Source organism: Marmota flaviventris, chromosome 2 (genome assembly GCF_047511675.1).
Source record: "Marmota flaviventris isolate mMarFla1 chromosome 2, mMarFla1.hap1, whole genome shotgun sequence".
Lineage (NCBI taxonomy): Eukaryota > Metazoa > Chordata > Mammalia > Rodentia > Sciuridae > Marmota > Marmota flaviventris.
The window spans coordinates 168,858,579-169,435,294 of NC_092499.1; the positions used below are offsets into that span (position 1 = coordinate 168,858,579).

At 38.3% G+C, this 576,716-nt stretch overlaps 2 protein-coding genes and 1 long non-coding RNA gene across 25 annotated transcripts; 1 reads left to right on the top strand and 2 right to left on the bottom strand.

Moving 5' to 3' along the window:
- Positions 1-626: 626 nt before the first annotated feature.
- Positions 627-23,535, bottom strand: Lamp5 (lysosomal associated membrane protein family member 5). 10 transcript variants are annotated; one of them, XM_071608737.1, is made up of 9 exons: positions 23,439-23,535; positions 22,215-22,427; positions 21,616-21,775; positions 15,398-15,968; positions 14,683-14,855; positions 14,169-14,300; positions 13,965-14,070; positions 12,272-12,460; positions 627-1,492 (listed from the first exon to the last, which is right to left on the bottom strand). In XM_071608737.1, the coding sequence occupies exons 4-9, from the start codon at positions 15,459-15,461 to the stop codon at positions 1,314-1,316; spliced, it is 843 nt and encodes a 280-aa protein (XP_071464838.1). In that variant the 5' UTR covers positions 15,462-15,968; positions 21,616-21,775; positions 22,215-22,427; positions 23,439-23,535; the 3' UTR covers positions 627-1,313. The 10 variants fall into 10 exon arrangements, 9 of the variants coding, with proteins under 9 accessions (XP_071464838.1, XP_071464839.1, XP_071464837.1 ...); XM_071608738.1 differs by lacking the exon at positions 23,439-23,535 and adding an exon at positions 23,185-23,232; XM_071608736.1 differs by lacking the exon at positions 23,439-23,535 and adding an exon at positions 22,715-22,856.
- On the top strand, positions 22,934-30,145 carry LOC139704756 (uncharacterized). The gene is made up of 4 exons (XR_011706741.1): positions 22,934-23,043; positions 26,864-26,904; positions 27,025-27,200; positions 29,447-30,145. It is a non-coding gene; the product is annotated as an uncharacterized lncRNA (long non-coding RNA).
- Positions 30,146-50,495: 20,350 nt separating this feature from the next.
- Positions 50,496-445,161, bottom strand: Plcb4 (phospholipase C beta 4). Of its 14 annotated transcripts, none has more exons than XM_034636405.2 (40): positions 444,809-445,159; positions 418,025-418,079; positions 302,214-302,273; positions 223,509-223,607; positions 186,553-186,633; positions 185,550-185,609; positions 184,130-184,273; positions 158,518-158,597; positions 155,986-156,039; positions 150,006-150,087; positions 148,878-148,978; positions 148,191-148,248; positions 140,631-140,739; positions 136,208-136,418; positions 134,213-134,306; positions 131,898-131,977; positions 131,313-131,397; positions 128,316-128,406; positions 127,216-127,311; positions 123,801-123,901; positions 120,344-120,379; positions 117,857-117,998; positions 116,965-117,049; positions 116,490-116,614; positions 114,141-114,192; positions 112,450-112,552; positions 110,904-111,068; positions 108,310-108,514; positions 94,292-94,380; positions 93,414-93,564; positions 88,544-88,593; positions 88,329-88,394; positions 77,773-77,888; positions 73,165-73,240; positions 71,722-71,897; positions 61,813-61,914; positions 57,786-57,843; positions 57,263-57,349; positions 54,225-54,261; positions 50,496-52,055 (listed from the first exon to the last, which is right to left on the bottom strand). In XM_034636405.2, exons 4-40 carry the CDS (start codon positions 223,590-223,592, stop codon positions 51,967-51,969), a joined length of 3,621 nt encoding a protein of 1,206 aa, XP_034492296.1. In that variant the 5' UTR covers positions 223,593-223,607; positions 302,214-302,273; positions 418,025-418,079; positions 444,809-445,159; the 3' UTR covers positions 50,496-51,966. The 14 variants fall into 14 exon arrangements, with proteins under 14 accessions (XP_034492296.1, XP_027810971.1, XP_071464847.1 ...); XM_071608746.1 differs by adding an exon at positions 260,978-261,003 and having other exon boundaries at positions 51,963-54,261; positions 444,809-445,160; XM_027955170.3 differs by lacking the exon at positions 120,344-120,379.
- Positions 445,162-576,716: the final 131,555 nt, after the last annotated feature.

Below are 576,716 nucleotides of genomic sequence, written 5' to 3' on the forward strand. Positions count from 1 at the left end.
CATAAAAGAGATTTCATTATTGAAACTACTTATATTTGCTAAAATAAACCCATATTCTTTTACTTAGCAAAGCTAATTTCTTCCCTGTTGTATTGGACCTTAAATATCCCCCCAAGGCTTGGTCCCCAGCTCATGACACTATTGGGAGGTAATGGAACCTGCAGAGGAGGTAGGGTCCAGAGAAAGGAAGTTAGGTCATTGGGATGTATCTTTAAAGGGGATATTGGACCCTGGCCTTTATCCTGTCTCCCTCTCTTTGCTTCCTAACTGCCATGAGATAAAGAGACCTCCTCCACACTCCCACCCACCAGGAGGTACTGTGCCACTATATGCACAGAGCAACAGGGTGAGGCAACCACTGACTAAAATCTCTGAAACCATGAGCCCAAATAAACTTTTCCACCTTATAATGTTTTTATCTCAGATATTTATCACAGTAATGGAAAGCTAAGACACCCTTCTTTTTATTCTTGCTCTTCTTTGCTTTTCCTCTTGCAAAAAAAAAAAGGAAAAATGATATCCATCTTCATCCTTCCCCCTTTCCCCTCTTGATACCAAAGAAACCATTTGTGTGTGTGTGTGTGTGTGTGTTTTCTTTTTCTTGTTTCAAGAAAGCAGCCAAAGGCCAGAGAGTAGTGTGTTTTAATTCATTTTCAAAAACAAACTCACATGGATTGATTCTTCAGGTCACCTTACTTGGACCTGACACATTATATATTCCAAATAACTGCATAGTTACATTAACAGTTTCTTGTGCTGCAGAGTCACTGGGTGCAGGTAGCAGTGAAACATTCCCAAGACAATCACTAGACATGCAGAATGCCAGCCAGAAGCATGGATCACTTTCAGGGGTCTTGCTGCAGGGAGCATGAGGTTGTATGTATTTTGTGTGCATTTAAACTGTGTAGTAAGCCAAGGGAGCAAAGCACCCCCTCTTCCCTGAACCTAAAGAGGTTTCCTCCCAAAGGAAGCTTGTTTTCAATCCCTAAACTTCAGGGCCAGATAGCTCTCCAAGTGGTGTTTCTTGCTTCTTGGAGAGTCAAAAGCAAGTCATCATAAGTATAAAAGCTGGCTGACCCCCTTCTGTTTGGCTCCCCAGCATGGAGAGAAAAATTGCAATTTAGCCCATGAATCCAAAGAACTCCCCAATCTCTGGATTTAAGCATGGACACAGGCCAAGCAAGCCTCGAATACCCAGGCCTGTTGGATTGTAGCTATGTTGGTGTATCCCATGAGCAAGGTGGAAAGTGTTTTTGTTTTTCTACCTGATCCAGTTGGGGGATAGGACTTGGGGGCTGCCTGCCTAATGACCCCTAACCCATGTGCTTGTACTCAGATCGATCCCTGGGGATCTGCACCTGGTTGGCAGTCATTTTGTGGTGGATGTGGTAAATCACGAGTGTTACCACTATGACAAGGCCCAAGATAAGCCCCAAAATCAGGGGCAAGGTTTCTTCCAACTGCTCTCGTTCATCCACTGGACATTTATGTTCTGAAATGGGAAAGAAAAAAAGGAGTGAGCTCTGGTCAGTGTATTATGAAAAACTAAGTCAAAAATAAAGATGAAAAGATCTTTTAAAGAACCATTGGGAAAATTCCTTACAGAAATAATACTTCCTCAGTGAATCCCAAGGCTCAGCCACTTAATATTTCTCCCCAATGTAAAATAAAAATGCATCACTTAAATAGGGCAACATTCAGTTATCAGATTGCTGGCATTCACCTACAAAACACCCAGAGTTCAGTTAAATTTTCAACTTTTTTCAATTATATTAAATAGCTGTTATTTTTATTAATGTTCTTTTAACATTTTAACTCAAGTATGCCCGTACACATATACCATAAAAAATTGCATACAAATATACAACTTACAAAAATCTTAAAAATAACAAGTGTTTAAAATAATATGGAACAAATGGAACTCAACAGCCTTGGTGTAAAATGGTATAACTGCTCTGCAAAATGGTTCAATAATTTCTAATAAGGACAAATATATACCTACCTTATATCATAGCATTCTCTTGCTAAGTATTTACCCAAGAAAAAAAATGAAAATATTTGGACACAAAAAACTTCAACATAAATGTTCATAGATGCTTTATTGACAAGGTAAAACACTGGAAACAACAAAAATATCCTTAAAAGTTGAATAAATTACAGTAGATTCATACAATGGGGTATTAGTCAACAATAAAAAGGAGTGAGCCAGGTACAGTGGCCCATATTACTATACTCAGCTACTCAGGCTGAGGCAGAAAGATCACAAGGTCAAGGCCAGCCCGGGTAACTTAGTATGATTCTGTCTCAAAATAAAAAAATGACTGGGAATGTAGCTCACTAGTGGATTGCTCCTGGGTTCAATCTTCAGTAGCAAAAAAAAAAAAAAAAGCAAACAAACAAAAAGAAATATTGCTGTTTATAACAACACAGATAAATCTCAGAAACATTATGTCAAGTAAAAATTGTCAGACACAATAAAGTCCATATGGTAAGATCCAATTTATATGAAGTTTAAGAACAGGTAAAACAAAGTCTAAGGTCACAGAAATCAGAAAGTTGCTCATGTTCAGGAAAAGGAACACAAGAGAACTTTCAATTGAGATGAAAATGTTCTCTATCTTGATATAGGTAATGTTTACATGATTGCAAGTATAGTTCAAATGTGTTGAGCTATATACACCTTTTAAAAATTTACATTTTAAGTATTACATTTATAAAAATGTATAGGCACTTTAAAATGGGTGCATCATAACATGTGAATTAGACTACAATTTTTTTAGTGTAATGTAGAGCTTGATGAATATTCAACAAAGGAATATCCTTATAACTAGCACCTAGATCAAGAAAGTAAATGTCAGCCATGCTCTGGGGTGGATTCATTTGTATCCTCTTCAGCTTCAGGATAGAGGATGTAAGGGTGATCTTGCAACAACATTTGTCACCCCACTGATCACCAGGACTCATCTGGCTGACCCAGATGGCTAAGCTGGTGTCCCCTTCCTCCCTCACTTTAGTACATCCCTCACAAAGCTGCACTCTCACTCCAAGAGTACAAGCTTCCTGGGTACAGGAGAGCATATGAGTAGCTAACATTCAGGATAGCTTAATAGCCTCCTGTCTCCCATTTTATTTTATTTTATATATTGTTTATTTATTTATCTAGTACCAGGGATTGAACCCAGGAGCACTTAACCAATGACCAATATCCTCAGCACCCTTAATATTTTGAGACAAGGTCACACTACATTGCTGAGGCTATCTTCAAACTTATGATCCTTCTGCCTCAGCCTCCCAAGCCCCTATGATTACAACCTTGTGCCACCACACCCAGCTTCCCATTTTAGAGATAAATTATTATTTATTTTTGTCCTTGGAAGAATTTCTGATGGCTAAATAGTTTGCAGGGCTGACCAGAACTGCATCCTAGAAAACAGAACATATTTCCTCTGGCTTATTTGATCCTTGATGATAACAGGCAGCCTTTCCCCAAATTTCTATGATCCACAGCTATAGAAAACAGGCTTTAGAAATCTTTTCAGAGAGTTTTCAAGTCAAGATGACCCAGTAAACATCTATTGAGTTCCTACTGAATGCCAGGATCCTCCTGCTCTTTGGGAACTCACTCCCTCATCTCCCATATATGAAATCAGCAGAGAGAAGGGAGATGAGACCTGAGCCTGAGGAATAAGAAGAATTCATGGAAAATATCATCCAAATACACAGCTTTTAAAAAGCTATATACTTCATATTCCTAGTTCCTAAATTAACATTCAGTTGTAGGAACAAATGTCAGCTCGCATAATCCCCTTGACAATTATCTGAGGTGAATAAAGTTATTATGCCCATTTTATACATAAGATAACTGAGGATGAATAATGTGCTCAGGCATAAACAAAGCCCCATCTGAACTCAAACAGTTTAGCAACATAATTAGGGCAGTGCTTAGCAAACCCCAACTACTAGTATTAAAAGACTGCTGAATTCCAAATCCTAAGGAGGAGCAGGAAGTAGCCTGATCTGTATGCTGGTCACAGAGGTACATTCAGGTTCTGAAAATCCATTGAGCTGGATATTTATTGCAAAGCTGTATGAGGAAACTTTCAGAATTGCTGATAGATTGATTTCCTTGATTGTGGTAATAGTTTCATAGGTGTATTCACAGGTCAAATATTTACCAAACCATGCAGGTAAGTGTGTCTAGTTTATAGTGTGTCAACTACACCTAAATAAAAAAAATTTCATACTAAGTATGTATCCTAACTAATTTTTTTTTCTTAAAATAGTGTTAAAAGAAAAAAATAGTTTGGCAAATGTTAGAGAAGTGTGAAGAACCTGTTAGCACTAAGTGGATCCTTTCCTCTTATTAAAAGGAGAATGCTGGAAATAAATTTTAGAAGATTGTGTTGTTGTTGTTGTTTTACAACTTTATTCAACTCTAAAGAATTCCAATTCTTTGAGGATCAGCTTGTAGTCCCAGATACCAGTCCTCCTAGGGAAGAGACTTGCTGATAGTTCCCAGAGCACCAGGGGCAGTGGTGGACCTAGAACTCCATGATGGCAGAGACCTTTCCCTATGATACCACATTGCCTCTGATCTCTGTTTCACACCAGTCTGCTTTTCAAGGAGGCCCCAGGCATCTTTGCAACACTGCCTTCTGGCCCCATCCTCTGCCTCTTCCCTTCTTATTTTCCCTCACACAGATCAGTTTCCTGGGTGGACCCACCTGTTGGACCCTGATTTTTAACTCATTTCTTTTTACTTGGTTGATAATTACCCAGGAAACCAACTAACCAAGGTTCTCAGATATAACACACAACCTCCCAGGAACGTGACACAAGAAGGAGAGTTGAATCAGGAAACAAGAGTTTATGTCACTAAACCATTGGACATCAAGGCCATACTACATTCTCCAAGACAGTATGGCCACAACTATAAGTGCTCAAAATAGAGGTGGACAGACAGTCAAGGAGAGCTTGGTCAAAAAGAGAAGTTTGAATGAACTGGGAAGAATATGAGGATGGGCCTCCAAGTTCCATTGACCAAATTATAAAGTCATATTTTCTCTCTTTTTATACCACATATAAACCAGTAAATAAACAAATATGTAGACAGAAATAACTATAGGAATATAGATGTAGGAGCTTTGGGTACAGTTCACGGCAGAGTGAATGCTTAATATGCTTAAGGCCCTGGGTTTAATATCCAAATGAGAGAGAGAGAGAGAGAGAGAAAGTTATAAATATAGATATAGATGAACTTTTAGTGGTCCCCTGGGTCCAGACTCTCATAGTGAGAGGGAGCATATGCAGTGGAACACTGTTAGGGAGATTGAGGAAAGTGAGCTCAAATCTCAGATATTCCACTTGCCTGCTAAGTAAGCTTGGGCAAGTCACTTAACCTACCTAAACCTCAGGTTCCAATATAATAGGGATAAGATTATTTTAGAGGGTTCAGCATTAGATGTAATAACACAGAAGGCCAGGCAGAGTAGACTTTCTATCACTGTTATCTATAAAGATAGAATTTTTTACACATGTAAGTCTTATATGTACTCATTTTAAGTCTGAAATTCTGGAGATTTAGTAACAAAAGCAATATCTCTAAATGGATAATAACTTGGTTAAAAAATAACATCTCATGCCATATCCTTTAAGAAAGATGGAAGAGAAAAGATGGTTTATTTTGTCAAGTGACCGAGAGAGAGAGAGACTAAAAGACTATTATGATTCATTTCTTTAAAAATAGTTTTTGGTTACTTTAGGAAAAAAAATACCTAAATCAACACCACAGGAAAGAGGTGTATATGAGAGGGTATTAAACTATGGAGATGTCAAAAATAATCAGAAAATAACAGAGTGTCAATAATTATCAAGAAGAATATCGAATTCCTATTCTTATCAACCCTCATCAATTAAGTGGTCAAATAAAAGGAAATTCCTAATCCACAATTACGTTCTACCATTCCAAAACCCACAAAGCTTTCCACCAGAAGTACTTTGTAACACTCATTTGGCAGCAAACTCTGACTTTAACTCATGTGAAGCTGTTTGTAATTCTCATTCCTCCTACTTAGCATATTTTTTCCTGCAGAAAACAGATACATTAATATGTTTGCTTACAGGGGCTGCCTTGACTCCTCTGTGGTCTTACGCCACATGTGGATTGTACACTGTATTGCCTTCCCTAAAGTCTAAAATAGCCTCAACTCACCCACAAGAATTTGGACAAATTTCATATATGAACCTACAAGAGCAAGACAAGCATTCCTACAGGCTTATGCCAGTGTTTTCAAACTCTGCTTATGACCCATAGGAAAAACAATATTTTAATTGAACCAAAAAAGTACACATACCTAACTAGAACAAAAGTCTTATAGACAGTTATCCTTCCTTTGTACATCGGATTTTGACTGTCCCCCAAGGCCAAGTGTTGAAGTCATGGTTCCCAGCCCATGGCACTATGGAAATGCGGCAGAACCCTTAGCGAGCCTACTGAAAGGAAGTTCGGTCATTGAGGGCCCTTCCTATCTCTCCCTCTTTGCTTCCTAGCCACCACAGAGTGAACAGACATCCTATGCTATGTGCTCCAGTCATTAAGTACTGTGCTGCCATAGGTCCAAAGCAACAGGGTCAAGCAGCCATGGACTGAAATCTCTGAAACTGGGAGCCAAAATAAACCTTTCCTTTCTTAAATTCAATATCTCAGGTATTTTGCCACAGTAACAGAAAGCTGATGAACACATAGAAATTCATACTGTATTATTATCCACAGTACAGGTGTGAAGACACGGATTGGTGTGAATATACTTTGTATACAACTAGAGATATGAAAAATTGTGCTCTAGATATGTAATAAGAATTGTAATGCATTTCATTGTCATATATAAATAAAAATATGATGCTAATGATCCACTAAAGCCCAGGTATGATGAAACTCTGGATGCCTACTTAGAATGTTTGAGAGTGCAAAAAGTGAAAATACAGAAGTTTACAAAGAAAACTGAAGGTAAGCTATCAATTTTATAAATAATTTGAGATGCAGCAAGTACATATTTATTGATACACATGAAGACAAGGCAGTGAAAATAATAAATGTTACTTTGCAAGATCTACACAAACTAATATGAGTTAAAATAACTCATATGAGATAAAAATAACTGATTCCTATTGGTGAGTGAATCACAGGCACTGTTAATAGTACTTTTACTTATTACCTTCATTTATAACCAAAGGAAATGTTAAATACTAGTTATACTAGTATGCTAAATACTAAGTTAGTAAAAATAAAGACTTAAAATTTTTCCTCTGAAATTTATAGACTACCTGAAGTCTATCCACAAACACGATAGATTCCTGTGTTAGAATCCTGTGCAATAAACTGATTATACAACCTACTGATTATAACAAGAAAAGACCCACATCTTTGCCAGGGAGAAGAGCATCTCTTGGCTCTGCTCAGATCACATCCACATTGGATGCTCTGAGATCTCTGACTTCTTGTCCACTCTGTTATAAACTTGAGGTCTTTTATGCCTCACTCAGCTCTGTAGTACACAAAACAGGAGTCTGTGTAAATAAATGGGCTATGACTGGGAAAGGTGACAGCCCTGTCATTGAGAGAACAGATGAAGACAGATAAGACAGCAAAGGGCACATCTGCTGCCAGCTGCCAACTGCCAACTTAGGTTCCTTCAACCATAAACCCAGTGCACCCACCAAAATCATGATGTATGTAAGGCTTTGTTTGCTGGATGTTTTGTTTTATTGTGTTTTGTTTAATAATCAGTGTTTTGAAATTGTAATGATTCCCTGAGACAAACTGTAAGAGCTCTTCATTGTACCCCAAATGAATGTTGTTGGAATGATCAAAGGGCCAAGCTCTCTGCTTGCCAGAGCTCTCCTAACACTGTGGGAACAAGAGGGCAGACTTATGCTGATTGTACATCCTCTGTTGTTTGACAAGACAGCTGGAGGTGGGGGGCTTGACCCTCTTTCCAATATTATTTCTGGGCTAGCTCAGCACTCTCAGAAAAAAAGGTATTTTACATGCTGAGAAGCTACTAAAATGAGTGTCAGTTACTCTCATCATGATGTAAACATTGGACATGGTAATAATAAAAACAATTATTGTTTGATGCCACATATGACAGGAACATGGCATGCACTGTATATACCCTTTCTTAGTGGACTGAGAGCGCCACCAGGGCAGGGAAAGGTCAGATATCCCCATACTTAAGTGTAGCAGACTGTGTCCTTGGCATTCACCTATCCACACATTCCACTGGGATTTAACTGCAAGGTGGGTCAGAAGAACCAGAGAATTAACATTTCCAAAGCAGCCTTCCCTGATGAATGGCAGTTGGTGAGTAAATCCCACCCCCTTAGGGCAGCAATCCTAAGAAATATCCTATACTGTCTCCAGAGGACAGTTCCTGGAACACGGACTTCTGTGACTGCCTAGGCACATGGCCTTTTGCCAAGGCTCCAAGTTGAATCCCTCCACACAGTTCTCAGCAGTGTTAATGACCAGATTGTCCCCCATTGGCTGCTTACTCTGGAACCCTGAAGAGCAACTGTGCAGGGTAGCACATTTCTTGCTTTGAAAGTTTCAGGTAAATCACAGGTTTACATAATGCTCTGGATAGTCAAGCTTTCTATGTGTTTGTGATAGGCAAGGAAGCTTGCCAAAGGTTATTCTCCCAGGGTCTATGTCGGGGTATACATACAGAAAAGTAAGGCATATTCATTTTCACTAAAATGCAATCACCCACAGATGCCATTTCCCACTCATGCTGTTAGGAACAATAATAAAGAGCTCATAAGGGCTGGGGATGTAGATTAGTAGTAGAGTGGTTGCCTAGCACACACGAGGTCTTGGGTTTGATCCCTAGTACTGCCATAAAAAAAAATACTGCATGAATTCAGGGCCCCAATCAGCTCATTAAAGGTGCCTCTTGCACTGACATGATTATTATAGTTTCTTAGCAGGAGCAGCTGAAGCCTTGAGAGGCTAGAGGTCCAGGAATGCAGCTTTTATCCAGCAACCAAATCTCTGGGCTTCAGTGGCTCCCTTGTAAGTGGAAAACTCAGGATCTTTCAACCAGGTTTGTTTGTTTGTTTTCCTCTGAGGATTAAAAAGGATCCACCTTATTTGTGATATGTTTTAAATTCCTTTTACACCTGAATCTTTTTAAGAACAGAGGCAACCTTCACGTTCTGCTATGTTTATTCTGACATTATATATAAAAGTTTCCTTTAATTCAAGCTATTAAAATACTCAGGCTGTTTCTTTTCCCCCCAGGAAGGAATCCCCCATCCCATCCCAACCATAAATTTCCCAGGTCCCTCAAAGGGACACACGATAAATTAATTGCAGAGGGCAAGTTAATTAACCCCAACTGAGAAACAAGGTGCCTGGAACTGCCGGGTGACAGTTGCTCTACAAACTGTGTTTGGTATACAAATGAGTCAAAGGTGGCTTCTGTATATTGGTTGTTTATTTCTTCACTGCAAGAGGAGACCCATCAGCTCAAAAGCCTGCTGGTGCCAAACTTAAAATTTTTCCCATGCAGTTATTTTTCAAACAGCTCAAACAAGCAAATGTTTAGAACCTGCCTGCTTTGTCTAACCCTTGAAATCTCACTCAGCAGCTGTTACCTATTCATAAGATAGGGCCTATAGGTATAAGTCCCCAAGCTACTGCTGCCTCCCAGAAGCTCTCTGGCCCAATCCCCACTCTTCCCAATCTTGTGATATTAAGCAACATTACCTAAACACATAAACCCTCTGCTCTTGGGAGTTCACCTACCTCTCTTCCTTCAGGATGGCGTCCCTTCTGCCATGAGACTCCCAATAGACAGTCTCATACTATGAGGATTTCCAGTCTCACAACCCTGTTCAATAATCCACCTAAGAAATCTTGTTGCACATTTCCTTCACTAGTCCTTCAAACACTCTCTAAACATTCTGTGGACCAGGAGAATGACATGGAACCTGGCTAGCAATGGAGCATGTTGCCCTGCCCCAGATCCACTGAACCAGACATTGCATCTTAACAACATTACAAAGTTGTACACACTGCAATTCAATGTTAGTGTGCACACTGAAATTAGCTGTGTGCTGGGCTAAGAGACTTTCATTTGGGGATTAATGCAGTAGCCAAGCACAATACACTAAAGAGTCTAATGTGATAAAGACATCAACCCACCTTTTGACTCCTTTCAGCCTCTGCTTGTCAATCAATTTTGCTGAGCCTGTTTTTGCTTTGTCTCATAGAGACTATTTAGTAATCAGCTCTAAAGACTGCCGGGTATTACCTACTCAGGCAGGGAATAGGCTCTTCACAAGAAACCCTGATGCTGTACTGGACCATAGCCACATCTAAACAAGCATGTACACACACACACACACACACACACACACGTACCTACACAACCTTTACTGAATGTGCATATATATGATCAGATACTGGCCCCTCAAGCAAGCATGTTCCATTCGTACCCACCCGCCGGCATCTGCAACACACTAAAAGCCCCCTGGACTTCTGCAACCTGAAAATGCACACCAAGAGCAATCACATCCATTCCCAATGACTGGAATATTATGATCTTTTACAAGACACAGTGGGGAGCAGGTGTTAAGAGACACAGACAAGAGGAGCCTGAACAAAGAATCCCTTCCACGCAAAGGCATATGATCCAGTGAGTGATTGTGAATGAGGTCCGCCTCTGCCCAGGAGTGTGGAGGCTAAGCCTTAGGGCACCACACAGGACAGTGTATACCAATTAATAGCTAGAAAATCCTGGGTGAGACAAAGTGTATTTTGCTTATGCTTACTAGATTTACAGTTGGAAATTACACATGCTTACTAACTCTGTGTATGTTTACCATGCTGTCTTCCCAATGGACGACCTTGATATGGATTAAAAAAAATTTTTTTTTCACTCCATGTAATGGATTTTACTAATGTTTAGCAAAGTAGCTCTGGTCATTATTCTGTACTTATTTTTTCTTTCTTTTGTGTAATTTTAAACATCCATGAGATTTGATTTTTCATTCTATAACAACTATAGGCAACCACTTAGAAATAATCCAGAAAGGGTAAGTTGTGGTAAGGGACTAATACAAGTAATATTTATAATACAAGTAGTGTCAAGAAATAAAGAACTATCTAAAACAGATGGCCAGCAAAAGCCAAAAAGTCACTAAAAACTATTGAAAGTACAACATAAACTCAAAGGCATTTGTAGTGGGAACCCTGAAGACTGATTCTACATAGCCTAGTATTTTTATAATTAATTTCTAGACCTCAAAAATAAAAACTCAAATTACATTCAATTACATTTAATTACATTTAACATTTTCAGTTTAAGAAAGACACTGACTTTTACATTTTATAAATATTTCCATAATAAAGCAAACTTTTTAAAGCTGTTAAGGTCTTGCAGCTTTGGTGTATTTCTCTAGGAAATACATTAAAATGCTACAACTTATCCTTCCTTGAGAACAGGTATGTGTGACTCTGCTTTACTAAATATATGACATTCTGATTTGCCCTGCATACAGGCATTTGGAAGCCTCTATTAGTTGAATCCACAGCTTCAAAATATCAATTTAGAACCAAAGTTCACTGAACATCTGCAATGGGTCAGGAACTGTGTTATGCGCCAATAACACAAAGATAAATAAAAACCAGGCCTTTCTCTCAATGACCATTTAACTGGAGAATTTTCCAATGCCTTTTGAGTAATCACAAGATGGTGGTAGGCGCATTGTATTCAGTATAGACTGAGTAGGCACTGTATTTTATGAAAGCTGGATTCCTTAGGAAATGGTGGTGGGTGACACAAGGAGGGGGGCAATTCCTTAATATCCTAAACATTTTCATGGTTGTATTCATGTGGAATCCCCAACCAAAGGAAGGCATACATACAAAGCAAACAGAAACTCTCCACGAGAAATGCACAGAATAGCACATTATCTTTAACCACTTTTTTTATACGAGGGTGCAAGGGAATGGGGTGGGAGAGAGAGAAGGAAGAAATGAGGTAAAGAAGAAAGGAGACGAGAAAGAAAGAGCCACTGAGGAAAATTGATGTATTCATCTTACTGCCTTTTTAGATTTCAATTGTTATGAAGGGAAGCAGTATCACTTGAGCCTGGATAAAAATCCAAATGGTACCATCCTGGGACCCTGGCAGCAATCTCCCCATCAATCCCTCCCCATCAGCCATCCCGTCCTCCTTCCTTATGCCTCCACTTCCCAATTTACCTTCACTGAAGACAAAATCCGAGATGATGTCAAAGGGCTGGATATGGACAGCTGATAGGATCATGGTAACAGTTTTCTGTGGATCACTGGAGGCAAGAGAAATGGTCTGCTGAGCTTGACACTCGTAGGACTTCCCAGCTGGGGTGACCAAGGCAGAAAGGTGATGCGAATTGGCTGTGTGCTTCCCAGCTGCAGCAAATGTCCAAAGCAATGGTTAGGGTCTTCTCGGTGGCAGTGCCGTCATTGCTCCTAACTCAGCGCATCTAACTGGGTTGGCTCTTTCCTCTCAGCTCAGACCCACAGCCCGTCCCTCCTATCCTCTTCTGGGGCTTCTCAAAGGCAGTAAGTTATAATGGACAAAAACACTCATTTTCTGTGAGCTAGGGTTCCTTAAACACTGACTTGCAATTTCTTTTTGGAAAAGGAGAGTGACATTTAAACCTTAACCCTTTTCATTACATAGAGCCTATCAATAGGGATCCCAAAGGCATAGAAAAAAACAGTCACTTGGTTTTTCCAATGGCTCAGCAAAGAATAAAACATTTTCTTCAATAAAGCATGTTGGATTGCTGGTGCCCTGGTGAATGTCCTCTACTCAAACACATATATACCTATGAACATCCACCACACTTTTTCTCCTTTTCTGGCCTAGGTTTGATTTTTTTTTCATTTCTTTTTTCTTTCAAACATTGTGGGGAATGCATGAAGATAAATTTTGATGAAAAGAAAAAATGTTCCTTAAACTACAGTTATTAAAAGGGGAGGGAAAGGACAGATGACACATGTATTCATTTGATTTCAATAAAAATTATTTTGCAGCTCAGGTGACTGGGTGATTGAAGGCCTCATTATGAAGAAAATAATTTTTAAAAACGTAAATATGTTGGGCTGGGATTATGGCTCAACGGTAGAGCGCTCACCTAGCATGGGCGGACCTGGGTTCAATTTTCAGCATCACATAAAAAAAAAATAAAGGCATTGTGTTGTGTCCATCTACAAAAAAGATTCATTCTCTCTCTCTCTTAAAAAAAAACTTATATATGCTTTTTGATAGTGATTGCAGATAGATACATTGTTATTTAGTAAATAGATGTTTCTCTTGATGCAGTATTACTGGTATATATTTCCGCGATTGGGTGGGCAGGATGCACTCTTTGTAGAGAATAGAAACGGCCTAGTAAAGCCAGTAGTTTAATCGCCAAAATGAAAGAATGGTCAGGAAAAAGCTTATAAATTAAGGCCTGGGGTATAGAACAAGCTCCAAAGTGGCTGCAGTTGATGACAGAAGACACTGTGCGAGCCTTGCTGCCATGCGCAGAATGATACTGAAAGCCATCCAATCCTGACCAAAAAGGATAGTCGCATTTTTAGGGTGAAAAAATGGTGCAGAAGAAAATAAAAATAAAGCTTTGGCGTCCTTCTCCATGTTTCTTCTGAAACTAAATGATGAGGCGGGTATGAAGCAGTCAGAGGACAAAATCAGGCCCTGAGTGACACAGGAATTCCTAGAGGACTCAGGCCTTCATGTCTCCTCCACCCTGCAGAGCAAGCAGGCCAAGGCTGGACTTGGCCTAGCAGTGCATAGCCCAGACTGGTTTCCCAAACCCTGAGGAACTTCTCATCAGCGCCTTGGCTCCCAGGGCTGTCTGCACTTTCCCAGCCTTCCTCCCCAGCCCCGCCAGACTCCACTCACCGCTGACTGCGTCTTTAAAGTGAGTCTTCTCCGCGGAGTCATAGACAAATTGCACCTTGCTCAGCCTCCACGTCGCTTCTGGACCCTTGGACGTGTTGTGGCTTTCCTGTCAAAAGTGGGAGGCACGTGTCAACCGCTCCAAGGGCTTCTGGGTCTGCTATGGCCCACACCCACAGCCTCTAGGCGCGCCCCTGTGGGAGTTACCTTTAAAAACAGCATTTTGAGAGCATATGCACGGTCCACCCAGAACACCTGCAGCTCCGACTCACTGCTGCCACAGCGGCCATTCACCTCAGCTCCCCGGGTCAACGAGATGTCAGCCTGTTCTGTGATCAGCTGGGAACATAGACGCCCCGCGCCCACTCAGTGGTGCAGGCCCCAGTGGGGCTGTTAAGGGCGGCGCATCCAAACTCTGGGTTGCACATTTGGGCACTCCTTTGCGCGCGCGCGCGCTCCCATGTCCAGGAACATGCGGTTAGATTTTCTACGTGCAGCCCCCGCCAGTGGGGAAGCAGAGAAAAGGGGATTTATTTTCAAAGCAGGCAGGGCGAGCAGAAGGTGTACAAGCCGGAACCCCCATGCAGCATTCTGGAGCAGCCTGCAGGGTTATGGGGTTGGGGGAAAGGCGGGCGACCCAGGTCTTCGCAGGGCCATAAGGGGAGGGTGCCCTTCGGCCCTGGAGCCCTAGGATCAAGCTGGGGGGAAAAGGGTTCCTTACATCGACATAATTGCTGGCCCACACATCATAAGGTACAATAAATTTGGCTGCAAATTCTGCCATGAGACACGTCGTCCCATTTTCCCGCACAACAAATATGTCTTTTTCAGGGTTAGTAGAAAGGCCTGAGAGATTTTCCACTTCTTGCTCTGCCATGATTTGAGCCATTGTATCTGCGGAACAAACAAAAGGATCTCATCAGTTTAGTGCTCCTGAATTCCGTGCGTATGGGTCACTAGAGTGCAGAGACCGCGATCTGCGGGCTTTGGAGTGACAAAGTTCCCTGCTAGCAGCTGTGTGCTCTTCAAGCCATTTCTCTAGCCCAGCGCTAACAAACTCAGTTCCGTTGCTTTTGATTTAAAATGGGGATAAAATTTAAACATTTAAATATTCTTACTTATTTGCAATGAAACTGGCTTTTCTCTACATCCTGGGGGTTTGAAGCCAAACCTTTCTTGCCAATCCTGTGACCCCACTAAGCCAGCCTGTCTAGCGCTCGGTCTGGCATATGCTACACAGGTGTGTGGTTCCCAAGGGAGCTCCCTCCCACCAGCGGGGAAATCCTTCCCCTTTCTCCCAAAAGAAAAAAAAAATTAAAAAACCCTCAAAACATAAGGACCATATTTTTAATCTTAAATACTGGCTTTAGTATACCATTTCTATTCTCTGCAGAGAGTGCATCCTGCCCACCCAATCGCCAAAAAACGGTACTCACGGAACAGCATCAGAAGAATTCGAAGTCTATGGACGCTGAGAAAGGCTCTTCCTCTGAGATCCATGCTTGCAGTTGCTGCGGAAGAGGCCAGATGTGCTGCTGCAGTGGGCGCCTGAGAGGGAATCCCTCAAAGTCGCTGCTGGAGTGGGCCGGAGTGAGCGAAGGGCGGGGGACTGAGAGGGAGGCGGGAGGGAGCGCGTGTTCCCTACGCGCTGGCTAAGACCGGGGTCGGGTGCCGCACCGGCCGCTGCTCGCTGGGGAAGTCAGATCACTGCAGAGAGCAGCAACGCATGGCGAGGGAGCTGTCCATGGCTGCGAGTGCTGAAAGGAATCCGGTTGTGTTGCAGGAGTGGTTGTGACTTGGCTTGTGCAGAGGTCCAATGAGATTTAGGGGGGCTAAAATTCTCCCTGAGTTTTTTTCTTTATTCTGCAATTGTGTCCGCAACGATGAGTTTCTCCTGGGAAACTTAATGGCACCCTTGGACTTATTAACCTCCCGACCAGGTACAAGTAATATGTAGTATAAATATCATATCACTGGAGTCCTAAATTCTGAAAATGCTCCTGGCTCCTGAAAGAAAACGGTAGAGCACAAATTGCGCCTGCTTTAGAGGAGGAAGGGTAGAAAAGAATGAGAAGGAAAATGCTATGGCAACAGTTTCATACATTTAGAAACATCTCCTTCTCTTCCCTGCTCTCAATGGAGCTCATAGGTTTAAAGTTAAATTGATGTCTCCTTAAATGGGGCCATCAGACAATGCAGTCTGATGTCTCCTTTTGGACTTATTGTCCTGTTATACTTTCTGAGTGCATGTGGACTCTGAACTTTGGGGTCACATACCCTCACTGATTATATTGTGATTATTCTGCCAAGAGAGATGTAAATTTTATGAGGTTATCTAGGGTCTTTTAGGACAGGAATTTTAGAATTATGCTGTAAGTAATGTCACATAGTTATGTAAGAAAAAATACACACTGATATTATTCTAAAGCCTCTAGTGGAAGAAAAACAAATATTACTGGGATAATTCCTATATTTACATTTTTTGGTAGTTTGCTCATTTTTTCCTGTTCCTGCTCTATAAATAAGAATACACCCTTTTTAGGTGTCCTCGTGTTGTCCTCATTAATTGTGGTGATGTCAAATATTTCTTTTCTTAGTGAATATTTCAGTATATGAATAGTCTTGCTCACTCAGTAATATGCTATAAAATAAACAATGTCATGTTAAAGGGCAAAATGCAAAGCATTTTACATGTATTATTTAATTAGATCTTCCTCACAATTTTAGAGAGTAGAGAAAGGAAGATATAGAATTATTGTTGTTATACCTACCCCTAAACCGAGGCTCAGAGAAATTAAATGACCTTCCAAACATCACATGGTCAGTTAGAATTAAAATAGAAGAATCACATGTTGTAACTTTGTAAGGATCATCTTCCTCTCTCCTTATATAATACTTAGATTTTGACTTTCATTAAAAAAATCTTTATTCAATGACCAAATAACAAACTAAAACCTAAAATCTCTATCAACAATTTATATTCCTGAAATTTATAGGGTTCTCATTAAAGTATAATAATATTTTGACATGGAATTTACTTCAAAGCATCCATATAATTTTTTTTTTTGCTTTCAAACACAGCCTTGCATCAAAAATTAGATCACTAGTGATTCAACTTATGACATATTATTTAAATCAATACTATATTTTACATCTTTACTTATACTACATTGTGGTATTTCAGCCACATATTTCTCAAGAACTTTACATAAATAATTATATATAAAAGAATTGAGGCAAAATTGTGATTTATATAAAGACAATTGTCAGTGGAAAGTTGTAATTTTACAACACCTTACATTTTGTCATGTTAGAAATTATTATAAAGCATTTATGTAAAATTATAAAGCAATAACATATAATATAGCATTTTTCTCATTCTCTTCTCTATCTCCCCCCTTCTCTCCCTGTCTCTCCCTTTCTCTCCCTCCCTCCTTCCCTCTCTTTCTACAACTTTAATGAGAAAAAAAATAGGTGGATTTCAGTTTAGAATTCACTATTTATTATTTGCATGATCATGTACAGATTGTAGTTTTTCAGTCTAAAATATTGGGATCATAGCTAAGGGATGGCTGGTTAAGTAAAATGAACCAATGAATATAAAAGCATTCAAAACAAAATACAGGTTAATATAATCTACTAGCATTAAACTGAATATCTACTACTTGCATTATGCTTAGTGCTTTAGACACCAAAAGATAAATAAATACCATTGTACAATGGAGAGAGAGAGAGAGAATTGTAAAAAGATTGTGATAGTTTCTTTTGTGATACATTGTTGCAGACATCTCACTTCATAACCTGTTAAAAGACTAACAGGATTAATTCATGGCTCTCTGCTTTAATAATAAAAGATGGGGCTGTGGTTCAGTAGTAGAGTGCTTGCCCAGCGTGAGGCACAAGGTTCGATCCTCAGCACCATATAAAAATAAAAGTATTGTGACCACCTAAAAGTTTATTTAAAAAAAAAGATTAGATGGGAAGCACCATTGTTCATCAATCTTAACATATTGTAGCAAATTGTAATTGATTTATAAACCAGATGATGTTTCCTTTTAAATATTTTTCCTCTATTTCTTTTCATACCCGATACAAATGGAATACTCAGAAGATATTTTTAAATAAAAGAAAAGAAAAAAAATGACTTTAAACTTTTCTTCTGGGGAAGATCATCTTCAAAACATAATTAATTCAATACCATTTTTTTGGTGTTCAATCTTAAACACTGCTTATACTTCCAGATGCTCAATAATTTACTCATTTTATCAGTAGTCATTCTTACTTGCAATAGGAACTAGATCATTAAACTTACAACTTTAACCTACATTAATAAGACTTTTTAATAATTTTGAAAAATGTATATACTCCGTTCCTTATCATAAAACCAGAGGTGGTGAAAAAGAAAACTTTACCGATAAACTGTACTTTAGATATTAACAAAGCTCCCCAGGATTTGATCCATTTCTCATTTCTCAACTATGAGAAACCAGTACAAATTGATATATACATGTACTCTTGTGTGGGTGGGGCCTGTCAATTTTCATTAGTGCTGTTGGTAGTTAAAACAAAAGATAAACATAAGTGTGACCAGATCCAACACACTGGGTTTAGGAACCTCTCTAAATCTTCTAGGTCCTGAAAGAATCCTCTTCAACCATGCATTTACATATTAAATTAGCCTCCATGAAACTCATGATATTGGATGCTTGCTATTTTATATAAGTAAAAGAAAAGTCCCCGCATCAAGGAACTCCCAATTTAGATGGGAAAAAATAAGAACACACATGAAGATGCAGTGCAGCTTGCCACAGTGGGTACATAAGCTGTTCAAAGGAAAAGGCAAAACAGCCATCCTAAGAGAGGTTGAAATTGACAAAGAAGTCCTCTGAAAGAAGGTGGGTCTTGAAGGAAGTGGATAATTTGACCTGTGAGTAAGACAAGGAATGGCAATGCAGATGAAATATCTGTGGAATAATGGAGTTGATGCAAAGATGTAACTCTTCATCTTTCAATGATTATCAATTTGATATGAAGAAGAAATTAGGCTCCAAAATTCACAATGCTTTATATACTGATTATCTCTATGTGGTTTTTTTCTCTCTGGTCATTCATTCAACCATAGAAGGCATATGCAAAAGACAGGCCTATGCAAAACTTTCTCTAAACAAAATTAAAATTTTCAAGTTAAGTGCATTTCTTTATACAATTGATTTGCATTTGTAGAATCAAAAAGCAAAATTATGAAAATAAGGAAACAAAACTAATTAGAAAAGTATACATATGAGCTTCAATAGGAAAAGGCAAGGCTTTGTTAAGCTGAAATTTGATTGTTTAGGTTTCTGTCCCTCTTATAGTCAAGTGTAAAAATAGCCTCTGCTTCTGCTGTCCCCACTCCCACCAATGCCACCCCCACATACATGGAGGGGGGGAGAGAAAGAGAGGGAGGGTGAGAGAGAGAGAGAGAACCTGAACCACATATACAGCATTGTTAAGCCAGAATTACTACTCACTAAAACATTTTCTTGCTTTCAGCTTACTTGTCAATGGAGAGCTATTTCATCATTGTCTTTGAATAACATTTAAATCCTTTCTAGGATAGAAACCATTTGGGGATAGGAACTGAAAAGTAAGTACACACAAGAGTATTTTGTGCATACATTGCCAAATCCTAGAATAGAATAGAAATCTTTTTTTTTTTTTTTTTTTTTTGTCTTTTGAATCAGTCTTTAATTAAGTAACTGTTTGGTCAGTTTAGAGTTTCTCACATAGGCATTCGGTTGCTATTTGATACTACATGTAAGATTTTAGGCCATGAAGCACAATTTACTCTTCTTCTTAGCAGAGAAGAAATATCAATTGGGTCAGGGGACTGTTCAGTAGAGTTTAAACAAGAGTCCTATGAAGTGTTTTGTTGTTGTTGGGTGGTTTTATCCTCTAAGAAGTTGTCTTACCAAGAAATAATTTTACATTAGGGGCCTGCATCATAAAAAAGTGAGGCTCATTTAAAGTAGTTTCCTTACTTGAATTCTGACATAATTCAGGTCCCTACCATTTATTTTATAATGAGTCACAGGGGTAACTTTAGTTACTCTTTGGTATATCTGAAGTTATTTGCATACTACCTCAAGATGTTTTGAATACTATGGAAAATTAAAAAAGGCTTTGGGGAGGGAGGCTAAGTGTGTTGCTGAGGGCCTGTTATGCTCCCTTGGAAGTTTTGCAAAGGCAGCATGTGAAGTCCTGGAGTGCCCCAGATGCCCAGTGTTATAAATTTGGGACCTCTCCATGATGACTTTTCTGAAAAAAAAAAATGCAAGTTGCTCTAGTAACAAAGAAAGTCAAAAGAAAACAGTGTCTTGGAAAGTTAACAGGAATGAGAGTCTAAAAGTGATGTGTTAGATGTGACTTTATAACTCCAGTAGCAACATCTGGGAAGGATAACTCCTCTCTTCTTCCACATTCCATTCCTAAGGGCACACCCTCCATCGTGCCTGGACAGAATATCCCACATCTTTGAGTGACTTTAGCAGGGAAGTGAACCCAGCAATTCCTGAGGGGAATTCCATTATTATTATTATTTTTTAATTTTTTATTGTTGGTTGTTCAAAACATTACAAATTTCTTGATATATCATATTTCACACTTTGATTCAAGTGGGTTATGAACTCCCATTTTTACCCCATATACAGATTGCAGAATTACATCAGTTACACATCCATTGATTTACATATTGCCATACTAGTGTCTGTTGTGTTCTGCTGCCTTTCCTATCCTCTACTATCCCCCCTCCCCTCCCCTCCCCTCCCCTCTTCTCTCTCTACCCCCTCTACTGTCATTCATTTCTCCCCCCTTGTATTATTTTTCCCTTTCCCCTCACTTCCTCTTGTTTCCATTATTAAAATGTAATATCTGAACATTTAAGAAGTGTGCGTCCGTCTGGACACATGGACTGTGCCCCTGAGGTGTTACCTTGGAATTGCGGAGCTAGATGGGCCTGGTTGCTCAGAGTTTGGGATTCTTGGGCTGGGAGTTTAAGCCCCCGCACACTCACTGTGAACTCCAGTCCCAACAGCTTCAGCCCACCCGAGGAGAGATGCAAGCTATTGCTCCTCATCCAACTGCCTGCAACCTGAGCTCTCGCGTCCGGGCAAGCAAGTCCCTGCTCAGGTTGCAAAGGTGAGGTCCACAATTGCTCCATAGACAACGTAGGGATATCAATCCGGAGGGTACCTGAGTTGAGCAAGTCCCTGCCAAGGCGACAGGAACCTTTTCTCGCCAAGGCTACAGGAGCTTTTTGTGTGGTGAAATAAGGGAGTTTTGTCTAGAAAAGGAAGAAAGGACAAAAGAGGAAGAAAGTTTCTGCCCGAGAGTGTATTGGCTCCTCTACGACCTTCTCTAGAGCTCTTATACCCCCAAAGACTTGAAAAACTCCGCGGTGTTGCTAGGAAAATGGGCAGTGAGACCTTGCAGCTCTTCGGTTTCCATCTCTGGGGTCCCTCCTCTGCCCTAGGCAAAAAGCAGGGAAACAGGAGACCGGGCGGAGTAGTATTAAGAGGGGTATTGAAGAGGGGAGGGGGGAAATTGGGTTACAGAGGTTCCCTTCTCTCCTTTAAATTTTTTTCTCCCCCATAAAGGGCCAGCTCAGTATCCTCACCTCAGGGAAATTCAACATTCCAGCTTCGGATAAGAAGAGGAGGATGCTGAACTCCCGGTCCAGGGCGGGGGGAGGTGGGGCTCTCTCGGTGATCCTGGAGGCTGCTTGTTCCTTGGATAACTGTGGGACCTTGTGAGGTTTTCCAAATGGGAAATGGCTCCTGCTTAGAGAAAGTGAAGCAGAGACGGGTGGATCAGGCTACAAGGGTGAGCTGACAGTCTAGGGCACAGACCTGGGAGCAAGATCCTCTTCTAAGCCCAGCAGTTTCAGGGCATGGAACTAAAAGGTGAGAAGGTGGATTAATTATTCATTAGTGCCCCTTCCCTAGGCTCCCTCCCTAATGGCTGCACTTAGTAATCACCAGGTGGAGCAAAGAGATATTGAAAGTACTGCCTCCTATCTCCACCCTCTCGGGAGCCCTGGACTGCAGGAGGCTCTGAACTTTGAGGTTAGGGTTTTGTTCTACTTCATCCCTTCTCCCTTCGGAACCTGGGAGTGGGAATGAGCGCATAGGGTATTTTCCGTTGTAGGTCACAATTGCAAGAAAAATCCGGGTTTCCTCCTTAATGGGCATCTTCCAAAACAAACCAGGAGCCTACCTTACATTTCAGCAGTCTCCATTCTAAAGACTTCTGGGGAGCCCAGGTGCACAGGGCTGCTGGAGAGCCCCCTGATGCTCAGCCCCATCTTGCTGCCAGAGCGACCTGAGGGTGGCACGTCCGGGCTTCTCCCTTCTCCTCCAGTGAATGGGTCAGATAAAAACTCTATAGGACCCACACCTGCAAAACACCCTGGAGTACTCCCGATGTTTCCTTCAAAATAAAAACAACTATAGTTTAAAATAAAGGTACGCAAACACCACATTTATATCTTCATTTGCCCTCCGTGGCGACCATTTGGGCCTTTTCTTTCTTTTTCAAAAGCAAATTTGGCAGGGTGTCCAGCCTAGGAGACTCCTAGACTTATGACCTCCTCCATCCCCAGCTCTGCCAAATGCTTCCCCTGTCCAGCAACCCCGGGTGGGCACCTGCCTGCGCAGTCTCCTAGTCTATTTCCTCCCTAGGATTTTCTAATCCTCCAAGGTCTCCCCACCCAAGACCTCCAAGGAAGCAGCCCGGTCTGTAGAGACCGGTAGCAACCCATCGCCACAGGAGTCTCAATCCAAGGCAAATGGCCCTTGGAGCCCAGACGAGCAAAGCCAGCGAAAGCCGCGAGCGCCAGCCAAGTGCGTGACCTGGCGGACCCGACTCTCAGCAGCTACTGCTGCGCTGTTATTCTCCAGTGACTTTGAGGAGGCACACAGATGGGGCACGCCTCCGGGAACGCACTCCGGACCAGCTGGGGCTCCCAGGAACTCGGCGCTGATGGATGGTCTCATTTCCTGACTTGATGGGCCAGAACCTGGGTTGGCCTGGCGGGCGGGTTTGGGTGAGTGCAGGAAACCAGCACTCGGCGCTGGGTTTTGGTTGGGGGGAGTGGCATATGATAAAGAAAAATCTGAGATCCGTTCCTAATTAGAAGTTATCCCTTCCTCAATTCTCTGTTTGGGGAACAGGAAGATCCTCATACGCTGTCGCGAAGGACCGCAGAGTTGAGCAGGGTGGTGGCCCAGTGCCTTTCCTCCTTTGCACTTTGGGCTTAGGCGTACCCCGGCACCACGCTATCAGACATTCTTTCCCGTGGGAGATTGAGAAAGAACGGAATTCACCCTTGGAATGCCAAGAAAGATCTGCAAGGAGACTTGAAAGCCATTAAAGAGAGAGAGAGAGAGAGAGAGAGAGAGAGAGAGAGAGAGAGAGAGAGAGAGAGAAACTACCCCCTACCCTCCGCATTCTGGGCGGATCTTAAACCCTCATCTCTCCAAAGATGGGAACCGGGCTTCCTGCACTTTAGGCGGAATCCCGGCGGGAGGCGGAACCTCCTCCCAGTCACTACAATAGCAAGGTTGGATGATGAGAGCAGGCCTTGTGTTACAGTCCCGGCAGCAGTGGAGAAAGGCTGGGAAAGGCTACATGGAAAAATCTACACTGGAACTCTTCAATCCCCTCTGTCTAATCCTCCAGCAAGACCAAGAAATCCCTGTGCTCTTGGGGAGGACAAAACTGTTCCATCCTTTCTCAATTCCTTGCCCCTGGCTCAGGCTGGAGTCCAAAGGGGCAACAGGAAAGGGGAGCCAGGGGCTGAATTTAAGTGAGAGGACACCAGAAGAGGGGTCAGGTCACTAGGTGTTCCTGTTTCTGGGTTCTAGATCATAACTTCTTTTCAGCTTCCTGGAATTCTCTTCCAGGTCTCAGAAACTAACTCCTACTCTGGTACAATGCTTTTACTCTAAACTGGATCTTGAAGGGCACTAGGGGCATCAGGCCTGCATTCTCAAGGAATCCCCAATCTGGGCCCATACCTTGGCACAATATGTCTTCCCAGGCTGGTATAGCTAGGAAAGCTGCAGCTCTCTAGAGGACCAGGAAAGCCCTTATGGTTCAGGGCCTGGAACATTGTACTGCTCAATGAACAGAAGTATTGTTTCTTGGACCAACGGCATCACCATCACTTGGAGATGGTAAGGTCTCAGGTTCAATGTAGCCTGACTACCTCAGAACCTGTATGATAAAAAGATATCCAGAGAACCAGTGCAGAATTTAGGTTAGTCTAATTTTTAAAGTCTGGGTTTGGCTATTGCCAGCTGTTCAGCCCTGTTTCTCAGCCTCCTCTTCATCATGTATCAAATGGGATTTGCTTTGCAGTTCCTGAGCTGTTATGCACTCCTAGACACACATCAAGCCAATGAAAATTTTAACCTATGATTGGCAAAGCCCAGGCAGTTTTGTTTTTAAATGACCTCCTCCCCCACCTCCATAATTTTGATGTCACCATCTCTACTAGTATAGAAACACTCACTTGGCAAATGAGTTGGGATTAGCTGGGCTGAAGCACAGGCCCTATGCAAAACCACATGTAAAGGCCCCTGGACTCTATGACCCGATTCATTCTGACTCCAGCAAGTATGACTTTGGGCCAGCTTATTAGCCTTATTGCATCTCAGTTTCCAACCTATAAAATGAAGTTGATAATAGTGCCTACCATAAAGAGTACTGTGAAGATTTAGAATCGAATTTAATAAATATGAGTTTAAAAGGCCAAATTCCTCAGAATATCTACTATGGTTTGAATATGGTTTTCCCCACCTCATTTCATGTTGAGGCTTGGTGCCCATTGTTAAGAGGTGGAAGGACCTTTAAGAGGCATTTGACATTACAGAGGTGCTCATGAAGGATTGATGACGTTTATGTGAGAGTGGGTTATTAAAAAGAGAGCCTGCCATCTTTGCTTGATCTCTCTTGCACGTGTGCTCTTGCCTGGACACATGCTTGACCTTTCTGTTTTTTCAATTAGAGCTCCTCTCCAGAGGTCAAACAGAGATGCTGGTGCTACGCTCTTGGACTACCAGAATTGTGACATAAATAAACCTCTCTTCTTTATAAGTCACACAGCTTCAGGTATTTGGTCATAACAACACAACATGGACTAAGGTACTCTCATTGTTAACGAAAATGGCAGAGGGCTCGGACTACTATTTATCTCATTTCATACCCCCAAAACAGCACTCTTTCAGAACACCACAGCTTGGTTTTGCTTCAATATTAACATCCAATTTAGAGCATTTTAGCATAAAATCAATCTTTAAATCACTTAGCAACTTGGTAAACCTTATCCTTTGCAAAGATTGTTTTTTTGTCACCTTCAGGAATTTCATTCCTAGCTTATCAGTTTTAGAAGAATTAGGGTGAAGTGTACCCTTAGCTGTGAGTTTTACCAGGAGGGCCACATGTGAGGGTACCACCCAAAGATATGGTTTGGGGCTGAATATTTGCACACCTAACAAGTTCCCAGATTATGCTGACACTTATGCCAGAGGGGATCACATTTTGAGAAACACAGTCCCAAGTGAATGCTCAACTCAAAGAATCTCAGAAATGGGAACAGCAGTACTGTCTGACAGAGATACTGCAACAAATGACATGCAATTTTAAATATTCTGGTAGCCACACTTTCAAAAAAATATCTATCTATATCTATCTATATGTCTATATCTATATGAAAAGCTAGGCAAGGTGCACACCCTATAATCCCTGCAACTCGGAAGGCTGAGGCAGGAGGATCATGAGTTCAAGGGCAGCCTCAGCAAATTAGTGAGGCCCTAAGCAACTTAGTGAGACCCTGTCTCAAAATTTGAAAAAATGAAAAGGACTGGGGATGTGGCCCTCAATGGTAAAGCAACCCTGGGTTCAATCTCCAGTCCCCCCGCCCAAATAAACAAGATTAATTAAATATATGTAATACACAAAACCCAAGATTGAATACACACACACACACACACACACATACTAGGAATTGAACCCAGGGGCACTTTACCACTGAGCTACAACTTTAGCTTTTTTCATTTTTAAGACAGGATCTTGCTAAGTTGCTGAGGGCCTCAGTAAATGCTGTGACTGGCCTCCAACTTGCAACCCTCCTGTCTCAGCCTCCCAGGTCACCAGGATTATAAATGTGTGCCATTGTGCTCAACTGTAATATTTAATTAAGCTAATTTATACAAATATTAATATTTCAACATCTAATAAATAATAAACAGTGCTGAGATATTTTGCATTTCATTTTTGTATTAAGTCTTATAAACCTGATATTTCTAATATGGAACAGGCACTTTTAAGTACTTAAGAGCCACAAGTGTCTGGTGGCTTTGGTATTAGTACAGGTCTGAAAATTCATTCAACTAGAAAGAAAAGTAGAACTAAATTTCATTGTTACCATGGAAACTGTCCAGAAATACACACAAACCAGAATGTGCAAATAGTTTTGCCTTGCTCTAATGTATTAGTCTGTCTGAGCTGCCCCAACAAAATATCTTACATTGGGTGGTGTAAACAATAGAAATTTGTTTCTCAAAGTTCTGGAGGATGGAAATATGAGATGAGGGTGCCAACATGTTTGGGTTCCTGATTTTCTGGGTTAGCCACACCTTTTTTGTAGATATGTCCTCACATATCAAAAAGCAAGCTCTGGGGTCTCTTCTTACAAGGGTGCTAATCCCACCATGAGGGCCCCACCCTCATGACATCTTCTAAGTCTAATTATCTCTCTAACACCCCATCTCCAAACACCATCTTCTTTTGGTTTACAGTTTCAATGTATGAATGGTGGGGGGCAAGATTTAGTTCACAGCATGTGTTGTGTTTCTCCATAGGAAGCAAGAGGTATGCTGAAAATGAAGAAGAGACAAAAATGGTGGGTTCATGTGAGTCATTGGAATTAGGAGGCAGGAGGCCATTACAGACTGATATGATGATCAATTAGATTCACATTTTGAATGTTCAGTAAGCATCTCTTGTTTTGTTTCTCCTTCAGTACAGACATCTGCTACAACTTCCTTGGATGAAACCACCTCTGCCTTAGAGGAAACTTTGTCAACTTTTATTTCATGGAACTCTGGCAGTGTTAAATCTGCCAATGATTCCTGATTCAGGGGTTCATACCTGACCTGAGGATGGAAGATGAAGTATTTCCCAGGGCTTGTGGGAAAGGTATTCTTGTTCTTCTCAGAAGTTGCCTAAGAGGATATAAGGTCTGGAGTTGCCAGAAATGTTTTTACTAGGAGGAAACAGACTTTCTAGTAACAGGGGGGAGAGGGAGAAAGGGGAGGAAACCAATGCTATGGGACTGTTACTCCTTGACTCAGCTCACTCGAAGCCAGCTATAAATCTGTACTCCTTCCCTACTTTTAAAAGATGACAGGAATTCCATCTTATGGGTTTGTAAGTACCATCAGCTGGGCTGTAGTGGCAACCCCCCCACCACCCATCAAAGAATCTTAATTAAGCTTCTCCAGAGACCTAATCATGGTTATTAACAGAATATCAGCAAAAATTTCTGAAGAAAAACTCAATGTGGGATAGGACTTCCTATTTTTTTGTGAAGACCAATTTGCTCTTTCTTGCAAAAGCTACGTTTGGCTAATCATGATGACTTGATGGTGTTACTTCTGCTTTTGTGCTAAAACTGACAAAACCTCTGTCTAATCTAAAACATGGGACAAAAAAACACTTGTCATGTAAACATCTAACACCCTCCACTCTGGGGTATAAATTTCCAAGAATTTCCAGACTTGGAGTTCAGAGAAATTTTAAGCAATAGTCCCTCTGGACTCTGTAGCCAATAAATCTACTTCTTGAAAATATCTGGGGTGTCTGTAATACTAGAGATGCAAAATAATGTTTTCTGGATTTACACTTGTCTATCACAATCCTTTGTTATTTCCAGGAGTCACTTTTTGCCTCTTTTATTCTACATCAGGATCAGAGTGGTAATTTACATTTGGTGGGCATCTTATCCTAGCATTCCATCCCTTTGATTTTTTTTTCTTTTTTCAGTGCTGGGGATCAAACCCAGGGCTTCACCCATGTTAGGCAAGTACTCTACCATGGAGCTACATTCCTTGATCACACCATTAATTAAAGAATAACACTAGTAGCAAAATATGTAACCTTGAGGGCAGCAGCCCATTTTGGGCAGCCCATTTCTTATGAGTGTCCTGTGTATGACCCCTAGTCTGAAGAACTTTGGCAATTGGAGATTTTACCAAAGGTCAAGATCTGAAAACAACATGGTACATGTACTTCTCACAGCCAAATACTTCAACCCAATTGCTTAAAAGCTGTCTATTACTTTCCTCCAAGAGAATGAGATTTAGGCCTTTGCAGGAGTCTAAATGAACATAGATATTGTTCCTTTTTATGTGGCTACCACAATACATTTCATGCATCTGTGAATATACCTTTATGTTATTATGTTGTGGTTATTTTTACTGTTTTTCCTGCTAGTTAAGAACTCCTTGAGTCCAAAGACTGCATTTAATACATCTCTGTATCTCCAGCACCTATCATAAGGTCTATAATGCCAGAGATGCAAAATAATGTTTTCTGAATTTACACTTGTCTATCACAATTCTTTGTTATTTCCAGGAGTCACTAATGCAGGTATGTGCATGAGGTTAAAATAGTTTTCAACCAACATGTTCTGGAAGTCTCACCCTATTATCAGTGGATGAGATAAAGTCTATTAAACAAACACTTATGTATATTTATCAGATACCATGGTAAATACTCTTCTAAATAGACCAAGAAAATAGATCATTTTCCTTGCCCTTAGACCTTTGATCTCATTGCTTCTTCAACTTGGAAACTCCACTCCAGAGCTCCATGGTTTCATCATTCCCCTCCCTCAAGTCTGTTTTCAAATGTCACCTTCCCAGGGAGACCTTCTTTGAATGTCCTGTTTCAGATTATTCATCTCTCCCCACAGCTACAATTCCCATTCCTCTTTCAAGTGTTTTTTTTTTCCTAATAAGATATTGCTTTTCAGGAAGATTGTATTTCATCAAATCTCATGTGTCATATTATTATAAGACACAGTTACTTTTTGTGCTTTTAAAGAAAGCAAAACATACTATTAGCTAAGCTATGACATGCCATCTATTAAGACTCATTCAGAGTGTTTTGAAAAAAATCAATTGTGGCATAGAAACAAAGAAATACATTTATTTACATTGCTTATTGTCTGACCCTTTTTGGTTAAAAAAAATGAATCATTTTTTAAAGTTGAATTTTCCAGTGCTTTGAAACATAATAATAGAGTTTAAAAATTTTGCTAAATAAGAGAAAATCCATGTCTTTGGGAAGGAGAACAGAGGTCAAGTAAACAGTTATGAGGCAATAAAATAAATGATGAAATACCTGATGGCGGAATTTTTTTTTTTTTTTTTTGGAAACAGAGGAGGGCATGTGTCCCTCAATCTGGCTGAGGAGGATTATCCCCAGGAGATGGTGACCACGCTGGTCTAGAAGCATGTGGGTGGCAGACACTATCAGCAGGATTTTCAAGCAGCAGAAGGAACTGCATGAGAACCCAGGGATATAAAAGAGTATGAAAAATTAAGAGAACTGGATTTTTTTCCATGAGATCAGAATGTGTGTTGTATCTACAATGTGTCTAAAACAGTGATTCTCAACCTTGATCACCAGAATCACCTGGAAGACTTGTGAAAACAGACCAAGAGACCAATCAGATTCTGATTCAGTAGGGCTAGACTACAACAAGAGAATATACGTTTCTAATAGGCTCCTCTGTGAAACTTCAAGATACCATGTATTTCTAGTAAGTCCTAGGTGATGCTATAAGAGAATGTATATTCCTCTTGGGCTCCCAGGTGATCTGATGCTACAGGTCCAGGGACGACAGTTTAAGAATGGCTGGTTTATGGAGAGGAGGCTGTATAACTAGAGAGGGGCTCAGTTATTTTAAGTCATACTCTATTACATGGACAGCCTTTGTGCATAGCTCTGATGAAGCACAGAGACGATTGAGGGAAGATGGTAGCCAGGGACTTTTAATTTCCTTAATGTACAGTGGGATAGATGTAGAGGTTATTTTTTTAAAAATTATTGATACATTATAACTAGATATTGTAATAATTAGATATTGTAATGAAATTCATAGTTAGATTTTCATACATGCAAACAATATAATAATATGATTTTTTTCTATTTTATCCCTCAACTAATATAGAAGTTTTCTATAGCTTTCTATTTTCAGAGAAATGTAAGCACCTTTTCATGTGTTGAAGGTTGCCCCCTTACTCTTTAGAGGAATAGGGAATAAACAATTTGCAGTGTACTTATTACTTTTAGTCTTTTTGATGGGAAGAGGCCAAGAAAGATTAATAAGTGCTTTGACTAAGGCCATGAAGATGCAAAAAGTGAATGTTCTTAGAATCAAAAAAGTTGCAGGACTATTTAAAACCTAATTTAAAATTACAGGGTGGTATAGGTGGAAGGAGCTGTAGAGAAGAATTTCTCCATTTCAATTATTGTTATAAGAAAAACTGAGGCCTAGAGGGACAAGTGCTGGGATGCAGCTCTCCTAATTTTGGATTTAGGTCCCCATCGATAAAAGTGAAGATACAGTCCAGAAGCCACTGTGCCACTAGCAAGACTCTCCCTGTCCTTACCTACCACTCCTCAACACTCAGCCTCCCCACCAGACCTGGAAACTATGCTGCTTATTCTCAGATTCCTTTATCCCTATCTATGTTAGGACCACAAGGAACCCAGGCTCTTAGCTCCTCTTTATAAAACTCTGGGAATTTGTGATATCATCTCCCACATGTTTCCCTTCTGAACCTCATGATCAGAAATAAGCAGAATTTCCTAAGTGTTTAATATCTTCTCTGAAAATTTCACTAACCTAGTGGTTCCAATTCAGAGTTGGATTCCCTGTGAGGTCATTGCTTGCTGCACAGCTCTCTCAATATCCCCATGTTTTTTTTTATATTTACTTTTAATTATTACTTGTATTATGTTCTAAATATACAAAATTATTTTTGTATTATGTTTTAGATAGGCAGCGTCTCCTGTTTTAGTCAGCTTTTTGTTTTTCCCCCTATTGTGAACAAAAGATTGACAAGAGCAATTTTAGAGGAGGAAACGTTTATTTGGCACTCATGGTTTCAGAGGTCTCAGTCCATAGATAGCTGACTTCATTGCTCTGAGTCTGAGGTGAGGCAGAACAACTGGGTGGGAGGATGTGGAGGAGGAAAGCAGCACATGACATGACAATCAGGAAGCAGAGAAAGAACAGAAATTCATTCACCAAAAGCATCTCCTCAGTGACAATCTCCTCTAGCCACACCCTACATGGTTTTAGTTACCATTCATTTATTCTGTATCAGTGAATTAATCTACTGATTAGGTTACAACTCTCTCATTTTAATCACTGCACCTCTGAACAATCCTACATTGTCTCACATGTGAGTTTTTTGGGGACACCTCATAATCAATCTACAACATCCCTCCAAAGCTCATGCATGATACAATGTAAGATTGTTCAGAGGTGACATGATTTTATTATGATATGGCTTAGCTGGGCAATAACTGTTTACAGATAGGGTGTGGCTGGAGGAAGTAGGTCAATGGGGTGTGACTTTGAGGTTTATATTTTGTCCCTGATGAACAGACCTCTCTCTGTTTCCTGGTTGTCATATCCTCAGCAGTTTTCCTTTGCCATACCCCCTGTCATAATGTTCTGCTTTACCTCAGATCCAAGGTTATGGAATCAGTATGGACTGAAACTATGAGCCAAAATAAACTTTTTCTCTTCTAGGTTGTTCTTTTGAGATCTTTTTGTCCCAGTGACATAAAGCTGACTAATATACCATGACTCCATCACTTACTCTAAAAATCCTCCTGCTCAGGCTGAAGGTGGGTGTGCATTCTCTTTGTTACTTTTTCTAATACTATTCTCCTCTTCCTTCTTTCTAAAGCCTCAGCTTTCAATTTGATGTTATTAGGCTGCAACTCCACTACTCTTTCTTGTATAACCATGTTGTGTTACTCATCTTTCAACAGTGGGACATGCCTCATTCTCCTGAATATGTTAGCTACTGACTCATCTCCTTTTCCTGTTGATGGTTTCAGTATCCATAGAGATGATCTTCTAACACCATGGTCACCAGTTCCTCAAGGACAGATCTTACATCCTACCTCAGCCACTTAATCCTATGGACCAAGTCCTTCCAATCATTGCTCCATTTCTCTGCTATGCAAAGAGATAGGCTCTTTGCAATAATCACCTATACTTACTATCTCTATATTCTTTCCTGATCTTACGTTGCTCAACATGATGTTCAGGGGAAGATATTTTAAATTATCTCTTGTGTCTCATCTAATCACTTGAAGATCTTAAGAGCAGAGCTGAGGATAGTCTGAGGAAGAAAAAAAAAATTGCCTGTGGACAAAAGTTGCAGCCTGTGCCCATGAGCTCTAGTCCATTTGTGATGTCCTGTCATATGGAATTTGGACTTACCTACCTATCCCTCATAACTGCATAAACTAATTTCTTGCAGTAAATTTCTTAATAAGCATCTCTTACTGGTTCTGTTTCTCTAGTCGAACCTGAATTGATTCATGGTTTCCAAGTTGCCAAATTCAATGATAAATTCTCAGGTCTTTCTTGACCTATGGGTAGAATTTTTGGCTGAGTTGATAATTTCTTCATCATGGAACATCGAACTCTGGTGTTTCTCATGGATCTCTGGCTTCTTCCCAGTTGTGCTGGGTGGTTCTTCCTCACCTGCATAACTCTTACAGTTATGTGTGTCCAATCCTCATATCACTCACTTCTCTTTCTATTGTTCCATCCAGGCAGAATGTGCAGCTAGAGTTGCTCTGAAATCAATACAAGAGAGTTCCCACAAGGGATTGTCACAAAATGTTCTGAGATGAGGCAGGTAGAGATTCCAAAGAAAGATGCACTAAATTCCAGAGATATTATTTTTAATAAATTATTAGGGGAACTTATATACAGAGAAGGCTGCACCTTGTTTGTAATAGAAAGCAAGGTAAGCGATGCTATACCCAGGTGTGTCCATAATGAGGGGTTAGGTTATAGAATTTATATGGGGGTTTAAGGAATTTGGTTCAGAGTTGGGGTTCAATTTCTTTCTCGTTCTCTCTCTCTTTTGCTGGGAACTGAATCCAGGGCCTTTAGCCTGCTAAGCACACACTCTATCACTGATCTATATCCCAAGCCTGGGTTTAGTTTTCACATGTTTAGGATCATATTTTATATTTCAGTGTTTCAGTAAGAACCAAAACAAATTTATCAATGTCTAGAATGCTCCAGACCTGGATTAAGGCTCAAGTCTAATAAGCTCAATAAGAGAAAATATGTAATAGGTCAGGTCACACAACAGTTGAGACCCAGAAAATTGGGGGGACGAGAGTGACTCTGCCTCCTCCATTCACTCATTTGGTTATCTCATTCAGTCTTGTTCTTTAAATGAGCTCTATATGTTCATGACCCCAAATGTTTGCTTCAAGTATATCCAACTGCCTACCCAATTTCTCCACTAGAACATTTAGAACTTAACATATCCATGATGGTTAATTTTTTCATCAACTTGGGTAGACTTTGGTTCTCAGAAATTTGGTCAAATATCAGATTAGATGTTGCCTTGAAGGTATTTCTTGGTATGACTAACAGCAGACTTTGTATAAAGCAATTGCCCTTTCTTATATGAGTGGGCCTATCTAATAATTGGAAACCCTCAACAGGAAAGACTGCTCTCCTGAGGAAGAAGGGATTCTATCTCTACCCTGTTTTCCAGCTCAAGATGCAAAACCAGCTTTTTCTTTAGTCTCTAGCCTCCTGGCTTGCAAAATTGGGGTTTTCCAGCCTCCATAATTGCATGAGCCAAATCTTTAAGATAAATTTCTCTCTCTCTCTCTCTCTCTCACACACACACACACACACACACTCACACACACACATACACATTCTATTGGTTCTATTTCTGTGAAGAATTTATACTGTATCCCCAATATGACTCTCATAATTCCCTTTCCTATTTATACCCACCCAATGATACTTCTGCTCCTTCTCAATCTTTTTTGCTCCAATCAGTGGAAACTCCAGTTGCTCAGACCCAAAGCTTCTAGATCATCACTGACTTCTCCAATTCCTTCATCCCACATCCAGTCCATCTCTCCTTTCAAACTAGATCCATGGCCTAACCACCTCTTACCATCTCTATTGCTCTCTCTGTTCTATGTTTCCATTATCTAGATTAAAAACAAACAAACAAACAACAACAAAAACACCTTCCTACTCCTGCCTTTGCCCTTCCCCTCAAGCCTATCCTCCCAGAACCAAGACTAATTCCACAGTGCATGTAAGACCTTGTCACTCTCTCCTCAACACTTTGCAATGGTTTCCCATTTCATTCAGATGGGAAAGCCAAGCTTATAAGACTCTAACCAATGTGTTCACAGCTGCCTGCTCTAAAATCCCTCGAATCCCTTTCTGTCCACATTCTGTGTGTCCTCCTGTCTCAAGTCTTTTGCTTTTCCTTTTCCCAGGGCTGAAAATGTTAATCAGTAAAGATTTAATTTGTCTGTGAAAGATGAAAATATCAAAATAACTGGCTTAAACAAACTGGCAGAATACTTCTCTCAAATAAACACTCAGGGATCATTGTTCCAGGGAAAATAGGTAGCCCCATGTTTTCAGAGACTCAGGCTTCCTCATCGTGGCAAAGCGTTCACCCTCCATTACCCCTGTGGTTCAAGTAGCACACAGGAACACACGGCATATAAGAAACGGGTCAGTGGAGAGACAACTTGGGACTTTTAAGGAAGGTTTACTGATGTTTCCACTGAACCCTTCTCTTGAGATGCCATTGCTCAGAATTTCATTACAAGGCCAAACCTGGTTTCAAGGAAGCCTGGGAAATTTATTCTGGGAATTCATGAGCCTACCTGAAATTCAGAAGGTCTGTTCTGGAAGAAGATGAGCAGGATATTGGGGGGAAATGCTAGCAGTCTCTATCTCAGCATTTTCTAGAATGGCAAAGATGTCCAGTGTGGCACAGGAAGGGTGATTTAAGGGCAGAGTGATATCAGAGTAGATTGGAGGAATAGGTAGGTTATAGAAAGTTATTATAAAGATGGTTGGTCCAAATTCCTCCCTTTCCTGTACTTTAATATTCCTCTTCTATCAAGAGACAGATCTGTTTTCTCTCCTCTTGAGACTGGGTTTATCTTGTGACTTGCTTTGCCCAGCAGAATAGACCCACACAATATAGTGGATATGATGCTTTGTGTTTGGCCTTGGCTTTAAGGCTCTTAGCAGCTTCCTTTACTGTCTTCTTGAGATTCAGCTTCTAATCAAAGAAGCTTGAACTTGACCATTAAATATTAAGAGGCTATGTGGAGAAGGAGTGACACAGGCAGTCATCTTGTCTGAGGCACCAAACATGTAGTAAAGCCATGTTAGACATTCTAGCCCCAGCTGGGTACCCAAGCAGATGCAATTCTACCACCAAATGCAGTCATACAAGTGACTCCAACCCACATCAAATGGAGCAGAAGAGCTGGCCAGCTGAGTCCAGTCAACCCAGAGCATAGAAACCATAAATGTCACTGTTTCCAACCCTAGGTTTTGAGATAGTTGGTAACAATAGATAACTGAAATATTAAGAGCCAGATCATGTAAAAAGCTCAGGAAAAAAGTCTAGCTTTTATTTTTATTTATTCTAATTTGTTATACATGATGGCAGAATGCAATTCATTTCATATTACTCATATAGATCACAATTTTTCAAGACACTGATTGTACGCAGAGTATTTTCACACAATTCATGTCTTATACATGTACTTAGGGTAGTGATGTCTAACTCATTCCACCATCATTCCTACCCCCTTGCCCTCTCCCTTCCCCTCCCTCCCTTTTGCCCTATCTAAAGTTCCTCCATGCCTCCCATGCTCTCCATCTCCCCAATCGCAGTTATGAGTCAGCATCCTTTATCAAAGAAAACATTCAGCTTTGTTTTTTTGGGATTGGCTTGCTTCACTTAGCATTATATTCTCCAACTCCATCCATTTACCTGAAAATGCCATGATTTTATTCTCTTTTAATGCTGGGTAATGTTCCATTGTGTATACATACCAAAGTGTTCCTATCCATTCATCTACTAAAGGGCATCTAGGATGGTTCCATAATTTAGCTATTGTGAATTGAGCTGCTATAAACATTGATGTGGCTGTGTCCCTATAGTATGCTATTTTAAGTTCTTTGAGTAAAAACTGAGGAGTAGGATAATTGGGTCAAGTGGTGGTTCCATTCCAAGTTTTCCAAGGAATCTTCATACTGCTTTCTAGATTGGCTGCACCAATTTGCAGTCCCACCAGCAATGTATGAGTGTGCCTCCCCCCCGCCACATCCTCACCAACATTTATTGTTGTTTGTATTCTTGATAGCTGCCATTCTGACTGGAGTGAGATGAAATCTTAGAGTAGTTTTGATTTGCATTTCTTGAATTGCTAGAGAAGTTGAACATTTTTTTCATGTTTGCTGATTGAATGTATATCCTCTTCTAATAAGTGTCTGTTCAGTTCCTTGGCCCATTTATAGATTGGGTTATTTGTTTTTTTGGTGTTAAAGTTTTTGAGTGCTTTATATATCCTAGAGATTAATGCTCTATCTGATGTGCTTTTGGTAAAGATTTGCTGTAGGCTCTCTAGCTTTTATTTTTAATGCAGAGCATTACAGGGTTTTAAGTAGACAAGTAACATCATTTGGTGTGTAAGAAAGTGTTATAGGGGCTCAAGAGTGGATAAAAAAGCAACCAAGAGACTATTATAATAGTCAAAGTGGGAGAAAACAGTGGCTACAGTCAGCAGTTATCACAGGAATGTTACAAAGAGGTTCTAATCCAGAAACTATTTTAGAGGAAAAGCCAATAGTGGTTACTTACTTATTACACTAAGGAGGTAAAAGAAAGCAAGTAATCAGAGATTATTCTTAGAATTTTAACCTGAGGTTGGGAAGATGGTAATACCATTCATATCTAAAATATAAAATCATGGGCAAAACCCCAGGAATTCTATTTTCAGCAAGTTAAGTTTGAAATACTTTTTAGATAGTTAATGGTAGCTGTGAGTATTTGAAGATCAATAAGTAGGATACTGATGAGTGTATAAATTGGTGAGTCTATTTACTCGAGATGCTTCTTAATACCTCAAGGTAGGGTTGTGCTGTTTTGCTTTGCTCTTTTGAACAGAGCCCCCTTTCTCATTAAAAAATACAAAATATTAGTGAACCTAAATATTAGATTTTCACATTGAGAAGTAAATTTAGAAAAGCACATTGCTTTTGAGACAGAGTCTCATAGATTTCTTGGCACCTAGCATGAGTATCTAGTGGACTTGGATGACTAATGGACAAGATTGTTCATGACCCACTTATGTGTTGTTTCTTCCATTATAAACCCTTTGAAATCTGGAAGGCTGGCCGGATTCCATTTCAACAGGAAATACTGTCATCAGTTTTTTTTTTTTAAATCATAAAACAAAATTAACCAGAACCCATAACTCAGTCACTAGAGGTTTTGTTCTTAGTAAAATATGGCATATATGATAGCATCTGTGCATCTTTCATATTTTCTGTCCTATTTGGTAAAATCTTTACAATGGGAAATAAGGCTCCAGGGCTAATTAGCTCTGGCTGATTTTGGCCATCAATTTTGATCACTCAAGAGTAACTTTTTGTTGCTTATTCAGGACTTTTGTTGCTGTTGTGGTGTACATTTCTTGCCAATAATCTCCCTATCAGAGGATGGGCAGTGAAAGAGAATGTTATTAATGAATAGTGCTATTTTTTCCCCTGCTTGAATTATTCATTATGAAAACTTTAAGATTTATCTTTTTGCCTGAGATGGAGGAGCCTGCCATCTAGGACATGTACCTAGACATTTGACACATTCTGGAAACGAGAAGTATCATTTATTTATTTTTTAAAGCAAAATAAGTCTAATCTGAATGTCTTCTCCCAATGCCACTAACTTTCCAAAGTTAAAGGGAAGCCCATGCAGCAGACCTTCTCGCTGCCTCAGACACATGTAGCTTTAGTGTACTATCCTGGTCATGCCTGTGGTTTCCCCGTCCCAAGCACTTGCACTCTCTTCCTGAGGGCTTTTTCTGGCCCCAGGAGCTTGCTTGGCCCACCAGGAGTAGGTTAGAAGTGGTAGGATTTACTACCCTCAAGAATAAGCCTCATCAAATATGGGGTAAAAATGGGAGCTCATAACCCACTTGAATCAAAGTGTGAAATATGATATATCAAGAACTATGTAATGTTTTGAACAGCCAACAATAAAAAATTTAAAAAAAAAAAGAATAAGCCTCATCAAATGTTCAGAGGGAGTTGGGGGATAACTACCTTGTGCTTTCAACACTGGTAGGACAATTCTGAGGTGTGTGATACACTATCCCTCACAGAGACCCTATTGGGATGTAGCCCTCAGCAATAACAAACATGCTCCATAATTATACCTTCATTTTTTCATTCCAACCTCCAGCTCCTCACCATGTTACCTGGGATCATTTCCCAGCATTGTCCAATTGTCTTCTTCTTCAGAACTATACAATAGCACTAGGGCTTGTGAAACACTGGGGAGTGAGGGAGACATACACATCTCAGTTCTGCCCATTAGTCCAAGTCAAGATGTACATGAACTTCAAGTCCAAGGCAGCCTTCTCTCTTGGGAGCTTCCTTCCTTCTTTAAAGGCTTGTAAAAGAAGGAAACAACCCTTACAAGGAGTCAGAATGCCTTCCTATTTGAGATTCGGCCACTGTGTGGGCCCTGGATTTCAGAAAGCCTATGGCCTTTAGGGCTTCAAGGACCCTTTTTTTTGCTTCGTTTCTCCAAAAGCTAGAGACCTGGGATCTCGCCACTGTACTACTTAACCTCCATCCATTTATTTTTTTATTCCTCCTCTTTATGTGGGCTAGACCAAGAGTTGGCAGGCTTTCTTCATATAGGACAAGATAGTAAATATTTTAGACTTTACAGATCTTAGAGTTTCTGTCGTAACTATTTAACCCTGCTGTTACGACAGCAACCAGAGGTCACACATAAGTGGATGAGTGTGGCTGCATTTCAACAAAAGTTTATTTATGGACTCTGAAATATGAATTCCATCTAATTTTTCATGAGCCACAAAATATATTTAATTTTTCCCAACCAAGTAGAAATACAAAAAACAGTCTTAGTTCATAGACCATACATAAGTAGGTGACAGACTGGATTTGGCCAATGGGCCATAGCTTATTTCAAAAGCAAAGTCCTGTTTAGATTTTATTATCCTGCTATGCTCCTTTTTGATTGGTATTATTTAAACCAAACCTAATTAATGTTGGGAACACATGGGATTTATCAAGTTCTGATGTACTATCAACAAATAAATCCTCCAAGGGCATGGATAATATCCCTTTGCATTTCCTGATGTGGTAGTATACATAAAATTAATTCATGATAGCACCAAAAGCAGTGAGCTTATTATTTGTTCTTCACTGTGCTAAGTGCTGTGCTGTGGGACTCACTCAATCATTCCCTTATTTGAAGAAGAAATGATAAAACCCACACTAATAGGTTGCCATGACAATTAAATGACATTGTGTCTTTAGCAATGCTCTGTATTAATTGTAATTGCAAAATGTCAGGCATTGTGATCATGGCTTTTAGGTATAAGATATGATGATCTCTGTCACAGTGTGGTGGTTTTGTACAGAAAATAGATTTGGAGACTACAGAATTAATGGGATATTTATCTTTTATCTCTTGCCATGTTGTTGTTTGACCTTGGATTCAACATCTGTATAATGGTGATAATGTTCTTGACTTGTCTGTTATATGGAGATTAAATGAAAAAGTTTGATAAAAACTGTAAACAAGTTGGACTTAACTTTAACATTTGGAAGCCATGGCAGCATCATGTGTGCATATGTGTGAGCAAAAATTTAAAATGGCTCCAGTATTCCTGTCCCTTTTACATGTGCTCTTGTATAATTCCCTTCCATTGGGTGTAAGCAAGGCTGTGAAAATGATGGATTTTATTTCCATGATTAGGTAATATTATGTAATGGAGCTAAGGGAATTTTTGAGTTAAACAAAAAGAAGGTTATCTTGGACAGGCCAAACCTAATCAGGTAAATACTTAAAATAAACTGGACATTTCGTGAAAGAAGTAGTAAAACAATTCTGCTGCTGACCTTGAAAAATCAAACAGCTCTGATGTGAAGAAGAGCTGTTTGAATGAGTTATGATAGAAGACCATGTGGCCAGCTTCTAGGAACAAAGCTGTACTCCTGCCCTATAGACAGCATCATTTCAGTCTTATAGATCCCAAGCAGAGAATCCAGCCATGCTGTGCCTAAAATTCTGACCTACAGAACTGTGAGATAATGAATGAGTTTGTGATAAATCTGTGGTCATTTGTCATGCAGCACTAGAAGACAAATACAGTAAGAATTTACCATCTAAATGGGGTGATGAAACTTGCAAAGGTTAAGATTAAAAGATACTTGGAGAACTGATTGCTAATAGATGTGATCTGGGTCATAAGTTCTGCCTCCGGTTCTGAGAAGGGTGGAATTAGGAAAAGTGTGTGGAATGAGAACTTCCTGGAGGGGAGAGGTCTGAGATCTACCTTCTCCCATGAAAGGAAAAAGAGGAGTGTCCTTGGAGAGGTGGGGCTGGAATATGCCTTCAATAGTGTGCCTTCAGAAAGACAAAGAAAGGAGAGTATTTAAAAAATGAGGCAATGGTTGACTGTGTCAAACGCTACTGAGAATGGATGAGCATGTAGAAGGGACAATGGGGGAACCCCTATGGGGTCCCCTTTCACTCTGCAGAAGTTGTTTCTCTTTTATTCTTCCTTGAATGAGTCCTACTTATTTATACACACACACACACACACAGAAAGAGAGAGATACAGAGACAGACAGAGACACACACACACACACACACACAGAAAGAGAGAGGGAGGGAGAGAGATTTAGCTAGGTGAAAATTACCTATAATATTGAGCAATGTCCAGTGAGCACTTTGGGAGTTTGAAAGTGAGTTTACCTCCACATTTACAATCTATTGATATTTGATAAAAGTCCCAAGACAATTCAATGGGGGAAATAGTCTTTTCAACATTGGTGGTGGGACAACTATTCGTATACAAAAGAATGGAATTGAATCTTAATATTACATGCAAAAAACTCAAAATTAATCAAAGATCTAAATGTAGGAGTTCAAATTTTAACTTAGAAAAAAACAAGTACAAATTTTAGTGACCTTGGGTTAAGCAATGGCTTCTTAGATATAATACCAAAAGCACAAGGACAAAAGGAAAACAGTCATACTTATTGGACCGCAACAAAATTAAAACTTGATCTTCAATGTACATCATCAAGAAAGTGAAAAGACAACCCATAGAATGGGAAAAACGCTTGCAAAGCATGTGTCTGAGAAAGGACTACTATCTAATATGTATAAGATCTCCTATGACTCAATAATAAAAAGACATGCCTGTAATCCAGGAACTCAGGAGGATGAGGCAGGAGGAGCACAAGTTTGAGTCCAGCCTCAGCAACCTTCTTAGACCCTGTCTCAAAAAAATAAAAATAAAATAAAAAAATAAATAAAAAGGGCTGGGAATGTAGCTCAGTGGTAAAGAGGCAAAACTTTCCCCCAAAGGTATACTAATTGCCAATAAGCACAAGAAAAGATGATTTAATATCAGTAATCATCAGGGGGATGCAAGTCAAAACCCACAATGAGACACCCACACACAACTCTCTCTCTCTCTCTCTCTCTCTCTCTGCCTGCTATAATAACAAAAGACAGATACAGAGAAATTAGAATTCTCATTCACTGTTGGTGGGAATGCAAAATGATGAAGCTACTTTGGGGAACAGTCTTTCAATTCCTCAAAGAATTTCACAGAGTTACCATATGACCCAGCGTAACTGTTCCTATATACCCAAGAGAAACAAAAATACATGTCCACCCAAAAACTTGTACATGAATGTCATGGCAGCATTATTCACTGGGATACAAGTCAAATGTTTGATCAATGGGTAAATAAAATATGATGTCTTCTTTTAAAGCTCGATGTTTTGAGAAAAGTGCAGTTCATTTCTCCAATGATATCGAATGAACATTAAACATCTTATTGAAATGAACATTTTTGACTAATCATTAATAACCTATCAACCTAATGCATCTTTCAAAAATTTTAAATCATCTTCATAGACCATGCCAGAATAATGAAGTGATATATTAAAATTCCTAAAAGGGTTTCTATAGAAAATGTATTACTGTGGAGAGCAATTCTTAGTCACAAAGCTATTAAGTGCAGTCATGAGTGATCTTTAAAATACCACTCATCAAACACTTAGGATATGCCTGGAACGGTATGGTCTTTGTATTCAAAAGCCCATTTCAAATCTCACAGCAGCCCTATGAGGCATCATGCCCATTATAGTGATAGAAGGTTCAAATTCAGTGAACTTAACGTCCGAAGCTAACAAACAGCTTAGGATTTTTACCCTGGTAAGTGTGATAACAAGTCAGAGGGCTCCTCGTCACCCGGGTCTCCCCAAATGCAAAGTTCCATCTACCTGAGCCGATTGTAGTTTTACCCATTTCCACTTTTCACTGTTACTTCATGTTACTGCAGAATCCTCCTGGGACTGTTTACATCCAATTAATTTACCTTCCAGTTTCTCTTTTAGTCTGACAGCTGCCATCTTTTCTAAATGGATCTTTCTGCTCTTTTCCCTGGGTGTGATATTTCCTATCCCTTGTCAGAGTCTCTTAGTTTCTCTTTATTGGTTCTAATCACTTTCTGTTGCTAGCTTGAAGAGTCGGCATGGAAAAGGTTGGAAAGGAGGAAAAAATAGAATATATTCTGCATCAAACCCTCTGACTACCCCCCTTACCACAGGCTTTCTCGTTCTTTCCTTCTAAGAGAGGGGTGGAGTAGCTCTCTACAGAGGAGCAAAGCCTGATGATTTAATTTTGTTCCCCAAATTCTTCTATATAATTATGGTTCCTAGCTGTTTCCCACTTAGCAACAGGCTTCAGAGGAAAGCTCTGCTATTTTTGCATAATGCCTACCGACTTCTGAATGTGTACATGTATTTTTGTATACTAAATTATAATTTTTGCCAATTTACCTTGTATTATGAGCATATATCTATTTTCTTATGTATTTTAAGACATGGTTTTAATCATGATATATACATGCAATCAATAATATGAATCTCAAGTTTATTCCTTGATCAGAGTCTGCCTGTGGAAACACCTGTGTAACCTCCACCCAATTCAGTTCTCAAAATCTTTGGTTTCAGGATACCTTCACACTCTTTCACTTTTAAGGAAGTTGGTACTTTAGCTGATATGGATTATATCTATAAATATTAGTAAGTTTAAAAAAGAAATTGAAAAAGTTTCCAAATATTTATATCAGTGCACTAAAAATAACAATAGTAAGCCCATCACATGTTAACATGTAACTAGTGTATAACTAAACTAGTATATTTTATTTAAAAATACTATATTACAGCTCGGGAGGCTGAGATAGGAGGATTGCAAGTTCAAAGCTAGCCTCAACAAAAGTGAGGCACTAAGCAACTCTGTGATACCCTGTGTCTAAAATAATATACCAAATAGAAAATAGGGCTGGGGATGTGGCTCAGTGGTCAAGTGCCCCTGAATTCAATCCCCAGTACACACACACACTCACTCACACACACACACACACACACATATATATATATATATATTTATTTATATTTTTTTTTCTAAAAATTGTCAAGATGAGGGCTTGGTTTTACATCTTTGCAAGTCTCTCTAATGTCCCATAGAAGTCATCTGAGTTCTGATATCTTTATCTTTTTTAGTCTGCTATTATACTATTTTCATTGAAGTAAATGAAGAAAACCTGGTCTCCCATGGAGATAGATTTGGAAACAGGAGGATCTCAGACATCCTCTCTTAGGCTCTTGGGAACATAATTTCTACCAAGGGGTCCTTGGTACACACAGCGAGAGCTATTTCTATAGACCATTTCCATTGTCTCAGAAGTTTCTGTGGGAGGTTACCTCTATTTTGACCTCCTCCAGGATTAGCCTTGCCCTGCTTTGCCTCTCCTTCCCTTTCCTTTTATGCAGTGCTAGGGATTGAACCCAGGGCCTGGCACATGATAGAAAATAGGTCTACTACTGAGCTCTAATCCTCAGTCCATCATTTCCTGTTCTTGGTCTTTACAATGCTTGGAATCAAAAGGTAACCACTTTTGCATGTCTCATTGTTGTAGGTAATATTTTATTGTATTGATCCACTCCTCTTTTGGTGCACTTTTGAGTTTATGGTTACGAATGAAATGAACACATGCACTTCTTTCTTTTTTGAAGTGGAATTTCTGGGACTTAACAAGTAGACATTTAGCTTAATAGATTTGCCAGCCTCAAAAATATACTTGCTAAATTTTATTTCAGCATATATTATTTGGTATCATTATTGAATGTTTGTCCTACTACTACCTAATATATGCCGCTATATTTTTTAAATTTTTAAAATTTGTTTTAATTAGTTACACATGACAGTATAATGATCTTGACCTTGATACATTTGAATCAGATTATATGCTCTATATTTTAAAATGTTTAAAAATCAGTATAACTTCTCAACACCACCTATTTTCATCACCAGGCAATTAAAACAAAGCCTATGTTCTGTGCTTTATGCAATTGGACAAAGTCAGTAATTTCCCATTTATCTGAATGCCTTCATTTTGGGGGCAATATTAGTTTGGGACCCATGACTCAAATAAATACAGGCTGTGCATGTAGCTACAAGGGAGAGTGCATGCTGAGCATGCATGAAGTTCTGGATTCAGTCCTCAACAGAAAAGAAAAATTTCCCAAACCAATTAATTAATATTATCAGCCACAACTGTTTACATGTAATTTGATTGACCCAGGAGCCCAAAGGAAGGAGAAAGAAGGTTTAAAAACAAAATATGGGAAAAAAAACCCAAATGGTGAGGGAGGTTGAGAAATTGAAGTTGGAGGTGTTTATCAAATGACAAAGTTAGTTGGAAGTATCAGCAGTTCATATTAGAGGAAAAAGACAACAGACTCTCAGAAGGTTATGAAAGGAAACAGACCTGGGCATGATTAGATGCAAGAGGCACTGAATATGAGGCTTTGTAATCTAGCCACACTCAATGGGAGACAAAAATCATGTCCAACTTATATCAGTAATTTCAGTGGCTGTTTTTTAAGTGTAGTCTTTGGGACTCTGAGAGAAGGGTATTTTATCATCTTCATATTCTCAGGGCTTAGTTTTATTAGTTAGTTATTGCTGAATAACAAACAAAAATCCTGCAACTCAGAGGTACAAATCAACATACTTCTATTATGTCATGATTTTATAGACTGGCTGAATGGTTTCTAGTCTAGGAAAGAATTGGCTGGTCTCAGCTCTGTGCTCATGCATCAGCTGACTGCTGGTAAGATGGATGAGATGACTCAACTCTCCACAGATCTCCTGTATCTGCCAGCAGGCCAGTCTTCACTTTTCTTATGGCTGTGGCAGCAAAGATCCAAAGGGAAGAAACAAAAATGTTTCTCTGTGTCCAGTTTGCTGTTTTCCCATTGGCCAAAGTAAATTATATGGTCAAGTTCAGAGTCAGTGCAGCAAGGCGACATCAGAAATTTTGGAACAGGAAGGCAAGAAAACATGGGACATTGATATAATCCATCTATATGATGGGCATGATGTAATGCTACAATTGCAGATATTTTTTTAAAACAGTGAATTACCAGTCAAAAGCAAGTTGAAGTAGAGAGGCCAATAGTGAGCTCCTAATAAGTATTTAATGAATGACTAAATGAAGCAAATTCAATGCAGAAGACACGTCTGATATATCCATTCATATACTGCTAGTTAAGGTAGTAAAGAGCTCCAGCTTCCAGAGATAAATATGCTCTTAAGAACACCAGAACTTAATAAAAATACCAAGTTTTTTTCTTAAGGAAAAGCAAAATATAAGTGTAAAAAGTTATGTGTGAATCTTGAGATCACTAAAACACATTGTTGAAAAGGGTTATCAGTGAGCATTCTGATATAATATTTGGTATAATATTTCTTCATTCACATTATGTGATATCAAAGTTCAGATAAGACTGATAGTCAAATTGTCCCTTTTGTTTTTGGTATATTCTAATTTACTCAAAGCTTTGGGTCATAATGTAAATAATTATGTATCTAGTTTTAAATTTGCCTGCTTTGAAAATTTTTTTCCAAATTTTTATCATGTTATGCTAGAGATTCAAAATATTCCAGGATGAATCAAATCAGGGACTGTCCCTCACTCTGCATTTCCAAGAAAGTCACTTCCAGAGAGGAGAAGAGTGGAAGAGCTTGTATCATTTATTGAGATAAGTACCTATTTATTATTTTAATGTAAAAGCAATGATGGTATTTTAAACCATTTCCTTGCTCCCTCTTCTGTTATTTTTTCATTATTCTAACCTATGGAGCAGAAAGCTTTACATGAAATATTATTAAAGAAGATGGTTCATAAATATTCATCCTAGAGGTATCATCTCAGCTTTATTATGACATTAAAGATGCAATTATTAAGCTGTGTGCTTGGGATTTTGTTAAACATCAAGCATCAAGGAAAGGTTAAAAAAGTGTAGACCTACGAGAGACTACCAGAGTGATGAAGAATGAGGAGTTATTTAGTGTTTGAAATGAGGCATCCCTAAGACATCCTAAACACGGTGGGTGTTCCCTCTCTGTTGTTAAGGATCACGCTTAATGTTGATGATTTTCAGCTGTTTGTGCCCAGTGTCCTTAGTGATAGTTAAGACTATTTTAAAAGGATAATAATGGAGTGAAGAAAAATTGTTTTCTTGGAATTGAGAAGACACATTACAAGAAGCTTATTTTAGACTTTCATTCAGGTTTTCCAAACTACTTCCTGCCTAAGAGGCTACACCATCACAAATTCTAAATTTTACCTCACAGAAAATAATTTAAGCAGTCCTTTGATGGTTATCAACTGGTTGTTCTTTGAAAAACAAATGGAAAAAGCCCGAAGAGAGAATTTATCTAGAATGCTGAAAAAGATCTCATACTCAAATACTATACTTTGAAAAGTATAAATAGATGCATCATAGGTTATTTATAATAATAATATAATAATAGGTTATTTCTTGCTTGGGAGAATAAGAGACATTTATGGCTTTGTGGAGGTGGCTTGCTTATTTATTTATTATTTTCAGAGCTAGGGATAGAACCCAGGGCCTTGCACATGCTAGGCAAGTGCTCTAACCCCTGAGCTATATCCTGCCCTGGAAGTTACTTTTAAAGGATTGATGGAATATTATTATAGAATGTAGCTAGAAAAAAATGTGTGCTATGTGTTTATGAACAGAGAATAAGATAAATTCAGATTAGCTTTGTGAATGGCAGGTTGGGGCTAGAAACTGAATACTGTTTTCAGTAATTCTAACATTATTCTTCAGGGAGTGGATAGGAATTCCATATTTACCATCAGAACAGTAATAAGATTAGAGTTGTCATTTGGGGAGATTAATCTGTGTGTAGAAGGGATTTGAAGGAAAAAGAAATTGAATAGGAAGCTTAAAATTCTAAATGTTAAGGAATGAGAAAAGTTGTAAGGGAGAAGAAAGGGAAGTTTCCAAGACAGGAAGGGTAGAATTCATAGACTTTACCAACAGATTGGGTATGGGAGCAAATGAGATGGAGCAGAACAAGAGTGCCCCAAGGTTTAGCACTGGCTATGGAATATTAAAATAATTGAAGAGGACAGATGGGGAGAGGATCTGTATTTTTTTCTATTAATTTGTACAATGTGCACATGGGCTGTTTATTTAACTCTTGACAATCTGAGAGGAAGAAACAAAGCTTAGAGAAGATGATCAAGGCTAATCTTATAGATTTAAAAATTATGTGCAGATACTATAAATGGAGAGCTTGTTGGAAACAGCTAAGAGAAAATGTATAGAAAGATTTCTATCCATGATGAAAGACAGATTACCTTTTTGAATTGATTTGTGGGAAGCTCATTGCTAAATCTCAAGTCCAGTTGCAGAACTGTTCCTTAAAGTCTTATGGTAAAAAGACTCTGTTGCACATTTTCTTTAAAAATTTTTCCCTCTTAAAGGAAGAAGGGGAAAAAAGGGAAATATTGGGGAACAATATGGCAAAATTATATTATTATGTTGTATTTATGTAGGAATATGTATCGAGTCCCACCATTATGTACAATTATAAAGAAACAATAATAGATGGGAAAATAGTAGCCTCCTCCCCATAAAGTTAGGGGTTTGAAGTGGTTATATATTTTTGAAATACTACATATTTCATAGATTCTCAGATGCAGATGTTTTATCATTTATGAAATGAAATATGTCTTAAAATGATTGGTGTGTCAATAGTTTAAATGACAATATGTTTTCGTTGCAAAGGCATATAAAATAATGGCACATGTTATAATCAGTGGTGCCTTAGATATTATAATGTATACTTCCTTCTGTGTTTCCCTAACTTGGCAAGCTGGCTTCTTTTCCATGAAGCCTTTTGTTCATCCAAAAGGAGAACAATCTACCTAGAGAAGATTGAGAAGGAGAGTAGAATACTGTATAGGCATTTAAATTAATAAGGAATGAATATCTTTTGTGCTGAAATGAAGAACAAAGGGAGGAATTGGGAATCAAGCACCTTGGCTTCCAAATGGGAACAAAAGTCCTGGGTATGGGAGAAGCAAGACAAAATATATTCCCAGAAAGCTTTGGGTCTAATATAAGCAGACTTTCTTCTTCAGGTAAATTTCTAGAAAGCCTTGATACTCCTGGATTTTTAAGTCAGCATGGTATTGTAACAACGTGGCACTAGTAACTGACAAATGATCAAAGGAGGTGTCTTGATGGATAATGGATCTGATCTAGCGCCTCTAGTTCCCCACAGCCTAATAAGATCCAGGAGTTTTGCATTTCCAGAAGAATGCTAGAATAAATTGAGCCCATAATGAGGACTCAGCTTAGAAAGAACCTTGATCTTTAACTGCTTTAAAAGGCCCATTTTACAGGGCTATATTTGAGGGCAACTAGGACTGGTCCAATAATGGGGAGACCAAATACCCCTCCCAAACGCCAGGAGGACACTTGAACTTCCCTTTATAGCCAGATGCCATATGACAAGAGTTAGACCTCTTAAATGTGGAGGAATATCTAAAAAGGAGATTTGATACAAAGCAATTAAACATATCCCTGAAATAAAGGTGTGTGTGTGTGTGTGTGTGTGTGTATGTGTGTGTTTTAAGATGAAAAGACTGTGTTACTTTAATTGGCAAGATTTTTTTTTTTTCACAATGAGTAAGAATGGAGGATTTGGGTGCCATGTGAATTTATAATGGCAAGTAAACCACATCTTTTATTATAGATTTGAGCTGTGTATATTTTAATCCTACTACAATGAGTCCTTTGAAGGAGTAAGATGTCTCAAATAATGAAAGTAGTCTTAGATTTTATGATATATAAGTATATCACATTTATATAAGTATATTTTGTATATTATGATAGATAAAAGAAAACTGGTTTAAGATATAACAGAAAAATAAAAATTTATGGTGGCATAGGATAGAAAAAAAACAGAAGAAATTATTAAAACAGTGGGCAAACTAGCAGTACCTCTCAAAAGCTGAAACCTGTTGGACATGGTGGGGCACACCTGTAATCCCTGTGACTTGGGAGGCTGAGGCAAGAGGACTGCAAGTTTGAGCCAGCCTCATCAATTTAGCGAGGCCTTGTCTCAAAATTAAAAAAAATATATAGAAAAGGGGTAGAGATACCTCTATGGTAAGGTACCCCTGGGTTCAATTTCCAGTACCTAAATAAATAAATTAATAAAATTAGAGACAAGAGAGGGGATTGATGAATTTGGTGCTGGGTTACAGAAGGATGAACTTAGTTGTGCTCTTGGAAGAGACCATTAGAATTAAAGAGAAGCCATGCAGAATCCTTGAAAACTGACAATCCAAATGTGGTAACATTCTATTAACCACAACTTTTCATGGGGTATTAGTGCTGAAAGATATGTAATTTGAGTCCCTTGATTTATAGATAAGGAAACTAGAAACCGAAAAATATAAAATTTCTCTTCTGTAAAAGAAGGCAGTTAAAATCATAAATATGAGAAAAAGAAAAAAAAAGTCCATTACATTTGGAAATCAAGTAGAGTGTGTATTTGTAGAATTTTGTGTCATTTTGATTGCACAACATGTTAGGAGCATGAAAGAAGCCCCTTTTGAAAAAAATGAAGTGATCATTTATGGAAGACAAAAAGCTTACGAGCAAGCATCATGGGAGCAAATACTCTGACGAGCGTTAAATGTGTTTTCATTTTTTATTAGAGAAGTTGGAAGTTGAATTTCAGTATTGATGATATCATCATTTTCTCTGGTTTGTTCAGAGGAACACACAGGATCAATCTGTACAAGCATATACAATTCCGTTGGCGTTTTGTGTCCTAGAATCAGCGATCTCATTAGTTCAAGGATGCCAGGTCTCCGTGCACCCTTCTGAGGCTTGGTGCCTTCGCAGGTTTCCCAGCCCTGTACTTCTTCATGCACTCTCTGCATTGCAACTACAGCAGGCTTGGACCATGCAAATTAACACTGTAGCAAATTGTTTGAATATTTAACAGACATAAAAAGGTATTTCCTGATATGAAATTCTGAAAATCTGCATAAATATTTTTGTGTAAAATTAAATTAGTTATGTTTTTTTTCAAACTAGAACTTGAAGTATCAAGAATGCCCACATAATTCATATACACATATATATAGACTTTTTCATTATGCTAAAAGTCTTGATAGTCAAATTATATTCTGTGCCATACATGTATTTAACCAGTATTTATTTGGCATTAGGTTAACTGTGTCTGAACAAGTTAGTCTTAACTGGTGCTTGTGTATCATGCAAAACATATTCTAGTATTCCTGTACTAATCTTGTCATGTGGCAATATTTAGATGATTTTGCTCTATAACAGTGTGAATTAAGGAGTATAAATACTTTATACATGATCACATATACAAACGTTTGCCAATAACCACTTCACAATCTTTATGGTATAATAGTGAATTCTAATATCTGGAATCTGAAGAAGCAATTCCTATAAAGCAGGGTCAGATGTAAACTTTCTTAAATGATCCTAACAGAGTTTCCCTCTGAGCACTGATGAGTTTTGGCACAGGTCTACTCTTCGGTTATATTTCTCTATTGTTCTAATAACTTTCACAACTTTTACAGGAAATTAGCTTCTGACGGCATGGTAAAGACATGGCACTTACTGATGAGGTAACTTAGATATAGAAAAATTCTGCAAAATTATTTGTTTAGCAGACCACCACTTCTGCTCATGAATTTGTAGACAGAGTTTTTGCTTTTCTTATAGTGCATGCACTTGCTATGAAATTGCTAATGCACTGTTTTTTTTTTTTTTTTAAATTGCAGCTCAAACATGTTCTAATGCATCACGAAGCAGAGTTGTTAACACCAAGCTCATTTACTTGTGATGATATCTTATAGCAAACATGTTTAAGTTGTTTTATCAATGGTTAAACTCTGCCTTACTGGAATAGATTTCTGTGGATTTGCAGCTACTTTTGGTTCAGCCAAGAAAATTCAATACTCAAACTGATAAATAGAAGTATGTGTCATTCCAAGGTTTTTTTTTTTTGTGTGTGTGTGTGTGGTTTCAGGTAACATCTTGTCTATACATAAAGAAAATAGCTTTTGTCCATGGAGTTTGTGTTCTGAAGTTGGGTGCAATCTTCTGATGATTTGTGGTTTTGCTGCTTCAGTTTGCATTTTGGAGTTTCACACTACTGTTGCTGGTCTGCGGTCCATCTCGGCTTCCAATTTCACCATCTGCTGCATCTCCTTCGCCTATAACACCAGAAACATGGCCTTACAATGTGAAATCCTCTCCCAAAGGCATTTTTAACAACTCTGGCTTCCCTTCTCCCCTAAATGTGATGCTGTCGCTATATCCTTGCTACTCAATGTGTGGTCCGTGGACCAGCAGCATCTACGTTCGTTCCCTGGGACCTTCTCAGAAATGCAGAATCTCAGAAGTGTTGGTAGATCAGAAGACCTACTGAATCCAAATCTGCATTTTAACAAGATCCCCAGGAAAAACACTGGAAAGAAGTCTGAGTCAGTCACTTGATATCTAGACTATTTCACATCAAAATGTTCCCTTTAGTTTCTATAGTTTGACAAAGTCTTTTGACTGTGTGTAGACCATTTTTAGAATGAGTGTTGCGTATGTGCAATTTATTCCCCAAATAGCCTAAAATTTTATTAAAAAATATTCTCTGAGAATCTGATTGATGGTGAAAATCAGAGAAGAGCATATTTTATTGGTTTGGCTAGAGTGTCATGTAAATAGAACATTATAGGAATATGTAGGGGTCCAGGAGTCCTATTGTCCATACTGTATCCCTGGGAGCTTTTACTTCTCTGGGGTAATTCATTCTTTATGGATGGCCAGGAAGTAAGAGAACAGTGATGAATTCCATCTCATGAATTAAGACTGTCAGTAAGACAATCAGCTGATTTGAGAGGTGAAAAGGGATCTAATGGAGGAAGGATCTGGTGACTAATCATTGTTGGGCAACATAGGGAAAATAAAAAAAGTTCATTTCAACTTTTACTTTCCAACTGATGGTCTCGATGCTTTTTGGAGGGATGAGAAAGCACCCCTTTCTTTGTCAGTGACACTTTGAAATTAAGGGCATGTAAGAATGGAAACATGGAAATATAAAGGTATAAATCAGAGGAAGATTCTGAATGCTCTGGTGCTACTATTCATGTCTGTTTGGTATTTCCAACTAAATTGAAAAATCACAGGGCAGGTTCAGTCAACTCTAGATCATACTAGAACTCTCATAATCTCTCAAATAAAATTCTGTGAAAAAAATTAGTTCAACCCACAGACCACATAGTGATTTTCTTATTATTTCTTTCATGTTACAGATTTCAATTTCATTTTGTTGAGAATGAATATAATAACACCAAAGAATTACATTTATCTGTTTACATTTGGGATGAATGATTCTCTCCACCCAGATATTTTTTTTTATCACTGATAATAGTAATACTCTAATAGAAAAATGAAGAAATGGAGAAAAATATACAAACATGAAACCATGACACAAACAGTATTCATAAGAGATGACAGTGAAACATTATCAGCACTGGAAATTAAATAATTTGATGTTTGGTTAATAGTAGTAAAAAGATTCCCTATGCTTCTCCCCCTTTAGCATTTAAAGGCAATATTGAACATAGCTTAAGAAGAAATGTATGACATTAAAAGATAATTTTGAAAGCTACGTTCTTGTGTGAGCAGGGTGACCATTCATTTCCATTTGCCTGGGACAATTCTAGCACATGCCTGGCTATTATGAACAGCTCTCCCTTTCTTGAACATGTCTTATTTCTGGCTCAAACAATAAGTGATAAGGTCACTTTACCAGGTGTGACTAGGGTCCTTGGCAGACTGGACTTAGCAGAGTATAACAAAATACATTATGGAACTTTTCTGCACATAGACCATAACTTTCTGTCATTAAAAACAACAGCCAATTTTCAGTGGGGCACATTAAATATTAATTGTAGTCACATTAACAATGGTAATCAATATGACTCTGTGACCCAGTCTTAGCCATGGTGGGTCCATATAACAAGTGTAAATATATATATTTATATATATAATATTATATATATATATATATATATATATATATATATATATATATATATAAAATTGTTCTTAATATCTGGGTTGTCTTTATTATCATGACCTGTTTCCCAGATCTGCAATTGGAAATGCTGGCTAAAATGCCATCAGAAATAATTCTCTAAAGATTTTTTTAGTATTTCAGATGAAATATTATATCATAAATCCAAGCATGAAATAGTCAAGTGCTTTAAGTCCAAACCCTTATGATATTAGTTACGACCAGATATGAATCATAAATGGAGGTTGCATCAAGAATACTGTAATTGAGAAGGAAAGCAATGGTTTGCTCATCAGAGTTTCAGTCCTACCTTGCGTTTGGGACACTGCATGACAGGATTTCAAAAGCTGTTTGTACAAAAATAGTAATGTCAAAATTGAGTCATACATACAAAACAAAGAAAATAAATGAATATTGAAGTGAATTTGAGAAATGAAAGCAAAAACCATATACAGAAAAGGAAAAACCTAAGAATAAAACATGTATACACCCATCAGTGACAAACTTGCCCCAAGTTGATCTCAACAGAAAAGAAAAAAAAAAAAAAAAAAAAAGAACAAATCAAAATCAAACATCCAATGCCTATTTGCCCAGACTGCATGTCTCTTCTGTGGCTGTGAACAGAGAACCCAATCTTAAGCGAAACCCTTTATCTTGCTTTATTAAACAATAGGATTGATGACAAAAATCAATTTTTAAGACTCAACTGTGACAATAATGGAGTCGTTAATGTTCAAAATGGCACATGTCAAGACAGATGATATATCGTGTAGCTAGGAGGACTATGGAAAAACCTGAGCAGGAAAAACCTTCCTGGCCTGTGGAGTTTTAAGTGAACAACTGGCTGATGAATCAGGCAAAGCCATATAGTGGCTTACAATGAACATATGAAAGTAGGATCCAAAATCAGAACCTAAACATAGGACTGATTGTATTGCTTCTCCCAATGCCCTCGACATGGGTCTTAATTCTCAAGTTGCTTTATTGTGAGATTGGTCTGGGGGATGGCTGGGAGGATATTTTGGAACCAGGTCACTGAAAAGCAGTAAGTAACCACAAGAAGGAAATATTTAAATGTTTAAATTAATTTCTTTGGTCTAGAAACAAAATTGGTTATGAACAAGTTCTACTATATGGTTGCAGAACCTGACTTTTATGAGGGGAGAAAGGGACTCATGGCCTCTTTCCCACATATGGCTATGGGCTATGACAGTGTCGCGCCATGAAAAATAACTGTGAACTGACAGCTTAGCGGACCCCTAAATTAAACAAATAAAAAAAGTGCTAGAAAGATCTGGGATTCGACTACTTATAGGACAGTCCATATTTGTAAAGCCAAACAACAAAGAAATCCAAGTTCAAATTCTATATTTGCCTGAAGGATCAGTATGGTATCTTGAATTTTTTTTCACCCTTAAATCTCATGAAATCTTCATCAGGTCTCAAAGTTTTTTATGTTCTGTGCTTTCCTAAGCTTTTGTGACTCAAAATGTCCATTGTGGGTGGTAGACATAATTTATGACACACTGAAAGGCATTTTATGAATTTTAGGAACAAAAAGCCAGCATCCTCTTAACATACAACAATTACTAATTCAGTATTTTAATGCAAGAACTCTAATGTGATTTGAATCGATCATGTATCAGTATAGACGTTCAAAGTGATTTTTTAAAAATTATTTACTCTGACTCTGAAACTAACATTAGAAAACTATATATTCTAGCTCTGAGCTACACCACTATTGTAGTGATGAGCAATTTTTAGCACATTTACATTCTTTAGTCAAATACGTTGCTAAGCAACACAATAATTTCTAAGTAGTTTCTTAATTTAGATAGTTAAAGCATAACTATGCCTTACCTTTCATTGTGCCCTTGTCCTAAGAAGGATTTTTTTTTTAAACTTTCTCCAGGGCATCCTATCCCCACCTACTCCTGAATTACTCAAGAGGGTTCTAAAGCATTAGAGATAATGATTTTCCCTTATTCACATTTCTACTTCCCCAGGAATACTTTCTGGGAAAAATGTAAGAGCAAAAACACAGGTTACCTAAATCATACCAGAATGTGACACAGCCATGTGCTGGTCAACTGAATTGAACTTACGGGACAATAAAAACTGATGGTCTCCTTTGGGGACTGGTGAACTATTCATGAATAGAAGCACTTAGCAGAAAGGGAAATGTGAAACAATTCAGAACTATGTCGATGAATAAAACTTTTGTCAACCAAAAAATAGAGTCTGAAACCAGAAATCAGATTGGTTGCCCAGATGCAATTAAAAAAAAAAAAAAAAAGATTTCATGGGTTTTACTTTCTTAAAGGTACTTTGTAATTTAATTCCTACTTAAGTGTTTTTCAATGAAAGCCATTTACTTTGAGAATGTGAATATATATATATATATATATATATATATATATATATATATATATTTAATTTATATATATATATTTAATTATGCTTTATAGATAAGAGGAAATAGAGAAGGACAATGTGGTTCAAGTACACATTTCATCGAAACTTCTGTACATGTAGCTTCTAAATGGGAGTAAATTTCTAGAAAGAATAACTTCCAAGCCAACTTCACCTGAATAGTGAAATTTGAACTCAGAGTCTGAAATTTAAACCCTTCCTGAGGGTCATGTTGCCTTTTAAGCTAGAGGAATTTCCATCAAGTTGAAATGGTGCTGTAGAAGGCTGATGGACTACAGACCATTTGGGATGAATCCCACCTGTACTTTGGAATGTGAAAATACATCTATCCTCATCCTGTTAACTAAATGGCTGGAGTTTGGATAACTCTTTATTTATTTGATATTTAGTGTTTTGCTTTGCTGGGAAGAAGAAGCAAGAGTATGGTGTCCACTCACAATGGGTGGTTTGTAGATTTGTTGGAGGCATGGATTTAAATCCTAGGAAGGATTTATAACTTCACTTTTGGACTGACATTGAAAATAGAAAAAATTTTAAATTGGCTTTTAAATATAATTTCACTTGTCTGGAGGCTGCAAATTGTAAATCTCTAAATGAAACCTGAGAAGTAATTTTTGTCCTGCTTTCTCATTCACACTCTTTTAGTAATGTCATTCTCAGAATCCCTATAACATGTTCAAATTATGACTTTTCATTCTTCTTCTTTTTCCCACAGATACTCGAAAAAATGTACTTTCTGTATTTTTTGGATGAAACTGATAAAATAGGTTAAATATCCAGCAGAATCCTCTAGGCACCTTCCCATTACCCTCTGCAGGCCAGTGGCTTTAGCAGAAGGGTCCCTGTGGGCCATGACATTTGCATACTGAAATTGGTTGACTGCCAACATAGTTTTATGTATTTTAGGTAAAATACCTGCTCATTCTGCTTCTCTAGAAATTCTAGGTGTTCAAGTTGGACTTTTTTCAATTGATCCATTTCTTTGGATTGCTTCATTGCAAGCTGCAAAAGAAAAGAAAAATTTTGATAAACTTCGGGTCACAATCTCTAAACTTATGGATGAGGGATGACTTTTAAGTTCATAATTTAAGTGAGGAAGATCATAATTCAAAAAAAGAAAGAAACATAGTCTGAATACTGTGAGAGTTTAAGCCCATAACTCTTACTGAGAAGATCTTTCCTGCTAGAACTTTAAAAAATAATAGAGTACTTATATATGACTGAAACTTGCCTTCGTAGTCTATATAAAATGCTGTCAAATAATTACCCTAAAGATTTTAAAAAGAGATTAGCTTTCATGGAACAGAGAAGCTGTAATGTTCAATGTATGGAAAAAATCAAATTAAGCACATTAGTTAGAAGGCTGATATCTAAGCCCAAGTTATTGTCTACAGTTTTTATTCAAGGAAAAGTGCCAAGAAAATTATAAAGTACTTACTCTCTTTCTTTCTTCTAGAAATTTTTTAGTGTTGCTGCTGTTTAATTCTCTGACTCGCCTAAAAATAATATACAAATAACAGTTGGCATGACTATTGGGAACAAAGCTTATACAAGGAAGAACCAGTTACACTCTACTTAATTATCTGAGTAGGATTGCTGCTTTTTCCTAATTTTTATTGCAGCATTTTCAAACATACAACATACAGAGGAAAACATAAAAACTATCTGTGTACATACCTCTCAGGTTAACCAATATTCGTGTTCTACCATGATCTCATATTTTAAAGGAAGTATTACAGATTTAATAAAAGCTTCTTTTGTACTCATCCTGATTTTATTTCCCTCCTTCCTCTCTTCCCAGAGGTGTGAATCACTGTTCTGAATTTGTTCACAACTGACTTAAAATATTGTATTTTAATATTTTTAACTACAAATGGATGTGTCTATGTGCAAAATATATAAGTCCTTCTCAAACTTTCCCATGTATACAGCTTACCTGGAGGTAGAATCAAAAACATTTTTCTGAGACTGCCCCCAAAAATGTCTGATTCAGTGGATTTCAGGTGAGCTTCCAATTCCACATTTCTAGCCATCTCCCAGGTATGCTAGTGTTGTTGATATTACTTTGTATGTTTTCAAAATTTACCCAAACAGTAACATATTTTGAGTTTCTTTCCATAATTTATCACTTAGTCTCAAATTTTGGAGATAACATCTGTTTCAAACTACTCCATGGTTTCATCTACTGTATGGATTTTTCCATTAATGAACAAACTACAATATTTCCATTTTCCATTTTTGTTTATTAACAAAAATAAGTTATTTTCAAACAATGCCACAATGACCTGATACATAGGGCCCTGCAATACTTGGCACAAGAAATGTTAGTTGAATAAATAAATAAAGTTAGCGGTTTCATTCATATATATATATATGTGTGTGTGTGTGTATATATATATATACACACACACACACACACACACACACACACACACACACCTAGAGTTGCCAGGTGCTAGGATATAGCAAATCAATTTTTTGGGGAGGGGTACCCGGGAATGAACTCAGGGACACTCTATCACCCCGAGCCTTATTTTGTATTTTATTTAGAGACAGGTTCTCACTGAGTTGCTTAGTGCTCACTGTTGCTGAGGCTGGCTTTGAATTTGAGATCCTCCTGCTTTAGCCTCTGGAGCCACTGGAATTACAGGTGTGCATCACTGTGCCTGGCTATGCTATTGTTTTAATTGTCATCTCCCTGATTACTGGTGAGTGGAGTGTTTTTCATGACACAATTGACCTACAACTTGTGGAACTTTGGTAACAGTTATAAGTCTGTTCAAGTTTTCCCCATTTTCAGTCAGTTGTGAATATTTGCATTTTTTCTAGGTTCTTCTCCACTCCACCTGTTTTTAAGTTCATTGTCTATAGTAGCCTTGATTTTTAAAAATATTTATTGTCTCTGCAGTTATTTTCTCCTTTCCTTCCCAGTATCACCAAATTGTGTTTTCTCTTTTTCATCTTGATTTGTCTTGCTGAAAATTTATGCAAGCTTTTGTTTTTGTGGATGCTCTCCATTGCTTTTTGTTCTATTTCAGTACTTTCTGCTTTTTTATTTGTTATTTTGTCCCATTTGAGATCTTTGGATTTACTCTGTTTCTTGACCTTTACACCTTCTTTAACAGTTTAGCTCATTGATTTTCACACCTTTAAAAATACATGCATCCAGCTCTACTTTTTACCTAAATATCACCTTAGCCACCTTGAACCTATCAATACATAGTGCTTGCTTTACCAATTCAGTTATAAATGCTGTGCAATTTTTGTCGAAATGTTTTTGAATCAGGAATAGAATAGTTTTTCTGTCCCTATGTCTTTCTTAGCGCTATGATAAAGTTTTAATTTTATTTCTCAGCAACATGGTAAAATGGAAACATACTCAAACAAACATATGGTATGTGTGTTTGGAAGGTGATTAACCATTTGTCATACAGAAATTATTATTATTTTTTAAATCTAGCAATTTTTTGATTTGGGGAACCAATTATCACTGCATACAAAATTATAAGAATAAATATAAGTCAAAATACAGGAAATATTTTTTAAAACTTGCTAATTAAGTTAGCTGTGACTCAGAATTGAAGATCATTTGACCTGTTGAACTAACATCCACTTTAGAACATATTTGAAAAAAAATAAAAGATAAAGAACTATATAGAAATTAGTAAATTTTATCATGTTGAACTATTTATTTCACTTTGGACAGTCTAAAACAATTCAAATTTATGATGTGTGATTTTTTTAAATCATGGCTAAGATATTTTATGTTTTTGAGCTGAGGATGATTGTGCCATTTTCATTCATCTAAGATACTTACAACAAGTTTCTTATTTGAGAATAACATCCAGAGACTGGCACCTTTTAATAATCAAGAACCAGAAAGATACCATGACATCATGCTGCATATAAGCAGTGGTACAAATGATTGATAACCTCCCTAGAGCCTTCTTATTTACTATTCCACATCGAGAGAGAAGTGTGGGAAATAAAATTCATTTTCAGGTCAAAATTACTGTGGAATTTTCTATCCCATTTTGGGTCCATTATTTCTTTCTTTCTTTTTTTAAATATTTATTTCTTAGTTGTAGTTGTACATAATACCTTTATTTTATTTTTATGTGGTGCTGAGGATCCAACCCAGGGCCTAGCACCTGCTAGGCAAGCGCTCTACCACTGAGTCACAACCCCAGCCCCTGGGTCCATTATTTCTAATTAGTATTTATTGTAACAAAATTTCAGCACAAGAAATGTGCTAGATGGCACTAAGCTTTATATTTTATCATAGTTTGATAATTGAATGATTTAGCATCATTCAATAATTGAAATGTGTTTTAAAAATCAGTGGTACCAAGTAGTAGGACAGCAGTCCTGATGTGTTCAAAACAAGAAGGAAACATCAGGTGTCCAGTGAGCATCCACAAAAGGCCAGGCATCAGGGGAGGGACATGAGGAGGATCTACTTTGTAGTTTCCAATCCTCTAACTGCTCAGCCTATGGCTCACAGGGTGATGAATGACCTGAAATCCTCGCTCATGTTTCTGTTTTATCCCCAAGAGCAAATCGTCACTGTGTTCTGTACTTTGCAGGGCATAAAATAATCTTTTGATGGCACATGGACTACTGCCAGAAGATCACCTCTGGTTTTGTATCTTCCTCTAGGACAAGGAAGCCTGCTGTCCTTAAGCACTAAGCCAGCCTCTTGATTAGCATACTCAGAGGTGGGTGGTGAGCAGAAGAGGTGAAGGTGTTATCTGTGATCACTGCTTACCAGGTGCTGTTAACTCCCTCTCTTGGGTAACATGATGATTGATGCCCCTCAGATGCCTCTTTACCAGCTTTAGTTAAAGGGCTTCCACCTGGCACCTTCATTAAAAGACACACAACCTTGCCCAGGCAGCCTGTGACTGATCAATATGGAATATGAAAAACATATAGCCTTTCCTCAAAGGGAGACACATCTGGGTGCAAGGTATAATATGGAGCTTTGGGTCAGGCTACCAGGGGACTCTGGCTGGGACTACAGCCTTACTGAGGCCTGCCCTGGCTCCATAGTGCTTTCCCAATTTCCCACTGCTGAAGACCCCTGGATTCCTGCCTTTATCTCTCTTTCCAGAAAACCCACCTAACATACGAGCAAACCAGAAAGCTGACCCAATGAAACACGGGAAGGATGTTTTGGAGTATATTATTATATCAAATTTTATAAAATTTTGTGTATAAATGAGCACACATATTTTGAAAGTACACTTATTTTACTGGTCGTAGTAAACAATCAGAAAATTGCAGAATACTGTTCTACAGCAATAATAATAAATCTCAATAGTAGCTATAATAGTTGAACTCCTAGCCAGAACACACTAGCATTTTCTATTTCAGATGAATCTGTGTGTCCACACACACAAATGTTGCTGCGACTGTGTCTTCAAGTCAGGATCTATTTCTCCAGTGAGCGTGCTCAGACTTACCTTTCCCGTTCTGCTTTATTCTTGATAGATTTGTCTTGGCTGATGGCTTTGCTGTTTTCCATAGAAATCTTGGCCTGGTGGGCTCTCATTTCCTTGCTTTCCCTGTTGTACGAAAAACAGAGGGGGAAATGGATGGAAAGTTCATGTTAAATGTGTACAGTTTCCTTTGAAGAAGATGAAAAAGTTCTGGAAATGGGTGGCCATGACAGGTACACGACAATGTCAATGTACTTGATGCCTCCTGCTTAAAAATGGCTACAATGTTACATTTTGTGTTATATATGTTTAACCATAATTTAAAAAATATAAAAGTTAACAAAGAACAAATTGTATATGTGATAACAGAACAAGGCCCACTTATTCTTCTCATTATTGATCTTATCAAGTCGTTTTTGTATTTTGGAAAAGGAGGGAAGACAGAGCCGCCCCCCACCCCCCGCGCCTGCCAGGTAGGGGAACTGTGACCACCGACAGAAAAGGCCCAGTGGCCTGCGGCGGGACAGAGCTTCAAATCACTCCTGCAAGGTAGGCGGGCCTGCGACCCACCGGCAGAAGAGGAGCAGTGGCCTGCTGAGAGGCAGAGCCGCCCCCTCCCCCTGCACTGACAAGGTAGAGGGAACTGTGACCACACACAGAGCAGGCCCAGCGGCCTGCTGAGGGGCAGAGCCGCCCCCCACCCCCCGCGCCTGCCAGGTAGGTGGAACTGTGACCACCGACAGAAAAGGCCCAGTGGCCCGCGGCGGGACAGAACTTCCAATCACTCCTGCAAGGTAGGCGGGCCTGCGACCCACCGGCAGAAGAGGAGCAGTGGCCTGCTGAGAGTCAGAGCCGCCCCCTCCCCCTGCGTCGGCAAGGTAGAGGGAACTGTGACCACCCACAGAACAGGCCCAGCGGCCTGCTGAGGGGCAGAGCCGCCCCCCAACCCCCGCGCCTGCCAGGTAGGCGGAACTGTGACCACCGACAGAAAAGGCCCAGTGGCCCGCGGAGGGGCAGAGCTTCCAATCACTCCTGCAAGGTAGGCGGGCCTGCGACCCATCGGCAGAAGAGGAGCAGCGGCCTGCTGAGAGACAGAGCCGACCCCTCCCCCCCGCGCCTGCAAGGTAGACGGAACTGTGACGACCATCAGAACAGGCCAGACCTGCAACCGAGAGACAGAACAGGCCCAGTGGCCTGAGGAAGGGTAGAGCCGCCCCCCCCCCGCGCCTGCAAGGTAGGCGGACCTGCGACCCACTGGCAGTACAGCCCCAGAGGCCTGCAGAGGGGCAGTGCCGCTGCCTGCGCCTGCAAAGTAGGCAGAACTGCGACCACCGACAGAACAAGCCTAGCGGCCCGCAGAGGAACAGAGCCGCCGCCCGCGCCTGCAAGGTCGGCGGACCTGCTACCGACCGGCAGAGCAGGCCCAGCGGCCTGCCGGCGTGGTAGGCACATTGCCCCAATTGGAGGAGGGGCAGAGCGGCCGCCCGCGCCTGCGAGGGAGACATTGCAACTATACAAGACCAATATAAATATATAGGGGGAAAATTCAATAGCACAACAGTTTCACCAAGTAGAAAGGAACGCGAACAGTATGAAGAGACAAGGAAAGAAAAGACCACAAGCAATGCAGGTCAACTAAACGTTAGAAGAGGTAATAGCTGCAGCAGATGGAATGTCAGATAAAGAATTCAGGATATACATGCTTCAGATGATCTGGAGTCTCAAGGAAGACATCAGACAGCAAAATCAGACAATGAAAGATCACTTCAACAATGAATTACATAAACAAATCCAAGAAGCAAAAGATCAACTATACAGGGAGATAGAGGTTATAAAAAACAAACAAACAGAAATCCTAGAAATGCAGGAAGCAATAAACCAACTTAAAAACTCAATTGAGAATACTACCAGCAGAGTAGAACACTTAGAAGATAGAACATCAGACAATGAAGATAAAGTATTTCAACTTGAAAAGAACATAGAGAGCTCAGCAAGACTGTTAAGAAACCATGAGCAGAACATCCAAGAAATATGGGATAACATCAAGAGACCAAATTTAAGAGTCATTGGGATACAGGAAGGGACAGAGTTTCAAACCAAAGGAATGAGCAATCTATTCAATGAAATAATACGAGAAAACTTCCCAGACTTGAAGAATGAGACAGAAACCCAAATCCTAGAAGCCTACAGGACGCCGAATGTGCAAAATCATAAGAGACCCACACCTAGATACATTATAATGAAGATGCCCAACATACAGAATAAGGAGAGAATTTTAAAAGCTACAAGAGAAAGGAAGCAGATCACATTTAGGGGTAAGCCAATCAGGATAACAGCTGATCTTTCAACACAGACTCTGAAAGCTAGAAGATCCTGGAATAACATATTTCAAACACTGAAAGAAAATGGGTTCCAACCAAGAATTGTGTTTCCAGCGAAATTAAGCTTCAGGATGGAAGATGAAATTAAAACCTTCCACGATAAACAAAAGTTAAAAGAATTTGCAGCTAGAAAACCATCTCTTCAAAACATCCTTGGCAAAACATTACAGGAAGAGGAAATGGAAAATAACAATGAAAACCAACAGTGGGAGGTAGGACAGTAAAGGGGGGAAAATAATCAAAGAGGAAAACAAACCATGTTTAGTAACATAAATAAACAAATATGGCTGGAAGAACAATCCATATCTCAATAATAACCCTAAATGTTAATGGCTTAAACTCACCAATCAAGAGACACAGGCTAGTAGAATGGATCACAAAACAAGACCCAACAATATGCCGCCTACAGGAGACACATTTGATAGGAAAAGACATACATAGGCTGAAGGTGAAAGGTTGGGAAAAATCATATCACTCATATGGACTTCAGAAACAAGCAGGAGTATCCATACTCATATCAAATAAAATAGATTTCAAGCCAAAGTTAATCAAAAGGGATAAAGAGGGACACTACATACTGCTCAAGGGAACCATACACCAACAAGACATAACAATCATAAATATATATGCCCCAAACAATGGTGCAGCTATGTTCATCAAACAAACTCTTCTCAAGTTCAAGAGTCTAATAGACCACCATACAATAATAATGGGAGACTTCAACACACCTCTATCACCACTGGACAGATCTTCCAAGCAAAAGTTGAACAAGGAAACTATAGAACTCAATAACACAATTAATAACCTAGCCTTAATTGACATATATAGAATATACCACCCAACATCAAGCAGTTACACTTTTTTCTCAGCAGGACATGGATCCTTCTCAAAAATAGATCATATATTATGTCACAGGGCAACTCTTAGACAATATAAAGGAGTAGAGATAATACCATGCATCCTATCTGATCATAATGGAATGGAACTGAAAATCAACGATAAAAGAAGGAAGGAAAAAGAATACATCACTTGGAGAATGAACAATAGGTTACTGAATGATCAATGGGTTATAGAAGACATCAAGGAGGAAATTAAAAAATTCTTAGAGATTAATGAAAACACAGACACAACATATCGGAATCTATGGGACACATTGAAAGCAGTTCTAAGAGGAAAATTCATTGCTTGGAGTTCATTCCTTAAAAAAAGAAAAAACCAACAAATAAATGATCTCATACTTCATCTCAAAATCCTAGAAAAAGAAGAGCAAAACAACAGCAAAAGAAGTAGAAGGCAAGAAATAATTAAAATCAGAGCTGAAATTCATGAAATCGAAACAAAAGAAACAATTGAAAAAATTGACAAAACTAAAAGTTGGTTCTTTGAAAAAATAAACAAAATCGACAGACCCTTAGCCATGCTAGCGAAGAGAAGAAGAGAGAGAACTCAAATTACTAGCATACGGGATGAAAAAGGCAATATCACAACAGACACTTCAGAAATACAGAAGATAATCAAAAATTATTTTGAATCCTTATACTCCAAGAAATTAGAAGATAGTGAAGGCATAGATAAATTTCTTAAGTCATATGATCTGCCCAGATTGAGTCTGGAGGATATAGACAACCTAAACAGACCAATATCAATTGAGGAAATAGAAGAAACCATCAAAAGACTACCAACTAAGAAAAACCCAGGACCGGATGGGTATACAGCAGAGTTTTACAAAACCTTTAAAGAGGAACTAATACCAATTCTTTTCAAGCTACTTCGGGAAATAGAAAAAGAGGGAGAACTTCCAAATTCATTCTACGAGGCCAACATCACCCTGATACCTAAACCAGACAAAGACACTTCAAAGAAAGAAAACTACAGACCAATATCTCTAATGAACCTAGATGCAAAAATCCTCAATAAAATTCTGGCGACTCGGATACAAAAACATATCAAAAAAATTGTGCACCATGATCAAGTAGGATTCATCCCTGGGATGCAAGGCTGGTTCAATATACGGAAATCAATAAATGTTATTCACCACATCAATAGACTTAAAAATAAGAACCATATGATCATCTCGATAGATGCGGAAAAAGCATTCGACAAAGTACAGCATCCCTTTATGTTCAAAACTCTAGAAAAACTAGGGATAACAGGAACATACCTCAATATTGTAAAAGCAATCTATGCTAAGCCTCAGGCTAGCATCATTCTGAATGGAGAAAAATTGAAGGCATTCCCTCTAAAATCTGGAACAAGACAGGGATGCCCTCTCTCACCACTTCTGTTCAACATAGTTCTCGAAACACTGGCCAGAGCAATTAGACAGACGAAAGAAATTAAAGGCATCAAAATAGGAAAAGAAGAACTTAAATTATCACTATTTGCAGATGACATGATTCTATACCTAGCAGACCCAAAAGGGTCTACAAAGAAACTATTAGAGCTAATAAATGAATTCAGCAAAGTGGCAGGATATAAAATCAACACGCATAAATCAAAGGCATTCCTGTATATCAGCGACAAATCCTCTGAAATGGAAATGAGGACAACCACTCCATTCACAATATCTTCAAAAAAAATAAAATACTTGGGAATCAATGTAACAAAAGAGGTGAAAGACTTATACAATGAAAACTACAGAACCCTAAAGAGAGAAATAGAAGAAGATCTTAGAAGATGGAAAAATATACCCTGTTCATGGATAGGCAGAACTAACATCATCAAAATGGCGATATTACCAAAAGTTCTCTATAGGTTTAATGCAATGCCAATCAAAATCCCAACAGCATTTCTTGTAGAAATAGAGAAAGCAATCATGAAATTCATATGGAAAAATAAAAGACCCAGAATAGCAAAAACAATGCTAAGCAGGAAGTGTGAATCAGGCGGTATAGCGATACCAGACTTCAAACTATACTACAGAGCAATAGTAACAAAAACAGCATGGTACTGGTACCAAAACAGGCGGGTGGACCAATGGTACAGAATAGAGGACACAGAAACCAATCCACAAAACTACAACTACCTTATATTTGATAAAGGGGCTAAAAGCATGCAATGGAGGAAGGATAGCATCTTCAACAAATGGTGCTGGGAAAACTGGAAATCCATATGCAACAAAATGAAACTGAATCCCTTTCTCTCGCCATGCACAAAAGTTAATTCAAAATGGATCAAGGAGCTTGATATCAAATCAGAGACACGCCGTCTGATAGAAGAAAAAGTTGGCTACGATCTACATACTGTGGGGTCGGGCTCCAAATTCCTCAATAGGACACCCATAGCACAAAAGTTAATAACTAGAATCAACAAATGGGACTTACTCAAACTAAAAAGTTTTTTCTCAGCAAAAGATACAATAAGAGAGGTAAATAGAGAGCCTACATCCTGGGAACAAATCTTTACTCCTCACACTTCAGATAGAGCCCTAATATCCAGAGTATACAAAGAACTCAAAAAATTAGACAATAAGAGAACAAACAACCCAATCAACAAATGGGCCAAGGACCTGAACAGACACTTCTCAGAGGAGGACATACAATCAATCAACAAGTACATGAAAAAATGCTCACCATCTCTAGCAGTCAGAGAAATGCAAATCAAAACCACCCTAAGATACCATCTCACTCCAGTTAGATTGGCAGCCATTATGAAGTCAAACAACAACAAGTGCTGGCGAGGATGTGGGGAAAAGGGTACACTTGTACATTGCTGGTGGGACTGCAAATTGGTGCAGCCAATTTGGAAAGCAGTATGGAGATTTCTTGGAAAGCTGGGAATGGAGCCACCATTTGACCCAGCTATTCCCCTTCTCGGTCTATTCCCTAAAGACCTAAAAAGAGCATGCTACAGGGACACTGCTACATCGATGTTCATAGCAGCACAATTCACAATAGCTAGACTGTGGAACCAACCTAGATGCCCTTCAATGGATGAATGGATAAAAAAAATGTGGCATTTATACACAATGGAGTATTACTCTGCATTAAAAAATGACAAAATCATAGAATTTACAGGGAAATGGATGGCATTAGAGCAGATTATGCTAAGTGAAGCTAGCCAATCCCTAAAAAACAAATGCCAAATGTCTTCTTTGATATAAGGAGAGTAACTAAGAACAGAGTAGGGTCGAAGAGCATGAGAAGAAGATTAACATTAAACAGGGATGAGAGGTGGGAGGGAAAGGGAGAGAGAAGGGAAAATGCATGGAAATGGAAGGAGACCCTCAGAGTTATACAAAAGTACATACAAGAGGAAGTGAGGGGAAGGGTAAAAATAATACAAGGGGGACAAACGAATGTCAGTAGAGGGGGCAGAGAGAGAAGAGGGGAGGGGAGGGGAGGGGAGGGGGGATAGTAGAGGATAGGAAAGGCAGCAGAATACAACAGACACTAGTATGGCAATATGTAAATCAATGGATGTGTAACTGATGTGATTCTGCAATCTGTATATGGGGTAAAAATGGGAGCTCATAACCCACTTGAATCAAATTGTGAAATATGATGTATCAAGAACTATGTAATGTTTTGAACAGCCAACAATAAAAAATTAAAAAAAAATAATTTCTATTTTAAAAAGAAAATAACTGAAGCTCAGAACAATTTTCAAAACCAAGAATGTTTAACATTGCACGTTAAAATAGATGGTGTTTGTTGCTATGCAAGCAAAATATATGGGTAATCAAGATGTTTAGTTTGTGCATGGGCACGTGCGTGTGTGTGTGTGTGTGTGTGTGTGTGTGTGTGCTATGTGTCCTGAAGTTACAGCCATGTGCAGTATTTAATAATAACACACGATAATAATTATGTATCAGGATAGATGAGCAGGGGGGTGAAATTGAAATAAAAATGTTCTCATTGCTGCTAAAAAAAAAAAAGGAGGGAAGAAATCCCAACTCTTGTGGATCCCTGAGGGGCAGTGGGCCACCTAGTGGTGAAGTGACAGTGGTGGCCTGTAAAGATGAGACATCTTTGTCCATAAATGCAAGCATTTGTAGCTTAGCCCAACATTATTTGAGACCAGATGGGCTGGAAGAGAGAAAGAGTGCTCTAATCCTCACAAAGAAGTGCCTTTGCTGACAGTCTGTGGGAATGAAATGGAATCAATGTTTTTACGTTGGCACAGAAAAAGCACCTTTTTTTACAGTGACTGATCACTGGGTGCATGAGTGTGTGCAGGTGGGCCTAATGAGCATTCCTGTATTTAGGTTATCTGTATGTACAGTAAGGATATAGAATTTAGAATAAGAAAATGAATTTGGGTACACAGACTTTTTTTCTGGAATCTATGGAAAATTTAAAACCATGCTTGGCATCGGACATCCAAGGAATCTGCTAACCTAAGTACAGTGATTTGCTCCACATCAAAAACAATGGACAACTCTGAGAGTTCTTCAGTCAGCTACCTTAGAGCCACAGCAGCAGGAATAAGCAGAGAGACTCTGGGTCCAAGGAAAATGCTCTCAAAGTTTTCCATAACTTGTTAGTAAATTGACCATTTCTTTATCTCTTTAGTCATTCATTCATTCATTTAACAAAAACTCATTGATGACCAAATGTTGCTGACAAGTGTTTACGTAAACAAGAACAATAGTTTTAACAGTAAAAATGAAACTCGACCACCAGGCACTTTAGAAAAAAACTTCAAACACTGATGTTGCTTTGAAAGATGTTGTGGATTTATTTTTTAAGGTAAATTAGTACTTTGTTCATGGTTTCAAATGACTTCCTAAGTAATATGAGAACCAGTTTACTTATTATTTTTTTTCAGATGATGCCTACTGTTTGGAGCATTTTTTTTTTTTTTTGGTACTGGGGATTGAACCTAGGGGTGCTCAGTCACTGAGCCATATCCCCAGCCCTTTTTACTTTTTATTTTGAGTCAAGGTCTGCTAAGTTGCTGAGCACACAATTCTCCTGTGTCAGCCTCCTGAGCCACTAGAATTATAGGAGTGCACCACCGTATCCAGCCTTTTTTTTTTTTTTTTTTAAAATTCAAGTACAAATGATTAGAAAAATGCCTTATGGCCACCAGGCATGGTGGTATAATATCAGCTACTTAGGAGACAGAGGCATGAGGATCACAGTTCTAAAATAGCCTTGGAAACTTAGTGAGACATTATCTCAAAACAAACAAAACAATACAACAAAAACAAAATTAAATGAAGAAATCATTTCAAAAAAGAAAAAGAAACAAGAAAGGTGATTTATGCTGTGCAGTATCTTTAAATAAAGGTAAACCTCTAAAATCTGGCATTGTAGCAACAGTCAATGGCAGAATGAGAAACAGATATTTTTTGCATATTGAATCAAGAACATAATTACTAAGGAAAAGAGAAAGATGACTTCTAATCCTGTGCACCAAATAGAATATTTTCAACTGCAAGAGGTATATGACATTATCTCAGAGGAGATACAGCATGTTGTACTTTACCTAGTTGTCTCAAATGAGAATCAGAAACTATGGCAAAAAGACTTTATATTCTATGGAAGTTTCTGGGGCTGGGGATATATAGCTCAGCTGGTAGAGTGCTTGCCTAGCATGCACAAGGCCCTGGGTTCAAACCCCTGCACCACCACTGGGAAGGAAAAAAAAAAAGAGAGAGAGAGAGAGAGAGAATTCTCTGTGGAAGTTTCTATCATTGTAAAATAGGGCTAGGAACTTGGGTATGAAACTCAAGAATTTATGCAGTTGACATTTTTAAAAGCATGTTGTTTATTGTATAATGCTTGTATTTTTTATTCTTTGTGGACATCAACATGTCCCAACTGTGGCATACAGCAAGCTCCAAAAGGAAGCGAGCGAGCTGTAGGCAAGCTGGGGTGAACAGATGTTACTGACACAAACACTTCTTTCCAGGGGAAAGTCCAGCTCAACCTGGGCGATAGTTCAGATACAATATTTACTTTGTTGAAGTAGGGAGAGGCAAAGGAAGATATATATATATATATATATATATATATATATATATATATATATATATATATATAGGCTGTATATAGGCTGTATTTTGACCAGGCCTGTCTTCCTAACATTCACAGAAGTCCTAATAATGTGAAGAAGAGGAGAGGAGGTTTGCTCCCAAGTTAGTAACCGAGTGATGAGAATAACTCTGGGAGCTCCACTGGTTGGTCTTTTCTCCCTCAGTGTTTTTTCTTCTTCTGTATCATTTTTCAAAGGCCAATTCCAGCCCTACTTCTGTAAAGCCTTCGGGATCACTCAGAGCATGTAGAGCACCTTTGGGCTGGATGCCCTTAGTGTGTGTGACATTTTGTAGTATGTATCATACACTACTTGCAATTTCATTTAACTTTTCATGTGAATGTAACATCTTGCCAATAATTGTAAGCTCTCTGATGGCAGAAGCCATTTCTTATAGTTCACCTTGTTCACACCAACTGTATGATAAGAATGTACATAAAAGGTTAACATTGTATGTCAAGTGTACATGCACACGCACATGTGCACACACGTGTGCACACACGAGCACCTACAACCAACCAACCTCTTTTAAAAACTAGCAGTTTACTCTGGAAATGGCTAACTCTCCTACCTGTCATGGGACAGTTTCAGCTGCTGGGTTTGCTGCTCGTGAGCATTGATTAGTAGCTTTCTCAGTAGTTCACACTGCTGGTTAAGGTGCAGGTCCCGTATTTCTTGCTCCTCAGCACTGTGGGTGTTGATCATTTCTGACCACTCCTTTGTGTGCTGTGCTACAATCTCTTTGACCTATTTGGTGGAAAGGAGATGCGGTAATCTAGAATGCTCATAGATCAGGTACAAATTGAAAGCAAAATATTACTCATGCACGGCAGATCCCTCTCACCCCTATAACTACAAAAGAATGAGTAAACAAATAAATAAAAATAAAAGTACTAATCAAGGGGAATTGGGAAGTCATTGCCTATTAACATAAATCAAGCACTTTGGTTGTAAATATTTAACTGGGACCTATTATTTCACTGCCTAACTTGCCCATGCTCTGGTGTGTCTGGTCCTGGGGCTCCTTTATCAGTTTCACCAGCATTCTCTCCATGCTTTACCTGCTTTGTTTTCATCATGTAACAGGTCTGAACAGAGAGCTGTGGCATAATTATTTCTGGATCATGACTTACTGCATCCTCCCTAATACATGTGTGGGTAGATGTCCTCTCCTCTTTGCAATGTGGTACTAATGTTCCTCTTGTCAACAGCTAGAATCTATTTCTCCACATCCTTGAATTTGGCTGACTTTCTGACTTCCTCCAGCCAATGAGATAAGAGCCAACATGAACAAGCAGAGGCTTGGGCAGTGCTTATATTTCTTGGGCACCCTGTGGCAATCTGTGCTAGTCTGATGGAAGCTGAGAGGTCAAGAAGCAAAAGACAGCCAGCAGCCAGCCAATCACCAGAGGTGAGGCCTGCACATGAGTACTATCAGACTCATAAATTTTTTTTTTTTTTGTAAATTTAATATTGCTGGAAGAACTGTTTCTGCTCTACATTGAGTCTTAGGATTTAGGTCTCCAAATACCCATAACCTTAAGTAAGGTCTTTCAATTTATTTTTTCCTATCTTGGGGGAAATATAAGGAATTATGTTCATCTCTTAGTACACTGACTCTCTGTTTTTCTCAATCCAAATTTCTACAGCAGGATGGAATAAGTATCGAACAGGTACTCAACATCCAATTTGGATGGTTTTCTTTCATACATTTTCTGTTACTTCTACCTTCTGTATTTTATAGAGTATTTCCTTCTGGTCTCTCTATGTATGATTTCACATGAGGACTAAGAATGAGGGAAAATAAATCTTGTTAGCGTATTTCCATAGATAAGACAAAAACATGTTCCATGAAGTGGTTCTTCTCAAAACCAATAAATCTGCAGCAAATGCCATCTCTGGATCTCATTTCTTCTCAGACCAGATGCAGGCTACTATTATTTCTGATTGGTATCAGGTACCCTACTTAAAAAACTACCAAGTATCTTCTGTATAAAAATGGGCATTTCCTTACCTTTGATTTGTGATCTGATGTCAGGGTCTGAATTTTAATTTCTGTTTCTTTTTTCATTTCAAGACAATTACTTCCCCTGAAAATGGAAAATTGCAAATACATGCCACAAATTAGATCTCTCCAAATTCCCTTGGGCCTTTGGAACAAAGCTTTCTGATGAAGACAATATATTCATCAAAATTGGAATGCTATGGCTCATTGGGCGGCATCAGTTTTTCTAGTAATAGATTCACACCTTACAAAATATTATCTGTACCATGATTACTCAATTCAACTGCTACACAAAGAGATGCTCCAGACCTAGCAATTATTTCATTGTTAAGGGTCTGTTGTCAGAGTTTCCATTTTGGTTCCTATTTTTCTTAAAGCTCTTTTTCATTTGTTCAATAAAATATTATTTGGGATAAAAACTGGAAAATAGGTCTTTATCCTGGAAGTGAAATTTTAATTCTTACATTTTGGTTGTAAAGCCAGATTTTTGTCTTTTATATATGCCAATGAGGAAGAAAATAGCCTTTCTTGGCATCACAGGGTAATTTCTGCTTCTTATTCGATTGTAAGAAATAGATACTAGGCAATTGCCCAGCAACCATTACTGCATATTTCAATGATGATGTTTTCCTTTCCATATTGATGCTAAAACAAGAACAAGTCCTGAGCTTCTGTTTTCAGCAATTATGTTCTCGTTTATTACAACCCAAGTCAGAATGTTTCATTATATTATTAATTGAGCATTCCTCTGAAAGATGCATTACTCTAAAAATGCAACATCTTTCATCAAATCCGTTCCTTCTTTGGGGTTGGCACCCAGTATGTTTCTTTTCTAGTCTGTTATTCAGTGAGCTTGGGTATTACTGAAACGCTGTCCTGCCTTTTTCTAGACAACATCTTTCACATTAAGTGCAATGATACATGGTATTCAATGGTCTTAGGTTGGGACATATTCTAAGCACTCCTATAATATTAAAAACCAGGATTGCACTTTTTTTCACATATTGCATCATCTCATTTATTTTCTGGCTACATAAAATAATTTCTGTAGTTTTGAATTTCCTCAACTTCATCTCATCCTTCCTGTTCTTTCCCATTCATCTTTTCCCTGCTACCTTAAAGATGTTGAGTAGAAAACACAGGAGAGACATAGTTATCATATCATTAGGCAACGGCTGCTGAGCACTTTTAGATCCTCCCCGCCCCATTTCAATCATTCCCTTCACTGAGGAGGCAAAGTAAGGAAACCTTTTACAAGTGAGTCTTGACTTATTATGGGGTCACATCTGCTAGATTCATCGTAAGTCGAAAATGCATCTCATTCATCTAATCTCTCAAGCATCCTGGCTTAGCACAGTTCACTGTGGAGTCAAATATTTCCCCTTGTGATGGTGTGTCTGTCTGGTGGCTGCTGCCCAGCATGGCAAGCTGCTAGCCCAGGCAATGATTGAAATTTAAAATTCAAAGTAGGATTTCTAAGCTGGGAGTGGAACCACCATTTGACCCAGCTATTCTCCTTCTTGGACTATACCCAAAAGACCTAAAACGAGCATACTACAAGGGACACAGCCACATTAATGTTTATAGCAGCACAATTCACAATAGCTAGACTGTGGAACCAACCTAGATGCCCTTCAATGGATGAGTGGATAAAAAAAATGTGGCATTTATACACAATGGAATATTACTCATCACTAAAAAATAACAAGATCATGGCATTTGCAGGGAAATGGATGGCATTAGAGCAGATTATACTAAGTGAAGTTAGCCAATCCCTAAAAAAACCAATGCTGAAATGTCTTCTCTGATATAAGGGGGGGTGACTCAAAATGGGATAGGGAGGAAGAGCATGAGAAGAAGATTACCACTAAATAGGGAAGAGAGGTGGGAGGGAAAGAAGGGAGAAGGGGAAATGCATGGAAAAAGGAAGGAGACCCTCATTGTTATACAGATTACATGTATAATGATGTGAGGGGGGAAAAAAGAATTGTGTCACATTAGATTGGGTAGAGAGAAGTGATGGGAGGGGAGGGGAGAGAAGGGGGGATAGGAAGGACAGCAGAATAAAACAGACACTAGTATTGCTGTATGTATATACGTGACTGTATGACCTACGTGATTCTGCAACCTGTACACTCAGAATAATGAGAAATTATACCCCATTTGATTCAAATGTATGATATGTCAAGATCATTGTACTTTCATGTGTAGCAAATTAAAACAACAAAAAATAGGGTTTCTAGTCAGCCATCTTGTTTTCATACCATCATAAAGTTGAAAAATCCTATGTCGAACAGATGGTTTAAGTTGCTTCAGAAATGAATTCTGCTTAAGAAATTTCCAACGACTTCATAACCAGTTTCCCCATTCCTGGATGTCTTCCCAACTTGTTTATAGTCAATAATCTTGACAACCTTGATACCATGGTCAGTAACACTCGGGAACTCTGCTTAGAATATGGCTCTCCAGAAGAGAGTATCTGATGTCTAATTTTTGAAGTTAATTTTTTGTTTCTTTTGACCTAGGTATTGAACCTAGGGATGCTTAACCATTGAAACACATTCCAAGCCCTTTTTAATCTTGTCTACAAGATCCATTTGTTGAGAGATCTCCAAGACTACTCACTAGGCTGACTAGGGCACTAAGAGTCCTAGGAGGAAAAACTATGAAATGTCACTTTGACTCCATTTAACCTTTGGGAGTAAGAACAATAACAAGGTAAAGATACATCTTTGTTTTCCTAGAGGCAGTGTTGTTGATTTAGAAAGCTGTCAAATACTTTTTAACAAAGACAAGATATGATGCTCCAGTCTAATATCTCCTAAATAAAGATTCTGGTTTAAAAAAATTCCAAGATAGTCATTAAAAATATACATAAGGCATTACTGGGAAAAGTTGACTTGTGAATTAAAATGCTTATTCTTGGAGAGGACCTTAAAGTTCTCCAAAATTTCCTTCTTAAAACATATCATTTGGATCTGTCTATCTCCCTTGCACATTTTGGTTAAAAATTTCATGTGAAAAAAAGAAAACAGATTACCAATAGATAAATAAATAAATATGTCAAATAAAGGCTGCTAATGTAGCCAAAAGTCTAAACAGTCACAGCTTCTCAAAATGTATCATATTCACCACCAATATGGTCACATAAGGCATGAGCTGTGCCTGACTCACTTAAATACGTGTCAAAATGTTTTCAAAGCCCTGGTTCTTCTGCGGTGATACACAGTGAAAACAACAGCAAAAACAAAAGGCACACTGTGCATAATGCTAATGCTCTGTAGTTATGTCTAATTTGTATTTTTCTGGAAAATAAAGCTGTAATCAATATAAAGTTACCTCTCAAATAATTCATCAGAGAAATAGAATGTGTGTTAGTCTCACAGTATCTTCCTGAAGATGCAGATTAATGGTAAAGGGAAAAGCAGTGCATGTTGCAGTGTAGAAATCTATCAGAGACCACTTTCAACCAAGTGATCCAGATCAACATCACTGTCAATGAGATAGATCATCACATACCCCTGACATCAAGAGCTGGCAAGGAAGCAGCATCGCTTCTGGGTGTGCTGGCCAAAGATGCATGCCCTCCCTCCAATCATGAGAAAACATCAAATCCAAAAGGAGAGACATTCTACAAAATAACTGAGCAGAACTCTTGCAAATTGAAAGGGAGAGACTCTCATAGACTGGAGGAGACTGAGAAGAAAGTAAATGCAATGTGCAATTCTAGAGTGGATCCCAGAAAAGAAAAACAGAATTATTGGGAAATCTGGAGAAACCTGAAAGAGCAATAGAGTTTCACGAGTGGTATTATTCCAATGTGAATTTCATGCTCTGATCATTGTACTGTGGTTATATGAGATGTGAACTTTTGGGGAAGCTGCCTTATGGGCATATAGGATTTCTCTGTACTACAGTGGTCCTCCCTTATCCACAGGGAACAAGTTCCAAGACCCCTAGTGAATGCCTGGAACTACAGATAGTACCAAACTCAACTGTATTATGTTTTCTATACCTACATGCCTATGATAAAATTTAAGTTATAAATTAGGTACAGTAAAGTGTCAGCAACAGTAACTAAAATTAAAATAGAACAATTAGAACTATATACTGTAATGAAAGTTAATTAGATTTAAGGCTTATTTCTAGAATATTTCATTTAATATTTTTGGACTGCGGTTGACCATAGGAACTGAAATAACAGGAAGTGGAATGCACAGAAGGGGATAATTCTGTATTTTTGCAACTTTTCTGTAAGTTTAACATTATTCCTAAAATAAAAAGTGAAACCAATTCTCAGAATAGAAAAGTATTTTCTTTTCCATTACTTTTGGCTAAGATTTCTTTTTTGTATTAGATCTAATTACAATGAATGAGTAGGTTTCAGGGCCTCTGTTGAGAAAGGTTCCTAAACCAAGGTTAAATGGACCGATGCCTTGCCCTGTTTGGATGCTAGGGTGTAAAAAATGAGTGAGTCTCATTTTTCAGGAGCTCTTTTTAATGACAAAAACTGAGCCAACACTAAGTTCTTCCTTGGCATAAACAAGCAGCTGTACTCTGGGAAAAGGTAAAATATAAAAAGTGAAAAAGTCTCCAGAAGAAAATAAGCAGCATTACCCCTTCTTCTTCATTGCCTTCTCCAGGATTTTCTCATGAGTGGACTTCTCTTTGTCGTACTGAGCCACAATTTTGTCAACTTGCGTGCAATGTAACTTCTGCATGGTACTGTGCTCCTGGAACAAGAAGAATTTGCTGTTATGAGTTGGAATTTTATCATGGCTGGTACTTAATACCATTGGGCTGGCATCATTTCACTAGCTTTTGCAGGGTCTTTGGAAAGTCAAAGAAAAAGTAACTGAGTCTGAGAACTACATAGACTTTCAGTCTCATCCAATGCAAATTTTCTGTTCCAGGGCATCCCCAGCTAGGAAGCCCCAACCTGTCTAATGAACACACTGACCTCAAAAAGCAACCCTGCTTTAGGGCGGGCAGTGCCAAACATTTCAAAGTATTTGCTTCATGTTTTCATATGATTCCTACCTATTCATCTCCTGGTATCCTGGAGACTGCTCTAATTGTACCTTCTACACGCCAGTCTTCAAACCCTAAAGTGCAACCACTATATATATATATATATATATATACACATACATGTATATATATATATATATATATATATATATATATATATATATACATATACACACATACACACACACACACACACATATATATATATATATATATATATATATATATATACACATATACACACATACACACACATATATATATATTTTGCAAAAGAGAAGAAATTATGTGAAATGGATTCTAAACACCTGGAATAGCATTGTTCCACCCCAGGTTGTCCCCATCGGCTGAATCTGAATTGACATCACTAGGTCTTTTCACTGACTTTCTTTTCAAATATACTCATGAGGATGATGAGAGCATTCAGTAGTTCTAGCCTTCAGTTTTATATATGTTTAAAATGTTTTCCGATCCGCTTCATTTAATCATGGAATTAAAGCAGCAATGCTTTGAAAATAGAAACTACTTCTCTACAAACCTTATTTTCTCCTGGACAATGAGAAAGGCAGTAACTACAGCCAGTGACTTATATGAAATCAGATTTCTTTTGCAGCTCAGAAAAAACCAGCACCACCAGTGACCCCCACCTCTAAATGATATTTGATGAAATAGATTAGTCTGGCTCTTAAGAAGTGGGGTGATACTTTTGACTGGAATGGACAGGTGTTGTTAAGTTTGTAGAACTACTACTAGAGTCATATTTCCTTTTGCCTTTTTAAAAATTCAATGACAATTTAAAAACAAATTAATTTTCTTCCTAAGTTAGGCATGAATTTAAGCAACCTGAATGCATGGATGTCTATTTTAAAGATTCATGACATAAAAAGGGGAAAGGGATTTTTAACTTTAATGAAACTTTAATCCCCCAGCTTTCTTAGTGAATTAACACAGGACTGGATCTATAATTCATTTATACGTAAATGCATTGTTGCACAAGGCTAGTCTCTGGGAGGGGAAGGGGAGGAGGTTGGTGCTGGCTGGAAGGTTCCAAGAAAAGGAACTTAATGGGCACAAAAGTGATGTTATCTTTCTGTGGATTTAGGGTCAGATTGTTATATGCAATACTATCTTGTTTAATTTGTACTTGGGACAACCCTTAATATTGCTATATTGGCAATGTGTACACCTTTGTGTTATAAACACACTTCAGTGAGAGCTTCTACAAACTGGCATTAAGTGGGTTAAGAATATAGATTTCTCAGTCTCAAGTTGTGGAACAAGTCTGTTCACCTTCATAATTGGGATAGTGATACACACTTTATAGGGTTGTTAGGGTTCTAAGTAAATCTAATATAAATCATATTTCAAATGCCTATTATACCCTACTCAAAATACAATGACATATAAATCTATTTATACTACTCAATACCCATGATGATATACTGAGAGTGACTTGGGAATCAGATTAATTTAATAAAAACAATTTTCCCTGCAAGCTTAGCCCACTGATATGTTCTTGAAAATATTTAACTACTCTCACAGGGTCTTGGGCTGGGTGGAGGGCAAAACTCTTATTAAAATGTTCCATTACTAGTCCTCTAAGATTTGGAAGTCATTATGGTTGATTAGTATGATTAATTTTGTAAGTCTAAAAAATTAAGTTTAGCTAATGTATGTATAAATAATTTTAAAAATTAGAATAATATTGAATTAAAGTAATTATGGTTAACAGAAGTTAAAAAGAAAACTGGTCCTAAAAAATTACCTCTGTGTTTCTCTCTGGACTCAAAACTCTACTCTTATGTGGTAGGCAGGGATTACTGAAGTGTTTCAGGATGATTTGGTCCCTAGACAACACTTTTTTTATCAAGAAAGAGGGATCCTAATTATTAATTGCCATTTGACTCTGAGTCAAGCCTCAACTTCCCACTCTATATGTTCAAGGAGCAAGAAAATGTTCTCTAAGCCCATTTTAGCTCAAAAATATTCTATCATTTATTTTAGTCTTTTGTACCTTAATGAAATGTAAGACATTATCAAAGAATCATAATTGTTTTTCATTCATTCAGGTCGAGAATACCAAAATTAATTTTAATTGAGATATACGTGGAGGAGAAATATGTATAACTTTTGGCAAAATTTGTATATGTTTCTCATTCAAGTTAAGAAAAGAAAATTCATCTTTTAAGAAATTTACTGCTGCCATTCATCCCTGTGACCCATGTCACTATGGAGGTGAATTATCACACCATGGATGGCACTAAAAATCTGAGTTAACTCATGGTAATTCAGCATGCAACTTGGAGATAACCAACAGGCTGACTGTGGGTGGCTTCTGTGCCTTTGTCCCTTTCAGTTTCCTAACAGTTCTTGAGGTCTTAGCATGAATTGCAGTTAAGGAGTTCAAGAGCAGTCTTACATAGCAAAAATCAAATTTTTCCACCAGAAGCTTTATAGGAATGGCAGATTTTAGTAGGTTTCTTGGGTATTTTATTTGACTCATTTAAAGTTGATACTGGTAGCCCAAGGGTTGCATCCAGCCTGCAGGTATCATTTTTAGGTTTTTTGTTTTGTTGTTTTTTTTTTTTTGTGTGTGTGTGTGTTTGTGACCTACATAGTGTTTCAAGAAGACACTGAATTAGAGGCCAATATTAAAAGAGCAGGAAATTGATGTATAAGATTTTACGATTCTTTGTTAGAAAACCCAATTGGCCCATATACTCTGAGACACCAATTGTAGGAGATGAGTCTCACATGTTCTTGAACATGGATGAGCATATCTTACCTTTCTTGAGTTTAGACCTGGTCAACTTCCTTTAGTTAATTCCTGCCTGGCTCCTGTAGCCTTTGAATTGCAGTTTTTTTCCCCTAACATGTTATCGCAGATATTCACCTAGCTTTGGGTTTTAATTCTTTTGCTCTAAGGATCAGATCATCTTAAAAAGTTGAAAAGCATGCCCTTCTCTTAATGAAAATGACCCTTGCCCAGGACCCCAAGGAGTCATGGGTTCAGGTGGAATCACTGTTGCTTAGTTCTGCTTTATGCATGTCTCATCTATTGGACACATGAAAACCATTATCCTAGTTTCTGGTTCAAATTGAATAGATTGTTCTAGAAAGTGAGAGACAAGTAGGAGTTAGATTACCAGCTGTATTCAGAGGATCAAAAGCAATTGACCATTACCTTTTTTCAAAACATAGAGTTTTTAATGAACATCTTTATGTCATTTGGGACTCTAATGGTCATTATTCCTGCCTTCTCAGTATTCTATCAAGAGATCACAGGCCGCTTTCATTTGCAAATGGTAGTCTCATGTTTGCTCCACTATTCTATCTTCATCCTGTAGTTAACCTTCAAGTTTGGAAATAAACACCCTATTGGATTCTTAAATCACTTGAGATTTAGTTCATGGATGGTCTATTTCCCTTTAGGCCTGAAAAGAAGTGGAATTATTGTTATTTAAATTTTTTTTTGGTAGATGGCCAGAATATTTATTTATTCATTAATTTTTATTTATTTGTTTAATTTTATGTGGTGCTGCTGAGGATCCAACCCAGGCCTCACACGTGCTAGGCAAAGTGCTCTGCCACTGAGCTACCAGCCCCAGGAGTGGAATTTACCTATATTGACATGTGAAAGAGAAGAGATCTCCCTATAGTCACTGAAGATGGTGTCAATACTGGTCCATGCTCTTAGCTCCAAAGTGCCAAGGCTGAACCATGGGCACAGCTCTTAGGAGAGTGCTGCCTGGGCTTTCATCTTTGCTCAGTAGGTAATTTCATAACCAGGGTTTTGGGGTGGTGATCCTTAGCTCCACTTAGGTAGCCTCAAAACTATTATGAATGAGTTGTAGACTTTTACAGAAAGACTGGGAGAATTTATTCTCACCATTGCTTGACAACAGGGTAAAGAAGGCTATATTTCCTTAAGAAGATATGGTCTGCATCCTGCAGGCCATCAGTGGAGTTTGCAATTAGAGGCTGAAGGATAGTAAAGAGTGCTAAACAGGGTTCCCACAGGCAGTTTTCAAAATAACAGTGTACACAGGAGAGAAGAGTATTCAAAAATGCATCCTCAGATCTCACCTTGAAGATGATAATTAGGTCTCTGTTGGACATAAGGTTTTGCATTTTTGTGAGGACTTTGGCTCTTGGCCCAACAATCAGATGTTGCAAAACTAGTTCCAAAAGAAGCTGAGATATTTGTGCCCAAAGTCTCTTGACTGCTCTTAAAAATCTGTAGCTAAGGCCATCAAGAAGATGATGTGTGGAAAGAGAAATTAATGTGGAAGAATTCAAAAGCATTAAGCATAGTGGCTAAGAGCTTGGGTTCTCCAGTCAGACTGAATTTGGTTTAAATCCTTTCTTCACCATTTTAAAAATTAGGTGATTTAGTCAAGGTGTGCTTCCATTAAGCATAAACGATCTCCTCTGTCCATCCTTTTGCTCTAAGGATCGGATCACCTTAAAAAGTTGAAAAGCATGCCCTTCTCTTAATGAAAATGACCCTTGCTCGTCCTCCCAAGGAGTCATGGTTGACTATCTGCAAAAACAGTCATAACTATTTTCTTCTCTTAATATACCCTGCTTTACATTATGACTTTGCCACCTGTCAAGAGGTAGAGTTCTCATCCTTTATATGTAGGCCAGATGTATGACTTGCTTTAGCCAAGGAGGATGGTGTGCCAGTCTGAGCTGAGGCATCAAGAAAACTTGCCTGTTCTTCTTGGTCTCTTGGGACCTTTGCCATGTGAACAAGCTTGGACCACAGAGAGGAAATGGTTTAGCAGAAGCCTTCCTAAATTAGCCAGCTGACTGTCTGCCCATTACCTGTCATGTTGACAGTGACAGCAGACACATAATGAATCCAGCTAAGACCAGAGGGGTCATCCAGCTGAAGCCAGCCCAAACCACTGGCCCATAATATTGCAAGCAATATTGTAATGGTTGTTGTCACTGTGTTTCAGCATGGTTTGTTACCCAGCAAAAGCTAACTGATACAAGTTAATATAGTTATAGTTCCCCTTTATATAATTGTTACAAGGATACCTGAGAGTAAGTGCTTATATAGACATCAATATGTATTAGCTAGTATTACCATTTAAAAAATGCTGACAGAAAAATGCATGTTAGGTTAAACAGGTCAAAAGGAGATTCGGTACCAGCATGTCCCAATGGTAACAGATTTGCTGCATCTTCACATTGTCCTTCACTAGTTTTTCATTTTTTGTGTGTGCAAGACAAGCATATTAGCAAGTAGGCCTCAGTATATATAGACAAGTAAATATATATATTCTTCATCTTAGAAGTTGGCTTAGATGAAACAGTGGAAAATCTTAAGAAAATAATATGGACTGAAAAAAATACAGAATATCTATAGACAAGAAGGTTCAATTATCAGACAATAATGATTTACAAAGCCCTTAGACAACCAAAAGAGACCAAATCCTTTTTTTAAAAAATAAAAATAGACAATGTGATAAGTGGTAAAGATATGATGTTAAGAATTATGCAAACAGGTTTTAATCAGCATTTAACTAGTTATATTGTTCTGGGTAAGAGACTTCCCTTCTCTGAATTTCATTTCATTCATGTCTAAAATTTGGAGAGTATTATTTTAGGTTTCAGAAATATTGTGAGGTTTTAAGAATGTATATAAAATATGTGACACAAAAGTGGCATTAAATAAATATTAGCTTTATTAGTCATAATAGTTTATATAAAAGACTCTAGAGTTCAGATTTCATAAATTATACTGCCAACACAAGCTGGATAAAAAACTGGATCCCTGGTATATTTAAAGTGGGAGACAAAATTCATTCATAAGTTTATAATCACACTTATGCCTTTGACTTCTGAAGTGTAAAAGGATATGAAAGACAGGTGAAATGCATTTACTTGTTCAGAAATGCTTCTGAAAAGCATTCTAAAAAGGAGCAAATAAGTTCTACCATCGTGGCACTTTGGCTCTGTAAGTAACAGAGCTAAAGCTTCCTCCCCAAAAGTGCACAGTAAAAGTGTTATGAAAGTCCACATAAATTCAGACAGCAGTATTTGGGGACATTTAAAATCTTGTATTTCCTGTTATAATAAGGGGACTTGAATAAGCTGCAGATTATTTCCTGCAAATGAGGGCAGCTTAGAACCATCTAGTCATTTGGGACCTACTGGCTGATGAATGAGATTAATATTTTCCTCCTAATCTGGGAGAAGGAAATGAATGGAATGAAGCCCAAGGCATTTGAGGTGGAAGGAAAGACCCACTGTTACTTATAAATGGTCTCTCAGGAAAAAAGTTTCCCATCTTTGCAGTTATGTGATTAAACAGATAAGCCTGTGAAATGACCTGAGTCAGTTGGGACTCAGTTTGACTCAAAGTTAAGACAAGAGAATCAATAGGTGACTGTATGTATGATGTAGGTCAACTCAAAAAGAACTGAGGCACATTCTTCCTCAGTAACCATCAAGATAACTAGTACATCAACACTGTCCAAGTAAATAGGGAATTTCCTTAATATCCCATGTGTTGTCACTGCATTTGACCCAGTGAGAGTGGACTTGTTCATTCTGTGAAGCATCCAATATCCTACACAGAATAATGCAATAAAGTCAGGCATAGAGGTGCATATATACCTAGTGACTCAGGAGGTGAGGTAGGAGGATTCCAAGTTCACAGAAATTTGGTGAGGTCTTAAGCAACTTAGCAAGACACTATCTCAAAATAAAAAAATAAATAAATAAAAAGAACTAAGAATGTACTTCAGTGATTAAGTGTCCCTGGGTTCAATCTCCAGTACCAAAAAAAAATAAAAAGGAAATAAAGAGTATGAGTTCTAGACTTAGACGATTTGGGTTCAATTACCAGCTCTCTTGCTCCTTAACTCTAAAACATTAGTTAAATTGCTCAAACTCACTAGTCCTTAATTTCCTAAAGTGCAAACGAAGGCTCATTGATTGAGACAATGCACATAATGTACTAGTTTGGCATCTGGAAAACATGGAAAAATTGTAGCTGTTGTAACTGTTGTTATTATTATCAGTCACAGTATATTTCCTGGCCATGCTTCAAGGAAATATTAAATGAAGCCAAAAAAATTTACCTACCTAAATATGCCAAAGGTCACTGAGATGCATTCTCAATGACAGAAATCCACCTTAAATGCAAGGGAAATCTGTTACATAATGCTGTGGCACTTGGGCATCAACTTCATTCCTAATTATTAAAATCTTTTCACTTGCATTCTCTCTTATTTCCTTTCTTCTCTCTCTATTGCTTTTCCATACTCTATTTATTGCAAATATGCCACAAAATTGAAATCCTTACTTTAAACATCTCTGTCTCTAAGAGCCCCACACTTAAAAAAACATATTCAGTATTTCCCAAATGGGCAAGGAGAGGAAATCCACTGAATGGAATTGCTCATGAATTTAGGAACTCAGGTATTTGAAGTGACCTCTGTGTCAGCAAATTTGCTGAACCATTGATTCACTAATAGGGAACATTAATAGGCCATGATTAGGCCTAACTTCAAATGAGAAAAAATTCTCAAAGAAGTGATGGGCTTTCAGGCCATATATTTTGCATCTTAATATCTAGAGTGATTCAGCAGTATACTGTTCAAGCCCAGGACTACAAGGCATGCCTTGGGGTGAAGCTTGGGATAAGTATAAAGAATGGAATTCTTTGTAAGTATAAAGAATGGAATTGCAAGGTTATTTTAAAGTGACTCAGAAGTCATTTCAAAGTAAAAAATGAACCCCTATATCTCACTCTGCACAAAAATCCATCCAAAGTGGATAAAGGACTTATGCATTAGACCAGAAACCTTGTGTCTACTAGAAGAAAAAGTAGGTCCAACTCTCCATCATATCGGCTCAGGAATAGACTTCCTCAATAAAACTCCTAAAGAACAAGAATTAAAATCAAGAATCAATAAATGGGATGGATTCAAACTAAAAAGTTTCTTCACAGCAAAGGAAACAATCAAGAATGTGAAGAGAGAGCCTAGAGAAATGGCAGAAAATCTTTAATGCTTTAATCTTCAGGATATACAAAGAACTCAAAACCTTAACATCCAAAACCCCAAATAACTCAATCAATAATCATCAAAGGAACTGACTGAACAGGCATGTCACAGAAGAAATATGAATGGTCAAAAAGGCCAAATGTTCTTTCTGACAAGTGGATGCTGATCCATAATGTGAGGGGGCATGGAAAAAAAAATGGAGGAAATTTGATTGGGCAAAGGGGGGAGGGAGGGGAGGTAAGGAGAAGGGGTATGGGGGCAGGAAAGATAGTGGAATGAGATGGATGGACATCATTACCCTAGGTACATGTATGACTGAACAATGCTACATCATGTATAACCAGAGAAATGAACAGTTGTGCTGCAATTGTGTACAACGAATCAAAATGCATTCTGCTGTCTTATATAGTTTATTAAAATAAATAAACAAATAAATTTAAAAAAATATGAAAAAATATTCAAAATCTCTAGCAATTAGAGAAAGGCAAATTAAAACCACTCTGAGATTCTATCTCACTCCAGTCAGAATGGCAATTATCAAGAATAAAAGTAACAATAACTGTTGATGAGGATGTAGGGAAAAAGGTTCACTCATATATTGCTGGTGGGACTGCAAATTGGTGCAACCACTCTGGAAGGCAGTATGGAAATTCCTTAGAAAACTTGGAATGGAACCACCATTTGACCCAGCTATCCCACTCCTCGGTATATACCCAAATGACTTAAAATCAGCATACTACAGTGACACAGCCACACCAATGTTAATAGCAGCTCAATTCACAAAAGGTAAGCTACAGAACCAACTTAGGTGCCCTTCATCAGATAAATGGATAAAGAAAAAGTGGTATATATACACAATAGAATATTACTCAGCTATAAAGAAAAATGAAATTATGGCATTTACCAGTAAATGGATGGAACTGGCGAATATCATGTTAATTGAAATAAGCCAGTCCTCCCAAACCAAAGATGGACATGTTCTCTCTGATAGGTGAATATTAACCCATAACAATGGAGGGTAGAGAGGGGATGTATAGAAATTCTTTTGATTAGACAAAGGGGAATGAGGGGAGAGGGGATGGGAATGAATCTGATATAACTTTTCCATGCTCACATATGAATACATGATCAGTGTAACTCCACATCATGTTCAACCACAAGAATGGGATCGAAATTGTAATGGGTTGCACCACATGTATGTATAATATGTCAAAATACACCCTACTGTCATGTATATCCAAACAAAAAAAAAGATTAAAAAAATGATGTTTCTTTTGCTCTTATTGCCCTTCACAGAAAAGGGCATACACTGTCCTCCCAGCAGAAGCCGCAGCAGCACGTGTTACACAGTTTAGAAAGGAAAATGATACTGCATTTTTTCTCCCTTCTTTGTGAGGGAAGAATGGAAAAAAGGATCTTGTTTGTGAGCTGGGATATTTTTCAACACCTGGAGAATTCTTGGGCCCACCTACAGATGTTCTCTTAAACTTGCAACCAACCCTTACAATTTCTCCCAATCATTGCCAAAAAGATTTCTTATGGGTTAAAAGGAAAAATAAATATGTTTCAGAAGTAGGCTCCTGAGCAGGGCTTACATAACCCTGAGTTGGGGAAATGAGAAGTGTTCCCTCTCCAGGTGTTGAGGTAGGAAGTACAGAGCTTACTAGCTTCTTCCTCCACACAGTGTGTGCTGAACTATCAGACCCAGGGAATTAAGATAACCTACAGCCATCGTGTGAGCTAGTCATCGACAGGCTGTCACCAAATGTTTTATATAACTGTTCTCCCAAGATTTTAAAAGTTATATTATTAGTGGAAGAATTTTGAAATGGGTGAAGCTTCATTACATTTTTTAAATAATTGTTAAAAATGCAGGCTACAAAGCAGTGACAATGGAATCCTAATGGATTCTATATTGCAATTCCATTGCAGATCAGTTAAAATGAAGATACTGCTGTTCTGGTTAGCTAGGATGAGCTCCTAAGTAGTGCTTTTGTCTATGAATAACTGTTCCATACATAACACAAAATAGAAGCTATAGGTTTTCATCAAAGTGAAACACAAAAAGAAAGCCAATGAAATTAAACACGCACATGCACACAAAAGACATTGTACCTTTGCATGTTTCTTCTTTAAAGAATTTAGCTCTTTCTGTTGTTTCTTTAAATGCTTCAAGTAAGCCTGTGGGGGGGGGGAAAGAGAATCCAAAATAAGTTGTGTGTGCGTGTGTATGTTTTGTAGTCAGAATGATTGCAACTGGAGAGAAACAAAAATATTTTGGTTTTACCAACATGCATAATACAAGAGTGTCTGCAAAATGGTCCAATTACCTTCATCTGCTTTAAATCTTCTATCCTCACTTGAGGGATAAGTTCAATGCCTAAAAAAAGTCATTAAAAGTTACTGTGCATATTAAAAATCAGAAAGGATAACAGTTCATCTGAAATTTACAGATTTGAAAACTTATCTAATGACTTTGAAGCAGAATTACATGTAACGTTATGGATATGAACACCTTAAATTCCTATGATACAGCATTTAAATAGACCATTGAAATGATTAGTGTCTTAGGCTCCCTACAAGAAGAGCCTGAGAAGTCTCCTTCTCACAAACAAGATTTCTGTGCACATGACATACTGATGGTAGACTCTCAGGAGAAATCCAAAAGGGAGAGAGAAAGAGGGAGGATAGGGCACAGGAAGAAACAGGGTGTACTTCTAGCAGAAATGCACTCTCAGCCTGATCCTATGTATAAATGGCACTCTTGAGAGTCACTCTACCAGGATGAAAGGAAGGTGGGCTTTTGTGACTTCAGATGAGTCAGCTGAGAGCTTCAGAGGTTTTATAAAACCTTTCAGGTAAGAGAACTCCCATGGTTTGGGCAAATTTCTGGAAAAGAAGCAACTAAAGTCAACATTCTTAGCAGCTGGTGGATGCGCTAAGCAACTCCAAAGAGGGATCTGATCAGGTACAATGTCATCTATTACAGTTACTTTAATCTTCTGCATTTCAAGACATATAACATCAGTCAACTAACTCCCAACGCTATTCCCAAACTTAATCATCATCAAAGAACAAAATGTTTTTTTTTTTTTCAGTATCATTCTTTTAACAAATTTCATCTTTGTACGTTAGTAACTATAGAGTGAAGCAACATACAGGACATAATGAAAATTATTGTATAACAGGATGCTGCCATTAGAACCCCCAGTAATGCAATAAGTCAGCCAACTATCTGAGTAAAGCTAGCCCAGGTGTTGTTATGGCAACCACCATTGCAGAAGAATATGAATCCTTAGTGGTTTCTGTTCACAGATTTTCATTTGGGGCCAACAAAATGAATGTGTCCTCTGCACTGTAATTGATTTTCATTAGAATCCCAAAGGCCAGGGTAGGATACATTCAAGAAACATCCAGCATCAAGTCCCAGGCCAGTATTTCTCCAGCTTGGCTCATTTTAAGATTTGCACATCCAGTATGAGGGTGGGAAGGCTGCAGAGACAGAGTCTTGATAGAGAGAAATCAGGGTTGGCATCTATAACATTTTAGGAGAGGAGTGTGAAGGGTTTGCGGGGTCCCTCTCTGATGTCTTGTGTCTGATATCACAAGCCACCTTCCTGCTTTTTGGCAGAGAGTAAGTGAAAAGGTGGTGTAGGGCAGGGAACTGAATCCTGGCACAGCTAATAGCTCTTTACCCTTGAGTCTCAGTTCTGTAGCCTATAAAAGGAATATGCAGGATTTGGGAGGCATATAAGATCCTTCAGAGATCTACCAACTACTATATGATCTTGACCCAGATGACTAGATTTTCTTTTTTCTAAATATTGAGAAGTAGGAACCTGCAAAAACTTACACCTCCCTCAATAACATTTGTACACTGTTTCAGAAAGACACAAATATCTTGTAAAAGTTTTGGTTCCTATATATGATCTAATTAGAACAAAGAAACACACATTTTACAGATAAGGAAACTGTATATACTCAGTTCTATCTATTTGCCTAGAGCAGTGTGATCAGTAAAACTTTTATAATTTTTTCTTTTTTTTTTTTTTAGTTGTAGATGGACACAATACCTTTACTTTACTTATTTTTATGTGGTACTGAGGATCAGTGTCTCACATGTGCGAGTCAAGTGTTCCACCACTGAACTACAACCCCAGCCATGGGTAGAAATTTTTGATGACAATGGACACCTATGTGCGAGGTGTCCAATAGAGAGCCACCACCTACATGTGTGGCTCCTGAGCACCTAAAATATTGCAAGTGTGAATAAGAAACTCAAGGTTTAATTCTCAAGCTTAAATGAAATTAAATACATTAAAAAGCCACAAGTGGCTTCAAGTCTCTGTCTTGGATGGTGGGCAATTACAGGATTCTCTGGTAGGAAAGTAGGTCAAGTAGCACATTTCAGGCTCCAAAGATTCTGGCTAATTGAATTTCCACTATATAAAGTTTCATTCTTATCAACATAGTTCCTCTAAAATCACCTGTTTTCTCTCAATCCCTAATTTGAAAATTAACTAGGAACTGAGTAATTTCTTTCTAATTCTTTGTCTTTAAAATGGAAAAGGTTTTGAAGCAGCATGGGTGCAGTCACTGCAAATCCAGGAGAAGCACTCTGAGAACCTCCCAGCCAGCGCCTCGCACCTTTGGAGAGGAGAGGAATCCACTCGGCTGTACACCATGCCCTTGGCACATGGGATTTTTCTCAGGGCCTTGTTTCACCAGCACCTCTCTTTTGTTTTTTTCTTCTGTTTCTCTTCCTCAGTTCCTACTGACAACACCAGTGGTCCACCAGAGCTGGCATTCCATGTCTTATGCCATATCAAGGTTTTTTTTTTAAAGCCAGGTTCCCACCCTCATCATCCAAGTGTCTCTGGCTCCATAGTAATTTATTTTATTATAAGTTCCTGAGTCCTGTCCATAATTTCTTCTCAAAACGAATTCTTCTGTTTTTGTATTATTTTTTTATTACTGCCTTTAGTTATACATAACATTGGGGTTCATTTAGACGTAATCATACAAGCATGCAGTGTAATTTGCTCCACCTCAGTCCCCAGTATTTCCTCTTTCCCCCCACTCCTCTTTTCTCCACTTCCCTTTCCTCTATTCTCTATATCTTCCTTCTATTCATTGTTTTTTTAAAATTTCAGCTTTATGTATATTTACATAAAGCACTGAGAACTATTTCTTCTTTTAAATTTATCTTTTTTCTTTCTATTTTCTATTTATTCTGCCTAACTATTCTTATCACCCCTCCACTTGATCTGTCCCTCCTTCCTCCTCTTAATCTACCACAGATTTACTATCACGTTTCTTCCCAGATGTATCAGCAACAGCTTGAACTTACAGATGTTCAGAATCAGAATTATTTTCCTCTTCTCAATGACTCTCAAAAACAGTTCCTCCTCTTAACAACTCTACTTTGCTTACTATCCGGCTCTGGGACCTCGCCTTGAAGTCTCTGAGTTTTCACTGACCCTTTCCCTCCCTAAGGCTCATATTCAAGCTATTCTTCCTTCCTATTCTTCCTTCTCTTTCTTTTTACCCATTTTTCCTTCCTATTCTTCCTTCCCTTTCTTTTTCTCCTTCTGACTACTCCTAGCTCTATCCAGGCCCTCCTTTTCCACTGTCATTCTTTCATTAGCCACCTCCTTTCTAAGAAGAAAGGCTGCTTAACCCTTCTTAGACATGGTCCCAGAAACACACTGATGATGAGGTGGGTCTCACCTGTAAACCTTTTTCTCTGGTTGTTAACACTCTATAAATATAACATGGTATATGCTGTGACAGAGCATGATTCTTAATGAATCTTAGCATCTTGCCCTTTCAATTAATTCTTCTGCCAAGACAGTACTAATCTTCTTAAAATTCTTCATTCATTGCTGTGCCCCATCTCCTTATTGGGGTGATCCAAGAAACCTTTCCAGACCAGGAAGAAAGCTTGCCATGACCTATTAGCATTGCCTGTGCCCTCTTTCCCTGCACTGTATTGCTTTCCATCTCGTTCCTGCCCAGGCTGCCTTCTCTGGGCTTCTCCATCCTTCTAAAACTTTCCATTTGAATCAGATCTATGTTTTAAGGTCCAGCTCAACTGGGACCTTACCCTCCTCCCCACTTGCAGGTGTCTTGAGTAAGCTGCCCAGATGAACAATAGGGAGACCCTTCTTGTCAGAGCATCCATGGGGAAGACTAGAGCAGAGTGACAGCTGCTTGGCTCCTTCAAATGCAGCCTTCTTGGGAACCAAGGTAAAGCAGCTCTAAACACAAGCATGTTCCCTCTGGAACAAGAATCACGGCTGTCTTAAGTTGGTCACACTCTTTCTCAGGCCACCTAACACCCTATAATTTCTAATGTCTTTATGTATTGGTAGGTGTGAGACAAGAACTTTAACACAGCTCCCTCATTTTCCACTGTCCATCTCTGACTGAGTGGCTAATGTTCATAATGACCAGGGCCAGTATGCAATGCCCAAAGCCTGTGTCATTACATTGCTCCATGTTCTTTTCAAGAAAGAACAGACAAACAGCTGGAGGACCAGGGCAAAACTGAGATACTTTGTGCCTTCTCATTTTCTAATTTGTTTCCCAAAGCTCAATGCACAGTTTCCCACTAAATTGCTACATTGCTTTGGATTGGAAAAGTCTGTCACTTCTTACCTTTAACTGCAGCACTGTGTGTACATAAGTGTAAGAAAAACTTGATTTCCTTATATTGAGGACACTGAATTCATGCATAAATGAATAAACAAAACTGACAGTAAGAATCCATAAGGTAAAATAAAAATTCTTATTGCTGTAAGGAGAGTGACTGTCCTAAATGATTCAAGGTCAAGGAGGATATTTAAAACGTTTAATTATCAGTGTAGGATGAGCACCATTGAATCAGAATAGAAGTCTAGCCAATTAGAATGAAAGTGCCTTGCTTTTGCTAAGGCTGGTTTTGAACTCTTGATCCTTCTGTCTCAGCCTCCAGAGGCACTGGGATTACAGGTGTGCACCACTGTGCCCAATTTTCACCCCCTATTAAACAGGGAAATTAAGTGCTTTGTCCAATCCATAAGAAAATGTGCTCCTTTGCAGTTTTAAGATCAAGTGAAAACTGGCAAAATTAGTGATTCTAAATCCCCTTATGAAAGACAATTTTAATAGCAGCTCCAATTGCCAGAAGAGGTAAGGAGCCCCACAACTCTACTGCACCTTTCTTGGCTTCCACGCCGGGGCCCAGGGCGGCTGTGGTGGTGGGTCTGAGCTCGGAGCTACTCTGAGGGGTCACATTGGCTTTGGCTGGGTTGGCCTTTCCTTTCTTGTCGTTCTTGGAAGTGTCGCTGGGCACATCAGCTATGTCACTCTGGAACAAAAACATTCAGACTGACCCAAATGAATGTCACCCAAGATTTAATATCTTACACATTGTTTTAGTGGATTCCATCTAGCCTCAGCATCTCCTGTTTCCCTGCCCTGGGGTTTTACTCTCTGAAAGGGTCTTTGCCTGGGAGGAGTAGAGAAGATGTGGATTCCTTAGGCATTAGCCAAAGGATGGAGACAAGGAAAGATAATGGAACACCTTTCCAGCTCCTGGAGAGAGGGTTGCTTCTACTCCAAATGGAGGAGTTTGGTAAATAAAACATTTACAAATAAAAGAATCAACAAAGCATGAATTGGAATGGGAGGCATTGATACAAGGGTTAAAGTTAAAAGTTAAAAGGTTAAAAGTGAAGACAAATGCTGTCTTCATTCATTCACTGAATTGGGTTAGTTAGTTCTTCAAAAGCATTTTATATTGTAAATTGCTCTAATATCATCACAGATGTTTTCCAATTCATTTCTAATGGGGCAGGGGTCCTCACATGTGCTAAGCTACTATCATAGAAGTGGCTTTTTCTGATGGTGGCCACATTTTACTCAATAGCCTGTATTGTTGTAGACCCTTGAAACTATTAGGAAATCAATAAGCTCAGTTTTAAAACCCCCTTTAAATCTTCTTCAATAATTTATTACTTTGTCTTGCTTTTGTAATCACAGTTTGGTGACCAAACTCCCCACCTTACTATATCTAATCAACCATGTCTACTTACAGTTTCAATGCCCATAGCTCTCATTTGATCTGCTCTCTTTTCTGTAATTGAGAGAAATTTCTTTGGATCTGATAAAGCATCCACAATATCTGAAAAAGAAGACGCAAGAGCTGTCAATTCTCTGTCTTACTGAAAACACCAAGAAAATACAGCTAATAAATTCTCCATAATCCTGGACACTTGTGAAGCTTTCCATTAAGAGTCTTCTCCTAGGATGAAATAATGGGTAAAAAAGCACAGCTAGTTGCAAAAAAACAAACAAACAAACAAAAAAAAAAACAAGAAATAAAGAAAGGCAAGAGTCACAGACCAAATGACTTCCTCTACCCTCTTTGTTGTTCCCCAAATAATGAAGATGGAGGAGGGCAGGGCGAACCAAATGAGCTGCCATGGGTTCTTGACTTTTCATTTACTTTGTGTGACTTTGAGCAAGTTAATTTATACCCCTAGCGTCAGTTTCCCCATGTGAAGATTGGGGTAGATACCACCTGTCCTGCAAAGTTAATGTGAGATCAATGAGATGATGAATGTAGAAATATGGTAGGTGCCACTAACACTATCCTATTTTAAGATTCAGAAGGCTAATGTTTAGTTTCCATGGTAGATAAACTGAAATATTTCTCCAGTGTTTTCTCAGCTAGGACTTGCACTTGAAAAACAGTAAAATTTTGGGGCTAGGGTTGTGGCTCAGTTGCAGAGCGCTTGCCTCACACATGTGGGGCACTGGTTTCAATCCTCAGCACCACATAAAAATAAATAAACAAAATAAAGACATTGTGTCCATGTGTAATTAAACAATATTTTAAAAAACAGTAAAATTTCATCTTTTATATAACATTGTTTGATGAGTTCCAAGTACTTTCAGAGTTTCATATAATTTTGCATAATTTACCAACACTATAGAAGGAATAATTGCTCTTTCTAAAATACTTTGTAATTTACAAATTTTAAAAATGGCTTTGGTTTATACATTTTTCCCTAACAGAATCACCTTCCTAATTACATTTTTAAGATGAATTTTCTCAGCACATGGGACATATAATTCTGTTTAAATGTTTTCCTTTCCTTTTTTAAATACAAATTTAAATAAGCCCATGGTAAATGTTTAAGTGTATAAAGTAAAAAATTCAACCTTCTTTCCTGCCAATCCTTTACCTCAAAGGTAAATATTGTTATTCATTGCCTGTATGCTTCTAGATTTTTTTTAAGACTCCAAATGGTTTCATAGTTTTCTGTACCAGTTTTTAAAATTTCACATATCTTAAAAATACTTCCACGTTGGCAATTTGGATCTTTTATGTTAGTTGTAAGAGCTGATTAATATTCCTTTTCCTGGATAGTGGTAATCTCTTTAACCAGTTTCCTATTGGTAAACAATTGGGGTCCTTTCAGTTATTTGCTATTAAAATACTGTTGTGGTGAATGTCGATGAACACTTCATAGCAATAGCTTTGTATGTGTTCAAAGGATAATTCCTAGAAGCTAGAATGGTAGCTAAGGAAGTGTATTGGTACTGGGGTTGTTTTTGCCAAATTGCCCTCCCCAGATGCTGAATCAAATTATTTTCTACTAGTAGTATATGATGAGGTCTGATTTTGGTTATCACATGTGGCCCCTGAGAACATTTTGCCCCTTTTTAATGGATGTGGACAAATTAATTCTTAAACCTTACTCAGGGAAAGAATCACAGTTAATTATTTTTGAGAATTAATATTTAGTAATTTATCTATTTTAAGTCTATAGGCAGGTAGTGTGTAGTTGGAGGTGCAGGTCACTGGAGGGGGAGTCTTTCGGGGTTATATTTTGTTCCTGTTGAGTAGATTTCTTTCTTTCCCTTCCCGGTTGCTATGTCCTGAGCTATTTTCCTCCTCCACACCCTTCCGCCATGATGTTCTGCCTCATCTGGGATCCAGAACAATGGAGTCAACTGACTATGAACTGAAACCTCTGAAACCATGACCCAAATAAAATTTTCCTGCTTTGAAATTGTTCTTGTCAGGTCTTTTGGTCATGGTGATGAAAAGGCTGACCATAACGAATAATAATATCATATCTAACAAATTTGGCAGTAATTTCTTACTATGATATAATACATAGTCCACCTTAATATCTTCCCCAATTAGAGTAGATTTGTTTGAATCAAGATACAAAGTCCACTCTATGTCACTGACATACTGTATCTCTGAAGTTAATCTCTTCTATTTGATTTTTATATTGCTTGTATCCAAGACATATCAGGTGCCCTATAAAAATGTCCCTTATTCTGCACTTATCTCCATTTTTCTCCAGCTCTAAGGCTTGACATTCTCCTTTTGCAAGAATACTTGATAGAAGGTGCTGTGAATTCATATGCATCACATGGAGGGACATAAAGCCTGGTTGTTCCTCTTGGGATGGTAAATTTATCCAGTAGGCTCATCTTGATCTCTGCATCTCTATAAAATATGGCTCTTTCCCTTCACAGCCAACTGCTGTCCCTCATGGTAATACTTTGCACCCAACAATACTGTTCACGGTACTGTCATCTCTCTTCAGTTGCATTTCATAATGAGGACATATGAAGCTATGAGAGCTCCTCTGATGCTGACTCAGCTCCTTCCTACACTGAATCCCTATGCTCTGTGGTCACTAGTCATCTACCATGAAATGATGTGTTAGGAGCAGCACATGAGTTTCCTCAAGTCATCCGCATGCCATGGGATGGGCCTTATGAATCACATACAGCACATGGGGATGCATTTTGACCAAGCCAGACTTTTCAACTGTGTCTGACTCACATATGCCTCTTTGTCTTTTCAACCACACTGTCAAAGGGCAAAGTGAGATTTAACTTTGTCCACTTAACTATCTTATCTTTCTCTGGATGAGAAGGTTTCCTCCAGTCTAGGCCTTTGCCTACTCTGACACATCAGGGACATTTTGCCTTGTGTTCAATTCCAATAGCACATTTCAGTAGGTGATCCACAGGGATGGCTTGTTAGGAAATATATACTTGCTTGTCTTTAATGATTGCATATACAATTTGAAGGCCTGAAGAGAGTTAATGACATTTTTGAGGGATAACTGGAAGTCCTACCATTAGGAATAACAGATAATGCTTTAGTCATTTAAAACCAGTTAAAGCAAGGCACTGAATAATCAAACAATCCATAATCCTTCCATCTTCACAAACTACTGTAGTTTTTGCATATTTTGCTATGACTTTTGCACCTGAGTTCATGTTTTACATAGTTTCCTTAAAGTCATATAATCGGCTCTTTATTTATTTATTTATTTTTTAATAAAAACTTGTTTAAATTAACTTTCATGGAACAAAAAAAAAGGTGATTACAAAAGGACTAAAGGTCAAAGATAAGGCTAAAGTTACTAGGTTATTGGAAACAGTTGTTTTATTCCTGGGAAATTTCAAATAACAAATTAAGATACTTTTAGAATATCTAATTTTGTCATGCAGTGGCAGGTACTTATTCTGCAGTTAGAATTATAGATCTATGCAGAAGGGAAACAACTGAATAATCAGGAAAGTTCCAATCAAATTTTTCATAAAAGTGTTCAGCACTAGGGAAACCAGGCATTAGCCTCTTTTCTATAATTTCTGCATTTTAACTCACTTTGTCCTCTGGGCAGAGGCCAGATATTGAGACAGATAGATAGAAAGATAAATAGCTATATAGATAACTGATAGATGACAGAGTGCCACACACCAAAAAAGGAAATTAATTTTTAATAGTCAAATTTGAAATAATGTGTCACTAGGAAATCAGAAGTATTACCTCAAATGTCAAATACCTATATACTTGGATAATTCTATTTGCAAATACTATTTATTTATTTTTCCTTGCCTTAGCACAGAAAAATGATTTGAAGAAATGCCTAAATAAATCTGGCATATTCTTAGTCAACATTTTGCATATGCAAGCAAACATAGTCTTTTTCTTTGGTGCCAATATGACATTTTACTGGGCTCTGTTCAGTTGGTTGGGGGTGAGGCCAGTGTGGGTGCGTATATCCCATTTAGGAAAGGGCCCCTCAGGGCAGTGGCAGGAACTGATTTTAAATGCTGATCAGCATTTTAAATGCTGATCAGTATTTGTTAGCAGGTGAATATGTCTAGCCTAGCCACACTGTACACCTAACAGGTACAGAGCTGCACACATAAACTCCTGACTCTGCAGAGAACCCACAAGGTAAGCTAAAATATTCTCGACCCTTCGAGGCCACAGCAGGGGCTCTGGAACCTGCCTATAGGAAAGACAGCAGAATACAACAGACACTAGTATGGCAATATGTAAATCAATGGATGTGTAACTGATGTGATTCTGCAATCTGTATATGGGGTAAAAATGGGAGCTCATAACCCACTTGAATCAAATTGTGAAATATGATATATCAAGAACTATGTAATGTTTTGAACAGCCAACAATAAAAAAAAAATAAATAAAAAAAATAAAAATTTTAGCTATTCAATAATATAATAGAGGCACCAGGATAATGCAAGTCATGTCTTTCTTCAAATGTCTGTTTAGAACAATAGAGGGTATTTCTCAGGTATGAGCTCTCTCAAGTTACTCTCTTAAAATAGACTTGCTTTTAAAAAGAAATCATGGCATTTGCAGGTAAATGGAGGGAGTTAGAGTAGATAATGCTAAGTGAAGTTAGCCAATCCCAAAAAACTAAATGCTGAATGTTTTCTTTGGTATAAGGAGGCTGATTCATAGTGGGAAAGGGAACAGGAACATAAGAGGAATAGACAAACTCTAGACAGGGCAGAGGGGTTACAGATGAAGGGAGGGGGCATGGGGTTAGAAATGATGGTGAAATGTGATGATCATTATAAAGCAATAAATTGGTGTGAATATATTTTGTATACAACCAGAGATATGAAAAATTGTGGTCTATGTGTGTAATAAGAATTGTAATGCACTCTGCTGTCATATATAAATAAATTTAAAAAAAAAAAAAAATTAAAAAAAAAAAAATAAAAAAATAAAAAGAAACCAATTTGCTTTATCTCATGTGCTTTTTTCTTCTAGGTTTAACTGAAGCTTTGCTTTTCTGTATTTTTAAAAAAGTACCATCTATTTCTGTCATTTCCAAAAGCTTCTCTCTGTTGGTGAAGACTCCATATATACTGTGCTTCCTTTTCCCTCCCTCTCTCCCATTCTTCATTCTTCAACTCCACATAGAATTGAAAGCATCAATTTAGGTGTCCCTAAGCATTAAAGAGAAGATAGCAATCCACTAATATAGACTTCCAGATACTCTCTTTTTGGAAGAAGTAAGGTTTTTTAATGTGTTTGCTTAACCATTGTTTTTCAAGGAATTTGGGTGCTTGGTACTGAGCACCAAGACTCCCCCTTGTCATTCCTATGAGTCTGTTTCTCGCCAAGGGTCCCTCAGAATCTCCACTCTATTATTTCTGTAATCAAGAGATAGTGGCAGAAAAGAAACATTTTCCTAATGGCTGTGAGGTGATGTTAATAAAGATCAACAAATCTCACAACAAATCTCATAACCCTCTTACCTTTCACCAAATGATTAGCCGTTTGTCACAATAATAGATCTTTCATTTTACATTTCCTACAATAATAGATTTTTTTAATAGGTGCTCAGGGCAATAGTATCCATTGGTCAAATATGACTGGGAAATACTTATGCTTTCTCTTCTTGTAACATTCATAAGACATCTCAGGATACTGTATTAAGGAGCCTTTATCAATTGCTTAATATACAAATTTCCAGTGAACCTTTTTGTTTGTTTGTTTGCAGTGTTGGGGATTGAAGCCAGGGTCTTGACCTTCTAGGCAAGTGCACTACTACTGAGCTACATTTCCAGCCTCTCCAATGTATATCAGCAGAATCTATCCTGCTTCCTTCCCCTCCAGATCTATTCTTGGAATTCTTTTTCTTTTTCTTTTTTCTTTCTTTTTTTTGTGATAATGTGGATTGAGCTCAGGGGCACTCTACCACTGAGCTACAGTCCCATCCCTCTTTATTTTATCTTTTGAGAAAGGAGCTCACTAAGTTGCCCAGGCTGGCCTTGAACTTGCTATCCTCCTGTCTCAGCCTTCCAAGTTGTTGGGATTATAGGTGTGTGTTCCCATGCCCAGATCTTTTTGGAGTTCTATTTTTAGTAGCTGAGAAAAGGCCATAAAAAATATATTACATGTGTGAGGTCCTGGGTTTAAGCTCTTGCTCCAAAGAAATAAAAGATAATACTATGAGCCTGCAAATTGAGTTTTCAGTACATATTGAATAGAAAGAATATGACATTATGACATTTTGGCATTCACTAAGGAGAAGACAAAGTCCAGCAACTTTAACTTGCATCAAGAAGTCCTGAGATCCCTGCATCAGGAATGGCACTTTAATTGAGGATGCTCCTTCTCTGGAAATATCTGGTGTAAGAAACAGCCATCTATCTTTGGAAAGGGTTGGAAAACAACCGCGTGAGGTTGTGGGCAGAGTGAAGGAGAAACATGCCGCCTACCTCCGGGATGTATCTTTAATCATAGGGGAGGCGGAAAGGGGGAAGCAGGCAAATAAACAAATGGTCACTTCATCCTGCTTTATGTAAAATAGCCAATCTGCAGAAGAGGAGACAAAATCTACAGCTATAAGAAGTAATGATGAGCACTGCTTCAGGAACATAATCTGGAGAGGGCCAGGAAACAGCTCAGCATGTCATTTAAATATAAAGCGGAGGCTCCATATATTCTGGAACTGTTTAGTAATAACAAAAGGACAGAAAATGATAAAACCCATTCAAATCAACAGTGAGTGGGAAAACAGAAATTCTGACACTCATTTAATTGTCACTGGCCCTGCAACTGTTTCCTGTCCCCAACAGCAATGGCTAATGGTGACAAAGCTGCATGATGAGTAAATTCCCTTGTCAGCTGCGTGTGCACCCACAGACAAAGCAACAGAGACAACCCCCATGCTCTTAGTCCCACTGACTTTGACAAAGGCAGAATGGCCCTTAGCACCCAACCTAGAATTTCTATTTTGTATGCGAATGTGGGAGTAAAAGATAGGACTCATTTTTTTTTTTCATGTTCAGTAGCAAAATAATATTGAAAGAATTAAGACAAAGCTTTTTCACTCATTCCGAGTCATCTGTTTCCTAAATATTACCATTTTCTTTATTATGCCAAAATTTAGTTGCTGACTAAGAGAATCATTACAGTTCGCATCCGGACTGCTGAGAAACAGAATTCTCAACGAAAGTTCTGACGTTCAAGTTAGCCATGTGCTATATGCTCTGAATGTGGTCTGTCCCTATCAAAACTCACATTGAAATTTAATTGTCAATGTGATGATACTGAGAAGTGGTAGGGGCCTGTAAGAGGTGTTTAGATCATGGAGGCTCCATGCTCACGAAGGGATTAATGTAGTTTCTGTAAGAGCGGGTTATCTTGAAAGCATGTGATTGTAAAAGTGTCCAGTCCCAATTGTCCCCTCATTTCTTTGTAAGCTCTTTTGGCCCTTCTGCTTTTTCCATCATGCATGGAAAAACACAAAGACCTCATCAGAAGCCAAGCAAATGTTGCTGCCCTTTCTTGGACTTCTAGCCTCCAGAACTTTGAATTAAGCCTCTTTTCTTTATAAAGTACCCAGTCTCAGTTGTTCTGTTATAGCAATAGAAAATGAACTAAGATTCGTATTGGTTCTGTTATATTTTTGTGTGTTTTGGGAGTTATTTTACAGTAGTAATGAGGAGAGATTTGATTGCCTCTGTTTTCTAGGGGGCAAGGAAGGAAAACAGATAACTCATGAGAGTGAAAGAGGAGCAGATGAAGAAAAGGGGCTCTGGAGCTATCTCATGTTGAGAGGTAGCTGGGTCAGCCAGAGTTCAAAGTCTCTACAGAGTTTCAGATGCAGGAGGTCAGAATTAATTAGGAACAATTACAAAAGCAGCAAAGTTCCTCATCTGTAGGAATCCATCACCGTACAGTGACCTCATGGAATAGAACTCCAAAAAAATAAGTGACCAGGAACTCCTGTACACGCTTGTCTAAACTTGGAAAGTCCTTAGGAACGTTTTTCTTGTTTCTGTAAAATGATGCCACCATCTGACATTGCTTCCAATGCATTAGAATTCTGAAACTTCTTAGTCGGCACAGGATTAAGAGATTTTTCTTAGGATGACCATGACACATTTATTGACTGTGGCATTTCATACAAACTAAAGGGTAAGTTATGGTGAGTGAAGAAAATAGAACCAATGGATTTTTCTTTACCTTGTTAAAAATACACAAAAAGGAAAAGAAAATTAATGGAGGGACTGCTATGGTCAGTATTGTTCCAAGAGCTCATTTGATCCTCGTTTTGTGAAGTGGGGACCAATGTTATCCAATAAGAGCACTAAGATATAAAGCATTATGCTTAATTCTGTGAGGTCAGATGGCCAATAGTCAGCAGTTCTTAGGAAACAGCTATGTGACCTTCGTGAAATAGCCTCCTATCAGCCAAGAAGAATAGTCTTTGAATCATCAACTATTATATTCATAAAACTTTATCTAGACATTAAAATTGTATCTGAGACTACCTTGGAGAATTATGAGAGTGGGGGACAGAAAGGGGTGAAGGAGAGAGATGTTATGAGTTGATTAAATTTTGATTTAAATAATTAAGGGAAACTAAGAACAACCTAATTAAATACAACAACTAAAAAGAAAACGGGTACTAAAGGTGAACTTGTAGGAAAGGGATACAAGTGACCAAGAAATATATAAAAATATGTTCATTCTGACTCATAATTAAGCGAGTTGAAATGATAAGATACCATTTTTACTACTACTACTAGCAAAAATTAAGAATTTTTTTAGAAACCAGAATTGATGACAGTGAGAACAAGCAGTGTGCAGACAATTTGTAGGATTAAATACTGATCCAATCTAAACAGCTGGACAGAGATAAAGTGGTAGAGCCATCACTGTGAGCATTACTAGGCCAAACTCAAATCACTGAAATCCAAAACTTTTTCATCATCAAAATGATGTGAAAAAAAAAGAAAAGCTTTTTGATGCCATCCCATTTATTGATTATTTATTTTACTTCTTGCACTTTAGGAGTCTGGTTAAGAAATTCGGTTCCTAAGAGGATATGTTAGTGTGGGGCCTACAATTTTTCTAGTATGTGCAGGGTTTCTGGTCTAATACTTAGGTCCTTGATCCACATTGAGTTGAGTTTTGTGCAGGGTGAGAAATAGGGGTTTAATTTCATTTTGTTACACGTGGACTTCAAGTTTTCCCAGCACCATTTGTTGAAGAGGCTATCTTTTCTTCAATGTATGTTTCTGGTGCCTTTGTCTAGTATGAGATAACTGTATTAGTGTGAGTTTTTTTCTGTGTCTTCTATTCTATTCCATTGGTCTTCATGCCTGTTCTGGCGCCAATACCATGCTGTTTTTGTTACTAGCTCTGTGGAATAATTAAGGTCTGGTATTGTGATGCCTCCTGTTTCACTTTTCTTTCTAAGGATTGTTTTTGGCTATTTCTGGGTTTCTTATTTTTTGCAAATAAATTTTTATGACTGCCTTTTCCATTTATTTATATGAAGACCACCACTGGAACTTTGATGGGAATTGCATTGAATCTGTATAGCACGTTTGGTAGTATGGCCATTTTGACAATATTAATTCTGCCTCTCCAAAAATGTGGGAGGTATGAAAAAAGAACCTACAGAATAGAAGAAAATCTTTGCCACCTGTACCTTAGATAGAGCATTAATTTCTGGTATACATAAAGAACTCAAAAAACTTAACACCCTCCCCCCAAAAAAAAAATAAGTGTCTGGAACTGAAGAGATACTTCACAGAAGAAGAAATATGAATAGTCAACAAACATGAAAAAATGTTCAACATCTCTAGCAATTAGAAAAATGCAAATTGAAACTACACAGACTTCCATTTCACTCCTGTCAGAATGACAACTATTAAGAATACAAGCAACAATAAATGCTGGCAAGGGTGTGGGTAAAAGGGAAAAGTCCTACCATACACTGCTGGTAGGAATGCAACCACTCTGGAAATTAGTATGGGGATTCCTCAAAAAAAGGAATAGAACCACCATTTGACCCAGTTATCCCACTCCTTGGTATACATCCAAAGGACTTAACATCAGCATACTACAGTGATGCAGTCACATCAATGTTTATAGCAGCTCAATTCACAATAGCTAAACTATGTAACCAACCAAGTATCCTTCAACAGAAGAGTGGATATTGAAAATGTGAGATATATATATATATATATATATATATATATATATATATATATATACACACACACACACACACACACACATACATATACACAATGGTGTATGACTCAACCATAAAGAATGACTGTGACATTTGCCAGTAAATGGATGGATCTGGAGACCATCATGCTAAGTGAAATAGCCAGTCCCCCCCCCCAAACTGAAGATTGAATATTTTCTGTGATATATGGAAGCTAATCCAAATAAGGAGGCAGGGAGAACAGAAGTTCAGTAGATTATACAATAGGGAATGGAAGGGGGGATAGGAGAAGGAAAGACAGTGGAATAAATCTGACATAATTGTCCTATGTAGATATATGGAAACATCACAGTGAATTCCACCATCATGCACATCCACAAGAATGGGGTACTAAGCAGAATAAGATATATTCCATGCTTGCATAATGATATCAAAATGGATTCTACAGTCATGTATAACTGAAAAGAACCAAAAAACTTAAAAGAAAATTGCCAAGACAAAACGTTTTGGATTTCAAAACATTTTGGATGTCAGATTTTCAGATTAAGGATGGGTCATCTCTCAATGTCCCACTACTGAAGTCTCCCTCAGCCCACTCCAGCTAATCACTCTGTAGTTCAATGTTCTCAATGCCCTTTGGCTCTACTACTCTTTCAACATTTACCATACAGTGTGTCACATTTATGCATATGAATAAACCATATATATATATGTGTGTGCACACAGGTGGAAAATTCTTCAGGGTAAGTGTATACCACTTTTTCAGCTTTACATTTCTTCTTTGTTATTTGTATAGTAGATACTAAACAATAACTACTATACAAATATCTTAAAGAAGAAAAAATAGTTATAAAACAGTTACAAACTATTTCAGTGAATACATCAATGAAATACCAATGTATTCTTTAAATAGGTAAATGTTGGAAAAATTTTTATCATACACTTGCTATTCAGCAACCTGTACCTGAAGCTTTAAATACTCATGTACTCCTTGGTGTGATAAATCCATTTCAAAGAATTCATCTTCAGGAAATGATGACAAATATTTCTAAAACCTTATATTTAGGGTTCTAAGGTTCAATAATCTTTCTTTTTCTTTCTTTCTTTTTTTTTTTTTTAGTACCAAGGATTGAACTCAGGGGCACTCAACTACTGAGCCACATCCCCAGCCCTATTTTGTATTTTATTTACAGACAGGATCTCACTGAGTTGCTTATCAATATTGTTTCTAAGAGACAAAAGTGGAAATGACTTCATTGTTTTTTAGAGACTAAACTAGAATAATAAAATGGAATCCTATGCAGCTGATAAAAATGTAAAAAAAATATTTCAAGACATGGGACATTCTCCTTTAAGTGAAAAAAAGCGGGAGTTGGGGGCAAATGAGGATGCACAGTTAAGATGCAAGTTTTTTATTATAAAATGTAAAAATAAATGTGATAAAAGTAAATAGGAGTTCACCCTGGGCAGAGGATTGATGGGGAACTGTTATTCTCTTTTTGGGTCATCGGAATTAATTTCTGATAAATATTTTAGCTGCCTTACTTTTATGGAATAAACTTATTGTATGTATTTGGAGAATGAAGTAATGAATACACATTATCTTTCTTTAGTTAAATAAAAATGTGATCCTGCATATCAACACCTATTTCTTTCCTCTAGAAAATGCTGGTGTGTGATGATACAGTCTCACTTTGAATTTGTTCCTACAGAATCAACAGAGAACATCAAATATTCTAGGAACATGGACTCCATAGATATCCTAGCCCACTGGTTTATTATGTAGGTCTGGATGTGGGAGGTGGCTAAGCAGAAGAAAATGAACACATCTGTACGTTCAGAGGGCATGAAGATGATCAAGAATTTGGAGAAAGGTGGTTCCCACATTCTTTTCTGGTTATCTTCAAATAAGGCCTTTAAACCTTGTAATATTTGCCCTCAGTTTCTTCACAAATAAAAGAAAGGTCCAGTGAATTCTGAATCAACTGTCTTTGAAAGTCAAATCAGAGGTTAAGACATCAACTGCAGAATCCCATCAACTGTAACATGGCATGAAAATTTCAAATACTTCTAAAATAGAATAGAATCAGTCACACGGACATGGTAGGGAAGAATACTTGTTGGACTATTATTCAAGAGATTAATTTGGGTCAATACTTAAATGCCAACACTGGCCATAAGTTGCATTATAAATACAGATATTTCTTCAGCGTAGATCTACATATGCCCACATCCATTCAGGACAATTTCACATTTTTGGACTCTCTTTGAATTGCCTGGCACAATATAGGAGCTCAACAAATTTTATTTCCCTCTTTCCTAATCAAATGGCTCCTTTCCCAGAAAGGAATTATAGTTTCATCTGAAATTTAACCCACACAGGGGCGAAATTTTAAAATTTTCCACCATATGGATGTATAAAACTACTTCTAAAGTACATTAGGTATTTATCACACATTCTCTGTTTCCTACGCTCAAATATGTGGAAGATCATTTAAAGCATCAGTTGATGCCTCCAGGCCACTGTTGTGTTGCAACACAGGCAGGATTTGGGGGTTTACCACAGGTGGGGACACAACTCCCAAACACAGTCCAGGCTTCTGGTCTCCTGTTCTGTTCCACTTATCCAACCCCACAGCACCCTTGCCCCTCCACTTTTATGGGTTCTTTTGTCGGCTGCTATATCATGTTGCTTATAGTTTACTTAATTTTGGTAAAAAAAAAAAACAAAGTGGAAGAAAGAAGGAATATGTACTATGGATTTTGAAACTGACAAAACCTTCATAGCTTAATTTACTTTTTGAACTTGATGTAGTTGTATTATCTTTGCAGGTGACAAAACGAGATGTTTGAGTGGTTCCATCTTGTTCTCAAGACCACTAGCCATCAGTGGACAGTTAGGATTTGAGACCTTGGCTAAGGTGATGTGGTCACTCTGCTGGGCTATTTCCTTCTGTATGATGACTCTGAGAATATCATGCCCTTTTTAATTTTATGTCCCTAGTTTATTAGAGGCTAGGGAGAGTTAACATATTTGGGTGTAGTCAAAATCCTATCATATGATACAGTTTGGGTTCTTCTCACAGATTACCTTAGAAATGCCAATGTGGGTTGGATGACTGGGAATTTTAAGAAATTATTGCCTTGTGAATTTGGAAGAAAATTGAGGTACGTTGTTAACCAAGTTCAATGTAAGATTGTTGAGTGATACCAATTGATAAGACAGTGTTTCATATCTTTTTTCCTCTCACTTTGGTAGTACAAATAAAACCTTCATAAAAATTATAGAAATTAATAAATATTATAAAAGCATAACATTTTATTGTTATTATTATTACTTTGGTACCTGGGATTGAACTCAGGGGTACTTGACCACTGAGCCACATCCCCAATCCTAATTTGTATATATTTAGAGACAGGGTCTCACCAAGTTGCTTAGTGCTTTGCTTTTGCTGAGGCTGGCTTTCAAATGGCAATCCTCCTGCCTCAGCCTCCCAAGCTGCAGGGATTACACACATGAGCCACTTTGCTGGGCAGCATAACATTTTAAAATAAGAAAAGACATTATAGATAGTCTATCCTTGCCCTTTCATTTTCCTATTGTGAAATATGAGGTTGCCATTTATCCTTACTTTCTTCAATATGACCAGGGTTTGCAGCATAGGCAGGAAGGACATCATTGTTATTCCTTTTTTCAGGATAGGCTGAATATTTTACAATTCTATAATTTAGTACCACATCTGTATCATACTATAACCACCTGCTTATCTTACCTCCAAACCCATCAGGCACATATGTTTTAAGAACAATATTGCAGAAAATTGTTGGCAGTGATAATGGTTTGTTTCCCTCATTCCGAAGGGAAATGTGTCGATAGCCTGCTTGGAGGCCATCCAGCGGAAGGATCCTCTGGCCAATCAGCTTGTTGTTGTCATCATATACTGCTATTCTTAAGACAGCCAGGTCTGGCAGGATCACCTGCAAACAAAGAACAAGACTTCTCATTGGTTTTTGTAACACAGCTCCCAAGAACCACAACTCTAAGAATCTGGACCAAATCCACACTGCTTGTAAATATACCTTTATGGTGAAAGTGAATTGATGATTCATTAGCATTTCTAAGGTGTTCTCTGTAAGCCACAAGACCAACGTACTAAGAAAGGTAATTGGAACAGGTTTTCTGGAAGTCATCAAAAGTGTTGGTTGGAATGAATATTAAAGATTATGACTCAAATGCATGTCATCTTTCCCCATTCCTCCTCGTGTCATGGGTGATACAAAGAAGACTTTGAGAATCAGTGACTTTTATTAACCTCAGAGATTGTCAGTGACAGAGTGGGGACTAATCATGGCAGCTCCTGCCTTCTAATCCTATAAACTGTCTCATGACCTGGGCTGCTCTGACATTTAGCACACCTGTTTTTAAGAATGTGTAAAGTGCCTTTGAAATGTTTCATTTGTAAAAGACAATCCATGTATTCATTTGAATTATCCTTGTTTCTTTCACATTTTTTGTATATTTAAATAGAGGAAGAAGCAGCTAAAAACATTAATAGTCCAAGAAATATAAAGATATGCTGATCTTAAGACATCTGTCATCCCTAAACTGAATAAATGGACATAAAATCTGAATTCAGATGGCAGAATCTCTATTAAGATACAAAATAACAACAGGACAAAAGAAAATCCGATGTATTTAATTAGGAATGCCTTTTGATTAGCTTCTTGAGAGCAACCAGGACATCTTGGCTGATCTGAATGCTGTGTCTAGGCTAGGCAATGGGTAGCTAGCCTATTTACATCTGGACAATATAATTTAATTCCAACTCCACGAAGATGAAGAGGTGAGTCTAGTTAAAAGTTCAACCAACTGTCCTCACTCTTTTTCCTTATGTGATTGGGAGGTTTAGGCTTAAGACACTTCTGCCTTGTGATAATGATGCAAACAACAAAAGGAACAAGAATGAGAAAGGAGACAAAGCACTTGATATCTGTGAGAGGCAATTTAGCTTCTCAAGAACAGAAAGGGATCCAGAATTGGCATTTTGTTTCTGGGTCAAAAATATGACATATTAAAACTAAGTTGATATTTCCCTATTCATAAAAAAGAGTACTCGAGAAAACTTTCTGAATTTCTACAAATGTGTAAGGGGATAATTACTTATGCCAAAGAACACAATTTCATACCCGCAACATATCCAGCTGTAACTAATTGCAAAGACCAGGGAAGAAAAAGGGGGAAACCACAGCTCATTCACCCCACATCACAAGAATGCTGATGGGAGTGCAAGGATAATGGTGTTTGGGGAACCCAAATTTCAAAATGGCCTGATTTATCAAATCCACAGAGATCTCCCTTAATTTGGCTTATATAAGCCAGTTACTGTACTCTAAAATGGATAATCCCTAACCTTTCAAGACAAGCAGCTGCTTGTCTGTGTTCCGTGACATATACATGGAGCAGAACCACCTGGAATGCCTATGCTGAAAGAATTGAGAAATCATTTTGGTCAGAATATCAGAACAAGTAAGAGAGAGAAAAACAGACCTTTTTGGCAGTACTTCCAATGCATGTGTTTTTTTTTTTCAAAGCATCTTCAGTTGACAAGGAAATCAAAAGGGGAGAATGATTAAGAGATTAAAATCTGAACATCAGGGCTGGGTTTATGGCTTAGCAGTAGAGAGCTCACCTATTATATGCAGGGTCCTGGTTTTGATCCTCAGCACCACATAAAGATAAATACAATAAAAGTATTGTGTCCAACTACAACTAAAAAATAAATATTAAAAAAATTCTGAATATCGGAAGGAAGGCTGTGATTGTTCTTATGATCCAGCATACAGGACCGAGAGAAAAAAGCAAAACACTGAAAACTCACATATGAAGCATAAAATCTGTGAGTAGTGACAGGTTCCACACTTTCTGAAGGGACATGATTATATAAAGTGACCCATGTAATGGCATTTATTGGTCTCAGTTTTGAGTGTAGCATCTTAACCTGACCTCTCAGCTAAATGAACAGTGTGAGTCACCACCTACTTCAGGGGAGGGAAGAACTTCTCAAAGTACCATGGTGTCCACAAGTTAATTCACATTCTCAGCAGACTGTAAACCTCGAGCTTGAGCATTGCCACATAGGAGGTGGCCACCTCTAAGGAGGAAAGGCAATTTGGAACAGACCAAACAAAAACAACAATAATCACTGGACATAGATACAGAAGTTACCATAGAAGTTACGCATTGGAAGAAAGGATGAAAACAAGATGGCGGGTTAAAACAAGATGTCCCTCTATCAAGTAGGTTCTGTGCACTGAAATGTGGCTCCTATGTTATCAGTGTGGCTTTGACACATTGACAATGTCCTACCTTCCGAAACACAAATGATTCTTCATTGTAAACTGGATTGAGCCCGTTGTTCATAACCATACGAGTTCGGAATTCCTTTCGTATGGTGTCGGTGGGCAGCCCATACATGTCCACTTCAACGTATGTGCCAATCTTCTTATCTGATAAGAACTGCCCTGATATGACCTTCAGCAACACAGACATGAAAGAGAAAGAAGTGAACTCAGTGCAAATATCAGTAGCAAAGAATCTCCAGGAAATAAAAAATTGTGTTTTTAAGGGGGAATTTCAATGAACAATGGACACGTATACATTCTTCAGTAAATCAAAACATTATTGACCAAATACCAAATATAAAAATTAAAAAAAAAACAGTTATTGGCAAAGGTCATGACTTCTAAAACTGCCTAGAAAAAGAATGAAGAAAGTATACATGGATCATATAATACAAATAATTAGTTTCCAGAGCACCTTTGTCTCACTTAGTATCCATGCCTAAGAATCAAGAAGTGATGGATTCAGGCATGCCCTAAGATCTCTTCACAGCTCTGAAATTCTATCATGCCATTACTGAATTCTTTCAAAAGTCTTGAAGAGAGACATAAGCTGGGCATGGTGGTATGCATCTGTAATCCTAGTGACTTGGGAAGCTGAGGCAGAAGGATCACAAATTGGAAGCCAACCTCAGTAATTAAGCAAGGCCCTCAGCAATTTAGACCTTTTCTCAAAATAAAATTAAAAAGAGGACTAGGTATATGGCTCAGTGATTATGCACCCCTGGGTTCAATCCCTGGTATGCTCCAGAAAAGAGAGAAAGGGAGAGGAAGAGGAAGAGAGAAAGGGAGAGGGAAAGAGAGAGGGAGAGAGAAAGAGGGAGAGAAGGAGAGGGAGAGGGAGAGAGAGACACACACATAGAAATGAAAGGAAAACAATACCAGGATTGGCCTATTTTTCTCAACCTCTTGACTGATGTTGACATTGGTTGTCTATGACCAGTGCAAAATTATAACTTTTTTTTTCATTTACTTAGCAAATGACTATAGCCCTTTATTAGTTTCCCCTCCATATTATTTAGTAGCTAATACTTTTGAAAGGGTTTTTTTGAGGTACAACTGGACTATCATAAATTGCACATATTGAAATTGTATGATCATATCAGTTTTGACAAGTAAGCATATCTGTGAAACTAACATTGAGATTAAGGTATCAAGCACTTCCATCACCTCCAAGTATTTTAGAGCTCTGTTATAATCCTTCTCTCCTTCCACTGTGTCCAGAGGCAATCAATGATTTACTTTCTATCACCATAGCTCACATTTTCTAGAATTTTATAGAAAATTTCATCATGTTGTAGTTATTTTTTGATAGTTTATTTTACCCAAAGTAGTTCATAATTTTACTAGTTAAAAAAAAATGTGTCTTCTATGGAAAAGACACAAGGAGGGGAGCGGATTTTGACATAAGTGACATAAGGATCTGGCAACTTGACATTAAATATTTTACCAGTGCTTTCTGTCCAGGACCATTTGCATATACATTTACACAATCTGATGAGTAGGGGTGTTACCTGCACTGAGCATGTGGCTGCAATAACCCCATCCACAGGGGTTTCAGAGAAGGGATCAAATGTTCTGTCAGGCCGCCTCATGAAATCTGGTTTGAGCAGGTACCTGGTAGAAAACACAGAGGAAGCTTATTGTACTCATAGACTTTAGAAACCAAAAAAAATTTAAAAATGGCTTTTGAAACACTGAATCCTTCTATTTCCTCATCTATAATTTAAGATGTAGGTTTTTAGGTAGAGGGTCCTGAGGATGGAGGAGGATGCTTTTGCCCTTTTAGATAATGATGAAGAACATCAGAAAATAACACCTGCCACAGAGGACATGCTGTGTTCAAAGAAAATGAGTCCTTTCTGACTTGGCCAATCTGAGTCTCCTTCTCCATCCTTATAGAATCCAGTTTAAGCCAGAGTCTTACGATGTCCATGTGTTAATATGCATTTGGCTCTTTTCTTCCTAACTATAGTTTTTATGTTTTTTAAAGCACACAGCAGAGGAAAATGTAATGCACCCTTGGGAATGTATGTGGTGACTGTTTCAGATGACAGGGCTATCATTTGAGCACATGGGCATACTGGCAAAGAACCATCTGTCAGGTAGGCAGAGGTATGGCATGTGTACTCTGAAGAGCCATTTCCTACCCAACCACTGCTGAAAATTTGCATCTTGACTGGTTATTTTCAATAATGAAAATTAAGATATTTCACAGGGTGAGCCACTGTCAAAAACTAATTGTCTGACAGTCTCATTATGGAGTGGGACAGGACTCCACAGAATTAACCCTGAGGCCTTTGGGCTGTGATCTGATATTATTTATTTATAGTAATGTTCAAGGACAGATGCAAGGAAAAAATGGCCACAAAGCTTTTAAATCTTTGTAGAATTCTAACTTCAGCTGCACACAATGGCGCATGCCTCAATTCTAGCAACTCAGAAGTCTGAAGTAGGAGGACTGCAACTTGAGACCAGTCTAAGTGAGACCTTGTTTCAAAACAAAAAAAAATAAAATGGTCTGGGACTATAGATCAATGGTACAGCACCCCTGGGTCCCATCCCCAGTACTTCTCTAAAAATTCTAATTTCATATTTTTGTTTAACATTTCAGCATTTCAGTGGAATTACTATTTTCTATTTTACTTCCTGGCTCACAAATTTTTAAAAGACTGCTTTTTAAGTAAACTGGAACAAAATTCATAGCACTAATATTTAATAACCACTACTTACAAGACATGCAAAAGAATCAAGAGAGGACAAAGGTTTATCCTCAATTGAAATAAATTCAACCTGACACCTATGATTTCATTATACATGGAATTAACTTCATTTCTGTATTTGTCATCAGTAAAAGTACACATATTTAATGCTCATGTCTCTGGTTATTGTTCAAATGAGCATGGGTCATTACTTGCCTCAGATATAAAAAACCTCTGTTATTGAATTTATAGTGAGGTAATTAAGCTCTGGAGTATATATGATTCTGAAAACTTGTAGATAAAAAAATCCTGCATAGTAAAATGGGGTAGATGAAGAATGTATATTTGCAAATATAATCCATCTAGGGGTTTCATTTACTTCTATCCCATACCTCAAATCAGCTTACATTCACCAGCCCCTAATTAAAAATGACATGGATTCATTAAAGTGGTAGTAGGGAGTCCTGAAACTAGGTGACAACATCTTAAATCACATTACTCACCCGCACGATCCATTATACTCAAATTTCCCCTGATTCAATTGCATGGCTAAATCTGTCGAGAGACAAAAATAATTTAGCATCTCATCTCCCTGGATAAACAAGACCCTAACAGGATGATTTTAAACAATGGAAATCAGACTGTTCCAGAGGTAACACAGGTTATGATTAAGGCACATAATTCTTTTCCATGTTTTTCAAATGACCTTGTGTTTAATGTGAATTAAGCATAAAGTATGTTTTTCATAAAGATAATCCCAGAATTCCTTTTAGAAATGGAATCAATACATAATATTGAGACTAGAGATATTTAACCTGCTGTCATTAGAAGTACCTATGAGTCTTATCACCCAGAGGAAGGCAAGGCTGGAGATACCCAGTACGGTCAGCATGAATACAAAACTATGCATGTGACATGTGCCTGTAATCCTAGGCTGGGGAGGTTGAGGCAGAAGGATCACAAGTTCAAAGCCAGCTTCAACAACTTAGCGAGACCTTGCCTCTTAAAATACAAAATAAAAAGGGATGGGGATGTGGCTCAGTGGTTAAGCACCCCACAGATTCAATCCAAACAACAACAAAACAAAACAAAAATATCTAAAACTTGAGTTAAGATACAACACAAGCCAAGTAAGAATAACATGAAATTGATGGCTTTCTCACAGCATTAGACTTAAGGAATATTCTTCTAGTGGGGCCTACTCTGTCAGGGCAAGGCTCAGGATTTTTCTTTTGCAGGTAGATAACGTTTGCTTTCTTTTTTTCTCATGAGGAAAAAAAAAAAATGGTTAGTGGTTGGATTTTTCTTCTTCCAAATATTGTCATACAACCTAATATTAAAGAATAAAATACAAGCTGGCCTAGTGAGTAAATGCTTTAGGACCATGTAATCCTTATTATGGACTCACTGACAATGCAGAACATAACCTGACCCTTCCTTAAGTAGGTAAATCAGCAGTGTCATTTTGCTTTGTCCTGACAAAAACACTCAGGATTACACTGGTACCTGGTAACAATCTCATCTAGCAAGGACTGTGGGGTTACATGCACAATGAGGAATCCCTTAGGGGGAATTTTTGATCATGAAGGAGGCTCCCCCAAGAGGAGGGAAATATAGTCAGTCAGCTCAGGCTCAAGCCAGAGGGATGAAAGTCAAAGGACCTTCTAGTTAGTCCAGATAATAAGGAATGAGGAAGACAGGGATTCTCAAATAGGGTCAGTACACTAGATAAGAAAAAGCTCCCCAAAATGGGAAACTTGGAAGGTATCCTCCTATAGCAAAGGACTGAAGAAGAAGAAAAAAACGTATTTTTAAATCTTTGTAGAATTCTAACTTCAGTTGCACACAGTGGTGCATACCTTAATCCTAGCAACTGAAGAGTCTGAGGTGGGAGGATTGCAACTTGGAGACCATTCTGAGCAAGACCTTGTCTCAAAATAAAAAATAAAATGCTCTGGGATTATAGCTCAGTGGTACAGCGCCCCCTCGGTTCTATCTCCAGTACTCCCTTCCAATTCCAACTTCATATTTTTGTTTAACATTTCAGCATTTCAGTGGAATTACTATTCCCTATTTTACATATGTGTTTTGTTTTAACAATTGTAAAGCCATGCTAAGAATTACCCACATAAAGTTAAGTGGGTTTTGTGACATATTTCTATGTATTCTCTTTTGTTATCTCTCATCTTAATGTTGTGATCATAGGCTCTTTACACAAACTTTGAAAACTTTTTTTAAAAAGTATTCCTCTAATCCCAGGATAAAAGGATCAGCATATTATACACATGTAGCCCATATTTGATTATACTTTGGAAGACCAATTTATAGATTAGATCTTCTAAAAATATATAACTCCTTACATATCATTTAAGGGGAGTTTTACTATGTAATATTCTGTACTTATATGGTGAGGTGACACTGTGTCCTTGAAATTTGTTGAATATTTGCGGTAGCCAAGGGAACTTTCCAAAGGAGAAATGAGATTTAGTTACTGTACCAAAATACTTAAATTCTTCTCACTCAATTCTTCTGCCTCTGGAAACAAAGATAACAAGTCTGATCCAAAAGTAAGAAATATTAGAAATATTTAGGAATAGAGGATACTATATAGCAGAGTAATCATGGCAATTATGAAAAGAATTTCAGTATAAATCAAAACATTGTCTTTCACTGTCTTCTTGTTCTATTTGGGGATTTGAATTTCTCACCATTATATAAATCCAGGAAAACACTGTTTTGCCATATGTTCGCTTCCCTGAAAACATGCCCACAGCTAACCGATGGCAACTCCCAACACCACCCTGTCAAAGTGTTCTCGTGGAATTTGGGGGTCACTGGGTATCAGCTCCTACCTGGGGTTTGATAGTTCAGTGAAACCATCTGGCATCCAGCGTTCCAGAATATCTGAGGCATGTAATTACTGGAATCGACTCTGCCTCCCTTGGGGTAAATGCGACTCATTTGCCGTTTGTTGTAACTGTGTAACTTATTAAGGAAAACAGAAAAAAAAGAGTACCACAGCTGAGGTAAATAAACAACATAGAGCTGGAACAACAGAGGTGCAGGCCAATAATGACCAACCTACAGGCAACCCAGAACAAAGTTCCCATTTACCAGTGATGCTTGGGAGAGAAAGAGACCACAGTTCACTCTGCAGACTTGGAGGGCAATTTTCATTTGGGCAGATTGTCACAGCTGCCATGCTCTTTCACACATATTATTTTATTACCTCTACAATCAAAATTATATATTAGCCATTGATTTATTTCAGAGACTGTTGCCCAACCAAATGTGCAACTGCCCATTCCACTCAACACCCAAGGATACTTCACGAATTCAATCGCGTGTGTCTTCAAGTAGCCAAGGCCAACTGATTCATTAAAAGAAGACATGTTATAATGAATGTTGCGTTCTGTAAGAGAAAAGCAAAGATGCACTCAGCAACCCTGCCATCAAACCCTCCCAGAAAGACAGGCAATAAATATAGCTACATCCAGAGTCCCCAGGCTTTAGTGGCCATGATCATGTCAATTGCTTTTAGATTCATTAATATCCTATGAATGGAGATAGCTTACTTAAGAAAAATAAGTGTCCTGAAATCTATTTGGAGTCACTAAACAAAGTATGTGTACCCCAATTGCTGAAATATGTATTTTTGAAGGTCATGATGCCTTCTGCTGCCCACAAAAGATAATAAAAATTTTAAATTCGTTCTTATGCTTTTGGAAACCAACTTTTGACTAAACACGTCTTGTGCCAGAGAACACTAGAACTTATAATATTTTAGCCCATTGATAAACCTCCCTCGGCTCCCCCACATCTATTCTCTCTAAACACTGGTAACCACTACCCTAAGTGCATATAAATAAAAAATTTACATGGTATCTCATAAATATGTACAAATATTTTCTGTCAATCAAAGATAAACTCATGTTTTATTTATTTATTTATTTTAAAGAAAAAAAAAATAAAGCTGTCTTGTGAAAGCATACGGAATACTAGAGGCTAACAAGTCCATAGTCTCTCAGAGCCACCATGTGGCTGATGTAGAGAATGGCAATGCAACCCCAAGGCATGCCTAGGATTGTGGCTATCCAGCCTGTGAAACAAAAGTAAGAGAGATGCCCACCCCAAAAGAGGAAAACAGCACAAGTTAGGTTGGAACTCATTGATATTAAAAAAAATAAAGATAAACAGATAAAAAAGGCTTTGATGTTACCTTCAGCCACATGGAAACCTTGAAACTTCACTGGCTGTGCATAATTGATCATGGTGGACAAATAGGGATGGATATTAGTGGTAGCACCTACATATTTATAAGATGCCATCCATGCCTGCTCATCCTCTACAGTAACCAGGCCCTGCAAACACAATGAAGAAAACAGATTAGCTGATGGCTTCAGAGGGACTCCCAGATACAGGCTGCAAATTTCCTTACTAAAGATAACTTGCAAGGAAAAGGGAAGGTCCTGGGGAATGAAATTGATCAAATTAAATTATATTGTGTGAATGTAGGAATATGTAGCAACGAATCCCAGTATAATCTGTAATTATAATGCATTGATAAACAGTTTTTAAAAAGACATTAAAAAGCTAATTTACACACAAATTCAGAAGCAAAAGAATGTTTGTACCTCAATTATGTTAAAAGATGATTTTAAAACTTAATCTCTATGATAGTCCAGATGATGCAAAAGGAGATAATCAGAAAATATTAAGTTATTTTATGTGTTTGGGTTGTTATTAGATTTTCAAGGGACTTTAAAACATCCAAGAAAAGATACTGGAGTCTTACAGAAATGCTGTGAGGTATGTACAGCAATATTATCATTCATATTTTCCTAAGCTGAGGTACAAAGTCAAAAACAGTGAATCTTAAATTTTAGTGTGTTTCAGAATCACCTGGAGCACTTGTTGAAACAGATTCCTGACCTCCATCCTTGGAATTTCTGCTGTAGTGAGTCTGGGTGAGGCACAGGGGTTTACGATTTTATAATTTCAAATTATTAAAAATTTTAAAATAAGGTGCTGGCAAGGGGAAGGTCTGAGGACCACACTGTATAGTAGCACTGTTCTACAATTTCAGCCACATACATGGTGGTTTATTTATTTTTAAAGGATGTATTTTTAAAATACTCTAATAAAGTGACACAGGACACATTGAAATTATATGACTTTGGAGGGGAAGAAAGCAAATTATTTTATTTATTCCTTGAGAAATCTGAACATAACTATCAAAACCAACAGAAATAATGCCTGTTGCCCCACTACTCAGGAGGCTGAGGTAGGAGGATCACTTGAGTCTAGGAGTCCAAGGCCAGCCTGGGAAACATAGTGAGGCCAGGTCTCTTAAATAAAAAAATTAAAAACAACAACAACAGAAAGTACGTTTAAGTGGTCAACATTTTGTTAACAACTTTGAAAAGCTCAACTTTCTGCACAGATTGAATCTAGGAGGATGCTTAATCACACGATGTAACCCATGAGTGAAAAACCAGTCAGACTATTTGCTTATCTTATTGATGACAACAATCTGAACATTCTAAATCATCAAACTGATTTCACCGATAATAGACTAAGATAAATAATCAAATAATGCAACTTAATTTTGTTTTTATAGATTTTTTTATTTGCAGTCCCTAAACCTCCATAAAAGGGCAGAGGCCCACATCTATTTCTTCTTGTGTGTTTAATGATTACAAACAATTCCTGTGCTATGTGCTAGGCACCAGCATGCACATCCTCATTAATATTGTTATTTGTCAGGAGGATTATAGTCCTACGAATGACCACATGAGAAGACCAAGGCCTTGTGGATTAAGTTAATTTAGCAAATTAATGTTAATTACCAAACAGCCACTCTGAACCGTTGACTCCACTGCCTTATAAAATTTTACTCTGTCCCATAATCATTTTGGGAGATTTGTGATTTGATTTACCCATACTTCTTTCAAATTAATTGTTTAAACAATGAGAAGGTAGGGTCTCACTGTAAATAAGATAGGACCCTGTAGATAGCAAAGCAGTCTGCAGCTCCCAAAGGTCAGAGTCAACATAGAAGGCAAATTTCTGCCTGAGATGGTCTTCAGTCTTACTACTGTATAATAGACCAAACACACTTAACAAGACACTTAAAACATCATGATGAACTTTGAAGAGGATAAAAGAAAATGACAATGTTACTTTACCTTCCTTACAATAAGCTAATGTCTACTAACATCAAAAAAAACCTCCAGAAGGTGTGCAGTGGAAACTACCTAAGGATCTTCCATGACATGGATGCTGTGAGAGCTCAGATCACTTTTCTGCTGTTCTACAATATGAATCTGATGACCTATTAGATCATTTCTATTTTCATATTCAACATGCTGATGATTATGCACCCCCTTCAAGGACTGAAATTTCTAATTCCAACTAAGGAAATATCTTACTGCATTAAACGCCTATTTTTTAGGATAATTATCTTACCTAGTTTAGTGATTTTTATCAGAATTTTAATCATTTTATTATTGTAATTAATTATTTCTTTGAAAATTCTTATATTAGATGCATTATACCTATAGATGCTCAGCTTGGTATTCCACGGATGGGGGGACAGTGGACAGAGTAACAACAACAGTCCTTAGTAGAAAATGTTCAATATTAGAGGGCCACATGTGCGTGTCTCCTAATGAAGGCAAAATGCTCAAGAGAATTATTTTGTTACCTTTTTGTTGTTTTCATGTTCAAGGTCATCTGAAGTCTAAATTAGAGAAAGAAAATGATTTGTTTACTTCCCTAAAGGGCAAAATTACAAATTTATTAGTTATATTTGTGTAAATATTTAAATAAATATATATGAACTTATGATTCTATGTATTTGTTAAGATGGGAAATTAGTGGAAAGCCATGGACCAAAAGAAAGAAAAAAAGGTATTGCGCAGATGTGATGACCTCATGGTTTTATATTTCAAAAGAGCTGTATTCTTAACGCTATCTCCTTCCTTTGTTGATGGTTTTCACTCATTTAGATGCTTTATTGTAATAAGTTCATTAGTGATTTAGTCATGGGGCTTGGGAAATGAAAATAATCAATGTGGCTACGTCCTCTGACATATAAATGGCAGCATGAGTGGTCACTCTTCAGTAGCTCAGCATTCATGTCTCTGTATTTGCTATAGATTCAATGTTTGTGTCTCTAACATCTCTAACATTATGTGGTGGAACCATAATTCCCAATGTGATAGTATAGATGGTCCCCAACTTACTGATGGTTCAACTCAGGATTTTTTGAGTGTACGACGGCGCAAAAGTGATTTTTTGACTGTATGATGGTGCAAAAATGTGCTTCAGTTTTGATTGAATTCTTGGTATGATGCTCTTCTGGGAAGCTGGGTGGCAGCAGTAAACCAGAGCTCCTACTCAGTCACATGATCCCAGGGGTAAACAACCAGCAATATACAGTGTACCATGCTGCTAAGCTATGATGTTCCATAGGTGAGGTGTATTAAATGCATTTTCAGCCTATGAGATTTTAACCTCACAATGAGTTTATCAAAATCACTTTGTAAGTCAAGGAGCGCCTGTATTTGGAGATGGAGACTCTGGGAGGTATTCTGATCATAAGCAGGGAGCCTCATGATTAGATTAGTGCCCTTAGAAGAAGAGATGAGAGAGAGCGTGCTTTCTCATTCTGTCTCACTATGTGTAGACATAAACTGGGCTCTCACCAAGAACTGACTGGCCAACACACTTGAATCTTGAACTTTGTAGTCTCCAAAACTTTGAGAAATAAATAAATTTCTGTTGTTTAAGTCATCCAGTCTTTGATGCTTTGGTTATGACAGCACAAACTGACTAAGAGAGCATTGATGACTTCATGTGGTACAATAATACTCTTTGAGCCTTAGTAGATATACAGCATTCTCAATGTACTTCATAGATCAGAAAAGGGAGAGTCCAATGGCAATGCTTCTTTGACTTTGTTCATCATTACAGTCTCCTCTTCCTGCCACCAAATCCGTCCACCTACATCTTTGTCCATTGTAGCCACAGAGAAAATATCTTTGCTCCCATCAAGATCACACTTTCATATCACCATCATCCTGTCAGTGCTTGTCTTCTCAAGGAATTCCCAGGCATTCTCCCTTATTCTCCTGGAAGATTAATCTCTCCCTCTCTGATGTACCATCCTTGGCTGCGTGCAAGAAAGCTCCAGATTTCTTCACCCTACAAATAACACTCCCTTGACTCCTTAGGTTACCTTTAGCTACCAGCCCATTTCCTGCTCCCATTCACAGCAAAACTTCTCAAAAGCACAGTTGCTATCCCTTCTATGTTCCAGTACCCTTCCCCGCCAGCACTCCATTGACACTTCACCAGTGACCTCCATGCTACCAATCCAATGGACACTCTTCAGACTTGTTACTCAGAAACTCTACAGAATTCCACAGTTAACCACTGGGTTAACAGTGCTCTCCTAGTTTTCATGGGCCCTATCTTGTTCTTTCCTAGCTCCTCTCTTGTGAACCCTTTTTAAACTAGTGTTCTACTTGGGCCTTCTTTTCCACTCACCCCATGGATCATCTCAGTTATTTCCATGGATCAAATATGACCTGTTGAACTCCCAGCTCAACCTCTCTTCTGGATTTAGCTTATGATGATGCTAGTGATGATGATAATGAGAACAAAGATGAAAATAAGAGGGTAGCAGCAACTACACTTTCATAGGTGCTACCATATGCCAGGCCCTTCTTCATAATAATCCAACAACAACAACAAAAGGATTATGATCTTCACTTTGCAGATGAGGAAATGAAGACACAGAGAGGTTAAGTAACTTACCCAAGGAGAGACAGTTGGGAAATGAACCTGAGAGATAAATGTCAATGCCTGACACCTTTCCTTGAGTATCTATCTCACAGGCATCTGAGATCACCCATCCCGTTGGGAACTCCTGAATTCGTTCTTTTCCAGTCTTCCCTCCTCCAGTCTACCTTGTTCCTCAGAAAAGTACTCCAGAAGGTCACCTTCTTCTTTCTCCCTCACTCACAACACTCAATCCATCAGTGATTTGTATCGTTTTGGTTCCTTAATACATCTTGAAACCATTCTGTCCTCTTTCTACTGTCCAGTTTCACCATTAGGGGCTCTTTCTGTCCTGACTATTTTTCTTGCTTCCACTCTTGTTTCCTTCTAAACTAGTCTCAATATGGTGAGAAGCACGATCTTCTAAAACTCATATCTGGCTACAATGCCTCCTGCTTTTTCAATGGCTTCATATTTCACTTTGAATTTGAATTTCTCATGGTAGCCTCTGAAGTCCTGCATCATCTAGTTGCTGGCTATCCACCTCATCTCATCTTGCTCCACTCTGCTGCTCCTTCAATCCATCTTTGTGCTTGCTATTGTAGTGTTCCCTCTATGTGGAAAGTTATTCTTCTTTCTGTGTATGATAAATTCCTCCTTCTCCTTTGGGTTCCGGGTTTCTTATTCCTGCCACCTTGTTATTCTCATTAGTCTCCAAGTTAGCACTTGTTTTTATTTTCACAGTAGCACTTATGAAAAATCGAACTGCATAATTATTTATCTGTTCACAGTCTATTTGCATCTATGTCTCTAAACTGTAGGAGACCACAAGCTACCAAAGGGTAGAAAGTAAATGTGTTTTGACCCTTTTAGATCGTGATAGCCTAGACTGTGTCTAAAATATAATTGGTACTTAATAAATTTTTTTTATTGAATAAGTGGTTGGAAATATTTTTATGCTTACTCTACATTAGGAGGGGAATATTAATTAGTGGTTCTCTGATGGAAGAATATTCAAGGGTTATTTTCTGATGATTCTAACAGGTGACCATTGTCCCTGGGACACTGTGGGTGTCTCTCTACCCACCTACAATATTACAAAAAACAAAAATATTTAAATGACATAATAAATGATAGTGTTTAAAGGAAACTGGCTAAATAAATTGTGGTTAATACTGGGCATGGCTGATAAGTAATTTAAATGTCCTTTTTAACTTAATATTGTGTATGTGTGAAATCTGGGTCACCCAGCAGAAAATTCTATCTTGTGCAATTAAAAGGAATGATAGGCTACTTTATCCTCTTGTAGTTGAAACATTTCCAAAATTTCATAACAGCTCCACATTGTGAAAGAAAAGGGCCATGAAGACTCTGACCTTCTTGACACTATTTGCAACAGCTTCCTTATGACCCAAGTCATCAGCAGAAAGTTCACTTCCAAATTTGAACTCAGGGTGAGCTTCCTCCTCTTGGTCAGCTGTGTGAAAAACAAAAGAAAAATTCATGAACCCAAATTACTGGAAAGCAGTCAGACCTTGCCTGAAATCTTGGGAAGAACATGACAAAAGATTTTCATGACCTATATACTCTGCAAATTGTGAACTGAAAATCTGAAATCTGACACGCTGAAAAATCCAAAACTTTTTGAGCATCATGATGATGACATTTTTTTTCAGATTTCAAAGCAATTTGAATCTTCATTTTATTTTAATTAGGGGTATTCAGCTGGTAAAAAAGTCTATGTGAATATTTCAAAATCTGAAAAAACTCCCCAAACTGAAACACTTCAATTCTCAAGTGCTTTGTATAAAGAATACTCAATCTGTGTGTTTCATCTAACCAGCTCAGCCAGATATAAGTACCTGAAGACAAGGAGTGAGTCCCATACAAGTGGTAGACATTTAATAATTACTACTTTTAAGGAGTACACAAATGCACAGTATCATTTCTGAAGGTGCATGAGCACACAAACACACCACAACATATGTGATTTTGGTATTACCCACTGCTTGTCTCCTAGGGCCAGGAGTCAGAGGCTCTTCTGAGTCTAAACTTAGTCTAATGGTTAGGCAGTTCTTTCACTAAGAGTCTTTTCTATTTTCCACAACCTCTAGGCAGGACTGCCCTCTTGAACCATGCTGATTTCCTTCTGCCCTCTATGCCAACGTATCTAAATTAGAGGCTCTAGTAACCTATATATAGTTGGATCTTTGTTGACACCAAGGCAATTGCAGCCAACTGGTTGACCAGAACTGAGGCCAAGTAGTTGAGGAAATCTAAGAATTGTATACATCACTAGGTCAGAAGGGGCCTCTGTGCCCATAAAAGGAAATTCAGTGGATTATTATATCTTTTCAGGTATTTATTTTACTGCTGTACTATGCCATGGGGTTATTTATATACAAAATAAAATTAGAATCTCAATTTTGGAATAAGATGGTAGTTACTAGAAGCTGTGTGCCTTGAAGAATCATTAGCATATGTGCCAAGAAGGAAGAAAGTGTCTTTCAGAATGGTAAGTGGCCAGGCATGGTGGAGCATGCCTATAATCCTAGCAGCTCAGGAGGTTGAGGCAGGAGGATCGTGAGTTCAAAGCCAGCCTCAGCAACTTAGTGAGGGCCTGTCTCTAAATAAAATGCAAAAAAGGGCTGGAGATGTGGCTCAGTGGGTAATTGCCCCTGGTTTCAATCCGTGGTACCAAAAAAAAAAAAAAAAAAAAAAAAAAAGGAGCATCATACTTATTTCATTGGGCTGGATGACGAAGGTTATATAAAGCAGTAATGAAGGCTGCCTGGTGCCCAGTTGGTATTACAATGCTAGTAGCTATTATTATTAATCTATATTTCTTCTTCATTTATTCCATTATTTCTGCAGTTTGTTTTACTAGATTACAGTATTGGCAATGTCTTACATGTCTTCAGTTCCCATCTTTAAAATTTTAACCTAAATCATGGAACTGATTTTGCTTAATATTTACCTTTTTTTTTTTTTGCATTTTAGCAGTATTTTGCTGATCTGTTAAAATACATACATATATTTATGATACTTTGTCCTTAAATGTAGTTTAGGTTTATTTATTTATTATATTTTATTTATAAAATTTATATTATACTATATATTATATATTTATATATATTACATATTTTTATATGCAAAATAATATAATAGATATATGATATAACAGAATATAATACAATTGACTACTGTATTTTCCCAAAACAGCTACATCAAGAGCGAGCTACCCTTAATGTGTTCTTCCACAATGAGAACTTGTTACTCACCTGCCTTCTTGAATTTGGGCAGTGCTAAGACTTCTTTGATGAATAATAGCACGGAGAGGAAGTGAGGCTGCACCGATTCTAAGCATAACTGTTAAAGAATTCAGCAGCTCCTACTTCTTACCGCTTGGGATACAGGCTCTTGTATACTCTAAATAGGCACTTAGCCACTGTGCTGTGAGAAGCCCAAATCCCAGAGGTCCCGAGTGTGCGCTCTTCTCACTGAATCCAGTTATGTTCCCAGCCAAGAGCCAGCATTTGCTGCCAGCCATGTGAGAGAGTCACCTTGGATAACCAGTGCAACCAAACTTTCAGATGATGCCAGCCCCATATGTCATCTGCCAGTAACTGCATGAGAAGCCCAAGGGAGAACCAGCAACACAAGCCCAGGTGACCCACAAAACCATAAGAGATAATTATAAAGTGTTGTTTTAAGCCTCCAAGTCTGGGGTGGATTATTACACAGTAATAGATAAATAGCTACTGAAGGCATAAATTGGATAATCAGATATCTTTGGCCTCCCAAATCCTCCCTGCCACAACATAAACATAACGGAAGTATGACATTGGTTCTACAGTCAGGAGTCTTTATTAAGGGGTCATGAATAAGATAAGTTAATTCTCACAGCTTACTGTTTTTAACATTTTTTTTTTACCAACTTTCCTAAAATCATATTTTAAGTGTTAAGATAATAAGTGAAGACTTTCCCTTTAGGAATTTTAGTTTCTATTTAGTAAACTTTTCAATGGGAATTTCTGAATTATTGTATTTCTAAATTATTTAGTTTCACAAATTTGCTGAGTCTGGCCTTGAACTTGCAAACCTCCTCCCTTAGCCTCCTGAGTAACTGAAATTATAAGTGTAAGCCACCTTGTACTGCCAATCCCAATTTTAAACGAAACATTATGGTTGTGGATATATGGCAAAAACAAAATAAACAATTAAGAATAATCAAATATTTGTGGCTAAGACGCCTTTGGTAAAATTATCTACTTATATAGATAATTCTGAGCAGTGGATTATTTGAAGGCATTTAAACTTGGATTTTGTTTGTTTATGTTATTTTGGTACTGGGTATAGAACCCAGGGCCTCTCACAAGCTAAGCAGGTGCTCTACTGCTGAGCGACACCCCAGCCTGAACTTGAAATTTTAAATGTTGTCTCTTAGTTTCTCGTTCACTTTCTAAACACAAGCCAATGATTTACCTGAAGTTCTTTCATTCTACATTCCCAGGCTATTACCACCATTATCTCTGGCTGTGAATTTCTGCTGAACAGCTGGACACACACAGGGAGGGAGATGACTAAGCCAGTTTCCAATGCCCAGGTAAGTTAGAAGTAATAATATTTGGAAAAAAAAAAGGATCAAAAATAATGAAAGATGAAGGCTGATCTGTAAATACACACCTGAGTATTAAAACTATAATGTAACCACTATAAAGGACCCAATGAAACACATGTTTTACCTACGTTACAAAGTATTGTAATATATCACTTGAAATAGCAACTCACCACTTTCTATTTCCTCTTCATTGTCATCCTCTAAGATGCTAGCTGGAGCTGCAGATTCCCCAGCTTCCATCATGCTTTTCAAAGCTTCAAGCTGTTCTGTTATTATGAAGAAACAAGGAGATGGTGACAGATGTTAGATCACTTACAAAACTTGGGCTTTATGTCAGATATGGAGATGAAGGAAAAGAAATATGTTGTTTAGGCACCTCTTGACCATGCCCTAAGGTTTAGCAGTGGTCACTGTCTTCCCCATTCCTGCTGGTCTTATTTTTTTGTAAGAATTGTGCATCAACCACACTGTATACACATGAAGAAGGGCTGCCACTAGAATATGGTGAACTGTCCAAAATTCTGGTTTCTACATTTGAAAGGAGGATTCAGGATTTAAACCCAGAAAACAAACACCCATTAATTTTGAGAATCTGGCACAGACCAAGTTTTACAAACAATGATGGTGAAGTGATAGAAAAGAGATATGCACAGTAGAGAGAACAAAACTTTAGGATAAAAGATATTTGCAACTAATATAACTGGGGTTATTATCCTAAGTAAAAAAAATTCTTGTAAGTAAGTAAGCTAGACAAATGAAATTACTTTTTTAAAAAATGGGAAAATATGCATGGACAAATCACAAATTATAATGTACAAAGGAACTAGTTATCAAAAGATACAAATGAACTATTCAGGTATTTTTCTTCAAATAATTGGGAGCATATAAAAAATGGCCAATAGTCAGCATTAAGGATACTACTGGGAAATAGTCTTGTCTTGTACATCAGTGGGGAAAGTACAACTTTTCTTAAAGAAAGCATAACAAGATGCATTGTAATACAAAATTTTTCTTCTGCTTCTCACTTTTTTTCCTCAGGACACTTGCAAATTCTGGCATATCCTTGTATGAATGTACTTTTTCTACTGTATGAATGAGTCTATGTACAAACTGAAATCAAATGGAACTGTGGTAATTTTGCTACAGAAAGTATACTTAACATCATCATTACACCTCTTCCCCCAAAATTTGATGGTTTTACAATGAATTTCATGTTAGACAGCTGTACTATCCAAACACATGCTTCTATTTGTGCGTGTATTTGACTTACTCTTTTCAACTTCAGGTTTTAGTCGCTTATTTTTGATGAGTATTTTTCTTTTGAGGTCATTGGGGGATGGCAACGGTCTTCCTGGTTCAAGCTAGAGAGACACAGAAAGAGCTGAAATTAGCAATGGTTGTGTTTTTCTACTTCAGCTTTGGAGCATGGGGGGCCTGGAGTCATACAACCCAACATCCACTAGATGGCAGTCAGCACCTTTTCACATGTTGACAACCAAATTGGCCCACCCCATCCAACTTGGCCTTAGAATAATGCTGCAAACTTGGAATCCTCAGTCTGCAGAGATGTGCAGAGCTCCTCCAACTTCCTCAGTAGAGCTGGAGTCCGGCCTGGGTGGTGTTGCAGATGAGGGTTCTCCTCCACTTCAGGCCTTGCACCCTTTGGGTCTCTGATAAAGTACAAGGGGTCACACTGGGGCTGGAATTGGCTCTCCCAGATGAGAGGTTCCCTAGATAGAGCTCCCAAGAGCTGGACTGTTCAGCATGTCTGTCTGTTTAGTAGCTGTTCCGACTCAATACATGGGATTATGTTTTGTGGGTTCAACAAGGGAATCAAGAAGGGAATGGTCCTAATTATTGGAATCTGAACTCTACTGTGACTTTATTTACTTTCATTTAAGTCTGGAAATAGTGTGTCCCCTTAGGTTATTATTTTCATGGAACTGTCCCACATATAGACATCTGTTCTGTACCCACTAATCAATACCCTTATCTGTCCATCTTTACTTCCAAGTGTCTAGTCATTTCCCAAACTCATTTATATCCCACAGATGACAAGCAAGACACCGTATTTTCTGTCTGTCTTGCCTTAAGTGAGACCCTTGGCTGAAATGCTGCTTCCTACAGGCAGCCAAGTGGAACTGGTCCATTCCCCAGGGGTCTCTCTTGCACCAGGACTTCTCCAACAAATATTTCAATGCATAACTGTCTGTCTTCTTTCTCAGCTGTGTGTTTACTTTTGTGTCCTGTTTCCACCCAAACCCCAGCCCTCTAGACTAAAAACCCTTCAGTTCAGACAGTTGGTCTTATTCCCATGTATACTACCTATGATTTCCATAACCACATTCATGCATGTGAACATCATTAAGAGTATAGTGGTCTTTTCACAAAAATAAGCACTTTACCCTAATCAGAAAAATAAGTGGAGGGTTAAGGTTAAAAAATAATAAAATATTCATGTTTGGTGGTGTACACCTGTAATCCCATCTACACAGGAGGCTGAGGAAGAAAGATCACAAGTTTGAAGCTAGCCTAAGCCACTTAGCAAGACCCTATCTCAAAAAAAAAAAAGTTAGAAAAATAAGAAGTTCTGGGGATGTAGCTCAGCAATGCACTTCTACTATCAATCCCCAGTGCAAAATAATAATCAATTAAATCAAGGATGTTGCTTCAGTTGGATTTCCTTAGAATCAGCCTCTGAAACAAAGACTGATGCACCAATAGTTTATTTGGGAGATGGCCCCAAAAGACTCCAACAGAGTGGGAAAGAGAGAAAAGAAGACAGGCAGCCAATGAAAGGTGCGTTATCAAGCAAGTTATCAGTGTGGGAAACTGGAGCTGGATCCTGCCAGAGAGCCCTGGGAGACAGAGGACAGGTGCTCAGAATCAGCCCACCTCGGGAGTGATAGAGCATGAAGTGGGAGTGTTAATTCTCTGACACTTCTGGCCGGTCTTTTATGTATGGACAGAGCAGGCTCTAGGGAGCAGAGGACACAGGCATGGAGTTGTGGGTGCTGGCAGATTGAGTCACGCCCGTGGGCAGAGAAACAGGAAGTGCTTTGAGGCCATGGGCAGGCACCTGCTTCAATAGGCTGAACAGAATCAGATGGAGGAAGCAAAGGACACAAATACCCTTGTCTCCATATCTTTTCAGTTCTCTCAGACACACTTCCAGAAAACAAAACAAACAAACAAAACCCCCCAAATCTCATAAAACCACCCAAATTATTTACATATAACACAAAGCACCCTTCTCTTCTGTTACTGTCATGTTCCTCTTCTGCCACCTCATGGTACCATGTGTGGGCCCCCTGGAGCTGGCTTCCCAGTAGGCATGTCAAATATCCCACCATCATAGAGAGTTTTGTACTTTAATTTCATTAACTGTCTTGCTACCCACAACCTCTTGGGGCAGTGAGTCTTAACCTCTTAGAGGTTATAGTTCCTTTTAAAAATATAAAGAACCCTCTGGAATGATCACATATTTAAAACTCACATGCAGTTAGAATGGAATCAAAGGCCTCAGGAAGCTCATTTATGGACCACAGATTAATATTCTTTATGTTTTAAAGAAACTAGCAGGTGTAGACTGAAGTTCCAAAATGTCCATATTATTACCCTATGTACATACATGACTACATTACCAGTGGGAGTCTCCATCATGTACAACCAAAAGAATGAGAAATTATATCCCACTGATGTATGATGTGTCAAAGTACATTCTACTGTCATGTATTACTAATTAGGATAAATATTTTTCAAACGTACATATCAGTTTAACCAAGACTTTGTTTTGGAGTTGGGAACTTGCACTTCAGGATACTGTGACATCAATCTAGAGCATTTTCCATAACAAGAGGCTCCCATGGCTTCTGAATAGCAGGCAAACATTTATTCACCTGGAGGACTTTTAAAAAGCACTATGCTGGTGGCAGACTCTGGGTCCATTAAATCAATCTGTGGGTGCAGCCCTGTCATGGGTGTTTTTCACAGTTCCCCGAGATAATTCTAACATCTAACTAATGTTGAGAATAAGTACAGAATCTAGACTCTTGGCCTGGGTGCTGAAATTTAAACCATGAGACCCCAAGCTCTTCCAAATTAAATTCATCCTTTCGAAGCATGATAAAAACGCTTTTTGTACTGAAGAATTTAAATAAATATGAAGATCTTTAGCATCAGTCCTTCAGTGCTACTTGACCCTTCAAAAATGAATTTCAAAACAAATTCATTCATGCTAGAAATATGGTTTTCTAAAAATACATACTGGATGTGATTCAAGTGCTTGTTTCAACAGGAGATCCCCAAATAGATCTTCACAATATTTGGACATCTTGTACTGTTGATATTTGCTGGAGAGAAAGAAGTGGCATTTGTAAATTCAAACATCCATTAACCTTCCAAGTTTAAGAAAACACCATTCTAGGCAATTAAAGAATCTCATCTGCAAAATGCATGATTATCCTTACAATGTGAATGAGATACTTTCAAATACCAAACTTTAACTGATTCGATTAAAAATAAAGTCACCCCCACACTAAAACTGGTAAGAATGCAACAATGTTTGTTAAGTTATATTCAAATCTTCCAACTCAATGAAACTTGAAGCAAGGTGTCCAATCTTTGACCTTTTGTTTAGAGCAAGGGTTTTCTAAACCAGGTGAAGATGACTTTTTTGGAGAGATGGGGTTTGCATAAGATTCTCCATACTTACTGGAAGATCAGTTGGCACTTAGCAATTCAAAAACAAACTACGCAGTTTTTAAAAAAGATATACTGCTAAGGTGAGGATGAGGAGTAGGAGTTAGGAAACAACATCTTTTGTGTCTTGGAGTAAAATGAATCAATATACCTGCAGTGATTTTCAAAGGAGAGAATTACAGGATATTCGGATGTGACAAATGCAGTTTCCTTGATGGCTTGAATTACATCCTTTAAAAATAAAAAGTGGTTAATGAGATAAAAGAGCAGAAAAATTCAAGGCACCTCAAACTATTCAGTTCATTAATTGAGACTTTCTTGCTGAAAGTCAATTGCAGCCACTCAGACCTGGAGAACCCATCCACCTTGATACCTCTAATAGTACGATTGACCAAGTATGCAGTTAATGGTTAATGACATTTGTTTACCCAAAGCTATCTTTTATACCTCCAGAATGATGGTACTGTCAACTTACAAGACATTTTATTTAAGTGATCTCCTTGTTACTTACCTGATGATCTTCCAAGCCCCCCAGGGGCTCAGTATTCAACATTCTCTCTGAGGAGAAGCTAAGCTTCGGCACAGGGATTTTTCCAAGAGATCCCTCTTTAACTCCTTCCACCTCTGGAGAAATGTGTTGGTATTACCTTTCGGATTGCTAGAAAATTCTATTGACTCCTCTGTGTTTGGGGATCAGTCTTGGGCTACATTTCATTAATTCAATATAGATGTAACATTTGCAATATTCGTTGTTTCATATTGGCCTGGTTGATATGGGGAGGAGTTTCAGGGGAGGGATTCTCTGTGGTCAAGCACCATGCCAGGTAAAACAGGGTGTGCTCAGGATCTCCCTTGCACTTGAATGAGTCGAATGTATCCCCCTCCCACTATCTCTGTGAAAATGGAGAGGCCTTATAAGATAGTGAGCCCAAGTCTCTACTTTGCTTTAGAAAAACAGGTGTAAAAGCATTTATTTAATAATTGGTGGCTAACCACAGGGCAAGCACTTCACTCAATGAAATCAGGAAAATATTTTACCATAGTTATCCAGGGAAGTCCATTTGAAAGGATAATCCTCAAGGTCAGGTAAGCTTACAATATTTTATGTAAGCATCCTTATGGTTGAGTTGGTCATTTAATTATTCTTTTTTTTTTTTTTTTGAGCCCAAGGGTGCTTAACCATTGAGCAACACCCCCAGCCCTTTTTAAATTTTTTTATTTTGAGACCAAGTCTCACTAAATTGCTTAGGGCCTCAATAAATTGCTAAGGATGGCTTTGAACTTGTCATCCTCATGCATCAGATTTTAAAGCCACTAAGATTATAGATGTGCAGCATTGCACCTGGCCATTTAGTTATTCTTGCTTAAAATTTCTTCCCAGGTTAAAGTTCATGTCCTTAATTATCCACTTGACCAAGAATTATGTTTTAAGGAAAACTCTGGTGCTACTCTGGGGTCCTCCTTTGCTCAGTCCAAGCTGAGAGGGAATGGCCTGTTTTTCACCTATGCTTCCTTATTAGGGTCCTTAATTCTCTAAGGAGAGTTCATAGCCTTCCCTATCAATTTGGCTGGCTGTGCAAATTCACAGCTTCCCACTTGCATATTTCTTGGCTCTTCCCAGGAAGCATAATCTTGAGCAACTACTCATCAAAACCTATCAATATTGTGGCTAAGAGAAATGATATTTGTGGTGTGTTACAGGTATAGGACCTAGGTGTCTGGGTTTCTTAAAACATCTCTGGTGATTTTTCACATGTGGAATTGAGAAATCAATTGTTCCAGGTATTGCAATACCCATCCTGTGCTACGTCAAAAGAAAACAGGTGGATCTGACTTATTGGCCAATCACAGAATTTCTTTGACTTATCTTTTGTCAGGCTACCAGTGGCATATTGAGCAGCTCTAAGAAACCACTCTTCAAATCACACACGGACATCACCATTACTGAGATGCCCATTCATAATGATAGAAAATTTTTCATTGATGTCAGTTCTGATAATAATTGTGCTTTTCATTTATGGATCCTGTAAATCATGTGTTTGTGCAAGATTATAAGATTTCTTGACAAGCATCTATAAACTCTAACCTCGTTCTTTTATTCTTACAGGTCCTGTCTGTCTATAATCTACTTTTTTCCTATATTTATTTTTTATGCTGCCTTTAAGTCCTTCAAGAAAATGCAAATTAAGCAAACAAATAAGTAGATAAGACTCTGAAGCTTTTAGGTAAGTAAACTAGGAGACTGCTGGAGAAACCTCATTATGCAATCGTTGCCATTTGAAAGCAGGAAAAATCATACAAGAAGACATTAAGTGGAGATAACATTTGTCGTGCATCTCCCCTCAAACCTGGAAGAAAGAAATATGAAGGCACAATGCTTGAGAAAATGAAAATATTATTTTCCACCTCCCTATTGCCTACATAACAGTTTGAAAGAATTTATGGCTGTGTAATTTTAAAACATACCTTAAAAAGTATATCTGTACACATTGCTTTTCCATGAGTTATTATTGGTTCTTGATCTTCACCTTTTCCATCCCAACAGTCAAGTTCAACACACCTAGGAACACAGCAAAAATGACAACACGGAATTCTTACAATAGAAGAGTGTGTATACAAACTCAAAGAGAGGCATCAAAATAAGTTGTTTCCTTAGAGAGCAGGAAATCAGATGAATTTTGCAACAGGGCTATTTCATGACATATACAGCCTAAAACACATTATTCTTCTCATCAGTTTGGTATCATCAAAAAGGGCTGAGTCAGATTAAGAGACTTAAGAGGAGACAAGTAGTACAGTTCTGTATGAATTCAATAAGGAACAATGAGAGGATAACTGGGGGAATTTGAATGTAGGCTGGATTTAGATAACAATAAATTATTTTATTATTATTATTATTATTATTATTATTATTATTATTATTATTATTATTATTATTTTGGTACTGGGGTTTGGACCCAGGGGTGCTTTACCACTGAGCTACACTCACAACTGTTTTTATATTTTATTTTGATACAGGTTCTCCATGATTTGCTTAATTAGGATCCACTAAGTTGCTGAGGTTGGCTTTGAATTTGCAATCCTCCTGCCTCAGCCTCCTGAGCCACTGGAATCACAGGCATGTGCCACCATGCCCAGTTGACATTAAATTATTTTTAATTGTATTAAGTGGGATCATGTTATGTTCACTATGTAAGAATTTCTTTTCTTTCTTTTTCTTTTTTTTTTTAGTGATTAATACTCAAGTATTCAGGCTGGGGATGTAGCTCAGTTGGTAGAGTACTTGCCTCACATGCACAAGGTGTTCTGGGTTTGATCCCTAGCACCACAAACAAAACAAAACAAAAAACTCAAGTATTCAGAGGAAGTATGTGAATAGAAGTAGGGATGTGGTTGATTTCTTTTAAAAGTATTTCCACATACAAAAATTGTGTGTTAAAAAAAATAAAGTTTTGCTTAATTGGTAACCAAGAAAAAAGTCATAGTGCACCTTCTTTTTTTATTTTTCACTTTCAACATTCTGGCCATTTTAAAATCTCAAATATTTGACTACAATTGTAAAAAATATTTTTAGTAATCTCTTCTTAGAGAATGAAATTTCTGAGCCTTTAACATTAAATTTGCAAGTACCTATAACTAGTAAAAACCATGACTTCTAAAAAGTGTGAGGGGTTTTTTTTTGTCATTTTTTGGGGGCCTATTTAGTGTAAAATAGTATCTTTTGTGTTATAAACAAGGCTAGACCTTTCTGAAAGTAATGTTGTTCTTTCTTTCTCAAGGTTAAATGGCCATCATAATCCATTAAACAGAACGACAAATGTTGTTTTCACTCTGATTACAACTTCTTATTTCAGAAAAAAATAAACTATGGTAGTCCTCCCTTACTCCCAGTTTATTTATCCATGATCAGCAGTGGTCAGGAAATATTAATTGGAAAATACCAGAAATAAACATTTCATAAGATTTTAATTGTACAGCATTCTGAGTAGCACAACTAAATTTCTTGCTACCCCAATGTCCAACCTCCAATGTGAATCATTCCATGGCCCAGTGTATCCACAAGGTATACACTACCCCCCCAGTAACCACTTAATAGCCTTCTTAGTTATCTGTCAGATTATCCCACTGTGCTCAAGTAAGGCTTATTGTACTCAGTAAAGCCTCAAAAGCACAAGGAATGTGGCCAATTTTATTACAGTACATTTTTAATAATTGTTCTATTTTATTATTGTTATTGTCATTAATCTCTTATTTTACTTCATTTATAAGTAAAACTTTATCATATGTATGTATATATAGCGAGAAATAGTATATAGAGTTAGATACTATACATGATTTCAAGCATCTATTGGAGGTATTGGAATATACCCCTGTGAATAAGGGGGGACAACTATACATTGAGGAGCACTGTATAACCCCCCTACCCCATATGTCCCAAATGGCCATCTCTGAGTTTCTGACCTGCAACCAGCCAGGAGAACTTGTCTGTACATTTCTACCGAAGACTTCCCACCAAACTGTCGGCCAGTGAGATAGGTGTTATGGGAAGAACTGATGAAGTAGTGAGCCAGAGGATGGTCCATTTCCTGGTAAAGCTCTAAACGATCTAGGAAGACTGGGGCATTTTCATCTGACATCAGATATCTGCAAAACCCATCACTTGATATGAGTCCTAGGGGAAAAAGAATATCTTAATAGCACCTGTAGCTCTGAAGATGTGCATCTCATTTATCCAGGGAAGGCAAGTTGGCTTGTACAGCAAGAGTAAAAACTTCTTCATATTACCTTCCTAAGAAACTTCATCTTACAGAACTTGAACAAAGTCATAGAATGGCAAATTATAAATAACACAGGCATTCAACAAAGAGGTGGAATTTTTTTATATCCAAGATAATGGAAGTACATGTTCCTCCGATTAAAAAACACAGTGCTATAAGCGATGGTTACAAGAGGTCAGGGGACTTTCTCTAGCTCTATTTCTGTCACTCCCTGGCTCTCAGCTTCCTCTTCTGCCAAGTGGAGAAAAAATACTGGTCCCATTTCTTTCCAGAACCAATTGAGAATATATATAAGAGGCGTTCTTTAAAAAATGGAAATAATATTAATTATAAGTCAGTACTTTTCCCACTGAATTGGAAAAGGGATTTTTTCCTGGATATGGTGTCCTCCAAATTTAAACAATTTTATTTTTCTATTTTATTTAAAAAGGTAGGGGGTGAGGCTGGTGAGAAAAATATGCAGGGGTCATTGAAATGTGGCCCCAAGAGCCCTTGTTCATTTCAATTGCACTTTTTTATTTTGACACAGGGCTGGGAGCTAATGGTAGTTGCAGGAAAAGGGCATTATATTTAAGCATCTTCTACCTATCAACTACTGACAGCCTAGGCTCTTTGCTTTTTTTAATTTAAGCATTTGCAAGTTATGAACTGATTTCCAGTTCAAGGAAACTACAGATAGCATAATAAACTGACATAGACCTACACCACAGATTTGTCACATATTAACATTTTGTTTCATTGCTTTACATTTAAAAAATGAATACATAATTACAAATGGCACTGAAGTGCCCTAGTGCCCCACATCAGTTCCAGCTAATTTTATCTTTCTGCTTGTATATAGATAACCACTTCCCTCTAGCTTTTGTGTTTAACATTCCTCACAGTTTTTCAGTTTCACTTATGCATTTATTCACATATGCCTTTTTTGGAACAATAGATCATTTCAAATGCCTTTGAATTTATAAAAGAGCTATCCTAGTCTTTTTGAAGCATTTGAAAGTTGCTATTTTTCCTATATGTTTTCTTAGGACTTATCCAGCTGACATATGTTCATTTATTTTTCATGTACAGTAGTCCATATTGAATGTATAACTTATACCTTTTTTTCCCATTATTCTGTTGATGCATATTTAGGTCAGTTTTAATCATACCTGAAAGTATGCAATAAAAGTTTGTATACCTCTCTCCTTGAGTACATTTATTCATTCTAAGAGCAGGTAGTTTTTGAAGCATTGGGATATGCAGTGATAGAAAAACGCAGACAAGTCCTGTTTTATGAAACCCACACATTATGAGTGAGATAAATAAACAAGTGAACAAATAAATATGTCATAAAAGTTCTAGAAGGACAAAGAAAGCAGGAATAAAGATGATGAAGAAATGGCAGCATGCTGTGCTCGATATGTGGCCAGTGAAGCCCCTCTGTGGAGGTACCTCACATGCATGGTGAACAAGCCCCATGCACATATGGGGTGGGAAGCCCCTTTCCAGGTAGAAGGATCATCAAGTGCAAAGACCTTGATATAGGAGTGTGTATGCCAAGTTCACTCAATGACAGCAAGATAGAGTGAGTGACCCAGGAGAAAAGTGGCTGGAAATGAGTTGGGAGAAGTAGTGAAAGTCTATGTGAGCTGGACTTCAGTCCTAAGTACTTTGGATTTTATCCTAGGTATGTTGGAAAGCTTTCAGATATTTTGAAAAGTGGAATATCATTGGATTTGATTTCAAGAGGTTTACTCTGGCTGCTGTGTAGAGCATGGTGCTGAGTAAAAAGGACGACCAGTTAGAAGTCAACTGGTTGCCTGGAGAGGAAGGATGTGGGCTTGAATAGCCTGGTAGGGTGGAGACCATGACAGGTGATTTATGTTGAGGTTGGGATCTTGTAGTTTTGCTGCTGGATCAGATGTGATGTGAAAGAATTAAACAAGTTCAGGATGATGCCCAGGGCTTTGACTTGAAAAGCTGAGTGAACAATGGGATTATTTTATGGGCAGGGAAAGGAACAGATCTGGAGATGGGGAGAATCAAAGCATGTTGTAGAACACATTGGAAATGCCTACTCAGCATCCAAATGGACAGTTCTGTGGCAGGTCTGTAGTTTGTTAGCAGTTGGGACTGGAGGGTTTAATTTGGAAATCAGATGCAGATGAAAGAAATTTCAAGCCACTGGCCTGCATGAGCTCACTCAAGGAGTGAGTACCCAGGGAGCAGAAGTCAGAGCACTGAGCTCTGTCACTCTGACATCCAGACTTTGGAAAACTTACAAAAGATTCGGTACACTTTTTTGATGTGTGAATGGTAATAACTTGGAAGGACTTTAGAAGTAACCAAAGATACCCATCTATCATAACATTTGCCGAGGAATCGTTGAATCACTTGGCTTACCCTTTGAACAGATCAAAACTGCCTACAAAGCAGGAGTCATTTCTCATGTAGTTTTGAATTCCCAGCATTTAGCACAGTGCTTGGTATGCAGTTAGCCCTCTATAAATTTTAAAAAAATAACAGTAGGGGCTGCAGGAATAGCTCAGTGGTACAGCCCATGTTTAGTATGTGTGAAGTCCTGGGTTCAAACCCAAGAACCCCCCCCCCAAAAAAAAAAAACTACAATAAAAGCAAAAAATAACAGTAATGAAGAGAAAAAGTAGTTAATGACTATGTGAACCCCACCCACCATCTTACAAGCAGGGAAACTAGGGCCCAGGATGCAATTCCCTTACTCGAGGTTACACAGTAACAGGGAAGTGACATGAACCTCATCACTTCTACTACTGATCCTCCCTCTGCTTTAATTACATATAATGTGGAAAAATTATGATAATCAGAATATTGGTAGAGGTAAATAATGAAGTACTCTTGATAAAAATAGGCATTTGTGACCCTAGAAAAAAGCGTAAGTGTATGACTACATTCAAGGAAAAACTCCGGTATGGTGGGCTAGACATATCTATAAACAGGTCCTATATATGTTCTGAGAACAAATAAACTGTTCAGTCACATTCACATGCAATAGATACAAAAAAGAAGGAACACATTTTAACTGAGCATGGTGGTGCAGGCCTGTAATCTCTGCAGTTTGAGAGAATAAGGGAGGAGGATTGTAAATTCAAAGCTAAACTCAGCAATTTAGTGAGATCTTCAGCAATTTAGCTGACCCTGTCTTAAAATTAAAAAAAATAATAATAATAAAATAAAAAGAATAGGGGATGTAGGTCAGTGGTAAGGCACCTCTGGGCTCAATCTTCAGTACCAAGTCCATGAACACATACATACATACATACATACATACATAAGTAAATAAAAATAAAAGAGAAACCATTCTAAAGAGGAGGAAGCTGAAGCCCTGAAATTTATAACCACGTGGGACAGATAGAACCTAAACCTGGATCTCCTTTCAGTGTCCACTGAGACATGAGGCCAGCAGCGTCCAGTTATGACTACACCATCCCTCCAGCCCTCAGCAGGTGCTTCCCACTGCTATGGCACTGACCTTCAAATTCTTCTCCATGCCTTTCCTTTGACAAATATTTAGACAACACATTGTTTCCAAAGTTTCATTGAAAGGGGCAAAGGTCCAGAAATGCAAACAATTTGCTAAAGTAATTCCTGACTATTTAATTTCATGTCATTTGTTTTTATCTTCCATTCCAGAAGTCAAATGAGGGGTGAGAGGGCACATCAAATCATGTGTCAAATTTAATTGGCTTGGCAAAACAAAAAAGAGGAAAAGGAGGTGAAAACTTTACATGACAGAGATTATTTTCACAGACTGCAAATAGGGACCGTATTTGGCATTCTTACATTTTAAGCAATATTCAAAAAAATCTAGTAGTATACAAAAGTATGTTGGGAAAAAAAATACTATGTTTAATAGCACAATAAATTTAATGGTATATCTTAGGCTGCAAGGACTAATTTGGAAGAAAGGTAATTTACACTAACTTAAGAGCAGAAAAAAGAAATCAGTTACTAATATGTGGCATGTGGCTTTATGGAGCTCCAAAGCATTAATAGATACCTTAAATTAAAAATCCAAGAGCTTTAAAAGTTGCATGTTTTCTTGTTTCAAAAGGAAAAAAAAAGGCCTTTTTAACATTTTTTATTACCTTTTTTCTTCAAATCTTCATCAGGCTCATACATCTCAATGATCTGCATTGCCCTTTTAACATCATAAAATGGGAATAAAATTTCATTCAGTCGAGGATCTCGTTGATGCTATGATGAGAAAATAACTCCATTTAGGTTGACATTTCTCACCCTGGAGGCATTTCACATATCTAAGTATATAATTTCTAAAACAAGATATAGCTAGACTATCATGTTTATAATGACAAAGATCAGACTTCACTGCCTTTCTGTCTTTCCTCCTAAAATATATTTCAAAAAGTCCAAATTTGGGAGTACTTTGTTGGTTCCTCTCACTGAACAGGAAGGAGAGGAAATATGGGGTTTTTTCCCCCTTCAAAAGTTGAAGGCTTATAATATAGTGTGTGTGTCCACTGTATTGTCTTTTATTTCCCATATCATATTTTTCGGGCACAGCTGTCTATAAAAAGTGAGATCAAAATATTTGATAATATTAAAAAATTAATGTTAAAACTAGTTTTAAAAAGAAGCAAAAATAAATAAAAAAATAAAAAATAGTTCCAATAAATCAAGAGATCATATATTAGCTTAAGTGACAAAGCAAAACCAAAACCAAAACAATTCCAAAAAGCCCCCTAATGTTAGACAGGCAAATATCATTTCATTTTCATTACATCTTTCTATGTCATTAAGAGACTTTTTGGGCACCCTGAAAACTTCATTTTCTCGAGTTCATATTTTTTCAAAATAAATCAATTGTCATGATAAAAGTTAGAATAAGGAATATTGATAAGCTATAAACCATATGAAATTGCATTTAAATAAGTAGTTCAGAAGCAACTTGTTTGCTACGAACATTTATTTATTTATTTATTTATTTATTTATTTATTTATTTATTGGTAGTTAAGATTGAACCCAGGAACATTCACCTATTGAGCTATGCTTCCAGCCTTTACATTTTTTTTAAAATTATGATTTTGAGACAGGATCTCCCTGAATTTCACAGGTTAACCACAAACTTGTGATCCTCCTGTCTCAGCCTCTCAAGTTGCTAGGATCACAGGTGCATATTACCATGCCCAGTCTCACTATAAAATTTAACTCCATTTCCCTGAGAAAATTGGGCAGAAAATGTATGACATCATCTTTTTAAAATGGGCACTTAAGATGCTTCTGGAGCTGCTTCCTGAAGTGAAGTCATCCTAATTTCACAGGTATAGTGACACGTCCTTACTACTTGACCTAGCTACAATGTGTGTGTGTGTGTGTGTGTGTGTGTGTGTGTGTAGGCAGTGGATCCATTAAACTTCCTTACTGTGGATGAAAGGTTTGCATTGTGTTCTTGGCCATTTCTCAAATGAATGAATGAATGAATGAATAAATGAATAAATAAATAAAGCAAACTTTCATGGAATAATAACTGATAAGCAGATGTGAGCAAGATCTTGTCAACAAAAAGAACCTTAGCAACAATTCTTTACCCAAATATATGCACAGACTTTGAAAGACATTATTGGAAAGGTATTTAGAAAGCAATTGTTAAAAAAAGTTCATATGGATTTCCCGTCCCCATTTGCTTGGGGATGATCATTTGAGTGGAAGTCTATATTGAGAATGAATGTCTTTGGCCAATGGAACACTTGATATCATTTCCTAAAGCATAGGTGGTCTTAGCCTTTCTCATTTTCCCACCTCCCACCATTGAGTGAAGAGTGTTAAATTATAAGGAATTGATATATTTTGGCAATTTATCCCAATGAAGCATGCTTCTGTTGTAATCTGAGAAATTACAGGTCTTAACAGCTCATAATCATGCAAATGCCAAAGCAGACACTGTTATATTCATAATGGTTCTTGAAAACACAAAGAACAAAAGTGATGGTATGAGCACAGAAAAAGATATTGTGAGGTGGGCCGTGGAGTGCCAGGCAAGTGAAGGCATGCTGCACCTTGTTTAGAAAATGAGACCATCATGCAGTAGAGCTCCCTGTTCAAGGAAATGACCACCTGCACCCATGTGAGAATGCACTATTTTAAAAGCAAACAAAATAACCTTCTTTGTAGGCACATCCCTCCTCCCATAAACAGTATCATGGAAGATCCTTTATTAGATCACAGAGCAGTTAACATATAGTTGGCCACTGTATTTCTCTTCCATAGTAAAATGAAATATTTTGACTTCGAGATATGCTCATTGATAAGTATTCTGGACTGATGGAAATGATGGGGCAAATCCATATGAATTAAAAAAGTGACAGAAAGAAGTGATACTCAGCTATGGAGAGGGAAGAGAGAAAATCGAGGAAAGGAGGAGACGGAATTCAGACATTTTAATGTATTTTTATAGAGAGAGATGTGTGTATTCTAAAACTGCTACTCAAAGTATGGTGGCAGCAATGTCTCCAACACCTGGGAAACTTGTTAGAAATGCAGATTCTCAGTCCTCTATGGCTGGATCTACTGAATCTGATTCTCTTGGGCAGAACACAGGAATTCACGTTTTAATAAGCTTTTCAGTGATTCTGATGCACCCAAGTTTAAGAAGCTCTAACCTGTAATGGTATGCATCTTAGCACATTTGTATATGCATGCAAAAAAAAAGGCACCTAAAATCTACAAAAATGACTTCCAGGTAAACCCCATTAAAATGTGTCAGAGGAGGGGGCTTGGGATGTGGCTCAAGCGTAGCGTGCTCGCCTGGCATGCGCGCAGCGCTGGGTTCGATCCTCAGCACCACATACAATAAAGATGTTGTGTCCGCTGAAAACTAAAAAATAAATATTAAAAAAATTTAAAAATTCTCTGTCTCTCTCTTTAAAAAAGATATTTAAAAAAATGTGTCAAAGTACATGATAGTCATTCAACCTCTATCAGAAGCAATAGACAGGAAAACTGAGTCTTACAATGTATGTCTCATAACCCACTATTCTAAAAATTATATTCCCAGTGCAAATCAGCAAGCAGTGAAGACAAGATGGAACTGCATTTGTCTTTGCATCTATTCTGCCAGATAACATACTCTTTGGTTTCCCTAAAATTTTCACATTGAAAAAAAAAATTCTGGATAATCCAGAGGCAGGGAACAAATGATAAGGTTTACAGTTAAGAGTCACAAAACTACAACTTTTATGCAAAAATGCAATGAGGAGAAAATGATGTCCAGGTACACTAAGAGTAATGAGGTTGCAGAAGAGTTCCACTTAGACACAGCACCATGAGGCAGATTCTTCCCAGCTCTGAGGGACCATCAGTTTTCAGTCAGGTAAACAATGTACCCAGAATATTCACCTCATAGTATCCAGTGTTTTGTAGAATGGGAGTCTAAATAGCTTCCAAAAATAGGTCATAAAATTGTGCCCAAGAAAATGAGGAGATAATGGACAGGTCCCCATTACTCTGTCCTTCTTAAGAAAAGGCATCAGCTACTTCAATACAGGTAGCATTGGAGAAGATGGACGTTAATAAAAGTAATATTCAAACAAGATATAACAAAGAGAAAGGAATAAGTGGCAAGTCAAGTTTACTCATAAAGCCAAAATACCTCTCTCTTTTCTCTCTTTGCCTGTGCATTAAAGAATAAAGATATTGTGAAAGGAAATAGATGGTGAGCTCTTGCTCATATATTTCCAACTGCAAAAAAAAAAAAAAAAAAAAAATCATGTTTAGCCCGAAGAACTCTTTGAATTTATAAGCGTGATCATATGACAGTGTATGGCAGGGGAAAGTAACCAGTAAAAGAAAATAAAGCCAACTCCTGGTCAAGGTGGCCATGTACCACCTTTTTACTCTCTTCTTTTTTTATCTTTCTTTCCTACCCTTTATGCATCCCTCAATTATGCAGGCTCTTAGTTGTTGCCATCTGTGTAAGAATTCAAATAGGAAAATGATGGCAATACTGAAATCAATTTAGTTTCTCATAAGGAACAGGGAAAAGGAGTTGAAACTAACTGAAGCCCAGAGAGAGACTTTAATTCTGCCACCCACAAGCAACTGTGTTGACAGTAGATCAGACCATGTGCCAACTTCCATGAAGTGCCTCCACTAGCATTCCTAGACTCCAGTTTGTTATTTTCATAAGTTTGGCAAAGAAAGTTTCCCCTGTCCATTGGGTGGGACCTATTGACATACTGTGGCAAAATTTTAGATGTGATTGACGAATTGCCATGACTAAATTCTTTATCAGAATATGTGTACCATTCCCATTTTCTTCCCACTTACACTAAGCATTCCAAGGAAGACTCCAGTAATCTACTAAATAGTGCTGCACAAACTTTAATGTGAAGAGGACTAACTCTGACTTAGCAGGTCTGAGTGGGGTTGAAGATGCTGCATTTGTAACAAGCTCCCTGAGCCATACCAGTGCTGCTGGTCCACAGATCACACTTTTTGGAGCAAAGACCAAGGAGATACTGAGAAGCAGGTGAGGAGGCAGATGTGAAGCCACCCCTGACAGGCTAGTGACTGTTAATGGCATGGATAGAGAGGGGGTGGCATAGACCCTACAGAGACCAAGGTAATAAATGACCAATCATTTATTCTCTCCTTCCCACCTCCTTTAGGTACACATGAGTATATTGAACAGAAAATTCCACAGAAAGAATAAGAAGGTGTGGGAGCCAGCATATCATAAAGGGGATTTCTTTTCCTATAATCTGTTCCAGTTGGTTACCATTGATGGCCATGTGTATCTATGGGTTTTTGCTTTCCAGATTGGTTGTAATGGTTACCTTGATGAACTCTCTTATAAATTCAAAGAGTTCTTCAGTTAACTGTTTTGGATATCCATGTAGACCATTGACAACTGCATTCACAGAGGCGAAGGCCTTGGACTTCCCAGTGTTTCTGAGTTTTCCCTGCCTTGTTGCAAGATCCAAGGCTTCCAGCTGCAATGGTGAACACTGCCTGTTGAGATTATATGGCTAAGGCATTTTCCAAATGTTAAGATGTAACCTTTGGATCAGAGTCCCTTATATTCCAAGGCCAGATCCTTTCTTGAGGGAGCTCATTGTGTCCCCTTTTGGCATGGGTTTTGAAAGGAGACACAGCACAGTTATGTTCATAGTTAGCAACTATAGTTCTCTTCCACATTATAGTTAAGTCTTGATTTAAAGATAAGTTTTTATTTTATTTTTCTTTTTGGAGAGATTGAAGGGACAAGGGTAGACTCAAGAAAGTGAGCGTGAGGTGTTGGCAGAATGTTCTCTAGGTTTGACAACTTCTTCAAGGAGACTCATATTTTTGTCTAGTCCTTCCTGCTGTGTTCACTAGGACTGAAACTGAAGAGATACAGTAGACTGGCTTATAGTTTCTATCACCTGAAGAAATCTAGAATCACACTGATTCCATCCAGTCCCACTCAAAAACTCAAGCCACCACCTTAATGTCAAGGTGAAGCCAAATAGAAAGAAACATAAAAACTGAAAGAATATCATTGTCTACTGTCATGGTGAGAGAGAAAAGCTTGACTATTAGTATAGAAAATGGATGCCAAGGCAAAGAAAATACGGGGGATCTGATATAGATGTATATTGAATAAAGACTTAAAAACATTTAATACAAATTTAAACATTTTTAAAATAAAATTTTCAATAAAAATTTAACCATAAAATTTAAATGAAATGTTCAAATAAAATTTTAAAAACTGTATAGGGATTTAAAGAGTGACTATTGGGTAGACTGATAAAAAACAACCCATAAAAGGAAATGTTTCAGGCATGAGCCAAGGAAGGCTGCACCTATTCTCAGGGCTATTTCTGAATTTGAACACAAAATGTGGTATGAAGTTTCCCCGTTTAATTGATGGCTGGTTGCTGGCTCCATCCCATGTCACAGCACATAAGAAGCCTTATTGTAGGAAGCCACAAGTTGACGACACAGTAGATTTTCTCCTCTCTACCGTCTTCCCTTGTTAGTAGGAAGCTCATTCCTGCCCATGGTACCAAATTCAAGGTGATCAATTAACCAGAGTGCATGAGGAAGCTGAGGAAAATAAAACAATGAAACAAAAAACACAAAAGGAGGAAGAGGGAGAGGGGAGGGGCCCAGGAAATAAAGCAAAGGCAGGCAATTTAATTTCTAAAGCGACTGTGGCATAAGAATGTGGATAGTATCTGGGTAAAGATTTCAAACATAATTTTCACATGACTAGAGACTAGTGGAGTGGAAAAACCTGAAACATTTTCAAGTAAAATAAATATTGTATTGTACGGACAGTATGACTTCAAAGTGGAGGCCTCTGTGCAGGCAGGTGGAGTCCCTCCCTTCTCTTTTTTGTCTCAGTACATCTAGACTCTGATTGATACATAGTTTCTAAAGTGTGACCCTATGAATAGGAAGCCAGTGAACCTTCACAAAGAATGAAAAGAGAGGACCTCTGGCAAAAATGTGATTTGTTTCTACAAAGTAGCAAATCACTGACTGTTGTCTTTTCTTAAGGCAATACCTTCTGTCTAGCATGATAACCATTTTTTCCTCTTCTTTTTTTGCGGTACTGGGGATTGAATGCTAGGTCTCAAACATGAGAGGCAAACTCTGCTTCTGAGCTACATTCCTAGCCCTTCTTCTCCTCCTTCTTTTGTTTTCTTTTTATGCGGAGGATTGAACATAGGGCCTTCTGAAGCACAAGCCCTACCACTAACCTCTACCTCCCAGGCCCATTCCTACCCTTTCTAATGATGTTTCTTTATAGAACATGATGGTTAACTTAAGTTATTTTGGAACAAAAATACGCTGTTTATCCTTCACTCAAATTCTTCTTATTTTTCATGAATTGGGGAAAAAAGGGATTTTTTTTTTTCCTAAGAGCTTTGATGGATTTTGCTAAAAATGTTTTTTGTACATGTAAAGAAAAAAAAAGTTCATTTCAGTTGTAATAAAAGTTGTGACCTTTACTTGTCCTAAAATGTTTTTCTCTTGTGCTTACGTAAATTTCATCAACCAGTTTTGGTGGTTAAGTGAATCATGTTCTAAAATTAACTCTGAGCTTGTTATAAAAATAAAAAGCAAAAATTGAACCTGCAATTCAATTGGCCTAATACTCAATAGATTATTTTCACCCAGGAACTCAAGTGTTTTGCTTGTTGTCAAAATATTCTATCAGAAACTACATACTTTTCTTACATGCAATCCATTAAAAGACAAAAATAAAGCTCTCCAATCCATGCAAAGGGTATGACAAAAAGTTAGCAATGGAGAATCCATCTACAGTAACTCAATCCATTATCTTTCTATTTAATGGAATCAACAGGAGAAAAAAAAATTATCTTAAATATCATCTTGCAATACACATAGACACATTTAATTAAATAAATATATTAAAAAACACACACATACACACAAAAGCAGAGCTTCATGTCACAGCGGGAAACCAATGAGAAGCAGGGTGCAAAGCCAATGTAGAAGAAGCACATGTACACACAGGTAGGAGCTGATTTTTGCACCTGGTAGAGCCATCATGGAAAGATCAGCAGGTCAGAAGCAAAGCAAAGAAGGGCAGAGGACTCGGGCATGCAATGAGGACACTGGGGATGCAAGCCAACTGCACACAGACTTTATGGAGTTAATGTATGAAAAAGCTTACTTCATTTAGAAAGCTCACTAATTGGTCTACCGTTAAATAATCAGTTTTGTCTCCATTGCTGAAAAGAAATTTATTAGAAAAAGTAAGTTTTTGTATACGATTGCTACAGTAGGCACGATTTACATGTTGACATTTGTTGGTGATCATTCTAAACTTATTGTCTAACCCTGTCATAGTGGCAAATTCTTAAAATGGCCAGACTGTTTGTAAGGGGGAAAAACCCAACAATGACAAAGGAAAGAAAACACTCCCACTACGTCACAGAAGATGTCTGCAATTCTTTAGCATTACCAGAAGGTGTTATTTCAAAACAACATGTAAGTCATCCATTTGAAATAATTGGAATGAATGAACTTTTCAAAAACATATTAACATTCCAAATTGAATCTAGTTAGTTCACATAATGGGTTAATACCTAAAGGAGCAGGTTAAAATTGTAGGTAGTTAGTAAAGCCAATGCGGGGGGGAGGGGGGGAAGTTCCAGGTGCTGAAATTAATTTATGTAAAGTTTCTTAAAATCTCAGGCTAAATTTATATACTGATAAACTAAGGGGTGAAAATATAACCCCAACTAGAATATTCCTAGCACTACCAACATCCTATATTAACGTATTATGGCAAATAATGTTTTAAAAATCTAAAAGAACAAAGATATTTACACATCACTTTCTCATAATTGGAACTTACATTTTTTTAAAAAGATCTTCTATATCTGTCCGAGGACAAATCTTTTGTGTCAGTTCATAGAACTTTTCATAAGTAAAGGCAGCAGGTTCAATTTCATCATTCTGTAAAGAGTAAAAAAAAAAAAAAGTCACAAATCAAGGAACTTTTTTCTTTTTTGAGGGTAGGCATCTACAACGTCATGAAGTCAAGTGTACCACTTAGCATCCCAGAAGCCAAGAGGCCAACTTTCTAATCACCCTGCTAGATCAGAGCATGTGAAAGTGAGCACTTCTAGTGACTAGGAAACCACAGTTTGTGGGAACATCTGGCTATAGCAGGGTTTCTCTCAGAAACACCCATAGAACAAATAGAAAATTTTTCTCTCTCTCCTTGAGGAAGAAAGTAGATGCCTGCTTAAAAGATACTGAATGAATCAAGCCTAGTATTTAATTATGCTAGTTTTGTGAATCTTCAGAAGTTCCACAGAAAGGGGCTTAGGTGGACCATTCAAGGTATTACTTGTCACACTGAAATGTACATTTCAAATAGAACTCGTTAAAGTGGTCACCGGCTTAGAGCTTTCTTTCAGTCCATAAATTAATTTCAATTATCTTCAATCAGAAGAGCCACAACCACAAATGGTTGGTTTGAGGAGGAATGCTTCCTAAAGTATTGCAAGGTCACCTTGAAGAACTGAATTGATTAGTTAATTATTCAAGCTGATGCTGTACCTAGTTGACACCAGTATGGCTGGAATTCTCTAAAATAAGCTCCATAAACTGTGTAAGAAACAGCCTGGCTTTCATTTCCTTATCTTAATAAGGCTGACAAAATTCAGCTGACAAAATTTACTCTGAAACAAACTAGTTGAATTCTCAAAGCTTTCATTAAAATGCTTGGCAAAATGAGCTGGGGCTATAACTCAGTTGGTAGAGTGCTTGCCTTGCAAGCACAAGGCCCTGGGTTCAATCCCTGGCACCAAAAAAAAAAAAAAATTGCTTCGAGAGAGGAAAAGAGGTGAAGGGAAAATTAATGGTACTCTATGTTTCTGAATCTTACTGAGGCCAGTTTAATGTAAATAATCTAGCCTACCCCATGTGAGAGCACAAATAACAAAATGATTTTAAAACATGTGAAGTTAACGAGTACCTTTCCACTGGGAAGACCTAACTCCTTGAGTGCTTGAAAGATCACCTTCTCTGTTTTCCCGGATGCAAAGGTTCTAGTGATACTAAAGCAGGAGAGAACGAAAGAAAAATTCAAGTTATTATTCATTCATTCATGCTTTCTCTGATGCAAAAAATACAAGTAATTCTAGGGATGGTGGGACCGTGGGAAAAAGAAAAGCATATTAAAACTACTTTTCATTTGTGGGTGCTTTTCATTCCCTACACCAGGTCTTCCTCTAGTCACCAAAGCTGATTCTGCTAAGGATGGCACTTGATTCTAAGACAAGTGGTCCCCTTAGGTGCTTGTGAACATGAGGAGGACCAGGAGGCTACACACTGTTGGAGAAAACATGACTCATTTTGATCCTAAGAAATTATTTTCTGAGGCAAAAGGAATGTGGCAGATGGGAAAGTAGCTCTAGAATCAAACCTCATGTTGACAACATTTGCACGTTAGGGAAAGGACAGCCGCTCAGAACTCAGTCCAGCCTAGGATTGCTGTTGTTCTGTTCTTTTCACACTTTCTATGGTAGAAACACCTCATCAGGCATATTTTGATTTTTTATTTCATGCTCAGCATTCTTGAGCCACTTGGCAATATTAACTGCTTCAAGGATTAGAGACTTTATTATGAAAGTGATAGGTTGCTGGGGTGGGGGTGGGTGGGTATTTATCTAGTGTTTCAACAGAATCCTGCCATTACTGAATAGCTTTGTAACTAGTATAATGACCATACAAGCTAAACAAATGCATAACACTATAATAGAGTGCATTTCCTGGTGTTAGTAAGAAAAGGAAAGAGTTCTCATTATAAATACACAGGCGATGCTGAGAATGAAAGCCATCAAGGGAAGGATTTGGTAGTCTGAAGCCCCACACTTGGTTCTAAGTTGAGCCTCAGCCACCAAAGGAACCTTCATTCACTCCCTGGTTGGAAGTCCCTAGTGATCCTGTTTAAATATTTCCAAGATTACTTAAACTCTAACTGCAGATGGCCATCTTTGACTTGAAGATGGAGCCTACTTTCACCTGTGAAGCTTAGCTTTGTAAAATGTCTTCAGAGCAGCAGAGGGTTTTGAACAGCATCTCATACACAACCTTTTCATACATTCCACCATTCATGTTAAGTGGAAGGTAGGTTCTACATGTAAGCACTAAGAGCCAGTTACTCTCCATGAGTGGGAGAAAGCACCACTTCAACTGCAGAGTACAACTCCCCAAAACTGGAAGGAAATAGCTTTAGGTGAATGAATTATTATTACATGTTCATTCAAAGCCTTATTGTTTCATATGAAGTCCAAGAATACTTCAAGAAAAACATTTTTAAGAGTGCTTGAGTCAATTGTATTTCAGTGGAAGGAGGCCTATGAATCTGCAGACATGGTGGAACACAGGTGTGTGATATTAACAAACTTTCAACAGATTTCTAGCACAGTGGGTGCTATGCTCCAATTTTCTCACGTCTGGAAAGTTTATGCAATTCATATACATCGAACTGGGGTGAGATGTGATTTATCTAGTCTTTTAAATTCAGGGTAAAAGTGGTATTTAGAGTGTCTATCTTTTCTTTCTTTCTTTTTCTTTTTAAAAATATGTTAAGTTAATATAAGACCTACAGACCCACAGCAGGTTCGGGTGCCTGTAATTAGGTGGAAAATCTTTGCATAGCGATCTCAGGAAGACCTAGCTAACTCAAGTCTCTGTTAGGTTTAGACAAGCCTGATATAACATAATGAAAACTGATCAACATGGTCATGGATGCATTTAATTTGGAGTCTGAGCCTTGATTGTGAAAGAGAACCTGTGCTATGGGAAGGGAAGAGTCTATGTATGGGAGTAGAATTTTTTCACAAGTGCTTGGCTGGGTGCAAAGAAAGAGGACACAGAAATAGTGTTGGAGAGAAAGGAAGCAGGAGAAGAAGGGGGAGGGACAGTTTTCAGGTCCACCTTCTCATGAGAGGACTTGGGGTGGGCAATCCTACCACTGATTTGCTCACCTTTATTCTACAAGAAAACAAACCCAGGATAGAAAATGGGAGCAGGGATTTAAACAGATCATTTTCCAGCAGTGGTGTCTATTTCTTTTATTATATAAACTTTTATGAATCATTCTTTTTTATTTTGTTGACAGTGTTAGGGATCAGACCCAGGGCCTCACATGCTAGGCAAGCACTCCACCACTGAGCAGCATCCCTAACCTTCTGAATAGTTCTTGAGTCCCCATTCACACCGGGGACCAGGGGTTATGGACTGAAAGTGAATTCTTTGGGTTTTTCAAAAGATGCCCTTTAACAGGGTTCCTAAGAGAAACACAACTTAACCCAGGCTGGGGACATTTTAGACATTGTAGGTGTATTTCATGGGAATGCAGTATATGTATAAACTACAGTGTTTACAAGGGGACTTTGACTTATTCAGCTCTCTATATATTATACTTATAGCCTCATGCCCAAAGAGTTCAGTTTAGTGCTTCATAGCTAACAGGCACTCAATGAGATATTGTTAAATCAAAATAAACCATTCCCTTCCTCAAAAGCAATGTAAAAAAATCAAACACTCTTGAGTTGTGTCCAGTCTTAGTAGAGTTCTGGTTAAATTCCATAGTCCAGGGAACCTTGCAAGTAGCTACAAGAGCAACAATCCTAGAAACTTAAGGGCTCCTACACAAGTTCTGCAATGAATCCAGGAGTTTAACACCATCTTCTGACACAGTTACAGAAGATTCTTGCAGTGAAAGAATGGGACACTGCCCTGCAGAATCAACCCAAGGCATCGATGGGTAATGCAGGACTGGGCCGCTATGACCACACACCTGAGATTCTTGGCTACTTTTCCACAGTTGCCTCCCTAAGGACCTCTGCTAGCCATCACCCACAATCATCATTTGGCTTCCCATCACTCAACTCTCTAGGCACAGAACCACACTGCAGTTTTCAAGGGATGGGAGATAGGAACAGAGCTATTTTCGAAGTGCTAGTCCAAGTGGGAGAATGAAATCAGAAGGGCAGACTGTGTAAGAATACGTACATAAAAAGAAGAGCGAAGGGGAAGGCAAGGAGTAGACTTCCTTCATTTGTCATTCCTACAATTTCCCAGATATTAAATTTTTGGTTTAATGATGAAGAACAGGGGCTATTCTCAAGCTATGTAATAGCAATGAAGCCAGATCCCTTTTAACAGATGAACATGATGTACACTACACTAATAGTTTCCATTTTTAAAACTGCAAAATGATAGTGATGAAATGACATTTTTAAAGTGTTTATGCTTCATATCCATTAAGACATTAAGAACAATTTCCACCAAACCCTTGGCAGCTCATCTACCAGGAGAGTTATCCGCTCTTGGTTGGCTTGGTATCAATTCTCCCTCAGCTCTAACAAACTGCCCCCAGGTCACAGATGTCTTGTGTCAAACACTTGTTAGTACTAGCAAACACTACAGAGTCCATGTTGAAGAAAGTAAAAGAAGATGCAAAATATCTAGGCTATTCCTACCATAAAGGTGGTAACAGTTTTGTATGTGAACATACTGGATAAACTCAATGAAATCAGAAGAGGCTTCTAAGCTTAGCTATAACTATGGCTTGATTGGAAGCATTCATACAAATGAAATCACAAGTGCTAGTTACAAGAGCTTTGATCACAATCTATGTGCTTCTACTTTGTCCATTTCCTGAATCTTGTCTTGAAAGAAAAGACAGGATAGAAAGGTATGGCAAACAGATTCAACTGACATTTCTGTTCATCACACTGCTATCTGGGCTCCCTAAAGTTTGGGCTTATTACTTCAATATTGACTTTAAATAAACCTGCAATCTCTATATAGCAATAGCTTTAGGATATAGGGATACATTAAAATAATTGTCCTGCTATAGCTCAATGGAACAAAACATTTTTAAATAAAATAAGGGTTGGTGTAGAGCATCTTTGTCAACAACTATCAGTCAAAGGTGCTAGCAAGCCTGTTTTAAAAAAAATTCTAAAATTGACTTGTCACTAAGTTATTAAAAAAACCCAGAGATCCATAGATCATGTGTGTGTGTGTGTGTGTGTGTGTGTGTGTATAATACAGATATATATATATATATATATATATATATATATATATATATATATATATATATATATATTTGTAAAGACTACAACAATTGCATGAGGTCTGTGAGCCACACTGCCCAGGCTTCTTCGTGATTTCTGTTTCCTATTTGCTCATAAATATTTCAGTAGTGTCACATTGATACTTAAGTTCACGATTCCTATAATCTATGGAATTCAGAAAAATGATGACTTATAGGACCATTCTGTTCACTGTGACAAGAATAATGTCAGGGGGTATGTAGACACTTGTGCAGGGATGCAGAATGGACACTTCTGAGCAGAACAAAGCACCTGGGCAGGAAGGGAGAAAAAGAAAAGATAGAAATGTCACTGCTGACCAGTATCCACTCAAATGCTATGTACTTGTTGACCTGTTTGCCTTGTCCATGAAAGATGAATCAGTTCTAAGACCCAGAACTGCTGGTGGAATTTGTTGCTATTTGTTACTTTGCTTCTTTGTCAAATGGATGTACAGAGAAGACCTCAACATGAACTTGAGCCTGGGGAATCTTGGAAGCATGGGTTGGTTCTGGGGAGCCTGTGTTTGATTCAGGTGGTGGGGTTAGGATCATGAATCCAAATACCCTTCTGGCGTTGTGTGGACAGCTGATACTCTGGCGCCCAGCCTAGCTTCTGAAATTTTTATGAATGCTTATACAAACACCAAGCAAAATGATCCACTGCCAGGTGTGGTGGCACAGGCTTGTAATCCCTGCAGCTGGGGAAGTTGAGGCAGGAGGATTGCAAGCTGAAAGCTAGCCTCAGTAACTTAGCAAGACCCTGTATCAAAATAAAAAATAAATTGGGCTGGGGCATATAGCTCAGCAGTTAAACACTCCTGGGTTCAATCTCCAGTACAAAAAAAAAAAAAAAATTTCCCATCATTATCATCATAGAAACTTTCAAGTATATACACTATTAACAAACTCGAAATCCTGGAAAAAAGGAATGCATGGGGAATTCTCAGAGGGAGAAATAACTCAGCACAAAACTATGAAAGAGGATGTGTCTGGCTCATGTCCTCTTCCTTTATGATTCTACCTAAACGTGTCTTTCTTTATCATTGTTAACCTGGGTGGGGTTGGAGAGGATATGGCAGCTCTTTGGTGTATGTGGTTTCAAATCTTAACCTGATCTTAATACCAGTATGATGGTATCCAGAGTAGAGGCTTTTGGGAGGTGATTAGACCCTGAGGGTGGAGCCCTCATGAATGGGATTAGTGCCCTGACACCAGGGACTTCAGAGAGCTCTCTACCCCTCTTTCCACAATGTGAAGGCACAGCCAGGGGACATAGTCTTCAGCCTCGAAAAAGGCCCTTACCAGGATTGGGTCAGGCTGGCACCCTGGTCTTAGACTTCCAACCTCCAAAACTATGAGGAATAAACTTCTGTTGTTCGTTAGCCATCCTGTCTGTGACACCCTGTTATAGCAGCCTGAACTAAGACAGCAGCCCTGAGCAGCAAAGCCCAAAATGAGAATGTCCAGAGGCAGCATGCTTCCAAGACCGTCCATACACTCTCTCCGTAGTAGATACACGGAATAAATTTCTTCACTTAACTGATGGTTTGCTCAGGTAAGTAGGTAAAAGAAATTTTAATCCTAAAACCCACTATCTGAAGATTTAAAAAAAAAAACACTACATTTTCAGATGTTCTTTATCAGTATCCATGCTCCCTGTTCTGAGGAAAAATGCAACTTTACTTTCACACATGATTTCTACAGTCTGAACATGGCATGTGACAAAAGGATTCAAACTAAGCTTCCAGAAATATCTTAAAGGCAATTAACACACAATACTTTCAGAGAGCTCTGTCTTTGGTTTGGTATCATGGAGCATGGCCAAGAATAACTGACTTACCTCCTAACTGGAATTTTACCAGTTGTGTTGGTCATAAATGCCAATTTCATCCAGCTGGAAAACAACAACAGCAATACTGTTTATTAGAAGGAACAGCTTCAATCCAATGAAGAACTTTAAAACAAAATGTATTCCAACAAAAACATCTGTCCTAAAAATCTCAGATAATTATGTAGTATGAGATGAATTCGGGACTATCAGATTTGGTAGATAAAAACATAGAACCTTCAGTTAAATTTGAATTTCAGACAGGTAGCATAACATTTTTTGTGTAAGTATGTCCTGTATAATACTTGGAAAACATAGTAAAACATTATCTGTTACTTATCTAAAATTCAATTAACTGAGGAACCAATGTTTTATCCGGTAAACCTAGATGAACCATAAAATTGGATGCTTAAACTGAGCAAAACATACTGCCAGTACTTATTTGTGATTGACCTCATCCTTAATTCTTGTACTTTACTAATATACCAATGTGACAGAAAATGCAAATGAACAGTGATACCAGCCAGCATTGTCCTGAGGACCCATGAGGATCCATCACTCCAGGATCCCAGTATCATAACATAGATCAAAGCTCCGCCTTCCTTAACCTTCAATGGTCAGAGAAGGTCATCATAATGTTGGGTAACTCTGTGTTCTCCCTATGCTCATGGGCTACATGAGGACCTAAAACATCTGTTTATATTGTAGAACTAGGATGGTTCTTAGCTAATGACTTCCATTCTCACTGTTTCCAGTTAATAATATCCTAAGCATCCACAGAACATCAGGACTTAGTAAAGTTTCTGGTTTTGGTCAAGTTTCTTGGAAAAACAAGTGACCAATTCTTTAGAAGATATTTTCAGGAAAAGAGAGTGAGGAAGGAAGATTGGGCAGGGAAGATGGTTAAGCAAAGCTGTAGTCTTAGATGGAGCTTTAGCCTCATCTTCTGTGACATGCACCAGCCTTGGTGGCACAGGGATGGCCTTTCGTTCCCTGTTTCAGCCTGCTATTGGCTTTAGGCTTCCCCTTAGAGGGAGACAGGAGCATCATCTCCTGGGCATGGAGGCTTCCACTTAGCAGAGGGTAATCTCTGGAGAAGTGGACAGGTCTGAGCTGCTGGTGGATGGGTCAACACCAGCTCCACAAAGGTGTCTGGACAGGATGCTGGAAGATTTGGTGTCCGGATATGAATATTTGTGTCACTAAGTATCAATGAGCCTTCCGAAGTCTTTGATCCTTTGAGACTATCAGTAACCAAAGTCACAACACTGAAATTTCCATTAAGCTTCTCTTTAAGAAAAAAAAAAAAAAGAAAGAAAAGAAAAGAAAGGGAAAAGAAAAAATATGCCAGAGTCACTGTAAGGAAAAAAAAAAGGCTGCTAAACAGCAAATAGGAATTTACAAAACTATATAAGTTCCCTCCACTATGATGATGGAGAGAAAGTTGGAGGGATACTATAACATTCAAGTAACTAGTATTGCATGAGGAGTGACTGGAAGCCAGGTACTGGGCTAGGTGCTTTCCAATTTTACCTTCATAGTAATTTTAATTCCCAGATGGGAAAAATGAAGCTGAGAAATTGCCTGAAGTGGCAAAGCTGGGGTCCATAGCCCAGATCCATATCTGTGGTATAACCATGAAGTGAAGACTGAGAATGCCTTAGGACTGGCCTGTTTGCCCACTACCAAACAGGAACGATGAGTCACTGAATCACACTGTTGATGCCACAGCCTAGTTTTGAGAGATGGGGAACGCATCCCCACAATTTCTCCATGTGATTCCTTTTGGCACCTCACAGACTCTACCGATAGTTCTATACATGCAGGCAACCTCATACCCTTATGGATCCACTGCTTTTCAAAAAGGCTAACATTGGACTTTGGCTAGGATTTCTTCTTGGAGAATTTTCATGTCACCTTGAAAGACTAGTTTGAGTAGGGTTAAAATCTACCACTGCAATACTCCTCTGGATTTTAGATGAAATGAGCTGGGGTAAGACCTCAGGATCCTTGACTGAATCCTTGACTGAATCCTTGACTGAATTTTAGAAAGAAATTCACAAGGATGTGTGGATCCTTGATTGTGGCTCAACGGCAGGCATTAGACCAGGGGCCAGGGCCTTCTTTTTTCACCATAGCCAAGGCTGTTTCTGCACATGTTTCTCTCTGCCATGCTCCTCATTTGTTTCTGAAGTGGAGGTTGAGCTACTCTGGTACCCAGTTATGGGCCCCAGGCATGCAGAACTACCTATCAGGAAACTGAAGATATAAAAATCATAGGCTACAGAGTGGCTGAAGTTCTTGTAGCTTTTGGCAATCAACCACATGTTTCCCCTAGGCTTGGGGCTAAAGGTTCATGATGAGTGCTGTGCTAGATTGTATGAAGAGTGTAGATTTGTGTTGGTCAGCTCATGGTCCAAGGTCAGGAAAGTGGAGGGGGAAGGCAGGCAGGAATTGGCCTGACAAGATACTTAGGCTTCATCTCCTAAGGTGACCACTGCTTGATAATTTCCAAGAACAAAGGATGATGCAAACAAAACTCACTGTTTCTTGAGGCAGGTCATTGGACTGACGTTGTTGGCCCTGAAGTTGTGTATGATTGATCTCAGGCCTTCTACCCATTGCTGAAAGAAAGAAAAAAAAATGTCTCTTGGTGAGCAAATATGTTGCAGCAAAATAAGGTGTTTTATTTATTTATTCATTTTAAAAAATCAGACAGCCTATGTTCATTTTGTGTAATAAAAACAAAAACGTTTCATTTATCCCCTTCCTGCCACATAGCTATCTACATTTTGTACACTCAGTTTTATCCTTTAATAAAAGGATACTTTTTATTTGCATGAAGATAAATGTGGCATCTATAGTCCCATAAAATACAGGGTTGCCACAAAGGAATGCTGCCCACTGGTTGAGTTTTTAAACTTTCTATTTGCAGTCTCTTTAAATATAGGCCCTCTTTTTGTTGCTGGCAATCTCAGATCTTCCTAAGCAATATTATATAATACATGATGACCTATCTCCCTATTCCTGTTTTAGAGCATGAATTCATAGGGGTCCTTCCATTGTATGATTCTTTTAATCTCTGTTTGTTATGTATTTTACCTGTCCATGTTTTCCAAAAAAGCTTTGATTGCCTGGGTACCCGAACCAAGCAGTGAGTGATGTGCTCAGACAATTTCTGTATAAGGACTTGGACCTCAGTTGTGGTTCATACCATCACTCCATGGATTTACAAGGGAAGGTGAAGGAAGATTGAGCCTGGCAGAGAAGGAATCTAGCTCTCTAAAAGGGCATTTTACTAGAAAAAGCTATTCCATGAACTAAGGCAAACTGTTTTTGGATCCAGTAACTGATGCCAACGAATGCTGTCAGAGCATCACACCCTCAATAAAATGCACTGCAACAAATTGGTATTGTGGGTCAAATAGAACCATGGCTCACACCTAAGCAGCTTCCTTACCTTCACCTTCTTAGACTTATAGTCTGAGTGCTTAGGTTTACTGGTCAGTGCTAATAAAGGAAATGTATTTTGGAAGAGACAGCCATATAGATGGAAATACTACCTGCAACGTTCACATATGTCTCTTTGAATTTAAATGAAATAGATATAAAATTCAGCATCTCAGTTGCACTAGTCATATTTCAGATGCTCAAAAGCTAACGTGGGACTGATGACTATCATACTGGAGAGTACAAATAGGAACATTTCCATCATCACAGATGTTTCTGTTGGACAGTCCAGCACAGTACAACCAGGTTTATCATGGTCAAGCGATTTAATCCTTGCAAGGGCCACAGGTGATGACTGAACTATGAGTGTATATTTGGTTTTGCTATTTAGCTTCTGTTAATTTTAATTGTGTTAAAATATATACAATATAAAGCCTAATCGTTTCAAGTGAATAGTTCGGTGGCATTAATTCCATTCAGCATATTGTGCTGCCACCAACACGATATATGGCCACAATGGTTTTCATCATGAAAAAATGCAACATTACCCTTTTAACAGTAATTTCCCATCCCCGTGTTCCCCAAGTCCTTGTTGACCACCATTCTATGTGTGTATGTGTTTATGTGTGTGTGTGTGTGTATGTGTGTGTTACTGGGTACTGAACCCAGAGGTGCTCTATCACTGAGTTACATCCCATTCCTCCTTCCCTTCCTTCCTTCTTTTCTTTCTTTTCTTCCTTCCTTCCTTCCCTCTTTCTCTCTCTCTTTCTTTTTTTAAATTTTAAGATAGGGTCTCACTAAATTGCCTAGACTGACCTTGAACTCAGTCTCCTGGGTGATGGGATTACAGATGAGCACCACCCCACCCCCAGCCCCTGCCACCATTCTACTTTCTGTCTCTATAATTTCAACTACTCTGGATATCTCAAATAAGTGAAATTATAAAGGATGTGTTCTTTTGGCTTGTTTCACTCTGAATATTGTCCTCAACCTCGCTCTATGCTTTAGTATATTTAGAATTTTCTGCATTTTTGTGGATGAAAAATATTCCATTGCGGTATATTTCATATTTTGCTTATTTATTTGTCTATCAATGGACACGTAGGTTACTTCTACTCTGGCTCTTATGGTTAACGCTGCTATGAATACTGGTACATGAGTATCTCTAGCCCTGCTTTCAATTCTTTGGGGTAACGGTTGAGAAGTGGAATTGTTGGATCATATGGTGATTTTGTGTTTATTTTTTGAGGAACCACCAAACTGTTTTTCCATGGAAGTTGTACCATCTCACATTCCTACCAACAATGCACAAGGGTTCTGGTTTTTTTCCGTATATGCTCACTTGCTATTTTCTTTGGTTTTTGAATGCAGCCATCCTGATGGGTATGAAGCTCACAGGGTTTTTCCTGCTTCTTTTGTGCTCCAGTCATTCCTAACAGCTTTCTGGGGGAAGAGTTGGGAGCTTGAAGACGTAAATCTCCTTTTACAACTAGCAAAGTCCAGTTTCCTGAGAACCATGAATAGCATCAGAAGCCTCAGCAAACCTGAAGGTGAGGTCAGAATTCTGAGGGAGGAGGAAGAAATAAAATAGTAGCGTGAAAGAAACGCCTCCCTTATTTTTCATCATCAGACCTCTCTTCCTCTGTCAGGCTAAATGTGGACTGTAACTCCCTGGAGATTATCAAATATCCTGTTATTGGTCTAACAAACCACAGGCCCACACAGTTTCCCAAGACCAGACAGAAAAAGCACAAATAATTTGGTTGGCATTAACTGGGAAGTGTTTTCTCAACCTGAAGGCTTATGACATGTTCCAAAACAGAATGAGGTTCATAGTTTCCTAGGGCCAAAATGTGGACAATTCAGAGAGAAGAGTGCCTGTTTTCCCCCTCCTCCCTGATCTTTTAAATGTTGTTGTTTTTAGGGATAAATTCCAGAGATGGTGGGCTTTGTGGAGGCTTAAATAGCTTTCATCTTTTGAAAACACAATACTGGTAAAGAATCTTGTTTATCTGAATGAAAATGTAACTAAGAATGGCCTTTAAAGTCATTACTTCCATCCAATGTCAGGGCCCAGGCTTTAGTTAGTAGCAAATGCCACCAGAATCCTCAGAGGCCCTAAAGGATAATGAGAGAAGTATTGCTTAGTTCTCCCTATGATGAAAGAAAGGCTGAGGGCCTTGCTTCAGGTCACAGAGAAGCTGGCTTACAGCAGAGGGCAGTAAGAACTCTGCAGCTTGCAGGCCCTTCCTATAGGGCATATATTCACTCAATGACCTGTCCACACCTCTTCCTCTATGACATGGAAAAGGTCCCTTCAGACTTTTCTTTCTATGATTATTCAGGTCAAACCCACTTAGCTATGGTCAAAGGACTGTAGGGAAAAAAAAAAAAAAAAGTGAAAGCTTCTTTGTCTTATTTTGTTCTTTTTAAACATAAAGTAGATGATATGCCAGCAGATGTCAGTAGAGTCCTAGTTTTGGTGGAAAGTTTTGCCAGGTGTGAACTATATACCTATCAACTTTGACCTTTTCCAGATTCACAAAAGCAAAATATGGCAACTTAGATATGTTTTTGGAATTGCTGAAAATAAGCTGGCATGACAATCAATTAGGATGCTTCTTTTACTCCCCCCTCGCCCCCCACCCCCCACCCCACACACACACACCAGCATTGGTTCCGTGAAGTCAGGCCTACGAGATGATTTCTGCCACACTGGGTGCCTTCCTTCTGGTCCAGCCATCCTCAATAGACACTTGTAGTTCAGGCATTGGGGAACCAGATCATGGCAGGGAATCAGATCTGATGTCCACATGGCTGTGGCTTCCCCACTTTCCCAGCAGTCTTCTCTTATTTTCTATTTTATTTTTTAGCATTCTTTGGTGCTTGGGGATGGGACAGAGGTCTAGAGAATGCTAACCATGCACTGTACCACTGAACTATGCCTCTTGTTCTCTCATTTTTAACCTTTTTAACTTTTTCTACATTCACTTAAAGCTTATTTCAACCCTTTGAAGCAGGGGCAGGGAAGATCCTTCAAGATACCTTGTATGGGGTCATTTGTGGGGAGGGGGAGAAATGGGGGATGCTTCTAATTCCTGGGAACTTCAGACCTCTGCTCTAAGATTCCTCAACCTTATCAACCTTACTTTCCTCATGCGGCCAGCATCCAGATTGCAGGCAAATGTCTGGGCCTTGCCTTCAGCTATCTCTAGGGCCATCAGAACACTAGAACTGTCACAGGCAGAAAGAAGGCCTTTCCCATGAGAAGAATGTAAAGAAATACCAACCTAACAGAACTAGACCAAAATAATATGAAATTACACTAAGAAAAAAAAATATGTTTTTTCCTTCCTGGTAATGAAAACATTTAAGTCCTCTTTGTAGGAAAATGTAAAAGAGAGACAGATATAGCAAAAAATACAATTCACCCCAAATCTCATGATGCATATGAAGAGAGAGCCACCAACAATTTGCTTTATTTCCTTTCTAACCTTTTTCTATGCACAAATAGGTTTTCTGTCCTTAGAGGACTAGTTCCTTTGATAACCAGTCCCATGATTATGCAGTCAGCTCCACTTCAGGCAGAATTCTTGCCCCTTCATCTCAACTTTATCTGTAGCTTTTGTTCCAGCAGCATTTCTTTTAGTTTAGTCCAAAAGCATATTATCAATGCAAACAAGAACAGAGACCCCATGGCACCTACTAAGTTGACCATGTGATTTTTCTCCCAAGGGATGACTTAGCATCCTCCTCCTTAATTTTTTTTTTTTTTTTTGGGGGGGGGGTTCTGTTCTTAAAGATAAGGCTACTGGTGAGAACAGTGAACACATCTCAACTGCCTCTGCTCAGAAGTTAACTAGAAACTTAATATTTAAAGTATCCAGCAACCAAGTCCCCTGGAAGTTGTTAAAATGCAAATGATCAAGACAGACTTACTGAATAAGACTCTAGGGATAGGGCCCAGGAATCTATTTTGTGTGTGTGTTTGTGTGTGTGTGTGTGTGTGTGTGTGTGTGTGTGTGTTTGTGTTGCTGGGGAATGAACCCTGGGCCTCTCACATATACTAGGCAAGTGCTTTACAATTGATCTATAATTCCAATTCTACAAATCTGTTTTTTTTTTTTTTAAATGAGACTTCCGGGTGATTGTTTTGCAAACTCACAGTTAAAAAGCACTGTTCTATTTTTCCTGCCTCCATGCCTTCTTCCCACTCCTCCCTCCTTTTTGCCTCATCACCGTTCCTCTATTTTTCCCGTCTCCCTGCCATCCCCCCATTATGGATCAGCATCCACTTATCAGAGAGAACATGCAGCCTTTGGTTTTTTGAGATTGGCTTACTTAGCTTAGCATGATATTCTCCAACTCTAATCATTTACCTGAAAAAGCCATAATTTTATTCTCTTTTAATGCTGAGTAATATTTTATTGTGCATATATACCAAAGTTTCTCTATTCATTCATCTACTGAAAGGCATCTAGGTTGGCTCCACAGTTTAGCTATTGTGAATTGAGCTGCTATAAACATTGATGTGGCTGTGTCACAGTAGTATGCTGATTTTAAGTCCTTTGGGTATAGACCAAGAAGTTGGATTGCTGGGTTCAATGGTGGTTCCAGTCCAAGTTTTCTAAGGAATCTCCATACTGCTTTCCAGATTGGTACTAGGAAACATGGTACCTGTATGACTGAACACATGGTGTGACGCTACATCGTGTACAGCCAGAGAAATGAAAAGTTGTTCTGCAATTGTATACAATGAATCAAATTGCATTCTGCTGTCATATCTACCTAATTAAAATAAATAAATTTATGTATATATAAAGAAACCCCAACTACAAGATAATTATGATTAATGAAAGAACCAAGATATGAAATGAAACAGATCTATACATAAAGAAAAGGTCTCGAACAGATGTCAAAGAATTGGTGAGTAAACATGCATTTATATGTGTTCAGTGTTTAAGGAGTGAAACGAAACAAAACAAAACACTGTTCTAAACCCATATCACTCAAAGAGATAGTTCCTAAGCCAAGAGAATCCACATTTCCTGGGAGCTTGTTAGGAACGCAGTGTCTCAGTTCTCATCCCAGACCCACAGGATCACAATCTGCATTTTTAACCAGATTCCCAGGCCATCTGTGGGTGCATTAGTTTGAGATGCACAGGTGGAGAAGAATAGCTCTTTTCAACTTGTAGTTCTCCTTCCATTGTCCAGCTGGTCAGGTCAGGATTTGATTTCCGTCCTTAGTCTATTCGTGTGGCTGTAGCAAATTATCATATACTGGGTGTCTTAAAAGCAACAGAAATTTATTTCTCAGAGTTCAATAGGCTGGAAAGTACCAAGATCAAGAAACCATCAAATTAAGTATGTAGTGAACACCCACTTTTTGGTTCATAGTTGATGACTTCTAATTGTGTCCCCACATGGTAGAAAGAGGACACGGTTCTCTCTTGAATCTTTTTTAAAAATTAAGGGCTCCACTTTCGTGACCTCATCTCTTCTCAAAGGCTTTACCCCTTAATTCCATACCTTAGAGATCAGGGTATGTACATTCAATACATGAATTTGGGAGGACATGCACATCACCCTGTGACAGTTTCTTAAGGGACGTGATGTTTCCTAGACTGACTTCAGGTAGGCTATCTGATCTTCTAGTAATGTCCCTGGAAAGAGCCCACAGCTTCTAATTATCTCTTATTCTTTTATCCCACTCCATTTAGCCTGAACAAGTCTGTGTTCACGAGGATGGAAATTCTGACCTAAATGTTTAGGTGAATGAAATTCCTATTTCTTGTTTTTGGAAAGGTCATGGTTTTTACCTTCCTTGTAAGCTGTCAGAATACGAATGGATGGGGCCATCTGAAATTTTTAAAAATATGGTTGCTTCTTTGTACCTGCAACACACAAATGTTGATCTATTCAGGGGTTTTCTTTGGGTTTATTTATTTATTATAAAATAATTGGAAATAAGAAAAAGTCAGGATATATTTTGACTGGCTGTTCTCCAGATGACTAATGGTGCCATCATTTAATTTTTATCTCAAATAATATGTCAGAAATTTATATTACTGGAAATACAGCTTTAGACTCCTCTGCACTGAAGAAGGGAAACAAGACCAATTTGCTTGCACTTGGTACAAACTATGAAGCTTTTCAGATAACGATTGCCATAGAGCCTTAATCTTTTCTAAGATTCTTTATGAAGTGCTTAAGATGTAAAATCAGAACACTTTGCAAATTCCAAGTGAATACTATTCAGGGAAGTAACTGCACCTCCATATTAAAATAGGAACTTAGTTTTAAGAAGGCACTTGAGCTATAGACAGCCATAAAATTTAGCCAGTGGCTCAGATTCTAACATAGAGACCGAAGATGGAATGCCAATGTGTTTTCTCTTATGGATCTATAAAAGCATGGTGAGTGAAACCATTTCATTTCAACTACAAGAAGGCATTCATTGGCATGAAATTGTCAGTGTTTTATTTAAGGGCAGGCTAAGGGAAGAGATTTCCGGTTGGTACATCGTTAAAGGGGAACTGTGGCTAGCACTTAGGGACTAGATTAGCAGTTCCAAGAACACCTTACATTAGAAACAATGAAGAAATTAGAAAACATTTTAGAAGCTTGGGTTCACCCACACAGATTCCGATTATCAACCACAGCATGCTTGGACCATCAATCTATTTTTTAAACACTGTAGAGAATTCTAATATGAACTTGCATTTGAGGACCATTGATCAAGAAGAGAGGACCCCATCAGGCAGCACATAGATGGATGCCTGTTAAATAGCTCTTTCAACTTAAAAGAAGTATGCACAAAATCAAGATAGAGACCTGGTCTCTGTGTGGGTTTCTTGGGAGAACATTTGTTACACCACTGGATACAGAAACCAATGATTCATTTCCCAGGTTGGGGGGACATAAGCATAAGATGACTCGGGGCATTAAATGTCCAATCATTAACTGAGAACTAAGGCTGAAGCCAGCACAGGAAGAGGAGAAAACAGAGGCTGAAGGGCAATGTTCTAAAAGTCGTGTGTCCCCATAGCATTTGGTCCAGGACTGAGGCCCAGAAATGATAAAACCTAGAAATAGAGGCAGAGGGTGGTAAGACTGGTGATACAGACACAAGATGAAAAATAACTTTGACATCTTATCCTTTCAACATATTCATCTAGGATGCTAAATCCACCTAGAAATTAAATGGGAGCTGACTATCAAAGTCTGTATATCCCAGACTAACTTCTAAACCACACTAAGAAGAAAGAATACAATAATTTGTCTTTCACATCAATTACTTTCTCCTGACTCTACCACACAGACAAGAGCAGGTACTAAATGTGGGTTTCACAAGACACGTGTTGGAAACTTCTCATGTCCAGGGGACAAGGAGCACATAGGCAGAATATGACAGTGAATACAGTAAGAACACATCAGGCAAAGAAACCTGAAATTCACCCTAAACAACTGCAAATAGAAGGACGAGGGCAAAGTAGCAGAATTTTCAAAGAATTTACTGTGAGATGATGGAGCTAAGTTGCCATCCTAGACACGTCCAGTTGATAAACCCAGGATGGAGGTGACATTTGGGAGCCTAAGATAACAACCAACAGCAAACTACTTCCAAAATTGGGAGCCAGAGAGCAAAAGGAGTTTTGCCAAAATCCATGGAGAGACAACCTAACAGTAATCACCAAAGCTCCTGGAAAGTCAATAATAATTCTCATAAAAATTTCAAATTCCAAAACGTGGAGAAGTGATGAGGAAAAGAGAGAGCAACTGGGGTCACCTTCTTGACAGTCTGAATGTCTTCCAGGTAATAAAAACTTTTCATCTGCTGTTCTCCACCCACAGGGTGAAGTTGAAAGTTAACAGAGGACTATATTAAGTGCCATCTGATTCGTAAGTCACTTTCCTAGCATAGTAAATGAATATTTGGACAGGAAATGAGCTGCCAGCTGTGAGTAAGGGTGGCTGTGTTTGAAAGATAGAATCGGATAGGCCTGGAAAATATTTATACATTCCTAGTCACAATTATTTCAGTCACTCATAGATAGTCAAAACACACTGTGGGCCTGACTGGGTATCTTGACAACACTGGATAGTTAGGTCAAAAAGGACCTCTAAATAGTCACTGGAAAGGAGAGGGCAATGTGCTGTTCTTGGTAATGACTCAGAAACAAAAGTGTCAAATTCCCATGCCAAATGGATTTCTGTTCCTTAGCATTCCTAAGTGACAATTTTTGCACTGCCTAACCTGATTCTATAAAACCCTGTCAAAATATCTTATTGACTTTATAGAATCTTATCCCCTACAATTTTGGAAGTATCAACTTCCAAAATCAGATTGCTATGCATACAACAACACAGGAGGAGGAAAATGTATATTCATCCATGCCTTGTTTGTGCTTGTAGTCTTTAGACAAACAACTTAAGAATTTTTTTTTTTTTTTCTGGTACCAGGGATTGAACCAAGAGATGCTTAACCATGGCACCACATCTCCAAACTGTTTTTTTATAGTTTAGTTTGAAACAGCATCTTACTAAGTCTCTCAGGGCCTTGCTAAGTTGCTGAGGCTGGATTTGAACTTGAGGATCCTCCTGCCTCAGTTTCCTGGGCCACTGGGATTATAGGCGTGTGCCACCACGACCAGCCTGAAATTCTTTAGCGCCTCAAAGTTCACAAAGCACTATGTTCCTACAAACCCCAGAAATCATTGAAAAAGAAAATGCATCATTTAGTTTATTTTATGTAATATTTATTTGCATCCATATGGAGAGCTCTAAAATAATTGCAGAATTTAAAACTTTTGAGAAAACCAAAAGCATCCCATGCCAGTCAGAAACCATCAGTTCTTTGAGAGCATTAAAAAAAAATTGTCTTAATGCCATCAAATTCGTAAAACCCTGGTGGGAAGGAATGAGTAAAGAGTTGGTGAATTGAAAGGTGTTCATAAAATTATTTCTTTGGTTAATGGCTTGTATCTACAACCCCCAAGGTCATGTTCTTACCGACATGTAACAACTGTCCATGTTGGAAAATTAAGTCATGCCACAGTAAACAGAATTACAGTATTTCAACTTGCAGCCAATGGCACCAGCTGAATCTCTGGGATGAATAGTATCAACGAAGGAGACTCTCTCTCTCTCTCTCTCTCTCTTTTTTTTTTTAGTATTTTGGATTGAACCAATTGGCATTCTACCAATGAGCTACATCCCCAGTTCTTTTTATTTTTCATTTTGAGACAAGGTCTCTCTAAATTGTCCAGGGCTGGCCTTAAATTTGTGACCCACCTGCCTTAGCCACCTGATTCACTAGGATTAACGGCATGCACTACCAAGCCCAAATATGTTTAACTTTAGGTAGCATCAACCTGTTTAATTCAAGCAAACCAAATCATCAGGACTTTCAACATAAGAGGTATAACAAAGAATCCAAATCAGTAGGCTTGAATTTCATTATCTAACTTTCTCTTTTAAGAAAGATCCATATCATACACATCAAATAAGGTGGTCAGGGCCAGGGGCTGATTTCAGACAAATAGGGTCAATAGATTGAATATTTATGGTCAAGATGAATAAATGAATGGCAAAATGACATCATTATTTTGATACTTCTGGAAAAATGTGGGGCTGAATAATGCTTCTATGACATCATTTGCTAACTTTTTCTATATAGCACTGATTCTGAAGGATTTTAATTGATGTCCCTTTAATAAGAAAAAAAAAAAAAAAAAAAAACGTTCTGGGAAATAACTGAAGGGCTCCTCTCCTTGCTGAGATTCACATGAAAATAATAATAGCTCTATTGTGCTACAGTAAAGAAATCTGTCTAGACAAGACTTTCTATAGACCAGGCAACTTCCCTTTTAATGTGGAATTTTTAGAGAAATCTTTTGTGACCTACCAATTTGAAAGGTGCTTTTCCATGACATCTCCCAAAGATAGCCACATTAAAACACTGACATAGCAGTATATAATAATCATACTGTGCTATAGGCAGAAGGGGTTTTTCCCACCCCAGTCTTTATACAGGTAGGAAAAATGAGCCAACTTAGGAACTGCAGCACAGGGCAATAGCAGAACTCAGATCTGGAGTAGAGCCACCTGCAGGGTTCAAAACACTACTTATGTGACCTTGGACAACTTACTCAGCCTCTCTGGGCCTATTTTTTCCTCTTTAAAATGAGGATAATCATAACACTCATCCCATAGAGTTTGGTTGCAAGAATTAAATAATACATGAAGGCACTTTGAACATTGTCTGACACAAAATGCAAACTAAAAGATCATAACACTGTTGCTCTTATCATTACGGTTTGAGTATCCTTTATCCTAAATACTTGGGACTGGAACAGTTTGAGATTTCTTCAACATTTGCATATAAATAATGAGATATCTTGGGGATAGGGCCCAAGTTAAATGAAAAATTCATTTGTGTTTTACATAGACTTTATTCACATAGTCCAAAGGTAATTTTATACAATATTTTCATTGTACCTGCTTTGACTCTGTTTTGTCTGTGACCTGCAACATGTGGGTGGGTGTGTACTTTTCCACTATCTGGCCTCATGTCTGTGTTAAAAAAGTTATAATTCTGGAATATTTTGGGTATTAGACTTTTGAGTTAAGGATGCTCAACTTATATTACTATTAGGAGTCAGTAAACATTTTCTGTAAAACACCAAATAATATTTTTCAAACTTAGGGCAAACACAATGGTTCTCTGTTATATGTTTTTCATATTTGTTAGTTTGATATTTATTTGTTTTAACAACACTTGAAAAATGTAAGTGCTATTCTTTACTCACTGGCTGCACTTGCAAACCCCTGATGAGTAGTGAATTATTTGTTCCAGGCCATAGAGCTTGAAGGCAACCGAGTCTCATCTAAAGTGAGGTACCTTATCACCCTTCCTGCTTTCCACTTTTTAATTGTGTCCCAAAGATTAGAAATCATGCAAACACATGTAGGCCCATGTTATACATATGTTATGTTGCTAGTGGCAGTTTTTGTTAGCAGTAAAAACTTGAAGCTGTGTGGAAAATGAAGGAGCATTAAAGCTAGTAACATTTGTCTCTCCCAGGGGCCAAAAGGTGAAAACCAAATTTCACATTATGTTTCTGGTGAAATTAGAGTCACTCATTCTGCATCTCCTTGGTGGAGTCAATTGAGAATACTAGCAATTAGGGAAGAATAAGCTGCTCTTGGCTGGGTCTAGTCTCTCTTCTTATGGAACTGTGAACTTCAAGAAAGACAATGGTGAGACAGGGTTCAGCAATGAAAAGCACCCCTCCCCAATGAAGATCGGAGCAAACAGAGGTGCCAGGAGGCCAATAGGTTTCCAGAGAAATAAGAGAACACCAAGAAGATAAACCTCAAAGTTGTGGGGATTTACAATGACATTAAAGCCCAAGACAAAGTATTAAAGAACAAGAAAATGCGCTTGATGACATTTTTCAATGACAAAATGCAGTATATTGAACTCTATAAACTGCATGAGACCAACTGGGAGTAAAAAAAAAGTGTGTGTAAAAGACACATTATTGTGGTTGCCAGAGTTGTGGGGCAGGAAAATGGGGAAGAACTGCTTAATGGACATAGGGTTTCCTTTTGAGATGATGAAAATATTTAGGAACTAGAGAGAGGTGGTGACTGCACAACACTGATATTCCAAATGGCAATGAACTGTTCATTTTAAAATGTTTAATTTTACATGATGAGAATGTCACTGTGATTACAAAATAAAGGACATAGGAGCTGGGGGAATGGATTTTAAGGGATTTTTCTTGGCTTCTTCTTACTCTTCTGTACTTTCTGTATAGAATGTAAAGCATGCACATGGTCTAACAGGAGAAATACTATTTTTGAATTCACACAACACCAGTTAAACTGCACTGTTGTGCAAATGGCTAAAATGACTTTACCATTATGCTGGTTGTACTTGTAGTTAAGACATTCAGGGAGCTAAATCCAAGCTCAAGGCTTCCATCTTGCTATGCTATTCTCACTACACTAAGGAAAGTTCACTAATACAAATGACCAACTCCTTGAAAACAACTGCAAAACCTCCACTATCTCCAGTGTCCATGCTCCTAAATGTGGATCTAAAAAGAAGCTTTACATTTAAGTAATTTCAGCATGCCAGGCATGGGTGCAAGGCTGTAATCCTACTGACTCAGGAGGCTGAGACAGGAGGATCACAAGTTTAGAGGCCACCTTGATATCATGCCTCAAAATAAAAAGTAAAAAGGACTGGGCATGTAGCTCAGTGTAAAGCATCCCTGGGTTCAATTTCCAGTAACCCCAACCCCACTACCCCAAAAAAGTAATTTCAGTGCAATAAATAAATAAATAACAATCAAGGAATTCTAAAAGAAAACAAAGAGCCATTTTCAGAATGTCATAGGCTGCAGGTACAGAACACAGGGATAATGACAGTCCTGCACACACGTTCAGGGACACAGTGTGATCTCATCATGCTGTGTGATCCATAGCAGTTTACATGACAGATTCCTCAGAGAACATATTTTGAACAAATTCACTGTCCCTTTCTTTCTCTGCCCCAAAGTAACCAGGCTTGCAATTTCTGATTAACTATATCATATCCATAGTTAATCAGACTGAGAAATCTGTTCTATACTTTAGCTTATTATTGTGATGTGTATTTGCCATTTTATGATTCCTGCACATCTAAGTAAATGGATATTTAACTATGATTAATGTGACTATGAAGCATTAAATCCAATCTGAGTTTTCTCTTATAACACAAGCTGGAACTGAGCCTCATGGCTGGCCGATAGTCCCCTTGACAACTGGTTGATTGATAGCCATAGTGACAACTGTGAGCAGACATGCAAATGAGATCACTGGTGTCTGGGACTTTTCCTTTCAAAATTGATACCTGGAAGCTAAGATAAAACAATTTCTATGACTATAAATACCACTGCCATTGGAGACACATCTCATGGCATCCACTCTTCAAGGATTTACTCTGAATTGGCATCACACACCAGAGGCCCTGCCTGAGTGAGCAATCCCTCACTTCAATGCTGATGGCTTGATGGCAATTTGGACCTGCTTCACTGTCACTGTGAAAGGACTCATCTCCTGGGCCATTTGGACAACTTCTTCTGTGGAAGTTGATGTTGAGTTCATTAGTGGTACTCTGTTCACCAATGACTTTCTTGTACTTGTTGTTGCCTATATTTCACATATTACTTTTGCTTATTTTAATTTTTCTGTTTTTTTATGCATCCTATAAAACTGATTAATTCAGCAACTGTCTTTGTTTCACTTCATTTATCATTTGATTAGAGAATTAAGAGATGGCCCCTCTTGGAGAAATTATAATCCTTGAGGATCAATTATAACCAGGTGTTGGGAAGCTGGACCACCACTGTGGGTCCATTATGACATCTGTCCTCTAACTTTACCTAAGAATAAACTCTCCAGATTCCACATTCCAATGTCTTTCAGCTCCTTCCTCATGGTACAACTGGTAAAATCCAAGAACAACTGACTTTCTTGTATTCTATTTCAATACCTCTCAAATCTTGGCATGTATAGGAAGTACCTAGTTATCTTGTTCCAAATACAGATTCTGATTCAGCAGGTCTGGGTTGGGCTCCTGGGTGATATGACGCTATGATTCCCAACCACATGTCAAGTAGCAGGGCCCACAGCCATGTTATAGAGTTATAGACTACTATAGAGTAGTCCTCTTAGAATGTAAACCTTGTGTGATAGCCTCCTCCAACTCAGGTCATGACTTTCTAATACTTCCACAGAATCTTCTGGATAGATTCCACAAGCAACTTCGCATGGGCATTCAAAGTAGGCCAGTCTTAGCCAAAGTTTTCAATTTCTCAATTTAAAAAAGAAAGTTTACTCTAGTCTTCTCACTGGACACACTACTGTGGGTCCAACATTTCTCTGCTTCTGAAACTTAGCTCATGTCCTAACTGTGCAGATGGGAGACAGGACATGAGCAATCTAAATTCAACTCAGTCATAAAACAACAATAAATCATATTGTCTTTATTTGGCAAGAAGAAAGCACTTAAATAGGATGGGACATTTAAGGCTTAAGAATATGTATCCACACATTTGCTCTGATTCACTGCTTTGTCCTCAAGAAACTTCTTTATGCTGTTCATTGATTTGTTTTCAATGGGAAACAAAATAAACAAGAAAATGACAACATTCAATCTTCAAAACATGAAAAGAAATAACTAACACACACACACAAACACACAAGAACACATTCCATACTTGAGCCTCAAAAAGCTGTGAGGCAATATAATTAAGAGACTTTAATCAATGAATGTACTGGGGTTTGGATGATGGACAGGAAGTTAAGATTTATAATATGGTTCATTAAGCAAGCAGCAGGCACAACTCAGGTGAACTTGGGCAGCAAACCAGCAAGTTCCTCCAGGCTTCCACAAGAAAAACTGGACAGAAACACTCTGTAGTTTTCCCCCATGGCAGTGGTTTTCCTATCAGACTGTGCATCAGAATCACCTGGAAGGGATTACTATCCAGAATACATAAAAAATTCAAAAGACTTAGCACCCCAAATACAAATCAACCAATAGATAAATGGGTAAATGAACTAAACAGACATTTCTCAAAAGAAAAAAAATACAAAGGACCAACAAATATATTTTTTAAAAAGTTCAATATCCTTAGCAATAAGGGAAATGAAAATCAAAACTACACTTAGATTTCATTTTACTCCCCTTAGAATGGCAATTATCAAGAACACAAACAATACATAAATAAATAAATACACTTAAATTATACAAATAGCAATAATTGCTGACAAGAATATGGGGAAAATGAACAATTATACACTGTTGGTGAGACTCTAAAGTAATGCAACCACTTTGTAAAGCAGTATGGAGATTTCTCAAGACTAGGGATGGAACTACCATAGGACCCAGCTATTCCACTTCTCAGTACTTATCCAGAAGAAGTAAGACTGGGATACTACAGGGATACATTCATATCAATGTTTATAGGAGCATAAGTCACAATAGCCAAGATATGGATCCAGCCTAGGTGATCATCAACAGATGAACAGATGAAGAAAATGTGGTAAACACACACAATGGAGTTTTACTCAGCCATAAAGAGGAATGAAATTATGTCATTTGCTCATAAATAGGTGGAATGGAGAAAAATATGCTGGGTGAAATAAGCCAGACCCAGAAAGTTAAACGTCATATGTTTTCTCTCATATGCAGAAATTAAGAGAGAAAAAAAGGAATAAAAAGGGGATCTCACAAAAATAGAAGGGAGACCAACAGAGTAGAGAAAGGAGATCCAGTGGGAGGGAGAAGGTGAAGGTCAAGGAGAGGTACTGGAAAACAAAACCACCCAAATCATGTTACGCCCACATATGAATACACTACAAAAAATTCTACCGTTATGTATAATTATAATGCACTAATTAAAAATAAAATAAGGGAAATCAGTAGAGAAAGGGATCAGGGAGAGGGAGGAGGGGAAGAAAAGGAGAAATCCTGAAGAATGAAATTGATCAAATTGTTATGTGCCTGTATAAATATGTCACAGTAAATTCCACTATTATGCATAATTATAATATATCAAAAAAAGATTAAAAAAGAGAATCACTTGAAAGGCCAGTTAGAGAGTTTTTGATTTAGTAGGTCTGGGGTTGGGCCTGAGATCTGAGATCTGGGCCTGAGATCAGGTACTTCTGGAGCTATATGGTCTGAGAACCATATATATCATACAATAAAAAGTGCATTTCAAGAAAGAGCACTTTAAACCAGGTTTGGTGGAGCATGCTTGTGATCCCATAAGAAGAGTGTGATTTCAAAGCCAGCCTCAGCACTTAAGCAAGGTGCTAAGCAATTTACAGAGACCCTGTCTCAAAATTAAAAATAAAATGGGTTGAGATGTGGCTCAATGGAAGCACCCCTGGGTTCTATCCCCGATACAAAAAAGGAAAAAGAAATACAGAAAGAAAAAAAAGTAGTAGTATTTTAGGGCCTGGGAGCGTGGTTCAATGGTAAAAAGCTATAATGGCATTTTGATCTACTTCTCTGCCAAGGACAGGGTGGAGGGCATTTTAACATGGGATGCTTTGATTACAAAAAAAAAAAGAAAGAAAGAAAGAAATGCTTCTAGAATCACAGAAACTGGCTCACTTCAATGTGATTTTTGTTGTTCTTCCTTAGTGAACTCTCATCATTGGCTAGACTGGTGGAACAGATAGCTTTTTAGGTCTTCCTGTATGCTATGTTTAGTTTGATAAGAACATGTTTGGGTTCAAAACTGGTGATTCTAGTCTTTCATTAAGTTACAGCTGGCACTGAATGCAATCAGTGATTTTTGTATTTATTTGGTTCACAAAGCATACTTTGTGGAGTTTGCTAAATATTCACAATCTGCATAAAGTGTAATGAACTGTCTGGAAATTGTCCAAACTCAGTCCCAATGTCTGCATTTTGAACCTACTGGTATCATGAACCAATGGATCTCAAACTTCATCTACCATGCATCACAACCATCCCCAGAGTTTCAGAATGATTAGGCTGGAGTGGGGCTTGATAACCTGCATTTCTAAGAAGTCCCCTGGTGAGGTTGAAGTCTGAGGTCTGACTCTTTGGGGTAGATCTATGTTTGAACATCAGCAGAACAACTAGAAGGGTTGCAGGATGTTAGCAGAGCCAGTAGGAGGAATAAGGCAGAGAGCTTAATGTTTTTTTCCCACCAACAAAACAAAGAATAAATCCCTTTTTCAGGAACTCTTGCAGTAAGCCTTTCTTCCATTCAACATAATTCAAGTTCAGCAAAGTGATTCTGACTTTCACTCAATTTGTTAAAATAGTATTTTATCACCTGCCATAAATTACCTGATGTCATCAATTTTGTATACAAAAATAACACACAATATTTTTATAATTTAATTCCTATGGTAGTTATTCATGCACTTATTTGGTGACAGTCACAAAGCATAATTTATGGAGTTCGCCAAATATTTACAACCTGCATAAAGTATAATGAGCAGTCTGGAAATTGTCTAAACTCAGTCCCAATCTTTGCATTTTGAACCTCATAATAGCAGCTTATTTTTGCAATCAAAGGAAAATGCGACTTGGTAAAAAATAACAGACTTATTTGTGGAAATCTTAAATGAGGGTTGCATTTCCATCTTGTGCACAGTACAGTGTCTGTGATTTCAGATTGCATTCAGTGCCAGCTGTAACTGAGTGAAAGATATCTGAGCTCCCTTCAACTCCCTGGAGACTGAGATCCTTGGTGAACTGCATTCTGGGAGAGAACAATACCTAAGAGAAATCAGAGTTGCTTTTCTAATTAAATAAAGGTATTATAATGCTTGGTATTAAATTATTTGCATAGTTGATGGTAAAATGATGGGCAAGGAGAATTAAAGTGGGGAAAAAGAGTTTAAAATACTTTAGAAAATATGGGGAAGTGCCTTCTTCATGTGACTTCTTCATTCTTAAGTGTTTTAAGCTACATGACAGAGGACACACCAATTATCCAAAGGCACACTGGGTTTGAGGTAAATATGGCAGCAATTTGTTAGCAATTCTTTTTAACAGAGGGTTTTTCAGGGGAGGAAATGAAAGTTAAATTTTATAACTGGAATGACAGGAAGGATTTAGGTAAGCAGGATATAATGATCCAAATTGGAAAGAGGCCAAGACATCAGGGTCAAATCCTCCAGTCTTGCCATAGATTCTTAGCAGCAACAATCTGGTTACATCCTGAAGAATGACTAAAAATAACATCCTGGAATCCCAGATCTTTTTTGTTTCCTTTAGAACATCATTGAGTGGGATTTTCTCTGTTTTCTTGTAAAAAAATTATTTTCCTAGCTTTTCCTACGCTGATCTGCATAAAATCCAGGTGTGTGATGATACAGTAAGTCCCCTTTTGTCAAAAATTTCATTTTTTACAGTTTAAGTAACCCATAGTCTGAAAATATCAGATGGAAAATTCCAGAAATAACAATTCATAAGTTTTTAAATTGCACTCTATAGTGCAATGAAATCTCATTTCACTTTGAGAAATCTTAATCTGTCCCACTCCATCCCAGGCAGCATGTGAATCATCCCTTTGTGCAGTGTATCCATATCATATATGCCACCCTCCAGTTAGTTGCACAGCAACCATCTCAGTTATGAGATCAGCTGCACAGTACTATGGTGCTTATGTTCAAGTAACCCTTATTTTACTTAATAATGGCCTCCAAGCACAAGTGTACTGATGCTGGCTGTTTTATTACAGTATACTCTTATAATTGTTACATTTTATTATAGTTGTTGTTAATCTCTTACTGTGCTAATTTACAAATTAAACTATGTATGGGAAAAAATAATATATATTAGGTTCGGTACTATCTGTGGTTTCAGGTATCCACTGCCGATTTTAGGAGATATTCTCTCAAATAAGGGAGAACTACCATACATACTTATCACCTGGGTTAGAATTTATTGAGTTAGTGGACATAAATATCTCAAAAAGCAAGTCTTTATTGATCACTTATTAAATGTCGGGCACTGACTGTTGTAGATGGTGGAGAGACAGCCTTAAACAGAATAACTGCCGTCCTGTGGACACAGGAGGAGAGTAAATGAATTCATGAATACAGGGTAGGTAAACAGTGGTACATGAAGAAGAAGGAGTTATGGAGAGGGGGAAGATGGGGAAGCTCCTGCTGAGGTCTCTATCCAAGAGACCTGAGGCCTGTCAGTGAGAAAGCTCTGCCTATAATTGGGGGAAGGGTGTGTGCCAGGCAGAGAGAACAGCAAGCACCTTGAGGCTGGAAGGAAACTGCCCTCCAGTGGGCGAGTTTCCCACAAAGAAGAAAAGAAGGTGGTGGAGGCAGAAAAAGGGAGGGAGGTGAGGCAGAAAAGTCGGAGGCCTTGGTGGGTTCTAGTAGTAAAGGGATGTGAATTACAGTTTAAGGACCCTCATTTGCTATTTTGAGAATCAATTACAAGGGGCAAGTCCAATGCACCATTTAGAAACCTCTTGGGGCAGAACAGGGAGAGGTGACTTTGGGCTGACCACCCATGATGCTGTGGTGGTGCTGGGGAGAAGGAGCTGGATATACCGCAAAAGCCAGGTGAGCATGGTTGCTAAGGGACTGATGTAGGACTGGAGAGAAAGGTGCTGATGGCCTCAGCAATTGAGAAGATAGAGCTGTTGAGATGCAGATGACCAGGAGAGGCATAGGCGAGAAGGGTGAAAGGTTTGGCTTGGTAGAAGTTTGGCTTTCTCCACTTAGAGGAGAAAGCAATACAGAAATCTCTGAATAAGTGTAGTGGAAAGGCAAGCCTATTTACTGTAAGCCGAGAGAGCAGCTGAAGAAAATAAAAGCTGGGCTACAAAGATGTCTTTTATAATGCCTTTACCTTTGGCTCAACAAAGCAGTCAGATCCTCAGTCATCTGTCTAGGAACTATTTTATCTTGACTTGAAACCTCAACCTTGAGAAACTCAGATTTCATCTAGAATTATACTGGCTCTTAAAATTCCCACTTGAAATAAGAAGGAAAAAAAAATATCTGAGACCCTTTTTAAGAAACGGAAGAAAAAGGAGGAATGCCTTGTTCAAAGTCAGAAGTTTTTCTGTCTCTCTTGCTGTCTCTCTCTCTTTTTTTTTTTGGGGGGGGGAGGGGGGTATTGGGCATTGAACCCAGGGGTGCTCTGCATCCCCAGCCTTTTTTATTTTTTATTTTGAGAAAAGGTCTCCCTTGATAAGTTGTTGAGGCTAGCCTTGGACTTGTGATCCTCCTGCCTCAGCCTTCTGAGTCACTGGGATTACACCATACCCGGCAGGGAGTTTCTAGATCTCCACAGAGTGTACATCGAGATCAAAGTTGGCCCCATTGCCTGGATCAAATGTTTGGTGAGGTGAAATCTTTAGAATGATTATAAATATAAGAAACCCAATAATTAAGAATAGACTCAAGAATCTGATACGATAAATACTCATAAGCAAATGCTACACTAGAAATTCTCTTAACCTGGTCAGACCAAGACTCATCAGATGTTCTAAAGACAAGCAAAATACACCAAAACCCTGGGAGTGCCCAACAACTCTCATAGCTAGGAAGCTGCTGGCCCATATGCTGTGCCCTTTGCCTTCATCTTGCCTGCTTGCCACAAGTGATTTATGTTTGTCGTCAAACCTGTTTATGTCAGTTGTTATAAAAAAAGGACATAAACCAGTGAAATATTCTATCGGAAAGGAAGAGGATTGTTGTTTCTCTAGTTGCATATTTTGGAAAGTTTTCTTTAAAGGAAAGTTGCTTAAAAAAGTGTTCTCAAACCCTGTGGGGACAAGACAATGGATACCCCAACTGAAAGGTTAGGGAAAGAAGTCACGTACGGTGGGATTTTGCCCTCGGTTGCACTTTGCTCCACAAGTGTTCTTAAAGTCTCAGTTCCACTTAAAACAAAACAAAGCAAACAAACTTGGTATCTGAGACAAGGCATTCAGGATGAGCATAGACAAAAAAAAAAAAAGAACCATGAACTACAATTAGCACACCTAAACTTAATACAAAGTCTTCAGCCCTAACATTAAACGGTTGCCTAATAATTAAATCACATTTATGTGTTTAAAAGTATTAAGGTATGGGGCTGGGGTTGTGGCAAAGCTGTAGAGCACTCACCTAGCACGTGCAAGGTACTGGGTTTGATCCTCAGCACCACATAAAAATAAATAAGTAAAATAAAGGTATTGTGTCCAACTACAACTAACAAAGAATTTTTAAAGAGTGTTAAAGTATAGATATATTAATTTAAAAAGTGATTACTTGCACAAACTGACTTTTGTGATAAATTAACCAGAAAAACAGCTTCCTAACATATGGACCAAGAGCACCTTTTCCATGACCCTATGATTCTAGGCTCTTATAAATGTACTTAATTGAACTGTACCACTAACCGAGTCTAACACCCTGTGAGGTATGTTGGAAGATATCAACACTGCTCATTGACTTGATGGAATTTATGAATTCTGCTCTCATTTAGCCGGGAGGTATTTATAGCTGTGTGTATTTCATGTAACTCATCTCATTTCAACACCTGTGTGTTCTTTTAGGGACAGTAACACATACAGAGGATTATGGATAAAGTGTGATGAGGAAAATGTCAATACTGGAGGTAAGAAACATTGTGGTCTGGATTAACATAGTTATTTTAGGCTTCAAAATCAGAAATTGGACAACATTATCCATATACATGTATTTTTTCTCTCTTTGGAGATGATGATTTTATTTGCATGGATTTACATTTTATTTACATGAATATATAGTTGACCCTCTGTATCCCTGGGTTCTGTATCTGTGTATTCATGGCTCAAACAATCACAGATCCAAAATATTCATGAGAAAGCATTGTGTCTGTCCTGAACATGTATTGACATTTTCCTCATCAGTATTCCCTAAACAATACCTATAACAACTATTTATATAACATTTGCATTGTATTATTATTTATTTTTCCTATGTATTATTATAAGTAATCTAGAGATGAGTTTAAGTATATAAGAGGCATATGCATGTAATATACTTAGTGAAAATATTTAGTGAAATTTAGAAAAGTATTACATTCTATGTATTTAGGGAAAAATTAGTGCTTAATATCTTTTCAAGTATTAATCAAACAAAAAGACCTGATTTAATAATTATGGATTGTTCAGTTTGGAAAATGGGATTTATATTTATATATTATGCCATTAATGAAATATAAATTTCCAAATGATAGTTCTGGAAGGCTTAAATACTTATTTTCTTTAATAAAAGCAGGCTTAAACATTGCTGAGTTTGAATTGAAAATTACATACAGAATTTTTTTTTATCCTTACTTATGTGTCTAGCTGCTCTTACATTTCAATTGAAATGCTACTAGGAAAAAAGAAAAAAAATGAAATAAATCTCATCTTGATGTATATACCTCCCACCCTGCCCCTCAAACATACAGACATGTATAAAACTTACTAATGAGAATATGTTTCAGAACATATTCTGAACCAATGGGCCAAGATTGACAGCTATCAAATTACAGAAAGCAAAAACTTCATGGCATTTACTGATTTGGGCCATCTTCCTAGAACTGTGATTGCTCAGGTAGAAGGTGGATAGGAGCATCAGGTAGGGAATCAGAAGGCCTGCATCAGGCTTGACTCTGGTCTGAATGCTGTGTGGTTGTAGAGTTCCTTTACTTATCTGACTTCATTTTCCTCATCTGAAAAACGAGGTGGTAAGTTCCATTTCCTCCTTCAACATCCTGTGATCAGAACAGTTAACATATTGGGGGCTTTCAATGAGAAAGGCTGTACATTGAGCACTTTCTATGTAAATTCACATATGCCTCACAAGAATCCTAAAAGCAGATATTTTTGTATAATTTTCATTTTGCAGAAGAAAACATGGCACAGAGGTAAGTGTGTGTCTATGCCACACAGCTGAGAAGTGGAAAAACAAGGATCTGCACCCCTGCAATCTGGTCCCAAATTCCAGATTCTAGGGTCCAGACTGTCATACCGATTCTTTTAACATAAATTGACAATAAAAGTTGATGAAAGCCAGGAAACACAAGTAATTTACAGTACTGTTTTTTTGTTTTTTGTTTTTTTTTCCAGAAATTCAGATGGCCAAATACCTGTACCTATTTGGCAAGTCTCTCTTGGTGGGTAGCCTGCTTGGTTTTCTGGGATTCAATGTTACTACAGCAAAGAGCAACTAAAAAGATCTTTGTTTGCAAATAGGTAGGCTTGAACTATGAGAAGCAGGAATGCTGTTTAGGACAAGGCTAAAGAACCCATTCCAAATGGGGGTTGATCTGAGCAGATTCATAAAAACCTGTAGGCACTGCAAAATCTGTTCTCTCACAGCAAGGTGACATGGAACAATGGCACAAAACCAACAAAGCAACCACTAGAAGGACAGAAACAAAAGCTCTTATGTGACTCTAAGCACCCATTGCTGTCTCCAAAGTCACAAGGCCAGAAGCTTCTCCAACCCTACCCCACATGAATCATCTGGAAGGTCTTATTAAAAGAAAAGGTTCTGGATCAATGCATCTGGGTAGGCCTGAAACTCTGGTGTGTAATGAGGGACCAGGTGAGGTCAATGATGCTGGAAAGAGAACCATATTTTGCAACTGAATAAAATAGACCTTATGATCTAGGACTCAGAAAAGCTTAATTCTGCTACAAGTCCATGGTTATATTATTAACCTGTTTCCTCAGCTGATCTTTCCTGACCATTTCCTTCTGTCTCTAAAATTCAGTATTTCTGATGATGCTCTTTTCATTAAACCCTACACTTAGTTTCTGTTTGTAAGATCAATGGGAAAAGAAAATGTTTCCCTTTCTCCCAAATGCAGGTCTCTGCAAGGGAAAAGTTAAGGCTCAGTCTTCTCCTCATTCAGAGAGACAATGGGCACTCTGTTCAGATATAAAATCTTCCTAAAAAGAAGTGATCTGCAGAAACAAGATTTAAATTTGAAGCATTCTATTTCTTGGGCCAAAGTCTCTTTGAGAGTAGCTCACCATAGCAATGGTATGTCATGTACATATTAAAATATGCATCTTAACTCCATCCTTTAACAATACTGAGGAGGGAGGCTTGGGTTTATTTTCTTATATTGTTTTCTGAGGTCCCCATCTCAAATGGGGGTCCCAAATGCCTGGGCTCAAGAGATCCAACCACATCAGTCTCTTGCCCCCCAACACCTGGTTTCAGGAGTTTGCATTTCTTAACCATCTAGCTTTGCACTATCCAATATGGCAGCCACTAGCCATATATAGCTATTGAGCACTTGAAATGTACAGGTCTGAATTGAAAATACACAACAGATTTCAAAGACTTAGCATAAAGAAAAGAATGTAAAATGTGTCACTAATAAATTTTATATTGATAGCATGTTAAAATGACACTATTTTGGGTATGCTAGGTTAAATAAAATACTCTATTGAAATTAATTTCACCTGTGTCTGTCTCAATCTGCTTTCCCCTCCTGCAGTGCTGAAAATTGAACCAAGGGCTTCCCACATGCTAGGCAAGCACTCTATTATGGAGCCACACCCCAAGCCCTTACTTGTTATCTTTTAAATTTTTAATTTTTTAGTGCTGGGAATTGAACTGAGGAACTTGTATATGCAAAGCACATGCTCCACCACTGAGCTACACCCCTAGCCCTCTTTTTATTTTTTAAATGTGGCTACAGAAAAACTTCACATTATACATGTAGCTCACATTGTATTTCTACTGGACAGTACAGATTAGACCCATTGTATTCAAACTGGCCTCATACCAGTAGCATCCATATCACATGGAGCTTGTCAGAAAAGGAGATTCTTGTCCCTTCCTCAGACCTATTGAATCAAAATTTGCATTTTAATCAGTTCCCAGATCTCAAATTGTGCAACATTCAAGTTTGAAAAGTCCTGGGCTAGTTTTTCCTGCAACACATTATGGTAGGTATTTGGGTTATTGGCCTATATAAGTGGCATGTTAAGAGGGTATTGTGTTTGCTGGTTTTCTACGTGAACATGCCAGCAAATCAATGAAAATTTTTAGAAATTTAAGTGATAACACAATTTGAAATACATATTACAATTATACTATACATAAAAGGTCATACACATAACATACACACATATTGGGAAGCTATTTGAGTCTACCTTCGTTACTTCTGGGTTTTCAGCCACCATGTACGTGAAACTAATGTTCACAAGATCTGTGCCACTGCACACGCAAACTATCCGCCCTTCCAGATCATTTTCTGATTTTCCAACAGCTTCCAGAGCAGCCAGGATTTTGGGATCCTGCAAAGAGGTATACAAATAGGAAAAAAAAATCTGTTGGAAATATTGTAGAAAACTTGCCCCAAATAAAATATATTAGAGGTAAAAATATCCAGAAGGGCAAATGTTGTGGTTGCTTTTTCCCATTTAACTAACATACCTGGTTACCTAGGATTATTCTTAACCTGTAGAGGTAAAATTTCTAACACTACATATTATTTGAAATCCTTTAATAAGAGAGATGTTATAAATTTTTTGGTTTAGAAAAGTAGATGTGAGGGGTTTTGTTTAGCTTTTTTTTTTCCTCTGAGATAGAGAAGGCTGTGACTGGGGTTCACTTTTGTTCACAAGTTGACAAGGGGGCTCTCACTAGAGAACAGTCACGTACATGACCCATGAACCGATATGCCATTGCCACAGCCAGCTAACACAGGTTATTCCCCCAAATGAGACTAAATCTTTCAAGTAGCCTGGATCCAGAGTGAATATTTTCATTTCTACAAGCCATGGCATCCTCAATTGGCATGAAAGCTGTGAACGTTTACCCTCATTCTTAAATAAAACAGGGCCTTTGTTCTCTGAAAGAACTCAGGAGGAAATGCCAACATATGGTCACACAGAAAATTTAACTAACATAAAAGAAGACAGATTTAAAAAAAAATAAAAACAAAGTAAAGAATGTAACTTTGTTTTGAATGACTCACAACCTGCAGAGCTATTATGGAATGGGGAATAAATACTGTGCTAGAATGTTCTAAGAAGAAACATCTTTTAAATCGCAAGCACCACTATACAAATCGCTTCTTATTCAAAAAAATCAATCACTGTGAAGAAGAGTGATTTATGTGCTATTTGTTTATTTATTTATTTATTTCCCTCTCAGAGTCTCAGAGACAGACTTCTAGATGAGCCAATGTCTGTGTGCACAGGTGCACAAACACAGAACTACCAGAGCCATTTAAACTTGCACATCAACTTCAGATGAAAAGGGAATCACTGCTTTCTAAAAAAGGGGGAGGAGTTTATAACAGTTAATTTCTGAGTTAAGAGAACTGTTTCTTTGCTGCTGTATCATGCAAAAGTCTTAATTTTCAAGGGTTAACCACATCAATCTATATAATTAAAGACAATGAAATCCAAATCACCCAACAGTTATAGATAGGAAGATTTCTAAACTGTGTCCATTCTTCACTCCCAGCTGGTGACTTTGGGGCAGTAACAAGTTAAACAGGACCTGGAGAACATTGATAAGCTATGCAAATCTATTAGTAGAATGACAAACACCAATCACAGGTACCTTTGGTATGGCTCCCAGCCGAATACTGTTGATGAGGGAACATTCCAGCACTTGTCCTTCCTGAAGAGAGAGAATACAAGCCGGCAGTGTGCTTCAATTTTGCCTGACCAATGGTACAAGCTACTCAGCCAACATTTTTGACAACAAAGTCACTGCTGATCAGAATAAGGTGAAAACAATGATGATTGTTGCTAATGATCAGAAGTAATCGTTAGCCAGCCTTCCTTCCTTCCTTCGTTCGTTCGTTCGTTCGTTCGTTCCTTCCTTCCTTCTTTCTTTCTTTCTTCTTTCTTTTTTGCAAGGGATTGAACTAAGAGCCTCATGCAAAATAGGCAAGTGCTCTACCACTGAGCTACATCCCAAGCCCCCAAACTTTATATTGCAACTATTTATACAAATACAACATAAGAAAATTATTCATAATATGTTTATAAAATGCCATTCCCTTTATACACATAATGTGGCTAGTAAATTCTATAATATCATTAAATATATTGGCACACAAAATATTAAGTGGGAATAAAACGTTTATGTAACTCCAATTCTCCTTTTCTTACATTTGGCTTAAATGTTCATTATGTGTGTACACTGGAGATGAGCACCCTTTTAGTGTTTGCAAGAAGCCACTTTAGATTTCAGCTTGAACTTTTTTTTTTTTTTTTTGGTCTGGGAAATTTTCTGAACTCCCAAGATTAAATCAGATCACTAGTTGTAAGATTCTATAACTAGCTAAGCTTCTCTTTCACAGCACTCACTCACTTGTAACTCTTATTTTTTAAATTCCGGACTATTCTTACACTAGAATATGTGAGGATTAGGATAATGTCCTTGATCCCCACTGTATCTCCAATACCTGGCACATGTAAGCATGTTTTTAAAAAGCTGAAATGAATGATCAGGTGCCGGGGTCTATGCCCTCAAGAGGCACTTGTTCTACCTGTTGAGAAATGAAGTGGCTTGAGTCAGAAAGCAGAAAGAAACACTTGCTGTTTTGGTGCCATACCTTGCCTTCACTTTTCCAAGTCAGAAAGAAGCCAAATTCATCCACTTTGAAGAGGCAGTTGGGTTCAAAGACGAATGATTCCTGTTAGAGAGAAATGTGTTGATTTTCATGACTCACACCATTTTGAATCTAATAAAAATGCAAATATCTTTGAGCCTCTAAACAAAGGAAAATGAGAAATCACCCTCTTGCATCCTGATTCTAATAATCATATTTCTTATCTTATTATGTTTCATTTTGTAAATTCCTTGCATTCTTTTTTGTTTGTTTTATATTGTAAGGCTGATCAATTTAATAGAGCATCTTCCTTTCTAGAGCAGGCTTGAAAATAAATGACACTCATGTCCTGAAGGTCCCTACAGAAGGAAGTTTTCCTAAGGTCTTGGAAGAGGAGCTTTTGGTCAGAAGGAGGACAATCACATTCAGCCCCTGGTCTCCCTCTGTGCAAGAGAAATTGTTGCCTGTATCTCACATGATGTCAAACCTCAGTCATAGTGATGGATCTGTGTTATAACAAGTCCTCCAGGTGATTCTAATGTGCACTCAAGTTTGAGAACCTCTGACGTGGACTCTGACATCAGAAACTCAGTGAAATACGACAGAATAAAAATTTAATCAAGAAAGAATATCAGCCAAACCTAGGACATCAGAGCAACTGCACTGCACTGTACTTGCCAACAGATTCCCAGGCTTGAGCAAGAGAGCACCACTGTAATGCCAGGAAAATTCTATGTCCATGAAAGAAAAAGAGTGTTTAGCAAATGAACCAAGATGGCCTTTGCCCCCTGTTTGCACTACACCACAACTTGGCCCACTTGCTTCCACAAGCCTATGTTCCTTTCAGGATCTAAAGAACTTGTTTTCCCCTCTCAATGCCACATCAGCAATTAGAAACCTGTCTGGCAAATATGGATCAAGGCAATGACTTAAAACAGGTATGTAACAATTATAGGATTAAGATTTTAGGGGCATCGAAGAATCTTAGTTTCACCCATTAAAATTTGTTTTTCTCAATTCCAGGGAAATGGGAATATTCACCAAGGCAAATGCAACGTGGAGATACTCGGCCACCATGGGGTGGTAGAATTTAGAGACCTGGGGGCTCTGAACAGAGCTAATCTTGGAATTGATAGGATAGTTGACTGGCAGATGAAGAATTACCAGCTGTAGTTCATCTCCCTTTCACGTATGTATTGGATATTGCAGATACAGCAGTAAATTTGATAAAGACAAGGGCATTCATTGCATGACTTCTGCTTTTGGAGTCAGTACTCAGTTCCACCAGTTTTTTTTTTTTTTTTTTTTTTTTAATTGGCTTCTACTAGAAAAGCCTTTCTAAGTCTCAGAAGCCTTGTCTAATAAATGGAAGCATTTACATGTAACTTTTTGGTTTGTTGTGGGAATTAAGACACAGGGAATGTCAAGAACACAGCACAGAGTTACCTCTCATCAAGTGGCAGCTGTTAGCAATAATGTATGGTTTGAAACTGCAACTGTTGTAGCAAATTACTAACAATATGGAATTGCCAATGTGAGACAAATTTTTTACCCCTCCAAATGGCATTTTGTTTTTCTTTTTGGGTACAGGGGATTGAACTCAGGGGCACTCAACCACTAAGCCACATCCCCAGCCCTCCTTTGTATTTTTTTTTTTTTAATTTTTTATTGTTGGCTGTTCAAAACATTACATAGTTCTTGATATATCATATTTCACAATTTGATTCAAGTGGGTTATGAGCTCCCATTTTTACCCCATATACAGATTGCAGAATCACATCAGTTACACATCCATTGATTTACATATTGCCATACTAGTGTCTGTTGTATTCTGCTGTCTTTCCTATCCTATACTATCCCCCCTCCCCTCCCCACCCCTCCCCTCTTCTCTCTCTGCCCCCTCTACTGACATTCGTTTGTCCCCCTTGTATTATTTTTCCCCTTCCCCTCACTTCCTCTTGTATGTACTTTTGTATAACTCTGAGGGTCTCCTTCCATTTCCATGCATTTTCCCTTCTCTCTCCCTTTCCCTCCCACCTCTCATCCCTGTTTAATGTTAATCTTCTTCTCATGCTCTTTGACCCTACTCTGTTCTTAGTTACTCTCCTTATATCAAAGAAGACATTTGACATTTGATTTTTAGGGATTGGCTAGCTTCACTTAGCATAATCTGCTCTAATGCCATCCATTTCCCTGTAAATTCTATGATTTTGTCATTTTTTAATGCAGAGTAATACTCCATTGTGTATAAATGCCACATTTTTTTTATCCATTCATCCATTGAAGGGCATCTAGGTTGGTTCCACAGTCTAGCTATTGTGAATTGTGCTGCTATGAACATCGATGTAGCAGTGTCCCTGTAGCATGCTCTTTTTAGGTCTTTAGGGAATAGACCGAGAAGGGGAATAGCTGGGTCAAATGGTGGCTCCATTCCCAGCTTTCCAAGAAATCTCCATACTGCTTTCCAAATTGGCTGCACCAATTTGCAGTCCCACCAGCAATGTACAAGTGTACCCTTTTCCCCACATCCTCGCCAGCACTTGTTGTTGTTTGACTTCATAATGGCTGCCAATCTAACTGGAGTGAGATGGTATCTTAGGGTGGTTTTGATTTGCATTTCTCTGACTGCTAGAGATGGTGAGCATTTTTTCATGTACTTGTTGATTGACTGTATGTCCTCCTCTGAGAAGTGTCTGTTCAGGTCCTTGGCCCATTTGTTGATTGGGTTGTTTGTTCTCTTATTGTCTAATTTTTTGAGCTCTTTGTATACTCTGGATATTAGGGCTTTATCTGAAGTGTGAGGAGTAAAGATTTGTTCCCAGGATGTAGGCTCTCTATTTACCTCTCTTATTGTATCTTTTGCTGAGAAAAAACTTTTTAGTTTGAGTAAGTCCCATTTGTTGATTCTAGTTATTAACTTTTGTGCTATGGGTGTCCTATTGAGGAATTTGGAGCCCGACCCCACCGACTGTAGATCGTAGCCAACTTTTTCTTCTATCAGACGGCGCGTCTCTGATTTGATATCAAGCTCCTTGATCCATTTTGAATTAACTTTTGTGCATGGCGAGAGAAAGGGATTCAGTTTCATTTTGTTGCATATGGATTTCCAGTTTTCCCAGCACCATTTGTTGAAGATGCTATCCTTCCTCCATTGCATGCTTTTAGACCCTTTATCAAATATAAGATAGCTGAAGTTTTGTGGATTGGTTTCTGTGTCCTCTATTCTGTACCATTGGTCCACCCGCCTGTTTTGGTACCAGTACCATGCTGTTTTTGTTACTATTGCTCTGTAATATAGTTTGAAGTCTGGTATCGCTATACCGCCTGATTCACACTTCCTGCTTAGCATTGTTTTTGCTATTCTGGGTCTTTTATTTTTCCATATGAATTTCATGATTGCTTTCTCTATTTCTACAAGAAATGCCGTTGGGATTTTGATTGGCATTGCATTAAACCTATAGAGAACTTTTGGTAATATCGCCATTTTGATGATGTTAGTTCTGCCTATCCATGAACAGGGTATATTTTTCCATCTTCTCAGATCTTCTTCTATTTCTCTCTTTAGGGTTCTGTAGTTTTCATTGTATAAGTCTTTCACCTCTTTTGTTAGGTTGATTCCCAAGTATTTTATTTTTTTTGAAGATATTGTGAATGGAGTGGTTGTCCTCATTTCCATTTCAGAGGATTTGTCGCTGATATACAGGAATGCCTTTGATTTATGCGTGTTGATTTTATATCCTGCCACTTTGCTGAATTCATTTATTAGCTCTAATAGTTTCTTTGTAGACCCTTTTGGGTCTGCTAGGTATAGAATCATGACATCTGCAAATAGTGATAATTTAAGTTCTTCTTTTCCTATTTTGATGCCTTTAATTTCTTTCATCTGTCTAATTGCTCTGGCCAGTGTTTCGAGAACTATGTTGAACAGAAGTGGTGAGAGAGGGCATCCCTGTCTTGTTCCAGATTTTAGAGGGAATGCCTTCAATTTTTCTCCATTCAGAATGATGCTAGCCTGAGGCTTAGCATAGATTGCTTTTACAATATTGAGGTATGTTCCTGTTATCCCTAGTTTTTCTAGAGTTTTGAACATAAAGGGATGCTGTACTTTGTCGAATGCTTTTTCCGCATCTATCGAGATGATCATATGGTTCTTATTTTTAAGTCTATTGATGTGGTGAATAACATTTATTGATTTCCTTATATTGAACCAGCCTTGCATCCCAGGGATGAATCCTACTTGATCATGGTGCACAATTTTTTTGATATGTTTTTGTATCCGAGTGGCCAGAATTTTATTGAGGATTTTTGCATCTAGGTTCATTAGAGATATTGGTCTGTAGTTTTCTTTCTTTGAAGTGTCTTTGTCTGGTTTAGGTATCAGGGTGATGTTGGCCTCGTAGAATGAATTTGGAAGTTCTCCCTCTTTTTCTATTTCCCGAAGTAGCTTGAAAAGTATTGGTATTAGTTCCTCTTTAAAGGTTTTGTAAAACTCTGCTGTATACCCATACGGTCCTGGGCTTTTCTTAGTTGGTAGTCTTTTGATGGTTTCTTCTATTTCCTCAATTGATATTGGTCTGTTTAGGTTGTCTATATCCTCCTGACTCAATCTGGGCAGATCATATGACTTAAGAAATTTATCTATGCCTTCACTATCTTCTAATTTATTGGAGTATAAGGATTCAAAATAATTTTTGATTATCTTCTGTATTTCTGAAGTGTCTGTTGTGATATTGCCTCTTTCATCCCGTATGTTAGTGATTTGAGTTCTCTCTCTTCTTCTCTTCGCTAGCATCGCTAAGGGTCTGTCGATTTTGTTTATTTTTTCAAAGAACCAACTTTTAGTTTTGTCAATTTTTTCAATTGTTTCTTTTGTTTCGATTTCATTGATTTCAGCTCTGATTTTAATTATTTCTTGCCTTCTACTTCTTTTGCTGTTGTTTTGCTCTTCTTTTTCTAGGATTTTGAGATGAAGTATGAGATCATTTATTTGTTGGTTTTTTCTTTTTTTAAGGAATGAACTCCAAGCAATGAATTTTCCTCTTAGAACTGCTTTCAATGTGTCCCATAGATTCCGATATGTTGTGTCTGTGTTTTCATTAATCTCTAAGAATTTTTTAATTTCCTCCTTGATGTCTTCTATAACCCATTGATCATTCAGTAACCTATTGTTCATTCTCCAAGTGATATATTCTTTTTCCTTCCTTCTTTTATCGTTGATTTTCAGTTCCATTCCATTATGATCAGATAGGATGCATGGTATTATCTCTACTCCTTTGTATTGTCTAAGAGTTTCCCTGTGACATAATATATGATCTATTTTTGAGAAGGATCCATGTGCTGCTGAGAAAAAAGTGTAACTGCTTGATGTTGGGTGGTATATTCTATATATGTCAATTAAGTCTAGGTTATTAATTGTGTTATTGAGTTCTATAGTTTCCTTATTCAACTTTTGTTTGGAAGATCTGTCCAGTGGTGATAGAGGTGTGTTGAAGTCTCCCATGATTATTGTATGGTGGTCTATTAGACTCTTGAACTTGAGAAGAGTTTGTTTGATGAACATAGCTGCACCATTGTTTGGGGCATATATATTTATGATTGTTATGTCTTGTTGGTGTATGGTTCCCTTGAGCAGTATGTAGTGTCCCTCTTTATCCCTTTTGATTAACTTGGGCTTAAAATCTATTTTATTTGATATGAGTATGGATACTCCTGCTTGTTTCCGAAGTCCATATGAGTGATATGATTTTTCCCAACCTTTCACCTTCAGCCTATGTATGTCTTTTCCTATCAAATGCGTCTCCTGTAGGCAGCATATTGTTGGGTCTTGTTTTGTGATCCATTCTACTAGCCTGTGTCTCTTGATTGGTGAGTTTAAGCCATTAACATTTAGGGTTATTATTGAGATATGGGTTGTTCTTCCAGCCATATTTGTTTATTTATGTTACTAAACATGGTTTGTTTTCCACTTTGATTATTTTCCCCCCTTTAGTGTCCTACCTCCCACTGTTGGTTTTCATTGTTATTTTCCATTTCCTCTTCCTGTAATGTTTTGCCAAGGATGTTTTGAAGAGATGGTTTTCTAGATGCAAATTCTTTTAACTTTTGTTTATCGTGGAAGGTTTTAATTTCATCTTCCATCCTGAAGCTTAATTTCGCTGGAAACACAATTCTTGGTTGGAACCCATTTTCTTTCAGTGTTTGAAATATGTTATTCCAGGATCTTCTAGCTTTCAGAGTCTGTGTTGAAAGATCAGCTGTTATCCTGATTGGCTTACCCCTAAATGTGATCTGCTTCCTTTCTCTTGTAGCTTTTAAAATTCTCTCCTTATTCTGTATGTTGGGCATCTTCATTATAATGTGTCTAGGTGTGGGTCTCTTATGATTTTGCACATTCGGCGTCCTGTAGGCTTCTAGGATTTGGGGTTCTGTCTCATTCTTCAAGTCTGGGAAGTTTTCTCGAATTATTTCATTGAATAGATTGCTCATTCCTTTGGTTTGAAACTCTGTTCCTTCCTGTATCCCAATGACTCTTAAATTTGGTCTCTTGATGTTATCCCATATTTCTTGGATGTTCTGCTCATGGTTTCTTAACAGTCTTGCTGAGCTCTCTATGTTCTTTTCAAGTTGAAATACTTTATCTTCATTGTCTGATGTTCTGTCTTCTAAGTGTTCTACTCTGCTGGTAGTATTCTCAATTGAGTTTTTAAGTTGGCTTATTGCTTCCTGCATTTCTAGGATTTCTGTTTGTTTGTTTTTTATAACCTCTATTTCCCTGTATAGTTGATCTTTTGCTTCTTGGATTTGTTTATGTAATTCATTGTTGAAGTGATCTTTCATTGTCTGATTTTGCTGTCTGATGTCTTCCTTGAGACTCCAGATCATCTGAAGCATGTATATCCTGAATTCTTTATCTGACATTCCATCAGCTGCAGCTATTACCTCTTCTAAAGTTGAGTTGACCTGCAATGCTTGTGGTCCTTTCTTTCCTTGTCTCTTCATACTGTTCGCTTTCCTTTCTTCTTGGTGAAACTGCTGTGCTATTGAATTTTCCCCCTATATATTTATATTGGTCTTGTATAGTTGCAAAGTCTCCCTCGCAGGCGCGGGCGGCGGCTCTGCCCCTCCGCCAATTGGGGCAATGTGCCTACCACGCCGGCAGGCCGCTGGGCCTGCTCTGCCAGTCGGTAGCAGGTCCGCCGTCCTTGCAGGCGCGGGCGGCGGCTCTGTCCCTCTGCGGGCCGCTAGGCTTGTTCTGTCGGTGGTCGCAGTTCTGCCTACTTTGCAGGCGCAGGCAGCGGCACTGCCCCTCTGCAGGCCTCTGGGGCTGTACTGCCAGTGGGTCGCAGGTCCGCCTACTTTGCAGGCGTTGGGGGGGGGGGGGCGGCTCTACCCTTCCTCAGGCCACTGGGCCTGTTCTGTCTCTCGGTTGCAGGTCTGACCTGTTCTGATGGTGGTCTCAGTTCCGACTACCTTGCAGGCGCGGGGGGGAGGGGGCGGCTCTACCTCTCAGCAGGCCGCTGCTCCTCTTTTGCCGGTGGGTCGCAGGCCCGCCTACCTTGCAGGAGTGATTGGAAGCTCTGTCCCGCCGCGGGCCACTGGGCCTTTTCTGTCGGTGGTCACCCTTCCCCTACCTGGCAGGCGAGGGGGTTGGGGGGTGGCTCTGCCCCTCAGCAGGCCGCTGGGCCTGCTCTGTGTTTGGTCCCAGTTCCCTCTACTATGCCGGCGCAGGGGGAGGGGGCGGCTCAGCCTCTCAGCAGGCGGCTGCTCCTCTTCTGCCGGTGGGTCGCAGGCCCGCCTACCTTGCAGGAGTGATTAGAAGCTCTGTCCCGCCGCGGGCCACTGGGCCTTTTCTGTCGGTGGTCACCCTTCCCCTACCTGGCAGGCGAGGGGGGTGGGGGGCGGCTCTGCCCCTCAGCAGGCCGCTGGGCCTGCTCTGTGTTTGGTCCCAGTTCCCTCTACTATGCCGGCGCAGGGGGAGGGGGCGGCTCAGCCTCTCAGCAGGCAACTGCTCCTCTTCTGCCGGTGGGTCGCAGGCCCGCCTACCTTGCAGGAGTGATTGGAAGCTCTGTCCCGCCGCGGGCCACTGGGCCTTTTCTGTCGGTGGTCACCCTTCCCCTACCTGGCAGGCGAGGGGGGTGGGGGGCGGCTCTGCCCCTCAGCAGGCCGCTGGGCCTGCTCTGTGTTTGGTCCCAGTTCCCTCTACTATGCCGGCGCAGGGGGAGGGGGCGGCTCAGCCTCTCAGCAGGCGGCTGCTCCTCTTCTGCCGGTGGGTCGCAGGCCCGCCTACCTTGCAGGAGTGATTGGAAGCTCTGTCCCGCCGCGGGCCACTGGGCCTTTTCTGTCGGTGGTCACCCTTCCCCTACCTGGCAGGCGAGGGGGGTGGGGGGCGGCTCTGCCCCTCAGCAGGCCGCTGGGCCTGCTCTGTGTTTGGTCCCAGTTCCCTCTACTATGCCGGCGCAGGGGGAGGGGGCGGCTCAGCCTCTCAGCAGGCGGCTGCTCCTCTTCTGCCGGTGGGTCGCAGGCCCGCCTACCTTGCAGGAGTGATTGGAAGCTCTGTCCCGCCGCGGGCCACTGGGCCTTTTCTGTCGGTGGTCACCCTTCCCCAACCTGGCAGGCGAGGGGGGTGGGGGGCGGCTCTGCCCCTCAGCAGGCCGCTGGGCCTGCTCTGTGTTTGGTCCCAGTTCCCTCTACTATGCCGGCGCAGGGGGAGGGGGCGGCTCAGCCTCTCAGCAGGAGGCTGCTCCTCTTCTGCCGGTGGGTCGCAGGCCCGCCTACCTTGCAGGAGTGATTGGAAGCTCTGTCCCGCCGCGGGCCACTCGGCCTTTTCTGTCGGTGGTCACCCTTCCCCTACCTGGCAGGCGAGGGGGGTGGGGGGCGGCTCTGCCCCTCAGCAGGCCGCTAGGCCTGCTCTGTGTTTGGTCCCAGTTCCCTCTACTATGCCGGCGCAGGGGGAGGGGGCGGCTCCCTCCTTTGTATTTTATTTAGAAACAGGGTCTCACTGAGTTGCTTAGTGCCTCACTTTTGCTGAGTCTGGTTTTGAAATCGCAATCCTCCTGCCTCAGTCTCCTGAGCCTCTGGGATTACAGGTGTGCCACACTGCACCTGGTACAAAGTGGCATTTTTCAAGGGATTTAACCTAGATGTTCATACTTTTAGATGGGACTTCATGCCAGACAGAGAACAGCATTTGTAAAGGTACACAGTCTTGAACTGATGCTCGAGAGGAACTTCTGGGGAGTATGGAGTAGTGAGGCAAGTGGCAGGAGATAAGATGGGACATATAACTAAGAGCTAGGTCATGGGAAGGATCTTGCATACTGTAGAAAAATGTCTCCACCTAGAAGGTCATGGGAGTCCTATCTGTTACTAATCAAGACATGAACATTAGTACATTTTAAAATACTTCCCAAGCAATATCCTCAGAGTAACAAGGAATTTGGGTGGGCAGGGTTCATTTTCTAATATGGCCCTTAGAGAGTAGACCCACAACGAATCCACTGGTGATATTATTCATGTGGCCCCTATCACTTAATTCCAGGTAAGGATTTGAGATGATCCATAGCATAGATGCCATAAAGAAAGGTTTCCTCACTTATTTTGGAGCTGGACTTCCATTTCCTCCACAAGCACAATGAATTTTTTTCTTTCTCTTCCTCTAAGTTATCCAGACGAGATCGGGTGCATTCAGGGTGGTATGGCCATAGACATCCTCTAAGTTATTCAGAGCTCATCACCATTATCACCTGGAAATGTCAATTCGAAGCATCCCACTCTTGGACCACTGCTCATATGTCTCATCCCCTAGTTCTAGTGCTCTCCGTCTCCTGTGTTTACTTCTCTTACAACCTCTTGTTCATTCTCCCTGTCAATCTCTCACGATCCACCTGATTCCTTCTCCTTTACTTCCATCTTTGTCCAGCTAATTTCCATGGCCCAGTATTAAATCACTCCTTCATAGATGCTTTCAACTCTGAAACCAAGTCCACCCTAGCCATGTTGTACCATTAAACTTGATGAAGAAAATCACAAAACGAATTTGTCTGGTTTTAGTTAAATTCAAGACTATAAATCTCAGATAATCAACAGTCACTTTCAATCTTATAGATTTTTTTTAAAAATAGATTTCACCATTCTTGGGGCTGGGGATGCAACTCAGTGGTAGAGCGCTTACCCAGCATGCAGGAGACCCTGGTCTGATCCCCAGTATGACAAAATTAAAACACAGAAATAGTTTCCTCATTCTGAGAGGACTAGTCCACTGCTTATTTTTGAAACTTGATCACTCTTCACCAATTACAGTGCTTCACTGAGTAAGGAGAAGCCATCATTTGGAAACCTCCCCTTCTTCCCTCCTAATGAAGTATGTTTCTTGTATCAGAAGTCAACTCCCCCATTTCTGCTCCGAGTTCAGTCTTCTTCTTACATAAGGACTTTGGGTTTTTTTTTTTTTTATCACCCAACACACATCAGTTGTTGTTATTTTTTTCTTTCCTACTAAATCATTCAACAAAAGACTGAAGGATATTCACTAGTTGTCTATCTAGTTTATAAGATAAAAACTTATCAGTGATTAGGGACAACAATGGCCAGAACAAAAATTCTCCAGGGAAACCTCACCAAGAAGCCCCAACTGACATTAAAGACAGGGATGCAGGAAATCCCACAATAAGCTCATCCACTGTAGCTGAAAGGTTTCCAGCCCAAACATGTTCAAATTGACCATGAAAAATCAGAGAGCAAATCTGAAGGAGGTATGTCAACCACTTGAATGGGACCAGAAACCAACCTATATATGTTTCTTTCCACAAATGAATGGAACCTGACCCTAAGGTTAGTAAAAGCACAGATATCTATTCTTTTTCCCTAACAACAGTTTTAAACTTGATATAGACACATCCTGACCAGAGAACATGGGAGGTGGTTTCCTGAACTGACTAAAGCAGTAATATCCTAAATCTCATCCTCAGGAACATCTCTTCCAGATTGGGAGATCTCTTCAAAGGAAGCTAGGCTCCTTCTCCTCTGCAACTCTGTTTTTCAGTTAACAAATGGTAACAGAACTTTCTGGTAAGGAAATAAACGATAATAGGACTTCTACCAGAGACCCTAAAGTTTCAGTTCTCATAAGGTTCAGTTAAAATTCCTCACAGTCACCCTCAGAGCTCAAGGGCTTATTACTTTACCCAGTTCAACTCTTTCTTCGAGCCATAGGACGAGGACTAGAAAGGGCCAGGAACTCCTTTCGAAAATACTGAGCAAGTGGTGGTATTTTGTTTGAGAAAGACCAGAAGCATCACTTTGGCTGGAATTACTATTGTCAGACGCTGGCTGGTCCAGGGATCTGAGGAGGTGTGCCCCTACAGGCCAACAGGCACCTCCCCATCTCATCAAGGAAGAAGTGCGTATTTAAGTTTTTTATGGGTTTATTTTAAGTATATTTTCCTGGTCCACACTGTTTGTACATCACTCAACATTACAGCCTTCCTCTCAAAGATTCAAGTTACTTTCAAATTGATTTATTTTTTAAAATTTTTTATTTGTTCTTTTTAGGTATCCATGACAGCAGAATGCATTTTGACATATTACACATGGAGTAGAACTTCCCATTCTTGTGGTTGTACATGATGTGGAGTTACACTGGTTGTTTATTCATAGGAAAGTTATGTCCGATTCATTCTCCTGTCTTTCCCATTCCCTTCCCTTCAAATTGATTTAGATTGAAACTATTTTGTCTTTGCATTTTAAAACTTATTCTGTTAAATAAAGTGAAGTCCCCTTTCTTCTTATAAGGAAATGGCAGAGAACTAAACAGGCTGAATGCTCTGATGGAAGAGGAGGAAAGGTATTCATGTGGGAGATACTGATAATAGGTCCTTGATTTTATTTTAATTGTGACCTCTGATTATGTCTCACCTTTTATCTCTTGACCTCTCTCTCACCATCATTATCCAAGTTAATTGCAAATGTCTATATATTTAGAAATGATGTTTGCATCAGTGAATAGGATACAGTCAAGTCTTATTGCCAGCCAGGGAGAGCTATTTTGGACTGCCAATCAAAGCTTTACCTACACTCTGGTTAAACCTTGATTGTTTAGGGGCTAGTCTTCTGCGTGTGGGGATGACACAGGTAGTTTAGGACACAGGAAGGAAATGGAGGGAGGCTTTTTACACTCCATCATAAATCTTGTGCTTTCCGAGAAAGAGCACCTTCTCAGGAGGTGAGGCTCCTAAATGAGTCGGGGGCCCAGCCCTGTAGCTAATGGTTCCTGAATGCTTGACTCCTCACCAGCACCTGTGGGAGAAGCTCAGCAATCATGCTGATTAACCTTGATGAATTTCACTCTTCCAATCTGAATATTGGGATAACTGATACTAACCTTAAGGAATGCTCAAAGAATTAAAGTTGAGAAGGTCTAAATACGTGAGACAAGGAAAATATCCAATCCATGAATGATCGCAATTCGAAGAAAACAGTTACCATTGAATTTAGGGCTGTCCTACTAGGCATTCCACAAATACCATCTCACCCAGAACTCAAGAGCATTCTGTAAGGATTTAGACTAGATCTCACTGTCCCAACAGATTTTCTGTGATAAAGGGTACGTATCAGATGGGCACTGCCGAGCATGTTTACCTTGAGTCACATGGGCCTCTGAGGCACTTGTTACATGGATTGCACAATACAGGGGCAGCATTTTTAACTTTAATTAATTTTTATTTCAATAGCTACATATGGTTAGTAGTTGCCTTATTAGACAATGCAGCTTTAGAGGGAAGTGGATAAAACATTTGAAGGAGAGTCAGTCTTCAAAGTCATAGTTGGTGCACGCCTAACTGGGTTTTTTTTTGTTTTGTTTTGTTTTTAAAGAGAGAGAGAGAGAGAATTTATATATATATATATATATATATATATATATATATATATATATATATTTTTTTTTTTTTTTTTAGTTTTTCAGTGGACACAACATCTTTGTTTGTATATGGTGCTGAGGATCGAACCTGGGCCGCACGCATGCCAGGCGAGTGCGCTACCGCTTGAGCCACATCCCCAGCCCGCCTAACTGGGTTTTGATCTGATTTCTCCAACTCTGAAGCCCATGACATTTTCTTCTGCCCCCTTCACCTGTCACCAACAGACGTGAGATGGTCATGAAATGAACACTGCCTAGGTAGACTGAACCTCTGTGTGCACATGGGGCTGGGCTCACCTTCCATGTTTCCTGGTTTGGTAAGACCTGGGAGGAGAGCTGGACACAGTGGCCCACGCTTGTAATCCCAATGACTCGGAGGCTGAGGAAGGAGGATCTCAAGTTGGAGGCCAGCCTCAGCAATTTAGTGACATCCTATGCAACTTGGCGAGACCCAGGTTCAAAATAAAAGGGGCTGGGGATATGGCTCAGCCCCTGGGTTCAATCCCTGGTACAAACAACGACAACAAAAAGAACTGACTGGGAAAAGACAAAAGAGACTGTTAAGGTTGGAGGGAAACAAGAGAAGTCTGAGTTAGGAAGAGGCCACAGGGATTGTCCTCCAATTTAAATCACACTATCCTCCAAAGACATCTCATAAACAGGGAAGGATTCTGGGTATGGCCTTTAGTCTGGGAATAGAGATGGAGTGTGATTTAGAATTAACCAAGAGATGGTCTTTTCTATCAGATCTCAAATGTCCAGGGTCCTAGAGATGCCACATGGCCTATTTCTTCCCACTCTTTATTCCAGAGGAATCCCCTAAGCTCTGTATGCACCAGATCCTTTATGATTCTGCACAAATACTTCCTTCTTTGGATAGAATCAGAAATTTTTGTTTCTCCAAGTTAAAGGAAAGACTCCAGCGAGACATTCTGCCTTCAGAACAGACTCCTGAAATAAACAGGCAGGGGTCCTTATTGTCTTTACCCTCATGAGGATGGTCTTGCCTTGGAAGGATCTGGAATATTCTTTCCTTTTGTGAAGCTAGTTCATGGATCTCATGAGATGACTGACCTTGGGCTTCTCAGCTCACATTCCAAACGAGGGGTAGGAGGACAGTGGCCCTGGCTGCCCCCATCACAGACCCTGGTTATGTGACATTATTTTGTAAAGAAATTTGTCAGGCATCATAAGAGAATGTTTTGGGGCTGGGATGTGGCTCAAGCGGTAGTGCGCTCGCCTGGCATGCGTGCGGCCCGGGTTAGATCCTCAGCACCACATACAAACAAAGATATGTCCACCGAAAACTAAAAAATAAATAAATAAATATTAAAAAATTTTCTCTCTTTAAAAAAAATAAGAGAATGTTTAGTTTTTGCATTTTTCTCTTTGGCCTTTGATTCTTTGGACAGATGCTCCCACAGGTCAAGTTGCTAATACAGACGTTCCTCCTTCTACCAGCAACTGATGCTCCACCAGAACCAACAGGGAGACATAGTTCTAGTCTCCTGATAGGTGACTCAAAGACCTGTGGTACCTAGCACTGTTACTGCTATTACTAGGCAACACACACAGTGCTTACTAAGTTCCAGGTGATGCTCCAAGCACTCTCAGGATGTTAAATCCTTATCTTCCAACATTCTTCTGAAGGAGGTACTGTTGTTATTCTCATTTTACAGATGAGGACATCGAGGTATATCAGATAGCTGGAACCACAGATCTGTACTGAAGTACACATTTAAATCACACCCACTTGGAGGCTGATAATGGAGAGGAGATTGTTAGGGAGTGGTTCCAATGGGGTACAGTGACCAGGGGAGAGAATTCCTGGTGAGCAGCCCCAGCCTAGTACCACCCTGAGGAGGCAATTCACGCTCAGGTGGGGAGAGGGCAGTGAGGTCAGCTATTCAGCAAGTTTTAAAGGTGAGAGACCACTATCTAACTCTTGTTCTAAGCCTCATAGAAATTTAGAAATGCAAGTCTCTCCCTCCATGAACACCCACAGGCATTTTTAAGTGCTCACTTCAACAAGGACTGTGAGATACACAGGACACTTATTGTAGTGTCAAGTGGAGAGATTTAATCCTCTCCTTTCATTTTATCCTCACCTCAGAAATGAAGAACATCCTCAACTTTATAAGTGACCTGGCTTGCAGGAGTCGATGGAGGTAATTAAAAAGCAACAAGAGGAAGGCAGGCCAGCTTTCCTGAGTTTCATTTTCTATTTTAAAAAAGAACCTGAAAGTTGGCCTGCTGATGCTTAAGAAGATGCTATGGCCTGAATGTCTGTGTCCCCTCAAATTAAAATACCGAAATCCTAACCTCTAAGATGGTATTATTAGGAGATGAGAGCCTTTGGGAGGTGGATGGGAACAGTACCCTTTTAAAAGAGTCCCCAGCGAGACCCCCTGGGTGCTTTTCACCACCTGAGGAAAAACAGGAAGGTGCCATCTAGTACTTAGAAGGGATCCTCCCCAGTACCCTCAAATGTGGATTTTCCAGCTTCCAGAACTGTGAGAAGAACCTTTGTTGTTCAGAGCTATCTAGTGCATGGCATTTTGTTATAGCAGCCTGAACAGACAGAGACATAAAGTTTCAACATCATCTTTGGCTTGAGAATTCCATCAGTTCATCTATAATTTGGGGAAAAAAGGAAGGCTTTGGGTCAGCCCCTCAAATGGGCCAAACTGCATTTTACTACTTATGTTGTGGTCAGCCATAGTTATGAATTTCCATTTTTTTCTCCTTTGCTACAGGAAAAAGATATCTACTCTTTGGTATTAATTTATAATATCAGCCAGTTTGAAATGCCAAACTCTTTGTCCACTCTTTTTTTTTTTTTTTCTTTTTTGGTACTGGGGATTGAACCCAGGGGCACTTTATTACTAAGCCACATCCCCAGCCCTTTTTACTTTTTATTTTGAGACAAGATCTCCCTGAGTTGTTTAGGGCCTCGCTGAGGCTGGCCTTTCCAACTTGTAATCCTTTTGCCTCAGCCTCCCAAACAGCTGGGATTACAGATGGGAACCACCATGCCCAGCAAGATGCCAAACTCTCTGTGTCTGTCTGTCTTTGTCCTTCTCTCTCCCTACGGCATCTCTGATGTGGGATTCTCAGGTAGAGTCTGGATGCTCACATGCTGTCCCAGGACACTGAAGTGCAGTCCCTGATTCTGGCCAGAGAACACGGAAGAAAGGATTCCTAAAAATATTCAACAACTACTCCTGGTTGCAGAAGGAAGAAGAAAGTCAACAAAATATGTCTCCCAGGAGGGTGGGTAGTCACTCTAACTTTCTTGGTCAGGAAAACTGTCACCTTAGTCAAAATGGTTTCCTTAGCAACTAAAAGAAGACAAATTAAAGAGGACCAGTTTCCTCAGAGCTAAGGGGACAAACAAACAGGATTTACAATAAATATTTTCAATAGATATTAAAAACACATATGTCTCCCACCACCCACAAAGAAACTCTAAGAGATGAGCTCAAAACATGAGAGGCTGATTTTTTATTTCCTGTAAAGCATTTCTAATGAAAACTCAAGTTATTTCAGAGTAGTGAATTATACTCATTAAAAAAAAAAACAACAGTAAAATAGAAGACTTACCTCTTACATCTAAAGTGGAAGATCTAAGAAGAACAGGGTATAGAAGGTGTGAGGATGCTGAATAGAGTCCCTGAAAGGAATCTCACGTGATTTTCAGGGAACTTCCCTTTGCATGTGTGCACTTCCCATTTAAACAGGGAAGCTTTGGAAAACGTTTTCCTTCAGGAAAACTGCATGCTAAGGTCACCCCTTTGTATGTGTCATCTGGGATATGTAAGCCTCAAAGCTATGGCACTGGTGATGAAGGATCCCAGAATCTCAGACTATATACAGTAGAGCACCAACATCAGCTGCCCCAGATGGAGGCAGGCACTTGCTGGGCACAGAAGGCCACCCCAGGAGCTTCATCTGGGGGAAAAGGGCCCAGCTCTAGGATCTGTGGTGCGCTCAGTTGTCCGGAGCCGGCAAGAACCCTGAAGGGCAAAGGGATCCTGGAGATGCTGCCGCCAGAAGCTGAGTCTGCGAAGGTCCGCAGGTTCCCCTGGAAGGGGAGATGAAGCGAACTTGGCTCCCAAGTCACCATGGATTCTCTTTTGCTTATCTTTTTTCCAGATCTCTCAACAACATCCTCAGTACCCATTTTGGGATCCTTAAAAGTCTTTAAAAAACCAAGAAACAGGCCTAGGGCAGGGCGCTTAACTGTATTCCCAGCAAATCCGGAAGGTTAGGCAGAAGTTTTGGGGCCAGCCTCAGCAATGTATCTCCACCCTAAGTAACTTAGAGAGACCGTATCTCAAAATAAAACATGAAAATAAAAATAAAAGTCTGGGGCATAGCTCAATGGTAAAGCATCCCTGTGTTCAATCCCCAGTACCAAAGAATACATTAAGAAAAAAATTAAAAGTAACAGAAAACTAGGAAACATTTAAGTAGCAACAAAGTTGACTCTCAGATATGCAGCTAAAGAATTAGCAGATCATAGTAGGTGCTTATTTAATATGTACTGAGTGATAAAAAGAATGAATTCCATTTGGAGATACAGCAATAAATAAAAACAAAGTCTTTGCTCTCAGGACTCTCTGCCCTCAGGACTAATAATTCTAGGGATATTTTTGCAATGAACAACAAATAAATAAATATCGGGAAGTAACAAATGTGAATAAGATAAAAAAAAAATATCCCAAAGAGTGAGGAGCCTGTGTGTGCAGATGAGAAGAGTGATCAAGATCTCTTGGAGGAAGTAATATTTGAGCAGAATCTGAATGAAGTGAGTAAGTGAACCATAATGACTGAAGATATGTGAGGGAGAGAGCACACACATGAGACTTCACAGTCCAGAGAGAGAACAGCAAGTGCAAAGGTCTTGTGGTCACACTGTATCTGCTAGGTTTAGGGAACTTGGATGGAACAACAAAGTGGTAGATCTTGAGGTCACCAAAAGGTTATAATAATTTACTTGCAATTAAGTGGAAATCTATTAAAAGTTTAAACCAGAAGACAGAAAACTGACTTAAATTCTAAAAACCATCCATCTTATTTATTCCTTATAATGGCAATGCAAGGTAAGTATTATAAACTCCCACTTTCCAAACAAGAAAGGTCCTGTCTCTAAGTAGCAAAGCCGTAACTGAACCTACTTTTGTTTAATTCAAAACCCATGCCCTTCACCAAATCTGGTGTATTTTAAGCTTTTGGAAAGAAGGCTGGCAAAGATTTTACCCTAAATACCACATAGTACAAAAGCCTTTCTCTATTTGCAAACAACATCCTGGCAACTTGGCTTGGCTGAACATTCAAAAACTAGGAGGCTGTTTTTTTGCATCCTCCTAAAGTTAGAAGGATCATTTGCCCTTTTAGGCACTTGGAAGGAGAATACCCAAGAAGAAGGGCAAGGAAGCGCCTACATAGCTGTCAGGCTAGATACCTGAGGATCCATACCAGCTCTGCCCACTCATTTCAATGAATATTTGACAAAGCACTATTTCAGAACATGTACTAATTATTTATGGCTTTCAGAGAAAGTAGTTTTAAAAAGCGTGATTTTTTTTTCCAATATTGGGATTGAACCCTGACTTGAGGACACTGTACCATTGATTTACATCCCCAGTCCTTTCATTTTTATTTTGACACAGGGTTTTCCTAAGTTTCTGAGGAAACTTAGGAAAATCCTCCCACCTCAGCAATCCTCCCACCTCAGCCTCCTGAGTAGCTGGCATTACAAGTGTGAGCCACCATGCCTGGACAGGTCCTTCTTAATACTTTATTAAAACTAATGTTAAGCATTAAAAAACATGGGCTTTCCAGCTGAGGACATCTTAACTCTATTTCTAGCAACTGAAAGGAAATACCATGTTCTTTTCATAAAGTACATTTTTACCTACCTTTTTATCCCTCAAAACAATTAGAGACTAAAAACGTCCTGGTTAATTCTTTTCTAACTGTATAGGCTGATTTTTATTGATCATCAGGGAGAGGTACTAGTGCTCTTTAAGGGCACTTAGGGACAATTCTATAAAAAAGTAAATTCTTTCCATTCTCATTTCCCTAAAAGGATTGTGTTAAAAACTTAGTAGTGTCAACATTATGGTCTAGAACAGTTAAAGCAAATGGTGAGTTAAACAGATTCTTGGTTCTAGCTTCCAAGATTGAACTTTAGAAACATTGTTTTTATTTTATTTTATTTTGGGGGTACCAGGAATTTAGTTCAGGGGCACTTGTCCACTGAGCCACATCCCCAGCCCTTTTCTGTATTTTATTTAGAGATAGGGTCTCACTTTTGCTGAGGCTGGCTTTGAACTCACAATCCTCCTGCCTCAGCCTCCTGAGCCACTGGGATTATAGGCTTACTCCACCACACCCGGCAAGAAACACTGTTTTCAGTTATGAATTTTTCACATTCATACATAGCTTCAGAAACATTCTCTGCTGCAGGCCTTCTGTGATGCATGGATGTTCTCTGTTCTGGAAACCAACTCCACTATTTGCTCTGTGTTGATTAGCTGACAATTCCTTAAGTGACCTGAACTTCAATTTACTCTTCTGAAACTCTGGAAAATAATCTCATGTAATTCTCACGACACCTGAGGGTGCAATGAGCCTGGTATACAAAGGGCCCAACAGAATCGAATACATCCACTCTAGAAAAAGAAGTCTCTTCTATCCAAGAGTTTCTCCTCTCTTTATCAGCATTGCCTGTTTGAGGGAGACTAGTTGTAGAGAACTTTCAAAGGAATTCATTTTTTTTCCTTCTAAGTTAAGAAGTCAAATAATCCTTACCTTGACCTCTGCCTAATGGTTCTTAAATTTGAGATGCATGGTCAGAATCCCTGGGAATACTCTTATACACAAATTGCTGGACTGTAGCCCCAGAGTTACTGATCATATAGGTTCTGATAATTTGCATTTCTGAGAAGTTCTCAGGTACTGCTGATGTGACTGGTCTGGGGCTGTACTTAGAGAACTAGTGTCCCCCTGGCTGGTATGGAACTGTTCTGCCCAGCCTGTGACAGGCTTATGGAACCTCCAGCAAGTTGTTGAGCCATTTTTAGTCCCAGTATTGTAGACTGTAAAATGATGGTTTAAAAAAGTCTACCGAACAATGCGGTTACTATAAGGCTTTGGTAACTTAATGCTAGCCGAGGGACACAATGTTGCACAACTACAATCCCAGTGATTTGCGAGGCTAAGGCAAGAGGATTGCAAATAAGAGGCCAGACTCAGTAATTTAGCAAATCCTGTTTCAAAATAAATAATAAAACAAAAGGGATGGGGGTGGAGCTTGGTGGAAAAGTCCTCCTGGTTTCAATCCCCAGTACCAAAAAAAAAAAAAATTGTATACCATTTGTCAAACATAAGTCTGACACCTACTGAGTGATCATAGTAATAGATATTTATAGTGTAAGGACTTTTTAAAAAGCACTTGTAATACTTAATTTATGTATCAACTCTACTGCAGTAAGGGATGCCCTGAGAATTGGTAAAACATAACTTTTGGCAATGGCCATCTTTTCTAGCTCTTAGACACTTGGGCTCTGGTTCTCCAGGCCCTCAGGCTCAGACTGGCACACACAGCTGTGGACTGGAACTATAGCCCTGACTTTTTGGGCCCTGAGCAGACAGACAGAAGATCTTGGGACTTCTCTGCATCCATAGTAATATGAGGAATCATTCACAATAAATCTCTTCTTGTAGGAATCCTGTTGGTTCTGTCTAGAGGATCCTGACTAATACAGCAACCTTTCTAAAAAATAACTCCGAAAAAACTAACATGAATAAAAATAATTCCTCATAATTTTTAGAAACAACAGCAACTCACATGCAGTGGCATAGATTTAAAGAAATGCAATTTTATGCCTCGAGATTGGTTTCCAGAATTCCTCACTTTGAAATATGCTGCATATTTCATCTGACTCTTCACGTGTTCATGCTTGAATGTACTTTCCATAAACAGTGGCTAGACCACATACATCAAAAGCAGAATTAAAAAAAAAAAAACACCAAAAAACCAAAAACCATGGAAAGAGAATGAAGCCAGAGTAATCCCTGGGCCTCTCCACTGTTGGCCTAGAGATCCACAAGGCAGCCCCCACTCATCAATCCTAATTAGAAGGACATGCTGGTCGACACAACCCTGTTCACCCACAACCCAGAGGTATGGTTTGAAGCAACAAATATCAAGCATTTTCTTATCTACATTGTAGGCTGAAAAGAAGCCGTGGGGAATCTATCACTCTAATTTTACCACTGAGTATTAACCCAATTCTTTATACAGCAGTTATAGTTGACAGGTATAAGTAGCTGCTCAGTTAGTTCTTCTATTTTAATTATGTTGACTTATTGTTTACACACTTTCTTCCTGCTTTGTTTTGTTTGCACAAGCTCCTTGTACATCTAATGCCACCCTGGATTTCCTTCATTAGTTTCTTAATGGATGCGTCTCGTGTCTTCCCACAAACAAGCTGTCCTTCTCGTGCCCTTGAAGTGAGGATCTCAGTATTAAGAGTTTTCCATGAGACTGACTCAGACACTATTTCATGGGTCAGATGCTTCTGCTCTTCCGAGATATAGAATTACCTTCCACCTTGGTGAAGAAAGGAAGAAAAGCAAACCCAAGGTAACACCACAGAGAGGAAAGAAAGAGAAAAGCAAGAGCAAAGAAACCAAACACAAAAACACTCTGTTAATGCAGCAAAAGCCCGTGTAACAATCCTTTGAGTAAAGGAAAAGAAATGGAGGGTGACGAAATCAAAAATATAAGAACAAATAATACAAGCACTAGAAATAATTAATTGAAACTGAAATTATTCAGTCATCATCATAACTAATTTGTTATCCCTTTCTGTGTAGCATCATTTGTCCTCTGAGCCAGATGAAAGGAACTACTGCCTGCCGGTCCAATCCAGTCCGCCACCTGTTTCTGAATCTCCAATTTTACTGGAACAGAGTCCATTCATTTACTTACATATTGCTTATGTTCCAAGGCGCCTTTGTGCTCTAATGACAAAGGGTGGTAGTTGTGACTGCCAGGTAGGCAAAACCCAAAATATGCAATATGTGGTGCTTTCTAGAATAACTGTGTTGAACCTGCTCTGTGCTTTTTCACTTGACCTATTGCATAGGAGCACATAACAGAACTGAGGCTACTCGCAAACACGGCCGTGATCCTGCCACCTCCCTGCATCCACACATCTTGCAATGGGACTTCCCATTTCCCATCAAGCAGCAGAATGTGCTTCCCCACTGCTTGAGTCTGGATTGCTTTGTGACTTGCTGTGACCTACAGAATGTGCTGGAAATAGGCTGCACCCAAGAAAGAACGAGCCCCATGAGAAATTGGGTAGGTGCTGTGGAGGTGAGACAGTTGACAGGTGACCCAGAAAACCCTCAAGTGTGTCCAAGTGAGCCCAGCCCAGAAGCTGACACTCAGGATCATGGACCACATAAATGTTGCTGTCTGAAGTCATAAGCTTTGGAGTGGCTTATTAAGTAGCAGAAGTTGATGCAATTATTGACAATCATGGAGCCTTTTTTTTCTTTTATTAAATTTGTGCATTTCAGTTACACATTAAAAGTGGGGTGCATTTTGACATATATTCATAAATGCATATAACAGTTTGCTTCATTTTAATCTGAAGTACTTCCTCTTTCTCTCTCCTCCTCCCTCCCCTGATTCCCTTTCTGTAATCTATTGGTCTTTTATTTATTTACTTACTTGTTTGGTACTAGGGATTGAACTCATCAAGGGCATCAACCACTGAGTCACATTTACAGCCCTATTTTGTACTTTAATATTTAGAGACAGGGTCTCAGTGAGTTGCTTGGCACCTCGCAGTTCTTGAGGCTGGCTTTGAACTCACAATAAGCCTCCCGAGCCATAGGAATTACAGGCATGCCACCTAGCTGTGTATTTTTTTTTAATTGGTGCATTATAGTTACATAAAAATTGAAGTGCATTGTGATATGTATTCATATCTGCACGCAGCACAATCTAGTCAACTTCATTCTCCAGTTCTTCCCCTTTCCCTCCCTTCCTCTCTCCCCTTTGGTCCCTCAGTTCTATTCTACTGATGTCCCTTCTAACAACTGAGTCTGTGTAAACCCTTGTCTCTTTTCATTCTTAGCATATGCTCATTCCTTCCATTAACTTCCATCTTTATGGCTCCGTTCTGATTTGAGATTATGGCTCCCGGTGGGCCATCCCCAGGCTCACTGTTGCCCTTTGCCTCCCTGTAACTCCACCATACAGCCAGTCAAGACCGAGGTCTGCTAATCCCTCCATAGGGAACCATCTCTGCTCATTCCAATACGTTAAGATTTCTCCCTTTGAATTACAGGACATCCATCTGTGTGACTTATCACTTGTTGCCACACCTGTCACTCAACTTGCACGTTCTCATTGCTCCAGTCAAGGCAGCCCTTCCTTGTCACCAAAAGTGGCTCTTCATTCTTTAGCTCATGCACTATGAGGAATAGGGATTGGGGGGCGGGGGTCTGTAAACTTTGTGATTTTAAACTGCTCTTCTAACCTCACCCACACAGGAGCACAAGGGTATCGGGAACCTGTGTGGCAAAAACCCAGGATGGTGCACTTCTGTTAAATGACTAACACCTCATCTGAATGAAGGCAGAGAATCAAAGTGGGGAGAGGCCAAAAGCCACTTAGTACCAGAAATACTAGCATGATTATTAGAAGGCTTAGTGCTCAGAGCTGACTACCAAAAGCTCTTTACAGTTTCTAACAGTGTTCCCAACTTACAGGTGGAATATTTTATTTACTCAGGGAGAGCACCTGGAACACAAAACAGATATGGTGTCAGCCATGATGGATTCTTCGCTTCGAAGAGGCCTCCACATGTAGGGTGACTCACTCTTCTCAAAGGACCCTTTGGCATTGTTCCCATATGAGGTGAGACTGATGCTCAGACAGGTGAACGGACTGGTTCAAGGTCATACTGGTAAATGTCAGGGTCATGACTAAACCAAAGGCTATTGTCTTCAAGTCTGCTTACTTTCCGGAACTTTCTAAACCACAAAACCTTTCCTTAAAGGTCTCATGCTTGGATGACAATGAGCTCTCAGCTTCGGGGTATGAGAACCCAGATAACATTATCAGCACTGTTATTTCAAGGACTGATGTGGAGGAAGGAATGGGCCTCCGTGTTTTTATAAAAGCCTGGCTGACGTCAGCTCTTGCTCCTTCAGGCCAACTGATATAATGCCTGGTGCCTGGCCATAGCTTTCTTATCACATGAGGAAGAAGCCACACGGCTGTGATGATGAGAAATGTGGATGAAGGGTAACAGAAGGCAGGTGGGTACAAAACCAAAATTGATAGGTTAAAAAACAAAAAGACGCTCTCCTGACCCACCTGCCTTCACAGCACCTGTTTTCTAGTTCAGAAATGTTAAGAAAATGGCTTGTGAGGGGTAGGGATGTCGAGGGCTTGTCTCGCATGGGCAAGGCCCTGGGTTCAATACCCAGCTCTGTTAAAAAAAAAAAAAAAAAAAGATATATTTTGGGGGCTGGGTGTGGCAGTGTACACCTGCAGCTCCAACTGCTCGGGAGACTGAAGATGGAGGGTCAATCAAACCCATGAGTTTGAGTCTGGCCTAGGCAACACAGCAAGATCCCAGCTCACAAATAAACTGCCTGCAGAGACCCAGCCAGCAAGTGGAAGGACAAAGACTCCAGTTCGCCTTCCTTCCAGTCCTGGTGTTCGCTCCCTGTTAAGGTTTGGACCTTGAATGACCCTGAAAGGCCCATGGATTAAAGGTTTGGTCCCTAGGGTGGCACTAGTGGGAGATGGTGGCGACTCCTGGAGGAGAGCCTTAGTAGTAGACCCTTCCATCATTAGGAGTATGTCCTCAAAGGGGCCTGTAGGACTCTGGAACTGTCCTGCTCTCTCTTTTTTGGCTTCCCAACCTCTAGGAGAAGGGCTTTGCTCTGCTATATGCTCCACATCATTGCCATCTGACAGCCCCATCAGAGGCCCAAAAGTGATGGGTCCACCTGATTTTGGACTGCAATATCCAAAACAGTGAACCAAAGTAAAACTTTTCTCCTTATAAGTTAATTACTTCAGATACTTTGTTACAGTGACTGAAAGCTAATACCTTCCACCCTTACAAATCATTCTCCATACAGTTACCAGTATAACTGTCTCCAAAATGTATATCAGACGATTCAATCCCTGTTGAAATTGGCCTTCTGTAGATAGCATTCAGAATAAAATTCAAGCTCTTAGGCCTGGTTCTACCCCATTTGTTCTCATACTTGAGTGCACATTGAACTTCTTTGAAGGGCTTGTTAAAACCTATGTGGCTGGCCCATCCCTGGAGCTTCTGATTCTGTAGGGCTGTGGTATGGGTCTAAGACTTTGCATTTCTATTACAATTCTAGGTGGTGCTGATGATGCCAGTTTGAGGACCTCATGTTGAGAACTCTGCTTTGAAGCTGGGCATGATGGAGCACACCTAAAATCCCAGCAATTTTGGAGGCTGAGGCAGGAGGTTGCAAGTTGCAAGGCAGCCTGGGCCATTTAAGGGGACTCTGTCTTAAAATAAAAAAATAAAATAAAAGGAACTGGGGAATGTAGCTCAGTGGTAAAGTGTGCCAGGGTTCAATCCCCATTACAAAGTATGGAAGGAGGTGGGGTTTGGGGAGAAAGGGAACTGTGCTCTAGAGCATAGAAACTTCTGCCCACGTCTCTTTTGATGATGGCCCTGCTCGTGATGCCCACTCCAGACCTCAGTCCTGCTCTTTGAACATATCAATTTCTTCTTGCCTCAGTGTGTTGTACCTATTGGTTCCATGTCTTAGGATGCTTTTCCCTTAGTTCTTGGCCAGTTTGGTTCCTCCTTCCCATTCACAGTCACATTAAGTGTTGCCTCTAGAATAAAGGCTTCCCTGACCACCTAACCCACACCACTGCCCCTCCCCTACTCTTCAGTGTCTGCCTCTCTGCTCACTCCTGTGTCATTATATTGAACATCATTAGGAATTTGTTGGCTCATCGCTATGTTCATGGATTTACTGCCCATCTCCTGCCATGGGACTGTAAAATCCTCAAGGACTGAGACTTGGTCTTGGTCACTGATATCTTGTTTATCTTGGCCATGTTGAACAGCAGCTGGCACTACCGGTTAAGTGAATATGTCTCATCTTAGCTGTAATGGACAATGCATTCAACAACAACAACAAAACCCTTCTATATTTTCTAACCTACTCTAAATTTTACCTAGAAAACTGCATTTTGTTCTTTCAGTACCTTATAATTATAAACGGATGTAAATAATGCTGCCTTTGATAAAACAAAGTGCATATCTGAGTCACTTAAGGGTCCATTGAACTCAATATTATTTAACATTGCTAAGCTGTAATTATAGTTTGTGGTAGCATAATAACTTTAACAAAATAATTCATGTGCAATATCATGTGTGATATACAGACATAAATATTTAAAAATGCATTGGTACCCCTAATTATAATATTCTGTGAATATTTTTATTTATTTATTTGTTCAAACCTTTCTGCATAAACAGACTTTTTTTGGTAGTGCTGGGGATCCAACCAGGGCCTCCCACATGTAGCAAATGTCCTAACACTGAACTACGTCCCTGTTCCTTGTATTTGTTATTTTGAGGCATGTGAGTTTTACTAAGTTGCCCAGGCTGGGCTCCAACTTGAGATCCTCCTGCCTCAGCCTCTTGAGTCCTTAGGTTTACAGGGGTGCACCACTGTAGGGGGCCATGAACAGACTTTCAATTCAACCAGATAAATCCTCAGTATCATTTCCCACCTAGGAGTGATCAATAACTTACTCTTAGATTAGCATAAACCATTTTCTAACAGATAATCCTTTAATCCAACAGTTCTCAACCTTAACTCATATTAAGATTGCCTATACAGATTTTTTAAAAAAATAATGCCTCAGCTCCAAACCAGAGCAATTAGATAATATCTCAGGAGAAAGCAGATATCAGTATTTGTAAAAGCTCCCCAGGTGATACTAATATGCAGACACGGGGCAGGGGTGCTGAGATTTAGGAAACTGACTGGGGCCCAAACCTCAGTCTTGAGTTGATCTCATATTCCTACGATAAGAATTAGGGTAACTCACCATAAAATCTTGCTATAAAAATCTAAAATAACTGTTTGGCATAAACCCCTCTTCATTCATATATATATTTCCTTCCTCCCTCCCTCCCTCCCAACCTTCCTTCTTTCCTTCCTTTCTTTCTTTTTAATGTGGTGCTGAGGATCAAACCCAGGGCCTCAGGCTTGTGAGGTTGAGTGAAGAAGACCATGAGGACCCCATTCTTCAATCCCATGGGGATACCAAGAGTCACCTTGGGACTTGAGGATGGAGGGGAAAGAGGCACCCATTTGCCCATCCTCTTAGATGGTTTACTGGGTCAACCAATTCGCTTTCTGCTGAACTTATTTTTAACTCATACTGCTGTGAAATCTATTATAGGCAAACATTTCTCAGGTGTTACAGAAGACACAATGGTCCTATCATTTTCGGTTTTAGCTTTTTCCCATTTTAAGGTTTAAAAACAACATAAGTGCTTCCATGAAGGTACCCCTTATCCTGCATTATCTTTGTCTTGTAGCACTCAGCTTCCTGGGCCAGAGATTCCAACCTTGGGCTGAGAATACACTTCAGTGGTAGAGCACTTGGCCCAGGATTCAATTCCCAGGACGAGAGAGAAAGAGAGAGAGAGAGAGAGAGAGAGAGAGAGAGAGAGAGAGAGAGAGAGAGAGAGAGAGATCCTTTAATTCATTCCCATATTTAAAAACTCCTTTACTTCTCTATGTATTTGACCTATTACTGTCCCTTGTCCACAGGTGAATAATTAGTTCCATTATTGGCTGTCTTGCCATCTTTTCAAACCTTAGTTCAGACTAGAACTGGACATTTAAAACAAAATGAAAAATTTTGGTGTCACTTTAATCCCACCTTCGACCCTACTTCTACACTCCCAGACTAATGACACAAGGAATCCATCATGCCCTGTTTGTATTCGTTATCGCGGCCTTACCCCTTCCCTGCAGAAAACCTAGCAAAAGGTTCCCTTATAGCTTTCAGGATTCAGTGCCAAAGCACTGGGCTGGAAAGTAAAGCCATCTACAGTACAAGCTTACTTACTTACTCTCTGCCCCAGCTGGACAGGTCACTTCCCCTAGTGTAATGTCTGGTCACCATGGAGACCCCTGCACAACCTTTGGCCTGGCCTTCATCTTAGCTGTGTTTTGAATGGTTATTCAACTTGTCAGTCAAGACTCAGTCCAAAAGAGACCTCCTCTCTGAAGTTCCCTGGGTTAGTCTCCTCAGCCTGCTGCCCCTTCCTCTCTTATAAGACACACATTCCACCACCTTCCTCATCACAACATGGTTGTGGAGAAGAGAGAAGGGGTGGAAGTGGAGGGTGTCAGGGCCACATGCTACATGCCTGGAGTTTCAGACTGAGAAACCTGCACTTAACCTTATCTCCCACAGAACATATAGACCCTCTGGTTTTTCCTGCATTTTTCCAGCCTCTTCTACATTCCAACATTTGTCTGGACCCTCACTTTAAATGTAAAGTTAGGGTTTTTTTGTTTTGTTTTGTTTTAACAATAATTAAATGTTTTGTCTACTTTTAGGTTGATTCTACAAGTTGAAATAGTAACTAACATTATCATGATGATAGCTCTGTATGCATGTTTTTTAAAAATTATTTATTTATTCCAATTTGTTATATGTGACAGCATAGACTTTAAGTCATATTACACATATAAAGCACAATTTTTTATCTCTCTGGTTGTACAGAAAGTAGAGTCACACCATTCAAGTCTTCATACATGTGCTTAGGGTAATGATGTCCATCTCATTCCACCATTTTTCCTACCCCTGTGCCCCCTCCCTTCCCCTCCATCCCCTTTGCCCTATCTAAAGTTCCTTCATTTCTCCCATGCCCCACCCATCCCCATATGGATCAGCATCCTCATATCAGAGAAAACATTTGGCCTTTGGTTTGGGGGATTGGCTTTCTTCACTTAGCATAATATTCTCCAACTCCATCCTTTTCCCTGCAAATACCATGCTTATTTTTCTCTGTATCTTTATATTCTTTTTCTTTCCTTATTTTATTTTCCAGTGCCGGGATTAGAATCCAGGGCCTGGTGCATGCCAGGCTAGTGCTGTACCAGGGAGCAACATCCCCAGCCCCATAAGTATCCTTTTGTGTAAATAAAAGTAAAGTGGTACAATTCTATTCTTACTCTTTAAGCTCAATATTCTAACCTTGGTTACAAATTAAATTACCCAAACTTGGAAATACAATAACAAGATTACTATGTATTTTTTTTCAGTTATACTTGGGAGCACTGTTTTAAGAAACTCACCCAAGAACAAATTACATCTATAGAAAAATGCACCTTTGACTTGCTAATCATAGTTAGTGCCCACATCCTTTGAACTTAACAGTTAATTTGAAAATGTTTCTTTGTCGTTGATGTTATTTGGTTTTGGTTCCATGGAGAGGCAGATGATTTGCGTCTAGTAGAAAAAGACAACCACATAATAGGTCATAGTTTTATGGCCCTCTTGGGCATTAACGAGTTTTGTATGTAATTGACAAAGCTTATTTCAGCTTTCCTTTCCTGACTATATAAAACTTGTCTTCCTCAAGTCCTCCTACAACTGACTCTACCTCCTGCTGGTGTCCTCACTAAGGAGTTAAATAAACCTTTAAATCAAAACACTTTCTTCAAGGGTTGTGTTTTTAGTCTTTTGAGAATTATATTTGGCAAAGGCTTTGCTTCACTGATGCACAACCTATGGGGTGTAAGCTGCTAGAGGTTTTTACCAAGTTCCTCAAGGTGTCCCACAATTTTCTATCAGTTGCTGAGGCTGGCCTTGAATTTGCAATCCTCCTGCCTCAGCTTCCCCAACTGCTGAGATCACAGGCATGCACCACCACTTCTAGCACCAATTTGATATCAGGACTGCCTTGTACTGAGGCCAAAGTTAGCCTGCTCCACTCTGGGCCAGGATTTCTTTAGGCTCTTGTACTTTGATCCTCTGTCTGGCAATTATAAAAATTGTTTCAGGTTACACAGCAGCAGCTGTAAGCACCAATTTCCTCCACATCTGTGGGTGTGAAAGGCAGGAGCTTGTGGGGCAGAGGTGGGAGGCTAATGTATAAGGAAGGCTTCACCCGTGTTCCAGAAACATCAAGGACTGAACGTCTGCACTTTCCAGACTAGAAACAAAATGAAATCACTCACACTAATGGTTCACATCACTAAATGAAAACTAGGTTATTACCTGACCCTCCATGAAGTCAAGAGAGAGAGATAATAGGCAAGTCTCTCAGAGAGGTCATTTTCAATTGGAAAGGTAATGAAATTCCCTTTGTTTTGATCCTTATATAAAACAGGGATGCTGACCAGAGGGAGAGAGAAGGAGAAGGAAAGGAAAAATACTGGGGAATGATACTGACCAAATTATATTGCCATATAGTGTACATGTAGGAATATGTAACAAAAATCCCACTATATATATCTATAATGCACCAATAAAAATATGGGAAAATCATGCTTCATATTTAAACTTGGTAAAATTTACTCTATGTGTGTTATTCAGTGATTCTTAAAAATTAAAAATGAGAATAAAAGAGGAAAGTCAATAAAAGGGATCTGAAATTACCCAATCAGTTATTTTTCCATTACTTTTCTCTCTTCCTCTAGTGGCTTTACAAGGAAAGTAACTTTTAAATGACTGATTCATCTTCCATTCTTTGTTTCTGGTTTTCTTCATCCAATTTCTGTGTATAAAAACAACTTCATCTGCTGGGCTCCTTGGAACCCTTATTCTATTTTGTGGAATGGCGTGTTACCCGCTTCTAGAGTCAAAAGTAAAACTGGTCTCAGCAACTCGGGAGGCTAAGGCAGGAGGATCTCAAGTTCGAGGCCAGCCTCAGCAACCTAGTGAGACCCTGTCTCAAAATAAAAAATACATATATAAAGGTCTGGGGAAAAAGCTCAGTGGATAAAGTGCCCTTGGTTCAATCCCCAATACTGCAAATAAATAAATAAATAAAGCTAATTAAGATTTATTGTAATTTTTGTACTTGACATTGGAAAAGGACTTGTCAGCTCACTTTAGATACAAATTAAGTCCCATGAGTGAGAAGAAAAGGTAGCCTGAGCTGGGACTTGTGATATGAGAAGGGGACTGGTGATAGAGGTAAATCTTCAATAAAACACTTAATCTCTGTTCTGGCTCCCACTAAGAAGAAATGGCTGGGGAAAACTATAGATTGCAAGGAAGTGATCTGATAATGACCTCTTTGCTTTGGGAAAGGAGGATGGTAGTTTTAAACCTGGTTATAGTTTGTGGTGATTATCTACCTCATCCAGGCCTATAGCTATGTAAATTGAAATTTAATTAAAATGAAATCATATGAAGCTCAGTTCCTTGGTTCCACTAGCCAGGTTTCAAGGGGTAAATAGCCAAGCCTGGGTAGTGGCTGCTGTCATGGGCAGCACAGGTTCAGATCAGGTCAGACACTGAAGAATGTTCTGCCAGGAAAATGCTGGCCTAGGACAGGAGCCTTTTTCTTAAGGATAAAGCTCTTTTTAAATTTTGTCTGAGTATACATATTACCCTGTAAACTGATACAAGAGGGAAGAGCTCAGGAGAATATGGAACAAGAGTCTCAGGTTCAAGGAGCCCAAAGGGCTCAGAATTGCGAAGGGACTAGAATATTTTTCCTTGGCTTAAGAGGGAAACTATTACGGTTTAGATATGAGAAGTCTGCCAAAACTCCTGTGTGAGACAAGGCAAGAATATTTGGAGGGGAAATGATCAGATTCTGAGGGCTGTAACCTAATCAGGGGATTAATCCTCTGATATGGATTAACTTACGTGGTAACTGTGGGCTGTTGAGGTATGGCTGGAGGAAGCAGGTCACTGGGGGTGTGCCTTTCAGGTTTGTACTTTGTCCCTGGTAAGCACAGCTCTTTTTCTCTGCATCTTGGCCCTTTGACCTTCTTTCCCCATCCACGCCATTCCCCATGATGTTCTGCCTCACCTTGGGCCCAGAGCTATGGGGGTGAACCAACCATGGACTGAACCTCTGAAACTGTGAGTCAAAATAAAATTTCCCCCTTTAAATTGTTCTTATCAGGTCTTTTGGTCACACTGATGAAAAAGCTGCCTAAAACAGAGTCTAATAATGAAAGTAACTTAGAAAGCAGAGTGGTTGCCTAGCATGTGTAGGGCCCTGGATTCAATCACTAGATCACACACACACACAAAAAAATAGTTTTGCCTTTACACAACCTGTAATTCCAGCAGGATTAGGGGAAAACAGGTTTGGTAGTGGCATGCAACACAAACTGTTGTATATGTAATGTCTGAAATGTTGTATATGTACAGTCTGCCTCAAAAGAATTCCTCAGTAATACAGAAAGAACAAAATAATGCTTGAATGCAATACATGTAAAAAAAAAAAAGAAGAAGAAGAAGAAGAAAGAAAGAAAAGTATCCAGCACAGTGAGGCATCCCTGTAATCCCAGTGACTACAGACAGGAGGAATTCAAGGTTTGAGGCCAGCCTAGGCAACTTAGCAAGAATCTGTCTCATAAGATAAAAAGGACCAGGGATATAGCTCAGTGGTTGAGTGCCCTGCGGTTCAATCTCCAGTACTACCACTCAAATAAATAAATAAATAATGTTAATTAACAAATAAATATGTAAACAGTAACCATTAAACACTTGTTTTTCCTGATCTGGTGAGTGCTCACTCACAGCATAAAATAATTCCTTGCATTCTTAAAACAAATATGAGGGGTATAATTAAATGTTCATCTGATAGGTCCAGTGAAATGATAACATTAGTTATTACCATATAGTACCCACATGATAGGTGCTTTGCACTTATGCCCCTTCAGAAGACAGTCCCTTTGCTCTGACACTCAGGATGCTTGGGTTTTGTTTTCTCTAATTCCTGTTCTTTCCCCAGGCTATCACCTGTCATCTCTTAGTACTATTTATGCACAAACTATAGAAACACCTTTTGTGGTTACGTTTTTACAACTGAATATTTGAATGGCTCTGGCTTCAATGAATTTCATGTCTTAAGATTGGGAAATAACAAAAGCTGGCCATCAACCAGCTTGAAATATTATTTGACCTTTTGGTTTGAAATGCTATAGAAAGAAATACGTTTATAAAATTAATACTTATTTACTTGAAATCCTGGTGAACCTCACTCCATAAAGTTGATAGCTTAGCTACATGACATTTAATACTTGTTCCAGGTTTCCTTCCTCCTAACTTTACCTGTTTTCCGAGGAACCTGCAAGAAGAGCAAATGCCTTTGGAAGCACAGCTAACCAGCATATTCTAAATATCAACTGTGCCTAGGTTGGGTATCACTATCACCAAGATGACAGCGTACGGAAAAAAATAAGTTTAACTTTATGAATGTATCTCTTTCTATAACATTTCAAACCAAAAGGCCAAATAATACCCCCCCCCAAAAAAAAGAATCACAAGAAATAAAAAAGGATTCAAATGTTGAACCAAAGTTCATCAAATCATATTTCACTTGATTTACAAAGAAAAGTAATTTTTCTCTGTTTGGACACATTAAACTAGGAGAGACACCCAGCCAGTGTTTTTATTTAATGTTTTCCAAATGATCTCTGAATTATTAGATGCTATGCAGTATTTTCAAAACTATCTTGTAGATTTCAAAAGCCTGGAAAATTGTCTTAGGAAACTGCAAATCTTTTAGGTCACTGAACAGATTGTGGAACAGATCGTCGCACACCAGCTCATACTAAAGAAATATGGCCATTGATGGGGTTCAGGAGATGTTATCCCAAAATATGGCACTTTGGCATTTGAGACAACAACAGTAGAAGCAGGAAGGTCACTCTGGCCTTTCCCTCACCACCCTCTACCCTGAAGCAAACCACAAAAACCAAGCTGACCCAGAGGGATCCTCCTCACATGCAGGGGGATGTTCTTTGAGAGCCTGGGGACACAGAGAAGAATCTGAACAAACATCCTGCAGCTGTTAAGTTCCTCCCAGTTTATTATTTGATCACATCCCCTTTGTCCAGTCATTCTTCTGTATGTCTATCCAACCAGACTAAGCAAAAGTATACCCAGGTTTCCCTGATCCCCTGAATCTTCATTTCTGAAGGCGCCCATGTCATACAAAACATTAAATAAGTGTGTATGCTTTTTTCCCTCATTAATCTGTATTTTGTTTTAAGGTCTCAGCTATTGCCTAGCAATGGGTGGGAAAATATATATATATATATATTTTTTTTCCATACGCTGTCATCTTGGTGACAGTGATACCTAACCTAGATACAGTTTACCTGGGATAAAGACTTGAACATGCTTCTCAATTAGTTTTTGACCTTCCTTGCCAAGTTGTATATAGTGAATATAAGTAGCCAATGGAAATAATTTATTTTGAATTATGTGTGAACTATATATAATGATTGATCATGATCATTTTTATTTAAAAATATTTCATGCAGTATACTCTGATATTTTGAATATGTTGATGATCAGATCCACACATGGGATTGTCAAGGATTATTAAGAAGTCTCTCCCATTTCAGTTATCTGAAAATGAATAGTCAGGGGTACAGTTCAGTGGTAGAATGTTTGCTTAGCATGTGCAAAGCCCTGGGTTCCATTCCCAGAAAAAAACAAGAAAAGAGAGAGTGAGTCATGAAGACAGGGAGGATGGAAAGAAGGAAGAAAGGAAGGGAAAGAACTAACAAAAAACAAAAACCAGACAAGCTTAGAATGAATTGTGTGCAAAACCCTTTTTGACACTAGACATTGTCAATGTTTTACAGTTACAGACATTCAGCAACTTACAGATAAATTACTGAAAGATAAGTAAAATACTGTCCTTGACTTCAAGCAAGATAGAGTATAGTAGGAGAGACAGAAATATTAAATAAAATGCAAAGGAGGTGAAATATGTGTTGAGGTAGGTTAGTGGTAGGACAAATGTGATATCTCTTGCTGGATGACTCAAGGAATATATCCAGAAGTGAAGATTTCTCATCTGGGTTCTAAAGGATGAGAAGGAGTTTTCCAGTAACAAGTTACAAATAGAACAAATAGAAAAAGAAAAGAACATCTCAGGACTAGAGAGAGTAGCATACATAAGTATGTAATAGAAAAGTTTATGAGGGAATTATAAGTGGTTTGCTAAGGTTAATGGAGAGGACGTGTATGAAACTGGAGGTAAACAATTCTGTACTAATTACATAGAAGGCAAATTATGCAAGGCCTTGAGTTTATTGCGGAGTTTTCTTTATCCTAGAGTGGAAAGTCATGAAAGCTTTTTAAACAGATGAGGAACAAGATGACTAGGTAGAAGCATATTATTTTCTTCCTTCTTATAGCAAAATGAAGTTAGCTTTTATTTCCTGTTGGTGGCAACGTTTCAGATACATGAATAGGTGTCTCTTTAATATTTTATTTCAATACAAGGATAGTGAAGACATCTTGCTCACCTTTTGCATGCTCAAATTTGTTTACTTAAAAAGCAGCTATCAAGCCAGGTGTGGTGGCTCACATTTGTAAACCCAGATGCTTCAAGGCTGAGGCGGGAGGATTGTAAATTTGGGGCCAGCTTGGGCAACTTAGCAAGATTCTGTCTCAAAATAAAAAAATTAAAGGGGCTGGGGAGGAGCCTCAGTGGTAGAGTGCTTGTTTAGCATATGTGAGTCCCTGGGTTCAATGTCCACTATTAAAAAAATATAAAAATAAAAGCAACTAGATATACATCTTCTATGATACATGCTGGGAAAAGCAAGTCAACAGTCCTCAGTCATGTTAGAACCCCTCACAGAAAATTACTTTCTGCATCTGACAATCAACCTCAGGGACAGCTGGCTAATCAGGCCACATAAACATCTCACTGATATTTTTCTTTTTCTTCTTTCCCTCCCTCCCTCCCTCCCTCCCTTCCTTCCTTCCTTCCTTCCTTCCTCCCTCCCTCCCTTCCTTCCTTTTTTCCACACTATATTTATAGACTGAACCCAGAAGGCTCTATCGACCACTGAACTACATCCCCAGTTGTTTTTATTTTATTTTTCATTTTGGGACAGGGTTTTGCTTATTTGCCCAGGCTGGCTTCAAACTTGTGATCCTCCTGCTTTAACCCCTCTAACTGCTGAGATTTCAGGCGTGCACCACCAAGCACAGCCATTGTATTGATTTTAAAAGGAAAGAACTCTGACTCTAAATGGTTTTAGGAAGTCTTATCTTTTACTTTACCTTAAAGGCAACATAAATTCCATGACATACCCCTCCTCTGGTCCTCTCAGACTCAAGGACAACAGATTTACAAGGCAAAGAGGCTTCACCTCACCTCTCTTGCCCTGCTAAACAGATTGTTGGTCAAAGCCCAAGCTCTGGAGGAAGCCTGGAGCCACTGCCACCTTGCAAGGGCACAAATAAAAAATGACAGAAGCAGGGGCACGCAAAGCCTTGGTCACAAAGGTCTGTGCAATGAAATGAACAAAGTAAATGGCTAGCACAAAGTCCCAGCACTGCTACATTTTAACAAATGGAAAGGTTTATATGGAAAGGCCGCCAAAAGCTTAAGCAAAACCCTTACTCCATGAAACCCATCCATAAAACCAGAATAACAGTATCAACCTTGGAAGGTTGTTGTTGAGAAATTAAGCAAATAACACACACAAAGTGCTTAGAAGGTAGTCTTGCACTTGGTGAGCACTTGATGATAAATTACAGGACTGTCGTGATTATATGTGGCACAGGATGAGCATCATAAATTAGAGTATCATTAATATTATACCTCATAACTTCCCTCTAACTATTCCAACTTATGAATCTCCAAGAGGTTCTTACTTCTGTCAAAGAATATTTGCTCAATACCGTAATTAAGCTTAAATAATTATTAGAATGTTTTCAGTGAAAAGATTAATAGCTCTTCTTTACCTCTTCATATCTGTCAAAAACTGCTCCTTCTTGCAAAAAGGAAGGGACTTCCTTCTGCCAGTTAAATTCATAAGGTTTGGCCATGATGATATTCAAGACCTAAAAATGAAAAAAGAATATCTCATTAGTGTATGATGTTAAAACACAAGTGGCCATCCAATGTTCACCACCTTGCATTTACGTATCTGAAATGGCTTTTCTCTAAATATGCAGAATAAGTCCATAAATTATCATTCTTTTGTTTTCTCTTCTCTTTATCTGACTCCAACTTTTCTTCCAGGCTTTTACCCTGGAGAGAAATTATCATTTTATACATTACATGCTGTAAAACAGATCTTCAGAGAAAAAAATGGACCCTCAATAAACAATTACAGGACAGCTAAAAGTTAGCATAAAAGACAGATTAGAAAACAAGATGATGCCAGGCTCCTCAGTGGTGCATGCCTGTAATCCTAGGAGGATCACCAGTTCAAGGCCAGCCTCAGCCATTTAGGGAGGCCCTAAGCATGATAAGAAAGAAAAAAATAAAATAAAATTTAAAAATGCAAGGGACAAGGATATCTCAGTGGTAAAGTGTCCTTGGGTTCAACTTCTAGTACCAAAATATATATGTATTTTTTAGTACATATATATATATTTTATATACACATATATTTATTTTTAATATATATTATTAAAAAAAAATACAAGATGGTGAGGGCCGAGTTTTAGCTCAGTGGTTGAACATATGTTCCACATGTGAGGCACTGGGTTTAATTCGAAGCACCAAAATAAAATAAATCAACAAGGATGGCCTCGTTATTTGGCAGACTACAGAACACGATGGCAAAACATCCCTCCTCTGCTGACCTTTATGTGTTCTGTGATGTTCTCGTTCTTGACAACCATCCCTTTAAATTTTTCTCTTTGGTTTCATTTTCAAAGGAATAGCAAAAAGAGGCATCTGATATAAAAAGCTCATATCAGAGATAAAAAGAAAGCTTTTATCCACGTGCATCATTGTTCACTGGTCTAGCTCTGGTTCTCCCAGGACCAACCTAAGTGCCCAGTACATGATGCTTTTCAGACATCACTGCTATTCTTGCTACTAAAATATTCATCTCCCTTTTGGGTACCAATTTCATCAAAAGGGTCTTATTATGTGAAGGACTCTAGCAGGTGCAGAGGCTGATGGAAGGATTTAGGACTTGGAGGGTGACGGATTTAGACGCTGATCTCTAAAGGAGATCTGCAGTGAAGTTGGGAATACTTGAATACTCCTCCCGCCCCCTGCCCCAGAGTTTTGGGTTCAAAACAAGGTAAGAGGTATTTTGGAAAAATGATATTAAAGTAACCCCTCTTTTTCCCCCCAATTTGAAACTGGGGAAGGGAAAGCTTTTTTCTGTGATATCTCTGAAATGCTTCCCTGAGTTTGGCATTAGAGGCAGTCTCTGGCTTGTTTTAAATAGGTGGTACAACTATGACCAACAGATTAGAAAATGCCTGACCCAGCCAATTACAGTTTACAACAGTTTAATCCAGGTCACTGATTTAAAAATGGGCACAAATGAAGTTCAACAGACTTCACATAAAGTTAAAGAGACAGATACTTCCTTTTAAAGGTATGCAGGGAGACAGACAGCGGGCTGACCACTCTACATAACTATATCCTTTTTTCAATTATCAAAAATCCCCACCCACAGCTAATTACAAAATGCTTTCACTAGGCCCTGCCAAAAGTTCCTCTTCTTTAATCCTCTAGCTTGCCCTGTACAGATTCACTCACAGGGTATTTCATTACCTCCTCACCCACTTCAAGGGTACCACCTCACCATACAGAGGAAGGGAGCAGCCTTCTGGAGGAACCCAGGAAGTCAAGGTGGATTTACAAAGTCAAAGAATTGATAGATAGCCGGGCATCTTTTCCAGTGTAAACACCATGAGCAGTTACTGGAAGGGAGCCAAAGGGCTTTTAAATAGTCTCATTGTTTCTAGATTTTTATGCAACTGAAGGGGTTAGTTATTGCACTGACTACACAGGAAAAACTCTGGGCAGCAGAGAGCTTGGTAGAATGGGAACCAAAGAGCATGGGAGTCCTATGTGGCCTTATTTCATAATAAATGACATAGAGCTCCTTCTATAAAAGATGATGAGGCACTCAAAGAGTTAGTAGAAGGAGCACAAAGGAGCCAAGGTGGGCTGTTGAGCGATCAGATATATAAGCAGCATAAACACAAAGCATAACACCCACGAAGATGGTCTCCCACCAGTTCAACAGAAGTCAACCAAGGAGGGGCAGCTGTTAGGTAGTAGCCAGCAATGAACAGTGAAATGCATAGTAAGGTCATAAAGCATTCTTTAAATTACTTTAGGATCCTTCTTCAAACTATCTTAAGAAATCAAATGACAGCAGTTAATCTGTAGAAAACAAACAAAAACAAGGGAGCTATTTATAAAACACAAACACGTCAAGAAAAAAGGATTAATGGGACTACTCTTGACAGGGTCTACTGAGGTTGATGTGAAGTTAGGAATTCTGGCTGTAAGTGTCTCCATTTGTCTGGGAAGGAAGAGTCCTTTAGTAGAGCAGGTGCACTAAGGTACCTTCTGACCAGCTATGGACCCCAATGCCCACATTAACATGGGATTGACTTGTAGATGAAGCTCCCCTAAACAGGTTGGCCACCATGACAGTTCCAGAGAACCAACTAAGGTCAAAAACTCCACCGTCCAACGTGAAGTTGAAGCTGAATACACCTGATTGGCAAAGAGTGCAGAAGTGGTCCCCAGGTCTCTTGATAAATATCAAACAGTAATAAATTTGGAGACAGCTTTGTCTCCTTTGTTCTCTGCTTAGAGATGGACCATTCTCTCTCTCTCTCTCTCTCGTCCTCTCTGTTTAAGCTTTGCTTTGCTTTTACTTTTTTACTTTTCTTTTATTTCACTTTATCTTTACTTTCACTTATAATGAAGTTCTCTGGCATGGCTTCTGGTGTCTGACTTTAACTTTTCTATCACTGGAACAAAAGAGCCGAGGTTTGGAGTTTCAGCTCCCTGTATTCCTGTGACACAGCCATTCAGGTTTTTGTGCTACTTGACCCTGCATCTTTATACCTGCTGTGTCACTAGACCTCTAAGATGATTTAAAAATATATATAATGACTGAATAAAAATCCAGTGTGTATGTATATATACCACATTTACTCAGCCATTAAGAAGAATGAAATTATGGCATTTGCTGGTAAATGGATGGGACTGGAGAACATCATGCTAAGTGAAATAAGCCAGACACAAGAAGTCAAAGGTCGAGTGTTCCCTCTCATATGTAGAAGCTAGAACCAACTAAGGGAAAAAAGAGGGGGGGCAGATCCCACAAAAAAGAGGAAGGATCAAAGGAGTACAGGAAGGGGAGAGAGGGTGAGGGAGAAGCCCTGGAAAGGGGAGGAACTGAGGAATGAAACTGACAAAATTATGCTATGCACATATATGAACATAACACAGAAAATTCCACCTTTATGTATATCTGCAAAACACCAATAAAAATAAATAAATAGAAGGAAGAGTAGTAGGATAGCAAAAGGGAGTAGAGAGAAGGAGGGCAGGAGGGAAAGGAAGCACTGATATTTCCTGCATGTATGATTATAACATAATAAACCCCGCTATTATGAATAACTGATGTACTAATAAAAACCTTTTTAAAGTGTTGCTAGATCTATAAAAAGGTCCTTAAGATTTACTAAACCACCTATCCCAGATGTGCTGGGTCAACTAATAGAGTCAACATGCCCTGTCCCCCCAATACACAACCTCCTAGGCCAATCTGCATCAAATTTCAGTCAACAATTGCCCCCCCTCCCCAGCTGCCCTCCCTGGACAATGCTTAATTTTGTGGTTCAGAATGAACAGAAGTCAGTACATGAAAGCAGGCGTATTTGAGGTACATGGATATGATAGGCTGTATAAATGACTCCCTCAAAGATGCTCACACCCTGAACTGCAGTAAATTGCAGTGAATGTTACCTTATAGGACTAAAAAAAAAAAAAAAACCCTTGCAGATGTGATAATGATCTTGTATGGAGACATTATCCTGCATCTTCCAAGTGGGTCCTAACTGCCATCACAAGAGCCTAACTGCCATCACAAGAAGATTAGACAGTAACAGAAAAGGACGAAATAGAAAGTGACTTAAATGTCACATGTCAGGAATGTTGAGACCACCAGAAAGTAGAGGAGGCCAGAGTCTGAAGAGAACATGGTTCTGAGGCATGTAGATTTCAACCTGCTGGCCTCCAAAATAAAATGGTGCTGTTTTCAACTACTAGTTTGTGGTGATTTTTTTTTTAGCAGCCCCAGGAAGCATATCATGTACATGCAGCCAACTGAAGCTGGACATCTTTCCTATAAGGTCTAGAAAATTGCCAAAACAATCTGGAATGTAATAGAAGTGGCTCCAATTTGAAAGGAATGGTCATTTCACATATATCCATTCAGTGGAATCAAAAGAAGATGGAAACAAAAGTCCAGAATTAAATGGAATCTAGAAATGACTTCTCAACACTCTGCCCTTCTAGTCTGAAACCCCATTGAACTGTAAAGATATTATTTCTGAAGTATATACTTCCCCGAGTTCCAAATCTTTTTTAACAACTCTGCCTCTTAGCAATAAATATAAATATTAAATAAACCCTGAAGCTTCCCCCAAGTCAACCAAGACAGTCTCCATTTTTTTTTTATTTCTATTTGTGAACTAATGAATTCATTTGAAAAAGCATTTGCTTCCACTAACATATAGCTTTCAATTGAATAAAAATTAACCATGCCAAGTTATGAATTTTATTAAGTGTAACTTTTAACCTACCCACAAAGAAGTTCCATAATGAAATAATCCCTTCCCCATCTAACCATGCACATCCCATTAAACCAAATAACCCATGACCTCAAATGACCCCATGATGAGAATAACCAAGATTGTTTTCAAGAACACAGAAAGTTGGGATAAAATTTCCACTGACTGAAAGTAAATTAGTTGGCTCTATCAAACACATTTCAATATCTTGCTCTTCCATCTTTGAAGAGGATATCCTTGTCTTTCTAAAAACAGATCAACAGTCCATTATCAGGTCATCCAGAGCTTTTAAACAAATGGCTTTACCTCAAGTAAAAATCTTATTTGACACTGATATATTGCACCATTAATGATCATTTTCCCTATTTCCTAAAAATGCCTCCATTTTCTTCAAGTCATTCAATAAGCTTTTCAAAAAGCAAATAGGGAGCACAGAAAATGATTGTAGGTAATGCTGCTGGGAGTTGGGGAAGGAGAGCACTCTAGTCTACTCTGGTGAAAAAGAATTCTGCAATTCATTTATATAGCCTTGAAAAGCCCATATCCTGACTTAGTAATTGTACCAGCAGGATTTAGCTTAAGTAAATGCCCACAAAATCTATGAACAATGATACTGTTGTGCTTTTTATGGTAGTAAAATATGGGCCTTACATAAGCATAAATAAGCAATCAGTTAAATACACTTTGCCATCTAAGTATTCTTATGCTTACTGAAAATAATGATATAAAGGAATAGTTATTTGCTTAACAACAGCAAATTTAGAGGAGTTTCTAAAAATATTCACAGCTTTTCTCAAGCAAATAAAACTACTCTCAATATGTGTTAAGCAAATACAAAAGCAAGTATGATCCAAATGGTTACTTGTTTTATATGTGTGTGTGTGTGTGTGTGTGTGTGTATAGTTTATATAAGCAACCATTTAGCAACACTTTTTTTTTTTCTTACAGAAGAGAAAGGCTAACAAAATACAAACAGTATCACTTTTGACAATGGAATTTTAGATGATTTTTATTTTAATACTTTTTTATATTCTAAAATATAGAAAATTACAGTGTTTCTTTTTCAGGGGGAAAAATGTTTTCTAAAGTAAAAGCAGCATGATATTGAAAAAAAAAAACAACCCAAAAACACAACAACAAAAAACTCCTGTTCATAAATATCAGTTTTTAAACAATATCTATGTTGTCCACCAGAGTTCCAAGCAAGAGAAAAGGGTAGGAAGAGACTAATAAAGCTATAAAATGTTCTTATCCTTTCAGAATTTAAAACCTGAGTGTACATACATACCAGTTGTGACTGATTCTTATTCACTACTTAGTATAGAGTTTCCTGGTAACTCTGATTAAAATTATTTGTTAACTCCAAGACCTCTGCTATTATTATATTTGGAAGTAAGACTGATTATGGTGGTGCTAGAATTAGTTTCTCAATAAGTCTGAAGTTGTGTGTGTGTGTGTGTGTTTTATACTGGGAATTGAACCCAGGGGCCCTTTACCACTGAGGTGCATTCTCAGCACTTTTTTTTTTTTCTTTTTGAGACATAGTCTCACTAAGCTGTTCAGGCTGGCCTAGAACTGTGATCCTAAATTGCTGAGATTACAGGAGTGCACCGCTGTGCCCACCTCTATTTAATTTTAGACAGAGTCTTGTTACATTGTGGAGACTGGCCTCAAACTTGCCAGCCTCCTCCCTCAGCTTCTTGAGTGGCTAGGAACCACCTTCCCTTGCATTTTTTCATCAATTCTAGATTATAAGAAATCAATAGCTTTAGCCATAATTAATCTATTAGAAATCCCCACCTGATTCAAAATAATTTCCTGGAGTTTATTATGAAAATATAAATCACATGAAGGCAGAAAGTAAACACATCCACTGCTGGTCTCCCCATTTCAGTGCTAATCATGATGCAAGGTAAGTGTAACTTTCTCTAAATGTAATAATTAATTTTGTGTGTGTAATACTAGGGATTGAACCCAGGTGTGCTCTATCACAGAGCTCCATCCCGACCCTTTTTATTTTATATTTTGAGACATGCTAAATTGCTCAAGCTGGCCTCCAACTTGAAATCTTCCTGCTTCAACCTCCCAAGTCCCTGGGATTATAGACATCAACCACTGCGCTTGGCTAAATATAACAATTTTAAAAAACATAGGAATAGGGGCTGGGGATGTGGCTCAAGCGGTAGCATGCTGGCCTGGCACGTGTGCGGCCCGGGTTCGATCCTCAGACCACATACAAACAAAGATGTTGTGTCCGCCGAAAACTAAAGAATAAATATTAAAAAGTTCTCTCTCTCTCTTTAAAAAAAAATTAAAAAAAAAATAAAAATATAGGAATAAAAATATTTATAAAAATCACTTATGTAAATTTATTAGGTGATATTTATGGTGATACCACAGGCTTCATTTTACCAGGATTTTGCAAACCGTGTCTAAAACATGCTTCAATATCTGGGGTACTTAGAGAACCAGCTTAAATTGAATATAGTGAATACCTAGAAACATATTGCAAGGAATAAACAGTAATATCTTTCCTTACTCATCAAAGGTTTGTGGTTGGTAGGGGTGTTCTGACCAGCTCTGGGAGAAACAGAAAACTAAAAGCAACATGCAAAGATTAGCTACAGTTTTAGAGAGAGAACACAAATGGAAGTCTCTTTGGGCTCTTGTTTCAAGGTGTTCTTAACCCAGGGCTCCTGGCCAGAGAAGCCTTTGTTCTTGGAAAGCCGGAGTACATGATAATGGGAACCACAAGAATGGAGGTGTGGGTTAACCTCTCCCTCAGCTTTAGTTTCTTGTTCACTAGAACATGGTTCAAGCTATAGGTGGAAGGTTCTGTATGATCAAGGTGAAAATGCACAACAGGAGCCTAGGAGAAAAACAGAGAATTAGGCCTCACAGGCTTGCCTTAAATTAGTGATTCTCAAAGTAAGATGCACATACTGCAAACATCAGGGAAAACACCAAGTGAAGATTCAACCTGCAAAACTCCCTCAAGTTTAAGGAGCTGCAATTAGCAAAGAAGAAAAGAAAGAATATGTTGAAATCAAAGAGTTCTAGGAGAATCATGTCCTGGCCACTTGGAAAAGCAGTGTCATCCATCGCCACTTCTCCCCGTGCTTCTCTCTGGACTTTCCAGACAAATTCATTGACCCAAATACTGAGCCATTTATACATTCCTCGTCCCTCATTCCACAATCTCTTTCCTTACTTGGTTATTTACTAGTTATCCATTTAGAGACACTGAGTTAGGTACCACTTCTGTATTTTTACGTAGAAACCCTGAACTTCCCTCTGTAGATCTCTCCCTGCATTGTAAACAGATATTTGTTGATCCCTATCTCCACTGAACAGTGAACTCTGTAGAGAACAGAATCTCATTCGCTATTAGTGTCCTAGTAGTGGGTGGTCCTTAAGCACTAAATGAATGAAAGGATAAATGAGAGAATATTTCATTTGGGAGGAGTTCCCAACCAACCCCCAAAACAAAGTGAGGCACAGCAGAACAAATGCTCCTCGTGTTATCCAAATGCACATTTCAGCACCGTTTTTGCGGGCACTTGCTCTCCCCTCCAGAATCTCAAACGCTATTCCCAGTCCTGTTTCCAAAAGAGAAAACCCAGCGGTTTGGCTGGAACCCAGTCTGCAGAGTGAGTTTCCATTCTTTACTTGGCTCTGCAGTCTGATTGGGCCTATGAACCACTTCTAAGCTGCACCTCCCATTCCCACCCCTCTATGCCTCATAACTCAGTCCGTGACTCTGACTGCCAGTGGGAACTGCTCAGATTGGCATCTGAGTTCTTCAGGGTGGGGCTGTACCCTGCACAAGTCCTTATGGGGTACGTAGTTGACATCTCTAGAGACTGACTTTTAAAAGGTGACCCCTAGCCTGCTGTTAAGTTTCTCTTCTTTCTCTTGGGCCCAGACCTCCATATTTTACTTTGCCCTTCATTTGCCCTTGGACTGGCTCTGCCAAAATTATTAGGCAAAACATCACCACCACACATCCTACATGTCAAGAGAGAAATCTCTCTTTAGAGGCCCAATTTTGCCTTAATTAACAGACTATTTCAAAGGAAAGATTTTTATTTTTTCTTTGCTTGGATAATCTTTCTGAAGGTTGCCTCAGGCGTGATGTGGAGTCAGTCTGAGGACTGCAAGACATGACTTCACAAAAATAAGGAAAGCGCTTAGACAGGAGCAGGCACAAATTCAAGGACTCAAAGGATCCTTTATTTTAATAACAATTTTCTTACTGAAATAAACATACACACACAATGAGCTATTAAATTTAATCAAGATTCCTGTAGTTAAACATTCTCCAAGCTATTTTATAAATAGGTCATTGCTATTATTATACAGGAGTCATAAGATGAGGATTAAAGTACAAGACATGCATAATGGAACGGAGTCCAGACCATATATGGAGAAAATAAAATATCTCTCCTTGGGTTTTTGAATTAGAAGGTATCAGAAACCAACAGCCTTTGTATGTTCATATATATCAGAGTACTACTACTCCATAGCCTGAAGATAACTTTTGGTCGAAGAAATCTAACCTCACACAAAGATAGTTCTCTCTTTTCAACATGTTTCTACTGAAGTCCTCAAAAGTTTAAACACGGGATGAAGATGGAACTCAGATAATAGAGGAGGTGAGAAAAAAGTATACAGAATTTAAGGTTGGGGGAGAATGATTTCTTTATTTAATCTATGCAAATTCTTTTTTAAAAAAAAAATCCCAAAACTTTTTTCCTGTTTTATTTTTATTTTTGTTACCAGGGATTGAACCCCGGGGTGCTTAACCACTGAGCTACATCCCCAGCCCTGTTTATTTTTTATTTTGTGACAGGGTCTTGCTAAGTTATTAAGGCTAGCCTCAAACTTGTAATTCTCCTGCCTCAGACTCCTGAGTCACTGGGATTACAGGCATGTACCACCCCTTTTGACATATTCCTCTCTCTTTTTTTTTAATGCATAAAAATTCAATCAGTGTGAAAGGAAAGAATGCAAAATCCTTTAATTCACCAGTTACTTCATGGAAAAAGTGTTATCTTTTTAATTTTCCTCACTCCAGATCTGACCTTCCTTCCCCTCCCCTCTCTCCTTCCTTTCCCTTCCCTTTTCTTCCCCCCTCTTCCCTTCTTTTCTCTCCCTCTCCCTCTCCCTCTCCCTCTCCCTCTCCCTCTTCCTCTCCCTCTCCCTCTTTGGTACTGGGGATTGAATACAGGGACACTTTAATAGTCACCACTGAGCCACATCCCCAGCCACTTTTATTTTTTATTTTGAGATAGTGTCTTGCTAAGTTGCTTAGGACCTCACTAAGTTGCTGAAGCTGGACTTGAACTCAGCCTAAAGTCACTGGGGTTACAGGCATGCATTACCACACCTGGCTCAGGTTTGGTGGGAAATTGTGCAACTTGGTTTATGTAAGTAAGAGTTAAGGATGTGCCATCTCAAAATAGAATGAATTATTTTAAGCCAAAATCACTAAAGGATCTAGAACTTTGGAAAGAGCTATTTGGCCTGTCTTTTCTGACATGCAAAAAACCATGAAGATTCTTTTAGGAAGGGGTTCCTCTTCATAACAAGACTGGAAAATAGCCCGGATCACCAGAGATAGGCAACTGGGGGCTGTAGTGAGCCTGAATAAATAAACACATTGGAGTAACCCTTATCTCACACTCTCTTTTATACCCTTCCTGGTGTCTATTAGTGACATCCATACAATTTACTATTCTAGTTCAGAGATCTATTTGTCTCATCATTTCTTCAAAAGTTTATTGCCCTTTGTTTAAAAAGTAGGTCATTTCTTTCCAATTTCACTCTCTTATGGAAATTTCTGTGAAGATGGAAAAATTATTAAAACTTGCCAGACACAATGGTGTACACCTGCAATCCCTGCAACAAAGGAGGTTGAGACAGGAGGATCACAGTTAAAGTCCAGCCTGGGTAATTTAGTGAGATTATCTCAAAATTAAAAAAAAAATAAAATAAAAAGAGCTGGAGATGTAGCTTGGTGTAGAGCACCCCTGGCTTCAATCCTCAGCACCAGGGTGAGAGTGAGAAAGAAAGCAAAGAAGAAAACACTATGATTTTTCTCTTGTTAACCAGCCTTATATTAATTTTGTTTCTAGGTTCAGACAAACAGTTCACAAAAAATCCTCAAGAAGGCTAAAGGGAATGGCTCCATCACTGTAGTAGAGTGTACTTAAAAGTTAGGGGTAGTATCAGGCCTGTCTTTGGCTTTGCTTGATAGATCAGCAGAGATGGAAACTGAGTCCATTCCCTTCACTTTAGACACCAGGACCCATGTTCACACAACTCCAGATAAATCTTCTAATCTGCGTTAGAAAAGTGAATTAGACAGATATAAATTTTACAGTTCTATACATAATTTAGCTATACCTTAAAAAAATGGGCCTGACCTTAATTATACATTACATTGTGTCCACCATTAATATTAAATTAATCTGACCTGTTCAGTCTTCTGGAATGGAGACAGAGGGCCAATCTGAGATAGATGACTTGGATTCTAGTCCCAGCCCTGTCCCAGCTAATTGTGTAACTTTGAGGAAGCCCCTTAACCTTCCTGAGCCTCTGCTTCCGAGTCAGTGAAATACAAAGGATGACCCATTCATTTTTCTCTGATTCCTCCAAGCTCTATTCATTTGATTAAACATGATTTGGGCCATAATGGTAATGTTAATAGGTTATCATCTATAAATGTAGATGTTATTTAAAACCATGCATGTACTTCCTGAAACATATTTTATTTACTAAAATGAAAGCCACATTCAGATGGGTTCAAATAAAACAGAAAATAATGCACTTCTATTGCCTATTGACAAGCAACTAACAGAGTAATGACATGGTGGCACTTCTAGAACAACTCCTCAGTATCAAAGCACACTTCCAGGCTGTCAAACACTTGCAAAATCCTTGTAAGGTCAACAGCCTTTACATAATCGTCCCTTTCATAAAATGTGTGCTTTCCCTGGATTATTTTAAAGTGTGTTTGCTTCCATGGCTTATACAGAAACTGAATAACATTCCTCACTCTAACAAAGTCTAGAGACAATGGGAAGGATACCAGAGGTCAAAGAGCTGGAAGTGAAGATATTCCCAAGAGTTCACATTGTATATTATTTTAGCAAATGTCTCTAACTTCTAATTCAAGCCAGGTTGGGAAATGGAGAGCAAAAACTCAGCTTCTTTAACTAAATTCCCTGACCCTTGTTAGACAAGTTCTTGCCCTCTCCCACCAAGTGTCAGTATTAATAAGCAATGTTACTGAAAATTGCTTAGGTCCTTGAGTGTGCAATCAATTATTTTGTTTCTTCAGGGAAAAAGATTGACCTGGCAGATTCCAAAATGCTACAAGACTGCAGGCAAGTTTCAAAGACTCTAGAAAGATGTCAACAGGCTGACCTGAAGACCAGGAGGATGACATTATTATTGGGCAAGAGAACCAGGCTGTCTTGCAGTTAGGAGGAATGAGCACCAGTTCTAAATGCTCATGCAGGCGGCATTGACCCACTGCCTTCCCAAAGCTCTTTCTATAAGGGCATCCAACATCAATGCAATGGAAAATTTCACCAAGTCATTTTTACATATTCTCTTAAAGTTAGAAATTCTCACCCAACTAGCAAAATGTGGTAAAGCTTAGAGTCCCTCAAATCTTCGAGAACAAGAACTTAAACCTGAGGACGTGAATCCATACCTTCACTGACACGACCAAAGTTCCCTAAATTCATAAAACATCCTAAACATAAAGCTTGCAGCCAAAATGAGAAAAAAAATCTTCTTTTTCTGGATCTGTATTTAAATTACTTTAATCAGAGGAAATTAAGCCAAAACTAAGATTTGCCTCAGTAAAGGAAAAGTCCATATGATTCTCGACTTCCAGTTTCGTTCCTCAAAATTACCTGAAGACAGACATTATCCTCAGCTCCACAAACAGAAAATACTTTATATTATCCAAAAGAAAAGTGAATTCATTTTCCTTTAATGCCCTTTTAAAATATTGGTTCACATTAAAAAAAAAATCACTGTTTAAAAGTCTTTGCTTTATTTTCAGAGTGTTCTAAATCTAATAAAGGAAAATTGTTTTTGTTAAAAATAATTATGTGTTTGTGTGTGTGTATGTATCTCCAGGGCTGGGGGACATAGCTCAGTGGTAGAGAGCTTGCTTATTATATGTGAGGACCTGGGTTTGATCCCTGAAACTACATAAAAAAGAGGAAGGAGGGAGGGAGAGGAAGAGAGAGAGAGAAAATAAAGAAAAGAGAAAAAAGAAGAAAAAAATTAAGATCCAGCCACTTGCTCCATTAAATTAATTGTCTTAATATGCTATTTGGGAACTATCTGTAGTGATCAAATTAATGTAACTACCTATGTTTAATACTGATAAAATTGCAAGTATAATTAAACCATTAAACCTATTTTTATTTTTATTTTGCCCTATTTTAAAACAACCCCTGAGGTAAAATGGGAAACAAAGTAGTATTTAACTCTGGCCATTACATGAAAAACCCAAATCAGAATTTGTGGACAAAACTTCCAATGGCATCAAATTAATTACTATGTCCTAAAGTTTTAAAGAGGAGACTTAGGATGAAATGCTGCTATTTTTGCCACCTATATTATACCTTCCTGTGGCCAAATTTCTTTTAAAAAGAAAAAAAATGCTTGTTATCACCATTTCTTAGCTACTAAATTTCTATAAATGGCCTAAAATATGGAATCTACATCAAATATGCTAGTAAAATTCTTTTGTGAGTATCTGGTCTCCAAACTCTATCCATATCATGAGTTTCACCTTTCTTACCCTCTCTAGAACTTAACTCTCACCTTCAGCTATGAATCCTCTTCCACTCTGGGCTACTCTTCTACCTACTGACTTTAGACTTTATTTGTATTTTTTTGCTCTTATGTTCTCCCTTCCATGGCAATCCTGTGGTATTATACTAGCCTCATCTCCTTTCCAGAACTTCCCTTATTTTCAGCAGCCTCTATTGATGCTCTTTCTAGGACTTCAGATGTCCACATATGCCCTAAGCTGAGCTCACTGCTACAAAAGCAATACTTGCAAGAATGGATCAAATTTTAAAAATCCATCAACTGAGTGACACTAAGATCTTCATGATGGTTGCAATAGTCTGGATCTCTCTTGAACATCCCCCAAAACCTAGTGTGTTGAAGGCTTGGTTTCCTGCCCATGTGCTATTGGGGTTATGGAACCTTTAAGAGGTGGGGCCTCATGGGAGGTCTTCAGGTCCTTGGGGATGTGTCCTTGAAGGGGATATGAGGACCTCAGTCCCCTTCTTTTTCTCTTTTTCACTTCTGGCCATGAGGTGAGCAGTTTTGTTCCATCACACATTTCCACCATGATGTCTGTGTCACTACAGGCTCAAAGCAATGGGCCAGTGGATAATGGATTGAAACCTCCAAAACTGTGAGCACCAAAATACACTTTTCTCTTTATAAATTTACTAGCTTGGGTAATTGTTATAGTAACAGAGGATTAACACAGAGAGGTTTTTTTTGTTTGTTTGTTTTGTTTTGTTGTTGCTGTTAAAGCAATTAAAAGAAAAAGGAAATGCTCCTTTTTAATGTGACAAACATCTAAATTTTGGTGAATTCCAACCTTAATGAGCTCATGGTGAAGAGGTAGTTGTTTAAACCTTAATGCAGTCATGTGGGTGCATGGATCAGGGACATAATAACCTTAGCAAATTTATATCCTACTATTGTTTAGAGTATTTCTGTGCCACACTCTTTCATAAACATACCAACACAAAAGAAGCCTGTTAAAAAATATAAAAATTACATCATTTAAACAACCATTGATAAAAGAAGATTCCATGGATTTCTAAGCCAATGTATGCTCTCCCTGCCAGGGGGTGAGAACAGTGGCCAAGAAACCTTAGGCCTGTTAGGCAGAGTCCCATAGATCCACTGGTGAAGTTGAGAAAGAACCATTTCCTTGAACTGCTTGTCCAAAACCTATCCCATCCCCATCTGGATCATAGGTTAGGGCAAGAGATGACTTCATGTATTTGAAAATAATCCACATGGAAGAGGAAGTAATCTTGGAGGTATCAAGGGATTTTTGTGCTGAGTGAGAGATGGAATTAAATGCCCCTCTAATGTCGTTTCAAAATATAAAGCTGGATTAGCACATGTCAGCCTCTTTCCAAATTCCATGGAATCAAAGTCAAAACATTCCCTCAATGCAAGATCGCAAGTTCCAGGCCAATTTGGAGAGACCCTGTCTCAGAATTTAAAAGGACTGGGATGTTGCTCAGTGGTAAACTGCCCCTGGGCTCAATCCCCATTATTACAAAAAAACTAAAAATAAAAAATAAAAATAAAATGAAATGAAATAAAAATCCCCTCACTGTAAAGATGCAGAATAATGTACTTTGATGTTTATTCTGTGTAAGAATATTGATTTCAGTTCAAGTGGTAAATTGTTAGATTCACAATGATTGACTGTTGGGGGAATGCCTTTCCAATTCTACTCCTAAAACAGCCATTCTCTTTTTGACCTGTGAATTTGAAGCAGGCTCTGGAAAGTCAAGCCATCAAGGAGATCAAAAGGCAGTTGAGAAAACCATGATTCACACTGACTACACTTCCTACGACTATTTTTTTTCACCCTTTTTTCCACAGCTTTAACTAGAATGGACAAAAAAATATTATGAAGTCAAAGCTGGGAGATTCAGATTTGGGTCATTTTTGGATGCCAGTGTCTGGGAAACAAAGAGTTTGGACTTCAGGATATGAGCCAACATTTTAATTTTGGGAAGTTGCACTTTGTCTGCCAAACGGCCATCATCCTATTTTCTACCCTGGGTACTACATCCTGAGTCTACTCGTCTTAAACCATTATCCACAGCTTTGCTGTTGCACGGCTGCTCTGTGTCCCTTTCACTCCAATGCAAAATGGTGTTTTCAAATTAAATACCTGAAACTCACTGTGAAATTTTCTATCTTGTTAACTTCTTTTCAATGATACGGAGGCTGTTAGAATTACCAAGACAGCAGCCATACCAGCAGCAGTTAAATGAACTGGTGTAAAGGGAAAATACGTCTTCGAAAATTCTGCCTGTTCTCTCCCTTAAAAATATGGAAATTACTGTTGTTTGGCTTAAGGGAAAGAAAAACACAAGAGATCTGAAGAAATGAGATATAAGATAAACCATGAAATGCAGATAAATCACCCATACTCTCGTTCAAGAAGCTCCCATCTCTTCAGCAGTTTATATCACAAAGTAATTTTATTAAGGTTTTATGGAAAGGTCACTATTGCATTTCTATAATATTAAAATTTATCTTAGCATACAGAAATTCCCCCCACGAGGCTGAGATATTAGTTCAGGACTAAGTTTATTAAGGTTTTGGCATGACTCAATATTAACTTTCTCCAAATATTACAACCATTTTCAAATCAGATAAGCAGTGGGAGATAATACTGTGGCTCATAAAAATAAAACCAGGAAAACAGCATCATTGCATATGAGTTCTTAGAGATGAATTTTAAATATACCCTAAAATTGTGAGGCAGCTTATCAAAACAGTCCATTCTGTATTGGCACTTTCATTTCACAAAGGAATCAGACAGAACCATGGTTAAGGACTTTGCGTGTATTAAAGTAAACTAATATTCTTGAGATAAATTCTTTTCTTTTTTCTTATGTGGCAGTACCAGGGATTGAACCCAGAACCTCATGCATGCCAAGTAAGTGCTCTACCACTGAGGTGCATCCCCAGTTCTCTTAAGATAAATTCTAATTCAAGTGCTAATAGAAAAATGACTGGTGTGTAGGTCCTTGAGCTTACTGAGTCTACTATCCTCAAGTTATGTAAGTCCTATATTTCAGGAAAGATGTAAAGTTGATCTGCTATAATCAGATAGCAGAAGCGTTTTTGGCAAAGTGTAAAATGACCACCATGGATTTTTTCAAAATAAAATATTCATTGTCAACAAATATACTGGAAAATTATGAAGGTTTCTAGTGAAAAAAAGGCACTACCTGAAGTTTCAGAGCTTCACAGTGTTGAGCATCCACAACCTCATCATCCCAGCCGTGCCCCACTCAACACAGAGGTCATTCTTTGACTAGGAACCGAAGAAATTGCTTGGCCCATAGCCAGGCGTCGAGGAAGATGTCTGGGAGCCTTCCTGGTTAGATGACGCACAGTTCTAGAGGATGGAAAGTCTATACAGAGATGTTCTTGAAAATTCATTCCGGCTCCACCTCAGGCCCTCTTTCCCTATTTAATTCTTTACAGATTTTAACTGTTCACTGGAATCCTGTCCCTGAAAGCATCACTCATGACAAAGTCTTTGTGTTTTGTTATGCTTTAAAATAGTTGTATGTCGTACCTTGAAATGCATACTTAATTCTCTGCAAAGTAGTAAGTCATGTCTCAAAGCTTAAGTGACTGGCCACAGAACTGGTGTTTCCTCTTTGGGGCTCACTGAATAAAAATCTGATCCTCAATTATTCTTAGACAACAAAACACAAAGGCTTAAGGTCTGAAGAAATGGATATTAAGGATGCAAACCCAAAAGCCAAAGGCATTTCCTAATTGGCGCCTTCCAGACTTAAATCCTTAACCATACCCCTAACAATTTCCTGATATGCTAAATAAGGACTCACTTTTTTCCACAAAATTTTTATGAAGAAGGTGTAAAGACTTCTGAGTGAAGCCAGACCCCAAATGTGCCAATTATATTTTAAGCCTATTGATTATTGGTAAAATACACAACTATAAGCATGTATAACCAAAACAATCACATATAAGTTGAAAAACAAACCCTAAACCCCAGGCTAATTTCAAAAATGCATCAACGCACACAATTACACAAGAAATCTTAAAATTCCATGAAGCATATGGATGTGGCTTAGTGGCCAATGTGCACTCAAAGTGGGAAGAACTACTCTCAAGATCTGATTCAACCAATTATAGTGAAACCCAAAGAGAATCCCACAAATAATATTCAAGGAGTTTCCCTATCTGAAAACAGACACATTTATATGTCGCTCTGAAGAAGCTTCTCAAAGTAGAAGACATGATGGACCTAGTAATGTTCACAGAATAATATAGGTCTCTACACACTTATGAAATTTTTTTTTGTTTCACAATAGAGGTGGTGCTATTTTAGCAGCTGCAGAGCATTCTAATCTTTGCAAGTAAGGTCTGGGCTTGGGTTTGGCCTTGGTGAGGCCATCAGAGAACTCATCTGCTCACTCATTAGCTCCAGGGAGTCTACAGCTTCCTGGTCTTTGAAATGGATGGAATAAAGCTCTTCCAGGATCCAAAACTAAATCCATTTGTTGATTATAGTATTTGTAAGCTTTTGATCAGAACTGCTTAGTGGGTTGCATGAGGAGATAAATGTCTTCTGTATTTATTTTAATAGCTACTTTACTGTATTTAACTATTTTACTGACAAAGAGGAACCTCAGAAATCAGGACTATAAGCATGTCAATGAATTTCCCCTAGTATGTATAATTACAATGCACCAATGATTTTTTTCTAAGGTAAAAAATAAACAAGCATGTACCCAAATGTATCAATTTATTACAAAAAAAGACACCCTTAATGAGTTTCCAGATTGCCTATAAACTATAGTAAGGAGAAATATACTACGCCAAGTAAGATGAGAATCAGTTCCACCCCCCTTTATTTATTGATGGCTGGAGCTCTCAAAATTAACAACTGAATTTTTCCTTTGATTCAACAATGCACACCATCCCCCAATATTAGTCACATGAAATGAGTAAGGCAGCTATCACCAAATTATCTTCAAAATAAACAAATGCCTTCATAAATAGTCTGCTTTGGTCTAGTTCAAATAATACCATAATGAACTCATTATAACATAATTTTTAAAAACACTAAAAATTTCTAAGTTGCTTATATTTATTTTGACAAATTATTTTTGTAATCATTTTTAAAAATCATTCCTACCAATATGATAAAAAGTAAAAATAGTTAAATAGCTTTGTAGGAAAATAATAAATAATTCCTACCAAGTTACCCAGAAAGCTTCTTGTTCTTGATGTCTTTTTTCATGGGAAATGAATTGGAGAACAAGAAAACATCTTTCTGTAGGTTTCTCTCCTACTGAGAGTCAATACTTTCCTCTGTTCATTGCCCCATATATTTAGGTATTTAGGCCATTGTAATTTAAATAACTGCTTATTCCTTTTTATTTATAACATATAATTGGATCGGTTTTTACCAAAACAATTTAAACAAAGCTACCTAGCCCTGATCTAAAAACTAATCTTTTTCTAAGAACTTAAGTTATGATAAATGCAATACATAAATTGGGGACAGATTTTTTAAAAAGATGATATCTGATGAAATGGCAAGACAACAAGAGCTATTTGTGTTGATCCAGTTTTCTATTTCCTGTGCAAAAAGGCATTTCTATACATATCAGAATACCATTGTATATATTTTCATAGCTATTGATGATTTTCTAACACAGAGTCAGTCCTGGGAGTAAGCAGGGAAGAAGGTGGGAAACCCATCCAGTGTTGGAGGAAAGAGAGAAAGATGATCAAAGGATAATACATATTTCTCCTCTCCTCCCTCTCTCCCCAAATCCATATAATTTTTTGTACTGTTTTGTCCTTTAACTTATGTGACTCTCTGTTTCCCTTGGGATACAAGCAAGTCCATGCACTGGACTACAAGGTCTCACATCATCTAGCTCTATGTCCCTTCATCTCCTATCCCTTTCCTATTCCTGCCCCACTCTACCCATGTGGACTTTCTCCTGTACCCCAAACAGGCCATTCATAATTCTGCCTCAGGGCCTCTTTACTTAGCATTCTCAAAGTTTAGATTGTTTCCCTGCTACATATCTACATGGCTCACTCACTGATTTCAGATCATGGTTTAAATGTCTCTATGTGAGGCCCTTCTTGAAACCACATTACAAAACAACAACCCACCACCATCATTCTCTCTCTTATCCTCCCTTGCTCTATTTTTGTATTTAACACAAAGCATCATCTGACATCAAGTTTTTTTAAATATATTTTATGTTTGTTTTCTAGACCCTCCACCAGAATAGCAGATGGGTATATTTTGTTTTCCACTATGTCTTTGTTACATAAACTTGCGTGATACATGGTTGGTGCTTAATATACACTTGTTGGATTGAATGAATGCCTCCTGCTTCTGGACCTTTCTACAATGAAAGAATTAACAGAACAATCCATACTCCATGGTAGCCCAAAGTATGGGTATCCCAGGGAAAGAACACAATCAAATAGTATGCTAAAGGACACAATACAAAGGACAAACCTAGGACATTAGGGCTAAATATAGCCACTTTCTTCTTTGTCAAGGGATTGTTTATAAATGACTTTACTGTGCCTCCCCCGTTATGGTCTGGATATGAGATGTCCCCCCAAAGCTCCTATTAATGCAGGAATATTCCAAAGTGACTTTATTGGATTAGGAGAGCTGAGGACTAATCTGTCCATCCTAGTTTGAATGGACTGACTGGATGGTAACTTCAGGCAGGTGGGCTGTGGCTAGAGGAGGTAGGTCATTGAGGGCGTACCCTGGAAGGGTGCATTTCCCTGTGGCCTCTTTCCCCCTCTCTCTGCTTCCTTGTTGCCATGAGAGAAGCAACATCCCACCACACTTCCCTTCCATCATATGCTACCTCACCTCCGGCCTAGAGCAATGGAGTTGGTCATCTAGGCACTGAGACCTCTGAAACTGTGAGGTCCAAATAAACTTTTACTTCTCTATGTTATTCTTGTTGGGTATTTTGGGGTCATACCACCTAAAAGCTAACTAAAACATTCCCCTAGGAACTAAAATCCAGTAAAGCAGAAGAGGTCGCATGTAATCCAACACCAGCAATCTAATAGTTTTACAGGAATGTGGAGATGACCTTTACACAAGGGAAATAAGGGCAAGGAAGCCTCCTGGAGAAAATCATCGAACTTGTCCTTAAAGTATAAATATACTTTTTAAGTGGAATGCAACATCTTTGAGAGTAGGAGGGCTGTATGTAATCAGGGGTAGGAGGCAAAACATCATGCTGCTTCTGACAATTTAAACCTCTTCATACAATCCTCTATCTTCCCCAAATCCACACCTATGGAAAGACCAATGTCCAATCATATATGGATTCAAGATGGAAATTCATGGTGTCTGAATATAGCTAACTCCCAAAGACTTGAATGAGTTTTGTTAAGGGGAAATAAGTGTATTGCTTTGTCATTTGAGACAAATTCAACACCTAATTGCAGACAAGGCTTCACTTGCCATCCTATGCTACCACGGGTACTATGTGACTTGTACTAGTCAATGGATGATGTGTTTTCCTTCTAGGATGAAACACTTATTGCCCTTTCTCCAGGCACAGCAGACCATCGCCAAAACAGCCACAAAGGTCTTCCCATGGTTGAGTCATGCTCCTTTGCAATGTGACTCTTCAGCTTCTCTCATCACCAACAGATATGGAAACTACTTCCCCATAGATTTAGGGTTTAGACACATGGCTTTCATGATGATCTGAGGCATGAAAAGCAACTCAAACATTGGAGCTTTTCTTGTTTGCTTCTACTTGGAACACGGAGATTACTACCATATTGAAAAGCTCTGGGAGAACCTATTAGAAGATATCAGACCACATGATAAGCCTCAATCAACCCAGCCATCCTGCATGAGGCCCCAGCTATGTGAGTGAGGCCAACCTAGATCATCCAGCCCTTGCTGAGCCATCTCAACCCAGGAAAATCACTCATTCAATACACAGAATGTGAGGAGTAAAATGTGATTTTAAAAAATATATACAAAATCATGGTGGTGGTTTGCTATACTGCAAAAGCTAACTGATGTGACCCGTGAAGAAAGAATAGGATGAGAGTTCTCTGCATGGTGGGTAAGCAGGTATTTTGACCACATTCTAAGAATGATATTATTAAACAATATTAATGAAATTCAAGGAAGAAGAAAGGAAATTCAGGGGAAGAAAAGAAAATGGGGAGCTAACCAATCCCGGGTGGGAGTATGGAAATATAATAAAATTAAAGTCAGCTATCTATGATTTTTTTTCAAGCAAGTACATAAAACTGTTAACATCATGTCTTTGGATGATACTAATTATTATGAACACAAAAATGTTCAACTTTACTGTGAGCAACTTGACAAAGATTTATATTGTGTTTGTCTTTGAATCTCTCCTACTTGCTTCTCCAAACCCTGTGCCTAGCACAGTGACAGGTACTTTAATAAATGACTAGATAATCTTAGAGAAAGGAGTAATTGACTGAAGATGGGAACAATGTCAACGTGACATGTGATAACAAAGAGGGGTGTCCACATTTTACTCTAGATCCCATTTGATGTCAGGTCTTGCTTTCTCCCAAACTGATGTTATTTATGACTTCTAATCCCTTCAGAAGAATGAGTAAGGCAGAGATTATGTGATGCACAAGAATGACTAAGGCTCTGAGTGAGGGCATCTGGATTTTATAATAGCATTTTATAGCAGGAATGTATAATAGCCTTTCACAGTATTTATCTGGATTTTTCACTTCTGGATGTTTTACTCTTTGTTTTTACTTGGGTGTCTGGTATTATTAGTAAATTGATATCTAGATAAATATTGCAGTTATGTAACATGTCTTGACATTTTGTTGTGCTTAATACTTCGATGCTGTTTTTTCTCCAATCAAACAAAAAAAAAAAAAAAAAAGGGAAAACATCGGTCATTTAACCATAGACATTTTTTCAAGAAACCTAAAATTCAACTCGTCCCAATTTAACTTTGCACAACAATCCACCTCCACATTTCAGACTAAATACAGACTATTGTTCTAAGTATAGGTACCTACACTTTTGGAAGAAATTAATAAAATATTATGTGCTAAACCTAAAACATTTTAGAATTCAGTTGTATTTCTATATCCATTTAGTTTCACAGTTTAGGTGAATAACTTTAAACTCTCCTATTCTGAAATGCTTTTATTCTTTCATTTTTACCCAATAAATAATGAATTATTTTGAGTATGCTAATGTGCCTTGCCTTAGAGACTTGGATCATAGCAAGAAAAATACTGTTCTGAAATTTTATTTTTTACATGCATAATATGACTTGCTAATTCACAGATTATTAATAGGAACATTTTTAAGCCTTGACTTCCAATACTGTATTCTAAAATGTTCTCTCCCATCTAATCGGTATAAAGATGCATTGTGATAGGTGCTAAGTAGAGAGTTGTTTTTGCAGATTGGGAAACTAAGTCCCCAAGCAATTAAGTCACTTGTCCAAAGTCACAAAGCTACTAAATGGTGAAACCAACATTTAAACAAGGGCAGCTTCATTCCAGAGTGAGGCCACTTAACGGTTAGGAAATTTTGCTTTCTCTTGAAAATGAAATGCAGCATTTCTTTTAAAGAGTGAAGTTCTTAAAGTCGGAAACAAGATTTAATATGGGAAATTAATACTGCAGAAACTTTCAAAACAGCATCTATTATGCAAAATGTGGTACAACTTTTTTTGGGTCCCACAGAACAGATGTTTCTTTGCCCTAAGCTACAAGTCTCCTTCCTGTCTCCTTCCTTTGCTGAACCATAATACAAGCATGCCTTCAGGCGCTGTTATTGCGAACACATGTTCAGCCTAGGCAACCACACTGCTGAAGCACCACCTTCTGCTAGGGCTTATGACAGATTTACAGCTGAATTCACAGCAGCATGCTCAGGGAGGACCTGTGTTTTCCTGAAATTGAATTTTCTTTTCTAAGAGTGAAATTTCACAAAGGAAAGGAGTAGACCAGAGACTAGACAGAGGAACCCATGAAAAGCAGGTCAGGAACACAATACAATGAACAAATAACAAGAAGGGATGGATGCTTGGCAACACTAAAAATCCAAGCAAAGCACACGTGACTTTTTCTTTCTTTCTTTTTTAATAATATATATACTTTTAATTTTTATTGGTATATTATAATTATACAAATAGTAGATTTCATTGTTACAAATTCATGTACAGGTTTAACTTTTCCTATCATCTTTCCTCCTAGAGGGAATCCCTTCCTGGTTGCAGGCACCAACTAAGAGGGGATGAGAAACCCACTGATATCTGGACAGAGACTCCCCCCTCCCTCCATTCCTTCTCCCTTCCTTTCCTTCCTCCCCTCCCCACCTCCCCTGCCTATTCCATCTCTCGGGTCAAGCAGAGAGCAGCCAATCTTTGCCCTTTGATAGGTCTTCCTGCCTCCTCTCTTCCACTTGGAAATCCAACATGAAGACCCAGACTTCCCCAGGAAATGGGATGAGTACCAGAAGGCTTTGAAATGCAATGAGTCTCCTTCCTAGGGGCCAGAAGGTCATCTGCCCACTAGGATGGAATTCTCAGGGGACATGACCTAAGTCACTACTTAATCTTCACCCCCAGAAACCCCATGGTCCCCTCTTTTAGGCAGGCAGCCTCTTCTTGTGCACACAAGTTTCTTGGCTCCTTCTGGCTCCCAGAAACTGAACAAATCAGTCCTCATCTCAGCTTTGTTATAAATGCCTTGACTTCACCATCTGCCAAGTACAAAAGGGGTTAGTTGACCAACAGGCAGTGTGTTTGCAGCAACAGCAAACTAAACCCTTCCACCACAGGGCGAGGTAAAGTCAACTAGACAAGGCCTCAAGATGAAACAGTTCAGGGCCATTAAATGGATGGTTTCAAAGAGGTTTCCAAAACCCAGATGGATGCTGGTAGTATTATTTTAAATGAAAAGTTCAAATGTAATACATATTTCCAGCTATTCAAAAGGATGCACAAAAAAAATGCAGAGATATGAAGGGAAAATATGTAAATGTTAGCCACGGGTTTCTTTTGTGTGAAGGTTTCCTGCCAATTTTTTTTTTTATACTTTTATGTACTTGTTGAATTCAAATTTAACATTTTTTTTGATTGACTCATAATATTTGTCCATATTTATGAGGTACAGTGTGCTGTTTTGACTCATGTGTGATCTTTTAAAATGATATCTGATTTAGAATTCAAAAACTCCAATTTTCGTAAGAGGTGATCAAAATGATGAACTGCTTGCAAGTTTCTTAAACAATCAATTGATGATACCTCTGAAACACTTTTATATCTCATATTTTAGTTGATTTTCTTGATAGTCACTCTTCTCTATTTTCCCTATTGTTCTATCTGCCTAAAGTGAATTCCCCTCTCCACCCAATCTCCCCATCCTACAACCTATCTATTCTTTGAAGTTTGGCTCCAATGTCACTTCCCCCTTGGAAATTTCTAACTCTCTCTTTCCTTACATCCCACGGCACTTTATATGAACCTTTGCAAGGCAAGAAACATTTCCATCTAGTACTATAATTAGTTCAAGTTCATGTCCACGCCTGTAATAATACTCAGATGCAAGGAGAAATGAATGAATTCATTTTTTACCCTGCACAATACCTTGTACATAGGAAGCACTCCATATACACTTACCAAGAATACTGATCAAAGAATAAGTTAGCAAGGGAATTATTTAAGACTTAATTTTCCTCTTCTGGAACCAAATAAGTGACCCCAAATTTTACCCAGTTTCATAAAGTTATCAGCCATCTTGCTTTTCCGGGCACTGTGTGAGTGAGATATCCTGTGGTAACCAGCACCGGGCACATAAGGACTACACTCATTTTGCATGTCAACTGCCATCTGGTTCACACAGTGATTACTCAATTACTGCATTAGACAACAGTGGAACCCCAGATCTCTTATCTGCTAGCTATGAGATTCTATGCCGTTCCCTTGAGCTGCAAAGCAGAGGTAATGCCATCTACCTGGTGAGTCTTTGTTAGGTTGAAATTAGATAAATGCATGCAGAGGGTTGAATACAGTGGCCAGCAATGAGTAAAGAGGGTCATGAAAAGCTGCAATGTGTGAACAAACAAGATAAAATCTTTGTTTGAAGCTTCACTTAACATGTAATTTAGGAACTTGAGAAATAAAGCCATGCTTTGTACATCTTGTGAGTACAAGTACTTGAAAAACTAGCTTCAGGAAGTCCTGTCTGAGCAATGTACACTCTTATAAGCATTGCTGTCCTTATAAATCAAATCCTGCCTGGAAATCCTGCCAACAGAATATCAATACCAGCTCTTGTTCGTTTTGACTATAATGAAATACACCAGCATAAACAAATCCCTTCCGTGATTTACAGAGCATTTAAGTTTACAGTAGGTCACTAATAAGTGTCTTGGCCATTCACAAGCCATCTCCCCCGCCCCCACCCTCTATGGCTTGATGAACACAGCTGTAATTCGGTGATTCCTTGCAATGAAACACTGCTTGCCCGAGAAGGCAAGATGGAAACATCCACCCAGAGTGGCTTGTGAGATGTAATTGAATAAAACTAGCCTAGAGTTGCCTAAGGCAATAGGCATGCTGTGGCTGCACAGGGTCATCTCCTGGAGCCGAGGTAAAATCCACAATCTGTTCATTTTAAGGAAATCACAAACACAAAGAAAAATGATTGAGAGAGCAAAACTTTCATAAAACAGTGCTACTGTTTTAAGACAACAGTGACCCTGTGTCCCCTGAGCTTCCAGCTCCATTCCTCTGGGACTGTCCACATCATCTGTTGTAGTGTTTGGGGTGCTTTGATAATTACACCCCCCCTCCTCCTTTCTAGTGAATGCTATGCCAGAGCCAATTATCACCATGAGACTCACAAGGATTCTGGCCACACCAGAAGAGAGACCCTCCCCGACACATAACTATCAGGACTCCAATCAGCAGATGCCCTTCTATGACTAGGGTGCAAGGTTAAGAGCTGAGAAGCTAGTAACTGGTCCACAGCTGGGAATTTGGAATCGGAGGTCAGATGGCTTGATAGCATGTCTTTATTCTGCTTTTGCTGTACCGCAGATGGGAAACTGCAGGGGCTGAGGCTTAGGTTCTCAGGGAAAGAAAAGAAGCTATTCTTTTTAGAACATCAAGTCATTGTCCACAATTCCAAATGGCAAAGTTCTCTTGTTTCACTCAGGACTATTTGTCTTATCTATGGAAACTGCTCATGCTTTTCAAAAAAAAAAAAGGGCTGAGCAGTTGTTCAGTGTTTTGTTGCTATGTAGAACTTTTTAGGTCGAATATGTTTACTCTTCACAAAGGCTGAAGTTTTACACACATGGTCATAACCTCGTGTGGTTAACATACTGTGAATCTCTTCCTTCTCGTGCACAGAAGGAAGGTGATCTATATGCAGCCCAATCAGTTTGAGAAATTGGTTTCCAGGAAGCTGATCCAGGGATTCTCAGACTTTACTATATAACTGAAGAGAAGAAAGAGCAAGGTCAAGAAAAGAACCAGAACCAGGCTGGAGTCAACCACTTTTATTTGTAATATGAGACAAGAATCCTTCTCTTACAGGAGAATAAAAAATCTAAACATGTACACAGAGACTTGAACCTCCTGTACAGGGACATGTGACCTATTGTTCTTGACAGTTCTGCAAAATACACTTTGTCCTCTTCTGAAGCCCACACCAGAGTTCCGGCCTGCTACATGTGCATGGCTGTGACCTGTGTCAATTCATGTTTGGCCCCTAAGTCCTCCCACACATGCTCTTTCCTCTAGGATTTACTCCCTGTCTCTAGAGCTCAGCCCTGGAAACTACATGTTACAGACGACAGAGTTCTCATCAATCTGGATTCAGTAACATCTGAGAACACGAGGAGGCCCCCATAGCCTCTGTGTTAGACAAGAAAGAAAAAACTTGGACCATATTTGAGCCATTATATATTTGTAGCTGTGCTTGTTCAACAGTTTTCCCACACATGCCAAACTTTTCTGATCCCTTTCCCTTCCTTTACCACCTTCCCTACCTCCCTACTGTGTTCTCTCCTGAAAATACCTTCACATGCATCCTAAACTACAGTGTACTGATTAAAAGCACAAACTCTGAAATCAAAATAGCCACATCCAAATTCACCTCCATCCTTCCCTGGCATAGCACTGAACAAGTGCACTTAGATAAAGTTCCCCATCTCACTTTCTTCATCTGTAGAAAAAAAAAAAAATCATGCTGCTTCTCTGGAAGGTCATGAGATAATAGATGCTAAGTGGTTACCATCTTACCTGGACAAAGAAAGCACTTCTTCTATTCTATTGCTTTGAGGTGAACAGGGTCTGATTTAATAATACACCACCTGTAATCCCATGTACTTGGGAGGCTGAGGCAGAAGAATTGAAAGTTTGAGGACAGTCGTCACAACTCAGACAGAGCCTGTTTCAAAATTTAAAATTAAAAGTGCTAGGGTGTATAGTTAGTTCAGTAGTAGAACAACCCTGGCTTTGATCTCTAATACAGCAGCAACAACAAGAGAGAGAGAGAGAGAGAGAAACTATAAATCACTGTTATCACTGTTGGTGTGGTTGTAGAAATCAGTATTTCCTTATATTCATTGCATTCAAATAGTTCCAAATCAGAGAAATTTTTTCAAGCTTCTCAAATATGATTATATCTTCCTTACACTTAAATCAACGAATATTACAAATTTTAAAAGGGAAGAAAGGAAATGGATCAAAACAATTATTACAGACTTTTAAGTAAGTCAAGCATTTTTGTCATTTGAAAACCTGAGTTGTATAGAAAAGGCAAGGCCATCAGATAATGGGGTTATTTACATGACATTTATTTGCTCTTTTGAGCCACTGATAAAATCTACCAGCAAGGAGAGGAACCCTTAAAAAAAGCTCAGCTTCTGTGGCCCAGGTTTCACACATTAGAAATAAAAGGCAGCTTTCATAAGACTGAAAGTTTTTCTTCATATTTCACTAGATCTAAGGTTGGAATTTTCTCATTATGAGAAGGTATTGCCCCAAACCAGTGAGAATAGCTTTGCTGTTACCAACCATATATAAGGGTTCACACATCCATGCAATTCCAAGTATGCATTTAAAGGTATACATAGAATAGGATCAGCCTGGGATTATTTAGGAGGTAGAAGTCACATTCTGGCTTAATAATTCAGGAGCATGGTCTTTATAGTAGAGAGGAGTAGAATAATTATTTTTATCCTGCTTTTTCATTTAATTCTTTTTTCTCATAGCAAAATAGAGAGACCAACAGTATTATTCTTAAAAGCCTTCATGTATAAAAAGTTTACTGAAGAATATGCCACCACAAGTCACGATCTCAAGAAACCACATCAGTATAAAAGAAAGTCAAATGGACCAAGAATCCATAGAAAATAGGTATACCAATTCTTCTAACATTTGTCTTGTCCTTTCTTTTCTACAGAAAAAAAAATGAACTGTAAGAATAATAACATGTTGATGTGGAACAAAAACCATGAAATTCAAATTTTATTTTTTAAATATTCTAAATGTGAATCCTCCTTCTTTCTCTTTTTCCTGTCCATCCAGTTGATGATGAAGTCCTGCTGATTCTACTCCCACTCATCTCTCTGGAATTTGCTCTTTTCTCATCCTACCTTAGGTTGAGGCTGCATTCCCCCTTTTCTGGGCTGCTGCAAAAGCAGTTAAGTTAAGCTTTCAACCTAGAGTCTTCCCTTGACCTCTTCCTCTAACCTCTACCAAACTTACCTAAAAATGTAGGTTTTAACATAGCAAGTGATTAAAGCCCTTTCTGGCTCACCATTATCCACAGGATAAAAATCCACATTCAGGGACACAGCTCCACAAAGACACGCATAATCTGTCTGGAGCTTCATGCCCTCATCCCACCCCAAGCACACACAGTCCAACCACAAGGACTATTCCAATGTATGAGTTACATCCAAATAGAACATTCCTACACACTCTTCTTTCACTTTCTTCATTTGGGTAATTCTTATCTGTCACTCATGACTTGACACAGATGTTACTGACTCTCAGAAGCCTTCTCTAACTCACAGCTTGGGGTTGCAGTGGGGCTCATCTGGAATCCCATGCTTCTCCCACCATCTAATCAGTAGACTCCAGTACAAGTGAATATGGGCTTTCCTGCCTGGAGCCATATGCCAGGCCCAACTTTTATAGTTGGGGATCTTCAGCAATTTATGTAACCTCTCTGTGCCTCAGTTTCTTTATTTGTAAAAATAAATAGGAATGATCCTAGTGCCTAATTAATGCGGCTTGTTTTATGGATTAAAGGAGTTGATACTGAAATAGCTGAGATGAGGGTCTATTGTCTAAGTATTGTTCGGTAAATGTAAGGCACAAGCAATAATAAAAGTGGTAGTGCTGCCATTCTATATTTAGTCTGTAGGCTTTTTGCCCTAGATTGCATGCTTTGCAAAAGCAGGTATATCACTCTTCCTCCTTCATGAAACTTGATCTACGTCAAAATTCAATACTTTTTTTTTAATAAGCACATGTTGAGGATTAAAACAAAACCATTTTTATCTTCTTGAATTTTCAGCTTTTTATCAATTCCTTGGGTATATGTTCTTCCATGTGACTTTGAAGTCTTTTCTATAAACAAAATATAGAAGAAACCTGCTGTATATCTAACACTGTGCTAGGTACTAAAAAAGGAAAACTGAAAAGAGAAAACTAATTCCCATAACCAGAAAGTCAGAGGTAAGTCAAGTTCACTACCAAAGTGAACAAACTATGAGGGTCTTTTCATCAGGCCACAGAATGAGCTGAACTTGCCTGACGTTGGCTAAGACCATCTTTGTGTTTTAATAGTATGCTCCTTATGAAATCTCTCATACCTACTGACCCTCAGAAGCAGAAAGCCCTCAAAGAAGATTTGAGAGCTGGGCCTGAGGGCACAGCTCTCACAGCTTCTGGGATGGTTTAGATCTGGAACATCCCCTAAAAGTCCACACGTTGAAAGCATGACCCCCAAGACCACAAGGTTCAGAAGTGGGGCTTTCAACAATGGTTGGATCATGAGGACTGTGAATGCATGACTGGGAAGAAGACCCTAGTTGTAGGAAGTAGGTCAGTGGGAGCATGCCCTGGAAGGGTTTATTTCCTCTCTGGCTCCTTCCTCTCTTTCTGCTTCCTGGCTAACAAGGGCTGAGTAGCTTTCCTCCAGCAAGCCCTTGCACCATGATGCTCTGCTTCATCTTAGGCTCAGAGCAATGAAGTTGGCTGACTATGGACTGAGATCTCAGAAACCTTCAGCCAAAGTATATTTTTCCATCTCTAAGTTGTTCTTTCAGGTATTTTGGTCACAGTAAAACAAAGCTGATTAACACAGCCTCTTTGCTTTGCCCAAAAATACCAAACAAGTTTAAGATCTGACATGATGAAACATGCATAGAAAGTACTAGATTCAGTATTTAATATGTGTGTGGGGGGGTGGGTGGAGTAAGGGAAGAGATTGGCAGAGAGCGACAGACCCTTAATAGTCCAAGTTAGAGACCTGCAGCTACCATAAAAATTATGACAGCTTGTCAATCATTAGTAATGCGGCAGCTTAGATTTCTGACTGCCAGTTAGCATCCTCATTAGCACAGCATATTTTATCTCTACTAAAACATGTGTAGTGTTTTAGGTACAAGGCTTTAATCTGACTTAATTTCATCAAGTTACTTCTGAATGACAGAACCCTATTGCAAAAAAGTTCTGTGTTAAGGTTTGTATACATCAGGTCAAATGATGTGCCTCCAACATCTAATAAATCCATACTCTACAAAGTCTCAACTAATTTAGTTAGCCTGAACATAAGATGTGACTTCTGACTCCAGGCACATATGTTGTAAAGAATTCCACTGTGAGCTAGGTGAATTGGCACAAGCCTGTAATCCCAGTTATTCAGGAAGCTAAAGAAGGAGGATTGCAATTTTGAGGCCATCCTGGGCAACTTAGTGAGACCATGTTTTAAAATAAAATGTAATTTAAGAAAAATTTCAAAACAAGGCTGGTGATGTTGCTCAGTGGTAAAGTGCTTGCCTACTATGTCCAAAGCCCTGGATTTAATCCCCACTACCATAAAATACTACTACTACTACTACTACTACTACTACTACTACTATTACTACTACTACTTATAATCATCATCATCATCATCATCATCATCATCATCATCACCATCCCACTGTGTTTGCCATTTTGGCATTCCTTCTTGCAAGATGCTCAATATTTTGATTGACAACACCATTGGTCCACAAAACATTTTACACAAGAGGTATTATTTATCCATGCTTCCCATTGTTCAGGAACAATGTATGTAAGTAAGTAATCTAGATAAGCAGGTATTGTCTTAATTATGGAATCCCTTAATTATGGATGGACCTAATAATATATGCACACAACATTGCACTGACAGAGTCAGTGTCTCCTGAATGCCATCAAGCTTAAATGTAGAGAAAATGCTAAAACTTAGCGGCTTATATAAGCACAGATTTGTTACCAGGTATCCTAGGTGCAAAAGTTCTTCTTCAATGAAATGTGTGAATCTTGGGATAGGGACTAAATTTCTCTCACCACCAGCTGGCTTCACAGTTAACTCTTTGTTAATAATACTAACTACCTGATCAGGCTGTGAGATAATAATGTAATACTCAGGATGCAGGGGTTGAGTAAATACAAGCCAACTTCTTGGATTCTTTACTCCTGATGGTTCAGCTGAGCTTGAGAAAATATTGCTTTGTCAGAAAATATAGCTTTCACATAAGATCTATAGAGAACAACAAAGAAACTTGAAATAATGCACCACCACAGAGCCCTACAGAAAAGGGATGGAGGACAAGTCCTCAAGGGCTGGATGAATTCAAAGCTGGATAATCACATTCTTCTCAATAAGGCCTTTAGAAGCCTGAGACTGGATGATGTGACTTTTTCTCTCTTTCATAGCTGTTGGCTAATGGTGCTTCTTTCTCTTATTGTAATTGATAAACCAATATATGATGAATCATCAAAATGTTCTGAAATTCATCTAGAGAAAAGGATCTCTGTGAATAGGGCAAAAAAAAAAATGATTCCATTTCTTAAACTAAAAACTTGAGTAGCCTTCTCTGGCCTTTCAGTTCTAGGCTGGAGCCAATCAGCAAATAATTCATTTAAAAAGTACTTCTATCTTTTGGAAAACTCATTGATAAAGTATAAATGGGAACTTGTTATTTTCTAGGCAGCATGCTCAGTCTAAATATTAGATTGGAAAGAGTTCCCTTTCTTGAGATTTGTATAATGAGCCTTCTCCTATTCATAAGTCACAATTAGACTACAAAATCTTATTAGTCATCGGTAAAGAATATTAGTTTGAAGTCATACAGTAAGGGGAAGACTCTTAGTTTCTTTATTTTTGCTCTTTTAAATTATCAGTAGAAGAAAAATTAGAGGGTTTTTTTGGTTTGGGTTTTGTTTTGTTTTGTTTTGTTTGGTACAAGGGATTGAATCCAGGGGCACTTAATCACTGAGCCACATCCCCAGTCCTTTTTGTATTCTACTTAAAAACAGGGTCTTGCTAAGTTGCTTAGGGCTTCACTAAATTGCTGAGGCTGGCTTTGAACTGGTGATCCTCCCACCTCAGTCTCTCAAGCTGCTGGGATTACATGGGTGAGCCCCTATGCCTGGCCATAATATCCTCGTTATTTTAAAAATATACAGAGGTTTTGAATGGCAGAAAATGCATGACACTCTGAAAATGCAAGTCATTAATGGTACATACAGCAGAAAACTGCTCAGCAATAAAAAGAAAAACTGGATTATCTATACACATCACAACGTAGATGAAACTCAAATACATCCACTAGTGTCAGATTCTATACATACCATGTAATTCCCTTTATAAGACAGCCTGGAAAAGCCCAAGATGGTAGAGAAAAAAAAAAAAAAAAACTTGAATACAAACAGGAAGCAGACAGAAATTTTTTGAATGTGAGAACTATTCTGTATGTTAAATATGCCAGTGGCTGCGCAACACAATGTATTTGCCAAAACTCACATAAGTTATATAAGAATTTTATAGTTTGTAAACTTAAAATATGTTTTAAAAAGGAAAATATGCAACTCATTGTTTAGAAAGTTTTAATGTTAACATCCTTTTAAGCTGTTATAGAGGTGGTTTATTTATTGATTAATTTATTTGTTTATTTATTTATTCTAATTAGATATTTACGACAGCAGAATGCACTTTGACTCATTGTACACAAATGGAGTACAACTTTTCATTTCTCTGGTTGTACATGATGTAGAGTCACATGGTATGTGCAGTCATACATGTACCCAGGGTAATGATGTCCATCTCATTTCACCATTTTTCCTAGACAGGTGGTTTTTCTTGAATAAAAAAAAAAAAAAAAGAGCCTTCAATAATAAAATCTCAGCAAAACTCATTTTTAAAAAACTGTAGCAAATCTTATTATGGATTGCCTTTATACATCCCTTTACAACCTTTCCTGGTTAGGGAAGCCAGAAAGCCAAACATCAAATTTCTAAGACTTTGCCATCTGGGTTCCACCAATTAGAAGCACTTAAATACGTAAAGGGCAGTAGCCATCTTCCTGATGCTACTGTTCTGGGCAACCAAGGTTCAAAACATACAGCCTTTAGAGGAAGGTGCAGCAGTAGTGGCAACAGTGGTGTGCCCTTGACCTGAATAGTCCAGAGATGGCTACACCATTTCTCATTCTTTAGCTTTTCAGGCCATTCTGAAAGCACTCCAACCCCTGTATTAAATTCTTTCTGCTTGAAACACCTAGATTGGCTTCATTTCCATGCCATCGTCTATGTTGATATAAAAGCCAGCTTAATTATAAAATACCCCAGATCATAATCCCCAAAGAAGTTCCAGAAAAGTTCAATTATTTTTATCATTTTTTAAAATTTCAGTACAGTGTTCTTTTTTTTGTTTTTTTTTTTTAATTTTTTAATTTGTTCTACTTAATTTACGTAACAGCAGAAATTCATTAATCCGTGGCTAAAGTGAAACTACCTTCAGTTTTTTTGCATTTTTCAGTGCCCTTCACTCCTTGCTCACCGTTTTGAAATAATAATAATGTATATCAGTTTAACCAATTATCTCTTATGGTTGAGAGCTCCAGGCTCATATATCAAAAGAACCACATGAAGGACTATTTCCTAGGCATCTCAATAAAAATCTCAGAATTTAGTGTGTTAATCCCAATTGGTCAAAATCTTGACATTCTGTCCATTCCTGAAACAAGATCATTCTATCCTTATCTGTGGGAGGTCAAAATCTAGGTCACTCCCACCACTGACAAATGACAGAATATAAAACCCGTTGCCCACTGAGACCTGTCAGCATGTTCTTCACAGATTGTCTGTTGTTCAATATTTGTGGATCTTAAATGTATCTTTCCCTTCCTGTTAACAATTAACTAGATTAGTTAAACCTAAAATAAGTGCTGCAGACTTGTTTAAAGAGAAACTTCCCATGAGGCTTGGCAAACGTAGCCTGAAGTATTAGGAATAAGCCTCATTTTTGGATGCCTAGGGACTGAACTGACTGTATCGTAGCACCTCTAGGGAAGATATGTGAGCAAATTCAGTATGTTTCCCCACCTTGCTCAAATGCTTAGAAAAGCAGAGCATCCTGGACAAGGTCTATGATGATAGGGTAAAAGGAGACATTCTTCAGTGAGGACAGGGTCACACATGCATAGTTGAAAATGCTTTGCAAAATATGTGCCTGGTGTACTTAAAGGAATGAATAAGACTTGCATGTAATTTGGGAAAAGGAAAAAATGAATAAGACTTGCATGTAATTTGTAAAAGGGAAAAATAAAAATTGGCCTGGGCTACGTTCATTTACTTCTAAAGCTCAAAGCAACAAAGGTTGGTAGTCTTTGGTCCTTAACACCATTCCATGTCCTTTGGATAAGAGTGCCCAATTCTTTGGATAAGAATTTCTTCCTTCTCCTGCTCTCTGCTCCTGAGGTTCCTGTGATACTCCAGAAGGGAAGCTTGTGCCCTGGACCACAACCTCTCACAGAGAGGGATGGAATGCTCTCAGTTCAGGAATGGACACAACACCTAGGTCTGACTCACCAGGATTACCAACCTCAATTCTGAAAATTTATTGGCGATACCTGGCAAGTAGAGGCTTTCTTCTGTCAGGTTTAGTATTGTAAGACATCAGCCAGGACATGTCAGTGACTGACACACACGTGAAGCCAAGCATAGCAGAAAGCATGGCAGAGAGAGAGAAAGACCATCCGACTGATGAACCTGGCCCCAGCTCTGCATGAGCTCTATCTCAGCAATGTGAACCAAAAGTACCCTGTGTTCTTGTTCAAAACTCCTGAAGTCAAGACACTGGTTAACTACGTTTCTTGGTTTTGTTTTTGTTATGAAAAGAGACTGATTTGCTGATGATCTCAGCAAATTTTGGAAAGATTAGCTGCCTTCATTGCTAAATGTTTGTGTATATCTTCATATGTCTAACCAGGGTCTTTTTTACTTTCATGAGAATTTTCAGGTGAGTTATAACTTCCCCAAAGGTCAAGAACTAGTTTCATTTATTTATTTATTTATTTAAGTACAGAGAATTGAACCCAGGAGAGCTTTACCACTGAACCCACATCCCCAGCCCTTTTTTTATTTTTTATTTTGAGAAAAGGTCTTGCTAAGTTGCTTAGGGCCTTACTAAGTTGCACAGGCTGGCTTTAAACTTAGAATCCTCCTGCCTCAGCCTACTGAGTCACTAGTATTACAGATGTGTGCCATTGCACCCAACTAAGATCTAGTTTTCTAAAGAGAGTAACACCTTGAAAACTGACTAAAGATTGCCCTTTTATGGCACATTCTTATTATTCTTTATTTATTATTTTAAAAACCCTACTGATTTATGTATAAATAGAATAAGTAGGCATGGAGTAATCAGAAGAAAATAAAGAACTTAGCAATGCTGGTCAGTGTTTTTACATCTTCATGACTTTAGGAATTCTTTCGGGGGGCATCACTCCAAATCATATTCAACACACTGAATGGCACCCAGAGCAAATGTGGATCATATATAAGGCACCAGATGATTTAAGATACAAGATGATACAAAGTCATAATTAACAAAATGTGGATGAAATATCATATTTAGCATATGTTTAATAAAATAATGAGTCATTTTATTGTTATAGTTCTTTTGCTCACATTTTGGAGCCAATAAATTTGAAGAAGCCTGAAATTTTTTTTATTTTTTATTTTTTTTGGAGAAGCCTGAAAATTCCTGGTACCTAGGAGAAGTGACAAGGCAACTACAGGATAAGGTGATTAAAAGGGATATTTTTAAAGCTGCCACATGAGAATATTCACACAGCATGCTGCAATCCATTCCCATCTACTTTATAAGAAATTTGTCTTGTCTGTGTGTTAGATCTCAGGCTGCCTACGCTTTCCCTGAGGTGATGATTGCTCAGGGTTAGCGCTTCCTTACTGCTGATTTAGAAGGTGAGATGATAGCTATGATAATAAGTAAATAAATAAATAAACATATTAAGCAATTTTCTTTAAGGAAGAATGGGAAAAAGATTTAAAAGCCTCTTATGAAATATATTTTTTTAAAGACAACAGGAACTGATAATTAATTTGATATAAGTACATAGCAAACTTGCAAGGAAAAAAAATTCTGGATTTGGCCACATATGTGTCGCGTTTATAAAACACAGTGCCTAGAGTTACACATTATGAAAGAGAAGGCTGACATTATGGTTTTGACATATTTACCTGGAACAGGCTTCTCAGACTTTAACCTGCAAAAGAATTACCAAGAGTTCTTGTTAAACAAAAGAATATAGAGTGAGTCAGCAGGCTTGGGCAAGGACAGAGATTCTGCAATTCTCACAAATTCACAAGTGAGGATGATGGTGGTGATGGCCAACAGATGATATTTTATTTAGCAAGGCCTTTTTTTTTTTGGTACTGGGGATTGAATTCAGGGGCACTCAACCACTAAGCAACATCCCCAGCCCTATTTTGTATTTTACTTAGAGACATGGTCTCACCAAGTTGCTTAGTATCTTGCTTTTGCTGAAGCTGGCTTTGAACTCAAAATCCTCCTACCTCATCAGCCTCCCAAGCCACTGGGATTACAGGCATGCACCACTGTGCCCGGCTGAAAATCAGCCTTTTGACAAGAATACCTAGCCATATCCAGTTAGGCCAACAAGATGATTGTTCTCAACCTTTAATACACATTAGAATCCTGGGGAAAGGCAAAGGGTTTTAAAATTCCAGTGTCCCCACAATTACATTTTCAATTACATTGAAAGCTTTGGAGCTGAGCCTTAGGCATCTATAGTTTTTAAAGTTCCCCAGATAATTCCAATATACAGTCATTACTGAGAAACAGTACTTCCAAAATTTCAAAATACTTCCAAATTTCTATTTAATAAAAAGATATTACATATCCAGACAAAATGGTGTTTTGTCTTAATGAATACAGAAATTTGGTTACACAGAATACCAAGTGCATTACAGTAGTTGGATTCAACATTTGCAACTTGATCCAGTTATTTCTATTTCAACAAAATAAGCACTGATTAACATTTTTACTTCATGTCAGAAAGGTCTCAATGAGGTAGGATACTTACTTGCCTACAGAATTTAAAATATTTGTTATTCCTATCTGGTCACTTCTGATTGTTACGAAGTAAAAGATTTTTAGAAGAAAATATTTTGTATGAATTTTACAGTTACTTTCCTGAAAAATGAGCAGATTGATTTAATAGTAATGGCAGGTTATAGTGACACATTTAGTTCCCAAGGCTCTTTAGGGAGTAAACAAGAGAAATTGCAAGAAGACAGAATTTCTGCAAAGTAGGGTCAGAAATTTATCTTTTCAGACTCCAAAGTCCAAAATATTAATGGTGTCAATTTCTGAAATGCTGTCAAGGATGTTTAATCCGGTGCAATTCCTGATGGAGTGTGTATTCTAAACAGATTAGCTAGTATAGTATTTCTCAATAATCAAAAGTTGTTGATTTAGCTCGAAGCTTAAGCTTTATAAAAAGAGGACTTCCTGAAGACTAAATCTTGCACAGCTGGATGTGAAAATGGAGATCCCACCGGGATTCAATTCAAAAGTAAGACAAAGTAATGCAGGGACTGTCCAATTAAAGGTGAGCTTCCAAGTATTTTGGCATTTTGGCAACATTAACAGCATTATTGCTTTTTCTCTTTTATCATCCTCTGTGCCAACACAACATAGGATGCATTAAGGATCCCACACCAGACTCAGAAAGGGGTTTGCTCTCAAGCACAGGCAGCTCTATCCAGTCTCATTCTGCACTCTGAATTTGCAGTAGAAATGGCTTCAAAAGGGAGGTTGGTGAGGGCAGGGGAAAGCACTCAGCCAAAGCCTAAATAAGACAATTGCCTGCCAGAGGAAAAGAGCCAGGCACCGGTGGAAGAAGTCATCTCAAAAGCCCTCCTCTGGTTAGTTCCTAACTTTCTTCCATCTAATCGGTCGTGACCATCCAACAGTGCTCCACAGCTTCCCGGGACTTCCTGTGAAAAACTGTGGCTTTCTGCACATCAATTTAAAAGAAGCCTTCATTTCCTCAAGGAATGCTGGAGGGTGTCAACTCTCCAAACTCCTCTGATAAGGAGGCTCTATTTATTTAACCTGCTTTCTTCATTCTTATTCTCCCCTATATGCCAAGTAGAAAGAAACCCCTCCTTGTCTCCTGTCACTCCTCTCTATGCTAGCAGCTCCATCCTGCCTTATGGGAGAGAAGTGGTTAACCCATGGCTGTGCAGAGCAGGAGCTATGATTTTTATACATTTTGTGCTCTGTTAGCTCACTTACCCATTTGATCACTTCTTTCATTTACCCATCTTGCTTTATCACACTCTTTCTTATTATGATCCTTCAAATGTATCAGATCCTCCCTGTTTTAACACAATTTAGCAGCTGTCCTCCAATGGTACCAGCTCCTGGATTCCCCCCATGTGGATCCTTCCCTCCCCCCATTCATCCTCTTGTCCATCAAAGACACACATCTCAATCCTCTCTTTCCAAAACAACTACCGCAACCCACCTTTTATGACAAGTGTGGGAATTGACACAGGTGAAATTCACCTAGATAATGCTAATTTATGCCAAATGAGTCATTACATACAGGTAAACAACACAGCAAAAAAAGAAACTGCAACCTTCTGCCTCCTTGAGATAAGGCCAGAATACAGGTTCATTTTTGTCCTAAGATACAGGGTTACAGTTCCATGTCATTCTGCATTAGCAAAATCACTGTATTTTCACATATTGGTAGGCACCAAAGTACAGAACCAGATTGTTCTCATTAGTGATGAGGCCTTCATTATGTTTCCATGTCCACAGGGAAGACTTCCATTCACCTAATATTAATAGCTAGGGAAACAGCTATTGATTATAACAAGGTAAACATTTCATTATCATTTTACTTACAGAATCAGTTATAGAGGAATAAATATGTTCAATCTCAACCACAATAAAAACGCAATATATTCACTCCCAATTTAAACAGAATATTTTAATTGATTTCTTCAAAACAATGTTTCAGAGTCACTGTAACTATCTTACAGAAAATATTCAAAGTCATGAAAAAGAATTCACAACAAAATGCTTTTTTGGAAAAACAGTTCATAAAAATAGATACACATATACACTCACATATATACACACATACATATGTCTAAAATAATAGAAATATATAAAATATTAGTAGTAATTATATTTAGATGACAGAATTACAGGAAGTATTTAATTTCTTATTTGTAACATTGAGTTTTCTAGAATCTTCTCAATCCATTTGCATATAGTGAAGTGAACATTACCCAAATAGATACGTGGTCCACATTGCAAAAATAAACACTGATTCCTGAATCCTCTCTGCTCTGATTGTCCTGTTGGAATAAGTTCATTGTATTAATGTGATCTGTTCACATGGTTTGTTAACCATGTATAGGAAATGAAGTGCTCAGGAGTATGACAACTGGATTCTTTAGAAGTGCCTTAGACTAAAAGGACAGGGTAAGCAATGGATTTTAGGGTTGGTTTCAAAGTGCTGATACTTTTCTCTTAGACAAATATATTTGGGGTGGAGAAGGAGAAAAAGGATGACATGCATACTTTTTCTGCAGCTTATCCTCTTTTTTACTTCTAAAAATAAAGAAAGCATTGCCTCCTACCTTCTAAGGCAATGTGCTCTGTTCTAAGAAAGTACGGACAGTTAGAACATATCTCAACATCAATTATACTTCCTTCTTATTTGGAAAGTACAGAAAAGGCTCAAAACTAAGTAATCAAAATTATAATTACATGATCATCTTTCCACAAAAATTTATAAAGGAATATGCATTTCCCCCACCCCCGTGCCCTTCTAAGACTTCTGAGAGATCAGCACTATGACCTGTTATTGTATATCTTTAGCTACACACATTCCTGTGTCACACAAATGTATGTGGGAATATCAGTAAGACTGGGAGAAAAAGCACAGTTCCTGTAGGTAGTGAATGAATGACTGGGTCAGAAAGATGAGGGCTGATTCAAAATGAAATAAAATCCTAATACCTCCAGAGCACTTCCCCCTCTTCCAACCTATTTGTTTTCAAGGTTACCTGCTTCCAGCAAGGAGTTGTTATTGAGTACCCCCTGGGTACCCCTGGAGGGCTCCTTTCCCACACATGGTTATTCCACCTTTTGGTCACAAAGGCAAGATAAGAGGCAGAGGGGGCATGAGAAGAAAGGAAATCAGAAATCTAGAAAAGGAGCAGGACACCACCTCCCCCGACCCAGCTCCATGCACCAGCTTTGGACCCCTCCTTTACAGAGAAATCTCTCTTTATCTCCCTGTGCTATCATTTAAATAAAACATTTTTAGGCTTGCCTCAGCTTTTTTCCAGTGTTTAATCAACACCAGAGAAATAGGGCCTGATCCTGATTCTCAATACTGGTATCATCAGCATATACAGGTATATGTATAAAGATACATAAACATATATGCCTTTTAAAAAATTAAGATAACATTAAGCTGTACATCCTTCTTTGGAATTTCTGGTTTCCAGAAAACCAGTTCACATTTTTTCAAAGAGAAAGGTTAAATTAAATGGCACTCACATTCTAAAATTTAATACTACCTCATTATCCAAACAAACAGCATCAATACAACTGTATAAAATGTCAACTTCTTAGAAATTTCCTTTTAAAAAGTGTTGTTTTTGCCAGGTACAGTAGTGCACACTTGTAATCCCAGTGACTCAGAAGGTTGAGATAAGAGGATTGCAAGTTCCAGACTAGCTTCAGGAAACTCTTCCTCAAAATAAAAAATAAAAAGAGCTGGAATGCAACTCATTGGTAGAGAACCCCTGGATTCAGCCCCCAGCACCACATACAGACACACACACACACACACACACACACAGGTTTTTAAAAAAATTTTAATTATTATTAAAATTATAAAAACCTAGTAGTCTGTTACAGAAAGGGGAAATGGATTCAAAGTCAATAGCATTTTCTTTTTTCCTTAAACTGAGTGGTGATTAAGGTCGTCTATTATTATTTCCCATGCTTCTCATATATTTTGCAAATATTCTTTTGGACCTTTAGAATATCAATACAAATAATTTTCTAAAAAATGTAAAAGTTAAAAACAAAAAGCCTCTTTCCATTATATCCCAGTATACCTCCACAATGGTATAAATGAACAAATATTTTTCTGATTTTCAACTTCCAATGTACCCCAATTTCTCTAGATAAAGAATTTTTCAACAGAAGCACAAGATGACTTTCTGGTAGTCAATTTAAAAACCATATGGGCTTGAGGTATAACTCAGTAGCACAGGACATGTTTAGTGTACATGAGAACCCGGGTCCAACCAATCTCCAGCAAGAAAAAGGAAAAAAGACAAGGACAAAAGAAAAAGGTTACAACGAATAGTTTATAATATATTTTAATCAAATAAATCAAAAATATCAGTATAATATGTAATCAGTATAAAAATTCTTGAGATATTTTTCATTCTTTTTTCACACCATCTTTGAAATCTGGTTTATATATTTCACACTTAGAGCACATCTCAATTTGGATATTTGCATATTCACACTTCAGTGGTTCAAAGCCCACAGGTGGCTAGTAACTACTGTGTTAGAAAATGGGGCTCCTGAAAATACGCTCAACCTCCTACCTGAGGTTTCAATTTACAAATCATCTTTTGACTATATGCTCACTCCACTGCCTCCCATTCTGTAGACTTTTAGAGCTTCAAAAGCTTTTTGTTTTTTAAACCTCTCTTTTCTTCACCCACCAAATTGAGACCATCTTTTGTGTCCTCCATGTCTGTGCAGTGAGGAATCAGGGGCCCTGCACTTTACTTCTCTTTCCCATTTTACCTCTCAACCTTTCTCTAGAAAACCATTGCTTTGACATGGTCTAAGTTGTATTATTTATACCATGTTCTGCACCATAACTGTTTTTTTTACACCTAGATTTTCCCCCCTTTGGAAAATAACATTTACAATATGAAAATTATATAAGAATGCTCTGCAGAAGCAAGTATTAAAGTTGGGATGCTGGGAGAAGGCCAAAGGCTGTCCCTAAATTTGTGCTGCTCAAAGAACACTGAGGAAAACCGAGACCAGAAAGGCCTCATTTCAGTATTAGAACTATAGCAGATCATTGAGAACATTCCCTCATATCACCCTTTCTCATACAGAACTTCATTTGCTTTTAGTATTTTAAAGTTCTCTAAAAATCCTATTTTTAATTTTTATAGCTTCAGAAAAAATTGCTGAATAACTTTGTCTTGGAATTATTTTCTTTTCTAAATGGTATGCCTTGGCTTAGCTTTCTTGTAATCCTTATTTCCCTTTACTGTTTTGCTGAGTTTTCCACTGCACTGATTCTTGTAGGAATGGTCAAAAGGTGATCAAATGTTTTAATTCTCATTTGCCTGAAGGTGCTTTTATCATCATTTACCACTAAATGAATAGTTTTGCTGGGAACAGAATTGCAGGTTAAAAATTATTTTCCCTCCAGAGAATGAAAGGTGTTCTCTTATTTTCTAGAAATTAGGAGTAAGGCCTCACCTTACTCCTGTTTTCTGGAAACTTATCAGAATCCTCTCCTTTTCTTTTCCTTGGTATTCTTTGGTACTCTACAATACCATCCATTTAGTTACTTGTCCACTCACATGTACTTATACTGATATCCTGCCCCTATACCAGGGGCTGAACCAGGGCCTCTCACCTGCCTGGCAAGGGCTGCACCCTTAGACCTAAACCATTACTATTCTTCTTCTTACTCATCCTATTCTGCATTTTCAGGGTCTGGTGATTAAAAGAATTGTAAAAGTTGGTGTGCAGTGCATACCTTTATTTCTTCTACTTCTTTTTCAGTTTCTCCTTCCAGACCCTCATTTGGAAGATGCAGGACCACCCTGATGTCTCTACTATTCATTCATATTTTCCAATTCTTGGGGTTCTTTTTGTTGTTTTCTGGAAATTTCCTAACCTTTTATTTCAAGCATTATACTTTTGGGCCTTCTTTTTTTGTTCTTTTAAGTTAGCAGTCATACTTTATTCTCCAGGAACTCTTTTTTTTCCTTAATTTATTTATTTATTCTCATCAGTCAGGAAGTCTTTCTTGATCTTGAATTATTTCTGTCTTTACGAATCAACCTGACCTTCCTGATGATAAAATTTTAAAAGCTGATCTCTTGATTTACTTCTATTTCTTCCATCTCAGTTGGCAAGTTTGCTCAAGTTGGGTCTTCTCTTTTACCTGCCTACTTTTTTCCAATACCTGTTGACTCCAGATGGTTCTATCATATAACTGCATGATCTAGAAGCCAAAGAGATACACAGATCCAAATAAGAACATACATGGCTTCTTCATTTCTACTCATCCAAACAAGGGTCATTCAATTGCTGGTCACCTCAGAAATAGTTTAATCATGATATCTCTAATCCATGTGCCTTTTGGAATAACAATCAAATTTTCTTACTAAAATTCTTAAGAATATGACAGATAAGGGTTTAGTATGCATTATTTCAGGGTCAGGATTTATCTGACTTATAAAGAGTCATAGTTATACTCATTCATAATGACTATATTGAAATATTAGAATTAACTCAGTATTGCAGAATTTAGTTGAATAAAATTTCACATACATTTCAAGTCTCAACAATAAATGGATACGTTTGATTTTCATACTCTTCCCATTTATACACTTTTAGCACATCTTACTAAAGCAGAAACACAATTATAATTATGGAAGTATCGTCATCTTTCCTTATTATGGTAGTCTATGCCAAAGAACAAGTTAAGTGTCCTGTTTCCAGAAAAAGAATACTGTAGGGGGCTGGGGGAAGAGAAGAATCCCAAGATACACAGTAAGAACTAAAATGGTCTCTATGTGCCTATTAAATTGCTTTTCTGCCAAACTTGTATCAGGATTCATATTTTAAGAAAGTTACTGAGTAACCATTTTTTTTAAAGTACTCTACAATCACAAAATCTGGCTGGAAGGTACAGTCATCCTCCATCAGAAGAGACTTGCTCTCAAGTTTAATGTGCTGGTTGCCTTCCATTTATCTTAACCGTGCTTTTGCTTCAAGCTTTGCCAACGGACATCCTAAGGTCCACATCTCAACAGAGTCCTCCAAAACTAAAATTTCCTCAGGAAAGCATATTTCTGAAGAAGAGGATTCTCAAGTGATTATACATGCATATTATACAACATTTACATAAAAATGTGAATAATGTTATTTAATTTTCTGACTCAGATGGAAAACAAGCTGCTAATGCTGAGGATACTTAAAAGGATATATTGCCCAGGGGAGAAGATGATACAATATTAATATCTGTAATGATATATAAAAGTCACCAAAACAAAAACAGATGCCTGGACAGCCGATGTGTGACTTGCCCACCCAATATCCTTTCTCTTGATTTTAGAGGGTGATGAAAATGATATCAACCAAAAAAAAAAAAAAAGCAAAAAACAAACCTTCTTAAGTCTTCCTTACAACGAAGGGAAACCTTGTGACCCTAATTAATCCAACATAAAACATGCAAAGATGTGGGAGTTAAGTTTCAAATCTCTAAGATATACTTCTCTATGCTTCCTTCTTTTTCTTTAGGCTGGGAGTGTGTATGTGACCCTGGAAACACTGCACCCATCTTGCAACCAGGAGGCAATAAGTATCAGAATGAAGGCTTATCAACCAAGGATACTGGAGAATAAATATGGTCAGACGCTGAATCTCTGAGAGAATTGCCTTGCTCTTGAAGTAGCGCTGGATTACCTACCTTTCAGTTGTGGATAAATAAAGAGAATCTGTGCATTTAAATATTTTGTGGTTCACAGAACTCACTCCTGATGATAACATTAGCAATATCTGAACCTTAGTTGCCCCTCCAGTCATTTTTATATAAAGACTTTGGTGCTTGACCATAATAGGGATGAATTTCTCCTTTACAAAACTGTTTTGTGTTTTTAATCTTAGAACCAAGTCCATGATCCCTTACCCAAATCCCTTGACAGCTGTCATATTTTGGAATTTAGGAAGTTAATGTGGCATTTATCTATCTACCTACCTACCTACCTACCTATCTATCATACATCATTATTCAATGACCCAACAGATTTTGACATTACCCCTTGGTCGAGGGGTTGACAACAAACTGGGCCATGGGCCAAGTCCAGTCTATTATCTATTTTTGCAAATAAAATTGTACTGGAACACAGCCACATCATTATTTATGTTGTCTATGATTGTTTTCATGCTACAATGGCAGAGATGAGCAACTGTGACAGAGAAAGTATGGTCCACAGAGCCCCAAATATTTATCAACCAGTCATTAACAGAAAAACATTACTGATTTTCAAGTATGTAAGTATTTATGGGGAGAAACCCCTGTCTATTTACACTAAGTGGGATACACAGACACTATATATAGTCTGTTAGTTCAGGCATGATTTTGCCCCCACATTTATGACAAAGTTGTGAAAAATATAAGTTATCACAAAGTTGCTTTAAAAAAAAGTTTTTTCATTGTAGATGGACATAATACTTGCATTTTATTGGTTTTTATGTGATACTGAAGATCAAACCCAGTGCCTCACATATGCTCTACCACTGAGCCATAATCACATCCCCAGTTGTCAAAGTTTTACTGCCTTTAGAATCGTGGACAAAGAAACAGAGAATCTGTAATAGGAGAGAAGAGGAGTTTTTAGACTAGTCTGTCTACCACAGAAGATTCAATCTGCTTACAGTTCCTTGAGGTCTGAAAGCCCAGCATGCTTTGGACCCTGTTGACTGACAGCCCTCAGAAATAAGGAAGCATATTGCAGTGAAAAGCACACCTGCTCAGGAGTAAGAAGACCAATTTCCAATTCTTCCATTCTGCTGACTTTGTATATACAGCTCTTCCCTTAGTCTCTGTTTTCACATCTGTCAAACATGACTGAAGTATCTGCCTGGGGCCACAGAGATGGTGAGAGCATCTGCCAAAGTTCTGTGACCAGAGCATGGTATAGTACACTCACAAGTCATGTATATTATTATGTAAATTAGACAGACTTCATTACACATGCAGGAATACATATTTTAGTAGACTTATGTATATTAAGATGATTTTCTTTTTATTAGATAAAGTATTTGATTGCAGAAGAGTCAAAATTTTACTGGTCTTACAAAATGTAAGGTGTTTGTTTCCTCATGGTATGTCTTAACTCTCATACTAGAGTATACTTCCATTCTTTTGGAGTCCTTCATATAACTTGAGGCATATGGACCATATTTCTTGGAGCATCTTTTTAATAGACTATGGACAATTTGTGCCAAACTTTCAAAAATTTCATGGAGAATTTACTGTATTGGCTTTTTATTACAACATAAGTAGTATGCAAATTTGATAGATATTTTAGTAAAACAATATTTTAAGCCCTACATCACAACTTTGAATTTTGAAACTTCTATTTTCTAAGGAATCCTTTTTCATTTAAATCACAGGATCCATACAGTTAAAAGACTGACAGAATTTTCAAATGAAAGCCAAAGAACCTATTTTGTCGGCTGACTCCTAAATTTCTTCAAATGGTTGTTCCTTCTTTTAGAATATAATTTAAAAAAAAAAACATTTATACTTTAATAAAGATTTCCAGAAGTTAATAGGGTTTGTCTTAAAATGTAGTTCTCTTCAAATAAATACCAACAAGTATGTGACTATTTCACTTATTATACAGCCTACATTTTAGAGAAGTTCTTTTAGTAGATTCAAGGGCAGTTATTCATGATAGCAATGCATTTTGTACAGAAGCTTCTCTACCAAGAAAACAGGTTAGATTTCTACAAGGCCATTGGTCAGTCCCTTTGTTCTTGAGTTCAAAGGACATGAACACACCTCTGTTCTAACATGGATTTGTTTGCACTGAACAGAGTATCTTGGTTGAAGATTCCTAGTAGAGTAGTAATTATTTTTTTCAAACATGTCCTTCTAAAGTTCCCTCCCAGGAGTGAAACTCAGCCAGTCTACTTTGCAACAGAGGTGTCTAAATGTGCAAGTCTATGTTTTGAAGTGTGAATACATTCTCAGTGTTCAGGGGTCCAGAGAAGTGTACATCAACAGCCGACATTACACCCAGAGGTGGTCATAACACCACATTTAACTTTTGTTTCATGGAGTTGAGCTGCTTTAAATGGACAAACTTCCTGTCTACCCCATTTGAACATATTATCAAGGAGGAAGAACAGCATAATGAGGAAAACAACAGCAGAATCATGAGCGCCTAAAGGAAATCAATTCTGGAAATGTGAAAAATGCCCTCTGAAAGGAGAGCACTAAAAAAAAAAAAGGCCACTGTCTACAGAACATGGTGCAGATTCCATAAATAACAAGGCAACAGAAAAGACAGAGGCATTTTCACTGGGGCTAGAGTGGACGAGTCCTGGAAGAAACTGGCAGTCCTTGATGGCCTTCCAGATTGGGTCTTCTCTGCAAGAGCCAGAGCCCTAACCTCTCAGCTACCTTGGGAGACTGAGGAAAGGTGAGCAATGGGAAGACTGTCAGGGAAGTAAAGTTAGCCAGAGAGTGAGTGGGAAAAGTACACAAATGCGTGACTCCAGCAAGTATAGCAGATGTCAGCCAGATCCCCTGCTCTACAGGGAATGTCCACAGGTCGGAGGGAAATAAGTATGGAAACCACTGTTGATTGATCACCCAGGAGCCTGTATTACAGCATTGCTCAGGTTACCATGTGTCTGATTTGAGCAGATGCATCAGGATTGGTCTAGACCAGTGGTTCTCAAACAATTGCTATATTATCCAAGGTTTTACAAAGGGGAAAAAAACTGATGGGATAAATATACAGTGAGATACAGAGAAATATTGGCTTACACTATTATGGAAGTCTAGAAGTCCCACAATCTGCTATCTACAAACTGGGGCTCAGGAAAACTGGGGTGTTCCCTATGCAAACAAGAAGGCCTGAGAACTAGGAGAGTATAAGTCCCAGTTCAGGTTCAAAGGCCTGAGAATGAGCAGCACTGATGTCAAAGACAGGAGAAGATGGTATCCTGGGACAAAGAGAAAGAAGGAATTTGCCCTTCCAACACTATTTTATTCTATTTAGACTCTCAAAGGACTAAATGTTAGTAAGAGTGAACTGCTTCATTCAGTCTAATTTTTTCTGGAAGCAGTCTCATAAACACACCCAGAAATAATGTTTACCAGCTAATTGGGCAACACTTAGCGCAATCAAGAGGTCACATAAAATTAACCATTACAGAGACCTTCCTCCCTTAAAGCTAATACTGATGAATATATCAGTGTTATGAATATATCAGTAAACTTTTAATTTAATTATATATGAGACAATTTACATATGGGGATACCTTCTCAACTGTCACTTTTATGGGACCTAAATAAAAATCAAATATATCTGATAAACAGCATCTGATGTGAGATGTGCCATCAGCATCAAATGCAGACTTAATATATGGAATAAAGACTATAAAATATCTTACTGATGATTTTTTGTATGTTGGTTATGCATCAAAATAATAATTGTGTGGCTATTCAGTTGAATTATATATATATATTATATATATGCACATATACACATACACACACGCGCGCGCGCACGCATGCGTGCATGCGTGCGTGCGTGTGTGTGTGTGTGTGTGTCTGTCTGTCTGCAAACCGGGGCTTAGGAAAACTGGGGTGGTCCCTACCCATACAAGAAGCAGTGTATAAGACAGCAGTGTATAAGTCCCAGTTCAGGTTCAAAGACCTGAGAATGAAGATCACTGATGTCAAAGACAGGAGAAGATGGATATCCTGGGTCAAACAGAGAGAGGGAATTTGCCCTTCCAACACTACTCAGGGGTACTTAACCACTGAGCCCTTTTTATTTTGAGACAAGGAAAGGCTAAGTGGCCAGGCTGGCCTCAAAACTGTGATCCTACTGACTGAGCCTCCCAAGTCTTTGGTAGTGTCTTTTGCATAGTGAATTTGTTTAGGTGCTGGGAATTGAACCCAGGGTTTTGTGCATGCCAGGCAAGCACTCGACCACTAAGCTTCATCTTCCATAGTTTAAAATCTAAAAGGGAAAGAAAACATACCTTTGAATAATAGTAAGTTGAGACAGTGTTTCACTAAAATCTTCTGAAAGGCACATGGAACTTTTGTGGTTTAGGGCATGCAGAAGACATTAAAGATGCACACTTCCTAGTGCCCAGAACTAGTGAATATGTCATGTTACATAGCCAAGGGGAGCAGAGGTTAGAGGTGGCATTATGGCTGAGAATCAGCTGACCTATAAAGAGATTACCCAGGATTATCCAGCCCAACTTGGTATAACCACAAAGGTCTGTAAATGAGGAAGAAGGAGACAGAAGAGTAAGAAACAGAGAGCTGACACTGTAAGAAAGATTTGATGGTTTTGAAGACAGAATGGGGCCACAGGACTTAGAATGCAGGCAGCCTCTGAGGAAGGAAAAAGAAGGAAAGGACAGACCCTCCTCTGAAGACTTTAGAAAGGAGCACAGCCCATGGACCCTTTGATTTCGACCCAGTGAGACCCGTCTTGGACTTTGAATATCTGTATTTGTATGATAATAAAGTTTGGTGTTTTAAGCCACTCACTTTGTGATAGGTGTCTATTGAAGCAATAGGAAAACAATACAGGACGTCAGAGAAAGCTTGTTGAAGGAACCAGCCTTGAAGATGGGCTGTAAGGCATTGGAGACATGCCTGTGACACTCACTGAATTCAAAATAAAGGGATAAGTCTCAGTGTCGAAGGATTACCAGGTAAAGGTTTCCATTCAATAAAACAAAGCACAAAAAATAATAAAAACACTTTATGTAATTTTTCCTAAGTTAATTCCACTTAAAAAGCAGCCAGATCCTTGTACACTCTGATAAAAGATGCCAAAATTAATAATCAAAAAAATCATATACTGCTCTGTAAACTTCAAGTGATTACCACATTTAATCCTAATCTTACAAATTATTTCCTTATCCTATATCAAGAGACTATTTAAATTAACCTGGTATATTAGAACATTTACAAATTCCATATTAGTTTCAATCAAACCAACGTGGTTCACAGCCAAGAGGACTTAGGTGGCTTAGAAGATATAAGATAGAAAAGTAAAAAGGTCAACTACATAAAAAAAAACTGCCAGAGTTCCAAATGAACACAATTTTACATGAGTTTTAATTACAGTACAAACATACACATGCACAAACTTTGAGTGTATGTGTATGTGTACATATGTATACATATATATGTATGTATACATATATGCACACAGATAGAGTAATGATTTCAACCAAAAAACACCATAGGCCTGATGGAGAAAGGTGGCAAGAGAGAAACTGACCAACGATCCAGGATACAAAGCTATGGTGTCTCACGCACATGGCTTCATTAGAAAAATTGAAAGAACTGTCCCTGACACGGAAATGTTTAGCTACATTAATTAAATATGTGTTGGGTATTATGCAGTTATTTAAAATGCTATTTTCAACAGCTTTGTAATAATATGTAAAAATGTTTTTTATATTAAGTGAAAAATCATTATATAGAACTACTAGATTCAAATGTGGATTACTGAGAAATGTCTTCAATTCTTTACCCCTCCCTGTAACCACACCTGTATTAGTTGCCCCAGAATGCCAAAACAAATCATCACAAACCACATGGCTTAAACTCAATAGAAATTTATTCTCAGTTATGGGCCCACAAGTCCTTAATCAAGGTACTGACATGGCTACATTGCCTTCACAGGCTCTGGGGAAGATTCCATCTCCTGCAGCTACCTTCATTCAGAGGAGGCATGAGACCTCTTCTTGTGGTCTCATCAGTCTATGTTTTCATCTTCACATCACCTTCTTGTCTTCTGTGGGTCTCCCTCAGACTCCTTCTGCTTCTCTCTCATATGGACACATGTGATTGCACTTAGGTTCCATATGAATAATTCAGAAAAAGCTATTAACTCTAAAATCCTTAACTCAAGTTCATGCTTTGCCACATAAGTAACATTCATGAATAAGCTCCAGGGGTTTGAGGTAGATTTCAGTAACATTATTTATTTATATATATTTTTTGACCTACCACACCACTTCTTATCACAGGATTCTGTGATCCCCCAATCCAGAAGGGACATCTATTTCTTCCTGTCCCCTAACCTGGACTGATCTTGAGACAAGCATTGGCCAACAGAATGCAATAGAAGTGATCTCATACGCATTCCTACCCTCTGTCCAAAGAGAATGTGCCTATTTCCAGAATCTGTGTCTCTTCAAATCCTGCCTCCACCATGTGAACAGGCCTGTGTAGATGAGCCTTTGGATGATGAGATGTTGTGGGTCAGTCTTCCCATCCTCACCCCACAACTGGCCAACTCCCAGAAGTACGAAGGAAGAGGCTGTCTTTGATCAGGCAGCCACCAGCAATGCATCCGGTGACACAGACATAGGAGGGAGCCAGATGGATCAATCAAGTCTGGCCCACTTCCTCTGAACTCTCAGTGCACCTAGAAACTCATGAAGAATAATAAATGCTTCGTGTTCAATGCCACTGATGTAGGCAACACAGTGCATTTTCTTTATAGAAGGGAAAATAGCACCCATTACCACTTACTGTCAAAATGCAAGTACTACAAAATTGAGTGCATATCATTTTGCAAATTCAAAAGGAAACTTCACTTAAAGAACATATTTAAAGCTTTTAACAAAATAACAAAAAGTCCACCGAACACTCCTTATTTTCTAAATCATCAAATAAACTCAGTAGAATTCTGAATAGACCTATGAAACTGTTGTTCTAGCAAGAGCTTGGGATTTATCATCTGATGATTCAATCAAGTGTTGACAAATATTGTGCATTGAATCTAGTCAGAATCACCTTGTTTAACCTACCAATTTTAAGAAAAATTACCTGATTTTTCATCTTCAAACTATAAATTTCTGAAAGTAACTGATCTCAATCGGATCCATGGTTTTGGTTAAAAATTCACAGTCAGATTAAAAATTTTCCATGACTAAATCTTTGCCCTTACTAGCAGAACTAAATTGATTTAGAGTTCAAGTTTCTCAAAAATATTTTGGAAATGTCATTATATTCTCTGTGACATTATACGGCATTCTCTTATAGCATTTTAATTGAATTCAATGTGCAATGGGAAATGAAGCCCAATTCTCTTGGGGGTGGTGTTTCTTGAAGATGTGGGAAAGTTCATCTGAGTAGAGAAAGAGAAATGGTTCATGATTAAGATGCAGTAATACCACAGAATAAGATTCCTGTGATATGAAGACAACACCTCAAGATTAGGGGTCACAGAAAAGGACAGGACGTTATTGCTCACAAAGGACAAATGCTTCTCCCATGCATGATGATGAACTGCTATTGAATACTGGCTTTTGGTTATAACAACCTCTGAAAGCTCAGAGTACATAGATTCAGGTCTTTTTTGATTTTATTTTTTTAGTTAAACTGGAAGGTTGGCTTTTAGAAGGTTTCTTAAGAGAATGCTTTAGCACTGGAACACATTGATTCACATTCCAGCCATGCCACTTCCTAGCTATGTGACCTTAAGCTAATTGGTGCCTCAACTTTCTTATCTGTAAAATGGGAACTATTATGAGTTATTGCATAGGTTGCTGTGAAGCTTAAGTGAATTTTTCCATGGGAAATATAAGAACATGCCAGGAACACAGTCTTCATTAATTGTTATCTTGTATTATTAGAGATCATATAAATCCTAAGCTCTTGGTAGAACAACAGTTTAGTCAGTCTATTCAGAATTCTGCTGAGTTTATTTGATGATTAATAAAATCTGGAGTGTTCAGGTAGACTTTTTGTTGTTTTGCAAAAAAGTTTAAATATGTTCTTTAAGTGCAGATTTTTTTTTTTTTTTTTTGAATCACAAAGTCACTTTTTAAATTTATCTGGAAGGTTGGCTTTGGGAAGGAAAATAAAATCAAAAGACTATGAACTTATAAAAAGAAAAAAACCCACAAGAACACAAAAGTTGCAAATTCATATAATCTTAGAGAAGTCACAAAGGGCCTTGAGAAATCATCTTCTCTAACCTCCTGTGGGCAAATGCCTCTCTAAACTGCTCCTTCAAAAAAGCCAGTTGGAGGACTGGCTACATAACAATCACATAAAATTTCCAAATGCATGGACTACCATAGAGAATCACAAAATCACTCAGAACCCCCACTGAAGTCATTTATTGGCAGGAAGTCTTGCCTTGTCCTAAGCAAAATTTCTTCTAGGTTTATTTGAGTAGCCATGAAGGATAACTCAGCAGCTTCCCTTTAAATAAAACCCTCCAACCTATTAATCCCACCAGTGCTCTCTTCTCAGAGCAAGTCAGTTTTTAACCTTTCTTTCTAGAATTTCTATCCTGATAACGATTTTGACCATACTTGGAATCTGCAATTTTTCTAGAACTCTTTCTAAAGTCATTAGATAAAATACACCATATCCAGTTGAATTTGATTTTCAGATTAACAAGAAACAATGTTTTAGTGTTAAGTATATCTCAAATATTACATTGGACATATATTGAAAATTTTGTACACCAGTGCAAAATTTGATCTTATAGTCAAATATAACTGGATGCCTTGAATTTTTTTATTTGCTAAACCTCTCTTGCCAGTCTTTCCTTATAAACCTGTCAAAATTACACGTAATTTCAATTCAACTATCTCAAAAACCACTCAAGCAGCAGAATGACCCAGAAAGCTGTTAAAACACAGATTCTTGGGTTTTACTCCTAGAGTTTCTCATTCTGTGTGTCTGGGGTGTGCTTGGGAATTTGTATTTCTAAAAGGTTGCTAGTTGATGTAGAGGCTGCTCCTGTGGAGACCACACTTTGAGAACCACTACTCCAATTCCCTGAGACTGGTAGAGCATGTGGAAAAATCTCCTACAAGTTGTAAAACCACAGTTAAACTGCCAGGAGGGGCTACAACACGAGGTCACGACATGGACACGGGCAAACATGGGGACAAGGGTCTCATTTCTGCCCATTGAGCATTCAAGTCCCCTTATCTCAACCTACCTGTAAATTGGAAAATTCCTAAACTTACAAGGTCGGTCATTGTTCGTATTGGATCAGATTCCTGCAGATGGAATGGTCCTCTTTAAAATTCACATAAATTATTACCTTGCAGAAGATTGTGTTTCATTTGCCCCTGAGAGAACTTGCAGCTTATTCTTAAAGAATAGTCTGAAAGGGCTTCCACCCCTTCTTTAAAACTTATCTCATGATTATTGCTATTTTATTCTCTGAATTTTCTCTAGCCTATGAGCCCTGGTGAGTCTCCCAGACCCACAAGTCTGACTATATAACTGCCCAATTCCCCCAGGCACAATATTGGGTACAAGAAACTGTGGCAGATTGCTTTTACGCTTTCTATTAATTATCTCCTTATATCCTGCCCTTGGTCCTGTAACCTTGAAGTCTTTTCTCATTCTGGTTCTGGGATTGGCTTCTGGACTTGTTTTGATCGCTGAAATGAGGAAGAGGTCTTTCCTGCCTCTTCTCTTGGAGCCTTGCTCAGATGCCATGAACTAGACCAGACTAACCTGATAAAGCCTGAGAGATCACCTGGAGAACAGCTGAGCGTCATCCCAATCCATGATGGCCATGTCAAATTGACCCCACTCTCTGATCTCAAAGGTCATAGGAATTTTGCCCAATCCAGTAAAAATACACAGATGACTCATAAATTTGTGCCCCAAAATAAATATTTAGTGTTATAAACCAAGGTTTTGGAGGCATGCCTATGTAGCATTACTATGGACAGTGATAACTGATTCAGTTCTGACATTCTGCTCATACCTCAGCTACCTCCATCATCTTATTAACTTTGTGAAGGCTTCCACAAGCCTCACTCCTACCAAAACCTGCTCTCTAGGAAAACAGCTATCTTCATTTTGGCACCCCCGGCTATGCCCTTGGCTTAAAACCTCCCATTTCATTGGCTACTCCAGGCATAGGCTTTAAATGTATTGGCTGATTCATCCAACAGCTATCCTGACTTGAGCCATCATATTCTGTGTTAGTCAACACTAATTACAGTTCTTTCATTTCCGTTTCTTTCATGCTTGGCCAATTTCTCAGTTCCTATTTTACTTTTGGCTCAGTGGTTTTGCTCATAAAATTTTGAGTATATGTTTGTGTGTGGGCGGGGGTGTTACTGTTTTGCCATCCTGGATATAAAAAAGTGATTGACAGGCTGGTTCACCAATTTCCAGTTTCTTTCACAGTGGAAAGGAGGTATGTAAATGGCCAAGATCAACAGTCAGGAGGGGAGAGAAGTGACAAGTGTTTACTGCAGGCATAAAAATCATTGCTGGGATTAAAGAAATCAGGGAAGCCTGAATTCAAGGCTTCCATTGTAATTAAACAGTACACCCAAACCTTCCACAAAGTTTTTCCTACTTAATTTTTCATTTACTTCCAGATTTGCTTATATTTCAAAGAACACAAAGCCGAATTTTTTTTTTCCACAGTATTACCTTTTATTCCACAATCTTAAGGGAAATGGAGGAAGAATTGTCACTAATTCAAAGGATAATATTTCTGTGAATCCAACAATTTGGTCAACCAGGAAGAAAGATGTAAGAGTCCAACATGTAGCAGAGTAGACAGCAAAGGGAGACCTAACTGGCCAGGGTTGTTGAACTGAACTCATTTTTATCTCCCCTCTCTCCTCCTCTGCTTTCTTTTATAGTCCCCAGGACCCCAATGAAATGAAAGTGGAGAATAAAGAAGAGAACCGACAGATCATCTTAAGACCAGAGAAAGGGGCAATGGCAAACAAGAATAGAAGACAGAGACAAATAAGCCAGGATGAGTGTGTCACACAGAGATCAAGGCAGAGAAAACTGCAGACCAGAATATGACAGGAGAAGGTCACCATGGGTAGGCATGGCTGGTAGCTGGCTGGCCCAGGGGACAGAAGGAGAAATCCAGCAGAGACACATCACAAAAGACTTAATAATGGTTAAGAAAAATCAAATGCTAGAAGGCTTGAGGTGGTGATGTTATTTACAACATACTGGGGTTGCAGGATGAAAAGGCCAACCAGGAAGAAGAGGAACAAAGGGAGACAGACTGGTTAAGGAAATCAGGAGATGTACTTAACACTAATATTACTGTCAGGCTTGAGAACATGCTATCCCAAAACACAGCACCTTGGACGTCACTCTCTGGCCTTCTCATACTCTTCTCCCCAGAAGCGTGGTCTTAAAAAGTCTCTGACCTATGTGTTCCAAATTTCACAAGACCTTCAACACTGAGGAGTCCTGCCCTGCACCCAGACCCCAAGAAGAATCAGAGCAAAGAGGCGCTACTCAGTTACTCCCAGTTTATGATCATTCAATCAGACTCCTCATTCTCCAGTCCTATGTCTGTGTGCAACTGTCCATAACAATAGCTTTTCCTGGGTCTTTGGGTCTTCAATTTTGAAGCCCCCCTCTCCCATGTAATTTGGTTAGATTTGCTCCACTATTCTCTTAATCTGTGAAGAAGCATCAACCAGGAATTTTGAACCTTTTTCTCCTCCACATTATGTAATGCATTAAATTCTAGTCTTTAGTGAATCCATCATAATAGCAAAGAAAGATACCATAACATTAAGACATGAAAGAGGGAAATAAAGGCAATGTGAGAACACTTGACAATGTGAAGATAAGATGGCTGTTACAGGAAGTGGGAGTGAAAAGAAGAAAGTTCCAGGGAAGGACAGTGGACCCAACACACCATCTGACTTGGTGGAAAGTCAAGATGAAATTTCAAAGGTTGAAGAACAAGAAGCAGAAGTTTAAGAATGCTATTTAAACTAAAATCGGCCCCTCACAGAAAAACTATAGTCATGTATCAAAAATCAAGTTTAAAGTTTATATTAATTAAATATTTATTCGTTAATAGGTAAATAGCCAATGTAAAAATTGATCAATTGATTAATTACAATTTAAGTTACTGAAATGACCACAGATATAAAAACAGAAATAGTCTTTACATAGTAATTGTCTCCACGAATTTGGGGGGGTGCAGAATTGACCCATTTTAATCCTCTCCACATGTTTTTAAAAACATGTGCATATGTCACACTTATTAAAAAGTGAAAATGTTACATTTTCCTTACTGAATAATATTTCAACAGAGATGACCAAGTTGGCTATCCAGAGGCACAGGAGGACACTTTTTTAAGACCTATAAAAGAAAGCCCTTCAAATATACTCTGACTACCTGTGAGTACCATCATTTAAAACATGAAAGACTACACAAAAAAAAGCCTCAGTAATGAGGAACTTCTAACAATTTCCACTTTCCTTTTGTGCCCTGGAAAATCACAATGACAGGTATTGTGATATCAGTCAAGGCAGCAGCTGCCTAAAGATGACACATTGCTTGGTGACATTGCCATCTGCACAAAGGACTCCGAGGGTAAGATCAGATTTAGAAATCAAAGGACATGCTATTCCCCAGTGCTCCTGCTCTGGTCCAAGGACAAGGACACAGGCGCACACCTCACAGGGATGAGGTGTCCCCTCTAGATGTCAACTCCACCCCTTTCTCCACAGCATACACCCAGCAACAGCCTGCAGCCACCAACCAGGCAGTAACCTCAGATGATTTCTTTAAGTAAAAATCAACAAAGGACCACTTTTACTTTCAGAAACCATCTCCAGGGCCATGAGCTGTTTGCCGAAGCAACAGCAGAACTCCTAGGAATAGAATGCCAAAATAGCAATGTATCCACAGCCGCCAAGTTCTTCCTGCAATATCCTACCTTCCTATTTCTCCAAGCCACAATTCTAATCCAGTTGCTCCAAGATCTCACCTGGAATACTTCAGAAAGACATTCTACTAGTGTCTATTGCTAAACTCATTATTTCCTTCTTTCCAAATCCGGAAAGAAGCTTCTACTTTGAGACTCACAAAAAAACTAATTTTCAAAGTTATTCACAGAGCATTGTTCGCAGCAGGCTACTCCATTTCTCTGATGAAAAGCATTCCTTAGCTTACCACTGCCCACCTTAACATGTCCCCAAGAGTGTCCCAAGAAAGACTAATTCCTCCATTAGTCCTTATTAAAAACACTAAAAGAGACCCCAGGTATGGTGGTGCAAGCCTGTAATCCCAGGGGTCCCGGGGAGCTGAGGCAGAAGGATCCAGAGTTCAAAGCCGGCCTCAGCAAAAGCAAGGCACTAAGCAATTCAGTGAGACCCTGGATCTAAATAAAATACAAAATAGAGCTGGGGATGTGGCTCAGTGGTTGAGTGCTGCTGAGTTCAATCCCAGGTACCCCCCACCAAGAAAAAAAATACTAAGAGACAAATGAAAAGAATGGACTCTATGGAAAAACAATTTGGAAAATCATGAATACTGTGGCTCTCTTTATAGTGTGTGTGTGTGGGGGGGGGGGGGGCGGGGATTTCATAATCTACATCAGAATATCTGGGGTGTTGGGAATCTTATGGTAAGGACACAGGTCTGTGTTTAGTTCAGCATTCATTTCTGTGCAAAATTTCTGTTAACACTTAGAATTCCTCTTGTGTTGGGCAAACTTTGGCAATATTGATGGTTTGTCTTCTCAAGAGCTGTGGTCTGAGATGGTGCTTCTCATACTTGAGCATGCATTAAGAACCACTTGGAGGGCATGTGAAATCAGACTGCTGAGCCTCATCCCAGAGATGCTGAGGCAGCAGGTCAGCTAGGCCATCTCTATGAAGCTCCCAGGTGATGCCCTGAGCAGCATTCCTACTAGAATAAGTCTAAACTCTTTCATCACATTCTGGGTCATTCTTACTTTTGATCTTGGTCACCCACTCTTTCTCCCCTAACTTCTCTTTGTGTTGAAACCCAAAGAACTTCCTTATTTTTTCCTGCATCCTAATGGTCCTTTTCTGTCTCCCATCATCTCCTCGGCCCAAACCCTTCTTCTTCAACATCCAGCACAGATCAAGATGCATCAAGATGCACAAGATCAACAAGCATCCAACAGATGCTTGGCCCTCTCATTGTCTTCACCTCCCTTACAGACTTCAGAACACTCTATGCTGATTTTGAATTGAGTATTTGCATTGTCTAGAAACTCTAGGCTGGCATGTTCCAACTCTGATCCATGATTGCAAATGATAATATCTGGTACAACACTTCATAAATAATAAGAGTTGAATAAGTACTTGGTGAGTAAATGGATGCATGGATAGCTGAAGCAGCTGATCTGATTCAGGGATTCCACACCACATTGCCAAGACACACACACACAAGCCCTCTTCATTTAATTGAACTCTGCTTAGGAACCTAACTGCTCCAAATGTTTTTGTAAGTTGTTTATATATATATATATGAAATACACACACATATACATATGTATGCAGGTATGTATTTCCTTAACCACAAGAGGTCAATAGAAGCTTGAATATACAAGAGTACGTTTGACATGCACATGATCATTTTAACGTACACTCATACGCCTCTTGATCTGAGAATCGGTCATATGAATATGTACACAGATGCAAAATTTTGAACAAGCATCGGCACATCTTTCTTATGTGTAAATTATATCCCAATATATAATACAGAGTGGAGAAAACTGAGAAATAAAGTCTATAATTCAGAAAGGCTTATCTTTTACAATTCTTTCATCTAGTCTATTTTCATTCATTCTCTCTTAAGACTCAGGGGAGAGTGTCCCATTATCCTACAACCTATATTTTGGGGACATAGTAAATGTGTCATTAAGGCATTCTTTATAGAAGTTACTAAAATAAAAACCATCACAGAGGTGTCATGGTGACATACTGGACCAATATATAACAGCAGCAATCTGTGTGCTGTTGGGTAAATAAAACATATTTCAGTGGTCCATTCCCGGGAAAGAAATTCTTTTGTTTCTTGCAGGCCAACTTTTTATCCCAAATCATATAACCTAAGCCGCCTTTGGAGGAAACAGAATTCAGCCGTTGATCTCATCTGACATTGTTAGTTTCCATAGAAACTCCCCTAGAATGCTCCTGCCTGTCTGGAATAAGTGCCTCTCCCATCAATTCAAAATGAGTCCAGGAAAACCCAGACTCAGCGCCTGACATCTCCCAGCCCTGCTCTGCAACAGAGGACAGAAGAGCACTTAAGTCAGATGTGTTACCTTTATCAGAAGGGCCATCTCTATTATGGATACACAAATGAAAGATTAAACATCACCTTCTGCAATTAACCCTCCTCTAAGTAGGCTGCTCCCTGCAGGACTCTTATTATAAATGTTCCTGAGATTCATATTTGAAAAAAAAATCAAACAAACAAAAACAAAACACCAAAGGAAAAGCCTGGATAGGAGACCCTGTGTCCTGTCAATTTATATCATTATATAATTACTGGCAGCCTTTGAGCATAATGTAGTTGTTTATGCTGGAGGGTTATTCTTCCTTGCTCTGGGAGGGAAAGGAGAACAGCAGCAAGAATTTCAGGCTCAGAGGAAGTAGAGACCTATAGGCCATTTGCCAAAACTCCTGCTCACCATACCGAATTCTCCTGTGCAAACATCAAGGTTGAGACAAAATTAATTTAAGATATAAAAAGTCCAGATAGAGGTTATGCTAAGGGAAGGGACAGTGACTGAAGAGGTCAAGAGAATGATCCTGTTTTATTATCCGGTTACCTGGTGCATTCACTTCCTGAAAATTCAAGGAGCTATTCACTTCTGATTTGTGCGCTTTGTAAATGTATGTTAATTACACTTCAATAAAAAGATTTTATACACAAACAAATAACAGATAAGCCCAGGCACCTAGGCAACAGAGATATTTGGCCTGGAATAGATCAACACAATTGCAGCCTGCTAAGTTCCCTGGTGACCTCAGTGGGAAAGGTAAGTTAATAACAAGATCCAGGCCACTCACAAAAGATGCCAAAAACAATGATTAGGAGTCTAAATTGTATTCATTCTTCTCCAACTAGAGTCTGTTCATGAAGTGGGTCTCATCTGAGCCTTTCTTACTCATGTCATGAAGTGAACCAGCCAGAATGTGTAATAGGCATTTATGGATTTAGCTGCCCCCAAACACCTCTATATCTAGGGACTTTGCCAGCCAAGCTGTCTGGTCCCTGATTCTGCTGTAGGCCTTGAAATCAATGATCAGCCACTCACTGTCTTCCCAGGGATTTTTGAAAGCAAGATTGGGAAAGAGAACAGTCTTTCTGGATTCCTAGACTACAAGATGGATAGATTATTGGTTAATGGAAACCAGGTTCTCTGCTACAGAGAGAAGTTTGGTTACAGAAATTGTCAGTTTATATTACCTACCATCAAAGGGATCCTAGATACGATAATATATTTTTCTGGAATATTGTGGATCAAAACATTTTAAGATATATAGCCTAGCAGAAAATAAAGGTGAGGTTCTGACCCTTGACTTTTCAACCTCTGATGGTTTCTCTCTCCATGCAGCTTTGTCCCCCAGGCCTACATGTGTGTGTTAGCCTGGTGTTCACAGCAGCAGCAGCTACACTCCCTTTCAAACACATGCAGGTTTCAAATACCCTGCCCATCCATCATTATTTGACCTATTACAGATTAATTATCCCTTGTCCAAAACGCTTGGACCAGAAGTATTTCAGAATATGGACTTTTTTTTCTTGCAATTTGGAATATTTGCATATACATAATAAAATATCTTGGGGATGGAACCCAAGACTAAACATGAAATTCATGTATGTTTTATGTACACCTCATACACATAGCCTGAAGGTGATTTTATACAATAGTTCTACTAAGCCTATGTTTTAAAGTCAACCTATCATCACATGAGGTCAGGTATGGAATTTCCAAGTTGTGGTATTCAAAAAGTTTCAGATTTTAGAGTATTTCAGATCTGGGGTTCTCATATTGAGGATGCTTCACCTGTATTAGATCTCCAAGTCCAACCATTATCAATCTCACTGAGACCTACACTCTGGACTCTACCAGTCTCTTTACCCATTACAGCCCTGAAGTCTCCTTCCTTTCTTACCCACCCTCAGCTCCACTGCCCAACATACTTTACAAGTGCTCTGTCCTCCTTTGTCTCATTCTCTTTCCCTTATTTTGCTAATTCCCCAAACATGGTCACACCTAATTCTCTGTCAACTGAGCAACTGTGGTCACGGTGCTGAACTAGGCTGGAGAAAAACTCACAGCCAAACTGATCAGTCTTCATTCTAAACTCAACCACAAACCTCAAACCTTGTCCAATAACTTTTCTTTGGTAGGTTGACACCACTCTAAAACGACTCTTTCTCATGGTTGCTTCATACCTCTAGAGTCTCCTTATGCTCTGTTCAATGATAATATTGCCCCTAAGGCTTCCCCTTGAAAACATCAACATATACAGGTGAGTTCCTCACCTTTCCTTTCCCTTCAATCACTCCAACCAGAATTCTTCCCTCTTGCTAAGGGCCTCAGTGACCGCCATATTGTGAAATTCTGTGGTCATCTTTTGGTCCCCATCAACCAACTTCACAGTGTATGATGCAATGAACCACTCTCTCCTTGAACATTCTCTTACATGGTGACAGTGATTCCAGACTCTGCTAGAGTCTTCTGACCTCACCAGCCACTGAAAAACTGATGTGACTCCATTTTTGAAAATAAATAAATAACAGCAGCTTCTACCTCAAGGCCTGTCCTAAGGAAGGGGGCGTGACTCTTGTCCTTGAAAAAACCCACAGAGCCTTTCTAGGCACATACCCACCCTGCTGAGTTGTTTATCTGCAAATAACAGGAGAGATCATCAGTGCCAGGTGTCCCTGACTCAGTTAGGCTCGGTGAAGACCCATATCAACCCCCAATCATCATGAGACAGGGAAAATACTGGGGATGCCAGATGACCCCCCCCTCCCCAGTAGTTTATGGTGGTTGATGACATATTGGGAAACCATGTAGTTTAGCACGTACACCCCTCATGGCTTAAACTAATCAGTTCAAAGGAATCCCCCTCTTGTACTAACCAATCACCCCTACCCAACTTGTTCCGGCCAGTGAATGTGCTAATCAATGTTAAGAGTTGTTGTTTGATTTTCCAGCGGTATGGAATGATTTGCTGTGTGATGTTATGATGCATAGAGTATCCCCCAAAAACCTAAAAAATCTCACTGAACAAAGGACCGGGACTCACTCCCTGGACCACTGCGTCAGAAACGGTTGTGAGTCCAGGCTTGAGCTTGCAATAAAGACTCTTGTGTGATTGCATCAGATTCGGCTCCTGGAGGTCTATTGGGGTCCCATGAATCTGGCATTACACCACTTATCCTCCATCCTAACTTCTTTCTGGTTTGCTTAACCTCTGTGTGTTCAAATGACCCATCTCTACGTACTTTTTTATTCCTGGGTGATCACATATGGCCCCAACGCTTTAAATACCATTTCTATTTCCATTACTTAAGTCTCCATTCCTAGCTCTTATGTATCCAACTGTTCCAGACTCATATATCCAACTGCTGATTTGACATTTCCACTTGAATACTTAATAAACATATTAAACTTTAGAGTTTAGGGCAAATCACTTGATTTTTTTTAAATGCATATTTTTCCTCTAGGTTTTCCCATTTCCTTAAATTCCTCCCCCCAAATTCAATCTGGCACCCTACGAGTTACCTTCAATGCCTCTTTTTCCCTCACTTGCTGGGTCCAATTCATCTGCTGCTAGTGCAGCTTTCAAAATAGTTCTGAAATCTGCCTGTTTTCTCTCCAACACCACCTCCAGTGTTCAAATCTAAATGTTTTTTTTTTTTCCTTTTCTCCCCAAAACAGCTAACAAAAGCCTCCTAACTGGCTTTTCTGCTTCCACTCTTATCTGCAGGTGCACACTCCTAATTCATTTTCCACTGAGAGAATAATTCACTAAAATGTAAATCAGATCATGTCGATCAAAAATTCTCATTCCTCTTTACAAAAACAACAAATAGCAACAATAAACACTGCTCCTTACCTAGGTCTAAAGGGAACTCGCTGCTACCTACTTCTTTGACTTCATCTGCCTTGTACTCCCCATAAGGTTCTCACTGGGCGTTGTTTTTTGAACACACTAAGTTCATTTCTATCCCAGGACCTTTGCTCTTGCTATTCTCTCTGTATAGAAAGTTCTGGCCCTAGTTCTTAATATTCCTTTGTTTTGCATCATCTGGGTGTCAGCTTCAATGTCACATTTGTAACACAATCATGCTTGACTCCAACTCCAAATGGATCACCTACACTGCAATTGTCAGCCACAATCATATTGACCCAAGTTATTTTCTTAATGCATATTGCTACATCAAAGTATCTTGCTTTTACATTTGTTTACTTTTTTATTATCTATCTCCTCCTATTAGAAAAATATTCCTCTATAAGAACCAAAATGTGTCTTGCTTACTGTTCTCTTCCAAATGCTAAGAACCTTGCTTGGTACATTGTAGATACTTAATAATAACTATCTTTTTAATTCAATGAATAACCAATAGATATAAAATACAAAAAGTGACCATTTAGAAAACAATAATGAAAAGAGAAAAATTTGCTTAGATCAGCATCATATTTAATAATAAAACATTATAAAGTTGAAATCTGAAACTCATTTCTGGCTTATCAAAATAACACTAAAATGAGATACAGTTTCATCATTCCAAATAGACTACAATTTGGCTAAGAGTAAAACAAAATCTGCTTTCCATTTTAGCGTCACCAGTCTTTGACAGTCTAATCACTGTCTCTAGCACTCTGCAGGCATAGCTGACATCTGGGAATTAATAAGCTCTTTGATGCTTAAAGAAAAGAAGTTGTTCTTATTAAGTTACATCCAGCATTGAACCCAAATAAACATATGACAAAATATTTTTTTCTCTCAGCTTTATCTTTTAAACAATCAAAGAATGAACAGGCTAAAACAGGATTTTAGCAGTAAGTTCTACCTGACTAAAGTGGATAGTTCCAAATCATTTGAAGGAAATATTTTTCTCTTGTTCTTATTCACTTTTGTCCCCTTCAGAATTCACAAGGAATACATAAAACATTTGCCAACTTTTAACACTCTGGTTTTCATCAAAGAATAATATTTGGTGACCATTATGATCTAGAAACAATAAGCCCAGTCTTAACTCATTTTAATATGCTGATACTAACTTTACCCAGCTGTATCTGAATTCAGCTACGTAGGTTAAAAGTTTCCACATTTCTGTTAATGAATTGCCCAAATTTACCTTTAATGAAAAAGATGCTGCCTTAGTTCCATGAGCCAGGTCTACAATATGATGAGACTAAATGGTTTTCTTAACTTTTTTTTTTTTTTGGAGTGTTACTAGGGATTCAACTGAGGGGCACCCTCAATGAGCTACATTCCTAGGCCTTTTATTTAATTTAACTTTGAGACAGGGTTTTGCTCAATTGTTGAGACTGGTCTCAAACTTAAGATCCTCCTGCCTTAGCCTCTGGAGTAGCTGGGATTACAGGCATGCACCACTGTTCCTGCGTTGGTTTTCCTGCTGATTCTTCCCCATGGTTTCTAACATTGGACAGTTGAGAGACAAATTGGTGATCTCCAGCTCTAACATAGCTTCTAGAAAGCTTTAACCTTTACTCAAGTTTTTAAGTTTAATTCTACCTTTGATGATCACAAAAATTTTACCTTGCCCTAATATATTTTGAGAAACATGAGTCATTCCTCCCAAATTGCCATTCACTGAGGTTTATATTTTGTACAATAAAATGCACCCAAGTAACTAGCAGGAAAATCAAGATATTATAGACATCATAGTCTTGTCCATCAGTCCAAAAGCTATTTCAGGCCCCTCACCTTCCTCCCAAACCATACACATACACACACACACACACACACACACACACAAAATGTAAGTAGCCACTGTTGTGCTCTGTAGCTGAAAATTAAATTAGACTATTCTAGAATATTCTGTAAGTAGAAAGTGCATTTATGCTTTTATGGGGGGGTCTCTTTCATTCAGCAGAATTTTTTAATTTGTTCTAATTAGTTACACATGACAGTAGATTGCATTTTGACACATCATACATAAATGGAGTATAACTTCTCATTTTTCTGGCTATACATGATATAGAGTTACACAGGTCATGTTTTTGAGGTTTTTCCACATTGTGTCAGTAACCTGCTGCTTTTTTATTGCAAAGCTGCATCCCATTGCAGACATGTATCTTAATGTGTCCATCATCTTTCAGTGGATATATTTTCTTAGTTTTTGCCATGATAACTAAAGCTTCTAAGAATATTCATGTACAAGTATTTGAGTAGGAGTATATTTTTATTCTCTTGGAGGAAAAAAACTAGGAGAGAAATTACAGGAATCCTTCAGTAAATATATATATATATATATATATATATATATATATATATATATATATATATATATGTAAGAATCTGCCAAATGGTTTTTATAGGTTTATGTATGTACTAAAAAATAGATTTAATTTTGCTTTCCCAGGAAAATAATTTTCATATTGGAATTTTTGGTTTTTATACACCAGTGTACTTTCTCTGCCCTACAAGATGCAGATAGGTTGTTCTCTGTTCCATGGAAATTGAGTCTACAACAGGACAAAAGAAGAGCTGTTATAAACAACAATTTCATATGAAGCATTTAATTAATAAGAGGGAGGGCTCCCTAAACAGAGCCCCAGTGGGTAGTATAGATTAGCAAATCTGGTGAGCAGGAGGTAAAGCTCTCTAAGAAGGTTTATATGCACCATGTTCTCTCATATAAAGTGTTACAGTTGAATTTTCTAAATCTACTCTCTGGACACAAGCCCCAAGAGACCCCATTCTTCTGTCAGAGTTTCAGGAGGCTCAACTCCAAGAGTTAAGGGCTGGAGGTTTCCACCAGGCCACGTAAACCACAGGAGCTACAGTCTAAGGATAAAAGAAAAAAACAGCTCTCACTCAGATCTCCTCCGACTAGGCTGTCTCCCAGTGAGCTGGAGACACCAAGTCTTGCAGAAAAATAAGACATCCAGGGGTGTAAGAAATGTTTGGCTTAAACTACATATCCCAATTTTGGAATAAAGAGTGACCATCCATATATAAATGCACTCGTAATTCCTTTCTAGATCATTACTTTCTGATTTATGAGTATAGACAAAATCTGTTATGATCATAAAATATAATAGGCCCCCAAACTTTGCTTTTTTATTTACCTGAAAAGGTCTATTTCCCCACTTCTTAAACCTGGGCTGGCCTATGACTCACTTCAGGAGAATGTGGCAGAAATACTGGTATGTGCTTTGGCACTGTTGCTCTCAGTACTTTGTCACTGTTATGGGAAGGAGTCTTCCGACCCTGCCAGAAGGCAAGAGCCACATGCAGGAGAAATGAACCAGCCCAACAAAGGCAATCCTAGACCAGCCAGGCCTCAACAAACTCAAAGCTAACCAGAATCACATAAGTGAGCCCAATGGAAGTCAAAACAACTTCACAGCAAAGGCCAGTCCAAATGGCCAACCCATCAAACTATGAGCTCTTTTTTTTGTTGTTGTTGGGGGTAGTTTATTATGCAGCAAACCCTAACTCATACACTGATCAATTAGGAAAGTAATTTCTTCCCATTATCAGTCCACAGATTACCCTCTACAAATTTTCCTTATCCTCATGACTCACTTTTCTGGCTCTTCTATCTTTTTCTGTCTTTCTTTACCCTATGCTACCAGTTGGGCACTGAATTTTATTGTCTCTACTTGCAATTCAACTGTTGATGCCTTAACCCCTAGTCTCTTAAAAGCACATATATTTAAAGACAGAATCTTGAAAGAGGTGATTCAGTTAGAATAGGCTGCGAGGGTAGAAATAATCCCATCTGTTTGATGTCCTTTTAAGCAGATGACATCTAGACACATAAGAAGCATCAGGGATGTATCTACACAGGGGGAAGACCATGTGAAGACCCAGTAAGAAAGCAGCCATCTAAAAGCCAAGGAGAAAGGCCTCCAGAGAAACCACCCCTGCCAATACTCTGACTGTGGGTGTACCGCCTTCCAAACTGAGGATATGAGCCACCCAGTCTGTGCTATTTTACTATGGGAGCCCCAACCAATTTTCACTGCTTGTGGGGGAAAAAAATGTGTACTAAATTCCCAACCTTCTGCCCTGATGGTCACTCTTTATTCCCAAATTGAGATATGTATTTTAAGCCAAATATTCATCAAAAATTTTTAATCACATAAACTTCCCCCTTTGCTGTTGAAATATCTTAAAGTGTATTAAATGTATCAAAGTAAAAAAAAAAAAAAGAAAAGAAAAGAAAATCTCATCACTTTCAGGGAAGCACATGTTCAAGAAAGGGAGTTTATTTTTGTATGTGTTTAAATGAGATTTTACTGTTGCTAGTCCTTCGAAGGACTTGTTTCCTGTAAGGAATTCACTGGAAGCAGGAGACAGGAGGTTGTAGTCTATACTTTCCCTGGAAATACTAGAAAAAGACTGCCATATGGAGCAACTTTAGGAATCACCCCTTTAGTATATTTAACAATAACAATAAAAGGTTTCTATCGATTGAGCATTTACTATGTTTTCAGCACTCGGTTTTATGTAGTTATTTGCGGCAGATGGAAATTTTATCTTCACAATGATATCACATGCTCCAGCAAAGACTTGAAAACCAAGCTATTCTGACTTTAGAGGTCTGCTCCAGCTGGTACCTAAGTCAGGCCAGTGACATCTGTTGTCCCTCAGAGATCTGCTCCCTTCATTTCTCTCAGCAGTTCTTGGAGGGGGATCCAGGGTGGGCTGCACTTCCAGATAGCCCTGCCAAGTCTTTTCAGTGTAGGAAGGACTCAGGAGCTCTACCCCGTCTTCTCCAGAACTCTCCTCCCAACCTAGGCCCCTGCAGAGGAAAGCACCTCTCTTACCTGCACACAAAGAAACATCTGAGCTTCAGGAAGACCTGTACCAGCCAGCAGGGAACATTCCACATCATTGTAGATGGCCCTGGGTCTTTTGCCTTAGCCCATTTCTTGATATTCAGTTTAGTTCATCTAATCAGCTTTCCCTGCACAGCTGAGTTTTCCACTCAGTGTTCTAGGCTCACGAGTGGCTGACACATATGCACACACATACACATGCATATGCCTGTCTCTAACCATATTTTCAGGAAGGTCAGCCAAAGAACCTATGTGTTTATCACATCTTCTCATTGTCAAGACATGCAGGGGTTAAAACAGTTTTCTTCTAGTCAGTAGGAGCAATCCACTAGATGAGGACTTTGAGGACCATCTGGAAATGCTTAAAGAGTAGCTGCTGAGGATTCACAGCTAAGAGTTCTTTCCAAAAGGAAAATCCCACACGGTTCCCGCAACTCTCAAAGGAATGGACTAGAGGTCAAATACACTGGAAACAAATGTGACTCATCTCAGCAAATAATGCCAGCAAAATCACCTTACTCTGTCTCCCCACTCTTCTGATATGTTACTGATTTTGATGTCTACATCACAACTTTCTTTTACATAAGAGGGTTTTAAAAAATGATTTATGCAACTGAAGATGACAACTAATAAAGTTGAACATGTGCACCAATCAGTATGATGTCTAGTTATCTTTGCAAATATGAAGGTTGCACATTTGATCTTTTTTAAAAGGCCCCTGGAACAGGGCCGCCTGGGATTCTAATAAGCAGCTTAACCCCACTGTCTGTGCATTGTCTTTGCTTTGAATACCACTGATGTAGTTTGCATTAAGGTGTCTATGGATTGACAGGAAGAAAGAGGGGCTTCTGGATTCTAGTATGTGTAAAATAATCCCACAGGGCATATGTCTATAAACTGGGGTTGCTGCCTTCTCCCAAAGTGTAATGTCACAATAAAAAATCACTAAAGTACAAAACAATAAAAAAAAGAGAAGGTTCAGGACCCGTGAATAAGTAAAATAATAGTAAAAAAAGGAAGCTGGGGGACTCACATTTTCTGAATTCAAAACTTACCACAAAAACACAGTAATCAACAAATAGACATGTAGAACAATGGAAGAGAATTGATAGTCAAAAAATAAACCCACACATCTCTCTCTCTGGCCAATGGGTTATTGAAAAGGGTACTAAGGTCATTCAATAAGGAAAAAAGAGTCCTTCCAACAAATGGTCTTGGGGCAACTGGATATCCACAGGCAAATAAATGAATTTGGACCTCTACCTCATAGCATAGGCAAAACAGACTGATGACCTAAATTTGAGAACTACAAACATACAAGTCTTAGGAGAAAACATGGGATAAATCTTAGGGTAAATCTTTATATCCCTGGATTCTTAAATACACCAATGAAATATAAATAGATCTTAAATTGGACAATTATTGAAGAGACAAGTAAAAAAAAATACTTCATCAAAATTAAAAATTTTATGCATTGAAAGACATTTTCCAGAAAGTAAAAATTCAACCAACAAAGCAAGATAAAATATCTACAAGTCATAACTGATAAGGACCAAGTATCTAGTATATATAAAAACACCTATAACTAATTCAACAACAAAAAGGCAAACAATTGACTTGTAAAAATGCAAAGGGCAGGGCACAGTGACACATACCTATAACCTCAGCTACTTGTGAGGCTAAGGCAGAAAGATCTCAAGTTTGAGGTCAGCCTCAGAAATTTAGTGAGAACTTGTCTTGAAATAAAAAATAAAAAGTAGTGGGGAGGTAGCTCAGTGGTAGACAACCCTGGGTTCAATCTCTAGTACCGCTTCCCCCTACCAACAGGCAAAGGATGTGAATAGAACATTTCTCCAAGGAAGATGTACACATAGCCAGCAAGGAAGTGAAAACACACAAATATCATTAGTCATTAAGAATATAAATCAAAACCACAATGATGTATAATTTTACACTCACTAGGAAGGCTATAATAAAAACAACCACAGCAAAGGAAAAATGAGTGTTGGAAAGGATACAGAGAAATTGGAACTTTCATGGTTGCTCGTAGGCATCAAAAATGGTGAAGCCACTATGGAAAAGAGTTCTGTAACCCTTCAAAGAGCTAAATATAGAATTACCATATAAGCCAGGAAGTCCATTCCTAGGAAGATACAAAGAGTTGAAGACTAGGACTCAAACAAATACATGTATACACACATTCATTCCAGTACTACTCACAGTAGCCAAACAATGGAAATAGCTGAATGTCTGCCAACAGATAAACAAATACACATATACATACGTATGTCATATATATACATGAATGACGTTGTTATTCAGCTATCCAAAGGAACAATATAGTGGCACATGCTATCACATGAGAGAGCTTCTAAAACATTATTCCTCATCAAAGAAGTTACGGACTGAAGGTCACATTTTAAATGACTCTATAAAATACTTAAAATAGGTAGATCCATATAGATACAAAGCAAATTGGTAGTTGTCAGGGGCTAGGGAAAGGAAAAATGGAGATCAGTTGCTTACTGGGTATGGTTTTTGCAGGGGAAGATGGGTGATAAAAATATTTTGGAACTAGATAGGTAGTTGAATAAGATTATAGTGTACTAAATGGCACTAAATTGTTCAGTTTCAAATGGTTAATTTAAACTGAATTCACTTCCATTAAGAGAGACAGCAGGGGGAAGAAGAAGAGACAAGGCAAAGTAACCCAGGTTTTCTAGTAAGACTGAAGACCCCGAGGGTGGGGTGGGTGGCAGAAATGAGCACTAGGCAAGGCACTAATGCTGGTGGGAAGAAGGAGTGGGAATGCATGAGAAGCAAGTCGTTTGGAGATAGAGATGGTCTTCCCTACAGAAAAGGAGCAGGTCTAGGCAACCTAGAATCTCCAAAAATGTTACTCTGTAAAGTCTCAGAGGGCATCATTAGGTCAGAGAAGGGCCCCAAAGTGAGAACAGTGTGGATCCTTGAGCTTCTCAAGTCCCTGCTAGTCCCTTGCAGGCCCTTTATTCTTTTTACATTTGTAAAGGTGTGTGGGGGGGGGAGCAGAAGGCTGCAAAGAAAGAGAAAGACAAGTTAAGGAGAAATTCTGAGCATCATGAGACAGCTCTGCTGTATATCAACATGCACATGAAAGAAAACAGAAGAAACACTGGAATGAGGTTACTGAGTATTTGCAATGAGATAGTTCCTCTATGCGCCATCTCCTTGCCCAAACTTACAAATCCCAATGAATTAGGTGATATTGTGCTCATTTTAAAGATGGAGAAACCAAGGTCCCAGTCTTCAGAGTTAACATCTTCCACACTATAATGGATAGCCAGGTGACAAATTTAAATCATCAGTTTTTCAACAAACTTGTAATTTCTTAAGGAAAGCTGGGTAGAATTCTATTTTTTGTTTTTGTAGGTTCAATAAGAACCCAATATCCCCAATGCAGAATTACTGCATTTGGAATTCTCCAAATTCTAGACCACTGTATCATTATTCATGGGGTATAAAGACACTACAATCATATCAATTTCTTACAGCTTATTTTTTTTCATGATAAGCTACCTGAATCCTGGTTATAAAATCCTAAGTCTTCCAGTCATATGGGAAAGGTCAAGAGATCATGTCAGCACTGTCACCAAAAGAGCTGCTGGAGTCTTCCTCCAACTGCTCTCTTCCTGCTTTGGTGACACTTGATTCCCCCCACAGGCCAAGAAATATGGAAAGGAATGAAGCAGCTGATTTGCCAGGTGGTTGCAGCCCAAGGTCACTGGCTGGTTCCCCTCCTGGGAAAGTGTATTTTAGTCCTCAGTCCTCAGCAAACTGCATTTTCCTGCCGGAGGACAATACGAGATGCCTGTTTCTCTCTTTAAGAAAATCAGTTAAAAGCTTTTCAAATGCAACAATTTCCAATGGTTTTATCAATATTTTATAGATGTATCTCCCAGAACCTCAAAAAGTATTACAAAGCTGAATTGAATTTGCTCATTTTCCCCCCTCTCTTTTATAGAAATACAACGAACAAAAGAATCAATTCCAATTTGGGGGAGTGTTTTGGTGGGGGAGCCCCTATTTCAGGTCTGGAAAAGATTCAGGATATTCAATTTAAGATGGGAGTATACAGAGTGGGTGAGAGGACAAGAACTCCTGTCTTCAGAATAAGTCCTTACTGTCACCACCAGCCCCTGGGAAATAAAATTATAAGGACTTCACTATGATCACATCCCCAAGCAATACATGAAGACCTTAATCCAGGAAACTATAAAATACAAAAGCAACAGCTAAAATCTGAGACAATATTCTATACGAGACTGTCAGACCTTTTCCAGTTTCTCCAAACCTTGGGGGGAAACTGAAGCTGGAACAAATAATAATGCTAATACAACCTTTGAAAAGTTGAACTGAAAAACAGGACAAGCCTTAAGCATTTTCCAGAATAGAAAGCTGACATTTTGTTTTCAAACCTCACATAATCCTGCTATCATTGTTAGTTAATGCTTCTTTTCTCTAACATTTTATTTTAAAATAAATAAGTTCTGTTGTTGTTGTTTCTGGGTTTTTTGGTTTTGTTTTGTTTTGTGTTGTGTTGTTGTTGATGTTTCTGTGTTTCTGTATATACAAGCATTCAGTGGATGGGTATGACCATATCCCTTCTACCTAGATTCTAACAATCAATATTTTATTCATTTGGGGGGAGGGGGTAGCATACCGGGGACTGAACTCAGGGTCACTCAACCACTGAGTCACATCCACAGCCCTATTCTGTATTGTATTTAGAGACAGGGTCTCACTGAGTTGCTTAGTGCCTCACTTTTGCTGAGGCTGGCTCTGAACTCATGGTCCTCCTGCCTCAGTCTCCTGAGCCCCTAGAATTACAAGTGTGTGCCACCATGTCCAGCTACAATTAATATTTTATTCTACTACCTTTCTTCAATAGCTAGTCCTTTATCCATCAGTTCTTCTTCTTCTTTTTTTTAATGCATTCCACAGTAAATAAGTTTGCCGAATGGAGCCCACTTCACCAAACTCTTACATAGCTGGCATTTCAACCATTTCTCATTGAAGGTTGTGAGGTCACTAGAAAGAAAGTGAGCTGAATGCTCATTGTGTACCTAGAGTCAGGGTCTGTTATGATTTGGATAGGAATTGTCCCCTAAGAAGTAGAAGATGGTTAAAAGACATGAGAGCCAAAAAATAATAAATTTAACATGTATGCTTGGAAATACTTCTAGCAAGAATAACTATCCACTACAGAATATCCTTATTTCTTCTTACAGGACACTGAGAATATTATTCATGATGGCATTCATTTAAGGAAGGTTTTGAAATTCTAGATTTTATTTTTCTAACTTAATATATGCACAAATTCTACTTGCTGAAAATTACCTAGCTTTCTCTCCACACTGCAATTATTTTAGGACTTAGATTTTTTATAGCAGTAGCTTACTACGTCCTCAAGGGAAGAAAATGAATTTTACACAGTTTCTTAATTCACACCAAGAAATGGCCAAAGGGATGCAGAATGTGGCTCAGGAGGGAGGAAGCAAGTGAGATGGTGTGTTGTTCTGTGCACCAGACCCTCTCAGTGTCCTGCCCCACACACCCACTGGATCCCTTTTAACTGATCAACCTGGTACCCATCTCCCAGCTTTTGTAGGCTTGGCTTCCAAAAGATGGCTCTCAAAACTTCTTAAGAAGAACTCCTTTCAACCCTGGAGCTGCTTTCTGTTTGGAGAGCAGAAATGTTGGGAAGTTTATGGGCCCTCTCCTCCCTGCCCACAGCAATGACTGAGGGGGAAATAGGAAAGCCGGGTCTCAATGCCATGAACACACTCTCTGGAGCAACCATGCTGCAGACTGCCCCAGGGATCAGGGTAAGGAAGGAATTTTGCTGAAATCATTCCCCTACTTGGCTTCTTCCCTTCCCCCATTTACTAGTTCCCCTGGGAGCCCTGACTTAATAAAGTACTTGTGCCTCATCTCAGGTCTGCTTCTGGAGAGCTCAGCTCCAGACTACCAGCATGTAAGAATGTGCTCTAAGAAAATGAGAAGCCATAGATATCTGTGGTTGCTCTTGTTGTGCCAGGGGTAAAGAAGAAACATCAGTGACACTATAGAGTTTGAAAGTAACTGCAATATCCATGGCTTAATAAACCATGGTTCCTAAAGACTACTGCAGCAACTTTAAGACCTCTAGGTCTCAAATCTAGAAAAACGATAGTAACTGATAGTACAACGTATCTGTCTCTCCAGGCATGAGAGTAGACAGGCCAGGAAAGTGTGTAAAGCTCTGAAGTACAGATAAAAAGAAAGTGAAGTCAACAAGTTTTGGTGAGCTGTATACCTAATGCTTATGTTAAAACTCTGTATATAATCAATACTTAATAAGAACAATTATAAAAGCATTCACAGAGGATCGCTACACCCCAAACACGTATTAAGTAAGTTTTTCAAAAGAATAGCATGACTTTCAAACTCAAATCCTACATGAAAGAAGTTATCAGGTTGCTTTCTTTCTTTTCATCAAACTTGAAAGCAGTCTTTGGTTTGATTAGACTAATAAATTCCTCATCATCAGCAAAAGTTAGTCTGAAGCCAGCAATGCAAGGATACAGATAATTCATCCAAGAATAGTTACTTTGTTCTTTATCTAATTTTTTAAAAATTTTAGTAGTTTATTAATTAATGCTGATAATAAGCTAAGTTTAATGTGACACAAATAAGCAAGAAAAAAATACACCACTACAGGAGTTAAAAATATATTCTGAATCCCTACAGTGGATTTAAAAGGCAAGAAAAGAAAGAAAGAAAAGAAAAAATTAGAATTAGGACTACCATATTAGTCAGCGTTGCTTACTGTTGGAATCATAGGGAAATAAGGCAGACCCAGAGAAATTCAGGTTCTAGGGTCTAGATGTTTCCAGATTTAAGTATGGGAAGACATTTTTAAAATTAACAGATTTCAGTTCAATATTTTTTAAACTAATAAAATATCCAACATTTGAATGGTGCTTGAGTAGAGACTAAATTTTCTGATATTTAGGAGAGGATGGAAGGAAATACAAGGATGTATTTATTCTCTTTGGGGGAGGAGGGCAAGACTGACACAAACACCCAACATCTGTTGACCTAGAACCTGATACCATCCAAAGTTTTTGTAAAATCAAATGTACTTAATGTAAAGTAATTTTTACTTTCAACTTAAAATATTTAATAATAATAATAATAAAAACACTTCTAAGTTGTGGAGTTGTTGTTGTTCTTCCTCCTCCTCCTCCCTTTCCTTCTGCTTGAATCAAGTATTTATATTCATTAAACACATAATTCTTCATAGGAACCATTCATAATGCAGCTGATGAAAAACGGACTTATTTCAGGATACAACAACTACAAGGAAAGGGAACAGCCCAAAAAAGGAGTAAAAAGTAGATGATACGTCTATACTGATTTAAGGTCACTAAAATTCTCAGCACCCCTCAACTCTGCTTTGCCTACAAAGACAAGGCTTATGAGTCATCCTTAGAGAATAGTAAAATATAGTGCACTCTACTAAAAATAGGGAGGAACATTTGATAATAAATCTACTTTCTTGGTATTCTCATGTCATCGTTAAGCACTGATCCCTTGGAAGAAGTGTCAGGTTATGTGACTCCCTCCCTCCCCTCACAGAAAGGCCGGAAGGAAGTCAGCCACAGGCACTGGCAGAAGGTAATGGGGTGTCTGATGTGACACACAGCACACTGAAGACAAACTCACTGATGTAGAAAGCCTGGGACACTGACCTCTCCTATAGGGAGAACAGCAAAGTTGCTGATTTGCATGATCACTATAAAATGACTTCTTATCCCTCCAAGAAAGAAGGGATAAGGGATACTTTTAAAAAAAAAAAAAAAAAAACATATTGCTGCAATTAAAAAACAGCAAGATGATTATGAGGTCAGAAAAAAAAATACTCTTGTGTTGATTAGGAATCTGGTTCTAGCATAAAGCATTGGCAAGTTCCAGTAAATAAAACAAATTGACAATATAAAGATATTTCCAGTTCCCATTTGGGCATTTTATGAAAGGTTTGTGAAATAGAACATTTGGGGACCATTGGAAGAATTTACGGACATTATCCCTGCAGGTAGTTGTCCCCAGGTGAAGGATTTTAGCTGACAATGAGCTTGACTGTGAGTTTTCATGGTGGTGGAAACCTTCACAGTAAAACCCGCATAGGACCAAAGAGTCATATATGTTTTCCCTCAGAAAGAACTGTGGAGAATGAAAACCTCAAATGCACCTCTTGCTTACTAGGAACAGGCAACACTACCACAGACACCAAGTAGAATATCTAACAAAAGCTGTAGTCCTCAAGTCAGCATGGAATGAATGAACTGAAACCTAGAAAATCCTAAGAGATTCTGCTGAACACCCCACCACATCAAGGAAAACATCGTGAACAAGTTTCAAGAGGCTCCAGATGGGGCAACAGTGTGGAAGAAGAGATTCCTTTTCCAGACAGAAAGTTCTAGAACTCCACCACCAATAAATCTTCACCACTAGGTGCAGAGTACTCACCAGAGAGGTCTGGGAAGAGAGCAAATGATGTCCACTTGATCAGACTCACCACACAGTGCCCTGTAAAGCAAACAGGCACAGACGTTGAGAAAAATCAATGTCAAGGGTTTTCTGAAATCGCATGAAGAGAAATAGTCTTTGCACTTCAGATTCAAAGTCTACAATATATTTCTTAAAACTCATCAGAGAGACACATTAAAAAATTACTGACGGGCTGGGGTTGTAGCTCAGTGGTAGAGCGCTTGCCCAGCATGTGTGAGGCACTGGGTTCGATCCTGAGCACCACATGAAAAAAAAAAATTAAATTAAAAAAAAAATTTACTGACATTAGTTTTAGTCAACAAAGACATGGTCATTAAATCAGAATCATTTACTGCTTTACCCTGATCACAGTGTTCATACATCCTAGGGTGCTGATTTCCTACCCAACCTCTTATTTTAGTGAAATAATTAAGTAACAATTGAACAACAAAGCTATCTAGAATCTTCTTGAAGAAAATATAATTGTCTTTCCTGATTAATAGTAAAGTGCACTGTAATTGGAAGAATCTTTCAAATGTCCTCAGATGAACTGTAACTGGAAAAAAAAAAAGCGTTCCAAGAAGCATAGTGCTGAACAGCAAAGATTGGCAACGGAATTGCATCTTTCCAGAGAATGAGACATTGTTTTCTATGTGTGTTTCTGTACTTCTTTGCTAATCAGTGGTTTACTTCCATTCTGGAGTTGACACTAGATTTCTAGTTTGGCTCCAATTTTGATTTCAAGATCTTTCCAAGATTCAGTGGAAAAAAAAAAAAAGGTCCAGGTATCATAAGTACATCAAAGGGATAGAGAGCCCCACTGCATGTGGGAAGAAAGTACCGGCTTTAAAAACTGGCAATCAAGACCCGGGAAAATGCTGTCTGTAAAGGTTTGAATTTGGAACTTGTAAAGTGTCCGCATCTATGTATGGAAATGTCCACATCAGGGCCCCAGTCCCAGGAAGGATGGTACATCCACACAAAATAAGACTATGAGACTATTTCCAGTAAAAGAAAGAAGCAAATCTGAATCTAAATGAATGGTCATGAAACTAATTCTCCGGTCATACCATCAGTTTGTAAATAACCAAAGTAGTGTAGCAATACATGTACTAGGACTGAATTGTATTAATACAAACCTCACCACCTCTATGTGAACACACAGACATAAACATTGACATACGCACAAAGCGTATCTGGAGGAGTGACAAGAAACAAGAATATGGTGGCTGCTTCTGGGGAGCAGGTATTGAAGTGGAAAGGGAGCCTTTGGTTTTTGTTTGTTTGTTTACTTTTTTGTTGTTGTTGTTACTGAGATTGATCCCAGGGACATTTTATCACTGAGTTATATCCCCTCCCCTTTTATTTGTTATTTGGAAACAGGGTCCCATTAGATTGCTTATGGCCTCACTAAGTACCTGGTCTTGAACTTGTGATCTTCCTGCCTCAGCCTCCCAAGCCTCTAGGATTATAGGAGCAGACCATGGTGCCCGGCTGAGCCTTTTAATATTTAAGTGTTATGTAATATTTGAACATGAAGCTTTCATAATTGAAACCACAGAAAAATCCAATACACTCCAAGCCTTCTATGGAAAGAAACATTCCATTTTAAAAAGAGAAAAATGAATTAACAAATAAATATACAGCATTATGTAAACAGACTTTATTAATTTTATAAATGTTTATTATGTTCCAGACTCTAAGCACAAATTACATCTTCATAATAGCCTACAAAAAAAAAAACCATAAAATACATGTGCTCTGATTATTACTATTTTATAGAAGAGAAACCTGAGAAGAACAGGGGATATTCAAAAATCACAGCTGGCACTGAAACCCAGGCACCCTGATCCATGTTGAGTCTTTGCCCCTGTGATATGCCTCCCCCCCTGGGATTAATCATATTTCTCTATGTTACGTTTTATTTGAGACATGGTCTTGTTAAATCACCCAGGAAAGCCTTGAACTTGCAATCTTCTGCCTCTGCCTCCGAAGTAGCTGGGATTACAGGTGTATGCCACTGTGCCTGCCTTTATATTTATATTTGTATTTGTAATTATATATGAGCAAGATTGTACATGCCATGAGAACAGGGATTCTGTGTGTATTGAAAACCATCATGTACATACCCAGCACCTCGCATACTGCCTATACTTAGTAGGCGCTCAGTAAATCCATGTTGAGTGGATGAATAACTAAGTGACTCACCTAGAGCTGGGAAGTTAAATTACATAACTCTCTCAGGCATCTTGGGACTATGAAACAGGCTGAGTTCCAAGAAAGCTTACTAATTAATGACCCTGCCAAACTTTGCTCCTCATTTTGAGAAACCTCTAACTGCCCAAGTCTTTTTGTAACCAGACTTAAAAAGTGAACACATATTTTTCCTTTCTTTCTCTAATTCCCTAGGGACCATCCAGCATTAAACTGTCACACTGTTCTATAAATCTTTCTAACTCTGTGCATACTTAGGATACTGCAGCATTTGAGAAAACCAGTGTTCTAATACCTCACAGAGAAGTCAAGCAGAATGAGTAACTTGTCATGGACTCATTTGCTACTGGCATATCATGGGCAAACTCCTGTAAATGACCTTGTGTTGTAGTCACATGTGAATGAAGAGCCCGACCTACCAACTTTTCCATTCAAATATTACTATTCTGAGTGTGTGGGGTCTTTAGTAAAGGGGGGACTAGGTAGACGAGGTTAGATGAGGGGGCAAGTATGTCTGGGTGTGTTTGTGTGTGACTCTCTGTGTTTCACTCTTTCAAAAGAAGATATTTTTGCATAAAATAGAAGGAAATCTAATAGTTAAACAAAATACCCAAATCCCAGTATTGTACAGATGTTAGAGAAATAAAAGCTGTTATATATCCAAAAAGGGTACCAAGACCGTTCAATGAGGAAAGATAATCTACTCCACAAATGGTGCTGGAATACCTGGACAACCACAAACAAAAGGTTGAAAGTAGATTCCTACCTCACACCATAGAGAAAATTTAGCTCAAAATGGATCACAGATGTCAAATGGCAGAACCCCTCTCCCATCCTGTTTTACCTTCTGTGGTTTCAGTTACCCACACTCAATGACAAGAAGGGCAACTAAAATACAATATAAAATACAATATCTGGTGAGAGACCATAGTCATGTACATTTTATTACACTGTATTGTTATAATTGTTCTATTTTAATGTCATTGTTATTAATCTCTTCCTATGCCTAACCTAAATTTTATCACAGATGTGTATGTCGAAGAAAAAATATTTTTATATAGGGTTTGGTATTATCTGCAATTTCAGGCATCCACAAAAAAAGTCTTGCAATATATTTATTCCCTACTGATAAGGGCAGAATACTGTGTAAAACTCTGAAAGTAAACATAATATTGGAGTAAGTGTTTTTAACCTTGGATTACGCAATGGTTTCTTATCTATGATACCAAAAGCACAGCAACACAATGAAAAAAAAAAGTACATGAATTAGCCCTCTTTAAAAGCTTTTGTATAAAGAATAGCATCAACGGAAAGAAAAACTATAAGTAAACAGCACAATGACCAGTGGATAGAGGGACAGGAACAGGGAGAGGGAGGAAGGGAAAGAAAGGGGAAGTACTGGGGACTAAATTAGAGTAAATTACATCCCATGCTTTTATAATTATGTCAAAATGTTATGTATAACTAAAATGAACCAACAAAAAGAAAAGGAGAAAAAATATCATAACAAAATGAAAAGACAATCCACAGAACAGAAACAATTTTTGCAAATCATTTATGTGATAAAAAGTCTTTCATCCAGAATCTGAAAGTCCTACAACTTGACAACAAAAAGATAACCCAAATTATATATAAAATGGGCAAATGACCTTAATAGACAATTCTCAAAACACACACACACACACGCACGCACACACACGGAATGACATTCAATCCTCAGGGAGATATACTAAAACCACAACTAGATACTACTTCATAATTACTAGAAAAACTATAATAAAAAGATAATAACAAGTCTTGATAAGAATTTGGAGATATCAGATCCCTCATACATTACTGGTGGGAATGAAAAATGATGCAGCCATTTCACCAGTCTCAAATAGCAGTTACTCAAATAGTTAAATATTCAGTTGCCATATAACCCAGCAAATCCACTCCTTGGAATTTACCCAAGAGAAGTGAAAACACATATCCATGCAAAAATTGTATGAATTTTTTTTTCAAAAGAGCATTATCCATAATAGCCAAAGTGGAAGCAACCCCAATGTCCATCAAGTGATACATGGATCAATAAAAGGTAGTATATACAATGGAATATTATTTGGCCATATAAAATTCAATACAGATACAAAGTGGATAAATGTCAAAAAATAATATGCTACGTGAAAGAAGCCAGTCACAAGGATCATATATTGTATGACTCGTGTGTTTGAAATGTTCTGAACAGGCAAATCCACAAACATAGAAACAGATTAGGGCTCTCTAGGATAGATGTGGTACATGAACAATGGAAATTCTCTTCCGGAGTGATAGAAACATTCTAAGATTAGATTACAGTGATGGTTGCACAATGCTGGGAATATACTAAAAACTACTGAACTAAACATTTTTAATGGGTGAGTTTTACATTGTGTATATTCTATTTCATTAAAGCAGTTAAAACAGAAAAGTTGCATTTCAGTGAATCAGCCAGTGAATATTAATCTGCTTTTTTTTTTTTCCAAAATGACAAAACATTTAATTCTCATGCTTCAAGAAAACACAGTACATGGTAAATATTTACTTTTTTGGTGAAGCTTACTATTGTGATTCTCCACAGGATGCCAACTGGGTTTTACCCTTATCAAAGAGCCCATGCAGGAAACGGCTTCCCAGCCATAGGAAAGCACTGTACCTCATCGCAAAGCGCTGCTGCTGATGCCAGAGGGTGCAAGACATAGACTTATTTCAAAGCAACAGGGAATTCTGGACAAAGGTAAAGGTTTTATTTCAGTGGAGGCAAAAAAAAAAAAAACCCTACAAATATTTGAGAGTGCAGGGCACCTAGATCACCCACCCAGCAGGGATCCTGCTTCCTTCTCCTTCATAGTTAAAGACTGCCAACAAAGCCCTCAAATGAAACTGAAGGTTAAAAGAAAAGGAAATGGTTGGACAAAAGGACAGCACATTGGCACAAACAGTATGCTATCTCAATACTAAAATTATTCAAATCCACCCTGAGCCTGGTAGCACATGCCTGTCATTCCAGTGACTCGGAAGGCTGAGGCAGGAGGATTGCAAGTTGGAGGCCAGCCTGGGCAATTTAGTGAGTGCCTGTCTCCAAAAAAAAAAAAAAAGGCACTGTGGATGTAGCTCAGGGGTAGGGCACACTTGGATTCAATCCTCAGTGCTGAAGAAAAAGAAAAAAAGGAATCAAATCTTAGAAACCAGTTTCACCAAGGCAATCACTTTTGATATTTTCACACATGGTGAGATCATAGGTTTATGCCTCTTCCGATTCATTCTACAAATATTTATTGAGCACCCACTGTATGCCAGACTCTGTTCTTGGCTTCAGGAATATGGCAGTGAAGAAAACAGACACAACTCCGGGAACTCATAAAGCTCACACCCGTCATTTCTCTCTGCCTTCCAAACGGCTCACTAACCCTGAGGCTGGCCCTGACCTGAGCTGGTCACATATATGTTCACGTGACCCTATGGTGAATTTTAAAAGTTGGCTTGTTGTTAACATTTTAAAATGGGAGAATTCACGCAAATACCTGGAATCTTGGCTTCTCTTGGAAATCCGGATGGTTTTGCAGCACTGTGAACCAGAATGTCACAGCCAAGAAGCAGTCACAGAAAGCCAGCCCACACTCTCTTGGGTAATTCTACTCAGCCAGTTCCTTCAACTATGGCCACCTCTTGGTCACCCTTGGGTTAGTGATCCCTAAGTGAAAGGACCCCGTCAGCAACGTCTATCAACAAGGCAGAAAGGGAGGGGGGATAGTAGAGGATAGGAAAGGCAGCAGAATACAACAGACACTAGTATGGCAATATGTAAATCAATGGATGTGTAACTGATGTGATTCTGCAATCTGTATACGGGGTAAAAATGGGAGTTCATAACCCACTTGAATCAAAGTGTGAAATATGATATATCAAGAACTATGTAATGTTTTGAACAACCAACAATAAAAAATTTAAAAAAAAAAGAAGTGGGACCAGAAAAAAAAACAAGGCAGAAAGGGGTTTCCATATTCCTACTTGACATGCTTTTCTTTTGCCATTACCCAGTGAATGTCACCAAGAGAGCAATTGAGCCATTTATTTGCCCATTCCTAAGTCTAAAACTGCCAGTGTGAGAGAACGTTCTAAACTCTGCACTGAAAAGTTACAGCTCCTGTGTCTGTCATTCATGGTGGCTAACAGCTCTAAAATGTAAAACTGGGAGCTCTTCAGAGGAACTCATTATGAGCTATTCCGTGGACATTATTTTCTTGAAATAATGGTAATGGCTTTGCAATTATCAAACTGCATTCTTGTGCCAGGTTTCTTTCATGTATTTGTTTTCTATGGCTGCATAACAACGGTCACAAACACAGTGACTGAAAATAACACACATCGAATTGCTTCTCGTTCTGCAGGTCTGAAGTCCCAACACTTTCATTGGGTTCTCTGTTTCCGCATCTCACAAAGCTGAAACCTTATCTAGTTGTCAGCTAAGCTTCATCCCTTTCGGACAGCTCTGAGGAATAATTCACTTCTCAACCCAGCAGGTTGTTGGCCAATTGCACTTCCTTGTGGTTATACAACTAAGTATTTCCTTGATGGCTGTCATCTGGCAGCCACTCTTTGTCATGCAGCCTCCACCACTCTCAATGCCATCATGGAGAATCTCTCCCTTGCAAGGAATCTCTCTTTTGATGTCTTCTCTCAGTTCCTTTTGGGGTCCATGCAAGACAAGCTGGCTTTTTAATGGTGGTGGTGGGGGAGTACTATGGATTGAACTCAGGGGCACTCAACCACTGAGCCACATCCCCAGCCCTATTTTGTATTTTATTTAGAGACAAGATCTCCCTGAGTTGCTTAGCGACTTGCTTTTGCTGAGGCTGGCTTTGAACTCGTAATCCTCTCGCCTCAGCCTCCTGAGCCACTGGAATTGTAGGTGTGCACATCACTGTGTCCGGCTAAGCTCTTTTTCTAAAATCAACTGTTGGGTTAGGGACGTAGCTCAGTGGAAGAGCGCTTACCTAGCATGCATAAGGCCCTGGGTTTGATCTCCAGCACTCCAAAAAATAAATAAATGAACTCCAGTATGCCATGTAAGATAATCTGATCCCAGGAGTGACAGGGTCACAGTCCTCTGGATTATACAGGGTGAGTACACCAGGGCCAGAAGCCTTGGAGGCCATCTTAGAATTCTGCCTACTCTACCTAACTGCTCACGTGCCTGTGTTATCCATGTACCACAGTGGGATCAGAAAGGATATAAGTGGCCAGCAGAGAGCCTACATGAGAGTTAAAACCAAAGAAGATATGGTTAACCATTCATCTCTAGAATAGTTCATGCCCTTGAGATTCCGTATCCTGCTGGAATGCATATACTCTACCAAATTCAAAATCTACACAAAATACTTTTCCTTTACCTTCAGCTATATGAAACTAGATGCCTAGAAATGACTTTTTAAAAAAAGAAACAAAAATAGGCACAGAATTGAAAAAAAAAATGTGTGTGTGTGTTTAATGTTTGTTAAGACAGTGTAAAAAAAAATCCAATTAGATTATACTTTCCACATGGTACCAACTAATTTAACTGTTTTTTCACTCAACTAACTTGGTTATTTGGAAGTTACTTGGAGTAGCCAACATATACACAGTCACACTAATATTGAAAGTAAAAGTATGAAGATAATTAAAAGTATGCTTAATACATCCCCCAGCACATGGTGTTATGGTTTGGATATGAAGTTTCTCCGTAAAGCTCCTGTGTTAATGCTGGAATGTTCGGAGATAAAATGATCGAATTTTGAGAGCTGCAACCTAATCATTCCATCCCAGTTTGAATGGGTTCACTGAGTGGTAACTGTAGGCAGGTGGGTGTGGTAGGAGGAGGTGGGTCTTTGGGGGTGTTGCCCTACAAGGGTGCATCTGCCATGCAGACCCTTCCTTTCTCCTTCCCTCCCTTCCGCTCCCTGCTTCCTGACTCCTCCATGAGCTGAGTAGTTTTCCTTGGCTGGGCCCTTTGCACCATGATGGGCTGCCTAATCTTGGGCCCAGAGCAATGAGTCAGCTGTTTATGGAGTGAGGTCTCTAAAACTATGAGCCACCAATAAGCTTTTCCTCCTTTAAGTTGTTCTTGTCAGGCATTTTGGTCACAGTGTTGCAAAAGTCAACTAAAACATAAGACACTGATTTTTTTTTCTTGTTTTTTTTTTTCTTTTTTGTTGGAGAAGCTTTAAGAAATCTCTTCAAAAACACTTGCTAAGAGAGCAGAACTGTTTCATGGGCTCAGAAGCAGCAAAATAAGTAACAACAGTAACTACCAATTAGTGACAAATCACTACATCCAGGTACTCCTCTCACTGTTGTTGTATGTATATTAACTCATTATGTCTCAACAAACATTTTACAGATGAGACTGAGGCACAAAGTGGCTATATCACATGTCCAGAATCACGAGCCAAGTAACAGAGGAGGATGAAGTCAAACCCTCACAAACTGGCTCCAGAAAATGTTCTCTATAATAGTAGATGAACCCACTTGTGTTTCCATATTATAAAATAAGGGCCATTTCTGCATCTATCACATGGCACAAGTGGTGGCCAGGGACCTAGTGTTGGACTCAAACAGATCATGTTGCATGGCCAAGGGGAAAGTGGGGTCTGCAATCCTTCAAAGGGGTACATTTCTGTAATCCATGCAAAAATACCCTAGATATCACCAGCAGCTTTGTTCAAGCAAGCCTAGATTACTCTAAAAAGAAAAAAATAAACTGACTCTCCTTTGCCCCCTGTATCTTCTTTTGGAAGAGGAGAAAGGAAATTTTTAATTGATATCTTTCTCATTTTTGCTTCATCCAAACCTTTTTCCATTATGCTCCTCTTTTTTTTTTATTTACTTATTTTCTGAGATTGACCCAAAGGGTGCTCTACTACTTAGCGGCATCCCCAGCCATTTAAATTTTATTTTGAGATAGAGTCTCACCAAGTTGCCCAGGCTGGCCTCAAACTTACCATTCTCCTGCCTCAGGCTCTCGAGCAGCTGGATTACAGGTGTGTACAACTGTGCCCAGTTTTTATGCTCCATTTCAAAACTGACAAGAATATGAGGAAAACACAGCAAAAGCTAACACTCAAAGCCAAGAGGAATGCCACTGGATCCCTCTTCTGTTGTAGAGAAAAACAGGGCCCTCCTCTAGGTAACAAGAAAGGAAAGACCCTTTGTTCAATAACCCCACATTATTTCTATCAACTGCACCCAGTCACAGCAAAGACAACATGGCACCAGGTGTCACTAGCCCCAGCAGCACAGTTCTCTGAGACACCCATGCATGGCTATTGTACTAGTGAGTCACTGGAGGTGGAGTAAGGGCAGGGAGTACAATATGAAATCTTGACATTTGCATTTAAGGCAGATTTGCTCTCAATGACTCATTTCCACAACTAGGTTGGACAAGTTCACATGTCAGATGACATTTACTCAGAGATCTTTCCTGGTACTTGTAAGAAGCTAACCGAGGACTGTTAGTATGCCAGGGTCCTTTGTGTAAGGAGGTGAGAGAACCAGAACTAGACTTTAATCAGGCCTGCTAGTTTTCACCTATGACTCAATCTCAGCTCCACTGTCCTGTTGGTCCCGTAGCAGAGATCACAGAAATGTAAATTCATTTTGTCAGAGAAATCTCTCCCTAATCTGATGCTCTGTGGTATTGCTTGTTTTGGATCTTAGTTTTTACAAGGTTTTATCTGTTCGAACATCTCATGCTACATAATTTGACTTAAAATAGTCATACACTGAAGCCAGAATATTCCAATGTGCTTGTGATGACACATAAGCCTCAAAGTCCTGGGCTACTTGTGGTTGCCAATAGTGATTTCTCAGAACATTCAAGTAGGGTCTTCGTTTCAGAAACCTGGATGCATGCCAGCCCACGTAATTATTCTCTGCCTACCTAATTTCCCCAGGCAATTTTAATTGAAAATGGTATTTTCCTTTAACTCAGTTCTAATCTATTCTGAAGTGTCCCTGTGTCCTGCTTCTTGTCTCCATAAGCTAACTGAGCTGGTTTCTTTTTGAAGCTTAAGTTGGGAAAGAAAAAAAAAAAGTTTCTGAAGCTCCAAAGGGGAAAATATCAGATAAATATGAACCATCTAATTAGTGTCAAACCAGCACACTGAATACCACTGGCAAGGCAGTGTTTGCAAGACATCCCTTCTTGCTATCTAATCTTATGAAAAGTTTCTTTTATGGACAGAAATACACAGGTTTTCTTAATAAAATATTCACACATACCCAAGAGCAAGCAAAACTGATAAAAATCTGAATAAAGCAAGTGAATTATATACAAAGAAAATTCATGGTGGTGTTGTTGTATACTTTTTACGATATTACCAGTTGGGGAAACTCCTAGAGGATATATGAGATCTCTGTGTATTATATTTTGCAACTGCACATGAATCTACCATAACCTCAAGTCAAAAGTTGAAGAGGGCAGAAAAGGTCGGGGCTGGAATATAGTTCTGGGACGGTGTGCCTGTCCACTATTTGTAAAATCAGCTCCCTCCAAAAAAAAAAGTTAAAAGTGGTGAATTCAGTTTAATGAATATACTTTGTTTAAAGAATGAAGAATTTTTAAAACTTCTTATTTATTTAAAAAATAAAAATTGGAGAAAATCTTTCTTAGCTACTCTGACAGAGGATTGATATACAGATTATACAAAAACTATAAAAATTTGACACCCAAAATAATAACCCAACCAATAAATGGGTCAATAAACTAAAAAAGATATTTATCAAAAGAAGAAGTTAAAATGGCTAACAAATATATTTTAAAAATTCTCAACATCTTCAGCGATCAGGGAAATACAAGTCAAAACTACACTGAGATTTTATTTCACTCCAGTAAGAATGGAAATCATCAAGAATATAAATAATTTTTTAAAAAAGTTTGGAAGGATTCAGGGGGAAAGGACCGTTTACACACTGCTGTTGGGATTATAACTTAGTATAACAATATGGCAATCAATTGGAGGTTCTAAAAATATTAGAAATGGAACTACCCCATGACTCAGCTATACTACTCCTCAGTATTTATCCAAAAGAAGTGAAGTCAGAATACTGTAATGATGCATGGTTACCCATGTCTACATAGTTCAATGCAAAATAGCCAAATTATGAAACTAGCCTAGGTGTTTGTCAACAGATGAACAAATAAATAAAATGCAGTATATATACAAAATGTTTTACTCAGCCATAAAGAAGAATGAAATTATGTCATTTGTAGGAAGATGGGTGGAACTGGGGAACGTGTTAAATGAAATAAGCCGGACTCAGAAGGTTAAGAGTCATGTGGTTTTTTTCTCATATGTGAAAGCTAGAGAGAGGAAAAAAAAATTTAAGGGACTTCATGAAAATAGAAGGGAGACCAGTACAGCAGAGGAAGGAGGGAGGGGAAAGAGGAGGTACTAGGAAATAAGATCAATCAAGTTATGTGCATGTGAAGATTATATCACAATGAATTCCATTATTATATTTAATCATAATGCAAAGAAAAAAGAAAAAGAATATACTCCTAAAGTGTTTTCATACATCTGTATATATGTAATTTATATAAAAATTGAGATTTTATTTTTTTCATTCGAAGTTTCCTGAGTCCAGTGTGTATTTATACAGCATATCTCATTTCAAATTAGTCATATTTCAAGTGTTCAGTGGCCACATGTGACTTAGCTCCCGATATTAGGCAAAAATCTTTAAGTTAACATCATTCCTCAAGCCCTACAGTGGCACATTATCTCTAACATGACAAATTCTTCAAAGACTTAAGAAATTGGGTGGTACCAGAAAATGAAATCTGACTTAAAGAACTTCACCAGAAGTAACACCCTGAATCTGCTTGATGCTACAGTAACAATAATACACACACCAAAAAAAATAGTGACAAATCTTTATGAAAGTGTCTCCTAGTATCTTTGAAGAAATAAGAATTAATAGAGTTTCAAGAATTATACTATAAAAACTAAGCTCAATGACTAAGATTTTAATTTTTGAACTTTGTGATTTTATTCTCTCTTTGTTTTCCTATTTCCCTATGATGATCAGAGGTAGAATTATTAAAATAAGAAAGCTTTGTGGGTTTGCTGTACAGGATCGTGGAACTATGAGACTGAACTTCCCTCTACAGGTAGTCACAGGGGATAAAAAAACAAGTGATCGAGTATGTGATGACAGCCTTGAAAATATATCAAATTAGGCCAAATCTCTTGGGACTCTGAAAAGTAAAACAGGGAGCAACCAGGTCTTAGAAGAAGCTCATGGCTCAATCTCAAAAGACCAGTGCAATCTGCATTCTCTATTGCAAGTGAGAACGAGATGAGAAAATGCTATTCCCAAATGGAGCCCTGAGGAGTATAAAGAGAGGGTTTAGAAAGAGAGAGACCTATCTTTGAGAATACAAGTTAATTAACCTCTCCTGGACCTAGTTTCCTTGTTTGCAAGGCAGCAAAATTACCTACCTCACTCATTGTTGTGAAGTTAAATGGAATCATGCACAAGAAGTGCACATCGCATTCCTGCGTCCCAGAGTGGGTGTTCAATTACAGTCCTCTCCCACTCTTTTATTTCTGCACTCAAATGACTATGCATATAGGGAAATTATCTGTGCAAATTAAGCTAAGAATAGTAACATGGGAAACTCAAGAGCTTTTGCTCTAAAATAACCTTAGAGAGGAAAAATATTTTATTTGAATCAGTTTTGATTCACTTCTACTCTGCTGGTAGGAGGCTGCTTTCATGATCAATCTAGGTTTATAGCACTCATAAAACAAGTATAGAGGAGAAGTTCACTTAAACATCTAAGGCAGAGGATCCCAAATTATCTAGAAAAATAGAAACAAGCCTAGTTGCAGTAGAGAATCATGACCTTGAGAACCTTTATATATTCTTATTCTTTACAAATATAAAATGTATGTTTCAGTCAGCAAGGAAGAATAGAAAATGAGTATGGTTCAGTTTGCAACATCTTCCAATGCCTAAAGGTCTTACAATGAATTATTTAAGTTGGAATTGATATTTATGTCTTTTTTTTTTTTTTCCTTCCACAGACAACTGGTCAACCATCTAATCTATTAGACATACATTATGAGCCAGCCAAAAGGATCCCCACACACAGGAAAATAAGAAGGTATGGTGATAACTAGGATTCTACTGATGGAACTAAACTCTACAAACTCTTCATGGCCCAGAACACAGATGTTGATAGAGCCCTAAGACAGGTAACATATTGAAAGACAGGTACCATATAGAAAATGCATAGTCTGTGGTGATTTAAAGCCTGGGGTGATTTGTACAGATGACAGCCTGCTCCTATTCATTTATACTTGGTATTATGAAGAAACTTAAGCACCTAACTTGTCTACGATTCAAATATACAAGATGAGCCCCCAGTCTTTGTCAGTGTCACTGTCACCGAGCTAGGTTAGTCAGCTGGGAAGTTCTCTCCAACATAGAAACATTCGAGGGGGAAATGGGAAGACTTTCTGTCACTGCTATTTCTGATTTCAAAGTTCACAGTGCAAGTAGTAAAAAGCAGAAAAATTCTTTGTAGGAAACCATACCAGTTGCAAAACAAAATGGCAAACTAAGACATAGGTGGGTTCACTCACTTAGGGTATTTCCAGCCTCATCAGTGCCTGGATTCAGAAGCATAACTAGTTTCAATGATCAACAAAATTAAGTCTTTATTTTTATTATTCTTAATTTATATACAATATTCACTCTTTTTGGTGTTATTCTGAGTATTGACAAATGCACACAGTTCTAAAACCACCAATGAAGACAGAAAACAGCTCCACTGCCCCCAAACTCTCTCATATTGTCATTTGTGATCACCCTCATTCCAACAGGTCACAAACACTGATCTATTTTCTGTTCCTATAATATTGCCCTTCCTATATGGAATTGTTAGTCTTTGTCAGCATTATTGACAAAGTTTTTCAAGTCTAACTCCAGCCTCTTTCCCTTAGTAATATGCAGTCTGTGATTCATCTGCACTGACAAATGCATCAATAGTTCATTCCTTTTCATTGCAGAGTAGTATTTCATTGGATAAATGTACCACAATTTGTTTTGCTTTCTCACTTCCTAGTTGAAAGATATCAGAGTTGTTCCCACTTTCTGGTGATTATTAAAAAAAAAAAAACTACTATAATACTAATGCACAGATTTTGGAATAAACATCAAGTTCCCATGTTCCTATTTCCTTTAAGTAAATGCCCCAAAATGACACTTCTGATTTATATGTTAGGTGTGTGTTTAACACTATGAGAAAACACCAAACTGTCTTTTAATACAACTGGGCCATTGTTTATCACCAACAGCAGTGTATGAGAATACCCATTGTGCTGCAACCTTACCCTCTTGGTACTGTATGTTTTGTTCCTTCTTATTAGTCATACTAACAGATATGTGATGTCTCATTATGAATTATGAATCTGAGATATGTCAGATTCAGAATCCTATATATTCCTACCTTCAAATCAGTAATATATTATTATGTCACTTCTGGAGACAAGGCAACAAGCACAGTTTAGTAAAGCCACTGTTACAGCACAAAGAAGATCTGGTTCTAGAAGAAACATTCCTTCTACAAGTATGTGTGTGTGTGTGTGTGTGTGTGTGTGTTTGTGTGTGTGTGTACCCAGTGCCTATAAACAACAATAATAAATCAATCAACAGTTCTTTTTAATACTATAAAATACCTCCAATACCATATAACTTTTATTGGATTTAAAAAGCAAATTATTGATAACGCATGGATTTTATACACACACACATACACAAGCACTGCACAGAAAAGTACATTTATGATAAAAGGCAGTTTGCAAGCACATTGATCATTTAAATTTTGTCACAAAGGGAGAATCATCTAATATTTTATAAAAGCAAGTCCCAAAATAGTATCAGCCCTATTCTACTAATATAAATATGATGACCAATATTAGCTGTTCCAAGTAAGACCTCTAATTTCCAACAACGTATTGATTCTATTTCTATTATGAGGAAACCAAATACATAGTTTAGAATTTTTACCATGTCTGGTTCTTACCACTTTGTTGTAACATTCACCTGTTTTCTACTGCTGGGGATCATTTTATGCATTACTTATCTATTCCCATAGATGAAACAGGAAATTAAATGTCTTTCCATGAAAAATAGCTATTTCACTTATCCAACAAATATTTATTGCATTTTTAGCAAGTTTTGGGGAAGGGCAGGGGCTACTACTTTAGATAGCAGTCTCAGGAAGGGTATCACTAGTGAAGTGACATATGAGCATATGAACAAAGACCTGAGAGAAGTGAGGGAGTAAGCCTTAAGAAAATCCAAAGGAAGAAGATTCCAGGAAGAGAGATCAGCAGGTAAAAAGGCCCTGAGGGAAATACGTGTTTTGCAAAACTGAAGGGACCAGTATAGATGCAACACAGCAGAGAAAGCAAAGAGGGAACCAGAAGACAAGATCAGAAAGGTGAAAGGAAGCCAGATCAGGCAAAGATATCTATTGGATCTTTCAGTTAAATAAATGGAAAGCAATTAGAGTGTTTTCAACAGTACCGTGGATGGTCTGACCTAAATTTTAAAGGAATTCTTTGCTGTTTGGGAACTGATTGTAACGTGGCAAGAACAAAGCAGAGAAACCAATTAAAAAGGTACTACAGGAGTCCAGATGAGTGATGACAGCGGCTTGGTCTAAGCTGGTCACAGTTCACACAGTGAAAAGCTGTTGGAGGATTCTGTAAATGTTTTGAACACAGAGGCAACAGGACTGGCTCCTGGATGGCACTGAGAGTAGAAGAAAAAAGAAAGGACTTCAAAATTGAAAATCAGCCTAAGAAAAGGTTAAAGAAATAACAGTCACTGAGTCTGAAAAGCAATGGATTACTTCGACAAAGACCTTTAAGAAGTTGAAACACAATGGCTACACTGACTACCTGGCATCCAATTTTTTGAGAGTCAAGATTGAAGATAGAAAACAGAGACTGCTATTTCAATAACTAACTCTTGGGACATTTGCTCCCATCACCAAGGGAGAGCAGTTGAGAACTTCTGAAGACAGATCAGAATCAGTATCATTTTCTCTCTCCTGCCCTTAATGATTTTTATGTAATATATTCCCCATCAACTATTGTAGGCTGAGTTTGATAGAAATCATCCAGAGGAACAGATTAACAACAGATTAAACAGGCTGATTTAAATGTAAATAAGTGAAGATTAATGCAGTAAAAGAGTATGAAACATCATACAGGAAGAGATAAGAATCAAAATGAGTAAATTACAAGTTCAAAAGTTTCATATACTGTATCAATTGTCTGAAGTAATAAAAATCTGGAAGACCTGGAGTTCAGAATACGAATTTCTGTTCCATTTCTCTCAGAAAGTGAAGGACACTGTCAAGGTCAAACCCATTTCTTATGAAGATAACCTCATGTTTTAAGCATTGAATGATGACTTTAAAGAAACCCAAGATAACTTTGAAGGACCAAAGAGATTGGAATTGTTAAAGGCATTGGGACTACTTCCCTCTAGATCTCTGTGTCCACACCATCTGAGATCCAAGATCTGGTAATACAGTCCTCAGGATTCCACCATACATGGGAATCAACTGAAAAAGCTGTTTTTGAGCCAAGTACTTAACATACTGTCCTATAAGTCTATTCTCAAAGTTACTGTACACAATGGTCCTATACCTTACAGTGATTAAAACGAATGAATAAATAAAACCTTCCACTACTGTTGGGGTGGGCTAGAGTAGGAAGATGATAAACACCCTCCATTTTTACATCCTTCTTTTCCAAGGCAGGCCCAAGATATTTCCCTAGTTATGATGGGGCGGGGAGGAGGGCGCTTGTCAAGGTGACTTAACTGTAGAAACATAAAGTATTTTAATATTAAGCAACACTGTTTATTAATTGAGTCCCACTGGTCCTGTCTTCCTGCCCCCAATAGCAGATAAGAGTACAGACCACCCATTCCTAAGCAACTATGAAATCCTAAAGCTCTCCCATAAAACCACAGCTCCCATGATGCCCCTCTCAACTAAGAAGATTCATCAAAGGTTAAATATGGTTCAAAAAAACCCACTACTGTTTTCATAGATAGCCTTCAAGGAAAATAAATGATTGTTAAATCTAAATTTGAGAACACAGGGAAATGCTGATGGAAGTATTCATAGCCTGTTATTCTACTTCAATTTATTGACACACTGGTGCAAAGTTAATCATTCTCTTCTCTAAAACTGAGATAATCTAAAGACAAATGACTGATGAAAATATCCCATTAATATGACGGCTCAGTCACACAGTATTCATTCCAACTTGAAAACCATAACTGTATTTAATAGAAGCCCTTCATTTATTTGCATCTTACAAGTGATCATTCAGGAGACCAAAGAAGCTGGCTAAATTATCTTGACCTTATTTAATTTACCACTTGCCTTTCACATTAGTTCTGCTGCAGAAATAGAACTGAAGTTTCCTTTCAATAACTCCCTGACAACTTGTAAAGAATAAATTTATTTTGTTGATTCCCTGTATTGCACAAAGGAAAGGAGCCAGTAATTGTGATACTATTTTATTGATGCACACCTTCCTTCTTTTATTTTTACAGCAAGATAAATGTTGACCAAAAGTGCTCTGCGCAATACTTTTTTTGTTTCAATGTTCTTTTATTATGTTTGTTTCAAGAGAGGGTAATGTGTTTTAGAGATGGACACTCCTTAGATAAAACATTGCTTTTTAGATAATAGTTGACAGGTACTGATTTAGAACAAAGTTAAGAGAAAGCTGAGTATAAATGATGTTAAAACTGCATCATAGATTATGACTCTGAGACTAAACCTGGACAGACCTAATGTGTTGCCCAGAAATTCAGTTGTTAGCTTGCTCATGCAGGGTCCTTCTGCTGAGAAAGGACAACAGATATCATATTAGGAAGCTCCCCTAAGCCAGTACAAAGTTATGGACTATTTCAGTTTGGTAAAAGGGGAGTTTGATGATTTAAACCTCTTCAGGAAACTCCCTTAGGTGTCCCAGAGTGGTCTAGACTAGTGTTGTCTAATAGAGATTAAAGGTGAGCCATGTATATAACTTTAAATTCCCTGTTTTCACATTAGAAAAAGTAAAAACAGGTAAAATCAATCCTTAATATATTTTCACCAACCTAATTATATCTAGACAGGATTTCAACAAGCATTCCATATAAAAAATTAGTAATGAGATACAATTTTATTTTCAGGCTAAGTCTTTGAATCTGGTATGTATTTTACACTCACACAGACACATCTCAACTTGGACTGGTCATGGGTCGAGTGCCACATGAACTTGTGGCAGCAAGTGACTTCAACACTTGACATCACAATTCCAACCACAGGTTCTATAGAGACTCTGTACTTGATGAACAGGTAGTCACTGATTGTGAATTGGCAAGAGTAACATCTGTTATGAGATGATTAGAATAAGAGAATTGTAGCCATCTGCGAAGACCCAAAACTTAACTGTCCTCTGATTATTATCCTAGGTAAATCACCCCTCACCTCAATGTGCCAAGGGCTCTGCAAATATTTATTTTGTCACATTTCTGGAATCTATTAATGTACCATATTTCTTACTACCTGTGCATTTTGCTTTTTTAATATCTTGTATTTCCTACAATGCCTGTGCTTTGTTGTTATACACAGCTGATGAAATTCAAGTTTAAATTCAATGCAGAACTCTAGCTCTCATGTTGAAATTTAATCATGAACTATACTGCAAGATATATTTCAAAAATAATTCCTCCACTTACTGAGAACTTACATACTGAATATTCTGCTAGGTATTACTTTGAACATACATCAAACCTACCAACTGTATGTATTTCTGCCTTCATTACATTGGGCAGGACTGGGGCTGGCAAAGGTCAATAATCTGCCCAAGGTCACTTGAGCAGTTCTGGCTAGTCCTAAGTGGCAAGACCTTCACAATGCTTCTTTGCCTTCATTGAATACAATAGCCAATGTCCTTTTATTCCAATTGTTCACTTAAATGCCAACATTTTTGCCAGCTGAATTCTGAATGTCAATCCCTCCTTTCCTCCTGTGGAAACAGAAACCAACAAGAAAGCAACAACCATCTGTCACTATGGAGCTTGCAAGGAGCACAGGAAAAACTTTTCTCCATTCCAAAGTCCAAGATAAAGAAATTCACTGAGAACCACCCACATGACACAATCCTCCCACCCAGGTGTGTCATTTACCCAGCCAACAGTCACTTTAACTGCAAATTAGAGGTCACCCCTGATAATACTGGTTCTCCCATTCCATTCACAGGGCACTCTGGTCCCCAAAGTCATTAGTGCAAACTTAGTTTCGATTGCTTTTTGACTCTGCCTACACACAGATTTCTCTGTAGGGACCTTTGCTATTCCAGGCTTCTGTTCCCCTCACATAGTCTGTTGCTAAGGAGAAGAGGGCTCTGTCTGCCTCTGTAATTACTACCTGAAATTCTTCCATAACCTCTACCAGTCCCTCCTTGAAAATCAAGAGACCCTTACTGCTTAAACTATAACCTCTGCTTTTTGCACTCCTGAGCAAGGCTCAGCAGTTTGTATTTGAAATCATGAACAATGCCCTCTACTACAACTGGATTGGAAATTCAGTCTTCAGGAGCCTCCAAGCTTTGATGAAATCTTCCTTGAATAACTATTGATTAGAGAAGGGACAGTTTAGAAGTCCCCAAACCAGAACAGAAATGCCAAGAACTTCTTCCTTCCTGGTAATTCTCCATTTCACCTAGTTTTGAGAAAATAGCAATCTCCTAACAGTCAGGTCAGTATGAAATGGTTATTCACAACAGAAATATTTCCAGGCTAATTTTACCTACAAAATTTCTTTTTTCCTCCAAAGCAGTCAATCCCTCCCCCCAAGATAGTTTTGTACCTACCATCAAGAACACGGACTCTGAAGTAAGTTGTTGGCAACTGCATTAGTATTCACCCAAGAAACAGAACCAATAGGATACACAGAGATGTAGACAAGAGGAGATTTATTATAAGAACTGGCTCACACTTTTATGGAAGTCAGGAGGTCCCACAATCTGCTGGCTGCAAACCAGAACCAGGAAAATCAGTGATACGATTCTATCGGAGTCAAAGGACTGAGAACCAGGGGCAGGGATGGCCTAAATCCCAGCTTGAATCAGAAAGCCCAAGAGCCACAAATATCAAAATCAATGCGCAGAAAATGAAGTCTCAGCTCAAGTAGAGAGTAAATCCATCCTTTCTCTATCCTTTTGTTCTTTTTAGGTCCTCCACCATTGGTGAAGGCAATGGAACCCAGTTGTGACAAACAGCTTTTCACTGCTGTGACCAAAATACCTGAGAAAATAACTTAGAAGAAGAAAAGTTTATGTGGGTCTCATGGTTTCAGAGGTTCAGTTCATTGTCTGCTGATTCCATTGCTCTGGGTCTGAAGTGAGGCAGAATATCATGATGGAAGTGCATGGAAAAGGAAAGCTTGTTAACTCATGGCAGCCAGACAGCAAAGAGAGTGAGAGAAGCCAGGGACAAGATATAGTCAAAGGCCATGTTTCCTCTAACCATGCCCAACCTACCTATAGTTACCCTCCAATGCCATTTAAATGATTAATCCATCAAACGGATTAATCCAATAATGACATCAGAACTCTCATAATCTAACCTGTTCACCTCTGAACATTCCTGAATTGCCTAAAACATGAACCTTCTGGGGGAATGCTCATATTGAAAATATCAATTCAAACTTTAATATCTTACAGAAATGCCCTCACAGACATACCCAAAACAATGTTTTACCAGCAATATGGGCATCACTTAGCTCAGGTAAATTGATTCATAAAATTAACCATCCTAGATACTTTGTTCCTCAAAAGGTGCCCAGGGACCAGCAAGTAGCATCAGTATCATCTCAAAGCTTGATAATTAGAAATGCTGAATATGAATTTAACATACTCTCCAGGTGATTCGCATCCAGTGTTTAATGAGCCTCAATGCAAGAAAAAAATCTGATGGGTGAATCTGTAAATAACTGGGCAGTTGATACAAACTTCAGCTTTTCACTTCAGTTCTGCTATGCTAGGAACGAATGGGTTTTTAATTCCATTTTTCTAGTGTAAACTGGACTAAAGTAGTTTTCAGGGAAAAACCAACTCTCTGAATGGGGTCTTACAATCCTGCCATCTCTCATTTAGTGAAATAAAGTTTACACTCTGTAAGCCCCTTGCTCATAGCACACAGATACTACTACTAAAAGACTTTGCAAATAAGCACATAAACAATGGACAAAAACTAAGAGACCAACAAGCAAGCAAACAAACCAACATTCTTCTCATAATTAATAAGTCTGACATATATTTTTTTCTGATGACTGCACACTCTATTAGAATGACCTATGAAAGATAGTTTTATTAAATAACTGTGTCAATTTGAATTGATATGAGGAACTTAGAAAACAGGTAGATTTTATAGCTTTCTAAAATTATGTTTTATAGTAAAAAAGTACCTCAAATTTCCTGAGTTAATCCTTTAACAGTTTTTTGACAGAAAGAACATTTATAACATAAAAATATTTTAATAATAGTGTCTATATATTCATTAGACCAAGTGGGTTATTTTTATTCTTTTTATCATAAGCAACACTTGAATGCATTAATTCGGAGGTTCAATCCCCAGCAATGAAGGAAAAAGAAAAAAAAAAAGTGTAACAGATAGATAGCTTCCACTTAAAAACAAAAATTCAGGCTTAAGTACACCTTTTCCAATCTTTGAAGAAGATAATGACTTTGCTTCGAAATTTTAATACTCTGATTGCTAAAGGTCCATGACTGAGAAAACCTAGAATATAAATGTAAATACGTCATAGTCTTCAAAAGACTATATGAAAAACATCAGCAACCAAACATCAAATACTATTTCAAAGTTACAATGTTTTCAAGAGTATGAACATCACTTTCAAAGATCACAATGTATTTCCATCTTTTGTCAATTGTGCATATGATTTTCCCTTCATAGTTTTCATGTTGAGATAAGGTCTCACTAAATTGTCCAGGCTGGCCATGAACTTGTAATCTTCCTGTCTCAGTCTCCTAAACAGCTGGGAATATAGGTGTGTGCCACTAGGCCTGGCTCTGCCTCCCATTCTTGAGAGAAGAAAAGAAAAAAGAAATGACACAGGTCTAAGCTCAAGTGTCACTTCTAAAGAAAGGCCTCTCCTACCAAACTATCCAAAATAGCATCCTCAACTTTTGTCACTTTTCAATCCAAATGCATACTCACCCACATCTTTCTAGTGTAGTTGCTTATGATTCTTTGCCAAAGACCATTCTTTAGTCCAAGACTTGTGTTTTCTTGCACAGAAGGTAGGCTGAAAATGCCCCTGGAGCAGCCCTCAACCAAAAAAGACTGGAGTCATGGATAAAGAATCAACCTCCTATCCTTCTATAGGAAAATTCTGGTGTATATTCTATTCTGTCTCCCAGAGGTCCCTGGTGGGACTGGGTACAGTTGCACACAGTGGTTATCTCTATGAAATGCACTATCATTTGCTTCCTTCATTTCTTCGTCTTATTTCTCTATTCTCCTCTAAGTATTTCCTGGCATTCCTTTTTCACGAAACCTCTTGCACTCAAATCTTTGTCTTGGGGTCTGCTTCACATAGGACACAAATTAAATACTGCCCATTCCAGCTCCTGACACAGTGCCCAGCACACAGTAGGTGACCAAGAAATATTTGCTGAAAGAATAAAGGAATACTCAGAGTTAACTTTCATCTTGGCAATACTGCTGATCAAAAGCACTTTTGTCTCACCCAAAAAACTTATTTCCCTTCTGTTAGAACAGAGAATCTGAGGAGGGCCTGAGATCTATATAGCCTCATTTTGAGCAAGAGTGCTAATTACAAGAGTTATCCCTCTGCTGACACCCAAGAGTGGATGTTTCATCTAGAAGTATGTTCCTCTTTTAAAGTCAAGGGACAGACTCTTTCTAACCCTAAACTGTAGCATATCATTAAAAGTTGCTTCTAAATTCCCTCCAGATACAAAACCTTCTTCACACCTCTGAGGCTTCTCCTAGACACTCTGAAGTCTAGAACTGGGGTCAGCTCTTACTATCAGGACCAGCTAATCTGCAAGGGAACAAGACCAAAGGAAAACAGGGTCACTTGTTAAGAATTTCAAGACGGTGAGAGCACAGCATTTAATCAAACACGGAGACCTTCTGTGTCCAGGTCACACAGGACTCAAGCCCATGAGGCTGACCTCAGCAAAAACCCTTCAAGAATTAACTGTCAGAAACCTCTAAGACACCTCCATTGGCACTGATTCTTCTCAACACTGTTGAGTGTTATGTGTTGTGCAGTGTTGTGTTTTATTTTAGGTTAAGCCCTCATGAGATTATTCAATGCATAAGAGCAAAGAGGTCTGTGGGCAGCTCTTCAAAGACATTTAGCTCACATCACTTTCAGAACTCCCCAATGCGCACAGAAACAATCACGGCGCCTCGCTCCCCACTGCCTTCCTCCTCCATGGTTCACTCTGTTAACACCTCCACGGCCACAATTACCTTATCGAGACCCACAGTTCAAACATACTTTTATGTAACTGAAAGATACAGATAAAGTGCTTTCGGATGCCACAGGGATACAACAAGTCTCGGTATCTATTTCAAGAAAACCCATTCAGGCTAATCACTCAGGCCTGGGTCTGGTGAAGGAACAGCTAAAAGTCAGAAGCCTTGGCTGAAAAATGGGAGAGGAACTAATGGCCTCCTAGTGCCATACCTAAGCTCCACGAGTGTGTATATTTGAGGAAGCATAAATTGAAATGATGCCTGCACAAGGCATTGAACACAGCAGAGATGGATGTGGGAGAGGGGAAAACAGTTTAGCACTACCTGTACCAAGGAGATGCAAAATCCATTTGTGGAAGAGAAGGAGAAGCAGTTGGCTGTTGGGTATTGTAGATGACCCTACAGAGTGACTCAGGATGTATTTCCAAACACAGCTGGCTACAGAACCACTGATTTGCCAGGTAACTGGTAAAGTGAAAACAGCCATATAGAACTCACCTAAAACCCAACTGAACATAAGTGTGTGTAGTCTTAGTCCAGTTGTCTTAGTGTCTCAGTCTGTTTGTGCTGCTGTAACAAAATATCCAGACCAGACAATTTATCAATAATAATTTTTTTTATAGTTATGGAAGCTAACAAATTCAAGATCAGGGTGCCAGAAGATCTGCTGTTTGGTGAGGGCTCAGTCTCTGTACCTAATGATGCCTGAACACTGCATTCTCATAGGCAGAGGGGTAAAAATGGGGCTTGCTCATTCTCTCCAGCCCTATTATAAAGACACTATTCTTGGGGCCCTTATGTCTTAATCACTTCCTAATGGCCTCACCTCTTTATATTATCTCATTGGGCTTTAAATTCTAATATATGTGCTTTGGACAGATAAATACATTCAAACCACAGCACTGATATTCTAGGTGATATTTAACTCTACAGGATCCTTCCTTAAGGTTTATGCTTATTTTCAATCCTGCTCTAAAATTCAAAAGAAACTACTATCTCCATTTGAAATGTCAGTATTTGGCAGAATTGATTGCATTTCATGAAAAATCACCCTACGGAATTAACTCCTAAAGGGAGTACTACACTATTCTCTCCTGTTGAGGGCTTCCAGAACCATACAAAATCACTTTGAACTAGACCAAGGAGGAGGGATTGAGTAGTTGGACATTTCTGAATTAAAATCCTAGTTCTGTTCTTTATAGGTTGTGTGCCTTTTGGAAATTACCTAACCTCCATGAGCTTCAATGACTTTTGCTGTAAAAGAAGAAAATACCATGTCTCAGGGTTATTGGGAGGTAGAATTCAGAAGAGTAAAATTTCTCAAACACAGCATATCAAATCAAACTCAATGTCTCCTGGCACTCCCTGCGCAGGCCCATGTCCTCACAACCTTTTTGGCTCCTTTTATACCAGGTATATCAGCATAGAGCCTACCATCAAATCCTGATAGTTACCATCCAAACTATCCCATACCTGATCACTCCTCACCAATGCCAGCACACCCCAAGTCTGTTTGTAGGCACTCTCACCTCTGATCTGGAATTTTCCAAATATTCTTCCTTGATCCTGCCTTTGTTCCCCTTCAGTGTCAGTTTATTCTCATCACTGCAGCCAGAGGGCTCTTGGTAAAATGGAAAAACCACTCCAAGTAACAAAGTCATTACTTTGATCTAAGTTGGCAGTTCTTAACCTGGTGTTCTTTTGCACCTCAGAAGACATTTGGTGATTTTCAGTTGTCACAGCTGGGGTCAGGAGGTAAGGGTGTGCCATGGTTTAAATGTTTATGTTTCCTCCAAAGTTCATGTGGAAACTTAATGCCCAACAAAGAAGTATTGAGAAATAAGGCCTCTGGTAGGTGATTAGGCCATGGGGGATCAGCCCCCTTGGACAGGATTATTGCTTTATAAAAGGACGAGGGAGAACTAGTCTCCTTTGCCCTTCATATCTGTGCTATGGTTTGGATATGGGTGGTGTGTGTCCCCCAAGGCTCCATGTGTTGAAATTTAATCCCCATTGTGTGATAGTAAAAGTGAGGAAAATTTATTTGACCATGGTATTTGGAGTCAGCCCTTTGGTAATTGATTATTAGGCTTATTAGCTATCAGGATGGAGCCCCAAGATTGAATGCTGGTGGCTTTACAAAAAGAGGGAGACAAACCCTCCTCCTACACAAACAGACGTGTCCCTCTTTTTCTCAACATGTGATGACCTGCACCAACTTGGGACTCTGCCAGCTAGAAGGTCATCACCAGGCATGAACCTTCAACCTTGAACCTCTACACCATAAGCCAAAGCAAACCCTTTTCTTTATAACTCATCCAGTCTGAGATATTATGTTACAAGCAACAGAAAACGGATGAATGCAATCCCTTTTGCCCTTCTACCTTCTGACACAAGAAAACATAGCAACAAAGTGCTGTCTTTGAAGCAGAGAGCCTTCACCAGACACTGAAGCTGCTGGTTCCTTGATCTCGGACTCCCTGATCTCCTCAACTACAAGAAATTAATTTATGTTCTTCATAAATTGACCAGTGTGTGGTATGCTGTCACGACAACAGAAAGGGATAAAGACATTAGCCTACTGACACAGGATGAGGAGAGTCCAGGGATGCTGCTAACCATCCTACTACACATGGGACAGCCACACACGGTGAAGAATTACCCAGCCCAGAATGTTAATAGTGCTGGGGCCAATAGACTGAAGTGTCTGAGCCTCCTTCTGCCTCTCTGAGCTCATCAACTCCTACTCCCTAATCCTCTCCAGGTTGTAGAATGGTGTCCTTGCTGCTCCTCACAATGACAAGCCACTCCCACACAGTGCCATTGTTCCCTCTGACTAGAAAGTTCTTCCTGCAGATATCCACCAGGATCATTTTTCTCCACCTTCAGGCCTCTGCCAATCACCTTATTTTAAGTTACAACTCCCCTTGCTCCTGCCTCCACAGTCTCTGTCCCCCTTCCCCTGATTAAAGTTCCTCCATCACAATCATCACCATCTGGCACACTCTTCATGCCATTTGCTTTTCATCGGCCTCCACCTCTCAGAATGTAAGATCCATGAAGGTGAGGACTTTTTTCTGATTTACTTATATTACACACCTGGCATGTAGGACACACTCGATCCATATTTACTGAAATAAATAAAGAAATGTATAAAGATTATCTTCTACCTGCACCTGAAGAGTGTGACAAAGAACTTTCCTTAAGTTGAAAGAGTCTATATTTAAGTTTACTACCAGCCCCATATTTATATCCTGTTTTGTATCAAAACAGAGAGAGAGATAAGAATGATGCCAAATGGAATCCTAGTGCCCCTGTGAAAAACGCAGGAAGGTAGTGAGAAGAACCTGGACCACCCTCTCTTGAACATCTCTCCATCAAAATGCAGCAGTGTGAAGGGTTAAAGTGGTGCGTGACATTTGCCCATGGCGACCTTACTTTTACAAACTAAAACTCACTGTGTATGACTGGAAAAATACAACTATAATTTTCAAATGAGAAAGGGACAGAATAGCTTAAAAATCAGGACCACTCTAAAACTCTGGGCTATGTGATCGCTTTATTTGCAGATTCTCTCCATGAGTCTGTGAAATACTTACTGAACCCATACTGTTATGATTTAAATAGGAGACATCCCTCAAAAGCTGCTCTGGTAATGCAGGATTAGTCTGAGGTAAAATGATTAAATTATGAGAACTGTAACTTAATCAGTCTATCCTAGTAACTGAGTGCTAACTGTAGGCGGGTGGGCTATGGCTAGAGCGGGTGAGTCACTGGGGGCATGCCCTGGAAGGGTTCACCTTCCCTGTGGCCCCTTCCCCTGCTCTCTTGGCTTCCAGTGCTCCTCTACTACACCCTTTCATCACAATGCTCTGCCTCATCTCCGAGAGCCATGAAACTGGCCGACCATGGACAGAACCTCCGAGACCATGGTCCAAAACAAACTTTTCCTCCTCTAAGTTATTCTTGTTGAGTATTTTGGTCACAGCCACAAACAGCTGACTAACACATATACAGCAACATCTTACAATAAATAACATTAAAAAAAAATCTAATTCTTGCCCTTGGTGCGTATACAATCTGGCATGGAAAATTAGGATAGTTGTGCTGTTGACCTGATCCAAAGCACATGCTGAAAACAGAAGACAGATGGGTTTTGGTGCTTAAAAGAGGAACACAGAAAGAAGAACTGGAGTACTCAGCAGAAGGGTGATAAAATTTTGGAGCAGGAGATAGCGCTGATGCTTCCTAAAGAGGAAACATAGGAGATGTACACAGCTGAGCTTTGGAAGGGGCAAGTCTTCTGATTTGGCTGAAACAAAGGTCAGTGGAGGGAAATGGCAAAACATCCTGAGTAAAAACATCCTGAGTGACCAGTAAACAGTGCCCAAGGCAACTGGCTCAGATCAGATTTGAAAGGACAGGTAGAGGCTAAACACAAAGCTCAGAAGCAGCAGTAATGGGTTTATTTCTCCAGATTTCCCTACACCTTCCCAGGAAGCAGCATAACTGAAAGGAAAAGAAGTGATTTAGAAAATCAGGCTGGGAAGAGAAGTGCAAGATGACTACAAAATTCTAACTAGTGGTTCAGGGAACCTAGACAAGAGAGAGAGGGCCCTGTGGGCAGAGAGGGTCTGCAGCGCCCCATGGGAACTAGGAGACAGGCAGTGGCTCACCTGGCACAGGGCAAACTCCTGGGTTTTCCCACACCCTTATGGCACAAAAAACGATCAGACAGGGAGGCCAGAAAAGTGAGTCCAGTGGGTGTAATGACCTCAGGGACTATTCAAGCCACTCTATAAAATTACAATGGTCAACGTTTTTATTTGGTTTATCAGCTGGCTTCAGAGAAATGGAACTAACAGCATACCATTATTTTCCCACAGATGTTGGGTGGCCCTTTCCTGAAAAGAGCCTCACCCCAATCATAAACCTTTAAAAATCAGATGGAAATTTCTGGAATAGGTTGGCAGCGGCTAATCTGTCATTAACAGAAAACAACCAGAATGGGTTATGACAAATACTATTAAAAAAAAGGGGGGGGGGGAAGAAACACTCTTTTGATTCTATGAGCAGATATGTAAAATGTGAAGCTTGGAATCAATATCTTAAAAATGGCTTTCAGATTTGTTCAATCTTATTTTTAAGGGTTTGTTCAATCCGATTATGGTCAAGAGTAAATAAAGGTCTTTCCATTACCCTGCATAAACATTTAATTTATTCAATAAATATTTATCGAAATCCTACTATGTAGCAGTTACATGCTGGGAGCTTGGGACAACCCCGTCAACAAAACAAAACTGTCTGCACCATCATGCCTACCTTCTAGAGACTGAGGAAAAAGAATGAAAGTTAAACACCATAAATAATTAAATTATATAGTAATTTGAAAGGTGATGACTGCTATGGGAAAAATAAATTAAATAGAGGACAGGGCCAAGGGGGTTATAAGAAGGTGGGGTTTAAAATTAAGCAAAGACGTAAGAAGGTGAGGGATTAGCCATGCTGACAGGTGCAGGAAGAACAGACATTCCTGGGAGAGGAAATCAGCAAGGCAGAGACCCAGAGAGGACAGTGTGCCTGTGGGTTCCAAAGACAGGAAGGAGACCAGTGTGACAGGAAGGAAGCAGAGTGAGCCCCAGTTGAGGTCAGACCTTCAAAGAGAATAGGGTAGGACAACAGAGAAAAGGGTTTTGGCTTTCACTGGAAGTAAAAGAAGGGTTCTGGGCAGGGAGGTAGGTACAGGGTCTGACTTACGTTAAGCCGGTTAGTTGAGGTGCTGAGTACAGATAGATGACAGGAAGAAAAGAGACCTTATTTCAGGTGAAGGAGAAAATGGCACAATCCAGTGTGGCAGCAACAGAGATGATGGGTACGTTCTGAAGGCACAGCAGACAGGATTTGCCAACATACCATGTATGAGTGTAGGAGAGAGACAGGAGTCAAAGGTGATTCTAAGAACAAGACTGAATAATATACCTTTGTTATATTTCAGTATAAATACCAAAATAAATTGTTTTGAGAAATGTTGACACTCAAACACTAGGTTTCTATTCAGCACTTGTTATTTCATAGGGGATTCCATCCCAAGGAGTTTGTTGGCAAAGAAGTCAAGTATTCGTGGTTGGCAAGTTTCACCCAGGTGTGATCTGTTTGTAGGAAAAAGAATGTTTTGAAGTAGGGCAAACATTACATAAATTAACAGGTGCAACTGTCAAGGTACTGTTTTTACTAACAAAGACAGGGCTTAGAATTGTGTGTGTGTGTGTGTGTGTGTGTGTGTGTGTGACAAAAGATAGATAAAAATCACCTGACACAGCTTATAAATTGGTGGATAGTGCTAATGTTCTATTTCTTTAAAGGTCAATGAGTTGCATAAAAATACTGCCTTCTAATCATAAAAAAATTCAGGGTGTTTTGCTTTGTTTCTGAGGCAGGATGCTGAATCAGGACCCTCAAATTTTTGCGATACAAATTTAAACTTCAAAACACAACATGAAACCCATGATCACAACAATGTTATTGATCTGATTCATTTTTAGGAATAAAGAAACCTTAGATGGCTTCCCAAATATAGCACTTTCAATGACATCAGGACATGGAGTCTACCATGGTGAGAACTTTCCCCCTACATACGAAGGAAATGCTTTCTAAGATGAAGAAAACATGTATACCTTCAGCTCAATCTGAGCCAAATAAAGCAATCTACTCAAATGCAAGAGGACACAAAAGAACATAGAGGGTATTGATCCCTTATCCATTTCTTTCCATCACCACAATAACAGTAAGACCATCTTTGACCAAAGATTGTACAGAGGATGCTGGGTCTTAAGAGTCAATGTCCTCTAGAATAGAATGCCTTCTGCCTTCAACTCCATTGCTTCTTTGAAACTTCCCATATTCTGATACATTCAGAACTTTAGATTATTTTTTAATTAATTTTAATTTTCTTAAAAGGAACTCAATAATGGAAAATCTGAATTTTCAAAAATGTTAAGAAGGAAGACAGTGCGTGTAGAAGCAGATTCTTCAGTTTACAAATGTATTTAATACAGACTTGTTTTTTAAATAGCTTCATGGATAAATCCATTAGTCTCTAATTAGCATGATCAAGGGTATAGCCATATAAATGACAAAAAGCTACAAAATTGTTAGTATTCAATTGTTTTGACTAAGAAAAATAGTAATTTCATGTAGTTCAACCTAAGATTTACCCTTATGTATCAGAACATCCAATTTGAAATGAAAATGCTCTTGAATAACACACATAAATAAGAAAATGTTTTCCATTTTCTCTAATTCAATTTGCCTACTTTTAACATCTATAGAAGTTATTTCCAAAAACCATTAAAGAACCACTTACAACACTGCACAGCACTTTCTAATTGCAATTACAAACAAGAGAAGTTAAAAATAATAATAAATTAAACCAGACCATCATTCTGAATAGACCTCTTTAGCTTGATAGTCCTTTTAATACTGCTCTAATACTTAATTTTAAGCATCTAGGAGATCATACTTCTCTTTTACCCATGGTTACAAGGAAGAATTTCCATCTCTACTTCCATTAGGAGCTCTAGTCACTTTAGAAACCAGCAACCTGCCCAGCTCTGCACCCAATAAATATCACACATGTATCTTCTTCAACAACCCATGGATGCCCAGGTTTTTGAGACTTGGGTCAACCTAGGGATGACTGGGCAAATTCTTACAAACCTTCACTTACAGTCCAAAGGAAATAATATGTCTTCCTCAGGCACTTTGTTCTAGTATAATGGGTGGCTTCCAGCCCAACCAACTTTAAAAGTTTGTTTTAATATCAGAGTCCCAGATGCAGGAGATTGATTTCCTAAGGATGAAAAAGAACTCTGAACCCATTATACACTTCAAGTGGGTAAAGCAAGAGCTGGCAGCTAGCTAGGAGCACAAAGCCCAGAGATGAAGGACTTTTTAAAGACAAACAATAACCAACCCTTCAACAAGGAGATTTTTATTGCTATAATAATGATGAATGAATCAAACATAACTTTCCTATATTCATAAATGAATACGTGACCTGTGAAATGCCATATCATGTATAACCACAAGAATGGGATCCTAATTAGAATAGGTTATACTCCATATATGTATAATATGTCAAAATATAGTCTGGTGTCATGTGTATCTACAAAGAACAAATAAAAAAGTGGAAAAAAAAACCCTACTCTCATGATCAAGTCATTTATATAAAATTTAGTTTTTGAACATTTTCTATGGGGTATAAATAAGATGCTATAAATAAAGAAGAAAAAAGACAAAAACACCCCCACTACTGTTTTGTCACCCTTCTTAAAATCTTGTTCTTATTCTACTCTTCCTTTCCTTAAAATCATTTTAAGAGTTAGAACCAGATCTGAAATTAATTCTCAAATCCCCCTAATACTGATCTAATTCCTTTAGAAAGGGAAGGGAAGAGAGGGGATGGGAGAAGAGGAAAAGGAAGGAAGGGGGGAGGGAAGCAATCAGGGAAGATGAATGTGCAAACTTTGGGGAATACTACGTTGTTAGTATTATTCTAAGAAACTCTTATAGAATTGTTATTATTTTTCACATTTTGTTATCCTAGTAATACTGCTACAATTGAATATTTGGGTCCCCTCAACATACATGTCAACTTCCCAATCCCCAGTGTGACAGTATTTGCAGGCTGGACTTTTGGGAGATAATGAGGGCTAGATTAGCTCAAGAGGGTGGAGCATTATGATGGAAATAAGGAGAGGGAGATGAACACACACTTCTTACTTCATCATTCTCACCTATCACCCCAGTGCCAGGTGAGGACAAAACAGGAAGATGGCTCTCAACACACCAGGAAGAGAACCCTCACCAGGCTCAGCAAGGCACCATGAGCCTCTGGAACTGTGAGAAACACGTGTGTGGTTTAGGCTATCAAGCATTCAGGTATGCAGTATTTGGTTACAGCAGCTCAAAATGATAAGACAGAGAGACTCAGGCGGTTTAGGGGAAAATCACTCAACCAAATAGTCCTCCAGGAACCACTTCTTTGATTGTCCGGCATTCTCAAGACTTACTATAAGATACGCCTTGACTGGTGCTTAACAGGGCAAAGGGAAAATGATGGTTGGCACCCCAAGTCTCTAATGGCAGACATCCCATGACATCTGCAGTCTGTTTGCAGAAATTAATTGGATTAGCACCAGCATCTCTTGAAAAGACTAATGTATGGTGCAGAATGTTAGTGCAAGAGAGCTGCACATGATAGGTGCGGCCAAAGACATTTGATGGCCATTCACAAACAGCAACTCTCTGCAACACTCTGGTCAGCTATTTAAAGCATGATCAAGGTCATAATTTTCAAAGAACTTTTCCAGCAAGACAATCAGACAACATATGGGCCCTGCAGTGCAAGTGCCTAACTCACACTTATTATCTCCACAAGTCTCACCATAGCATTTGGCAAGACCATATCTGCATAACAAATTCAAGGGCATTTGATCAATTAGTGTCCAAGTGCTTAATTTTGTTAGAAAAAAAATTTTCCAGGGTATTACAGCAACAGCTGATCCACAGGAAATCACATTCCAAACTCTCTTTTAATGAGATAATTCTTAGGAGACATGTAAACTTTTATCTCCAGAATTTGTACCAGGAGTGCTCAAATAGGTGAGAAATGGCATGAACCCGTCCTCCCCACCAGGAAATGAGATGACAACTCTGAAATGACCTGCATGGTCCATGTGTCAGCTCTGATTGCACTCTACCCCTCAGATTAGCAAGAGTGCCCACCTTTGTGTTAAAGATAACAGCACTTTATAAATTATACTTTTCCCCCTGTGCAGAAGGAGATTTTCAGTTGGAACCTTATTTATGCTAAATTGGGCAAGAAGTAGTCCTACAGAACTGACTTCAGTGTGCATTCTTCTGTGCAGCAATCACACACAATCATTACCTAACAAATGCCCAATGTGCGGGACTCAAACAGTAGCATCAGCTTCATAATGGAAAAATTCTCCATCAAAGGGCTGAGTCTACCTGTGAGACTTACATCTCTGAACAAAGAGTTGCTAGTGCTTATGAAGAAAGGCTTTGACAACTGTACAGATCATTCTATTTAATACCCATAGTGATACCAAGACAGAGGAAGTTTTTTTTTTTTATGATGATGATGATGAATATTTAAGGACACAAGATTGTTGGAAAATACCGGCTTCTCTTCAGAACCTTCTATTCCACTTAATTCAATGCAGAGTGAAATGTTTCAAGATGGAAATTCCTGGGCACATGTTGATTTATGGCTAATATTAAGGATGCTACATTTCTAAAGGAGGTACTTGAAACATACCACATGCTTGTGTTTTACAGTGAATGTTTACCAATAATCCTTCCACATATTTCTCCTTATTTTACTCATTAGAGAAGTGACTGAATTAGGTAGTAGAATGTTTTATTTTATCTACGGCAAATGTTTTCAGAAGTTTCAAGCTGAAGGGAACCTAAGATCATCTATTCCAATCTCAGGTTTTGAGGATGAGAATAAAGTATAAAGAATTGAAAACAAGTAAGCCTAAAATAGAATGCTCCTTCATAACAGCATTCTGTCTTCCAATAAAGCAAGCATGTACTCAGAGACTAACATCCCCAAGAAGGCTAGAACGCTAACCTTTAGCACATCTAACAATATCAAGTATCCCACCAAATTTGTCTCTCTTCTGTTTGAAAAAGCTAGGCAAATCTGGCAGTGGGGATGTAGCCCAGTGGTAGAGAATGTGTTGCTAAAATGCATGCACAAGGCTCTGGGTTTAATTTAAAGCACTTTAAGAGAAAAAAAATCTGGACAAACCCACCTTCTATGTTAGTTTTCTAGTGCTACTGTACAAAATCCACAAACTAATGGCTAAAAACAACATGAATTCGTTCTCCTACAATACTACAGGTCAGAAGTCCAACTCGGGTCTCACTAGGCTAAACTCAAGGTGTCAGGAGGATTTCCTTCCTTTCTGGAGGCTCTAGGGAGTCATCTGTCTCCTTGATAGTGTCGGCTTCTAGAGGCCACTCATGTTCCTTGGTTCATGGCCCCCTTCCATCATCTTCAAAGCCAGCAGTGGTGAGTCAATTTCCCAAGGCTCTTTCATGCTTTGGATCCCTCCTGCTGTTCCTTTTGACATCCCAGCTCACCCTCGCTCTCTTGTGCGTGCTTTCTCTTTCTCAACTTGACAACAATCAGTTATGCTTCTTTAGCCACTTCTTTATTAAAGAAATATGATAAGGGATACTCCAATCCAGAAAAATTCCACCCAAATGATTCAGGATAAACTCTCCATCTCAAGGTCATCTGTCAAAAATCACATTTCCAAGGTCCTTTTTTCCATGTTGGATAACTCTTGCAAATTCTAGGGATTAAGATTTGGAATCTTTAAGGAGCTCATTATTCTGCCTACCACAATCATACTTTTGACCCTCACCTTGGTAAAAGGCTCCATCTCCATCTAGTGACCAAGTCAGAAACACTGGAGGCATTCCTGAATTTATTCTACTTATTCCCCTACATCTAGTTGGTAGCTAAATATCACTGACTCCTAACCTCTGTGCCTCTTTTAAGTTTCATGTCCATAGACCGTGATACAACATCAAAATTATTTTTAATTATTATCAACTGATGATCCAAATATATATGCAATTTTGTTATAAGCTTTTTATGCCATAGGGCAATTAACTATATTAAGATTTTGGAGAGACGCAAGAAACACCTTCCTTCTGTAAAAGAAAGGGCAGATACATTCTCAATTACACATAAAAGCTGAAATCTAGAAAGTTAATTTGTTAAGAGCCTCTGAGCCCGTCCACATACCCCACTAGAATACCTTTGATAATGACCAAGGGTACGCCCAAAGCCCTGTAGTACAAAATCACAGTCTCTCTGCTTATAATATAATGTCCTTCATGATGTGATGCAAGCTCACTTCCCACTTCCCACCCTTATCCCTCTGTACCACAGTCCCCACTCCGGCTTGAGAAAATGAATTATGTATACTGGTGCTAAGTTTGCTTTCAAGGAGAACATGTGTCAAAAAGACTTCCTCCCATGACTACTACTTTGACCCCAGCCTTCTGCTATTTTTAAACTCAAGAGATGAGTCACTGAAATTTATACCAGCACCTTGCCCCTGGCTCAGTCCGGTCCCAGGGACTTTGCTTGCTATATGACATAAATTAGCAGCAGCAGGTAAACCAGTCATTATACCTTTAGGATAAAAATCTGTAAAACAAACCATCTAGCCATATATTCTGTTCCCAATCCCCAGAAGCACTGTTCAACAATACCAGCATTTCATACAGATAGATGTTTTTATTACTCTGCTCTCCTGTCCCCCGCCAGCTGCTTTTTCTAGAAGCTTTCTTCCAATTTTCCACTCCCCACCCCAGGGATAAAATTAGTCACTCTCTTCTCCTACAGCATGCTGCTTTTACTTCTATTGGAGGTTTCACATTCTGCTTGGTGTCACATTGTCATACATAGAAAGCCCAGCCTTGCTGTCTCCATGAGGCTACATCTACTGGTTCCAGGAACTTCATTGGATTCAATATTTGATTTCTGGGTGCTGACCATGCCTTGAAAACCCCTCTTCCATCTCTGCGCACCAATCCATTTCTGTGCTCCCCATATGATCCTTCTACCTCAGTTTAATCTGTTTATACCTGTTGCCCTCTTAAACTTTTCATGGTGTGATAACAGAGGTCACAGACCCAAAAGATAGAGTGTTATCTTTTCTCTGCCGGGGGAAAATTTAATAACAATTTCCTCATAACACAGTTTCTATTCTTTTTCTTTGAAGTTTGCTACTTGACTATTAGTAATAGCCAGAAAAAGATTAAAGTAAACAAAGACGAAGAAAAAACGCGTTGTTTAGATTAATTTAGGGGTTTATTGTGTTTTACTAGAAAAATCAGTGCTTCCTCATATGCTATATTGAAATATATCCACATTTGTCTTCTTCTCTAAGTGTAGATATATATAGGTATATATATCCATATATGTATATGTATACATGTGGCTATATACTTACAAGTATGCATGCTATAAATATATTTGCATTATATATGCATAAAATTAAGATTCTTGCTATTTGTCTGACATCACAACATATACCAGTGGCCCAGAGGATGCACTCAGTGATTGCTGGAGGGAATGCAAAATGGTTCAACCATTCTGTAATCCCATTTGGCAGTTTCTTATGTATCTGAACATGCACATACCATATGATCCAGTTATTTCAATCTCATATGTTTACCCAACAGAAATAAAAATACATCCACATAAAGGCAAATACACAAATGTTCATAGGAACCTTACTCTTTATAGTCTGAAATTGGAAATATACACTTTATAGTATATGCATACAAGTGAATATTACTCATCAGGTTTATTTTAAAAAAATACTGAAACACATGATAGCACAGAGGAAACTCAAAAACATATGCTGAAGGAAGAAAGCCAGGCAAAAAGATTTGTGTGAAATCCCAGAAAAAGAAAAAAAAATCTATAGTAACAGAAAGCAGACTAGTGATTGCCCAGAGCCAACAGATTGGGAGGGGTGGATGGCAAAGGGTCTGGAACGAGCTTTCTGGGGTGTCGGAAAGGTTCATCACTGTGATTGTAGCAGTAATGACAACAGCATGCACATGTGTTCCTGAAAGGCACAGTGAACACTGATATGGATACATACTGCATATAAATTATAGTTCAATAACATTTACGTTTTTAAGTGGCCTAGTGGATTTTTCACCATATTAGGAGTTAGTGTTAAGGATAATCCGATTTGCTATAAATATAGGCTAATGTAGTAGACATGACATTTACTTTGATTCAGTTGGGAAAAGGAAGCAGAGTTCTTTCTTTCATGTGGAATAAGCTGTTGATTCATTTTAAGGTTTCAGTGAGTTGATACATTAACACTTGTTTAAGTTATCATCATTTTAGGGACATGGGTCTGTCTGAGATGGGAATAAACTGGTATTTAGTTTGGCACAGCTTGGGTTTGGGGCCCTATAAGTGAAACTATTTAACCAAGAAAGACTATTTCTTCCTGATGCCAAGCCACAGATTACTCATTTCAAGGTGAAATGAGGTGATTTTGGATAGTTTGTTGAAATTAAGACTCTTCGAGAGAAGTGTTTATTGGAATTGAAAAGATCTGGATAACATGGTTTATGTGATGTGACATCCCAGGAGCCTTGGGGCGAGTGAATGCTTAACTGATCTGAGCATGAGACCTAGAAGAGGGAGTTCTTCTCTTCAGTCTCTTCACATGAGAATACAATACATCAAGGGTTCCTAATTGGAATTTCCTGGGGAGCTTGTTAGAACTTGGCTTTCTGGTCCCTTATCCTCAGGGCTTCTGATACAGTAGGTCTGGGGTGGGATGCGATAATTTGCATTTCTTGCAAGTTCATAGGCTATGCTGATGCTACTGGTCTGGAGAAAGCATTAGCATTGTATACCTTGGTCTTCTGGACCAATACCCTGGATATAGAATGGCCACCCCAAGAATTAAATACAAAGAATTCTAGTTAATTCATTTCACTATCAAAGCACTCAGGACTAATAACAGCAAAAATGTCAAGAGAGAATTTAATGGTTCTCAGAAATGGACAAGTTGTTCCATAATATCTTTGTGTATAGATAAGTTTATCTTAATTTGGAGGTTATTTAGTGGTTTCTGTATTTCTGACATTAACTTTGCCACTCTCCTATCAGCAAAAGTGAGTATTATACTATTTTCTGTTGACAAATGACTGAGTCAGAAGTTCAAAATGTACCTTGTTTTCTATTGTCAGATGACAAAGACAAAGATAAGGGACTCTTTAGGGAAAGAAATCATTGAGAGAACAAAAAAAAAAAAAAAAAAGAAATCACATTCACATTAAAATCTGGGAAAAAAACAAGGAAGAAAATCATAAATCACAAATGAAGCAAAAATTCCTCAGGGCAAAAGAGTTAGGATTTGAAGAGATTAAAAGAACAGTCAGGGACACAGAGGGAAGAGACAGCTTAATGATTAGGAAGTTTACAGATGAAGAGACTATTGTGCTCCCTCTAATTGGATATCACTATTATAAATTTTGCCAGACCTTCCAGTTTGTTAGGAGATGAGGCAGATCTGTTTGCATAAAGTTGGCAATTAATAACATTGCATAGGAGGAAAAAAGTAGGACCCCAACATTCTCTGTTACTTTTAATTTTCTTTATTGGGTAGGTTCAACCATGTGATTCATCTGTACTAGGGGACAAAAAATAGATAAATCAATGAAATTACCCCACCCCAGACCATTAACCACATCAAAGCTTGCTGAAGCCAAGAGCTCAGCTGTTGACAGAGGTCCCATATTCCTGGCCAGGATGCACTGCAGGCAAAGTGTGGCCCATTATCTGTTTCCAAATCATCTGCAAGCTGAACTTTAAGTGTTAGATTTTTCTCAGACTCTAGATCATCAGTGAGGCCAATCTGCTTTATAGAATCATTCTGGAAAGTACAATTACTTTAGAAAAACATTTGGCTCTTTGCAGATGAAAGGAATTATTAAAGTGCTAAATGTTAAGACTATTACTGAAATATGGCCAGACACATGGAAATAACTTTTAAAGATGAAGACAAAAAGAAAGAGCAAACTCCAGATTTTTTTGTCTTCACATAATTCTCTTTTAATCCTTTTCTTAAGGCAAGTTGATAGAAGAATTAGAAAATGAGGCTTATCACATTTGCTGAGACAAGTGGCATATTAAGGCTATCAGTCAATACTCCTTATTGAATGAAGGCTTTCCAAAGCACACTAAGTAAGTAAAGTTTAGGAAATGTGAAGGAAGTGTTCAACAGTTCTCTTACACATTGAGAAGACACAAGAAGAGTGATATATAAAATAATTAGAGAGTAATTAATAGTCTTCAGCTACACTTTAGAATGAGACCCAAATGTATATAAATCAATATAGTACATAACTGGAGCAATCTACAGGAATTTGACTTAGAGCCATCTAGAAAGCTTTAGTAGGTTAGTTTTTATACTGAACTTCCAAAGACAGGTATGAAGTATATAGAAAAGGGGGTAATATACTCCATTCAACGGAGAATTGTTGTGGTAACTTCTGTCCTGGAATCTTAAATTTTCAGTTGAGGCTGAAAACACGATCAAATCATAAATAGCAGCTCTTGGTTACATGATTCATTTATAACCAAAGCAAGCACTTCACATGATAGGACAGAAAATTGCTGTCCTTCTATTACATTGGGGCTTGAAATCCAGTGAAAAGGGAAACAGTCACCATTTCCCATAATTCTCTACTTCATGTAACAAAATACATGACTGTATAAATGAATGCAAATATATACCTCTAATGATATCACCAGATGAAGTACTTAAATAATCAGGAGTCTCACTAATATTGTAATCCAGTAAAAGCTTAGATTTATCACCCAGAATTATTTTTCTTAAAGCATAGTGCTCTGAGTTATTTTTGTCATCACTGACTTCAGCAACTATTGGTAAAAATTGTTCTGTCCTTTTTTCTTAGGGAAAAGCAACAATAAATTAGGTGGCTTGGAAAACAAGGATAGAGAAAATATGCATGTAGCGATTCTTTTTTTGTGCATGTGGCCCACAGGTAGTTAACTGCATATTACCTCTAACAAAATGTCAGCCTCTGATTTTAAAGGAATTTTTAAATAGGTAATAGTTGAATATTTGTTCCCTTTGGTTCTAAGGACCACACACCGCTTTTCTAAACTGAAGGTATGTTTCCTTGTATTTCTAAATGAAAAAAATATATATAAATTTTGTAGGAAATGTTTTACCTTTGAAAATCCCTATACATTTACAGGTAGTATTCCAAGGAAGATTGTCAATGATTGAGCACCTACCATGTAATTTCTGTCTCTGTCATGGGTTTTCTCACTAAATATTGCTGTATTCAGCAATGCTTATAAATTAGTACTCAGTAAGAAATGAAAATATGTCTGTGTCAGTAACAGTTGAAGGAGCTGTGCGGGTTTTCAGATGAGACTCCTATTCCATTAAAGTGACTCACAAAAAGAAGTAACCCAGGAAATAGGGAGTTTTATGACACTTCTACAGAACTTAATTTGAGCACTTTATGGTCCCTGGACAACTATATGTGGTAGTATAACATTTATTTTGATTCTACCCTTTCTGCTATGCTAGTTTCGTGGCAGATATTCAAAAACTGCTTTTTTGGAATCAAAGAAATTGTGGGGCATTTTTAGCATCTAACTACATGTCGTTTGAGAAACTGGCACTTTCAGCATGCTGCTGTCTGGATACTCGAGGTTTTACACAGTTCTGTGTTTCCACCTCAGGGTGCAACAAATTATCTATGAAGTGCTTGAAGTCAAAGCTGATAGAAACCACTGCCCACAAACGTGGAATGTCATCAATTAAAATTGCCACAGGAACCCTGGCATGGTGGATGCACACCTGTAATCCCAGAAAATCCAGATGCTGCGGCAGAAAGATCACAAGTTAGAAGTCAACCTGGGCAACTTATAGCGATAATCTCTCTCTCTCAAAAAAAAAAAAAAAAAAAAAAAAAAAACTAGAAAGGAAAAAAAAATGGTGGCTGGGCTGAAGCTCTGTGGTAAAGCAACCCTGAATTCAATCTTTAGTACTGGGCAGGAGGAAGTGGGGAGGATTGCCACAGGAACAGAGCTTTCTTTGTAACTTTTAAAAAATTGGTACATATTATTTATGCAGATGGTGGGTTCACCATTCACATATACATAAAAATGTAATGTGATCAATTCATTCTCCAATATCTCCTCAAAGGAAAAGAGCTCTGTTTTTCAAAAGCATTCTGAACCAATTTATGTTTCAGGTTAAATTAAGAGGTATTACATCCTTTATTACACTCTTCACAGGAAAAGGACAGCTGCCTAAGTGCTTTTTCTCTATATTCAGAAAAACAAAGTATGTTGGTTGAAAAAACTTCCTAAGAGAACATGGTTTCCTCCAGGTCTCTGCATCTCTCTCTATATTATCTTATTGGACATCTTTTACAATATTACAAGAGCCAATAGAGTCACTGGCAACTACCTGTACCAAGTCAAAACCAGATATTCTAAGCTACTGTTGTTAAAATTTTAATTTTGTCAAGAGCTAAGAAAACTATAAATTAGTCAAAACTAAATATTAATTTGTTAGAATATTGTACACACATGTATTCCTGAGTATGAAAGCAACTTGCATGAATGAAATTGATTAGGGCATCAATTTTTTTGAACATAAAAAATAACACATGTGTGTTGTAGAAGCATGAACAGATCAAATCCAACAACCCCTTCTTTTTCCTTCACTCAAAGCACCAATTCTAAACAAATACACTGATCACAAATCACTGTGATAAATAAATCCTGCTTTGCAGATATTCAGACAAGAACCTAAGGGTTGGGAAAGGACAGGAGGGCACTTTCACAAGTAATATTCTTAACCTTGCTGGGGGCTGATTTACATGATACATCCATTTGAGAAGTTACACTTATGTACAAATAAGGATTGTGTGCATTTCGCTGTAGGTAAAGGTCATGGTAAAAACTGTCAACAAAGACTGAACTTTAGTTAATAAAAAGTATGCTGAATGTAATCTGATGCCAGTTTGTTATTTATTTTTTACTTATTTACTTATTTATTTTGTGGTACCAGGGATTGAACCCAGGAACACTCTACCATTGAGCTACACCCCAACCCTTTTCATTTTTGATTTCGAGACAGGGTCTTGCTAAGTTGCCCAGGCTGGCCTTGAACTTGCAGATTCCTGTCTCTCCCTTGGGCAGAGCTGGTAGTACAGGCATGCAACTAATTTGTGTGCAGTTTATTTTTAAGTGCATCAAAAGTAAAGTGGTAGAGATGAATAAAAGAGAAGGGCAGGTAGGCGATAAAGGAAATTTAAGTGTTAATGTTGGAATTTAGGTGGTGAATATGCTATTGTTCACTGTAAAACTCTCTCAAATTACCACATGTTTGAAATTTTCATACACAATGCTGGGGAAGAAAATATGAGAAAAGAATTACTGAAGAATCTGGAGTGTCACATCACACATCCCCCGCACTGTCCACTGTCTTCTCTTCCATAGTTCACAGCTATTGAGGGGCTTGGCAGGATATTTAAGTTGACAACTCAAGGCCCAAATTCAACAAGCTGAGACTCAGTTTGTATAAAACGTAACTGTCCAAAACCAGTTGATTACATTGGAAAATGGTATGTTAAGTGGGAAGATAGAAGTAGCTCCCTACAGGTAAAGTTTCTATATTTAAATTTGCAGCGAGGTGAAGTGGGGCATCTGCAAGACACGTCGGGCAGAAGAAGCCATAAAGACTCAAGTGCAGAACACAAATCAAATCTGATATACATAAGAGGTTCCTGATGGGTGGGATGTGAAGGGAGATGGGGGAAGTGCATGAGCCCTTGGAGGCCATCAGGATGTCAAAGGAGGCTTGTGCTGAGGAGCCAGAGGGAGGGTGCCAACAATAACAAGTCCTGGTGTAGAGGGCGAAGGAAGCTCATCAGAAGTGGCATTCCTTCCAGAGAAAGCAGCAGGTCGTACCTCATCAGGTATATCACACACAAAGGGGCCAGTGTTGACATCATCTCAATTCACATCCATCAAAATCCCGGCCAGTGATTCATACTGATTTCCTTGTATGGACTAGACAAAGTCCAATGTTTTAAAAATAACAGTGTGAATTGTGCTGCTATGAACATCGATGCAAGACTGTGGAACCAACCTAGATGCCCTTCAATAGACAAATGGATAAAAAAAATGTGGCATTTATACACAATGGAGTATTACTCTGCATTAAAAAATGGCAAAATCATAGAATTTGCAGGGAAATGGATGGCATTAGAGCAGATTATGCTAAGTGAAGCTAGCCAATCCCTAAAAAACAAATGCCAAATGTCTTCTTTGATATAAGGAGAGTAACTAAGAACACAGTAGGGATGAAGAGCATGAGAAGAAGATTAACATTAAACTGGGATGAGAGGTGGGAGGGAAAGGGAGAGAGAAGGGAAATTGCATGGAAATGGAAGGAGACCCTCAGGGTTATACAAAATTACATACAAGAGGAAGTGAGGGGAAAGGGAAAAATAATACAAGGGGGAGAAATGAATGACAGTAGAGGGGGTAGAGAGAGAAGAGGGGAGGGGAGGGGAGGGGAGGGGGATAGTAGAGGATAGGAAAGGCAGCAGAATACAACAGACACTAGTATGGCAATATGTAAATCAATGGATGTGTAACTGATGTGATTCTGCAATCTGTATACGGGGTAAAAATGGGAGTTCATAACCCACTTGAATCAAAGTGTGAAATATGATATATCAAGAACTATGTAATGTTTTGAACAACCAACAATAAAAAAAATTAAAATAAATAAATAAATAAATAAAAAATAACAGTGTGAGCCACTATTTGGTATTCAACAGGGCGGTTCCCAATAGTTAAAGTATGGTCTCAGAATCAGTAGTTTTGGCAGCACCTGAGAGCCTGTTAGAATTACAACATCCCAGACCTCACTCACATCTGTTAGTTACACAGGTAACAAAAGCATGAAAGACTCCCATGCACATTTAAGTGTGAGAATTGGTCGTGCAATCTGCCAGTCTGTAGACCAAATCTCAATCGTAAGTCTTCTCTATAGCAACTTTGTCTTCAGACAGAGGGGACAGGTACAGGTAAGGAGGTAAGCAATGTTAAGCCTGTCCACTTTGTCTCCTGAAAGGACCTTCCCTGACAATTGCTTGTCCAGTCCCAATCTCCACTTGTGTCAGAGACCTTAGCCTGAAGTCACTGGAAAAATCTATAAATACAAAACATAGTTGATCCTGTTTTCAAACTTTTGGAAGGTTTCCTATGTTGCAACACATCTGCCTCTATCTGTGAAGAATGGATTACTTTGCATGTAACTGCATTTGAATATAAAAAGAGTATAAAATGTTATGTCCAACAGGTAATTATCAAAGGAGTTCTCAGGCCACTGTCCCCATTTCAGCTATAAGAGACAGCTGTGAAATTTCATTAGTCACTCTTAAAAATAGCCACAGAATGTTGCATTTTATTAATGTATAAATCTTTCTAAAATAAGTTTATTTCAGTGATCGTGGTTTATTTACACCAGTCATTACAATGAAGACTTTTTATGCTCAAATAGCCGAGGCTAGTCATGATTCACACAAAACTAAAGGTGTTAACTTTTCTTTCATTATGACATATGTTTTTATGGATACTAAGATATTCCTAGTTAAAAAAAAAAACAAAGTATGCAAATATGAAATATTTTTCTCACAGTATTTGAAGCCACTAATTTTGAATGAACTGCAAGTTTCACAGTTCTGCATAACTTCTTTGTGAATATGTGCAATTTAATCTGAAAAACAGTTTTTAGAAACATGATTATCAAACATAACCAACTTTCTAAGTTATTAATTTCTACTCTATTATTTTAGGAAGGAATTTTATATAATGAGAATTAACTCTCCAAGACAAATAATAAATACATTTCCAAGACAAAAAAAAATACAAAATATATTTTCACTCTCATGTCTCATTTAGGAAAGGGAATTTTTTTAAAAAATCATTTTGCCTATCCTAATATAGTTGAACCAGAAAAAAGGGGGAACAATTAAAATAAAATATTGAAGCTGGTACCATATTTTCATTAGTAATTATGAAAAAAACTAATCAGTTTTTTTGTGAAAATTCATGCATGACAGAAAAATATTTAATATTATCTATTCTTTATTGCGTTATAAAAATAGTGACAGAATGCATTATGAAGAGATGGTTTGATTTTTTAATAGACCTTATGTTTAAGAGCAATTTTATATGCACAGCAAAATTATGCACGAGGTACAGAGATTTCCCATATGCCCCCTGCCTCCACACATGGTTAACTTTTTAAAACACAAAAAGTGCTAAATAATTGACACACAAAAACTACTCTTAGCCAAGCATCATATCTATATAAGTACCTCACTGAAAAATCTATTTGAGTTACAATTAGGTTTGGGAAATTTTTAAAATAAGAGTCATTAAAATAAATCTATATCTAATTAATGCCAATATTACCACAAAATTATAGTGTCTTATATGCTTTTTTGGCAGTTGTAGTGGATTTCTCTCTTAGAAAATCCAAAAGGGGAAAAAAAAATCAACCATCAGTAGAACAATTTCCATCGAAGTGTGGGTGGTCCAAGTAATTGAAAAGAGAAATATTTTGTACCGTTGTCTCTTTGTACCTACACCTGCTTATTACTTTCAGGAACCACAAAAACAAAACTGACCAAGTTATAAAAACCCATAAACTTACCAAAACTGCTCCCCTAGGTAAATATCAACTTGTATTTGCAATGCTGTTTTCAGTCAGTTTTCTTACCTGAACAGGAGTGAGTAGGATTTAAACTTCACCCGGTCAGAAGCAGGATTCTGAGAGCATAGCTGAGGCAGATGGAGAACTTCAGGGACAAGCACAATTCTTGGATAAGCTCACTCCTTCAGAAGGGGAGGAGGGGGCAAGAGAGGCTGAACAAGCTCCCTCAGGCAGGCAGGCAGCCAAGGCAACACTGATCCTCTCCCACAAAGACCCACCCCTCGGATACAAAGTGAGAGGCTGGGCAAACAGAGCCCACGGCCACAACAAAATATCCAGACAGAATGGCCGAGAGAGACTCTGTCAACTATTCTAAGCAGAACAACAAATATAGCAAATGCTTTTTACAGGCATATTGCTGAGTAACACTGCCTGGGAATGAGTAAGAGGCTCCAAACACAAGAAGTGCCCCTGGATCAGAGGTTGAGTATTTAGCATAGGAAGAACAAAATTTGAAATATGTATCTGAACTCTTCCTCAAAACATCTTTCATTTGTCTATACTGAAGGCTACAAAAAAATTCAAAATCTAAACATGAAGGAAAGCACAACAGATGATCTGTCATTCAGGAAATGTAATAACTTGGTTATAAGCTGTTGAGAATTTGCTTCAGCCTCTTCAATCTGGCTGCCAATCTTTTGTCTATTTTCCTCTTTTAGAATACTCTCAGAGTTCAAGAAAGGAAACATAATGTTTTAGACTGGTAGCACAGATATAAAGAAAAATAAGAACTAATGTTTAGAGGGAGGTCTGGAGATTATCTCCCCTGCATGGATTGTAAAATGTCAAGACTTCTGTCCTATAAACATACTTCAGAGGATTTTAATTCTACATCAAATTAACGCACGCACCCACACATGCACACAGCGTGCACACACACACACATTTACACAAAAGTCCCAGATACACCCATCTAAAAGCCCTAACATTAAAATAAAAATTTCAATATTTCCCAGTATGTTCCAGAGAATATAGAATGTTCTAAAAAACAAGGTTCTTAGCTCAAATTTCAAGACAAACAAACTACACTAATATAAACAGGCATTCGACACTATCCTGTACAACTTCTCTGAGTATTTTATTTTATTTTGAAACAAGATCTCGCTAAATTGCCCAGGCTAGTCTCAAACTTGGAATTCTCTTCCTTCAGCCTCCCATGTTCTCTGCGATCGCATATGTGCCATCACACCCTTCTCATTTTTTTTTTTTGCTAACTTTTAATTCACCAACCTGACATTGTTACGAGTTTTCAAAGCACTTAGAAAAGTTATTGAAATAGTAGGCTCTCCAGCTATCCAAACTTTGACTAATATCTCTGAAATAAATAATATGACCAATTATGAGATTTGTCAATATTATAAAGTTTTTTTTTTCAAATGGAAATATGTGTAACAGAAGAAAACTGTACAGGTATTCAATGGATGTCTACTACATTCCTTACATTGTGCAGAAAATATGAGGGGCAGCACAGTGACCACCCTCAAGGAGCTGGACATTCTGATTTGAACCTCTGCTATAGTGGGCATACGGCTGTACTATAGTCGCCTATTCGCTCTCAAAACCTGAATGTCAAACCTCAGAAATGAAACTGAGCCAATGCATCCTACATAGTTGGCATCTAAGCTAAAATATTTCTGGCTAGGCCAGAAATAAGTATTAGAAACACCATGCAAACACAATAATATTTGTATCCATAATTACACATTTCAACCACTTTTGCACAGGTAGACTTGAGAGTTTAAAGAAAGTAACTTATGGTACCTCCAGCAAATCATGCTTAAAATCTGACTTCCACCTCAAACACTTCCAATTATATTTAATCCTAGAATCCTGCAGTCCTCATACATCCTCAGCAATCCCCAAACAGTCTATTGTTCTCACTAAATAAAGAAGTGAATTTTCAGAATAGAAACACAAAAAGAGACTGGTTCACAGATGCTCTGCCAAGACTATTAAGTCAACTCTGCACCCCTATTCATCGATCCAACTTCTCAAAAACAAACCAGTCCACCCAAGTTATTTTTCCAAACCCTTTTTTCTTATTTAAAGTCTGAAATCTTTGAAAAGGGGCCCAGAGTGTAGCTAAGTGGTATAGCACATGCTTAGCACATCAGGGCCCTTTAAAATTTAAAAAAAAAAAAATTTAATTTTAAAGCAACAATAAATAAAACATCCTAAGTTATCCTCTTCTAATATTTTATATAAGAAAACATTTAATATACCTAAAAAGTATGTCTTTAATTCATCAATATGGAGTCTAATGGGTAAACAGATTATCATAAATAACATTCTATTGAAGAGACTACTATCAATCTAGAATACATAGGATGATGTGATATTGAGCCAGCAGTTTAATTTCCCAGAACTTCCGTCTCGTCACCTGTGAAATAGCAGTAAAATCACTTCCCTTAAAGGGTACATCAGAATCAAGAGAGAAAAATACACACTCCAAAGCTTGGGGCATATGTCAGACACACATCATAATTATATAATATCCTGAGTAGATGTCCGTTCAGTCACTAGTTACTGAGGGTTTCCATGTGGCAAAAATCTGGGAGCAAAACAGAATCACTGTTTACTATGAAGATGCAGCTGTGTCTCATTAGAACAAGCAGATATAGCCTGGGATGTCTTAAAAATTCACTGTGAAAGTGACACAAGTTTATTGAAAAAGTTCAGACCACAGAGGAATAAAATTTAAAGTGAAAACTTCTTCTATCTTTCATATTAATTACAACCTCTGCAGAATTTTGGTTTACATTTGCCCATAATTGCTTTGTTTTAGGTGGCTTATTCAAGATAGAGTTCCTTTCTAATAAATGAGTTTACCTCACTTACAGTATGATTTTTAATAACCAGGTGGTTCTTCTTGATTTCTTTCATTTTGTGATGCTTCCTGGTTTGATATGTTTTTTTGTTCTGGTTTTGGCAACCTAATTTATTTAAAAATGAACTGGAATCCTAATGTTTACGTTATTACAGAATATAGGGAAAATGTTATAAATCTTGCTAATATGAAAAACAAGTAGCATAACCAAGAGATTAAAGAAAACGAAAATACAAATATCTGACTTTTAATTTCTTTATATCTTGAAGTCAATAGATACTCTCTAAAGTTAACTAGTATATAGATAAAGGTTAGTATTCACATTTGTAATAATTTGTAAAGATACAATATAAACCAAAATTGTAGAAAGACAAAAGAAAACAGGGAGGTTATTGCATAATCTAGGAAACAAAACATCAAATTAGGAAAAAACTCTGCTTCACTAGGAACCCACTTGGGCCATGGACCTCTCTGTTCCAAATAAGGTCTCTCTACCTGTTCTTAGCCCACAAAACTTCCACCTGCTGGGACTTGAAAATAGACATATTCTGATTTTCCCCAGATCTGCTCCAAATATCACCACATTGGGCAGATATTCTTCAGAGGCTAATCATCTCTTATATTAGTGATTTTGGCCCATTTTTAGTTTTTATTTATTTATTTGTTTTCATCTCAGCTGTTTCAGGCTAGAGAGTAGGTACCTTTTCTCAAAGTCCTTTAACAGAAATTCCCCCCTCCCTGTTTGTTCTGCTGCTCAGCACTTCTACATTCTTTAGTGTTTTCTTTCTCTCCACCCTCTCTTTCCAACCCCACTCTCCTTCTAATCTCTTGGTACTAAAATCAGCAGGGTGCTCAGTCAGCTTGCAGGGTCAAGAAAAGACAATTCTGTGCACCCCTCCCATCTCCAGGCTCATTCAGGTCAAACTGGTAGCTTAAAACTGGCTGTAGTGGGAACATTTATACCACAGAAATTGGCAAACCATACAAACTGGGCTTCTCCTCCTCTTCTATCCCCAACCCCACCCCCAGCTATCAAACATTTATCATCAAATCACTAGATGGAAAGGTCTGTGAATTTGAAGGAAAAAAAAATTTCCAGAGCCATGTGTAAAGTTAGGATATAATTTTTGTTTCATTCAAAACAATAAAAACCTTATTAAAAAAATTAGTTGTTACAGATGGCTTCATACACTGCATCTCCACAATATATACTGGTATTACTGTAGTTAAATCCTACAGGACCAGTGAATGTAAATGAAGCTGTGTTTCCAGAATAAACACCACCCTTCCCAATTTCCTTTAATATATTCTACAGCATCTTCTTAAAGTGTATCTATTATATTTTTTATTCATTTCCAGGGAATTTAAGAGACTATCAGAATATTCATTTACTATGAAATGGCAAACAAGAAAACTTTTTTCAGATCTCTGCCTCCTGCTCTTCTCTTTTCTCTTCTCCAAATTCTAAAAACACATAAAAATCAGCAAAGTTTTTGCTTCCCAAGCTCCCAAATGTCTATGGGTTAAAGACCAAAACAATAATTTAATAGCGTCCCCGATCTGTGCAAAAGGTCAATTTTAAAGCTGACAATCTATTATACTCAGTATAAAGTCAGCTCATTGTTCCAGGGAACAAAGGACAAATTAGTAGAGAACACTATTTTAAAGCACGGTAACGACAGTCTAATAAACACTGCCAACTTGGTCTGCCTAGACCATCCACCTCATGAATAGTGTGTGTGTGTGTGTGTGTGTGTGTGTATTTGACAAAACAAAGAACATACCAAAGAAATAAAAATAAAATTAAATGTCATAAATTAATATGCCCATCAATGACCAATGTTTCCATTGTTCCTCTAACTCTTCAGGTAGGCTACCCTGACCATTTTTTATTGCATTATTGATTATCAGCATTAATGTATCCTATCCATATTTTTATCACTGAATTGTGTTTTATTAATAACTATCAGTAAAAAGGGGAAAGGGCAGTTATAAAGATAGAACAGAAGTCACAGAACAATAAAATCCGAAGTTCTTTTATCTAAATGTTTCATTGTATTCTGAGAAAACAAATTACATAAAGTTCAATATAAACAATGTCAGGTATTACTCACAAGATATAGCTTCATTTTTGTCTCTTCATTTGGAGTCAATAAACTTTACAACTTAATTTTTGTCTTTTAGTCAAAAAACTTTATATCACAGAACACAATTCGAAAACTGGCAATGCTTTGTGCCACAATTCAAATCTTCCCATCAGTACACCTTGGTTACCAACAGCTCCCTGCTTCAAACATAGCCAACCACACAAGGTGATAGTTAAGAGCTTCAGGCTGGAATTAGACACACCTGGGTTGGCATCAGACCCATTTGCTTTGGGACAAATTACTTAACCATTTTAGTTCAGTTTTCTTGTCTTTAAAATAAAAACAAAAATACCCATTTCTCAGGGTTACTGAAAATATTTTAAAAATATGTTAAAGAACTACTGCATGATTTGGTGCCTATAAGTACTCAATAAAGTTGAATAATACTTATCGTCAGTATCTAGTATTACTGCTTTTGCACTGTACATCAATCACTCAACAAGTTCGCTGGTGGTATCTTGCAATCAAAGCAGTTTAGACCAAAGCTTCTCAATCTTTAACTTTCCCCAAAATAACCTGGGGACATAGTTACAAATGCAGACCATGATTCAGGCTTGCTGTAGGGCCTGAGATTCTGAATTTCTAACAAGCTCCCAAGTGATGTGGATGCTTCTGGCCCAAGAACCCCCTGAATCTTTCCACACTCATGCACACCCAAACATACTAACCAAACTTTGAAACAACAAGTCCGCATTCCGCTATTACCTTCCCTGGAAAGTATGAAGGCTTTCTTTAAAAATGGTAAAACTATGCACTGTTCAAGATAACTGCTCACTATAGAATACAACCGTAAGAAGGGCAAGGAACTGCTTAATCTATGAAAAGATTCTGGGTTTTCAAAATCAAATGTGCCTGGGTCCAAACCCAAGCCCCATGATATGCTAGTTGTTTACATGGCTTTGGGTTAATTACAAACCTTATAAATTTCAGTTTCCTTATTTGTAAATTGGGTATAATGTATGTATCTAAAGATTTAAGATAACTCAAAAACAATATTTATGTCTGCCACAGTCTGACACATAGTGGATTGGTTCTCAGAGGATGTCAGCTGATTTTCTGACTTGGATGTCACTATTGAAACTACTTGTTAATGTAACCTTGGCTTGCTTTGTGCTGTCACTCAATTCTAAGGCCCTTCTCCTCTCTAACAAACTGTCTAAAGACCTAAGAGTCCTTTTCACGGTATTTCAAGCTTCTAGCATTAGTGATTTCCCACGAGAAAGAACCTTATTTCCCAGTATGTTCTAATCCTCCAGGCCTAAAATATGGAAGAAAACTATTCTTCACATGGCTTCTCTTTTCTAAATCTTTGCAGCCTCTCTCTTCTTACCCAGATACAAAAGGGGAAGGTGCAGATGTCAACGCCATCTTCGTCTCTTTCCAAAGGAGCCTGTCATTATCTTGTTCAACCAGGGAAATTGTTATAGGAAACCCAGCATTGATACCAAGATAACACTCTGGGTTCTTTCTTAGTTTCAAGAACTAAAATGGATTCAATGTTTAAAGGAAGCTTTAAAATATACACAAGCATCACATGCACATGAGCACACGGGCACACACACACACACAAGTTTGTTGTGGTTGCTAAAAAATATATGTGTATGTGTGTTTTATATTTACATGCATACACATATATACAATGTGTGTGTGTGTGTGTGTGTGTGAAATGCCAAAAATATCAGTTGCCCAATATTTTCCAATATGTAATTACCATCAACATGAGTGCCTACCACCAGGCACCAGTGGTGTGCTAGGTACCAGGTGTACACTAACAAGGTAAACAGATGTGGTCCACGCTCTTGATGATATAACCATCCTTACCATCTCTAATCTTATTTCCAAAGCCAGGACATACTTCCAGCTAGATCTGTTTTCTAAAATCTAGCCCAGGGCAGAGTACAATAACTACAGGGTGTATCTAAATAAGCCACCCCAATTCTGTGAGAGAGATCTACCCTGGGCCACAATTCCCTATTCACCCAGTGAAATGCACCATGGCACTGCCAGACAATATCTGCAAACAGTGGTCTCTATTATGCCACTGAGAACGTGGTGGATCCAGCTACCATGCATCCAGGCTAAAAATGAAGCAGTAGCTCCTTGAAGACAGAGCCTGCGGAAACTATAGTATGTAAAAACACTTTTCTTCCCACAACATGCCCACCTTTTCTTCGTAACTGTGAGCAGTTCAGCAGGCATAACGTCTGCCAGAAACTTTCTGAAGTTCTCCAGGACACTGAACAGAAAACAGCTGTGATGATTTTCCAGCCATGGAAAGCCACACTTAATATCTTCTACCCATTTCCAGCTATCATGTATAATACTAATGCTTAATATTTAACCACAATCCTGTGAGCAAGATGAAGGCACTTTTGTTCACCATTTTGAGACTGAGAAAACTTTTTAGTCAAGCTGAGCTCTCCAGGTACAGAGGAGCCATTGCTAATAGAATCATCTGCATATGAATTCATATGAATCATATGAATTGAAGTCATATGGTGTTAAAGGCATCAGAAAAACATAATCAAAGTACCAGAAAATTATGTGATCAGATAATCAGCAGAACCTCCTGATGCAGATTAATTTATTGTTCACATTGATGAGTCTTAATTACATCCACCAATTGCTCCTACAGAGGCCTGGGAATTAAGAAGATCCCTTATCACATGAAAACATGATAAATCTCATCATTTGTTTTAAGCTGGGAGATAAAAAGGCACGTTCTACTTTTTGTACCATAACCAAATATAAAATTATCCTATGTTAATCACAAATATCATGTCTTCTTGGTAACAAAGAGAGGGACACTATTCCCAGTGATCTCTGACTTGTGCTTGAAAGCATTAAGGTGTTTGAACCTTTCATCCAGCAGGCATGTGTCAACGATCAAGTGAGTATGGAGGTATGGCCACATTCTAAGTAGTCCAGTTTAAAATTCAGGGGTAACCACATCTTCTTAGATAAAAGCTTTAATAAAAATTACCCATAGTTCCCCCCACAAATCAAACTAAAAGGGACTTCAAGGGAGCAGATAATGAGTGACTTTAAGGTTCATAATTCAGACAATACCTTTACTTGAATGGCTGAAGAATACAGATCTGAATTCATTTCAATATCCCTCTGCTTCACTTTCCCCTATTTTCTGAGTAGAGCACAACATCTTCATATTTTAGACAAGTGATTCCCAAAGTACAGGAGCCACTAATACTGACAAACTGCAAGGTCATATTAGGTGGGTTATGGACTCAGCACAGAAAAACAAAAGAATCTTCCAATAGCAAAGTTGACTCTGACCTGATTCCATCAAACCATCTCAACTGGGTAAAAGTACATCTTTAATCCCACTCTAGTTGTTCATGTAGTCTAATTTGACCATCTTGAAGGAATCGAAATGCACAGGGAAGTCACTCCATATTAATGTATGCCTTCATCATTTCATTCCATTTAATGGGAATTTTTTGACTAAAATAGGAAAGAACATAAGAGCAACATGGTGAGGTGACCCGTACCAAGGACCCATGAGGTTCAGCCAAGTTCCATGTCCACCCTCCGTGGGCTAAAATGAGTTCTGAACAATCAACTTGACCCAGCTAGTTCCATTAATTAGCATCTCCACTAAAGCCCACAATGACCAAGAAGAAGAGGAGGAGGAGGAGGAGGAGGAGGAGGAGGAGAAAGAAGAGGAGGAGGAGGAGGAAGAGAAGGAGGAGGAGGGGGAGGAGGGGGAGGAAGAAGAGGAGAAAAGTAAAAAAAGAAAGAAAAGAAACAGAAAAAATCCTGAAACCTAACATGAAGGAAAATGGTTAACAATGAAATTAATGCTGATTGCAAATGTAACCTTCAAGATGCCCAGAGCCCAGTAATCCCTCAAAGAACAGATAATACGATCTGATTGCTTTTGAATGTCAAACGTACCTGCAAGAAACAGTTCTGTAAATTGCCACAGCAGGCTATATGCAAAGAGTCTAAAGTTAATTTCTAAAATCTAAGCCATTTTCCCCACCCCTCTCAATTCTGTCAAAGCTAAATCTTTACTTTTCTCATGGTTTAAAGGACACAGACTTACCCCCTACAGAGATGGTTCTTCAGTATGGGTGTGAGACAGAACTGCAGTACAAGATGGTCTGAGTGCAAACCTTAGATTTGTGTGACATCTGTGCATCACTTAAGCTCTCTGTGTCTCAGTTCCATCATCTAAGAATGGAACTGTTGTAACAACTAGCTCATAGAGTTGTACAGAACAGTAGCCAGCACATGGATAATGCCATACCAATGTTCAGTATTCTGAGTAAAGGCCATACACGTCCTCTATGTGACTCTTGAATACACTGAGCTAAGTATGGCTATGTGCCCATTTTCTGGATGGGTACACTGTATCTTTTGACATGTGCCTAACATTAAGGAGCTTATCAACTAACATGTGCCTAACATTAAGGAGCTTATCAACCAAGATATAGCACTATTTCTGCACTACCTGAAACAAACTGGAGAGTAAGAACAGAAGTATGTATGGTAGCTGACCGAAGAAGCAGTGCAAATGGACAGAAAGAGGTCTTTCCTACTCACTACTTTAAGTGTTAAACATGTTGATAAACTTATACCAATATTGCACTATATATAGATATATAATATATATATAATATATATATATATATATAATATATATATATATATATATATATATATATATATATATAGATTGCAAATGTAACCTTCAAAATGCCCAGAGCCCAGTAATCCCTCAAAAAAACAGATAATAATATATATTATATATTATTTGGGATAGATATAGATATATATCCCAAATAATTTAACACATAAAAGATAAGGGAGATGGAATAATGAACAGAGGGTCTTCATTTATGATATTTGACATTGGTTGATAAAATACTCTCTTCTTATTCATAACTTATTGTCAATATTGTATTTCTTAGACTTACAAGTCTGTATCCCCAACTAGACTCCCCAACAGAAGTTAGGCTATATTAATTCTGAGCTTTGGCATCAAAAGACCTCAAGCATTTCTTCTCTTTCCCTCACAACATACAATCATGCTCCTAGACTCAAGACGGGGCTAGCCTGCACATGGATGAAAAATCACATGGAGAAAAACTCTAGGTCCCCAAATGATATCATTCTAAACCATCTAGCACCCAGCTACACCCAAGCAAATAAGCATACCCAACCAAAATCAGGAGAGCCACCTCCCAAACCACAGTTGACCACATATGTGGTCAGAGTGCCCCAGCCAAGGCCAATAGAACCACCCAGTCAACCCATGAAATTGTGATCAATAAAGAAAGTCTGTGGTCTTTGTACAACAATAGATAACCATTATAAACAGTTATACTCCCAGTCCCTATGGATAAGCAGCCCAAACTAGTCTCCTAAGATGCTACTTCTTTGAAATGCTAACAGCCTTAAAATGAGGAGGGGAAGTAAAAGGGGAAACTTAAATGTGGGAAATGCTGCTCTGGCTCCTAGACTCTGCCTAAGATCTGGCACAGTGCAAAGCATATCACTATCAGTTGAATGATGTAAACTGAGTTTGCTTCTCAGAATACTATTTCCTCCCTTGAAGGAGGCCAGATTGAATCTCTGCATGCTCATCCTGCACATCAGTGTACTGAATACACACCAACAAAATTTGCCTTTTAATGGTAACAGCATAAGTATTACAATCCCAAATGCAGCAGACATGTCAATTATCACTCAATATCCACTCCCTTCTTCATCAACAGTAAAATGATTTTATCCAAGTAGTATGCTTAACTAATACTCCTAGGTATGAGCATGTGATCACATACTAGTTAATACATTAAAACTGGAAGTATTAACTGGAACTTCCAGGAAAAAAATGCAGAAATGGAAAGAGCTGACTGACTCACTTTCTTCCACTTCACATCTGGACTGTGGACATGATGGCCTAAACTCAACTGGCCCAGATGACTAATGGAAAATGGAAGCCACATGATTGGGGTCCTGGAACAGAGAGATAAACTCTGCTCACACTGTGAAATCATGGAGAGCCTCACGCTGAATTTCTTTACTGTGAACTTCCATCTTGTTGAAATCACTTATTGTTTTACATTTTTTTCTGTTACGAACAGCCAAAAGTAGCTCTAATATCAAAGAAATAGGAATTCTCAGAAGACACTCTGAGGAATCAATTTCTAACCTTGTAGCTCCCTGGGCTTCCAGTGACTATCAATTTGGAAAACAAAAATCCTTTTCCTGTAGAAAATGAGATATTATTTTATTTAGACATAAAGAAATAGCTAAACACTGACTTACTCAAACATCAATCTTACCTGTGAAGCTTCAGACGATTATAATATTCCTGTTGAAGAGCAGAGAGCTAAACTTAAGGAAAAGAAAAATACCCAGTGAATTCCACCCCTGCACCTCTCCCCCTTCCCTGTGTCACCCACTGAATGAAAATATACCTGGGCTTCCCATTTTGACTTTTCCTCGCAGTTCCTCTTTAAATATAAAATTGCAAAAAGAAATGTGTGTGTTTAGATTTCCTTCTTCAAGGAAATCGAGAAATTAAATCACTTTGCCAACAAGGCCAGGGAAACAAATCATTTGTGTTGTGGCTGAGCCATAAGGCTCCCACCATAAACACAAGCGGAGCCTGCACAGCTTTGCTCTCACAAAGCCATTTGGGGGAAGATTTTTATGGCAACAGCTGAACTGTTTCTACCAAAACAACACCTACACTTTGCTAGAGTTATTTTCAGAGGAGAAGGTTTCCCCTACTGCCGTTTACATCGTTCAAATGTGTAGCTAAATGCACAGGCTCACAGTGAAACTGGCAGCCCCGGTGGGTGGGAGAACTTCTCTGTCACTTCTTCACTGGGTGACCTGGGGCAGGTCCTTTTACCTGACTGACCTCAGATCTCATTAAAAGGGAATCTGAGGACCTTCAGCGTACATCCTGATGAGACCCTGCATGTTGAGCACCACGGTTACATAATAAAAGTTCAAAAAAAAAATGAGAGCTGTACTAATTTGTGTCAAATTTGATGCTAAGTACCTGGACTACCTTAGAGAATAAAAATCTAAGAACCTATGAGTAAGACACTCCTTTAACAGCAAGATAAAAGTACAAATGTGCCTCATAGTCTATGTGGAGAAATCATAGAATCCCATTTATCCACTTGTCATTTATTCTGCTTTTTCTCAACTCTCTGGGACAGGGTTATGGAGAGGAAGTCAGTAAAACTCTCAAAATAACTAAACTAGACATCATCAAGTCCATTTACTGGAATTTGTATATTTAATGCATTCATGAATAATAACTAAAGCTGTTGAGCATTTACCAAGGCACTTGGTAGTGACACAGTTCTCACAGATGGGCTATTAATCTTTCACGCTACGCACCTGGAGATGTATTGTGGCCAACATGATGTGATCCTCAGAACCCACTTCAGGACTGAAGGAAGGATTCCCCGGCTCTTGTGAGCAATGCAGGCTGAATGCCTGCAGCTGTCAGCCCTCCCCAGGAAACTGCCCTCAGCCTGAGCAAGCTGTTCCCCAACAAAGTCAAGCACCTCCCAAGGTCAGCATGAGGGAATAAAGGCCCAACCTGCCTCAGAGCTCCTGGCAGTTATGGCTTCTGTGAAGACTGCCTCTCTGCATCTCAACTCAGCTTCTTCCTCTGCCCAGTCCCAATTATGACCTTCCCCTTCCACAGGTGTTGATCTCAAGGTTACTCCAGAATAAACCTCTGTATACTAATCTCCAATTTGGAGTTGGCTTCCCAGGAAACCCAAATTGAGACAGCCTAGTTACTGTAATTACTTTCACTATTTAGGCAATAAAAGCACATCTTAAATCAGGCATGGTGGGGCAAGCCTGTAATCCCAGTTACTTGGGAGGTTGATGCAAGTTCAAAGCCAGCCTGGGCAACTTAGCAAGACCATGTCTCAAAATTATAAAATAAAGTCTCAGAGAGGTTAAAAAACTTGTTGTGTGGGGGAAATCACATGAAAATGGAAAGGGTGTCAGAAGAATAAAGGAAAGGGACCAGGGAAGGGGGGGTAAGGAAAATAGTAGGGAATTACTTGGGCCAAACTATCGCCATATTGTATGCATGAACAAATCCCATCATTAGGTACAAGCATAATGCACCAATAAAAAAATAGCAAAGAAAAGAATATTTCTCCAAATCAGAGTCATACAACCATTGAGTATTGTGGCTAGGACCCAAACCCAATATTCTGACACAGAGACGGCGCTCTAAATCACTCTGCTCTGCAGCTTCATGGCATTTCCATCTTTATGACCAAAATAAAGCTAGGTAGCCTGGATGGTGTCCTCACAATAGACTGCAAGAAGCAAATCAGAAGTAAGAGAAAGAGTCACAAGAAAAGGCAACCTCAATAAACTGTCATCAAAGTCTACTACTCTCGTCTTCCAAACTAAAGCACTGGTTACAGGTGTGACAGAATGGTTCAGACACCACAGAGGGAACAGCGAGGCAGACAAGAGGGCTGGCAGCTGTAGAGAGCTGCTAGCCTGCCTAACAGGAAGACTGATGGAAGAATGTGGTATTAATGGAACCCAGAGGCTGGGGACAACTGAGGGACTAGGACGACAGCACCGGCTACTGCATAGATGAGGGCAGAAGCCTTGGAAGAGACACAGCTATTTCTAGAGTCAACAAAGAAGGCAGAAAGCTGGAAAAAGACACCTTGACCTTTAGTAGTTTACCTCCAGTGGTCCATTGGCCAAACCTACCTGGAATCCCAAGCACCAGGGAGCGTGGGAAATGTAGTTCCTTGTGATATGTAGAACTTTTTTTTTTTTTTTTAATTGATGTGCTTCATCTCTGAGCTACATCCCCAGCCCTTTTTCATTTTGAGATAGGGTCTCACTAAGTTATTGAGGCTGCCCTCCAACTTGTCATCCTCCTGCCTTGGAGGAGGAATTACAACTGTGTGCCATTGGACCCAGCCAAAGAATATATCTGAGAACAAATCTATATTATAGCAGCCACCAAATAGAGCTGATAACTGATAATGAAGAAGCATAGAGAAACAGTCTGAGAATAAAATAGAATTTTTCAAAAGCAGGTATGTCTAAAACAATTCAATGGCATGTAGCCAGGAAACCTAAGCAAACATAACAGGAAGGATGCCTCTTTATAAGGCATGGTACTATATTACTGCCCAGTTCAAAACCTGATATCTAAGAAGGTGTGGTTGAGATGTTTCAGTTACTCTGTTTAGTCAATCAAGAAAATAATTGTGGTGCTTTAAAAGTATTTCCATCATAAAAATAGCTAGTTTATTTGATAGTGCTTAAATGAGTAGCATTTCATTATCAACATTTTACTTATTTAGCACAAATTGTTCCCTGTCATTGACAGCTAAATTAATGTACCTGCTATTTTAGAAGACTAGATTTGCCTTCACAATTTTATCTGCTATTTGACAAGACAGAAGATACAATACAAATTCTTTCCTCTCTGCTCAGAAGTCCTCTGTTGATTCAGCAGAAATTCTTTGGAGGAAGGGGTGGAGGAGAGAAAAATCTCTGAAAACAAACAACATATTACCATAGAGCTCCAGCAACTTGCTCAGCAACCACTCAGTGCTGAACTATCCTTGCCCTTTGTCCTCCCAAAGACATCTTGCAAGACATGACTACTCTCCAGTATTCCTCTATTTTAAAAGTCACTTATACCACAGTCCCTGCCGGAGGAATAGGATTTGGTCATACATAAAGATTACAAATTTATTTCAGTCTTTTCCACCCTCTGACAAAGCTTCTTTGAGGCCCAAATGGCTTGAGAGAGGACCTGGCTGTGAGACCCTGCTTTGTTTCTAGCTAGCTGTTTGGAGCAGGTCAATTATCTTCTCTGGGCCCCTGTTTTCTCATTTCTGACATGACGCAACTAGAACTCGATGAAGTCCACAATCCTTTCATGCCAGAATGGAATGATTCCACAGAAAGATAACACAATCCCTTTGCAGAACCAGATGAACGCCCCCTTCCTTAACATGGCCCCAACACCTAACTGTGAGGCTGCTTACCAGAATTAAAATTCAGTTTCTGGTCATGGCATAGAGAAAAGTCTGACCTCTTTCTTTTTCCAGTTGACTGTCATCTTACCCAGCAATTCCTGCATCGGGTTGTAGGAAGTCTGACTGTAGAAAGAGCCCAATTTTTCTCCTTCCCCATATCCATACTTTCTGCCATGTAATCTTGGAATGCCCTCCTACCTTGTCATTAGTCACAGCTGCCTTTGGTCCACAGGATATTAGCATATGTGATGGAAGCAAGGGCTTTAAACATGCTTACATAACTGAGTTTGCATCCATTCTTGCCCCTCTGCCACACCCAAGAGAACATGCTAGGTCCAGCTTGCTTGAGGATGAGAGACACATATAGCAGAGATGAATCATCTCAGTTTTCCTAGCTACAGCCATCCTAGATCAACCAAGAGCCAACTGAGCTCCTAGACATGTAGACAAACCCACCCAAGATCAGCAGAGCTGCCTGCCCAAACCACAGACAAACAGACATAGAGATCAGGTGAAATCAGCCGAGCCCAGATTAAAATCAGCTGAATCACTCTAACTTCTAAGGTAAATATATTTTTATTATTGTATTCCACTGAAATTTGTGGTTACTTGTTTTGCAGCATTATTGTGGCAATAGGTAACAGATACACACTCCCTGGACTGCCAGTCCTCAACCAGAGTGACTATTTCCAGAACAAAGATTCCTTAGTGCCAAAAAGGTTTAGGACATCCTGCAATCTTAACACACATTGCTACTTTTAAGGTTCTAGATAATCCCACAATAAAGCAATCACTTTGTCTAAGCCATGTTTCCCATCTCTTATTTTACCACAGACCCCCAAACTTGACTCCCTAACCAAATTCTCCCCCAGTCTCATACCCCAAGTCTGGGTTGAAGCTCTATCCAACCTTCTTGCTAGTTAGCCATGTATTTTATTTTGTCTTCCAAGATAAAGTTAGTGGACTATTTTATAAACAAACAAAACACCTTAAAACATTCTGACATCACAAAAACTTATATAGTTTGTTTATAGCCAGAGTCTAATTAGAAACAAAGGATGAGTGTCCCAAAATAATATATAAAAACGACACGTAGCCTAATTTCTGTCTTTTTTTTTTTTTTTTTTTTTTTGCTCAAATCAACTGTTTACAATTTTATTTTTCCTGACTTTGTCTTTTAACATGATTAATGAGCCTCTGATGATCTGGCCACTCTCCTTATCCATTTCATCTTCTGTCTACCCAACTCCTACTCCTATGTGTACATATTATGCATCTTGAACTACTTTTAATTCTATCTAATGGGCTGTGAAACTCTCCACTTTGGTCATATTCTGTGGGAACCTCAATTATGAAGCTTTTAAATAATATCATATAAAATCATTAGTATGTTCTCACACTGAATCAATAAAATGCCCCCAACATACTAAAATTCTTCAAGAACTCTACTTTTGATGCTGGCTGAGCAGGGAACTCTAAACTGTTTGCAAAGTGGCCACAAGGTGGCACCCTTTTAGCTGGTAAATGGAAATAAATACCCACCATCTTTTGACAGGATAGTTCTTGAATTGCAGGTGTTCTAAATTTGCAAGAACTTCAGAAATACCACAATCACATAATATGCAACCTGCTGAGCATGAAGTTTCTTCTGAAAACTCCTCACTCTTAGCCACACTGAAGTCCAAACACACAGGTTTTGTCCAGCTAACTTCATTCATTCTTCATGTATTGGTTGAGACTGTACATCTTTCTGGAAGCTTTCCCGGAAACCCCCAGGAACAGGATATAAGACCATCCCATGATAAAATTTATGTGATATGAACATTTTCCCACTATAAATTCCTAGCATTTGGTCCAGATTCTAATAGGAGAGATCCTTACTTATCCCACTTTAGGTGGCTCACAGAAGATGATTGGTGAGTACTGGATGAGTGGTACACAGCCAGAAGAATAAATGGATAGGTGGTAGTAGAAATGAGCAAATAAGATGAGCCACTGAATACAAAATGACTTATTTTTGCTGTACAATCTCTCCTTACCTTCTCCCCGCCCAACTTAAAATAGGGGGGAAAAAGATAATTCTAAGCATGAGGCAGCAGGGAAAAGAAGAAAAAAAGAACCTTCACAGTTTTATCAGCTGGATAAAATTGAGTATATAAACTAAGAATAGATGGAGACACACATTTTTTAAAGTATGGGCACTTGTCAAAAATATAAAAGACAACCAGAAAAAGAAAGAAAGAAAGAAAAAGTAGGACATATTAGTGTCTTTCTTTTCCAGATAAGAATAAAACAAAATATAGTTGCTGAAGATGGCTGTTTTAGTTCGGGGAGATAAACATTGTAAGTCATTTCTGAAGGTGGAGGATTTGCTCCAAGAATTGTGCTAAATGTAATGGAAGTGGCTTCTCTGGAGCAGGGGAGATGCCGAGAAGGACTTTCCCTAGCACCCAGTGGTCCAGATTTCTTGTTCTGATTACACAACTCACGGAAGAAATACTTTTGTTCTCATCAACTTTCACCTTGGACATAAAGTTATTTTCTTTAAAGAGGACAGAAATGAGTGCAAACAGAGCGGAGACGTTTTTAAAACTGACAAAGCCTTCATCTCTGATGTTTCTTCTTGTGCCTTTTGACCCCAGACTCAATACCCAATATACCTCAAGCGCTTTTAGGCCGAGCTGGGAAAACAGTTGTCATTGATTAAAACATCCTTTCAGTGACACCATGCAGTAGCCTTAGGAAATGTCACATGGATGAACTTTTGGCTGTGTATGTGTGGAGCCTTGTTCTCTCGGATTTAATTTAATGTGAACTTTCTTTTGACCCCTGTATCTGAAAACAAGGGCTGTACAGTATTTTCATAAGCCAGAAAACTCCAAAACAATTCTCTATGGATTGTTTTAACCCTGAAATTTAGGAAAAATAGAATATCTAGAGCTAGGTAATTCAAAAGGTAATTTTTTTCAGATGCCTTTGTGTCTTCTTTCGCTCCTGTCTAAAATCCTTTTAAAAGCTCCACATAAAAATAGAAGACCCTGGTCATTAGTTGTGCCCCCAACACACACATCAGTGGTAACTGCAGGAGACACAGTAGTTCTCCTAGGTAGCAGCCTTCAAGTTGTGGCAAAGCCCAGCTTCTCTGGGCGGTTCTGTCCTTTGAGAACTTTTTAAACTTTGAAAAATTCATTTCTGCCTCCTCCAGCCTGTTTTTCTGCATGCATTCTTTCAAAAGACAGCTGCATCCCCTGGGAAGAAATGAAAGTGATACCAAATAAAACCAAAAGCAAACTTCAGAGGGACCTCTCTAGTCAATGCTCCCAAATAAAGACTAATTTCTTAACTTGGTTCTTCCCTTTCTCTCTTTAACTCCCTTACAAAGTTAAATCCCCCAGGGTTGTTTATTCTCTTCATTTATAAAAAGCTCCCACCAGGTAACCAAATCAAGATTCTTTTTTGCAGAAGGAAATCCAGCCGGCTAATCCCTGAAATGTGAACCGCAGCCACAGGATTCACACAAAGCACAACCACATCCACCCTGCACTTCTTGCCAATGCTGTTCCTTAATTGGCCATGAATAGTTGCAGGCCGCCCAGCAATTTCTGTACCCTGTACTGTATAATCTCCTAAAACATCAGCTGCAAGTTTAAAGGCCAAATTTTCAAATAGCATCCAATTTATAATCTTAGTAATAATGAAAGAACTGCCAAACTGCTACAAGGATTCTGAAGCCCAAAGAGGAGACTTGACTAAATGAATCAAAACTCTTCTTCTTCCAAACCTCCTCTCCATCATTTTTTAAATGTTCTATGTTAAAGTAATGAAATTCTCTGGAATTAGATAATTCAAAAGGTTATGATTTTATACTTGAGTTTCTATTCACTTATGACTATGCCTGAATACAAAGAGAGCTGATCTCAAGGAAGTCATGATTCCACTGAAGAAGAAGCTTCTAACAGAATTTGTTCCACCCATTCAACAAATGTTTACTGAGTACCTGGCCCTGTTCTAGGCATTGAATGCCAGAGTGCACGGTATAAACACAAATCTCTGTTTTCACAGAACTTCATTCCTGTAGGAAGAGACTGAAGACACATATATTTTTTCTAAATATGAATATTAGAAGATAGGAAAGGCTATGAAGGAAAAAAAAAAAGGGCGGGGGGACAGCAATACCAGCCTAAGAGATGGAAATGTTAAAACAGAAAGGTAAAAGAAAAACCATTCTGGCAAAGATTTTAAGGAAGTGAGGAGACAGGTCTTACAGATTTGGGGAAGAAAGCTTTCCAGTCAAAGAAAGAACACGCAAAGGCTCTGGGAGGAGGTATGTCTGGCATGCGAGAAACAGCAGTTGGCAAGGGTGGCCAACATGGAGTGAACAAGAGAGACGGTAGTAACAGATGAAGTCAGTAAGATAGCAAGGAAGGGATCGTGCCAGACCCTGAAGGCCCTGGGAAGGGCTTTGGCTCCTGTTCTGAAAGAGGTGGAAAACCACTGTAAACTTGGAGGAAAGTGACATTATCTGACTTATTTTAGGAGAATCGCTTGGGCTGCTGTGTTGAGAGCAGACTGCCAGAGGGTGAGGATGTAGCAAGGGAGACCAGTTAGAAGGCTATAGCAGAATCCAGGCAAAGGGAAATGGTGGTAACAACAGAGGTCAAGACAAGGGTAATCCAAATGCTAACTTGGGGATATGTTTATGTTTGAATGCAGAATAAATAGCAGTTACTGATGAACTGGATGTCAATATTTGAAGATAGGGAAGTAAAAAAAATCAGAATGCCTATTTAAAATGCTGTTATACACAAATAAAAAAAAATACATAAATAGATGAGAAAAAGGAAGACCAGGAGAGGAAAGAGAATCACTATGTACATTACAAACAAAGAAAAAGAATATTAAAAAAAAAAAAAAAAGACTTCTGCAATAGTTTGGAACTTGAACAACCTCCAAAGTACCATGTATTGAAGATTTGGTCCTCAGTTTGGCCCTACTGAGAAGTGGTAGAACCTTTAAGAGGTGGAACACAGTGAGGGCAATGTTGGGTTATTGGGAGTGTGCCTTTAGAAGGAATATTGGAACGCTGTCCCCTTCCTGTTTCTTTCTTTGCTTTCCAGCTACCATGAGATTAGCAGCTTCTTCAGCCACACACTCCCCATCGTGATGTCCTGCCTTTCAATAGAACCAAACAACCATGAACTGAACACTAGGCTCTGAAACTGTGAGCTGAAACAAACCATTTCCTGTTTTATGTTGATTATCTTGGTTATTTTGTCACAGTGACAGAAATTAGCTGAGTAATACAAATGTTCCGTAAAACTCCAAATATCTGTTTGCTATTAGCTCAATACTGATGGATGATCCACCAATTTATATGTCTAGTCTTTCAACCAAATCAGTGACCTGCCACTGTTTCTAAGATATTTTGGCCCTTTGGTCCGCTCATCCTTAGTGTGACCATCTATTTCTAACCTTGGTATTGGTGATCATGGAAATTAGTTCTCCAATTTTTTGAGGTTTAAGTTCTCTTTCTCCACTTTCTCACTTTCCTTCTGTGAATCCAGACATGTAAATTCATCTGTTCTTTCTATGAACTCTATTCTATGCACTTTCTTCTTAGCTCCTATTACTACAATCTCACTGACTCTAGCCTCTGTCTCGTCAACAACTACTTAGCTAACTGCAGAGGAAATAATTCCCCAAATCACAGGCTTTAGGAAGTGTTGTTCCCTGCTTGCAAGCATTCAACCCCTGTGCCCTGGCCTCCCAGGGTCTCCCCCAGCAGCTTACCATAGCTCTCCACCCTGTAACCTCCCATCCCCAACCATGTGTCTTCACTGCCTCTGGAATGTGAAAGGGTGCTCTTGCTCACTCTTATACCTTAACTTTCACACAAGGTTCCCAGAGCCTGGAATGCTTTCTCCTCTCTCTTTTGGGCTCAACTTTTTCTAAGTCTACTCATCCATGGAGACTCAGCTCAAATTATGACCCCAGTATACAAACACCACAACTACTCCATCCCTCTTCAAATCCTCTTGATTAGAATCTTTCCGTAGAAACTCATATCAGAGGTGCACACTAGATTTGCTGAGTACATATAAACTTCAAGATCATATACCAACTGCTATTCGTTTTTATATCCTCCATGGACACACACACACACACACATAATTCAATACATATTTAAATTATTTCAGTAAAATAAATTAACTAAATAAATGAATTGAAATATTAAATTAGTAGCAAATTTACAATTATTCATTACTTTCCTACTTAAAAATCTGCTATAGTTTGGATCTTGAACATCCCCTCAAAGGTCCATGAATTAAAGGCTTGGTCCTCAACAAAGACCAAGGCTTTCAGTAAAGTTATGAAATTATTTTACTGTATTAAATGAACCGATATGTTTGCCTTTATCTTTTATCCCAATCATTAAAAATGGGGATTGAAAAATCCTAGAATTCAAACTACAAAATATTTGAACAAAACAAAAATCTTATTTCCTACTCCAACTTTCTGTGTCCCTTCTGCCATTTTGATTTTTCCACTAACTTTTCTTTTAGATAAATAACATGCCACAGAAGAACAAAGATGATCTCACGGAGATTATGCTCAGCAGGCACATCATATCCCAAAATATAATCTAGCCAATCTTTGGCTTTCAGTCAAACATGTTACTGGTTTCATGGGAGAGTAAATGGGAATGGAATGAGCAGTTCTAGCCCAACAATCACAAAGTTGGGCTATCACTGAGATCTCTATGTATAGATCAGGGGCCACAGGATGATGGAAGCAAAAATCCTGGCTTTTAACCAGGAATTTATGGTTCATCTCGGAGAAGGAATTCCTGCTACATTTCAAAAAACACCACGCAGGCTCCATCCTTATGTTCTTCATGATAGGACTTCACTAACTCGCAAGAAATCACCATCAAATGGAAGGAGTCCCTATGAAACTATGTCCTGATATCCCTCAAAACAAGGCTACTCTTAACTTCTTCCCCTTAATCCTCTTTTTCAAGGCAACTGCCTCCAATTTTTCATTGGTATAAATAATAAATATGTGTCAAACACAAACTAAGCACAGCCACTACCGCTCAGGGGATGACAGCAGCATTCCTGGGCCTTTTAGAGCCTATAGTGGAAGGTAAACAGCAACCAAGTAGTCACACAGAGGTAAAGTTACAAAGTGAGATTAGTGTGATGAAGGAAATGGAGATGGAACAGGAGATGAGATTTAATCCAGAAGGTTTCATGATCCCCCTCAAGAAGTGATATTTAAGTTGATATTTGGAAAGTAAGTTAGAAGTTATGTGACAGACAGAGGTGAGGAGAGAGAAGAGAATCTTCTCATCTCAGTGACATGGACGGACACAGAGTACAGAGGGGAGAGACACATTGGAGGAACGGTAAAGAAAAAATGAAGAAGCTGGAGAATATAGGAGAAAATGGCTCAAGAAAAAGTTGTAAGGCAGAAGATAAGTCAGACAGAGCTTTCTTGACCAATGAAAGAAAGTTACCTCAAACTTAGTGGAATGGGCAGGCACTAAGAGTTCCTGTTCAGGATACTAACGTTCTCCACTCATCCCCCATTGCCAATACTAATCATGCTTCTATGAGACAGAATGTTCCATTTTAATCCCTTAAAGAAAACCCTTAGCAGCATAAGACTTGGCCCTCTCTAGTCCAGATGACTGCACAGCCAGTACCAACACAAGTATGTCTTGAAAGAATTTGAATTAGAAGACACAGAAGATATAGGCAATTGATGATTGACACTTAACTAAAAGTTTCCATGAATAGTAGGGGCTGAAGGATATGTTAGGCCATGTGCAAATAATAATAATGATAATAATAATAAAATAGTGGTTGTAAATTGCGTGTAGCTCTTGCTGTTGAGAAGTAAAATCTATTTCCCCTCTTCTCAAAGTTGGCTGGCTTTTACTTATGGTCAAATGTAGGGAGTTACATGCATGAGAACTGCCCAGCTGAGCCTAGTCAGTTCAAAGCATTGTTAAGGATGCTAAATGGTGGTGGTAGTTTCAAGTCAATAAGATTTGGAGTGGTCTGTCAGGAAGCAAGAGATAGCTAATATAGAGGAGCAGTGTAGCAAGTAGGAGAACAAGAAGATAAATATATAGAGAGAAAGAGACTCCCTTCATAGAGGGAGGATAAGCCTCATTCTGGGCTTTTGTACTTCAGCTCCATTGACTGGACTTTGTTCTTGTCCCTATAACTCATGAAACTTCAAGTTTCTTGACATTAAAACAGCCTGTATCATGACCAGTTTAAGGGTTTCTGTTCACAAATCTTGGATTATTATATTCATTTAGTCTAATCACCATTTTTGCTGATTCCTCCACAGAGGAATTCTTATTTATCAGAGTCCTACTGAGTAAGCAGCAATCATGAATTCATTCTGTCCACAGCAGTGGCATCAATAAGACAGCCTGCCAATTAGACCACCTGAGAACACCAAGATTACTGATCCCTAAAGCTTTAGAGACTAGCATAATTAGAAGAAATAAGGCACAAGTATTTCTTATGGTAAGAGTATCAGATAGGTTCTGCTAGATGGGTAATTGTGACATGGGGATATTAACATAATAATTAGTAATTGCAAAGTCATACCATCATAAAACATTTTGTATGTCCATATTTTAGGCATTCTATAATGATACAAGGTAACTGTATACTGATAAGTTTGAAATAATCTGAGCAAAGGTGCATACTAATTGCAGATGCCAATGGGTCTATCTCCCTACTTTGAGACGTTGGTGAATTAAAAACATACATGCTCCATGTGCAGAACATTTGCTATCTGAAGTCTAGTAATGTTTCCCATTAAATGTCTAAAGATTCTTAAAAACATTGTTTTTCGTTTGCTTAGATTTCTTTAATATTTTCAGAGGGTGTGCAATCTGTATTATTTAAAGTAACAGTGATTATTAAGGATCGGATTACCATTTTATCCTTGGACTTAAGTCCAGGCACTCCTCCAAAGGCCACCAGAACTTTGGCCAAATCATATGCTTCACTAACTCTCAAACCAACAGGAAACTCCACACCTTCTTTTCTTCCATCTTTCTTTATCTCCCGGATAAGCTCATTATCATCCTTCAAGAACCAACTCAATGTCACTTGCTCTATGAAGCATTTTCTGTTGCTCACTAACCTCTCTGCCTTTTCTTGATTTAACTATACCTTCATTTAGAGACATATAACACTATATATAAAATAATATGAAACATTTATTGTTATACTTGGTATATGTTATTATACATGTGAAATTCTATTTTCTTGACTGCATTGTGATTTCCTTGAAAGCAATGATCAAACACTATTCATTCTTAAGTTCATGGTAAATTTCTACAGAATGAGTGTTTTCTGTTGCTACAGTGTCTTTTTCTAAGCAGCCTGAAATGCCTTTCATAACAGTTGTCTAAAAATAAAATCTCAAAAACTGAATTATAACCCACTGGATGGATGAGAAATAGAAGAAATTAAGAGGAAAATACTTAGTTATCTAAAATACTTACATGAGACAAATCTCTAAAATTTCCAGACAGAGAGACCCAACTGTACCCTTCTGTTTCTCTGAATTATATACTATTTCACCTTATAGACTTAAATACATCGTAATTAACCGTGCATGATCATAATAAGGCAGAGTTTCTGATTTTCAATCCACTACTCAAACAGGCCTACCCACAGAGCAGAAAAGAAACCATGTTACCAATTACCTCCTAAGGTACTCCTCCAAAGATATCTTCTTCTGTTAATGCATCCTACATGCTGAGTGTCCTTAGGGCTCAAGTACATCTTATGCTTCATTATCTTATATCTTCATAACATCTCTAGCTGTTTCACTTCATCTAATTCTGTCTAGAGAGCAAATGCCTCCAAGATGGTACCTCAGTTGAGGTCCCAGCAGGAAACAGATGGGATGCTTGAGTAAGACAACTAAAGGAGTTTGTTAAGTGCTATTTACCAGGTGTGGTAGGACATAGGGAAACCAACCAGGGAATGTGAAGTGTCCTAAGTCTGTAGTGGCAAGAGGACAGAGCCATAGTAATCCAGAAAAGGCAGCTGTAGCTATAGCAAAGGGCCTCCTGATAGTCTCAATAGCTTCCAGGAGAAGGACAGAGACAGACAACAGCATTCTGGCAAGAAGAAATCTTGTGGAATCAACGCCTTCACCTCATGACTCCCTTCCTTCCAGTCTCCTCTAGAACTTGCCACTGCCTTCCAGAAGCCAGAAGGTCAGGAAGCCCCCAATGCAGCAATCTGCCCTCAGCCTTGGAAAGAACAGGCTGGAGAAAGTGGACACTTTGGAGTGTCAAACAGATAATTTACTACATCAATAGCTTCAAATTCAATATTTATTTCTCAGTCCCATTTTTCCTATATGAGAGCACGAAGCATACAGACAAGGTGTCTGTCCTATCAGAAGAGCATCCAGTGTAGCAGCTCCGTTGACAACCTTTTTCCTTTTGTCTGAGTGAGTGACAGCCTGCAGAAGTTGCCAGTGATCTACCCCATCCCTCCACATTCCTATTGACTCAGGTCCCAAGTTCACTGGAAAGGTCTCAATCTAGGAATCAAGACTCTTGACAGTGGGCTTTCCAATTATGGTTTAGATATGGAGTAACCCTCAAAAGCCCATGTACAAAGCAATGCAAGAATGTTCAGAGGTGAAATGACTATAGATTATGAAATGCAATCTAATCAGTGGATTAATCCACTGAGATGGATTAACTGGGTGGTGATTAGACAGGTAGGATGGGATTGGAGGAAATAGATTGCTGGGGGTATACCTTTGGGGTTTGAGTTTTGTCCCTGGTGAGCAGAGCTCTGCTTCCTGGCCATTGTGTTCTCAGCTGTCTTCCTCTGCCACGCCTTTCTCATGATGGTCTACATCTCCTTGGGCCCGGAGCTATAGACTCGGCCAACCGTTCACTGAACCTCTGGAACTGTAAGCCAAAATAAACTTTTGCGTCTCTAATTGTTCTTGTCAAATCTTTTGGTCGCAGTGAAGCAAAAGCTGACTAAAACAAGTGTTGAGAGAGAGGTTATCAGGAGAAGTCCTAAAACACTGACCCAGGAGGTGCCAAACCAATAGCCCCACTCCTCGCCTCCCCAGTGGAATAACACTGAAATGTGGTCCTGCAGCCTCCAAAAAGGTGCCCAGCACACAGACGCCTCAGTCACCCACTGTAGAAGGCATGGCTGCCTTTGCTTTCTTTCCTCATTTCCTCAAGTCTGGTGCTGGTGTTTCCTGGGACCACCACCTCAAGTGGTGGTGGTAAGCTACTTATATGCTAAACCTTGTCAAACCAGCTATGGGAGAAACCAACCTAAGACAATATCTGCAGTTTTTATTCTCCACCAAAGTTAAAATGAACTCAGTGTGGAGTCAAATATTTGACTTCTAGTGGCCAACTTGGCTTCAGACCATCTCTGTGAATCCAGCAAAGATGCCCAGCTCCCTGGGGCTCAACTTTCTCATCTGTCAAGTGAATTGCCATAAGAGGATCTCCAAGTTTCTTTCCAGCTTTAAAGTTTATTAAAAATTTACTAAAGGGGCATAAATCATGTGGGCCAGTACTAGAAGTGACATTAAACTTCATCCTTCAGAATAGCTTAAAAAAACTTAGGTAATACAGAAAAAGTCAAAAAGTACTATTATATCACAATAAAGAAAATAAATAAATAACTTTAAGAAATTAAGAGTTTAAGCTCTCAACCAAATGGCAATTACATATGATTTCTAACCAAATTTCCAAGATTTGGCAGCACAAATATAAGCAATTATCTTCACATTCATGAATTTCATATGAGCATCTACTGGCAGGCTTCTTAATCTATTATAGAGTATAACTATAAAAATAACAAAGACTGGAAAAAACATCCAAGACTAAATATTTCTTGTAAATTAATGCCCTTAAGAGACAAAGCCTGTCTTGTTCTATGGTTCTGGTTCTGCTGTAACTTCAAATGTCTCCTTAGGCAAATAATTCCTCCCTCCCATCTCTTCTACTCAGAATGGCACATCCAAGAAGGGTGAACCTGGGACATTCCATAAACAATGAGGGGCTGGGGTTGTAGCTCAGTGGTAGAATGCTTGCCTAGCATGGGTTGATCCTCAGCATCACATTAAATAAATAAATAAATAGACAGATAAAGTTCTAAAAAAAAATTTTTTAAAAAACAGTCCACAATGTGGATGGACCACGTTAAAAAAAAAAAAAACTGATCCTTAGTTGTTCTTTTAAAAATATATGATTTTTTATATATATGCATTTATTGTGAAGAAATGTGAACTTCACACTATCCATATTATCCTGACAATTGCTTCTAATATTCCCTCCTGAAATGAAACAGAATACAGTAATCTAAAATTCTGTTAAGTTAAGATGGTTATAATTTGGTGTTGGAAAATATAGCCTTCTGCCAAAATCAGCCATTCAATAGCAGTGCTTACCCACTCACAGGCAAAAGTCACTGGGTCCTGGACATTCTTTAAAACAAAGCACAATAAAACAAACAAAAAATAAATTCAGTGCTGGTCATGCAGTACCATGGAAAGGATGAGACTCCCATTTGTAGCTCTCATATTTGAAATAATAGCAAATTCATTCCCAATCACCAGTCATCAACATGACCAGTCTGACAGGTGGGCAAGACCGCTTCTCACCAATATTTGGAAACATAAAAGGGAATCCAAACACATGTGGGCAGGACCTGGAGGACCTAGAATGGGGAAGATGATTAGAAGGGATTCAGAAATTCTTTCACATTCTTCTTAACTGGCACATTCGTAACAAATGCATCATCTGTAATAAAATGAAAACTCTGAAAAATAATGAGGAGCCTCTTTGAAGGAATATTTGGGACCCTGCGGGTTCTTTCAACTCATTTCTTAAGGTCGTAGGTTTTGGAAACAGAAGCAAATGGGAACCAAGAAAAAAATATTCTAATTTAGTCTCTTCATGGGCACATTATCTAAAAAAAATGGTTTCCTTCCAACTTCCTCCAATATGAAGACTGGTCAGCTGCTTCTCTGTGATATTTTTTTCTAAGTTTCAGGGTCATGGGAGAGGATAAGGGAAAGAAGAAGGCTATACAATATTATTTACCAAAAAGTTAGATTTTAAATTATCATATTTAAATTATAAATTTGAACATTACAACTGCTAATTTATTATGTACATTAAAATTACAAAATTCTCAATAAGTATTATATCACTTTGGAAACATTACCATGATTAACTTTAAATTATATCAATGGTTCTCAAAGTTGGGTACACGATAGATTGATCTGAGAAACTTTAAAAAATTCCACTGCCCAGGACATACACTATACCCATTATAACATCTTCGGGGTTAAATTCCAACAACAATATTTTTAAGAAGAGGCTTAGGCGAGACTGATGTACAAACAAGATGGAAAACAATAGATCTATATTAGGTTAAATTAATGGTAATATGGTTTAGGGCAAAAGGTAGTGTCTTGAACCACTCCTTCACTCATCTAAAAATCCTGCCCTCCCCAGTCCTTACAAGTAGCCATCTGGGGCATGAAGCTGTCTCCCCACCGCTTGTGTATCTGAAGCTGTCTCTCTGTTCCCTCCAGCCTCCTACCACCACCCCATAAGTTGATCTTGATACCTAATAAAGGGATAAAAAGAGGTCCATGGGCTATCACTGCCATCCAGGCACTTAGAAATCAATGATACCAATGACAGAAAGGCAAGGGGTGACAGTGGATCATATGTGTGGATGAGAAGCTGGACTGAATCAGGAATAACTGAAGGAGGACCAAGTATGACAGTATTTCTACATAAGGGCAGGCACTATGTCTGGTCTGGCCCATCTCTATGTCCCTATTGCCAAGACAAGCCCTGGAGCATAATGTATGCTCCATAGAGTACCTGTGGAAGAAATGCTAAGGGTGTCAGGGTGTGCCAGGAGCTATGCACAAAGCCATCTAGGTAAGGATCAGGCACTAGAAGTAGGATTCAGAGGCAGAATCACCATGAAGTACAATTACATCAGAACTATTTTCTAGGAGTAGAGTCTAAGATACTGTTAAACATACTGCAATGCACAGGACACCCCCAGCCACAGCAAGGAATCGTCCAGCACAACCTGTCTGCATTGGCACTATTGAGAGACCTCACTGTGAGGCAAGGGTTAGTTTCCTACCTGTTGTCGCCATTTCTGATCTCACATCTTCATCCTCTGGTTCTCTGACCCCTCAAAACCATGTACAGCAGGGACAATTGTTGTCCACAGAGTCTTTGCAGGAATAATTCACCCACTAGAAAGAAAATTGATGGAAGGTGGGCCACACACTGCCATGAACCCTTGCAACTTCAACCTATTTTCCAGTTGTGTTCTCACTCAAACATTCACCCATTCACTTAAACATTTACTAGCCATGTAAGTTGGTCCTAGCAACCTTATACTTACAAGTTTGTAGGGACAATAGATTTTAAAAAGTAATCATGCAACTCAGTGTAATCAGAGAAGCGGAAGTACGCACAAAACAGAGTCATAAATCTATCACGAGGAATGATTACCACCAGAGAAAGGGTATTCCAATATTCTAGACTGTGGGAACAACATAAGCAAAGACCCACAAAGGCAAGAAGATATGAAAACAGGAAGCTGCTTGGCACTGCTGAAGGAAGATGCATGAGCGGTCAGAGATGTGAGATCAGAAAGGGCAACAACAGGTAGAAGACTGAGCCTTGCCCTACAGCAAGGTCTCTCAACAGTGGCAATACAAACAGCTTGTGCTGGATGATTCCTTACCATGGTGGGGGTTGTCCTGTGCATTGCAGGATGCTTAACAGCATCCTAGACTCTACTCCTAGAAAGCAGTAAGTAGCACCCTTTTTATAGCTAGTACAGTAAAGAACAAGAATACCCCCATGCACAGTTAATAACAGCTCCAGATGTTGCCAGATGCCCTGGTCGAGAACCACTATGCCAGAGGCAGTATGGAGCTACTACATAGGCAGAAACTAAGCCAGCTTTGTATTTTAGGATGAGTGATATGATAGAAGTATGGAGAAGGAAATGGAATGAATGGGGCATCACAAACTGTACATCCAATACAAGTAACTATATAGCTGTGTCCATGCTTATAATCAGATTTATAAGGATCTCAGCATGTGTGCTCTCAAATGGATCAAATTAACTACTGTATACTTGAGGCTTTCAAAGAAGCATCAAGAAAAGTTTGTGAGTGTGTTGTTTTTTAAATTAACTGTCTTTATAATGTGAAAATGTCCCAAAGTTAGCCTCTTGGTGGTAAGATTCTGGGTCTCTTTTTTTTAACACTTTTCAGTATCTTTCACAATCAGAAGGAATAAAAGAGCAATTACTTTTAATGGTACCTTCTTCAGGTGTATCCTTTGTGAAAATAAAGATGTTGCACACATGGCATTCAGTTGCAAAGGTAAAAGCAATGATACCACGATTTAACAGCCTCCCAGCACACATACATGTTGCGCCCTTGCTCACTGTGTTTTTCTGGTATTATAGCATTATGAAAGCAATTTTCTATGAACCAAAACATGCACGAGGTCTTTGCAGAACATAGCTTTTTGCACTGATTTCTTCCTCCCTGGCCCCAGTACTGCGGATTGACCAAGATCTCTCTACCACTGAGCTACATCCCTGCCTCCCCCAACCCCAGCCCTTTTCATTTTGCATTTTGAGAAACAGTCTTACTACATTGCCCAAGCTGGCCTTGAACTTGTGATCCTCCTACTTCAGATTGCTGAGTAGCTGAGATTACCAGGGTGCTCCACCACAGCTGGTTTGCACAGACCTCTTGAAATAGGGCATGGTTTCAATTCTTTTTTTTGCTGTGTAACTGACCATGATATAACTACATGACTTAAGTCAATAATGATTTAATATTTCTCAAAACTCACTTGCTAGGCTCATCTGGGCAGTTCTGATCCACGTGGTGTAGCTGAGGTCAGTCAGTTGTCTACATTCAGCTGGGAGCTTGATTGAGGCTGGAACATCCAAGATGGCCTGTCAGGCTTCAGGGTCTCCCTCCATATGGAGGATCAATTAACAGGCTTAGTCTAAGCTCTTACACAGTATCAAAGCTGACTTCCAAAAGGAAGCAGTACAACAAGAAAAGCCCAAGTGCTCTTAAACCTCTTCTTACATCATGTTTGCTAATGTCCCATTGTCTAACTCAAGTGACATAGCTAAGCCTGGAGTCAATGAGAAGAATGTACAAGAGCATCAGTTCTGGGAAGCAGAGTTCACTGGGGTCAAATGTCTAGCACAGTTGGAACAGGGTTTCCTTGTCGACCAGATTCTTTGACCCCACCTTTTGAACTAGGCATCAACAGACTTATTAAAAATCAGTGACTGCAGATAATGAAACAACACAAGTTAAAACTGAAGTTGCCCCACAGTTTAGTAGTGGGTTTTCCCTAGGCCAACTTTTGTATAGAAGTACAAAATAAAAAAATTAAACTCATCATTGCCTAATGAAAATGGCATTTCAGGGAAAAATATTTTTCCCTCAGGAATAGAGTTACCAGTGATGAAAGATTTACCCATAAAACATTAGTACTTTGATAAATAAGATTTCATAACTAAAATATACTCACTGGATGGATTAAAACAAAGTGATCCGAATCTACTGTTAATTCCCAGATGAATGAATCTATTTTGAAGAGCTAAGTATAATCTTGAGTTTTGCTTTTATTTTTTTCACATTGAAGTCCATGAAAAATGATGTCAATTATCATATGTAAAATTATAATTTGCTTTAGTTCAACTAAACTCTAGCAGTCCACTTCAGGAGTATCTTAATGCATATGATGATGGTTTTCTATTTTTGCACCTGTGGAATGTGAAATGTATCCTCCAGAGGGGAAAGCATCTCAATTATGACAACCTTCTAGGAGAGAACAGCAGAAAAACCTAGAGAGTAACAAAGATGACCAAACAAATACTGGATGTCCTGTTAATGGGTTTATCCTGTGGGTGGTACACTGCTTTCCAAGTGACCTACCATCAATAACAAATGAGTAGTAACAAATCAGTAACAAATGAGCAGGTCCTTCCTGGTTCCAATCTCATAGATGAAGGATGCCCAGATCAAGGTGAACCAAGCCTGGACTGACCTCCTAAGTGAATCTGATATATTCCAAACAACATCAAATTTGGGTCAATTGATAGTCAAAGAGAGTTCAAAAGAATCGGAAATAGCATATGACTTTTTTTCCCTAAGAATTACAAATAAAGTGTAGTCTATTTTTAAAAACAGCCTCAATAAATTAATTTGGTGAATGAGGTGCATTAATAGCATCTAGAATTGTGCCTTACCCAATAAATAATTGTCAGACAAATAGACTATTACCTAATTGGGCAAAGGAAAGTGGCCTTGGAAATCTAGCACAATTGTTTTCTGTTCATTCTTGGCAAAATTTGCAGAGGCAGGAGGTATAGGGAAGGTGGAAAGGTCATTACTGCATTATCCCTTGAGATTTCATATAAATAAAAATTACTTCTGTGATTTTTATTTAAGTCTACTGCTACTAATCTATTCTAACATATTTATTTTGTGAATTTAAAAAAACAGAGACTTAGAGTAGTTTAATAACTAAACTATGAAGGTCTTCTTATGGGAAGAACGGCAATATTAGACCTCAAGTTCAGAGAGAAATATTAGAATATATGGTCAATTCTTATTATTCATGATTTTCATATTTGCAAATTCACCTACTTGTTAAAATTAATTTATAATTGAAAAATCAATTCTCACAGCACTTTTGCAATCTTTGGTGGACATGCACAGAGAAGCACAAAAATCACTGCCAGACGCACATGACCCCAGCTGAGGTTGAACCAGGCTCCACTCTGGCATAGTGTTTCAGCTCCTATACTATAGAACATGTCCTTCTTGCTGTCTGCTTAGCACCAAGCTATTCCAAGTAATATGTGTTTTTTATTTATTTCATTTTGTTTAAAATGAACCCTAAGATAGATGATCATCAAAGCTCGTTTATGATATGCCTTATGGAAAAAATACATGGGTTAAAAAACCTTAGATGGAATTATCTCTGTTATTCTATGAACATCTTGGTTTTTCTCATTGTCAATGACATGGGCTTTATCAATTATATAGGAATTCCAGTATTTGCTAATTTGATAGCCATAAATTTAGCAAAGGAAAAAATATCGTAGAAATTACCTAGTACAAATTTTAATAACCTCAGTTCCACAGGTGACCAAAGAGGTCCATAGAAATCAAAGGTTCAATAAACTTGTGTTGTTTTCAATAACCTCTAAATGAAGTTTAGCATCTCCTCCAGTTTAGCATCTCCAACTACAGTTGTATTTGCAGCACCTTTGACTTTAATCTTCCAAGGCAACTTCTGGTATTCTTATATCACACAAGGATTGTTGCAGATATTGCAAGATAACACTGTCTTTGCCAATAATTCAAAGTTACAAGCATTGTGAATGCCTCATTTCACATGGTAATAAGAGATACATATATTTTCCTGGCACAAATTCATTGATTATTTTTGTATGTATATTTCAATACCATGAATTCCTTTGTAGTACTGTGTATTTCATTTTGTACGTTTGAAAATTTATTTAGAGAAGGGGCCCATAGAAACTTCATCAGACTTCCATAAACACCTACACCAAGTCTTTCATCCCACAAAAAAACATGACTTGGAAAAGGAAAGCAGGTTGTTGAGGTCCCACCGTAAGTTAGGAGGAGCTCCAAGCCTGAAGCCTCATAATAATTAACATGGAGTTCTACGTGTCATACAAAGCAGTTTCACTATTAAATTTAAGAACAATAGCTGAGGTACCTCATCCCCAAAGCTTGGCAACAGATACATGAGCCCTGAGATTAAATAATATCAATATAAAGAAAAGAAGTTCATATCCCTGAGAATAAAAATGATGAAGATTTTTCAATGAATAAATGAGTCCATCCTATCCTTATAACTGCCTTGCTCTACACATGGAAAGGAATCACCATGGTGGAGAGCCAGGAGCTTTGGTAGAAACTCAGGCGTGCTGGTGCAAACTGTACAAACCCGAGGTGTATAATCACCATTTCTCTCCATCACCCTACAAGCATCCTAAACACAAGCCACAACAAATTAATTGCTATATTCCCAGCTTACCACCACTTAGAAGCAAACTCAGTTCGGAGCAAGCCACACTATTCCCTGACTCCTAATATAGTTTCCCTATTTACCATGGCCCTCCTGACTTCTCTCCTTGGCAAATACCTTCTCTTCCTTTCATACACTGGTACATGTCACCTTCCTCTATTTTTACAAAGCAATTATGCTTGTCTCAATACTAGACTGTGAGCTTTGTGAACAGGGGCAAGGAAAGAAGATAGGATTAGAAAAAAGGATGTCTACATTAATATATCTATATTGATGAGACAATATGTTATGGCTGGGACATGAAGTGTTCCCCAAAAGCTCCTGTTTAGTACAGGAATATTCAGTGATAAAAGGATTAGATTGTGAGAGGTGTAAACTGATTGGTCCATTCTCATTCCAGTTTGAATGGGTGGTAACTCGAGACAGGTGTGGCTTTGGTGGAGGAAGTGGGTCACTGGGGGCATACCCTGGAAGTGTGCATCTTCCCTGTGGTCCCTTCCCCCTGCTGTCTCTCTGATTCCTGGCTGCCATGAACAGAGCAGCACTCCTCCACCACACTCTTCCACCATGATGTTCGGCCTCACCATGGGTCTAGAGCAATGGACTCAGCAGACCATGGACTGAACCTCTGAGCCATGAGCCAAAACAAATATTCCCTCTTCTATGCTGTAATTGTTGAATTTTTTGGTCACAAGAACACAAAGCTGACTAACACACCATACTATTAAAGTTAATGTTTATTATGCATTTAGTATGTACCAAGAACTGTTCTAAGCAATTTATATGTACTACCTCATTCATCCAACAGTCAGTGGGCACAAACCTAATATCAGGGATCAGGATGTAGAGGCACAATGAGGTTAAACAAGCTGCCCAGTGTCACATACACAGGAACCAGCAGAGCTGGAATCTAAACTATGATCCAAAGCTTATGCCCATAATTGCTGACTGAACTGAAAGGCACTGACCTCAATCTTTGTCTAAACAGGTGAAGAGGTTACAGGTCACAGAGATTGGGTGATATTTTATTATGAAGACCCATGGTAAGATTAGAATTCAGAGCTCTAATGCTAACTTTCAAGAAGATGCCCGACTCCAGCTTCAGTTTAGATTTTAGTTCAAAAGTAGGGAAGAAAGGGGAAAAAAGGAAAGAAGGAAGGGAAGGAAAGGAGGTAGGAAAAGAAAGGGAGGGCAGGAAAAGGAAGAGAAGGGGAGGGGCAGGGAGATTGACAGATCTATTAGTCAATCCATTGGTAAATCAACTGATCAGTCAATAGATGAACAGAAAGATTAACGGCAAGACAGAAAGAACTGTTCATGCTCACAAGTCTCCAGTAAAGCAGATCAGGCCTGAGTAGAAATCTGTTCTTGCTCTTTAAACAATAAAAGAAAGTCAAGACATGCTACTAATATCACCCTAAGTGTCCTCTAATTTCATGTAATTTCACACTGCTGTGTGCCAGCCAGGAGGCACACAGTTGAAGGAAAGCTTAGAGAGGACGAGCTGCCCTCCCAGGAAACCCTCAGAGGTTCATTTTCCAAAGAAGAGTTGGCTTCATTTTCCCATTCTACATTAGCCCACCTACATTCTGATGGGCACATTGAATACGATGTTCTCTGTTAGTTCAGAGAAACAACAACAATGTTTGCTTTGTTAGGGTTTCCATATTCATTTCTTGCTTATCTGATCTCTCTCTCCTGAGAAAAAAATGGTGAAAGAAAAATTTCCCCAGATAGTTGGCTTTGTTCAAAATCAACAAAGATTTCCAACCTCCAACATGGAAGATTAGATAAACTGGTTTCTAACGTAGGGAACTGAACCATCACAAGTAAACATCATCCATACGTTTCCTGGGAAAACAATCCAAACACAAAAAACATCTGCTATGTGCTCTTTCAATGACTTTGAGGGGAAAACCCTTGCAGAGATATGACTATCTTTTCTGGTAGACAAAATGGCTTTCTAGATTGAAAGTTATTCATTTACTCTAAACCAGCTAGAGGACACATCAATTAAAGTAATTTACCTTTTACACTTGAGAGAGGAAGATGTAAGCAGACATTCTAAAGCATGCATGAAACTACTGCACGATGCACAGATTTGGCTCAAGATCGCTTTCCGGTTTGGGGAAGGTGGTCCTTAGCTGCAGTCTTCAGAGACATACACATTTTCCCTCTGATATCACAAGTCTAGGGTCCAACTCTTTGTGGTTTGACAGTAACTGTCCACCTTAAAGAGAATTGGCTGCTAAGTGTTCTAACTAGGCACTACAAAATCCCAGAGACCAATGAAAATTCACACCTCCCTAAAAGCCAGACTCCCTCAAAGACACTGACGCAGAGCTCTGACATACATTGCTGGCCGCAGTCCATTTTCATTTTCAGAAGCAACTCGGGTACAAGAAACTTAATCTGTTTCCAAGCTCGCTGCCGAAGACATACTTTTATATTAAAAATACAATACACAGAGAATTGTCAAAATGAGCCAAGAACAACAAACTAGATACAACCAAGAGGAGCCCCAGAGGCTACATATGGTAGCAAAGCCAGAAACAAGAATCTATATATAGAAAATTACTATCTTAACCAACAAGAAGCCTACTTGTCTGTAGAACTGTTTTTGCTTCTTTCTTTGGGATCTAGCTCCATGTACGGTAACTAAAGTAGAATGTGTTGTTGACATGGTAGAGAGGCAAAAGGGGAATTTAAAAATATACCTTTTATGGATAAAAATGTTATAAGGGTTAAATGCTGATGCGAACAGGCTTAGCTGTCTTCTTGGACACCTGGCTGAATGGGGTGGAGAGTCAGGTGCACCAACCAAAGGAGTCCACCAAAAATATCCTAATCTCCCTGTTGCTCTCCAACAACAGAACACAACTAAGCACAAACAGATATTCACAGGGCACCTTCTCGATTCTTTGTTGTTTTTGTTTGTTTGCTTGCTTGTTTGTTTTCCCCATGAAGTATAACCTAAGTCAAGGTTGAGAACAAGAAATACATTTATGAGGTGATTCCAAGAAATGCTAGTAGGAGAATGGGGAAATGAGCCAGAGAAGGAGGTCAACACAGGGCAGGCTATCAAGCAAGTTCCCACCATGGGAACTGGAGGCTAGTCCCAATGGAGAACCCTGGGAAACGGGGAGAACACACTCTTCTAGTTATCTTACTCCACAGGCAAGGGAGCTGGGGTGGTACACACCAACCTCTACCTCAAGTTGGGAGAGGAATGTTGACTTCTCAGCCCACATGTGGGTGGAGCAGATGACCAGAGAAACAGATCAGGATCAACAAAGAGCATGAATCATGCAAAACATACAGGCAGTTGAAAATGGAGTATAAAAATGTTAAGTCTCAGCCAGGTGCGAGCGGCGCATGCCTGTAATCCCAACAGCTCTGGAGGCTGAGGCAGGAGGATCGTAAGTTCAAAGCCAACCTCAGAAACTTAGAGAGGCCCTAAGCAACTCAGTAAAACCCTGTTTCTCAATAAATTACGAAAAAGGGCTGGGGATGTGGCTCAATGGTTAAATGTCTCTCAACCCTGGCACCAAAAAATAAAAATAAAACTTTTAAGTCTCAAAGCAAGAATATAGCGATATTTGCACATCCACATTCATAACAGCATTATTCACGTATCCACGTTCACAGAGCTAAAAGATTGAAGCAGCTCAAGCATCCATCAATAGAGGAATGGATAAACAACATGGAATGTGTTTCAGCATCAAAAAGGAACGAAATTCTGACACATGCAGTGACATGGATGAGCCTTGAGGACACTATGCTAAGTGAAATAAGCCAATCACAAAATGACACACACTGCATTATTTCTACTTCCATAAAGGGCTTAGAGCTATCAATTTCATAATGAAAGAAAACAGAATGGGGTGGTTTATAGGGACCACAGAGGGGAATGAGGAGTTATTGTTCAACAGGGACCCAGCTTTAGTTTTGCAAATGAGAAAATTCTGCAAATGGATGGTGGTAATGTGAATGTACTTCATTTACATTACTTCATGTACTTAATGACACTGATCTATTCACTCAAAAAGAGCTAAGATGAAAAATATCATGTGTCTCTTACTGTAATAAAAAAGGGACCTGCACCTTGAGTGTCTAATAACCCACTCAAAGAGCTACCTCAGAGATCTTCTGAAAGATCAGGTGAGACAAAAGAGAGGCCCATCAACAGAGAGGGGTCTATTCTACTTTTGTAAAAAATTGATTTGTTCATTTTTTTTTCTGATTAGAAGACTAATACATGATCACCAGTAAAAACTTAGAACACATATTAAAAAAGAAAATGTAAGTATACTCTAATCTCCTGGCAGGGGCTCTCAGGATGTGCAGTATGGAGAACTAACAGCAAATGGACATCCCTGGAAAGCAGAGGTGCCGCCACCTCAGCTGCCAGCTGGCAGGTCGCGTAGCTGACAGAGCTGGACCACCAGCACTCTGCACCCACGGCTCAGCAGCAGGCTTTGAGCCCATGCTGCTGTTTAAACATCCTGCTACTGAAAATATGGCCCACAGACCATTAGCACTGACATCCCCTGGAGCCTGTTTGAGTAGCACGGTCCCAGGCCCCATCCTGGACCTGCTGACTCAGAACCTGCATTTTAACAAGATTCCCAGGTGATTTGTGTGTTCCTATCTGAGTTTGAGAAGTGCTGCATTCACAGGGCCCTTCTAGTTTTGGCTATGATTTCTATAAAGGATTAGAGCTACTAAACCTCTAGTGCCTTGGTGTTAAAACTTTAACCTTCTCCATTTGTTCCCACTAAGTGTCATCCACACTGGCCTTCTAGCTGTTGCTCAAACTTGCCCACCTCATTCCAACCTCAGGGCCACTGAACTTGCAGTTCATACTGTGTGGAACACTCAACAGATTTTCATGACGACTCTTTCATGTTTCCTAATCAGACAGCACCTCCCCAGGTGAGACTTCCCTGTCTAGCTTTAAAGTGAAGAAATACAGTGTCCAGAACACAGGAGATGCTATTTGTGTCTACATTGTTAATGCATATTAATATTACAGATAATGTCACCTGAAAGAAAATCGATGGAAGGTGATAGAAAAGTAGAATATTTTCATCTAAAATAATAAATTTGACTTGATTTGCTGGCATTGAAACATGTATCAAAAAGCAAGCTAAAAAGAATAAAATGGTTTTCTCCAAAGACTAAATGCCTCTTTTGTAATGCAACTCAATATTCTCAGACTTTTGAGATGTAAAAAAAAAAAAAGAAAGAAAGAAAGCGCAAATGAATGACAAGTTGAAACTTGCTCCGACCCTCCTGCATTTCCAAGGCTGCTGGTTTGTTGTGCTCGGTGTCTTTTTTCTTCATTTCATACCAAGTTTGTGAGCAACAACAGGGCTTTGTTAGTTTGTGCAGTGATGCAATTACAAGCGCCTTAGCTCTCTCCCCTGCCCCAAGCATCTGACTTCAGAAACAAAGAGTAAGACTCACCACTCAAGCAGGCTGTGGCCACAGGAGAGTCCCTGAAACATGGAGAATTTTCTCAAATCCTACTTTTGCTTAGATTTGAAACTTTGAAAATATGGACAGAAGAGGAGAGGGGGCTGAGGGAAGGAAAACTAGTTGAGTTACAGAATAGCCACATATTTTTAAACCAAGGAACACACACCCAGAACTTTAACATGATTATTCTTTGATCCAATGATTCTGCTCCTAGGAATTTATCCTCAGGGTATACAAAAGTGGGCATCTTCTGTGAATGGTATTCTCCACAGCTCTGGTTATCACAGGATTATTTTTTTAAAAGAGAAAAAGTAGGGGCTGGGGTTGTGGCTCAGTGGTAGAGTGCTTGCCTAGCATGTGTGAGACATTGGGTTCAATTCTCAGCACCGTATATAAGCAAAATCAAAAATAAAGGTCCATCAACAACTAAAAAAGTATTTTAAAAAAAGAGAAAAAGTAGTTTACAATACTGGATTACTAGTTAAATAAATCTTATCATACGGAGAGTAATCCTTTCTGAATAATGCTTGTTAGAAGTATGTCTAATACCATGGGAAATGTTTGCACTGTATTTTTTAATGTAAAAGTATAAGGTACACAAAAGTGAGGACAGTGATAGGCCATTACTATCTTTACGCGCACACACACACACACACACACACACACACACACACTTCAGTCCCTCTCTTTCCCTTTCCTTTTAATTTTCTTCTCAATACTCCCTGCCCCCAGACACACGGCAACCTGTGGACTACTATCTATTCTTCCCAGAACAAAGTCCACTTCAGGAAAGGAGGGGATTCACAACTGTGTCCCCAGTGCCTCACACTGGTTCTGCTACATAGAAGTCAAGAGGCATGACCTGGTCAAGCAACAAAGAGCATGGATCATGCAAAACATGGAAGGCATTTCCCAAATTACAACATTAGCTAGGACGGGCCAGTGAAAATACACTGGCCCGTCCAGTGTATTCTTATGCTGGTCTAGAGTTTCCTAATTATGTACCACAAACTTCTTAAAAGAGTAAAAGCTATAACCTCTTTTCATATGTGTGCATCTCTGTGTGTTTGTATAAATAAATACATGTATACATATGAACATTTATTTATATATATGTGCAAATAAACACATTTGGTAAATATGTACATATTTAATATATTTTATATACATTTATATATTTATATATGTTCATATTATACATATGCATAATATATATAGTTAGATTTGATTATCTAATAAAATTTCTCATTCCCCAAACTGCCAATTTATACAGTGGAAGAAAATAAAACATTATTTTACTCTCCACCTTACATGAATAAAATGAAACACGGGACAAGTGGTTTAAGATTAAAAAAAAAAACTCAACAAATCCATTTTTGCTTCTTACCACTCACACTTTCATTAAGTCACATATGAGGCATAAAATCAAAGAGCATAATCCTTAATAAACTGTCCTTTCTCTCAGGAGAAGTAAATTTTCATTTTTGAATTGCATGCTGCATTTTGCAACTGCAGTAGAAAATAGCAATTTCACAGGTACCCCAATATGTGCCCTGTTGTTTTATTTTTATTATATTATAAGAGCAATTGCTCCAGAAGGCAGCGAAACTGGATCACAGTGTTCTCACTGGTCTGAAAGCAGAATTGCTATGGAAAGATAAACCTGGCAAAGGATCCATTCAAGAGCACAGGAGGTGCTCAGAGAGCATCCCTTGAAAGGGGGACTGGGGCGGCATTAACCCTATAAGGCATCAACTCAGGGGAGTCTTAAAATGTAAACTATTTCCTGGGCCATCTTCTCTATCTCCATTTATGTTCTTATAACTAATATAAAAACATTAGAATTAACAAACTTTTAAAAATCCAATTCAGAAGACGTGCAAAATCATCATTGATTACAAAGATGACCCTTGCCAACTAACACTGCAAAAGCCAAGTTCATATGAGAAGACAGAGGTCTCTCTCTGCAGGAAGCACAATGTGAGAAAGGATTGGGAGTATTTCTCCCCAGGGGAGTACCAAGGGAGTGGGTGAACTGGTCACAACACTCAGACTCACTGTGAGCCTCCTGTCCTTCACCTCATATCAACTAACTCTCTGCCTTTTATTAATCTTCTCTTCCTGTGCTTCTTAAATGATTCCTTTCACTCTCTGTAGGTAAGGTGTCTAATGACTACTTCATTATTAGAAGGTTTTCTTTATTTAGCTTAATTCACCAATCCCATGGTGCTACTTACCTTTTAAAAGTAATGATTTAATTTTGTAAATGACTAATTTTTTAAATACTCTAGGCCAGAGGTTGACAAACCATGTAGCCCAAGAGCCAAATCAGGCCTGCTGTCTGCTTTTGCAGAGTTTATGAACTAAGATTGGGGCTTTTTTACACATTTAAATGGTTAGGGAGAAAAATCCAAAGAAGAATAATATTTCATGAAACATGATCATTATATGAAATTCAAATTTTGTTATTCACCAACAGATTTGTTGGAACTCAGCCACACTGATTCTTTTAGGTATAGTTTATGGCTACTTGAGACTGAAGCATTGAATAATCTCAATAGAAGCAATATAGCCCACAAAACACAAAATATTTATTTTCCATCTTCCAGCTTTTTATAGAAAAAGTTTGCTGACTCCTACTCATGACAGCTACATACAATGTGACATTTCATTCGACACAGATTTGTAGATTCCTGAGTTATACTGTGTTATATATACTATTTGAAAGAAATGAGGTTATTTATATAAGAAAATCTATCATTGGTATATCAGCATGTGTTATCTTTGTAAAAGTTTGGATGAAAGATCTGGAGAAATACTGGCCACACTCTTATTAATGACTCTCTAGAGAAGAATGAGAAATTGAAGACAGGGTGAAATTGAATAAAATATTTACTTTGTGTACATCCACATTTTTTCCTTCTAGCAAGCAGGTATAAATTTATTTATTTATTTATTTATTGGTACTGGGCACTGAATCCAGAGATGCTTTACCACTGAGCTACATTCCAGCTCTTTTTATTTTTCTGTTTTGAAACAGGGTTCTCCCTAAGTTGCTTCAGGCCTCGCTAAATTGCTGAAGCTGGGCTCCAACTTATAATTCTCTTGCCTCAGTCTCTAGAGACCCTGGGATTATAGGTGTGCCTGGCAAGTATGCATTACTTTTATGTTTAAAAAAATGAAAGAAAGAAATACAATTTAAGGGAGTTCTTCATGTACCACATTGAACTTTCAGAACAAGGCAAAATTGTACTGTTGAAATACTAAAAAAAAAATAAAAAGAAGAAGAAAAAGAAAACAAAGGAAAAAAAATTCCAAGAGTTTCTTAGAGTGATCATTTAGCAGGGACACATTCAAAGCAAAGGCCATCTATACCATGAAAAAATGTAAAACATTACTTGGTTATGACATAATGAGAAGCAATAGTATTTTAAATATACATGAATATTGAAGAGGCATATTGTTCAGAAACTCGTGATAAATGGTAATGAAGAACATGCATTTTTGATACATTATAGCTTTACTGACTTACATATAAATCCAAGACCCATTTGAATATCTCTACTTTTCTATCCTTCTCCCTCAAACATTCAGTATATTACTTTCAATTGATATGTTGAACAACAACAACAAAAAACCATAATTCTTGGTAAAAAATATTCCCCCCCAAAAAATATTCTTGGTTAAAAAAAAAATGTCCAAACATAAAAAATTATGTAGTTATACACTTAAGTTTACACCATTTTTATTATTTCTTATTTTTTAATGGGCACTAAAATCTTTCAGAGACCAGACAGACACTCCATCCAGAAGGGGCAGGATACTATAGCTCTTCATTGAACCACTACATTTATAATTCAATTCCTACACATTTATAAATGTTGATTTTTAAACTGCAAGCCCAATGGTCCCTTTAACTACACTTAGATGCACAATAATTGACAGCTCATTACAACAAGTGGTCTCAAGAGTCAAGTGTTAGAGCTAATGGTCTGTGAATGCTTTTAGTCCCCAAACTTGGGCCAAGATGAAGGCAAGTAAAACTGGTCCTTTCCTTATATGAATTTGATTTTTAAATGCCTGCATCAAATTAATCTCATGTCTAATGTCTGAAACACCACATATTTAAATTGTGTATACATCTAATTAACATGTTTTCTTGTAAGTTATACTACATGACAATTTTTAAGGAACCACATAGTGAAGACAAGTAGTAATTAATTTTTAAGTAGCAGAATGAAAAACACCTGAACACCTGAAAGGATCCTAAAATAAGTTATAGACCTACATGTTTTTAAAGTATCCAACCATTAAAACCATGTTTAACTACATTACATAAATAGAATTATAAAGGAAATAATCACAATTTATTGTTATTCTTTTGAAAAACAATAAAATTTGCATGTTCAATGTTATCCCAACTTTACTAAAAAATGAAAACAGATGTTATGTATTTAACATTATTATAGTGATTTGTTTGTCATGGATGGTGAAACAACAATCTTCATTTTTATGTTTTTCTGAATTATCAAAGTTATCTTCAATAAACACCATTTTTATAACCAAAAGAACAGATTAAATACAATAATGTTCCTTTCTCTCTCCTCCTACTGGCGAAGAACAATAATTATCATTGAAAATTAACTTATCAAAGTTTTATTCTATTCACAATCAGGGAAATAAAAGAACACACTTTTATTTAGTTTTATTTTCCAGTGCAAACACTGACAAAAAGGAGATATTTCAATTAATAACATTTTTATTCATATATCCTAGAGGAAACAAATTGAGAGGAACACTCCAGATAATAATTAAAATTGAAAACCATAATATTTCGCACCTAATACTCTCACATTTTAAACCTAAAAGACATGAATTTGGTGTCAGAAATAAACATTAAATATGGAAACATTGAAATAACTTACATAATTACAAACACTGCATTTCTAATATGGGTGTCCTTTACACATATTGGTTACAGCATACTGGTGGCATTTCATTCAAAATTCTGCATTAGCTGATCAGGGTGGCACACACCTGTAATCCCAGCAACTCCGGAGACTGAGGCAGGATTGCAAGTTCAAAGCCAGACTCAGCAATTTAGCAAGACTGTAAGCAATCTAGTAAGACACTGTCTCAAAATAAAAAAATAAAATAAAAAGGTCTTAGGATATTGCTCATCAGTTAAGTGCCCCTGGGTTCAATCCCCGGTACCAACACATAAACACCTGTGTTGAAGTGCTGCTTCTCCTGAGGACTCATCTTTGCTTCTTAAGAAAACAAAACAACTCGGGCTGGGGTTGTGGCTCAGCACGTAGAGCGTGCGCCTAGCACATGTGAAGCCCTGGGTTTGATCCTCAGCACCACATTAAAATAAGTAAAAATAAAGTTAAAAAAAAAAGAAAACAAAACAACTCTCCCTAAAGGACTGCAGAACATTCTAGCTGCACATATAACAGTGTGTTCAACAACTGGCCTACGTATGCTAGGAAATTATAAACACACCACGCCCCACATTTAGACCAGACAAGCTGGTCTAGGCCTGGGGAGTATGTTTTCCTAATGGTTACCAGTGAAGTTAAAGGGAAGAGAACACACAGCTCAGGAGGAGAAAGCAGTTCACAGAAATGGTGAGAAATCAGGGCAAAAAAAAAATAGGGAACAGGTGGAGCAACACCTCAGAGGAGTCCAGGGCCCTGTGGAGAAACAAGAAGTGAAAGGATGAGATTCCCATCTATGCAGGTGGTAGTTACTGAACAAAACAAGACAAAAAAAAAAAAAAAAGACTTCAAAATGCTCCATCCAGGTCTACAGAAGTTCAAGAGGCATTTGACCATGTCCAGAAGAATACCAAGAGTCCAAGAAAGTGGGCTGATGCCCAGTTGCCTTTGAGAAAGTGATGGGCAGAATCTCCAATGATGCTTAGACAAATCCCTTCAAAGGGAAAAGCTCTGCAAACTTCCATAGAGGTCTAAAGATCCAGCAGATGTCCAGACAGGCAGATCCTCCAGGTGAGGGTTCCCTGTGAGCTGTCAAGGAGATAGCATGGAGCAAGGGCAAGAACTGTTCTGAGCACGTGGGGCAAAAGGCAGGAAGGTGGAGCACATGGGTGTAAGTGAAAAGCAGTAATGGAGCAGGCTCCTTTGTTTAGAGATCATCTGTCTTGGAGAAGGTAGAAGAGGATAGAGGAAGCTAGAGGCCTCACAGCAGGGAGGAGCAGCCTCCTGACTTCCCAGTTAAAGATTTTTTATTTCATTCATCCAGCAATGAAAAACCATGGAAGACTTCAGAGGGAGACTCTCATCAGACTGAGGCCCCTAAAAAACAAGTAAACAGTAAATGGAGGTGAGCTTGGGGCAAGGGAAGTCAGGAGAACATTGAGAAACCAATCGGTAAGCAAATATACCTATACAGGTGAGAAGTAATATCCCTGAAAAGAGAGCCCAGGGGAGAGAGGGGTGAGATTTGGGAACTGGAATGGAGAAGAACTGGTAATCACTTGCTATTGAAGAGGGAGAGGAGGGGCGATAGCAAGGAATTGCTGAGACAAAGGAAGAAAGGAGAACTCTAGGAGAGAAGTATGTCAGGGGAGGCCAGATGGGATAGGAATCAGATGACAGACACTTGCAGCCTCCCAAACCTGTCTTGTAATTTGACGTGGCTGTCTGCACCATCCATCAATAACAGAGGTTGCTGCACACAGTAGGTACTCAGGAAAGCTCTGTGCTCAGCCAGCTAGCTCCCTTCTGTCATGCAGATGAGAATAAGGAGAACAAGCAGGGCATCCTTCTCAGAGCAGCGCCCACAGCTCTGCTGCTAGGGCAGAATAATTAGCACAGATGCCAGCGGCAGACTGTCTGCCAGAGCAGATTGCTGCAAGAGGGAACTGCCAGGTCATGAGTCCGGCCGGCTGGCATCATCCCACTCCCAACGGTGTCTGCAAACATACTCTGGGCTTCTGAGAGGTCCATCATCTGATCTCTCTAATAGGCTGTCATGGGCTGAAAGATTAAGAAGGAGAATTCTTACATCACCTAGGGCAGCAACGTAGTCTGTGTTTTCAGGATTGGTTTGGTGGCAATAAAATCTCCTTAGGAGACATTACAAGATGAGTTATAAAACTTACTACACTGAGTAAACACTAGCAGATGGTTGCCAAAGAATCCCTAATTATCATCATCTCATTATGCAGACATTAACCTTGACAAATTAATAAAGGTGAACTAATAAACTTGCAGGCTTATGTAATTTAAATAGTTCCAAATCACAAAGACTGTACATAGATAGATGTCAATCAAATCATTTTTAACTGGGCTTCTTTTCATCCCTCTTAAAACTATTAAGTGAAATTGCTATGGAATGACTAGGGTGTGTTTTTTCTTTCCCCTTTTCCTTTTCTTTTTTACACTGTAAGGGAGGCTAAGATAGGTTCCAAGCTATTAAAACTATTTGCGTATACAAGTCATCATCATAATTGGGGGCACACTTTCTTTTGACCTTTACAAAACTTTCATTTCCCAAATGTGACAGATAAGAAGTGCTTTTATAGCACCAATAATGATTTTTTCCTATGGGAACTTGCCAATTATAAGTTGAAAACGCAGGAAAAACCATACTGGATATCATTTAGAATCTACCTAAAATATAGCTGGAGTTTTTTAAAAACCCATGCTTCAAGAATAGTTCAGGTGAGTTAAAAATCTAACCTACAGATATGTATAAAAAGGATACTAGGGCAAATATGTGTTCCCTTTAGCACCTGAGCATCATCCATGTGCCCATAAAATGTGTTTGATAAACTAACTGTATGGTCCAAAATAGCACCTACAACCATTAGCCTGAATTTTATAAGTGTTAAAATATTAATAAAATTTAAGGGCTGGGGATGTAGTTCAGTGGCAGAGCACTTGCTTAGCACTTGTGAGGCACTGGGTTCAATCCTTAGCACTGCATAAAAATAAACAAATACAATAAAGGCATGCTATCCATCTACAACTACAGAAGAAAACATTTAAAAATTTAAACTGGGGAAAATTTAGTCTTGATACACACAGCTATTTCAATAAGACAACCCACCATGTAGTAAGGCTCCTGGCTCCTTACCAGCTCCCCAGACTTTAGATATCATAGTAACTTTGTCTGATTTTTCTCATGTTCTCAGTGCCTATGATGAGAACCTTAATAAAATACATATAGAGTTGTTTTAAATATTTTTTTAGTTGTTGATAGACCTTTATTTATTTATACGCCGTGCTGAGAAGCGAACCCATTGCCTCACACATGCCAGACAAGTGCGCTACCGCTGAGCTACAAGCCCCAGCCCCCATATGAGGGTTTTAATAAAAATGACACTTCACAGAAATCATTCAGGCACCACTACAGTGTTTCAGTACAGGAAATGTGCTAATGCCTGATATTTCCCTAATAATAAGTCACCCCTTTCGGAATCTTGGTCTTATTCTAATTTGATCAGTCTTTCATTACATCTACACATGGTCGCTGATATACAATGGTCTGCCTTTCTGATGGTGCATTTAGTAGAACGTGCACTTGAAGTGTTGAAATTTTTCCCCGTTCCCAAGCTAGAGACATGCTGTATTGCTTTCCAAGGCTGGACAATCAGCGAGACGCAGCTCCCAGTCAGCCCTGCAATCACAAGGGGAAACAACCAACACTCCAAAGCACACTGTGTTGCTAAGCTACGATGTTGGGTAGGTCAGGTGAATTGAAGGCATTTTCAATGCGTGATATTTTCAACTTAGGATGGATTTTTCCCAGTAGGTAACCCCATTATAAGTTGAGGAGCATCTATCCATGCTAAAGCAAATTCATCTGTTCAATGATTCATCCATTCAGCAAGAAGCTATTGATATCTTCCAATGTTTCTGGCATTGCTACAACCCTCCACTGTCCCACATGGCAGCCACCACTTACATGTGGCTACTGAGCATCTGAAATGTGGCTCATCTAAATAAATGCAGATGTGTTAAAACACATAAATTATACAAGGTATTTTGAAGACTTAATCTGAAAAATATGGGGTTAAAATATTTTATAAATACATTTTTTATGAGTTTTTGTTGTTGTTTGGTGTGTGTGTGTATTTGTGTGTGTGTGTTTGCAGCAGTTGGAATTGAACCCAGAGCCTCATACCCCACACATACTAGTCAAAATATCTACTGCTGAGTTACATCCCTGACCCCTTTTATTTTTTATTTTGAGTCAGCATCACACTAAATTGCCCAGGCTGGCCTTGAACCTGTGATCTTCATGCCTTAACCTCCTAAGTAGCAGGATTACAATATGCACACCACAACACTCAACTGGAAATAAGAATTTAGATACACTAGGCTTAAAAATATTATTCATATTAATTTCTCCTTTTTATCTTAATATGCTACTAAAACATAATAATCATAATCATAATCATAACATTTGAAAAATTTCATTTTTTTTTCAAGGACCTTGACATTCAACTAGAAAACCAATGACAAACAAAGAAATCAGTATAGACGTACTATATAATTCCAGATAATAAAAAATTATATAAAGAAAATAAAGCACGGTAAAAAGAGAGTGATTGGAAACACAAGTAGCCATGAAAGTCTCCTCTAGAAAGGAGCAACAGAGTAGGAGAGATGAATGATAAGGAGAGATAATTACACAGGAATCTGAGCCTGTCTTCAGCAATGGGAATTGCAGTTCAAAGGCCCTGAGGTAGGAATGGAGTCAGTGAGCTTGAACAACAGCAAGAAGGTCAGTGTGGCTGAGGCACAGGAAACAAAAGGAGAGAGTAGAAGGCAGATAAGGGTCAGAATACAGAAATCCTGGTGGAAAGTTTAGGATAAACACTGCATCAATAGGAAATTCACTGAGGGGCAGGGGTGTAGCTCAGTGGCAGAGTGCTTGTCTAACACGTGTAAGGCACTTGTTCGATCCTCAGTACCACATAAAAAATGAATTAATAAACAAAGATATTGTGTGTCCCTCTACAACTAAAAAATTATGTAAATAAAAATAGCAAATCCACTGAGAGATTTTCAACAGGAGAATCACATGATCCAATTTAAATGTTTGACAGTCACTCTGGCCACTGTGTGGAGACTGATTAAACAAGAAAAATAATGGACACAGGAAATCAGACATGAGACTCCCTTAATGTTTCAGGCAAGTGTACCATAATTCAGAATCAGTGTGGTTAAGCTGATGTGACTTGGTGGCAACGTGAAAGGATTCAACACTTTCTGCAAAGCAATTTGTCAACACATATTCTGACCTATAAAAACAGATTCACACCCTTAGAGATTGCAAAGATATATACTAATAATCGGAATGATGAAAAAATAATGTGTATGAAAGTGTGTAGTAAAATTATATTTAAGAATTTTCCATGTATTCAACAGCAACTAAATGATGAATACAATACTATGTGGCCATTAAGTTAGAAGTATGAAAACCCAGTGCCTGAAGATAACAAAATTCTCTATAAAGGAAATACAAAAGAAATTGTAGACAAATTGCTGCAACTAATGCAAGAGATCAGTTTACAGTAAATGGGAAATTCAAAAACAAGAAATCAGAATTTTCAAATGCACCAAATGAAACCAATTAGAAAATGTAGTTTTAAAAAAAAGAACATATTCACAACAAAAACTTGAAGACATGCAAAAATAAGCTGAGTAAAAAAGCATGCAAGAAGTTATAGAAGAAAATAAATATTTTCTTCATGGACATTAAAGACAATCTAAATCACAAGTCAGTCAGTATATATATATATGTCAACTCAATATGTTGAAGATGTCCACTTCCTTCATTCTTATCAACAAACTCCATAATTCAAGTAGAATTTCCATTGGGATCTTTTTCACAGAAGTTGACGTGCTATTTTTTTAAAAATTCATTTGAAGAGCAAAAGTTTTCAAAAAATTTACTCTAACAAATACCAGTTACATGCTCTAGGTCCATTTGGGCCTCATCCTCATCTTGACCGATAGAATAGAACTGAACATATCAATGACCTCAAATATGTAAGACTTTAGAATAAACAACAATATTGTGTGTATATACACACTGTGTATACATATATATGCATTTACACATTTCAAACATATACACGTGTATAATAGACACACACATGAGGCAAAAATATAAAACCATGAAGAGAAACAAGGAATTGAAGTCTGAGGAGTTCCTTTTGAGGAAAGAGAAAAAGACTGGAGTGAGGGGAACTGAATTAAGCACTAATATATCCACAACTTTAAACTTTCATTCATAAAAGATTTAAAGTCATATGTTCAAATATGGATACATATACAGCTGGGAGACAACATCAGAAATGCTGATTTAATAAACACGAGTGAAGAATGATAGCAAATTGTGTATAGATTCAAATTGTTAGCTATAAATATGTATGGTTTGTATGACCATTGGAAATACATAAAATTATGTGGCTATTATTTGGAGTAATAAAATTATGGATGACTATTTTTCCTCTTAAAAACTCCTATTACACAATTAATAATTTAGACTTAACAGACGTATATAGATCATTCCATCCATCAACAAATGAATATACACCTTGTTCTCAGCAGCACATGGATCCTTTTCTAAAATAGACCACATCTTGGTCCACAAAGCAACTCTTAGCAAATACAAAAATAAAAAAAGAAATAGAGATAATACCTTGCATTCTACCGGAACCTAATGGAATGAAATTAGAAATTAAAGATAAAATTTTAAAAATAGAAGCTACTTTAACTCCTGGAGACTAAATAATACATTATTGAATGACCAGTGGGTAACTGAAGAAATCAGGAATGAAATTTAAAAAAAATACTTAGAGGTACATGAGAATAGCAAAACTACACATCAAAAGCTCTGGGACACTATGAAGGCAGTTCTAAGATGAAAATTATTTGCATTGAGCTCATTCATTAAAAGAACAGAAAAGCACCAAATAAATAACCTAACTTTACATCTCAAATCCCTAGCAAAAGAACAAACCAGCACCAAAAGCAGTAGAAGACAGGAAAAAACAAAAATCAGAGCCAAAACTAATGAAATTGAAACAAAAAAATTTCAAAAACATAAACAAAACAAAAAATTGTTTTTTTTAAAAAAATAAACAAAATTGATTAAACTCTTTGCCAAGCTAACAAAGAAAAAGAAAGAGAAAACTCAAATTACTGAAATTTGTGATGAAAAAGGAACTATCACCATGGACACCACGGAAATACAGGCAATAAACAGTAGCTACTTTGAAAATCTATACTCTAATAAAATTGGAAATCATGAAGACATCAACAAATTTCTAGAGATATATGATCTACCCAAATTAAATGAAAGGGACATAGAAAATTTAAACAAATCAATTTCAAGCAATGAAACTGAAGATGCCATCAGAAGCCTAACAACACAGAAAAGCTCAGTCAATGTAACAAAAGATATGAAAGACCTCTATAATGAAAACTACAGAACACTAAAGAAAGAAATTGAAGACCTCAGAAAATGGAAAGATCTCCCATGTTCCTGGATAGGCAGCATTAACATTATCGAAATGGCCATACTACCAAAAGCTCTATACAGACTTAATGTAATTCCTATTAAGATTCCAATGATGTTCTTCACAGAAATAGTAAAAGCAATCATAAATTCATTTGGAAAAATAAGAGGCCCAGAATAGCCAAAGCAATCCTTAGCACAAAAAATGAAGCAGGATACATCACAGTACCAAACCCTTAAATTATACTACAGAGCTATAGTAATAAAAACAGCATGGTACTGGTACCAAAACAGACATGAAGACCAATGGAACAGAATAGAAAACACAGAGACACACCCACATAAATACAGTTATCTCATCCTAGAGAGAGGTGCCATTAACATACATTGGAGAAAAGGTAGTGTCTTCAATAAATGGTGCTGGGAAAACTGGAAATCCCATAAGTAATAGAATGAAATTGAACCCCAGTCTCTCATCCTACACAAAACTCAACTCTCAGTGATTCAAGAACGTAAGCATTAGACCAGAGACCCTGCCTTACTAGAAGAAAAAGCAGGCCCAACTCTCCAACGTGTCAGCTTAGGAACTGACTTCCTCAATAAGACTCCTAAAGTAAAAGTGAAATCAAGAATCAATAAATGGGATGGATTCAAACTGAAAAGCTTCTTCACAGCAAAGGAAACAATCAAGTATGTGAACAGAGCAGAATGGGAAAAAATCTTTAGCACAAGTACCTCAGATAAGGCATTGATTTCCAGGATATACAAAGAACTCAAAAAACTAACACCAGAAAAATAAATACCCCAATCAATAAATGGGCAAAGGAACTGAACAAACACTTTACAGAAGAAATATGAATGGTCAGAAATAAATGAAAAAAAATGTTCCAACATTGTTAGCAATTACAGAAATGTCAATAAAAACTACACTGAGATTCCATCTCATGCAGTCAGAATGGCAATTATAAAGAATACAAGTAACAATAAATGTTGGCAAGGGTGTGGGGAAAAAGGTACTCTCATAAATTGTTGGTGGGACTACAAATTGGTGCAACCACTATGGAAGGCAGTATGGAGATTCCTTAGAAAACTTCGAATGGAACCACCATTTAACCCACTTATCCAACTCCTCGTTCTATACCCAAAGAATTTTAAAACAGCATACTACAGCGATGCAGCCACATCAATGCTTAAAGCAACTCAACTCACAAAAGTCAAGCTATGGAAACAATCTAGGTGTCCTTCAATGGATGAATGAATAAAGAAAATGTGGTGTATATATACACAATAGACTATTACTCAGCCATAAAAAAATAATCAAATCATGTCATTTACTGGTAAATGGATGGAACTGGAAACTATCATGCTAAGTGAAATAAGTCAATCCCCAAAAACCAAAGCCCGAATGTTCTCTCTGATTTGTGGATGCTAACCCCAAACAAGGGAGGTTGGGGAGGGGAACAATAGAAATCAGTTGGATCAGACAAAGAGAAAGGAAGGGGATAGGGGAGGGAAATAGGAAAGACAGTAGAATTAATCAGATATAGCTTTCCTAGCCTTGTATTTGAATACATGACCAGGGTAACTCCACATCACATACAACCACAAGAGTGGGATCCTAAGTAGAAGAAGTTTTACTCTATGTATATATAATTTACCAAAATACATTCTACTGTCATGTAAAACTAAAATAAAAAAATAAAATTATTTTTTTAAAAAACTCCTATTACATTAAAAGTGATGTTAAATATTTGATAAAGAACATCTGAAAAAAGTCCAAATTCAGAGCTCACAATGATACTTAAAATATGTAATTTAGAATAAACTTATTTATACTAAATAGCAGTTTGTTGTCAACAAGTATTCAGCAGGATGGAAAGTCAAACCTGTCAATAATTCCAGTTAAAGGAATAAGTTCACATTCATGACAATGAATTTAAATTTCAATTATACTATATGAAGTTTTTAATATATCCTGTTATTCACGGAGCACTATAGTGTGGAGGCATTTTTATTCTAAAGTAAGAACATAACATCTCATTTACCTGAATAAAAAATGTCTTCACACCTCACCTGAATTTCTATGAGAACCATCAGGACTCTTTTGGTTGAGATATATTGTTTGAGGATTTACAGAATGAAGAAAATAAGATGTACGGACATTTCTAAATAGTCTATAGACTAGCTGTTTTTTGGTATAAGAACTAACCCTCAGAATAGAGTCACTTCTTAAATTAAGGAAGTTACTGAAGGGGAAAAGCATATAAAATAAAACCTTTTGCCTTTGCTCAAGTAAAACAAGATCCACAAGGATGCTAGCTGAAGAACTAATACCTCGGCAGGACAGTCAGGGAGGGGACATTGTCGCCCATTATCCTGGGACATTCACAGGCATCAAGGTGGAATCCCAGCCAAACACAAGCCACCAAAGTCTGTTGTCACCGTACACTTCCAGGCAACAGAACTTTGCCCAGACCCCTGAACACAAGATTGGCCAAGGCCACCAGACTGAGATGTGTCCCTTTACAGTGGCATGCCTGGACAGGAAGAAATGTCAGTACTCGGGCAGGTTAGGAAGCTGTGTTCCTTCTCTTTGGGGTACCATGAAATGGTTCCAGAACACAGCTCAGAAACAGGTGTCGGGGGAGTGATGACAACTGTCCACGGCTCTCAGTGGCTCCTCCCGTGGATGCACAAACAGAACTCAGTATTCTTCGTCCTCTGGTTAATCCTGCATTAGAATCTTCACTCATTTCCTTATTGAACAGCAAACAGAAGGAGAAAGGGGGGAGGCTGGGGATTGGGATATGATTCAAGGTCAGTATTTAGCACTTCGTCTTAATGCAGGCAATCATTACCCCTTCTGACTTACTAAATATTCATTTGTAAGCCTCTACCTGACTTCTCCTTCAAACACTACACAAATCAGGCCACTGTCCTGTGGAAAATGTCATCATTATCTTCCTCTCTTCTCTGTGCCTAGCACAGGGTCCTCCATCAATCCCAAATTATCTCCACAGAAATCTGTGCCTCCTTGGGAGTAAGTCCCCCTGAATTATACATCACATCTTGGGCAAAAGCTTCATTGTGAACTTGACTCAGACACCTCCCTTTCAAGCCTGATGCACACAGCACAATGCCTGACACACTGTGTTTGGCATTCTGTTAAAAGGGACACCAAAGGATGAGAATGCCACATTAATGCAGTACTGATCATGACCTGGAGACACTGAAAACTGTCCAGAATCAGATGGAAGTTTAATTGTGTTCCGTATTATTTTGGCAATTTGATGTATTAGATTACTTAGCAATTTGTATTATTAAAAACAAAACTGAGCATTTTAACAATTCTGATAATTAGCCAATAATCCATAAAAGTAATTAAAGTATCTCTAATAATATGTGATTTTTCTCCCATGCATCAATGCTCTGAATTTTCTGACCAAGATAAAAAGCTCACTTCGGGGTTTTGTTGTTGTTGTTTGTTTGTTTGTTTTATGTTCCTATGATAGCTGGGGAAAAAAATTCTAAAATGTTAACATTTGACATGGAAACAACAAGTGACCTTAGAATGTACACTTAGAATATGTGTGTCTGCACTTTGCACAATCAGAACATAAGTTCCCTTTCACCATTGCCAGTGAGGTACTCAAAGAATGTTCTCTTGGGGGGCTGCCAGTGTTTTGTGTTGCTATCTGAGGAAGCATTCCGGGAGGTGCCCAAGAGCTAAAACAGCAGAGAGTTCCGACTCTGAAACATTTCAAGCATTTTAATTTTTATTACAATTTAAACCATGTAAGCACAGCCCTCAGAAAAAAGGAAAACTTGCTTACCAAACTTTGCTTTTCCTTTAATGAGCCCATTAATTTTTTTCTTCTAAGTACAAGCTGTCGGACGGCACCTTGCATGCTTGCATGAATTGATATCATGGCACACAGACCACTTTCCCTGCCCCCTCTACCCACTGCAATTCTGATCTTATAATGTCTCATTGTCACTGCTTTAGGGTGCTTGGCATGAGGTATTTCAGCAGTCAAATCCTTCAGCAAGGACTGCCTTGGTAAAAAAGGAAGAAAAAAAAAGACTACTTAACACATTGAGAAGCTGAATTTAAAAAAGAAAAAAAGGAGAAGGAAATTGTTATAATTATAGTGAGAGCTTTTGCATGCGAATTCATTTTTCCCTGGGGAAATCTGCATACTCTCTATAAGGAATCCCCAGGCCAAAAGTACACATTATGCTTTTGAGCTCATCTTTAAAGCAATACACTTGCTCAGAAATTTTATTGGGGAACAGTCTACGAATGTGCTCCAGGCTTGGCCCAGCTACGTTGTTTACGAAGGAAAGAACTCTGTAAAGTGTTTTGTAATATTTAAAAGGTGTATTGCCTCTCCCTGGAGAAGTGAGAGTTAACAATCAGGCTGAAAAAACCTTAAAGCATAAGGTGTTTATTTCAACAAGTCTCCCAAACTTATCTAGACTCTTGTTCAAAAAGACAAACACATTTAAAAAGGACATCTTTCTCAGATTCTTAATACTTTCAAGGAAAAAATAAAATGCGTCACAATTGTGAGATGTTCAAGTGGGAGGATTGTGTGTGTGTGTTTGTGTGTGTGTGTGTGTGTGTGTGTGTGTGTGATAATAGAAATAACAAATAGGTACAAAGAACATCCAAAACAAGGATCTACATTTTTGGGGGGCGTGGGGAAGGTGGGTACTAGGGATTGAACTCAAGGCACTCAATCACTAAGCCACACCTCCAGCCCTATTTTGTATTTTATTTAGAGACAGGGTCTCACTGAGTCACTTGGCACCTCGCTGTTGCTGAGGCTGGCTTTGAACTCTCTCTCCTCCTGTCTCAGCCCCCAGAGACCCTGGGATTGCAGGCATGCGCCACCATGCCCAGCAAGACCTACTTTTAATTCAGTCTAAATGCAAGGGAAATATGTGTTCACCTTTAATTGTAGAAAAATATTTTAAAATATTTAAAATATTGAAGAAAAGGTGGTATAATACTTTTTACTGACAGATTCAAGAAACATAAAATACACATTTTTATCTAGTTTATGGTGGAAAAACACTTTGAGAAGGCAATATACCATTCTAAATTAAGGAAATTCTTTTTTAAATATTTTTAGATGTAGATGGACACAATAACTTTATTTTATTTATTTATTTTACGTAGTGCTGAGTATCGAACCCAGTGCCTCACATGTGTGGCAAGCACTCTACCACTGAGCCACAACCCCAGGCTGGGAATTCATTCTTAATAGGAGAAAATCCCTAATTTCCATGAGAATTAGTGAGGTACACTATTCTTCTCAAACAGACCAGATTTTTGTGTTTTTCATTTTGTTTTGTTTTAATGGTTCTGGGGCTTGAACCCAGAGGTGCTATACCACTGAGCCACATCCTCAATGACCCCTTTTGTTTTCTTTTTGAGACAGTCTCCCTAAGTTGCTAAGGCCTTGATAAATTGCTGAGGCTGGCCTTGAACGTGCACTACTCAAGCCTCAACCTCCTGAGTTGCTGGGATTACAGGCATTGTGATACTATGCCTGACCTAAACAGACTATTCTCACATAAAATATTCTCAAATGAATTGCCCACCAATAAAAGAAAATTACCCATTTACATTTTAAAAATCTATTTTTATCAGGACTTCCCAAATAAGTTAGCAGTTGCTTTGGGAACTATGAATCCACAATCTTTGAAAGGACAGCAGCTGTCCAAAATTAAAGGTTTGCTGAAGGGTGGGTGGGAGATGGAAATCAAATGGGTATGAACATTTTATACCTTTAGAACCTTTTCATGATGACCCCCCAAGAGCTGAAATGATCTGTCACCTGGGGTATGCCCTGGCTTTTAAGTGGAACTTTTATAAGTGGAATATTTTCAAAAATAACAATGAGGGAAAGCAATGTTTTTGAAAATTGTGTTTGAAAGTGGAAAATATTCATAATATATTAGGCAGATAAAAGAGGTTAAAAAATGCAGGGGATCTCAATTATGTAAAACAAACACACAAAAAACTAATGAAACCCACATTGCCCTCTAACAGAACACCCCTGCATAATGTTCACAGGGGCATGGCCAAAGAGGTTCTGTACCCAGTCCTTCCCCTGCTGGGCCCAAACACCTTCACAGGTAGAGGGGAGTTACACAGCACTTTGAGGAGGTTGGGCCCTTAGGAAGATGTCTTTGACAAAGCTAAGACTAACATCAATCAATCTGGCACTCTGCGGACGTGTACAGCTTGCTTGATTGCCTTTTTCCTCCCCAAACACCTATTAGCATCCTAACTTGAGTCCTTGCTTAATGAACACAGGTAGACACAGGGATTGGTGAAAGACCAGACAGAAACACAGTCGGACATCAAAAGTGGCAATCTATGAGTTATAGATTTCAGATTACATTAATTTTTCCAAATTTTCTGTAAGGAACACATATTACTTTCACCATTTGGGAGTTGGGGGGCGGGCAGCTGTAATGTTTTAGGATCACAAAAATGTCACACTGTGCAACTTTATTTCAAACCATTCATTGTTGAAAAGTACATTTGGTCGTTTGAATGCCAACTCATTAAGTTGAAGAAAAGTAGAAAGACCTGGCAATCTGTAGACCAGCTATGAAAAACAAGCTATAAAAATAAAAATTGTACTCTAGTTAAATACTGTTCTCAGATTTCTCGTGTTCTGTGCAAGAAAAGGAGGCAAGGAGGCCAGCTCTGGCAAAAGATGAAGGACAAACTCAGCCTCACTAATTTCCACTTTATTCTCTCAGATGCCAACCATTACATGGCAGCCTTTGGGAGAAATTTAAAATGTGTAGAGATAATCCAAACAATGTTTAGTCTCTTTATTTTCCTCATGAAAGATAGCATAAACAGAGGAGAAATTATAGCTTTTGAGACATTTCCATGAATCTGAGACTGTACCATCTATATCATTTAAAATATGTTTGAATTTTATGTTTTAAATTTTTTCAGCTTTGTTGAAATAAATGCTAATTAGTGCCAGTGCTTTTTTTTCCAAACAAAAGTATATTTTTGCATATTTCAAATGTATTTTTATTGCATGTGTTTTCCTTCAGAACACTACAACTTCAACAAGATAATTGAAAGGCTATATTTTAGCCTTGACCAGTGCATTCTTTGCTCTGCAGAGTTCCAAAATGTCTTAAGAATTAAAATGCTGGGTTGGGGCTGTGGCTCAGCGGTGGAGTGCTTGCCTAGCATGTGCAAAGCGCTGGGTTCGATCCTCAGCACCACATAAAAATAAATAAATAAATAAAGGCATTGTGTCAGAGTACAATTTAAAAAAATTTTAAAAAAGAATTAAAATGCTACAAAAGTTGGATGCTATTCAGTAAAATGTCTATGTATTAATCATAGAAAACCTAGTCACGGTCTCTGTTGAAATTTTTCCACAAACTTGAATACCAGATTCAGAGAACATAAGGCCCACACCAAAGAGTTAAACCTGCCCTCTGCACCCGTCATTCCCAATAAGAAGGCCTAAATTGGTTAAGTGGTTCATCCATTCAAGGTCACACTGGTACTTAGGGAGAACACAAAGCCAGATGACAATTTCCAGAAGACTAAGATTTTGGATCCATAACTGAAAACTCCCTGAGTTAATTAAGACAATGACTGCATCTCAGCCTTGGCAGGAACAAAGAGATAATATTTATGTGAGAATGAACTTACTCCATCTGTGCCTGGCACCCGAATCTTTCCCTTCACTGTATGAGGCGCGCACTTCAACTTGTTCTGCCTGTTTTCCAAATAACTCTTGATTGATGCCAGGAAAAAAACCCTCCTGTTATTCTATCTGAGCCCAGCCTTCCTAATTTGATAAACACTAGAATATGGGTATTGTGAGGATGTTGGGGGGTGGGGTACAGTTTTTTAAATCAAGAAGCTATAAAACAAGTCATTTTATTTTCTAAATGTGTGCATTAAGACCACCCTGACCCCACATGAATTGTCTACCAGCAATGAAGAAATTCTAGCATACCTGCACTCTTACAATACCAAGATTTTATCAACATTTATGGATTTAGACCTTCAAACATGATCTCAAACTTTGCTCTGAAGGGGATGAGGTTTGTATTTTTTTTTTTTTTTTGGTTTTTTTCTTTTGTTTTGTTTTAAGTATCAGGGAAATAATTTATCTACTAAGAACATACACATTTCCTAGTCTGTTCAGGACAAAGCTACTGTTCCAAACAACCATCTTTGTTTTGTTTTTGTTTTTGGCTTCTTACATTTCCGGACTCAATAAAATTTATCGGACACCTGGCTTTTCCTAAACAGCTACTTCAAGCAACCCTTTATTTTCTTTTTTCTCCTCCCTCCTCCCTCCTCCTCCTCACCTCCCTCTTCCTCCCCGCCCTTCTCTACTCCCTATCTTTCTCTCCCTCTCCCTCTCCTCTTCTGTCTCCATTCTGCAAAAGACTTTAGTTTCTCAATGGGCTTTTGCCCCACAAAGGTTCCAAGTTCAGGCAGCTGCATCAGCACCAACCAGCTTGATAATTAAATTAAACTATCTCATAGGATATGGGGGAGGGGGAATTCCTTTCATTAATTTTTGGGTTTTCTTTCTTTTGTTTTTGGCTGTTATATCCAATTTTAATGGTAGGTTATGTATTTGTTATTCCTGACAAGAAAATAAGAAGATGCTGTTCTTCTGGATTTCTTAAAATAACAGTAATTAGTTCCATCATCATCATCAACATCACCATCAGCTCCATGCTTCCCAGCTCACACAACAAGAAATTCAAGTTGACGTGTCGTGTTGGTCCAACTTTTAAACCAGCCCTCAGTTCAGTCAAGTCTCACCCTCTTTGACAGCCCCCTCATTACTCCTCCCTCCTTGAAACACTGTCAACTGGCTTCAAGACACTATTCACCCTTGGTTTTCTTCCTGATTCTTTAGGTCTCTCCTATCCTCTCATCCCTTATTGGTTCTTCCCAATCTCCTTGCCTCTAAGAGGAAGTGTCTTGAAAGTAGTGATCAGTCCCCTTAGCTTCCTATCTGCATTCACACTTTTTTCCCCCTAGTTTTATTTTTTTGTCCATATTTTATGGGTGTATTATAGTTTTACATAATGGTGGGATATGTTGTTACGGATTTTTACATACACACAGTAAAACAATATAATTTGGCCAATATCATTCCCCAGTATTTCTCCCTGACCCTCTTTCCTCCCCCTGATCACTTTCCTACTGAACCCACCCAAACTCATACTCCAACATTGGCCTATCTTCAGCTCAGACCTCTCTCTGAATTCCAGACTCAGATCCAATCAACTACCAGTTACATCTCTTGTTACTCAGACATTTAATGAGAGTCTTAAATCTTAGAGATCCAAAACCAACTCCTGAGCTTTCCCATCCAAACCTGTTGTAATGCAATCCTCCATGTTTTAATAAACAGCAACTCCCTAAACACTGGACTCCCTCTCCCCACCCTTCTCATACCTTACCTGGAATTCACGGTAAATCCTATGGGTTCTATCTACAAAACAGACTGAATCTCCAACCCCTTCAAATCACTTTCAGCCCTCACAGTTGTGTAGAAATCCACAGCACCATGGCTTCTCTGGCCGTCATGACAACCTCCCATCTAACTCTCTTACATCTAGACTTGGCCCCTTAGCATCTACTCTGAACTTAGCAGCCAGTGAGTCTTCTCGATTATAAGCAACATCATATACTATTGGGCTTAACTACTGCAGTGGTTCCCCACTTCACTCAGATTAGGAGCTCAAGTCTTCGCAGAGGTCCACAAGGCCCGCTATTATCTGACCCCCACTTCTGCCCCATCTCCCAAGGCTCTACCCCTGGCTTGATGCAGTCACACGAGCTTCCTTATTCTTCTTCATGCTTTACTTCTGCTTGGGGTATTCGCATTTGCCTTTCCTGACCCCCGAGAGCCTGGGTGGTCTCACCCAGATGACCTTAGCCACTCAGAACCTGAATCAAAGGCCACCTTCTCATAGAAGCCTTCCCTGTCCATCCTTTCTAAAACTATAACATGCCCTAGTCCCCCAGTCCCTTTTTTCTCTGAAATAATTATCAGTAAATACATACTATAATTTTGACTGTTTTAGTGTTCTCTCATCCAAACTAGAACGTCACATCAAGCTGATTTTTTTTTTTTTCACTTCTGAAGCTCAGTTACTAAAACAAAGAGGCTGGAGGACAGTCCACAATTATTGGATGAGTAAATAAATGCTCCTCTATAACTTGTTCTTCTTCTACTTACAAAAGATCCTGATCATATTTTCCACACAAATAAACACACAATGGCACAGGGACAAAATTGGCCATGAGTGGATAATAGTTGAAGTTGGTCTAATTTTGTGCAAGGATTCTTTACCCTATTTCTACTTTTGTGTATCTTTGAAATTGTATATAATTTTAAAATATGCATTTACTATTTGTAGTGACTACATAATACTCCACAGACTGACTCTAACATACAAAACTACATAATCATTACCTTACCATAAGATAAATTTGAGTTCCATCTTTTTCACTATCTTCAAAAGTGCTATAAAGAAATCTCTACAAATACCTGAATATAATCCTACAGTAAGTTCCTAGAAAAATAAGTGTTTGCACATTTAAAATTTTATAGACTGCCGATCTTCCCTTCAGAAATTCTGTACCAACGTCTGCTCCTATGAGCACATAGAGCAGTGCTACTCAAAGAGTGCTCCACAGAATAAAGCAGATTGCAAATTGTTCATTACTGGTCCATAATAAGAAAGGTGCAGAAATTAAGATAACACTGAGAAATATTTATGGCAATATGTCAGGGTAATTTTAATATCTGATAAACATTTTATATGTTTGTGAATGTACATATACATATAAATACATTTATATATATATATATATATATATATATATATATATATATATATATATAATTGTGTATATTTCTCCTTTTCTTTTTCTGGTCTACTTTTACAATATTTTTAAAAACATATACACCAAAATTAGACCAGGATAAGTGACCCTTCACCACAGTTAGAAAAAAAAAATGCTATTATTTGCTTACCCACACCAACAATTACTAGGTGCAGAATCTTTTATTTATTTATTTTTATTAAATATATGGTGTCAATTACTAAGCAAGGACATATCCTTATTGGTTTAATTTGCACTTTAAATTGCCTCTCAGGTTTGACCATCTTCTCATATGTGGCTCACCCCATGTTCATTATCTTATGAATTGCCTGTTTGTTTTCCCACAACTCCATTAAGATGTTCATCTCATGAATAATATTGTAATGGTTTATTTTAAAAGCTCTTTGAATCTTTGGAATGTCTAAGTTGATCATCTTTGTTTGATCATACAGGTTACAAATATTTTCCTAGAAGACTATGTATCTCTCAAACAGGTTGAAATGGTTTCCCTCTATACCAAATTTTTTTAATGAAAATAAAGATTAAAATATTGTATGTAGTCACATTTCTTTTCCCTTTCCTTCACGGTTTCTCCTTGGAGATGCTTTCCCTCCAATACCACAAGATTATAAAAGTATCTATGCATGTATATTTTCACTCATATTAATAGTTTATATTATTATACTTACAACTTTGACCCCTAGAGTTATTTTTACATGAGTGGCATGGTACAAATCTTGTTTTATTTTTCCAGATGACTAGACAGGTGTCCTGACACATTTTTTTTTTATTGGTTGTTCAAAACATTACAAAGCTCTTGACATATCATATTTCATACATTAGATTCAAGTGGGTTATGAACTCCCATGGAAAGGTAGTAGAATACAACAGTTACTAATATGGCATTATGTAAAAATGTGGATGTGTAACCGATGTGATTCTGCAATCTGTATTTGGGGTAAAAATGGGAGTCCTGACACATTTTTTTGAATAATTCATCTGTTTCCCACCCATCTGAAATATCAACCTTATTACATACTAAATTAGCATACATGCATGCCTAAAAATAGATTACATTTATGTAACCTGTATAAATACCACCATTCAATTATAATTATCTTATATAACAGTGGCCCTGATAAATATTTCCCATAATTCTGGGAAAGTTGATAAGTTCATTCTTCGAATCAAGTTCCAAATCACTTTGTTAAATTACCCAGCATTGATTAAGAGTTGTATTAAGCTACTTAGAGATCTCTCCACCACAAGATGGTAAAAATACTATCAGAATAAAACTGATGTCTTTGTATTACTGTACTGAATCTGACTGTTCAAGAATGAGGGATCTCTCTCCCTTGATTTAAAATTTATTTTATCACCTATAATTAAGTTCTATAGTTTCCCTTATTTTGTTCCTATATATTTCTAGGTAAATTACTGCTATGTTTTGTACTGTTGTATTGTGCTGTTATTTTAAGTGAAACCTCTTCATAAGAATATTTTCTAGCTTTATATTAGTGGCTAAATCATTAATCAATTTTTACTTATTTGTTTGCATGAACCACAACCTTATTCAACAACCATAATGCTTCTAATGTCTTTCCAGATGAATCTAAACATATTCTGTTAATTCTATTCATATCTTCATTCAAGCACCTGTTACATGTATCCCAAGATATCAGCAAAGGTTAATATTATATTAAAATATGGATGCCCTCCAATAATCTAGTACAGCATAAAAAGTATGTATGTATAAATATATACATATATGTATTTATTTATTTATATATATAAAATAGTGTTTGATAGATACTGTGAGGTCTATAAACTCCTATGCAGTATCTAATAGTCTAAAAAGAGAGGAAAAGAGAGAAAAATATGACCAAAGGAGCCCAAAGTAGAGCTGAAGCACAGGGTATGCTACAGAAGGATTAGAGTCAACTAATAAATGGTTCATTTCTAAATGCAAGATTAACTTGCTTCTTGTTTGGTAAAAAAAAAAAAAGAAAAAAAAACAATGCATTATGGAATATACTGAGATATGCTTTAGGAAAAGGAGGCACGGTGAAAACATGAGGCAATTTTAGGATGAAAAGAACTGAGGCAGAGAATATGCAAGCCATGTTACCGATCATTGCAAGAAGGTTCCAGATCATGGGCAATTAAAAAATGGAAAAATGTCATCGAGTAACTAAGAAAAAGTGTTATAATTAACATGGCTAAATGAAAGGGTCTACATGTAATGTCAGTTTCTGTAACAAACAGGTCTGAAAATATATGAAAAGTGAATGCAAGAGTTTGTCTCTTTGTCTTGCTCATATAATTTGTACTCCACCTTCCATTGTATAGAGTTGTTACTGAGAAAGACTATACGTATGACCCTTAAAGATCATCTGCTCAGGGAGTAGGGGTGTGGCTCCATGTTATGATGCTTGCCTACCATGTGCAAGTCCCTAAGTTATACCTCCAACATCACACACCCACAAAAAGTTTCTATTCAGAGACAGTGTGTTGTTCTAAGTTGGTGAAGATGACAAGGTGATGAGTCCCCTTGGTCCTGTTTCCCTTCATCACTACAGCCTCAGAGTGCATTGTTTTTTTGCCAAACGAGAAGCAAATACATATACCTCCAGCAGAAGTGAGCATGAGAAAAAACAAGGAAGCGACTATGACTGCATCCAACCTGAGAAAAAAAAGGAAGTAGGAGTATTTAGAAGCCTTGTCCTGGATTTAACACACATTATTCTGCCCACATCCCACTGATGCAAAGAAACCAAGTGACTCACCTAGATACAACTGGAGGCTGCTTTGCCAGTCTCTGCAGTTGGATAGCTATGCAAAATAATAACTTATTTCTATAGAAGGCTGAGCACAATCTATGATGGGACAGCTGGCAATCTGTCCCTGGGGTGATGGTCCCACTTCCAAACACTAACATGGAATGTGAAGAAACAAATCATAAGAGATTCCACCTCAAAGATGGGCAGCCTACCCATGCCAAAATAACACTTGGGAAGAGAAGAATCCCCTGACACACCACCTGTGGCATTCCATGGAGGAAGCTGTGGCACTTCCTCACAGACGGTCACACAGCTGCTGTGTGCACCAAAGTGAGGAATCAGTACACAGGAAGAACAGACAATATGCATGAGAACTCAAAACACAACGTAAAACCATGTGTGAGTCTATTTGTTCTAGAAAACAAATAAAACAGGCAGATCAACCTAGCTGGTAGGAATCGGAAATACAGCAATTGTTCACAGACAACAGTTTTGATGAGATTCTGAGAGTGTCAATCTGAGATTTTCTGAGTATATACTCTGAGAGTATAAACAGAAGTGTAAACACTACTTCAGTCAAAGGAAAAGAAAGACTCTCTACCAAAACCAGAGTAGGTTGTCTGAACTTCTGTTAGATGCACTTTTTCATTAAAAAAAATATTCCTTCCCATAAAAGAAGATCAGGCTATCTTACTTGTGCAAGAATCGATTTAAGGAATCACTGACGTGGGGTTTCTCTTAATGTGCTTTAAAATTATGTAGAAGGGCATGTGGGTGGGAATAAGGAAAGCAAGACTGGGCTCCTTACACACACAAGGAGAGCTGTTTTCTTAGACCTTTCCTCTGGTTCTTAACAGTTGACTGTGACATCTACTACACTGTTGGCTCAGGTCACCACCACTGGCTCTGACACCTCCATGCTGACTGAGCCTGTGCCAGCAAGGGACAGAATTTTAAATCACCATCTGCCTCTCTGAATCATCACATCACCATCCCAGTTTAGCAACCGTGAGGTCCCATTAGTGCTCCCACCCACTAGTAGAGGTTAGGAAAAATACAAAAGTGTGCATTTCTGTTTGGAAAGTAAAGGGGAACAGAGCATTCTCACCCAGTCAGCTACCCACAATGATGGATCCCCCCAAATTCAAGATTTTTTTTTTTTTTTGCAGTGCTATAGATGAACCCAGGACTTTGTAAATGCTAAACAAGTGCTCTACCACTAAGCTACACTCCCAGTCCAGGAAATTCAAGTTAAGTTTAAATGACCACTTATGGCTACTTGTTTGAAGCCTACATCTAACCAATCCAGTGTATAAGAACTGGACTGTTTATAAAATTGTTTTAGAAGAATGTTCCTCCATTGCCCCCGGTAACTCAATCACCTATACTTTATTTTCCCTGACAAACACATTTGGTGTCACTGAAGTGGGATTTGCTGAAATTGAAACATGTGGTTTGGGAAGAGAAAGAATGAAAGAGTAGGGAATGAGGAACCTTTGATTCCTGGGTGGCCATAAGATTCCCCTTAGCATGGATCAACAGTTGTGCTGTGATGGGTTACCAGAGGGAAAATGTACCCATGGAATTGAGAAATGGATCTAACTCCTGGAGAACTGGTCAATTTGATACTAAGGAAAGTCAAGCTAGTAAGGAAAAAGCAAAATATACTGTGGTTATTGTTAGCTGTCTTGGCTAAAAGGAAATTAAGAGAGAGTGCTGGGCCCAGAAGTCCAGATGTCTGTCTGTCAAATGCTATAAATAGGGATGATTCCTAAGCAAGACACTGTAACTATGTTTCTAAACCTCATGTCAGAATTCCTAAGGGTCTGAAGGGGGCAAGTTGTGACCTCACCCCATCTAGCTAAAGTGGGACTCATAGTGAATGCAGTTAAACTGCCTAATGGTAAATACAGGCCTCTAGTTCTCCACTATCTGAATGGGACTGACTTACTAGACTCACAGTGCTGCCTACAGTCGAGACCAGCACAGAAGCCAATCCTAATATCCCTTCCAAAGGTAGAAAAGTTTAGGTATTAATGGATACAAGAAGGAACAGCAGCTGACTTGGGTAAAATGAGAAATAAATGAACTCAATGTTTATATCATGCTTATCAGCTTATTTCTGATCATCATTTTACTCTCTGTTTGTGATTAATTCATACTTCTCTGTGTGTCATCTGTGAAACCAAAATCTGAAGAAATAATTTGAGGAAAAAAGCAAACCTTTACTGATAACATTTTTTAGTTATTTCACTGTAAGGGATCTTCATGTAGCAGACTTTTGAAATCCCATTTTGAAGCAAATTAGAGATAATCTTCCCTTTTGGTGTCTCTACCAATATAATCTTGTAACATACTCTTATAGTGTTTCTACCCAAATGCTGAGTTTACTCTAGTCTTTCAATTTATCTTTTCTATACAGGCTAAATGTTTCAACTCAGCTTCAACCCCTCTTTTTCCAATTCAGAGATTGGAGTGCATGAGCATTCTGCACACTAGATCTCCAATGGTCTAGTTTGTCTTTCACTTTTTGATACCTAGATTTGGGTGGGTCAATTTATAAATAAAATATGAGCAACTACTTGAGGACCTGGACCTGTCAGAGGGAAGTGAGCCATGCCCAGGGTTTAGATGGCCTTGACCTGCACCAGCAACTCAAAGTTGGAGGTGAGAGGTCACTTTAGTGAACAGGAGAGAAAAATAAGAAAAGACCCCACCAGCATTGCAAATGTTTATTATAAATAAATGTGGGAGGCACGATTCCACATCACAACATCTCTTCCCAGAAAGATCTAACAGCTAAAATCTTATAACCTAAGAGAAAATTACAGACTAACGTTAAAAGATAATGATGCAAGCTCAGTCATTGCCACTATGATTTTGAAAATCCCCAAACTCTGAGAGGTCCTATGATTTGGGGTGAGAGTCTCACAGGACATACCCAAGTCTTGTGTCTAGGGCTCTCCATCTCCATGGGTACTCCAAGGGTACTTGCAAATGCACCTTACAGACAGGGCAGCTGGCAGATGTCATCCACACTACAGAGTATCAATAAAAACAAATGCAACAGCAAGGCTAATAGGAGCTAAACCTATGACATTTAGAAACCTCTTGGAGATGCTACAGACAGATTACAAAAAAAAACAATACACCCAGGTATACCCACAACCTTGTCATACCCACAACCTTGATAAAGTAACAAGAAAAGTACAACCCATGCTCTGCAAAAGAAATCCCATAGGAAAAAAAATAGGAAAGATGATGATTTTTACTGGCCAAAGACCATTTTATACTTCCAAATTCTGGGCTTCCTAGGAAGATGTCACCCACTGAATAGAGAAACATTTCATCAAGATGGGATGAAATGAATCTTTCCAATAAAAAATTGCACCTACTGTAAGGTGCTCATTCATTTCATATCCCAAGCACTGTAGGTATCCACTACTCTCTCAAAACTGTCCTAAACAGCCTTTTCAAAGCCTGGCAAATTCAAATTCTGAATTTAAAAACCCGAGTTTTTAATTCAATCCATAATGACACATGTTAAGAGCATATAAATTGCTTCTCAACTAAATGTTCTTGGTATAATTTAGTCAAGATAATATATTTGCTTTAAAGTCATAGGTTAATTTTTAAAAGCTTTTTGCCTACCTTTTCAAGAAAGATCACATTTCAGGATCCCATATCACAGAGAAACCATCTTTTCCTGTAGGGAAAAAAAAATAAAAGAAAGACTATCCACTAGTTACAAGAGGAAGCAAAGGTTCATTTTTAAGACCTATTCTAATCTCATTGTGGCTTCATTTACAATGTTAAAACAATGGAAAACCTTTAAATTAGACTTAAAATATTGCTCCATTCCTATCTAAATGAAACACTTTAAAGACTTTGGCTTTAATGATTTGATTTCTAAAAATCAAATGGATAAACATACAAAATCAAATGGAAAACAGGCAAAAAATAAATGGAAATTCTTCCAAAATTAGAATTAAAGCATTTACTTCAAATCTACCCCAGTGACATATGTTCAAACATTTTGTTCAATTTAAATGAAGAAGCAAATGTATAAAATTCTCTGTTTCTACTTTTCTGTGGGAAGATGAGACAAAGCAACTGTACTGCTGTGTAGATCAGAAGGTAAGAGAACTATAAGCTGCTACCTCCTTCTGCTGAAGTTTTTATTATCTAAGCCAGTGAGCCATATTTATGGGCTCCATTTTTCTTATTTAAGACTTCTGGATCAAGAAATAAACATAAAGGAAACTAAATCAAAATAGGACACATCTGATTTTATTTCACATTTGTAATGAACTATGTACAAATTTCCTGTTACCAACACTTATCATGACTTTTTTGTTCAAAATTACTTGTTGGTGTAGATTATTTTAATGTATTATCTTTAAACATTCAAATCCAAATTAGGAAGTAAATGATTTAGTTTAACATAAGTTAGTCATCTAATACTATAACTCTGACCCTGAACCTGACACTTAGGTTTCATATGCAATTTAATTTCCCAGGGGAGCAATGATGTATGGAGTCAAATACAATATCTGAGATTCTGACACCCTCCCCAAAAGCTCCAAAGGACTGGAAATGACTCCCAGAGCATCAATCCCAGGAGACCACACTCCAGAGGAACTTCCCCCATATTCAATCAGATAAGGACTCCTATATGAGCTTATGCTTGCTTCAGTTGCAACCTGTTTTTCAAACAATAAAAATCCTTTTTAAACTTTACATAAGAAATTCCCACAACATCTGACTGAAAGGAGTATGAATTTTGTACTCATTTCCAAGTTCATACAGACAAGTTGGACATCTGAACGTCTTGGTCATAGGTAGGTCCAGAACCTCTGTCCTTCAAAACAACACCAATTCTGCACATTGTATTGTTCTGAAGCCAGCATCTGGGTCTTTGCTCTCCTGCTTTTCACCACTTTGGATGCCAGTCAACATTACTTTGGTCGGCTCAATGCCAATATAATATAACATAGTTAGGGTAACAGCTCATCTATTCTATTCTCTGAAATTACAGTTTCAGGTAGCCTCTGCTAACAAAGGAAAGGCAACATAGATGGATGATCAACATGGAAATATAGGTTACTGCGAGCCCGCTAAGCTAAATCATATGTTAAGGTATTGAAACAACTGAGTTGGGGCCACTTATAGACCTCTAGTTCAAAATGGCTCAACAGAAAATAATATGATATCTAGGATTTGCTTCTAAACCGTCCAGATGGGATGGCTACTAGTGAGGAATAATAGGTGAAACAAAAGTGGCCATGAATTTGTTGTTGTTTAATAATAGATACATGAAATTTCATTGTAATATTCACTCCACTTTTATGTATATTTAAATTTTTCCATAATAAAAAGTTTTAAAAATGACCATCCAATAAAGACTCTGGGTGAAAATATAGAAAGCCCAGATCATAAATACCACAATTGTTTTCAAACACCTTTCAAAAAAATGGAACAAACTAGGGAGTACTCCAAGCAAAAAATTTAAAATTCAAATATCACATTAGGAAAAATTAACAGCTAATTGTTATGGTTTTATGAACATTACAACAATGGTTTTGAAGCTTTATTCCAATATTTCAAAAGCAAAATAAACAAGCATATGTTTACTTGTCATAAAGCTTCTTTTTTATTGTTTAGAGCATCTCTGATTTGAATTAAATGATATCAACATAGAAACACTGGTTATCTCATATTTGTGAGAAATTGCTGATAATTAATTATACGCCTTTGATTAATATAAGTGGAAAAATGGATGATTTATAAGTATTATCAATGTTATCTATTTCGTGAATAGAAATCTTTGTAAACAAGAGATCAGAGCAGAAACGATTTAAAAATTAAAAAGATCCTTTATCGATGCAAGCTTTGACATCACAAACATAAAGCCACCATATCTGCAACTTGCTCATGCTACACAAGTGAACTGAGAAATAACCAAACGATGGGCACCCCATGGACTACACCACTCATTCTGCCTAAAATTTGCAAGAGGCAAGAAGGGGTCACATGAGACTAGATCTCATCTTTCACAACAAGCAGGGGAAAGTCACACACCAAGTAAAATCATCCTCATGGCCTTAGAATTTGACTTACTGACCTTGCCAGACACCAGTGTGGGAAACCTGACCCTGGACATAATAAAAGGCAGGATTTATATCATGCTTTGGGAAAAGACTGTGCATACAGCTGTGCCAAGCCTGCCTCAAAGATGAACCAGGTACAAGAACAAACCTAGGTTTCCCTCTGAACAGAGCATGCTCAAGACCTAGCATTGAATCCTCACATGGGATATGATGATTAAGAAAAGAGTTAGTTGTAGTTTTTCTGTTTTCTTTTTCAAAGACTTGTTGGCCTAAAGTAATCTGTCTCCTTTCCAATAAAGAAACAATGCCAAATTCTGAAACGGAAATGTGGGTAAGCATATAAAAGCTGGAAAAGGGAGTATTATGGGAAAATCAGAGTAACTTGGCTTTATCAGGCAGGCTTCCAACCTTATCTATGAAAGGATCCAGGGTCAGAGAAGGGAGGGTGTGGGTAATAATTACAAACGAGTTTCATGGCAGAGGTTAGCTAAACAAAAATCAGTTGTTTTCAATTTGGAAGTCACAGTTCCATAGATTTACTACATGAGCTAAGAGACACTTCTATTAGTTCACATCCATACTTGGATAATTTTCATTCATGCAGCCATAGTTTAAGATCTAGTTAAAGGTGGAAGTGATGTATTACAAGGCCTTATACATTTAATAAATATCTGTCAAATAAATAAATAAATGAAGTAGCAAGTAATATTCACCAAATTATAAAATCTCAGAGTAAATCCACTAGAGGTGACAAAAATAAAATTTCCAGGTATGACATCATGACTATTTATCTAATCTTCATAACCTTGATCTTCTGGGAGGTAATAACCAAGCTAAAATGATGTTTTCTAGACCCCCTTTGCAGTCGATGTAGCCATATGAGACAGTTTTGACCAATGAGATGTGAAAGAGGGTTTTGGGAAAGGGTGTTCTCCTGATATGAATGAGTCCCTTTCCCTTTTCCCTTGGAGATTCAGAGCCATCTCAAAACCATGAGGACCAAAGCCATGCAGTAAGAGGAAGGATGGAAGGAAGGAAGAAAGGAAAGAAGAAGGGAGGGAAGGAGGAAGGATTAATTGATCTGGTTCTCTGATGGCATTGCTGAAATGCTATATCCACCCCAATCTTAAAGTTCGAAGCCCACATTTCATGTTAGGTATGACAGAACCACATTTCGTGTTAGGTGTGACAAATGTCTATGAGTTTAGTTTGCTGTTTTCTATCATTTACAGTAAAAAAAAAAAAAAAAAATTCTAACAAATATCAGGAATGATTTACCTAACCTTTTCTGTATTCTCAGAAGTGGCTTCTATTTTAACTGTGACGCTCCATACAACTCATAACACCATTATATCATCACCCCTGACCTCTTCCACAGTTTCCACCTGTCAGAAGAGCAGGTCTCACACTAAAGGACCAAGGAGTTTCAAGGAGAACAGCTACTAGAAACCCCTCAAGAACAACAGGTCATATCATCCTCCAGGTTACGCCACACCCCACTGTGGATTCCTACCCTCTCATACTAAGGATGCAGGAGTGAATAATGACCCCAAAAACCTCAATCCTTTTCCAGTGACCAAAGAAATGGAGAATCTTCTGATTTAAAATAGTCTTCAAAATTTGTATATATATAAAAACCTCTGTGTGTGTGAGTATAAAGAAAAGTAAATATTTACAGTCATAGCTAGATAACATCAGAAATTAAACATCACCAAGAAACAAAAACCACAACAGAAATAAACACCCTTTGAGAGTTTAAGAAATACCCTGATTCAAATGCTGCTACTCTGCTTCTACGGGTCCTAAGAGATGTAACTTCTGTGGAACTTAAAATACCACCATAATTTTTCTCTTATCTGTTGATCTGTCTTAATACAACATAAACTTCTAGAGTTCACAAAGCTGGCACAGAGGTATTGAAAAATGCTGGAAAAAAAATGTGAATGAGCAAAACAACCTATACATTAGTTGGTTCCAAGAGTCTTCAAGAAAAGTATGCAATCCTTTAAAAAAAAAAAAACACTGTGAGCATCATTTCCAGAAATATAATAATGAGCTGCATGAGTAGTTCAACTGAACCAGCATGACACATGTAATCGTTAAATGCCTACAGAAAGAAGAGAACTACACTTAAGAAGCAGCTATTATAAATGAGGCAATGTGTTTGGCACTTTACACTCAGTATTCCATTTATTCTTCACAGATCTCCAGTCAGTCCCTAGTGTCTCCCCTGTAGACGAGGACAAATTCAAAGGGACCAAAGGAGATCACATAAGGTCACACTTCTAGTAAAAGACAGTCCTGATATTCAAACCCAGGAAGGTCAGCTGTTGCTTTTTTGCTGTATCACGTTACTACCTCACTTTGGTCTTCATTAAAATATTACTTATAAACTGCATGAAGACAGTAACTAAAAGAACATTCACAAGAAACTTATGGGTATGGCCTTAAAAGCACACTCAGGTCAAAGTTCCCTTTTAGCTTCATGCCCAATCGGTGATTTTTCTTTACAGCTATAAGGCATTACAAAGGTTCTACATCCCTAAGGCATGTTTTTTAAAAAGCCACTGTGTACTGTATGACCTAGAAATAATGAAAACAAACCTCAGTCTATGGCTTCAATATATCTCGCAGAAAGCAGGTAGCCCTTGCTATAGTTTGAATCTTAAATATCCCACAGAAGTCCAGGTGTTGAAGGCTTGGTTTCCAACATGTGCATTCTCTTTTCTCACACATACACACACTCATATCTATCTATCTATCTATCTATCTATCTACCTACCTACCTATCTCTCCCCGCCCCCCAAGCTCACTTGATCTCTTTCTATCACTCTCTCACTTTCTATCACTCTTCTGGCTATAAGAACAGTGTTCCTTGCCCTGAACTCCCACCATAAAATGCTGCCTCACCACAGGTCCAAAATGAACATGGCTGAACATGAAAATACCTGCCAAAACAAACCTTTCCACTTTTTATTGATTATCTCAGGTGTTGTTGTTTTTTTAATGTATTTCTTTTTGTAAAAATAATAATAATTTATTTATTTTTATTAGGTATATATGACAGCCAAATGAATTTTGATTCATTGTACACAACTGTAGCATATCTTTTAATTTCTCTGGTTGTACATGATGTAGCGTCACACCATATGTGCAGTCATACATGTACCTAGGGTAATGATGTCCATCTCATTCCACCATCTTTCCTGCCCCCATTCCCCTCTGCACCCTTCTTCCCCTTCGCCCCATCAACATTTCCTCCATTTTTCCCATGTCACCCACTATTAAGGATCAGCATTCACTTATCAGAGAGAACATTCGGCCTTTAGTTTTTTTGGATTGGGTTACTTCACTTAGCATGATATTCTCCAACTCCATCCATTTACCTGCAAATGCCATAATTTTATTCTCTTTTAATGTTGTGTAATAGTCCATTCTGTATATATACTATAGTTTCTTTATCCATTCATCAATTGAAGGGTATCTAGGTTGTTTCCACAGTTTAGCTATTGTGAATTGAGCTGCTATAAACATGTGGCTGCGTTAACATAGTATGCTGATTTTAATTTCTATGGGTACAGAAGGAGAAGTGGGATAGCTGGGTCAAATGGTGTTTCATTCCAAGGGAATCTCCAGAAAGCAGTATGGAGATTCCTCATCTCATGTATTTTGTCACAGTGATGAAAAACTGACTAATACAGCCTCTTCTCCATGTATGGTACATACAAACACTGCAATTCTGTCATGTTTAGACAACATGTAGCACCAAGACACTGGAGCCACTAGTCCCTGAGTGGGATCACAAATAAAATCCACTAATTCTATGCATACATCAAATCAATTGAAGCACTTTAAAATATGTATTTATTTTATCCAGATGAGTACTCATTTTAACCAAAGTGCGGAGGACAGAAATCTCCTGGAGAAAGAAAAGAAATTGAACACATATTGCAATAGATTCCTAACACTTTTCATTGAATAAATAATACCTCTCTGAAGTTGATGAAAACCTTAGTGAAAATATTTATCCAGTAAACATCTTAGTGAAATAAACTGTTATGACTCCAGAGAAACCTAATTTAACAACTTTCATCAATTCTCGGGGAAGAGAAGCAGACTCACCACCCCCGAAACATTTGGTAATTATTTTCACACAATATGTGCACCGTCTATGATGTACGTGCATAGATGAGAAAGTATTAGCCCAAAATGAGCTTCTTTACTCTGCCATTTCAAGTTAAACTATCCAGCAATTCTGCAGAAACCCACAGTATTTTGCAAATCATAATTTCTATCACAATAGCTATCAAATACCATTTAATAAATAAAAACTTGAAGTGTGTTACACATACACACATTATTTTCAATTAAGTAACACTACAGCACTCGTGAATTTTCTTCTATAAATTATTTTTCAACGTGTTTAATCTTCACCAAAGGCCAATGATTTTAAAAGACAGGCTTCACAACTAAAGAAAGAGAAGGCAGTTACTTTCATAAAGGCAATATCTGATAATACAGGAAACTCTGCATTTAACGTCATCTTTTAAAATCTCTGATTAAAAACGCCAAGCTTACTAGCAAATTAGGACTTCTTTATGAATGCTTACCTTGCTTAAAGGATAACCTGAAAAATAGGCCAAAAGCATTTACAGTCCCCTTTGCAGTTGACCCCACCATCACAAAGATACTGCCCCATTTACAAAATGAAATATTGAGGTTCACGTTAAATTAACTGCCACAACCAATTCCAGGGATAGAATGAAAAACAGGTTTAAGTGTTAAAATAACTCTTTCTTACGCACCAGATAACTTCCCTTATTTCTTTAGGTGCATCATGAAGTTAACTCTTAACAACTGACTAAGGCTCAAAAAATTATACAAAAATCTAGACTACAAATAAAGTTTAAGGAGTTACATTTAGCAGTTTTTTTGATTATATTGGACACAATCTTGGTACAGCTTCCTACATGCACGTCTAGACATTAAAGGAAGTCTTATTAGTTTCTAAAAGAAAAAAAGTGAGTTTATTAAATATAGATCAAAGGAAGTTCCGCCATGAAAACACCAACATTTTTTACCACTCATGGAAAAAAAATGTATCAATAAACGAAAAGCAATTTGCTGTTTCTTATTCTGGCTCACAGACGATTATCTATTACAATTAGATTAAGGGTACTTTTGCCTTGTTTGTGTTTTTCAGTTATTCTCCAATATTTTTAGAATGATTATATAATACTTTTATAAGCCCCCAAAGTTATTTCTAAAATCTTAGATACTACTAATATGTAATCTCCTTTTTATTCACAAAAAACACAATGATGCATGTTAATATATTTTAAACGTATTATTAACTATTAATTCTAGCAAAAATTAAATTTATAAACTTAAAATGACTCCCTATCACATTGTCATCATATAGTACCAGATTGTGGCACAAAATCATATTAAATGTTTTGAGATTATTTTATAATAATAATAAGCTAACTAACGAGCTAAAACATAACACTTTACATTCATCTATGCCTGCTTCAAAGAGTAAGAATGTCTGCTTTGCATCCAAACTATTTTCCTTTACCTATGCTACTTATCCTTTGCCAACTATTAAACTGTACTTGTTATATATATTTTATTATATATGTCATCTCTCTGACAGCTATATTGGGACTATAAAAATTTGTATTTATGTATATATGTGTATATATAGAAGTACATATACATATTCATTATATAAGCATATAGACATGCATAATTATAGCCCCATATATATTCATATACAGTCACATAAAATATACAAAATATATAAATTATTTATTATATGCACTGTTCAGAAATTTCCAGCAGAGATGCCTGTCAATCCAGTTTCAGGTTTTATCTACTTTGACCAACCTGACTAACTAGTTTGCCTGAGCTAACAATAGTTTTGAATTATTTTTCTTCCACTTCAGTGACCAGTTATTTAACCAAATTAGTAAAGAATGCTGCAGATGATAAACTTCATTTATTTTATTATTATTGGTCATCCTTACCTTCCCCAGACACTGATATCCAGAAATCACCACAGTTTGTTCATTAAGCATTGATTTGATACCTAGTATTCTTTTTACTATGAAGGGAGAAGATTATAGACTGTGGCGCTTCACAAACTGTAAGTGTAGCTGAAGATTTAACACAAACCTGTACATCTTGCTTTGAGATAACAATCTCTAAATTCTCTTAAAGAGAAGTAGAACAGGAACTCTCCCCAACTGTTTCAGATTTTCAGCTAAATTCTCAATACTCCAGATAAATGGATGAAAACATTACTTTCATATACCCACATGACTTGCTAACCTTGGCCAAACCAATCCAGAAGTCACACCCAGAATCTATGTAAGAGAAGAACATGCACTGCAGAAGATGACTCTTCAAAGAAATCCAATGGTCCCCTTTCCTACCCTCTCTACATTGCAAGCCAAGTACTCAAGACAACCCTCATAAATGGGGACTACATGCAATGAGGGAGGCTGACAGTCCGTTTATGGCTGAATGTTCATCTCAGAGCAGAAATTCAGAGCCTGTGAGACATTTGTGAGCTTGGAGCCCCCATGTCTGGCTGATGCCACCTGCATTAACAGAATAAGACAATGTAGCCTCTGGGAAAATAGAAACAGGCTGGGCTTCAAAGTCTGATGGTGCTAAGATGTGAGTTTTCCTGTGGACCAAGATGTGAGTTTTCCTGTGGACCAAGTGAATATCCTAGGAGTGGTCCTGTAAGGTCTCCACCAAAGTGGGCTGCCTGAACAGGGGTATGAAGGACGCAGTGATGTACCATGAGCAGACAAGAGCTGTCACTCAGGGATGGCACTGCCCACATCAAATAATGTCATAATACCAATGGACAAGAAAGAAAGAAAGAGAGAGAGGGAGGGAGGGGGACCTCCAAAGATCCATCAGGATGTACATGGGGGTGTGGGGGAGGGTAAGTAATAGCCATAAAGGAAGAGCACCAGCTAAGTGCTTGTGCCCACTGTCAACTTGGGAGGAGCCAAAAACAGTGGGTAGACCCTTCTACAGAGAGGACAGTACAAAGCTGGGGGGCAGGCCCAAAGTCTGAGAAGGCAAGAAGCCATGAACTGGATGGGAGAATGGATGCTTTGATCTACAAACCCCTACGTTTTTCTAATATTTGAAAATTAGGTAGTTGCAATACATTAAAATGACTCAAAAGCTTTGGGATCTGTCAAAAAATATTAACCAAAATATAGGAGGGAGAAGAATAAAGCTAATTCATACTTGTATTTTACTAAGTGTAACCCACTCAACAAACCAGCTATGCTGAGTATTCAACCTGTATAAGATATTTTTCATTAAGTCTGAAAGAAAAGTGAGAAGATATTTTTAAAAATCAAAGTGCAAATTTAACACACCTAAATAAACTTCAACTCCAGAAATACCCAATGACTTTAAATGTAAGAGGGCTAAACACTCCATTTAATCACAAACAAAACAGCAAAGTGCATCTTACAAAAACAGCAAAACTCAACTATATGCTCTCTTCACAGAGACACATATTTAAAAAGCACACTAACAGGGTTTCAGAAGAATGGGAAAGTTATACAACAGGAACAATAAGCCGGAGAAAGTGGAATTGGCTCTATTACTAATAAGACAAAATAGACTTCAGCTGAGAGTATTACCAGAGACAAAAGAACACACTTTACAGTGATAAAAAGGAAAATCTGTAAGAGTTTCACAAGCCTAAGTCCTTCACTTAAGAGGTAAGGAAACTAAGGTACAGAGACAGGACTTGCTAAGCCAGTGGCCAGCTACAAGTCACTTCCCTCCATTCTCCATACACAGCCTTTTTTTTATATCCCAAAGGTCCTTATCTGAGCTCATAAAACATGAAAGTGACCATTTTGTTTGGTCAAAATCATGAACTCAGGATCTAGGCAAGAAAAGTCTTGGAGAAGAAACCCATGGGAATGGGAAAGAGGGGATGAGGCCAACTCCCCATAAGCTCTGCAGCATGCTAGTTATGTGGCCTTGAATGAATGACTTAAATAAGCTTCAGTTTCCTTATCTATAGAATGAGGAAACTGCTATGTAGCTCACAGGACAGATGTTTTAAAAAAAAAAAGAGAGAGAGAGAAGGAAATCAACACGTAGCCCGAGGTCACTCAGCTTTTCAGTGGCAAAGCTAGGACCCCTCAAAACAGTATCCATTTTGGTAAACTTTCTCATGAAAGAGAGTGCCTGATGGAGTTCAGAACTTTACAAGACACCTCAAAAATACTGGTTTCTTTCCCAATGCACTGATGCTGTACTTGAGAAGAACTTTAAAAGAGTATTTTTTTTTCCTAAATGAGCTCTTCTTTATAAAATACAACTTTTTTCATCCAGGATAAATGAGTTTCAGATGATGGAATTTTGTTGTCCTGATTGCTTTGCCTCACTCTTCATAGGGTGGAAATATCATGTGGGCAATGTGGCAGCAGGGGAATTTCAATGATAATTTAATTCCCATTTCTTCTTATATGCCAAACTGAGTCATGCAATAAGCACATTTTAAAACATCCCTCAAAAAAAAAAATAAAAAAGTTTAAACACAACTTTATTTTATTCAAAGGGAAAAACAGTCATTCCTCTGTTTTGTGGTTACAATAACCAGAATTGCATCTTCAAGACTATCTGCCCGACTTTCAGCATGTTGTAAATCTCTTCAGCCAGTGAACTATTTCCCAAGGGTAAGTCTGTGATATCTGAAGCCAGTCCTTGTATAAAATGTTTAAGGATCTTAATAAGTTTCTGGAGTATTTTTATTATGTAATTGAGACTGTTATAGCAATAAACACGTACAATCCCATCAGGCTTTATCTTTTCAGAATCTAGTCAATTATCCTAAATGTCAAGGTTAAAGACAAGATCAATATATTTTCAACCCAGGAAAGTAGGTGTTAGCAAGGTAGATAATGCCCATTTATGCTGCCTTACATAACCATAAGAAATTTAAGAGTAAGACAAAACTTGATAATTAATGTTAAAAAATGCATTGCTTAGGTACCAATTTTAGAAACAGCAGAATGCATACAAATCCAAAATAGGACATAAAAAAACATGAAATAAGGAAGAGAAGTAGAAGAACAGCATGTGGCCAGTGTCCTCATCTTACATATTAATTTTAGGACATATTTAAGAGCCTACTGTGTGCTAGCTACTGTACAAACCTGATCTTAAAACTGATTTAAAAAAAAAAACTATGGCTATTTGAAAATGCCACTAGGCTCATAATTAATTCATTCAAATAAAATTCAAATGACCATACCACCTGACATGAATCACTGAAATTTTGTTCACATACATAAAGAATAACTAGACTTCTTATTACCTCATTCCTTGTTGTAGAAACGTCAGATTTTAGATAGAGTGTTTAAAACAAAGCATATAATACCTACACAAATAGCTGCATGATTTAGGTAACAAAATAGCACCATAAATTTTAAAAAGTCCACTCAAACCATAATGTTATGAAAGAGAAAAAATATTCCTTTTTTATTTAAAGTGTATCAATGTGATGATTTGTATTTAAGATGTCTTTGTATCTCATCTTCATATTCAAGAACATACTGAATATAGTATTTAGAAGGTCTGTTCCCTATTTTATAACCTCAAGTCCACAAAATATTCCTAAATCATTAGTTTATATAGAAATTAATAAATAGAACAACTCACTCATAGCATATCGATTGTGCTGTTGGGGTTTGCCCCAGTAGGGACCAAATTAAACAAAACTATATTGTGTTTTAATGAAAACTCTTATGATAATTTATTCTCCAGACCAAAAAAAAAAAAAAAAAAATACAACAGGAAAGCACCAGCTAATTGAAAACAAATGAAAATATTTCCTGAATTAATGTTAAGATGTTAAGAAAGATGAGCCAGAACCATTGTTATTTTGTTTTAGAAAACCATTCCAGTACCTATGTAGATAGCTGAGAAATCCAACAAGTACATATTGTTTATCGAATTATAAATTAAGCAAGGATTCAAGTTCATAATTATAGAACAAGATTTAATTTCATGTAACATGAAATGTTTCCATTCTAAGACTCCTTAAAGAACATGAAACTCACATAGAAAAAAAATAAATCAAAGAAATAAAAGAAACACATGATTTATGCAATCTCTGCTTATGAACAAATTAACTCTTACGAAAGTTCAATGAAAGCAAGTACTGTGTCAACTAAGCCAACTTGAGACAAAGATCACCTTTCAAAATTAGGAATGCAGGTTCAAATACCAAAATTAATATTATAAAATATTATAAAATGATAAAAATACATGTTCTTACTTATGATTTATTATTGGTCTTATTCTGCTTTCCTAAATTGCCAGGTACATTCCTTGAAATAATTTATTCAATAGGCAAATATAAAGTGCATACTTTGTGTTAAATAATATGCTACACTGATCAAGAAACTGAAATAGGCATGCTTAGCCCAAGGGAGCCCAGAGTGTATGTGTGAATTAGTGTGTGTGGGTGTGTGTGGGTGCCTGGGTGAGACACTGAATATTAAATAGGTAAACAGAGCATAAGACCATGAGTGCGATGGGGACGGCATTTATAAATTCATTAAAAAATGTAGAACTAATAAATCATTTATATTATTTTCTACTATAAAATATTTGTTTTGGTTACTGTTTTAATGGAACTGCTTTCAAATGCATGTTTAAAAAAAAAAAAAAAAAGCCCCACTGTATGAGTTTTTGGTGGCTGCCATAACAAAATACCACAGAGTAGGTGGCTTATACAACAAAAAATTTATTTTAATCACAGATTTGGAGGCTAGAAGTTTCAGATGAAGGTGTAGCAGACTTGGTTTCTACTTTGACCTCTCTCCTTGGCTTCAAAGACTGCCACCTTCTCATGGTGTCCTCATATGGCCTTCCATCTGTACGCATACAGCCATATAGAAGAAGCTGAGTAAATTCAGGTCAACCTTGTTTTATCTGTACCCACTCACTGATAAACCATGTGACCTTGAAAAAAATGCTTTAATCACCAGTTTTCTTAATATCAAATGATGATAATCATGTCTAATCTGGAGAATTGCTAAGAAAATAAAAATGGGCTGTATTTGCTGTCTAAGCCTGAAGCTCAATGGATGGTGGGCTGGGTCCTGGAAAATCTCAACCTTCTAAAATATCACACATTTACCTTAAAGATATTCAAAAAGTATCAGAAAACTTCCTGCCTCCATTACTTCATAGCACGGCTTTTCATGTCTCCCATTCCACAGTGGGGCTGGGACATCTGCCGTCTCCAGCTGTCACTTGTGCTGGTATGTGTCTGAAACTTGCATTCTGAGGTCTCACACCTTGTGTGAAGGCAGGACACAGTGGTTCAGGAGGTCCTGCGTACCTACCATCCTGTCCCTTCTGCAGTGAAAAATGCTGCTCTCACCTCTTGGGCAGGAATTTCTCTGGAAATATTCTAGTCCGGGAACCCTGTTGAGAAATGAGGCATGCCTTACAGATAATGAATGCTCTCACCTCTCCAACAAAGCTGGGAGCACCTCAGTTCAGTAAAAAGTGGAACATTTCCAGAAGGTTTTCAAAAGACATCTCCTGCTTTGAATCAAGGAATGGATTCCTCCTGATTATCAATCTTTGTGGAAGACCTGGTGGTCTGCAATGTTTATAAAATTCATACTTAGAAAATAAAAATTAATATGCAACTGAACAGTTCAGAAGAGTCTGGCACTCAGAGTCCTAACTTTGAGGATAGATATTAGTACTCAAATCATCTGAGCATTTGAATTTCTTCCTTTTTCTTTGGTATCTGCATGAAAAATCCCCTGTATGTTACTTCTGACAGATGGAAAAGAACTTTAACCGGTGACTTTGAAATTCTTTCAAAGAGAATGAAAAATGGACAGAATGAGGCCAGGCTTATGATTCTCAGAGGGCCTCACAGGTCTAAAAAGGCTCTAAATAAAAAAAGAAATATTCTCTGTGTTTCTAAATGTTATTGTGAAGTATTTTCAGAGCAGCTGCAGTAACCAAACTAGAATCCTCCTAAATGCTGTCTCCATTGAAACTTGAACAATGATATATTTAATAATTAATATACTCAGCCAGCATTTTTTAAACACAAAAGCTAAAATAAATTTAGTAAACAAAAAAAAAAAATTCCACTTTGTAATGAAGGAACCTCTTAAACATTATTGACACTGCAGGCCTGGGGAGGGGGGCCTGAGATCGACTGTTAAAGCCACATTTTGCACAAGATTCAAACCATTAGAAATAAAAAGCTCCCTTCTCATTCTGAAACTATGAAAGATGCTCTTTCAAAACCAATATTCAGCAAAAAGTCTCCCTCAATTCATTAATAGTTTTCTCTATTTGGCACTGGTATGTTTGCAGGTCATTTTGAAAATAAAATGCTACCAGAAAAATAAACACAAAGCATTTTAGATTATCAAGAGTCCCACTTAATAAAATAATCTGACTAAACAAACTCTTTTCTCCCCTAAATATCCAGCCAAGTTTGAAGTAAAGAAATTTTTCTGAGTCAAAGCTATTACACACTGTAAGAAAAATAAGCATAACTTGATTAAAATTGAACTTACAAAATAGAAAAAAAAAACAATGTGAATATGTGCCCACAGGAATAAATGATAAACTATCTTCAGGGAAATGTCTTCTCTGGATGTAGTATATTAATATATTACTACATCGAGATTTCTGTTAGCAGAAATAAGGAATATAGAGTTTTCAAATGACTGATCACCTCTCCAAATTGATCGTTCTGCCACTTTTTCAGCCACCAGTATAAATAATCACGGAAAATTTTTGCCTCTGTAATGAGTCTATAGATGGCTTCATTTTATTAAATATGACATCTCTGTTGCTTACTCACTCATTGCTTTTCTAATTTACCCATCCTGCAGAATAAGCAATAACAGCATTTACTTTTTCATTCATCTAAGAGACATTAACTTGGTCTCTAATATGCACCAGATATTCCCACTCCCCAAGAGGGTCCTGTTGTAGCTAGGACTTGCAGTTCATTCAACAAGAAGAACAAAGTGGGGCATGCACCAGGATTGTGGCTGACCAAGGACTGCTCTGCAGAGAAGATGGCAATTGTGCAGGCTCTTAAAGGCCTACAGGATTCAGTTAAAGAATGGGATTGAGTACAAAGTCAGCAAAGAAACAGTGGCCATAGCCTTGTTGTTCTTGAATTTTAATAAAGCTTAGTACAGGCAATGCTAATAAAGGAGTTGAGACTTCCAATCATTGTAAGGTTCAGGCCATGGATTTGCATTTGGCAAATTAGGGAAACAAATTCTTTCTAAAAGCCATAAGGTGCTGTTGAATATTTCAGAGGTAATGCTATAAGATTGATTTTGCACAAATTACTTTAGCTGACTGTGGGGAATGGAGTCAAGAGGCAAAGATGTCAACTTGTAAAGTTGCTATTTACATGTCAGTTTCCTCCAGGAAACTGTTAACCCAAGGAAAAGAGCTCCAACTCCACCATTGTTAAGAGTTCCTGATGTTCATTTAATAACCAATGGAATACATGATGGAATGAATGACGGAGAGACAGGGAGGCAGACTGAACCATTCACAGAACAATCAAGGCATCAAATAATGATATGAACAGGCAGTAGCAACAGGAATAGAGAAGAGCAGACAGAAATGAGACATTGTAATGGGGTAGACTCCACAGATGGGTGACTTGTTTTACAAAGATTAGGATCCCTGGACATACACGGGTAGTGAAGTCAAGGATTCCTGTTTTAGCCACCCTGAATTGGAGCACCCATAAGATTTCAGGGTCAAAATCTGTAGCAGACTAAGGAATATTATCTGAAGCTCAGAAAAGAGGTCAGAGATGGAGGAGTCTCCCTCAAATAGGTGGAAATGAATGAGTTTTCTCATAGAAAAAGTCTAGAATGAGCAGAATCAAGAGCTATGTAGATGTTTACAGGGAACACCATTTCAAGGGCTGAATAGTGGAAGAAGCTCTCATGAAGCTCTGCCCTAATATATGAAAATAACTTTGCATGCAAGGGCAAGAAAGCTCTTTTAGGAATTAGGGACTTTGGAGATCTACAATAATAACAGCAAGAATGAATTAATCTGATGCAATTCCTTCAGGTTAGAATAGTGATGTGACATCCCCAGAGTCGCCAACTCTGGAACTTGCATAGCAGCAGCTGCTAATAGTGCTTTAGTTTCTTACACCATAAAATTTGGATGTAAGAAAAGATGAACTCTTTCCAGCATAATTTTATGATTCTAATCAAGTGTCACTGCTTAACAAGCACGTATCCCAAACAGAACAGCCTTCACCTTCTCCAACAACAGGACCAAGAAAACGAGAGAATAGATAAGACCAAGTCAGAGTCTTACTGACCTGCCAAACAAATGGAAAATACAGCTGGTTCATTTCAACTCAGTGATGCTAATGATTTAGTTAAATTGACTTCTTTGAAGGAAAATTACTGTTAATAACCTTAATTTCCTCCTAGTCTCTTTCCCTAGGTACCTGACATTTCAGATAAAATATTTTCATAAAATATTAAAAGCAAAGGAATTATATCTTAGGTATCCAACTCCATGTTGACAGACTTTATGAATCTCTTCTATCTCTAAGCCTACATTTTTCCATTTCATCAAATAAATACAAAAAGTTTCCCATCCTATGCAATTCCCAAGAATGTCACTTATAAGGCCAACTGCAAATCCTACTTATACCAGCCATGTGGCACTGTGGAACATGCCCAGTTTTCTTTTTTCAATTTAATCATTGTAACTGCAGTTTTATTTTCTTTTGTCCTCAAAACCAGACTACAAGCTATCCATCCTGGTCTGAACTCTCACCCATGCACACCTCTATTCTGGAAGGGCAAGTGAGTGGGGTCTGCCATCTGTCCCCCACCCCCCCCCACCCCCCCCGCAGATCCATTGGTCAATCTCTTCCACACTCACCCTTCAGGCTTCTTTGAGTTCAACTAGTAGAAAGTACCTACCAGAGTTTGGTAGTCAGGAGGAAAGTGACATAGATATACATATTCCCCTGCTCTCTCCCTGAAAGGATCTACAGATTAACTATGACCCCCGAAAAAAGGACACAGCTCTTGTCAATGGTCCTTCTTGCCCCTTCCCTTGGAGAAGTAATAGCTGCTTATCATTGCCAGATCCTTCTTTAGTATTCGTCCTGATTGTGACCCTACACCTGCCCACACCTTCTTAAGAGTCTCTTTTTTAAGCAGTCCTTTATGGACTTGGTTTATATGTGCCATTATTCCTTAGCAGGGCCCTGAAGGACACAGGTTTAAAGAGTGACCAGGTGGTGCCCTCCTTTGGGCTTTCACAGACATTATCAAAGCAATTGTCTGTAAACTGTGAAACACTTTAACATTTTCATGAGCAAAATTTATCACAGACTTTCTTGACTATGCAAAGTTTCAATGCCAAGGAAATGTGACTGAATCCTACCATATTTCTACAATTCACAGTGTGCTGTAAAAATAAACATGCAGAAGGCACACAACCAGAATCTGAATGTCATTGCCAAACTAACCAGAATTTGTCTTAAAAATGGATATCTGGAAAAACAGATGAAAGAACAAAATCCGTCTTTGGAAAACAGAAACAAGATTTGGTTTTTCTGCCATTTATCCACATCAAGACTTATTATTCCTGCTATTGTGATACTTTCAGGTGAATCAAATTCTTGTAGTTGATGTCATAAAATTCTGAAAAGTAGCCAATAACTAACTTTATATTATTGATAAGAATTGTGGTTATTAAAGTTGTCACTTCTGGAAAAAATTCAAAATTGGTGACCTAGATTTTCTGCATTTTTCCAAATATCTCTCTAAATGAAAATACAGGATAGCTTTAAATTTGCATATTCCTTTGTCTATGAATCATTTCTAAAAATCATGAAAATTAATTTCAGGTATCTATTAAAGGAAACGCAATAAGATAGCATTATCTCTAATCTTCTAATTCTCTAAGGAAACTATAAAAAGGGATTCTTCAATAATTAAACACAGTTGTTCCTCAGCATCCACGGGGGTTTGGTTCCAAGACCCCCAACAGATATCAAAATCCACAAATACCCAACTCATTTAGATAAAGTAGTGTAGTATTTTATGTAACCTATGCACATCTTCCTGCATAGTTTAAATCATTTCCAGATTAATTATAATAACCAACATAATGCAAATGCAATGTAAATAGTTGTTATACTGCATTGTTTAGGGAAGAATTTATAAGAAGAAAAAAAGTATACATATGTTCAGTAAAAACACTTTTATACTTGAACACTTTCAGTCTTCAGTTGTCCGAACCCACAAATTGCATGGATACTGAAACCTGATTTTATTAGGAAATCTAGAGCTACAAACACAACTAGACAGGACTTTTAGCAATGAAATTAACGTAATTGGCCAGCTCAATATCAACCTCTGTTCTGTGTTGGCTGCGAAGGACTGCACTTCTATGGCTACATATTCAAGAGTATTAAAGACATGTCCCTACTAAGAGAAGTATAGAGTTTCACAGCTACCCAAGCTGATCAGAAAACAGACTTTCAACTCTCAGATTCTACAATATATCTCTTTATTATACTTTTATATTAGTCCCTTAACTGGTAAATTCTTTTAGATTAAGTATTGTATTGTCAAGGAATTTTAAGAACATGGTCTATTTCTAAAGTCATTTCCTGGTATACTGTATATAACTGAAGTCTAACTGAATTAGTAAATTGATGTAACAATGTGGAGCATACTTCGGTTAGAGATGTTCAGCTGCATAATTTGAGGTACTAGGAGACAGAAATTTCACGGGGACCTTTTAAAAAGGCAATTTGGCAGTTGCTTTCTCAAAATTTAAAATGTGCATACCCTTTTGACAAAATGGTTTATTTCTTGGAATTTAATTACAAGAAATTTACACATGTGTGCATGAACACCTATGAAAAAGATCTTCAATCTTTCAGTGTGCAATACTGAAAATTTTAAAATGGTTAAATAAGAATGGTATATACATATTCCCATATTTTATGCAATGTTAGAAAGAATGAGATAACTATTATACCAGTATGTTAATATCTCCATGATATGCAGTTAAGTGGATAAAAGTAAGTCTCAGAACAACTTATATAATATGATACAGCTTGTCTAATTAAAAAAGGACAGGTATATTTACTTACATGTGTAAATGCATAGAAAACCAAGGAAAAGAGACATTCTAAACTATTGTTGTTATATCTGGGGATGGCTGTAGATGGGAAAGATTACATTTTGCTTCTGCATTGCCATTTCAACTAGAACATATTAGTGTATCGCTTATATCATTTTTTAAACCACTTAAAACAAAAACTTGAAAGACATTCCAGAGAGGACTGTGTGATTGTCCATCATTGTACATCAGTAGATAAGAGAGAAACCCATCTCAAGAGGACTGTACATTGATTTCATCCAGCATGACTTCCCGTTTAAGAGCAAAAAAGAAAACAAGGGCTCTGAGAACTGCACCTTGAAATACTAACCTGCAGAAACGGATCTACTTTCTATATGTTAAGTGACAAATATAGCAACAACCAAATGGCAGGAGAGACAACCTGTGACTGGTTTAGAGTTCAAATCTGTGACACGTGGAAGAGAACCTCTGTGTCCCCAGAAATGAAGTCACCCATTTCTCTACACTTAGGCATTCTTGAAATACAAGAGAAAACCACATCCTGCATCTTGACTTTGTGTATTTGCTCACATTGTAGAAAAATGGGGAAGAGAAAATTAGGCAGAAATTCAGAATCTGAACTCTAGGTATACTCAAAATAAATGACTATAACAACCTTTGTAAGAAATTTAACAGAAAATTTACCAAAAAGGGGAGGAGGGGCAAAACAAAGCCACTGACATTTTCCAAGCACTTAGATTTGACAAAAGGCTCAAATTTTGACAAAAGGCACAACTGGGAAGAATTCATTCCAGAAATATGCGTGGTTTGGCCACACCCTGGGTTGACAGGTTTGTTTCTATTTTAATTATTTCCAAACATTTTAAAATGAGATTTCACACTCCAAATAAATCTGCATTTCATGCTTCTCTTGAAAACGCATATGCACTGGATGGGCCCACCTGGTAGAAATCTGGCAGATCTGGTCAACAGCTGCTCCCTAGGAAGGGCTTGAATGGACACAAGCCCCATGCCTCCCTGAGGTCTCTGACATCTTACCTGGTCAGGTGCCCTTGGGGATGATACTTGCCTGGCCCTTAAAGGCACCAGTCCACAGTGGTCTCACTGAAACCATAAGAAACTCCTCCAGAAAAGAGGATACTATATATATATATATTTTTTTTTTTTTTTGGCTCCCCGAGACTAGTATTTAGTAACCTCCCTTCCTCAGATATCTGGCCCAGGCAAGTGCAGAAACAAGCGCCTGGGATGAGAAGAGGATTGCCCTCAAATTTCTATGTCAATTCCATCTTGGCAGCAGGGCTGCCAGAAGCTTATCTGTCACATCTCAGCACAGTCACTTGCAATAATTGTCACAAAACTTTCTATTGTACCTTTCTGCAGCCTGTACCACCCTTGTTGGCAGGTAACACAATACAGTGGCTGAAAGCTGGGAGTTCTAGAGTCCACCTACCTGGGATTCAATCCCATCTCTAACTCCCCAGGATGATGAACTTCACCTCTGCAAGCCTCAGTTTCCCCAAATGCACATTCTTCAATACTCACCTAAAAAGCTGTTAGAAGGATTAAACATAGTAGCATATTTTTTAAGTGTTCAACAAATGTTCTACTATTTTGTTTCACTGATGTTATTACTATGCAAAGTAGTGAATTTGAGTGCTCCCACTCAAGTCCCGTGGGAAAACAGGAGTCATGACAACTCCCCTAAACTTCAGTGATCCCCAAATTCTTCTAGTGAATGTTTCTCTTCTTCCAGAACTAAATGGCTTAATATGGTCTTTTTTAAAAGCCTAGCTGAGAGACACAGATGCCCTGGGGATAGCATCTGGCTCACTGAGTTGCATTACAAAATCCCACAGTCACAAAGATGTGAAGCTCTTAGAATTGAGTTAATGCTATATCCCTCTATTCAAATGTAGTCACAGAGTCAGGCATGTCCAAAGGAAGATCTGGCACTTCATGGTGGTCCGGTTGGGGGATAAGAACATTATGTATTTGCAAGGTGGCCATGCAATTATTCCTTCTAAGTTTTAAAGAAATTTCCACTGACTGATCTGTATGGATAAATCAATACTATTTGCCTTTATGGAGGCAAGTAAGAAAGACCAACTATAACACTACCAGCACTGATAGCAGAAGGGCATTAGCAATTGTAGAGTGTCAGTCACACGTTACCCAAATCATTCATGACACAGTACTGTGAAGAACCCTATAGGATTATTCTCCTGCTTTTACATATAGGACAACTGAAGCTCAGAGTAGATGGATGATTGGGGCCACATAGCTAGTACAGGACATTGTAAGGATTTGATCTCAGTCAACTTGATTCCAGTGCCTGAAGGTCTCAGCAACTTTACATTGCTGAAAGCAAACTCACACTGCAATCCCCACTGCATCCATCCACCAGCTGCTTCTTAGAGTGAGCATTTCTAGAGCAGATGTTCTTCACCTTGTGTGGGTCATGGACCCCTTTATAACCTAGTGAATTGTTTAGGCTTTTTTTAGCATCATATTTTAAATGAGTAAGATTAAATACTTAAAAAGTACAGCAGAGACTAATCATATTGAAATATACTTATCAGAATAATACATATTAAAACGGACTCACATAGTAATATAGGTGATTCTATTCAACTCCTTAAATGCCAAGGTCTAGCAATGGCTCTCCTAAGTGTCACCTGAAAGTAAAGACAAACACAGATTTGCCAGCTACATTGATAGACCCACCAAGTTACATCCTCAGAACTTGATGGGATGGGTAGATCTGAAGTGAGGAATTCCTCCTATTCAAGGAAATAAAAGATATCAAATATAAGATGGGTCTGTGATCGCTCCTCTCTGAATGGGCTGCTTATAATTAATTACCTCAAGTTACCTTTTTTTCTTCCTGTTTCTCAGGAAATGGCTACTTAGATTCATTCATGTCAAGGAGCCAAAAACATCCTTTAATTGTTCGGGAGGAAAAGAGTGCTTCAGAAGGGCAATGTGTCTTAAAGCAAGGATTTGCCTGACCCAGGGGTGTTTCAGTAGCTGGAGGTGGAATTTTCCAAAGGATCATGGGAAAACAGCTGTGAAAGAGACTCCCAGTCAAGGGGAGAAGATAACAACACTATCTTGTGGTCACATGGTGTGTGACAGTCTCATTGAAAGTTTATATGAAGTAGAGGAGAGAGGTCTTCTAAGAAAAACCTTCTGCTTTATGGCCCTTTCAATTTTTTTTGATTCCATAAAGAAAAAGGAAAAGAAAGTTGATAGAGTTCATACAGGGAAAATAGAAAACTCAGCTGGTCATTTATTCTGCAGAACATAATGATCTCCTCACTGTGATCTGAAAGGCAGGCCATTCTTACTTTCACCTGCTCTAGGAACTTGGGCTATAATTTCGCAGAGGAGAAGCATCCAAAGAAACGTCCAACCAGATTTTTAGAAACTATGGTTTGGAGATGGTTTTGCAATCACATAAAATTGGTCTTTCAAATAAAAGTCATTCTGGGATGATATATTTTTTTTTTTTAAGCGGCTTAATTCTAGCAAGGACAATGCAAACATCTCGTTTCCATCTGTTCAGTAATGCATCATTACCGGGTTCTACCTTCACTGCAAGTAAAGTGAATCCATTGTTATATTTGGTGGGGCGAAAGAATCACAACCCCTGAACATGCAAAACCTTTATTTCATTCTAAGGCATAACAAGGTAAATAGTATTCTAACTTGAGGAAGTAATTCTACTTTAAACAGTGAGGTTTATCAAAAGAAAACTATTAAACAGAAAACAAATACTAAGGAAAAGAAAGAAGTAAGATTGTTCTATTTCCTGAGTATGACAGGGAAATAGGAAAATGTGGAATAGTCAGTGCTGAGAATTAACCCAAATCTATTTGACATTTGAACCCCAACAGAGAGCCACTGCAACTGCCCATCAGCGTTAGAAGCAACATTTACCTCTCAGAAAAAAAAGGTGGGTTTTTGACAAACACTAATATAAACTGAAAAGTCTCAATTTGGGGAACTTCAATCTGGACACAAAATTACCAACTGTGATCATTAAAGCATCTCCATTAGTCCTTGACCTGATTCTGCACATCAAACACAAAAGTTCTTAATTTTACAGGGGACCCATTGTCATCATTCATTAAAATCCTGGGTCATCAGTGTTGGTAAACATACTGTTTCACCCTTACTCTAGAGGTGGTCACAAATGACATTTAGGCTCAAACTGCTTGAAAATAACTATAAACTTCAAAGAATATTTATACTCACCCAAAAATATTTGAGTTTGCTACTAAAGACATTTGTGGAAAACATAAGAAATACACGTGCTTTCCTTTCCAGGACTATATTACCTAAGTGCACAGATCCAAAAAATAAAAATAAAATTTATTCTCAAAATATGATTCTAAAACAAAAAAGAAACCAAATGTGGTAGCTAATTACTAACGTTTTAAAAACTAATCTGCAAAAATTGTTCATTAATTCTAATTAATCTGAGTTTGCCAGTTACATCAGAAAAACTGGGAATACAGACACTGAACCCAGAAGCTACCTTTCCTATTTCAAAGCCTTTCACAAATTAGCATGTCAATGTGAGGGGTTCCAGGAAAACAGCACAGTCCCTGGAAGTTCAATTTCACCTCAATTTCACTTAGAGGATGGGGTAGGGATGAACACAAGGCAAGCACTCAGTCATCATTTCAATTCTTAATAAATCAAACTTAAAAAGAATTTAGGACTATCCTAGGAAAATACCCCTCTCATTGGGATTGCCAAGTATAACTGGCCCATGTTGCCAAAATCAGCAATATATATTAATCTAAAGGCAGCTAGATATATTCTTGAAAAAGACAAAACTGCAGTGATTCAGGCACCAACTGGTCTCTGCTGGGGAGGAGATATTTCAGATTTTAAAAATCCATTTCTGCAAAAGCTTTTTGGTAATACTTTTTTAAAGTCTCGATTTCACTATCTCATGAGGCAAAAACACTGCCTCAGGATTCCAGGGCATGTAAGGAGTTTAACATCACTCACATTTTTCAGGCACACAAATATAAAACTTCCAAAAGAGTATTTTAGAACAAAGCTCGACTGCGTGGGTGTGCATTTGTAAAATAAAGGTAGAATTATTCCAACAGATGTAAATGTGCACCCAGTGATCAAATGGAAATCTTTGAAATCCTGTTTTGACAGTTACTTGTAGAACAGCATTTCCACAGGGATTAATTCAGAGCTGGTGGTATCATCAAAGCTAAATCAAAACTAAGTTCTGATGGCTGAGTAATAATATAGTTGGAGGGAAGTGTAATCAGTTATCTAATACATGGTATCCTTAGCTATGCTATGTTACATTCGAAGGTTACTAATTCTAGCAGCAAGATTCCCGGGTTCATAAAAATGCTACACCATTTAAATGTGATTTTTTTTTTCTAAAAACAGGTGTTCTCCAAAGACAGGACTCATTTATTAAACTTCTGTAGTTCAAAAGGAAGATGACATAATAGATCAATACACCAGCTGAAAAATATGCAAGATTTGTTCTATGAAAAAAACAGCATTCTAGATTACATAACACAGTCAGGGATTACACCACACACTCCTGCTGAGCTAGATTTTTTATCTTACATTATAATTCTCTAAGTTAGGCCACTGAAGTGTGACGAATACAAAATATTAAGTTCTCAGCTCAACCACACCTTTTTAAACTAACCTTCTTGAAAACACTAAAAAGATAAAAGTTAAAATTTTACACATATACACAGTTTTCCTATTCTGAAGAGCACAGTTCTTGGGACATTTTCTTCACCTCCTTGGAGAAGACCCAGGTAAAGTCACCAGTTGATTTTCCTGGTTATGTTTATTTTATGAACCTTATTTCTCTTTAAAAGGGAAATTCAGTTTCAATTTTGGTACATTATATGACTGCCTATGTTTAGAGATATGATTACAAGCCAAACAAAATTGTTAAACTGCTATCTTCAAACAGCCATACCTTAAATTCATAGATCAGCATGTATGGCATTTATGGTTTCAAAAACATGACAACCTACCATGAATACTTTACCCCGAGTTAAATCTCAAACACTATGCTTCAGAACAGCTAGAATCTTTACAGGAGTTAAGGGGAGAAATGCTAAGAGTTTTCTCTCAAATACGTGGATATTTATGGAAATGGAACAGAGATTCGCCTTTCTTTCTAAAACAATGGTAGTTTTATGATTCTAGATGAAGTTACACTTAGACACATTTGGAAATTGGAGATTCCTTATCTTCATACTTCAGTTCGGCAGTCTACAAAGTCTACACTGCGAAGTATTGTACTATATAGGCAGGGTCTAATTGGTTAAAGAAAAAGCAACTTTAAAATTCTGAAATTAAGGCAATCTTTTGTCTCCTTCCTTGATACGGTTTTAGGAGGCCCAGACAGTGCCCCCAAGGAGTGCTGAGCCTGTCAGTGCAGTTTTAAGTGCAAACGGTCAATCATTTCTCTCATTTCCCCAGAAGAGGTTAAGAAGATCCACACGCATACACATTTACATGCGTTGCACGGTGCCAACTATTTCCAACCAAAATAATCATATACACGTCGAGCCGAGCTATTTGTAGCCCAAAAGCGGGCGAATGTCTGGAGAGTCTGAGGAAACCCAGTAGGTGATGACTTCAGGGGAAGGGGGTTGGTGGCGGGGTCCCCTGCCTCCCGCGCGCTCAGGGCACTTAGCACCCCGCACTTGCACTGGGTACCCAGCAGGGCATCTGGGTGCGCGCGCGCGCGTCCGGGACGCACCCGCAGAAAGCAAACAAGCCCCGCGGGCTGGGGCGGGCGGGAGCATCCTCGGGCGGGACCCGAAATGCCTTCTCCTACCTGTCACTTTGCCTGGAACTGCTGCTGGGGATGCGGCCACAGCCGCCGCCTGGAGACTCAGTGTGTGCGCGCGTGTGTGTGCGCGCGTGTGTGTGAGATCTTGTTTGCGGTGCAGCTCACTTACTGCTCCCGGTGCCACCAACCCCCTCCCCGCCATAAAGAGCTGCCGCCAAGCCCCCTCCCGGGCGCCTCAGTCCCGCCCTCCCGCTGCCTCCGCCCCCCCACCTCCCTGGCCTCCCCGCCTCCCCGCCTCCCGGTCCTTACCTCGGCGGAGGGCGGGGGGTCTCGGTTGTCCCTCCCGGGCGAGCCCACGGGGCAGCGCCCGCCCGCTGCGCCGTCCGCCGGGCTCTGCGAGTCGCCGGCCCCGGGCCCCGCCGCCCCTCAATGGCCCGCGATTCCTTCCTCCCCAACCCCCGAGTCTCCCTCCCGGTTTTCGCCTCCCGGCTCCGGAGCCCGAGCTGTCGCCTCGCAGCCCCAACCTGCCCAGGCTACGGAGCATGCCCAGTGCGGCGCGCCCGGGCTGGGCTGGGGGTGGGCAGGGGCCGGGCTGGCCGCCTGGCTGCCGCGAGCCCGCGAGGCGGGGAGGGGGCGCCGAGCGGGCCCGGGGCGCAGCCTTGAGGGCCGGGGTCGGCAGCCAAAGTGGGTGGAAGGTGGTACTGGAAGAAGGTGGGTGGGGCGTCCGACGAGGCCGCCCCTCTGGGCGTTTCTCGGGGGTCTCCCCAGCAGCTCCCCTCTGCACGTGCCGGGTGCCTGGGGGTCCGTTTGCGCACTGTGTGTCGCCGGGCGCAGAACCGAGAGTGGGGATTACCCTTCTCGGATGGGATACTTAACTGGGCAGTGGGCCGTGGGGCCGGGGTGGAAGCTAAAAGCCGAGGGTGACAGTACTGGTGAAAACTGGTGCCCCAGAGCCGTGGGCCAAGATGGGGACAGTGCTTATTTGTTTAAATTTTGTTTAATAAACACATAAAGTGCTTACACTCTGTCAGACACTGTTCTAAATGCTTTTTATTCATTTAATCCGTAAAACAATATTCTAAAACAAGTACTACTATGTTCTCTTTATTTCTCGTAGCTTACACCGATCTACTGAGACTGAAAGTGGTTCCAAAAAGTCTTCCCCCAAGTGCAACCTCAAACATGCAACCCCCACTCCCCGTCCCTGACTTTGGTCCCTGGGATGCTGGGGCTCTGCTCCAGCCAGTTCCCGGCCCAAGCTTCCCCTATGACAACTCCCAGATGCCTTCAAGTTACACTCACACTCAGGCCCTAACGGTGTAGGACCTAGCTTCAGCCTTTGTGTGGACCCTAGCTACGATCAGCTCCAGGACTCCCAGAGGGTTCCCTCCTCCCCCGGGCTACTCTGCCTCCTCCTGTTCCCGGCCGGCGGCCACCAAAACCCGGAGACGTGGCACCTGCGCATTGGGGACTGGGGCCACCACGCTTACAGCTGCACTGGGCATGCTCAACCTCCGGAGCAGGTCCGTCTGGCCAGGAGGATAGAAAGGGCCTGACTGCGCGGGTAGCTTAAGAAATAGAGGGGCAACGTATGTGCAAACAGTAGTCCAAAGTCGCAGTTAGAAATGCAAAAGACTTATTCCCCTGGTACAGTCTGGCCATTTCCAGGCAGTACTAATAGAGGGACATGACCATCAAAAATTAACCAACTGGACACCCTTAAGTAGGAGGGGGCTGAGGGCCCACTGACCACTCCACAGATAAACTACTAAGCTGTAATTTTAGCTGAGCCTTGAAAAAAAGCTCCTCAGACAGCTGAGCCTGTCTGCCTGTGAGGAAGCCAAGAAAAATATCCTAGATCAAGTTTCCCTACAAGCCTGGAAAGGAAAAATAGATCGCAAGATAAAGCTGGTTCTTGACTGGCTGTTCAGGGGTCTTCAAGATGTGTTGATTTTGGCCGAAGCCAAGGTGGTAACACAAAAAATAATAGATACATAAATTGCCTGATTATCTTCTTAAACTGCAGGTTTTTATTCAATTTACATTCAGATCTAGAGAAGAACCTGAGATTCCCTATGCTGCTATATCATGTTCTCATTGTTGGTCTTTGGATCAGACTGAGTAGAAAGAAGTTAGGGCAGTATTTGAGACTTGTTCTCTCTATATGAGAAAATGGAGGTTCAGAAATGCTAAGCAATTTGGCCCAGGGTCATGTGGTCTATGAGTAGTATAGCTAGATTCAGACCCATTCTACAGAGCTTCCTTTGTATGTTCTGGTATCCCCCAAGTAGCATCCATAGCAAATAAGCAAGTAGCTGTCTGTCATCCATGAGTGTGACAGTTTCAAACAGGGGAACTTAACTTAATACATAGTGCACCCAAACATACTATATCAGTAAGTCTTGCAGTGTAACAAACGCGCCAAAACTTTGTGACTTAAAACAAGTATTAATTGTTTCACAATTCTGTGAATCAGCAGTTGGCTGATATAAGCAGAGCAGTTTTGCTGCTTCTCTTAGGCCCATTCATGTTGCTGCAGATGTGTCGCCTGGAGCCTCATAAGATGTATAAGATGACAGGTTGGTTTCTTAGAAGCTTCTCCATACAGTGAGTTTCTATTTCCCAGTAGCAAGAAAGAGTAAGCCCAAAAAAGCATTTTTATGCCCATACATGTTATTGGCCAAACAGAGTTTATTATCCATGTTCACAGATTCAAAGCATGGAGAAATCAACTTCACTTTTGATGGGAGCAGATGTAAGATACAATGGTCCTTTTTGTTTTGTTTTTTCTTTTTCTATTACTGGGGATTGAACTCAGGGACACTCTACTACTGAGTGATATCCTCAGCCCTTTTTATTTTTTCTTTTGAGGCAGGGTCTCATTAACTTGCCCAGGCTGACCTTAAACTTGCAATCTTCCTGCTTCAGCCTCCCAGGTAACTGATATTTTGTTATTAGTAAGTCTTCAATCTAATATTCAGTTTATTAATGAATCTCAGCAGAATGTAAACAGTGGGGGTTTTTTCTAAATCCTAAATTCAATTTAATTTCATTTAAAGCTCCCTTTTCCTTCCCCTTAATGACGTTTTAGTCATGCCCTCAACAAATATTTCTGAAACCCTTTATGTGCCATCACTATTCTTTGCCCAGGATACTAAAGTAAACAAAAGACCAAAGCATAGCCCTAGTGAAGTTTGGATGCTATCAGATGAGATAGACAATGGAATTCTAAAAACATGCACATTGAGTAGTGTATAAGGAAAAGGAAAATGCTCCCTGAAGTGGACTTTTTATAGGGATCAGAGATGGCCTCTCCAAGTATGCAACACTTGAATAGAACCTAAATGAAAATATCTGGGAAGCAGCATTTCCAGAGGAGCAAATAGCAAAAGTCCTCAGATGACAATGTGCTTGGCATATCCAAAAAATAGAGGCATGAAGTGAGCAGAATTGGAGTCACAAAGACAGGCAGGGACCCAATCCTGTAAGAACATGGAGACGACTTTGGGCTTTAGTCTAAGTGTGTTGTGAAAATCACTGGAAGATGTTAAGCCAGGTTGTGATAATGACCTGCTTGATGGTTTAGAGGAAATTCCACTGAGATTGCCTGTAGGAGCAAGAGTAGAAAGATAAGGTATATTCATTTTATTTTATTTTATTTTTCAGTCATGGGGATTGAGTTAGGAGCCTCTGCTAAGTTAGGATTGAGTTAGGAGTCCTCAGCCCTTTCCTTTTTTTTTTTTTTTTTAATTTTGAGACAAGCTATAACTAAATTGGCCAGGCTGGCCTCAAACTTGATATCCTCCTGCCTCAGCCTCCCAAATAGCTAGGATTATTGTCGTGGGCCACTGAGTCCAGCAAGAGGTAGTATATTCTAAGAATATAGCAGTGGTTCCTACTAGGGCACATTTGATAAGTCTTAAGTATTAGAATTTAGACTAGGTTAAATCAAATTAAATTCAGTCTTCTCCCTGTATTCTTTGTTGGCCCAGTTGAGTCCTTTGTCCTTGAAGTGAGGAGGGGAGTGGCATAGGATCTCACCATTAAATAGTTTCCTACCCCCACTCTCCCAGATTCCCATCCCTGCACTTGGCCTTCATGACCTAGTTTCTTTAACACGTTGGGCAGAAAGGAAGACGAAAAGGGATGAATGTCTCTACCCTTGACCTGTGGTCTTGTAGTGCGCTGTAGGTTTGCTGTGGCCAGGAGTCCAGCATTGCTATCCGTTCCATCTCTCTGCCACAGAAAACATAAGGGAGGCCCCCTGCAGGAAACTTCTGGAACTCCACCCCAAGATTCTGATTCTTTTTGCCTGAACTCTATAGCATCTCAATGTTGGGGCTCACATGCCGGGCAAGTCACCCTACTAAGTAGAGCATCTACAAAAAAGTTAAGCCCACCCACCTGTCCCAGTGTCCACTAAAAATACAGTGGCCAGGCTAAAGGTTTGGCAGGGAGGGAGTCAGGGGAAATGGAATGAATGGTTTCTGCTATAAGAGGAACCCTGAACCCAATTATGAAGGCTGGCTCTCCAATATAGATCCATGAACTCCTCTCTGTGCTCAGCCGCACATGCTAGTTATCAATTCCCTGTAAACATCTTGTTATTTAAATTAACATTCACCACAGGAAAGGCTGGAGCAACCATCAATGTGTGACCAGTTCCTTACTAAGGTTTTTATAAAGTCTTACTTCTTACTGACGCAGAATATAAAAGGTCGTGGATAGCAATGACAAGGGCCTCTAGGTGAATAGTCTTGACCATGTTAGCAGAAGACAACAGTATATCCTATTCATTTTCCCATTTTTTATTGTACAAAATGGTGCAATTTGTTGTTACATATTTGTACATGCACACAATGTAACAGTACATTTTGCTCAATATCTTTCCCCAGCATTTTCCCGTTCTTTCTCTTTCTCTTTCTCGCCTCCCTCCCCTGATGCCTTTTCTCTACCATTTTCAGAAACTCCACCCCCAGCCTCCGTCTCACACACACCCAGAACTTTCTTTTCCTTTTTTCTTTCTACCATTCCACATATGAAGAAACATATGATCCTTGATTTTATGCTTGGCTTATTTCACTCCACAAAAATGTTCTCAAATTCCATCCATTTTCCTGCAAATGAAATAATTTCATTCTTCTTTATGGCTGAATAAAACTCCATTGTGTGTGTGTGTGTATGTGTATATATATATATATATATATATATATATATATATATATATATATATATATATATATTATTTTCTTTACCCATTCATAGATTGACAGATACCTAGACTGGTTCCATAGCTTGACAGTTGCAAATTGTGCTGCTCTAAACCTGGGTATGTATGTACTGCTGTAATATGCCGCACATGATATCCTTTTTAGAGAAAGGACAGTATATCTCTTGTTCGGATTTAAAGTGACCCATTAATCACAGCTTCCACCTAGCTCTTAACATCCTGTCCTTTGGAAATGAAGAGGTCACCACTGGCCCATTTGTCCAGTCTGCCTTAATTAGAGACATATATCTTTGAAAAATGAGACAGCTCACAGACAAGTCTGACAGGAGTTGTCTCGGCCCCAGGGAATACCCGTCCCTAACCTTGTGTCTTCATCACTTGTGTGATAGGGAACTAAAACAACTCATTGGAGGCACTGAGAACCAAAGACAATGAAAATAAGGAAAATTGCCCAAAGATTGAATTAATTTACAATTTAAACATAGATGAGGGAAAAAAACACTCAACTTTATTATTAAATTAATTGTGTGACTATTAAATTAAATTAAATGTAGAGAGAATAGGAAAAAAAGTAAAAGAGACAAGATAGTTTTACTCTATTCCAAAGTTCTTGCTTAAGAGTAGAATTTTCTGTGTGTGAGCCATGCTTAGTATTTGATTAGACTGTAGAGATTCAAATATACTACAATGATGATGACGGACAATGAGGATGACAGTAGGGTAGTGAGTGTTCTTGTGTCTGTATAACATCTGTACCTGGAAGAATGACCATGTTAAATGGGAAATCAGGGAATTTTCACTTTTATAAATGCTGATGTGATCAACAACTGCATCAAGATGTAATACATTGTCAGCAACACAGAGGGTTATTTTAGGCTCTTTCCCAATCACTACCTATCATAGTTTAGATCTGGAATCTCCCACAAAAGTTCATGTGTGGAAGGCTGAGTTTCCATTGCAACAATGTTCTGAGGTTTAGGGGAAGTGATTGGACCCTGAGGGCGCTGACCCCATCAATCAATGAATCCATTGATGGGTTCCTAAATGAATGGACTATTGCAGGTTTTAGAAACTGTTGGAAGAAGTAGGTCACTGGGGTGGTATCTTGTCCTTAATCTCTTCTTTACTCTTTCTCTCTCTGCTTTCCAGTCTCCACAAGGTGAGCAGCTCTGTTCCACCATCACTGCCATAAAGCTGTGTCTCACCAGAGGCCCATACCAAAAGAGGCAACAACTGACCATGGACTAATGCCTCTGAAACCATGTGCCAAAATAAATTTCTCCTCCTCTAAGTTGATTTTCTCAGGTATTTTGTCAAAGCAATGGGAAGCTGAATAACGCACTCCCCTTCTGGATATCCAGCCCTGTCGCCACCACCACATCAGAGGTTAACACCATCCTAACCCCATCGAATTGCTTTACCTGTTTTAGAACTTTGCGTAAGTAGAATCATGCAGAATATATATACTCTTTTATGTCTGGTTTTTTTTTTTTTTGATCTTCATTTTGTCCATGAGATTCATCCCTATTTCAGCTTTCATGAGTGATATCTTTCTTTTTTGTCATCTAGTATATTATCATATACATATGATAAAATTAATTAATTCAATTTATTATGATGGCCAAAAAAAAGTGAGGATTTTTTTTTAAGAGTACTGAAAGGTCCATAAAAAGCTGTCCTCATCCTAGAATGCTATTTATTTGGCTTTTCCTCTTACTAGCATAACATAGTATGCTAAGTACTTAATACTTCTGTTAATGGATTATTCTGTGAGAATAAAGGCTATTCTGTGTCATGGTAAAATGAATTCCTAAGTGTTTTATGCAGATAGCAAAAATAAAATGATGACATATTTCTGAATAAAATATGAAGGAATTTTCTAAAATAAGTCAGCAGACGATTAAATTATTTTTCTAACGCCAAAATGTTTGTGAGTATTCCCTTGAAATGTGAGGGATATGTGCTATTAGGTCTAAATGAGAAACCTGAAGAGTGGATGTCAGAATTTAACCTATGGGATGTGATTTATAGACAAGTGCACTGTTCCTACTTACCTGATGTTTATGACAAGATTACATAAAATGAAATGAGAGCATATGGAGAATATATACACTTCTTTAATGAGGCTACTCAACTGTTGGCCTAATTGCATGATTTTGTATTTCTCTCCATTTTTTAAATGTGAACAAATCAGTTTTATAAATACAGTGATTCGCTCCTACCATTTCTGTTATGCTGCAATAAGATTAGAAAAATACATTAACTTACAATATAAATATCAATTGCACACTCCGCAAGACTCAATGTTCTTTTCTTTCCTTCACTGACTCCATGTGGTTGGAATCACAACAAAACCACAATTCAGTTAAATTTATTATTCTCTATGTCTCAGGAAGCCCAGAATTTTCACCCACACAAAAATAATTTTTTGACCTTCCTTTTTTAGTCAGTTTTGCCCTTTTGATTCTCACTGACCAAGATAAAAATAATAAATTTTAACTAAGCATAATGATGCAAGCTTGTTATCCCATCTATTTGGGAGGCTGAAGCAGGAGGATCACAAGTTCAAGGCCTGCCTGGGCAACTTAGTAAGACCTTATCTCAAAACAAAAATGAAAAAGGCTGGGAATGTAACTCAGTGGAGAGCACTAGCCTAGCACGTGCAAGGACCTGGTTTTAATCCCTAGTACTGCCTAATGACAATAGTAATAATACTTAAAAATTTTTACAGCTTCCCACCTAATAATGACTTAGAGGATCCTGTAATCCAATCATTTCAACTACTTGATGGACATTTTAAGTCCCAGAGAGGCCTAGTGACTTGCTTGGGTTGCCTTTCCAGATGATGTCATGCTAGGACTCCACCTTCCTTTTCAGAAATCATAAAGTATCATCGGTTTAACAAAACCCAAAACAAAGAAGTTAAAGTAATTGAATATGGACAGAATTCTACAAAACCTGTATTTCAGCTCATGATCCAAAAAAGAGAAAATCATTTTTCTCATATTCTAGAGTTGTCTTCTAAAAAAAAAAAAAAAAATTTCCCTTTCCCGGCTTTATGAACTGAGCTGTTAATTGCTCTAGCACTTAACCAATGAGATGACTGAGTTTCTAGCACCATATGAAGTTCTGACGCTAAATAAAGTCCTACCTGAGATTAAGGCAGGACTACATATGTGGTTAGGTTGTCTACTGCCCAAGGACACCCAGCTGCCTGAGATGGTCCCTGGTCAAGCCCTTTGCCAAACCCTGAATTGAATCAGCTTCAAAGAAGGGGTACCTTTTTCTAATTTATGGAAATTCATGACCTACATGAGACTCCGGGGAGGAGATGCAGCCATCATTCTTCTTTCATATGTATAACATTTTACTCACTGTAGCAGATTTGCAGACAATTAATGGCAAAGGATCCATGGATGTTTATGCTTTTCCCTCTTTTCAAAATAATGTTGATGCAAACAAAAATGAATGTGTCCATTTTGACTAGTTCATACAGGACTTTCTTTCATTTCAGCCTCATGGCAATGAAGGAAATATTCGAGAGAGCAAGTGCCAATGCAGAAGCCCAATTTATGTCTCTCCTTGTGTCCCATCTGCCCAAAACAAGTCACTGGGTTGAATATAGCATTTAAGCACGGGCAAAGGAAAAATAGTGAAATTTAAAATTTTATATATATAATTTAAGTTATATAAATAATACATATAAGATTATGCTAAGTGAAGCTAGCCAATCCCTAAAAAACAAATGCCAAATGTCTTCTTTGATATAAGGAGAGTAACTAAGAACAGAGTAGGGTCGAAGAGCATGAGAAGAAGATTAACATTAAACAGGGATGAGAGGTGGGAGGGAAAGGGAGAGAGAAGGGAAAAAGCATGGAAACGGAAGGAGACCCTCAGAGTTATACAAAAGTACATACAAGAGGAAGTGAGGGGAAGGGGAAAAATAATACAAGGGGGACAAACGAATGTCAGTAGAGGGGGCAGAGAGAGAAGAGGGGAGGGGAGGGGAGGGGAGGGGTGATAGTAGAGGATAGGAAAGGCAGCAGAATACAACAGACACTAGTATGGCAATATGTAAATCAATGGATGTGTAACTGATGTGATTCTGCAATCTGTATATGGGGTAAAAATGGGAGCTCATAACCCACTTGAATCAAATTGTGAAATATGATATATCAAGAACTATGTAATGTTTTGAACAGCCAACAATAAAAAATTAAAAAGAAAAAAAAATACATATAAATACATATTTATTTATTAAGTATGTATATATAATATATGTATATATACACACATTTCCCATGATGGGAGAGGGACAAAATGGACACATTCATTTATACAAGATATGAATACAGAAATGAGTAATTGAGGTCATCATTATAATCTACCAAGCCATATCATTAGACTTCACTTTCCTTGCAGTCAGGAACCATTGTTTATCTGACTTCTAATTCACAGGGCTGGACAATGTGCATGGAATATAGTGAGGCAGTAATAAACATTTGCTGAACTAAAAATGAATGGCCTTGGAATACACTGAGTGGCTGGAAGAAGAGCCAGTGAGTCATTTTTAAACTTCTTCCAGGGCCTCACATTACACCTCCAGTCAGTCATTAAGTAGTATTGATTGACACTGTTTTATAAATATCTCTTAAATCATTCTTTCCATTCAAAACTCAGCTTCTCTAACCCTTTCAGGAGAAATTAAGGCTCTTATGTTTATCCAGAGCATGGGGTACATTTGTATCATATAGCACCTGCCTCACTGTTTTAGAATTATCTGTGTATCTGTGTCACCTCAAAGGAGTGTAAAATTCTGCAGGGCAAAATCAAGATGCAAACTCATTTTCTCCTTGCAAAAGACACAACAGTATGTATTTTAAAGTAAGACACGCATGCACAAGTTACAAGTTGAAAGTCACGAAGAGGGTATACAGTGAGGCTTGCCTCCCCTCAAGCTTTCAAGTACCAAAAAAGGTTTTAAAAATCATATTCCTAGGCCTTATTTAGCTTGCCTATAGGTTCATTTCAGTGGTGTATACAAATTCATATACATATATTTTCTTTTATTTCTTATACACTATTGTTTTAAAATTTAGTGCATTTTAGAAATTTTATCTATGCATGTAGAACTATAGAGCAGTCACAATTTTTGTAATACTTTTTCTCACTACATAAATGTGCCCTCCCTCTGCATTTTTTTAAAGACAGGGTCAATTTATATTGCTGGTCTCAAACTCATGGACTCAAACGATCATTGCACCTCAGCCTCTGAAGTAGCTGGGACTGTAGGCATGTACCACTCTCTCTGTCATTTGGATATATCATAATATCTATATTTAGGATTAAAAAAACACTTCTTTCAGTGTGTGTGTGTGTGTGTGTGTGTGTTGCACTGGGGAACTGAACCCAGGGGCCATCTACCACTGAGCTACATCTCCAGTCCTTTTTATTTTATTCTGAGACAAGGTATCACTAAGTTGCCCAGGTTGACATTGAATTTAGGATCCTCCTTCTCCAGCTTCTCCAGTTGCTGGAATTATGGGTGAGTGCCATCACCCCTGGCTACAACCACTCCTTACCATAAGGAATAAAGTAATATATTTCCATTTCCTTCTTATTCCTTTTCCTCCTTCAACATCCAAAACTTTAGTTGCTCACAACATTGTTTTTGTTTTTTGGGTTTTGGGGTGTTTTTTTTTTTTTGGTATTTATCTTTTTTAACTTTAAATGTCTCTTTACTTGTATTACTGTCCTTATCTAGTTTATGATACTATCTTTCATATCTGGCTCTAAAAGTTATATATCTTTCCACCATTCTCTTCCTCCTTTTCTAAGTATTGCTCCTATAATTCCTACATTTTCTGAGTTTGATTGGCATTTAAATTAGTCTTATTATTACCATTAAATGGTTTCACTGATAACCCATTTGTTCCATTTTCTCCATTTTTATCTTGATTTGCTGACATTTGGTTTATAATAATTACTTTTTAGAAAGATTATGAGATACATATTCCTTGAAGAGTTTAGGTCAAGATGTCTGTCTGCTCACTTTACACTTAGATATTTGCTTGGCTTTACACAGAATGATTGTTTTATCTTTTCTTTCCTTGAGGACATTATGAGCGTTGCTTCTAAAATGAAGTGTGGCTGTGAGGAGGAAGTCTTAGTCTGGCCTCATGGTTTTCCCTTTAAATACAATTAATTTTTTTTTAGTCAAGATTAACAAAACATTCTTCCTTTGTCTTTGGGCTAACATAGTTTTACTGGAATATTTTTTTACATTGATGATTATATTTAATGGTGAGAGACAGCATGCCTTTTCATGGTTTATATTTGAAGTTATTATGACACTAATATTTTCTCAGATTTTATTTTTAAATGTTTTATGTTCTATTACTGCAGCTTTCTATTTCAGAGATGAATTATATGAGCATTAGATTGCAGTTGTTAGTCACTTTCTTTGTAATCTTTCTTAACTCTTTGTTCTTTACATTTTATTTCTTCACTTTTAGTTCTCTTGCCTGCCCCTGTGTCACTTGAGAAAGATCCTTCTCTCTTTGTACTTATTATGGCCTTCATTCTTTGTGATATTATTTATTCTTCCTTTTTCTCCCTACCTTACCTAGGCTAACTTGTCCCCTGGTTCTGTCTGATGACATCTTCTCTGAGACGTTTGTGGAATATGTTTGCATTTTTCTCTTTCCAGTTCTTGGAAAGGCAGCTTTGGGGCTATGCCCAAAGTGAAGTCTCTCTCCTCCAGGCTGCTACACTGAGACCCCCGCTTCCTACAAATATAGCATGCCTGTGTGAATCATCATCAGTCTTAACTCTGTGTAACAAACTGTGTAGGGAACCTCTCACTACCCATGACAATCCTCCTTCCTGCTGGCCAAAGTAAAAATCATAAGTAAATTATAATCCCACTTCAGAAAAAAAAAATTTAAAAAGTTCTCAAAAGTAGGCCATACTCTTTGGAGAACTGTACTTTACTGTCTTGGTGTTAGATTTACTGCAATGGGGTGTCTTCTCAGAATATTCCTGGATCACCTTTTGATCTTCGTTGACATTTACAATCCTTACTAATACATTCAAGGATTGTGGAATCACATTTCTTCCACTTGTTCTCTTTTGGTTTAGGGCGACTTGTAAGAGGGAAAGGGACACGTTTCTTCACTAGGAAAATTTAAAACAGAAAAAGAACAGTAACAATTTCCATCTTCTAGCTCATATTTCATTTAATTTTCAAGATCAAGCATGGAATGCACTTAATAAATACTTGCTTAAAGAAAAAGAAAGGAGAAAATTGTATTAGTTTTCTATTGCTGCTTTAACAATAATTTATAAACTTGGTGGCTTAAATCAACATTTTCATTATCCATAATTTTATAGATTAAAAGATTGAAAAAACAACAGAACAATGAGTCTCTCTACCTAGACTATAGATGCTGGTAGGGTAGATCACTAATATCACCTTTTGGACAATCTAGGGAGGTTTCCACTGATAGAAGCAGCCCATGTTTCTTGGTTCATGACCTTCTTAGCTCTCAAAGTCAGTAATGCTGGTTGCAGGTCAAGTACTGCTCACACAGCATGGCTCTGACATGCTTTTCTTCCTCTTCTTCCACTTTTAAGGAAACATGATCGTATTGGGCCCCTTAGGTAATCCAGGATGATCCCCAGTATCTCAGATTCTTTCATCACATCTGCAAAGTCCTTCTTGCCATGTCAGGAAACATATTTTTAGATTCTGGAGATTACAGTGGGCATGGTCTGGGACATTATTTGCTATATCCAGAAGGATAATGAGATGAAGGTAAAAGTAAGCTCTTGTTCTTACACAAATTTAATTCTTTACTGCAACAGTAATATTCTATTCCATATTACCAAGGGCCCTGAATTTTCTTAGTGTTCAAGTATATGGTCTGTTAGTGAGGTAAGTGAAAATCTCACACCTTACAATGTGAGAATGAAATGATATTATGGCTCTTATGAATAGAATGATGCCTTGATTAATCCTGGTTTTAGGAAGAATAAATAAATATATATTCTGTTTATACACTGACTATAGTTTTATAGTATTGGGATGAAATCCACAGCCTTGTGCATAGGAGGCAAGTACTATAGCACTGAGTTACACTTCTATGTCTAAATATATATAATTTAAAACATTATATGAAATGTATGTCTATTAAGTATTTCCTAGAGATACTGGCTGCCAATATAATAAATAGCATAAGAGATGAAACATATATGAACATATATATAATTCAATATAAATAAATATAGTACTTATAGTTTAAATATGGATATAATATATAGGTCAAAATATGCCATATAGTAGACAGAAGGGTACATAGATCAAAGTAAAAAAGTTATATACACTAAACCTTGAGGATAAATGAGAAAATATTTCAAATTTATGATGATGAAAAGAGGCATTTCTAAAAGTATGTTTTGAAATCTGAATTTATCCTGGGAAATAAGATGAAAACCAAAAAAACCTGATAACAGAGGCTGTGCAAGAAGTATACACAGGTGACATAATTCAGAAACTATGCAAACTAAAACATCTAGAAACTAGTTGTAAGATGTATTTAAAGAGAGAAACTACTAGTTATTACTTGGATTAACTCTCTAACACCTTGAAGAAATGAATATACTCATTATTTGAAAAAAGAGAATGAATAATAATTCTGGGAATTACCAGGTAGCACATTGAAGATCTCAAGGAAAAGCATCTCTTTGAGACTGTTTTCCTTGTTTCAAACACTATTCAAAATGTCAATAGTTTCTGTGATGCTCCTTTCAAGTCATTCTATTGCTCTCAGCCCCAAAATGCAGTTCTAGATCTCTGGAAATGGCAACTGGTTAGACAGCATCCATTGCTCTCTGCTCCTTGATAGGTGGCAGGCAGACAAGAGCACTGGGAACATGGGGTTAAGAGGATAATTATGTATACTGGCCTACTGTGCTGACTTCCACATGGTTTCTTTTAAAAAGCAATTTACTTAAAGCTACTCAGGCTCTGTCCTGGCTTAAGTCAATAGAATGTGCTATGTTCCTCAGCTAACTACCTGTTATCTGTAGGAGAAATGCAGACCCAAAGACTCCTCTCTCCACATAAGAAAAGCTTATAAGTATCCTGATGTGGGGATTTCTGTGACCTTTACACAGACCAGATGCCAGGACTCAGGGAAACAAGGTAATTAAAAGCAAAGCCCACCAATCATAAACTCCAGAAGAGCAAGTTCCAATTAGAACCAAGGTGACCCAGAGTTGCCTTTGGATCTTTAGCATGTCATTATAATAGTAAAATTTCCCCTCCATGGAGTAAGATCATGTGTAGAGGGAACTTGAAAGTCTGATGCAATCCTGCTCTCAGTCCAAAGTCAGGAGGTGGACCTGCATGGGACTCTCTGGAAATTTCCCCAGGATCCCCAATAAAACTTGAGGGAGGGAATGAGTGGCACATGACTCATCCCCTTTCTGAGAGAAGCCATCTTCTCCATTTCTCCCTTGAAAGTGTCCCCTTTTCTCTTCTTCTTTCTCTACTTCCTACTACTGTGTGTAACTTGCTTGAAATTCTTTAGGTCATAATACATGAACTTGTGGTCACAGACCCCCATGGTAACATTTCCATGACCAGATGTTGTACCCAAACACTCCTCACTATTTTTTATAGGGCAGTGAAGTTTTTCATCTGGTTTCATCTAGTTAATAGTTTTGAGCACATTTTTCTTTTGCTACTTTAATGTCATTCTCATGAGGGCACAGCAGTACTATTTCAATGAGCCAGGCCCAACTGATTATGGCCATTAAACCTAGGTTGACTCAGCCTTTTGGTCTAAATTTAGAAAAATAAAAGTAAATAGAATCAGAAATGAATTAAGTAGAATTAAATGTAGGCATGGATGAGGGACTCACTCACTAGTACAATGGAGTTTTTCAGGTACGGTGTTGGTGAATTTAGGTAAAGACCATCAAGTTGGCTTCTTTCACTTTAGTTTCTCCACAATTTTGTTAAGATTAGGAATAACATTGGTCCTTTAATTATAGGCCCAGACCAATGTCGAGCTCTATGGAAACCATACAGAACATGCCTCACCAAGATTTCATCCTCAAAGAATCTTTGTTTATTTATAATGTTGCTGAACTAATTTTTTTTCTTCTTGTAAGTATACCACAGAGGATTGAAAAGTGTCTCTTTTCCACTTACAACCCCTCCCCTATACACACCCCCAGAAGACACCATTGCAAATGCCATAGAAATCTTAGGCAGGACATTATCCTGGAATTCTTGACCCACAGAAGTTTTATACCCACTCCCATCTTATTAAGTCTATAAAGGGAATGTCCTCTCCCATCCCCCCTCACTTTCACATTCTCCCAGTCTTTCTTCTTTCAGAGAGCCGAGAACCCACAGGCCAAGTGATTCAAGAAATAAGCTTACCTGAGTCTCTGTCTATTTGTTGAACTGAACCTTGGTTTACTCATTTAAAAAAAGAGAGAGAGAGAGAGAGAGAGATAATCAAATCATCTTATTCATTGAGCTAATTTGAGGATTATTTTTATTTTTATTTTTTTTTAATTTTTAAATTTTTAATTTGAGGATTATATGATATAAAGTGCTGTATTACTCAGGGTTCTTCAGAGAAGTATAATCAAAGAATGAGACAGAGAGAGGCGGGTGGGGGGAGAATAAGGAAATGGCTCACATGATCATGGAGGCTGAGAAGTTCCAAGATCTGCAGCAGCAAGCTGGATATTAAAGAAAACTACTGTGCATTTTCAGTCCAGTTCAGAGGACCTGAGAACCAGGAAAGCTGATGGTGTGACTTCAGGTCTGAAATTTGGTGGGCTGGAGACCCAAGAAAGCCAATGTTTTAATTAAAGTTCTGAAAAACCAATGTCTAGCTCAGCAGTCAAGCAGAATGAGCTTCCTCTTACTCCCCTTTTCATTCTATGCAGGTCTTCTGTGGATTGGATGAAGTCCAGCAAAATTATATGGGAAATCTGCTTCACTCAGTCAACCAATTTCTATATTAATTTCATTCGGAAACACCCTTCCAGACATAACCACAATAATATTTGGCCAAATATCTGGGCATCCCTTGGCTCAGCCAAATTGGCACATACAATTAAAAATCATAAGTTCTTTGCACACTACCTGGCAACTATAAGAATTCAATGAATGTGCGACAGGCATAGTGACACACACCTGTCATCTCAGCAACCTGGGAGACTGAGGCAGGAAGATTGCAAGTTTGAGACCAACCTCAGCAACTTAGACCATAAGGGATATACGGAGCCCCTGTCTCAAGATGAAAAATAAAAAGGACTAGGGATGAAGCTCAATGGTTAAATGCTCCTAAGTTAACTCAAAATAGATCAAAGACTTAGGCACTAGAACTGAGACCCTGTGCCTACTATAATAAAAAGTAGGTCCAAATCTTTACCATGTTGGCCTAGGATCTGACTTCCTTAACAAGACCCCTAAAACACAAAAAGTAAAATGAAGAATCAATAAATGGGATGGATTCAAACTAAAAAGCTTCTTCTCAGAAAAAGAAACAATCAATAATGGAAAGAGAAAGCCTGAAGATTGGGAGAAAATCTTTACCACATGCACCTCAGATAAAGTATTGATCTCTAAGATATATAAAGAACTCAAAAAACTTAACACCAAAAACCCACAAATAACCCAATCAATAAATGGCTAAGGAACTCAACAGACATTTCACAGAAGAAGATATACAATCAACAAATATATGAAAAATTATGCAACATCTCTAGCAATAAGAGAAATGCAAATAAAAATTACTCTAAGATTTCATCTCACTCCAATCAGAATGGCAATCATCAAGAACACAGGCAACAATAAATATTGTTGAGGATGTGGGGAAAAATGTACATTCATCCATTGGTGGTGGGTCTGCAAATTGGTACAACCACTCTGGAGCAGTATGAAAATTCCTCAGAAAACTAGGAATGGAACCACCATTTGACCCTGCCATCCCACTCCTTGATTTACTCCCAAAGGACTTAAAATCAACATACTACAGTGATGCTGCCATGTCAATGTTATAACAGCTCAATTCACAATAGTTCAACTATGGAACCAATTAAGGTGCCCTTTAATAGATGAATGGATAAAGAAAATGTGGTGTGTATGTTTGATGGACTATTACCTAGCTTTAAATAAGAATGAAATTATGGCATTTGTTGGTAAATGGATGGAGATGGATAATATCATGCTAAGCAAAATAAGCCAATCCCCCAAAACCAGAGGCCAAATGTTTTCACTGACATGTGGATGCTAATTCACAATAAAGGGGTGGGACATAGGGAAGAATAGAGTTATTTTAGATTAGATAGAGGGGAGTGAAGGAAGAGGAAGGGATATGGGGATAGGAAGGTTAGTAGAATGAAACAGACATCATTACCTTGTGTACATATTAGACTTCATGACCAAGGTGATTCTATAACATGTACAATCAGAAAAATGAGAAATTATAACCCTTTTATGAATGATATATCAAAGTGCATAAATACATTCTACTGTCATGTGTAACTAATTAAAACTAATTAAAAATTTTAAAACTCAGTTCAAAAAGGAGGAGGAAGAGGAAGAAGAAGAGGAAAAGAAAGAGGAGGGGGAGGGGAATGCAATGAATGCTAACTCAGGAGTCTTTTCCTACTATTTCTAGTTCTCATTAAGTATTTCTTCCCCTGAACTTCCATAATGTAGTACTATAAAGGAATGACTTTATATAGCATTTATTGCACTGTTGTGTTTTATTGATTATATTCATTTTGTTTTCCTAGAGAGATCAGAGCAAGAAAACTTAGCATCCTCATTGCTGAATTAGCAAGGAGAACTATGACTTTCCACTTACTGTTCATTAGAGAAAGGAGAGTGGCTTTGTCTTATGCCATGTCAAAGAAAGAAAGATGCTTGGAGTAAATCACTCCTAAAAATTTGGGTTTACCCATTAGAGAGGAAGATTGTCATCTCTTTGGGCATCTAGTTGGGAGACAGCTGGGCTACAAAACATGCTGGGCTACTTTGTGGAATTATAGATAACTGGAGCTTGAGGAGAAAGTTCTTGGAAGGGCATGAGATGTAGCCCCAGAGTAATGGCGGCTAGGTAGAAATTAAATATAATACCTGCTTCTCACCTGGAGATAGGTACTGATGACAAGATCTTGGGCTGGTGAGATGGTAAAGAAGACCCATATAGGAAGGGACTGTGGTAGAGGTATTCTGGCAAGAAGATGGCAGCAATCTTTACCATATTCCATTTCTATGAGACTCTTAGAGGGGTGTTATAGTTTGCATGTGAGGTGTTCCCCAAAAGCTCCTGTGTTAATGCAGGAATGCTCAGAAGGGAAGTGACTAGATTGTGAGAGCCGTAATCTAATTAGTCCATTCTAGTTTGGATGGACTAACTGGGTGGTAACCATAGACAAATGGGGCAGGGTTGGAGGAGGTGGGTCACTGAGGCTGTGGCCTGGAAGGGTACATCTTCCCTGTGGAAGGTGAGCTGCTTTCGTCCTCTATGCCTTTAGGCCATGATGTTCCACCTTACGTTGGACCCAGAGAGGTGGAGCTGGCCAATCATGGACTGAATCTTTGAAATAAACTGTTCCTCCTTTAAATTCATCACATCAGGTATTTTGGTCACAGGGACATAAAACTGACCAACACAAAGGCACATAAGAGGCTTCAGCAATGGCCATGCATGAAGAAGCGCAAAGACAGAAAAGAAAGCAAACCAAATGTCTACTTCAAGGATTGCAATATTCAACCCACACAATGAACTAGAGCAAAGGCAGACTTTGTTGCTGCTCACCAAGGGATGCTAAGTGGGGCATGGGCAGAAAATGCTGAATATCCTTCTAAAAACAGCTTACCACCATCCTAATGAAGATCACCTCAAACAGGTGATCAGCAGCATTCCTGTCCTGGACAGACTGGGGCACATCCCATCACTAGTAGACAGCCATATCTATTTTCATTTCTCCTATTCCTCAATATTCTATTAAAACAAAAGATTTGGAATCCAGAAGGTGGGAAAGAAAACAATCTCATTCTTTCCCTCCAACTTTCTAAGTTAAATTAGGTGGTAGGAAAACCTCTAAATAAGGATTGAAATTGGAGTTTTAAATTGAAAAAAATTTGTTTTTCTTTTCTTTTCTTTTTTTGTATTGAGAATTGAACTCAGAAGCTTTATTACTGAGCTAAATGCAGCAGGACTACCCCCCACCTTTTTTTTTTTTTTTTTTTAGAAAGTTTCTCACAAGTTGCTGAAGATCTCACTAAATTGATAAGGCAGTCTTTAAACTTGCAATCCTTCTGTCCAAGTCTCCCAACTTGCTGGGATTACAGGCATGAGCTACAGGGCTGATTTGAATTCTTTTAAAATAACAAAGTGTAGAAAGACATTACTAGTGACAACAAATATCTAATTCTTCCCTTCTGGGCACACACAAATAGACTACATTTCTCATCCCTCTTGGAATTGAGTAAAGCTGTATATTAATTCTGGTCAATGGACTATGAGCAAATGTTGTTTTTGAGCTAAGAGTAAAAGTCCTTGGAGACCCACCATTTGTTTTCTTTCTTTGCTGTGACCCCCTGAATGATATATATTAGATTAAACAGAGTCACAACATGTAAACAGTATGGTTCTCTGAGTCACCTTTTGGAAGGGAGATGTCCTAGAGTTTTGCTGGACCCAAAGCAGACTTGGCATGAGAAAGAAAATAACCTTGGTCATGACACTGTGATTCTTGGTTAATTTGAAATCACAGGACAATTGAAACTACTCTTATTAATATAGAAATTGATACTGGAAGGAGGGGGCCACCAAAACAGAAACCTAAAATACTTGGCAGAAGTTTATCAGTTAGGTAGTGGGCAAATGTGTCAGAGTCTGTAGACACAGTGTACACAGGGAGCCAAATATTTGTTAGAACTGTTGTCAGAGATAAGTTAGGACATGCATTAGATTTCTATAACTGCCTTAATGAGATAACACAAATAGGCCCCAAACAGTGCAAATATATTACTTTAAAGTTCTATAGTGCAAAAGTTCTATAGGAGTCTCAATTCTCAATACAATCAAGGTGTCAGCAGGCTGCATTTCTTTCTGCAGTTTCCAGGGCAGGATGCACTTCTTGGCTCCATTGAGTTGTTAGCAGAATCCAGTTCCTTGCAGTTGTAGGTCTGAGGTTTACATGTCCTTGCTGGCTGTTGACTGAGGGCTGTTCCCAACTTCTGGAGGTCACCACATTCCTTGGCTTGTTATACCTTTCCTCCACCAAGCTAGGTCTTTTCATGTTGAATCTGACTAATTCTTCTGTCTCCCTCTTTCACTCATGGGACTCATGTGATAAGATAAGGTCCACCTAGAGAATACTGAATCATTTCTCTCCATTATAAGTTTGTATATCAGGAAAAAACAGAAAGTGAACACTACAATCAGCACATTTCTATGAGCTCAAAACTTGTGGGGATTTTTTCCTCACCAGCAAGCAAGCAATTCTTCAGTAGACTCCAGGTGGGTGTCTTCTCACCCCATTCAGCTCTGATACCATCTACATAAGAGAGTGTCAGATCTCACAAGCAGAGGGCTTGATTCCCAAGACTGCTCCTCCTCACATTTTAGATGCCAACTATAAGCCCTGTTTATTTTACCCATGCTTTTAATCCAAGGGCTATAAACTGGGGTTCTTGCAACCTTGTCCTCGGGTTCAATTCATTTCTTCCAGTGGACCACAGAACTCAGGGAGACACTTATTTATGTTTATGGGTAAACTGTAAAGGATATTACAAAGGATGCAAATGAAAAGATGTATAGGGTGAGGTTTGGGGGAAAGGGCCTATATCTTTCATGCCTTCTTTGAATATTCAGCTATGTGGAAGTTTTCTGTCCTTTTGAGATTTTATGGAGACTTCACTGAATGGACAACCAGGTTGAAATGAGATTGAACAAAATGGATATGATCTAATGCTAATAGACTGAGTGGGAAAACCCAGAAATGCCTGTCTGTTCAGATTCTTCTTGACCTCTCTGTGCAGCATTCCTTCCTCCAGGGGATGGAACAAGACCCCTCTGAAATGAAGAGGGACTTCTGATCTACTATCAGACAAGGACAGGTTAGAGAATGTCCGGCTCCAAAACAGAAAGGCATGAAAAGATTAGAGTTTTTATGACTTGCCTTGGGGAAGAAAAATTCTAATTTCTATGGCCTGATTTGTGGAGAAAGTCATGAGCCAGGAACGATGGATAAAATTTTATCTATGGTGAAACATCATAAAAGTTAGCTAGCAACAATCTTATTCCATCTGCAACCTTGATTCCCTTTTGCCATGTATAATAACATATTTACAGTTTTTAGAGTTTAGGGTATAGGCATTTTCCAAGTCATTAGTGTACCAACCACGGAATGCATAAAAGTCTAATGGATTTGTATTTCCAGAGGAGGAGGTGAGAAAATAGAACCTTAGAAGCAGATTGCTATTGGCTGCATTTGGCAAAGGTGTTAAAAGAAAGACATAAACTCAGAAAACTATTGGCATTTTGAAAGTAGATATGAGAAGAAATAGAAAGTTTCTATAAATTCAGATACTTGTAGGTTTAAAAAAGCTCTCTGCTTCCAGTTTCCTCCAAAAGGGAGGAGGTTAAAAATAATAAGGCTCTCTGCAACAAAATACTCACATAATCTTTTAGTTGGTTAAAAGACTCCAAGGCAAAGGGAGACTAAGGGTAGGGACAGTAAAACTTTTTATTTGGATAAAATGACTCAAGGCAAAGATAAGTAAGTGGGCTACCTTCTTTTGGAAGCACTTACTCTATGGGTTGGCACCATGAAACTGAAAATGGGATGTGCCACCTGAATCACCCAAGTGAAATAGGGCTTAAGAATCATAACTAAGGAAGAGTTTTTTTTAATTAGTGCATTTTTTAATATTTATTTTTTAGGTATAGATGGACACAACACAATGCCTTTATTTTTATGTGGTGCTGAGGATGGAACCCGGGTCCCGTCCCTGCTAGGCAAGCGCTCTACCTCTGAGCCACAATCCCAGCCCAAATTAGTGCATTTTATTTATGTAGAATAACATGTTTTGCCCTCCTAGGAGGACCCCAATCATTGTCATTGGTCATATGGTCACATGGAAATAATTGAAAATAAATTGATTCAAACCTGCTAAGTTTTAGAGAGAAATGTATCGCCAAGCAAAGCATACACCTGGAACTCTTTCAGATATGACACAACCTAAGGATTTTTTTTTTTCCTAAATATCTTTTTCAAATATGGCTGAAAGGATGGTGGAATAGGAAGAAGCTCCAGAGGACAGAGCTCATGGCCACAGATCCCATGGACAGGTTGCTGATCAAGGAGTGTTTCCATCCAAGCATAGCCAGGACTAGGGAGAGACAAGAAGGCATTTGCCTCAGGCACAGAATTTATGGGGCCACCCCAAAACTCAGGAATCTGGATGATGAATGTTTTAATGCAATATTTTGAAAAATTAAAAACTAGGGCAAAGAAACGCATGATAAATAAATCTTCAACATTTGAAATGAAGAGAATTCCAAGCCTGAGATTCAGTTGTCAAAGTGCAGATCTCTGCCCCATTGGGAACCATATGTTGAGATGAGGGATCTGTAATGTGGAAGCAGATGGATTGGTGAGTCATCACTTGGACACCTGCTGCCCCGCAGAGTCACCAGTCCCTCAAGAGACTTTGTGTGAGTGAAACATGCACCTTTGATGTGCTAAGCCACTGATATTTTAAGATTAATTTGTTACGTTAGTGTAACTTAGCCTATTCTGACTAATCGGAAAGTGCCAAGTTTTAGAATCTATCCAGGATGCCAGTAAGGGCAGGAGGAGTGGACTGGTGATGTTGCTCAGGGGTAGAGCACTTGCCTAATATGTGCAAGGCCCTGGGTTCCATCCCCAGCAATGCACAAAAGAGAGCAGGAAGAGAAAATTGGCCTAGAAAATTGGAAATAGTGACTAGAAAGAATGTGTATATATATATATATATATATATATATATATATATATACATACACACATACATATATTTATAAATATATCTCACTATAAAATATATATTCTTTATAAGTATATATTAGACATATTCTTTATAAGTAGATATTTTCTGACTATATTTTTAGAAAAGTTTTAGGTTCATTGCAAAGTTGAAAAGAAAATACAGCTTTTTCACCCACCCCTTGTCCCCATATATGCATAGCCCCCCTCATTACCAATATTCCCCAACAAACTGGTACATTTGTTGTAAAGAAGGAACCTGACACTTCATGATCATCCAACATCCATATTTTACAATTAGAACTCACTCTTGATGTTGTACATTATATGGGTCTGGACAAATGTTTTGATATGTACCTACCACTTCAATTTAATATAGCCTATTTTAGCTACAGGAAAAATCTCCTGTGCTCCATCTGTGTCCCTTTATATCTAAACACCTGGCAAACAATCACTGATCTTTTTACTTTCTCCATAGTTTTGCCTTTTCCAGAATGTTATGTAGTTAGAATCATGCATTGGGCAGACTTTTGAGATTGTCCTTTTCACTTAGTGCTGTGCATTTAAAATTTCTTCATGTCTTTTCATGGCATAATATATTCTTTCTTTTTGGCACTGAATAATATCCCATTGCCTGATGTAACACGGTTTATTTTTCTATTCACCTGATTTCCTTGTGAATCTCCAGGGCTCCAATGCAGTAAAAGTTTCCTCGAGAATAAATCAGATGAGGTAATGCCAAGTATCAACCTTTTAATTAGTTATAAAATATACTCTCTCTCACTTAAGGAATCTTAGCCTGAGCAAGGTGGTAGCCTGTGTGACCCAACATATTACTTCATGCTGAGATGATTGAGAAGCACATCTTCTAGATTTTATTGCATTTCCTCAGTACCATTGTGCATTTTCAACTTTATGTAGCTAGTCAAAATATTCATTTTTATTTAGGTTTCCCTTTGAGTCCCTTAAAAAATATACACACCAAACAACAGGAACTATCATTTGTTGCTAGTGGGAAATAAGAAACCAGGAAGAAGGGCTGATTTTCCCAGTTTCTCACTGCTTTTCATTTTATGGATAATTATCACTTGAGATTCACTAATTAGCTATTAACCCCAGTGTGAAGTTAACCCCTATTATCATCATCATTGAATTTTAATCCATAGAATGAAATCAGTCTACACAGTGAAAGGATCCTGAAATGTTATAAAATTTGATTTTTTGGCTATCAAATTATATTTATATTTTATAGATGTCTTCTCTCATATCCAAGGTCAGCATCTTTTAAGCTAATAAATTTTCCTCCCCATGAATTAACCTGCCAAGAAGATAGAGATATAAATAAAAACTTAAATATACTGGCATAGTTAATCTTTAATCATTTTATAAGGGAATCGCTGATCATGGTGAGTCTTTATTCTTTATATTGTTATTATTTAGTTTTCATTTTGTATACCCACAAGCTTTTTAAGATTCTCCTAGGGGATGGGAATGTGACTCAGTGTTAGAGCATGTGCTTAGCATGTGGGGAGCCCTGGGTTAATTTCCAAGCAGCACACACACACACATACAAATATAATAAAGAATCTCCCAGTTGGGCAGATTTGGGCATTTGGGAAGCTACTTTTGAAGCTACTCAAGGGATACTTTTTTATGCCTTTGAATTTAAAAAGGAAAAAAAAAAACCTATAAGGCTCAATTTTCTTTAATACACCTTTTCAATGGTTGCAACTTCTGAAAATATATAACCTGGAGACCTTTGGACAGTAGGGATATTATGGTCTTATAACAGGACAGGAGCAGACAACTTGCAAAAGAAATATATGGAAAAAGTTTCAGTCTCAATTGTGGTAATTAAATAAGTATAAATTTTAAAGCAAGTATCTTTCAAGTCTTTGAATCAGCTAAGAAATCCTTAAATGACCACAATTAAGTAGATATAGTAGATATTCTCTAACCCAATTGAGAGTGTAAATACTCCTGAAAATCATTTGCAATATTTATATATTCTTTCACTATAAGGTTATTCATATAACCTCTTTAACATATGTCTTTAGTTGTGCAGACAATGGCTTATATTTTAAAATGTTCATCTCAATGAATAGTGAGTCCTGAAAAATAAAAATAAAAAAACTGAAGTCAACATAAATGTCAAACAATAGAAACATGGTTATATGCATTATACACCAGCCCATATTCTCAGAAAATATTAAGATTTTGGTGTCTCTCACCTAGATTCACATTCCAGCTATAAAACCTTGGGCAGAACACTTATTTTCGCTGAACATCAGTCTTCCCATCTGAAAAATAGTAACAATTATATCGAAGATTTATAGAGATCATATGATAAAGGCCTTGCTATCCAAAAAGTCTCTCTCCATGTTTGGCTTTCTCTAATCAGGCATATTTTTGTTGTCTAGAACTATGCTGGCCAATAGTTACTTTTCAGTAGCCACAAATAACTAATTAGTCACACTAGCCATGCTTTAAGCTATCAGTAGCCAAATGTTGACAATGGCAACCATATTGTACAGCATATGCAGAGAATGTTTCATTATTTCAGGAAGTTCTTTTGGTCTATATCATTCTAGAGCTTTATTGTATTCACAATTAAAAAAAGCACATTGTGTGAGAAATGATGGTACACACCTATCATTTTAGCAATCCTGGAGGCTGAAGCATGAGGATCACAAGTTTTAAGACCAGCCTCAATAACTTAGTGAGACCCCCAAGCAACTTAGCAAGACCTGTCTCAAAAAAATAATACAAAAAGGGTTAAAGATGAGGCTCAGTGGTAAAGCACCCCTGATTTCAGTCTCTAGTGACAAAATAAAATATAAAATAACTCATTGAAAATATTAAGGCAAGTGAAAGCATTAAATGACAAGGACATTTCTGTTGTAAAAGATGTAAACTCTCAACACACTCTTTTATGTGTATCTATACATATTTAAATAATAAACTTTCATTTCTAAATATTGTTCCTGAAATTTCGCTAAAAAATAGGTTTAATTACAGCAGTATGATCATATTATGAGCATAGAAACATACATTTATTAATGAAACTTCCATTGCTTGTCACTTAGATTTCCTCATTTGTCTTAAATTACATTGGACTTAAGATTATCTTGTGGAGATTGGTTCAATGTGTGGAAATCAATAAATGAAATCTATCATATCAATAGACATAAAGACACATAATTATCTCAATAGATGCAGAAAAAACATTTGACAAAATTCAGCATCCATTCATGCTCAAAACACCAGAAAAATGTTGGGGTTGTAGCTCAATGGTAGAGAGATTGCCTAGCATGTGTGAGGCACTGGGTTCAATTCTCAGCACTGCATATGAATAAATAAAAGAAAAGGTCCATCAATAAATAAAAATTTTAAAAAAACTTGAAAAACTAGGGATAGTGGGACATACCTCAACATTGTAAAAGCTGTATATGCTAAAACCACGGCCAACATCATTCTAAAAAAAAAAAAAAAAAAATTGAAAGCATTCCCTCTAAAAACTGGAACAAGACAAGAATGCCCTCTTTTACCATGTCTATTCAAATAGTTCTTAAAACCCTAATCAGAGCAATTAGACAAAAGAAAGAAATTAAAGGGATACAAATAGGAAAAGAAGAGCTCAAACTATCCTTATTTGCTAATAACATGATTCTATATTTAGAAGACTCAAAAACTCCATCAGAAAGCTTCTAGAACTCATAAACAAATCCAGCAAAGTAGCAGGATATAAATTTAACACCCATGAATCAATTGTATTCCTATATATCAATGATGAATCAGCTGTAAGAGAAATTAAGAAAACTTTCCATTCATAATAGCCTCAAAAGAAATAAAATGCCTGGGAATCAATCTAACAAATGAGGTGAAAGACCTCTACAATTAAAACTATAGAACACTAAAGACAGAAATTGAAGAACTTAGAAGATGGAAAGATCTCTCATGCTCTTGGATTGGCAGAATTAACAGTGTCAAAATGGCCATACGACCAAAAGTTTTGTACAGATTTAATGCAATTCCTATTAAAATCCCAATGACATTCTTCATAGAAATGGAAAAGGCAATCATGAAATTCATTTGGAAAAATAAGAGACCAAGAGTAGCCAAAGCAATCCTAGCAAGAAGAGTGAAGCAGGAGGTATCACAATACCAAACTTTAAACTATGCTACAGACCTATAATAACAAAAATGGCATGATATTGGGACCAAAACTGATATGAAGACCAATGGAACAGAATAGAAAACACAGGGACAAACCCACATAAAAATAGTTATCTTGTACAAGACAAAGATACCATGAACACATTGGAGAAAAAAATAGCCTCTTGGACAAATAGTACCAGGAAAACTGGAAATCCATATGTAGCAAAATGAAATTAACCCCCCATCTTTCACCCTGCACAAAACTCAACCCAAAGTGGATCAAGGACATAGGCATTAAACCAGGCTTATTAGAAGAAAAAGTAGGCCCAAATGGCCATCATATTGGCTTAAGAAACAAATTTCTCAATATACTCCTAAAAAATAAGAAGTAAAATCAAGAATCAATAAATGGGATGGTATCAAACTGAAAAACTTCTTCACAGTAAAGGAAAACATCAAGAACATGAATAGGAAGCCTACAGAATGGTAGAAAATCTTTGCCACCTCCACCTCAGATAGAGCATTAATCTCCAGGATATATAAAAAACTCAAAAAGCTTAATACCAAAAAAACCCACAAACAAACAAACAAACAACAACAACAAAAACCCAAATAACCCAATCAATAATTGGGCAAGGCATCTGAACAAAAACTTCACAGAAGAAGAAATATGATTGGTCAACAAATATATGAAAAAATGTTCAACATCTCTAGCAATTAGATAAATGCAAATTAAAACTACACTGAGATTTCATCTTACTCCAGTCAGAATGGCAATTATTAAGAATACAAGCAACAATATATGTTGGCAAGGATGTGCAGAAAAAGGTACACTCATACATTGCTGGTGGAACTGCAAATTGACACAACTGCTATGAAAGCAGTATGGAGATGCCTCAGAAATCTAGGAATGGAAACCATCATTAGACCCAGCTATCCCACTCTTTGGATTATACCAAAGGACTTAAAATCAGCATACTACAGTGATGCAGCCACATCAATGTTTATAGTAGCTTAATTCACAATAGCAAAGCTATGAAACCAATAGTGCCCTTCAACAGATGAATGGATAAAGAAAATGTGGTCTATACACACAATGAAATATTACTCAGCTATAAAGAACAATAAAGTTATTGTATTTTCCAATAAGTGGATGGAACTGTAGACTATCATGCTATGTGAAATAAGCCAATTCCCCCAAACCAAATGCCAAATGTAATAGGTCATTGCTAACACGCAATAAGGGAACAGGGAAGGAACGATAGAAGTTCATTGGATTAGACAAAGGGGAATGAAGGAAAGCAGGGATAGGAATAGGAAAGACAATAGAATGAATCAGACATTGCTTTCCTATGTTTGTATATGAACACATCACCAGTGAAACTCCACATCACATATAATCACAAAAATGGGACCCTAATCAGTGTATGTCAAAATACGCTCTACTTTCATATATGTCTAAAAAGAACAAAAAAATTACCTTGTTATTTGTACATATCTCAGTCATTTTTTAAAGAAATTATTGCTGAATTACTCATAATCAGTCTAAAATGTGCCAACAAGTTCTTATTGGACATTTTGCCCTGTTTGAAAAATTTGATGAATTTAATTCCCCTATTCATACAGAACTGATATGTCATATCAGTAAATATAATAGAGGGAATGTTGTCTACTATATTTAGATCCCCTCTTCTTTCATATGATTGACACAGGCCATACTAGAATTTTTTCTTTCTTTCTTTTTTTTGCCTCTGAAGTATTTCCCCACTCTTCAAATATCTAAAATATCTTAAGACACAAAATAATTCAATGATAATTCAACCCTTAAACTATGTTTTTAAGTTTAATTTTTCACAGTGCTGGTTATTGAGCCTGGGGCCTCATGCATGTTAGCACTATATCCCCAGCCTTGATCTTTCAATTGATTATTTCCTTTTACTTCTTTTAAGATTATGTCAAATTAAAATTTTACTTTTATAATTTTAAAAATACAGTTTACTTTAAGATTTTCCAAATAAATATAATTTTTGATTTGATAAAAATCTCAACTCTATAGGGACTAGTGTTAATTCTCTAAAGAGCCCCAAATTGTCCTCTTTCCAAATTTGTTTCAAGTATATAAAATGGGACAGTCAGGGTATGGGTGTCTGGGTGGCATTTCTTAACCTAGCAATTTTTGTACAGTAAACCCAGCCCTCAGATTCAAACTGAGGTTAAACCTAAACCCCCCTTATATTTATTCTTCCAGGACAGGTACAGAGTGTTTTCCCTTCCCTATTCCCACTCACATCTTGCCCATCCTCCCACATTCCTATCCACCTCCATTTCCTCCACATTGCAAGAACACTTAGTTTAGTTTTACAGACTCACTTCCTTGAGTTTGAATTCAGCTTAAACACTTTCTAACCCTATGATTTAGAGTAAAACTTAAATCCTTGGAATCTCACTCTTTCTGTAACAGGGGAATAACAAAAGCAATTGCTTGTGGCTTGTTTTGCAAATGAGATAAAAAAGTGCTTGGCACGGTTCCTGGCACCTAGGAACTCAGTGGCAGTTTTGAGCATGAATGAGCCTTTCCACTCCATTCATTTCCAGCAGGCTGCCATCTTGCTGTTGCTTTGACTTCCCAATGAGCCCAACTCTACAAAGCAGGTGGATTGATAGTCTCAAAAATGTTATGCACACTAGAAAGATTTCTTTCTCATCACCCTTTTGTGAGTTTGAGAGCTATGAGTCAGTCCTTGAAGCTGATCTCCTGGGTGCACCAGCAAAATTAAGTTTCTGAAAACGTAAACTTAGGACCAGCCCTCAAAATAGAATAAGCAAATAAGACATGCACCATATTATCATAGCAGAGAGATCAGACTCCTTTGGGAAATCCACTCTTTTGAGTTGTTTTAGCGTCAACACCATAGCCAGTTTTGGGATGAAATTCATTTACATCCATCATCTTAGATGATAATGTCTTCCACATGTTGACTGATTTTCATTGTAAGGGTGCATCCACATTTACTATTTGCTATGGTTTGAATGTCCCTTCAAAAGTTCATTTTGTAATTTAATTGCCATTTTAACAGTGTTGAGAGATGGGACCTCTAAGAGGTTAATTAGGTTATAAGGGTTCTGCACTCATGAATGGATTGATGCCACTATTATAGTAGTGGATTCCTCATAGAAGGGGTATGTTAAGCCCTCTTTCTGTTTCTCTTTCCCTCTATGTGATATCTTCTTCCATCACCAGATGCAGCCCCTCGATCTTGGACTTCCCAGCCTGCAGAACCATAAGCCAAATGAAGTCCTATTATTTATAATTTACCCAATCTGTGGTATTCTGTTGTAGCATCAGAAAATTACCAAGACAAAATTAATCCTTTTGCTTTCAAAATGCTTTATATCACTGAATCACAGAAGTAACTCAGTAAGAGTTAAATTTCAAACAAAACAAAGCAAAACAAAAATCTTTCCAAGGCTAAAGGAAGCTTCTGGAACCATTCCCACACTGAATGCCCCATGCAAACTGTGCACTGAAGTTTCCCCTCTTGTCTCTTTTCCTATGAAAACACAGTCATCTTTTTGACCCTCTTACATCACCATCTGGTGATCATTCTTTGTCTTTTTCTTACCCTATCAAAGATTGCTTTAAAGGGGGGCAGGGAATCCAATAACCTCATTCACATTAAGATGTAAATTAGTAATTCCCTGCAAGCCTTAATAGGGTCTCTCCCATGGGGAATTTACACTTTAATGTGAAGCAAAGGACCACATCTATAAAAGTATAATTTTAAGGATCAGGAAGTTAAGTAGAGAAGGTCACTCAAGGAGGCCAAAGGCACTTCTCAAACCTATATCTGTGTCAGATCTTAGGCTGTGGAACACAGGAAGGTCTGTGAGGGAGCAGCCAGGAAGTGAGGACAGGGAAGAATATTGTGGATGCTCCTCAGTGAGCTGGAAGTCAATGGTGCAGCTCTACAGAGGTCAGCATAGGAAGGGCCCTGCAAGGGGAAGCTGATGGGACTTCTGGTAGATAAGGGTGCAGGGACTGTGATGACAGGCAATTTGCAGACATCCAGACAAAGACAAAAAATGTCAAGGAGCATGGGTTCCATGAGGAGGTGGAGGTTTAAGGCAGGCTCAGTTTGTCAGAAGATCAGGATAAGAGATTATTTATTTATTTATTTATTGGCACTATCGAAACCAGGGACATTCAACTACTAAGCCACATCCCCAGCCTATTTTTAATTTTTAAAATAAAATAAAATAAAAGAGAATAAAATCATGGCATTTGCAGGTAAATGGATGGAGTTAGAGAAAATAATGCTAAGTGAAATTAGCCAATCCCAAAAAACCAAATGTTGAATTTTTTCTCTGATATAAGGAGGCTGATACATAGTAGGACAGGGAGAGGGAGCATGGGAAGGAATAGACAAACTCTAGATAGAACAGAGGGGTTGGAGGGGAAGGGAGGGGGCATGGGGTTAGAAATGATGGTGGAATGAGATGGTCATTATTATTCAAAGTACATGTATGAAGACACGAATTGGTGTGAATATACTTTGTATACAACCAGAGATATGAAAAATTATGCTTTATATGTACAAAAAGAATTGTAATGCATTCTGTGGTTATATATATATATATATATATATATATATATATATATATATATACACTTTTTTTTTTTAATTTGAGATAGGGTCTCACTTAGTTACTGAGGCTGGCTTAAATTTGCAATTCTCCTGCCTTAGCATCTTGAGTCACTGGGATTACACATGTGCACTATCATGCCCTGCTCAGAATAAGAGATTCTGAAGCTGAATTTCAGAGATTCAGTTAGGAACCAGGCAAGGAATCGCCATTGAAATTGGGACATCTAGGACATTAGGAATTTATAAATTTGCTCTCTCCTTTGCCTGTTTTCCAAGAGAGACTTCCACTTGGTTCTCTGTTGTTTAGTGTGTGACCTCAGTGCTCACTCTTCTGACTGTCCTTCTCAGGGTTTCACTTTCAGCTCTTATTGGTCCAGGCTCCCATTCCTATAAGTACATTCAAAATATTTGGCAGACATGGTATAAATTATATCTTTTCACATTCCATGGACTGAAGACAGATATGTGGCCAAGTCTGAAGTCCATAGGATGCAGAATATTATACCATTGTTATAGTGAAACATGGTGCATTATAATTTCACAAGTATAATTGTGAAAAAATAATGCAATCTACAACATTGGCCTATGTAGTGATAATATAAAGATAAAATAATACAAGAAAGAAGAGGAAGAGAAGTCAAGCTTTGTTGGATGCTTTCTTTGGGCCAACCAATCATCTAAGTACTCTATATACATTATCACATCCATCCTATTGACATGTCGGACGTAAATGTCTTTTTATTCCTCACTTGGTAGATTAGGACACCTAGAAATAGAGACATCAAGGAATCAAGTAACAATAGCAGCAAAATGGCTATAAGAGATCATAGTTGCTGAACATTAAGGGCCATTTGTTACTATAAATTATATAAAATTGAACAAAATTTGTTTTAATGATGCTATTAATTACTCATTGTGCAAAAGGTCTACAGGGAGGGGATTCCATGTTTAATTCCCAGTGATTTATTATTATCCTCCAAAGATCCAACTGCTTCCTTGCATCGTGTCATCCTCAGTGTGCTGATATTGTATACATCATGATATCAAAACAGCTGCAGCGATTTCAGGCTTTGTGCAGATGGCAGTCTCCAAACTATCCCTATCATACAACCCATTGTTAAAGCCCCCACAGAACTATTATCCTCACATTCCATTGCCCAGAATTACATTATATATTTATGCCTAAAACAATCACTTGACAAAGGTATATCATGCATATTGACTTAGAAGAGATTATGATTCATCCAATTGGGCTTTGGAAAATTCTGATCTTCCTAACAGTCAGGGTTCTGTAAAGCAGATAAATAAAATTGGGGTTCTGTTAATGAGGAAGAAAGAGAAGGCTTAATAGTCACTTAAAACATCTTTTTGACTCTCTTTGTGTCCGCCACCACACTGAGTATTATGCTTATATCTACTCATGAAATATGTTCAATGACCCCGTATTTTTTAAAGATTGCTTTTAGTCTCAAAACTTAGATTTTATTCTAGAAGTTGAAAGGATTTCCTAAGATCATACCAGTAAATGGCAGAGCCAAATCTTAACCCTTGAAACAAAATTACCTTCCAAAGCCAGTATTATGTAACTGTTCCAGAATTATGTTGGTTGTAAGACATATACTATCTTCCCCATTTGAATCTCTTGAATGCATCTAACCACCAGTGATGTTTTAAAGTCTCACTGGCTACATTTCTTTTCCTGTAAATGTACAATAAATAATGCTACAATATATTTTACAATCAAAGACACAGCTGGCAAGAAATATTCAACTTTCAGGTAAAGGTAGAGTTTTAAAATGTGACACCAAATTGCCCAGTCAAGTATCCAAAATATTGACCACAACTGGGAATATTTGAAAGGACTGTCTTCCATTTGTCTCTTATTCCCGGTTGATGGGGCACAGGGAAGTCCAGATAGAAGTTACAGTTGCATACTATAATGATATAATCTTATTTTTTAAAGTTCAAATCCAGAATGACATCCTTTTTGTCTCCTACCTTGTATTGTTCCTTGAAAATTCATGGGGAAAGAAGACAGGGAAACATAACAGTTCTTGCTGCCCCCAACTGGTCTCACTTGCCTTGAGACCATGATGCTTTTCATCTAGACCCAACTGACACTAGGATTGCTGTATGTATACACATGGATATATAACCAATGTGATCCTGCAATCTGTACACATGGAAAAATGAGAATTCATACCCTATTTGAATCAAATGTATGATATGTCAAGATCATTGTATTGTCTCGAGCAACTAATAAAAAAATTAGACCCTAATTCTGATCAGAACTGAGTATATTGTGATCACACAGTTAGTACACCAGCTGCCCAACCTACAGTCCCCATATTCCTGCCATCTGATTAACCTGGAAGAACACATGGATCCCATCTTCCTATATAATCAAGGCATTCTCTGCCCAGGAGCATACTTTGGGGTCATGCAAATCAGGGATTCCTTCTAGTTTATCCCTCTCCCTGTTCTCTTTGTCCCTAAAATCTCCATAACAGCTGGGGTGGATTAATCTGCTTGATCCTTCTGCTTTGCTCCAGGCTCTTATGCCAGCCCTGCTAAAAACCAGGGGATTCAAAGGTCTCTAAGGCTACAGATAAGGCATTGTATACTATTGGTATGTATCTTAAGGGGAAAATTAAAAAAAAAAAAAATTGAGGAACACATGGATAAAAGATACACATGCTCTCTGAAGTAAGACATACATGCAAACACTTAGCTACAATAGTTGCAGAATAATAAAAGGGTCAGGTCAAAGAAAAATGCTTTATAAGCCTGGTTTGGCTGGGAGATGCGAGTGAGAATCCAGAAAGGCTTTATAAATCAAGCCAAGTTCTTCAAAAGCATTTTTAGTAGGGTTGTAATACACTAAAACTGACTATGATGTACAGAAAAGACTAGAGTTAGATACTTTGAGAGGTAGAAGGATGAGGTTAGTTTCAGTAGAAATCAAAAGCAAGAGATGACTATGGTTATCCCAGTAGGGGGGAAGGGAGCAAGGGGTGGGGAGAGGGAAGGGAAGAGGAAGGAGAGGAACTGTGGTCTGACTTAGAACAAAATATATTCCATGCTTGTATAATTATGTCAAGATGGATTCTACTGTCATGTATAACCAAAAAGAACCAATTTAAAAGAAAAAGGCCATAATTAGGAAAAAGAAAAAAACCAAGCTATCTGCTATTATAATTAATTAAGCAAAATTATTAACTTACAAGATGCACAGTTATTCTTCTGGGTCTCTACTAGGTAAAGCAATCAGCTACAGTCTTAGAAAAATTCCTTCTTAGGACAACTCAAAGAATAGCATAGCACTTAACATATATTATTAATGTAAAATAGCTTGAGAGTATAACAAAGAACCTAAGTGCTAAATAATTTTCTTTCATAAACACACAATTATCAACAGTGTTGTCTTTTATGTAGTTTTTATTTTTTGTATATTTCAAATTACTCTTCTAAGAATTAATAGATTTTTTTTTTTTTTTTGCGGAGGTGCATACCGGGGTTGAACTCAAGGGTGTTTAACCACTGAGCTGCATCCCCAATCCTTTTTATTTTGAGACAGGTTCTCACCAAGTTGCTTAGGGCCTTGTTAAATTTCTGAGGCTGGCTTAGAACTTGTGATCCTCCTGCCTCAGCATCTCAAGCCTCTGGGATTATAGGCACATGCCACCATGCCCAGCAAGAAATAATAGATTTTTAACAATAAAAACGTCTGACTGCTTAAAAAAAAAAAAAGCAAGAGATGAGTAAGAAATGTGAAGGGGTAAAGATGATGCATTTGACTATATTGCCTAGAAGCAGAAACATGTTCTCAAGAGAAACTTTCAGCATGTGAGCACCAGGAAAAAGGTAAACAGGTTAGTTTCACCTTAAATCTGGACTTAGCCTGATCCTACTGCTGAGGATGAATGGTTCCATTTCCTTAAAGCAAGGAAAAAGTTTTTTGTTTTATTTGTTTTTAGATACCTCATCAGTCACTGACTGGAAATTATTTTTTCTAAGAGATGGCACAGCTTCCCAGGCTATTCCAGGCAAGGTGACTGGTGGTAAATTGACAAGGGAAATTTTGCAGAGAAGGGTAAGTATGTCTGTGGACTGTGGGCATATCAGCTTGGTCTCTGGCTGAGGCACCACAATTATCCAGAGCAGAATAAGTTTTGTAAGACTAAGGGGCACACTAGATGCTGATTTTTAAAAATGAGTTTCTTATGTTTTCACATTATGTTTATTTAGCTATACTACAAATGAATGCATTTTTAAACTACACAGTTACAAAAAAAAACAGAGAATGAGAAACATTTACTTGTTTCATGTTAAAAAACAAGACATCAAAAAACAAAAACAAAACATTGCTTCTCTCTCTTTTCAATCTAGCAGAGATACAGAATTTCTAGGACTTAATGATCAACTATGTATGTCAGGGAGGAAGTCAAGCATTTGACCAAGGTTGTCTGTGTTAGGACCCAACTTGAATTTGCTTGAAATAAAAGAAAAGTATTGGCTCAGGTCACTAGAAGGAATGAATTTGGAACTAATCTGCAAGTTCATTGATGCAAGACCCAAAATAAAGTGGACAAGACTCATTTAGTACCTTAATACTTGTTCTGTGTGTTCTTTTTTTTTTTTTTTTTTTTTTTAACTCTGTGATGCTGTAGACAGAAGCGTTGTTGGGCAAGCAACTTTAGGTGTATGCTAGCTAATGACTTTAGAATTTGACAGCAATTACTCAGTACTTCAGCATAGGTAAACCCCAAGAAAGAACTCTGCCTTAGGTCACAGTCCACCATACGGACAAATCACTATGAATAGGGTACCTGACACAGACTGCTATAGGTTGACAAATATAATTTTCCTTTGTCTCCCAGTACATATCTGTACCTCCTTTCCCAGCTTCCCTTGCATTTTGATGAAGCCATATGACTGCATTTTGGGAAATGGAATTGGAATCACTCACATGTTCTCTTTTTCCCTATGTAATGGACAGATGCGGGGGACCAAGTTGAAGACTTTGAAGATGAAGGTGCTAGAAGGAAGGAGCCTAGGTCCCTGGTTGTCTGTGAAAGACTGCCTCCTATCCAAAACCTTCCATCTTGGCTCTTACATGGTCATAAAATAAATTGTGCCTGAATATGGGGCCTGTATGTTATGACTGACAGCATTTCCTGCCCCAATTATGGAATATGGGGAATATGAACAGCCTAACTAACTTTGTGGACAGGTGTACAGATATCTGTGGCCTTTGGTGCCAAGTGTCACTTAGTCATCAACTCTGATTGGCTTCTGACTGTGCTTGAGTCATATGTCTTTGCCCATTACTGTTAATATCTGAGGGATAGATAACCAGTTACACCTGGGCTTGAGTCATATACCTTTTCTTGTAACCAAATGTATGGCACTCCATGAAGGATGGTACCCCTGGGACCATATAGAGTAGAAGAAGAACTGATTCCCAAGGGGAAAAGGAGGACTGCAGACAGGGTAACAATGTAATGACATCATTTAAAGTTAAAGAGTCAATGCCAGCTGCATGCACAATATTCACAGAAGAATATGGTAATCTTCAACAAGGCTTAATTCTTTAAAAATTTTGGTCAGGATAAAAACCACATTGACTTTCTCAATGTCTGAAAATAATCCTCTTAACTTAAGAGTTTGTTGCTTCACTTTCCCTGTATGATTTTGTGTTATTATACCTACCAATATGTACTCCCTCCAACCAGATATGCTCCCATGATGCACTTGTCCCTAGAGCTCTGGGACAATGATTCTCAGCATCAGTATGCATCAGACTCACCTGGACTACTTGTGGAATAACAGATTCCTGAGCATCACCACAGATTTTGATTTGGTAGGAACTGAGAATTTGCATTTCTGATAGCTTTTCTGGTGATGTAAATGCAGGCTGGTGTGGGGACCAGATTCTGGGGACCACTGTTCAAAGCAAAGTGGCTATAAAAGTCAGCTTACTTGTGTGTTGGCAACCACAGATGGCTTTCGGCAAGATAACAGAAAGTCACAGCAGGCTGAAAGAAGAAAGGGATGGTTTTAAAGCAAATATCACAGAAAATCAAAAGAATCCCTAGTACCAGGTTGGATAATCACCTAGTAATAGACAAAACTAGAAGGGTTTTAATTGACAAAATTACAGGAAATCTTCATGTTTGAACAGAACAATTCAAGCAGAGCAAAAGGTCAAATAAACAGCTTTGCCTTCTTCTCTCCTCAGCTTATTGTCTCACATGTAGCTGTCTCCTCAAAGTAGCTGCTGTTACTTAAAGAAAGAGAAAGAAACAAAAAGAAAAGAGACATTGGGACTAGGACACAAACTAACAAAAAACAGATTTAAGAACTATGTTTAGGATCAGAACTATGTAATGATGTGAGCATACTACAGTTTTGAAGCATTTGTACTGCCAAAGGAACTGTGAGCCACGACTGAAGTAGTTTGGGTTATTTGAACTTTAAAACAACCTCCAGTCTATCTCCTTCACTAGAATGTAAGATACATGAGAAGAAGAGGGACTTTGTGTTCTTAAACCACTGTACCCAGTGGCTTGTTCTTACACAGAGTATAAGCTCAACAAATATAATAAATATGTACTGCAGGGATAAAAGCATCCCATAACAATACACCTTTCTGAGGTCTGAGATTTGCAGATAGAATCTGGCAAGAAAAGCTTCGTAGTCCCCCAAGAAAGGTATAATCTCTTCCATGCTCCCTAGATTTGGCTGTGGACGTTTATGAACAAAAGAGAGGTTCCTTAAGGACAGGGATGGGTATATGGGGGAAATGGACAAGGGCGTTTTCCCCAGAGAGTAGACTCAAGGTCTATTCGGGAAGTTCCCACCCTCAGGGTACTCAAGCAGGGAGAGTATTGTGTGTGTTTAGCAGGATTTCATAATTGCTATGTGTTTCTCAGCATTCCTTTTCACAAATGGGAGGTTTGGTTATTGCTGGATCACTCTGTGTTGTGTGGTAGGGTACCTTTGGTCATAGGGTTTGGATAATATATCTTTTTAGATCATAGGTCATTGGACTATGACTATCCACTCTGGATGGAGTGGTATGTGCCATCGCTTGTGATCTTGGAATTGAACTGGAAGTAGTGATCGGGTAGAGCTTTGAGTTATTTGTGAAAAGATCATTTTAATCTTAAAGACCAATGTCTTCAAATCTCTCTGTGTTCTGTCTTCTTCCTGCCTTGTCTATGTAAGGGACTCTCCTTCTGCCTCCCTCTTACAAAGATACTCATGATGGCATTTAATGCTCACCTGGATAATCCATAATAGTATCTCAATCTCAAAAGTATTAACAAGTATTTATTGAGCATGTGCTATTGTAATATAGGTAGGGTTGTAAAGGTCAAACAACCATGTTAAAGGAATTCATAAAATGGTAGTAGATAAGCATAACTATGTAGACTGATAATATGGTGAGGTGCTATTAGAGGATGTCTGAGATACAATAGGTAATGGAACATAGGGAGCAGACATGTAATAAGCTGGACCTCTAAAAGAACTCCCACAGAAGTTCATATGTTGGAAACTAAACATCCAAATTCATATATATGTGGTATTTGGAGGTGAGACCTTTGGGGAGTAATTAGGATTAGATAAGATCATGAGGTGGGGCCCCATGATGGCATTAGTGGCTTTATAAGAGAAAGAAGAGAGATCTGAACTAGCACACTTGCTCTATCTCATAATGTGACACCTCTACCGCGTACCAAGGCAGTAAGAAGGCCCAAATAAGAGGCCAAGGCTCTTGGACTTCCTAGCTTCCAGAACTGTGAGCTAAATAAACCTGCATTTTTTTTTTTTTATAAATTTCCCAGTCTGTGATATTCATTTTTATCAACAGAAAGTGGACTATGACAAGGGGGGTAGTGAGTGAGGAAAGAATGCAGACAGGCTAAACAGGAGGTGCTAAGGCATAGAGGTTCCCTGTGCACAGAAACTATACATAGGTGGCTGGTACAACTGGAGTAGAGTGAAACGACTAGAAGGGTCAAAGAAATGCTGCTGGAGGGGAGAGCAAAGCCAAATTATGAAGGAAGGCCCTTGAAAACTGGGATAAGGATTTCACTTTATCTCAAAAGCAAAGCTGGGGTTAGAGTTGGGGAGCACCCTGAAAGATTTTCAACTGAGTATTACACAATCAGATCAGAACTTTCAAAAAAACCATTGTGCTGTTCCCTAGAGCATGGAATTAGATCAGCGTGGTTGCAGGAAGAGCAGCGAGTGGAAATAGCAGTGATCCAGGGAAGAGGTGACAGTGGGTGAAAAGGGGAATTCAGTAACTATCTTTTTCACTTCTAGCTTCTCCCCTCTAGACAGTTCCTGCACTGTTCAGTGCACTGATTCAGCATAGGGTAAATACTCAAGACGTTCTTGTTCAATGGAATCTCTGTAACTGTCCAAAGTTTGCCATGTTCTGAGACAAATTTAATCCATTTAATAGTAGTCCTATATAGACACTCTACTTCTGTGTATTCATCCAGGATACTATTCGAAAATACACTAAATTGCTATAACACAAAATTTCTAAAGACTAAGTGCTTTGACCCACCCAATGGAGATTTATTTTTTAAGATAGAGAAGCATCATTCCCTTAGGGCTCAGAGTCCTCTACTGACTTCTTTGCATCTGGCTGGCAGGCAGGGAAGTCAGGCAACATGGACAGTGTTCATCAGCTGGCTCTTCATTCCCTTAGCCAGAGGGGATCCCCATCACTCTGTTCACATTTAATTGTGAGAACTTCCTGTATGTCTTCACCTACTAGCAAGAGGTCTGGGGAGGGTAGTGAAGCTGTGTGCTCAAGGAAAAAAAAAGGAGAACATGGATATTGGTGAATATCTGCTGTCTTAGTCATAGGACATTCCCATGTATAACTTCTGAGAGAACGCTCATTTAATATTATATTTAATTAAAACACATCTTCTGTTTTGAAAGTTTCTTTTTGAGGAAATTGAGTAAGGAGTGGGGAGAGAGTCTTGTTTTCTGAATATTAATGACTTGCCTCTCTACAGTTACGGAGATCACCATGACCATATATAAAATTAATTCTGAGTCACACATTTCTTTTACTTAATATCATCTTCTATTCTCAGTCTTCTGATAGATGGCATTCAGTCATGTGATGTGAATATATTATAAACAAGTGCCAAAGAAAATTATAAATTTTGCAGTAGGTGCTATATTTTATGTTGTTAATAAACATGATATTGATAAACTTTTTGAATCACACTCCCACTTCTCAAAATGATAAGGAATTTTGATCAGGATTTTGACCAACTACATACTTTAAAGGCAAATCATCGAAATATCAAAAATTAAGAGAAGCCATTGGGAAATTTGGTGAATCCCTCAATTTTATTTTTAATTTGCCTTTTTTCTGATCATGCTACAGAAGTCAAATGCGATTTGAAGGGTGTTATTCATGCTTACAAAATGTCACATATACTAAATATACATAAAAGTAAACATTTTATTTATTCACATCTGGTATAACAACAAAAAAATGCAAAACTTTAACATCACACATATTATTTTAGATTACATACATGCACACTAAAATAAACAGTTGAGTGATTTTTTCCTTTTATTTCTTAGATTTATTTTATTATCACACAAATTTTTCACTATTTCCTATGAAATTTTAGTCATTACTTTAAGTGGCATTAAGTTCTCAGTATCAAATGTGTCCAAATACCAAGTTTCCCTATCATGATGAATCACTGCACTTGGACTGAGAAAGCCTGAGTGTGTGTTGGTCCATTGACTGAGAAGTGGAGGGTAAATCGTATCTAATCTTGACTTAGACTAGCCAATAGACACATAGAGTTTATGCTTAAATGCCCTTGAATATTATTATTATGCATTGCAGGAGAAGCCACAGATTGGGCTAAGGTGCAGAAATGGTGGAGAGTAATTGGGGAGATTATATGGCAAGACTGGAAGCCAAGATAGGAGGCAGACAAGATCATCCTCACATGGGGTTGACCAGCAGCCTGACAGGCCTCTTTACCATTCCTCAAAAATGTATAGATGGGGGGCTGGGGATGTGGCTCAAGCGGTAGCACGCCCGCCTGGCATGCGTGCGGCCCAGGTTCGATCCTCAGCACCACATACAAACAAAGATGTTGTGTCTGCCGAAAAAAACTAAAATAAATAAATAAATATTTTTTAAAAAAAATGTATAGATGGGGGCTGGGCATGAGGCTCAAGCGGTAATGCGCTCGCCTGGCATGCGCGGGGCGCCAGGTTCCATCCTCAGCACCACATAAAAATAAAAAAATAAAGATGTTGTATCCACTGAAAACTGAAAAATAAATATTAAAAAATTCTCTCTCTCTTAAAAAAATGTGAAGATGGTCAATGTATTTCTGTTGGTATATAATGACACCCATTTATATTAGCATCTTCAGTGATGATGATACAATGTGAGAATATATGCAAACTGTAAATTGCTATACAAACCTTTAGTGTATTTTAATTTTAGTTGTCATCATCTTAGGATATGATATTAGAAGATTTCTTCACATAAATTTTATCAGACCCTATTTTGATCGTTTAGAAATGTTTTATTATTCTCTGATTCCTCCTTGAATCATGGGTTACATACAAGTTCTTCAATTTCTAAATATTTGAATTTTAAGGATACATTATTAATCTAATTCCATCATGGGTAGAGAATATATTTTGTAGAATTTCATCCACTTGAAATTTACTGAGAGGTTTTTTTTTCTTCCTGCTCCCACTTCCCTAACATTTGGCTTATCTTTGTAAAACTACTTCTTGCACTTGAAAAGAATGTATTTTGCAGTTATTGGATAAGATGGTCTATAAATATCAATTGGGTCAAGGTGGTTGATACAGACTCTTTCGTTTTAGAAAAAAATTAAATGCCTAATCATTTGGGGAATAGAAATTAAAAATGGTAAATTCATATATAAGGCTATATTTTTTTTTTGCTTAGTACTAATGAACAAATTACTCTGTTGACTTTCTCAAACTTGAAAAACACTCTCATTAGCTTGACATAGCTTACTGCTTTCTCTTTTTGGACAAATTTCCTGAGTGGAGGAGAATGACTAGACACAGTTATTGGTGCCTAACTTTATGCAAGTCACAAAGAAATATTTTTTGTCAGTATTCCTGAAATATCACAGTATTATAAAACATAGCTTTTTAAGAATTTTCTTGAAGGGCTATTCAAATTTTGGGTGATCTATGAAATCTGGAAATGTTTCTATTTTGCTCTACTTAATTGTTGAAGTACACAATTTATTGAGTCAGCTAATTCCTTGAAACAAATAAGAAGCTCAAGGGAATGAGCAGTCTGATTTCTACTGCTGATTTTGGGCTATAAGCTATATTTTCCTCAGAAGCCAGAGTGTTCAAGGTTTAATATAAATAAAACACTGGGAAATATGCATTTAAGATTTAAGGGTAGTAGAAGAGGCCACCTTAAAATATGTCACGTTGGCACGAGGATTATGTGGAGCTGAAGGCAACTGAGAAAAGGAAAATAAAGGAAAAAATTATTTGCCTTCCCCTGTTTGTCTCAAGACAAGACCTAAGTTTGTAAAGGTGTGCCCCTCCTAAAGTTAATTACCAGAGACAACTCAAGACCCTTACCAGACCAGAGATGTTATCAGAGGAATATACACAACAAACCTTGCAAAACTAACCCTCATTACCATTAATTTCCCCTTAAGTATACCTTCCCACAGTTTGCCACCCTCAGAAGCTCAAAGTCCTTTTACTTTATCTTGTCACTTCTCTATAAACCTATTGTTGTTCTTCTGCTAAGATATGATATAAGCCCAATTCTGAAACTCCTTTCAGTCTTCTGAGTGTTTCCCATGTATGTGCAATACACATTAATAACCTTCTTTTTCTTTTTCTCTTGTTAATATAACTTTTGTCAGTGTCATTTGGAGGTGCCAACTACATTCTCTAAATGTGGATAGGGGAAAAGATTTATTTCTCCCTTACAAAATCAAATAAAATTTAATTTAATCATTGCATTGCACCAGGCAGGATTTTTAGTTGCAAGCAGCAGAAACAAACTCTGGATGATTTGAGATGAGAAAAAAAATAGGAATAGTAAGTAGCTCACACAAAAAATGGTAGGAAGAATAGACAGTGGGATTTTAAAGCATACAGAAAATAAGAGTCTGAGATGAAGGACAATTCCAATATACCACAGTAGCAGCCAGAGGAGACATATATAAGTGGTGGCTATATTTCCTTTCATCTCTAAAGCTGCTGTGTAGGAACACTGAATTAGCCAAGGCTGCACACAAACCCACCTCCCATCTACCAGGTAAAATAATGGAAAATATCCATCTGTGTTTTTTCAGCTTGTAAAATTAGTAGTTAAGCTCTGCATTTCACTAAGCCTCATACAGCAGGAAATAACTCCCTAGTAGGAAAAGAGTTCAAACAACAACAGTAAAAAAGAGACAAATGTCTACTAGATATATCCTTTCTTTCTGTCATTATAATTGAATCTATTCACACCATATGGAAGAGGGAGATTTTTTGTTTTGTTTTGTTTTATTTTGTTTTGTTTACTTGTTTTATGTTTTGATTTGTCTTAAAGAAGTAGATAGAACTTCAGTATCTTCTTTTCTCTTCTAATTTTATTTTTTGTGTTGCTGTAGAACCAATGGAGGACCTCAAGTAAGTGGGTAAGTGATCTACCACTGAGCCACACCCCCAACCCCTTAGTCCATTTTGGGTTACTATAGCTGAATACCCACAGGCTAGGTAATGTATACGGAATAAAGGCTTATTTAACTTACAGTTCTGCGAGCAGATATATCGAGATGTCGGCAACTACTCAGCTTCTAGTGAGGGACTTCTTCCTGGATCAGAACATGGTAGAAGTACCATGGAGAGAAAGATAGAGCAAGCATTCCAGAGACACCTGCTTTTATAAAAAAGTTGCTGTTTGGATAACCTGTCAATCCACTAAAGGATTAAATCATACATGAGGGCAGAGTTTCAGGTACGATCACCTCCCAATGGTGCCATTTTAAATGCCATTAACACGTGACTTTGGTGATTAAGCTTCTAACACATAAATCCTGGGGGACAAGCATTCAAACTATAGCAGGTGGTGTAAATTGAATGGTCAAGTTCTGACTTCAAAGGCAATACCAGTATCGTTAACTAATAGAATGCCCAAGGACTAAGAGAAAATGAGAAGAGGCAAAGATGACAGAGATGATTTTGGCTTGGGCTGCTACAAGAATGGTGTGACCATTCACTAAGGTGGTGGAACTGTGAAAGAAGCAAAGTTGGGGAGCAGACCAAGAGTTCCATTTGGCATCTATGTCTAAATCTAGAGTGAAGAATGGATGTGCTATCTAAACCTGTCCATCATGACTGCAGAATGTGCTGGCTGCTCACCTTGTAGGAACCAAGGAAAGCATGTTGCTTTGGAACTTGCTCTCCTGCTCTGTGAGGTTGTGGAGAATCTCCTTACACAACTCCTTTCCTACCAGAACCCTCAGCTCTCTAAGACTGTCCATTTCCCAAAAGACAAAGCACCCAGCTATGCTGACCACTGTTTATTCTGCCTGAAGGAAGCTGTCTAGACAATGTCTTTCATTCCTTGCTAATACAGTTATGCTTTTTTTTAAAAAAAAAATTTGATTTCAAAGTGATGAATAGAGAGAATATATTGTGTTTTTTTCCCCCAAGGTACTTATCTTCCACAACTTGAAAATATTACACAATTTTAGCACACAAAAAAAGATGTTCATAATGTATATCTGGGGAACAAAATATCAGCTATTAGTGAGAACATTTAAAAATAATTTTGTCTTTATTTTAAATAAGTTTGTTTCAAAACAGAAAGAAATGATATAGAAAATAAACACCATTAACTTTGAAATGTATTTTAAAAAACAAATAACTGGAAGTTTCTTATTCTTTTGTTCTCTCTAACCTTGGAAAGGATTTTCCGGGTTTAGAATCTTTGGTTTGCAAAAGTCTAGCCGTCTGGCATTGGCTCCTTCTTGGATGGATGCCAACAAAATGAGATGTTTGCTATCTGATAGGACAGAAGGCCTCTTTGATTTCCTGGGAGAGCACAGATTTGGAGAAGAAGCCTGCAGAAAGGTAACAGGGAAGGGAAACCCCATAGAATTGGCTGCAGGCCTGCCAAGCTTTCTCTTGAAGGATTTGCAGAACAAGGACTGCATTGTTAGGCCAATCAACTACCCAGGATGTCTCCCTGCTTTCCCCAGTAAGTTCCTAGCTGAGGCCTCCTTTAGGGATTTGCTTCTGGGGCCTGCAGGTGCTCATATTTCTTCTGCCATCAGCAGGTACCCAGGGTAGCTGTTGGCTTTTCTCATAGTGGCTCTCTATAACTATCTTGCCTCTGACTTTCACATCTCTGTATGCTTTGTATGGAGTCAGGCTTGCTTAGCAACCCCCAAAGTGGGGTCCATATTTTAAGCCCTCTGTGTCCACTGACATACCTCTTCCTACTTCCAGTGGGCAATGTTGATTTTCTGCTTAGGCTTCTTTACTGTCCTGTACACTTGTCCCTCAGCTGCAGTTAGAGCCACTGCTAGTGGCTTATAGCTATAAGCTACACCCCATTATAAAGCATTGCCGTTGGTGGATGGCAGTCTCCGGGCCTCTGATTAACTGATCCATTGACAAGTAGCCAATGACAAATAAGAGTGCACAAAAGCCTGCTGCCTTTCCCCCAAGGATTAGATAAACCTGCAATGCAATTCCAAATCCCTAGTTCTCCACCCTCAATGAGGTTAAGGCACCTGAGATTAAGGTTACCTTTCTTGAGACTACATCCTTGCTGGGATCTTCCCCTTTTCTATTCTGCTTCCCTCTCTCTTATAGGTCTTCTGATCATTATATGTATGCATAGCTCTGGTTCAGGCTCAGCTGTCAGGGAACCCAAGTGAATAGTCTCCTGATACAAGAATGAGAAACACATGACATATTTTTGTTCCTGTCAAACAGATTCCCATGATGTGTACAAATGCAATGTGTAGTGATCCTGCAGAAGATCATTGCAACTGTCTGTCATCCCTCAAAGACATGCTTGCTGGTGTTTGGCATTCACCTGAATGCCAGATTGCTATGAGGTTGAATATGTGGATAAAAGCCATCTAATGATGACTGCAACCTGGGTTTGCAATATATACTGCAATTGCAAGGATTTCAAAAAAGACTTTTTAACCTACAAAGGTTTCATTTTTTTTTTGTTTCTGATAAGTTTCTTCATGATGCCTTATTTTAAAAATCAATTCAATAACTAATCTGGGAAGAGTTCTCCAAATATAGTGCCCTAACCTTTTTTTCTTCCAGTGTGATCTGTGATCCACGGATCAGCAGCATTAGCAGCACCTGGAAGATTGTTAGAGATGCAGAATCTTGGGTCCCAAACCAGATCAGCTGGGTCAGAGTCTGCATTTTTAGTAAGTTTCCCCAGTAGAGTCTTATGCTTATGAATATTTGAGAACACTGACTCAAAGATGTCTTTTCGGCAAGCTTTGCATGGTTGTGATAATTGCAAAAATTTGACAGTGACAACTGAAATTCACAAAACTATAACTCAAGGCAGAATAAGAGCTCAATCATCTAGAGCTTATTTATTCTTTGACAGAACTCACTCATGACGTATACAGAAGATCTCCAAGGAACCAAAATAGATGTTACAAAGTTCATAAACCAACGTACATCTTATAGAAAATCTCCTCAGAGCTTTTCTTAGTGATGTTAGTCATCTGGCTTTAAAGTCTTGGGGAAATTTGAAAGAACAAGTAAAAGAAGGAAAGTGATTTCCTGGAGTTTTCAATGGATAATTCTGAGACCGGCAGCCTATGCTGGAGACTTTGTTGGGAAAGGAGAGCTTTGGTTTACTCCGACCTCCTGAATCAGAAACTTTGGGGGTATGGTCCAGCCATCTGTGGCTCTCAACCAGCTGTCATAGGGGATTAGGATGCATGCTCAGATTTTGCTTCCACTGTCCCAGAGGAAGCAGAGAGAAACTGATAAAAAAGGAAAGGGCAAGCCAGGTGCAGTGAGGCATACCTGTAATCCCAGTGGCTTAGGAGGCTGGAGCAGGAGGATCTCCAGTTCAAAGCCAGCCTCAGCAACCGGGAGGCGCTGAGCAACTCGGTGAGACCCTGTCTCTAAATAAAATACAGAATAGGGCTGGGGATGTGGCTCAATGGTTGAGTGTCCCTGAGTCCCTGAGTTCAATCCCCAGTACCTCCCACCACCAAAAAAAACAAAACAACAACAACAACAACAAAAAAACAGAACAAAACAAACAAACAAAATCAGGAACCAGGAAAGGGCAAAAAGGACAGAGTTTTTGAACAGCTTGAGAGATCATAGGATCATGTTGGCTTGATAAAAGGGAGTGAACAGATGCAGATTTCAGTAAAGAGGGGCCAGTCTTGTGAAGATACAGTCATGAAATACTTCGTTGCATGACCAGGGAATGGATTTAAAGTAAGGTAGAGAAGATGATAGAAATGTGATGAGGATCATTGCTGGCTAGTCAAGGAGTTTGGTTTTTGTACTCCAAGCAATGTGGAGCTGTTCATCTCTAACGTGGTAATAAACAAGTTTAAAAAAGAAAAAAAAAGTGTAGTTTAAAATGATTGGCCAGATGAATGAGAAGTTATACTCCATTTATGTATGATGTGTCCAAATGCATTCTACTGTCATGTATAATTAATTAGAACAAACTTTTTTAAAAACTGGAAATAAAAAAGATCATGGGGTTCCATTATCTAAAGGTTTAATTTATCTGGGGGGTGCTAAATAAAGGAGGCATTATTACGTTTAGTCAAATCATGAATAATGCCATGTCTATTATCCTGAAGACATAGATATAAAGTTCTACTGTAGCAGGGCCTTGTCTACCAGTAATCATGTACCTGGGGCTTTATTTTGAGATAGGAATCTTGGTAGAAAATGAAAATGGTCTCCTTAACATTTCAGGGTACCTTTTAGTGTTACATATCATAGCTCTACCTTTGTTCAAAAAACTCTTTTTCTATTTTGTCCTGACCATACTTCTGTAATGTAAATTGTGGTTTTCCATGTTCCCTTCACACCTTTATGCTTTTGACCCAAACCATATTCAGTCTCTTTTTACATACAATTGATTTTTAAGTAGATTCAAAAATTTCTTTAAAATATAAAACCACAATTATAATGTTTGTGCAAACTATCATAAAATTTAGCCTATAGGACACCCTGACTAGTAACTGAAGATGATTTCATTTTACTTTCTTACACTTTTATTTGCTTTTGGTGAATTATGTATACTGACACAAAACCACACACCATGATACTCTGCCAGTATGGAGATAGGTGTGTTCAAAATGTTCAAAATGTCCATTAGAATAGAGCCATACAATTGGTACATTAAGATGTATAATTATATGAGCATTAGTCAGTGGCTGCACTGTTTATACTACTTTATGTTTAAATTATTGAGGAATTAAAGGAAAAAAGTAGATGATAGCTGTGTCGCTTCAGGAAGTGAAAGTATCTGCTTTAACTCTGTGTGTGAAAGGTAATAACATTATTTTAAGCTGGTATGTTAATTCAAGGAGGACTTTTTTCCAGGATGATGGAACACCTACCCTGCCATGCTTAGTCCAGACTTCTATTCTTGTTAAACACAGCTCTTTTATCTACTTAAGTGTCACGACAACAAAAACTTGGTATAGAGAATGCTTCCATCTCTGATGACTAGTAAAATCTGCATGTGTTTTAGCTCTCCTTGGTACATATCTCCTTGCAATGGCAAAAAAAAAGATAACAGGTTGCATTTGATGGTCTTTGCTAACACTTCAAAAAGCATTCTTTAAAAATTCACAAAATGTTCTCTGCAGTTTTACCATCAATGGTGGTCTTTATTGCAAAATAGAACACCCACTTACATAACTGAAACAAATGAAAAACACATTACTGGAATTTTGTTGTTGTTGTCTAGTGGTTGTTATATAACCTTTCAGGAGTAAGCAAATTGTGCTTTTTGTATGGGGTTACATAGAGACATGATAGATGTTCCTTTCATAATGTAAAATACAAGGTTTATATAAGTGGTGTTGTGCTGCATACAATTTTTGCTTTTACTGTTATTATTTTATTATTTACAAACAATCTAATAATTAATAAGATAATTGAGGCTGTTTTGCAAACCAATTCTGTAAATACACACATTTTTTCTTAACTGTCTTATTTTTGATCAATTGAGATGTGAAAATGTGAGACTAAGAAAAAGGCTGAGCACATTCAGTCCACATCCACTTTCCTATCTCCTGAGACCACAAATCACCCCATCCATTCTGCCCACAGCCAAGCAGAATCCAAAAATCTTCGTATCCTGACCACAAAGTTCCCTTGTTTTCCTGCCAAGGACTCTTCCTGGGTAACATGCATGCCCAGGACAGCCAAATTTGAACATTACATGACCATAGTGGGGTGCCCAAAGTAAGTCCTCTACCCTCTTTTCTGCCAGGCAAATGCAGACAGACCCAACTCACATGAGCAGATCACTGGGTTGAGTGCAGACGTTGGTGCTGAGAGCAACTCTCAACAACACCTGTGCCACTTCCATCAAGAGCACATATGCAAGGGGATGACAGGACTATAAGAGCATCACCCATGGCCCTTCAGACATTTACAGAACTCACTGTCCCTTTTGCACAAGCATAAGCCCTGATAAAGCCTTGTTTACTTTGTTCTATTTGCAGCTTCATAATTTCTATTTTGAATTGAGCAAAGAATTTTGGGCTGATTTGCCACAAAAAAAAATATAGACTCTAACTCAAATTTGTGATTACAGTCATATTTATCTTCCATAAGTATTTTTCCTTAATTTTCTTAACCATAAACTCTAACCCCTCCCTTGCCATCCTCTTTGCACAGGAAAGAATCTCATGTTTTGACACAATTTGAGATGCAAATTTGTTTCAGCTTCCACTGTTATTTTCTCAGGCCAGAGCATTGTAACCTCTGACAAAAGAGAGTATTCCATGTGCCAAATCCTCAAACCAAATATATGTGTCCTCTGAGTCTTGTATTGTGAGAAAGAGGCCTGTTATTATTATAAAGAAGGCACACAAGTGGTGTCTATTCAGTGCATATCATTCATGGGAAAGATATTTCTTAGTACATTTTGGCTTGATGTTCCTGTAAGGAGACCTGAGATGGTACAGTTGCCAAAAAGCTTCATCTTTAAAATTTTCCTATATATTTCTAAACTTAAAAACGTAGAGACCTCAATGGTGTTGCATGTGATCTTTGATGGTACTCACTTTTTAAAATATTGCTCTGGGGGCTGGGGCTGGGGCTCAGTGGCAGAGCGCTTGCCTCACTCATGTGAGGCCCTGAGTTCAATCCTCAGCACCACATAAAAATAAATAAACAAAATAAAGATTTTTTTTAAAATAAAATATTTCTCATTGACAAATAACTGTCCCCTGATGCAGGTAACTGTAAAACAGCCATCCTTCTATATCCTTTAACAAACGAAAGATGGTTCTCATTACTAAGGAACATGACATATTTCTGTGTGCAGAAATGATTGCAGAAACAGTCACCTTTCTAAGGCTTTACTTCCCAACATATCAAGATTTACCATTCAGTGCAGAGAAGCCATTGTTCCCATTGGACATACTAAGAAACAAGAAAGCATGAAAACGGGGTCAAAGGAGAAGACTCAGAGGGAGAGAAGGGGAAGGAATTTTCTGGGGCTTTCTTTGGTTAAGAAACCTCTTTTGTTCATCTACTTTGTTGGTTTTCAATAGCAGTATTATTTTTGTCTGTACAATCTTCTACCCTAAAATAAGAAGCTAACCTTGAATATATAAAAATCACTTAAAAGTCTATTCCACATAGAGAAATAAAGCTATATAAGCTTACCAATGATCTGTGTATAGCTGCAGGGTTAAAATGTTGAATGAACTTCAGTGAATACACCATTAATATGTCTGTGCTCCTCCCTTGGACCATGAGTATATAGAAAAACTTGTGGACAAAACATAACTGAGGGCCACTTAAATTCTTTAGCATCACTTGAGTAGATAGGGCTTTATGATCTATGCTTGCAGGACAGAATCCTAAACTTAACTTTCTATTGCTCTGAGTTCACCAATTTAAATGAAAGAATTTCACCATAGGCATAGATTTTGTCCCAGGAAAATATAAGTTTTAATGTAATTCTCAAAGAGCATACAGAGTGCGGGATGACAATTCAATGCCAGAAGAATGTGACACAATGAGATCTCCAGTTTAGCAACAATAATATTATGCAATAAAATGAATAATGAAAACATGCTATAAAATGCTAATTATTATCTTAGGATAATTTAGGCATCTTCAAATGGCATCTACAGCCTGTTTTATTAAGCATACATTTTGTTTGTATGTTGTTGTCTCTCTATCAGGTTCTGTGCAATAATTCAATCATTCCTTCATGCACCTGTCTCACAGTTGGGAAGTCCTGGCCATTTGACATAGTGGCTTACATTTTCTTGGATGCAGATATCAAGTGTAATAAAAGCTACTTTATCAGACATTATTTCTAAGCTGTAGGGTATGGTTATGTGAGCTATTTCATTTTTAGGCTTATCACAAAAGCATTTTTAAAACTATTCTTGTATGACAAAACTGAATATTACAGAGAAGTAAATTGTCCAAGATATTATACTTAGGAAATAACGGTCATTTTGAAACCAAGAGGTCTGACTCCAATGCTGGTAGCCAGTAGTAAGTTATAGATTTAAATCAATTATAGTTTATTTAAAATGTAAGGATTATTCCAAAGGAAAGTAATCCTAATATAATTTGCCTCATTCATTGTATATCAAACATACTCTATAAGAAAATGGTTTGTTGTTTTAAGGTTAATACTTAATTTTTTTCATTTATTGACTATTTACTCTACTAGCCAATATTCTGATTATCTATAAATTGCTCTACATAGAAAAAATTCTAGAACTAATTAATTAGTTCAGCAAAGTATCCAGAATATAAAATCAATACTCATAAATCAAATGCATTTCTATACATCAGTGATTAATCCACTGTAAGAGAAATTAGGAAAACTACCCATTCACAACAGCTTCAAAAAATTAAATACAATTCTTGGGATTAAATCTAACAAAAGAGCTGAAAGATCTCTACAATGAAAACTACAGAACTCTAAAGAAGAAAATTGAAGAAGATCTTAGAAGATGGAAAGATCTACCATGTTCTTGGGTAGGCAGAATTAACATTGTCAAAATGGCCATACTACCAGATTTAATGCAGTTCATATTAAAATCCCAATGACATTCTTTACAGAAATATAAAAAACAATCATGGAATTCTTTGGAAAAATAAAGAGACCCAGAAACGCCAAAGCAATCCTTAGCAAGAATAGTGAAGCAGGAGGCATCACAATACCAGATGTTAAATTATACTACACAGACCAATAGTAATAAAAACGGCATAGTATTAGCACAAAAATAGACATGTAGACCAATGGTACAGAATAGAAGACACAGAGAGAGAGACAAACCCACATAAATATGGTTATCTCATACAAGACAAAGTCACCATGAATACATTGGAGAAAAGATAGCCTCTTAGACAAATGGTGCTAGGAAAACTGGAAATCCATATGTAGGGAAATGAAATTAGACCTCTCTCTCTCACCCTGCATAAAATCAACTCAAAGTGGATCAAAGACTTAGACTCTAGAACAGAGACTCTGTGCCTAACAGAAGAAAAAGTAGGTCCAAATCTTCATCATGTCAGCTTAGGACCTGTCTTCTTTGACAAGATTCCCAATGCGCAAGAAGTAAAATCAAGAATCAATAAATGGGATGAATTCAAACTAAAAAGGTTCATCTTGTTAACGGAAACAATCAATAACATGAAGAGAGAGCCTATAGAATGGGAAAAATGTTTACCACATGCACCTTAGATAGGACACTAATCTCCAGGATATAAAAACTCAAAAAAAAACCTAACACCAAAAAAAACCCCAAATAACCCAATCAATAAATGGATTAAGGAACTGAACAGACACTTCACAGAAGAAGAAATACAATCAAACAATAAACATATGAAAAAATGTTCATCATCTCTAGTGATTAGAGAAATGCAAATCAAAACTACTTTAAGATTTCATCTTACTCCAGTCAGAATGGCAATATCAAGAATACAAGCAACAATAAGTGATGGCAAAGATGTGGGGAAAAAGGTACACTCACACATTGCTGGTGGGACTGCAAATTGGTGCAATCACTATGGAAGGCAGTATAGAGATTCCTCAGAAAACTAGGATGACACCATTTAACACAGCTATCCCACTCCTTGGCTTATACCCAAAGGACTTAAAATCAGCATACTACAGTGATGCAGCAACATCGATGTTTATAGCAGCTAAATCATAATACTTAAACTATGCAACCAACCTAGATTCCTTTCGACAGATGAATAGATAAAAAAAAGTAGTATATATACACAATAGAATATTACTGAGTCATAAAGAAGAATAAAATGATGACATTTGCAGGTAAATGGATGGAGCTGGAGAATATCATGCTAAGCGAAATAAGCTAAACCCCCCAAAGCCAAAGGCTGAATGTTTTCTCTGATAAGCAGATGCTAATCCATAATGGGGGCAGGGTAGGGAAGAATGAAGGAACTTTGGATTGGGCAGAGGGGAGTAAGGGAAAGGGGGGGAAGATCAGTGGAATGAGATGGACATTATTACCCTATGTACATGTATGACTACACTCCTCATGTGGACTCTGCACCATGTACAACCAGAGGAATGAAAAGTTGTGCTCCATTTGTGTAAAATGTGTCAAAGTGCATTCTGCTGTCATGCATGTCTTTCTTTTTTTTTTAAAAAAAAAAGAAAGACACTTCCAAACTGGGGGAATTAATAACTCAACTTCAATGTCACAAAACCATTTATTATCACTACCATTTCTTCTTCTAGAGGTGGCATGGGCTCATCTGGGCGGTTTTCAGCTACAGGCTCTCATTCAGTTGCAGCACAGGAGTAGCTGGGTGGTCGGGCTAAGGACAGAGCAGGGGCATCTTGCAAGCTTCACCCTCATCCCTGGACCTGGGCTAAGAAGATACTGGCATCTGTGGGTTGGAGCAGCTGGGGCTCTATATCTATTTCATCTCTCCCAAAGGGCAATTCAGGTAGCTAGATTTCTTACCTGGTGCTTTATAGCTCCAAAGGCACATGATCTGGGAGATCCTTGAAAGCCATTCAGTGTAACTTCTATGTTGCATTCTCTTCATCAAAAGGGAGTTGCTGAGGTGAGCCCCATTTCAAGGAAAGGGGAATTAGACTCCATCTTGTGACAGGAAGACTGACAAAGGATTTGCAGACATGTTTTAAAACCACCACAGGCATGAACATAAGCACTTTGCATACACTACCTCCTTTAAATAGAAACTATCATCATGGTGCCAGAGAGGAAGCAATCTCTCAGGTAGAACTCAGATTTAAATTCACATCTGCCTGAACCCATGATACATTCTCATTCTCTTATCTATTCAATTCTAGACCAGAATACAAATATATATATATATATATATATATATATATATATATATATATGAAGCATCCAGCAGAATTAAAACAGGAAATTTAAGAATAAAAAGCAGGATCATTCAAGAGAGGAGAGTGAGTCAATAGTACCATTATTCATTCACTCAACAGAAATGTATTAAATACCTCTTGTGTAAGAGACACTAGGGATACAAGGGTATACACATAGGAGACAGGCAGAATGTCAATATAAACTTATGGATGGACATATCAGAACCAGAGCATTTCCTGCATTTTCCCCTATTCTCATGGGCATTACTGTCTAGAGGAACTGACATTTAGAAGATAACCAAGGTGTAATAATATTTTTGCAAATAGTGATAAGTGCTCAGAAAGAGAATAAAGGGCATGATGAAATTTGTAAAGAATGTTCCATTCCACTCCACGTGGTTCTTTAGAATTCACAATCATATTATAACCTACCCTCATAGGGAAAGTAATATTGCTCAGGCCAGGCCAAAAACTAGTATCTCATTGCACTGGCAACAGTAATAGGTCCAAGAAACAGGCATATGATTATAGGAAAGCCTATCAGAATCCTTCCTGGGATGCATGTACACACAGAGGAGGAAAAAAAGTTGTTTTTGTTTTTTTTTTTTCTGGAGTTGCCAAGATGGGAGAATATTCGTATGAGTCAGTAGGTAGTTATACTAAGTGCTATGATTTAGATATGAGATGTCCCCCATAAGCTCCTGTGCTAATGCAGGAATGTTCAGAAGTAAAATTACTGAATTCTAATTAGTCCTTCCTAGTCTGAAGAGACTAACAGGGTCATAACTGCAGGCAAGTGGGCTGTGGCTGGAGGAGGTGGGTCACTGAGGGTATGCCCTGGAAGGGTGCATCTTCCCTGTGGCCCCTTCCACTTTCCCTGTCTCTGCTTTTGGGGGTGCTATGAATGGGGCAGCTTCCCTCTGCCATGCCCTTCCACAAATATGCTCTGCCTTACTGTGGACCCAGAGCAATGGAGTTGACCCACCCTGAACTAAACCTCTGAAACCATGAGGCAAATAGATTTTCCCTTCTTTGAGTTGTTCTGGTCAGGTATTTAGATCACAGTGATGAAAAGCTAACACATTGAGCAAGCATATCTGGCCAAACAGAGGAAAGATATGAAGGGTGGGGGAGAGAATATTAGAATGCAAGAAGGAAAAGAGGGACAGGAGAGAAGGGGGAAAGGAGAGACACAGAGAGGAAGACAGAGAAAAACAGAGGAGAGAGAAAGAGAAAATGGGTAACATCCATTAAGCTTGGTTTCAGTTACATGGTACCACTGCATTGTACTCTGTACACACACGGGATATTTCTACAACTGCCTGTTACCCTTTTTTAAGAAATGCACTGGATTTTGGAGTTGCAATAGGGCCTCTTTTGCCCACTGATTCATTGCTGTCCTCTAATAGAGTGTCTGGGATATATCTGGTGTACAATGAGTATTTATGTAATGAATAAATGAATGAAGGCATATTGAGGAGTCAGGTAATATTTTTGCATTTTCATATGTAAAATTACATTAAATTTCAAAATCATATAGTGTTGATTCAGATACTATATTATCAATTAATAGTTGTCATATAGTAACGAAGTGTTTAATCAAGGAATAAGTTGAAGTTTTTCTTCCATATGAATATGAATACAGTCAAATATTCCAAATTCTTAAAATACATACACGTTTAGGGGTCAGCTTAGTTCAAGGAAACTCAATACTGACAGATGGAACATAAAATTATGAGAAAAATAAGAGGCTGTTAAAACCTTTACCTTTCCTAGCTTCCCACCATTAAATGCTGCAATTCTGTCTGTAAAAATAATGGAACTCCCTTCCAAATCAAATAGCAATTGAAGTTAGCAAAATCAGGGAACACTCAGGAAGCCAGAGTTTCAGGACCAAAACATAACCAGACTGGATGTGTCTTCATGAAGCCTCAGAGGTATAATTAAAAAATTACAGGGTTAATTTGCTTTTCTATAGCAAATGACCCCTGAAAATGCTAGTGTAATTTATCAATCAGGCAAAAGGATGAAAAGTTCCTGGTGGGCAGCCAGGCCTGGTCTGATCTCATAAATTCTCTTGTTGTGAGATTTCCTCCGTTCTTATTAAGTTTATGGGCACAGTGGATTTCTGTGTTTTCACCTTCCAGTTCCAGTTCTGGCAAGTCTATTCCAACTCCACAGTCAAGTGTATTTTTTTAAAAAAGGGTAACAGATAGCTGTAGAACAAATACCTGACAAGAACAACTTAAAGGAGGGACTCTCTCTCTCTCTCTCTCTCTCTCTCTCTCTCTCTCTCTCTCTCTATATATATATATATATATATATATATATATATATATATAACACATATAGGCAATTTATTTCCCTCCATCTGAATTTAGGGAAAGACTGCCTAGGTAAATTGAGGAGTCAGGTAAAATTTTTCATTTTTATATGTAAAATTACATTAAATTTCAAAATCATATAGTATTGATTCAGTTACTATATTATCAATTAATAGTTGTCATATACTAACACAGTGTTTAATCAGGGAAGAATTTGAAATTTTTCTTCCATATGAATATGAATACACCTAAATATTCCAAATTCTTAAAATACATACAAATTTAGGGGTCAGCTTAGTTCAAGGAAACTCAATACTGACAGATTGAACATAAAGGTATGAGGAAAATAATATAAAAAATGCAAACATAAAAGCCAATAAATATTCAGCAACAAAATTTCTAAAAGAATCCAGACATAGAGGAGGTTAGTGTTTATTGTGACTTGTCATTATATTTAGGTCCTTCCACTTTTCCACTTAACTTGGAAGACCACCATAGACAAGATCATTCCTACACCAACTTTGCCCATCCTAGCTTTTCTTATTCAAACTAAAGAACACATGATATTGAGTCACCATATTTATCTTCCAAAGTGTATTGGTGACTTAGGAGAGCAAAACTTCAAGACGGAAAATTGGGTTCTAATGGTGAAATCTCTGATAGTAGAAGATAGAATACATATTTTGGGGTTCAATGGGTTTTTCCACATATCTCTTTGGTATTGTGAAAGAGTAGGTTTTATAAGTCACTCCAGATAAGAGGATTACCAGAGACTCACAAAATACAGAATAATTTCTCTGTATTAAATTATTCATCCTTTCATATTTTTTATCTATTTGACAAACATGTGGGATCTATTCTCTATTCTATTCCTTTCTAAATGAATAAATTTGATAATTATGTAACCATTTAATGCTTCAAATCCCTCCTCTATAAAGTGTGGGTGATAATACCTCCCCAACAGGGCCAAAGTGAGGATGAATTAAATTAAAATTCATAGAATGTTTAGACTCATACCTGATAGCTCTTGATAAGAGTTCCAGATTCTTACAAATTATTGACTAACTATTATGTGCCACTGGCTCTGATAAACACTAAATACAAATTGATATAATGATCTAGTTTTTCAAATGCCATTATAAATGTATTACACTTAATTAAACATGGATTATTTTCAGAAACAATAACAAAATGATAGCTTTTTAAATATTATTATTTTAAAGTGTGATACATTGGAGAAAATTCCTTAAAGTATATACTGATGTATTTATTAATAAAATAATGTTAATATCTTTAGGATTAGCTTTGAGATAAAATGTCAAGTTTGAGATGAGGGCTGTAAGTGAAACCATATTTGCCATGAGTTGATGTTAGATGAGAAGTTCAGCAGGGAGTTGTATTAACTTCTAATTTTAGTGTTTGTTTAACTTTTTCAATATTAAAAATTTTAGTTTTGATAAAAGATAGAAAGAATGAATATTGGGAGAAACCAGCAATTTCTAACTCATTCCATATAATCACTTATATCCATATCCATTGTAGAAATAAAAAACTGGTGACTTAGAAAAGAGAAATGAATTCAGGCTTAAGAAACACTAACTCTTAATGAGAAGAGCTAGAAAAAAGAACAAAGAAGGAAGCAGAGGTGTCGGGCCAGAAGGAAGATCACAGGAGAATGCTCCCATAGCAATTAATTTAGAGAGAGATTGAAAAGGAAGAATCTCAGAAACTAAGTTAGCTGATTTTTTTTTTAAAGAAAATTCATTAATCAAATACTTTTAAAGAACGTGTTGTTAAAGTTCGCTGACCAACAGGAACATACTTTGAGCCAAACAAAATGAGATTTATTTAGTTTGCTGCAGCAAAGGAGAACAACCCTCTGAGGATCGGCTGGGACTTTCCGTAAGGGAGTATAGGATTTGGGTTTATCTTGGATGATGTCTGTTTGGGCAGCTATAATAAAATGTCATGCAGTGGGTGCCTTATGAACAGTAGAAATGTATTGCTCACAGTTTTAGAGATAGATCAAGGTGCCAGCAGATTCAGCTTCTCAGGAGGGCTGGTCCTTGTTGCTGGGGCCTTCTGACTGTGTCCTCACATGGTGGAAGAGAAAGTGAGTTTCCTTGGGCCTCTTTTATAACCACATGTGAAGATACCCCAATGGAACCAAGAGCAGTTAGGGCATGTATTGATAAAAGCCCAGGAACTCTAGTCAGAAAGAAAAAGAAAGTTCAGAAGAAGAAGGATTATCAGGAAAAAATTTGCAGCAAAATAACGGGGGGGGGGGGGGGGGGGGGATAAGAAACTTGTGTAGATTGATACAGCAGGAGTGGGAACCGTTTATTGTAGGACAGGAGGGGTATATATACATTCCACACAGCTTATCTTAATTAACATAAACTAGATACAGCAGTCAACCAATAAGGAATCTCCACACTTAATGGCTCGCTGGCATTACTTCACAAACCACTCCCTCTGGCAAAATGCCAGGCGCCATCTTGACTTGTTTACAGACCCTAACACACATGATCTAATCTCATGATCTAATCACCTCCCAAAGGCTCCACCTCCTAATTCTATCACCTTGGTGATTAGGATTCAACATAGGAATTTTGAGGGATACAAACATTCAAACCATAACAAATGATGGGAGAGAGGATGTTTTATTCAGTTTTTCATCACTGTCATCAAAATACCTGACAAGAACAACTTAGAGGAGGCAAAGTTTTGTTTTAGCTCATGGTTTCAGAGATTCAGTTCATGGGTGGCCAACTCCATAGCTCTGGACTTGCAGTGAGGCAAAACAACAAGGCAGTAGGGCATGGTGAAGGAAAGCATCTCAGGGCATGGAAACCAGGAAAAAGAGAGGGCTATACTCACCAGGGACAAAATATAAACCCCAAAGTCGTGCTTCCAGTGACCTAATTCCTCTAACCACACCCTACCTACCTAGTGTTACCACTCAGTTAATCCATAACAATGGATCAATCCATTGATTAGATCACACCTCTCATAATCTAATCCATTTACTTCTAAACATTCTTGCATTGTCTCACACATGAGCTTTTGGGGGACAGCTCATATCTACTGCATAACTGATAGTCTAAGAAAACACTAGCCAGTAGTTCTGGATTAGTTGTCTGGAAGCTGGAGTATCTAAATAATTTTTCTTGAGGAGGCTGGAAGGTTAAAGCAGGGCTAAACATAAGATTGGTAAAGACTCAGCCCCCACTCATTAGTCAGAAGACAGCCCCAGTTAACCACTTGGTATGAGTGCCTAGTGCCTTTGTCTCTGTCCTGTTTTTATGTTGTGAGCATTGTTTATCCTCAGAGAGGAACATCATGGCCCAGTTGTCAGGAGAATCATTTTTCATTTTCTTAGTTCTCTATGCAAAGTTGTACGATGGGGTTGCAGACCTACATATCAAGGACTCCAGCCCCTGAGGACATCAGAATCAGCTTGTGGTTTCAAGGCCAGTCAGATGGAGTTTAGGGAAGATATCTTAGCACCTCATACTTGGGGAAAACTTTACTTTTAATTTTGCTCTTTAAAGAGAGCACACATCTGCATCTAAAAAAGATAAGGGGGGGAAAATGACAAAGCCAAAAATGGTCCCCAAATGACATGAATGAGCATAGATCTCATAGCCATAAAGTGGAATGAAAATAGCTTAATCAATTACCCAGAAAAATACCACATAGAGAGAATAGATAACCCATTAAAATAAAAAATTAAAGGGAATCTCATTAACGGTTAGAGCAATATTGTGGATTGTTTTAGAAACTGTTAACAGAAATCCAAGTTGTTTTTCTTTAATGTACTTCACACCATTAACTTTACATAAAGAGCAGCACCATCAAGAAATAAATGAAACAATTCATCTGACACCAAGTGCAGGATTGTTCAAGAAAATCACCACTTAAAACACAAAAGCTCCAGATGCTTTTCCATTTATATTTTGGTATTGGCCGATTCAAATAATTTCAGCTAAAAGGAGAAAGAGTAAAGTAATTAAAATAACTTTCCTTAATAGTGTAGGTAAGTAGGTGCAGCTGCAGGCTGTTTTTATATTCTCAAATGCAGATGCTTTTCAGATCATGTTTTGTTCTTTAACTCATTTGGGACATTCAGATTTTGTGATGGATGGATATTTTGCCCATGACTGTTGCTATCACCTGGATCTTAAATGTCTTCCAAAGCCTCATGTGTTATAGGCGTAGGTACAGAATGGTGCAGTTGGGATCAGTGAGAACTTTTAGAGGTGAGACCTAGTAGAACGTCTTTATGTCATTGGGGTACACCATCTAAGGGAAAGATGAGATTCCAATCTCTTCCTCTTTCTCTTCTTTGTTTCCTAGTTATGAGGTGAAAGGTTTTGCTCTGCCATATGCTTCTGCCATGATGTGCTGCCCTGTCACAGGCCTAAAAGCAATGGAAACTCTGAGACCATAAGCCAAAAATGTGAAGTGATTATCTCGGGTATTTGCTATAGTAACAGAGGGTTGACTAACACAGACATGGGACCAATTCTAGAAGCCCCCAGTCCAGAGAAGGGAGCCCCTTTCTGTGGTCTGAATGGAAGTCTGTAGGCTGAAAATCCCAACGCCCAAGGTGATGGTATTAAGAGGTTGAATGGTAGGAGGGGTTTGGCTCTGCAGTCATGAACAGGATTAGTGCCCATAAAAAGAAGCCCCAGAGAGCTCTCCTGCCCCTTGCTTCATGTAAGGACAGTGAGAAACTTCTATTTATAAACAGGTCCTTACCAGATTCTGTATTTGGACTTACCAGACTATAAATAATGTAAGAAATAAATTTTCATTGATTATAAACCCCCTATTCTCAGGTATCTTGAGAGACCCTCTTTCTCCATGCATCACAGTGGTTGAACACTAGAAGCTGGGGTTGGAGGAGGGGACTGATTCTAATCTGGGAGGAAACCCTGTCCTTTCCAAGGAGAGGAAGCTGAGCTCAGAGGTTCCTGAAGTGTGAATCCTTGAGGCGGAGGCAGGAGAGAAGAGGGGAGAATGATTGGGAGAAATAAAAAGGTCAGACACAGGGGGCAGAAAAAGGGGCTGTGGGTGGGGTAGAAGAGAAATGGATGGAAGGAAGAAAGTAAAGGAAGAGAACAAGACAACAAGAAAGAGCAAGAACTCATGAGTACCTTCAGCTTTGCTAATCTCCTTAATTCTTACAAAATCCCCTAAAGTAGGTGTTACTGCTTGTAGTTCAGAGGAAATGGAAACAGAGAGTAACTTGTTCATGCAGTATGTGATTGAGGCTGCTGGGAATAAATGGGTGGGAAGTTGTGTTTTAATGACTTCTCAGTAACAACCAAGGATTGTAAACCAAGGATTGTAATTCCTAAAAGGAAGTAAGAAGGTAACAGGAAACAGGGATTTGGGTTGGAAATTGATAACTATGACCAAATGTTTGTCTGAACAAAAAGCTCTATAAAAATTTTAGCTACTGTGCTGGTTTTCCCAAACTATTCCAGGTGCTAGTTGGTATAAGTTAAGTTCAGACTTATGGATCATGCCACTATCTTTCTATTCCTATCACTCTTTCTCTTCCATACTCTCACTTACTGGATTCCTCCCTAACTTTGCTTCCCTCTGTGTTCCCCTGTCTTGCCTCTCATCTCCAAATATTAATTTCAACTAGAAAAATTTCTTTAGTCCCTCTAATCCACCCAAATGCCCAGGGCCACTTAAAAGGTTGAGAGATGCCATTCTCAGCAGCGGCTCTACATTTCTATAGCCTATAATACTTTCATCATATCCTCTTTCTTTATTTTTCTTTTAAATTATATTCTTTAATGTTTCTGGTTTCTATTTTCAATTTTTTTTCACTCAAAATAAAACTCATATGTCTCCATTTCTGGGGTAATTTCCAGGGTTGTTACTAGCATTTTCATCATCACAACCATCATTAATTATTTACTCTTTGTAAGGTGCCACTCGCCAACACTCTCTCTGGATAAATATATTCCATCTGCTACAGTGTTCACTATCCTTGTTGCCATGGAGTCCCCAAAGCTATAAGCCCCTTACACCTGTCTAGTTTAGCAGCAGGTGCTAAGAAAATAAGAAAACATCTGATCCATGTACCTAGACAAGGAGGTAAGTAAGCATTTTTATTTTTTTAAAAGCTTTTATTTATTTTTTCCCCAGTGCTGGGGATGCAACAAAGGGCTTCACACATCCTTAGCACACGTTTTACCATAGAGCCACTCTCCTCAGCCCTAGGAAGCTTTTTCATATTGTGCCCTTCTGATGGTGATAGGGGACCTCCTTCCCCTGATGTCTCTAACTCCCTACCCATTTCTCTCTGGGAAAAGAGTAAAGATTCAACAAATAGAAGAATTCAGAAGAAAAAGTTGAGCATGCGTCACTTAATTCCTGCCCTGAATGCCCAGCTTGCTGGCAGAGAGCATTCATTCTCATTGTTTCTATTATGTAAGCTTCCCTGGAAGAGGCTGGTATTTCCCCAAGTACCAATAACTTAAGTAAGCTCCAGTCAGAAAAGCCATTGTAGAGTGCAGATATCAAGCACTTTCTTAAGCCTAGAATTTTTTTAGTCATAAAAGTTGTATTTTCATCTTTATCTGATTAATGCCTACATCTGTCTTTCAAAAACCAAAACAAACCACCACCACCACCACCAAAAAAAAAAACCCAAAACCAAAAAAACAAACAAACAACAAAAAACAAAACAAACAAACAAAAAAAAGAGGCTAACATTAATTTCTTTGAATCCCCACATGAGTTTGTTTTAAAAGAAAAATTCTTATAGTTTAGGTAAAATTAGACCATAGAATGGCTGGATTCTAATCTTTCTCCTGCCTACATGTCTGACCCCCTGTCCCATAAAATGTTAAATGTATGAAACCATGAACTTTATTAGGATTGCTATATTTAGTCAGATTTGATGATCTAGGTAAATACCTGTATCATGTTGTATTTATGACCTAAGGGTCAAGGACTCTTAAAGGGAGAAATATTACCTTCTTTGACCTGCAATACAATTCCTTACACAGGTATTCAACGTATAGACATGTAGCACATATAAGAGGTAATCTGCTTTGTTTCTACCTTGCATCTCTAAATTATGAAACTTAAATAGACTTCTGCTATGCAACTTCTATAATAACTTTTGATTTCATGTAAAGAAAGTCTAAGCCCGGCTGGTATTTCCTCTTCTTCTTTCTCTGACTTGATTGTTAAGTATGATACCTGGAAGTATAACAGGCACCTTCTACCTGTGAGGTTAATATAGTAACAATAATGATAATAATAGTAATGAAATAAGATCCATCAAGAGTTAAATAGGTTAAAGCCAAAAGATAGAAAGAGCTGAAATTTCTATTTCCAATTTATATGAATCAAAGCCATCAACTGTCTACCTCCAAATTCCTGTTATTTTGAGAAGGCAGGGAATAAGCCTTTATTTTTGGAGACTCTACTGGTCAAGTTATTGTCCCTTGTAGTCAAAATGCTTTCTTAATTCATTACATTCCATAATAGGGCATTGCTTATGTTTTGAAGCTACCCAGAGTCTAGAGTTATATTAATCTAGGTAAAAATTATCATGATAAAGGTAAAGATGGGAAGTATAGAAATAGAAAATGGGCCATTAGCATAGTTTCACATGCATTTCCCTGAAAAGATAAATTCAAAATAAAACCTGAAAATAAGAAGTTAAATAAGTCTAGGGATATGGGAACTAGAGGACCCTCTAGAAATGATAACAAGACAGGACTTAAAAGTGGGGAGAGGAGTAAAGCAAATGAAGTTGGAGAGTCGACCAATGACCAGATGTGAATCAAATCACACCTACCCCCCACCTCCAGCTCTAACATTATACTGAAGTACCCTCCTACTTCTTTTATGCTGAGTGTCAGAAGGACATTGCAACTTTCAGACATTGTGGACAAGAAATCCTGTTAAATCATTATTCCCTATTTTCCTTTTTATCAAGAAATATATTTCCTTATACATACTGAGAATTTTGGGGGATGATTTACTATATGAATCTCTTAAGATTTTCTTAATGCCTGCCTGGGGTAACCCAGAAAACAAACTTGATCTCTGATACTTAACAATAGATATCCTATTTAATAGTCTCCTTTGAAAACATAATTTGGACTCAAATCTGTGTTATGCCTTCTTCGAAGTTTTCTGAACTTTATATGTTCTTGGTCTAGGTCTTGTTTTGTGATGGCTGAGCAAATCCTGGAAGCTATTGGTAACTGGACCTTCTGCCTGAGAAAGTGGAAATGTGGAGTGACCTGGTGAGCTGAGCTAAGACACTAATTTGAAGGGTACCTGGAATTGTCTCTAGGCTTGATAATGATCCCTTCAGAGGATTCCTTCACTATTCCATTGACAGTAAGCATTAACTTCCACCTGCTCACGATTGCTTAACAAACCTCCTAAATTGAGTGTTTTAAAACAACCACCCTTTACTTAGTTCATTATACAGCAGGTCAGTTCTTGATTCATTTTTGCCTCATTTTGATTGGTCTTGCTCATACGTTTGTGGTCAGCAAGTGTGTGGGTTGGAACTGGATGCATTTTTTATGATGTTGGTTGTTATAGAGAGATCAACTGAGGTCTCTTCCACATGGACTGTCGTCCTCCAAGCTGGTTCACACAGAATTTCTCAGGTTCCAAAAGCAACAAATGAGCAAACGTCAAAGTATGAGCACTTTCTAAGTCTCTGCTTATGTTACCGTCCCATTGGTCAAAGCAAGTTGCATGGGTAACATTGTCTGTGAATAGAGAAACAGACTTTGTGTGTGTGTGTGTGTGTGTGTGTGTGTGTGTGTGTGTGTGTGAGAGAGAGAGAGAGAGAGAGAGAGAGAGAGAGATGCTGGGGATAGAACTTAAGGCCTTGGACCTGGTAAGTAGACATTTTACTATTGAGCTATTTCCCTGATGCGTAACAGTCTCCACTTAATAGGAGGAATGACAAAACCACATTGGAAGAGGCATGGATATTGGGAAAAATGTAATTCATGGTCATTTGGGGCAATCAGTCAACCACAGTTGCCTGTTAATATCAGAGTTGGGAATGATACCTGATGCTTAGGCAGCTCTACAAACCAATTATATCATAATTTCTAGAAGTGGGACTTGGTATCAGCGTGTGTGTGTGTGTGTGTGTGTACATATTTATACTAATGACCCATAATTTCCTCCAATTCTGGTCCACCAGTTTATAGACAGGATTTACCTCAGAGTTGGTAAATTTTTCAAGAGTTCAGGACTTCTTTGTATCCAGCCAGAAATGATCCTGCAGACCAATTCAAATAATCAAGTCTGGGTGGTCTTCATAGACCAGGTTTCCTCAAACTTTAGTATGCATCAGAGTCTCCTGGAGGACTAGGGTTAAAACATATTGTTGGACTCCATCCCTGGAGATTTCCATTGAGTTGGTCTGTAGTGGGGCTGGAAAATGTGCATTTTAAACAATTTCTTAGGTAGGTCTGCTCCTGTTAACTGGAAGGTTTGAGAAATTACTCAGAGAGATGTTACCTAAATACAACCCAGTGTCTTTGCACTGAAGAAGGCCTGTGGTTATCACTGAGAGCTAAAGGGACTTTTGCATTACTTCTGAAAAATCTTTAACCCTCAGGCATTTAAATACACTTAGATTGAGAGCAAGTAATCCCCACCACAGGGAAAAGTCCTTTGCTGGGACCAGTTGCTTAAGACCATGAAAGTACCTCTACAGGATTTCTACTTAGCTGACAATTCAGTTCCTTGCCTTCCTCCCGGATTCCTATTAAATGATCAGAACAGAAGAGGATTTGGCATAGCTGCAGCAAAGAAGCCTGAAGTCTTTAGTACCCAACAAAGAAGTCAGAGCTGTGACAGTGAACTCATGCATTCAGTTAACAACATCAATCAGAACATACAAAAAGATCCCAGATGAGTCCCTGGGGCATCTATGAGTTTGACTTTCTGCCAATCGGGAACTAGTAAGAATAAAGACAAATCACTTGCTCTTTCTTAGAGAAGAGCAGATACTTTATAAGTACATTATTTGCAGCTCTTGCCCTGATCAGAAGGAGCTAGACACTTTAGTATATCCTGATTATTGTAATTGTAAGGAGTTCTCATCAGTACTGGCCAGAAAATTATTTTCTATTCTTTTATATAATCAGGTATCTAATTTAACACCCTTCATCTGAGCATTTGCACCTTCTAGGGAAAAGGACTTCAGTAGTTTATTAGACAGGCATCTCATTCTCTTGGGGAATTTCCAAAGTAAAGAAGGATGGTTTTATGTGACATATTTGCTATTGCCTGATACTTCATTTTTCTGCTAATGGTGACATTTCCAACTTTGCCAGAGCTCAACACTTCAACTCCAAACCCAGCATGACCAACGGTCAGCGTGGGCCATTGCAGTGATGCTGATCTGTCCTTGATCTCCAGTCATTTCTTCTCCTTGGTGATTCTGGTTTACCTCATTTCATGTGCCCCTGAGTCTCCAATATTCCTTCTCTTACCAGTCAGGAAACATTTTCTTCCTCTAAATTTCTCTTTTGAGAATAGTAGACATGTTTGGCACTCAATTAATATGATTCTTTTTGGGCTTTGTCATATAGCCCTCCTTCCATATGTATATAGGAATGGCCAAGGGTCTCCAGTTCAAGTCCACATTTATGTAACAATAATAATGATTATTTCTATAATAATTGGGGAACATGAGAATGATATTCTTATGGCTTTCATGCTTCATATTGAGTCAGTGTGTTTAATCTAGTAGCTAGAGATTTCTATCTCCATTTTATAGATGAAGAAATAAGCACAGAGAGACTACTGGTTTCCCCTATTTCCTGTTCACAGAGTCCACACCATCACCACCTAACTCAGACCCGATGCCATTTTTTGTACTCATGACCCATTGGGTAAAGGCTCTGATCTCAGACTCTTCTTCAATTAAGAAAACTTTCCTCTCAGAATATTTTTTCTGATGTGTGTCATGATGGAATGGTGGTGTGACTTATGGAAAGTTGCCAAGAAGCTTAGTTAGAAGCTGAAACATTTCTTTAAAGGCAAAGGGATGGAAAGCCATGAAGATAGTGTCAGAGACAAGAGAACCAAGGTGTGCTCCTTCCTCATCTGAGATACAGACTTCTGGAATTCTCCAGTCTCTAACAGAATAATCAACTGCTACTCAGATCCCCCGTAAGGAGAGGTTTCCACCAGCAAGGAGAAGTCTACTTTTCCCTACCACTAGGCATTTTTACTCCTTCATCCTGCCTTTGGCCGCACCTCCCGGCACACCTTTGCTGGAAACTGTTTGCTGGGTGTAGTAACTGGGACAAAATAACATCAGCTCATTCCCAAGTACCTTTAGACCACAAGGATTAAAGACTAAGTCATCAAGTACAGCATCTCCCAGCAAGGTCAGGTTTCGCCAAGTTTAGGTTCAATCCTGCAGCACTGTCACCCCCTGCCCCCATCATCTCCTAATTCCCTGTGAAAGTCTCAAATATTTGCATATTTCTCAGTGTGAAGTTTCACCCTAGACAGAATTTACATTGTTTTCTTCCTGATCACACTGTATCACATACATCAGAAGGTGCATCTAGATGCCAATATGGTCTCAGGGGTGAATGCAAGGTGTGGGGAAGTGGACTCTTGACTACTGCTTCCTTAACTTCTGCTCTGACAGGGCCAGAAAACCTACTTGTGGTATTTTCGTTAAGAAATTGTCAGTCCAATAAAATGTGAGTGACCCAGAAATTGAGTAAAACAATACTAATGTAGCTTACTACACATACCAGGTAAGTGACTGTTTATGTGGAATAAAGGGAGGGTGAGCACTTGTAGGGGGATCTTGGATGAATAAAGAAACCAACAGGAGTGACAGGGACATGATTATCTGGAGCCAATTGACTTAGTGTCAATTGAACATTTGGAATGACATAAAAGTCTCATTGCATGGAACAATCATTAAGACTGAGAAAATTGTTTTGATAAGTTTTCTAGTTCAAAATTCAGTCAATTTCTTAAAAGAAAAAAATAAATAGCTTGAATAACTTACAAGATCTTAAGCACATATTTTTTTCTAATATTGCTGATTCCATATTTATTCTCATTGTCCAAAACCGAATTCAGATGGAACCAATGTGAATATTTGACTTAAAAATATGGTGATATGTTAAAATATATTTACATTGAAAATATAGATAGGGAAGAGGGGTGGGAGGGGAGGGGAGGGGCAGGGGATTAGCAAGGATGCTGGAATGTGATGGACATTATTATCCAAAGTACATGTATGAAGACTCGAATTGGGTGTCAATATACTTTATATACAAACAGAGATATGAAAAATTGTAGTATATATGTGTAATAAGAAGTGTAATGCAAAAAAGTACATGTATAAAGACATGAACATACTTTATATACAAAGATATGAAAAATTGTGCTCTATATGTGTAATAAGAATTGTAATGCATTCCACTGTCATGTATTTAAAAAAAATAAAATCAATAAAAAACCCCAAAATATCTAGGTAATAATCTGAAGATTTAGTACATTTATGTTTATTGTGATTATTATTTTTTTTTTAGAGAGAGAGAGAAAATTTTTTTTAACATTTACTTTTTAGTTTTCGGCGGACACAACATCTTTGTTTGTATGTGGTGCTGAGGATCGAACCTGGGCTTCACGCATGCCAGGCAAGCGTGCTACCGCTTGAGCCACATCCCCAGCCCTTATTGTGATTATTGACATAGTATTTTGATTTATTTCTGCCATATTTGTTTTTACTTTCTATTTGATTTATTTTCAATTTTTGTTTTTTTTTCTTACTTTGTTTTACATTTTTTTCATCTCATTATGATTTTTTTCTCTCATAGTCTATCTTCTAAAAGAATTTCCTTTTATCTTGGCAAATACCCTAGAAGTTTTAACATTCCTATTTAATTGAATACTACAAAATGAATATTGAAATATTTTCCTGATTCTGAAAAATACGATAATTTTTAAATACTTTAAATTTGATCATTCATCTGAGATATAAACTTTGTTTTCCAGGATCGTGGATCTATCTTGAATTTTATTTCTTTTCACTGAGAATATTTGACTTTTTGCATGTTTAATCCATTTCCTCACTCATAGTTCTTTCTTGCATCTCAGATCTCTCTTTCTAGAATCACATGATTTTTTTCCTAAATGCATTCTATAGAAGGTCCTTTAGGAGATATATATATATATATATATATATATATATATCTTAAAGTATAACAACAATAAAAACAGCAATAGGAAACATTACCAGGTTTGAACTTTTTGTTTTTGTTTGTCTGAAAAATGTGTCTATTTCACCATTGTTCTGTTAAGATATTTTTAGTGAGTATAGACCTTTAGGTTGACCAATATTTTTTCTTTGAAAAAAACATCAAACTTGTTCCTCTCAGGGCTAGGGGTGTAGCTCAGTGTTAGAGTGTTTTCCTATCATGCACAAGGACCTGGGTTTGAGCCTCAACACCCCCCCCAAAAAAAAAGGAAAGAAAAACCCTTATTTCTCTATTTCATTGTTTTATTACTTTGAAGATAATGTATTTTGTTTTCTCCTGGCTGCATTTAAGAGATTTTCTTACTGAAATATATCTAGGTCCATATTTCTCTTGTTTATGCTGCTAATATTTTTTGCATTTTATGAAATCTAACCAATCTAGAAAATGATAGGCATTATCTCTCAAATATTGCCACTCCCAATTCACTTGATTTTCTCTTAAAACTGAGTAGATGTGTGCTGCCCGTTTTCATTCTACCATTTGCAGCTCTTAACTTCTCCTTTATAATTTTCACCTTTTTGCTTTACTGTACACTTAGTTTGTTGTTCTAGTTTCATTTTGTCTTATTCATTTTGTTTTGTGGGTGGTGATTGGGATCAAACTCAGGACCTCACATTTGCTAGACAAGCTATTTTACCACTAAGCTGTACCCTCAGCCCTATGAGTTACAGTTAGATAGTTTTTTTCATTTCTGTTTCCCCAATGGTGTCTAATCTACTTATTAATCCATCTTTTATATTTCTCACTTAGCTATTATCTTTTTCACTTTAGAAAAGTCTAGGTGTTGGATCTTCAAATCAGCCAGATAAAACATGAACAAATAACCTCTTGTTTTATGTAAGTTTTCTTTGGGAGAAAAAACAAAACGAATTTATTTCCTATTCCACATTCATTAATATAAACATCTGCTTTTTTTTTTTTCATAGATCTTATTCCAGTGAACTCTCATCCTGCTTTGTTCTTTGTCAACCCATTAAATTAAAGATTGTAGATTCTCCTCCCTATCCCTGAATTGAAGTCGTATTTGTCCATGGTATGGATCCAGCTGGTTAACCTTACCACTTTAGAAGAAAAAGAAGAAGAAGTAGAAGAAGGAGGAGAGGAGAAGGAGGAAGAGAGAGAGAGGAGAGAGAGAAAGAGAGTATGGAAGGTCTCTTGAGGCAGACTTTGTCAAGTGTCCCTGTCATAGAAACAGAAAGCAAGGCACCTGTCTTACTTAAGTTGCAGAGTGAAAGAGTAGATTAGTGAGCCAGCTGTGCCTGAGCTTAGATGGTTAATGGAAAAACAAACAAATAAACAAAAACCACAGAGATGGCATATCTGCTTTGAAGACATAGTGACTTAGCCCACTAGATAAACAAAGCCCAAATCAAAACCACTATTTCCCCAACTGAATGAATCAGTAGTCCTTTTTTGAAGAGAAGCAAATGAGGAGAGTGGAAGAAATGAAATATTGGCTAAGTCCCCTCTTGAAAGTGGCCTGTAGAAGACAATTTTGCTTCCTGAACTCACAGTTTCTTGGCTCATCTCTGATTTCAGCTTGAACTGCTGTGGATAGTTGTGTGATCTCAGCCCTGGGGTTGACAGCTCTGTGGCCAAAGCTAGTTTTCTGTTTGTCAGCTCTCTTCCCTGGAGCTTCACCTGAAGACTCAGGGAGCCTCTCAGTCCTCTGTCAAGATGGTGACACTCAACCAATGGGGAGGGGAAGCTGGTAATACTCTTGCTTTTTCTTTGGGAAATTTCCACGGAAATTATCTCCCCCTTTCCTAGTCTAATAGTATTCCCTAAAGGCTATAGCTTATTCTTTTCTGTTGCTTTCCTGGTAGCTGAAGTGGAGTGAAGGCAACATCCTCCCTACTCCCATATTAAATTTGTTTGTGTCCTTTCCTGATCTCAACTGGGGATTGAGCAACTATGATTACAAAAATCTTCCATGTCCTCATAACATTCACAAAGGACCATCTGTGGTCTTGACAAGTAGTAATAAATAATTTCTAGGTGGAAGTTCTGTTGTTAGTCTCTGAGTTTCTGTGCACAACCTCAAGACATAGGCACCAATTTCACATTACTGACTGTCTTTTGAGAGTTTATCTTATCCACTGGAAAGATGAATCACATTTATTATAATCATGATGGAGGAAAGAATGGATTAAAATGAAACACAAACATGTGAAAACATCATTGTTCTATCATCAAAATTAACTATCAGTTGTGCTGACATTTGAAAAACTATTGTTATTTTGAAAAAATTCAAATGTTCAAGGAAGAGTACAATGAGCTCTCATGCATACTTCATGTAGATTCACTAGTGGTTGACATTTTGTCACATTTGCTTCCTCTCTCTGTCTCTGTCCCTGTTTCTTTCTATGCCTCTCTTTGTGTGTGTGTGTGTGTGTGTGTGTGTGAGAGAGAGAGAGAGAGAGAGAGAGAGAGAGAGAGAGAGAAGTTCCATAGCTCAGCTCTCTGTATCCTTGGGTTCTGCATTTATAGATTAACCCACCGTGGATTGAAAATATTCAGAAAAAAAATTCTGTACTTTTTTTGTCATTATTCCCTAAGAGTACATAGGGAATATGTAAATGCTATGTAAAGTGTATTATATTAGGCACTAAAAGTAATCTAGAGATGATTTAAAGCATATGGGACAATGCATATAGGTTATACTCAAATGCTCTGCCATTTTATATAAGAGACTTGAACATCCATGGATGGTGGTATCCCAAGGCCCTAGAACCAATACCCAGTGGAAACTGAGGACTGATTGTATATTTGCTGAACTATTTGAGAGTAAGTCACTGTTACACTTTTTCCCTAAATATTTCTACATACATCTCCATAGTCAAGTGTACATTTTCTTTTATAACCAAGTACAACAATCAAAATCAGGAAATTTAACATTAATTAAGTAGAGTATTATGTATGTATGTATTTTAAAATTTTGTTAATTTTCCTTATGTCTTCAATAGGCATTTAAAAAATCTGTTTAGTATTCTTTAATTTGGAAACTTTCATTAACCCCATTTTTCCTTTCATGATATTTACAGTTTTGAAGAGTATAGGAAAATTGTTTGTTAATCTGCTGACAATTAAAAGAACTTTAAAAGTAGTTGATCTAAGAATGGGTATACTTCAAATATGTAGACATTACCATAATTTATTTAGATTGTCTCAGACTGTGACATGAATTTTGCACAACACCCTCATCCCATTGCCTTCAATGTACTCTGTGCTGTGTGTGTGTGTGCATGTGTATTTGTATATGTGTGTGTGTGTGCGTGTGTATACACACACGCACACACACACACATATATGCAGTTCAATTAGGACAAAATAAACTAACTTAGGGCTTTGAGACACTTTCTGGCATAATTGGGGTCAATCCTTTGGTGCCACAAAATTAAGGTTAAAAATCAATTATTTACTATAAAGTGCAGACCATACAGATTCTAACATTTTAGCAGATCAAATACCTCAATAGATCTATCCTAGGAAGACATACACTTGAAAATAAAACTTATGGTAATATATAGAATTCAAATTGTATTAAGAAGATTATTTTTTAAAAATTTCAAATAAAAATATTTGATTATTTAATAAGAGGATAATATTGGTGATTCTATATAATTTGCATGAACGATTTTATACACACACAACACACACTCACACATATATATTAACCTACTTTTTATGTGATTTCCCCTTAGAACTAAAATCCCAATTATAATGAAGAAAAAGGATATTACTTATTAAAAAAATGTTCCAATATCTAAAGCACAGAAAGTGAGCTACATTTATATATAGCAGTCTGGCTCCCTGAGCTTTACCATGGAGTATGTTCCTATTGGACCAAAGCTCAACTGTTGTAATATCATTGAGTAACAACCTACAGACGGGTTTCCCCTAAAGGATTTTGATTTTCAGAACAAAATGAAAGAACCATGAATCTAAGATGGATAAGCAAGACAAAGAGCTGTCAGAGGTGTTTAGTCTCTGGACTCCTACAGGTTAATGGACCCAGAACCAGGAATTGCTGCCATTGAGGACAATAGGTAAATTATATTTATTCTATAAGCCTTGAGGTGTGTAATTTCTTTATTTGTTCTATGCTGGGTGCAATTCTTCTATAATGTGATTAGAAAGAATCAGGTATGAATATACCTGACTTTGAATAATATTGAGCTCCAAAGTGTTCCCCTATAATTCTTCAGACACGGGTGATATGTGGACGTTTAAAATATTTCTATATTCAGTCATTGTACTATCTTAATGATACTATAATAAGTGCATTATAATCACATCTAATTTCAGAAAGCTTCTGCTTGGTTGCAAAACTATAGTGATTATGTATCTCTGTTGAGTACCTCGGTATTTGTTACAGTTACTGATACTAATATCAGAAACGGAATAATCAAAGTGTCTGTCAGAGTCAGATAAATGGAAACCTCTCAATAGTTTGTGCAACATTCTGGATCAAAAGAGGGAAGGAAAAAAGTGTTCATAGACCTTACTCAGGAGCATTATTATTCAATGTGGTCTGAAACTACAGGAAGATGCTATATAACATGTTTGTAGAATGCATAATTTAACCTGACCTAGTATCATGAAAGGAAAATTAGGGAGCTGGAAATAGCTCCAGGTATTCTTGTTAATCTTTTTGACCCTTTCTGCTACTGTTGTGTTGGTTTTTTCTAATAGGAAGATAGGATTATCATTGTTTTTCTTTTTTTATGTAAGTGGAAATAAGAAAACCATTTACAACAAATGTAACATGTCTCAATGTGTGACACTTGCTTATGGGGAAGTGCACTCATGCAAGTGACTCTGTGGTCACATAAATGGGTAATTCATTTGATTACCTCATTCCCATCCTTCCCTTTTTAATTGTAATCAAACTGGAGAAACTGAAACACGACTTCTTATCCAGTGGATTTAGGTCCTTTGAGTGAACTAAAATAAAACATGCTATCCACAAAATATTTTTGGCTTGTCTGTTTGAAGGAAAAGAACTGAACTTGCCTTTTTTTCTTGAGAGATCAGAGATGAAACTCAGAAACATGGAAGGGTTTCGGATATATCACAAAGACAACATCAATAACAGAAACTCCACAGCTTCCCTTTGCTTTCTATTAAATGTTCTTTTTGTTTTATTTTTGGAGTCATTCTTCTTCCTGTTAGAGCAGCAGCATATATTTCAGATTAAGCTTTTCTATAATGTTTGAAAACTGAAGCTTTAGGAATATGTGCAATGCGGTAAAACCCAAAAGACTTCTCTCCTGGAAAAGATGTGGGGTTTCTAAATTAAGAGTAGGAACAAGAGTTGGGAGAAGGTCTAAAGATTTAAGAGATACTTTTGCTTTTCTCATTGACCTTTCCTCTCCTTCTTACCTGCTACCTGATAGTACAGTGACATTAACAGCCAGGGTGTGCATATATACTGGTGAAAGAAATAGGGCTGATGGGTACCACCTGGTGAGTCCTGAAGCTAGAGTTTCTGAAAATGCAATTAAAATGCAATTAAGATCCCACCGAAGGACACTTTATCCCATACGTCATGCGTTGAGAAAATATCATCCATTGGCCACATCCTGTCCTCACCTCCCTTCTTTTTAATTTTTATTTTTTGAAAGTAAATGTTCAGTATAACCCTGATATACACATTTTTTTTGTGTGTAGCATCTGTGGCTGCTTTCAGGATACAAAGGCAGTGTTGAGCTGGGCTACGGAGACCATCTGGTCCCAAAATATTTATCTTAATTTTTTTTCAAACTTAGATTGTTTTATTGGTGTCAGAACACTTAACAAGAGATCTAGCCTCTAAACAGATTTTTAAGTGCATTATGCAATAATGTTACCTTTGGGCACAATGCCGTACAGTAGATCTCTACAATATATTCATCTTCTTTATTGTGGTAAAAATATTTAACTTGAGGTCCACCCTCTTAATACATTTCTCAGTGTACAATACATTTTCGTTGGTGCTAGGCACAGAGTTGTATAGCAGATCTTTAGAATTTATTCATCTTGCTCGACTGAACTTTCCTAGCCATTGATTAGTAACTCCCATATTGCCTCTTGTCCCACCTGGCAATTGCCATTTCCTTTTTAATTAGATGAATTTGACTATTTTAGAGGCTTTTCATAAATGTAAGCATTCAGTATATTTGGCTTTCTGTAAGTTACTTATTTCACTTAGCATCATGTCTTCAAGATTCATCCACATTGTCATGTATTGTAGAATGTCCTAATTTATAAAGACTGAATAGCATCCCATCATCTGTAGGCACCAAATTTTCTTTATCTGTTCAGCTCCTGATGGACACTTTTGTTGTTTCCACATCTTGCTATGGTGACTTGTGCTGCAATGACTCAAAACAACAATGAGATATCACGTCACACCTGTCACGATGGCTATTATATTTTTAAAAATCATCACAAAAGACAACAAGTTTTGTGAGAACGTGGAGAAATTGGGACCCTTGCACATTGTTGCTAGCAACGTGTAGTGGTGCTGCCACTATACAGAGATTCTTCAAAATCTTAAAATTAAATATAGAGCCACCATAAGATCCAGTAATCTTACCTCTTAATAAATATTCCAAAAGAATTGAAATCAGGATCTTGAAGAGAATTTAGCACTCCTCTGTTCATTGCAGCACTATTACTAAGAGCTAAAATTTTATTATCTGGCTCATGGCGGAAAGCATCCCTGTTAAAACTGTTATTTCTCTGTTGGTTGCAGACAAGCAGATTCAGCGTTGTCCAAGAACCTGTTAGAAATCCTCCTGTCCCATTCCATACTTGAGGAATAAAAATGTTTGGTGGTGGGAGCTCAGCAATCTGTGTTTTAACAAGTCTTTAAGTTAATTCTTATGCATGTTCAAGTTTGAGACTCCTGTGTGTCAACAGCATCCTGACCAGATGTTGCTGATGGGTAGCAGGTGCATCAAAGATACTGGTCTACACTACAGGCCATGACTAATATCTTGCAGGATCACAGGTGTTCACAGCCTGGGACAGGACACAATTTAAATTGTAGTTTTAAGGTTTACTCATGCAGATCAGTGATGATTTTCCTACCGAATGAATTTCTTGTCCATCTCAGAGACTATTTTAAAATAATGAAAATGAACATTTGATGACACATTGTAATTTAAATGAGTTCTGGATGTTCTCAAAAGGCATCCATTACTGAAAATGTTGTTTTAGGATACAAAATACATCGAATATAAGACATGTGTCTACATACAAGTATATTTAATATCTTGTTATTCAAGTAAGATATCTATCTTTAAAGTAGATTCAGTAGATAGGTATAAGGTTTATTTTTAAAATATTCTTATTGCAACCCCCTTATGCACATATTATATATGAAAATATAGACAAGATGAGTTAGCCCAGGGGTCATAATATCCAACAGGTAATTTACTTGTGATAGTAATTTCCCTTCTTGCATGTAAATAGGACTCCGTCCTGTTTTAGGAACACTTCCATGGCTTTGGGCTAGATGTGCCTGTGGACTATCCAGTTTATATCTGGCCAGTGTATGTCTGAATATAAACTAGAAAGTAATAAATAGTGGCCCACTGCCCATCTATCATAAGGATAGAAAATTTTGACTCTTTATTGATATGTAGAATGGAGCCAAAATGGGACCTTGGCCTTGGGAACTGGGTCTATAGCCTATTGATGCTAAGTATTTAGAATTCTTTTATACAAATTTTTACCCTGGAACTTAGGCCGATAACAGGATCTCCAGAATTCTCTTAGAAGAATCCTAGAGCTAGATGTGTTGGGTCCAGGATCCTGTGAAAATCCCTCATAGTTTTTGGGTATCTTGGGATTGCTGTGACCCTGAATTGCTCAAATCTAGGCTGCTATTAATCCAGTTCATTATTTGGGCAGACATTCCCTGTTCACCTTGTCCTTTCCCATCAAATACATACAGACACACACATCAGCATGGGAGTGCTTGGGAATTTGGGACTTGAAGATAGTATAGGTCATAAGGCACAAAACCTGTCAAAAGCTATGGGACTGCAAGATGGTGGTATGGGCCCTCTCCAAGGTAAATTTATTAAGTCCACTTCAAACAATGGCATGATTGGGACATGACAACAGATGCAGCTTTGACTAAGCTCCCTCTGTCACCAAGAGGGACTTTGTATACTTGTGCCCCCCAACCAGCTAGCATGCCACTAGTTGGCATAGAGGTACATATGCTACCAAGAAACCTTCCCTAGAGAGGACAGATTCAGAAAGAGGCCCACACAGGTTCTGTTCAGGTGTCTCAGGGACCATGGTGTCCAAGAGATTCAAGAATAAATGTGGCTTCTAGGTAGAATGTCCTTTTGGCCTACAGATGACTTGCTCTAGGGAGAGCCATAGAATTGGAGGGAGGTTAGAATAGGCCCCTTGAAGTTTGGGACCCAGGATAGGGTCCCAGGTATACCAAGTCTAAGAGTGGCTCTAGACAGGATTTCTCCACCTTATCACTAGCAGCATTGAAGTAAGATCATTCTCTACTGTGGGGGCTGTGCTGTGCATTGCTGGGTGTTTAGCAGCATCCCTGGCCTCTGCAACACTAGATGCCAGTAGTTCTCCCATTACTGTGACAGTTAAAATGTCTCTAGGCAATGTCTGGCAGATATGGCTAAATGTCCCCTGGAGGGCAAAACAGTTGAGAAACACTATTCTACACTAAATACCACTTAGTCCCAGCATGTGTTGGTCTCACCTGATTAACTCAGAATTAGATCTCCCTTACTGGGTTTTTAAAACAAGAATGAAACTCAAAGCAAGGAAACTCTTTTATTTTAGATCCTGTGTCATCATTGCACATATTGGTGGTTCCCAGCCTTGTGAGATTTGTTCCCCATCACAATTAAAGGAAAAAAACTGAAATCTGTGTTCATAAATTTTGTCAGCCTGATATTAGAGCCAAATCTATCATGCAGGTGGCTTTTATCTCAGAAATAAACATCCAAGAAAAATTGTCATCTTGTGCACAGATACAGTCAAATGGATACGGTGAAAACATGGACTTTGGTTCCATCAACTCAAAAGAAAATCTATTTGTGTTATAAATCCAAAATTGTAAATGGAATGCAAATGTTCGGGATAGAAAAGCTCCCACAAAAAGGCATAATGAATAATGGATGTTACATTCTATTCCAATTTCAACATGTGGCTAACTTCTAGAGACTAGAGTCCACTTGAAATCATGTTTTTATAATCCTCACAAATAAAGTAATATAAACAACAAGGCATTCACTTATTCCAAGCCAACTAAGCTCATATTATTGAGTTTTGCCTTTTCTTGCTATTATTTTTCTTGTTTTAAAGTACATATTAAAGAAGAAATTTCATTTAAGTTAAGCAGGAGAAATCTAGAAGTTACATAGGACTGTAGTTAGCAAACTATGGTTTGTGGGCCAAATCCATCTAGCCCCCTGCTTTGTAAATAAAATATTGTGGGAATATGGTCAAATTCATCTAGTTCCATATTTTTATGGTTTTTCTCATCATAAAATAATAGATGTGAGGATTCATGATTGACCAAGACTATATGGCTCACAAAATTGGAAACATTTACAATCTGCCCTTTACTTAAAATATGTTTTTTTCCTCTTTATACAGAAGATTTGGGGATGTAGGGTGCCACTCTGAAGACTTCCAAATACTCCAATTCATGCTTAGGTTCAATAATCATGCTTTGAGTGTGCCAAGTGCACATGTGCTTCCTCATTTCTTGCTGATAATGGTTATGGTAATTATGTTGGATAATTTTCTGGATATGCAATAATGTGAGTGAACTGATTTTTGTTTTAGCCACTTGGGCACTAACCCATGGGTTAAGGGAAATGTTGTAAATCTCAGTGGATGGAAGCATGCTCTTTATGTCCTAGATCATTGTCACAGGGGAATCTTGGTTAAATATAGTTATTGCATTCTGATAACAATTAACCCTTATCTAGTTATATCTTCTCAAAGGATGTATCAAAATGTATTAGGCATTAGAATGGACTTTAGAATCAAGACTTCCTTTTTTTTCTTTAAAGCTTTTGATATTTTCACCGTGTTCATATTGTCTCCTTAATGCCTTAAAGAAATGTGCTTTTGGATGGGTTCTTTGGTGTGCTCATGTGGAAGGATGGAGGGTGGCTGTTTTAAGATCTATCATTTGTCACTATGATTATTGTCCTGTTATTTCATGGCACTTTAAAATTTTGTTTTTTCTTTTCACATTCAAGGAAAGTCATTAATAGAATCCTATTATGATGCCTCTGTGTGCATATATCTATCTCAAGGCATCTCTAATAATCTGGGAATACTGTGCTTGAGAGGATTGAAGAACTGAGAAAATACTTAAGAATTAAAAAAAATTAGAGCCTCAGTTTATTTGGTGATACCTATTATAAAGTATTTACATATTATAGTCATATGGCTCTAGTTTATTTAATACTTTACATTCCACACTATTAGTATTATAATATATAATGCAATTATAAGTAACTCTAGTGTGTGTGTGTATACACACATATGTTTGTGGGTGACTGTAACTCTATGTGCTTATGGGTGTGTGCAGGAATCTGTATATCATACAGCATCAAGAGCAATAATCCACAAAGAAAACTGAGGGTAAGACCTTGAGGTAAGGAACTGCTCATCAAGGCCTTTTGTTTCTCTCTTGATGTAGCTAGATTTTATTATATTGACTCTCTTTGTGCAGCTTAGACCGTGCTGGTTGTGTAAAAGGAAACATACTTCTGTACTCTGCCTGCTTTTAACTTTTAGAGATGGATTTCTTCCTTTCTTTTACTTTTTATTCCTGACTTTTCATTTTTATTAGCTCTCCAAGATATGATTCATTTCCCCTCATCCCAACTGTTCCTTCTCAACTTTTCCAGTGGAGTCTCCCTATGAGGCTAGCCTTGGAGGTAGAGTCCTGTTGCCTGCTCTTGGCTGAAGACACAAACACAACATGCTTTGCTTCCAGTCTATGTCTATTTGTTGACTTCTCTTCAATAGATCATATTCTGATTGCTTTTAGTCACAGGAGGGCAGAAAGCAAACAGTAAGAGACAGAGAACAGCCAGACCAGCCCCAACTCCCTGCTGACAGAAGAGTTTCTTAAACACAAGTCAAAGACTGATGCCATCTTTTTTTCTGATATGGCCCTTCTAGGCCCTAAAAAGTGCCTCTCTCAGACTTCTAGTGTAGCTTCTTCAAATGTATGTTCATTTCCCCCACCCACACTGTGAGCTGCCTGGGTCAGCTATGATCTTGATATTACCCAGAGAAGGCATCTTTGCATAGTCAGGGACAAATGAATATTTGCTGAATGAAAAAAAAAAAAAAAGAAAACTTAAAAATTATTTTAAATTCCTTATACCAGAAAGAGAGCTCAAATAAATAATGGATTCTGTTCCATGCCAATTTAACTGACCCAGTCTCTGATAATAAACTGCTATGTAGCTTTGAAACAATGCCAAACTCTCAGAGCAGTTTGCCACATGACATTTTTGTTTGGAGTACATTCCCCCCCTCCCTTTGAGAGTGTGACATCTTATCAGACCCCATATGTGAGAACTTGGAGTCAACTCTCACTGCCCTCAGGAATGCTCAGTCAAACTTCATCAGACCCCCAATATGTGAGTTAGTGACCTCAACTACAGAATTTCAAAATACATGTGAACTCAAGAAGTCAACAATTTGAGAGTGTAGCAGGATTCTGTCAGCTGCTTCTGACATGTCCAGGAGCATATGGTGTGACAGGTTGTACAGTGTCCACCACTTTTCTGAACCCCGAGAGCTCAGGTTGTGACACAGCACCCTGTCGGCCTTGGAACTTTGAAGTCTCACCTGAAAAACTGGTACTGCCCTCTAACATGAAGGGCTGTATGTGTTATTGTGGATCTCCCATGAACCACTTGTGTAAAGACAACACCTCAATCTTTAATGAGACTTACTTTCCACAGAGGCTTGCTTCCATCCTAACTGCTCAATGGACTTTAATATATTTTGGAACTCATTATGAGGCTAATGTACTTTGTTGATCAAATATATTCCCTGTGAAGTTTGTTCCCATCATTATCTTCCCTTTTAAGTGTTATGAACTTAAGAAAAATTCTCTTTGTATTGCAATGAACCATGTGATTCATGAAATTATAATATGATCTCTTCTTATTTCTACTATGTGCAATGTGACAAGTGTCAGAGGTCATGGAAATTTGTAGCTGGAGAGGAAACTGGCTGTGCAGTTGTCATCTCAGCAGACTGTGGAGATGTACGAGGATAAGAGAGAAAAGGACAAATAAGCTTTTATTTAGTACCACCTGTATGCTGGTTCTGTGCTTTGTAAATATCTAATCTTCATGGTAATCTCATGCATACCTATTATTTGCTATGAGAAATAGAAACACAGTGTGAGAAACAGTGGCATGAGAGACTTCAAGGGGCAGGCTCAATTTTGCCAAACATGAACTTAGCTCATGTAGGGCTTCAAAGCCATGCTCACTCCCTTTTACTTTGCCCCCCCCCCCCATGCCCTCTTAGTCTGTTGGGATTGGTATGACATAGGGCCATAGAAGGGGTGTCTCATAAATCACAGACATTTATTTCTCACTGTTCTGGAGCTTGGATACATGAGATCAGGGTGCCAGCCTTGTGGGGGTTCTGTGAGCATGTACTCTTCAGGGTTGAGACTACTGATTACTTATTGTATCTTCCCTTGATGGAAAGAGGGTAAAGAACTCTCCTGTCTCTCTCTCTCTCTCTCTCTCTCTCTCTCTCTCTCTCTCTCTCTCTTTTTTAAAGCAGGGATTGAACCTAGGGGTGCTTGCCCACGGAGTTTCATCCCCAGCCCTTTTCTATTTTTTTTTTCTAATTTCAAGACAGGGTCTCAATAGGTTGCTTAGGGCATTGCGAAGTTGCTGAGGCTGACTTGAACCTGTAGTCCTTCTGCCTCAACCTCAGAGCAGCTGAGATTACAGTTACAGACACTAAGGTGTTAGGATTGCAACTTCTGAATTTTATTGAGGGGGTAGGGGTACAAAGCCCCTAGGTACTAACATTGCATTGCCTTATCTTAACTTAGAACCACATAAAATCTGTCTAACCATTTATAAGAAACAAAAAGATAGAGAAATATAATACAAGGCATCACAAGGAAAATATCAGCATTATCTAGAATTCAGGAAATCCTATAGGACAAATATAAGCAACATGAAAAAGATGAATGGGGACTATTATATCAAAAGAAACTCAAGAGCCGAGTGCAACCTAAGGACCTTGAATCTTGATTCATGAATCAAGTGTTAAAAATAACAAAAATAAAACTTGAGACAATGGGGAGAATGAAAACGAGCTGCTATTAATGCTATTAAGGACCATTGTGAATTGTTTTTGTATATAAAACTATTATTTTGGTTAATTTAAAAAATCCTTATATGTTAGAAATACATAAAGAAATTAAGGGTAAAAACATATGATGTGTGGACTTGTGTTTAAATACAGATATGTTCCTTTACTACTTGAGCAATTATTCCTTTCTTTGTTTTAAGTTGTAATACCAAGAGTCATTCATTTGGTCTGGCTTAAGTTCAGATATCAGCTTTACCCTGGAGTCTGAGATAATAATAAAAAGTTCCTCATGACAGTAAGAATGACTCCATATTAAGACAAAACCAAATTTCTCTAAAACTAAAAATGTGTGCATACTGATCAGCTCAATATGATTGAAACTCTTCACTCCTTCCCTGGGAGATCACTCATTGTGGGGTCAGCATGCCCCCATGCTCAATGAAAACCATCCAAAGTCCTCTAATATGTCCCATTTAGAGACATCTCTTCAAACTAAAGCAAGGTCATCTCCATTCTAAAGTGGGATAGGAAGCTCTGATGTGAACAAAACCTATTGGCAAAATGACAACTTTTAAGGATTTTTTCCTCGCGTATCTGAGAAATGTTAGAATTTATAATTCACTTACCCATCTCTTTCTCAATTTTCTTTTGAGAAATCATGGGAGAAAAAAAGGAAAAAAGGAAATAAATGGGCCATTTCCTGCTGTCCTCTACTCACAGAAGTATAGTCACCAGCTCTTTTTAGAATTCAGAGGCAGGAGTGGAGGATAAGACGACAAGACCTTCTCAGGCTGCCATAATTTGAAGGGAGACCAGAACCTTCTCTAAATTTAGAATAAAGAAAAGGAACTGTTAATTTCTGCACCAAGAAATAATAATCTCTTTGTGTTCTTTAAGGCATGCTTCTAATCTGTAATGTGCATACAAATATTTTGGGGATCCAGTTAAAAGCATATTATAATTCCACAGTGCAGGGGGAGGCTTGAGATTCTGCATCTCTAATAAGCTTCCAGAGAGTGCCCTGCTGTTGGTCCATGGACCATACTTAGAGTTCAGGGTCACATGGTCACTTTGATTTAATTTATTTACTTAGTACTGGGGATTGAATCTAGGGGAACTGAGCAACATCCTGGTCTTTGTTTTGTTGTTGAGAAAGGGTATCACAAAGTTTCTGAGGCTGGCCTCGAATTTGTTATCCTCTTGAGTTTTGAGATTCAAAAGCGTGTGTCCCCAGGCCCAGCTAACTTTTAGATGTAGGATAGAGTTTTTTATTGTCTTGTTCTAGGATTGGGTCATTTGTGAAAACTAATCTATTAGTCCTGAAACTAAGTCAAATAATGGCTTCATGTTACATAATTGGTGGCTATTCAAAATCAAACAAATTATAACCTTTAGAAAGGATGAGGGGAGCAAGTGCTGCAGAGGGGCTGGAGAAGAACATTTATTAAACTCTGGGCTTTTTTTGTTTGTTTGTTTTGTTTTTTGCTTTTTGTCCTGCTAAGGTCAGTTGTCTTTTCCCACATTTGTTTTGTTTTTGTTTTCTTTCTTTCTTTCTTAAGTTAAACCTGACAAAATCTCTCTTAAGTGATTGCTATGGTCCCTCTTTTATATAATAAAAACTGAACCTCTAACTCACAACCATTCGAAGTAAAATGTAGTTATTGTGGGGAGAATGATGTGATTTCTTAAAAAATAAATAACATGGTAAAGGAGGAGGGGCAGGAACTATCACAGATGAAGTGACTTAAGAGATGTAGAAACAGTGCAGTATTGGGATCTTGTTGGAAAACTGATTTGACTAAACAAAACAAAACAAAAAGAACTTTAGTAGACATTTTTGAGATGTGGGGCGAAATGGACTAGGTATCGGGTGTTAAGGAATTTTTGCTATTTTTTTAGGTGTGGTTGTATTATTTCAAATATATTATGAAACAGTCCGTATTGGTCAAAGGCCAAATGTTGTCATTATATCCTGTCTTGGTTTGCTTGAATATACATGCACAAAAAAGGAGCAGGGCAGAGGGAGCAGGGAGGGAGTAGATAAAACAAAAATGGAAGAATGTTAGTAAATATCATTTTAAAACTGTGTTATTTGGAAATTTTGAATGCATTTTGGAATTATAAAAAAAAAGGTTCTTTTTTTTTTCTTTTGTTGAAGCAGAGTAGACTTCAATTCACACTGCCTATTTTTCCCTAATGTAACATCTCATGTCGCCAGAGTACAATGATGGATACCAGGAAATTAACCATGATATAACACATTAACTGACCCTGAGTTTTGTTCTTATTCCAGGCTTTTTGTCCTGCTAAGGTCAGTTGTCTTTTCCCATATTGTATTATCATGTTTTCCTAGTCTGCTCTGGTCTGTGACTGTCTCTCCATCTTCCCTATCTTTTGTGCTCTTGACATGTTTGAAGAGTGCTCATTAGTCATTTTGTAGGTAGTCCTTTTCCTTGGGTTTGCCTGATGTTTCATGGTTATTAGATTGAGGTTGTGTTGATAAGCATTGAGGCCAGGGGACATGTACCTTGGTTTTCATTATACTTTTATCTCTACATTTGGGTATGTTTGAAAATTTCCATGGTAGAAGTAAATTTAAAAAAACAAAACAAAACAAACAAACAAAAAAAAACATAAGGCAGGGCCAGGTTACATAATTTCTTGAAATTGGCTCAGTCATTAAGTGAACAGAGCTGGGCTTAGAACCCAGATTAGTTTGACTAAAAATATCAGCAACCTTTACATTATAAAAAGCAGCATGCAAAATAAGCAATCTTTAGTTTTTAGGGTTCTATTCATGGGTGAGTCCTTCAGGGAGACTTTTTGCTGTCCTAAACATAAATAATCTACTCCCAATTTATGGACATCTACCTAGAGTGAGTATATATGGTCAAGATTGAATTATGTTTTACGCAGTGCCTTAGTTAGAAATAATGTACTTTAGATGAGAAACTAAAACCCACACAAGCTTAGCAGAAATAAATATTAAACGTATGCTAGTGGGGTGGGTCATGGAATTCAAAGATAGAATAGCAGGCTTCCCTTGGGACAACACTGAGAAAAAGAAAACCATTGGCAGTCCTTTCTCTATATGTCTGTCTTTCTGTTTGGGTCTTTCTCTGGAGACACATGAAGCAAATGATTTCCTGTTCCCCCCCCCCTCCTCTGTATTTGCTCCATTGTCCTTCTTATATCTATAATCATTTTTTAATTCTATGTGGCCATAAAAAAACAAATGGCTGTTCCATTTTTGAGGCTACATAACTTCAGATAGGGATTTTCAACTTCTGGGCTTCTTTATTTAAAATCCTAAATCATGTAATCCAAATCTCCTGATCTTCTGGATAAATGGTCCATGTGTTATGGCCATGGAGAGGTGGGACATATGGGATCCACAGTACCAGGAGTCCACTCCTTCATCTGTGGCCAGCAGATGGGGTCGGGAGAGTATGGGATTAGACTAAGATAAGCAAAAGCAGGGACCTCAGAAACTAGTACCTCAGTTCTACAGAATCAGCTACTGATGAATTCTTTCCACGCTTTCTTGATTGTAAATCTTCTGAGGAGGTTACAATTGCTAATTGAGAGGGAATCTGCTATTGCAGAGGGGAAAAAAATAGTCTAGTGATTCCAGGTGATAGAAATTGCTTGAACACCCTACAGTTTTATACAAGGAGCAGGCATGGTGCAAATTCTTTGGGAGGTTGAAATTATCTTGATCTTTGAGGGTATTAGATCTTGTTAGAAGATACTGATGTAAAAGTGGAAAAAAAATGACAATATGGTGTGATTAGTGCTATAATGGAAGTTTATGCAAAGTTCCTAGGTTCATCATAGGAGGAAATGATGAGACTTAACCAGAGGGGGAAGGACAAAAATGTCTTCTTGCGTAAAAAAAAAAAAAAAAAATTAAAAAAGCAATATCTGGGTTGGAATTTGAAGGCAAAGTTTGGAGGTGAAACCCTCTTCTAAGATGATTTTCATGCAGGATTGGCTCTCTGCTCTTTAATCTGCTAGGGCAGATGGGCCATTATCCAGGTCTCTCCATTTTCTGCCATTTTAGCTGTTCAGGATTAAGTTGTGAGTATCTCTGTGCATCATCTTTCCTGATGGCTGAGGTATTTGAAATTCACTGTCATCGATTAAGCTTTTTTTCTTCACTACTTAGAAATAGCAATTTTGTTCAGCCACAAGACACTTCTGGATGGTGCCACTGTTTTGTTCCATTTATGGCTGTTGTGAACTGGCTTTCTGAGCAGATCCCATGCTTATAGTGGACAGACAGGCTGCGTGGGTAAGAAGACCCAATAGTGATTTCAGTGCTCTCTTATTTACATAGTAAAAATGTGTAGGGTGAGAAGAGCTCTTTTATAATTAGGTATTTCATATCGACTTTCCTGGTCTTAGGAAACCAGACATGGGAAGAGATTTGTGTGTAGAAAAGTAAAATTATATCCCCTCTGATTCAAATGTATGATATGTCAAGATCATTGTACTGTCATGTGTAACTAATTAAAACAAACAAAAAAGCAAAATGTATCTCAGCTCACAAATTCTTAAGAACCAGAGTAGTTGACATGAATTTTTTTAATTGTGCCCCAAAGTACGAAATTTAACCACCAGGTTGTTGAATTTCAGGGTGGGGGATAGCTTTGGTCACTTATCATGAGTAGTGGGTGGAGGAGGATGTGTGTATATAGATTCCTACTGCTTTTATTGTCAACCTGTGTGTAACCAGAAGTCACCGTGTTTTGCAGTATGGGAGAAACACAGCTGGATTTACTACAGAACAATGTAATAGCCACACCTTTCTTCCTACAATGTGTACATGTGACACCATAAAAGTGCTAAACAAATGAAGTCAGAGTTTTAAAATGGGCATGTCAGTGTAGGATCCTAAGATCCATTGACCATCTGGAGCATACAATGAAAGGAAACCCACTAGAAGGAAAGTCCTACAGCATTCAAACATTGTTAACTTGTCTTTAGAAAGCTTACAAGGAGAGGACAGTGGAACCAGTTCCTGCTTGGACTGGAGTTTGTTTATGCTGCATATTTGAAATCAGAGCCAATGACCCTAGTGATTTTGACTGACTCACAGGGCTTCTTTGTTTTTGAACACTTGGCACTTGAGCTGGGCCAGGTTCTGCAAGTGAGCCTTTCTTTGCAGATAGCACAGGACTTTATTCTTTAGTTTTAGATATTTAAAATTTCTGGGAACTAAAATTCCTGAAGCCATCTCTTCTCCAAAAAGCTGCCTAAGTCATGGGGAAAAAAAAATAAAAGACATTAATTTATAACCATGTACAAGGGCCCTACTGCTATGAAGGTAGGGTGATTATTGTGTTGTGGAGTGGGGAAGAGGTGTGAGAAGTAGGTGTGGGATGAAATAAATACAAAAAGAGTGACACTGAACCTCAAAAAAAAAAAAAAAAAAAAAAAACCCTGTGCCGCACTAGGGAAGGCAGCTACATAGCCAAGTCGTGCATAGGACCTTGCCAAAGAAAAGGAAAAAGAAGGGAAAGGACGGAACCCCCACTGTTTAGCAATATTTTAATAGGAACATAACACCAGGAACAGTGCACTTCTGCATCTCATCCCATATGCATGGGTAGTACAGGGTACTTTTCCCAGGCCAAGTACAGCTCATGCCAGTTGGAGGGTCTAGTTATGTATTTCATCCAGCATGTTCAGTACCTGGAGGGCCTTAGCCTTTAGGACACTGGGCAGACTCTTGCCTGTCATGATAGAGAATAGCTGAACATGTCCAGGGTGTCCAAGCTGAGATTAAAAATCCAGATCTTCTTGACTTCAAATACCCTACCTTCAGTCTTGGCACAGGCACTGATCAGTGAGGTATTTACCCTCTGACCCTATTTTCTTCACTGGTAAATAAGAGACTTGGACTCAGTGGTTTTCAGATTCTTTAAACAGCCATGGAATACTTCTTTCAAATAAAACATTACTCAAGCCCAAGATGGAAAACAGATCAAAGTAACACTGGTGTGATTGAAATGTGGGAGCCCGAGGCCTGATCTCTCGGTTAGCCCTGAGGAGTCTATCTTGCATTATTGTTTATCAAATACCCATCTCTCTCTTAGCTTTTCTATGGGTAAGTATACTTTACCACTTCTGTGATTTGCTTGGTCAATGAAATAGAAGCAGAGCATGCTTCATGTTCAAGATGAGGCCTCATGATCAAGATGACCTTGCACTGCTGTTCTCTGTGTTAAGAAATGTTTGTCTAGCAATCTGTATTCTGTTAGCCTTAAAGAAAAGACAAGTGGAACATATATAAATATTTTACTCTTAGTCTGGAAAACTACAAACCCATGAATAAGAAGTAAAGATTTGCTTTTGAAGGTTACTGAGATTTTGGGGAATGCTTGTTATACAGCCTCATCATAATAAAGACTGACTAATATAAGGTCCCAAAACATACTCTCAGAACCTGTGTGGCTCAGAGAATAGATTCAATAGATGTGGTGAAAAGTGGAACTCTAGTGCATTAAAAACAACAACAACAACAAAAACCCAAAACAGAAGACTTATAATAACAACACCTCACATGTAGTCAATTGAGTAGATTTTACTGCTTGGATACCTAATACTGCTTTTTTTTTTTTTTTGGTCCTATTTTGCAATCTGAATTTATAGAACCCAGACTATTCTGTAAGCTTTCTCATATTATTCAAATGAATTACTCTTTTAGTAGTCATAAAGAACTAGTTTCTATTGTTCGTAACCAAAGATCTCTAATTGACACATATGAGCCCACCGCTGGGATCATACACCATATCTATGCCTATGTAGCTGCATGATATATGAAGAAGAATAAAAATTAGGAATGAGAATGAACTGTCATATTAGCCCATCTAACTGACAGGTTTACTCCAGCAAAGTTGGGTCTCCATTCCTAATGCTGTGAGCCTGTATCTTCATCCCCAGGCCGCGCACCCTCTCCCAGCAGTTTTGACAGTTTCTAGTGAAGACCCACAGCTACCTCTTCTCTAGAACACTGCTCCGGAACTAGTGTGGTAACGTTATCCCTCCTACCTCACTCCACTTCCACCGCATGCCTGCAGCCAGTGACTCACTGCACAGGGTGGCATTAAGTGGACCATGTGCACAATGAGCTTCCTACTCTGGAGCTCCTGTAGGATCCAGCTGAGATCCAGATTCAGATTGGTCCACGTCCTTGCTCGGCTCTCTCCTCTACCCTGCATGGAGCCCTCATTCCCTTCTCTTTAGCATACCCTCAATACATTGCAGGCATCCGAATCCATGTCTCAGGCTCTGATTCTTGGGAAACAAAACTTAGACATTTCACTTTCTAAACCCCAAATCTTGTTCATTCCCATTTGTCAAGTCAAATAGCTCTGATGGCCAAAATAATCTTTCAGGCAGGTAAATATGTGTTTTATAGCAAAATTTTCAGGGTGAACAGGTGGGGGTCCTCCACAGGCCCTACAGAGTGATGGTGGTCACCTACATGCTAACCCCATCAACCAGCTGATGGTAGTATCTCGGCCCCTTCCACAGGCAAGGGAGGTTTTAAAAGTGGGAGCACAGAGCTGAAGAACGGAGGGCATATTTGTTCACCTAATGAGTGGTTTCACTTCAGCAGAGTTGGAAATGGTTCAGCCATTAGTGACTCTCTCACTTCCAGGCCAAGAGGCTTCCATTATCTTGTCACCGTGGGCTCTAATTTTCTCAAATATGTTCCAGAAATCAGTCCCTCACTAACATCTAAGCAGACAAGGACGGGAGCTCCTACATCTTTTCTGTCATTTCCCAGAAGCATTTATTGAACATCTTCTGGGTATATCACTGTACTGAATACTGGGAATGCAGTCATGAACCCAACCTGATATGTCAACATATGGGACCAAATATTTTATTATTATCATCATCATCATCATCATCATCATTAGTATTTGTGGTATTGGGAATTAAACCAGGGTGCTTTACCAGTGAAGTACATCCCAGCCCATTTTAATTTTTACTTTGAGACAGGTCTCACCAAGGTGCTTAGGCTGCTTCAAATTTACAATCTTCCTGCCTCAGTCTCCCAAGTAGCTGGGACTATGGGCATGTACCACCACACCTGTCCCAAGGATTTCAGTTTAAGGGTTACAATTATTTTAAAAATGACCACTGAGGGCTGGGGATGTGGCTCAAGCGGTAGCGCGCTCGCCTGGCATGCACGCGGCCCGGGTTCGATCCTCAGCACCACATACAAACAAAGATGTTGTATTCGCCGAAAACTAAAAAATAAATGTTAAAAATTCTCTCTCTTAAAAAAAAAAGACCACTGAAATAATGGCTTCTGATGGGAAGAAACAAAGCATGGATCATAGATTATAGATCTGTAGTTCTATACAGGTCACCCTTAATGTTGGGGCACGCAGTACACCCACCTCAATGGAATCCCTGTTTGTGATAGTATATAAGAATTTTAAAAACATAGACTGGAAGGAATGAGAACAAATAAGTGTTCTCATGTCTTTGACATGTATTGCTGGGAATTCCTTTCCTATTCTTTTCTGCTTTAATGCTTTCTCATCCTTTGAGACCCTGTTCAAATAGTACCCACTCTGAAAGCCACCACAGCTCAGAGAGGTGGACACACCATATTTTGTAAGGCATTACCTGGAGTTTTTCTTCTTATACATCTCACCCTATAAATATATTTGAGCTTCTAGTGTTACCGCTGTTGACCGGTGACGAGTCCTTGCTTCCCCAATGTTGAAGAATAACACCAGAGAAGCACGCCGAGGCAAGGTCAGAATGGAAAATTAGAAGTTTATTAAAGGACAGCAGAAAAGACTTCTCCCGAAGGAAGAAGGGGACCGAAGAGGTGGAACCCGTTGAAGGGCGAATGTGTTCCCCTTTTTATAGTTTTTGGTGATGGAATGTAGGTGGGAAGGGTTGGGACACAGGTGGGCCAAAGAAGTAATCTGGGCACTTCAGAGTCAAGTTTGCTGTTCATTAACATTTCTTTGGGATGGGCTATCTCCAAATCTGTTGGGGGCTGTTTCCTGGGCTTCATTAACATTTCTTTGGGATGGGCTATCTCCAAATCTGTTGGGGGCTGTTTCCTGGGCTTCATTAACATTCCAAGAGTTGCTCAACTTTTCCGGAAATTCATTCTCAACATGGCCTCCATTTTAGATTTCACTCGATATTAGACCCGATTTACCTAACTACACTGACTACCTAATTTTAAATCTGGCTTCACTAGGACAAAAGTCAGCCTCCAATGTAGAAACTCCAATAATAATAGATGTTTATTGAGCACTTACTGTGGATCATATATCATTCTGAGAATTTTACACTAACTAAACTGCCCTCAAATTTTATTAACTCTGTTTTGCACATGAGGAATAAAGCACAGAAAACTTGGATAACTTGCCTGAGGTTTCACAGTGATAAAATGGCAAAGGCAGGTTTCAAACTGGGCAGAATGTGACATTCAACTACATCTCTTCACACAGGTTGTTTGCATGGCCTTCACAGAGCCCCAACAAGTCTATGAGTAGAATTCAGGGAGCACTTATATAAGGTATGCAAAAAAGAAATTCTTCCTTTTAGTAATGTTTAACTAAATTATAACATATCTCTTGATTTTAAAAGTAGGCACCAAACCAGAGCAGGTGTTTGCAGAATCAGTGACTTTGTCACCAGTAAACAGCTTAGATATTTTCTTATTCCATGAGAGTTATGGCTTAGCTCTCAAAATAGTGTTTACATTCTTCCCTACTTAGGAATTACAATACTTATTACACTCACCACTACACGTTGTCATTTTAAGATTTAATAATGTACAAATCAGGAATTTGTGTTTAAAAATATCGCAACATATTTTCATGTCTTTTTCTTTTGAAAGCTTCTATCTTTTATTTTATGCCTATAAACCATAATCCTAAATAAAGTTCTGATACATGCTATAGCAAGGATAAACCCAAAAATATATTAAATGAAAGAAGCCTGTTACAAAGGAATATACATTGCACCCTTCCATTTATGAAACTTCCAGAATAGGCAGTCTGTTTAGACAGAAATAGATTAGCAATTGCTAGGAGCTGGAAAAAAGGGCCATTAAACAATGACTTCTAAGTGGTACTGGGTTTCTTTTTGGGGTGAAGAAAATGTTCTTAAATTGCATTCTGTTGATTGTTATACAAGTCCTCAAATATGCTAAAAACCCTTGAGTTAGGCACTGTAACCAACTTTATGACATGGAATTTATATCTCAGTGCAACTGTTAAAAGCAAGTACAATGTCATTGTGAAGAGGGGTTCACAGCTTCCCCAAACTGCTCCTTGGGTCCAAGTACATAAACTCAAAATGCAGGAGCCCTGCCGATGACACCCTTAATAAACGAGAGGAGATTTAGTTGTTTTTTTTTTTAATAACTATTAATTATTGTGGACTTAAGGAACTGAATTTATGTGAATTTTTGGTGGTACTGAGAGGAAGGAATGTGAATAGTAGGGAAAATTTCCTGAAGCCTGTTAAGAGGACTTAAAGTAACAAAAACAAGAGGCCAAAGTCCAACCCAAGCTCCTTATCCTGGGTATCAAATTTCCTTCCACGTTTCTGATAAGGCCTCTGCTCCTCAGGATACCCCAGGGTCAGGAAATGGGGACTTCCTTTCCTTTCCAGTCCACCCCACCCCACCTCACAGAGATGCCTCTGTGTTGAGAGCAAGTAATTCTTCTTAGGCTACTTCATGGAATTAACACCTTTGTTTGCTAGGAAAGTGTTTATTTTTGTGGCTTGTTTCTTAGGATGGTTGGGTGATGAGTGAACGAAAAAATTGTCTTGGTGGCTTTACATCAGGTAGCTTCCTCTGCCTGCCTCCTCTCCCTGTAAGGCCCAGCAGGGGGCCCAGCTTCTCCCTTCTCTGATGGCCAAGTTCAGCCTGCCATGGAATGATGTCATTGTCTCCTCCCTCAGACCCTAGCTCTGGGCTCATTTGTCCCCCCTACCCCACTCAGGTTAGCATTGCAGCACACACCGCTGGTGCCCTGCTTGTGGTCCTTTGCAGTTTTCGGGGGTAGTTTCTGTACTTATTGGTAGTTTTCTATCTCAATCACCTGGTACTCTGTTGGCCAGAGTGTTTCCTTGGTTAGTGAAGGGTGGCTCAGCCTGGACTAAACGGGATTTAATGAGACCAGGAATCAACAGCAGTTGATGAAGAAGAGAATTTAGTGCATTCTTAGCTTATTTTCCTAGGTCTGTGGGGGATTTGTTCTGCTGTGTGTTCCCAGGAGAATTCAGCTTCAGGTGTTAATATGCTCATTCATGCACTGTCACCTTTTCTTCAGTCCTTGTCTCACTCCTCATTCCCTCACTTCTGCTTGTAGAGATTGTCTCCAAAAGAAACTACTTGTACCCAAGTGACAGGAGTAAAACATCAGGAATGAAGGGTCAGCATGGATCAGCAGAGAAACTTGTTTGGACTTGTTTGGACTTTGCAGTAACTCAGTGACTTTTTAGTGCTGGTCACAAGATGACCAGAGAGTGTGTCTATGTTAGATAAGTGGATGATGTAACCTTTTTGAGTGTGGATGATGTAACCTTCTAAGTTGTGGTCATAGGATGATAAAGTAGTCAGGCAGTATGCTTATGTTAGATAAGTTAGGTATGAACAACTTGTAAAGTATATAAGCGCGGGGGAAACTCCATGTAATTGCTCACAACTAACTCTCGTCGCCTGAGAGTAAGATCGTGCAGTTGTGTGCCAGCCACCTCGTGTATTGTTTTGTGTGGTGTGCGAATAAACCAGCATTTCAAAAGGCAATCGAGTTCGTGCTTGGTGTTCGCGTACGTCGCGGTCCGGGGTCCAGTGCAGATATCCGGAAGGGAACTCCTGGTAACCAGACAAGGCTGAGAAGCTGCTCGTGACACCAAGTTCTTATCATAGGGTTTAATGTAAGGGAACCCCAATTTAGGTAGGCAGCCATGAGGTCTAACTTGTAATAAGTACAATTAAGTGTGATGGATAGCAGAGAGACCCCACCCAGGGCCAAGCAAGATCCACTGGGATGCAGGCTTCTTATTTCATTAACTCTGCCATTTTTCAAATACATGGGGACTCCTCTTTTAAAAATGTTTCATCACCCATAGATTATTGAATTGAGATTTCTGGTGGTATAAAGTTTTCATTTGCTGAGCATTGAGTGAATTGGACTAATTCATGAAAAGTTAGTCCAGCCCATATCTAAAAACAAACAAAAACAACAACAACAAAAAACAAACAAACAACAACAACAACAAAAAAAAACAAGATTGACTTGACCAAGTGACAGAACTCTCCTTCTTCCTGTGAATCAGAAATTAGTCCCAGGGGGGTTTCCAAGAATGTATTACCCAATAACAGCCCCAAGGAAGAAACAACCCAAATGCCACTTGAGTAATGAATGAATAAATTAATGTGGCATATCCATACAATGGAATGGTTATTCATCCATAAAAAAAATGAACAACTGGTACTTGCTATGATGGATGTGAACTTGGAAAACATTATGTTAAACAAAAGAAGACAGACACAAAAGGCCATGATTCCATTTATACGAATTGTGCAAAAAAGGCAAATCAATAGAGAAACAAAGCAGATCAATGGTTGCCAGGGGGTGAGTTCAGGGGCAGATAGACCATTCTGTGGGGTCTTCCTTTGGATTATAAATATATCTTGGACTTAGAGGTGATGATTATGTAGCATTGTGAAAAACTAAATGCCACTGAATTGTCTACTTTAAAATGGTTAATTTTATCTTATCTGAATTTTTTTTTTTTTTTAGAATGTCTTACCCTGTGGTTTGTCCTTCTCTCCCTTTCTTACAGGCAGGATTAATAGTCAAACTACTTAGCAACCTTCATGTATATTAGCCATATGCTGATGGTCTGGCATAGGCTCTTTATTGCTGGATCAGAGGGACCTGGGCACCTGAGGCCATGAAGGGATACTCTCAGGGGGTCAAGACAATGGTTGTTTATCACCAGGTAAGGAAATATGATAAGACATTAAGAACTGGATAGTATTCTTGCAGGATCCCAGTTGAACTTCAGTTCTGCTCACAGGGGACTATCATGTAGTGACCCCTGTGTTTGCTCAGTGAGGTCTTTGTCTATAAATGTCCTAGTCCCATGGTCCAAAGTGAGGACATCATTGTAGCTGAACTGTGCCTAGTGAGGGCAGGGCTGGTGCCAGTAACCCCACAAGTGACTCACCTGGATGCCAAAAGCACAGATGCTCTGGAGCAAGGTGTAAACCCTCTCCCCTTCCTAGTCCCACAATACAGTCTGGAAAAATCCATATTTTGAAACCCAGTGGAAACCCAGGTATAAGACTGAACACCACAGCCTTGCAATTCAGAGCCAATCTGGTTCTAACAACTTGAGTCTTACTTGGTAGCATATCATAAATGCAGACACCTAGAACCTACCCCAGCCCTGCTAAATCAGGACACAGGGAGAATTTCAGAAGCTCAGTTTTAGGAAGCAATCCCTTAGAACCTCTTACTATTTTGTCTTCAAAATGTGGGCTTATGTCTCCCACCCTTGCAGTTCTCTTACTGCCAGGATTTGGAAAGAACATGTCTTAAAACTTTTTGTATACTGTCCAGGGTTTTTTCTGGGAAGAGCCAAAATTACTTCATGGAAAGCCCACGGTTTCTTTAGAGACTCTTGTTTCTTCTTAGAAATTCGTGTGAGTTTTGTATTCAATTCCATGGTATATTGATGTTCGCCTTAATCTCAAATTATTCAATTTTAACCTTAATATCAACTTATTTGATTTTTGAAATAAATTTTTGAATAAATTGATGCTTCAGGAAGATGCAGTATATTTTTATTCCTTCGATGGTTCCTGCTAGGTTTTGGATGAGTGCCTCCTAAAGTCATACGTTAAAGGCTTGGTCACCACCCTGCAGTGCTCCTGGGAAGTGGTAGGATCTATAAGAGGTAGGGCCTAGTGGTAGAAAGTTAGGGCACTGGGGGCATGCACTCAAGAAACTATTGGGACCCCAGCCCCTCCCCCTTCTTTCTTTGTGTACTAGTCACCAAGAGGTGAGCAACTCACTATACAATGTGCTCTTCACCATGATGTTCTGCCTCACCATCGGTCTCAAAGCAGCAGAACCAACCGATCATAGACTGAAACCTTGAAAACTGTGACCAAAATAAACTTTTCCTCATTTTAAACTGACTATCTCAGATATTTTATACCAATGGGAAGCTGTTGGACAAAGTCCCCATCCTCCATCATCTCATGCACACACTAGAGCAGATGTAAAGTGACTCAGGAAGTTAGTGATTCAACAAGGAAATGGATGACCACTTCAGACTCTCGTTATTAGGGTAAACACAAAGGTGCAAAATGTGATTGGTACAGAATAACTTTCTTTGAATTCTTAATACTTGATACCACAGAATGGAATAGAGATTCACATGAAGTCTTCTCCTAAAGCAGAAGGAATTTAGATTACCTCCATAAAAACATTTCTGGATTTAGTGACTGTTTTAGGTTGGTACCTAGAAGCAGAGCCTGAGGCAAGAATTTGGTTGTGTGTGATTTTTGAGGGAACTCCTGGGAGAAGGGATAGGGGGAGGAGGCTGGAGCTGGGAGCTGAGCAAGGATGTGGCCTTACTAAAGTCCACCTGTGTGAATCAGGGAGAGCTCTAAAGCATGGATCATATCACCAAGTTGTTTCCCTTGAGACCAGAGGGCCACCATGTCTCCATGTCAGTAAGTCATTAACAATGAGCTGCCTGCAGAGGAGGTAGCACATCTGGGCAAGTTGATCCCTGTTCATCCTTGGGCAATCTCTCTGGAGAAGGGGGACTTTCCTGTTCACAGTAAATCCTCACAGCAGCCTGGAAAGGAGACCTGGGTGGGCAAAAACCATGTTCATCACAGCCTCCATGATAGAATGGAACTTTGATATTCTCTTATGCTGATCTCTCACTTATAGATTACATCCTGTCTGTTGATCTCTTCATAAGTGTTCATGTGCTGCTTAACCATAAGGTACACTCTGAGAAGTGTGTTAGTTGACTTTATTCTTGTGCAAACATCATTGGGTATACTTACATGAATTAAGATGGCTGCATCATTACTAAGCAAAATAATCTTCTGGGATCACATTGGTATCAGTAGCCCATCATTCACCAAGTTGTAATTAAGAGAGTCATGCCTACATATTGGTGTCTTCTCTTTCCCTTTCCTTTTCTTCTGTTTGTTCACGCCTGGGAATTGACTCCCAAACCTTGCACATGCTAGGAAAGTGCTCTATCACTGAGCTACAAGCCAGATCTCATTTTCTTTTTCTTTTTTTTTTAATATATATTTCTTTTAGTTGTAGGTAGACACAATGCCTTTATTTTTTTTAAATATTTATTTTTTAGCTGTAGTTGGACACAATACCTTTATCTCATTTATTTTTATGTGGTGCTGAGGATGGAACCCAGGGTTTCGCATGTGTGAGGCGAGCACTCTACCGCTGAGCCCCAGCCCCAGCCTCAGCCTAATGCCTTTATTTTTATTTCTTTATTTTTATGTGGTGTTGAGGATGAACCCAGTGCCTCTCTGGTGCTACGCGAGTGCTCAACAGTGCCTCACCGGTGCTAGGAGAGTGCTTTACTGTTGAGCCACAACCCCAGCCCCTCATTGTCTTTTTTAAACTCTTGCTGGACATGAACACTGTGGACAGTTTCTGCTTTCTACTCATGAAAACAGAATTCCCAAAGGAATTCTGGGGGATTCCCACCCAATGCCTTGGTAAATTGTGACTTCATGCAGGTGAAGTTCCTGCCATGGCTCCCTTCCTTCCCACTTTTGATTTTCATTGTGGTCCTAACCTGCACACACCCATCAATCCAGGGTGCTTTTTCCTGAACACAGAGTCCCAAGGAAATGACAAAAGGGCAGCCCTGGCCTTATCGTTCTCGTTGATTAAACAGCTGCCAGAGAGTTGCAGCTGCCTTGGCAAGAGTCCACAGTAAGGAAGGGGGTGAACCAGCAGCTAACAGCGCAGTCCCTGTGGTCACCGGGCAGGGAAACCTCCTTAAGTGTCAAGCGCACTTTAGACATGAAGATTATAATTCTTTTGTAATCACCTTAAATAACCTGGGAGTGGGAAAAATAGTCTGCTTTTAGAAATGGTTTAATTAGGGCTGGGGTTGTGGCTTAAGTGGTAGAGCGCTCGCCTAAGACGCTTGAGGTACTGGGTTCAGTCCTCAGCACCATGTAAAAATAAAATGAAGATATTGTGTCCACTTAAAACTAATATATATATATATATATATATATATATATATATATATATATATGGTTTAATTAGTCATAAATTAATCATATTTGGTAATTATTAATATATGTGTTTGTAGTTTTATGTTAAAATAAAGTCAAGGTGGGCGTGGTGGTGCACACCTGTAATTCCAGCAGCTCAGGAGGCTAAGGCAGGAAGATCGGAAGTTCAAAGCCAGCCTCAGCAAAAGCAAGGCACTAAGCAAGGCTGTGAGACCTTGTCTCTAAATAAAATACAAAATAGGGCTGACAATGTGGCTCAGTGGTGAATTGCTCCTGAGTCTAATTTCCGGTAACCCCTGAAATAAATAAAGAAATAAAATAAAGACAAAAAAGGAAAAGATTCGTAGTTAGTTTAAAAAAAATCAAAGGGAAAGAAGTATAAAATCTGTACAGTGTTAACTGAATACATAGATGAGTAACAATTATATTGTACAATGACAGTCGTTATCTAGAGTTAAGTGAAGCACAATTTACTGTGATGTTACATAAAGAATGAATGTTGTGCACATGGAGTTTAAAATGCTCAGTTTTAAAAAAAATCAGGACTCTTAAGTCAAAATTACTAGGAAGAAAACAGATTTTCTTTTCTTTGCCACCCTTTTCTCCCTTTTTAACCCTGTTTTTTTTTTTGTTGTTTTGTTTTTTGTACATTTTCCACTTTCACTAGACTGAGAATGCATAGCTATAACTATTTTTTGTGTGTGTTATGTGAGTATAACCTGGAATAATTTTAGCAGGCCTCCTTCAGGGAGTTCTGAAATATGTCCCAAGAATTTAAAATTAAATTTACTTCCAATGCAAATATTTTATTTTTAGTTTTCTGCACTGGGGTTTGAACCCAGGGCCTCACATATGCTAGGCAAGCCCTCTACCTCTGAGCTCCATCCTCAGCCCTTTGTATTTTTTTTTATTTCGAGACAAAGTCACACTAAGATGCCTCAAGCCTCCCACCTGGCTGGGATTACAGGTGTGTGCCATTATGCCTGGCATATTTTTATTGTGCTAAAAACCTTCTCTATGTGATAAATATGAAAGTAGGCTTTTTGTTTTTTAATCATAGCAAGTTCCACATTCACAGCAATGTTGATTGACAGTGCTGACGAACACTTAGAGCTCTTGGGAAGCTCCCATTTAAACACATAGGAATTGATGGTTCCTGAGTTCTTTCTCTAAGAGTGAAATCATAGCAAGTCAGAGTTGATAGTTATTCAACCTGTAAGGATGTAGGTAGAAGAATGGCTGTATGGAAGGTTGAGTGTGTTACCATGGTTAAGTGGTGGTATTGTTTTATGTTCTCCCAACAAATGTCTGTCAATGTTTACAGTAGTCCCAAGGATGCTATTGATATTGAGATTCAGAGGGACATTTGTTTTTTCCCTAAAGAGAGCTGAAGTGATAAACAATCCAGCCAGTTTAACTGAGTGTTTTGTGTTTTGGAAAGTCACCTCATGATGTTCCTTAGGCCTGAGGAAATGTCATTTTCCCAAGTCTCCTCAGGGAAGCCTTTTGGTCCCTCATTTCCTGAAGGAAACAGTGTGTCTGAGAGGGGTTTCCTTCTCCCTCTGCTTCAAAAAGCCAGTGACAACTGGGAAAGTCAATAACCGGTGCCCAGGATCTGCAGAAATCGACAAAATGACCAGCTGGCCCTTGACCATGAAGGCCATCGTCCTGAAAATTGTTTCCCAGGCTTTGTGGTTACATCAGCTGTAGTGACAAGCATCTGTGACAAGAGACTGTGGCAGGAAGTCCTGGGCTTTATGCCTGATATGTTGTGGTCAAACTCCCAAGGAGAAAGACAAGACAAGCCCAGGTGAAGATGGATCTCAGTGAATCCATGTTCTTCCACCCCATGTGCCCTTTACCTCCTCTTTAAACCTTTCCCAAAAGCTCAACTCCCTCATCCCTGGGCAGAACAAATACTGGTGGGTATACTGGGTAGGTATACTGTGTTTATCTGTTGGCTTCTATATTTTTCTCTCTGGCCACCTGGAATAGACTAGGTATTTGGTCACAAACTAGAAGCTCATTTTTTTTTTTAAATCAAATGGGTGGAAAATATGCAGTGGTATGAATCAGCAAAACCAGCCTGGGATAAGTTAACCCTTTTTGTTCCTTTTCATCCCTTCCTTCCTTCATTTCTTCCTTTTTCTCTTCTTGAAATGTCATGGAAGCTACCAACTCCGTACTTCATGGAGGCTTAATTTACATGTAGTGGAATGGATGGATCTGCAGTGCACAGTTGGGTGGTATAAACATCAGGTCAATCAAGAGAACATTGCTGTTACCCCAGAAAGTTCCCTCAAGTCCCCTTTATGCACTTTCTTTCCGCTCAGACTCTCAGAGGAAACCACTGTTCTGATGACCACCATAGATCAGTTTTCCTCGTTCTTGAACTTCAGTTAAGTGTCATGCTTTTTTCACTGGATATTCAGAAGGCATATATATATATAATTTTAACCAAATTATCTTGAGACCCCATAAGGAGATGTAAGCAGTGGTCTTCTGGACATTCTGCCAAGTCAGTACTAAGCTCTCATCCCCAGCCCCAATATGAGGTTGAGGCCCATCTGGGTGGAGAGGAGGGGAGAGCTCCAGCTCAGAAACATCCGGTGACTCCCCTCTGTTCTCCCCTTCCCGATTATGCCCTTTGTCTGATCCTGAGCAGGGTTTGAAAATTGAGACTCCTGGGTCTCCCTGCAACTGCTAAACAAGGCAACACTGCTGAGGCCAGGTCTGCAGTGCCTAGAGATTGGTGAGGTGTCCTTGCAGCTGCCTACTGGAGATCCAAGCCCTCCTGAAGGCTCTGCCTTTGTTCCTCGGGGAATGGGCCTTCAGATCTCCATTTCCTGCCCTATCTAGGGGAATCCTCTTTCCATTTCCCCGACGACCCCTAATTCCACCCGGGTACCTTATCTGAGTCCCTTTCCCTTCTTTCAACAAAAGCCAGGAATGAGGGTTTTTTTCTTTTTTTCCTAGCAACTTCTCTGTGTCTGACATAGGCCTGAGACCAAAGAACACAAAGGCCTTCTCTGATGGGTGCTTATATCTCCTTATTTGGCTTCCAGTACCTCCTGTAATTTGGCCCCTCTCCCTATCTGATCTGATCTTGGACTCCCTTTCCTCTCACTTCCTATACTCAAAGCCTGATGGCTTTCTCTCTAAGTCCATTCTTTCTTGTTAGTCCTTTTGACTGAATCGTTCTTTTCCCTAGTCTTTGCCTAACTGACTCTCTTCATTCAGATCTTAAGCTAAATGTAACCTCCATAGCAAAGTCAAGTCACTGTGTAGGCCCCAATTCTACCACTCCCCCCCACTTTTCTCCACAATTCTCCAGTATCACTTACATCTAGCTAAATTTTTTTTTCTAGTTCATTTATTTCTTTGTATATTCATTCCATTATCTTGTCCCTCACTAGAATGTAAGCTGGGAGAACTGACATCTTATCAGTCATATTCACTATGTGTGTCACTTATCCACTGACATGATAAAGCTATGTAACAAAACCCCACCTTCATGTCACTAACAAATAGCATTCATTTGTCATGCATTTTTTTTTTTTTTGGTTAACAATTTAGGCTATGTTTGGTGGTACAGTCCTTCTGATCTTGGATGGGCTCCTGTATTTGGCATTGGCAGGTTGTCAGTTGGGATGATGCTTACTTCTGGACTAGCGTGGTCTTCCTTGCAACATAGTAAGAGGGATGCAAGAGTAAAAATAAGCCCTGATGAGATGACATTTTACATGTCTCTGACTATGGCTTGGTTGCTAATATCCATTGGCTGAAGGAAATCACATTGGCCAGTCACAGAAGTAAGAGCAATTGGGCACTAGAAAGTTATACAACAACTTGCATGAACAGAGAGGAGAGTGTAGTACTGAGACCACTAATATGTTCAATCTACCACATAAGGGTGTTCCTAGTCCTTGCTACACAAAAATCATAGTCAGCATTTTAATGAATGAATGAAATTAGTCTTTCACAAAGAACAAAACAAGGAAACAAAATTTTAAAAATCCCTCCAAGATAAAAACTTTAGCACAAAAATTTATAACAACACTATTATTCAAATGAAAAACCCATAATCAGGGGATTTCTGGATAAATTTCAGAGGGTTAGTGAACTCCTGAAATAGTATGTAAAATTAAAAAAATATATGAGCACATAGCAGCTCATGTTAGGGCCTTGGCTCAGTTCCACTGTATTGTACAGTATTGTACTGTATTATACAGTAGCCCCGGGTGCACATCTTAGGACAACTTCCAAACTTTTTCCTCTGTCTTATTGACTTGACTAGGTTTTTTCAAGTCTGTTGTTGGAAGAAAGTGAAGATTCATTCTAAATTGAAAACACTTGGCCACTTAATTTGCTGGGGTGACTTTTTTTCCAACATTTACTGGAAAATTCATTTGCATCTTACTGTGGCTCTTGGGAGAATAATTCTTCCAGCCCTGGACACAGATTTGTTGGCCTCATGCTAAGGAGGCATCTCTAGATCATCACAATCCCAAATGAATCGGCAAATGCTCAACACTTTTGAGGGTACTAGAGGAAACATCAACCAAATATCATAACGCACACTGGCCTTCCCAAGGACATCACTGGTACAAAACATTTTCACACATTCAAAAAGTCTCTAAAATACTGATCTATGTTTGGACCGAAGAGATGGGCAGTTTCTAGGAAGGTTGTTTCTCTAATATGTTTATCATAAATGGACATCATATATGCTGTAAAGTCTTGACTGCTCCCTTATAATAAATATGTTTTTGAAACCTACTATTGATGTGGTTCTTTTCAAGGCTTCCATAGAAAGGAAATCTGAACCATGATAACAGTGTGAAAGTTGATGTTTCAATGAATATAGACTGTGTGTCTGTCTTCTCATGGGATTCTTTATGTGAAATCATGTCATAACATTCTTTCTCTAAAATATTTTCTTAATTTGTTTGGAAGCTCTACTTTAAAAAAAAAATCACAGTAGTTCATATCATAAGAAAGTATAAAAAAGTAAAAGGCAAGACAAATACAAGATTACTGAGCAATATCCTGGCTAGATTGACAGTCTGATTTCCACACTATTAAGTATGCAGAGATCAGCTTTCAGAGAGAAACATTTTTCCAAATGGTTTTATTCCTCCTGAGTTCTTCATGGCCCTGAAATAATTATGGCTATTGATCGTTCAGGAAGAATCTGGGGAGTTACAGAAAATAACAGCTTAAAATATGAAATGAAGCAGCAAAGAGGAACTGGTTCTCTAGGGTCAAGAAGTGGATAATGTGTTTATGGACAACTTTCCATGAAGGACGACCAAGGTGTCATGGAGATGTAACTTCAAAGGCATGGCAGCTCTATTAAAACGTTCAGTGCTAATCTTAGATAATCAGCCTAAACCCTTGTGCATTATTACAAGTATCCCATGGCCTTAAATGCCTTTTCTGAAATTCTAACATGGTAGGTTTTTGTAATTTTCTAGAATACTGATTTGGAGAGTAATCTGAAATTGGGGGGAAAAATGATTAGATTTCTGCTTCAAGTTTCACTTTTGAAAAGAGTCATAAACAGATCAAAAAATATTGATAGACTTTGTCCTAGTAAGAGCTTCATCTCTGCAGAATTACAGATCATTACCAGCAACAATCCATGTGACCAAATCCTCAATAGAAACAGTTTGTCTGATAGCTTTGCTATTTTATGAGACAATTTTTCCAAGTGACACAAAATAATTAAAAGTTATCACAGAAAATCAATCTGCCCAGTTAATCTTGCCTTTTCCAAACTCATAAGGAACTTGGTGACAACATGTTTCTCAGCTACCCTGGCAGCCCTCAGAAGGAGATTCTTAGACATTAGGAGTTGGCAGGATTTTTTGATAAATAATTTAGTAAACATTTTTGGCTTTCTGGAACATATGGTCTCTTGCAACTACCTAATTTGGACTTTGTAATGTATAAGCAGTTGTAGCTAAAATGTAAATGAATGGATGATGACATGTTCCAATGCAATCTAATTTGTAAAAACTGCAGCAGCTGGTAGGCCATTGGCCATAGATTGAAAACCTTTCTTTTAGGGCTCTACAAGCCAGGAAGGGGATGTGGCTCAGTGGTATAGCAGCTGCCTAAGATGCATGAGGTCCTCCCCAAGAAACTGCAAAAGAGTTCAAAAAGGATTCTCCAGGCAAGCAGGCAGTCTCAGGGGATTCATAAGGGAGACAGAACATTAGAGAATGTCAAGTTTGGAGAAGATAAAAGGTAAAATTGGTAGGAAATCCCCCCCCCAAAATCAAAGAAAACCTCTAGAAATTATGTTAGTTCTACTCGAAAAATAGTGATTTTGTAAACGTATATTTTTTAAAGTCAAGGAAGCATATTTATTTTTTCTCAAGAGAGTATTTGTAGGAAATCTCAGTGTATAACAGAGATGATAAAGGAATTGCTGTATTCAACAGGGGGAAACTGTTCATCATCTCCTTTGCCCTCTCAATAGCCCCCTAATATATCTCTTGAAAACTGCACAATCTATTAAGCAATTTAAAATTCACTTCTCTGGTATGATAGGAAATATACCTTGTCTCTAACTAGAGTTCTAAGATTTAGCTAGTAAACATACAGGATGCTCAGTTACATTTTAATTTCAGATTGACTCCTACATTTTTTTTTACTGTAAGCATGTCTGATGCAATATTTGGAACCTGCATATACCAAAAAATCACTCTTTGTTGATCTGAAATTCAAATTTAACTGGGAATTCTTTATTCAACCCACTATCCTACCTGTACTTCTTTAGTCTTTCTGTGCCTCAGTGTGCTCATCTGTAAAATGTGGGGAATTGTAGTACCTACATAATAGGACTGTTTCCAGTTTTAAAGAGATTAATATGAATATTTTAATAGATAAATAGTGTATGTCTTCTGTGTAGAAGAGATCCTGTCACATAGCAAGGGCAAGTTTATTGCCCATTAATTATTACTTGTTATGCTATTAGGTAATAAATATCAGTGGTGGTATTAAGTGTAAGTGATTGCAATAATACTTCATGACTGACGTAATCGGCAAGACTGAATTGTGTCCTTCAATTTTATATGTTGGGACTCTCAGCCCCAATGTAATTCTAAATGTAATTAAGGTTATATAAGGTCACGAGAGTAAGGCCCTAATCCAATATAACTTGTGTTCTTATAAGAAGAGGCTGAGACACCAGGCATGCATGTCTGCAGATAAAAGGCCATGTGAGGACACACAGAGGAAGTGGCCATCTGCAAGCTAAGGACAGAGGCCTCCAGAGAAAGCAAACCCGCCCACACCTTGGGTTCAGTGTTTAGTCTCCAAAGTGTGAGAAAGTAAATTTCTTTGCTGGGGTATTTTGTTATGGCAGCTCTAGTGACTTAATACAGTGACCATAACTTTAACAATGTATGTCACTTCAGAAATCAAGATGTTCTTTAAAGTATGGGTTAAAAAGATGATATTAGAACAAATCGATCTGAAGATTCCTTTCATTAACCACATGCTGACATATTTCTCATTTTTGTAATTTTTTAATCTTGTATGTCATTACAGGTTTATTTGCATAATTGTTTATTTATTTATGTTTCCATAGATGAAAGAGAAATGTCTTGAACAAGTGAGGCTTTGGTCCAAAGCAGTACAATGCTAGGCCACAGATAAAGTAACATTGGGATGCATCTTAAAATTCTGTTATGCACCTTTTCTTTTTCTCTTCTTCCTCTTCCTAAGCCACTAAGATTAATGAACTAGATAAAGAGTTGGCGTTACTTTTATTTCTTGGCGGTATTCATTATCCTGGCTAGTCTAGGCAGTTAAATATAAAATTCATTAATATTCAGTATGAAACGCCCATGTGCAGCATCTTGGAATTGATGTTTCTCATTGTTGTCAAATACGGCCTTGTGCTTTATCTCACATCATGTTGACATCACGAGTACATCCTTTTTTATTATTTGGTAAACTCTTTGAGGTCTAAAGAATCTTCCATCTCCTGAAAAAGTATAAATTTATTTTCTTCCATTAAGTGACACTCAGAAAATGCAGGATTTGCTTCAGAATAATGTGGGAGCCAGAAAGAGTGAAGCAAGATTAGCAAAGAGTTGATAGTTGCAGCCTCCTGATGGGCACATTGGGGTTTATTATGACATTCTGTCTACTTTGGTGTATGTCTACAGGTATCCATAGAGTCACAGATTTTCAATCCTTCACTCCCTCTGAGTAACAGAATTATATATGCACGCCCATTGCTATTTGTCTGCCCAGTGTCTCCTACTCTGCTAGGTACTGATATGTCTGTTCTCAGACTCAGTCCAGGGCTGTTCTTTATCCATTGGATTGTGGGTAGATCTGATAATAACCAACTTATAATCAAAGATATTCTTGTATTTTTATTTTTGTTCATATGCAAAGAATATAATTTTTCCTATTTTTAATACTAACCAACAAAAATTATATCATTTATGGGATATAATATGACATGAGTATTTCAACACACACACACAAACATTGTGGATGATAAAATTAAACTAATTAACATAGAGATTTTAAATGCTTTTCCATGATTTGCCTTCATCTCTTATACTTCAGATGGAATGATAAATGTTTTAAGCCACTTAGATTTCCTGGAATTGTTTATTATGGAGCATTATCACCAGAGAAACATGACTAACATACACACACACATACACCTAATTTGTGTATGTGTGCGCGTGGCATACTGGGGATTGAAATCAGAAGCACTTTACTTAAACTACATCCCTAGTGCCCCCATCCCTTCGTCTTTTTCAATTTTTTTTTTTTTTTGAGACAGCCTCTTGCTAAGTTTCTCAGGCTGGCCTCAAACTTGCAATCCTCCTTCCTGAGCATCCCAATTAGCTGGGATTAGAGGCATGTGCCACTGATCCTAGCTAACAAAACATAGTTTTTTCAAATAGAGAAATACATGCTTAAAACTTTACTCAACATTGGTAATCTTTTGCTACATTATTAGTTGGTAGAATTAACATCAATCTAACCTTGAACTGATTTCTTCTCTGGAGTTCATCAATATGTAATAAATTTTAGAGCTAACAACTGATTCCACCACTGGTCCCTAGAATTCTGCCCTGTCCATATACAAAGGTGACTTAGAACCTTTTCAGCTGTGTTAAAGGTTAGAGACTTACTCAAGGGCTGATTAAAGGCAGAAAGAATCCAGTGAAGATTTTTACCAGAATCCAAGGGCAGGAAGTATGGCCTAGATGATGCTTGGGGGAACAAGAATTGAAATTAAAACCAAATGTGAAGTCAGGATTATCACATGTGGTTGTGAAAAGTTCAGGGCTTAAAATTAGCTTTAACCTCTTAGATATTACACATTTTAATATTTATTATGACAATCTTCTGGCAGATGACAAAGTATCTTATCTAGTATTATGAAATGTTTTAATAGATGAAAGTAAAGTATTTTGAGGAAGTGAATCCTTTTAGAAATTTGGGGTAAAAAAATCATACAATCTTGTATAGGTTGTGTTCTGATTTCTCTCCTGATCTCTTCTATTTGTTTTTTTCCAGGTGACTCAAAATGTTTATTCTCTTCTAATTTCAATTTGTGCTTGGTGCATTGTCTTAGAACAAAGTTAATGGACTTTGTTCCACCTAATCCTAAGAGGCTTTTTAAAGGTTATCCCAAAGGGAGAGAGACCCTGAGAACAAGTCTTAGGTGCAAGAAGTTTATTTGGGAAGGGATTCTAGGAAAATATCAGTGTGGGATTTAGGGACTGAGTCAAAGAAAGAAAAGAAGCTAATGAAGAGTGTGTCAATGAGCAGGTTTCCATTGTGGACAACTGAGATCATCTTACTGTCTATAGTGTTGCATAGAACACACTTCAGATTTGTTCTTAGAGAAATAAAGAAGCTGAGGTCTTTATCTACCAACTCCTGTTCCTTCTCCTTGGTTGAGAGCTGCTCCTGGGAGTATTAAATCCCTAATTTCCTGGCTGCATTTGCAGGTAAGCTGAACAAATTTCTAAGGCTCCAGAGAGAGCCCTCAAGCAGTCAAAAAAAGAGACGCGTATGACTCAGATGGGGAGTGATCAGGAACAGTCCCCACACAGCAGCAGATGAAGCAGCAATAGGCTGAGGGGCCATCAGGTCAGGCATTCAGCATAGCAGTGTTAGTAAGCAATTTAACTAAGTCCAGAATGTATATAAAAAGGTGCATTACACTGTATATGTCCTGTGTAAATTCATATGATGAAACCCACCCCTAAGTTGATAGTATTAGTTGAGAATTTATTAGTCACAAGGACATAACCCTCATAAATGGGACAGTGTCCTTATGAAAGAGACCATACGCTCTTTCTGCAACATGAGATTATCACACACACACACAAACACACACAAAAATAGCATCTATAACCTGGGAAATAGAATCTCCTCATGTGACATTCAATCTGTCAGTGATATGACTTTGGCCTTCCCAGCCTCCCAAACTGTAAAAAATATGTTTCTATTGCTTATAAGTCACCCAGTCTATGGTAGTTTGTTATAACAGCCCAAATAAAGTAGAACACTACAGGAAAATGTTCACTAAGGCTTTATATTTTACTGCCTACATGGTATATCACAGGCCCTGAAGGAAAAGGAAGAATTGAAATGTCGTAATACAAAGTGGGAATATTACAGCCACTTGCCCTATTCTACCTCTCTGTTGCTCTGCAGGAGCCAAAAAAAAAAAAAAAAAATGGCAGATTGAGATAGTAAGAATTATGACTGGGAGCATCTTCTGTGCCTGGACAGAATTCTCTTTTCTCGATTTGGGGCCAAATTTATGTTATTTTACAATTAAGTCTTCAGAATTTTTATCTTTGTCTCCCTCAGTTTTATTGCTTTCAGCATCTGTCATACTACCATAACATAATTTTGAAACAAAGAGCATCCTATATATTTTAATATTTCTCCAAATCTGCACACAAAATATTTCCCTTGGAAAAAGATAATGTAGACCAGAAAACAGAGAAGGGCAGAGAGTTATCTAGACTATCTTGTTAGAGGATTGCAAGAAGGCAATTTTGACTGCATTTCTTGAATATTCAATCTTCTATAAATACTAGAAGGACAGAGTAAATACAGTACATAATGTAAATTTAGCTAATGAAGTGGGCCCTACTACCAGCCACCCATAGATGGGACTTGCCAGCTGATTAGAACCAGTGACTACTTTGCTGCACCCTGCCTTTGTCCCTCTGTTTACAAATTTAAATTCCTAAGAAATAAATTTCTTTGATCTATACTCTCAGGCTGGACCACATAGGCTACTGAAATGCCAACTGATGGGCCACTTTGGGTCAGGCTGGGTGCAATTAGCTATGCTTTGCAGAAAATGGGGTAACAACAGATCTCTGACTGATACACCCAGGAAACTAGATGTCCTGGGAAGATGGTACAGAAAGCTGATTTATGCAGATGGAATTATATTAAGACCCCTGATTTCTCTGAACTTCCCTTGAAGACAACAAAAGGCATAGTATAAGACTTGTGCCATCAGGAAAAAGAATTCATTTAGGCAAATCTCTTCTGTTCTCTAGTCCATCTATCTCTTCTCTGAGGCATGCAAAGATGACCTCAAGCTTTCACTTCTGCCTCTATCCAACTCCTGTAAAGAGGTCAACCCCCCTGACTTGTGATTTGCAGCCTATTGAATGCAGTGGGAGTAATGTACCCTTTCTGTAAGCCTTCTACCAAATTGTCATGCTTCTCTCCCAGAAGTTTTTAAGCTGCCATATTAACAGGTGCAGATTATCCCACTAGAAGAGGAGAAGCACGTGATTCTTTTGTCCCCATCACCCCAGCTGTGGGTCAACCATGAGATATATGAGTGAGATCATCTTAGACCAGCCAGTCCTCCTTAGATGGGACTTGCCAGCTGATCAGAACCAGTCTGTAGATGGCTTAACCAACTCAGCAGGGACAGAAAAACCACCCAGCTGAACCAAGCCCAATTGCTGATTCATAAATTGAGAGCGATTTAAGTGGTTGCCATTTTAAACCACTAATTTTTGGGTTGATTGGTTTGACATAATCAAACAGTACAGTGAAGAAACAGAAGTTATTCTGAGTTGCATTTCTCCCTATGGTGTATTCTTTTTAAAACTGCCTTTTCTCCATCCGTAAAGCTCAGAAAGACTTTGAAACACTTTCTTGACTCCCAGGTGAAGAGAAAAGTAGGATAGATCTAGGCCAGAATGAAATTACAGAGGTTTTTTGAAATGCCACTGCTGGGGTGGACCAAGTGTCAGAGAAAGGGCCATGGGGAACAGGCCTAGGTGAGGGAAGCTGAGAATGCAGAGTTAACCCTGGAAAATATTTACTAGCTCAGGTCAAGCCAAAATGGAACCCAAGGGGTAAGATGTAGTGAAAGACACTTGAAGATGCAGATCCAAAGAACCGTTACTGAGCAGATGTTGGCCAAGGAGTGCCACTTTAAGCAAACTTAAGTGCTATATCCTACAGCTATGTTGCATTATTTCAAGAACCTACTCATGGCAATAATTATTCTTTCTAAGCCCAGTAGTTTCTGCCTGTGTACAGACAAATGTTTTGATCTACACAGTGTTGTATCCACATGTACTGTCCAGGAACTTTCCAGGAAACTCTCCAATCGGAATGTTCAATCAAGCCTGTTGATAAAGTCTGTCTGCACAGTGGCATGATCAGCAGGAGGCAAACTGGTTGTCTCCCAGTGAGACCACAAACAGGGATATCTGCTGCCAACTGGTTGGAAGGAAAGCTGCACTCGAAGCATTTCTGTCAGACTACACAGACATTGCCTAAATGAGGTGTTCTTAAGAGCCACTCATATGTCACGGTCTTGGCTCTGTTTTTTAATTTAAGAATAATTTGCTAAATTATTCAGAATGCGCCATATGCAGAATGCAAAGTTCTTTTTGGGCTCTGGAATGGATTCTGCTTCCAGCTCCCATCCCAAGGGGCCCTGAGGCCTCCCACGGCTCTCTCTCTCCAGTTAGAAAACAAACTGCTCTGCAAAATAAGTCCGCACTCTGCATGAAACTTATCCTGAGGTGCTATAAACATATGAGATTTTATGGGAATTGATGCCCAAAATTTTTCCTTGGGGAAGGCAATATTCCCCACCACCAGCCCCTTAGCAGAGCCCATGAATTTGTCCATCCACTTCTTCATAGGGTCTCTTTGACATTAAGTAGGATGGCAGATTTGTGTTGATACTTCTGACAACCAAAGAAATAAATTGAGTTTTTGCTAAAACCTTTTACAACCATTTCTCTAACAATCCCACAAAAGTCTTAATAGATGCTCTATTTATAGTGACACAGATGAAATGAAAGAAACTTCGTGTTCTTCTCTTATTTTCAATAGTAAAGGCAATGCCACCATAAATTAGGACTATCCTGATCCCACAAATATTAGTAATAAGAATAGACCAGATGTGCTGTTTGTTGTTATCCTTGGCAAGAATGGCCAAGGGTGGGGACGGCCAGGAAAGTCTAAGTCAAGTTGAATGCTTGGTCCTACCTCTCGTTCGTGTTATCACGCAGACTTCTCATAGCAAACGCAAACAAATTGTCACACTGGATAGATCTTTTATTTTTTATTTTTTAAATTTGTTTTAATTAGTTACACATGACAGTACAATGATCTTGACATATCATACATTTGAATCAGAAGAGATATAATTTCTCATTTTTCTGAGTGTACAGGTTGCAGAATCACATTGGTCATGCAGTCACGTACATACCCACAGCAATAATAATGTCTATTTTATTATTTCCACTTTCTTTCATTGCCTCTGCATTTTTTAATTTTAATTTTTTTTCTGTTCCATGGCAAAATGGGGCATGCAGAGGAGGAAAGCTACAGCAAGGGAATTATATAATTCAGAGGCTTCCAGAAGAGTTGATGGAGTTACATGACTCTATCCTAATTATTTCCCCCTTGGGCTCCAATTACATGTTAGGAACTTTCAGACTCTCCACAAATTTATCATTTTCAAATTCCCATGGATTATAAAAACCAAAGGGCCTGATCCCAAAGCTTAACATTGTTTCCAGTGCCAACAGAAGGCTTAAAGGATTAGATCACAGGGAGTTCAGAGAGGATAGTTTCTGTCTTAAGTGGGTAAATAACAGTCTCAAATTTGGCTGAGGTTCTTTCGCTGGAAAATCTCCCCTTTCTCATCATTGTCAAAGGGACTATAGAAATTTTATTTCTTATAATGGCATCATGACCTCTGTACACAAAGCAAAGGCTGCTTAGTGGTCAAAAGTATTATATGTCCATATGTGATTGGCCACTTTATGTTCGTGTTTTGCTGGGTCTTAATTTTCTTGTCCTCTTTTGGTGTGTTTCAAAAGAGTTTGGGAGAAGTTAGGCTAACTTCTCTCCATGATTTCACTGTGGGGGTCATAGACACTTTCTTTGAAATCCAAAGCCATATCCTGCTTGGGAATATTAGCTGTTGTTAATCAAATGTTTATCAAGAGCCACACATTATTTTCAAGGAGGCTGGGCAGAGCCCCATTGGAACACTCAAAAGGATGACTGCAGGATACTTTGTGAGCGACTATTATAGGAATCCAAGAGGGGATATGGCTGTGCTAACAAAAGCAAAGAATTTTTCCTTTTTACTAGACACTGGCCTGGAGGGGTGGCTTTCAAAGTTAATAAGAATTCTAGGAGAGGGCTACCAAACAGAGAACTTGGCAATGGCCAAACTATGCTCTTCCAGTTCCCTGGATATTATTCTCACTGGTCAAATTTAATAAGAAGTCAGAAGGCAAGGGAACCAGAGAGCAAAGCCATCAGAGAGTAAGGATAGAATGCTATTCTCCACTGAGACAGGACCTCACGTGTACTTAGTCATCATCATTATTTTGCAGAGAAACAGAAAGATTAAGTGATTGGCCTTGGGACACTCCCAGGTAGGGAGTTGTAGAAATGGGATTTGAACTCAGGGACTCTCTTTCTGGTGCCTGGACTCATAGTTGTCATGCTATCCTGCTATGGAGTCCTTCTGGGCATAAAACACTTAAAGACTCTCAGAGCACCTCTGTATCAGTGTTTTTCTGATGATCACATTTAGCAATTGCACATTTATCTGCATGACTCCCAGTCCTTCCAATGGGCTCTATGTTTGAAGAGGCTAAGGACCTTTTGTCTATTTCATTCAGGATGAGTTTCCTAGCACAAATGGGAGGCACTGACTTGTCATTCTTTTTTCCTAATAAATGAATGAATTTGAGGAGCAGCCCCCATGGGGCAGCCTAGTGCTAGGTACTGCCTTGATCCTTGTTCTAGGATGGTCATCCGTAATCCAGTGCTATTGATTTGCCTGCAGGAATCACCTTGTCTTCAATTATACAAGTTCATCTTCTCAGATCTGCAGTCCAAGTGGGCAGGAGTTTGGAGTTTCAGGCCACAGCCATAAGATGATAAAATTTTGGGTTCTAGAAGGCATCAAGTGTCTTGTCCTGTCCCCTATACACCCTTTCTGCTAACCATGAGCGGCCTCTTTCCCTCAGATGAATGAGCAGCTCCTCTTCTTGCTGCCTCTAGAGCAAAGAACATTGGAGACTCAGACCTTCCTGAGGTCCATGTTCAGCTTGCTGGAGCCTTTACTTTCTTCCTCTTCCACCCTATGTTTCCCTTTCTTGGCCTCAAATCTGTGATGCAAAATGAAGCATCTGACTCAGGCCAGGCCACATTAGTCTTTATTTCATTATTCAAACTTGGTAAACCCTAACTTATTAAGCAATTGAACTCCATGAACCCAGGACTCAGGTGATGGGTCATATTTGTGGAACGAAGCCAGGCAGGGGATTTACAGGCTATGGAAAAACAGAAGCTTTGTCTTCATTTGAACTATGAAAACAGGGAGCACCAAGTAACTCATTGTCATTGGCATGATGTGCTGGACAAAGAAGAAATCTGTAATGTGATTTGGCCCCACCCAGGAAGATATAGAAGGATTGCCATTTCTTAGTATCATAACATTGTGCCCTTTGGGAGGTTGAGGTTTTCATAAGCTGCTTGAATCTACTTACTCAAGAGTACTTAGTTATATTCTATTAAAATGTCAACATATTAGAATAAAGTTTTATGGTGGAACTGTTCTGAAACAAATGGCAGACATCATGCCACTACATGCCTATATAATATAGCAGGCATCTACAAAAGCTATGGTTATTGGCTTCCATAGCATAATGCTAATTAGTAATACTTTTTAACATAAAAGCAACCATTACATTGTTCAATAATTACATGCTAAGACTTTTCATATTGTTTCAGTCAAGGAGAAAGATTGAGTCAGTGAGAAGACACTGAAGTTCATTCCTGCTGATTCTAAAAGAAGGGATTGTGCATGAATATCTCCCTGAACCAAGGACAAAAAGGTAGCCAGGTTGCACCCAAGGGTATGGAGTTAGAAAGTTAAAAGCTGTTAGCATTAGGAATTTCTTCAAGCTGCCAGGTGTTTCCCTGACAGATCCATATCAGGGAAAATCTCTGGTCCCTTCCCTGCTGTTCTCCCATAAGTCCCTGCACATATCCTGCATTTGCACAGCTGCAGGAAGAACTCAAGACTTCTGAGTTCATGGAGTTGCTGTGTCAATCTGGATCTGAAATTCACTCTTTAACTATATATTATTAGCCACGTCATACCTGAGACTTGCTCCAGACTTGATGCTAAAATCCCCCAATTCTGGTTTCATGTAATGGAATCACCCATCTCTGTGTGTAGTTTTTCTCTTTCTCATTCTTATTCCTCTGATGCTAGAGGATTCCAACTAGAAGGCTCTGCAGAAAATGCGCAGAAGAAATAGTGGAATAAATACAGTAGCTTGTCTGTAAAAGGAGGTAGACATCTGAGGGTCTGAAATGCGCAGGCAACTTGAAGAGGAAGGTGGGCTTGTCTCCATGAGCAGTGCTTACAACCTTGTACTCATGAACTGGAACAGTTAGAGGAAGTCTCCCATCCCAACGGGAGAGACTACTTTCATTCTCTTTGCAAAAATATCTTGCTATGCCTTTATTCTGCTCCATCTGCATGATAGCTTTTTTCTACTCTTGCTGTGGTCCAATCAAGTTATGTCAGTCAAATTGACTCAAACGGACTAATGATAGTTTCTATGTTTCATGTTCAATAATATTTCAGGGGCAAAAATCTACTTGGCCTAGGACAGATTTTATGTATCAGTAGTTTATGCTTCATCCAATTAATTATGACCAAGGAGAGAAGATAGAATGGGGCTTTATAGAATGCCTGTGGCATTGAGGGAGTGATTCTCAGAGAAAACAATTTTTCAGTGAACAAACACAGTGAAAAGTTGTCTATCTAAATTCAATGGGATTCTACAAAGAATATAATTTTATTCCCATTTTACAGAAAGGTTAGTTGAAGCTGAGAATATTGTTTTGACTAAAATTTTACATCTGGATGGCAGAACATGGATTTGAATATAGCTCCATATGAACCCAAACCTCACAGTCCTGCCAATCCCCAGTCTGCATGATTCGCATCTTAATATTGATGTATTTATTCAATAACACACTGTCTCCATTTTGGAGACACAAGTGGTTTCTCTACTTTATAGCCTTTATCTCATTAGAAAACAGAAAGCAGCTATTTCAATGTTTCAATGTGGGGGCCACAAAAATAAATTTAAACATTATGTTTCAGTCAGAATTTTTAAAATATATCCCCCATTAGTTGGTTGGTGAGACCTCCAAAGATGACAGAAGCCAGATTGTCTACATCAGGGGTCAGCAAACTTTTATGGTAAAATGGACATACAGTAAATATTTTAGACTTTGAATCACACAGTCTCCATTGCACCTGACATTGCACAGTGTTATTTTAGTAAGAAGCAGATAGATACTAGATAAACAACAGGGCTGTGTTCCAATGAAACTTTCTTTATGGACACTAACACTTGGATTTTTAAAATGTTATATTTTTGTTTTAATTATTTTTCAAACATTTAAAAATGTAAAACCATTTTAATTCATAGGCCATGCAAAAACAGGTTTAGGCCAATTTTTCCGCCCAGCGGGCTATAGAGTTTGCCAATCTCTGATATATAATATTTTCAACCCAATATTAACTTATTCCCTAAAAATATTGAGAAGACACAGGCTATATGTTAGGCATGTGGCAGGCTCTGCAAGTGTGATGGTAACAAATCCAGGTTCTGCTGTCCTGAAACTGGCCATCTAGTGGGAAGACACTGTTAATCATCACATCATCACACAGGAACTCTGAAGTGATAAAGACCATTGAAAAAAGCAGCTTTGAGTATGAATTGCAAAGGGGAATTGATCTAGTTTGAAAGTGAGGTCAGAGAAATTCCCTGTGTATTAAGCTAATATCTTCTAGTCTTGCCCATGAGCTCCTATCCCCCAAATCAGTATTCTCCATTCTCACCCATCTCATGATGCTCATTGGCCCTGGGGGCTGTGTTAATTAAGGTTGTGCCAAGTCGGTTTTGCCCACCTTTGCAGCTCTGTGGGTTTTCACTGAGATGAGCCATCCTACATTTGTTCCCACTGCATTTTATCTCATTTCTAACAAGCTGTCTTTTTAATTTGCCCGGGATCATATTGAATTCTAGTCTGGTCCCTTGAGCCCTTAGAAACTCCATCTAGCTTCATTTTGCTTGCCATTCTAATCCTTATTAATCCTCAGTTCTTTCAGCCAGGCAATTGATAAAGTTATTCTGCACCCAGAATAAAATGTCTTTTCCTCTTGGGTACATGGTTCTGTTGCAGTTCTAAAAAATCGTTTATTCCTTTTTCCTTGATGGGAGAAGCAGGAGATACAGCCAAGTCTCAGGATTGGTTCCAGGACTCCCTGCAGATACTCTAATCCTGGACACTCAAGTCCTTAGATAAAATGGCTTAGTTCTTGCATATAACTTCCACACTTACACTTTAAGTCATCTCTAGATTACTTATAATTCCTGATACAATGTAAATGCTACATTACATTATACTGTTTAGGAAATAATGACAAGAAAAGGTTTGTTCCTCTTCAGTTCAGATACAAGTTTTTTTCCTGAACATTCTCAATCCAAAGTTGGTAGAATCTGCTGATGCAGAAACCATGGGTATGTTGGGTCTGTAATCTGTTGAAGCTAAAGCAGTGCCCAAGAGGGTAGGATATTCCATGACACAGTGACAGGCTGTAAGATATACTCATCTCCAAAGCATCTCAGTAGCTGGTGTAGAATATGTCTCTGGAATGACTGAGACTTGTTTAAACTCTAAACTCACAGAGATATGATTGTATTTTTTTTTAAAAAATATTTATTTATTTTAATTAGATATATATGACAGCAGAATGCATTTCGATTCATTATAGATAAATTCAGCATGATTTTTTCATTTCTCTGGTTGTACACGATGTATCATCTCAAATTGTTAAATATTGGACTTAGAGTCAGATTTTCTGTAAATTCAGCTTTTGGCCCTGCAATTTAACAGGTAGGTAAGTGTGAGCACTTCTAGATTTTACTTATTTCAAATAGAAGCATGGGGAAAGGGTGGATAATAAGGCCTCTGGCACAGAATTAGAGGAACAAGGTCTAGAAAAATCAGTTTTCATTAAATGAAAGCATCTTGTGTCTTCTTTGATAGTAAATTCAGTGGGAGTAATTTGATGAGTTGATATGCATTTTCATGACCACATATGAGATTCTGAGTGATGACCCCACAGAACGTAAGTTATACAGAGCAATCAATTAGATTAAATTTGGTTATTGCACTGGTCACATGTGTCAGTTTTAAAAAAATGATTGATATTCCTCCCTTAACAGGTAAGATCTAATCCCTTCTGATGGAATTTGGATGGACTTCTAACTTGCTTGCAGAATGCAACAGAAGCAGGGCTGTTTGAAGCTGTGTAAAGACAGTTAAGGAACACTTACTTGGGGGAAGGGAGAAGGTAGGCACCATGTAAGAAGACCGACTACCCTGGGACCAATATGTTGGGGAATCACATGTACGCACTTCAGCCCCAGCTGAGCCCATCTGACAGCCTCCTGCACCTGCTTCCAGCCACCTGAATGAAACATCTTGGATGTCCAGCCCCAGGGAACCTTCATATGCTTGCAGCCCATTCAACAACTGATTGAACAACTGCTTGAGCAATCCCAAGAGATAACTGGCCAGGTGAGCTACTAGTCAATTCTTGAACCATACAGCCAAGAGAAAAATAGTTAAAGATGCTAATTTGGTGTGTGGGGCACAATTTATTGTGTAGTGATAATACAAGCAATGTTAGTGAGAACTAACGTTATAACAGTTTTGTGTTTGTGTGTGTGTGTTGTTTTGGGGTACTAGGAATTGAACCCATGGTGCTTAAACACTGAACTACATCCCCAGCCCTTTTTTATGTTGACATAGGGCTTCTCTATGTTCCTTAGGGTCTCACTAAATTGCTGAGGTGGATTTTGAACTTAAACTTACAATCCTCCTGCCCCAGGATCTCAAGTCATGGGGATTAAAGGAATGTACCACGGTGCCCAGCATGATGGCCAGTTAATAATATTCGAACTATTCCATGGTGGTGGTGGAAATGCTGGTATTGGTAGAGAATACAGCTTTAGTTAGGTGTATACATACAGACTGTGACTTATTTGTGTCATTACAACTGAATCAAATGAGAAGCATAATGGAAGAAATGAGTTGAGGTCTGAGCAGTTCTTGCTTCTCATTCCTATTGAGATGTCAGAGATAACCTTTAAAGCACAGTATTTGTTCTGTGGAGCATTTAATAGTCATGACTGCTTAACATGCTCAGGCAAGGTCTACTTTACTTCTTCAATGATAATATGAAAAAGCCAAAGTGTTCCCTAACTTCCACTCTCATGCAGTCACTTCAACACAGAATACTTCACTTCTGGTCACCAAAATGTGTAGGGATTTCTCCCCACTAGCAATCAATCAGCTCCATTGGATACCAGTTGGGTGTCCTCTAATTCAATTCTATTATGATACTCTACCTGGACAGGATGTCAGACCCCAAAGTTTGAGGGCTCAGTCTCAAGATTGTCCCTGACTCCAGATGAAAATTGCAAGTAGCAGTTTGTCACCATACTTCTGATGGGCTGGCTATAAATCAGAGTTCCCACCACTGCTTCCTTGGGTTTAATTAAAGCTAGAGAAGCTCAGAGAACTCAGAGAAACACTTCACTTACATTTGTGGCTGTTGATAAAAGCTATAATAAAGGATACAGATGAACAGGAAGAGATGCACAGGGAAAGTTTTGTGGGAAGAGGCTCAGAGCTTCCATGCCCTCTCTGCATGCTCCTGGCTCCAGGAACCTTACCTGTTTGGCTATGTGAGCCCAGTCCCTTTTGGGTTTTTATGGAGGCTTCATTACATTGGCATGATTGATTAAATAATTGATCATTGGTGATCAACCCAACCTTTAGTTCCTCTCCCCTCTCTGGAGGTTGGGGGTAGGATTGAAAGTCCTAGCTCTTAAAATCTGCCTTGGTCTTTCCTGTGACATGCCCCTATCCTGAAACTACATAGGTGTCCCCAACCAGCCATCATTTCACTATCATAAAGAAGACATCACTCCAGAGGTTCTGATGGTTTCAGAACTGTATGCTTTGAAACGGGGACTAAGATCAAATATACATTTCACACTACACAACTTTGATATATTATCTATGGAGCACAGATCACATCTGAACCTGTGTTACTACTTTAAAATGTGTACATTTGCTCAAAATAAAACCCAGAAGGTGAGGTAGGAAGAGGAAGAAGAGTCCAACCGTACACACATCTGTTCAAACTCTACTTTTGTAGAACTGTTTCATCCTGATTCACTTCAATTGGCAACATATAACAAAACCCAAGATGGAATTTTTCTCAAAGCATTTGAGACCTAATTCCTTACCCAGAATTGCTGGACTTTGAGGGGTCTTCCCAGGGGTCCTTTTAAATATTTTGATGGATTTTCAAGTAAACATTTTACTGAGCTTTAACACATGTATACCAAGCATTGATGAAGAGTTTGATGATTTTATTTTATTTTTTTACAAGCCAAACACACTTGGGGAATCAGAGCCCAAGTCTGAAAATACAACATTACCAGTTCTCCAGGATCCCCCTTCACACCTTCTTCTAGACTCTACCCAGGTTCAAAGGTAACCATCATTCTGACTTCTAACACAGTCGATTGTTCAACGTTTCTTCAAGATTTTCTTTTTGTAAAAGATGGGGTCTTACTAGGTTGCCCAAGCTAGTCTTGAACTCCTGGACTCAAGATATTCTCCTGCCTGAGCCTGATGAACAACTAGGACTCATGTCATGATGTCTAGCGATTTGACCTGTGCAAGAACTTTTCATTGATCACCGTTATGTTTGTGAAATTCATGTATGTGGTCAGATGTAACTCAAGTTTGTGCATTTTCATCACAATGTAGTATTCCATTATACCAATACCCCACACCTTTTACCCATTCTTCTATAGATAGTCTTAATTGGTTTATAATAGCTCATATGGCCTGATGAGGCATTTGAAGCTCTAGTTGGAATCAGTTCCATTGAAAACCTTTACCATGCACTGTGGTAGCCTTAGGTTGAACTGTGCTCTCTGTGAGCCTGTTTTTCATTTCTCAGTGTGAGGAATCTCTGGCCACTTCAAAGAAGAATTTTTTAATGGTCAAAAAATTCTGTGTTGTTTTGAACCTCTACCATGTTAATGAGTTGCATGATTGACTAAAGTCTTTTGAGCCTCAGAATCCATTGGGATCCAGCTCTAAAAACATGGATGGTTTCATTGAGGGTAGGTTTGTGGCAAGGAACCACCAAATCAAATTTCCCAATTGCAGTTTGCAGTTTTTGTGGACTTGTGAAGGACAAGCTCATGTTTGCTTCACAAGGCATGCCACGAGGCAATTGTCCTTATGTGAGAATATCAAGTGAAATTAGACTCCTATTAGGAAATAGGTTTCATGCAATTCACACCTTCTTGTAAAAAAGGAAGGATATTAACATTTTCCAACAACATTGATGAATGACTACAATAAACAAAGAGGGGGCTTCTGGCATTGGCAAGAGTTTGGGACAAGAACAGTCTGTGATAGCTGGCTATATATCTCAGATCCCCAAATGACTGGATGACCACCCCTGCCCTTTTTTAAAATATGGGGCTTTTATGTTGATCTGAAGATTCTTTATTTAGACACACACCTTTATGCAGAGCTATTTTGGGGATAATTATATCCCAGGACCTCTGGTTAATCAAGCATGAATTTTATACTTTGCCATAGTCAAATTAATTCTTTCAGGAGTTAGTATTTTAAAACCAAGATATCATTTCTTGCTTGGGTCATCTTGTGCTTTGTATAGGTAATTTTGTATCATTTGAGATAACATTAACTGGGGTAACAAACTTCCAAATACCAGTGGTTCATTGCAAAGGAACATTTATTTTTCACTCACAGAAGAGTAGAATGCTAGCATATCTGGTCAGAAGATGGACTTTTTAGGAAATACTCAGGATCTCAATGTTCTCCCTTTTTTTGTTTTTTGTTTTTGCCTTATCAGAACCTCAGAGTCTTCTGAAATTTAGGTGGCAATGAGTGCAGAAATTACAGAAGACACTTCTCACAGAAAAGCACACTTCTCGTTGTCTGTTGGTGTAAATGAATCACATGACTCTGCTAGATGTAAGAGTTTCTGAAAAATATAACTTTTACTGGGTACCTGCTTTTTAGCTAGGCACCGTGTCATGAAATAGAGAGCACACATTTTGGTGGGAAGCTTGCTACCTCCTCTACAGAAATTGTGGATCGGATCGTTACACTTTATCGTATAAGAAGCAATTACAGGAACAGAAGATACTGTTGGGTTTTAATTAAAGTGCATGATTCTAAGACTTCAGAATGAGGTTATAAAAATATAATTTTATTTCCTCTCCCTTAAAATAATCTGCATTTTGAAGCGCCATCCCTCTAGTACAGAAGTATAATTTAATTGGTGTCTTTAAGGTGTTCCCTTCCTAGAATTTTTGCAAGTGTTCTGGAATAAATTTCTGAAATTATGGGTAGCCGGGCAGGGATGTTATTGATTGATCTGTGGACACAGGTCTCTCTGGTGCAGAGGTCACATTCTTTAATTCTAGTGATTTTGTTATGTTATTTTTCAGGCTTGGAAATTTTTCTTTCCAAAAAAAAAAAAAAATGAATCCTCTGAATGGATGCATTGAGGCACTCTGCTCTGTTGATCCTAAATCTTTCTTTTTTAAATTTTTTTGTAGTTGTAGATGAACAGAATGCCTTTGTTTTATTTGTTCATCTTTATGTGGTGCTGAGGATTAAACCCAGTGCCTCATGCATGCTAGGCAAGTACTCTACCGCTGAGCAATAGTTCCAGCCCAATCCTAAATCTTTTTCAAGCACTATTCTCTAAACCTAATCCCAAAGGAAAGCATATAGGGAGAAATTTTAAGATAGGATACTCTTCTTTCAAATTTCTGGCAAAGAAGGTTTATTTATACCCCAATCTTTCCCTTTGTCTAAGGTGTAGGCTGTTTCTCCAACATGCCAGATATATTCCTGCATCCAGATCTGTTTATCATTAATGGATTCCAAGGACTCATAACAGGACTTGATACAGAGTTATCATTTCATAAGTATTTGTGGGATGATTTACCTTCGAGACTGATGATATAGTCATGTATGCAAATGAATGCCAGAATTGCCTTTTTATCTGGGGCCCAGCGAGGCAGCTATGCTGATCTTGGCTGCACTTCTTCGTGTATTTGGGGTTAGACTGATTTTCAGCTGATTTGGGCTGACCATGGCTGGGATGACACGGTGACTCATCTCTATTCCATATATGTCTCTTTCTGTTGGGTTGGTCAGCCCCAGAATGTTGTCATGGTGACAACAGGGCACAAGAAAACAAACGGAATCACAAAAATTCTGTCAAGCCAATATGTAGAAGAACCACACCATCACTCTATTGCATTCTTCTGAGTAAAGAAGCATAGTCTAGATTTAGGGGGCAGGGGAATTGACTCTGTGTTTTTAGTTGGAAGAATTGCAATGTCACAGGACAAGGGGTATAGACGTGGAAAATAATTGGGCCATTAATACACTTAATCTTCCATAATAATAGTACTGTTATGGTTTGGATATAAAGAGTCCCGCCAAACCTCTTATGTTAATGCAGGAGTATTCAGAGGTTAAATGATTAGATTATGAGAACTATAGCTTAATTAGTCCATCCTAGTTTGAATGGACTAACTGGGAGGTAACTGTGGGCAGGTAGGGCATGGCTAGAGGAGGTAGGTCACTTTGGATATAGTGTGGAAGGGTTCATCTTTCCTGTTCGCTCCTCTTCTCTTTCTCTCTCTCCTTCCCAGCTACTAAGGGAAGCTTTCCTCTATTGTACTCTTCATCTTGATGCTCCACCTCACCTTGGCCCAGAGCAATGGACTCCGAGACCTTTGAAGCTGTGATCCCAAAATAAACTTTTTCTCCTTCAAGTTGATCTTGTGAGATGTTTTTGTCATGGCAATGAAATGCTGACTAACAAGGAAATTAATACTGAGAAGTGGGTTCATTGCTATGACCACCTGACCATGTGGTTCGGAAGTCTTTGGAACTGGATCATAGGAGAGATTTGGAAAGTTTTGGACATAGAGACTAGAGAAGCCTTAGAACACTGTAGGCATTACTTAATGGGTGATTCTGGTGGGAACTCAGAAGAACAGAATGCTGATAAGAATTTTGACAGTAAAGATTGTGTTCATCAAGTTTCAGAGGGAAACAAGTACTCTATTGGATGTTCGATTAGAGACCATTCATTTTACATTCTGGTAAAGAAATTGTCTACATTTTATCCAAGTTCTGAGACTTTCTGTGAGGCTGAATTTAAAGATGATGAACTAATTGATCTGGCAGGGGAAATTTTAAGGCAGCATACAATTCAGGAGTGGTGCATTGGGTATTGCTAGCAGTATTTATCCAGGGTAACTGAAAATCTGGAGAAATAAGCAGAAAGGAAAGATTTTAATAACTTGCAATTTGGCCAGAAAAGTGCATGTGAAATTGGGCCATGAAAAGTGTGGTTGGTGAAGAGATTACCACCAGTAAAGACAAGTTAAGTATGTTGCACAGAGACTATAGGAAAGAAGCCTTGAGGGCATCTCATTAATCAACAAGACTATACCCATCTCAGGACCAAGGATATTAAAAAAAAAATCCTTTTAAAAAAAGACGATGAATGCACCACAATCACACAGGGGGCCTAGAGAGTTGTTTCATCATGCTCAGCCACCCATGAACTCAGAGGCTTCTGCAGCCATGATCCCAGGAGATGCAGTTACTATTCAAGCTGGTGGCAGACCTTGGTGTTGCACATGTGGTGCTGGTTCTTCAGGAATGTGGATGCCTGAGTTAGGAGATCATGGAGGCTTTCACTGATATTGCAAAGGAAGGTCTCATAAATCAGGTAAATGGTAGCAGGGTCAGAATTCCTGCAAGCTGCCTATGAGAAGGCAATATGTGAAGCTGAAATCAAAGCTGGAATGGAGACTCCAGGAATTAAAAGATACCAGTAAAGTGGACTATCTTCTGAGGAAAACTGATGGCTGAAGATGGAACCAGGCTAAGAGAGAGGCCTTGTGTGCTACAACCAGCAAGGCTATAGGGTCAGGACTAGTCAAGCCCTTTGGAGAACACCTCTCTCCACCATGTATCCTAGATTCCAGGTATAGAGCTAAAGGAGGACTTCTTTACCCAGCTAAATTTTGATCTTGTTTTAATCCCATCACTTCTCTCTATGACCCTATTTCTCCCTTTAAAAATAGGAAGTTTCTCTGTGCTGTTATGTATGCATTATATATAACTTGCTTTTGAGTATTATAGTGACTCACAGCCAAGCATTTGCCTGGAGTCTCAAATGAGACTTTAGACTTAGACTTTTCAGCATTGCAGGAACTGTTAAGATTATGGGGACTCTTGGAGCTGGACTAAGTGCATTTGTATTGTGAGATGAACATGAGCTTTTGGTGGTCAGGACTGGAATGCTATGGTTTGAATAGGAGGTATCCTCCAAAAGTTATTGTGCTAAAGCCGAAATAGTCAGAAGTAAAAAGATTAGATTGTGAGAACTGTGATCTTATCAATCCGTCCAAGTTTAAATGGACTATCTAGATGGTCACTGTAGGCAGATGGGATGTGACTGGAGGAAGTGGGTCACTGGGAGCATGCCCTAGAAGTGTTCATCTTCCCTGTGGCCTCTTCCCCTCCCTCTGGCTAACATGAACTGAGCGACTTTCCTTTGCTATGCCCTCAGCCACGATGCTCTGCTTCATCTTGGGCCCCTGGCAATGGGGCTCACTGATCAAGCACTGAGACCTCTGAAACTGTGCCCAAAATAAACATTTTCTCCTCTAGGTTGATCTTGTTGAGTATTTTGGTCACAGTGATGAAAAGCTGACTAACACAAGTATATTACCAATGTATATTTCACTCTCCCTTTCGCCTATGGAAAGGAAAATCCCTCTCTTTTCCTCCAAATATGGATTAAGCATTTCTGTAGTTGGGGAGCAAGTAAAAATTCCCTTTGTCCCAATGATGTACAATAGTCATCAAGTTTCCTCTTGTACCACACAAGAGGCAACGTCCCTGAGGATAGTGGGCACACCATAAGGGTTCTATGGATCTTTTTCATTTTCTAATCTTTCTCACCATGTTGGCTCTGAAGACAAAAATGGGGGTAGGTGAATTTGTGGCTTGATGAGAAAGGCAAGAAGGGACTTTTGCTCTGGGTTCTGGTTTGTTTTCACACAGAATATTTGAAATAAAACATATCATACCTCATAAGACAGATTTTCCTCAGAAATTACCATTGGGCCCATCTGCATTATTCTTAGTCCTTGGAGTAATACAACTATGAGATTTTTTCACCCCTCAGGTGAATAAATTTCCCTGGTCATATTTCGAAAAATGATATTTGCCTGCTACCTGCTTTGGGTTTTATTATGAACGTTTTCCTTACACAAACTTGGTTTTCTTTACAACTGTGATGTTGGTGAATAGTAATTTATAGCCAATCCCCCAAATCCCTTTTCCTGAAGCAGGACTTTAGTCATATGTCTTTCTCGTTGAAACTTAAGCACAGATTTTTTTTTTCATGTTCCTATTTTAATCCTAATAACATACTCAATCACACATATGGACAGAAATCTATTTAACCAAGAATTTCTGTTGAACACTTAGTTGTATTTTTGATTTGTCATGGTTAGAAAAAGGATGAAGTGCTGAGTATCCTTTGTCCACAACAAAGTCTTACAAATGAGATAATGCTTCCACTGTACAGGTGACAGGATTTAAAACTATTATTCTAAAAAAAGTCTCTTATAACCTATTATCATCCTAACCATTCCAGCTATAATTCTGTGCAGAGGAGAGTCTTGACAACCTTCCATCCACATAATGGAAAAATCTCCATCCCACTTATGTTAGTCAGGACATTCAATAATTGTATGCATTTAACCCCACAATGGTGCTGGCAATAAAGAGAGATAGATATCATTATTCCCAGCTTTATGAAGGGGTTTCTGAAAAGTTAAGTGCTTGATCCAAGTGACATTCCTATAAAACATGTGAGTGTGTGTGTGTGTGTGTGTGTGTGTGTGTGTGTGCAGTCTGTCCTCATAGTGGAGATTTCTGATTTCCAGGCTGCTGTTTTCCACTTCAAAATGCCACAGGAGTTTATTTCTGATAACTATCATGGTCATGGTCATAACTAACTTTGATTGGGCTTTGGTTATGTGTTGTATGATGTTCTTGGTGCTTTTCATGTATTAATTCACTCCCTCAAAACAATCATTTCAAGTGATGGGTTATGGTATTGTTATTGTTAGGGTATCAGCTGACAGAGATTAAAGAATTTTCCAGGATCACAGAGGTGGTGGATAAAAGAGATGCAATTTGAAATCTTAGAGCCCAAGCTCTTCACCACTGTAATATATCCATAAATATGGGCTGATAAACACAGCTGAAGGCAACCAAAGATCAGCCTAGAACCTCACCATCAATAGGATTGCCAGGTTAAATGCCAGTCAGTTCATCATCTTTCTTTCCCCATAATCCTCTGAATACACAAACACACAATATACATTATTAGAATGTTATTCAATCTGATTACAAGCCTAAGAATGGTGCTTTTCAATCATCAAAACAAAGTAATCATTCTATCCCTTTTGAAAAACCGTCTATCCACCTTCTGAGCCAATTCTCCTTTAGACTTTCTGTCCTCTGCCATAAGTGAAATGTCAATTCCTCATCTGGGTCTTCTTTCTTTCTTCCTTTTTAATACCTTTATTTTATTTATTTGTTTTTAGGTGGTGCTGGGTTACAACCCCAACTCTTGTTTTTGTTTTGTTTTTTCATTTTTTTAGATGTTGATGGACCTTTATTTTATTCATTCATTTAATGTAATGCTGAAAATCAAACACAGTGCCTCAAACATACTAGCAAGCACTCTACCACTGAACCATAAGCCCAGCACCTTATTTCTTGCTTTTTAAAATACTAATTTTTAAATTTTCTTTTGACTGCAAAAGTAGTACACAGTTACTGAAAGAAAAATATGGAAAATAGAAAAGTATGGGAAAGCCCACCATAATAACCTCTCTGCTCCCCAGAGATCACATTGTTAACATTTCTGGTTTTTTCTAGCTTTCTCTAGACAAGCGATGATACCACAGTATCACTTCACACTGCCTCTTTTCACTTAGTATACTGTGAACACTTCCATGTTTTATTGACTATAATTTGACTCCTAATAACTCCATAATACCTCACTGTACTGATTCATACACTGACTTAATACACTCTCACAAGCATTTAACACACTGACATGAGCATGAAGCTGTGCCCTTCCTAATCACTTCTTCAAGAACAATTCCAAGAAGTGGCATTATGGGGCCTAAAGTATGTTTTTAGACTCTGCTTTAGTTAGCTTTTTGTTGCTGTGACCAAAATACCTGACAAGAACAACATAGAGGAGGAAAGGTTTATTTTGGCTCATGGTTTCAGAAGTTCTGTTCATGGTCAGCTGACTCCATAGCTCTGGGCCGGAGGCAGAACATCATGGCAAAAATGCATGGCTGAGAAAAGCAGCCCAGGACATGGCATCCAGGAAGCAGAGCGAGGTCCCCTCACCAAGGACAAAATATAAACCCTACTTCCTCTATCCACACCCTACCTGTCTACAGTCACAACTCAGTTAATCCATATCAGTGGGTTATCCACCAATTAGGTTACAACTCCCATAACTTAATCATTTCACCTCTGATAATTCTTGCATTGTCTCACACTTGAGTCTTTGAGAGATACCTCATATCTAAACCATAACAGGCTCTTGTTGATCATTGTCAAAATTTTTCCAGAAACATGTACCAGCTGGCACCTCTATGACTATTTAAAGGGGATACCTAAACCCTTTCTGAGCCTGTGTCTACCAGGACCTCAGTTGCGTGGTACTTTCCTGAACTACACCTATCCATTCTAAGCTGAGAGGATAAAGTATGTAGTTGCTTTTTGGGGGAGGGCACTGAAACCCAAGTCCATAGAGGCAGATAGACTCATCTCTTCTCACTCTGAGGCTGTTCTTCATATTGTTCCACAATAGCAAGAACATTTCTTTATATCAGGAAATTATCTTCTTCTTACAAGCTCAGAAGTCAAAACTTCTTTTCTTCCAACCATCTGCACATTGACAAAGATCAGGTGAAGCTGCCCTCTTTGCTTCTACCTAGGCGATACTGTCAGCTAATTGTTTTCCTAGATAGGTTTCTCTCAAGTCAGCTTTTTAACAAGTTCAGGAATATCTAATCAATTAATTCTTCCTAGAACCTGCATCAGGAAAGCTCTGCTAAAATGGAAGTTGGCAGGAAAGGTTTGGGTGTAAATGAAATTCCAGTCTTTAATTGGTTCTCTTCACTGTAATATGTATCTAGTCCTTAAGATATGTTAGATGGTAAGACAGGTGTCTGCCCTTAAGGAAGTCACAGTCTAAAAGGGGAGTTGACGATGAGACCAAAATACTGACTAATTGTTGCATAGGCTAGAGAATTGGGTG

Coding starts and splice junctions, on each gene's coding strand:
- Plcb4 (XM_071608743.1), bottom strand. CDS start 223,592: ATGGCCAAACCTTATGAATTTAACTGGCAGAAGGAAGTCCCTTCCTTT. Junction 131,398..131,897: donor TCCTTTGAAAATCACTGCAG/GTATATTGATTC, acceptor CTTTCTCTCCAG/CAAATATCAACAGTACAAGA. Junction 57,844..61,812: donor AATAAAGCAGAACGGGAAAG/GTAAGTCTGAGC, acceptor TATTATTTTTAG/GCGAGTCAGAGAATTAAACA.
- Lamp5 (XM_071608737.1), bottom strand. CDS start 15,461: ATGGATCTCAGAGGAAGAGCCTTTCTCAGCGTCCATAGACTTCGAATT. Junction 14,071..14,168: donor TCAAAATGCTGTTTTTAAAG/GTAACTCCCACA, acceptor CACTTTTGACAG/GAAAGCCACAACACGTCCAA. Junction 12,461..13,964: donor CTTTAAAGACGCAGTCAGCG/GTGAGTGGAGTC, acceptor CATTTGCTGCAG/CTGGGAAGCACACAGCCAAT.